Source organism: Vanessa atalanta, chromosome 1 (assembly GCF_905147765.1).
Source record: "Vanessa atalanta chromosome 1, ilVanAtal1.2, whole genome shotgun sequence".
NCBI lineage: Eukaryota > Metazoa > Arthropoda > Insecta > Lepidoptera > Nymphalidae > Vanessa > Vanessa atalanta.
This window is the reverse complement of record NC_061871.1, coordinates 5,675,387-6,252,102: the sequence shown is the minus strand read 5'-3', so window position 1 is coordinate 6,252,102 and position 576,716 is coordinate 5,675,387. Positions and strand designations below refer to the sequence as shown.

General features: G+C 31.4%; 26 protein-coding genes across 44 annotated transcripts; 13 read left to right on the top strand and 13 right to left on the bottom strand.

The window, feature by feature from the left end:
• Nucleotides 1–84,272: 84,272 nt before the first annotated feature.
• Nucleotides 84,273–86,214, bottom strand: LOC125066553 (succinate dehydrogenase [ubiquinone] cytochrome b small subunit, mitochondrial-like). The gene is made up of 4 exons (XM_047674677.1): nt 86,143–86,214; nt 85,338–85,462; nt 84,646–84,830; nt 84,273–84,488 (listed from the first exon to the last, which is right to left on the bottom strand). The coding sequence occupies exons 1-4, from the start codon at nt 86,171–86,173 to the stop codon at nt 84,278–84,280; spliced, it is 552 nt and encodes a 183-aa protein (XP_047530633.1). The 5' UTR covers nt 86,174–86,214; the 3' UTR covers nt 84,273–84,277.
• Nucleotides 86,215–93,444: 7,230 nt separating this feature from the next.
• LOC125065552 (NADH dehydrogenase [ubiquinone] iron-sulfur protein 3, mitochondrial-like) lies at nt 93,445–94,322 on the top strand. Its single transcript, XM_047673224.1, has one exon. The coding sequence runs from the start codon at nt 93,472–93,474 to the stop codon at nt 94,267–94,269; it is 798 nt and encodes a 265-aa protein (XP_047529180.1). The 5' UTR covers nt 93,445–93,471; the 3' UTR covers nt 94,270–94,322.
• A 44,426-nt stretch (nt 94,323–138,748) lies between these two features.
• On the bottom strand, nt 138,749–142,365 carry LOC125066258 (probable NADH dehydrogenase [ubiquinone] flavoprotein 2, mitochondrial). Its single transcript, XM_047674264.1, has 6 exons — nt 142,307–142,365; nt 141,864–141,989; nt 141,249–141,436; nt 140,350–140,557; nt 139,523–139,599; nt 138,749–138,866 (listed from the first exon to the last, which is right to left on the bottom strand). The coding sequence occupies exons 1-6, from the start codon at nt 142,343–142,345 to the stop codon at nt 138,761–138,763; spliced, it is 744 nt and encodes a 247-aa protein (XP_047530220.1). The 5' UTR covers nt 142,346–142,365; the 3' UTR covers nt 138,749–138,760.
• A 44,666-nt stretch (nt 142,366–187,031) lies between these two features.
• Nucleotides 187,032–225,930, top strand: LOC125065068. 2 transcript variants are annotated; one of them, XM_047672478.1, is made up of 6 exons: nt 187,032–187,257; nt 221,640–221,763; nt 221,870–223,481; nt 223,621–224,390; nt 225,054–225,180; nt 225,553–225,929. In XM_047672478.1, the coding sequence occupies exons 2-6, from the start codon at nt 221,676–221,678 to the stop codon at nt 225,599–225,601; spliced, it is 2,646 nt and encodes an 881-aa protein (XP_047528434.1). In that variant the 5' UTR covers nt 187,032–187,257; nt 221,640–221,675; the 3' UTR covers nt 225,602–225,929. The 2 variants fall into 2 exon arrangements, with proteins under 2 accessions (XP_047528434.1, XP_047528442.1); XM_047672486.1 differs by lacking the exon at nt 187,032–187,257 and adding an exon at nt 204,150–204,327 and having other exon boundaries at nt 225,553–225,930.
• A 77,015-nt stretch (nt 225,931–302,945) lies between these two features.
• On the top strand, nt 302,946–323,870 carry LOC125077022. Of its 3 annotated transcripts, none has more exons than XM_047688816.1 (6): nt 302,946–303,226; nt 314,111–314,158; nt 319,168–319,372; nt 319,508–322,369; nt 322,447–322,564; nt 322,862–323,870. In XM_047688816.1, exons 3-6 carry the CDS (start codon nt 319,213–319,215, stop codon nt 322,923–322,925), a joined length of 3,204 nt encoding a protein of 1,067 aa, XP_047544772.1. In that variant the 5' UTR covers nt 302,946–303,226; nt 314,111–314,158; nt 319,168–319,212; the 3' UTR covers nt 322,926–323,870. The 3 variants fall into 3 exon arrangements, with proteins under 3 accessions (XP_047544772.1, XP_047544763.1, XP_047544753.1); XM_047688807.1 differs by having other exon boundaries at nt 302,947–303,159; nt 314,111–314,165; XM_047688797.1 differs by having other exon boundaries at nt 302,947–303,226; nt 314,111–314,165.
• A 114-nt stretch (nt 323,871–323,984) lies between these two features.
• On the bottom strand, nt 323,985–360,382 carry LOC125070129 (dynein axonemal heavy chain 8). The gene is made up of 91 exons (XM_047679873.1): nt 359,971–360,382; nt 359,788–359,898; nt 359,589–359,700; nt 359,297–359,439; nt 358,934–359,135; nt 358,657–358,820; nt 358,192–358,368; nt 357,309–357,412; nt 357,006–357,225; nt 356,435–356,581; nt 356,048–356,187; nt 355,640–355,724; nt 355,154–355,299; nt 354,700–354,844; nt 354,529–354,627; nt 354,283–354,409; nt 353,716–353,818; nt 352,951–353,116; nt 352,631–352,766; nt 352,449–352,560; nt 352,204–352,268; nt 351,883–352,042; nt 351,088–351,220; nt 350,891–351,005; nt 350,560–350,702; nt 350,275–350,455; nt 349,996–350,203; nt 349,659–349,788; nt 348,878–349,041; nt 348,621–348,764; nt 348,417–348,527; nt 348,111–348,265; nt 347,950–348,035; nt 347,555–347,754; nt 347,257–347,428; nt 346,921–347,169; nt 346,706–346,840; nt 345,937–346,065; nt 345,659–345,864; nt 344,918–345,056; nt 344,370–344,580; nt 343,843–343,999; nt 343,574–343,767; nt 343,328–343,493; nt 343,118–343,219; nt 342,831–343,053; nt 342,627–342,756; nt 341,659–341,876; nt 341,325–341,461; nt 341,158–341,210; nt 340,777–340,984; nt 340,398–340,659; nt 339,907–340,029; nt 339,519–339,636; nt 339,221–339,316; nt 339,039–339,145; nt 338,797–338,960; nt 338,393–338,593; nt 338,109–338,249; nt 337,930–338,034; nt 337,629–337,813; nt 337,211–337,344; nt 337,000–337,131; nt 336,624–336,826; nt 336,426–336,540; nt 336,035–336,211; nt 335,660–335,827; nt 335,462–335,562; nt 335,171–335,369; nt 334,772–334,983; nt 334,552–334,690; nt 333,012–333,196; nt 332,800–332,926; nt 332,591–332,726; nt 332,023–332,240; nt 331,199–331,441; nt 330,793–330,928; nt 330,553–330,706; nt 330,125–330,244; nt 329,983–330,043; nt 329,720–329,899; nt 329,467–329,579; nt 328,163–328,248; nt 327,734–327,995; nt 327,209–327,448; nt 326,969–327,136; nt 326,745–326,886; nt 326,139–326,328; nt 325,534–325,655; nt 324,740–324,901; nt 323,985–324,173 (listed from the first exon to the last, which is right to left on the bottom strand). The coding sequence occupies exons 1-91, from the start codon at nt 360,301–360,303 to the stop codon at nt 324,048–324,050; spliced, it is 14,049 nt and encodes a 4,682-aa protein (XP_047535829.1). The 5' UTR covers nt 360,304–360,382; the 3' UTR covers nt 323,985–324,047.
• Nucleotides 360,383–360,802: 420 nt separating this feature from the next.
• LOC125067162 (DNA helicase MCM8-like) lies at nt 360,803–367,204 on the top strand. Its single transcript, XM_047675571.1, has 15 exons — nt 360,803–361,078; nt 361,147–361,379; nt 361,451–361,538; nt 361,870–362,001; nt 362,607–362,722; nt 362,844–362,948; nt 363,224–363,370; nt 363,620–363,839; nt 364,201–364,343; nt 364,536–364,675; nt 364,855–364,945; nt 365,021–365,157; nt 365,793–366,015; nt 366,430–366,591; nt 366,970–367,204. The coding sequence occupies exons 1-15, from the start codon at nt 360,862–360,864 to the stop codon at nt 367,162–367,164; spliced, it is 2,349 nt and encodes a 782-aa protein (XP_047531527.1). The 5' UTR covers nt 360,803–360,861; the 3' UTR covers nt 367,165–367,204.
• A 951-nt stretch (nt 367,205–368,155) lies between these two features.
• On the bottom strand, nt 368,156–370,578 carry LOC125067166 (protein-cysteine N-palmitoyltransferase Rasp). The gene is made up of 4 exons (XM_047675583.1): nt 370,339–370,578; nt 369,505–370,259; nt 369,033–369,250; nt 368,156–368,646 (listed from the first exon to the last, which is right to left on the bottom strand). Exons 1-4 carry the CDS (start codon nt 370,436–370,438, stop codon nt 368,172–368,174), a joined length of 1,548 nt encoding a protein of 515 aa, XP_047531539.1. The 5' UTR covers nt 370,439–370,578; the 3' UTR covers nt 368,156–368,171.
• A 1,317-nt stretch (nt 370,579–371,895) lies between these two features.
• On the top strand, nt 371,896–376,564 carry LOC125066628 (endoribonuclease CG2145-like). Its single transcript, XM_047674785.1, has 7 exons — nt 371,896–372,128; nt 373,713–374,619; nt 375,515–375,626; nt 375,726–375,810; nt 375,892–376,035; nt 376,111–376,199; nt 376,279–376,564. The coding sequence occupies exons 1-7, from the start codon at nt 372,077–372,079 to the stop codon at nt 376,510–376,512; spliced, it is 1,623 nt and encodes a 540-aa protein (XP_047530741.1). The 5' UTR covers nt 371,896–372,076; the 3' UTR covers nt 376,513–376,564.
• Nucleotides 376,565–378,873: 2,309 nt separating this feature from the next.
• On the top strand, nt 378,874–393,327 carry LOC125076994 (5'-nucleotidase domain-containing protein 3). Of its 2 annotated transcripts, none has more exons than XM_047688774.1 (9): nt 378,874–379,230; nt 379,321–379,478; nt 379,559–379,786; nt 381,261–381,395; nt 382,760–382,917; nt 384,043–384,229; nt 390,292–390,432; nt 390,663–390,814; nt 391,565–393,327. In XM_047688774.1, the coding sequence occupies exons 1-9, from the start codon at nt 379,074–379,076 to the stop codon at nt 391,767–391,769; spliced, it is 1,521 nt and encodes a 506-aa protein (XP_047544730.1). In that variant the 5' UTR covers nt 378,874–379,073; the 3' UTR covers nt 391,770–393,327. The 2 variants fall into 2 exon arrangements, with proteins under 2 accessions (XP_047544730.1, XP_047544722.1); XM_047688766.1 differs by having other exon boundaries at nt 378,875–379,230; nt 379,303–379,478.
• On the top strand, nt 385,322–386,261 carry LOC125077012. Its single transcript, XM_047688785.1, has one exon. It carries the CDS (start codon nt 385,402–385,404, stop codon nt 386,140–386,142), a length of 741 nt encoding a protein of 246 aa, XP_047544741.1. The 5' UTR covers nt 385,322–385,401; the 3' UTR covers nt 386,143–386,261.
• Nucleotides 393,328–394,243: 916 nt separating the features above from the next.
• On the bottom strand, nt 394,244–397,909 carry LOC125066317 (endoribonuclease CG2145-like). The gene is made up of 6 exons (XM_047674362.1): nt 397,462–397,909; nt 396,378–396,489; nt 395,817–395,901; nt 395,294–395,446; nt 395,007–395,095; nt 394,244–394,906 (listed from the first exon to the last, which is right to left on the bottom strand). Exons 1-6 carry the CDS (start codon nt 397,833–397,835, stop codon nt 394,670–394,672), a joined length of 1,050 nt encoding a protein of 349 aa, XP_047530318.1. The 5' UTR covers nt 397,836–397,909; the 3' UTR covers nt 394,244–394,669.
• A 2,830-nt stretch (nt 397,910–400,739) lies between these two features.
• Nucleotides 400,740–401,925, top strand: LOC125064864 (alpha carbonic anhydrase 8-like). Its single transcript, XM_047672158.1, has 2 exons — nt 400,740–400,920; nt 401,487–401,925. Exons 1-2 carry the CDS (start codon nt 400,872–400,874, stop codon nt 401,882–401,884), a joined length of 447 nt encoding a protein of 148 aa, XP_047528114.1. The 5' UTR covers nt 400,740–400,871; the 3' UTR covers nt 401,885–401,925.
• Nucleotides 401,926–412,701: 10,776 nt separating this feature from the next.
• LOC125067253 (cuticlin-4) lies at nt 412,702–438,051 on the top strand. Of its 3 annotated transcripts, XM_047675747.1 has the most exons (4): nt 412,702–412,874; nt 420,650–420,695; nt 429,162–429,234; nt 436,039–438,051. In XM_047675747.1, the coding sequence occupies exons 3-4, from the start codon at nt 429,187–429,189 to the stop codon at nt 437,734–437,736; spliced, it is 1,746 nt and encodes a 581-aa protein (XP_047531703.1). In that variant the 5' UTR covers nt 412,702–412,874; nt 420,650–420,695; nt 429,162–429,186; the 3' UTR covers nt 437,737–438,051. The 3 variants fall into 3 exon arrangements, with proteins under 3 accessions (XP_047531703.1, XP_047531711.1, XP_047531694.1); XM_047675755.1 differs by lacking the exons at nt 412,702–412,874; nt 420,650–420,695 and adding an exon at nt 429,036–429,053; XM_047675738.1 differs by lacking the exons at nt 412,702–412,874; nt 420,650–420,695 and having other exon boundaries at nt 429,062–429,234.
• A 229-nt stretch (nt 438,052–438,280) lies between these two features.
• LOC125065470 lies at nt 438,281–445,151 on the bottom strand. 3 transcript variants are annotated; one of them, XM_047673085.1, is made up of 7 exons: nt 445,037–445,151; nt 442,806–443,010; nt 440,525–440,665; nt 439,773–439,901; nt 439,463–439,642; nt 439,133–439,345; nt 438,281–438,544 (listed from the first exon to the last, which is right to left on the bottom strand). In XM_047673085.1, the coding sequence occupies exons 2-7, from the start codon at nt 442,839–442,841 to the stop codon at nt 438,383–438,385; spliced, it is 861 nt and encodes a 286-aa protein (XP_047529041.1). In that variant the 5' UTR covers nt 442,842–443,010; nt 445,037–445,151; the 3' UTR covers nt 438,281–438,382. The 3 variants fall into 3 exon arrangements, with proteins under 3 accessions (XP_047529041.1, XP_047529022.1, XP_047529032.1); XM_047673066.1 differs by lacking the exons at nt 442,806–443,010; nt 445,037–445,151 and adding an exon at nt 440,797–441,003; XM_047673076.1 differs by lacking the exons at nt 438,281–438,544; nt 442,806–443,010; nt 445,037–445,151 and adding exons at nt 438,749–438,892; nt 440,797–441,003.
• A 3,313-nt stretch (nt 445,152–448,464) lies between these two features.
• LOC125065249 (E3 ubiquitin-protein ligase MSL2) lies at nt 448,465–450,798 on the bottom strand. 2 transcript variants are annotated; one of them, XM_047672771.1, is made up of 5 exons: nt 450,154–450,798; nt 449,978–450,063; nt 449,691–449,900; nt 449,249–449,423; nt 448,465–448,951 (listed from the first exon to the last, which is right to left on the bottom strand). In XM_047672771.1, the coding sequence occupies exons 1-5, from the start codon at nt 450,704–450,706 to the stop codon at nt 448,746–448,748; spliced, it is 1,230 nt and encodes a 409-aa protein (XP_047528727.1). In that variant the 5' UTR covers nt 450,707–450,798; the 3' UTR covers nt 448,465–448,745. The 2 variants fall into 2 exon arrangements, with proteins under 2 accessions (XP_047528727.1, XP_047528718.1); XM_047672762.1 differs by having other exon boundaries at nt 449,978–450,798.
• A 2,789-nt stretch (nt 450,799–453,587) lies between these two features.
• LOC125065362 (leucine-rich repeat-containing G-protein coupled receptor 4) lies at nt 453,588–465,894 on the top strand. Its single transcript, XM_047672926.1, has 5 exons — nt 453,588–453,941; nt 460,780–460,963; nt 462,350–462,908; nt 463,149–463,228; nt 463,663–465,894. Exons 1-5 carry the CDS (start codon nt 453,934–453,936, stop codon nt 463,864–463,866), a joined length of 1,035 nt encoding a protein of 344 aa, XP_047528882.1. The 5' UTR covers nt 453,588–453,933; the 3' UTR covers nt 463,867–465,894.
• Nucleotides 465,895–466,695: 801 nt separating this feature from the next.
• Nucleotides 466,696–470,618, bottom strand: LOC125076828 (regulator of nonsense transcripts 3B). Its single transcript, XM_047688532.1, has 6 exons — nt 470,424–470,618; nt 470,123–470,336; nt 469,820–470,008; nt 469,175–469,323; nt 467,717–468,469; nt 466,696–467,122 (listed from the first exon to the last, which is right to left on the bottom strand). Exons 1-6 carry the CDS (start codon nt 470,529–470,531, stop codon nt 466,994–466,996), a joined length of 1,542 nt encoding a protein of 513 aa, XP_047544488.1. The 5' UTR covers nt 470,532–470,618; the 3' UTR covers nt 466,696–466,993.
• Nucleotides 470,619–470,957: 339 nt separating this feature from the next.
• On the top strand, nt 470,958–471,733 carry LOC125065168 (28S ribosomal protein S28, mitochondrial). Its single transcript, XM_047672649.1, has 2 exons — nt 470,958–471,309; nt 471,391–471,733. Exons 1-2 carry the CDS (start codon nt 471,076–471,078, stop codon nt 471,676–471,678), a joined length of 522 nt encoding a protein of 173 aa, XP_047528605.1. The 5' UTR covers nt 470,958–471,075; the 3' UTR covers nt 471,679–471,733.
• A 709-nt stretch (nt 471,734–472,442) lies between these two features.
• Nucleotides 472,443–487,551, bottom strand: LOC125065661 (glutaminase liver isoform, mitochondrial). Of its 3 annotated transcripts, XM_047673422.1 has the most exons (18): nt 487,308–487,551; nt 486,367–486,476; nt 485,377–485,467; nt 485,066–485,248; nt 484,056–484,465; nt 483,479–483,547; nt 482,883–483,051; nt 482,150–482,329; nt 481,406–481,527; nt 477,885–477,937; nt 477,456–477,488; nt 476,505–476,601; nt 476,066–476,426; nt 475,809–475,961; nt 475,062–475,342; nt 474,680–474,988; nt 474,436–474,590; nt 472,443–473,845 (listed from the first exon to the last, which is right to left on the bottom strand). In XM_047673422.1, the coding sequence occupies exons 1-18, from the start codon at nt 487,456–487,458 to the stop codon at nt 473,479–473,481; spliced, it is 3,294 nt and encodes a 1,097-aa protein (XP_047529378.1). In that variant the 5' UTR covers nt 487,459–487,551; the 3' UTR covers nt 472,443–473,478. The 3 variants fall into 3 exon arrangements, with proteins under 3 accessions (XP_047529378.1, XP_047529386.1, XP_047529394.1); XM_047673430.1 differs by lacking the exon at nt 477,456–477,488; XM_047673438.1 differs by lacking the exons at nt 485,377–485,467; nt 486,367–486,476; nt 487,308–487,551 and adding an exon at nt 485,513–485,665.
• Nucleotides 487,552–489,928: 2,377 nt separating this feature from the next.
• On the bottom strand, nt 489,929–495,960 carry LOC125077371 (cytochrome P450 4C1-like). Its single transcript, XM_047689300.1, has 8 exons — nt 495,937–495,960; nt 494,212–494,302; nt 493,499–493,684; nt 492,306–492,706; nt 492,168–492,236; nt 491,273–491,441; nt 490,538–490,711; nt 489,929–490,249 (listed from the first exon to the last, which is right to left on the bottom strand). Exons 1-8 carry the CDS (start codon nt 495,958–495,960, stop codon nt 490,086–490,088), a joined length of 1,278 nt encoding a protein of 425 aa, XP_047545256.1. The 3' UTR covers nt 489,929–490,085.
• Nucleotides 495,961–498,488: 2,528 nt separating this feature from the next.
• On the bottom strand, nt 498,489–508,798 carry LOC125067470 (cytochrome P450 4C1-like). The gene is made up of 9 exons (XM_047676119.1): nt 508,648–508,798; nt 507,548–507,657; nt 507,279–507,369; nt 506,467–506,652; nt 500,085–500,476; nt 499,784–499,852; nt 499,260–499,428; nt 498,762–498,935; nt 498,489–498,673 (listed from the first exon to the last, which is right to left on the bottom strand). Exons 1-9 carry the CDS (start codon nt 508,796–508,798, stop codon nt 498,516–498,518), a joined length of 1,500 nt encoding a protein of 499 aa, XP_047532075.1. The 3' UTR covers nt 498,489–498,515.
• A 3,958-nt stretch (nt 508,799–512,756) lies between these two features.
• Nucleotides 512,757–523,305, bottom strand: LOC125077361 (cytochrome P450 4C1-like). Its single transcript, XM_047689289.1, has 14 exons — nt 522,925–523,305; nt 522,482–522,550; nt 522,100–522,268; nt 521,694–521,867; nt 521,326–521,478; nt 519,346–519,555; nt 518,219–518,328; nt 517,252–517,342; nt 516,661–516,846; nt 515,975–516,369; nt 515,438–515,506; nt 514,563–514,731; nt 513,140–513,313; nt 512,757–512,996 (listed from the first exon to the last, which is right to left on the bottom strand). The coding sequence occupies exons 1-14, from the start codon at nt 523,303–523,305 to the stop codon at nt 512,839–512,841; spliced, it is 2,508 nt and encodes an 835-aa protein (XP_047545245.1). The 3' UTR covers nt 512,757–512,838.
• Nucleotides 523,306–530,390: 7,085 nt separating this feature from the next.
• LOC125067424 (myrosinase 1-like) lies at nt 530,391–537,705 on the top strand. 3 transcript variants are annotated; one of them, XM_047676049.1, is made up of 11 exons: nt 530,391–530,524; nt 531,368–531,454; nt 533,088–533,179; nt 533,428–533,696; nt 534,445–534,849; nt 534,932–535,234; nt 535,314–535,448; nt 535,531–535,637; nt 536,346–536,481; nt 537,294–537,331; nt 537,592–537,705. In XM_047676049.1, the coding sequence occupies exons 2-10, from the start codon at nt 531,411–531,413 to the stop codon at nt 537,309–537,311; spliced, it is 1,509 nt and encodes a 502-aa protein (XP_047532005.1). In that variant the 5' UTR covers nt 530,391–530,524; nt 531,368–531,410; the 3' UTR covers nt 537,312–537,331; nt 537,592–537,705. The 3 variants fall into 3 exon arrangements, with proteins under 3 accessions (XP_047532005.1, XP_047531997.1, XP_047531988.1); XM_047676041.1 differs by lacking the exon at nt 537,592–537,705 and having other exon boundaries at nt 537,294–537,369; XM_047676032.1 differs by lacking the exons at nt 537,294–537,331; nt 537,592–537,705 and adding an exon at nt 536,951–537,121.
• A 444-nt stretch (nt 537,706–538,149) lies between these two features.
• Nucleotides 538,150–568,399, bottom strand: LOC125067442 (transcriptional coactivator yorkie). 6 transcript variants are annotated; one of them, XM_047676062.1, is made up of 6 exons: nt 567,794–568,399; nt 544,307–544,449; nt 541,658–541,801; nt 541,414–541,571; nt 540,748–541,053; nt 538,150–540,382 (listed from the first exon to the last, which is right to left on the bottom strand). In XM_047676062.1, the coding sequence occupies exons 1-6, from the start codon at nt 568,264–568,266 to the stop codon at nt 540,287–540,289; spliced, it is 1,320 nt and encodes a 439-aa protein (XP_047532018.1). In that variant the 5' UTR covers nt 568,267–568,399; the 3' UTR covers nt 538,150–540,286. The 6 variants fall into 6 exon arrangements, with proteins under 6 accessions (XP_047532018.1, XP_047532044.1, XP_047532027.1 ...); XM_047676088.1 differs by having other exon boundaries at nt 540,763–541,053; XM_047676071.1 differs by having other exon boundaries at nt 540,748–541,050.
• Nucleotides 568,400–571,517: 3,118 nt separating this feature from the next.
• LOC125064279 (zinc finger and SCAN domain-containing protein 2-like) lies at nt 571,518–575,338 on the top strand. Its single transcript, XM_047671242.1, has 5 exons — nt 571,518–572,096; nt 572,190–572,803; nt 573,007–573,205; nt 573,791–574,066; nt 574,429–575,338. The coding sequence occupies exons 1-5, from the start codon at nt 571,959–571,961 to the stop codon at nt 574,585–574,587; spliced, it is 1,386 nt and encodes a 461-aa protein (XP_047527198.1). The 5' UTR covers nt 571,518–571,958; the 3' UTR covers nt 574,588–575,338.
• Nucleotides 575,339–576,716: the final 1,378 nt, after the last annotated feature.

Sequence of the window (576,716 nt, the reverse complement as noted above, 5' to 3'; positions counted from 1 at the left end):
CTAAGCCGCGCAAATAAATGTTCTGCATAAATTAACGTAAAAGTAATATTTTAGAACGCCTATAATTAAAATAGTATCCTGTATGCATTTCATGGGTAAACATTATAGCAATAAAGTTTATATTGTTTTGAATTTAGTAATATTATCATCTAATGTTTATACAATAATCTCTCATAATACATATATTCTTATAAATATTTTAGAGTATCGTAATATCTATATATCTACATCTCTGAAATTTATTACGGAATAGAAAGTTATTACGGAAACCTATAACTACGTATATTTGAGCCAACTAACTACACATTGTTAGCCCTAGGGATTATTCAGAAATATTTCGTTCACCTAACTTTAGTGCGGCTCAAATTACTAAATACAATATAGTCGCTATTCTATCTTCAAGTATAAAGTTTCCAATATAGCTGACATATTGACATATCGAATTGATATATAATGTTGAAGATAGAATCTGAAAATACTTTGATAAACTAAAAATATATTTTAACCTAAATAAATCTATTATTTAGGTTAAAATATATATCGAATTGCAAGTGATAAAAATAACTGTTTGAGTAAAAATCGATACCAATAACAACAAATTAATTTACAGACGAAAACCTACAGAACAAGATTCTAACAATATTTATGATCTTGTATCTCGAAACAGAAGAGTACAGTTATTTCATTCTGACAAATTTGCCATGGAGGTATAAATATATTACTTGGTAAATGGTAATATATTTACTATTTTCATTTCAAATGTGCTAGTATTGTTGTGTTCAAAGGGTACTCACCCTTTGAACACACACAAGGGATTTCACATCTTAGTTGCCGAGGTGAATTTGTTTGGTAATTACGATCCCTATGTTAGTCCACTATTGAAATAAAATAATAAAATTTAGCGTTGCTTGTACGAATTTGATTCTGTGATCTTCGGAAATGATCCAGTGTCCTATTCCCTGGATCACCTCGACTCTAAAACTTTCTATTAAATTAGCCTCGAACCTCTTTGACGTCTAAGGTTTATTCAGTTGAAAAGCGGATAGCACCCTGACGAAGGAAAAGTAATGGTATTTGTCTGTTAGTGGTGATTAATGTTGACCGCCTCGCGGATTGTTCGAGCAAGATGAGTTCTGAAGTGCATCCAGTATCCGTGAAATTAACTTACGTCTTAGAACGTCTTTTAGTTTGCTTTATAGGAAGTTGTGTCTGTGCTGAATATATTTTGAAACAGGATGCAAGACTTACTTTATTAAACTGAAATATGGTTGTTATATCTACTAATAATAGATACATTTAACTTTACATATGTATATATTTTTAAATATATATGCTAAAGTCCGAAAGAACAAAATATGAGTGGGATATATTAAAAATAATTTAGTTTACGTTGATTGAGTTCTTAAATAAAAGTTTTTACTATTGCGAATTATCTATAACCGAAAAAAACAAGAGCACACGAATCATAGCGCTCATTGAATCGAAAAATAAATCAATTCTTCATACTTCCAAATTTAAAAGCCTTACAGTAGTCGTATATGATGTGTAACAGCAATTTATCATTATCATTTACATTCACTTAACTAATGGGTTTGTATCATCTGATGGCCAAATCTAGCATCGAGAGCGCTCATTGGTCAAATCAAATAGCATACATTTCAGAAAAACAAAATAGCTCTATGCCTTATATTATGTCTATAGTAGATATCATATCTGTTTTATATCGAATATCAAGATATATAATGCGTATAGATTTACAAAACAGGTCTTTTTATTAATTATAATTACACGACACTCGAGTAAGATATCAATTCGCAATTTCTACAACGACTGAAACCAATTTATATATATATAAAAAAAAATATTGACCCTTTTAATGATTATTTTTCTAAGTTTTCAGGTTTCACACTTGACTGACGGGGACGGACTTGCAGAGATTATTAGAGTATTGTGATGTCTTATTACGTTTCTATTAAATTAAATAAATTTATGTAAAGTATAAAATTGATCTTCTTTAAATTAAACACGGTATGCAAACTAGCTCGATTCCGCGAAATAACAAGAGTAATAAAAATAGTTAGCGAAGTGAGGCGAAAATAATTTTTCGATCGTAAAGGACTCTCTCATGCTTCACATCATGACTCGTGCAAAAGTTCTTTGTTCCCCAAATGTTTGTGGAACTATCTATTTAATTATTTGATTGACCTTATCTAGCATCGAAGTATAAGACTTATATATAACATAATCTTATTGCTGGATGTACAAAAAATACATAACAATAATTAAAATACAATATTTGTGGAATAGTAGATTATCCATGTTTAATTTTCTGTATGTCTTGATATATTTATAGTTGGTAGTTTGGTGGCCCACGGGACGTCTAACCACTAATGGATGGGCAGTATGCATCATGACGCTACGTCAATAACGGCTTTTAGTAGGGCCTTTGTTGAAGTAGGCCAATTACTATTGGTGATAGCTATTACAATTTCAATGCTGCAATGGCCTTTGTGAACGTTTATAATACGTCTTTTTGAATTTTAATATTTTACTTTAAATTTAAATACATATTTATGTAATTTTTGATATTTATTGTGTATGATCTTTTTTTCGTAATCGAGTGCACTAGTATTTGCACATAATATGCTCCTTTAATTAAAGGTAAATTGTCATATATCCCCTATCGCTTATCAGAGGAAAAATATAGAACAAGGAATTCTAAAATTTTATTTTATTCCAAGGTCTGTTCCAAGTTCTACAAATAATTTAGAAGAGCGCAACAAATAAAGACAAACTCTGCTGATATTAAAGCGTCGTACAAATGTTTATTTGCAATACATAAACATTATCGGAGAACACGTGGCAGAAGTACCGTAAATGCACTTGAAATTCAGTTTTGGAGCCATCGTAATTGAATTTCAAATATTAGAAGTGAGTGGAGCCCCGTTAATGGGAGACATCGATAAACTGCCTTTTATCGACTGAATAAACTGTTTTTAAGCTCCTTTGTTTATCAAAAGAGTGGGATAAGGGATTACACCAATAAAATGTCTGTATGTGTTTGATACTGGACCGTGCTGGATTCTCTAGCTAAAGCTAATTAAGGGAGGGGATATAATTTAAATACAGAAAACGATAGCGGATACAATAATAAGGGCGTTTGTACTTGTAATGTAATAAACAATTGCTGTTATTGTTATGAAATAGTTATAAGTGAGAAAATAAAATAATAATGGGTGAATAATATAAAAATTTAGCAATACAGTTTAACAGGGCATGGCAGGTAGGGCTTCGTGTTCCGATTTGAAGGGCGATTGAGCCAGTACAGAGAATATCTACAGGGACAAGGAACTTAACATCTTAGTTTCCAAAGTTTTTGGTGCATTGGTGATGTAAGGAATAAAGGTTAATATTTCTGAAATATAAAGATATATAACATAAAGATATCGTCATATCTAAAAATATATATAAAAGTAATATTTCATATAGATAAGTCACATAAAAAAATATAAAATGTTAATTAGAACAAAACGCACGCTCCATCTGGTATTTTTAATCTGTGTCAAAAAAAACATCGAGGAGAATACAAATGTTCCCAAAGTCATTCCGTAAGGAAAATATAATGTGTATATATATGAGAAATTTCTAAGATAATTTCTAATTAATGATTAATTTTCTGAATTGGAATACAAAACATTAAGTTTGATTGAATCGTTGCATGCCCTGAAGTATTAAATACTTGACTGTTGCCGTGGCTAGGTGTCATAAGTCTGACACAATTTTCCCAGTTAATGACTTGTGAAAACCGCAGACGGCTTGGAAAGCGGTATAAGTAGATTTATTTGTTATTCAAGTAATAATTAATTTTTGGTTCAAATATATATTTACATTAATTCAATTTTGGTGTTATATTAATGAGGGATTATGATTCAACGGTATACTGAGGAAGATTTCTGATATTTCAGAATTAATTTTTCAATTGAATTCGGCCTATTTAAAGACAATATAAAAGAAAATCCTGTAAATTTTGATTGTGATAAAATATAAGCACTACAATTCACTTTACTTTACAAAGCATTTCAAATTTCAAATACTATAACATAACTTAAACAATAAACGCACGGACAATACGTTTGTTAAAGCGATTACTATATTAATAGTCTTGAATAGATTTTTTTTTAAATGTTATACGTGGCAAACGTGCAGGAGGCTTATCTGATGCAAAGTGACTACCATGGACATCTACAACACCGGGGGGGCTTGCAGGTGCGTTGCCGGCCATTCTTGGTAAATAAGATTTATATTGGACTTTTTTTAAATTATTAAATAGCAATAATAAGTAAATACTAAAAGCTGAATATGTTAAATGAAATGTTTGTCTCGGGCATTAATACATTTTCGAATTAAAATGTATATAAAAATAATTGTAATTGCTTCCCATCATGTACGAAGCAATTAAAATGATTGTAAACTACTTAAATATCGAACATTTATTTACTTAATAGTTATGTAATAAGATAACTGGTATCTCAATTGAAGATATATTTAACACTAGCGCAAACCGCGACTTCGTGCGCGTTTGAATTTAACAAAATAAGTTATTGTTGTAGCCTAAGTTACTCCTTATTACATCAGCTATCAGTGAAAGTTCCATCAAAATCGGTCCAGCCGTTCCAAAGATTAGCTGGACCAAACAGACAAACAGACAACAAAAATAAAAAAAAAAACATTTTATAACCGTGTATATATACAAATGGATTTAGTAAAAAGCGGTTATTTTAATATTACAAACAGAAGTCTCAGGTTTAATAATCATTCCAGCTAACGTTACTTGGAACTATAACAGATACAAAAAGAAAAACAACTTGTATGTTTTATTTGTATGACCATTATAATGCAGGCAACAATTACTTTATTAAATAATTGAGTACATAAGCAATAAGGAAAATAATTATAATATTAATAAAAAAAAATTCTCCCCTAGTATTTAAGATTACGTTTACGTTTTATATAAGAACTGTACTGATGTGTCATGTACTAGTACTTAGAGATAATATTACAAGATATCTGAAAAGACGCATGAAAATAATGCTTTATTTACTATATATAAAATAACTGACATAACTTTGTATGTCAAATGTGTGTGTGTTCAAATGGAAAAGAGTTACTACTGAGTTTCTTACCAGTTTTTCTCGGTAGAATCTATAGTCTGAATGGGTGGTAGCTTTAGGTTTAATATGGTTCTGGAAAATAACGATTCGAAAGAGATGTGGGTCGTGCAGTAAGCTGTACTTCTAGATTGTTAAATTGTGTTAATTTGTTAATGTCACAATATATCTATTATGTCATTTAAATATGTATATTTAGTAATATATATACATTACATATACATTTATATTTTTTGATATTATTAGGGTTTTAGGGGCAAAGAAACAAAACCCATACTGGATCCTCTTGTAGCCTTATGTTCATATATTACAGCCTGTTTTTTCTGAATTTCAGGACAAAAGTTAAATTAAGATTCTTATAAAGAATTCGTTGACACAAGTGTATTGCGTGAATTAATTAATTCTATGTTTCAATGTTTTATTGTGGCGCAAATTTGATTTTTATTCCTATTTTCGATCATGGCATAATTATATAATATTATGAAATCGCATTGTTTGACTCTTGACTTGCACTTGACTCGCACCCGTACAGTTTTTTTTTTTTATGTAAATGTGTGCAACTATTTTACAGTAAAACATTATAAGTATATACAACTCGCAAACATTCAGATTAAACAACAACATCAAAATACACAACAGTACAAAACATTCAAGCAATGTTTCAGTGAAACAGTAAATATCGCTTTTCGGTTGAATAATTACGACAATATTTAACTATTTCACAATCTAACCAAATGTTTAGATTTACAGACGAAAATAAAGTACGACGATATATTTTAAACGAAATTCGTAAAATGTAATATTGTTACATCATTGTGCAAAGTATCCAAACGTTTTCTGAATTTAATAATGTTTCTATTATGTTATCACGAGCTTTTGGTCGTGCTACTCGCTGAGATAAAAGGCATTGGAAGTTTGTTACTTTTGTCGAAATCGCTTCCATTAGAGTTCTCATAAAATCGTAAGGAAATTTCATCACCGAGATGTAAAACATTCTCGTTGTTAAAGTTGTTTTTTTTATAAAGAATTATAGCAATAAGGAATTTCTAATACTCCTATTTACCCCTCCATTTAAATTTAAACCGTCACGGTCAGGATCGATCCTGCTACATCACTAGGTGGCCCTTAAATCATTGCACTATTGTAGCTTTTTTGTTATTGAATTTTATAATGTTATACTGGAGTTTTAAAAACATAATTACCTTCATACATTTAGTTCACGAGATGGCTACAAAAATAAAAAATAGGTGCAGTGAAATTTTGTATATAAAAACTTTCTTTACTAGCTGACAGGCACATAGCGATGCAGCCAGAAGTCGCTCCTGGGGAAAGAAGCGTGGCCGGTCAGACACGTTCAGTTTTAATCAAAATAAAAAAACGTTTTGTTTTGAAATTTTGTGCAGTTTTAATTTTGAATTGTAGGAATTATAAGGAATTCTAGAAAAATTATTGCTTAAGGTGTGCTCGGGGAATAAACGCTGCTAAAATCGATAGTAGCAAGAAAATTCAACGTAGTTCAAATTTTTATAAATAGAATGTAGTTTTAGTTTTTAGTTTTATTTAATTGTCAATGCAAATTGGGGATTTATGAGGATTGTTCTAAGTGAGTAGGTATATGTGTCAGTCAGAGTGATACTAAAAAGGATGACATTCTTTAATCATTTTGACTTGACATCAGAAGTTAATGTTGAATGTAAATTTAAAACTGAATACTAAAATTAAATCGAAAAAGGTGTTATTGTTATTTATTCCGATAACTTTTATATAGCTGTTGTTTATACTATCCTAGCCTTCTACCCCGGTAGACGTTGACCTATCAAGTTTCATGGCGACCCCAGACAGACTCGAACATAGAGGCTTGAGTACAAGTTTATACCTTATACACTGGCCGTGCTAATATTTCCCGGGAACATGAGTTTGCGTATTAACCGCTAAAAAGTCTTCATTTATCGTATCTCCATTATGATGTTGATATGTTGAGCATTCATTCAGTTCCACGGTCAATCGGTAGGTAACGAAAAAGATAATTACAAAAAATTAAAACCGCCTTAATTGTGATTGATGTGATGTGATGATTACTATGTAACCAATGGGCCACCAATTTTTGGTTGATGTTTCTTAAGTAACACTGTCTCACTCACCCTTCGAACCATAATACGACAATACTAAATGTAACTGTGCAAAGCAAACATTTATGTATTTTTTTAAATATAATATAGCCGGAATTATAACTTCACATATATATCTATTTTTCGACTTCTAGTAAGCAAAACTTTTTATAAGTTTTGGCATTTTCTAACTTTAGAAAGTATTAGTAAATGTAATTTAAAATATGCAATTTTATTAAAATTAAATATTTACGTGTTCCATTCATAGTCCGTCTACGCTTATCTCAGAGCGAATTGAGATACAGCTATGTACTTAGCTTCTAAGCTAAATAATATTATTATTGCTATAAAGTATGTTTAACGTACGTTATCGCTTTTATTAGATCGATGTTATCCATACTTCCATACTTCCATACTAATATTATAAATGCGAAAGTAACTCTGTCTGTCTAGATTTCACGCTAAAACTACTGGACTGATTAAAATGAAATTTGATACACAAATAGTCTAGAGCCTGAGAAAGGACAAGGCTACTTTTTATTAAGTGAGTATTTAAGTATTTTTTGATATTCTACCACTAAAGGGGTGAAATAAGGGTTGAAAAATTTTTTTGGAAGTCGTCCTTTTTATGTTAAAAACATGAAACTTTATTTTTGTGACATTGATTAAAAATGAGTTAAGCGTCACTGATTAATAGTATTTAAGCGTTTTTTGATATTCTACCTCTGAAGGGGTGAAATAAGGAATGAAAGTTTTTATTGAAGTAGGTACGTAATTTTTTAATATAAAAACAACTTTTTTTTGGATACAGATATTTTACGCCTAAGGGGAGAAATAGGGGTTGACATTTCGTATACAGGTTAGTCTGGAAGTCCGTCATTTTTAAAGTTAGAAGCATGAAATTTTATTTTTGGGCTACAGATTAAAAATGAATTGATACGTATTTATTAATTAAATTTCATGCTTTTAACTTGAAAAATGACGGACTTCCAGATTATCCTATATACGAAATGTCTACATTATTTCTCTTCTTAAGCGTAAAATATCCAAAAACGCTTAAATACGAATCAACTCATTTTTAATCAGTAGCCCAAAATTAAAATTTCATGCTTGTAACTTCAAAATGACGGATTTCCGGACTAACCTGTATACGAAATGTCAACCCCTACCTTTTCGCTTTAGGCGTAAAATATCAAGAAACGCTTTAATACGTATCAACTTAATTTTAATCAGTAGCCCAAAAATAAAGTTTCCTGCTTCTAACTACAAAAATGACGGTCTTTCAGACTATCCTATACACGAAATGTCACTCCTATTTCCTTCCTTAGGCGTAAATTATCCAGAATCGTTTAAATAGGTATCAACTCACTTTTAATCGGTATCCCAAAAATAAAATTTCTAGCTTCTAACTATAAAATGACGGACTTCCATACTAACCTGTATACGGGATGTTAACCCAATTTCCCTCCTTAGGCGTAAAATATCCAGAAATGTTATATACGTATCAACTCGTTTTTAATCGGTAGCCCAAAAGAAAAATTTCATGCTTCTAACTTTAAAAATGGTGGACATCCAGACTATCCTGTATACGAAATGTCTACCAAATTATTCTCCTTAGGCGTAAAATATCCAAAAACGCTTAAATGCGAATCAACTCATTTTTAATCGGTAGCCCTAAAATAAAATTTCATACTTCTAACTTCAAAAATGACGGACTTCCAGACTATCCTGTATACGAAATGTCTACCCAATTATTCTCCTTAGGCGTAAAATATCCAAAAGTGCTTAAATTCGTATCAACTCATTTTTGATCGGTAGCCCAAAATCAAAGTTTAGCGTTTTGAACTTTAAAATGACCCTTTATACTATATTTTAAAATTATTTCACCCCCTTAGCGGTAGAATATGCAGAAACACATAAATAAGTATCTACTCCTTTTTAATCAGTATCCCAAAAATAAAGTTTCGTGTTTTTAACTTAAAAAAAGACTCCCATAAAAACTTTCAACCCTTTTTTCACCCCATTTGTGGTAGATTATCTAGAAACGCTTAAATACGGGTCTACTCATATTTTATCAGTATCCCAAAAATAATGTTCATGTTTCTATCTTCAAAAATGACGGACTTTTATACAAACATTCAACCCTTATTTCACCCTCATAGGGATAGAATATGGAGAAACACTTAAATAAGTATCTACTCCTTTTAATCAGTATCCCAAAAATAAAGTTTCATGTTTCTAACTTAAAAAATAACGGACTTCATTACAAACGTTCAACCCCTATTTTACCCCTTTAGGGGTAGAATTTCCAAAATTCGCTCCTTAGTGGATGTCATAATATGTTAGTTAATAAGCGAACATATAAGTTTTGTGCTTCTAGTTCTAAAAATAACAATACTTTCAACAACTTACAACCTTTCATCCCCCTTTTCAACCCTTTACAGCCCTTTTTTTCCAAATAAAAAGTAACCTATGTCCTTTCTCAGGCTCTAGACTATTTGTGTACCAAATTTCATTAAAATCGGTCCAGTAGTTTTGGCGTGAAAGCCAGACAGACAGACAGAGTTACTTTCGCATTTATAATATTAATATGGATATGGATTCTACGCGAGCAAAGCTGCAGGTAACAGCTAGTATATGTATATTTTCTCGAAAACACATATTATAAAAATAAAATAATGATATAAATTTTTTTGCTTAGTATTTGTATACATGTATGTATGTTCTGTATTGGTACATAAGCCATAGCTGAAGATGAAGGCACTCAGAAGATCGATACTTAATTATCTAGACGATAATTGTATTTCGTATAAGGTATATTCCCTGGACATTGATCCCAAATCTTACTTGCCTTTGTTTAGGAAGAAATCTGAGATATATCTTTGATTCATCTCGATATGATTCGTGTTTTTTCTTCCCTTTCAGGGAAATATCAATGGCTAACTTACTTGACTTATAAAAATAGTAAGGGGGCTAATATGTAATATATAGGAAAACATAATTTTGAGTAATCTTATGCATTGTTTAAAGATGCTACTGCGTCCAATGGTATTGGTTTCAATTGCAACAAACATTTACAGGAATAAAAAATGAGCCAATAAAATTTTACTCTTATTATTATAACTTATTTATAAAACAGGCATATTATACTCAATACACAATTATATTGATGACGAAAAAGCGTGGATTTCGTTTTGTTGATTCCCAGGTAGAATATATGTATTTATAAATTAAATTATACTCTATAATTAAAACGGCGGAAAAGAGTAATTATCGAGTTTCTTGCTGGTTCTTCTCTGTAGAATCTACTTTTCGAACTGCTAGTAGCTTCTCATTTATTTCATTACATTACGATTAAAAAGTGCTCTTATTTGATTACTGGAAAAAATAATATTTTTGATTTTGAACAAAGATATCGGTAAGAATATTTTATTATACTTAGCTTAATGGGCTGAAAATCCTTCGCCTAAATGATTTAAATTCCTAGGTGAAAGTTATCGATACAAACATTCTGAAACTAATATTACATCGTAACATGGAAGTGTCAGATGAAGAGAGAACTTTATTAACCATATATATGAATGAGTAATCTGGAAATAAATCAATCAAAATTAATCAATCAAAAGGCTAGTGGCCCAAGATATGAAATGAAAAATGAAAATATTTGAATATTAAAAAGACAGAACAAAAGCTTAGCACAGTGGTTCTAGATTTGTGTTTATGCAGAGGGTACGCTTCACTTATTTTCTCGGCGACAAAATGCACTCACATTTAGTCTCGCGTGCATTCAACTTGCCATTCCGATGTTGTATTATTGATCATAACATCTTTCGTCGCGACGTGCACGTTTCAAAGTTTTCAAACACATATTTCATCAAAATATTACATTTCGGATTTTTATACCTAATACGGAGAAAGGAAAAAAATATTAATATATGTATAACAGTTGTCGCCCGCGACTTCAGTCGTGTTTTAAGTGTTGGTTCAGGTGTTAGGTATAAGAAGGTAGTCTGTTGTTCCTTCGGTTTCAAGCTTGCTTGTTTGCCAATTTCATCAAATTCGTTTCAGTGATTTGGCTGTGAAAGCGTAACAAATGGACACTTACTTTTGCATTTATAATATTATTCAAGCTTAATTCTTCTTCTTCTTCTTCGTGTGATTCATTACTGAAGGTCGTGCTTGTCCTGAAATGCTTTCACCGATGTATCGACTAGCTTCCACCACACCACTCTGTCCTCGGTTAGTCTCAGGGCAGTCGGAATATTGAGCCCCGTTATATTTTGAAACTGGCGGACCAGCGGATAGGCCGCGTGATCTTTTGTCTTCGATTTTCCCTACTACAACCAGCTTATCCGGACTGTCTGGTTGCATCCGGGCAATATAACCAAAATATCTCAGAACTCGTTGGTAGCATATTATAGTGGATAGTCTTGTAGTAATCTTCAGTTGGTCGAGAATAGACTTAATGGTTCTTTTAGCTGTCAAGCAAGCAAAGTTAAACAATATTTGCTTATTTATAAAATATATTCGTTAAAAATTACTTTAGACTTCTGAAGTCGTGTGCTTTATTTATTTCGATTTTAAGTATCAATGCCTATCTATTACGACAAAAAAAAGATAAAGGTATATTCTACAAGATAATTTATCAAGTAAATAAATAAAAAATTTATTGTATTATAAATTAGCAAAGACACAATAGTTTTATAAATCCAAAACTCGAAGCAATTGCTTAGTTAATAATGTTAATTGTATTCATTATGTGGTCTTATTCGAATTAGTTGGTACTGATTTACAACGAAACGTTACGCGTGATCGATCGTATGATCACCCGCTTTAAGGTTAGCCAATAGTGTTTAAACAAGATTAGCCAGACTTTAGACACTTTTAAAAATAAAAACATAAATTTTAATAGCTGAACGCGGCTTTACCTGCGCGACATTTATAAAACTTTATTAATAGCATTCAAACAATCACCCCCAATTTTAACCCATCAGGGGGTAAATTCAAAAACATGTCTATGTCCTATCACAGAATTGTCCTATCAGAGAATGTTTCTAATTGGTAACTATTTATATATTAGCTTTTTAAAAACATGTCTGTTAGATTACAAGATTATGATCATTTCTGGAAAACGGAATACAAGCTTAAGAGTTACTTATTTATGTTAGGATGTTACTTTAAGAGCAATAACATTTTATCCTATCAGGGCTTCTATGGCGGCCTTAAAAATAATTCAATCAAGTAAAATACTAATAAAAGAAGCCTGATTATATATATATAACATTTAAATTATACAATGTTATATTGGGTTAGTAACGGTCTGGTGTTACATTGTACACTTTTTTACAGCAGGATCCATGAAAACGTTCAAAAATATTCAGTCGTAAAATTTAAAAGAATCGTTAAATGTCGTGTTTCTGTGTTAAGGAATATTACAAAATTAATGATTTTTTAGTTGATTGCACATCTTGGTAATGAGATGATTGCCTCGAGATTGTTTCAAATAACAAAAATATAACGACAAATGACGAAAGTATTGTATAAACACAAATATATAATTATAATTAACAAATATATAATTGTAAAATGTTGTATAAAAAATCCCGTTGAGTTCCTTTTGCCAGTTCTTCTCAGATCCGAGTTGGTTATTTCCGAACCGGTGGTAGATTTTTGACTATCAATAAGTCAGTGTAATGTTTCTATCTATACTGATGTTATAAATGTGAAAGCAACTCTCTCTGTTACCACTTCACGCTTATACCGCTGAAACGATTTGGGGGAGATTTTTATTTAACCCTCGAGGGGGTACAATTTGTAGGGACGACACACACAAACGTGTCTTATAGGTAAACTTTAATCAATTACGCGCGGGTAAAGCCGCAGGTTCAGCTAGTATTGAATAAATATTTATGACTATATTTTACTATAACTTTGAATTTTGTTACAAATTACCAAATATACCATTATTTTTCTTTAAATAATCCTATCAGCATTGAATAAAATTGAATTTCATTATATAAACAAAATTTCTAGATAGCGAATTTATTTCATTGTTTAAACATACTTAAGATGTACATATAATCATAAAATTAATTCTATATATTCAAAGTCATGTATTAGTGTTAATTGTTCTATATCGTGAAAGTAAAATGAATCACAGAGCAATCTCACAGTACTAGTAAATTCATGTTTTAATCGAAATATATTTTAACTGCGTTATATGAAACGATTTATATCAAGTATGTTAATGAATACATTAAACCATTTACACTTTAATTGATTGCAACATTGCATTTGATATATGTTTATATTGTGTACGATCAACATTAAAACGCGAATCTGCTATTCTGTTCTCGGGCAATGTTTAAAATAAAACCAAATGATAAAGTGCCGAGCGACGGAGCGCAAAGCGATGAAGCGACGCGCGCTGTACTGCTCAGATCCACAATGGCTCATTCTGCTCCCCTAATGCTGCAATTAGAACAAGAAGTACTAATGAAAGGATTTGTCTCCGTTAATGAACGCAACAGCTAATTGTTTTAGTATTTTCTTTGATATCGTTTTTTTTTTTAACTTATATATCATTTACTACTTCGTTAATTAATTTACTTACTTACGATTTGAGTAACTTTGGAAGCAAGATAAGACTTGTTTCTTCTCGTTTTGATCAAGAGACTAATCCGACGTTGTGAAAATCCATTATCTTTAAAAGCCAGTAGGAATAATTTCTTTGTTCTAAAATAATTAAATTTTGCAAACAAATAATTAAAATATTTCATTTAAATTTCTCTAATAAAATAACAAGTATCACGATGAAACTATCGAACTACATTATCATATCAGAGCAATCTAAAGCTAAATCAGTGTTCAGTGGAATCTACTCATCCCATTAGAGTATTAAAGGCGCAAAATTGTGCAACGCTGCTCCCGTGTCATGATTACCTCTGTTTCCGAACTGAACGTAATCAAGGATCGCGGCTAACTGCCAGTTTAGTATACAAGCTCTACAATGGTCTTTGATTGCTGAATTTTGACTCTCGTTGATGAGTTTTATGTGAGGGTTTTATGTGATGAAATATTTTGTAAATATATAAATGTTCAATTTTAATAAAACAAATTAATTGGAAGTACACGTTGGACACGGAAGAAGGGTTCCGTTGTAAGTAAATTTACAGTACTCAGTATTTTTTTTAACTTTTTATGTGAATGGTTATTATCGATGCATATAAACGAGAAGACTTTCTTTGCAATGCCTAACTGAAACAAACTACACCTACATACATAAAACTTGTACCAAAAATACAGAAAATTTAGGAGAATATTCTAGTATACTATATTGTTATATTTATCTCTTACATACGATTGCCCTGCAGACTATTTACGTGACAAGCGCGAATTTCACATTATTTAGATTCCTGTATACAAAATACTATTATGTAATTTTGTAAACGTTATGAATAAAAAATAAAGTTCTGAGTGACAACGACACAGAGGAAAAGTAAAAATACGGCCAAAACTGTATCGCGAATTTTCAAAACTCCCGGAAAACTTTCCAGGTAAAACTACCAATTGTTTGAACTCGAACGATGATGAAATAATGATGTATTAACTTAACTAATTATACAAATATTTATATAATAAAAATTCATATAAATTTACTATACTTGGTGGTAGGGCTTTGTGTATTAGTATTGTTGCGTTCCAGTTTGAAGACTGAGTAAGTCAATGTAACTACAGGCACAAGATACGTCATAGTTCCCAAGTAAAATTTTATCAAAATGATTATTCACACATTTATGTATGAATGTAGATTAATTATAAATGTATTTTTTTCCGCTTAAGCCGTCACGATTTTCATACTGAACATCTCATTAGTTGTTTTTACTTTAAACTTTGAATTCACATTTTAAAAAATAACGAAATAATAAAGTTTCTAAAAGTTGATATTAGTTTAATTTCATAAATTTCAAAAAGTATTTGCCAACAAGTTAGTTTATTAATTATTGTGGAAATATTTCTCCCAAAAATAACACTTGTGTGTAACGTATGTTGTTGTTCTTTTATTAAAATAATGAAATAGTTACAAATTAAACAGAGAAGCTCTTTTGCGGAGTAGTGGGCATTAGAAAGCAGATCACGTGCTGACCCGATCTAATTTAACGTCCCCAAAAAGTCTTCCTTGAATTTCAACTATCGAAACTAGTTTGTATGAGATAATAATTTGTAGCAGCTGCGTAGCTTGCGTTAACTTGGCTGCATTTTTCATATCTAAATTATAAACTGCCTGTCATCTCTCCTCCTGAAGGAAAGGTACGCGATTTATTCCACCGCACTGCGCCAATGCGGATTGGTGGACATTTGTCGCCGATTTTCTTCAGACTCATGTTTATTTCCTTACGATGTCTTCTTTCTCCGTAAAGCACAATTAATATTAAACTTAAATCAAGCAAATTGTTACTTTATAATAAAGTATTAAAATTATTAGTGTTTAAGCCTGCAATTTTCAGTTACAATTTCTAATCGATTAAATTTTTTAGCCATTTTTTGGTAGTGAAAATCGGCCGAGGTCTCTTACTACTGGCGGTTTTTACGCTCGGTGCTGGTAGCAGATGATCTCTTTCTGCGAAAGTTTCATGTCAAACTCGTAAGAGCGATTATATAATTAAATATACTATATATATAATAATTGATAATGACATATATTTAGTAGCTGTCTAGTTATTAATACCTTCGTAATGTCCTACTGTTATGCAAAGGCCTCCTCAGATATTAACGAGAAGGTTTGGCTTATTCCACCACGCCGCTCCGCTGCGGTTAGTGAATATACATGTGGCAGAAATTCACCCGACATAATACGGGTAATATGAGAAAATCGTACGATGTTTGACGTGCAAACTCAGTCGCGCTTGCCGGATTTAACCTGCGTTATAAGGTTAATATGCGCTTGTTTCGATTCATAGAGTTTTAGGCCATCTCGGCTGTTATAGGACGAATGATAAAACAAAATATTCAAATACAATAGCCAATATGCTAACAATGAATGTATTTCTGCTTAGTACGTATCCAACACAAATTGGAATCCAAGTATAACATATAGGCGTTTATTAATTGGAGATGTTCGATGACTTTTACTTGTTATTTATTGCTATGTCTGGATGCGACTTTGTCACCGGGATGTTTTTTTTGTCAGTCTTATCGTTGACAAAAAATATTTCTCTAAAATTGCCTTGTTAGGTATACTAAGCCTGCGAGAGTTTTGATTCGGTGTTTATTTTGGTTTTGTTAGAATTTACTATAACATTGGTTTCTAGTTCGATATTCACAATTAGCAAATTGATTTATTATTTTTATTTGTAGACTAGCGATCCGGCCCTGCCAAACTTTTGTGTAGTTTTTTTTTTGTTTTCGGGCGTTGATATATATTTGGTTCACAGTCCTTATTGCCGTGTGAACTGGTAATTCTAATATTTGTATATATTAAAATAAATCCCTAAATTCCAATTTCCCTTGGTCACGTCATAACTGAGAATGACTTTAACGATATCATTCACTTTTTTTTTTAATTTGCAATACTTCTTAGAGTAATGAAAAAAAAAAATAGAAAAATACTGTACTCCTAATTTTCTGATAATTTGAATTACTGATAGTTTAAGATTTTATATTTAAGATTGCGCTTGTAAATTCAGATGTATCCCGTACTCAGGCGAAGGTACCATCTGTGACTAACGGCCTTTATGTTTTCACCATATTTAAAATATTCTTGTATTCTCATTTATCTTTCAAAATATGTTTTTGTTTACAAAATTGTTCAAAATAAATTTTAATTATGCGAGTTGTATTATTTGAAAATTTAAATAGTTGTCGAACAAACTAACAAGGTCGTCTAGACCTTTATACAATATGCTATTTAAGTAAAATGATAACTAAAAGCAATTTCAATTATGAAAAGATTTATTTAAGAGTTGAAAACACAATGAAATGTTACAGTAGTTTTGAATGCAGTAGATTTAAGCTTCTAAAATAATAAATGAACGAAAAGGTTAAAGATAATTTAAATTAGAGTCGGTCTTATCTTTCTCCGTGGCGAATATCTCCTTTGATACTCGTGGGGTCTTATTCTGAATAAATTTAAATATAGTTTATACATAAAAGCTATCAACTAAATGAAATAGAGAAAGATTTCATTACGTTAGCGTTCCCATACTCTTGAAAAAATACACTCAGCTCATTTCAATAGAATAGTTTGATATTAGCAAATTAGTTAGATTTAAACGTAAGATTGGAACCTTTGGAAAAAATCTGTTTGATTTATGGTATTGATAGTATTTATGTAGTGTCTTTTAGATGGTATGGTCGTATTCCTTGGTATTATTCTACCACTACACACTAATGAGTGAGTTGTTATTTTGATAAGAAAAAAAAAATGTGTATGACCTTATGGGCTATGACTGGCAGCGCATCATTCTTTAAAAAAAGTTAAAGTTGCTTTAAGCTGTCACACACGCTGTGTTATTTTTATACCACAGTTTGGATATATTTTAATAAATGACTTAAAACTTCAGATACGATGTAAATTATGTTTCACTTGATAACTTTTAAATTAATTCACCAAAATGTTTAATTAAACATAACAAGTAAACATTTTCTTAGTCTGACAAATATTTAGAATTTAAATTAAGCAATCGCAGACAGTAATTCAATTTGCTCTACAAATATACGCCATTACGGCATGCGTCTCCTATAGGTGTAATGGTTTGTTTATTTGAAGCAGGAGATGGAGTTTATCTCAATCTTTCGATAATAGAATGTTCTCGAAGTCGTCGGTATGTTTTGTTCTTTTATTGTACATGCAGTTCAATGTCCAGTCAATGATTAACTTTTGAATACTACTATATTATTATAAACGTGGAAAAAAAAAACCACGGCAATTTCTTAAAAATAATTAAATATTTAAAGATTTTATGTTTAAATAACGTTTCTCATTAGAAACAACAATTCCCTATCGGTGGTATATTTATATTTAAGAGAGAAATTAAAAAGAACTTACAAATACTAACTCGTATAAAGTATATTTCTATTTTCATAGCAGACGCAAGCGTTTAAGAAAACGAGTATAAGTATTTAAAAAACACGCCAGAGTAATTCGTTAAATGTTATAAACATTTAAATTATACCCTCAAATGTAACAGGATTTAGATCCGTATTTTCCGGTTCTTAATAAAAGTGTAACAAAATCGTTACGCTAAGAGTTTAGACGGGTAGATTAATAGACAGAGAACCCTAGATTTGTAACAATTTATTGAATTACTTGAATTATAATATACGTTTTTAAATAATTAGTCAATACTAATATGTTATATCTATGGCTTTACACAGGAATATAAATCAATCTACTTCACAAACTCGTAATTAATATTAAGTATTATTAAAAAAATTGTTATGTCTAACTGGAATCAGGTGACATCAGTACGAGCTTGAGTGAATAAGGGTTGACAGAGATCAGTAGATTGGTATTCGGGATGCAGACTGAAGATTGATTCCGATTTTTTGAAAATGCTATGAATGCTCCAAATCATTTAAGGAATTACTAATATTCCTATTAAGCCCTTCTTTTAAGCTTATCACTGTTAGGAATCTCCATGGTCCAGACGGACCTTAAACCATTTCTTTATGGATGCTTGAATACATATACATATTATTATATAAGAGCCGAGATGGCCCAGTGGTTAGAACGCGTGCATCTTAACCGATGATTTCGGGTTCAAACTCCGGCAGGCACCACTGAATTTTCATGTGCTTAATTTGAGTTTATAATTCATCTCGTGCTCGGCGGTGAAGGTAAATATCGTGAGGAAACCTGCATGTGTCTAATTTCAACGAAATTTTGCCACATGTGTATTCCACCAACCCGCATTGGAGCAGCGTGGTGGAATATGCTCCAAAACCTTCTCCTCAAAGGGAGTGAAGGCCTTTAGCTCAGCAGTGGGAAATTTACAGGCTACTAATGCTAAAATGCTAATATATATTGATTGACGTTTTGGATTGCAGACTTAATATCGTAGGTACCAATATATATCCCATTTAACTGGGAAAACGTAACAGGAAGATCGCTGGTGTCAGGTAGCCTTTTGTATTCAATGTTAATATGTTAAGAGTTAGCAAATAAGCACACTCACTTTCATGTAGGATTGTCATTTACAATATCAAGTCTTTTATATAGTAAGGATATTCTTTTATACCACTGGTCTTGGTTTCATAATATTGATGATCATTAATTTTAACGACAAAATAAACATATTTTTTTATGACATGCGATCGTATATGAATCTTATTGACAAATGTTCCCTTTAATGGTAAGGTAAATTTTAATCATTCCATTCATCTTCGATGCGCCACCAATATTGAGAACTAAGTTATCACGTCCCGTGTACCTGTAGTTGCACCGTCTCAATCAACCTTCACACCGGACCACAAGCATACAAAGACATGCTGCTTGGCGACAGAATGTATGACGAGGGCGTATGACCTACCCTTCAACCAAGTAAATGACTTTGATTATTTTAACATATACTACAAGATACGTTCATTTCAACGTAACGTGAATATTCCTACATTGTCAACGATTATTTCAGATGCTGGGAGAATCATCTCTAACATAACCTAAAGTGATATAGATTATATTACCCTAATGCTTGTGTGTGTTTGAGTACATTATCTACATACTCGTACATTGTGTACATTCGACATGTCAATGCTCCATTGTGCAATCTAACCTACTCATACGGTCAGTATCAAAGCGTACGCATAATTGTACGCTACACAATCGGGCCCCTGTCAATGATTACCTGGTACGGTGTAATCAAGGATCGAAACTAAACATCGGTTGATGAATACAACGGACAATGTGTTGTTTGATTGAACTGAACATGCAGCGAAATACGAGAATAAAGAGAACGGCTATGAAAGAAAATATTATTGTTTCGAAAAATAAATGGATTTTCAGACAAGAATTATTTCGTATTGTTGTCTAAGTTTTGATTGTTAACGCTCACATCGAAAAAATGCTTTTAAATAATAAAAACGCATGTAGTTTTTTTACGATAAAGATACACATATTCTTCAGATCATACAAAAAAACTACGATATCAATCAAATTAATATAAAACCTTCACAATTATTATGATAGTATTAAGTTTCATTACATAGTTTATACATTTTTTTTTAATAGTATTAATTTCAGCATTACTATTTTTTAAACGTAATCGGGTAAACCATTTTCAAAGTGCTAACTGAGCGAATCCTGACACGATTACACAAGAGTATTTAAAATTTATCATAAAATGTATGTAAATGTGCCGCAAAAGTCACAGTAGTTCTATATATATTTATAAACATAACAGAATAACTGTAGTTTCATTTATTTGATATAGTAGTTTTAGTAGATTTTACTTGGTTGTAGTACTTTGTGTAAGCCCGTCTTGGTAGTACCACCCGCTCTTCAGATATTCCATCACAAAACAGAAGTACTCAGAATTGTTGTATTCCGTGGGTGAGCCAATGTAACTACAGGTACAAGGGACATAACATCATAGTTCCCAAAGTTGGTAGCGTATAATTGGCTAAGGAATAAAAAATGTAAAATAATGGGGCGTTAAAATGGTATTCCTCTGTACTGATTGTATAGTAAAATTTGTTCAGGTATTAGCTAGAATTAAATAATATAGATGATAAAATGAAAATTAAGCATATTATGCTCTTGTGAGTAATTTTAACAGATGGCATATTGTGCATGGTTTGACATTTGAAAATTGAAAAAAATTGAGTCAATAATGGTAATTATTTTTCATAACAATTTAATTCCTTTCGGCTTTACAATGAATTAGTGTCATTGGTGCAATGCAACATAATTAAGAAGACTCTGTGAAATAGCATCGAAAGCAAGGAATTCTATCTACAGAATGGAATACCATTTGCATTTAGTAGGATTTTATTATTCCAATGCAGATCTTTAATACTAATGTAACATTACTAGCAAGCCTTTTCAAGACATCAATTTAAACTTATACTTCAAAGTGGAAAGGTTTTAGTATTAAATCCAATTACAAGTAGTTCCTCGTTTTACGCGGAAAGTGTTAATCCAACAAAGTTTATTGGTTGCGAAGAGATCTAATTTGTTCTTTTGTGACAATGACTGAGAGCTGTGGCTTTGCAGCAAACCCCTGTTTTAAATGTATTACAATTTCTTTATGTTTTCTTGAATGTGGACTGTATTGACAAAAACGTATATAGAATTATATTATCGGGCGCAACAGTATGTCTTATCAAAACAGCGATCTCTATATTAATTTTTATTTTTAATTTAAAAATAATCTTTGAACAAAATATAGTACTTGGCGGATTATTGCCTGAAGGAATTCTCTAAATTTATATAAAAATAAAATTGGTCTAAGTGTGACTCTATCCCCGCTGTTAAATTCTCAATTACGACCTTTACAGATAACATTATTTAACTAGTTTAATAATTTAATTTAAAATTTATTTATATCTTAAGAACTTTTAAATTGAATTTCGTGAAAGCTAAATAAAGAACAATTACAAATGCCACAAAATTTTATTTTACATTATAATATTTTATTATACATTAATCCAAATATTTTTTTGAGTAATTTTAATTTTGTGCAATTTAATTATTGCTGAGTATAAATGTTGTAGCTTATGTATTATGGGAAGGCTTTTATAAACGCGTCTTTTTTCTTCAAAATAAAACACTATCCAATAAAAAAGGTATAATTGATAAAATATTAAATGTATGAAATTGGTGCACTATCGGAGTTAGTGCTTAACAGCAGATACGATCATTAATTTTTTCAATGGCTAAAAACGAAGTGGAATCTATTCATTTGGTATTATTTCACAACTATGTTATACTTTAGAATACATAGAGAGATTACAGCTAGGTATAAAGCTGTATGAATGTGTAGTACGAATAAAACTGGAAAATATATTTTTAACTATAAGAGGCTACAGTATCGAAAGAGATAACATTTTTTTTCTCTTTTTGTTACACTGAACCTACTACACGGCTGGTTTATATTTATATTGATTTTGGACATTATGATGTAGTAAAATAAAGGAAATTTTTATTTCACACGTACGAAGTCGGGATGGGTAGCTAAAGTTTTTTTTTTTATGTCATTGGTTGGCGGACGAGCATATGGTCCACCTGATGGTAAGTACTCACCACCGACAAAGGTGCTGTAAGTAATATTAACCATTCCTTACATCACCAATGCGTTACCAACCTTGGAAAATAAGATGTTATGTCCCTTGTGCCTGTGATTACACTGACTCACTCACCCTTCAAACCGGAACACAACAATACAGAGTACTGTTATTTGGCGGTAGAATATCTGATGAGTGGGTGGTACCTACACAGACGGGCTTCCACTAAGCCCTACCACCAAGTAATGTATTGAGTAGTTATAGATAGTTTTGTCTAATATCGCTATCGTAGGATTTCATAGGTTGTCACTTAAATTACCTGTAAGCCTGGGTAATATAATGGCAGTATTGGCACATGAGACATAAAATAAGTCCCAGGTGTAGTTAATGGTTTATATCCAGTAAATGTAATAAAATATTCGTGTTGTTTACACTCACTTTTTATCGTTTATTTTGTAATTGATTAATCGGCGGCCGAGTTAACGTAGTCAATTGGTTTTAATATTAATTTATATACTTTGGATAATATTTTTTATAGTAGATTATAAAAAGGTGTTCATACAAGAATAATATTTGTAAAGATTTTATTTTTTTTTCCATTCTCGTCCTTAAATCGAAAAATAAATATTTGATAAGTTCAAAGAAAAATATTTATCTTATTTATTATATGAAACCATTCATTATTAACAAAAATATGTAAAATTTATTCGGAAAATAGGAAAAATGAGACTCAGGAAGGCACCTTGTCATTGTTACAGTAAAAAACAAAATTGTCTATGCTTATTACTAGCATAATCGTCGGCCGATAATAAATCACTAGTCGACGTAGGCCTCTCCTAAGTTCCCTAAGCACCACCGCTTCGGGGCACCACCTTCAGAATCCAGACGAGACCTGATTCCTTCTTCAGATCGTATCTTTATAGGTATATAATTTTATGAATTCATAATTAGCATAAAGTTGTATTTATGCTAAAGCAGTGCTGCATAAAATTTGACAGATTTTTGAAGCTGCTTGATTCAAACCATCTTTGGGAGAGCTTCAAGTTTTATTTTTTTTACACCTTACGGGTATTTACGGCTAACGTTTTAGGTTGTTTCTAGCGACTATGACGGGACCATACAACTAAATTTATTCAATCTTATATTATATTATAATATTGAAAAAAAAAATAAGAAAGTTATATATGAGATTTAATAAAATAAAATAAAATAATATAATAAAACTTAGTACAGCCGAGAGAAAATATAATTAATTATATTCTAAAATTGATCTCGAAGGAATAATGTTATTTCATTTATTTAACCCTTATTGTTTCTAATTTAGTTTGCATATTTATCTAATAAAACAATTAACTGTTTCTGTTTATGTATTGTAATATAAATACAACGAAAACCCTGTTTAAAATTCTAGCTGGATACTGTTTTTGATATTCGTAAATCAGCATCTACGTCTCTGCAGTGGAATTTTGAATTAAATATTTACCAGTAGAATCGCTCATTGGTTGAAATTCGGCCACCATTCATTATTTACATAATACAATAAAAAACACGATTCTCAAAATGGAGATTGATTTTGAACCATTATATACCGTGTGTTATCATTGGCAGTATTCACGTAAACTATAAAAGTTTGTATGTGTGTACTAAATGCATAATAATGTGTATTTTTTTTAATAATGTATTAGTATTCTATTGTCTATTATATTTGGTCATTAGCTTTCTGTAGAAGGAGCAACATATAAACTTTGTTTGAGTTTAATTTCATAATCCACTATCCGCATAGATTTTGTAAAGACGGGTACAAAGTTCTTGCTTAGCAACATATAGATGTAATTATTCGCATATGATAAAGAGTTATTTTTTGTAGATGTTAATCCGATTGATATGTAACTTTAATGGAAAATTATGATTAGATTCTGAATATTCTACAAATTCTGTTTTTAAATAGTTTTTTTTTTTACCTTTAATCGCAACATTTTCGTGATGGATTGTAGAAAATATTCCGTACAACTTTTACAGAAAACTCTTTATCGAGTTGTAGACAAATTAACGATTTTTATTTGAAAAAAGTCCGTTTACTATAGAATTTTACTATCAGTTTTGAACCTTTGCAATATTTATTTTTGATGAAAAGGGAAAAACATAAAAAACACTGTCTCTAAATAAATCGAAACCAATATTCTTAGTTTGTTATAATAAATTTTGCGAAGCTTTATTAGTCTTTCAGTATCAAAATTAATGTTTACCTCTCAAGTCCTTTGTGTATTTAAATCTTACAAAATATACCTACTGAAAACTTTTGTCTTAACAATTCAGTGTGCACTTTTATTCCGTCTAAATCTACTAATAATACTTAGAACTAAACTTCAACATCATATATATTACAAAATCATAGGCTGCAAAATGCTTAGATTTAAATCCGAGCCCGCATCTAACTGACGTCCTCTTTTGATGTAGAGAGAATAAGGAGGCGAAGTAGTTTGCAAAGTAAATAGAAAAGCAAATAGCTGTATGGAACAGTGGACATCCCAAACTGGGACGTGTTCCAGCTATTTCATTCAAAGTTTTCGGCGTCTTTAAAAAACTAGGGTAATTAAAATTTTACTATTATTATTAACAACAGTAACAGCCTGTAAAATTTCCATTGCTGGGCTCAGGCCTCCACTCCCCTTGAGTCTCCTCAAGATTTGGAGCATATTCTACCACGCTGCTCCAATGCGGGTTGGTGAATTCACACGTGTCACAATTTCGTTGAAAATTGAGACACATGCAGGTTTCCTCGATGTTTTAGAAGAATTATAAACACATAATAAGCACATAAAAATTCAGTGGTGCTTTCCTGGGTTTGAACCCGTAATCATCGGTTAACATGCACACGATCTAATCCATCTCGGCTCTTAATATTAAAATTGTGATAAATATCATAGAACAATTCTAATTTTCGCCAAAATACCTAGTTGCTCGTGTATATACAATAACTCCATTAATGTTTAGTGCGCGTTTAAATAGGCCCCAAGCTCCCAACAAGCCCGTTAGTCTTGACCGCAATAACGGTGGCATTGTATTTATTGTGTACAGTAGATACACAACAAATACAATGAACACTCGACGTGGCTGGACCTGATGGTCATCTTTGAAGTAAAATCAGACTCTAGTACTAACTGGTACACTTGGCAGTCAGGAGTCCAAGACAGGAGACACATACGATATTCCTAGTCTAGCCATCTGAACATATTAAATAAATCGTGTTCAAGTGTATATACAAACATTAATCAAAGATAGATAAATAGATACAGAAACAAAAGTTTTCTGTGATTTCTGAAGAACGCATCTGCCAAGGTGATGAAGAATGATTACAAAAAGAAAAAAATTGTTATGAGTTTTGTAATGACATGTGCTTACGTTGAAAATAGTCATAGTGGTAGAAATTTTCTCCGATAGAAGCTATTTTCGGATTTATTGTTATACGAAATTATATTTAACGAATGATGGATCGCTATATTATTAACTTTTTCAATTTAATATTTTGGGGAAAAAATATGTTTGAAATTCTGCCACATGTGTGTCCACCAACCCGCATTGGAGCAGCGTGGTGGAATATGCTCCAAAAATCTACTCTTCAAAGGGGGAGGAGGCCTAAGCCCATCAGTGGGAAATTTAAAGGCTTTTACTTTGGATAAATAAATCAGTTTAGAATAGTTTATTTCACAATAGTAGAAATAGTTAATTAAACTTATCGTATCTTTCTTCAAAGTCGATGAAGAATTTCTAGATTTATATTCCTACCGTAATAATACAATCAATCATTTTAAGATAATTTATTAAAAAAGTAATACTTATTACGTATTAAATATTTGTTCAATTGTAATTGTTAAATATTTTTTTTTTTAACAAATAACAATCGATTACAAACTAGCTCTTCAAATTTAAATGGTTTCCAATGAAAATACACCTTTTAAAAAAATCTGAATCAGTTCAAAAATTAAGTATACTACTTGTATAATACACTTAAAAAATAAAAATCAAGCCGAATTGATAACCTGCTTCAATTTCTGGTTAACTGTTGGTATAATAATAGATATTTATTTATTAACGAACAGTATATATACGTTTCTCTCTTATAAATATGACTTAATAAAGTCTTCATTATAATTGAGCAGATTGTAAAGGAGAATGTTCTGATCGTCTCCTAAACAGGTCACGAGCAATATCGATCTAATTTGGCGTTCACAAAAAGCCCTACTAGAATTTCAATGACGATTTTATTTGTATTAGGGACTAAATAATAGTATGGATGTTTCTTATAAAGAATAATTTTCTTATAAATTTATGATTTACCAAATAACCTGATTTATGATTTCGATCATGAATAAGTGATATTAAATATTTATAAGTATATTAAAATGCAATCTCAGTATAGCTATTCTGTAAGAAAAAAATCGATATTGACTTTAATGAATATATGTATATACATGTAGGAACCACCCAATGATCACCAGTTAAACCGCAATACTGAGTGTTCGGCAGTGGTGAACTATTTGTTAGTCTGTCCATATATTCCATATAAAAATGTAGTCCTAGAAAATGTGTATCCACCGTTTGTCTGTTAGTTCTTACGGAAAAATACAGCTGTAACCGTAAGCTAAATTAACGTACACGTTGTGTATATTCGGATAATAAGGGTTTTTTAAATACAACTTATTGGTTCTATGGTTACAGACATTAAAGTAATAATACCCAAAACCTGAATTATAGTGTATGTGAAAAAGTTGAATGACCTCAAATAACAGACGACATACTTGTAACGGTTTTGTTAAGAATATATTTTTGAATTTATAAAGCAACCACTAAATATACAAGAATCAAAGTTTATAAGATCTAAAAGAATCCTAGCAAAGTTAAACCAATTTATGGTCTGCTGTTTACAATAAGGATGTCGTAACTATATAACGAACCCGTCTTTTCAAACTTCTGCTTTCTCTATGCTGTCTATTCACTTTTCCTTAATATGGGATCTCTAATTAACAACAAAGTTCAATGTTGACGTGTCAAAATTAAAGAGCATTGTTTTCTAGTTCAACTGTACGTGTTACTTTATTTTAAAATGGAACAATGTTTTGTTAATGTTAAATTAGTCAAATTAAAACACGCGCATATATTTCCCTTTAGTTGTGAATATTTATAGAAATTTTTTAAAATATGTTGTGTGATTGAATTCTGACGAAATTCAGGTGAAAGTATTTTTTTAAAAGTGATATTTAATTCCTTTATATAAAAGGTAATTCATTGTCTAACTGATAAACGAGTCCGGACAAAGATTTTGTTTTGCAATGTGGAGATGCATTAAGAAATGTTTTTGAAAAAAATTATTGTTAAATAAACATTTATTTAAATCGACCCATTCAAAAGTATTGTGGTAAAATCACTTAACACAGTTCGCTTCTTTTTCTGTTGTAAGCAAATATCCTCTTATTTTTAAGCTAGACAAAGAGAGAAGACATAAAATGAGAAGAAAATACCTTATAATATTTTTTGAGATGTTTGACAAAATACACGAGGAAAAAAGGGTCAACGTTGTATTAGGAATGGGTTTGACCGGTGAAAAACGGGAAAATTGCTTTTTGCTGAAATTAATCACTAGTAACAAAATCTATCACACATCACATTGGATATACCGGAAGAAATAGGATTAGATTATTTATGAAGTAAGTTTTAATTTTATGAAATTATGTGTTAAATTATATTCATCTTTAAAACAGTTCTTTTGTAGTTAAGTTTAAGTTCCAACTAGATTATTTCATCACCTCACGTATTGCACACTACTGATAGAAGATACACATTTAAAGTTCAACGATTTCATTGTTAACGAAGTCCGTTTCGCTTTTGCGACATCTATATTTAAAAGCAAAGCTGAAATTCGAATTTCGAATTGACAATATAACGATTTTGATTGATGACAGTTACTAGATATAATATTTCATTGCGCAAATAGGAAAGAGTTATTTACTGTTAAAAGGTGGTAATTGGCGAGACCTAATGAGTTTAACTAGTACAGTACAATTTATTTTCTATTTGTTCGTAAAGGGCAACATTATGAGGAAACCTGTGTACGTCGGAAGTTGGCTGAACATACAAAACCCACGAGCTGTTGCATGCATCCCCCTTGTGCATCATGCATGCATGTGGGACAAGCATGGAAAATAAAACTTCAACTTTAGAGTAGACGAATGAACTAAATATTATTTTAAAATCTTTATGAAATAACACACTTTAATTATTTACTGTATATCTTGGTAGATATTATACCGTCTGTCGTACGTCCAACGTACTCACAAATATCGCAATAGCGAAGCCATACTCGTACGGAGCGTAACATTTTTCATGAACGAGAAGGTATCAATGAGTTATTCGGGGCACATAGAACGCGAGCGATATCCGACGCCTTAGTGCATACGAGATGTGTGCAAATTGATCGAATACGAATACCCTTTGAAAACCTTCTTGGATAGCTTATTCGTACAGTAGAAACTAGATGTAACGTATCAGCGACGTTCCTTTACTAGTAAGAACGAAGGAAGCATGTTAATATTTCATGATATAGGATATAAAGTCGAAATATCTATTCCATTCATGTAGAATCTTAATGTCAACGCAATAATCGAGTTTATTTATTTAGTATTAAAGAACTATTATTACGCGAATTGTATATATACGTGCCCTTCTTTAGTTCTTCCTATATTTTGAATTTATCATTATCAAAGTAACTCTTTTTGGTATGGATACAATGGACATAACATCTTGGCTTCCAATGTTGGTGGCGAAATGGTGATGTAAGGAATGGTTGATATTTTTTACACAACAAGTGTCTATGAACAATGGTGACCATAAGGTGACTCATTTATACGCCCGCGTACCTGTATTATATTTAAAAATTTAAACTAGGTTGGCGGCATTATTTTATATGAAATATGCAGGTTATTGAATGATGATTTCTTTCACTGCCGCTAAAAGTAGAAAATACATGTCAAGACTTAAACTTGCAATTTACTCAAGTATTTTACCCGCTGATCTTTTTACCTAGAATCGTTTATAAGTATTTATAATATTTACTATAAAAAAACTGACAGTCTATTTACATAAAAGATGATACGATGAATTTCACAAAATAATGTCTTCGGAATCATTTATACGAATTATATGATTTATATAGAAAATTATCCGCGAACCCTCCAGGTATTCACGAAGGAACGTAATAGGAATATTGGCACACGAGGCATAAAATAAGACTCAGGTGTAGTTGATAGCTTTTATCCGCCAAAACTGATAAAATACGCTCCTCGCCCCGACCCTCATATTATGTTTAGTTTATCTTCTAGATTATAGAAATTGATAAAACTTGTGATTTTGTAACCTAAATATATTATGTGCAAATGTCCTTACTGAGAATAGCCTACATCTCTCTCCTCTTGAGAAGATGATTACAAGTTAATTCCACGACGCTACTCCAATTGAACCTCTCCGTCAGAATTTCATGTGACTTATGCAGTTTCTACACAATATATTTTTTCACCGCTAAACAGATAATGAATTGTTATTACCATTGCTTGCACCCGTAAGTGATTAGAACATCATTAATATGTTCTAAATACGAGTTAACATTACTATTAATAACATGTTTAAATTTATATTTGAAAAATAATAAAGAGCAGATTTTGTAGTTATTTTTAAAACCACTTAACATAATTGGGTACAAAACAGCAAAAATTTTATTACATTTATAACATACAATTGATAACATTACACATTAAAATTGTATGAAAGGATAACCTAGAAAACTAATTATAACGTATGATTGTGATTAATAATTATCAGCGATACACACGATGTCTCAATTAAATATTAATAAAACAAATTAAAAAGGGATTTAATTAAAAATATAATTATGCACTTCATTAATTAACTGTGGCTTTGTGCGGGCACAATGATTATCTACTTAATTTTATTTAATTGTAATCAAGCATGTACATATAAATAATATATCCCTACAAAATGATAATCTGCCTTTACCAATGCTAAAATAAAATTGTTCGTTTGTTCTTCTATGTTTGTCTGGTTGACGCTATTTTTATGTAAAGATAGTTTATGAGCCAGAAAGCGACAAAGTTCTACTTACTTACTTACTTCGAATATCAGTAGTATATCAGTTATAAGTCGCGGATAAGAAATAAGTGTCTCTATAATTGAACGACTTAGGAGCATAAAAAAACTAAGTATTTATTCTTTGAGTTTACGAAAAGTATTTGTGTGTAATTCAATATAAAAGGCGTTCCATTTAATACATTGGCGAAAATACGTCGGACGGAAAACGCTGATACAGTACGTCGTGTTACATTCCGCGTGGTCGAACTATTCGTACTCCCTTCAATAATGATTAGAGTTGTAACATTACAGGTGTATGTATTAGAGTATTCGTCTTGACAAATTTATTGTTGTAACGCTCGTTACTATTTATACACTATACGCATAAATTTCTATCATTCGTTAACATTTGAAATAGAATTTCGAGTTTATAAAAAGAGGACGAATACATTTAAACTTATTAATAAATTATAAATTAAATTACTATAATTTACAAACGCACTTATAAAATTTTATTTTATTTTAGTACAGGGCAACCTAGTTTGGGTCTGTCTCCCAAACACAATTGTATTTATTATTAAGACTTTTAAACTGTAATGTCTGTGGGAGGGAATAAAATTATTATTATTATTGAATAATACTCGACGCAGAATTTTATATATATATATATATATATATATATATAGAGACGTTAATAAATCCGAAGTTGTTGAAATATATAATAATAATATTACAATCCCACTTACAGGCAACTATATTAACTATTATAATTTATAACAACATTTAAAAACTTACAAAATTACTAGTATAAAATTAACGCGTGTAATTAATTACACACCTCAATCCTCTTTGGTTTTCAAATTACAACTAATAAAGTCCATATATTACGTATATTTGTATTTATTTAAAAAAAAAAGAAGGTATAGTAACAGCCTGCAAATGTTATTTTATGGCATCGTTAGGCGAACGGACAAATGACATCTGATGTAAGTGGTCACCACTGTCCATAGAAATTGGCCATTTCTTTCATAATTAATGCGTCAACCTCGACAATGTTATGTCTGTTATTACACTGAGTCACTTACCCTAAGCCTCAGCGGTAGAATATACGATGATAGGGTTGTACCCACCTAGACGTCCTTGCGCAAAGTTACCCAGTAAATCTTATTTATTTAGAGAAACAATTTGATTTACTAAAATAAATAAATTGCATTGATAGTAATAATATCGCTGCCGATAGTCGGTGCGCTTTCATTATTAAGGTACGTGATCCGAATCGCAACATCGATACGGAACTGTGGAGCAATGATTTTGATTTAGACCTCAGGAAACCTTACAAATACACAGTTCATTTGAGACAATTTTTAACTTCCTATTAATTTGCTTTTTCGTGGAATTCGAAAAAAGAATACTTGTTTTTTTTTTTTTTTTAACAGAATATATATCTTTGAACTTCTTTGTCTTTTATTGTTGTACTGGTTTCTCGTACCTGAAATTATTTAGTTCATGCCGACAGAATAAAAATCTAAATATTATTTATTCAATTGGGCTCAAAAATGCATTAGTATTGAACAAAGGTAAAGCTATTATCTGAAATCTACTGGCTTTGTTTCAACTACAGATATACATTTTTAAAACCGTATTATACAATAGTGAGCATCGATTTTACCACACCGCTGCTTATCCAATGAGATTGTATCTTACGGGACTCATTTTACCTTAGGTATAAAGTTTTTAATATTGTTAGAGTATAACAGCCGTAGTTCTGCATCTAATACTCTAAATTACAAAATGAATAATATTACACGTTTATTTTTAGATAAACTGCGATAAAAATTTTGATCATTCTAAATATATGGAATTAATTTTACCCATTTTTTAAACACTTCTTCTTGATACGTATGTATATATGCTTAGGTTTATTTACAAAAACACATATAATTTTTTTATTATTTATATACGTATTAATATTGTCAGACTTTTGTTGCCATTCGAAGAAAACGTGCACCAACATATTCCAACTATCTTTTCAAAAAACACATTCCCATTTCAAAACTATAAATACATATATATACTTATATGTATTTATATCTCTATAAGCTGCTCAAAATCTACATAAAAAAACGTTATAGCAAAGAGTATGTACGTTCCTTTTTGTACAGTATATAAAAAATAGTAGTAATATTAAAGTATATAAAAAGGTACGTACTGTAAATTACGTCAGATTTGAAATGGGTTTCAGCATAACTGTATTTAATTTGCTTAATTTAGCTGAATTTGTGTTTAAAAACCATCTCGCGCTCGGCGGTAAAGGAAAACTTATACAAAAAATACGCAAACATGTATTTGTTTAATGATTTTTTTTCAGACGTGTATCCACCAAACCGCTTTGAAACAACGTGTTAGAATAAGCTTGAAGTCTTCTCCTCAAGAGGAAAGGTTTGCGAAAGTCTTGCGAATTTTTTTATTCAAAATGTAAAATCCCCAAAGGAAAGTCTTTCTTAATTAATCACCCACCTAGACTGGTTTCAACTGACAAGCTTGCTTAAAAAATGTTTACCTAAACAAGTACATTAGAAGCTTAAAATACTGTGATGTTTACAATATAATTATAACTTAAAAGCTTGTGTAGAAATATTGAAGCATGAAACTCAATTTCATTTTAAGACACACACTTAAAATTCTATTACTCAAGGGCAAAGAAATGCCTCCTTTACGTTTTAGCCTCCTTAAAGGGGTTTTTGATCCACCGCCGGGAATGAAGACTGCATGTATTTCCGCACACACTAGAGTACCGTATATCTTTGTCATTAAGCTAGCTTCCGTCGAGAGTATCCTGTATTGACCGGAGTCGGTCAGGAGGACGTTAATAATATAAATGCCATAGTGTGCTGATGGGTTTACACTTATTTAATGCAGCAACGAATTAACATGGTTCCTATATACAAACGCTTGTATTAGGTATTTGTATGGGGTATAAAGAACATTTTATTTTCAAAATAAGAAAAAATACCTATAGTAAAGAGTTTGTGGTCTTTGCTATACGTACCTATGAATATATATATATATATACATAGACATACACATCAATACTGTTATAAATTATTATTATTTATCCAGTGTCAATGCACCGTCAACCATAATGGCTAATAGCTGCAGTGTAATAACTGAATTATTATTATTTTTTTAATATCCGTATATAGGTTTTGTTTTGTTTTGTTTTGTTATCATTAAGAAAATAAATGTTTGAAACACGAATAGTCATTATATAATACATGTTATGACTTTTCGATAATGATTAGGGACTTTGTGGTTAAATTTCGACCTCTGATATAATGTAGCAGGAATTTCAGAATAATATTTCTTTATTATGTATTGACTTATAGAAAATAATAAAATAAAACGTGTGAACTCAACTCACTATTCCTATTTTTTTTTTGGTGTTCATCAAAGTGTATTTAATAAAGCGATGTCTCAATTAAAATTCTTCATCCGTAAACATTTCGTGCGTTCCAAGTTTCAGAATAGAGTTATACGAGAAATAAACTCCAGTATTTCGAAATTAGACTCTGATGACTTCGGATTAATTATACGTTGTTGTATCTTTTGTATATTTTTAATATCTGGTTTTCATTGACATGATAATCCAGTGGTTCAAAAGTCATCGTGAGACAACTTGAATTTAGTCGATTTATCATATAATGAAGATGATGATCTCTAGAATTAATCATTTAGTGCTCCAGACTATCTCCTCAAGAGGAAAGCAGACAAGAGAGAGCTAAGGAAAATAAACACACGATAAATTAATACATTTTTAACCTGTATAAAAAATGGTTTGATTTGGTATAAATTGAAATGAGTAAATAAAGTGTCATTTGAGTTAATATTTATGAAATACAACAAAAGGCCTTGGAAATCTGCGGTATCTCGTATGTGTAACAAAACTATTAGACAAACGCAGGGTGTTATTGACATCTGGTTTGGTGTAGTTCAAATGGTTGCGTGAGTTGAATTTCGATGACAAGATTAAACGTAATACCTCCGACCGAAGTTTGGGAGACCCTTGGCGCTACTCACTTTAACGAGCTTGGAAAAATACCTTGTTTTAATAATTTTATTGTGAAATAATGTTAAGCTATTACGTATACAATAAAATTCTGTAAAGAATGTTTTACGTCTTAGAATTTACTATTGACACATTCCGTGAATATTTACGCACTAACAGACTGACTTATTTACTGATTTGATTGCGGCATATCGCATAGCGAAAGAGTATTTGATGTTTTGCAAATATTGTGTTTATTGACGGCTTTATCCTATATATACATAAATTTAACCTGCCAATGTATCAAATATGAAATGCTATATATTTCTGTTGATGTTCAACATCTTATTTAACCCGGCGAGTGGACGGAAACAAGTATTTGCTATATAATGTTATTTGGCATATTTGTGCAAATGCAGCAAATATATACTTAATAAATAAAATCAAATGACTGACTGGCGTATACTTAAATCCTTTTCAAACAGGATATATCAAAATCTCCTTAGGGAGATGAATGGGGGAAGAAAGTTTGTAGAAAAATTTATCATTTCTCATATTACAAATATGGAAATGGGTATTTAGGCTTACGATAATGTGTTTAGGATATATGTTAAAGATTTATTTGATAATTTATAACTCGAGGGCATGAGATTTAGGATGAAAGTTTGTATGGAAGTTCGTCATTTTTTAAAGTTAGAAATATGTAAATTGGTATTTCTTTTATATGTATATTTCTGCGTCTGTTTATAAGTGGAAGACCAATTTTATAGTGTTATCCGATATCCTATCTAGGGTATAATGCTAGTAACCAAATTAACGCCTTACAGATTTCCGTTTTCGAATAACTAAAGCAAATTGCATCATTTATATGTCATTAACACATTATTTATACTCGTAGTAACTATATTTGTATTAATTCGAAATAATATAAATTATTCTAACTTACAGTACATTGATTTTTCAAACGTTCTTTTCCCAATCCCAAGCCACCCTCGCTGAGTCTAGCTGGCATAATTTTTAGATATAGAATAACTCAACAATTGTAACTAAATTTAGAAATTGTTAAAATTATTTAACATCTTTAATTGTAATAACAATATGTGTAACCCACCAAAATATATTTTGTTACTTGCAATTATATATTATATAATAAAAACTTCTTTCTTCTTCTATCTCCTATTTTTATATAACAATGTAACAATAAATGGTTATCAACAACACCATCTCAACTTTACAATGATAACAGTCGTATATTTTTAACCTCCGTGGTCGAGCAGTGTGTACATCGGTTTTCATTGGTACACCACTCCGAGGTCCCGGGTTCGATTTCCGGCCGAGTCGATGCAGAAAAAGTTCATTAGTTTTCTATGTTGTCTTGGGTCTGGGTGTATGTGGTACCGTCGTTACTTCTGATTTTCCATAACACAAATGTGATCAGAGTAATGTATATGATGTTGTCCAGTATACACTATACACTAATATTCAGGACTGTAGGAAGACTGTAGACTGAATAAAGTATAATATACAGCAGATACATAATATAACATAATTAATATAAATACCATGCTGGACCTAAAGGACTTAAATTAAAAAATAAAATTTATTGGGTGGCTTTTTTAGACCAATATTCGTGAACAGAAACTGTTGATAGAAATATAATTTAAAAATCAAAATATACTTAATTCAAGTAGGCCTTTACAAGCACTTGATAGATAGTTGTATAAAATTATCAATATAATTAATTATTGTGACTTAATATTATTAAAATTATATTATTTTTCAGTATAGTATTTATTTAAGATAAAAAGTTTTTAATAACATAATTAAAAAACGTAATATGACAACTTTGACACTTAATTTTTGTATAAATACCCCTTGTAAGTATTTTACCGGCCTCTTTTGGTGGCGATCTGAAGTGTCAACATCTACGAGATACGTAATGTATTTTTATTTTTGCTAGTGTTAGTAAATTATTATTTTAAAATATTTGTGTATAAAAATGATACTAATATTTCCCTATAGTTGTTATTGCTTGTTAAATTATGGATGAATATATGAATTGTGTCTTTTGCAATTATCAATATACAAAGTTAGTATAATTGTATTTAACTAACATGATTGTATTTTTGGACATTGAAAAAGAGTAACTACTGAGTTTCTTGCCGGTTCTTCTCGGTAGAATCTACATTCCGAACCGGTGGTAGTTTTACTTTAAAATAGTTGGTTAAATGACGATAAAAGCCTACTTGAATAAATATATTTTAATTAAGGTAATTGTTTGGTTTTATTGTAATTATTAATTATAAATTGAATAAAAAAATCTAACACACTCTTGAATCGTCATTGAACAAACTATATTAAGTAAAAGTACCATCGGCTCGGAAAGTAGATTCTACCGAGAAGAACCGGCAAGAAACTCAGTAGTTACTCTTTTGCAACATCTAGAAATACAGTCATGTTAGTTAAATACAATTATATATGTATGTAATATATCCTGCTTGAAAGCCAACAAGAATTAGCTCCAAGCTTTTTTATCATCTATATAATCTTGTATCGAATAATACACCTTCTTTACCAATTTATTTTTAACAAATGATTTGAATTTATGAAACGGCAAAGTTAAAAATATCTGCGGAATTTTATTATTTATTCGTGAAGCATAAATACATACTTATATATAACGGGCTGCAATTATGTCAACGGAAGATGGTAGGATTAGAAGTTTTCCTGAAAAATGTTAGGCAATTCTCGATAAATTACGAAAGTAAAGTAATTCGTAAATAAAAGTCCTTAGATTGAGATGAAGAACTCAGGTGCAGTGGGCATCCGAGCTTAGTACTAAGAATAAGAGTTGTTAATTATGTATGCGAGTATTCTGTCGCCAAATGGCGAATGGGTATCGGTGACCAACAGGTGCCTCATTTGCTAGTTTACCTACCTATTTAAAAAATATAAACGCTTCGTGTAAACCATTTGAATCTAATAACTGTGCCGTTTGTCTAGTGGCCAGTATGTAGATGATTATAAGATCATGGTCGAGGAAAGTTAAAAAGTTTTTTAAAAGGGAAGACATTTTGAGCAACAGTCTGGACTTGGAAAGTTATCAGTCTGACACTACAGTGCCGTCAAAACACGTTAAGAGCACGGTTTTGCTTGCTCACAGATTTTTGTATTATAAAATTTCCTGCCTAGCTTATTACTATAGACATCAATGACCGATCGATATGAAGTATTACATTTTCTTATTGATTGCCAAAATTCTACCCATGGTTCGCAAAGAAATACCTTAGACCCGAGGAAAAACGGCGAAAGATTCAACAGGATTTTCTTATTGACGGAAAAATATTTTTAAAATATGTATATAATATCAAGCGATCTGCTAGCTGGCTAGCGATCATTACATTCCCAATCTATCTATAAAGAAGTTAATCCTAATAAATTATAGTAAAAATAAAACTTAAAAATATAATATAAATTAGTAAATTAGAAGTAATTACATGTGTCTGTGCTACGCTTGAAGATTAATTACCGGATCTTATTTGTGACGACTCTTTATTGCACTGAGACTAAGAAGCTGTTCTCTCTCTTAATTAAAGCAATGGTTTCACGATGCTCTCAACGTTTACCATTAATTACTAATATCGATAAAATAAGGTCAATTAAATTTATACCTTTTGATCTTTAATCTCAGACTATTATTTGCGAATTTCTCTTATATAGTAATACGTATAATGATGGAAACACAACGTAAATTTTTACTTATATCAATATCATTATAAATTATTATATAACATTTTAAGTTTTAATATATCGATGCTGTATTGTACTAACATATAATTATATGTATATGATAATGTAATTTTAAGATACATATTTTTTTAACAATTAAGTATCATCAGTATTCTCTATCCAACTAATGAATAAGAAAATTTGAGTCATCAGAACCGCAAAAGCTTATGTAAGATTATGTTGAGAAAAAATGACAAGAAATTCAGTGGTTACTTTATTTGTCAAACAGAATAAATACATTTAATAAATTTGACCTAAACGAAAATCTACGAATATGAATTCCACGTTCTACTATCTAGTACATATATTTCGTGATGTGCAAAAACAGTGTATTTTTTAATTCAACGTTTTTGATAGTCATTGCGCAGGTATTATACGTATGTTGCACTATTAATGGCATAGGGGGATTGTTAAAAGCGATATTTTCTCATCGTGATGTATGGGGATCTTTCCCGCGTCGTAATGAGAAATTCCGCTGTCACCGCTTTTTGTATCACAGGCGGGGAACGTTTTTGAATACAATTTGTGATGACATGCCTTGACGAGAGCCGTAATTATGAATTAATTTTTAACCGTACGGAATAACTTTTATAGGTCCGAGTATTTGGGACGTGTAATATGATGATAAAGCAAATACTTCGTCGGAAGATTTATCTTAGTATTATGTTTTGTATTTTCAATATAATTCATATAAATAATGTATTACATATACAACATAAATACAACATGACTTAATAATCTTTGGTATTTTAATCTCTAGAGATATAATCTCTGTAGGTATTTTATGAATAATTCAACGTCACAAGTTGTATTTTATTGAACTCATATTGTGATCCGTTTACCCGTATCGATATAATTATATTATGTATTAAATATTTGTTGTATATTGTTACATTAAAAAAATATTCATATAATTTTATTTTTTTATTAATTACGTAAAACAATGCAAATATTACAATTCATTCGAATCCGTGCCGTTAACCCATTTCCTACTTCCCATATATTTTTGTTGCCAAGTCAACATTTCGTATTGGCATTTTCTTACAATTTAAATCTTAAAATAAATTACATTCATCATTTTTAGTTATAGTTATACTCAACAACTGTAACTAAATTCAGAAATTGTAAAACTAATTTAAGATTTGCATTTGTATTAACAATCTGTAAAACCCAATATATTTGTAACTTGCAATGAAAAGTTATATAAACAAATCTGCTTTCTCCTTCTATCTCCAGTTTTTTATACAACAATGTAACAAAAAATGGTTATCAACAACACCATCTCAACTTTACAATGATAACAGTATATTTTTAAATTACCAGGACTATAGGCAGACTATTAGAATTAAATGAAAAAGATAAAAAAAAAATTCATAATTAAAATAGAATTAAAAGGTCATTTAAATAAAAACCTTTTTCTTACCCAACAAAATTCACTATCTGATCTATTCACCCGTACAACTCACAACCTTTTATTTAAATATCGCGTAATTAATAATTTTAATTATCAATATAAAACCGTTAAACCTTAAATCAGTCAGTTATATAAAATAAATTTGCCATTATGACCTATCCTATTTTTTTTATAACTGTTACTAACATTTATCTATAAAATATATTATAAGATTTAGAAATGTTCAATATTATAAAAATTTATAGGTAATAGTTTTCGTTTCATTCGCTTTGAAAACGCCAGGATCGTAAATTTTCTTTCCGACTGCGTTAACATAATGAGATATATCCCAGTAATCTACAATATATTATAAATACAGTATATGTGTATCCTAACATTATAAACTAAGTAAATAAAATATGAAACTCTCGGAGTAGTAGTGCAAAAAGCTTCATTAAAAGTATAACACTTCGCTTTATTGCGTCAACTGGTGACAGGAAGGCTGGTTACTTTTTGGCCCAGAGGATCGGAATTGAGATTCAACAGGGAAATGCTGCTAGTATTCTTGCCACCAATACAAGCAGTCGATATTTATACAGTAACTATTTTTAATTTACATTCGTATGTATTTAAGGACTTAATGTTAATAATTATTATGTAAATAAATGTATATTTGTAATAACATAGAAGATCTAAATTAATCTGTTTAGTAGTGTCTGTGGATAACCGGGAAAAAATAAATAATTATACAAAACTGTCTTTATAGAAAATACTACAACGATAGGCAAATTTAAAAAAAATAAACGATAACTTGCAATACTTTATGAAAATAATTTTGTGATTCACGATATCGAGACGAAGAAAGAAACACATTTTTTTTTTTATTTAATTGACAACGTTTAAATTTTTTCACCTTACGATAAGTGGTCGTTCGAGTTTCTGAACAATTCTTTTTACTTGAAACTATATTACAAGCCATCGGTAATTTTAAATTTAATTTGATCTTAAAACATTAAGAAAATTATTTTTTACATATATTATATATATACATATATCAAATATATATATGTCAATTTCATTTTTACAACTTACAAAGTTGTCTCAATGGCTTAGTAATGACACTAATTAATAATAATACGAAAACTATATGGAAATTGAACTATAATTATAAATTACCTTGCTCTATTCAATTATGTAAAGTACATTTTAAACTTCAAAGTAGTTTTTCCACATATAAAAATTCTTTTCTTATTCTTAAGTTAGTCTCCTCAGTGTGTATTGCGTTTCTAAAGTAACTTCGCTACAAAGGACTCGATTCTATGCGAGGCGATAAAATTTCCATGATTATGTTAAAAGGATGTATTTCTTTGTATGGAGTATATTTCGTGTAAGCCTTTTCTAGGTGGTATCGAAGTATGTTAGAGAAATAAATCTGTCATTTTGTATAGACAAAGTGTTTTCAATGTAGAAAATTCCGTAATGAAATATTGTTTTTTTGTTATTTCGCAACTGTTTACTGATAAATATTTGTTGTTTAAATATTTGATAAGCAAGGCGATTGTAGTTAGGGTTTAAATTAATTTGAGTTTAAAATTTTAAACTGTGTGGTATGGCTGTCGTGAGAGCCGACTCAGGGAAGTTTTGTTAAGCACATCCATCAATCAAGCGCGTTAGCGCCTCAGCCACCCACATGGTGGCTAGAACTAACCCACCAGTCCAAACAAATGGAATAGGGGGAAACAATGATGTATACGTACTCGTAAATTTGTTCTAGCCTAATTATATAAAGAACATGGTTAAGTCTGAATTAAGTGCTAAGCAGAAGTTATATTCATTAATAAATCTTAGATATAAAGAAAGGCCATATGACAAAGTTTTCCTATTTTTTCATTGCACAACATTGCAGACCAGCCAACGACGGAGGAGATGTTATAAGTGCACAAACACAGATGCACTCTTTATTCTCCTACTCTCATAAGACGATGAGTCAGCAAATTCGATACAACCGGTTTTAGTGCTTTCCGAGGCATAGGAGTGTACATATCCTCAACTTCCAGACACTGGCCGGTTGCTGAGAATTTTTCGACTTTTCGACGAACAACTTTTTATGGGCCCGAAATGGGCTTGAACCCAAGACCTAGGGATTTGTGATCTTATATCTAGTTACTAGACCAACGGGGCAGTAAACTTTAAGTAATCATAAAGCAAATTATATGGAAAAATAATTGTTAATGAAATGAAATCTCTCTTAGTTCAATTCATTTTAATATTACCTTCCGATTATTTTAGACTTTATAAATAAAAACCTAAATAAAACGATATCTCTAAATATTAAAACAGAGATAAGTTTTAACTAAAGTGAACCATTATGAAGGATCAATCTAACTCGTAAATTTTGAGCCCTAAATCTGAAGAGTTTAATGTAGTGAAACTAATTCGTAGGTACACTGAATACCAGATTTATCTTCACGTTTTCTCTATGCTTGCGCATTGAAAAATGAACTTTTATGACTGGTATAAATCTTTTTAATCCTCGCGATTCTGTAGCTGTTAACGTAATTTTAGGTTTCACTGTACTCGGCGAGACCTAGTTTCAGTAATATTCGCTTTAAAAATATTTTATCTTAAATAAAAAGGTCTAATATGCAAACACGTAACAATGAGTAGAAGTTTTTAAAACCACACACAGGGCTTAAAACTTTTATTGAATACTAAACGAAATTTTCACTGTGGTGCACATTTAATATTCCTCTTAAACAGTTTGAACAGCGTGCAGAATTAAGTCATTTCGTAACCATTCAAAGTTGTAGGCATTTTATAACTTAAATATATTCGATTAAATTATCAGCGAGTTTTATTTTTAAGCATTTCGAAAAGGCTATTACGAAAAAAAGAACCTTGTTCGAGCTCAAATGTAGATGAGATAAAATGATAGCCAACCTCTGGCATTTTTTACCATCGAACTTTTAGATCCAGCCATTTTTCAAGCCTTTGTGAAATTCACGTTGAAATTTTTTGACGATTCCATCTGTGATAAAAGTTTTAATGTTCATACTAAATAAGTTTTTTATAGAAACTATATTTTTCCAAGCGACGTTTTATTAAATTTTTAAAACAATTTTAAAATCTGCGGTTTATTCGATAAAAACTCAGTAAATACATTCCAAATATCATACAATGCAATAACATAAACTATATTCGGAAAATACATATTGTAATACTAAAAGTTGTCCCAAACTAACGGATGTGCGGGCATGTGTCAAATTAATAAAATTTCAACATGTTTGAATATTTAAAATGTAGCATTTCATTGTTTTGAATTTTGCGAAAGTTTATTTTTATTCGAAACTAAAATGATATTAATATACTGGGAACTTTTTAATAGAATCTAGTTATATTATAGTGTGTGTAGAATACAAATCTAAATTTTGTAGTTCCATGGTTCAGGCTTAGATTATTTATTTCGAAGCGAGACTTCTTTAGATGACAGTAAAACTTCAGCTACAGCAATTTTAGGGTACTATATTTTTTTTTTATAAATATACTATCTATGTTAAAAAATAAAACCGCAACCAGGTTTCTAGCTTGTATGTAATAAGGTTCACGCATTTTTATTCACTAAATAAATTATTTTTGTGCATGCACTTATTTTTGTACGCGAGTATTGCATCTGTGTTAGTACGTGTACTGTTAATTAAAATAATATTATCTTGCATTAAATTTACATTACGAATTATAATTAATGTTTTAATAAATATAAAACAAATATCTTTGTTCTTTTTATTATAGTAAAGGAATTGATGTAATGCTGAATACAAAAAAAAAGCATCGTTTCCCTTGAATCTCTTTCTTTCTTTACTCTCTAAATCATACAATACAAAGTATTAGAAATAAATATAATTCGAGCTAATAATATACTAAAATAATATTAATATAAATGCTTTAATTAACTAGTTAGGTATATATATAAAACGCTTATTTTCTCTTGCTATTCCTTGCCACTATTTATGTTCACGATTCCATGTACAGCATGCAAATCATTAAGTTTTTGTAATATAACCGTTCGCGTTATTTAAATACTTAAAATCGTGATACTGAAAAAAAGAAAGAAAAGTTAGAAGATTTCATATTATTTTCGTAAAGCTCTGATTTCTACTTACAATAAACGACAAAGAGCGCGTTTATACATTTCTTTTCCAAGCGCAAAGGTACGAGAATTACCTCTCTTTGTAATGCTAATTTTAAAACCAAGGAATTCATTTTTTATTCATAAGTTTTTCTGCTCCAAAGCCTGCAGTCGGAGCATCCAACTCGTTTGTGATGAGTTTGAAGTTAAGGTTTTTTGTGTTAAGCATTATTCATATAAAAAGTTATGTAGATGACTTGCTCCAAAATGTTTTGATATTTATAGAATGCTGGAAGAATATTTATCTTGTTTTCAAAATAAGTATTTGAAGTAACAGCTCTGATATGATCGTATTATTATATTACACTTAGAGAGCAGAGGCGAAATGCTTTTTGTTTCACATTGTATTTAAAAAATAAAATAAAGGTAGACATTAATTTTTATTTATTATAGGTAGACGGACTGATTACTAAAAGATCTAACGGTAAGAGGTCATATTCCTAAGATTGTCAATCTGTTTCTAAACTTGTGAAATAAAATGATATACAATTGTAACTTGTGCCTAAAAATATACTAAAACAATCACCGTTCAAACTCGAATACGACATTACTATGTAATTCTGATTAGCGGTAGAATAAGTAATGCGTATATTTTGGAGTATCAAGATGTGCTTGCCTATTGGCTTTTTTTTATCTGGCTGGAAAAACACATTACGCTTTTCCCCCACATGAAGTTTATGTGAGACTCACTGGTTCACTCACGCTTGTCAGATTAAGTAAGAAATAAATAAATAATTAGACGTTACAAATAAGGCTTACACTATGTATTGTATGTTTTAATCAATTCTGTAATAATAATATTTTAATTTAAGTTATTTTTGAATTGTATTGATAACATTGATATTAAATAACAGGGTACTTTGACTTTTCTGTTCAATATTGTGAGTCACGTGATTCGTAGTGAGGCTTATATAAGTGATGGAAGCTCGGTACAGAACAGTTGGGACTACGACTTTTTACTATTCCCTTTGATCCTGGACCAGCAAGGTGCTAATATTTAAGGTACGAGATAATTTTGTGATATAGTCTAATAGTTATTGCTTGTTAAATTATTGATGAATATATGAAGTGTCTTTTTGCAATTATCACTATACAAAGTTAGTATTATATATACAAAGTTAGTATGATTGTATTTAACTAACATGATTGTATTTTTGGATATTGAAAAAGAGTAACTACTGAGTTTCTTGCCGGTTCTTCTCGGTAGAATCTACATTCCGAATCGGTGGTAGCTTTACTTTAAATAGTTTGTTATATGACGATTCAAAAGTGCTTGTAAAAGCCTACTTGAATAAAGTATATGTTGATTAAGGGTTTTATTGTAATTAATAATTGATAAAAAAATCTAACACGCTCAGGAGGCCCTCGTACACTTGCATGTCACGGATTGCTTTACCGCGCTAACGTAACAAATGGCGAGCCCAGTAATATACTTGTGTAATGATGTTAAATATCGGTTTATTAAACTAAATCAAGTAACCGAAACGTCGTATATAATATGAGATGAATATAAATTATAAATCGTTTTATTACTAGCGACTATAATAAATATAATCAGACTTTAATAAGAACATTTTCTGAATGAGTTCTTTCACTAAGTACAACACAACATTATTAGAATGAGAGAAGTATCAAATAATATAAGAAAAATAACAAAGCACTGAAAATTAATAGCTTGTCACACGTTCAGTACAATATTTCCCTTAATATATTACATGTTTTCACTCGCAGCTATGCTCGCGTTTTAGGCTTGGTTGGCAGGCATACAACTAAAAGTAAGGAGTCTCCTTCCAAGTTCTAACTCGCTCTATACCAAATTTCATCAAATTCGGTTCATTGACTGGCTGAGAAAGATCAACAGACAGACAGATGGAGTTATGTACATTTATATTCAAAATAGATTATATTATAAATAGTCATTTTCATATACAAATATATCGTTTTTGAAAATTGATATTTTTTTTATAGCACATACCTATATTTATTCATTTAGATTAGCAAAGAATGCCTCTTGAATATTATATCGGTATATATCTACGTAAATGTACAATATTATGACGATGTTCTCTAATTAAGTCGAAACTAATTTGTTGATACCGTAATTGCGTAAAAAAAGAAATTTATGGGTTTAGTTTACTCAAAAAGAGTCAATATTCGATACTTTTTCCTCTGAGTGGTACACTTTTACATTTTCTCATTGAATTTCTCATTGACGATTCAACCCTTGCGCGGTCGAACAAACTGGATTAGCCGGGACATGTTCCCTCGCTAGGGAAATAAATTGTTTTATTCTGTTGCGTTTCATTCGCAATAACAGGCCACAATGAAAAGTAATAACACACGCGAGATTGAACCATAGAAAAAATCATCACATGACAATAAATATAAATAATATCGGATGAAAATGACGCATCAGAGACAAAAGGTTGTTGGTTGTTTGTTGTTTTTATACGATAACAATTTACCAACAGCTGCTGTGTTTCATCAACGACGTTTGTTTATAATATTGAGCATTCGAATTTCTATTTTTTTATATCTAACCATTTCGGAATCCTTATAGATTCGTCATGCCTGCCTGTCTGTCTGTCCGTATGTCAAAGCCACTTTTTTCCGAAACTATAAGAACTATTCTGTTAAAAGTTGGTAAGTACGAGTAGATGTATTCTATGAACCGCATTAAGATTTTCACACAAAAATAGAAAAAAAAACAATAAATTTGTCTGGGTTCCCCATACGTAGAACTGAAACTCAAATTTTTTTTTTTCATCGAACCCGTACATTTGGGTGATCTATGGATAGGTCTTCAAAAATGTTTTTTTTTATGCACATTTGTATTATCTTTTTTTATTTATGTATATTTCACAGATTCAATGATACACAGAACACAAAGGTATCACTGAAAAAAGAATAATGAACGTTAATTGTTTACAACATATAAATTTAGCGTGAATCGAGAACAAATCGCGAACAAAGGTTTTAATAGGTAACAAAAAGCCGACTATGGAATACAATACTTCGAGGAATTATAACAAAAGTTTTTACCTTTTAAAGAACACTTTATATAATATGATTTATGCTATTTATCGTTATTATTACACTATAATTACGTAATATATTCTAATTAATCTAATTGTCTAGCTCAAATTCATATGTTATACGTATATCAAATGTTAAGTGTTACTATTTCTGCCATGTGTGGGTTGTTGTGTGATATTATATTACAGTCTTTAAAATTTATAAATGAATGGGCTATTACGTATTGGACAAGCAACCTAACACAAATAAATTTTCAAATCCGACTAGTGGATTTGAAAATTTATTTATAAAAATGAATTACTATATATTGTATGTGATTTTCTTTATAAAAATGAATTACTATATATTGTATGTGATTTTCTTTATAAAAATGAATTACTATATATTGTATGTGATTTTCTTTATAAAAATGAATTACTATATATTTCTCCTCTTTCTTTCGAAAGATTTCATGAGTTGTTTTGTGTATGTCCGCGAAGATTCTTTATAAATAAATGTTTTATCCTATCATAGACCCCGTTTATTCTACCCGTGTGAAGTCGCTACGAGTAGTACTTAGTTTTTTTATTAATTTTACCAACTGTACTAATGTGCCTCATATCTTTGTATATTAAATTCGATTCAATTCTCAGTGTGCTTCTAGTCGTATCAACCAGACACAGGTTATATATTTTAAACATGTAGTACCTATTTATAATTTAAAAAATCTAAATATTCGCTTAAGTTAGTTTCATAATTTCGCCGGATGTAAAATTTAATTAAAATCTTCCATGGACCATGGGACTTTAACTTGCAATTTTCGATAAATCTCTCATTGTATTTCGTCGGGACTATGGAAATCCATTCAAACTTTTTCATGTCGTTAGTCAGGCGTACAAAATATATTTCGCTTTCAAACAATATCGTTATTCAGACTATATTCTGGTATCAAAAGGCGACTTTTGATGATACCATGATATTGAAATATTGTATATGTATTATGTTATCTAACAAATATATTCTTATTAGTAAAGTTATTTATATATTACATACTTACTTTATACTCTTCAAAGTCACGAGTGAAATATTTCTGAATTTAATAATATAAATATATTATATTAAGCCCTTCGAATTTAACTAAACTGTTTTATGTACTTTTTATTGTGATGGGTGCATATTTTGTTAAGGGATAGAAAATCCTTTTTGAACTAAATTGCTTGATCGGATTGGATGGCTGTGTGGAATTGTCTTCACTCGATTGTCATTTGTTTTAAGTAAGCATCCCGAGCGAACCTTATTTGCATCAGAAATATCTAACAATTCACTACCTGATATACGCCCTACTGTATTTGCACAATAGAAAAAAGTTCTTAATTAAATCTTATCTCCTTACCATAATGCATTTATGTATCTTTTAAGACCACTTCAATTTTTTACTTCAATGCATTCGGTTTCATAAGAAACCAAGCCTATTCTACGCATTGCTAATCTATCTTAATATATACTTAGAGTATTTTCCTTTTTCCTTATGTAATACAGCCTGAAATATTACCGAAATTGTACAGATCCGTATTATTCAGTTACAAAGATATTTTTATACATGGACTTGGTTGGCATGGTAACGTATTTCGGTTTGAAGGGTGAGTGAGCCAGTGTAACTACAGCTACGAGGGTCATAACAATTTAGTTTCCAAGGTTGGTGAATGATAAATATTTCTTACGAGACTACTTTCCATAAGGTGACCCAATTGCTCATCCACTAACCAACATTATATAAATTTTAAATCTAACACTGATTGATTGAATACACGTTTTAATACCTTGTATTCAATCAAATAAAAGTATTTTTTATTATGTTATGCGGAGGAATAAGGGCCATGTTGTGAGAAAGGTTTTGGGAATGGATGTGGATGGATATAGAAGTAGGGGACGACCAAGGAAACGATGGATGGATTATGTGAAAGACGATATGATTAGAAAGAATGTTACTTGTGAGATAACGTCCGACAGAGAAGTTTGGAAGAAGACGACATGCTGCGCTGACCCGAAGTAAAATTTGGATAAGGCCAAGAGGATGAATATGCTTATCATGATGTTTCATGTATAAATATTTATACACATTCTGTAAATGTCACGTATTAGAGAAAAGACACGTAGGAAATTATGATTTTTACTGTCTTTAAATAAAAGCTATGAGTACAAATAAAGCAATACTAGAATTGTACTCGGATGATGACATTGAATTGTGATGATATCGTCCAGACCGACTTCGAGCACGGCGATCATACCAAGGCCAAGTAAATGTGTGCGGAAACACAGGTGCACTTTAAATTCTAACCTAACCTAACCCTCATAATCCGATGGGGCGGATATGTATCATGATGTCGGACATGACCGGAAAGAAATCAGGCGCACGTGATTTCCGAGGCACGCAAGTACGCACTTCCAGACTCCGGGCTGTTACTGAGAATTTTTCGATAGAAAAACTCAATAACTTTTTATTAACCTCGGGATCTGCGGCATTATACCTAGCCACTAGACCAACGAGGCAGCCAGAATTGTATATCAGTCATAATCCTCACTTCTGGTTAGTTCTACTTTAAAAATTATTATTATGATGCAGCCACACGTTGCTTGTTATTTTAATAATATGTAAACCATAATATGTTTATTATTACATTTGATAATAATAATTGAATACAAGAATATCTGGTAAAAGCTTTAAAGTATACCAATTAATTTTGAACGTCACTATGCGTAATACTTATAATAGCCAATTAAATGATCGCGCTAATTACGTCGGTTTATAGTGATATATGACAGCTCTTAGTAAGCCCAATTAATCCAATTGTTTGATAGTTTAATGAATTTACTTAATCCAATATTAGCACCATTATACTATAAGTAGAAATAAAAAACTTTGATGCCGGATCTCAGGAACTTCTATTCATGTCAAGACTTTGTTGTTTAACGTATACTTTTAATTTTATTTAAATAGCCAAGCTAATTTAGCCAATTATAAAGGTTTTATTAATTTTATTTTTAGCAGGATATTCTGCCTCCTTCCCTAGGCAGTGGCATTATAAGAATTATAAGTTATATCTATTGCAAATGCACTACCTATATGACACTTGTTAAGATATATTTTTACGTTTACAAACCAGAACTCTGTAAATAATATACTGGAATATGCGAATTTCAAATTTTTACTTTTTTTTTTGTAAAAAAAAAAATTAATGAAAAATTCGGTTGAATCAATTTTTATTCATACATAATACTCCAAGTCATTATATTACATTATAATATATAAACAACACGTGACTCGTTTTAAAATATAAAACTAAAGTTTTGATAAAATTTATACATTAAAAATACAATTGTATTTAGCTTTACTTACAGAGAATTTTATAAAAGAAAATGGATTTTATAACAATCCTACTGGACTCTAAGATAAACCGATACTAGAGACGGGGCGGACGTGGCCTGAATGTAAAATACATCACTATCGCATTACGAATATATTTCGCTTGAACCGAGTTTTATGTAAATACAATAAAACATAACATTTGGGAAATTTTATTGATATGACAAAATTATATACGTCAAAAAGTGTAATTGAAGTTGCTATACAATTTGTCTGGGTACAATTTGTAAGACTCGATTAAAATGTAATGCGATAAGAATTATATTTATCTATATATAATAGACGAGTGTATGTCACAGTCACTTTGTATGTTAATATTATTTTAATGTGATAACTTCTTATATAACCGCTTCGTTACGTAACGCGTTACGGTACCAATCTGTCTGGCTTCCCTTTCTCTTACACTAACGGTAGCGGTAGGCAGGCTCCTCCTCTCTCACTCAAACCCTCATCGCTAGCCGTATTTCGGACAGACGTTTTTTTTAAGATCACTTCTGTCGGGCGTACCAAGAAGCACACGTTTTTGTTGCTTTTATTTGTATCGAGAAGGCACAGATTATTTCGCCAATGCGACGCGCGATGGAGAAGACATGATGGAGATTGTTTGGTATGGTCAAGATTGCAGGCTCAATTTAATTTGGAAGTCATAATAGTAGAAGATTGTTTGTAAACCCATAACCTAAAACAACACAATAAAATTAATCATTATGATATTATATTTTTTAATCTGGAACATGAACATTGACAGATTATTGTCATGGCGGGAAAAATTCGTGTATATATTTCTCATTGCGCCACGAGTAAAACATTATTTATAATAATTATAAAATTGTATAAGAAAACCTAAAAAACATCGCATTATTTCTGAGTTAAGAACAAGTTATTTTAAAATATGTATAAATGTAGAGTTTGTTTATTCCACGATAAATTTTAAATGTTTTTTGCCTGCATATGTCCATAAATATAGTATTTCCGTAGACGTAGATGCTTGTGTAATCGAATCTATTTTTTTAAATAAATCAGATTTTAACTTGAAAATTCCTATTTCAATTATGACTTTTTATTCATCGCTTGACATTTCTAGTGTTTATGGTATAACGATCAAGCGTTACTTTATTTGAGTGATATTATAAATTTCAAAGGTTTTCTCATTTTGATATATTTATTTCAATTTTTATGAGTGACTCAGTTATATTCTAGCTAAGTTTTATATTAAATTAAATATTTAATTAATAAGATGATTATAACAAAATTGTATCACAGAGAATGCCCAATTAGAAAGAAAATCAAACTGTGGAATAAAAATACGTTTTTCAACAGACGTAATTATTTTATAAAATTATGTTAAGATAATGCTATGAGCCAGCGTCAAGTTATAGTACTGTTAGGAAATAGATTACTTACAAGTAGTGCGAGGGCATTTTCCAAAGACAATCATACCGATTTTTTTGTTTTGTTTAATTTAAATTATTAATTTAATATTTTTATGTTGGTATACTTAACTGAGTATCTAGCCGGTTCTTCTTAGTTGAATATTCATTCAAAATCCTAGTGATTTACTTTTTTAATCTTATAATATTACGATTTTAATTATAATATTTTTGATTTAATTTTGTAAGCGCTTTCTTGCAGTCATAATTTTGTAAATTTATTTAAAGCGAAGTTAGCATTAATCGGTTTTCAATGTATCTTGAAGAACCACGAAACAATTTTTGCTGTATATTTTAAGGTAATTTCATTTAAAATGGTTTCCGTTTTAGTAATTATATCTGCGATACGTACAGACGTTATTTATTAAAGTTAAATTTGTTTGGCGCCCATCCAATGTAGATAATGAAAATTATACAATAGTACTGTATAATATAGTGTTTTATATGTTATTATTAATTACATTAATTGGTGAAAAAATTAACAATGATCCGTTGAAATTACTCAAAAATCGTTTTTAAACGGGAAATCAAGTTAAATATTTATCATGTTTGATTCTATTTTTAATAAAACTTATCTTTAAATATATCAACATAAATATATTTCTACCTAAGTAAATAACATAGAAAAAAATGTCAACACTGTTTTATAAAAAAAAACCTTGGTTACAAAAATATATATATTCACAATATTATCGTCAAACGTCATGAAAAAGTCGAAAGCGTAGCTTTTTATTAGCACACAAAGTCAACATTACGTGAACGAATAAAAATACTTGAGAAACGACAAAAAAACGCTTCGCACGAGAAACATTAAACCCAGCGAGTTTTATTGCCAAAACAAATAACCATCTCAATTACACATTTCAAACAAAGAACCGGTAAACTCGACTGAGTTTTTAATAAAACGGCAGAGCCCGCGGTGTCAGATATGAATGCTGTTATTATGCATGCTCCTAGGCCACGCCATGCACGGCAGCTACGATGGCACAAATATACTGCGGCTATAAAGTATAATGCGCCCAGTTTAAGGGGTAGAAAACCCATTCACCTTCTCTAGTGGCTTTGTGCCTCCAGACTAGCGGGTTAAGCACTCCCTCGTCCCGAAACAATGACGGTTTTTTTAAAGCCTTTTAGTCTACATGCAATTCGAAAATAAAATGGATTGAATAAAGATTCCATCGGTTTGTATCGAGACAGTATAAGACAAAGGTTTCTTTTAAACGGAAATCTCTCGACGGCGTCGTGCTGACTAGACAACTTTTAGGTTAATTAAAACCTTGTTGGTATTTTCTGATTTAAACGGTGACTAAAAATGCATTGATTAATTATTGAAAATTATATAGTAATAAAGATTTTTTATTTTGTTGTTTGTTCAAAAAATAAATTAATGAAATAAAGTTTATAAATATATTTCGAATATTTAGATTTTTATCTTTTTTACAGTTTTAAGTTATGTAAAGTTATGTAAAACTTATGTAAAGTTTAATACCAGATAATAATATGACAGTGTACCACTATTTATGAATTTAAAAAACTTTAGATGTCACTGTATATTTAGATGTAGATATATACATAGGTAATTTATATAAATTCGTAATTAACTTAGCGAAACAAAACAATATGAAAATGTTATTATTAATAGCTTACCTACATGAAAAATAGTAAGGATTAAGAAGTCTATCGAGATTAAATAAATAATTAAATAAAAAAAAGTTTCTTTATTCTTCTAAAATATTTACTTTATTATAAACTAGTTAAATATAAATAATAACAAAACCCACGTCCACTCCTATCACTGACTAATTAAAAAAAATACTCGTTGAAAATGTATTCCAGTGTAAGTAACGGAAGCAAATTTTAAACAAGTTTTAGAGAAAGTGTACAGTAGAATTCAGCTACAATGTGTACAACATAAAACTTTATAACGCGAACTTCTGCTCCACTTTCCTATTAGAACGAGGTAAAATGTTGCAGTTGCGGTCACATCGCTAACCCCAGACTAATCCAATATCGAGGCCAGGGAACCATACAAATTTATTAGTCATCCTTTTTTCACTAGACCTGCCTAATATTTTTATTTTTAACCGAATAAAAATAAAATAAGCTTTGAATTTAGCTGAATATGTACTATTTTTTATATTTAATCTCTCCCGTAAAATTTTTTGAATAAAAATAAGTTGATTTTTGATTGTATAAAATATAACAATTGTTGTCTTCGTCATAATAATTTTTATAAATAATTCGATAATGTTGTTTAATTGTACTGAAAACAATTTATGCTATTTAAAATCAGACAAACATTTATAATGGTATGTAAACACAATTATCATAGTTACAGTTATAATTCAACATCGTTGTATTTCAATTGACTCTTGATTGAAACAATAATACCGTTTAAATAATAGTATAATCAAAAAATTAAGTCATTGTTCATTCATAAGCATAATTATATTATTTCAAATTATTTTGAATAAGAATGAAAATGAAAACATTTTCACTTTCATTTTAGAATTCGATTTTGTCCTAAATTGATAAAAATATTTTTTAAGGTAGGGTATAAGGGTTTTTAGATGTGAGTTTAGTTCTTATACAGTAGTTACCTTTTTCTATTTACAGCTTTTTTTTTAAAGCTGACATTAATTAAATATGAAAGCATCAAAGTTGAAGTTGGTGTTAGTAACAAAGAATAGAGGCGCCCACCCATTTCGAAGATTAGCCATCTGAACGAGTGTGCAAACCCAGATACACTCTATATACTAACTCTCGTATTCCGATAGGACAGGAATGTAAAAAACGAATAAATCAAGACAGGTCAACGCCTAACCAATGGCTCAAACACTACCGAGTCCAAAGCTTTGATTTGCTTCTTACCCGCCGCTGGTTTCGAACTCGGTACATTGAGACCTTCAACTTTATAAGCTAGCTACTGAACCTACACGGCAATTAACGAAGAAAGTGGTTTTATCCTATTAAGCTGTATTCTTTTTAAAGTTTTACCTGTTAATAAAACAGCAAATCCAAATCATGTAACGTTGAATGTTGTTTAATTGACTTTAATGGTTCAGTATCCAAAAGGTGAAACCCTATTATATGCTGTCTTCTGTAAGAACGCACATCATAACCCTCTTGTAAAATGTTGTAACCGACTATCTATGATATGCTATTTTGATACGTACCTCCATAATTTATTGATATAATTAATAGTCAATTTAGCATGATCATAATGTACCTTGTTATTAACGTTAGGCGATATATCATAAACATTACGTTTCCTAATGTATAAATAAAGTCATCATACAGCTGTGATTGTGACCGTGCGCCGCAGCCGTGCGACTGCGTCAAGTACCCTCAATATGAATTTGTGCAATAAATGTTCTAAAAATATTACAAAAAGAAGTCCTGGATTAGAATGTAGTAAATGTGAGAAAGTGGTTCATAGCAATACTTCATGCTCAGGTCTTACCAACAAACAAATTGCTGCACTACGTGCTGCTGAAAATTTGGACTGGACATGCCAAGAATGTCATAACTCTTCCTTTAGGCGTAGCTCCTTTTTCATACCGGAGGAGAACGAAGACGAAGAAACGTCTCAAGATTCAGCGGAAGTTTCCAAGAACGTCAAACAACTTTTGAAAGAAATGACAAAGGAAATGGAAAAAGCTATACAACGGGAGATGAAGGATTTTATGAAATCATTACAATATCAGAGCGATAAAATGGATGAAATAATGGAAAATATTGAGTTTTGTAAGCAATCTATTCAAGAATTAAAAAGAAAAAATACAGAATTAATGAATAAAAATTCTAATTTAGAAACTAGAATGAACGCTTTAGAGCAACGTCAACATGAAATAGAACAACAGAAATTAAATAATCAGCTAGAAGTTTTTAATATTCCGACCTCTGATGACAAAGAAATTAAGATTATAGCCGATAACATTGCAAAAAAATTACATATGCCATACGAAGATATTGTTAGTGTACAGGCAAATAGCTCAACGCGAAAAGAGAACACCGGAACAATTCAAATAAAAATGAAAAATACTGAAACCGTTCATAAATGGTTGTCTGTATCTAAATCTACGAAAATTTTAGTTAAAGATATAATAGTCAACGAAAGTGAAAAATCATGTAATAAAACTGTGTTCTTGAAAGAATCTCTTACGCCTTACAATAAAAAATTGCTATGGAATGCAAAACAGAAATTAAAAGACGTCTACAAGTTTATATGGTGTAAAAGAGGAATAATTCGTGTACGAAAAAACAGCGACTCCGAGCAAATCATACTGAGGTCACTAGAAGATATCAATAAGCTTATATAAGTAGATTAGTCATTTCTTTGGTTATTCATCATTCTATATTTGTATTAGTTTTGTTAAATTGTGCCTAAATGGATGAAATCAACGAGGAGGTAACTGAAATTTATAATTGTTCAAATTTGTATGATTTTATAAAGAATATACCTAATAATAATACTATAACCTTGTCTTGTGTTCATGTAAATATAAGGTCCATGATTAAAAATTTCTCAGCCTTAGAACAAAGCATTAATATGTGTAATAAAGTTCTGGATATCATAGTTGTAACTGAAGCTAACATCACTGACTCAATAAGTAATATGTATAATTTGGAAGGGTATGAAATGCACACAGCGTTGCGTAAAGCGAGAAAAGGCGGTGGAATTATTATCTATATAAATAAAAAAATTAAGACTACTATTATTAAATCACAAACAAATAACTTTGAATGTATTCTAGCTTAAATTAAAACACCAAACAATTGTACTACAACACTGTGTGCAATCTATCGTCCACCTAACTACAACAAACACTCATTTCTAAAAGAACTTGAACAACTCCTGAAAAGTTTCCATTGTAAAAACGATTCGCTCATAATAGGTGATGTAAATATAGATTTAAAATCAGATAATCCTGTAAAACATAACTATATAAATATGATGTCTAGCCTAGGTCTAGTGTGCGGGATCTCAGATTACACACGAGTTGAATTATGTAATAATAAAATTTGTAAATCATGTATTGACCACATATTTATCAAATCCCGTTCACTAGATCTATACACAGCAGCGCTCGACACTGTACTAGCGGACCATCGAATGATTGCATTGGCCTGCGTTGGCTCAACGCCTATACAGGGATGATCGAATAAAATACAAAATATTAATTAATAATAACCGTCTAAACAATTTTTTCAACGATATTAACTGGACGTCTGTGGAATCTTTGAAATGTCCTTTAGAAATATATGAATTAATTAAAAATAAATTTAATAATTGTTATAACGAATCAAAAGTAAAAATCAAAATCAAAAATAATCCTAGGCGTATAAATAATAATTGGATAAATGAAAGTATAATTAAGGCATGTAAATTCAGAGATAACCTATTCAAAAAATGGAAAAAGGATGTTCACAATATGATACTAAAACTTCAATATAATAAAGCAAGAAATTATGCAAATAAAAAAATTAATTACTTTAAAAATAAATACTATAAAAAAGAAATACATAAACATAGAAAAGATTATAGACAATTGTGGCAGTTATTAAATTCACTAACAGGTAGAATAATATTACAATCTTTTAACAAAAAATCAACTTCAATTCAAGATATAACTAATCAATTCGCAAAATCTTTTGATAACGGCGTAAAAAATATAATTCCTTCGTGCAAGATTCCTCTACTAAACATAAATAATTATAAAAAATCAGTAAATGTCACGTGTAGATTTGTTAAAGCTAACGAATATGAAGTCTCAAAAATCATAAAATCACTTAACATCAATAAAACGGCCGGAATAGATAATATTAGAGCAGTTGATATCAAAAAACTATATGAAACATTTACTTCTATTCTTGTAAAGTTTATTAATAATAGTGTCATATCAGGACTTTATCCTAAAGATCTAAAATCTGGCATTGTAAGACCTATATTCAAACGAGGAGATGGTAATAAATTTGAAAATTATAGACCAATAACTATTCTCCCTATAATCGATAAAATTATGGAAAAGTTCATTAGCCAACAAATATACACATTTTATAAAGAAAATAATATATTATATAATAATCAATTCGGTTTTCAGCTCAAGAAAAGTACCACACAACTACTATCAATGTTTACAAATTCCGTTAATAAACATTTAAATAATAAAAAACACGTTTTGGTAGTTTTTGTTGACTATACGAAAGCTTTTGATACATTGCGACATAATACACTACTTGAGAAATTGGAAGACAACGGTATTAGAGGTCCACTGTTAAACTGGTGGCGTAATTATCTAACTGACAGAACGTACCGAGTTAAAATTTCTGACACTATTAGTGACGAGATACAAGTGACAGAAGGAACAGCGCAGGGTTCAGTATTAGGTCCCCTTCACTATATAACTTATGTTAACGACCTCGGAAATGTCATCAGGCAATGCGAAATGTACCAATTCGCTGATGATACATGTCTCTTGTCAGCTCATCGCGATATAAAAGAAGCAACGAAACAAATACAACACGATTTTAATCAATTGGCGAAATGGTCTCATGACGTTGGTCTTGTAATCAATCAAGAAAAAACAAAAGCAATGTACATAAGTTCAAGTCACAACAGACACACTGGAAATATAAAAATTATTGCTCATAGTCATCAATGCTTTCACAAACCATACGTTGATTCATGCAACTGTTCTTGCATTGACACAGTTATAAGTCAACGCTATCTTGGAGTAATCATTGATAGTAATTTAAATTGGAAGGATCATATCAATAGTATATGCGACAAATTAAGAACCTTATTAGCTAAATTAACAATAATTAAAACTAAAATTCCCTTTTCAATTTTATTAATGCTATACAAATCTCTTGGTGAATCAATAATATCATACGGACTAAGTAGCTATGGCCTAACCTTTAAAACAAATATCGAACGTATTTACAACCTTCAACTAAGACTATTAAAAACTATTGTACCCAAAAAAATTAAAAACCAATTTCGAAACGACCCTGGCCAGTTATTTAATTTTTGCAAAGTAATGCCAATATCTACTAAAATTAAATATACAATATTATCAGAACAATACTTAAATTCAAAATTACAAATAAAAAAATGTCATAATAAATTTACTAGAAACATTATAAATCAAACATTGGAGATCCCTAGATATTCAAATTTTTACGGTAAACGAGTTCTGGAATATATTGTTCCTACCTTATTAAACAATTTACCTGGAAATATTAAACAAAAAATAAATCATAAAAATTATAAAACTGTACTTAAAAAATACTTTCTAGATCAACCTGTATAGGAGAGCAAAACAGAGTCAAACTTGTTTTTATATAAAAATAAAATCAATTTACCCACATATTTATAATAAGTATATTTTATTATTCGTAGTACAAATCTTCTTTGTGCAAAAAAAAAAAAAATATAACAGCTGTATTGTGTGTGTTTTGTCTTTTGTAAACTTTTATTATTATTATTACTAACTACTGTTTAAGAATCGTCAGAGCACAGTAAAACCGACTGTGGTTTATGCTGCACTGATTATATGAAATATTTGTTATTTTTTTCTTAGTAAATAAATAAATAAAAAAAAAAAATAAAAAAAAAAAAATGGGTAGGCTAACAAACAAAGTCATCTGATAAATTAGAAATGCTGACAAAATGGAAATTTAACCATTCAGTGTTCATCGCTGCCCATAAGCTCCGTAAGGAATACGGCCATACTTTCACCAACCCTTGGAATCATAATGGTACAGCGCATGTAACTGTAATTACACTGGGTCACCCACCCTTCAAACTGGAACTATAAATCATTTTCTTTTTTGCAGCAGAATGAGTTATGCCACCAACATCAGGCGCTGAAATGGAATAGTTGATAAGTTAATGAAAAAAATGGAAGAAAAACTGATTCACTTCGAGATAATAACTTTTTTCAAAAAAAAATTAATTGAATGATTACATATTCATACTTTAGTAATACGTAAGTATTCGGTGTTTTTTTAAAAAAATATTACGTATACTGTTACTAAAAATCAAATAATACGTAGTATAATTATCCGTGATTTTCGTGTATCTTATCTAATGTTATTTTAATGTGCCTGCATGTGTTTATTCCACAATACTTACTCATGACAATACTAACTAATACTATTTGGTGGTAGGCCTTAGTGCTGTTTGGGTAGATACCACCCCCTCACTAGATATTCGTCCGACAGGCAGCAATGCTTTGCATTTTTGTGTTTCGGTTTCAAGAGTTAGTGAGCCAGTGTTACTACAGACACAACGGATATAGCATCTTAGTTCCCAAGGTTGGTGGTGGATGGGCGATGTAAGGAATGTTTCTTAGAGCGCCAATGTCTATGGTCGGTGGTAACCACTTAACATCAAGTAACCCATTTGCCCGTCCACTACCTCTATCATATAAAAATAATACATTTTCACGATCAAGACATATTAAAATGGGCTCCAGTAAGCAATATTTAAGTAAATAAAATAAAATAAAATATGAAAAACAAAGAGGTACTACATACCAAAATTATGATAATTCAAACAGCTTCGATCTAATTTTCCTAATTTTCCGCATTGTTTACGTGAACACATTTAGTGCGGTAAATATGTCAAGAATTCCCTCTAAGTAATCGGAATGATGGAGACGAAATACCAACCCTTATTACTCTTAAGCTGAAACGTATTTGACGCGCGTCTTGCATAATCGAAACAAGTGTAGAGCAAATTTTAACAGAAACATCACCCCAAAATAATATTAGAAGGATTAAAATTATCGGAATATACTCTTACTAAAATATATTATTCTCTTTTTACTATTAAATATGGATAAGCCTTATGAGCGCTGCTCAATTAATTAAGACGGTGCCATTTCACGAAAATAAGAACAAATTATTAGTATTCCATTTATATTCCTTTTATTGATTTCTTTTCTTCTTCTTTCCTTTTATTTTCTATGTCAATTTAATTCGAATCCTTTCATAATATACCGAATTAACGCCCATTTAACTTCCTACTTTTTAAGTCGGCGAATATCGAAGAGTTTTAGTAAAAAATATTTTCGTACTATTTTCGCCGTTCTTAATTAATTCTTATTCTTAGCCAATAATTGTAGCTTTAGTATAAAAATATGCTTATTTTGAGGATATGCTAACATTAAAAATAATTCTATTTTTGATATAGGTTAGAACACATATATGTGATTTAATATAATTATATTTATTAAACTTTTAGTACATCGGTAAGTTTATGTCATAGGCATACTGACCTGTTTTAGTGCTTAGATAAATAATATGTGTTTATATTGCGCTTTTAAAAACTTTATCATATTCTAAATTTTTTATCTCTGCCAGTGAGTTATCCACCAACTAACCAACTGCCGTGTATCCAATAATCCCTACTGGAGCAGTGTGTCGGAGTGAGTTCCAAATATCCTCAAAAGAGAGAAGTCTACAGCAGTAGAACATTAACTTTACTTTACTTTTAGTGAGTTCTCGAACCTTCTAATAGAACTTCATGTCTATTACACAATTTGAAATATAAATTGATTATGATTACTTAGAATATTTATTATTATGCTTTTAAATAAATAACACTCAATATAAATATAAACAGTCAGTATAAAACCCTCTCGGACGAAAAACTACATGGCTGACATTTTATTGGCAAAGTTATAAATTATTTACAGGGCTTAGTACGCATCTGGACGTATGACGAGCTGTAGAATAAGATTCTTATTCATATTCAATATCGTATATATTTTAAAGTGAGACTTATTTGGATGCGATTTCTTGTGTAATGGTTGTGTGCAAATTATTCTGCTAAACATAACTTTAAGTTCCTCACGTGACTGCTGTTGTTAGTTGCACGTGCTTTAATATTTCTATTTGTTTTTACGGGTTACGATGAAATTGCGCTCACATATGTTCATAATATGTCGCAAAAACTTTTTTATTTCTCATAACAACTTTTTAATTTTTTTTTTATTTTATATTTAATACATTCATAATATGATTGTGATTGTTGAAGAACAGCCACTGTCTAGTAAGTATCTTGGAGGTTGTTTTCGATATAATTTGCATTTTTAAAATGATCTTTGAATAATTCGATTGAATTTAAATTTTCATTCAAAGATGTGTCATAAAAATTACATAACATAATTATCATCAGACTGTAACGGCGCCGCGATTAGGCAAACTTCACTGTCATACGGTAACATAAGCGAAATGAAATTATTAATTCCGTTTGCGAAGGAGATAATTTTGCGAAATGGTCGCGTTGTTTGACTTTAATTAATTCGAAGCTTGTCAACGGCGAATGTAATTCCGAGTATATGTCTGTTTGAGGCGTGTTGCGCATTACCGTAATCGTAAGCGTTTATTTAGCATAGATAATTATTAACATTATGTAGCTTTTAAAGAATAATGTAGGTTTTAATTTGACTTTAAAACTTTCCAATGTATCATTAATGTTTGTTGTTTAGAAATAAACTCTGCGTGGTATAAAATAAAGTCATTTCCCGCAATTTGTATCCCGCCATCTTTTTCTCTTTTCGTTAACTACGCAACGGATTTTATTCAGATAACATTATGAAAGATTTATATATAAATATATATAAATCCAAAAAAACTATATTTTTTATATATATATTTTCTTCAATATAAAATTTGTAAGTAATACTTATAGCACTCAAAATTAATCTCTAAAATTATGCATAATAAAAATAGTTATAACTCTATTGCTTCATTGGGTTTATAAGAAATGACGCTGTGTATATTATATGTATATATACTTTTTAATTCTACTTTATAAATATACTGATGTTTAATTCAAATATATTACGATAAACCAATTAAAAGAACAGCCATCCATTTATCAGTAGTAGGGTTGAAAGTGAGTAAAAGCGTATAAATTTCCAAACTATCATTTATACATGGTTGAACATCAACAAAAGGCAGTAAAAATCTACACTCAGCTTGCATCATGAGCCGGGAAGAATGCTTGACTTTTTGAATGTAGGGAGCAGTGAAACAGTGACATCTTTCCCGCTAGTACTCTTCAGTATAGAGACGACTCATAGTCATTTGAAACAAAAGGTGAAATTGCCCCAGGAACGAGTTTCCAGGTTGTTTCGCGAGCGTTGACCGCCTTTGACGCCTCTGCGGTTGTGACATATCTACGCCACGACTCTATCCCCTTTTTTTCCTTATTTGAAGTGTTTTGCCTTTATTATATCAGGCGAAATGAGCTTTTTTACAGCATGTGTAGGGAGCGACGTATGAACATATTTTATATTTTTATTTATGAAGATTAATATAAGTATTCTTTGTATAATATTTATGACTACGTTAAATTAACTATTAATTAACCAGACTAGACTAAGATTATCAAAATATCTATTTTATACAGTTGTAGATATAATTTAATACTGTTTTTTTTACCAAATTTCAGTTATGGTAATTTATCATTTTGAGATTATTAAGAGTCCAAATTTTATAAAATGTATGTATTTTTTTATAGTCCAATTAAATTATGAAAACATAAAAGAACGCGGATGTCTATATGTGTTTTTATGTTCGTATATGTTTAAACTGAAGTATTTTATCCGAATTGCATCTAACGTCGTATAGTAATAATTATGTTAACTCCGGAAATTTTCAAGGCAAAAAAGCAATAACGTTTCATCTTCAGCTTCATCGCTACCATAATTTATGTTAGGAATTCTATAGTAATCGAAAGTTTTAATTTTTAATATAATTTAAAAAATGCTGATGTGAGCCGAGATGGCCCAGACATTATAACAAGAGCATTTTAAACGATGATTGCTGGTTCAAACCAAGACGACCACCATTGAGTTTTCATGTGCTTAATTTGTGTATATAATTAACCAACGAGAAGCGTGGTAGAATAAACTCCAAAAGGAGACGAGATCCTCGCCCAACAGTGGGACATATATAGGTTACTTGTTTAAAGAATGCAAAGTAAATAAATATTATATACAGATTCGAACAATACCGATTTTATAAAAAAAATATTACATTAAGTCTTTTAATACATATTATGTTCCATTCTATATACAACTTTAACATGTTTTTTTTTATCGATGGTACTCAAATTAAACTAAAATGACGTAACTTTAGTCGAAAACCTGTACATTCGTGTTGTATGTAATATTTTTTTAACAAAAAACCCATGTCCTGGTGACGCAACGCGTGAGTTTTTCTAAATGAAATAAAATAATCCAATGTCCATTTTCATTTGATAAGCCACGTGAACAACGAAAATTGATTGACGCGTGAATTTAAAAAAAAAACCTACTAAGTCTAACTATGATAATTTTAGTATTAATAAATAATTTAACGATTAATAAATTTGAAAAACGTTTCCGCCTGTAAAGGTTTCAATGCTCCTTACGTCACAAGATAGTGTTGTAAGAAGTATAGAAACAATTGTAAAGGAATTTCATCTTTTTTTTTTTTTTTTAATAATAATAATTTTTATTTTGAAAAATTTAAGCATTACAGTAATTACACCAAGTCGCTTATATCTACACTAATTACTTAACAATTTTTTATTTTTTTTTTAAAAGTATTCATACTAATTTGACTAAAACATATTAAAATTTAGTAAAAATAAAAATAAAATTTATAAAAAAAAAAAAAAGTAAACAAAAATAAGCTTAAATCTATTTAGGAACTACAAAACATCTTTAAAATAGTGCACATGTGTAAGCCCCTCTATGTAGGTACCACCCACTCGTCAGATATTCTACCACCAAACAGCAGTACTCAGTATTCATGTGTTCTGGCGTGAAGGGTGAGTGAGCTATTGTATAGCTACACAAGGTGCATATTATCTTAGTTCCCAAGGTTGGTGGCGCATTACCGATGTAAGAAATGGTTAATATTTCTTATAGAGGCATTGTCTATGGGCGGTAGTGACATTTGCTCGTCCGCTTATCTTAATAATAAAAAATAACACATGCGTGTTTCTTCAGAATGTTTTCCTTCATAGCCGAGCATGAGCTAAATTATAAATTAAACCTTTCATAGCTTTATGGTGATTGGGTATGAATTCGAAATCGTATGTTAACATTTACTTCTTCTAACAATTAGACCAACTCGACTCGTAGCTCGAGATTAAAATCTGTTTAAACCTTATCACAGTAAAATGGTAAATACCGTTAGATTATAATCTATCTACAATAAATACAAAAAAATGTATACAATTTCGATAGTGTATGGTTTATAAGCTTTCGGTAAAGCTAGGGTTTTTATAATTTAACTGTTAATCTCTTCAGTAGATTATAATCTAGCAAAACAGAACACTGTAAATTTTATTTAAGCAGTATGTTACGACTCACAATCTTTCGACAGTTACCCATCTCAGGAGATAGAATGTACTCTACATTCTATCGGTATTTATAATTTCTCGATGATAGAAACATATATAAAAACATTAAACAACATTATTAGGCTATTTTTGTAACCAATATTTAAAATCAATATTATATTTTAGTCACAAAATAAATCATGCGTAGTAAATTAGTAGAAAACTATGGAAATACTTAACGAATAATTGTCTAAAGACTTTCGACCTAACAAGAACATTCGAGTCTCAATTTGGAGCTGGCATTAATCAGTATGTCAATGAAAATATATCAATCTCGTTTAAGTTGTGAGGCGCAAATTCTTAGCCAAGTTCGAGTGACAAATAGTCGAGACTGTTACATTCCGCTTAAGCCGGTGCGACTGCAGTAACATTCATTACTGTTCGACACGCCACGTCCTCATTTAAACAAACGTTAAATCAAATAACTCTTCTAAATTCATTAGGGAAATCTCGTCGCAAATTATGAACTATCATCAGTGACTACCTAATTTTATTGGATATGGCAATCGTGTGTACACATATATTATTTACTTGATTGCTAGATTGTTACTCTCGTGGCTAACTTTTGTATGTAATGTTGTTGAATACGTTTTAAAAACTCAGGCCACGTTAATATAAAAATGGTTTTCTGTCAAGCAATCTCTGTAGCAACTCGGCGGTGGATCGCAAGATCAAATCCGGGTGTTAACATGTTTCAACTTTATGTGCTTATGTATAATTTAAAAAAAAAAACAGTTTGTATGTGATTGATGAAACAATCGGATATAATTCGCCCACCTATCCCCATTAATGCAGCGTGGTGGTACACTTGAAATTATCCATTCACTCATTACTCTCCTAAAGAAAATAGTAGCCGACGCTCAGTATAAAGCAATTCTCGGCTGTTTTACTATTTTTTAAATAAAAAAGCCATTCATAATAATTTTAATATTACTTGTAGGATTGATAAACGTAAAATTCAACTGCACTATCACAGCTTAAAGCAAATAAAACTAAAGTACATTTTCAAATCAACGGTAGAATAGGTCGATCAGTTACGACTACACTTATCCACGACTAACGAGTCGAAGCGTCGCTAACTTAATCAAACATTTATTTGGCTTTAATTGAATTATTCTCTAGACGTCTATTGCAAATGAATCATATTAAATCGTTCATTAATTAGGTAAACGCTCACTTGTTAATCGAGCATAGCGGTTTTTATTGAAATTGATATTTGTAATTAAGGGAGCGGGAATTTTATGCTTACCAGTAGATTAACTCGTGAGTAGACACTCGTGAGCATCCGGTAATCTTGAGCTAATCCTTACCATAATTAAATCTATCTTGAAACTACAAGATTAAATATAGTTACATAAAATTAAAATATTTTTTGATTACAATTATGTTTGATTAGTTCAGGTTTTTGACTTATGCTCGGACCGATATTGTGGCGGCCTGTTATATAGACTTAAACACTTCGATATCAATAGAAGATCAGATTTTAAACTCGCAGTTGCAAAACTGTATGAGAAACATTGGCGCCGGTGGTAGGGCTTTGCGCAAAGCCCTACCACCAAATAAAACCGTTAGTTCTTTTGGGATCCACGATTTCTTCTTCATATAATATGGCCAGTGAGTCACTGGGCCATAGCATTAGCATTAGCAGCCCGTAAATGTCCCACTGCTGGGATAAAGGCCTCCTCTCCCTTTGAGGAGAAGGTTTGGAGCATATTCCACCACGCTGCTCCAATGCGGGTTGGCGGAATACACATGTGGCAGAATTTCGTTGAAATTAGACACATGCAGGTTTCCTCACGATGTTTTCCTTCACCGCCGAGCACGAGATGAGTTATCATCATGTCATAATGGCCCTAAATGTCTTTCATCCTTAGTAGTAAATGTAAAATAATTCCCAATGAACTCTAACAGTAATTTTGAGAGTGTATTTTTACAAAACGTAAAAGCATCATAAAACCAACATAGTGAAAGCTGTGTTTGCTTTACGACATTTTTATGCCAATTGCATTTTCATAAGCATACTCCGATCTTCTATAAATATTTACCTTATACGAAATAAAAACTACATTTTTTATATTTGTAAGTACTAGCGTAGAGCCATGAGTACCAATTCCCAACGACTCTCTAGCGTGGCTCGCTAACTAGTTTTTAGTATTATTGAAACATAATGTATAATTTGATAGGCGAGGGAGATAGCCCAGTAGTTGGCACGCGTGCATCTTAACCGATGATTGTAGATTCAAAGCCAGACAAGCACCACTGAACTTTTATTTGCTTAATTTATTATTTATCGGCGGTGAAGGAAAACATCGTGAGGAAACCTGCATGTGTCTAATTTCAACGAAATTCTGCCACACGTGTCCACCAACCCGCATTGGAGCAGCGTGGTGGAATATGCTCCAAGCCTTTTCCTCAAAGGGAGTCAGAAATTTACAGGCTGTTAATGTTATTAAATGTTGTATAATTTGTCGTAGCTCTCTTAACCTACACGTACATTCACACGTACACTCACACATAAATAATGGAAAGAATCACTTACAACCAATGTTTGTGTTGATTTTTTTTGCATTTGTTTTGTTTCAAACATTTTCACTGAAGATGTTTGGCGCTGCTAGCTTGAATACAGAGTTTTAGTTAAGCTATAGATATTTCATTCGCTTAATGTCTTTATTGTTTTTCGCTTTTAATTATTTTGTAAACTAGTAAAAAAATTTTCGACATTAAATTTTATGTAATGACTATTTATATTAAATAATCGTTATATCATATATTCACGTTTCCTTAGAAAACTTTGAACATATACTAAAATACAAGTTGACTGCTGCACATCTCAGCAGTTCGTGATAAAATGAGAGGAGTTTTAAAGAGTTAGAGGAAATAAGTAAGCGTTTTCTTTGGGCGTAATGTAAATAAATCAGTTACTCTGTGGTCGAAGGATGAAATTCCAGCACCAATAAGGCGTGTGAGTCCGCCTAATCGAGTAAATATTTCCAAGTCAGTGATCTGAATGCGTCGTCAGGCCAGGTAGGATCCTCGTTATTGTATATAGTTTGCTTATTATATAAGCTACGACAGCCTCTTTGGTCTAGGCTAGGTTATGAGGTGGTAGACTCGATTGTCTCAAGTTGCAATCCCAGCAAAAGCTAAAAAAGTTATAGGGTTTCATTTCGGGATTTTCTTAGTAATTGCCTGGATTGTGGAAGATGACATTCACTATCCAGTGCCTCGAAGAGAACGTAAAATAGTTGATCCAGCGCCTAAACTCTATTTAATAGTGTCTAATTTGTCGTCCCAATGGAATACTTAATGCATTTGTGCACTACAATATATCATGCGCAAATAGCTAGTTTCAATTGAGAATTACTGGCTAGGCCGACTTTAGGAGGACATCATATAAGCTAAATTATATTTGAACTTGAAATTATAATTGAACTTAATAAGTATTGAGCAGATGCTTCGTTTGTAATTTGTGTGTTCTGCGCTTATTTAAATGTCTGGAGATATCTTTCGAAGTATCAAAATGTTGGGCGTGTACCACCTTCGTCTTCATCTACACTTTCCATCAGGTGAGATGGAAGACAAACGTGTATTCCATTACAACGATAAAAAAAACAAAAACCACAATTACTGTTTACAGAGAACGCTTCTAATTATAATATAATTTATTTGATAAGCTAGTGATCTATGTTAAAACCCTAATAAAGTCTCAATGACTCAATAAGGAAACATCTTTGTCTTTAATTAAATATCCAATAAATGATGAGTGTTTTATATCTTAAGACGATTATCAAAATCTGAATCAAAGTTCAATATATGGTTTATGAGTCGACAGCGAACAAATAAACAGACGCACAAAAAAACCTTCGTCTTATACTGTACTATTTAAAGAGGCGACATTAATAAAATAAGCTTAAAACATCAAATAGATTTTCAGATTAAATCGTTTGTACAGGCGAATGGAAGAGATCAGTATTTTATTTTACTCTACAAATAAACACAAACTCTCAGTATTGTTGTTGGACAAAAAGGTGGACTCTGTTTACATTATGATGGGAATTTTGATTTTAATTTCATTGAACAAAGTGTAGATGAAAATAAAAGTAATCTAAAAAAGGTATTCACGGATAAATTCAGTTACTTACCATAAAGTTGCTCTTATGGAATTCCATTTGCACTAAGCCAAGTTACGTTCTTAATATATTTGGAATAATTAAAAAGATACGCTTCTCTTACCGTATGAAAGAAATGAGAGTGTTGTATGTTGTGGTTAGAAATATCTATAAAGTCATCCCCAAGGCCGCCTGCTTCGCTTACTTCAGAGTATTTTATTAAAAAGTATCAAGGTTTCAACGCCTGACATTAGTTTCTTTACTAAAAGCAATATTTTTCAATTTAAGTGACAAAGTGCACTTACAACGGCTTGTTGGATACTAAAACTTTGCCATTTGATCGGCGTCTCCTGCAACAAAAGTCTATAATAGTTTTTTTTATACCAATGTCGTTGAGAATTTTGTTTTTGTTGTAATATCAAAAAGTATTCCTCTCTGCGTTTTATGTTTATAAATTACATAAACATTTTTTTGCACTGCAAGATCTTTATTTAAAATAATGACAGAAAAATACACATTGCTTTAAAATATTCTCGTTAGTATTTTCCTGCTTACTATGTATATATGAGCCGAGATGGCCCAGTAGATAGAACACGTGCATCTTAACCGATGATTTCGGGTTCAAACCCAGACAGGCACCACAGAATTTTCACGTGCTTAATTAGTGTTTATAATTCATCTCGTGCTCGGCGGTGAAGGAAAACATCGTGAGGAAACCTGCATGTGTCTAATTTCAACAAAATTCTGCCACATGTGTATTCCACCAACCCGCATTGGAGCAGCGTGGTGGAATATGCTCCAAGCCTTCTCCTGAAAAGGAGAGGAGGCCTTAGCCCAGCAGTGGGAAATTTACAGGCTGCTAATGTAAAATGTAAATGTACTATGTATATCTTAACTTAATATCAATGACTTACTAACTAAATGTAGTATATTTTTTATCCTGATAATTATTTAAACTTATTTCTCTGGATAATATGTATTATGAGACATTTTTGAATGATCAGAATACAGAAAATAAATAAAAAACCGTGCATAAACGTATGTATCTTCATACTTCCAAACAAACAAAACTGCATCATGTGTATATATATATTTAGAACATTATATCAAAGTAATTAATTCGTTAGTTAAGGCATAGAATATATTTATTTCAACACATATTAAAAACATAAAAATTTAATCAAATAACTTTGCAAATAAAATTTATATGCACATTTTAAATTTGAACACCGAAACAAATGCAGCAGATAAAGTCTATACTTTTCGAGTCGCGAAAACCGATAGGAGTCCCAACGCACGTTGAGCCGAGCGGAATCCGTGCCATATTTCATCCCCTACGTTATGCGCTCTGTGAAAGAAAATACATTTTTCACTCTCTTTAGAGCTATCGCAGTATATTCCTTTTATTTGTTTCGCTCGGAGTATCCGATAGTTTTTGCACAGCTTCGTTTAAAATATGAATCGTCATTTTAATTTTTATACGTATCAATATTCGTCTGTTCCTTTACGTTCCTTTTTTAAATTATCCTACTCATTCTCTGTATCTGAGTCTAATGAAAATATATTAAATAAATAATGTAGCAGTAATTCCATTGCTATGTAATATGATTATTGTTAAGGTGACGTATGTGTATGTATTGTCGGCTATAGAATTTATCACATCATAAAGGGTACTAGCATTAGGGTATTCATGAAATGGTGTTGTTTTATTTAATATTACATTGTACATCGTCTACACTGTGATATATTGATGCAAAAAATGATTAGAAATCATTTTTCGTTACAGATAAATACTTCACGATATAACAAGTATAGACTTGTATCAGTGTAGGTGTTATAAAATTGTTACAAAATTAATTCAATTTAAAAAAAAAAAAAGTAGTATTTCGCCTTGTTGTGTGGTAAATGGTTACCACCGCCCATCGATATTAAGCTCTGTTAGAAATATTGACCATTCATTACGTCATCAATGCGTCACCAACCTTCGGAGCATGTTATGTTCCTTGTGCCTGTAGTTACACTGGCTCACTTACCTTTCAAACCGGAACACAACAATCCTAATTATTGTTGCTTGACGGTAGAATATATGAGTGGTGGGTACCACAAACCCCAACTACGAAGTAAAATAATAATAATACCTACCTATTATGCTATCTGCACAATTCTTCACATAATTATAAGATTCACGATTCACAGGTAGACAGTGGTTAACCTACCACTGCTAAAACGTAATCTCCATTGATGTCTGACCAACGGTGTATTATGGGATTTGGCTGATCTTTTTTTCGTATTCATTAGTACTTATAACCTAAATAGTGTTAGTATATTTATTTAGAGCTTCCAGTAAAATACTTTTTCCTAAACATGGTCTGCGGTGACATCCTACCAGGATTGATATTGTCTTGGAGGAAATATATGGTTTCTAAGATATCACGCTGAGATTTTGTTATTTGGTTTCTATTTTATTGTATTATCTCTGTAATCTCTGATATATCTTTATAGACGTACACGTCGTTTTTAATTTAAATTAAATTATATTGAAGACACTTTGAGGCACTTGAAATTTAAGAATATGTGCCAACTGTTTGTCGAGAGCAATTAACTTTGAACAATTATTATTATTATCGTATAAAGGTTAGTGTACGAAATTAAGTTTACGTGGTAGATAATAAATAATTGTAATTATATGTTTCCTTATATTTTAAATACGCCATCATAAGATATCAATTATTATCGCTATCGTTTTTTTTTAATTAGATTATTTTTAATTATAAATTAAAATTTTGTACTAAAAATCAATAATTATTTACAATTAAACATATGTAGATGAAACTTAATTGTATAGTATTTTTTTTTGTTTTAATTTAATTCGAGATAATTGAATTTAAATTGTGTTTTAGTAAGTAAATAAGGGTAAGTACTAAGTTTCTTGCTAGTTTTTCTTAATAGTATCTAACATCTCCCCCGCTCGAGCCGTTAGCGAGTATATACCGTAGCCGTCGGTCGTTTACCTCACGTCGATAGTATCCACAGAAGTTAATTTACACATGGTTTGTATTTAATATAAGATTTAAAAGATAATTGTGTTACTTGAGGAATAGTGTTATGTTATGTTCTCTTTAGTTAATAAAGACCAAAGCGCTATAACACAGTGAATTTGCTTAGATATTTAGTGTATATTTTTAATTTTTCTCTAAATGTATATACATAACTAATAGTCCTGTATTGTTCTGAATATTGACCTCACATACAGAATATCTATAAGTTTGGAACGTCAGCCTCCGTTTTACAATGCAAGTTTCATTTCGTTTGTGTCGTGAGTCCAGCACAGATCTATTGAATGTACGTGAAAGAAGACTTCTGACTCAATGGCCCGGTCTCTCGACGTTTCGACGAACAATTCCCGAAATACAGTTCTTATGTGTATTGTTATAGAACGAAATAAATAAAATACATTGAAAATAGTTTGGACTATACTATAAAATTTGAGTTTGACTTTCTATTTATTTTCCTTGGTTAATAAAACTCTCATTATATGAAACTTTGGCTGAGATTCATCTATTAGGAAATATTATATATTTAATTCGAATCAAAAATGTGTTTATTTTTACAAGCTTCTATTTAGTAACAGGGTCTTCTATGTTTTCGAACAATTATCCTACAATTATTTTTGAAAATTTTGGGAAAACATCAGCGAATAAATTGTTTTCTCCTCTTATCATTATTATTTTTATTGATAGCACTAAAACTTGTCTAATTAAAAACGATGTTAAACAACCAAACAAAAACAAACATTTTGAAAACAGAGGAACACAAAGGTACTAAACTGTTTTACCATTACCTGCATATATATAGTATTTAATACTGCAAATTTAAGCTACTTTCATTCAACCATTTTTATGCACCAATCCTGCACTAAGTACTAACTTGTAAATAATGAATATAGTAATTTGTTTAAAATTTTAATTTAACCTCATTTTAATTTTTTTTTTTTTTTATTAAGTAGTGATAATCATTATATACGGTATGAATTTCGAAAGGAAATATATTATTTCAATAAACAAATCAAAAACTAAATCTACTCATAGCGTGTTATTTGAGCAAACTCATTTCTACGAAGCCTTTGATGAATTGTCTTAATTTGTAAGCTAATTTGGTATTGTATCTTAAGTTGAAATTTATACACGATTAGCTTTGTTAACGTTAGAAACGTACGTATTATATTAAGCAATTTAGAAACTCACCTAGATGTGTATAATATATTCCTAATAATAAGATTCACTTGCGTCCTACACGAAAAATCCTCCAGAATTCACAGCCAGCGAATATTTTATTTCATTATACTATCTCATAGTAGTGTGAAATTCCATTATGCGCTTAGAGCGAGATCTTGTAAAATTCCTTTTATACATGACTTGGACCAACAAAAGGTTGTTGAAACTGCACTCTTGCATCATGAACTATGGAGCATGTTTGACTTTTCAAGTGTGGAGAGAGGAGAGAAGGAGTGATAATTATTTACTACGTGGCACACTTGAATGACAAATATGGCAGTCATATGAAACAAAGAATGAAATAGCCGGAGTAGCGTACTTGTACGGCCGTTGACCGCGACTCGTAATTCTGCTGTTATTTGACACAGTACCAAAGAATTGTGTCCCATTTTCGAGCCATTACATTGAACTTTTGAATGAAAGGATGAACATATATAAAATTCGAAACAATTTAATTTACGCTGCGAGAATTCACTGTTCAAACATAAAGAAAATACGTTGAGGCAACAAAGATATATACTCTTTCATAAAAATATTGTATTAAAATATAATTATTATACATTCGATTATCAAACAATACTTTCACACATATGTGCATACATAAGTATATATATAAAACATTAGTATTATTATTCGCTTAGAACATTACATCAAAAATTAAAACAATATAACCAAAAGCCCATGGACAGAATTCTGTTACTAGTAAAGGACATGTTCTAATCTAGTAAATATTTCCAACTCAACGGCTCGAGTAAGTCGATAGACCAGCTACGAGGTCTGTAGCTCTCCGTAGCGTGCTCTGTAGGCGTCGCAATTGACTGGCTTAAATAAACATTTGTGTAGCTCTCTAGATCAACGTTTGATGCAACTCCTGAAACACTATCTCTGTACTGAAAAATATTGAAATTGAATATTTGATTTGTGAAATATGTTTCACCACTAGCCTGTAACTTTCATTTCGATTTAGGAAACAGTTATTTATGTATGTAAAAAAAAAATATTATTCGTAAATAACGTTATAAAATCCTTTGATTTTTTTTATATTCGATAAGGACTTTATTATTAATTACGAGATTAATTTTAAAGCAAAATATTATTAATATGTGTAATATAACCTTTTTCCATTACGCATGTATAGTAAATGGGATGAACTTTGATCAATTTGACGTCAGTACGATACACGATCTTAGTTAATCTGCTATTAGATACGAGTTTATCGCGCAAAATATTCAAGTAATCGCAATTTCCGTCCGGAAAAATACGAAATTGACGTTTCATCATACGTTTTGCATTTTCTACGAACCACTTTTTGCATATCCTTTAGCAGTTTAAATTCCTATGACGTCACGATAGTGTGATGCTTATGGAAACCATTATTTAGGGAGTCTATGTAAGAAACCCTAATCTTATATAGATTCGGAAAAAAAAACAGAAATTAATTTATAAATACACACGTCCTGGCTTAGCCCAACTAGGATACGGATCTACATACATACATTTTAATTTTTGAAGTGCAAACATTTTTTTTTTATTGATAACATATTTTTTTAGACTAGGGTACTTTACTTGGCTGCCTGAAAACCATAAAAACCACCAACATCAAAAACCAAAACCACCAAAGTTTCATCACAATCGGATTAATGGTTTAGGAATGCATAGACTAATATGACATTCCGAATTCTAGTAAACTTATAAAAACTCTTTCGAATCGTCAGTTACAGTATTGAATTAACAAAGAAATATTTATTTTTATATATTAAGACCAATAATTTCATTTATGAAGTAGTGGTAAATTCATTTATTTAATTTTTATTATGCACGGTGATAAAGATAATAGCATGAAAAAATATACGGAACGGAATTCTGTCACTTATTATTGGTGTATCAACCAATCCATACTAAAGTAATTAGGAATAAACTCAAAGCATTTTCTTGAAAAAGAGAGATTTACCAAACATCACATGACCATACTTTTAAATCAGTAAATTTTTTAAAGTAAACAGTTACTTAATTGATGTTTGTAAAATTACTAAATCAATTTACTCGTTAATAAAAAAAAAACTACAATTAGATTTCAATTGTGTTTTTATTAAATATGTCTTACACAGGCCGGTTTTAACATTCCATTACTTTTAAAATAAGTCTTGACAGTACAGTCGATAGTAGTACAGTTCATTCAGGACACTAATGTAAATTTGATGGATCGTAATTATTTATTACCATCATTAATTTGTCAAAGTCTATGAGATAAATCATGATTTTAGATAACGTCGGTAAATTAATCGTCTAATGGTAATACGTAGCAGCTGAAATTTTCATTATTATTAAATCATCGAATCGTTAATTTACAAAAATCTATTTACGCCCTCATTATTATTACAAGAAAGATTTTAATTAAATTAAAACATGAAACGTGTGATATTAACCAGTAATTGTCCTTAATTGTTCAACCGCCGGGTATAAATATACTGGCAAAAAGGTATCATAGATTTGTTCACTTGAAAGCTTCAAAATAACGGTTAGGAATGCTTGTGTATAGATAAATACATTCCACAACATTACGGCTTTCTCATGGATTTATAACATAACAATCCTTTACTTGGTGGCAGGGCTTTGTGCAAGCCCGTCTGGGTAGGTACCACCCCCTCATCAGATATTCTACCGCCAAACAGCAGTGCTCAATATTGTTGTGTTCCGGTTTGAAGGGTGAGTGAGCCAGTATAAGTACAGGCACAAGGGACGTAACATCTTAGTTCCCCAGGTTGGTGGCGCATTGGTGATGTAAGGAATGGTTAATATTTCTTACAACGCCATTGTTTATATACGGTGGTGACCACTAACCATCAGGTGGCCCATTTGCTCGTCCGCCTACGGATATCATAAAGAAACAATACTACATATTGATCACGAAAAGAATTAAAAAACATACATATGTCTTTGGTTCGAACCCGTTTACTTTCTTCTATATCTTCTTATCACCCTCCTTGTCACCCTTTCTTTGTACTAGGACTTCTTGACTTAGATGATATAAGTGCAAATACTATTTTTAGTCTCTTTGTAAGACAAGATTAAGGGGTTAAGTACCTTGTTGCGGTCTAGGCAAGGTACTAGCTTACTTCTTCTTACGTCCGAAAGAGACAATGGACTATATAAAGTTTACTCATATGATATCAGTTCTGTCTGTTCGTTCTTTATTAAATATTGCTTAATAATATTGTAAGCTTAAAAACATTTTTCACATTTCTGTATTTATCGTTTTATGTAATATAAAGTATGTATATTTATTTATCTGAAACGTTAGTACTTTTACAGTTAAATGGCATGAAAATGTAGTTACCACTACTAGCTACGCCATCCGGATTTGTCCGAGAAGAATAAGAGTATATACGTATAGTATATTAAGAATAGACATACGATAATAATTCTTGTTTTAATTGAGCTGCACACTTGGGGCGTATAAAAAAATAAATAAATATTGGACAACATCACATACATTACTCTGATCACAATGTAAGTAGCTAAAGCACTTGTGTTATGGAAAATCAGAAGTAACGACGGTACCACATACCCAGACTCAAGACAACATAGTAAACTAATAAACTTTTTCTACATCGACTCGGCCGGGAATCGAACCCGAGACCTCGGAGTGGCGTACCCATGAAAACCGGTGTACACACTACTCGACCACGGAGGTCGTCGTATACAGAACAAGTCACCAAAGTTTCACTATGGGATAATTCGTTTAGATTTAAAGGTATATTCACAAGTATACACCACGCTTCTCCAACACTGGTATACGTAGCAGATTCTCATCTTTCTTCATTCACTTTTCTTCACCTTCGAACACGAGATGAATTAATTATAAACATACTATACTGCACTAAACTAAGAAACATCGGTTAAAACACATTTTCTAACACTAGGCTATCATGCCTCTCATAATAAGCTTAGAAGCGACTACGTAGAAGCATTGCCCGCGGACCCCAATAAAAATATATATATAATATTTGTGTGTATCCCGCATGACGCGGATTACGTACAGCAAATATATTTGTGTGTTTATAAGAATGTCACTTTGAACGGGTCGATTGGATGAAATTGAGGATTGGAAAGATACATTTCAAAGCTAAACAACATTTTAATACATAGGCATATGCAAATACGGAAACCCTTTTTGGTAACTAGTAGAGGTGCCTCACCGACTAGTTTGTTTTTATTTGAAATAACCGTGTTCCGCTACTCTTTACTATATATTTATAGGTATGGGTAAAGCTTATGAGATAATCTGTCTGTTTGACTCGTTTACTCCATGTCGTTACCTACTTAGTTTTTTTAATGGTACAATATTTCAATAACCTATTCGAACTTTGGTGAGCGGTCCGTGAAGGTCACATTTTATCTCAATTTCCAATCGTATAGAATATTTTTTTTTTTTAATATATTGAAAGAAATATAATCTGCTTTAAATAAAACGAACCAACAAATAGGTTACTTAACATGATTTCAGAGCCTTCAATCCAATTCCTTTAATTTCAATTTTAGATCTGTGACACGGACCATTAGTTTCAGTTCTAAAATACATTTACTCGTATAAATTAGAGTTTGAAAAAAAAGCTTGCTTGAGTTCAGCAAGGAGATCGTGTCATACGATCCTATGTTTCACTCGTAACATTTTATAACCAACATTTAAATAACTTAAAATATTTCCAAAAAAAAAATCAACGACTAAATTTTTGTTCTTCAAATTGATTTGGGACCTTATCGAAAGTAAATACCCTGAATTTTCCAATTCGCTTGTATATTCGGTTTTATTAATAACGGGGATCTGAGGTAAAAAACAAAAAAAAAATCTGCCAAATTCCCGAAAACCTTTGAAGGAACCAAATTAAAAAACGATGTTATTTGAAGTTGCTTAAAAACGGGTACAACATTAGTATTGACCCACCAAAGTCAATGCGAATGCGAACCAGATATATTAGAAGAACTATATTAGGTACCTACACTTAATAAACAATATTTAAACATAGTCACCAACTGGCATTAGAGCAGCGTGGTGGAATTTTTACTAAACTTATCCTCAAAAAGGATTTAGACCAACAGTAAGACACCTACAGGCTCTTACTTAACTTTGTTTTGTACACATGACTTTGTTTAATTGAAGTATCATAGTAAAGGCGTTGGGAAGTTAATTACATACATGCATTAACAGCCTGTAAATTTCCCACTGCTGGGCTAAGGCCTCCTCTCCCTTTGAGGAGAAGGTTTGGAGCACCACACTGCTCCAATAAGGGTTGGTGGAACACACATGTAGCAGAATTTCGTTTCAGAAAATAGACACATGCGTGTCTTTGCGAAACACTTTTTTCTTTTCTCATTTCCTTCACCGCTGAGCACGAGATGAATTATAAACACTATTTAAGCACATGAAAATTCATTGGTGCTTGCCTGGGTTGGAACCCGAAATCATTGGTTAAGTTGAAGTTCAAACCAGTGGGCCACCTCGGAGGTCAATAAGTGTTTTTAATCGATTTGACCGTCGCGTAATATTATCGCTGATAGTTGTGAATATAGCATACATTGACATTTATCAGCGATTATATTACAAGGTACAAAATGTAATCATTGATTTCGTTCGTAAAGGAGACAATTTTGCGGAATGGTCGCGTTGTTTGACTTTAATTAATTCGGGGCTTGTCAACGGTGAATGTAATTTCTGAAACGCGTCTGCCTGAAGCATGTTTCTCGTTACCGTAATCGTGTGTCGTTCATTTAGTGTTGATGACATTTTGCGGTTTCAGCCCACATGTATATGTGATCAGTCATCAAGATGGTATTAATTATTATTTGGCGTACACATAGTTTCCTAAATTATGAATTGCTTGTTTAACAAACTTATACATAAATTATATCAGTATTATAAATTAAGATATCCAAAATATTTCTTAAAGTTATTTTCGTAAAATAAATTAAGTAGGTACTCTTAATATTGAATTCATTTACGATAATAAAGTCATCCTAACCTACTTGGGTTATAGGAAAATAGTTTAGTGTACAAGTATGTTCGCAAACACAGATGCACTCTGTATTCCTTCACTCGTATAATCCGATGTAGCGCACCAATACGCCACGACGGGAAAGGTCTGACCCGGAATTTAAACCCAGGATCTCGAAATCTGCGGTTTTATTAACTAGACACCAGATCGACAAGGCAGGCGATATAACTAAAACAGCTAGTTAATATGGTTCTATTTTAGTTTACAGACGTTGTCACTCAATAAAAAAGCCGCAATGAACTTGGTTTCGTTGATTCGATTAAAATTTACTTCGTATCTTTAACGAAGTTGAAAAAATGAACTAGAACGTATATTAAATGAAACGTATTGAATTTGAGAAATCGTAAAACAACACCGTGTTCCTAACATGTATCCGAGAAACAGATCACAATGCAGCTACACGTCCATTTTATTGATTTTTTCGTTGTCATTTTACATTCTCATCGAAAACAAAAACGCATCAATCATACACGTTCTCGTTAGCGCATGCGTAAAGACTTTTATAAATAACAGTATTCTTCCATTCGACTTGATCAACAAAACTCTTTATTTTTTTGTTTGTACGTATTTGCAATTTATAAATGATTTTCAATTTTGTTGTTAATTGACTCAAATCGCCTCGCTTGAATCCGCTGTACTTGAAAGTATTTTATTAATACAATTTTTCATCTTGTTGTATGTGCTATGAAATACTTTTATTTTTTTGTATAACGTGAATTGTAAATGTAAAATGTAAAGTCAGGTCGCCCAGACCTAATTTTAAGTGGTCACCACCACCCATACACGCCATAGACAATGGCGCTGTAAGAAATATTAATAATTAATTACATCACCAATGCGCCACCAAGCTTGGGAGCTATCCCTTGTGCCTGTAGTTACACTGACTCACTCACTCTTCAAGATGGAACACATCAATACTAAGTATGGCCGTTTGGGGGCAGGATGCCTGTACGGTGGGTGGTACCAGACGGACGTGCACAAAGCCCTACCACCAAGTAGCTCTCATTTAACTGGCCATGTGCCCAAGGGGATATCATATAAATATCAGATATATACAGCACTCACCCAATTATTTTAAGTATTAGAGAAACCTCCGTTGCCTATAGTGTAATTTCCATCGAAACAACTGTTTTTTGCTCGTAAAAAAATGGCTAAAGACCGATTTCCATAATTCAAACTTTGAAAAATGACGGATTTCTGTATAAACTTTCATCCTAAATTTCACCCTCTTTGCTGATGAATTTTTAAAATAAACTTTGACATCTGTCAACAACTCATTAACGTAATACTAAATACCAATTTTCATATTTCTAACATCGAAAATAAGCCCCTTTAGGAATGAATTTTGGAAATTTTTTTCTTAATCCTCACGTACGTTTCATAAGCAATTCTTTTGTAAAACTTCACCCCGTTACACCCACAGGTATGGTGTGGGGTTAGTTTGAGTCGCGAGAAAGGTCATAGGCTACTTTTTAATTCACCCCTCGGGGGGGGTGAAATGAGAGGTGAAGGTTTGCGTGCTATAAAGTTTTATAAGTTTCGCGCGCGTAAAGCCGTAGATTCAGCTAGTTCTGAAATATAAGATCAAAAATATTTGTTTTTTTTTTATGGTTTTTTATTATACTCTAAATAAGAGCTATATTGGGATACTCATATATGTATATAGGTAATAAGAGGATAATCTATTTTACTAAAATGTCTATGGAGAGTTCATTTACATTTGTACCGACTGTGTTCCAAAAGTTTCTTAGCGAATATTCTAAGTTACTGCCTATCTTGAAGGCTGCTTGCTGAGTAATGTATGCAATTAGGATACGTAAAATTTACCTCCGTGCGTTCCATGCTATTTTATATACAATAAAGATTTCAAATATATCTGTGAATATTCACTTTAGATATATAGTTTATTTTGAAAAAATTGAAAACATTTTATGAAACATATTTTTTGATGCTGAAAAACTGTATTCGTGTTTTTTTTTTTTTTTTGTACTTTTCATAAAGGCTTTGAAATTTTAATAGAGCTGGCAAGTCATACTAATATTAGGGTTAGTTTTGTTCGTTTGTTTGTTTGCTCTGGCTTCAAGCCAAATCTACATAGATTGGTAACGAAATTTCACATTAGGATAAGATCACTAGGGCGTAACTTTATATGAGACACACTCTTAACTGTGCGATTTTTAAATTTTTCTTTGAAGATTAGTCGTAGAAAACGATGTACATATTGTATACATTGCTTGTATTACAAACTTGTATATAATGCTTGAATTGCTTACTTAGTGGTAGAGCTTTGTGTAAGCCCGTCTGGGTAGGTACCAACCACTCATCAGATATTCTACCGCCAATGAGTTGTGCTTAGTGTTCTTACGTTGCGGTTTGAAGTTTGAGTGAGGTTTAGTACAACTACGGGCACAGTAACATCTTAGTTGGTTGGTGGCGCATTGGCATTTTTGGCATTGGCATGTAAGGAATGATTAATATTTCTAACACCGCCACTGTCTATGAGTGGTGGTGACCACTTACTATCAGGTGGCCCATGAGCCTGTCCACCTACCTATATCATAAAAAAGAAAGATTAAATGACTGTTGCAGAAAAATAGGTTTTATTAAAAAAATAAAGTTGGAAGTGTTCAGCTCGATATATATCTGTAATACTCTCTATATTACTATTTCTTGGTACACCTGCAAATACCCAAAACATTTACTGACTATTTGCAATAACGATCGCCAATAAATACAAAATACCCATCGATTATATAACATTTTTTTGATAACATATAATTGTTTTGCGAGTACTATAACATAGCTCATATTGTACAAACTTCAAACGACCTCGGCTGGTCGTTTCCATAGAAGAATCAGGTGACTTATGTATTTTTTAGAAAATGTTTAAGTTATATTGACGTCAACAAAAAGGTCTGAAGTGACCCAGCATTAAAGTCAGCTTATGACAGAGCGTGATAGATTGCCAACGGCCTGCGGCGCTCGCTTATTTTTTATTAAATGCCAGGCATCCGGCTTCAATTGTGGTAACACATTTTCATACAATATTTTCCGCTTAATGTTTATTTTAACAGCCCTAGGGACGAGATACTATACAAAAGCAGACTAATATCTCGTAACCATGGATAGTATCATTGTCTTCGAGGCGTTACTCAAAAAGCAATAAAAAACCCTCGAAGTCATGTGCGAGTAAGAATTTAAAAACTCGTTAGTCCTAACTCAAATACGATTATTTGCTAATGGTATAAAAATCCTTTAAATATTGGAACCAAAATCGAAAATGAAGGGACCTGTCATCAAAAATAGGATTGATTATTGAAATTTCAAGACGAATTTAATAATTACAATGATTATTTTCATTACGATATTATTCATCCGTTTCGACGATGTAGTCAAGTTGAAACTTTCTGTAATGTATACCAGTAATAAATTGACTCTGGTCGTAGTTTCTCTTAAGCAAAGTAGCCGACTTAAATCAACATTTGTAAATATCTCTCAGTACTTAATGTAACTTAAGTTAAATTAATTCCCTCATCCTCTCTGTACTAGTCATTTGTACTATTATTTAGAATTTCTTACTGTAAGGTAAATAATATATAGGTACGTCATACGAACATATTTTTATGATAATAATGTTGTTGTGATAAAAAAAAAAATTACTTATTAATATTTTGTGTTGCATGTTTTAGTTGAACATTTTCTGGTTCTGTATTAAACAATTCAAATCCTCTTTAGAATGCCTTTTCACTTTTAGATCAAATCGTATAAATTGCTCGCGTAAATTCGTTTCATAAAAAATATAAAACATAATTGGGGACGAACAAAAAACCAATTTATAGATTTCTGTGACACGAATTCATTTTCTTTTAAATTTCCGTTTCGCTCCTGACGATATTGGAGTTATATTTTTTCAATTCATTTCGAATTATTAAAATTTCCGCACACAGTGAACGTTAACCGTTCGCGATAAACTTTTTTGATATTACTCAGCACCCGGTGCACGTAAATCTGCCCTTACAGTGGTCTCGGTAACTTTTTCAATTTAACAGGTAAGGATAAATCGTTCATTCTTTTTATTTGAACATAGAACTGATATAAACTCTCTCGAAGTTTAGGCGAAGCGGTCTATTGTTTGTTCGTATTAACTTTGAAAATCTTTTGCTACGGAAGGTACGGCACGAAGATATATGAATTGCTCCCTTAGTGGCTTATGACACCTCTAAAACTTCGATGGATACTTGAAATTAGATACATTAATCATTTCAGATTTATTATCCCTTACGAGTTTACCTACTTGTGCTAAATAAATTCTTCGTTTCCATATAAATTTCACGCTCCGATACTTTCTGAAAAGTTACTTCGAACGATGTTACGTTTGCTTATAAATAATCGACTATTAATAATAAACGTTTTACTGACTTCAATAAAATAAACAATAAATTATTTGTTAAACAAAAACATATCAATTTAACATAAATAAAAACTTCTATACAAATTAATCTTGGTTTTATCTAACGACGCTTGAACGAGTCTTTCGGCTTTCTCATATTTCTCCAAATCCTCCAAAACGCTCTGCATAAGCCGATATCATTAAAAATGAGATAAAAAAGACCTCCTAACATTAACACTGTCATCGCATATACGAATCCGATAGCAATTTTCGGGATTAAGGGTCCAAATAACAGGACCCGTACATATTCCACCATAACTGCTTCCATCCCCCTGCAATAGGCATAAAACTGCGTAAAAATATATGAAAGAAACACAAATTGTCTCAACAAAAGTAAGTACAACAAAAATAGTAAAATTAATAATTATTACTCAAAGTTAGCTCTATTCTATGTAAACTTTTTAAATATTTATGAATATATATTATTACCAAAAAGTATGGGCCGTTATAAGAATAGCTAGTAGTGAGTCAAAGAGTCTATTCGGAATTAGCAGTCCGAATGGTATTAGCGCGACTAATATAGCTGATGTTCCCTTCTCTATGACCCAAAGCCGGGCATGATCGTGAGGCTTTTCTTCCTGAAGTTTCATCTTAGTTGTATTGAACGATCGAATCTAAAAATATATTAGTTTTGTAATAATTTAATTCATACAAATACATTCTACGACATTTGATTAGTTTGAGAATGGATAAAAGAAAACACATTGATTTTTTCCTTATTTACTGTCACAAATAAATAATTGAAGAAAAAAATTAATTAGTAAACAATAAAATGACAATTTAGAATACTTTCATAGTAATTTTATGGAGTACATAATTATTTTTTAAGTCGTAAGATGCTTTATTTGCTAGTCAATCGACCTCTCTCGGCCTCGATCGTCTAGTTCGATATTCTTGTTTAGGTTAATCCATCATATTTTTTGAACGACATGATAGGTATCGATTGAATACAACAAATTGGCATAGCCAAATATCTATGCCCGATCCAGGTGTAGAAGTGCTTTACGAAACCGCAGAATATTGTTATCGCATACCATACATTTACACCATAAATTCACGTGAAACAGTCCATAGTTAAACAGTACGTACAATACCTACATATAAATGAAAATAATACTCACAGAATTTGAAGATAACAACGTTGACGGAGTAGTTGCATTTTTAATGACTGGAATACAAGAAAAGAAACCAGTTCTCTTCGGTCCTAATCCTATTATTTGCTTTCGTATAACTGCACTTAACAATGCTGCAAAGATTTGTTAAGCTAAAAGGTATGTAAGAATTTAGGAGCTCAAGTTAATAATAATATAACATAACTTTATGAAAAGCGCTTCGAGTGGGCGTTGTTGATCTTAATACCTACGCCATATAATCGTAAAACAGTGTACATAATGTTTGCTCGTAAACTTTAAAAGCGTCACTTCTAAATAATAAATTATTCATTCTATTTGTATGACTTGAAAACATTAATTGTAGGTATATGGCAAAGCTGTTATCATTTTACTTATTTTTATAAAATACTTTAAAATGTCATTGTATATTATGTATAATTTTATTGAGATTTAGGTACTACTAGTATGATACTAACAAAACTAAAATTTGGTACTAAATTTAATTCTTTTTTGTTGCATCTATTTGCTGTGTTAAGAAAACTCTGTGATGCAGAAAACACTGAGGTCAAAATTGGTAAAGTCCGCAACAATTTAAGGCATAGTGAAAATAGACAAGATTCCAGAACCAACCTAGGTCGCATTGTGGGGACCGTAGCGACCTAATTAATTGCAAGTCTTAGTGAGGTCAGTCACATTTCTTGTGAAACAGAGGCCAACCGTGAACCGACGGACCTCAGAAACCACTATATATTTCTCAGAAGATTTGTTAAATATAATTTTCTATAAAGAGGAGCATAAAGAACAAAAATATTACCAGATCTCTTTACGCACGTCGAAAAAAGCATGATGATATTTTAAAATGCAACGTTGATACTGTTTCGTTGAACACGAGCTTATTCCGTCCTGTCAAAAATGTCAGGATTAAAAAAGTAACTGACGATGTCGAAGGTTTAATATTAATATCTTTTAAAAAATATTAATGCTTATTCTACTTTTAACACATTTCATTATAATATTCGACTGAGAGCAATTTCTTTTAATGTATTGACTTACAATACAGCAATATTTCATTTTATGTCAAATATCATATGTCGTTTAACGAAATGAGAGTGTCTAGTGAGTACTATTCAAGAGTTCGAATCCCGGTCAAATACCACTGAGTATTTATATGCTTAAATTTATCTCACGCTCGTCAGTAAAAGAAAACATCGTGCACGTGTAAGATGATACTCTTCTTTATATCCAGCAACCGACGGCATATACGTGTGGGTCTCGCCCGACAGAAGTAATAACTTAAACTATCCGAAATATGGGTAGCGCTGTGGGTTATAGTGAGAAAGGAGGAGCCTGCCTACTTGCCACCATATGGACGCCAGACGGACTGGCGCCGTAACGCGTTACGTAACGGAGTGGTTTACCCTTTTATTATCTTGATACATTGTTCAAGTTTGTAAATATTGCTTATCGTATGCAATACTAATACTATATCTGTTTTGTTCCTTCGGGTCGTAGCAAGAAGTTATGTGGAATATACCCTGTTCAACCAGTTATTAAGGTAATGGATTGAAATTATGGGTTTGGTACAACGAAGATTGAACAAACAAATAAATATATCTAGGCATTATTACGATAAACATGTATTTAAGTAGAATACGTTTACTTAATTATTAACAAAAGTTATAATAACATATTTAATTTTTACACATTATACTTCAAGGTTTATCAAAGGAACTTTTATTTGAGATAATGATAAAATATATGCATTCAATAAATCAAAAAGTACAGCTCTATAAAGTAACCATACACCAGAATGATGAATAATGAATGTTGAAAAATAAAAAGAGACGATAAAGTTTCAAGAAAGTTCCTTCAGGTAAATACTAATTTTATTTTTGATTTATTATTATTCTTACGTCCTACGACGCGGACCTTTCATCAGATGACAAGTCTTCAGCGAAATTTATTAAAATCTACAACACAGGGATTCGGTACCACAAACAAGATTTCAACATTTTATTTATACATTTCAAAACTATAACGATGTGTATAGATTATATATATAGTATAGTATATTAATGTATATACTCAAATATAATACACACACTGTTTACAAATCGCCAATAAATAAGACAATCTTTATTAAACACGCAATATTAAATATCACATTTCCGCAATCGCTAGTTCCATCTGTCAGAAAGTGAATAACTCTTCGAAACGTAGCAGACGTTTAAAAAGGTTAAATCATGTATCTAACTCAAATGACATCTTTCAAATCAGTATGGCACCTCTTACTAGTTAGTTCAAGCTATCTAGCTGTAAAATATTTGCAAAGCTTCACACAATACAGATGTATCAGTTGCAAGCTTACGTAGAAAATGGATAAAAAATATGATGTGTGCCTACTTTCTGTAAGGAAATTATTGATCCATATAACTCTATATTTTATTATGATTACGTGTTCAACGTCTATGTAGGCTTATTGCTTATGATGGCCCGCACGATGTATTCCAAAATCTCGCTAAGCCGCTGTAGCGCTCGCTACGTATCTTGAGCACGCGTTACGCATTCTAAGCGTACGTTAGTCCGCTTTACACAATACTAGACATACCGTGGCCTTTGATGGACAGTGTTGCGGTGAAATCCTTTGAACTTCGAATATCCGATAACATCATACATAAAATTGCGTTACTCTTGCTTTATGAATGGGAAAATTTGATTTTATTCAAACTGTATTGCAACAAATTATTGTCAACTCAACGATTGGTAAAATAAAAATTTAACATTTAAATAATATGGTGATAATGAAGACAATGAATACAAAGTCCAAATAATGTTGAATTTAATCTTTCATGCAAACAATAAAATTCTATAAGTGTCTTATTTTTTTAGTATAAATAGGTAGGCAGACTGACAAATGAACCATCCGTTAGTAAGTTCGTACCACCGCCCATAGACATTCGGGCTGTAAGAATTATTAACCATCTATAACATAGTCAATGCTCAACCGACCTTGGGAACTAAGATGTTATATACCGAGTCTCCGTAGTTATTCGCCCACTCACCTTTCAAATTGAAAAACAACAACACTTCGTTGGTACGCGGTAAAATTTGTGATGTGTTATCAGCGTTTCAGGAGTTGGTCGTCAGGCGTTAAACATAAAAAGTAGCCTATAAGGGAGGATCCCTTGGAGTTCAGACCTCATACCAAATTTCATCAAAGGCGATATAGCGGTTTAACCGTGAAAGAGCAACAGTTCGATGGGAAGAATTACTTTCGAAATTATAATATTTGTATAGATTCCTTATAATTGATTGAAAATGAGTCTTTATGTAAACGTCTCCGCGTGAGTCATAACAACTTGACAGTTGACATTTATTGTTATAAGCTTAACGTCTGCAATACTATTTACGTCAGTTTGAAATATTCGTTGCCTCCTTATATATCGTTAAAACTGCAATCGAATTCGCCTTTGGAACAATATATGCAAATTGTGCTATTTTTTAAATCTTTGAGATTAATGTAACAAAGGAGGTATATGTTTGCTTTTAACTCCTGCGAAATGTCTCCGGTCGTTGCTATTACGACCTCATATATTATATAATACACTTTGAAGAAGTGATGAAATTCTTTGATGGGCTACACATTTGACCGGTACCCACGAGAGACACTGGATTTTATGTGGTTTTTGTTATAGATATACTTAACTAAAGTAACTAGATTAAAATCTTACGATTAAATACATTTAAATAATAACGTCACATCGATGTATGTATGTATGTAGTTTTAATCATCATAGTTTTGTAAATATTAAAAATATGATGATATATAAATAAACCAATGTAGAAATCTCGGTATTGTCACGAAAAAAAAAAGGATTTTTTGAGTCATATCACTTTGAGAATTGACTATGGTCAATTTTCACATTTTGTAATTCTGTTGGTGAACTGCCAAAGGTGAACCCGATAGTGAGTGAGTATTATTATTTTCTTTCGAGTAATTTTAAATATCACTAGTTACATCATTATTTAAAATGGAAATAAAATTATTATAATTTTATGTAATCGTTAAGTTTTGTGTTAAGCTTAAAAACTTGTGAGTGAGTGTTCAAAGTTAACCTTAAAAAGTAAAGTATTTATACAAAAACTGCACAAGCAGAGTTAAACTTGAGGCGACAGGACCACCGATATCCATAAGGAGAGGCGTAAGGCAAGGCGACCCACTATCTCCGAGAATTTTTATAGCAGTACTGGAGAGCGTCTTCAGAAAACTGAATTGGGAAAGAACAGGGCTGAACATTAACGGTAAATACATCAGCCATCTAAGATTTGCCGACGAAATTATTCTACTATCCGAAAGCGCTAAAGAAATGCAATCAATGATACACTCACTAAAAACTATGAGCTACGAAGTGGATTTGAAAATTAATTTGAATAAAACAAAAATTATGTCCAACAGTACAAAGCACCCCATATATCTCGATCAAAAACCATTGGATTACGTAGATAGTTATATATACCTAGTCAAACAAATTTCCTTTGGAAAACAAAACAATGAATTAGAAGAACGACGAATTTCAGGAGCGTGGAAAAAGTTCTGGAGTCTAAGAGAAATACTGAAGGGAACCATGCCTATGAATTGACATAAAATAAAACATTGCAAGTGTGAGAAAAATACAAAATTCCACACAATATCATACGGGAAAAGACGCTGGGCGCTGGGCAGGCCATGTAGCAAGTATGAGCGATGACCGTTGGACTTCTAGACTGACCTAGAAGTGACTGACTGGAAGACCAATAACTCGTTGGGATAACGATATAATAAAAATAGCTGGTAAAAACTGAAAGATATTGCCAAAGATCGAGAAAAATGGAAAAGTCTGGAGGAGGCCTTCACCCTCACATAAGAGGGGTTCTTGCATGTCTGCATGATAAATAATTGGAACATTTTATCTTATATTTTTAAATTTTAAATTTTATATAACTAGATACTATATAACTAGATTATTAATGCACATTATTATCTAATATTATAATTCCAATGTAAATCATAATTAACTGTAATTTATGCGAGAAATAAAAAAAAAATATTTTATTTAAGAGTAGTTTAAGAGTAGTTTAGTGTAAGAGATAGAGGGGGTAAGAGATAACAAGAAATCTCACCTTTAATGCGCAAATTGTTGAATAGTTTCTCCTCTAATAATGAATTATTATTGTGTATCTTAATAGTTAAGCATTTGTGTTTGACTTGTAGCCAAGCGATATAATCGTATACGAAGCAGTCCAAAACACCGACTGTATCTATAATTTGCATGTATGACTGTATGTAACTTTTATAATATATGGCCCAGGTGCAATAATGTAACAACAAATGCAATTTAAGTTAAATATAATACAATAGTCTAAAGTGTTAAGACTTTTAATAGATAATTTTAAAGTATTCAAAAATAAATTGTACGTAATAAAATATAAATTTCGTGTACGTATACGTCTGATTAGATTATGAGGGTGAGCAATATGACCAATCATTCATCTCATATTTTACGGTAAGGAGTAATGCTTAGTTGTATAATCTTTCGGTTTGTAGGGTCAGTAAATCAATGTAATACAAGTGAAATGACATTTAAGTTCCCAAGGTGCGCATTTGATCTATAAGGGATGGTCAATATTTCTTACAGCTAATGTATGTAGACGTGACCGCTTATCATCACGTGGCTCATTTAATCCGCCTACCGTTTTTAAATTTAAACCCCTTGTGCCTTATAATATGCCCTGCGCAGTTGCCTCTCCTTTGAGAATAGCCGCTCTGGTCCCAAACGGTCAGGAGGACATCTTAATCATATTACCACGCAAACCTTAGTTCCATGGACAAAGATTTAAATTTAGAATACATTCAATTTATATTTCCTCGTAATTACAATGGAATCGTTTTCTTTTCTTCAAAATGACTTAATCACATAATATATTCAAAGGAAATGTCTTACTCGTTAAGTTTACAAAAGCAAATCATTCTAGGAGCCATTTTCCAGTGAGAGGACTTCTATTGAACGTTGACAATGCTGTCTGTCGGTGGACGGAAGCCTATTGTTATACTCGGAAGCTATTATTGACATTATTTAAACTCCTATTGAAACTTTTAAATAAAAAACCTTTTATAAATGTTTTCACTTGAAAATCGATAAGTTATATGTCAACGGCAGGCCACTGTTCCGTGGGTGAGGTATATCTAAAATAGTGATAGAGTAAAATTTACACTTTAGGAAATTGCGGTTAAATAAAAAAATATATTTATTCATGAAAGTTTTATCTGCACCACCAGCGCCTCTACTCTGTGGAACTCTGTGTGGCTTCCGCTGGCGATTTATCCGAACCGATACGATTTGGGAACCTTCGAGGAAAGAGCCTACACATTTGTTAAAGGCCATGAGCAGTAGTAGTCATCCTTAGCCTTTCCATCAGGTGAGCGTCCTGCACATCTGTCACCTTAACTACAAAAAAATCAAAGAAACGATTCATTTTTGAGTGTTAAAGGTTCAGTTCACTAAACAATACGGAATTAATGAACATGAGTTATCTATATTAATAATTTTAGTGACTTACTAAAAAAGATACTACATTGATATACTCAAAATTTATAACAGAAAATGCATAACGTTTCGAAGAAAGTTTTAGTATATAATACAATGCAGAGAACGGTTTTGCTTGTATACTAATTAGATGAGAATACCTTTTTTAATACCTAACTGTGAAATCTACTAATGCATTGTCTATGAAACTTATACGAGTAGATGCAACGCGTTCTACGGTTTTAGTAAATAATATTATCAAATTAGTTTGCTTCGCAGTTTTACTCGCTTTATGTTATGTTATGTTACACATTTTATTATATTAATTAGTCTTGACATAAATTGCAAAAACATAATTCTGTAAAAAATAATTATTTAACTGTTATTTTTTAGCATATTCAAAGGATCATCATAGCCGTTTTATGAAAGCGTCATATCAATTAATTTCAGGATTATAGTAGCGATTTTATTTTATTTTGGTCATTATTTATAGCGTTCGCATTGCGTCAAATTGAAATCAATTTCGCAATCAATATGCACTACTGAATCCTGACGTGTTGTCGCGCTGATAAAGCACACGGGCGCTTTAACTGTTCTGAGTTTCATAAAATCGCCATACCTATTCGTTGCAGGATTAAAGTACCAATTTTCTTGGTCATTATTTATTGCGCTGCGTCAAAGCCAACGGTCAATTTCGCAATCAAGGGGCGTTACACAGAGTCGTGTTCGGGCTATCGTGGCGTGGCGCTGATGGAGCGTTCTGACGATGGCCCTGTCGGCTCAACCATTGTTTACCTGTCAACAAATTCAGCTCTAGAACCGAAACGCTGCTTTGCTAAAAGTATTCTTCACATGTATGTTAGTAAGGATTACTGTTACGTTTTGTACGAAAACGTTTGTGAATAATTTATTAAAAATAGTATCACTTTTATTGTTAACATATTACTGATATCAAAGCAAATATTTTACAATTTACTTTCATACAAAAATTAACAAATTTATTGAAAGCTTTAGCGAGGAATTTTGTCATGTAATACGCGGGTAGCTGTAAACGCCGAAATTAAATTCTTGTGTGGCTTATAAAAAAGTAAACCTTTGGCATGCTTTGTTCAAAATATAACAGATAATCGATATGTGAAGAATTACTTGATATTGAAAATATGACTTTAGCGCGTAAGCCTCGGTCACATTTTTTCGCTTGGTCTCCCACAAAATATTTTTAATCATCTGTATTTGATTTTTATTATTGTAAATATAAAATTATCAGCGTTGATAGTACATAAATTGATTACTATGCAAATAATTGCCAAACACTCTAGGGCTTCTGGCAGATATCTGTTCTAAGAAGAAGTAATCATATGGAACATTTTATCTCATTTACTCTCAAAAATATAATATCGTATTAAAATGAAATGAAAAAGTTTATAGATTTTTTTTTAAATATTTTCTACTTTTTAAATTCCAAGGAGTTTTTATATTTCAATCATTGATTGACGTAACAAATGATTAGAACGCACGAACGAATAATAAAAAGACGCGACATTACAATGCGACAAGGACAGTACGGAATTTAAAACAAAATGTATACCGCATTATCAAAGTCGTTAAGAACATTCATGATCACTTCAAAGCGATATTTTCGTACACATAACAGCTTACGTAACGAAGAAGATACCGTGAAAATTGACGAGAAAGATAACCCCTTTCGTCTTAAGCCTGTCGAATATGAAAGCCATACCTTACGGAGACATGACAATTTAAAGCGGCAACGACTTTACGAATTCGGGTTATATGTCGCAGCATGCATGCCGAAATATGTACAAAAGATCCAAATGCAGCACACTGACGAGCTCGAAATTTTGATTGCCCCTGAAGGCTTTCATCCCGTTCTGACATTCATGGCTTATCACCAACATGCCTGCTTTAATCAATGCTCTTTGGCGACTGCGGTCGATGTGCCGTGCAGAGAATACAGATTCGAAGTTGTGTATAATCTCCTCAGCTTACGATACGGTGAACGAGTGAGAGTTAAAACTTATACGGACGAACTAACGCCTCTCCATTCGGCTGTCAGTTTATGGGGTAACTGCAATTGGCTAGAAAGAGAAATATATGATATGTTTGGAATTGTTTTCACAAATCATCCGGATCTGAGACGAATCTTAACTGACTACGGTTTTCAAGGACACCCGCTCAGAAAGGATTTTCCCCTAACAGGTTACATTGAAGTTAGATACGATGATGAATTAAAAAAGATAGTATACGAACCGGTAGAATTTGCTCAGGAGATGCGTAGCTATCAACTGGATTCACCTTGGAATCACTTGCGGAATTTTCATGAAGGAGTCAATTGCCCTGAGTCAGAAAAGAAGACGTAAAAGACCTGTCAATGAAAAAAATTGAGTAATTTTTCAATTAAATTTAAATATTGTTTTTTAATATTTATTATAATGTACAGTTATCATGAAATAAACCATTTAAAGCAACATATTCAGTATATGATTGATAAAAAAAAACAATGGATTGTCTACAATATATAGGTATATTCTATACATATTTATTAAAGTATTTTCTATGCTATAAACGAAATATTTGTTTTTACCCATTCAGTTTGATAATCTTCCAGTTAGTCATCGCGAGAAAACCCGCATGTGTCGTATTAAATGCTGCTATTTATATCCCACAGTGAAGCAAGAAAGAGGTGCGTTGTTTTTAAAAGTAGAGGTAACCGAACGCTTCATAATATTCTCTAAATTTTGGTATGTATGTTTTCGTACATTTCTTGAAAATTGCATGTAAACTTTTATTTTTTAAATGTACGCAAACTTTATTGTTACAATCGTTTCTATATCAGACACGGAATGATTTCTATTAATGTTTAAAATATTCTTGAATTTAGAGTGTGCAGATTCTATAAGCCGAATGTATTTATAACTATTTGCGGTCGAACATACAAAGGACTCGTTACGCAGTGCGGTAAATTATGCAAATACTAAATGGGTATATATTGATCATAGAAAACAATAAGTGGATATATCACAATGAATTAATATTATTCTCCCTGTAATACATACTACATATATAGGTACATTAACATTAAACAGCCTGTAAATTTCCCACTGTCTGAGGCCTCGTCTCCCTTTAAGGAGAAGGTTTAGAGTATATTCCACTACAGTGCTCCAATGTGGATACAAATGTGGCAGAATTTAGACACATGCAGGCTTCCTCGCGATATTTTTCTTCACCGCTGAGCACGAGTTGAATTATAAACACAAATTAAGCACATGTAAATTCAGTGATGCTTGCCTGGATTTGAACCCGCAATCATCGGTTAAGATGCACGCGTTCTAACCACTTGGCCATCATGGTTCTCACTATCTAGGTAAAACGCTTATTTAGAGCATATTTTATCATATAGTGTTAAATCAAAGGTAGAATTAAAAATAAATATTTTATACATCGATAACTATTTTTATTTCAAATCTTATAACGCAGACCATCAATTTTATTTCAGAGCTGTTTTTATTACTTTTTTTAATGTCTTCAAGTAATGTTTGTATAAAGGTAAAATATGACGTAATCTATTAAGGGTTATACATATTTTTATTATTAATCTAAAAAGTTGTAACAAACAGTCGTATTTTAATATTTTTTAGTGCTGTATATAGTCTGGTTATTAAGAAAGCGTAATAAAGTACGCTATATGAAAATAAATGTATTTTTAAATGAAGTGTGGCTAATGGTGAACTAAATTAATTCTTCAAACAAAAACTCTTAGGAATATTTATTTACGATGGGGTCACAGTATATTTACGTATATCCATACCAAACACCATATACTGCTGCCATTATAAAAAAAGCATTGATTAATAATTTTTTTTTTTTTTGTATTACAATATATTTTGATGTCATTATTATCTGCAAGTAACCAAAACTCAAACGAACATTATTTTTATTTCTGTCTTTAGATGGTATTCCTCAAATAAGCGTTATATTAAAAATGTAAATAATTAGAATATTTCAGATTTTATTTAGTTTATATTTTATTAAAATAAATATGGTAACTACTTAAACGCCATTATTTTATACAAAAACATTTATTAAATAGGACATAAATTGTAATACCGACGAACTACCTTCAGTTATTTTTCAGAATTCCTGTGGGATAAAAGAAAAACCGTTGCTTTGCTTCCGTTGAATTGTTAGGTATGGGTTTCTGTTTTTCACATATACAAATTTGACACGTTTAAGCCTCTGCGCAGTTACACAAAGCATGTCAAATGGTAAAATGTTACATGCGTTACGTGAACCGCGTTTCTTATCATATAACTAACGAAATCACTTAAGTCGACGGTCATGTAACATACTACATAATATAATATTATTTTTCTAAATTCAAATTGTTTTTTTTTATTTACGTTAACACTATTATCTAATGAAGAATAGGAAATAGTTCGAATTTTTAAATTACCTTCGTTTGGATATATTTCTCTATATTTAACTTGACCCATTAAACATTTTTATAGCATATATAAAAAAAAAAACATTGATATATAAGGGTATTACTCAATACGAGATTTTATTAAAGATAAAAAAGCGTGGACTTAGTATTTATTGACTTCTAGACAGGATATATAAAAAAAATAATTGTTTTTTACTGACATACACTGTAATTAAGATGGCGGAAAGACTAACTACTGAGTTTCTTGCCAATTCTTCTCGGTAGATTCTACTTTGACGATTCAAAATTGCTTTTATGAGCCTACTTGAATAAATAATATATTGATTTTGATTTTCTACATAATATACTTTTTAATATTATACATTATATAATTAAAATGAAGTCTAAAGTATCGTGACCGCATCCACACAAACTTACCTTTAATTGCATTTTAAAAATAGAAATGCTTTTAGAAAACTGAAATATATTGACAGAAATTCTTGAGGTTTTATATAAGCTTCTTAAGGAAATCGATACACGATTGAAGAAACTTGTACGACTTATAAAAATTATCTAATTTTCAGTCCTTGACCAATTTAAAACTCATTTTCTTAATGCTTTAGATTTTTAATTAAAAAAGAAACATCTTGCTTAATATATATTAAACCAGGTGTTTTTGAATCAGTTTTACTTCCTTACTAAAATCACACACAAAACAAAACTAAAAACTTATAATATGAACTCAAATAAGCTATTCCAGAGTCAATGTCAGTCAATTGGTCGCGACGCCTTGTCAACGACGGACCTCGCCTTAAGCCAAACAGTGTTTTTTTTTGTTTAAAAGAACTAAGCTTTGGATATTATTCAGATTGGAAATTAATATTGTATAAATATATATAGCCCTTATTGAGATTGGTAATAGACAATATAACATCACGATATGACCCGAGGGTGTGAAGCAGCAACGTGACTTTTTTCTTAATATCTCTTACCCATTATCAATGTACCCATACAAATTGTACGTCATTGAGCTAGAGACTATCTTATAAGGCTGCAAAGGTTCAAATTCCGAGTTGTACTGGTAAAAGGGCGGTTTACCTGTTACGAAATTCTTAGAAGCAGATAATAGTTGAATGAATGAATGATGGCAATGTTTACAGTACTCTTCGGTTGGGGTCTGTTTGACACGTTATCAGATTATAACAATGAGAAAAGTGAATATAGAAGTAAATGAAGAATGCAAGAGAGTTGACTAAGCTCCGTTAAGAATGGTCAGAATCTATCATGAGAACTCCATCACAACTAGCTCGTAAAGCGTTTGGTACAAGTGTCGCCTTTTTGAATTGAATACTTTGATGTGAGGTTTTTTTTATTTCAGCATCATAATCGAAATTTCATATTTTTCATATTTCATAAGAATGCAATTAGAAAAATTGTGTCACCCCTTTTGTGTCATATGTGTATATATGTACATATATTCCCTACTAGGTTCGTTCAAGTTATCGTTGCATCCAGTATATATGCGACGTCAAGTAAGAAAGTGCTTATGTCTACAATAGCACCACTATATTCACACTCTCGATAAAAAGTAAAAAGTGAACACGTCGGAATTAACACATGCATAGGTTTGTATAACGTGACTGATCTTTGTGTGTGTAAGTGACTTAGAATTACCTACACCATTCAATAACTAGAGATTTTTAATTGCCGTGACAAGAAACAAAACACAACACAATTTAATAATTAAGTTTTTTTATTATGGAGTAGCTTGTAGAAAATACTAATAATACAAGGGCCAGTAAAGCCAACTCATTTTAGAACACTGTATCCCTGAATCCGGTAATGTTTGTATCCATGTATACAAGATAATACAATATACAAACAATTATAGATATATTATACAATTCGCATTAAATTATACAATCTGGCTAACCTGGCTTTAAACCAATAAAAGTACATATATATTGAAAAGGCGGGTTGAGGTAAGTCCTATCAGCAAGGGGAAGTTAGTAGTGATTCTATACCTAGTACTATGTATTCTGTGCTGCACATGACATTATATAGCGTTATATTTTGAGCACTTTACGGTTGTCATAGTACCAGTGGCTAGTCTCCGTACTTAAATACTATACGCTCGTAATGCTGGTAATTTAATACGTAATATCTTGTCGTCCAGCTGCTAACTCTACAAATGTAGGTAAAGATCTATTCACTCGTCAAGCCTCGCCCCTCCATGCTTTAAATGATCGGCCTATATTAGTATGATAGATTCGTGCTTACAATATATCTTAGTGTGCTTGAATCGACTAAGAGAAAAAACAAGCAAACAATAAAAAAATAAATTATATTTGTTAAGTTTGCTTTATTGTAAACTAGCTGAAACTGCAAAACCTGAAAAACACAAATTGCCAAACTCATTTTTCTCCTTTGTTATGTTGTTTTGTAAAATTCGTTCCTAGCGGATATCTATATCCTATAAGGAACCCACCTGCCAAGTTTGAACCAGTGAGTGTTATTTCGCTTTTATATTAATTAATATATTAATTAATTTAACGTGGAGGGGGCTTTAGTGAAAGACCTATACTGCTAACTCAACAGACAATAGGATGTTACGGTAATTAAAAAAAAAAACTTATATGACTACTTTGTATAACTCAATTTGTCGTCAACAATGAGGTCCACATTTTTGTTTTGTAACAGATATTTCCGTAAACCGTTACGTAACGCGTTACGGCGCCAGTCTGTCTGGTTTCCCTTCTCTCACGCATACGGCAGCGGTAGGCAGGCTCCTCCTCTCTCACTCTAACCCACAGCACTAGCGGAGCGTATTTCGGACAGACGTTATTTTTTAAGTTATCATTCATTTTTTAAGTTAACATTCAATCGGAGATGGAGACGCACACGTATTCTTTTTAATATATAAAATATATTGTTCATAATGTGGATATTCTTATCGATAGAGCGAAAAAGTAGCTTAAATTTTTTTAGTAAAAACATTTCAGTCTTTTCTTTCTTAGTCGAACATTAACAAAATAACTATCAAAAAGACTCTTTGATTACATAAAAGTGAGGCCTCTTCTACACTATAATTTTGTGCTAAGCATACAATGCACTGCGATCTTTCAACTCAAAGTAAATATACAAACGAATAATTTAATGTAGATGCCCATTACCTGTTCTCGAGTATTTCTATCGTATTAAATATTTTTACCTCAAGTAACATAAATACGAACTCGCGTCATTCCTCTTTGTCGCTCAGTAAATAGCTCAAGGGAATGTTACAAATCTCAGAAAGTCACAAAGACCTTTTTGTCTATGTGCTTCAGTAGATTTTGCTGAGATAAATATTTTCTAATTTTACTGACGTCCCAATCTTCTTAACATCTTTACGTCTGGCATTTATATAATATAATATTAACTAACTAATAAACGTATATGATTATTAGGTATTTATAGCTGTGTTTTTGAATGTGCTTATCTCAAAACCTACTTATGATTTAAAAATGTTTTTGCTTCTGATAGCTAAAACATTTATGTTATTGAAAATCAGAAGTAACGATGGTACCACATACATCCAGACCCAAAACATAGAAAACTAATGAACTATTCTATATCGACTCGGCCGGGAATCGAACCCGGGACCTCGGAGTGTCGTACCCAAGAAAACCGGTGTACGCACTACTCGTCCACGGAGGTCGTCAAAATAACACCATAGTTTGATATACAGGGGCTATCTGATATAAAACGGGTAAAACCGCGCGCCAGTGATAGTACTAGTATAGTCACTTTTGATAACATTTTAAATGTATGATTTGTAACTAATTTCGATAGAATTCAGGATTATTTAATTGTCTAGAATAGCTGTTAGTATTTTTAATATTGTTTTTCTTTTAATTTTACGCACATATTTACGAAATCTCAAAAACATAAGACAGTTAAGTTCATAAATGTTTCACTCGTAGAAAGAAGTTCGGATCTCAGTTCATCATATCATAAAAGCGTGTTGGTGTGTTTTCACACACCAACACGCTTTAATATTTTCATATATCAGAAATTCTTTCAATACATAGAAGTTTTTCATTTTAATCTACCATTTTTATTAAATGCTCATTCCTTTTATTCCAATTTGATAACAATTTTTTTTTAAATTGCTGTAATAGTTCCTTACAAGTTATATATTTAATAAAATTAGAGTAGGTTTTATTAAAAAGTCCTTCGAAAATGTGTCTCTTTAGCTGACTGCGAAATATGCTTATCTATGATATTCAACACTAGCTTTAAAGGTAAAAGCTATTACGAAGCCCGTATGCCACATAATAAACGAGATAAAGCGATTTTGCGAGAACACAATTGGTGACTTTTCCAGAAAAAACAAAACGCTAACGTTTTGTGAGATAAAAGTGATGATGGAAACATTAGGGATTACATTGATACGTTGATTAAATTCTCCTATTGGTTCTATTTTTTCTAAATGGTTTTTCTCTAATAGTCATATCAAGACTTATTTTAGAAATTTTAAACTAATGTTATGATTGGATTTCTTCAGAGTTTGAATCGGCCTTTTATGAATGTGTGTGTGATATCAGTGTAGGTGTGCATTTTCGTATTATTTTCTTTCAACTAACATTTTGTGTAATGTATACCAGAAATTAAGAGACAAAACCAATGCTTTAATACACGTCTTGCATACCTTTTTAGATGATCGTAACTATAAAATAAGACTATCTGTACTAATATTATAAATTCGAAAGGAACTCAGACTGTTATTCTTCACGCTTAAACCATTGAAACGATTTTTTTTTTTATATTTAATGACTTAGGGTATTTTTTAGTTCACTCCTCGAGGGGGTCAAATTGTGTGGTAAATCTGATTTATAGGTAAAGTTTTATACATTTCGTGTACGTAAAAAACCAGGTTCAGCTAGTGTATATACACATACATTAAGAGCCTGTAAATTTCCCATTGCTGGGCTAGGGCCTCCTCTCCCTTTGAGAAGGTTTGGGGCATATTCCTCCACGCTGCTCGAATGCGGGTTGGTGGATACACATGTGGCAGACTTTCGTTGAAATTAGACACATGCAGGTTTCTTCACGATGTTTTCTTTCACCGCCGAGTACGAGATGAATTAAGAAACACAAATTAAGCATATGAATATTCAGTGGTGCTTGCCTGGGTTTGAACCCGCAATCATCGGTTAAGGTGCACGCGTTCTAATCACTGGCTCATCTCGGCTCTTATATAATATATAATTGAAGTAAATTGTAATTGTAACTCATAGTTCAGCATTTGAAAAATATATACGTATTTTTGGTTACTAATAATACTTAAATGCATATTGGTAACATTTGTATCAGCAATCGTTTTGCACTTGAAATGAATTACTTACTTATTTATACCATAAGAGCCTTTAACGACAATTTTAGTATCAAATCCATCATATTTTACAACACTTTCGTAATTGGGTACGGAGCCTTTGAAATACGCAAACAAACATTGTTATCTGTTGATGCCGAACTATGAATTTATTAGGCACTATTTACATTTACTCTCTGCGTTGTCAGTCGTATGTAAGCCATTATTGTGTAATCAAGGTAATCAAATCACGTTATTGTTGGCTCCCAGTCAATCGTGAGCAAACACATTGAGTAACATTGTTCATATCGTTGTAAGAGTTCAGACCGGCATGTATAATGATGTCAGTTTAAATTTTGGACAAACAACGGGGTAACAAGACGCAGCTGCACGAGTTGAACTAATTTCATCCAGACATGACAAGGGTATTAGTCGGGTCGAGACCCTTTTTATAACTAAAGTTACTGATAGTCCTTAAACGATGTAAATATATCAAGCAAGGAATCCGTTTACTTTTAAATAGCTTGTACATTTTTTAATATTAGTTTTTAAAGTGAACTTACATGGTCCAGTGGCAAGTAGAATTAAATCGTCAAATGCTTAAAACGTGTTCTTAAATCATCTCGTGCTCGTGAAACATTGTAAGATAAATAATTTGTCGGATGAAATAATACACATGTGTATCCAAAGAACCGCATTGGGGTAGTATGGTGGAATATTCTTCAATTTCTCCAAATTGGATGAGCCTTTTACCCAGCAGTAAATTTTGATATAAATAAGTGGCTGAACTTAGGTTCACCACAAATTATTCTTGTAAAAAAGGAAGTATTATTTTGATTAAACGGTTATTTAAATACGTGTCAACTCTCTGTCGTATTAGCTTAGTGCTAATATACTATTCTAATGAAACAGCAAAGAAATGTAGTCATTTGTCTTTTGAATAAAGCTTTGTAACTTTTCCTGAGTGAACATCTAGCATTCGAGTACCGGTGAGATTTAAGAACGTCGCATAACTGAGATAGCCTTGGAGAAGAGTATTTTCTAGAAGTGGCATTAATATCCTAGTGGTGCTTTACAATTGATCCATTGTAATTTTTTGTTGTATTGTGAATATTAAGTCATCGTATGTTTTTCGTTTCGTCTTTTGTTTTGTAATTTTATACGTTATCCCTACTGTCATAGAATCTATTATAGCATACAATTAAATAAGTCTAGTGTGATTTTGTAATAATATTTTCTGCGCCTTAGTTTTGGAGGTGGTTGAAAGGCAGTGAGTGTAGTGTGAAATTTCCTTCAAGTTTAATCTTTGGCAAAATTTTATACATACAACCGTTCTTGAGATAAAGTAAATTATAAAAAAAATAATATTATAATTGTTTATAATTTTATAATTTCTAAATATTTAAGTATATGCAATTTTTTATTAATATTATAAACGTGAAATCAATTCTATTTTATAGGTTTTGTTAAAAAATATTGGCAAGCCTGGACACCAAGGTCGTCCTTTTCTTAATTTAATGTTCTAGGGCACAATTTGCGCCCCGGCACATTGGGTATGTAGGCTACTGAAAAAGATCCTTATCGAAGGTAAATAACATTGACTACACTGTATGAGATTTTACAGTTTCTAACGGCACAAGCTTTGGGCACGATTAGTAGATACTTATGTTATTATGTAAGATCACCGAAAGTCATAATGACCTAAGTATATTTTTTAATAAAATTTATAGCCGGGTCATCCTTTAGGCCACCTTATAGTAAGTGGACACTACCGTCCAATATTAGTCTTTAGCGCCATTTATTGAACCTATTTATTATATCCAGTCTTCAGGTTCATTTACAGATACTATTTTTAAATTTTATTTAACATTAAAACATTCCTTATAAATTATTTCCAATTCAAGTGATTTTAAAAAGATACAATTTTTAAATCTCAAACGTCATATTATACTTCGTGGAAAAGATATTACCATTTAAATTTATTCTAAACATCAAACGATATATGTGTGTGTGCTAAGTACGATTTAGAGCTTTTATTATTTTAGGTTTCAGAGTTAATTCTTCCACTAATTGTATATTTATTTATTGCAATAAAAACAAGGCAAAAATAAATTGAAATAAATATGTATAAAGTATTAAAATAGGAAAACTGCTTAGTTTCTCTTGAAGATTCAGTTCGCTTTTACTTTCACTTTCATAATAATACGTCCATTATCTAATGCACAGAGAAAATATATATTAAATGAATACTATCAGATGTCTATAATATAAGAAATTATCAGTATAAATGTCATTTCTAGAAAAGTCTTTGCTGTTAGGACGAAACAGTGGATCGCGTAAAGCTGGTGAATTACAGACATTTCTTTGTAGGACGCCCTTCGTTTGCAGTAATTGCTTATAACTCAGTGTGTGTAAGAATATTTAATTCAGCGCATAGATCGTCCCGTGCGACTGAATAATATACTACGGAATGAAGTTGTGATAATCGTAATGAAATTTCTGTGTTTGAGGAAGTTAATACCAACTTTACTACGAGACAGAATTGTTCATATTTTAATTTTATCTTTTGCTGAGATTTACTAGAGAATTTCTTTGACTAAGTAATATGAGAATTCTTGAGGATTACCTTAAAAGAATATTGAAGGATTTCGCAAATACATGTTTGTAAAGTAGGTTTATACTCGTGACAAATACGCGTTGTCCTCATAAAAAATTCACCCTTGTAGCCGGCGTGGGGAGATCCCAGTGAATTATAACATCAGAAAGCGGCAACTTTTTGTGCTGAGATTAACTGCGTATTACAAGCCTAAAGTATGCCAATGAGGGGTGTTTCCTAAACTTCTTAATTAGTTACGAAAGGTTTTTCTTACGAACGCCTTTTAGGCAGACGAAGAATTCGTACTTAAAATGAACGCTGCTGAGAATGTCCGATTAGTTATATCTTCTTATAACCCTGTAAAATATTTCCATACTCATTCTTGTTAGAATATTTAACAACTTTCATTAATTATTTTTAATAAGTAAAAATGTTTTGTAATGTTTTAAAGGATCGCTTCTTCAACTTCGCTTTGAGTAGATGCCGAGTCGAATAAATATTAACTATGCTTTTTAAAGGAAGGTTTAAACAAAGGAATGTTTTCAATGCAATAAGTGTTCTGAAGACCATTTAAAATATGTAGCCTTGTTATTATAATGGTTCTTCAACTTTGAGTGTATATATTATTTCCGCTGTAAGAACTTTATACTACTTTAGTATAAGAAACCTTTGTTAAAATGTAATGATGTCATTTTGATTGAATTTCGGCGGCGAATCTCAAAGAAAAACAGAACAACAAGTCTGTTTAATCTATAAAGTGAAAATGACAATCTTTTATTGTCCCACTGGTGGGCTATGGCCTCCTCCCTTTTTTAAAAAGGATTGAAGCTTATATCCAGTATTTGTATCGCGTAAATCATAACCAGAAATTGCGAGTTTAAATCCCGGCAAGTACCGCTAAGTTTTCATGAGCTTAATTGGTGTGAATAAATCATTTGGTACTATGCGGTGAAGGAAAAGATCGTGTTGAAACCAACATGAGTCGGTTGAAATTCTGTCGCATGTGTACCCACCAACCCAGACTGGAGCATAATTTTAAAATAAATTTCATACTTTCTCCTCAAAATCTTTAATATATTTTTATTTATCTATTTCTTCTTTACATTATATATGTTTTATTTTAAATATTATTTAAAATAAAATAAACTTTAATAGTACATGACTTGAAATATAGATAATTTGTAATTAAGAGATAGGCTACTTTTTACATACAGAAACAAGCTAACAACTAACAATACACAATATAATGTAACGTAAGTGCGATACAAACACACTCAAACCGAAAATTCAAATCATATTCTAATTGATACCATAAAATTTCACGAATGTACAATTCCAGAAATTGCAATCAAAGATCGTTAGAGCGGTTAAACAAGGCTTTAACTCGTATTACCAGTATCAAACGCTTTTCGCCTTTACGGCAACAGAGATAATACCGACCGAAATGGTTCATCAGTATTCAGCGGCGAAGCAATTGAAACTGCGGTAGTGCTCGGTCCTCCCACTCAATTTTCCTTGTTCCGACGGCTCGAGTTATTTGCATCACAAAAACACAATGTCGAGGGAACGCGAGACCATTAATCACGCGTAGCGAACTTCAGCGCAGTCGTGAATAGCGTCAGCCACACGCGAATGATTCAGACGTTTTACTATTCTGATCGAAGGCAGTCAGACGCGTTGCGTGACGTGTATCGCTGTCCCAAACGCTGCATTGGAACCTTTACAGCGGATATACACTACATATTATCATGAGATCTCAACGAAAGCCAAAATCTCAACGAAATCTACATACTTAAATTTGATTCCCAATCAATTGTTCTCTTTTACAAAATTGCCTTTAAATATAAGCTAAATTCATTTTGCATCAAAATTTTGCAAAGTGCATTCAGTACATTTTAAAAACTTAAAAATGTATGATACGCTACAAGAAAAATCGTAACAAAGAACAGATACAAATATGACGTCTATTACTCGACTGCATATAGTCAGTTAATCTTTTGTGAAGTAATGTATAAGGTCTTACAACAGTATGTCAAAAAATATTGAAACTACCTTAATTTAAGAAATAAATTTATGAAAATGTACTCGTTTGAGTGCTACAGGATGTATGATTAGTGACTTTATGAATGACAGCACATGGATAATGATATGAAAAGATCCACTCCAGTTTATTTCATATATTAAAAATTTGTACAGGATCATGTACTTTCGGGTTCATCTCACTCGATAACTATATAACCTTCTTCTATTGAATTAATTCTAATTTCAAATACAATTCGGATATATATTTCGAATTTTAAATACAAAACATCTTAATATTTTGCATTCTTAAAAATATTTATTGTTTTTTTTTTTAAACTCTTCCTCAATTTTGTTTATCTTATTACACACACACACACACAGCCATACTTCAATCATATATTTATCATTCGGAATGTATAATATGAGAATTATATTATTGAATAAATAATTCCAATAATGTTTTATCCAGCGCTGATACAATAGCTTATGTCAGTCAATAACATTCCTCTAATAAATAAAAATAAAACAGTATTTAATTTAAAACAAAATAATTTAAATTAAATATTTAACAGAGAGCACGCTAGATTGTATCGCGTAGTGCAAAAAATGTACCGTTTCAAATTGTCTGTGCCTATACTTTAGAAGTTTTTTAAGTGCCGGAACAAGCCGCCGTTTTAATTGCGCCAACCGGAAAGGGGAGAGATGAATGGAAGGAAACAGCCTTGCCAACCGCCCTACATTATTAAAACTTGCCTCTTACTGGAGCACCGCCTCGTACTCTCAACTCTGCAAGCATAATGAATTGCAATATCATCTCGAACAGACTTCAAATAACTTTACTTACAAAAATTTATCAACGAAAAAGTATAAACCGTTAATACAGTAACAAAATTAATCTTCAACGGTTATACATTGTTTCGTGTTAAAGCAACAATAGAAACTAAACGAATTAAGAGTAACTAAGTTAAAGCGTATAAAATAATGACCTTCTTGTGATGAGAAGCGAGTTAGTACTTTAACGCACGAGATTGTTTATAAAGGTGTGAAATGGATGAGCATCCCCGTCTCACCGTGACCGCCTTATTACATTATATGAGCACCTTAACAAAGCCTCTTTCGTGCCTTATCTGTGGCACCGCAAGAACCTCATAAGCTCAGTTTGTTACCTCAAAACATATTGTAACACATTATGCGGCAAAGCGACGGCAACCTGCCGCCCTCATCCCCACGTAATAAGAATAGGTTGTCTTATGAATATTATGCTCCTTGATATTGTAAGATTACATTTTTTTTGCATTCTGATAATTTAATAAACATTGTATCAAATATAATCCAACAAAATTTAAAGATACGCCTACATATAAGCTGTTCGCTACTAATTTGCACATTTATCAACTCCGTGTGGGTGTGTTTTCAATAAGTCTGAGTATCTCTGCAACTATTTATGCTTAGAAGATAACAATTTCTTACATTTACCGAATCTTTTTATATTACTACAAGTATTTAAAAGGGGATATTTACCTTGTTTTTTATTTATATTTGGTGGAGCTCGATATTTCGACATTATCTACGAATATCTTGTTCACGAGAACATGTTATATTATAAACATGTTAATTTAAAATCTTTTTATATTGATATGAAATATATTTACAATAATCTTTATTTCACTTAAACAGAATTTTATTTATACAAAAAACGTGACAGTTACCGGCAAATAAAAATAATCATATCATAGGAAATAATCAATAAGAAAATCATTAAATGGGTAGGTATTAAATGATAATGTCCTTCTAGCTGAATATCCATTGATAAGGACTAGCCAAGTATAAGGGTACTTTTTAGTGCACGAGTGCACATCCAGATATAAAGATGGTCACATGACTGACAGTTTCCCATGCTTCCAATCTACGGGAGAACCAGCCAATTTTTCATCCAAAGGCTCTTTTCGACCCGAAGAGTGATTTGAACTCAGACGGAGTTTAAGATTTATAGCCGCCAAGCCAACATAGAGCTTGACGGAAGAATACGCTACACTACACATTGCCATATAGTGTGATTTATTAAACTCTACATTATGTGGCGTCCAATCTGAATGTAGACTTGCCACTTACGCAGAGAATATTATAAGACAGAATTGTGCGCACACCACAGGTGCACTCCCGTTTTTTCACTCTCATAATTCGATGGTATAACAAATTTTACACGACCGGAAAGAGTTCAGGCGAAAGTTGTGCGCGCTTTTCAGGAAGAGCTTGGTGGACGTATCCTATAAATTTAAACGACTTAAACATTGTTTAATATTATTCGTTGAGAAAATCTGCTATTTACCATATAATTGTTAAAAGTATAAACACAACGTTCAGCAACGTAATCGGAATATTAATATTATTTAAATCTTTACAATAATGGAAATTCTTAATAACCTCATCTACTTGTTATTAATACCATACCGTAAACGTATTCGTAAAGCTCATATTATAGGCGTGTCAATCTAAGATACCTACATCAACATACCTCTCCATAATCCTTATTTTATCAATGAAGATGTGACGCAGCGATGAATATTATATATTGAGTTTAAAAAGAAAATGCAATGAGAAGATTTCCTTAACCTACAATTATTATTATTATATTTTATACTATAGGGTATTGGACGCAAAAATGTATAGATATTGACCACCGACCTTAGAAGCTAAGATGCCTTGTGTCTGTAGTTTTTTTTATGATACAACATTTACTGCCTTACGTTTGTTGTATTTCGGAAGATTATCTCCCCACATTCAAATAAACAAATTTTATCTCTTTATATAAGTATAGATTAAATCTGATGAGATAATCAAAAGATGGTCAACGGGTTTTAATTATTAGAGTACATTCCTTTTATATCTTTTATCAGGGCCAAATTTAGGTAGGGTAACCAGGGCAACTGGCTTGAGGCCTCCATAAAAGAGGGGCCGACACAATAGAGATTCCAACGCGTTAACAAACTGGAATACCAATTTTAATGTAATATATGTTTAGGTATAATATTAGTAATTACTGTTTTAAAAATTGCAGATACAAAGAGTAAATATTAATGACAAATCTTACTGAAAGAAATAAAATTGTTCAAATTGTTTTCTCACTCCTCCTCCCAGGGAATCCACTCCTTTAGCTTTAAAGCCTCCAACCTTTGAAGACGGTCCTGCCGTTTCATGAGAACTTCTAAAACTTACGACTTTAATTGAGTCACTCCACTTACAGTTTTACGTATGATATATGTATATTTATTTAAAAAAGATAATTAATATAAGAAAACATGGTAGAGATGAGCAAAGGGAATGACCAGAATTTTACCTTTGTATTTATTTATTGTTATCAGGTACCTATGCAATTTTTTAAACATAAGTCTAAAATTGTAGTTGTAACAGTGCAAAAAAAATAATACTGAATTATTGCTATTTGTATTCTTGGACAAAATACAATATAACAATATACGATACATATTTTAATTTAATATGCATACATTTATATTTTCATATTCTTTGAAATAATCTATTAAGCAGACTACAGTATTGTTTAATTACCCCAACTTGTATTGTATGCATAATCGCTTCGCTGCTAAATCACGATACGACTCGTGAAAGCTTACGCTCTTCTGTCGTTAAGGTTTTATTTAATGAGGTTAACTACTGCATAACAATATAATGACATTTATCGTTTATTCAATATTTCCACGTGTAAAATATTTATTTTTATAACCATGAATATGTTATTTTAATTAATATTTAAAATATTACTGTCGTTATCGTTCGTGTGAGTCAATTCTTGCAAGGCGTCCTCTTAAAATCAGCGATGGAACTCGAGAGCCCGTTATGTCAGCTTTTAGGTTTCCAACATAAGCCGAGTGGCTATCCTGTTTGTGACGTCACACTTCTGTGCAAATAAAATGTAACTTTGTTATTTTATATATAAGTTACCCTCGTTTATTTTCAGTATCCAAATGAAAGTGTTCTTTTCTGTACTATAAATTTTACATCAGACGTAGTGAAGCTGAATCACGCTATCAATATTTTTTGTAATAATTGCTATATATATAATGATACAGTTGAAAATGATACAGTTATTAAGTAGAGTAATATAATTTCTAATTGAAATCATGAAGCAAACATAGACAGTGATTATTATAAAGTATTTTGATGTGCAAAAGGATTACAAATATTTCAGGTCCTCTAATAATAAACCTTTGTTGTTTTAATACAAAGCAAACTAATTTGGCTTTAAAGTCACTGTACATAATCTCGGGTTACACCGAAACGGTCCAAATCCGTAAGGGCGTGGAATAATCGTCCACCGAGACGTCAATCACACGGTGGACGAAAACCGGGATAAAGTCTGAAGGGTTAGATTATAAGGGTTGATTCTCTGGGTAGAGGAATATTAATATTCAGGACCGTGGATGATGGACCTAATTTACTTTCATATACTTTCAATTGTACATTTATTTCAGAATAATGTTAAACGATGTTCGTATGGAGGGCTTTAATTAATTCGTGTACCAAATGAATATTAAAAGCGTCTAATATGTGTTGACGTTTTTATTGTTTTTGTATTTATGGAGCGCAGTGTGCACGCGATATTTCAACTTGCTGGATATTTGAAATATTGTACCTACTTTTCATTGTTTAATTTGTAAAATGTTTCAATCGAATTAATAAGGGGTATTTAATTGCTATTGTTTTCGAATTGGAAAATTCTATACAATTTTGAAATGGTTTTTGAATAATTCACACAACGTATATTATATTTATGTCATAGTGAAATAACGATATAGCTAAAGGACATTAAGAAGAAATGTAGATTAAGCTGAATCTACTAATTTTAGTGTAAATATTTTTTGTGAAATGACTAAAAATAGTTATTATATATTTTTTAATTTCCTTGTATATATTTAACACTGCCTAATAAAAAAAATAAAGCTCATGTCAAAGATACATTGACAAATAATATTATTCAATACAAGATTATATTAAAAATAAATCTTAGTATTTGTTGATTTCTGATTTCAGGATATATATAAACGCACTTTTCTGACATACTGTAATGAAAATAGTGAAAAAGAGTAACTACTGAGTTTCTTGATGGTTCTTCTCGGAAGAAGATTCTTTCCGAAGAGGTGAAAGCTTTACATTGAATTCCACACACACACATAATATAACATGACAATTAAAAATTGTGCCTACTTATATAAATAATATTTTGATTTAGATATTTAAATTAAATAATAATTATTAAAATATTTATTATTAATTTTCAGTTTACAACAATTTAAATTAAACACTATAAAAACTGACACAACTTTATGTTGAAATACCAAATCCTTTTATTTTATTCTGACCGATTCGATATTTGAATTAAACTCAAAAACAATTAGTATTATAATTATAAACACCAATAAAACAGCAACCGAATATAATTATCACAACTCAAGTGGATCTGGTAAACTAATTTTGTAATAACGAAATACACTACAGGTTGAAATAAACGCCGCATCGCAAGGGGAGCCAATTAACGTGGAAAGCATACTAGATTATGCGTGTTATCTAGAACATTTTGTGTTTTTAAAACTAAAAACAGTTAATAAATGTCATATGCGAAAAGTTTATATTTACTAATTAACTATGTACAAAATTTTGAACAAAGCCTTCGGGCTAACCTGCCTCATCACGTATGCTACCGCCAAACAGAATAAGAATAAGAATATTTGAATCGTCGTGTTCCAGTATGAAGGGGTAGTGAGCCAATGTAGCTACAGATACAAGGGATGGTGGCTTTAGTGATTTTTATTTAAGAAATTGTTATTGTATTCTATGGTCGGCGATGACCTTTTAACATCAAGTGGCCAATTTGTGGACTATATCTGCGTTTGTTTAAAAAACATGTAAATTTTTGGAAGAGCAATAAATAAGCGCAAATAGTTATGAAGAATACGAGTACATAGTACGCAGTTTTTATAGTTGGTAAGCCTATATAAGGTTGGTGTTACGTTGCTTTATTTCGTGACGATGGTGGAATTTTTCATTGGGTAACCAAATAACATTTTTGGTCTGGACCGGGGGCTCGTACTCAGAACATATCCGCTTGTTCTATAAGCTACCAACTAGATTAACGAGATTGCATGATTATTTATACAAAACTATATCACAGTGATATTATAGAGGTGCTTTTATACAAATTACATTTTAGACACTAAATATGTATTAAAATTTAACATTTGTTTGTGTTTATTATTAGGTCAAGTAGGTTTTAGTTACTAAACACAATTTAGAAAATCTTTTAAAAATATATATATATATATTTTTCGAACTATATATATATATATATATATATATATATATATATATATAGTTCGAAAATTAATTTACAGAACCAATCAAACATATGCAACGAATATATAAATATTGATATGTTCCCACAACAAAGGTATAAAAATATAAATCGTACATATTTTCAAATAGCACTAGAAATAAATTGAATTATTTGGGCCTACAGTCGTTAATTTAAGATATGAATTGCAAATCGAGCAAAAGATTTTATTTACATAAAATATTCAGCTGAATTTTCCCTAACGAACCGTTTGCTTTTTCTTATAACTTGCATTCTAAAATAAATATCTTAAAAGCAAAACAAAGCATTTTACCGACTGAATGTGTTTAAGGACTCTACGGAGTTCGTTCAAATGATAAATATCAATCTATAGTAAAAAATAAGAGGACGTTTTCCTTAAAAGCTTACTAGACGACATACATAAATCTTATACCAGAAGATACTGCATATAGACGGTAGAAGTCTTTGTTTTATACAATACAATTACATAGTATAAAACAAAGACTTCTACCGTCTATATGCTTAGATCTATTTAACTACGCAACATATTTCAATGTGTTTTTCATCAATAAACGGACTAATTCAATAGGAAGGTTTATATATACAAGTATAATATAATATAAAGAGAAAAGCAAATAATATCATCTTTCCAAGGCGGAAAAAAAAGAATTCTAATTTTAATGTTTGTTATTCAATCTAATAATTGTATATATACTATTGTATGCGTGTGAATCCGGGATGGGTAACTTGTTATATAAGTAACTGTTATAAAAGTTTCTGACGTAAGAATCATGTGTTTAATGATCTTGTGTTTTATAAAATTGCAATGTGAAAATTTGAATAGAGACTAACTTTATGTAATTACAGACACGGGGCATTCAGATCTCAAGGCTAGCAGCGTATTTTATTTCGCTAGTGATAAAGATATAGAAACTTGAGTGTTCCTGCCGTTTCAACGCCTCGAGCGGACTCTGAGGGGCGCGTTTTCGTTCAGACGGTAGACACAAATTCTACTGATAAACTCTGCCAAAATGTCCAAAGAGGGAAGCGCGCTAGAATCGCTGCAGTCTGGTATGACATCACGTGATATCCCCGCAACAAGCAAGCCACTAGGCCGACGAGACTGTCATGATGATTTATTCAAAGCGAAACCACTGTATAATAGATATTATTTTATATAAATTACCGTTAAGCACAAAAAATATATATTTAAAGGTGATATTTACCATTTGTTTCCCATTACAATACGCGTCTGCCATTCTGTTATGAATTTTTAAATTAAGCGTTGAAGATCTGTTTTAAACTGTAATAACAGCGTTATAATTTAAATTATTAAATTTCGCAAAGCTGGATGGATCGTATTTAAATAATGAATTACGTATTTATAACGACTATAACGCTTAAAGAATAAATTAATGTATATTATTATTAAAACTTAAGACTTAAAATATATCGAATATATATCGGATTTTCGTCTCACCGGACTATAAGAATGAAATAGAGAGTGAGTTCGTAAATGTCTGTTGAGAATATCTGTCGTGGCTAAATCCGTCAGGCGGATTATCTATCTATAAATAGTATAAAACAAAGTGACTTTTCCTTTTCTGTCTATATCTTCACTTTCTTCTTCTAAGCCATTCAACGAATCTTGACACGGTATCCACTAATAGAAAGAACGATATAGGAGTAAGGTTTGTATATGTTATTAGTACAAGATGGATCAACTATAACGTGTATTATATAAAAAGCTGCACTTCCATGTCAGACGTTGGCTAAACTTTAGGAGATATATCATACCAATTGTACTAGAAAATTGCATGACGTGTTCATCTTATAACTTTTTTATCTTTTACTAGTAAAAAAATAGAAATCGATTTTTCTTTTATTCATTATTAATCCTTGTTCAGAATAAAATGTTAAATATCTGTATGTCCGTAGTATGTACATAAGATTTAAAGTGTCTTTTACCCTAAATTTCGAGTAGTACTTCAAAAGATATTATCATTTCCAAACGATGTGCAATGATCAACAACGGCAACATCACATCTGTGTTGATATTAATAAAAATTATATTCCATTCCTGGGCGTCTCTTCTTGAAGAGAAGATTATACCTTATTCCACGAAGTGCTTATATGTAGTGGATACAATTGTAGCTGAATTTCTTCAGTCAAAAGTAAGTGTCCTAATATCTCACAATGCCACTTTACTACCGAGCATGAGATGAAATATACACAGATATTACGGACATGAAAATTCTGCGGTTTGTGCCCGAATTTGAACCCACAATCTTTAGGTGAGATCTACTATCCAGCTCACATCAACGTACTCATTTATTGATTAAACTTTACCCATTATATTCTTATAGTCTTAGATAGTATTTAATTTTGGAACATTTGTCATATCTAAATCGGACTACAATACGACTATGTTATAGAACACGATAGAGTCGACTTCACTTTAGTTAACAATCAACTATGCCATACATGGTGCAAAAGACAATTCAGAATATATAACCGAGTCTGGAGATAAGACAGAACGTTCAGTTAAAGACAAAGGAATACGACACAAAGCTATTCTGACCGAGTCGAATCTCTTGAGGGTTGCGGTTTGCATTGCAATACTGTGTTTATGTTGACTCGCCTGTTGCTGGAAGCGGGCAGTGAATGTCTAATCGGAGTCCTATATCTGACCATTTTAAACGAAACGAACACTTTTGTATTTGTTTCGACGCTTACTTTGTATCCAAAGAAGTAAACTTTCATAATACCTTATCTTTTCTCATATGTATTAAATCTTTAACAAATTATCTGTCTCCGGAGCATTTTTTTTTTGTACTAACATAACTAAGTCAGGAATTTAAGGGACTTTATGATATCCGACAAAGTCCCAGTATATATCTATCTATGTAGTATCTATATTACAATTTGAATTTCTCTGCGCCTGCCTGTAAATATGTAAGCGGTAATCTCGGGAACTATTATTGCGAAGTCGACTGATATTCTAGCATAATTTAAACAATATCATTTAAAAAATGCCACATGTGTATTCCACCAACCCGCATTGAAGCAGCGTGGTGGAATATACTCCAAACCTTCTCCTCAAGGAAGCGGAGGCCTTTAGCTCAGTGGGAAATATACAGGCTGCTAATGCATTTAAAAAAAAAATAGACGCATATCTATTTTAAACGCAAGATTAAATAAGTACTGCATTAATGATTAAAATTAAAACTCGTTACTAATGTCATAAAAAAAATATTTTTAAAGAGTACTGGCTTGATTAATACTTTAAGTTTAAGTGCTGTTGGTCCTGATAAAAACGTGTTATCTTTTTAGTGTTTATTTCTCTTTTAGTCTATCAATTTGGGGATATCGACAACTGAGCAAGCTTTCTTTCCATGTTATCTATAAAGCTTTACTATTTCACGGCATTTTTCCTCTTGGAAAAATCCAGTTCTTTGATCTGTATACCTCTAAGAGATTTTACTCTACTTAGAGTGACATACACTTGCTCAGATGCGAAATACGGGACAAAATAGATCACTACGTGATCCATTGGGCAACCTTCCACTGACAATGCTCAATTGCTTAAGTTCTGGATGTTACGTAATAATTATAAGATCAGTCAATGGTTGAGATTTACCAAGTCTTTTTTATGCCATTTTTTCAATAAAGTGTGAAATGAATAAAATGCAGATAATTTAAATATATATATTAAGTTAAAAATCGATGGATTCACTAGTAGACATTCCAGGGTTCCGTCAACCAGCTTCCAATTATATTATCAGATCAGCTCTGACGTACCATATATTTGAATTCTCATCCTCGTGTGAGTCTCAATGAGTGTTCAAATTTTGTCCGATGCTTTGAAATAGCTGAAAAACACGAAAAATCCGTTACAAACATATGTAGATGGATACAGACAAAGTTAATAAAATCGTGTTAAAATAGGTCCTAATTACTAAAACCACTTCATTTCATAGATCATATAACACATCAGACTCATTGCACGCCTGCATTATATGTAATTTAATGTATGTATTACTGCACGGAGTATATTTAACAAAAACATAAATGGGATTTCACCAACCTACTTATTTACTTACGCTTCGAATTCGAGTATTCCATAAATGCGAGCCATTTTAAATTTTTTTCATTTCATTTTTCATCGCATTACAGACGCCGCCTCATATTGTTTTATTACAACTTTTCGGTATGTAGATTTTTTACATACCGCTGTTTTGTTTCGTTTATGAATTCGTAAAGCGAAAACGCGCACGTTTTAAATGTAAGAAGTTATTACTCGTGAAATTCTATGCATCCGTGACTTTTTTGCATTTTTTTTTTTTTACTTTTGCGATGTGATGATATTGTATTCTCCCGCTGTGGTTGCGGGAGATTGTTTTACATTACGATGTCTACATGATTTTTTTCTTTACTTTAAAGCTGAAATATAATTATGTTTTATAGCCATTATATGTTCATAATGTTGAATATGATATAAAGCTATCACGTAATCTACACTAATATTATAAAGAGGAAAACTTTGTTTGTTTGTTTGTTTGGTTGTAATGAATAGGCTCCAAAACTACTGGACCGATTTTAAAAATTCTTTCACCATTCGAAAGCTAAATTAATCCCGCATAACATAGGCTAAATTTTATTTTGAAAAAAAAATAGGCTTCCGTAAGATATTTTGGGTTTTTCGGACAAAAAAGGAAAAAAACTACCAGAAAAGTTGATTTTTTTGCGTATGATGCCTAAACTATAAAAGATAGAACTATAAAATGTTCTAATTAAGTGTAGATCTCATTAATATCTACAAAAAAGTTTTATTTAAAAAAATTGATTTTTTTTTGGGCTACATTAAAACGCGTTTTATTTTACTCATGCTACTAATCCTTATCAAAATAAATTATTTCATCACTAAGAAAAGTTTATGCAGATAATATTTGGTCTTTGAATGATTAAAATTGGACGTTTGGTTTTTAAGTTATGGCGAAATTAAAATATTATTCTGCTGCACGTCCGTCCGTTGAAAAAGAATACGTGGTTGACAGCTGTCACCGAACCCATGCTAGCTGAAAAAGAGTATAGTAACTATAACATCCACATGCTCGATTGCCCTGTTGTGTTTAAGAGGCACTCCAAACGCCTAGAACGGCCACTCCGGTCCTCAGAGGGCATAATGGCCTCCGACCCTAAGAACCTCATCAGATTCGTGGCTGATGTTGGTCTGGCTGAGGTGTTGTGATCACGAATTTGAGGTTTATCACAATAGATCCAAGCGCCGGTTGCAGTAATTCTTCAATTGTGACCGTGCCTCAGCAGTAGGGATATTAGAAGACTGATTATGAACCGTTATCTACGCGGGCAAAGCCGCGGGCGACCGCTAGTACATAATATACATAGTAACGCATCATCAAATCAACATCAATGCCCTTAAAATTATGAATTTTGCTGTTTCATAGATTCAAGTCAATTGTAAAATATACATTGGTAAAGAAGGCATATTATTCGATATTATATTGATGATAAAAAAGCGTGGAGTTAACGCTTGTTGACTTCCAGGAGACATAACATACATATATAAATTGTATTTAACTAACATGACTGTATTTTTAGATGTTGAAAAAGAGTAACTACTGAGTTTCTTGTCGGTTCTTCTCGGCAGAATCTCCTTTCCGAGCCGATGGTACTTTTACTTATTATAGTTTGTTCAATGACGATTCAAAAGTGCTTGTATAAGCCTACTCGAATAAATTATATTTTGATTCAAATCAATCCTAGTTGGCTTGATTGAATAAGACCTATTAATTTACGTAACGCTCTTATAATAAAGCTGAAATTAAAATTACCTTTTCACATATGAACTTTTACAGTACTTTAGTCACGAGTTTATATTTCAAAAGGCCCTTAATTTTGCACAAAATTTATATTTGACAACTGAACATCCTCACAGGAAATTAAATAGGAACAATTCCCATTACAAAATCTAATCAATCACCGAATCGCACAAAGTTCTATTTTCGCACACTCGCTGTATATTTAGGTAAAATAATAGACTTTGTTTGATTAACGTTCAAACCTACTCGTGTTGATATTACTATTAAACCTTTAAAATATATGGTAATAGTTACGTGTCTTATTAGTTAACAATATTTTTTTGTAAGCGATTTAAATTTATTTTCAATGCGAGATAGGCATGCGAGATATCTAATGCAAATCACTTTCTAGAAATTTCCATACAATCTTTCTACGTAGAATATCTTAAATTTGCACTTGCAGCTTAAAAACCAACACGAACATTTTCATAATTTTTGTTTTATTTGTATCCTAGAAAAGTAGTTTGTTTTCCAGTAGGTATATTTGTATAGGCTGCCAAAATTGCATGGAAGTCTTTTGTATCATCTTTTACTTTCTCGTACTATAGTCAGTTCCTGACTAATTAGTGGTCTGCAATATAGTGTATTATTGCTTAAAAACATTCTGTATTATATTCTGCTACATTCTTGATATGATTTCCATTGGACAGATAGAATTATATCCGGGATTGATAAAGTCACAGGGGAATGACGCCCATCTAAGCCCAATGTCGTTTTTCTGATAGTGCGAAAGTCAATGCTTGAGAATAATGGACCTTCATATAAAGATAATAGAAAAATCATCGCATTCGGACATCTGGTTACTGAGTTATGTAAATATATCGTACCGTCCGAAAAAGGATCCTCAAGATCGACGCGAGTATGAGAGTTTGTATGCGAGATTTATTTTTCTATTTTAGAAAGAATCGACATTACACAATCGACTTTAAAAATACAATAAATTAAAATAACAATGCATTTATTAAAAAAAACGATAAGAAATAAGAATAAAAAATGGGTTTGATTGAATAAGTATATACTTATGTATGTGTGTGTTAATAGACACGAACATGCGTGTGTGCTAGTAATTAAGTGTGTTATACTAATTCGTTAATGACTTCCTTCAGCTTTATGCTTTGTATTGAAACTTCGTCATATTCATTTAGAAGGCGGGTAATTTATATGTATGTATATTGGTAGGTAATTTAATTTATACTGGAACTAATAAAAGTCTGAGAACTGCCTTCTGCAAGTCCAAAATTTATTTAATAATCAGAATTACTACTACACTCAATCATTTATGATTAAATAGATATTGTGCATGATATAATACATAAGCGGTATATCTCATTTTTTTTTTTTAATATAAGGATAGAAACCGTGACTAAGGCTTTAAAAGTCAGAATTAGGCCGATAAGTTTCTTGTTATAATACAAAATACGAATACCATATTTCTTTTAATTTTTAAACTTTCGAACTTAGTTTGTTATGTTGTCTGGTAATAAAATTGCTAATTTTTATTGAGTATGCATGAAATGTATTAATTATATTCACAACAGGAAGTCTTGGAATTTGATCCATGAGTATCTTTCATCAGTCTATCCACTGAACCATAAGTTCTAAGAATCATTAAAATTTATAGGTAAAACAGAACTGTGTATTTAATTTAAAGGGTTTTAAATGAAATACACAATTTTGTTAACAAAACGTTTTATTTTTTTCTCATCACGAAATAGTCTGAAGCGAACAAAGAAACAGCGCTGTGGTACTCAGGCCGGCCACAAATACCGTATTTTCTTTGGTTTACGTAACAATTAGCAAAAAGGAAAAAGTAAAAGGTGCTCTAATACCCCTTAATGACCGGCGCGCGGAACCAAAATTAGCCTTAAGTACGTCTTCCTTCCTACTCAGTTTTCTTTATTTTTGTTACTATTTACGTAGACCACATTTTCCAATCAATTGGAAGAAAGCAAACCAACAAATGAGCCATCTAAAAGCAAGTTACTGCGGCCCATTAAAAATGTAAATAAAATATTAATAACAATAAATTCAATACACGATTTAATAGAAAATACCAAAAAAAAAATGCATAGATCTAGAGCGATCAGCATTACGCCTTCAAATAAAAACAATACACAAAATATACATAATAATAAATCGTAAATTATGTACATAACCTACCTCTTTTTCGTATTTGAGAATGAGTTTGTATTGTTCTTTGTAGCTGGTATTGTAGTCTTTCTAAATAAATTTTAAAAAATGTGTCGTTTATGTTTGTATTTACTTGTATTGAATTTAATTTAAAGTTATGCTAGTATCATATAAGGGAACGTTATTGACAACGCGCATTATTTGTTTTGTGTATTTGAAATTTGTCCTAAAGTGGATGTTACATTGTTACCTAAAATATATAAATACATAACGTATATATAAATTGGTATTAACAATTGCCGAATCGTGAACTTAATAAATAAAAAAGACGTACAAATTAACTGACGCACTATTTATTAATATTTAAATTCCACATCTGATTTTTAACCCCTTATAGATCAGAGGTCGTTGTGTAGATATCATAACAAGATTTAATATGATAATTAAAAAAAATCTGGATTACCAATTAAGTAATTAAGTCATATATTAGACTCATTTATTTAAAAACGACTATAAACCTAATTAGAGGCAAATATTGACGATTATTATATTATTTCTAAACGAATTGTCAAGGCTTTTAAATATTGCTATCTCTTTCCTACGTGAAGTTGAAAGGGTTTTTATTTTACTCCTAATAATATATTCATTATACGGTAGTTTACTTTAGAGATTGCGTACAACAGAATCAGTTCAAATATGTTCTAGCTTGTAAAATGACTGAAGAAATAACATTTCATATTTATACAGGTTATATTATTTTAATTTCATAGTAATATAAGAATCTTGATGTGGTTTCACTAACATAGAATAGTTCTAACTCTCACCTTATGTTAAGGGTATTTATTGAAGCGTCTGATCCACCCGTATGGTGGTAACTAATTCACCACTAAAAGCAAACAAAATGAATTTTGGTATCAGGTAAACAAATAAAGCCATAATGTTTGCCTAATATTTACGTTACATATTGCAATAACCCCAATAAATTTAATTATGACGTCTTCTTGTCCGATTTCGACCGTGACTGCGGTCTCAAGAAGACTCGGAAGACTGATCAACTACACAGCACTAATGGTGCATTAGAGTATGCTCATGTACATTGTACAAGGATTCTCTTTTTTTTCCTTATATCATAATTCGATTTATTGTCTAATCAGAGTTCAGGCGTACACCCTTACGTGCTCTCTGAGACAAGAGCACTTCCCTGTTTTAGATGTATAATCACGTAAACAATACTAACTGTAATTGCGATGTTTTCGATAGTAAAATCAATTACTTTTTTCGATCATACTCGGGACTAGAACCCAGGATCTATGATCTTATATTCTAATCACTTGACTATTAAATTATGATAAAATATAAAATGTCTACCACTACAAAATATTCAATTAAAATTTTAAAGTTTTCAAATTACATCATAGAATTAAAACAATTATCATTTACATATTGAGTACTGATTACGAAATTTAAAACAATAGGGATCACTGTTATATATCATGGGGTTAAGTATACATGTCTTGCAGCATTAACCTTAATAGTAATTAGGTTTCGTAATAAGTAATTTGGTAAATTCTCCTCGCCGGAGCCTCAGCGATGGTATAATTAGATACGTCGTTAATTAGACGGTAGACTACAAGAGCACTTGGGCTTTCGTTTACTTTAGTATAAGCGCCTTTCTAGCTCTATTTAGAGAGAAATATTAATATACATTTATTTGCTATTTACTTATTAATTAAAAATATATACATTTTCATTAGTAAATTGGTATGATTAATCTGATCAATTTGTTTTAAAGTAGTAAAACATTAGGAAATTATAATGATTTTTTGGTTATTTCTGTAAGTAAAATATTTTAAATATATTGTTGATGAAAATATGCTGTTTCATTTAATGTTTCAAAGCAACTATGGAATGATTTAAACATGTAGTGCAGAATGAAATTATTCACAATATGAACGCTTTTAATTATAACCATTCGCAAACAGTCATTCTCTGTCATTCATTGTTCTTATATAAAATAACTAACGTATAATTTCTAACAAGCAACGTTGAATATAAAGCATAATGTGAATAAAAACTGCGTATTGTGGCCTCTATTACGGCGAGGAAGAAAAATTGCTGATATAATTTTCCGCGAACACATGGCGTCCTGAGAGCATAGGGGAGAAAGCTATTTTGTTAATGGAGCACAATGGAAAAGAAAACTCAATCAAGCGCACGAGTCGCCGTGATTTCTGCGCCTAACTACGAGAGATATGTCGTGGGCAGGGTTGCCAGATCCGAAATTCGGATGGACAGTTTCATTTTACGATTACGCGCATCGATGAACCACCGAAACGTATGAAAAAACGATGCTAAACTATTTAATCATTAAAAAAAATATGGTTTTATTTATTTTTAATTTATACTTAACTTTTTTATCGTATCTTGTTTGCTTTAGTTGTTTTTTTTGTCCTAATATTTTACTGTAAATATTGGACTGACAACCCTTATCGTGGGCCCGAAGGTCGTCATTAGCAGAGAAACGCCGCATTGCCCACACAACCGAAATTCTTCTAAATAACCTTTACGTAACTTTTCATATGTAAGCCTAATTTAGCGTACCACATTAGTTAACCCGCGTTTTTGTGATAAATATTTGTGTAGCTCATTGAGCGATCGCCTTTTATGAATGATCGAACAGAAACGTTCTGTCTATAGTTGGTTTTTTGTGGAATTGGCTTCAAGAAAATAAGTAATCAACTAACCTCCTTATCTTTCGTTTTATGGTTCAACAACCTTTAAACTACTTTATTCTCTCGTCTAGATATAGACGATAGATAATCAAAGTTTTTGTTTTATTTTCTGGAATGAATGGGAATTTGATTAAATCTAAAGTTTATCATTTATGGAGTGCGCGAAGGTTTCGTTTATAATTCTCTCGTTACGAACGTAGTTAATGTATACACGTCTTCACATTTATAGATCTGTTATCTGGAAGGTTGTCAGGCTCGTCACGTATGCGCGCGTGCTCAGATGAATTGAACGGCTGCTACGACTCATGACACAGGCGCAAATTAAAAATTAATTAAAAATATACGCTATACTCTTAACGACACGCACTAATTACTGCAGTATCGGAATTCCCGAGATCGCATAAAAGAGATTTTTTTATTATGTTTTATTTTATGATTTATAAGTGCCCCAGTAAGTACGATGATCTATACTTGTATTATTACCTATTTTAATGACTTCTCATCAAATATTATTGTTAATTATAATATGGGCTCACTGTAGAATTTTAAATAACTTGATTTGAATCAAGGTGCATGATATCCTCGTTGGTCTATTTGAAAATATAAAAAACTCGACTTTCAAGTTGTTACGAAACTCGTAATCCCAAAAACGTCTGTTCCTAATTTCTTTCCCGATTTTAAAAGAGCCATCATTCATTTACGACGACATTTAGAACAAGAAAATTTCGGGCTTCGACACGAAGTTTTGGCAATTTCCGTAGTCGGTGACGCTTTTTTTGTGACCCATACTTTGTCGTTAATCTTGGTAACAAAAAGTCTTTGCTCGCCGACTCGTTACAGTAACACTGTAAGACGACAGATTTAAATGGCTCGCCCAAATTGGCCCTAAATGAAATATTAAAGTGATTATTAGGGTTAAAATTATACCACGAAAATTTATTACAGAATTGTACGAAGGTGATTTTTTTTTAGGAAAATGCAGTGATAGAACAAATAGAATGATTCCCATTTCCAACGTGTAACAGCTAAACTAGAAAATCATACAAACACGCGCTTTTGTAAACAAACGCGGCGCTCGAAAGCGGAGTAGATAAAAGAGTTATTATATAAATACTCTAAAAGATAAAAATAAAAAAATAAAAACATTTAGTGACTACTGGGAAGCTGACGGACTGCAGCGTAGCCTTAATTTTTACCCTTTTTAAATGCTTTTTGTCGAATGCCAGTATTTTATATTTTTATCATTGTTCTTTCTACTAATTTGAATATAATTGTAACTTTTATATTTATATTCGCATTTAGTTAAAGCTTATCAATTAATAATATTGTAGAAAACAATTATTCCTTTGTAAACTTAATTTGAAAAAAGAATGAAGGGGTTATTCACAATGGAAAAAAGTTCGAGAACTTGTCGTATTACACAATGAGGTCTCTCCCATAAGGACGATATTGTTTTGATCAAAATATGTTTTTCATTTATTTTCGGTATACGTTCAATATTCCAAAATAAGACCTCATTGAATACAATATTACGGTTGCAAGGGGACGTTCGTTCAGTTCCAACACTTGAGGTTAAATTTCACCTAAATATGTCTAAATGCGGACACATTTTCGACATTCTCTAGAACACTCTACATTGTAATATTTATCATTGCTTTTTCTCGCTGAATACTTTAGTGAGATTAATATTATGTTTAATTTTTCTTTAATATTAAAAGAACTTTCATATCACTTTTAAATTAGTAAACGTTATATAATTAAAAAAAAGAGCCGAGATGGCCCAGTGGTTAGAACGTGTGCATCTTAGAACCACTTCGCATTAGAGCAGCGTGGTGGAATATGCTCCTAACCTTCTCCGCAAAGGGAGAGGAGGCCTTAGCCCAGCAGTAGGAAATTTACAGGCTGCTTATGTAAAAAAAATATAATTAATATATTAAAAATGCATACACACTTACATCGGCCTCAGGGTTTCTGCGTTAGATTGTTAATGATACATGCTTGTTTTATATGTAAAAATAGGTCATAATCATAGGAGTCTCCTTAAACAAATATTAGAACAATATGCTATACTGCTTGAAGTTTTAATCTATCGTAATTACTAAGTTACTCAAATGTATGTATGCTTAAATTGAACTTTGCAGAATACATACATAAATTTGTATGCTTTGAACATTTTTTTCTATCTATACTAATATTATAAATCTTAAAGTAACTCTATCTATAGGTTGCACTTACACGGCCAAAATTCTGAACTGAATTTGATGAAAATTCGTATGAAGCAAACTTGAACTCCAAGGAAGGATACAGATTTTTTTATTTCTATTATCTGACGACCAATCATTTAAATGCAAACTAACTAGATGACAGCCAGTTCTATATAAAAAAAACTAGCAAATAATTGAAAAGAAAATCGGTTAACAAAGAGAGAAAAAAAATGCACTGAACTCTTGAAGAATGAAGGTAGTCGGTTAAACATTCCAGCTGCATGACAAACATTTAAATATAAACAATGAACTTAATTAAATATAAAACCATTTGCAAAATGAAAATCAATCAGGTAAGTGAATATAACCGTAGCACCGCACCAAACACGTCTACGCCATAGTCGATGAATTTTTTATTTCTCCCATCACTATTTAATGCGGTAATCGCGTATAAATTTTTAAGTAGACACATTTAACGGCAAAAACGCTGGTTTCTAACGCAAACTGCTATAAGCCCCATATAGGAAATTGCTAATATATTACTGAAAATTTTTATGTTTCCTCGCTTTTTATAGACTCATATATCGGGTCTTATTCCACACTGAAACCATTTTTACTGCCTCCGCGATCATAAGTAGGTGTTTTATAGTGTTTCGGTCTGAAATTATATTATGATTATGAAATTTCGTTTAAATATTTTAAGGAATTATTTTAAAAAAATATCTCTATAATAATTTTTTTCTTGAATTATATATTGATAGTACATGGTTAATAATATTAAAGACTAATTACGAGTTTTATGTTTTTTAATTATTTTATTTTATTAACACAAATGTGCTCGACATTAAAATATCAAAATTGTTTAGCAATTACTTCGACTTTACATTATTCATGCCATTTTATTAATTAAGAAGCGGATCTAAGTATTAAAACCAAACGAAATTTTGATAAAGCAGAAATCTAAAATATCTTAAGCGACAAACTAACAATATGCATCCAGTGAAAAATAGTAACTCAGTACTACTATAAAATAAAGGCGATTATTTAAAATCAAATTCTCTCAAATTATTTACAAGAAGCGTCATTTATATGGGCAGTTCGGCTCCCCTCATTGAAGCGAGTCCTCGTAAAGTTTCACGGCACGCCGCCTCCGGCCATCACGCAGAGCGCTCCGCATCACAAACCATTTCGCACGATCAATCTCTGAGCTGGGGCGTCTTCAGCCTATATCACTTTAGGAAATTGACTGAAATCCCGCTTTGTGCGGAAATTGACACGAATATTTAGATTATTTTATAAATAGATCGTCGTATCAGTATCCAAATCAGAAAATCATATATAAAGTATTATAGTAAAAGTGTAGTGTTTACGTAAAGAGTTCATCAGTCGAGATGGACCAGTATTTATAATATGTGAATCTTTACCGAAGATTGCGGGAGAAACCCAAGGAATTCCTCGGAATTCGTGTTTATGATTATCATGTTATGGATGAAAAATCGTAAGGAGTCTTTATAGCGTATTGGATAAAGATCTGCCACGTGTTTATCTACCAATCTGCATTGGAGCAGCGTGGAAGATAAACTCTAAACTTTGTCCTAACTAACTTTGTAACAGTGCCCAACAGTGGGACATTTAAAACCCGAAACTTTATTTAATGTTTATATTTTAATTGTATTAAAACTATTATTTATTATATCATGACTTATTCTCGTGAAACTCAATGTATTGTGTTCAATATTAGTAAAAATATAATAAAAAGATCTAGTTGAACATTAATAAACAAATTTTGATGCATCAGAACAAATAAATGTAGAATAAAATTCTATGGTAAAATAGCTTCCTGATACGCTCCCAACTGAGAAATAAAATATTCAGGTCCTTTGTGCCTATATTTATACCGGATAACTAAAACCTCAAACCAGAACACATCAACACATTTTATTTGGCATATTACATAGTTCAAATAGAAGCATTAAAAATATTATAAGATAATATTTATTTACACTACCAAAGAGACATTGGTGAGGTGGGTATTTACAATAAGGGTTTTTTTTCGCTAAAATAAAAATCAGAAATGACACTGAATAACCCAAACCACTAAGGAACATATATATTCTACAAATACACATTTTAATTGAATTTATATTTAAACGATAATGTAAACTTGACCGCACATTGGCGAAATAATCTGTACTTGTTTGGCACAACTCAAAGCACGAATTGAATTCAATAAGATTTATTTTAATGACTATTTTTATATTGAACATCAACAAAAACATTCAATTTCAACCATTTTCACTATCGTACAGCTCAATCTTGGATGTTTTTATTTAATTTGCAAGGTTTACTCAGGCACAAGAGAGTCGAAGTTGCGAATCTTGATTGATAGCTCGTACGGAGACCCATCAGTTTCCCAAAAGCCGAATTTGCACTTAAATGGACACAAGTAAGATTATTCGAACCCTCTTTTTACATAAATCAATAAAATACTTAACATAAACAGTTTTATACAAAGAACGTACGATGTATAAGAATATTATATAAAATACAAAATAAAAACATTTAACTAATGATTGCACATTTTATCAAACAAATCCTTGAATTTTTTATAAATATTAATTAGCATTAGCATTAGCAGCCCGTAAATGTTCCACGGCTGGGATAAAAGCCTCCTCTCCCTTTGAGGAGAAGGTTTGAGCATATTCCACCACGCTGCTCCAATGCGGGTTGGCGGAATACACATGTGGCAGAATTTCGTTGAAATTAGACACATGCAGGTTTCCTCACGATGTTTTCCTTCACCGCCGAGCATGAGATGAATTATAAACACAAATTAAGCACATGAAATTTCAGTGGTGCCTGCCTGGGTTTGAACCCGAAATCATCGGTTAAGATGCACGCGTTCTAGCCACTGGGCCATCTCGGCTCATAAAAATAAATATTAATTATTATTTATCATTACACAACTAAGCTCGCCAGTAAGGACGTCTTAAATAGACAAAAGATAGAGTAGAATAGAAATAGAATAGAATTTAAATAAGCCAGGGTGGTACCACCCACTAATATACTAATAACATATTAGTTTCGAAGATTGGTGGCGCATTGATGTTAAGAGTCATCATTATCATTATCATGACCAACCTGTGTTATTCCACTGCTGGACGTAGGCTTCCCCAAAGTTGTTGTTAAGAGTAGGTAATGATAAATAGTTCTTACAATACCGAAACCTATGTAGTGATCACTTTGCACAGAATTAACGTCAGAGAATTCGTTTCTTTTTAACAACTGTGGATATCTTATTGAGGGAAAAATATTGTATGTAGGTACGAATATATTAAATAATGACTGGAAGAATTTATTTCTTTGAAAAAATCATGAGTAGAGATACTATTCCGTTAGTAAGACAAAATCTAAAAGATTATTTTAAAAAAAAAATCGAATTGAAAAGTTTAATTGGTCTATTAGTATATATGTATATACTATATATTAAATTTATATTTACATTACATTTTCGGGGTACAGTTACCTAATATATTATTAACCCGAGTTACGAATTTACGGCAAAAAAAAAAGAATTTATGTTTTGTTTGCGAATATATAAAAAACAATAATGATACAATAAAAATCGTCCCTTTTGTGATAATAATATCGCTTACTTTATGAACTGGAGAGACGGAAAGTGAAATACATCCACAATCCGAGTTGTCTCGAAATAAATCTTTGAGGCACAGTACTTGAGCCAATGGTGCTTGCTTCACGTATAATATGATAATTGGCGCAAAACATGGATATATATGTGTATTGTATTCCTATACAGGCTTTGACGCCTGATATTAATCAGAAAATAGTTCAGATAATACGATCACACATATACACGCTATTTTTGCGTTATTAAGTATGTGCAAATAAACACGTACATGCTTAAACTTAAATATTCAAATATATTCGCTCTTTTTAAAATGGGTAAAACATTTTTAGGTTACATACAAATGCAGTGTTCAAACAAATTTATTTATTTATTTATTTATGCATTAAATTTACGCTTTAACGATTTAGATGAAATTTAGTATGAATATAGTTTGAGTCCCGGAAAAACAAAAACTTCATTGAATTAACCCTTCGAGGGGAGTAAAATGGATGGTGACGGTTCGTGTGTTAATAGCAAGGCTTTATAAATTTCGCAATTCTATAAAAGCAATTTTCAAATATCAGTATTAAATACCATGTATAGCTAATCCCTTTGTTTAAGCAATTACTTGAAGTAACAGGTATACAACATATTTTTCCGAAGTAGAACCACGTACATTCATTTATCACGTCACTTGAAATCGTGAGTGCGCGCACTGGGGAGAATCAGTTCTGCATCAGATGGTTCTAAGAATGAGCAAGCGCTTTCCATCCTGGAAACCTATTCGAAAAGTAATTATTTTTAAACGATTTTTTTTTTATTCAAAATGTTACCAAATGTCCCGACCGAGAGCCATTTGAGAACTTTGCCCAGAATATTTGTAACGCCGTTTCATGAAATCCTTTGGGTATTGTATAAAATTAATATAGTAATGGTAAATCATTCATCCGCCTAGTAGAAATGTATTTATTACTATTAAAATTTTCTGCAAGAGAGCATGTACTGGCTAACGGGTTCTTTTCGCTCGCATGTACATCTGAACCAGTGGCAATTTAAAATAAATAAATAAATATTGTGGAACATCACATACATTACTCTGATCCCAATGTAAGTAGCTAAAGCACTTGTGTAATGGAAAACCAGAAGTAACGACGGTACCACAAACATCCAGACCCAAGACAATATAGAAAACTAATGAACTTTTTCTACATCTATATAATAATATATAATAATAATATATACGTACTAAAACCTTCTACGAAACTCGTTGCATCTTCTGGTATATGTTTTATGTAAAAAAAAAAATTAGTTAGGTAATTTAAAAAAAAAAATCTGCTCTTTTATAGAGATAGAGACATAATACTACACACACTATAATACACTATAATATAGTCGGGCTTTCTACATGTCAACTAGAATCTTAATAAGACGCTTCTAGGCTTATACGACAATTGTATGAGGATATCATCACTTATTCTACCGCCAAGCAAAACTTAGTAATGTTATCTTGTAAATAGCCATGTACAAGGGACATAACGCCTTTTAGAAATAATGATAATAAAATAAGAATTACGAGAAAATGGTGATTATAAAAAACCTCTGAAAATGGTTTGATGATATTTCCGAATACACACAACATATGTAACTGTTTGAACAGTACAAATTTAAACGTATGCCAACAAGAACAAATACAGGTAACGATGTAAACAAAATTTTAAACGGGACAATGTGTACAGAACTAGCACGGCCGCATGTCGAGCGCACTTGTTCGCGTAAAATATAGCTGGGCCCGACGCGCCGAACTTGCTGTTTTTTGTTTTTAAGATTAACGATGAACAGCCTTCGCAAAAGGAGGTAATGAAATGCCTATCGCTTAAGCAATTCTTTTGATAAATCTTACTTATACGACACAAAGTTCTTAATATATATCGAGACACATTTTTGAAACGAATATTGACGAAACAGAATATATTTTTACTTAAATTTCCGGCGACTTATACCTGTCGTATCTGCAAACATTTCAATATCGAGTACATAAAATAAAACTGAGATAAGAATCTAGACAACTGTGGCCAAATTATGATTTTCTTATCGAAGATTGAAAATGTTGAATTTCAATTTTCGAATGTGGTATACGAAGTCATGTGCAATTGCTAACAAATGCCGAACATGACGTCAAATATTTTGAGACCTTCATTGAAAGTTTGTTATCTATGGAATTCACTTATTTATTTATTCTTTGGCATGGAAGGCATTTTGAAAATTCAATATAAATCTTTGATTTGCTATTTTTATCTCTTATTGTGATGAATTCGACTATGCACACTTTTTTTAATAAAAATAAATTTTTGTATGATCCTTTTCATACAATAAAGGGAGAATAACACGAAAAATATATATAAAGTCGATTGTTATAATCCTATTATCTATAGAACGTTAAATAAAATTGAAAAACAAATTTCCGCAATATTTAATCAATGACAAACGTAACATGAGGTTTCTCATAAAACAACCCTCAAACTTGGAACGACTTTCCTTTTTATGAGAGGTTAAAACTTTTGTATACGTCATTTGATCGATTTCAAAGATCAAATAACCGACCAGATATTGTAAGTGATCCAGACGAAAAAGATTTATTTCTAAGAGCTATCTAAATAAAAAAAGATCTCCCCCAGACCCGTTCGAGTAGATTTGATGGTACTTAAAATACATTTGCGGTTATTTTTAATACTTTCCTATTTTATAACATTACTATTTATAGACATATTATTATGATTAAAGTGATAATGATTACGTTGTTTGTTAGTATAGCAATACATTTGTTATAAATTCTTCATAAATGAGTAGGTATATTATGTTATTTTATTTTATATCCTTTTATTTTTTTTCATGCAGTGGAAACCTTCAGAAAGGTACCTGGAGGGGAAACCGGGGTATGAGGGATTCTTACCCACTAAAACCACTACGATGACAGTCCACGGCACGGATCGGAGAGGCTTCGAGATCGTGTCAATATTACGCATCCGCAGCCCCTTCCGTACAGTGGCCTGGCCGTCTGAACTAGGAAACGTAAGGCCCCCACCCCACGCGTCCACAGCCACTTGGTCATCCGATCTTTTAGGCCCCGGACTTCGGGGCTGACAACGCCTTCATCGTCTCCGCCGAGCAGGATCGGTCCTTTCCCGTTCCTGTTCTGCTGTCTTCTTCTGGACCACGTTGGTCTCGCAGAAGAATACTACGGCCCTCCACTCCAATTCCCTGTGGAGCATCGTCGATACGATTGCTCACAGAGAGAAGTCTCATTCAACCTTGCGGACCAGGATCTGCCTCTGCGCGTTCCCGAGACCAATAGTCGTACACGCTCTTTGACTCGGCAGCACATCATGACAGCAATACATCTACCTAGGACTGGTCCACGAATTCCAGGTCTCTCAGTGATCAATTAATCGCGCGATACTTGGGTTTTTTCTGGCAGATACAATCCGCAATCAAGGAAATTCGAAAAGTCACCGACATCACGCCTAGGACGTCCTGTGGCGACTGAGGTGGGTCGACGATTTAAAGAAGCTGGCAGCTACGGAATGGATGCGAGCTACCCAAGATCTTTGCATGCGAGCCTTTCGCGTAGCAGAGGACATCAATATGTCCATAATATTATTAATATATTAATATTATAAAATTTGTGTTTTGCTTCATATTCATCTCAACTCGCAGCTTCCTAAAGTAATAAAAGCGTAACCATGACGTCCGGAGCGCCATTAACCATTGCATTATCACGTCTCCCTCAAATATTCGCTTATTATTTGATATCACAACGCTTACCTACAAAATTTTATGTCAAATACTTTACATTTTGATACTTCTCGTAGCCTTATATAATACAAGCGACCTGCTGCTGCTTCGCTCATGTACAATTGAAAAAAGAAATCATATTGCCCACCTTTGTAGCCAACGGCCTTCTGGTACCACCCATACAAGGGAAATTACATCTTGTTCTTAAGTTTAGAAATAGTTCATAAATATTGTTTACAGCGCCAATATTTTTGGGGGTTGGTGACCACTTACCGTCAGCTACCCCATTTTTGCCATTCCAAATAATACCAGGCTGAGTGGTTATCCTTTCAGTGTCATTTATTGAGTTTTTCTATATTTACGGCATATCATTTATTTTATTTTTAAAATTTACGTAACATAAAAACATAATTTTAATACTCTAAATAAATAAATTATTTCTCTTTTTCATTCTAAACACCAATGTCAGTCTTGATACTAAAGCCTATCCTAATAATTACTCTTATCAGAGCTCTATATCGATGGGATGTGGAAGTACTTCATGAATGCGGAAAAACAAATCTCTTTATTAGTACAATTTATTCTGAAATATGGGCCACTAGTACAAAAGCCGAGATTGTCCTGGGATATAAAACATTGATCCTAACTGAAGAAGGCGAGTTTAAGTCCAGGCAAGAGCCGTATTCAAGTGCTTAATTTATGTTTATAAATATAACTTACCTCGTGGTCAGGAGCGAAGAAAATCTTCACGAGGACATTTAGACAATTAAATTAAATTCTACTATACGTACATCTCAGCTTATAAAACAAAAGCCGCATGGAGCGCGCAGAGCATTACAATAAAGAAACAAAGAGAAATACAAAGTCAAGAGTAAATGCAAATTTCCGGCAGTGCAAAACGGCGGGTCTTCCTTTTAATACGTCAAAAGTGCTGTCACTTTGATTGTGAATTATTGACGTTTTATAGTCCAGTATATACAAAAAAAAAATTACAGAGAGATACAAATGCACCGAGAAGGCTGATTTTTTTATATGTTGATAGGAGGTTTGCGTTCGATATCTCAATAAACACCAACGGTAGGTTCAAAATATATAGTATCTAAATTGTAGAGTCAATGAAGCAACAAGAAAGGGTCTTATTTTTTTTTTTATTGCATCGGTTGGCGGACGAGCGTATGGGCCACCTGATGGTATGTGGTCACCACTGCCAAAGACAAAGGCGCTGTAAGAAATATTAAACATTCCTTACATCACCTATGCGCCACCAACCTTGAGAACTAAGATGTTATGTCCCTTGTGCCTGTGATTACACTAGCTCACTCACCTTTCTAACCGGAACACAACAATACAGTGTACTGTTATTTGGCGTTAGAATATCTACACATAACTCTCGTATCACGACGCACAGCTGATTATCACAAAAAAAACTAAATTAAAACACCTTTTTCACGATGGCGGCGAATGCACATAGGAAATCAAGGTCGACAATATCAAGGTAAGAATTTCTAAGCCCTCCCAACAGTATATCAAAAAATCAGTCTTCTCGGTTCATTTGCATTTCCAAATGATTATTACGACCGGAATATTAACAATTTTTTTTACAATATACTTAATAGTCAATAGTGCGTCAATAACCATTGTTAACGTGTTACGTAAAAAGTCGCCAGTTCGATCCTTACCTCTTGAGCTATTTGTAATCCACACTCCAAGCACAAGCATAGGATTATTAGTTATTTTTTTTTAAATGATAACTAAATATACACTACCGGGAATTTATAATCGCTTTTGTAGCATCAATATAATATCCCGCGCGCTCTTACCTTTTAATTCATAATCTGAAATGTACATCAACAAACATCAAAGTCAAAGCATCAAACGAACGTTAACTGTCTCTGTAACAAGGCAGAACGACTATTCTAGTAATACTTAATCTTACCACAAATCCCAAGAGGGAATATGTGTTGGAAAATAGGCCTCACAAATATATTTTAAATACCTAAGTCATAATACAAACAGCCTACGCCGTCGTTTATATTTGATGTCTCGACTGAAATAACAATTTATTAGATTATCCTTCGGCAACACGTTCTATGAAACTTGTTTCTATAAAATTAATAAAATTAATAAAATTAATCTTTAACAATAAACTATCGATTAGAGTACTGTTCTCATTTAGTCTTCAAAGAGAACATCAAAAACAATACAAACTTTTATTTAACTAAACATTTTGACAGCATATATTCCTATTGTCCTGTGTTTTAACGAGAAGCCATTTAGTGCCGCTGTTTCGGCTGTAATGTGGCAGATACTATCGACGTGACACAATATATTAGTGGTTTAAAACCATTAAAGCAATCTCCAATAGATATAAAGCCAATTACACACATTTTAGTCTCACAACATTTTAGTTTAATTGCAAAATAATGAATGCTCTATTAGAAAGTTTCATTAAAATAAATAATTTTATTACAAATTCCAGAAAAAATATAAAATCTTTAATAGTTTAAAAAAATTTAAGACATTAATTCTAAGTCTGATTGTGATAAAGCATTTGATCCAACATTGGCATACTATTATTAATGTAATTTCAATTCTTTGGCTCTTGTCCCGGCCGCATGGTTTCCAAACAGATTAATGTGCAATTTCAGCCACTCGAAATATTAAAAAGAATTCTTGGTAATAAGTTCATATATCAACATCGCCTAGATCGTGCATCTAACCTCTACCGTGTAAAACATACCCAAAGAGTTCTGTAGACGCCGACTCATAAATGAGATAAAAACGAACGTTTTTATTGTTATATTTTACATTTCTAGTTTTTTATTTGCCATAAAATAGTTATTGTTATTTACTACACATAACAGCGAATGTTAATAGTTTATAACCATCATTTCAAATACAGCTTTTATTATAATGTACATTTTATTCCAATCATAAAAACTGTAACTGTAACTAATGAATACACTATTAGTAATATCGCGTTGCGCACATAAAATGAGGATTTTAACCAATGACATATTTAAACGATATAATATACGTATACAAATATTATGCAAGAGCGATCTACCCGCACGTTCTATAATTATACAAACTACCACGACGACTCAGCGCCTGTCAGTCTTCGAAAGTGCCCCAACCGACTCCGATCTCACCGTTAATAAAAGCTATATCTACAATGAAAAATATAATCATAGTACCATACAACCATCCATTCTGAAACTAAAACAATCATAGCGAAAAAGTTTATTAAAGTATAATTTTTCGCGTGAATCGAAATAACTAACAAACAAAATTTACGTCTTCATAGTATTTGTGTCATATTTAAAATTCAACATTATTATCTACCTAGCGATACATGAGAACTCCCTCTCTAGGTGAGCATACAGCTATTGTAAAGGTAAGGGCTGGTTGAAATGTGTCAATTAATGTCTTACTATGAAATACTTTTGGTAAGCTTTTGACTGCGGAACTGTGACATTTACTGCATTATTTATTGATAATTTAATCTTTAATTATCGATATATTTATCATTGCTTTATTTAGTTTATTGAAATTAGTCCAAAGACTGTGCATAAAATAAAATAATTATTATTTAACACAGGCATTTTAGTCCTAGTATTATAACGAACTTTAAATATTCATCAAACAAATATTGAGCACAGAGGAATCTTTTAGTCATAGTCCAAAAATAATGTCTGTCAAATAAAGTTGATATATTACATTTTAATATATAACAATTGAAAGACAGAAAAATGTAATAGTAGGAAAAATTCCGTATAGCGTTATGATATAATCTCGCAACGTAGAACCTTGCTGACATACAAATCGGTCTCATGGGTAAAAGAGACGACAGCCCTCTGAAATTATGTGCCTGGGACGATTGTTGAAAAACAATTTATCTATCAGCGATGACGAGTACCTCGTCTCGATGGAATTTCGTTTTTATCATATTGTATTGAGTTCGAAAATATTTCGATTACTTTAGTATTTTCAATTCATCAGTTTTATTGAAACCGCTTTATAAAACAAACGAAATAAGATTATGTAATAACAATTCGGTTATTTGATTTTATATGTATATGTTAATAAAATGTAAGCGTCAATGGCGCAATGGTTAACGGCACGCCTAGCGATATAAAAAGTTACAGGGTCGAACCTGACCCCTTGGCGTCCACACTCCTAGCACAATTGATAAACATAAAAAGAGGGAAAATCGGAGTATTAGTAATTGCTTATTAATTTGGGGCATTGCTATTATTATTTAAAAAATAAATAAATAGGTGGACTGGTTGATAAGCCACCTGATGATAAGTGGTCCGTGGACAAAAACGCCGAATACATTTATGCTGTATGAAATGTTACCCACAGACCACACCTACTTTGGGTAGAAGTACTCTGTGGTTTTAATGAAACTTGGTCAATTCACCTTCAAATCGGAATACAGTTCGGAAGTAGTCCTGTTAAGCGGTAGAATAAGTGATGAGTGGGTGGTACCCTATGCAAAGTGATAAGCCAGATGGACTTGTGCAAAGCTTTACCACTACCACTTGCTGATGCCTACATAGCTCCACGATCATAAATGAGCAACATATAGTAGTTTTAGTTAAAATAATAATAACAGTATCTAAAATGATTATTTTTTAACATAAACCCTCTTAGGATTACTTAATATTCACGTGCATTGCTCGTTACTTCGCAAATATTCTAGAGAGAATTCTGGGTAAAATTCTAAGCAAAATATCTTATATACCTAACTATTATATGGAGACCTGCCTTTACTGACAAAATCCCAGAGCGCCGGTCTCTAGAATGTTGTTATTATCAAAATACTAGCACTCAACAAACACTCATTGTTCTATGTACCGGATAGTTTTACCTGTAATTAAAGTTTGCGGGTAAGATAATATCGGTTGTGATTGCCGGGAACTACTTAATTACGGAACGGGATGTTCCCGGGGGAAGCTATCGGAGACCTCGACTTGAGAGTGGCTCCAAAGATTTACCGCTCTTGACCCCACTTGATCTAAGTCTCCAATCCTATACTTATATTGTGTACACAAATCCTAATCAATTGCTATTACAAACTTAATGTATATTCCCTGTGTTACAGGGATTGAGATTGATGAGATTTTGGTTCAATTTCGTTACTTGAGTTTTCCAAAAATGACTTTCGATGTCAACGTCGTATCAATTAAATACATTCATTGTTGACAATGTACGCTTTGTTTTGAGAATTTAATATTTAATCATCATTGCAAACACCTTGCGTTTCTCTTTTTTTAATTATTGCAGAATGATTTACAGCAAAAAAATTAAACCTTAAAACATTTTCTTTGCGTAATCATTCGTTTATATTAAGGAATTCAAATCACGTGGTATTCTAATTAGTAAAATTTAAAACGTCTGTAAAGGAAATTAATTTCAAGGGAAACTCTGGAAATGTTTATCTTAAATTTATGTTTATATTAAATATAAATTTGTTACATCAGAAAAGTGAAAATATTCGAACTATAATTAATGACTGATTTATAATCGAACAGGATGATCTTAGGTTTGAGGTAGATTGTGATTCCTATGTATGAAAAAAGTGTCGTTTTGATTGCGAGTGGTAGAAAATGAGGTTTACACTTGTCTTATGAAATTTAGTGACCTTCGATAAAGTTAAAAACAATCAAAAGTATAAATTAAAATTATACATTTTTTTTTCGCTTGATGCACAGGATCAAACTGGACTGAATAACGATGGTTGTAAACCAAACCCCGGCGGTGGTGGTTCTTCTATTAGGGTTGTCTTGCCAGTTATTGGTTCCGAAGCGAATCTATCCGATCTATTACAATATATCATAAAAAATATTATATAGTAAAAGAAAAATAGCACTTTGATGTCAAATACATGTTGATATTAGCAGATGGTCGTGGTTACAAATCCGAACAAGACTATATAATACTACTTTTACTTTATAAAGCTTTTAAATTAACCACGAAAAAAACTTCATTTGTTAATTTATTTATAAAGTATTTATCTTACGCTCGGTATCGACGAAAGAGAAAAAGCTTTAAGCAAACTACACTAAATGCAGTGTTGTAAAATCATGCTGGAATTAACTCCGAATACTTTAACGGACAAGAAGTCTTAAAGTGCTTACAATGATAACTATAAGAATGATGACAAAATTCCACTTTATAAAAGTGAAATAAGTATCAATGCTCTCAGTTTAAATTAAAAAGGTACTTTTCTTGGTTTTAGTATTACGTTGCAAATTAAAGCAATTTCCGTAACAATTCAAAACTATAGAACCTCTTTAAAACCTTTTCCTGCAACAACTTAAAATTCAAATAATATTTTGGATACACTACACATTTCAAAAACAGAAAAGTTTCTAAATGCGAACAAAGGCATGACTGTCAAATTTATTGAAAAAAAAAGGCATATTATTATTGCTTCTACTGTATAATTTCTTATTAGTATATTTATGAAACTTACTGAGGGCCCCACGGTGGAATTCTTCCACATCTCAACGTTTGTATAATATTATGTACATCGCATTCATTGACGTCCTCCTGTAAGAGTAAACATCTTAAATAAACAATGAATTTTCTCTAACACATATTATACAAAGGCGAGTATACCATCTCATCTAATTATACGTTCGGAAATGGAAATCCTCGCTAATTCATTGGATAACCATAGAGATTATACGGCTTGATTTTGGATACATGTACGATCGTATGAGCCTATTCATGTCCTAAATTTAATCAGACGTTCTAGTATAATCAATTTCGTCCGAATATCATATTACGACCTTTTCATGAATTAACAATATGCTTATAAGTACAAAATATTCATTCCAAATTCAAATTTCATTGGTATTGGAATATAAACGCACATTATAAATGAGTATTTTTGCATAGTGTCTAGTATCTAATCATAGTTTTATTGTATGGATTATCAAAATTTATTTATGAAACTAAATGCTAGACTATAAAAAACTCATGAAACAAAATGCGGTGTTTCTCATGAAATAAATAGACAGAGACAAAGAAATTTACTTGGTGATAGGGCTTTGTACAAGTCCATCTAGCTAGTTACCACCGCTTCATCAAATATTCTACCACAGAACAGCAACACTTGATACTGTTGTGTTCCGATTAAAGCAGTACAGGCACATGGGACATAACATCTTAGTTTCGAAGGTTGACGAAACATTGGTTATGTAAGTGATAGATAATATTTCTTGCAGTTTCAAAATCTATGCGTGGTGGTAACTCCAACCAATTAAAAAAAAACCATTTCTTAATTAAAATACTCACGTAATAATCGTCGTCCACTACTATAACTGGGGCATTAACACAGGCTCCCTGACACTGCACAATATCGACGCCAAACATACCGTCCGCAGACACTCCGCCAGTACAGCAGAGTGTTGTCTCCTCTACCACCTGAAGAATAGTGTCGGCACCTCGAAGCATACATGGTGTTGTGACGCAAACTTTAACATTATACTTTCCCCTGTATCGTCTGTAAAATATGATATTATTCTAATCTTTAATAATAATTTGCAATATTATATAAATAAATCCTAGTTCAACTTTAAAACCAAATTAAAATTCGTTTTATAATACTTAAGTGTTTCTATTTGTCTGACATTTAAAGGCTACACTATTAAAAAATACAATTTGAAAATTGTTTTACCCGCAATTTACACAGTATAAGTGTTTTAACTATTTGTTTGAAATATTATCTCAATATACTATAAATATACTCTAATAATATTGTATTTATAGTAATTTCAAATAGACGCTATGTTATTTCTGAATAATGTACAGACAGACACTGAATTGATAAACCCTTAATAGAAAAACATTGTTGTTATCTCTGCAAAAATTTTTGGCTTATTACAATTTTTTTATATATATATAAATACTAGATAACGCCCGAAATGCGTTGCAGTGTTTTTTACTCAAATACGATACAACTTGCGCCAAAATATTCTCCGTGCTCAAAGGTACACTAATCGTCATGGCGATGGTTTGAAAAGTATAGAAGTTGGTGTCCGCTAGCGCCATCTAGGGACGAGTTGCAACTGGAGGTATAAAAAAACTTCTGCAAGAAAAATACAGGTATTCCATCCTTAATGATCATCGGAACAAAGTCGTATATTAATCCGAAATATACATATATACATGAATTTATATTGACATATACATACCTCTTAATCATTGAATAGAATGTAGCCCATTCGTAAACTCTCATCCTGGGTATACTGAGTACTTCAGCCACTTTGTGCATAGCAGATATTGGGACCCAACCTATCTGCCTTTGTACAATGTCCATAGCGGCGCTTATTGCAGATCGTTGAAATCCCTCAGGATAATTCTGAATGATAGCTGACAGTCTCTAAAACGCAACAAACCCTATTGTTCGTGTACTGTAAATGGTCGTTCTGTTTTATGCGTAATGACGTATATCATACGGTTCAAAATGCATTGACACTATGTGAACTATATTAGAACTCAGTAAAGGATCCAAATTTCCCACTGCAGACCAAAAGACTTGTCTTTTTTTCAAGAGATTATGAGCTTATTCGCTCACAGAATTGTATCCGATATGCGCAGGTTTCCTCAAGATATTTTCCTTTACCATGGAGCAAGAGATGAATTATTAAGATGATAATTTGTATTTATTTATAATGAATTATACATTTAAAGCTACCACTGATTCAAATTAAACGTTAACTTTATCATAATGAGAAAAACACAGACTACAAAGTGTGTTCTAACCAAACAACTTTCATAAATTATCTTAAATACTACGAATCGCATACCTTTAAATTCGCTTCGGAGAATTCAAAAGGTGTGTTGGCATTATTATCTTTAGTGTCTCGATGAACATTTAACTCTTCACTAAAAAAATATTTGGACGTTGAAATATTTCTGAATAATTTATGAATCTGAAAAATAGAACGAATCAATTCGACGTCAAATTAAAACACAATATTGATTTGTGTATAACCTATTCTTAATGAAAATAGGTACTTAAACTAACAAATGGGCAACCTCGCGATAAATGGTTACCACAGCCTACATGCATTGAACCGAGATATTGTGGACCTTGTATGTACCTGTATTACTCAGTTACCCGTTAAACCGGAATACAAAAATAGCAAGTATTACTGTTTATTGGTGGAATATGTGAGTGCAGATGGGGTTGCAACAAGTGCTGATGATGTATAATATATTACTAATTATAGCAATCGTTTTAGTTCACCTTGACTTTGATCAAGAGGCTGGGCAGAATCATTTGCATAATTAAAAAATAATACCGCATGAAACAGCAAAGAAAGACAATATGCTTTTTTATTAATTGTCAACTTGACAACACAAAAGTTGTTATTTCAATAGAAACTGATTTCACTTCGAAGTTTTTAATACAATTGAAAAAATCATATTCATAAATTTAATACTATAACAGTGTTTTTTTTTTTATTAAGATATTCATGCAACACTATGTATATATGTGGTAATTATTTAATTTATGTTTAACCCCCGATGCACAAAAGATTTAACTTAACGAATGTATCTGTGGCATTATAACTCTTGAATGGGTGAACTGATTTTGATTTACCTAATTATTTTTTTTCGTGAAAGGTGACTTGACGCCCTGTCTGCACAACTAAAAGGCATTAAACTAAGAATTGAATTGAAGGTATCTTGATCGCGAGTGTACGTAATTATCATCAAAGAGAATCTATTCAGCGGTTCGAAAATATTTAGGTATTTTCTAGTTCTTGAAATGATATGAACATTAGTACCAATCTCTAAAACCGAGGTCCTCTTATTCCACGGTTCACGTTGGTGCCTTATAGGGTTAAAATCGCTGTCGAAGATGGAGCTTTGGGCAGCGTTTAGTCCAACTTGCCCCTAAGCTCATCATCGCCCCTATATCCTAGAGCCTCCACCCAGACACTCATGGCAATGAAAGTGATACGCGTATTACGTAATGTACCTTGGCAATAATTCTTGTGGGTGACCCACAACCCAACCCATACTCAACCATCATACCCGAGTTGGAAGTTGGCTCACCAACTTACTGCAGATTGATCTCACTGGAATTATCCCAATGGATAGATTATTGATATATACCTATACTTAATACAGTTTTATCAAAGTATTAATAGTATTTAAATTTGTAATTTAAGTTTCATATTATTTGCTTGAACAATTCTTGCAACTATTTTTTAAATATTAGGTATATTGTATACTGGCTATACAATATACACGCTCCGATATATATATATATATATATATATATATATCGGAGCGTGGTTACTTTAGTTGTTGATTTGGATAATGAATGAATCGAGTAGTTGGCAATAATGTTTGATGGCTGATTTACTTATAAGAGCGGGTCACCCCGAATGGAGCTGTAAGTGTCATGGCAACGCGAGTCGTTATGTTTTGACAAGCGATTCGAATGCGGTGGTTGCTTGCAAACCCATTTGCTCTTAATCGAGATGAATTATTGTAATCCTTTGATATTATTGTGGTGTACGATTATTGAATCAATTAATACAGTGATTAGACGATATTAAATACGTTTTATTTTGTGAATATCTCCATCGCACGCCCACATAGTCTTACAAATGTCGGATCAATCCCCGAACCCAACTGTTCGGCATCCTGCTTCTCCGACTTATATATATATATATATATATATATATATATATATATTTTATTTTTGTAACATGTTCTTAAAATAAACCTGTTATGACTTAAGCGACCCCTACGGTACGACACCGATACTATACCATAAACCTTAATGCAAGTGTCGACAACAATTGTACAAAGAATTACTAAGATTTTTATATACAATTTAAAAATATTAGAAGTAGCAGAGTTTGTTTGTTTGAAAATAATGAAATATTTACCAGTTGTATTTGATAAAAATCTTCTTTGTTAGACAGTGTATTTCTCGCGAAAATTAAAAACTAAACGTCTCTTACATGATATGTAAGACGAGAGAGAAGAGGGAATCTTCGTCTTATAATTATGTTTGTTACCCTTTCACCTCAAAACTACTCAACTGTAACCGTTAAATTTTACAAACACTTTGTCACCGAAAACAACATAGAGTACCTAGCGCCTGCCAAAACCTCATTCGTGGGCGACACCGCGGACGGAAATAGTTTGTATATACAAGTACAGTAAGTATTGTTTAATAATGACCTTAATAGCGGAACTGTGCACATTTTTAGGAATAATTTTCATCAACGAAACAAGTGCAAGTTGCAAGGCTAAGGTTATCTAAGTGAAATCTTTGCATCTGTTGTTAATTACCAATTTATTACTCGTCTAAGAAGTCACGGAAAGTCGCTAGTTTCCAGTAGTTCAACAAAACTCGGTCAGCAGTTAACTTTTGCTTCGTATAATCTTAATCCCTTTGGTGCGGGCGTGCGCAATGATCTTTGCATTGCTAATACAACTTCTTATATAAAGGAGAGAAATGAAAGTAAAAACATTTCTTTAAAGATTATAAATTCAATCTTTAAAATAAATTGGTAAAACGTCCTTTTATTTATTTATTTAATAAAAGGGAACTCCATTAGATGCACGCATAAAAATATCTAGTAGCTAATACTTGAAAGAACAATATGCACGAGAATAGTTTACATTTTTACAAACATTACTTAAAAATAATTAATTAATAATATTTTAAATACTTTACATGCTCTCGCATAATTATTATATATATATTTTTTTACACGTACTATGAGCCGAGATGGCCCAGTGGTTAGAACGCGTGCATCTTAACCGATGATTTCGGGTTCAAACCCAGGCAGGCACCACTGAAATTTCATGTGCTTAATTTGTGTTTATAATTCATCTCGTGCTCGGCGGTGAAGGAAAACATCGTGAGGAAACCTGCATGTGTCTAATTTCAACGAAATTCTGCCACATGTGTATTCCGCTAACCCGCATTGGAGCAGCGTGGTGAAATATGCTCCAAACCTTCTCCTCAAAGGAAGAGGAGGCCTCTATCCCAGCAGTGGGACATTTACGGGCTGCTAATGTAATGTACACGTTCTCTTTATATGATCAAATGCAATGAAATATAAATATTAAGTTCTGAAAACTTCATGTAACTAAGCAGAATATATTATATAATTCTAACGCTATTCCCTAACTTACACACTGATAACATTAAAACACTTCTCAACTTTTGAAATTTAGCTTATAAATATATTTATATATATATTTTAATACACTTTGCCAGAACATCATCATATTAAACTTGTTGAATGCAGAAAACAATAACGGAGTGTACGATCCTCTTTATGTGGCAAGTTGCCGACGATGTTAGTCGTTACTGAAGCAGTCGATATTCAAGAATATTGGAAAAAGATGGTAAAAGATGGCACTTCGGTGGATCAAGTAGCAGGCACTAATATTCGCTGGATGCAATATCTGCGCTCATTCCCATAAAACTGCTCCAGGCGGACGTCTTAGGGACGTTATTGACCTTATAGAATTTCGCCGAGGAGGTAGATATCGGGTAATTTCAACGTCGTAAATGATGTTTATCATTTCAACCCGCTGACCTATGAACACTTAATAAGCGATATTTCCTTTATCCATTTTCATTTGTGAACGTCAAATGGTAAGTCAAAAATGTTGTGTTACAATTTTTAGCCGAGGGGATATAAGATCCGTCTTAAAATTTTATCGCGTAATCAACAGGTAACTAGGAAAACTTTACAAATCGCAAAAGTATCCTCCGAAACAGTCTATTGTTTTCGTTGTTTTACGAAACGATTAAGAAATGAAGGGCGGAAAAAAGTAGAAAAATATTATCTTCCTTTTAATAAAAAAAAAGGAAACATTTAAATGGGGAATTTAAAACTCTTAACGACCCATGTTAATTTTACAAAAAGAAACATTTTCACCATTTTCATCAGCAAGTAAAATATGCTTTACGATTTGAAATACAATCTGAATTTAAAATGAAAACCACAATTTAAAAGGATCCGATGTTAAAAATACGCTGTAGCTATTGCAAGAAAAAAAACTTTAACATTTTAACAGTGCACTCCGTCTGCCTCTTTTAAAGCTAAAACTTTTCCATTTTAACTTGGAAACAAGTCTCGCAGTTCTATTTACACAGATAGTGAATTTGTTAATTTATATTAACAAACATTGCTTTACTCGTCACGTAAGTTCCGAAGACGGAAGAAAAATGTTCATTAATTCCATTTCTATGTGAAATCTTACATTATTAAAAAATAAAACACTCGCTTGACTTCAAAAGTAATTAAGTAAAGTATTCTAAGAAACCTTTCCAAAGGATAACCTTTAGTTTGTCCGTTCAATCAGTAGAAATTACAGAATATGCTTTACGATCGACGGATCTTTAGATTGATTTTATTATAAAAAAATATATTTTTATAATACTGACGCGATCTATTTTTTTTAAATAACTTTGGAATATGTTCTAATTTTAAATTAATTATGTATGTTATGTTATTTATTTCTTTTAAATTAACGGCAATATATATACATATACAAATATATATACGAGTAGGTCACCGGTTTTCTTATAGAAATATGAAGATTTCATAACAGGATACGAATAAAAATAGTACTTATGATATGTCAAAAATTATGCCATACGAGATTAACGAGCTCGTTAAAAGGTTTTAGGGGAGACGCTTTTGTATCTTACCCAGACCCTTGTCACGAGTAAACGTGTTATGAAGCAATTAACTCACATTTTCATAAACGAAATTCTTTTTCCGTTACCATTATTTTCGTTAAGGTAAGTGGTCTGAGAAATAACACAAAGTTCAGCTTTCGGGTGTTTGCGTCCATGAAATTGTATTTCTCGAATGTAATCTACGTTTATTCAAATAATTCTAGCATAAAAAATTTATTCAGCCTCATCAAATGTTTCGAATTTCATTAATTATAAAAGTTTTACCAAAAATAAAGAAATTTAATTATGAAATACGATATAACCTGTTTTATAAACAAAATAGTTATTCTGATCTTGAAAATGAACACAATGTAAAATAAGAGTAATTATAAAATTAACGAAAATATTATAAAGGCAAACGAGACAAAAGAAAGACGTAACGTGTAATCTTAGACAGGGTTTAGAATTTCAACAAAAACCTTAGGTATAAAATTAGCCATTTGAAAATAAGCTTATCTTAGACCCTTATAATCCCCACTCTAACTTTGATCCTCCCGAAATGAAGGAGACCTACGGAGATTGACATTTGTAGCGTTATCTTGCTCCGCAGACGTTTCGAAACCGCTGAATATGATTTTCGCTTGTAATTTGAAACACACGCAGGGAGTTTACCAATGATTACTCTGTAAAACTAGATAAAGAAGTCCTGTTTTAAGCACTCATAGGAAGCTTGATTAAAACAAATAATAAATATTTACTGGTATATTATTGTTATCATCGATTTAGTATTATATACGAACACGCCTCAAGCATAATAAGCGTCGTTTACCTCCATTAGTGGTTTTCTATTACTTATAATTTACATCTAACTATAATCAACGTAAAATAGATACAACTAAACAAGAATGATCAAGTTCGTAACGGATAAATATATCAAGAACATATGCAAACAAATTTCATGACAAAATCTTATTTTTTTCAAATTTAATTGATACAAAACTTTATATTGCCCAGTTGAATAACAAACAAATCATCTTAATCTGTTCACAGTCGGCGAAGCTATCGCGGAACAAAGGCCACACAAAAGAGGCCGAAATGATAAACAACCTCTTTTTGAAGTTGGCTAAAAAACAATTAACTTGTTAATTCTATATTATAAGTCAGTGTTAATAGTCAGTAATGGCTATTTATTCATTAGAAATTATATAAAAATGTCATCGTTCCGTTCGCAGTCATAAAAAGTAGTACTGGAAATCGTTTGGGCGGCGTGAAATAACCTTAATCCAAAAGCCAGACTTGCCTTTAAAGGGTTTTTTCTTTCCATATTTAAAGAAATAATATTTATATTATGGATTTCCTAGGAGCTTTAAGACTGCAGCGTTCTCATCCATGGTTCAAAACCCCGTTTAAGCAATAAAACATGAGTTACTCTATTAAAAAAAGAACTCGAAATTTAAAACTTTACAGTTGATGCTCCTATGCCTCGAAAAGCACGTGAAGATGGTCTTGCGCTTGAACTCTACCACGTGTCGAGCGCCGTAATGTCTACTGCATAGTTCGCTGCCCTGCTTTGAAAATGGCTGCCGAGATTAAAAAGTGCTTAGTGAATTAGTTTTAGTATTTAGTCAAAATATTATAAACTTATATGATGGCCTGAGCCTTAGGCAAGCACCGCCGATATCCATGTGCTTAATTTGTATTGTCATCGTGCTTAACAATGCTTAATAATCGTAAGGACCAACCAAACCGCATTGGAGCAGCGTGTTAGAGAAATCTCGATCTTCTCCTGAACTTTATTCGTCAATAAGCCGAAATGACCCAGTGGTTAGAATACGTAAATCTTAGGTGAAGATTGCACGTTCAAACTAGGAAAAGCTTAACTAAATTATTATGTGATTTTTTGATTTATGTAATTTACGTTTATAATTCATCTCCTACTCGTCGTTGCGGGAAAACATAATGATGAAACTTGTGCCGGGTGAAAATTTATCACATGTGTATCTACCTATTGGAACAGAATGGTGGAAAAGACTCCGAGCCTACTCGTCAAAAAAGTAAGCGTTAGTCCAGAAGGAACATTTATAGGCTCTTTTCAACATTTTTGAAATAAACACAAAAAATATACTCTTTTCATATCAGATTGATATGTCAACAAAACAATAAAGATTTACTTACGGTTAAGGTTTTTAATCTTTCTCCGTAATAATTTTATGAAGGATTACATTTCGGGTTTACGGAATATCAGGAGCAGACCCTTGTTCAAACTTACTAATATAATATTGAATTTAATATCTATATTGTGCGGGTTTGATTCTAAAAGGTAAGCATTAATCCGTCTTGTTTGCTTTGACCCTAACTAAAGAGACAGTATCCCTTGTGGCGGTGACATCGTCTATGCTCAAAGGAGCTTAGGCGAAATCTAGTGAGGCCTTAAATATGATCGTTGCCTTATTCTGGAAGCTAGAGGTTTCACCGTTCGTAATCTGATTATACGCTTCTTGTTAAAACTATAATTTATTATACTATTGTCAGGTACTAAAGAGTCGTTTCGAGACTAAGTGTTGAATGTTCATTTAATTTATATTATTATTAGAAGAAACTAATTATCATGCGCTTGGGATCTTTTACTTTTATACACCTCTTGGATAAAAATGAGCAAGATGTTTGTTTCTACAACATTTTCTCGTCTAAGCTTAGTTTCGTTAACAATTTGCTAATATGCAAAATACCACGCAACATTAATCGTACCAGTATAAAATATATCAAGAAAAGTAAAAGTTTTTAGTAATAAGTAAAAATAATAAATCCAGATACTCTTTATACAACTAGGTTCTATTTCATAAACAGTTTTGAATCGTCATGTTTCAGGATTAAATTTAATGTAAACCGACCAATATCGGCGGCTCTTCTCAATAGATAATAAAGAGAATAATTGATTCTCTATGCACGCGATAGATGTGTGCTATGTACACATAAGTGCATCCAAATCGAAGTGAAAACCCAATATTAGGTTATTACCTAATTTGGTTTGGTTTAACCAACATTGGCTTGATCTGATGTAATGACATAGCCTAGACAATTTTGTTTATCCTTTTTTATTTTTCTCGCTACATAGCCGTCTTCGATCCTGAGAGGGGGCGAGCTGGTGTCAATATCGCATTATAAAACGCACCTATAGCTATAGCCCCTCCCATGCTATGCTCCGTTCGTGGCTCGGCAGAGCTCTCCTCTTACTGATACCGTCTTGCTCCATGTACGACACATAACTGTCACGGAAATTGCCACCATGCTGACGATTACTTGCAAGTAGGAGGACATACCTACAATGATGTAGAAGCGCCCCTTTATTAGCATCCCAGGGTAAGGTATTGAATACGTTGACAACGAAGAGACTTATCGCTAACGCCAGACTACTGCAAACACCGGAAACAATGTATTGAAGTTTACTCAATTAAGTTTGAAATTGTGTGTAACAAACAAACAATAATAAATGCAATATAACAAAGATATGCATTAAGCCCCCCGCCCCACCTTTCCTCATGAATAGAAAAACGTCAACTAGAAGATTTAGACGATTATCTTAATTGTAATAATACAAAAACATAATTTTCCATCCATTGCAATTTTCTATTGAAATCTAACCATAACATGAAATACTTTTAACGGTATTCTAAAACTAGTATAAATAAAAATATAGCATTTCCGGAGCTGGAAATAAATAAAATCTTTTAGTTTTCCGCGTTACAAGTCCATAATATTTCGCGTATACAGATCCCATAATGGCGAAAGTCGCTTAGCGTTTCAACATCGCTGCATCGGCGACACTCCATTAACCGACGCATTATCTCGCAGTGTTGCGAACACTCATTTTAAAATATCTATAGTCCCTAAAGCTGAGTCACCAAGAAAAGAAAATTGCCAACTATTGTGCGGCAGGTTTGTGATAAAAGTTTTTATAATTAACTTCAAGTAAATATTATAATTATTGTTAACAAATAACGAGGAACGTGTTCAGGTTTGAAACCCTCAGGCGGTAAATATATCAACGGGATACGAGTGTTTCTGTGTTATTTCCAACCTTACCTAATAATAAATTTAAATCATATGTATGTATCGTATTTAAGGCATATTACTCAATACAAGATAGTATATAAATAAACGTGGAGCATTACTTTATTTCGATAATACTTCGAAGAGCCTACTTGAGTAAAGTATTTTTATTTTTTAATTTTTTTCTCAGCATACACGTGCGTGATAAAATATAGAAACAAAAATTGTAAAGAAACGAATATTTCAATTCAATTTGGCCTTACTAAACCAGCACTAAAATAACTGTTAAAATATATTTAATATAAACTGCAAACTGAATCATGTGAATCTAATTTCGTTACCATTCAATGCTCAATAAGAAGATATAAAGAAATGTTTCTTCGATATCCTCTCGAATCGAGCGTTCGGTCTTTTGAAAGTTACAAATACTCAAAAGATGCTCGCAACTCTCAACTTTCTTCCAGTCAACTATCCATGAAATGAAATCCTACGTAATTGGTTTCCTAGAATGGAGATCTTAATTATTTTATAAGTAAAAAAACTTTTTTATTTTTTTAATAAGTACACCTTCATTCCTTAGTCAAATTACGAACTAATTAACCAAGGTAAGTTTCCTCATCGAGGCCTTCATTATAAATTAAGAACAACTCGTTTATCTTAAACGAGATTGGGTTACCAGGGTTCAGCGTTTCTCTTTAGCCAAAATTGTTTTGAAGTTTACAAAGTTTAAATTTGTATTTTAGAAATTTAACCAAATTAAATATTCATCATAATAAGAAGTAAAAAAATATAATTGCTCTCATAATAAATCATCGTAAAAATTAAATATAAATAAATAATTAACAAATTCGCATAGATATATTTTAATCTTGCATGTTAATTTTTATAAACGACATAAAATCCAAAGTCGTTTTAACGACTACCTCGACCATAATAGGTGTCTTAAAATTGTGAGCATAAATTTTGAAAGTTTCCCAATTTGAGTTTAACTAAGTAACAACTTAAGATTTTGTTCAAGGTATCTGAAAACTTGTGGGTCGTCAGTCCATTTAGAATATATCTTAAAATTGCATACAAAAGCTTTTATCGATAATAGAAAGCTGACTTATTTTTTATACACTAAAGTTTAGCTCATCCTATACTTCTAGAATTCTATTCTAAAACTGTACTTCTAATTAACAAGGATAAACTTATAATATAATTCAAAAAAATGCGCAATGATTAGAACGCGTGCCTCATAACCAACGGTTGCGGGTTCAACCCCAGACACCACAGAATTATCATATGCTTAATTTGTATTTGTAATTCATCTCGTGCTCAGCGGTGAAGGAAAACATCCCGAGGAAACCTGCATGTATCTTATTTCAAAAAATCCTGCCACATGTGTATTCAACCTTAATAAGCTACCAAGCCAAACCTTTGCCTGACAAGGAAAAGAAGGCCTCAGCCCAGCAATGGGACCTTGCGAAACATGATAATCACGCGTGTCACTCAAATAGTGTAAATTAAAAAATGAAAAATTAAGGTGAAAGTTCGATGCCAGCAAAAATTGCGGCCCTTTTAGAAATTTGGACGCTCTTTTCTTGAATGTTTCCCAAGTCGTATCGGTTCGGAAAAACTGCCGGCGAAAGCTGGTTCCACAGAGTGGTTGTGCGAGGCAAAAACCGCCTTAGAAATCGCGCTGTTGAATTATCGGACATCTATGTACTTAAACTTATATACTTAAACTACTTATATAAATTATATTCCAATAAAAACCTTCTCCGAAATATAAGTAATAGAAGTTTTATGTATGTTTTATATTTTAGTAGTTTTTCCAATTAGATTTTATCAAATAATTATAAATTATTGATGATGATGATGATGACTTTAAATATATAACAAAGAATGAAAAGTGTGTTGTGAGTGTAATACGAAATGGATGATAGAGAATATAAAATTGTGTTTATCAATAGATCGACTTATGTAACAATGCTAAGTTTAATTAACTTTAATACTTATAGTCATACAAGTAAAATTCAAAACCATATTAATACATATTTCTTTTATGAAGCCGGAGAGTTAGTATGTTGAAAGCGATTAACACAGACACTGTCAGTTCGATTTGAATTTAATTTTGTTATAAATAGTACTTATAGGAATACTCAAGATGTTCTATAAGCTATTTTGAACCGTATTTTTTTAGTATTAAGCTGAAAATCGTTTGTGACGTATTTTCCACTGATAATAACTGATAACACTGATAAGAAATTCTGTAGATGATCTTTTTCAAACAAAAAAATTTAACTGTTCTGTATGGAATTCAACGAATACTAACAACACACTTTTTCTCATTGTGACGAGATTATTATTATGGAATACTCCTTATTTGTTAATAATTCGTTAAACATACTTAGCCAACTAAAAGTATCAGTTAGTTGTTTAACATTTTTACTGTGTATGCTACGGATTCTTCCGAGTAGAGACGATAACGATTTCGCTGAAGTTTAAAGTTCAAAATAGTTCCTAAATATACTGTATTATAATTAACATTGCTATCTGCCTCGATTTCGGCCACACACCTAGCATCCCCTACATGCAACTGAATATCATTTTATTGTCTCCGTTGGTTGTTCTGTTCTGTGACGGCTTAAAACACCAAACATAAGGGAAGTCATACCGTTACAATTTATGCACCCCACTGACATAACTGTACGACATGGGCAACGGTGTTTTGGCTCTTAACTACTATTTTCTTATCAAGGTAAATAAAATCGTTCAACGATGTAATTGAAGTAACATAAAGGATTATATAACATGTCATATTTATAAGAAAAAGTTAAAAAGATAAAAAAACAAAAGAAGTACAACATCCGGAATTATTAATTAATTAATTTCTCAATTATTAAAAACAAGAATAGGGGGTAATTTGTTATTCGTATTAATTGAATGCAAACATTATGAATAAAATTTCAATATCAAAATATTTCCAAATGAATAAACAGTAAAATTATACGAGCAATGAAGTTATTTGGCATATTTTATAAATAAGATTTTGCGCATTGTAAACAAAATCATATTACAAAATATTATAATCCTTTAATTGGATAATTAATTAAGTAAATGCTAGTAATTAAATAACTTAAGCCAATATAGAGGTGTTCCAGAAATCAACGTCAATGAGCGATAGGCCAATTGATGGAGGTATCAGTAAATTAAGAAAAAAAATATTCATCAATAATTTATAAAAATTTGCCTCTTTAAAAAGAAATCAAGAAATTGACATCCTGTGAGAGTCCTTCAAGCTTTGTGACCACGAATATTGACCATTTTTTGATATTTTTTTTTTGTGTAACGGTCTCTGAATATCCGTTTTATAAATTGTATTCTAAAATCGATACAAAAATGCCTCAGTTTTAGAAAAAAAATCATTTTATTGCGCAACCATTACGCAAAAAAGATTACATCATCCAACTTTATGTGACTGACTTGTAAAAAAAATGTACTAAGCTCTTTTGACATTTAGTCTGGATTCTAAAATGGTCCAACACTCAGTATTACACCTAACATTAGGCATAAAAAAATGTAAACTAATTGAAGGTTAATTATTTTTATCGCTTAAATTGCTATGGACCGCGTTTGAGTACGAATGATATAATATAGTGACACTATAGTATACACGTGCCATGTGTGAGCGTGACAGACAGTGACAATAGACTTAGAAGACTATTAATTAAATAAGGACAAAAAAAAGAATAAGGTTGAAATAATTCAGTTATTGGAATCAAAGTTTAATCATTCATAACAAATGTTCAAATTATTTGCCTTCAGCCGCAATGCAAGCCCTACATCTTCTTAAAAAAGAGCGGTTAACAAGCGTATCTATTTGAGTTGATCTCTTCAACAGCTTCCGCAATTATTTCTCGTAATTCGTTTAAATTTTTAAGTGGTTTAAAATATACTTGTTCTTTTAACGTTCCCCAGTAAAAGAAGTCGACTGGATTTAAGTCCGGTGAACGGGCTGGCCACGAAATTGGCCAGACGGTACTATCCATCTACCCCGGTATTCTACATCGACAAATACTCTGACTGAGTGAGTATAATGTGCTGGGCAGTCGTCTTGTTGAAACCAAATGCTTCTGTAAATGACAAGTGTCACAAGATTTCAATTTCTCGATTTTTTATAAAAAACCAATATATTTTTAAATTATTTATAATTTTTTTTTTTCTTATTTTTCTGATAACCCCCATCAATTGGCCTATCACCCATTGCCGGCTTGACTTTGATATCTGGGACATGCTTTATCGTCAAATACAGGTATATGACAATAAAGCATATAAATTATTTAATGATTTTCTTCCAAGTCATTAAAAAATCTATAACCTTTTTTTAAAAAATAAAAAGTTAGTACAAAGAATTTTAAAGGAAATTCGAGTTGATCTTATTTTGGCAATTATATTTTATTAGAAAAGTTTTTCAGTAATTTTCTACGCTTTTATTGCTGTGAGCATATTTTTTGTTGAAAAGAAAAAGTATGCTGTAAACGAAATTCTTTGTTCTAATTATTAAATAATTAAAATGTATACAATATACTTTTATCTTTCTCTAACGGTATATATTTTATTAATAAGTTGAATTGCTTTTATTTATATTAAGGTTATACCAAAAATATATAATACTGCACCTTTAAGTCTTATATAAAAACATGATTTTGTTAACATTATAAGCACGCTTTATTTAAACTATTTTATGGTCATACAATTATTAATTTGTCATTTAGCGTAACGGCGCATATTTGAGACTGATATTTTTATTACTATAGACAAAACATATAGTCTTTTAGTTCATCGAAGCTAGCAAAGTCATATAATATGAATAAATATAATAAATAATTCAATATATTAATACAAACCTTCAAAATAAACGTTCTGCATATGGTTTTTTTTCTTCTGCTTAAAACTGTGTATTAAGTTAAGTTTAAGAAGAATCATTAAATTTATTTTATTTTGTTTTGTCAGTTCATCAAATACATACTCGTTTAAGTTCTTGCACGTTTAAACCCAAGGTACAATTACCTTGGGTTTAAACCAAACAAGATGAGTAGTTGATATTGTATTTTTTCTTTATTATATTTAATTAATTATGAAATACATTAAATGAAACTCATTTTTATTTATTGGAACGTTATAAGCAAATGTAGGTTAGTGGTCATTTTCACCCCTACTTTTTTTTAATCTCACTGGAAAATGGCATTTACAGGTTTCTTCTACAAGAAGTGGGGCCTATGTGAGACTTACATATAATTGTGCCCGTGTACCTTCTAAATAAATAGCGGTAGCCACTCCGTCTCTTCGGAGATCACTAGCGCATGCTTCCGTGATACCCCGAACTCACATCACCCCCAGAAATGGGTTATGTACAACTGTGAGAAATACAAAACATGATATCTAAAATTTTCGAATCCTCTGTGATAATAATTACACTGGCTCACTCACCACACAACCCTGAATCTAAGTAGTAAAATTTTAAATTACCGATTTGAAACACACAACCTTAAATTCTTCTCCGAAGAGGGTTAAGTTTGTATGGTAGTCGGGCAGGGATTAAAGTTTGGAAATTCACCATTGTAACATCGTTTTTGAAAATTCATCAAGGGTTAAACTGGGGACGGAAGTCGGTGCTCTAGTTCGCCATTTTTTATGTTCAAAAAAGGATAATCGGTATTTGGGTTTCTGCTTATAAATAAAACACAGTTGTACAGCGTTTTGGAAAAATATTTACCAAAACTCGAAAAAAAATGGGGATGAAAGTCTATGCGGAAATTCTTCATTTTTAATATTATGACTATGAAAATTGGCATTTAGGATTTCGTTTACGAAAAATAGTGAAAGCGAGTGAGTGACAGCATTTATTCATGGAAATTATAGGCAACGCATGTTGCCAAAAAGCTTGGTGGGCTCCTATATAATGTTTCCGATGGGATATCCGATCAGGGCTTGAACAATAAAATATGGAAAGGTAATATTTGGCAGTATAATATTACATTATATACTTATAAGGAACAGTCCTCCTCGACTGTCTCCAAGATCGGATTAAAAAGCTTGACGGCGGTGGGGGAGCGATCAATCTTAATTTATGGAATTTATAATTTTTGTTTTTAAATGCATATCTTCCCAACCTCAGTACGGTTGCTGTTTAAATTTTATACCATCAAATATTCAGGCGACGCTGTCTAGCTTTTAGAGAAAGGCATAAGATTATGTCAAATTCATGAACTTCGAAGAAACATGCTTAGATGAATGTCAAAGAGATAGTAGATGTCTTCACAAGAACCTTACCTTCAAAGCCTTTAATATCTTTAGGGATAATAATATTTTAGAAATCTCCTGTTTAAATTTACGCGATGAAAGTCAAGTAGTTGGTGAAAAAAATCTGATACAAGTTTTGATTTATTCAAAATTTAATTCGGTCACGTCTTATGAGATTGCGAACTCTGTATTGTGAACTTTTTTACTATTTATTACGTTACTTTTTGTTACTTTTTCACAATCACATATTGCCTTTAGTAATATGATCGCAGTTTGCAATATTTTACTTTTTGGGTAAATAAAGTTACATCTCCTTCATGGCAATATATATACTTTTAATAATTAAAAACATATAACAAAAGAATTCATTTTCAGTTCCAAAAATGTGGTAATATATTCAATATTTCGGAAGCTACGCTCTAAGCATAATTGCCTATATTATAAAAAAAAAAACTCTTGCTGTATAAACAATCCGTATTATAATAGCATTATAATATTTCAAGGAAAAGCATAATTGGTAGATAATTGAAAGCTACTTTGGTTTGACGTCCAAAATTCCACAATTCATTCCTTATTATAGGAGATATTATATTAACGGATAACCTCGATTTATAAATGTATTTTCCAAGAATTAACTCAATTCTTGTCGTCGTGAAACGTCGTGGAACAATTTATACAACATTGATTTTTTATTTCAATTATAGTAATCTATATTTTTCCTATTTAAAATCTGGTACGAAATATGATATATTTCGTATCGGTTACCTGATGGTGAGTCACCATCGCCTATAGACGATGCCATTGAATAAATAATAAATCCCTTCTTACGTCGTCAAAGCACCGCCAACCTTGTGAACCATGGTTTCAAGCTCAATCACTCTTCCAAATAATGCTTGGTCTAAATCCACTAGAACGCAAACATCATCATCGTCCTGCCCTTGTCCCAATTTTACTTGAGGTCGGCGCAGCTTGTTCTGGACGTCATCTCACAAGTAACATTGTTTCTAACCATATCGTCTTTCAAACAATACATCCATTAATTATAAATCAGATTCGTAGTTTCTGAGTAAAGCCAGCGAAAATATACACTTCGAAATTGATGATTTAACTGAATGTGTCCACGTTATGTACATGTCACACTTTTTCCGAAAAACGTAGGCATATTTTAATGGCGCAATCAACTCAATCGATCAAACATTAAAATTTTGCAAAGTACATTCTAAGCGTTGCGGTAAATTACCACGCTGACTGATAATCCATTCTATTTCAAATTAAATTCAGATACAAAATTAAAGATAATACTATGTCCATAACAATAACAAGAAAAGTAATGCGGACTAAACAATACCAAGGAATTTACTTAATTAGAAAAGGCTTTCCGACTCAATAATTAGGTCGCACAAATGAGAAAAATATATTTTAAACACACAGCAACGTTAACTGGAATTTTCTGCAACAAAATGTTTTTATATTAGATTTTATAAACAGACTTTATCTTTTCCAAAGATAATTTTGTTGGGCTTTTAAAATGGGTATTTACTAGGAACAACGGCGCTTACGATACCCCTGAGATTGCAACGAGATAAAACTGCTTTCAGCGATATCTCTCACGTACATTGAGACTAAAATAAAACAATAATGGTGTTTATGTGTGAAAATAATTACGTAATAAAGAAAAAATGGGTTCACGTGAAATTAAACGCTATCGATATACAATTAAAGCTTATAATTAGACGGCTTTAATTCATATCCAAGTAATAACTTCCATATGACGGCAACCCAATAAATTATAGTACCTACCTCTTATAAATAACTTGTATCAAATGTGTATTAATATTTCCTTCCATTGATATCCATCATATCGATATTAAAACAGTTACAAAATAGACCAAAATATTTTGCAAACATCAATGAATCTCCAAGTTTTTGATGATCGAGCAAAGAAACCATCGTATGATAAATAGTGAGCATCTCATATATATATATATACTTATGACTACGTAACTGACTAAACTTAACTATCAAGCTACTTCAATACAAAGTATACCACTGTCAAGACAGAAAAAAAGTTGATTGAGGAACGTTCCATCTTTTTGCAAAGTTTTTTCGTTACACCTATTTCAGAGTCTTATTTAATATGTTTTTTCTGGACCATTTTATTAATTTTATTTATTTATTATTTTCATAAAATTTTACGAACACAATGTTCGCCGCAAAACCGTTAGGAACGGGTTTATATTAAACGTTTAGTGATTTAGATCACCGAAGCATTCTAAAACAACATGTTCTGGTTAGTAGATGTGCTCGAGTATAGGTTTATCCTGTCTAAGTTCGTTTAGATTACTCCGAGCGGAAAATTGTGTGTATTATAAATGGTTAAGTATTTGATACGCGGAAGAAAATATAATTGTCAGCAACGCAGTAATTTTTATTTAAATAATAATAATATTATGTCCTTATATTTTGGCAAATTTGGAAAAAACTTGTTTAACGAAATATTTATAACACAAGAATTAATTTTGAAGTGAAATTACTTTGGTCACGATGTAAATTAAACTTAAAGGTTGTTTTTTCCTTAAATAACTTCCGCTTTAGATGCGAGATTATTTTACATCGGTTATGTAGACTAAATCAACAACTGTATAAAAAATCTAACCTTTATTGAATCAATTATTGTTGCTTCAATCAGATTATGTATCTGCTCAAGTTGTTCACAATTATATGTAAATCCAAACCCTCTTTATTCAAGTAGGCTCATAAAAGCACTTTTGAATCGTCATGTTATATTATTATATTAAATATTAAATACTGATTCGGAATTTAGATTCCACCGAATATAACCGCCAAGAAACTCTATAATTCAAATCACTTTCGATTTAACATTTCGCCACCTAAAATCGATTCGTACCGTTAATACAGCAATTATCGTCCATGCCTATAAATTCAAATGTATTTGATTTTTTTTCATTTTTTTTCTTTCTTATTTTGATTAAATTGTTTTTACAAACTTTGATTTTATCATTTCATCGTCGTAAACAGTATAATTTCATTTTTCCATTTTGTCGTAAACATTATTATTTAAGATACAATTTTAATTTGTCTGCTTAAAAGACAAAAAGCTGCTATCAATTATTTTTATTGAGCTCTAAGATGCTGTTACTTATAGATACTTTTATATTTTTGAACACAGTGGTATTATGTGCTCGTTTTATGTCACTGTATCCAGTTCTGCAAAAGAATATAAAAATATTTTATGATTTCTTTTTCCGCTAAAAGATCACTGGTACGATTTGAGACATAAGATTGCCTCAATCGTAAACTTCAATAATTTCACAATATGTTAAATCCCTTACTTGTAAACAGCGCCTACTAAACGACAGAGAAAACAGTACAAGGAAAATCCGCTATTAATTTGACACAAAAAATGAAAAATGACCAAACAAGATTTTAATTAAAGATCTTAGATAAAAGCTCCTGACAACAGGCTCCACTATTATTACAGTAAACGTCACATTTCCGCGACATTCATTGGCCAGCGTGCCAGTAACGTAAGAGCTCATAAAAAGGATCAGAGCTAGCTTTGCGGGCTCGTGGGGCAAATGAAATATTTTCTTTACGCTCGTTTGCAGTACGAAATTTCTCCGCGGGGTTATGAAAAAGTACGCACGAAGGGCTCCTCCGAGGTGCTTATTTGAAACTATCCCTTTACGTTTTAAGATTCAGAACATTACGCCGAATGTGAAATGGCAATGTAGCACTTTGTATGGGCCGTTTTGTATTTCTTTGGTGAATATTTTACTCCCAAGTAGGAAGCTCAACGTCGGATTTGCATGCTTGTTCGTATGAACACAGCTACAAATAATTTCAATATACAACTATTAAATTATAGACATATACTACATATAATATATAATATAAAAAACAAAATATACTTTATTTAAGTAGGTTACAAGCACTTTTCATTATTACTTGTCATTTAATAAACTAGTTAGCAATCACCGGTTCGGAATGGAGATTCTACCTAGAAGAACCGGCAAGAAATTCAGTAGTTACTTTTTTTCAACATCTGAAAATACAGTCATGTTACACACTCCATCGTCACCCATTGTACCTTTTTATGGTTTAGCTTCAATATTCAATTAATACAATTAAAACAATAAATAGTCATAATTATATAAATAATACATTCGTAATAGTAAAAGAACGTCATTATTTTTATACTCTTTGTAAAATCCCAATAATTGTTTCCTAAGACAAATTATTATTAATATCAATAATGTATTATTGACTTCCTATCCGGAAGATTGTGTCTATCGAGGACAAATAATATTATACGTCACACTCTGATATTGCTCCCCATTATTATTTCACACGTTGGTCGTTTGTTGGTCCAGTAGTTGACTTATAGACCCGCAGGCCCGATATCATAAGTTTAATTCTCGTTTCTATAATTTTCTAAGCTTTTGTTGTTTTCTATTAATTATCTCATTCTTATCAATCTTAGATGTTTACAATTTTATGACTTGTATGGCACGTAAAACCATTGATCCTGACTATATGTTCTTTGTATCAAATATTATGGTTCGGCAGTGACAAAGAGTTTTTCGTGCTTAATCGGCTATTTGACTGGTTTTTAAAACACATTTTATATTATTTAGTAGAGGTTAAGGAACCCAGTAAAAGTTGTTTTTCTTTTTAATTCTAGTACATATTTGCTGAAAAATATCAAAATAAAAATTCCATAATTTAAATAACGCGCGAAAACGCTACTTTGACAATTTCGTTAATATATACTGGTTCCAATAATTGACACTTTATTTTTCGCATTGTCAAAAAGTCTATTCAACAATGTATATTTTTATTTTTTAAAAGAATAAATTCCATAATCTGTTCTTTAAAAATAGATTAATTAAATACGTTTAACAATCGACGATTTATATAATGTAATAAGTATATTTATGTCAATACTGTCACCCTTAAGCCTGACAAAGCAGATTACTCGTCATTACGGGTCTGATCAGAAACGTCCTAGGGACAGATGGTAACCATTAAAACTAGCGAAAAAAACAATTTTATAATAAATAATTTAATTCGAAACTAATAAATAAATATTGGACAACATCACATACATTACTCTGATCCCAATTTAAGTAGCTAAAGCACTTGTGTTATGGAAAATCAGACGTAACGACGGTACCACAAACACCCAGACCAAAGACAACATAGAAAACTAATTAACTTTTTCTACATCGACTCGGCCGGGAATCGAGCCCTTGGAGTGGCGTACCCATGAAAACCGATGTACACAATACTCGACCACGGAGGTCGTCAATTGAAAAATCAATGTTATTAGAATATTAAAGATTCACCCAACGAGAATCAGTTCATTGGTTCAAAACCAAAGCAAATAGAGTATATCTTTGTTTAATGCAACATAACAATAATGGATCATAACAACGACTTTTCATTACAGCTGTATAATAGTTTACAAGGACAAGTTTGAAATAATATAATTTTATATTACATCCTAACTATCCCAACTAATGTTATAAAAGCGATATCGAATCTGTTTATATGTTTGTTTGTTATGATTTCATGTCTTAACAACTCAACCGATCATCATTATTTGAGTATACATCAGGGGTACAGAAAATGATATACCATAACTACGTCTTGCATACAAACGTGGCCGAAACCGAGGAGGGAAACTGGTATTTCATATTCCTGTAATTATTAATATTGATGACGGTTTTCAGAATCGAAATGAACCCTCTACAAAATACAAATGTGTGAATTGTATTATATTCTTTATTGCACTAAAATATGTTACAATGATGGTACAGTAATATATGTATGACAGGGTGATGTAGCGGGCAAAATAGTGCAGACTGTAGTATAGAAAATATGAAAATATAAATACTTACATAAATAAAAATAAAATACATAAACATACATAAAAATACAATACACAAAATACATATACTACGTATATTATTTATATATACTATATAAATACATATACATACATATTTACAAATCGATGTTAATTTAGTATGCAAAATAAAACAGAAAAGACATTGGGAGAAGTAAGGTTAAGGTGAAGGGTTAGCTTGTGAGAGAAAATTATAGATAGTTAGATAGTAGTTATATAGAGATCTACTGATTTTCACGTACTTAAAATGCATTTATAATTTCAGCCTCGTTCTTGGTGGTCTAAGAAAATATTCTTTAGAGATATACACATAACTGATGAAATATCTGTCACACTTATACAAACTTCAAACACCTTCTCTCCTAGCAAGTGAGGTAGCCGGTGCATTAACATTATAACATACTCAGACTAACATTTTTATAAATGTTTAACTCTTCTTAAAATAATTTTACCTTATTTAATTTTAAAGTAAAATTTTAAAACATTTTAATCTTGATACGGTCGCATATAAGCCGCGTTCCTCTATGTTAATAAATTTTAAAGCGATTTATGTTGATTACATTTAGGTAAGTTCTCTTAAAACATGAAATTTCTACACGGAAAATCCATAGTGATACAGCTAGCATTTAACAGTACATCACTGTGTATCACTTAAGCGTGCTATAAAAATACATATATCCAATATACGCGGCACGTAATTTTTAATACATATTTATACTACCGTTCCAATATTTCCACAAGCGGCTTCAGCTGGCGGCACACGCAGATTTTAAATTGGATTTCAGATATCGCTTAAAGATATATTTGTTGTATAAAATAAATCATTTTGTTGCACAGGAGATTGATTTTTTTAATATTTTATGTCGTTATTAGTACTCGTTATGAATACGAACGCGTTGACAGTTTAATAAAATTTAATATATAAGTCGCTTGCCTGTGTCGAGGGTTTAGATACGGGCTCAAAATAAATCTATACAGTACTATATACCAATGTCTAATACGAACAAAACTTGGTGCCAAGTTCGTTTTCAGAACATCACGTTCGTGTATTCCTTAAATCAGTTCACTTTTACTTTTTTGGCTTAGTTTGCTAATCTGCGTAATACTCTAGCTTTTTTTTTCTCGTTGGAATAACGCTCTTTCGCATTTTCTCCACATGAAGTGGAGGGGTTTGTGGGACTTGCAGGTGCCTAGAATGCCTGGTGCGCTTAAGCACTCTGGAATATCAAAAAAAAAAACGGTACCCACTCCGTCTCTTAGAGGGCATCATGGGATCCTTTGCTCATGCTACCCTAATGCCCCTGCGGTTGGCTCACATTTGCTTTCCAAGCTGGAGGGTTTCCCGGGATACAGAGAAGCCCCCTAATTTCAGCGAATACTCAGAAAATAATATTGCAGTACTCCGCTTAAAATAAAATAAAAACCGGAATATCTCATATTACAGGTGTTCTAACTTATGTAACGAAGGTAGACCTTATTCAGACAATATTTTAAGTATCTATATCTACATATACAGTCTTTGCCATTTATCTAATTTCAAAAAGAAGGACGTTCGTCACGAGATGTTTGTCTATGATCCGATTTCTTTTTTTTTTACTATTGAATTGGACTTGCGTAGTATTAATATACTACATTGCGTGTGATGCCATTCAAATTCGAAGATAAAAACACCATCCAACTGGAGGACGCGTCACTTGCCAAAGCAAATCTATAAACATATACAAAATTACTTTTAAATTGACTGTTTGTAATTGAAACTTTCTGTACTGCAAGTATTTAAATAAATACAGTTTTATATTTTCCAGTTCCTTACTTTTCAATAAAAATTTTATTTCTTAGATTTTGCTTAAATCTATACCGAATCTTTAAGTAGATGTTATATAGATTCTAACGTCTCGTTGGTTTAGTATCTTAGAAGGCTGCATATCCTTGGTTCTGAGTTCTGATCCCGCGCTTGTAATATAAAACATTAGGTCTTTCTATCGGTAAATTCTCAGTAGCACCCGAGCACCCGTCTTTCGCCTTTTGCTCCGAGAGTTTATAAACTCTAAGCATGAGAAGATAGAGAGTAAGCCTGCACACACACACACACGTCTTGTTATACTTAATATTTCCTATACACTTAGCTATTTATTGAAAAAACACTCCATATAACATTGATATTATTATGTATACTAATTTTAAATGCAAAAGCAACTCTGTCTGCTGCGCTTTCACAACCGAATTTGATAAAATTGAATACGAAGCAAGCTTAAACCCTAAGAAAGGACATAGGCTACATTTTTATACCTAAAATTTACGAACGACCTAACACATTCGAAAAGCCGATGGCAAAAAGTGGTATTTTATATTTGTAAAAGGTAAATTTCAGTACAGTAACCGTTACACGAATCGGTATTTAAATAAATAAAAATATATGTGATCCATTCGCTTTTGACGTTGAATACTTTTGTATGTTAATTAAGTCATCGATAATGGTGGCAGCTGTTGAGTCACACCTTTGTTTGTATTGGAGGTCACTGTGACATACCATACCATACCATTAGAAACTAATATTGTTATTAATTTAAACAGTCAAGTTTTATTTTGTTGTTTTATAATTTTTTGTTTTAGAATCCATGAAATATTAATATTATTGCTGTACACTGCCGGCCAAAAGTTTAAGACTACACTTAAACAGCATTAATTATCTTTCAATTGTAATAAAATCCCATAAGATAAATAAAAGAAACGTAAACGTAATCCATGCTGTAATTTTATCTTTGTTCAATATTATTGAAGAGTTCATATGGTTTTTTTTTATGAAATAGGTACTTGGAAGAGCAAATGGGCCACCCGATGGTAAGTGGTCACTACTGCCCATAAACGATAGCGGTGCAAGAAATATTAACAAGTTCTTACATCGACAATGCGCCACCAACCTTGGAAGCTGTTATGTACGCTCTTGGCCACTCATCCTTCAAACCGGAGCACAACTATACGAAGTATTGTAGTATATATGATGAATGGGTGGTACCCCAGACGGGCTGTACTAAACCCTACCACCGATAAAATGACTATATATAATAAATTAATTTTAATATATCTGTTAATGAATCTTTCCTTGAAATTATCAATAAATATTACAGTCGTAAAATTTGTAATATATATATTGTTGACATGTTATATCATTTAGAATATATAGTAATGTAAAAACATATTAAAGATCTCTGTTAAATAAATACGATGAACAGTAGGTACGTACTTATTTGAATATAATCCCGATAAATACTAATTAATTATGAACCGAGATGGCACAGTGGTTAGAACGCGTGCATCTTAACCGATGATTTCGGGTCATTTTAATAACTAAATAATAATTGAAATGAAGACAACAAAGATAAAATACTGTACTAAGGAATATAAAAGCAAATTAGAAAATTTAAAAAAGAAAAACAAAACTTAAATAGAGATCGAACAATGAGATCTTTGTTTAACATAATTAGTTTTATTATTATGATAGATGTCAATATCGCCGTTAGATGACAAGTCATTAAACGAATTCATGCGTCTTTTAAGAGGTGCATATTAACCTACATTTATTTGATGTTGGAGTGCAAAAGGATTTTTGAATTGGACGTCTAGGAATAGTACGAGGAACTGATAAGTTGATATGCAGATACATTGGCTAACTCACCCTTTCAATTAAAACACAATAATACTAATTAGGAGCCGAGGTGGCATAATGGTTAGAACGCATGCATCATAACCAATGATGCGGGTTCAAGCCCAGGCAAGCACCACTGATTTTTTATGTGCTTAATTCGTGTTTATAAATCATCTCGTGCTCGGCGGTGAAACCTGCATGTGTCTAATTTCAACGAAATTCTGCCATATGTGTATTCCACCAAGCCGCATTGGAGCAGCGTGGTGGAATATGCTCCAATCCTTCTTCTCAAAGGGAGAGGAGGCCTTAGCCCAGCAGTGGGAAATTTACAGGCTGTTAATGTAATGTATGTAAAAAATACTAATTATTGCTACTTGACCATAGAATATGTGATGATGATGATAATCTTTAAGAACTCGAAACGTCAAATAATATAATCATTAGAATTATAATAACACAAAATAAATATAAAATAAGCCTTTGTAGAACTGTCAACATAATAAGCGTCTACTCAATTCTTATTTCCGCTACAAAAAAACGTTATCTGTATTCTAGAAACATCGCGCCTTATCCAGATGAGGTAAAGAGTATTACACGGATGAGATAAAGGAGAACACTCTGTAAATGGAAATGGAACGGGTCAGTAAGCCCGTGATTTTTTTTCGCATTTCATGACGTGATAAATGGGCAAAGCGCAGAGTCGAGCGCCTAGACTCAATCGGAAGCATTGCCAATGACGCGAGAAATTGCTCTTATTTTTCTCATCTTAAAAAAAATGTTACTCCGTGTACTTCTATTACTTACAAATTGTTTTACAAAATAATGTTCGTAGATCTTGATATTCAATAGTATGATAATTGTAAATAGTATGATAATTATTTTATAATGTTTATAAAAAAAGCGCATAAAGTAAGCGCCTTTTTGTTATTAAAAACACATTAATGTAAATACTTTTTAGTATTTCACGCCACCTATTGATTTCAGTATAAACTACAACGTTGAGTCACCCAACAATCTTTAAATGGTGCTACTTATTATCGCTAGATGTCACTACATATGAATATGCTTTCGTGAACAATTGTTTGTATTTACTAGATGGCGCCACTGAATAAATTTAAAAAATCCTGACTAATTAATATGATATTTTAATGAATTACTAAATAAATAATTATAATATTTTGAGCTTACGAAATAAAATTGAATTTACATTTATAATAATGACAAATATAATAACAGTAACGTACCTGCATATATATTTCTTTTTATTATGCGGTTAGCGAAAACATTTATTCAGATTGAAATTATATAGTGAACGAGAACCATTAACTTTTATTAGTTACATTCAAGAAAAATGCTGGTGTCGGTAACTACGGAAAAAAGTAAATTGCTTTTTTCTATTAGCAATAGGTATAATGGAACTAGCGACCCGCAGATCGTGTATTGTCAGAAGTTGATTAATATTTCTGATTGACTTATCCCAGATACAATTAGGATCTTTTCATTTAAAATTCGAACGCGGTTTTTTATTATGTTTTTTGTTATTCGATTAAAAATGGTTCAGTGATCAGTGATCTGGAAATATAAAGTATAAAACGTTACTTTTGATAGTTATTTTTAGGAGTCAGTTGAAAGTGAACTTGCTACGAACATCGATAATTCATATAATTACAGAGTAGAATTATAATCTTCTCGGAATTTTTTTAAGTAGTTTATTATTTAAAATAATGTAATTATCACGTCTTAAAATAAATGTAAAGCATTCACAATCGTAACTTTTTTATCATCGTAATATTCATTTATATTTTTTTATAGAATAGAATATTTGGTACTTAAGCATTATAAGCCCATCCCTGAAAAAAAAAACGGCGAGTACGCAAATATAGGTCAGGTTAGCAAAGGTTTTATTTATTTATTTAGTTTGTTTAGAAAAAAAAACCTAACCTAACCTAGAATAGAATATTAGGTACTTAGGTATTATAACGCCACCGCAGAAAAAATAAGAGAATGTGCCATTATCGGCTGGATTGGGTAATTTTTTTTTTATAAATTAAAAAAAGAAATAAAACCTTTGCTAACCTTACCTACATATATTTGCGCACTCTCAGATATTTTTATTAACATTTGATTGATGTAGAAATAATTCAGTAACGAATTAATTACAAAATAAAGTATTAAATGCAGCAACGCGGACGCAGGTGTATCTTAAAAACGTCTAAACTCAATAGAAACAAAGGAAGCTGGCTGACGGGAATTCTCGCTGCTTGATACCCGGTATGTGGTTTTTATATTGAAGAGAATACCAACTGTCGAATATCATCTTTTTCTTAAACTATATTATATTGTACGTATATATCGCTAGAGACACTAAGCCGTATATTAAATTGAGCTAGATTTTTGTTCTTATAATATTTAAAAATAAATGCAATTAAACGACGTCATTATTTATGAATTTGTAACAAATATAACAATTTGTAAATAAATTGGTATGTAGCTTAAACTACGTAGTTGTAATTGTTCGATCGTTACCGCTCTCGTTTGTGTATCGGCTGCGTCGCATTATTTTGGAATATAATTTTATGCGGGTACTTTTAAAATGTTAACGTCACAAGTAACTCACTATCAGTATCAAGAATCATGAATACCTTTTAAAAAAACTTCAGAAACTATGAGGGTTACTGAATTATAAGGGTTCCTTGTTAGAGTAGGTACGGAGTCGATTATAATATATAAGAAAAACTGTCTATCCGTCCATGTGTTACTACAACATTCCCTGATACTTACGTATTATTACTATATTATGTCACTGTATTGTGAACTGTCGGAAAATTGGGAACCGTAACATAATACTTAAAATTTCTTCTTCTTCTTATTTACAATTTCTCACTCTTTCTTCTTCTAACTTCAAACGCATTTCAAATTATAAAAACTCTAACCTAGCCTTACCGAAATATCATAAACTATCGAAATTTTTGGAGCAATATTTCGGCAGTTTACAGTCGCGAGATTGATTACAATCTAACGGTATTTACAATTATGTGGTGATATATGTATGTATTAGTTTCGTAGCTTTATTCAAGACACAAAAAATCTTCAACTCATTTATTAATATAAATGTAATTTACATCGACCATCACACGAGATTGTCCATTGACCAAACCCGTATAAGAATCACTGAGTGTTGTGTCTCGTGCTCGGCGGTGAAGGAAACCATTGTGAGGAAACCTGCATGAGCATGTGCCAGATAATATCAGTTCTGAACCACAAATTCAAGAGGATATGAAGCCTAATCCAAACAGTTAATTATTAATAATAATAAATTTTAAAGATTAGGTATTTGAAAAACCATAATAGTAAATGAGAGATTCTTCTAATGGATACTATTCTTAATGATATCTAGTTAACTTATCTTTTGAATTTAACCAACTAATAACTATTAACTTTTTACATAATATTAACTAATTAAAACATTAGAGCACTTAGTAAAGAAACTAATCAGGTCCTCCATAATTGATGCGCAATATTCATAACATAAATAACTAAAGTTTTCATCGATAAAGATCACAGCGACTTTTCTCTAAGCGCAAGAAGTTTTCTGTTACATAAATAGTATACCTTCTATACTATACAACATAAATATAATATTGTTGTATACAAATATGTTCCCAAACACAGGTGTACAGTAGTACAGTCTTTATTCTCTCATTCGAATAACCAGGTGGTGGCAATCCAACCAAAGAAAGATCAGATACACGGCTTACAGCTTTGAAATGTATAAGCGTCATATATAAGTAGAGCTGGACTAATAAATAATTTCTTACCTAAAATAACAATATTTTTTATAGTCTGACTTGCGATTTAAGCCCAGACACCTGAATAGCCCAATATAGGTATATACCTTAGTGGGCAATTCATATATTCATAGTAATAATTAAAAGAAAATTAACCATGAAACAGTTGTACTTGACCCGAATGAGAATCAAACACCATACCGAGAGTGCTTTGAATAATGTTTTTAAGTTATCCGTTTAGGCAGTTAAACAACCTTGTCGAATTCAAAGATACAAAAAAGTAATCGACTTTAATTCGATTGAGAACGGTTCGTTTCGTGTCTGCGGTACATTTCGAGCTAAATTGTTTGCCTTGCCGACGTCTTTGGCCTTGGTGAACAGATCGAAACGTCGACTGATTATTTTTGTCACTGTTAACTTTATTTCTGATAATATTCCTTTTTTACAAATTCGTAAATAAATAGCCTGGTTGTCTTTGGTTATGAACGTAGAATTTTGGCTTATTAATAATACAATCGGGACACTATAACCAAGGTATAATGCCAATTTTCTCTCGTATATATTACTCCTTTTGAGACTACTCCTTTTTTAGGGTTCCATAGGCAAAAGGCAAAAAACGGAACCCTTATACATACGTCATATCTATCTATCTGTCCGTCCGTATGTCACAGCCTCTATTTATCTATTATCTATAAGATAGGTCTTCTAAAATGATATTGAGGTTTCTAATATCATTTGTTTCTAATTTAATGTCCTAAACTGAATAGTTTTTGCGAGAGACACTTCCAAAGTGGTAAACTGTGTGCGGGGGCACACAGTTTACCCCCCCTGTAATTCTAAAATAAGACAATGATAATAGATTTTCTTTTAATACGTCGTAAATCGTAAACCGCAATTTGCCCTCATTCAATCGACTCAAATATATATAAAAAAATCATAAACATAGACCTTGTTACCCTTCCCCTTCATGGGCGAGTCCGACTCGCACTTGGCCGCTTTTATTAAAGAGATTTCGACTACAGATCGTAGACTACAATTATATTGTTCCATAAATAAAGTAGCTCTATGTTTTTTGTGTAAGATAATGGATATTTATATTTGGTCATATGCATGCTTTGTAATCAAACACTGGGACGGCATATTATCGAATTTCTTTTTCACTTGTATCGATAACGACTAGTGTTGTTACGCATACGCCCAATAAATTTTAATGCAGACAGTTCTGTTAGTTCAGCTGTAGACATTGAATTACTTTAATATATTTATTACAACTATTATTATTATAAATTTGTAAGATAAGTTATCTTACTTAAAATTTTAGGTTCCATTGAATTTTATAACCAAACTAAGTATTTTTTGTCTGATTTTGACCGAAATAATCTATCTCCGTTTAAAGCGAATAAGGCAAAGAGATAGCTAGCAATCTGATACAGCCCTTAACCGCAGCGACACGTGTCAAACATAACCTAAATATTCATACAGCATCGTCTTTCTCTACTATGGCGGACTATCCACTAAACATATAGCGCTAGGCGATAGAATTATATGCAATGCCACGTTCACCCGTTGTTGACCTTTTATGCTTAACACAGCTGACTCGGGATTTACTTGAGCTTCCCTTTTAAAACTATGATAAACAATTTTACCCTTAAAGATATTACATATCAATTAGTCATACAATAAGATTTAATAAGCTATACTAATGGTTTTGTTTAAACGCGCTTATCTCTGGATCGAACATTCCGATGTGATTTTTGTGTTAGGTTAGGTTATTATTGAGAAATAGTAGACTTATTTAAAGCCTCGCTAAAAGTAGTGTCGAAAAGTGTTATTCATAATAGTTCGATAACACTATACCGTTCAATAACTCTTCGATACGTCTTTGATTTATACAAGCCAATAAGCCTTACTATAAACCTTAGATCAAAATATAATAACTGCGAAAATGTTTAACGCGAACAAACCCGCGCCTTAATAGTTGTAACAGTAGTATTTAAATGTTGTATGACGATAAATTGTTTCAAAGATTTTAAAACTGTCTGTTTTAAAATGTTTCCAACAATTTGTCTAATGAATAACACTAAAGTTAAATCAATTGATATATTTGTAAGAAAACTAATCTTTTCTTATTATAATCATGTTTTGTAAAATGAAACACAATAAAAATAGTGTACCTACATCATTTGTTTCATTCATATTTTACTGCGCGACTTTACGCTATTTATTCGATAGTGAGTGCACCTAAAGAGGACCGGATGGAGTCACGTCCTCATTAACCAGCGTGTCAGGTTCCAAGTTGAACTCTGCCTAGCTAAATCCTTGGTATCGATAACTTTTAAGTGCTTAGAGAGAGAAAGTTTATAATTGATAGCGATCCTTGTTTATTTTAGACTCATTTGATTTGTTACATCAATTAATCTGTCAAGATTATTTTAATGAAGCTATTTACATCACTAGTTAACCAACAGTAATAGTAAGGCTATTCTGTAACAAGAAACTCGAATCTCACCGCAGACCACGATTGTGTAATGTCAGAATGTGATGTACGACAATGACCATAATATTTTAAAATTAATAGGATACTCGTATCAAAATGGCGTATCATTGTAAGTCGGATGTCAATATTTTTCGTGTGAGATACGAAGTGATTTCTTGATGTATAGCATCGTATCGCTGAGAAGTGCGGTTCTTGCACAAATATTAGAATGAGTTGTGTTAATATTATCGTGTAAAATCTTATTTACTCAATTTTTTCGTTACATTGACACTGTAAAACGGATATTTTTTTTTGCTTGATTTATTTTGGTCAATGATAAATTATAATGTTATATAATTATTAACCTTAATTTAACAAGCTCCTTAACGGAAACGTCAAATGTTAGGTAGATTAAATATTTAAAAAAAGTTAAAAAGCAAAGGATACGACATATAAATGTTAATTTATAATTATCTTAACATATTCGCAGAAGTACGTATATATTATTGTTAATTTCTACATAGTATAAAACAAAATCACTTCTAACCGTATGTATGCTTAGATCTCCTAACGACGCAACGGTTTTAAATGGGTTTTTATTAATAAACATAGCGATTCAAGAGAAAGGTTTAATATAAATAATACATAAATATTATAGTAAAGAAATAACGAGAATTTCAACTTAAAAATGTTATATAGACCGTTATTTAAACTAACAACAATCTTAAATAAAAATGCATTATATTTTGATAAATTAAATAAATTGTTTTTAAATGCTGTAATTTTTCTGTAAATACGGACATTTAGGTTACAGGGCAAGCTCTTTGATATGTCATTCTTATGTATTCTGTGTTTATTTGTAAGTAGGTAACAGACGAACAGAGTTACTTAGCTACTTTTTAGTTATATATTAGTTTTATATAAGATTATTAACTTTAAGACGGGTAACAAATTATTATATCATTTTTAATTAAATCCAGTGGAAGACGAGTCAGGGATAGTCAGAATAAGAGATACTTGTGTAGGTAAATATTAAAAAAAAAAAAACGGCATGAAAATATTAAATAATTAAAAATTCTCGCTAATCTGTTTCGTAACATGCTCGCGAAATTGTATCTAGAATATTAATTAATTATGAATTTCCTGGCAATGTTAAACCTGATCTGCAGAAGCCGCTAAGGTGGGGTTGGTCGATATCCAGCTGACGCATGTATAACATTTCCTGCATAAAATGTATCTACATTTTCGCCCGTGTCGTGTCGTTTAGGAAGTAATATTTCGGCCTTGCCCAACTTTCAACCATACATTATACGTGGTTTCTATTTTATCTAATACTTACGTAAATTTATCTAACAATAAAATCTTATATTTTAGTACATATCTATAGTAATAAATACGTCGTAAATAATCCGAAATAGATGTATCTAAGCTTTGTATACTGTATTAGGGTTTTAACCGTTTGGATAGAATTGTACCTGTCGCGATCACGACCTTACCCGAAATAAAAAAATCAACCCGTGTCAATTTATAATTGTACACTTTCTGCGATAACGTATCCGTAACCGTAGAACACTATTAAAGCTACACTGAATATATATTAGGATTTATTTATTTAGCTATGAGACTTTTATATGCTGTTAATGTTCTTTGTAAACAGTAAAATATTTAATAACAAAATATTGCCTCGGATAGCTTCAATGGGACTAGCTTTACATCTGCGGGTCTTTAAAATAAATAGGGGCGTTTTATCAATTTATGTATCTACCCTTATAGAATACATGTTCAGAAATGACTTACTATCACAAAGATTGCAAAAAAAAACTTTCCTAAATCCTAAGAATCAATGAGATGTTTTATTTGTTAAACCTAACTGAAAAAACTACTAAGTCAATATAGATAAAACTTATACCAGAAGCAGCGGTCTGGTTCGGAGAAGCTTTCATTATTCTTATATAAAAAATTGCACTTCGCAGTTTCACCCTCTAGAATTAATAATATATCTATATATCTGAATTAATAATATATCTTAAAAAAATGTTACACTTTACATCTGTAAAGCTGCTGGGCTAATGCCTCCTCTCCCTTTAAGGGGAAGGTTAGTAGCAAATTCCACCACGCTGCTCCAATGCCGGTTGGTGTCCAATCTAATCTTAGCTTCGTCTAAATAATACTCATGATATATTTTACTTATATTGTCTGTTTTACATTCTTATTTCGTTTATCTCTGTAATCAATTGGCCTTGATATGAGGCACGTATGAGGTTCATAGTATTGTGTTCTTTATGTAAAGATTTTCCATAATTCGTTTACCTATATAATATATAATAACGGTATAAAACATCATTTGGATTACGTGACGCAACCAACGATCCGAGTAATAGCGTATAAAGCAGCAACGTAACTTACAATTTATATTAAGACAAATATTCCGCCGAAATCTTATTACTCGAGCTATCAAGATAAACGTAAGAAGATATCGCCTCTTATATTATCTGATGACCTACCTAAATTGACTGGTTAATATTTCACGGTTTTAATATTGGCGATACGCCTTAAAAAATTATACGTTGTTATGTTACGAATAAATTATTACAATTTGTGTGATTTTTTTTTTACTATTAAACTAAGATTTGTTCTTGTGTAAAATACAAATATTACTAAAGATATTTGATATTAATATTATTTAAATATATACATTTGTAAATAACAAAGATAATGCGTAGTTGAAGGCATTAGACTTCGCGGTCGGAGGCAGACATCTCATACATATAGTCATAGATGGACTGATCATATTAGGTCTGCGGACTATTACATAAGTGTAGATGACAATTAATAGGGAAGGAAGGCGTAACGTCCTGAAGAGAGTAACATCAGCCACTTCATGACGACCACGACCGATGTGCCACGAACCTATCGACCAAGAAGAGAAAATAATAAAAAGTAGGGAAAAAATACTAAACGATTAAAGCAACGATTTAATTCAAGCAATTAACAAGTAAGAGATTAAATATTGAATAATTTAACATTATTATTCAAAATTAATCTTTACCCAAGGGTAGGTGCCGAAATGGCCCAGTGGTGAGAACCCGTACATCTTAACCAATGACTGCGGGCTCAAACCGAGGCAAGCACCACTGAATTTTCATGCTTAATTTGTGTTTATAATTCATCTGGTGCTCGGAGGTGAAGGAAAATATCGTGAGGAAACCAGCATATGTCTAATTTCAGCGGATCAGTGTGGTAGAATATGCTCCTAACCTTCTCCTCAAAGGGAGCGGAGGTCTTAGCCCAGAATCTTAGGTCAAGGAACAGGGAAATTTACAGGCTGTTACTATACAGTGGTAGGTAAAAGCCCGTTTGAGCCTGGCGCTACACACTCAATTTTATTCTACCACCTAAAAGTGATGTTTTGACTGACGCTACAAGAGTGATTGGACCCACAATTAGGGGCCCAATATTACAGATATATTCCTATAATAACATATAAGAAATGCAAATTATTCGAGTGAAATCACTAATTTTATCGCCCAATTTATTCAATATGAATAAAAATACGTCTAGTACATTCAGTACGCCCCGGTATTAAAGTGATCCTTTTGAACGCGTTGAAGGAATGAGTTTCTAGTATGGCTCAGTCCTGAAGCCATAGCGAGAAGGTGCTTGAACCCCTGTATTGACTCAAGTGCGAGGTTTCTGTCTGCTACTTGTTTGAGACGGCTATAAGCCTTTGATGTTGACGAGGCCCTCGCATTGACATAGCTGCTGTGTCCCATGCTCCGATTCGATGAAAAAAGGTCTTATTTAAATGATTTGTATTATGAATATTCATATTTTTATTGAACTAAAAATATTTATTTAAAATATAAAACACGTGTCTTTAAAGAATGATTACTAAATAATGATGTACATAGAATTATACAAGCATAATATAAAATAATTAATTCCGAAAAGTTCCCTCAATTTTTATAAGCTAGTCAATTTCTAAGATCTATAAGTTTTCCTAGTAAAACTTTTCTGTGGTATTTTCTTTAATATGATTTATGAAGGAGCTATGAAAACTTTATTCGCATATTTTTAGGTAAGGATAAAACGTTTTGTTTGTTTCCGGTAAAAATTAAATAAATAAAAAAAATTCTCAATCTAAATAATTCTTATACAAATAAGTGTTTCAAGTCCTATACATAATACTGTAAACTATTATAACACACTATACTGTAAATTATTATTCATCAACTATTTAATTCTTATATGTACGCGACTTAAGTAATTACAAAAAAAAATTAAATACACATCAGAAACATTTTGTTTCCAAGAATAATTTAGATTTTTATTTTTTACACAAAAAAAAAAATATTTTTGTTTCTTTATTAATAAATTTATGGCAACGGATGAAACCGTTATGAAAACTTTTTAATTTAATAAATATATACATATACATACATTTATATAAACATTTGCGGATCTAAAAACTTTTTAGAAAACACAGTAAAAAAAATTAAACAATAAAAAAAATATTAAAATTCCGTACGTTTCTCCTTAACATATAAGTGATATTAATTCAATTAAAAACACTAACATAATCACACATCATTACGTCATCGAAAATCGGAACAAAACTTACTCAATCGACGAAGATAAAAAATCGATTCTTTGCGATCTTTACGAATCGATGCGAATAAATCAATTGCTAACAGAACCGATCTAAATAAACGAAAGATTAAATTAGACCACTTATGTAATAGCTTCGGTCAATAACATCCTTAAGAGCACGTTTTGGTTACATAATAGCTACTACTAGCGATACATCACTTTCTCTTCATAGATATTGCTTAGATTTTATTTGGGTTGGCGTTCAAATCACGTTGTGTTGTTTATGTATTCTCGTAGTAGACGTCTTAACAAATGTCTAGCCTATAAAGGTTACTCATAAATAAACAATTTCTCAACGCCGATGATGTCTACGATATATGTAACTGTTGCTGACACTCAACAGGCAAACTGTTTGATACCCTCATTGAAACTGCCAATACAGTATACGCGTTATGTAAAATATTGTTCACATATATCAAACATTAGTTTATTTTGTTTAGAAATATAATTAATAATTACTTACAAAATATATGGTCCATATTAATTGGAACATCCTATTTTGTAATAATATACCTTTTTAATTTAAATTTTGATTTTAAGCTTTGAGATTATTTGTGTTTAGTAGTAAGTTATCTATGTGTTTGATCAGCTTCAGAGGACTGAGGGAAAAAGACGGCACTACGTCACCTTCATCATCGCCATATGCAACCAGTGGGACTTTACTCGATACCACTAGTTTATAGTGCTAGTCTAGGTAGTCGGTACTTAATAAGACTCCACATAGCCTAACTTTGTAAAAAAGTGTTAGATGAAATTCTGCTACGTGCATATCTACAAACCTACACTGGAACAGCTTAAGGTTCTATTCCCAGCAATGGAATATTTACACGCTTTGAACAAAATATTATAAGGCAAAAATAAATTTATTTACATATATACTTTATTGTACAGATCTGTTCTTTACATTATATCAGAGTAACGTCTAAAATATGTTTGTAATAAATTACAGTATCAACACCAAACGAATGCCAAAATTACCTTATTTAGTTTAAGTTATAATTAAATATGATTGTATATTTGAACTGCACTAGTTCTCCAAGGGCGTCAAGTGGGATCATAGTGTGGGTAGACTAATACCCAGTACAATTCAGATTTTAGGAAATCAAGCGATGAAATTTTTTATGGTATATTTATAACTTAGTTTTTATATGGGGATCTCTTCATAGTCGCTTCCCGCCATCTATAAGATTAGATCTTTTAAGCTACGCAATGTATTTTAATGCGGTTTTTACCAATAAACAACGGACAAGGAAAACATAATTCAAGAGGAATGTATTGTAAATGCATTTCATAGTAGATAGAGGTCAAGAATTCTAGCAGGAAAATACAACAATTTTTCTTTACACGTTTATTCTTCTATCTATCTAACCCTTACTGTAGGTACACATGTGAACCCGCGACGGAGAGCTAGTATTATCTAGGTATTCCGTGTAAATACAGGTTTGATTAATCGGTCAAATATACTACCTGAATAAGGCATATCCTGAATAGGCCCGAATTAGCCATATACATTTAAAACTACTTTTGGTCCTGGGTCTACATAGGCCTTACAAGTATTCCTAATTACTTTCCTTTGGTTTTAAGTTTATCAGACAAACAATAAAGCATAATTAGTTCATTAGCGTCGGAACAAATTATTAAAATTTTCGTACCGAGAGATATCTGCCTAGTAACTACTCAAACGGAGAATGGCCTTGAGACTGCCTTTAAAACCACATAGCCTAATATAATCCTGTTTCTAAATAAGAAATTACTTACCTAAATACCGCTACCCATAACACGTTGGTAATATGTTGCGAATGCACATGGTCATTATTAAAGAAATTAACAATATTCAAATTTCAATAACCACTTAGATTAATAAATAAAATAACTATACAATTAATGTAGTTATTATTTTTGCGTACAAAGTGCATTCATTAAATAAACCAGATCAGTGCAACGAAAATTGAATATAATAAAAGTTATATTTTAGGCCAATGTCGAGTTGTATTTAAGCAACGCGCTATGCATATGATTGATACCTAAAGACGGTCGTTCATATTTTGTAAGCATTGCAAAACAACACCTACGTATCTATGGCTAGAATTACTATTTTATGTTACATGATGTCATTTTGGTTTGAGCTACTAAGTACTTATAACTGTTTTAATTGCACTTAGCTTCATTCAGGGTCAATTAAAGATAATATTAAAATCAAAATGTATTTGTTATATAAAGCTCATTTTTCAATGATTCATTTTAAAAGTTAATTCGTTATCGAATGTGAGTTTAGTGATATATTGCGACAAAACCGCAGGATTTTTTTTTATTGTCTAAAAATATTAAATAGTTGTATATTTATGTGAAGAAAAAAAACTTTCCAGGAAAGATTTGTTATTGTTTTTTTTTTTTCATTTTATTCAATTAATTAAAATAACCATTAATTCAAAGTTAACGAGAATATAATAATTGAATTTCAATTTCAGAAAAATATTTTTATTGAGTTATTTTGGTAGTTTTCACATTTCTGAAACCGGCAATAGATTTTTGATATTTGACTGCAATAAAGTGCACATTTTTTTAATGGATTCCTAGATGGACCGAGTCGATAAAACACTTAACCAGAACTTAATCTCCGCTTAAGATGCGACAAACGTTTAAATTTTTTCTTAAAAAAAATTTTTTTGTTGTTTTTTTCATTACTTATTACCATACTTGTGATTTAATTTGTTTTTATAATTGATCTTGTACTCTGAAAAAAATATTGGGTAGAAATTCGCATTTATCAGTTTAAATTATGTTAGTGCTAAAATTCAGGTACAATCCGCAGTAGAACAGTGTGGTATAAAATCTAATAGAAGTTTTGGAAATAATAAGCGAGGCTACTAAAGCATTCGATTATTTACCTAGAGACTATATACCTACCGCTAATTTATTACATGAAACTGTTTTATTAAGAAATACATTTACTTATTAACTGACATAAGTGATATACAATGATTTTTATAAACATTTTTACAAACCAAATTTCTTGTCTAAGCTGTTAACCGTTGAGGAGACCCTTCGCTTGAATCCTGAAGATTCATGTCATCAATCATGAATTTAAACAATATGTAAATTTTCAATTCCACTCCTTTCGACAGCTCGCAAGATTTGATTTAAACAAACCAACAAACAGTGCAAGTTAATTATGAGATATTATTTACTTGGTGGTAGGGCTTTGTGCAAGCCCATCTGGGTAGGTACCACCCACTCATCAGATATTCTACTGCCAAATAACAGTACACTGTATTGTTGTGTTCCGGTTAAAAGGGTGAGTGAGCCAGTGTAATCACAGGCACAAGGGACATAACATCTTAGTTCCCAAGGTTGGTGGCGCATAGGTGATGTAAGGAATGGTTAATATTTCTTACAGCGCCTTTGTCTATGGGCGGTGGTGACCACTTACCATCAGGTGGCCCATAAAAAAATAAGCATGCAATAAGTGCCCATACCGATCCTTCCGTGGAGGATTAAATCTTTAATCGATTCTACATTAAAGTATCACAGAACATTTTACAGCTAAATTTAATAGTTATGTTAAAGAAATAAACAAATAACGCATATTATACAGGATTGTATAAATGAAAGATGAGCTCGGTATATTATATTCGTTGAAGATCATACCGGATACATAAGTATTAATTCATGTAAATAGATTTGATTGAAAAACAGTACTGAGTTTTTTGCCAAGTATCTCGGTAGAACACTCTGAACTCGTGGTAGCTTGATATTAAAACTTTGTAAAATGGCGATTCATCGGTGCTTGTAAAAGCCTACATAAATAAAGTATATTTTGATTTTTTGAAAAGAGGCTTAATTAAAAAAAACGGTAGTTGGGCTATCAAATGGGCCACCTAATGGTGTATGGTCATCAATTTTGCAAACTCAGTTGTTATGTGCCTTGTGTCTAAATACAATGCTCACTCGCCCATCAAACCGGAACAGAACTACATATTGCTGTTCGGCGATGGAATATTTGATGAGCGAGTGATATCTACCCAAACGGGCTTATGACTCTTCGTCGAACATTTTACCATTTAATACCTTATTCGTTTTACTAGTTAGATGTAGATGCATTTGTATATTCAACTTTACACCTCGATAACAATAAATAATAAATAATGACTACAAGACACTATGTCGATGACAAATCATAATCAATGTCAATACTATCTATAAATAATTATTCTAGACGACTCGCTCGTAACATCCGTCTTTTTATACATCTATTCTTTGCAAGTTATATTAGCCTTTTGTCCTCTATGATAAGGAAAAGTTACCAGATATTATTGTCTATAGTGTATTTACTATACACTATAGACAATAATAATAACCTCATTTGATTTTATTAAATAAGAATTTTATTATTATTAAAAAATTTAAGAATGTAACAGCAAAAGCCAAACAAAGAGTACAAATACGATTGATATAAAAATATTATTTTAATATAAGATATTGCTTCGGAATATATGTATATGATTTTTTATGTTATTAGGGACCACGCGCAAATGGGCCACGGTCAGCTCAACACATAATGCCTGGTGTCACTCGTTTGAGAAGTGTAAGCAAATTCGTTACAATCGTAATACGCACCAATTACCTTGTACCTATAATTACAGTGTATATTTTGTCAAACCTGTATAAGTATAACTTTTTTATTTATTATTATCCATCATACAAAACCTACTTTAAAAAGTAAACTAATCATCTCTTTGTAACATCAAAGCACTTGACTAATAAAATATTTGTTTCACCCTTGCTAGAAACATGTCAAACTGAACAAGATCTGGGTATATACGTATATGTGCTAAAACTTTAATGAGATCGTGTCCCATCTTTCTATTGATTCAACTCTTACCGTGTAATTCAATTAGGATTAGTGATCATTTATGAACTACACCCTTTCAATTTTAATCTATCCTTTGAATGTTTTCACATGAAGTAATACTTAAAAGTGTTACTAGAAGATAATAGAAAACGGCATGTTGGTTCCAATACTGCATATTAAAATTTGATTGGTTTAGATTTATGCAGCCTACTGAATTGGTACCACCCACCCAATGTCTAGTCATTCTGCCGCAAAGAACACTATGTATTCTTGTGGCCCGGTTTGAATGGCGAGTGAACCAGTGCAAGTATAGACGATCCCATGTTAAGCGATGAATTGAAGTGTAAGAAGTGGCTTATAATTCTTACAATACCAGAGTCTATGGTCGAAGATGAACACTAACAATTTATGGGAGTATTTGCTAATTTAGCTACTGAAAAAAAATAATTAAAAGAATTACTCTACCGAAAACACGAACAATGTACAGATAGCGAAATGTATATCAATGTGTGTCAAATTAGAACAATACATTTGTTTCAGTTCTCAAACTATTGGTCAATGAACAAAATGTTTTACGAAATAAGTGTTTCTGTTATTAAAAGTTTTATGAACTTGACATCAAAATTCACAATAGCAAGCCGCTTGAAAAAGTGTACCAATTTTTAGTTGAATTTTGAAGCACAGTGTTTAAGACAGGACATAGACATTGTCCTTTAGAAATTTGTAAGAATGTGTAAGTTTATCACTTAAGCTCCGATTCTGGAGCTGAACGCACATTGCTCATAAATCGCTGACTTATTTTTTTTTTTACTTTCTCTAGAAGGCAGGCGGTAAAATTGGCCTTTTATCACGATTCCATACTCTCAAATAGACCGTTGGTATATAGCCAATATAGAATAAAATTTCTGATGAAGAAATGATAGCCATATATTGCACATAGACAAAATCAAAAATTTTTACTCGCTACTGTAATTAAGTAAAATTCTCATTAAATGTAATTATCATATGACATTTTTTAAATCGATTGATAACTCGATACAAGTCTCGAATTCAGCTTAATTATCCCAATGGCTGCACCCAAGTGTCTTATTAATTTGGTTGTACTATTAATTATCTCGAGAAAAATATAATGTGCACCGTATTGTAAAGTGCTACGTATCAGTTTTGTATGCATTTTTCTAAACATACGATAAGTTTTGAATTATACTTGATATGATTAGTGATTAGAAAGTTCAAATGGAATTATTACCATTATAGTCGTCATTTAATTTGATAAAGATTAATACTTCATTATAAAAAGATCCAATAGATAAAGTTACACTCTGTCCACAAAAGTGGTGATATATTTTATGTCTTTGCCAAAGATATATATGCCTAAAACATGACGACAATTATATATTTGATTATCTGTTTTATAAAATATACAACAATACAGAAGATAGGTTTAAACTAAACGTATATTTTTCTTGCTCCTACCAATAATTAAAGGAGCGTGGTTTTGTCTTCATTTGTTGTAATGACTGGAATCGGTCATCGCTAGAATATGTGTAATTTGGTGTAATCGCCAAGAAATAGGCTGTTACCAATTGAAAAAAAAATCATCTCAATTGTGCACTGTTTAGAAAATGATCGTGGTTGCGAGTTAAATTATTTGGTACTTGAATGGCACCGCCTCCCATTTGAATTGCGATAATACTTCATGATAGGCGGATACTTGCATTGCGGGAGCATTCCGACCTTGTTATTTTCGTCGCTGTTTTGATTGTGTCTATCCATCGGGTAAACGCTCTTTAGGTCTTTTCCTTCTTAAATAGCCCATTATATAGTATGCATTTTTTTTAATAAAAACTCGATCCCCTGATTTCTTGAGATGTGGCTGGAGAAATTTGGTATTCCTAATTGAATAATCGGTAAGTAAAGTATTTCTTTAATCTACAGTTATTTTCTTTCAATATGTTGTTATTGTAAATCAAAATATATAAATAAGTAAATAAAATATGGTTTATTGTTACGAATGATAAAAATAAAATAATAAAATAACGATTTAAAAATAGAAAGAATATGCACGACTCATTCATTTTATCACTATATTGCAAATGGGCTATCCAGTTTCCTCGGCATGTTCCATTAAAGGTTTTCTTTTCAACGCTTTCTGAACAATATCTAACAAATGACCAAGACCTAAATCATATTTAATTACAAAGACACGTACACTCTGATACAAATTATTCCCTAATGGTTTTAGATATTATTTATTAATAGACAAACTATAGAGTGCAATTCAAGCAAAGCACTCAAAGCACAAACATTTCATAATCTCAATGTTCAAATTATAATTATAAAAATAAAATAATAATAAATACTATTTTGAATGAAATATTTGTCTCATTATTAACTGATAAAAATGTCATTAATTTAGTATAGTTTAAATAAACACAAAATTATTGAAACGCCAAGAGTTAATGTTTCCTGTATTTATCATAACAGCAAACAACCGTACGTCATACATGAAATGAAATGAAATGATAGGCGATAAAATGAACATATTTTTAATATTGTATTGTGACCTACATCCACAACCCAAATTAGACTTGACCCGATTCAGCGGTAATACAGGTTTGATAGCGCAGAGATAACAGTTCGATAAGAACAGTTCCAAAAACATTATTTATAGGTTTAACATTGTACACTGAGTTTCTTGCCGGTTCTTCTCGATAGAATCTACATTGTCAACCGATGGTACAGTAACAGCCTGTAAATTTTCCACTGCTGGGTTAAGGCCTCCACTCCCTTGGAGGAGAGGTTTTGGAGCTTATTCCACCACGCTGTTCCAATGCGGGTTGGTTACACATGTGGCATAATTTCGTTGAAATTAGACACGTGCTAGTTTTCTCAGGATGTTTTCCATTCAGTGGTACTTGCATGGTTTGAGCCCGCAATCATCGGTTAAGATGCACGCGGGCTAACCACTGGGCCACCTCGGCTGAGCAAACCGGTGGTAGCTACTTTTAATACAATTCTGTATAATGTCAACTTAAAGGTCCTTGTAATAGAATAAAAAGTGAATACTTGAATGAAGTATATTTGTTTTGATATCATAAATGATACGAGCTAACTTTTGTCGATACCAATTTCATCAACAAAGTACATCACTAAATTTAAACATGACAACTATTCTAAAACTACTTAGATCAAATGAGGTTTCTTAAATAGGTTTTAAGAAGTATAATATGATTTTACCTTAAACTATTTACTTTAAAATAGTTTCAACATGATCACTCAAAAATGGCCTCATGACCAATTTAAGACTTTGGTAAAGCCAAAGATATTTAACATATGTGCACGTATTTGACTCATTATCATAACTATAAGTTTTGGATATTCTCCATTTATGTCATATGTATATATGTATAATACTAGTTGTCGACTGCGACTTGCGCGTGTTTGACAGATTTGATCAATCAAGTGTGCTTGTGATTTGGTCGTAAAAGCGTAAGACAGACAGAATTACTTTCGCATTGTTATTATTATATTATATAATATAAATATTACAAGCTGATGCAAACGAAACTGCAAGATCATTTGTAAGAACAAAATCTATTTAAAGATTAATTATCATTGAAATATTTAGGATAAATAATCAGATGACGGAAACCATCTGACGGGTATTTGAAATTCTTGTACATTTCGCTTTAATCCGGCTCAGCAAATTACACTGATTATCTTCCTTTTCTGATATTATATTTAATGATCCTTATAGTCAAGCTAAACGAACTTAATTAACAGGGTAAACGTGCAAAGTTCGATTCTATAATAACCCAAAGGAAGTACGGTCAACACGGTCAAATATTTTCTTTTTTTTAGTATAATTTTATCAAACATTTTTTCATTGTAAGAGCATTAAATTATTTATCTAGTACGTTATATTTTCACAGTGTCTTTGTCCATACGTAGTCGGACAAAGTTAAGTCACAAATAAAATAGAGAATAAAAACTTTTTGCTCTCTGTGACATTGATGGATGCATTTATTGTCTGTCGCACATGGGTAGTGACATCACAACAAAGGTTTTGCGTATACTCTTTACGTGCAACGTGCACATGTGCGGCATCCGGCGCAAGCAAAGCTTTACCACCACACGCTATGCTTTTAAATAGCACTTCTGTCATTTTGTACTTTTATTGCATAAATTTATTACGAACATTGATGTTATTATAATTGAATGATTATCATTAAAATTATCGTTAATGATTCTATAATTAGTTTTCTCTAACAATATATTTTTTAAATCTTTTTGGTGTTTTATGATTCGTAGTTCGCTATGCAGTATTTTTCTTTCATATTTTTTTTTGTATACAGTGTTAAATATTATGATTAAGTTACAAAAACGTTCAACTTAAATTTGACAGTTGTGGCAGTTGGACAGTTAACAAAAAAAAAACAGTTAATTAGATATGCAACCGAATAAACAGATGGAACGATTAAACAATCGGTAGGGGGCGTGCAGGGTGTGCGGCTAAAAAGTTGCTAAGTTCGCCACCCTATCGAGCTTAGTTAGGGCTTCGTAATGCAAACACGAGCAATGGCGTCGCACGAACACCGAAAGAGCCAGTCGGAAACGAACGAGCGATCCGCGCTTACGTTTCATTCACGCCGCTAAGTTTATTCTCTTCGTCGTACATTGTGACAGTAAGTGGAGTGAACCTTGTGAATATAACACGATATACGAACAATTGTAAAAGATATATATTATAAAAGTGTTGTTTATACATAACTATACAAAAGGAGCTTGAATTTGTTTTCGGCGGCCCCGTTTATTTGCCGGTGCACTAATTGCTGTTTGCGGAGGTAACCAAAGTTATTTTAGTTCGAATTTTATTTACTCACAAAATCGAGCGCTTTACAATATTAACAGTTTTGTATTCTATTTTAAATCCTTATATGTATAGCTATTACATACTATTTTGGAATATAATTTTTATTTTATGTATGTTGTTTATTAAGTTACAATGTTAATATGGTTCGTTATGGGAACCGAAGTCCATCAGTTATAAATATCAATAAAATGTTATTTCTGTTCAACACGCAATAAAAAGGAAGCGTCTCGTATTATCCCTATAGAGCGGCCTCATCCGCCGTTCAAACCAGTTTTCGTTCATATGATAGTTTGTTATTATTTTTTGCCGACCAGGCCCTACGGATACCAATCCCATTAAAAAACTAACTATTACTAGTAACCCTTGCAGTCGATTGTTGATGCGATGAGAATTTATAAAGGATGTATAAATTGATAATAAGTACAATACAATAGACAATAAAAATAACTCGAGAATTCCATTGAATACCCGCAAACTGTGTATTGTAACTTGTTAAAAAGATCCGCAATGTTACCCCCTATTGTTTGCTTAAAGTGCGGTACGCTATCCTGAATAATATCAGCGCTTTCGGCGACCTATAAAAAGTTTTAAAGCGATCATAAAACTGGGTTCGCGCTGTAGCTGCGCTTTAAGTGTCGAAAATTCGAAACACCATCATCATATCGACGTAACAAGTGGGGCGAGAAGGTACACCCTACACGCTTCAATTGTTGCATAACGGCTAACGATTTGTTCAAAGTTCTGTACCTACAAATATAATTTTTGACGTAATGATAATTAATTGTATTCATTATAATTTTTCTAGTTTATAGCTATGAAATGATATTACGAAAACATTATGTTCGGTCTTGGTTCGATCGTTTACGTAACTACTTTTTATATTTATGCAAATATTTTTAAGGAATGTCGTACAATATTGATTCGAAACGATGTCTACGCTTTCGCTTCGAAAACTGCGATACACATTAGTTACAATAATTCACTGACTGACTGAAAGTAACAGCCTGGAAATGTCCCATTGATTGACTAATTCCGCCATATCGCTCGTATGCAGATTGATGGAGACATGTACGAGCCCCCGAGTAAGGGATGATTCGAAAAACAAGTTAAGCAAGTTAAAATTCAGTGGAGTTTGAACCTAGACTCTTCGGTTAAAATTCAGTAGTCCCGCCTTTTTTAATATACAATAGAATTGGTTTCAAATAGAATAAAGGGTTTATTTATTTGAATAAAATCTACACTGAATTTTTATCGACTCATAAGTCATAAATCTATATATAAATAAATACCACTCATTGATTAATCACAATATCTCAGAAACTATATCACCTAAACTAGGGGGGTTAGAAGTTTGTGTTTAATAAATTTTGCGCGGGTAAAGCCGCAGTATCAGCTAGTATTATTAGTACCTCTTTTAATAAATAGAGTTTCAGCATTCGAAATAATGGGAAACATTACATTATTTTTTTGTTAATAGTCGTATATGGATAGGTATCGTTGAATGATGGCCTAATGAGCCACCTGATGGCTGATTATTGCCAATCCGACGACATTAGCATTACTTAAATTTCCAATAAGCGCCTAATATGGAGCTTAAGCCCTTTTGCCCGTGTATTAAAAAACTATTCGAGTTTGAGTTTCAATACATTTTATGTATGGCTTATCATTCTTAGAGCATAATACATCACCACGTCGGTAAGTTAGCTTAAAAGGCTGCAGATCCTGGGTTAGACTGATTGGATCAATTCATTTTTTGATTAAAAAAAAATGTCTGTACATAGTGGTGCACTTAAAGGACTTAAAGGCATTATTTCTGAAATTGATCTCCTTCCAATCATGTCGTTTCTATCGTCTCGTTGGATTATGAGAGAGAGGGAATTTAGTACTAGTGTTACGCACACACTTGTGACCTATAATATATCCTGAGCAATTATATAGTCCTCCTCGAGAAGTCGCCGAAATCCGTCATTACATAATTATATTTCCTATTAACTTCACAAAAAACATCATAATACTACTTATTTCTTTCAAATAGCTCTATATACATATATATAGATCTCGTTCCCAGGGATTTATCAACAAATTAAAACATGGAGGAACCCGATTTAGTCCCCATGGATAGCTTGAATTAATTACCCGAGCCGGGACTATCAACTCGAATCAATTAAAATTCTGACTTCACTCCGGCGATCGGTTCGATTCAAGATAAGAAATCGGACATCGACATCAAATAATTTTACATTTTGACATCGAAGGAAAGACTTTCATATCATTTTTGTTATCGCTAACTAAATTTGCTTCAAAACTGTCTCAATAACTCAAATTAATATGAATACTCTATAGGTGCTAAGATATATTAGTCGTATATTTATTTTCGCTATTTGCCTTATTCCGTATTCGCTATTTGGATGAATAGGGTACAAATTATTATTACTTTTTAAAATATCTATTTAAAGAAAAAAAATTGATAAATTATTACTTGAAACTTCAAGCGACAACAAACATTTTTAATTCTCATAAAAAAGTCTACTACGTACTAAAAATAGCCTCTCAATGTAAACACAAATTTAAGGAAAAAAGTCTAATACATAATTTCAAATTACTACAAACTACAAACACTAAATACTTGATAAGTTTAAAATTTCGGCTACAAACGAGACCGAACATAAACAAGTATTCGGCCAAACACAGTTCATAGCATATCTACAAATGACTACCGGAATTATAAATCAAAACTATCTAGTGTAAACAAAACGCTATCTAAAGTATTGACGATATATACTAGTGATATGTTATTCGAAGGCTATTTACGGCAAAGGAAATAATAAATATAACAAATTACGTCGCGACAGGAACGCAAGAGAAAGCCTTGATAACGCAGGGTAATGTCCTTTATGAGAGTGTACCTACAGCCTGCTTAGATGGCGTTTACTGGTACTTGATAACAAACGAACAGTTTGGCGTTTACTTACCAGATATGAACCAATTTAATTTATAGCATTATTCAAATTTTATTACTGATATTTATATATATAAAATATGTCCTGGCTAATGAGTGGCAAACAGATTACGGATTAGGACCTTGGCATCTAAGATGTTATGTCCCCTGTGCCTATAGTTAAACTGGATCACTCACTCTTTAACCTGGAACACGGCACAACAATTCTAAGTGTTGCTGTTTGGCGGTACGATGTGTGAGGTGTGGTGATTGCACAAAGCCCTACCACCAAGTAATAAATAACAGGTACTACATTTAGTCCAGTCATATATTATAAATCGCTAATTAAACTTTAGTAGAATTTTATGGAACGTTCAATAACAGTTAATTTTAATATTAGATAATTCTAATAATAATAAAGCATTGAATAACGTAATAAAATAAAACTAAAGTAATAAATTCTCTATCGTTTAGAGAAACATAATTTGTAATGGAATTAAAACTTAACGATAAATCTATTTTTACGGCTATAACTACGAATAATTATTACCTAAAATAAATAAATAGTATTTTTAATTCACTTGGTTTTTCATATCGCCTGTCTAATGAGATATTCAACTGCCAAAAATCAGTACTAAGTATTGTTCCGGTTGGAAGAGCGAGTGAGCCATTCATTGTAACTACAGGCGCAAGGGTCATAACATCTTAGTTCCCTAGGCTGGTGGCGCAATGGTGACATAAGGAATATTTCATATAGCGCCAAATTGTACGACCTCCTACCATCTGGTTGCCCATTTGCCTGTTCGCCTACCAATTACATTATTTTTTTATACATATTCATATTTACAACATGTACTTAACATTATAAATGCGACATTAATTCTGTATTTTTTATCATTTATCTGTTACGCTTTCACGGCTAAACCCGATTGACGCTGAATCGATTTTGAAATTTGAACGGCAAGGACGGATATAAGCTACTTTTTCATTTTTTAATGGAGTAATATTGAGTATAAAGGGTTGAAGATTCTGGAAGTTTTTCATGACAAACGGTCGAAAACGTGGGCTCAGCTTGTTAAATTATAATCTTGTTAAATAGTTAATGTCAATAATAAGAAATGGCAACATTATAGATTAGAATAACAACTTAATTTTTATATTTTATATAAATTATCATTATTAAATAAAAGTAGTATGTTCGTTTATTTAATATATGTAGGTAGGTAGGTACGATGATGATATAAAAAACAATTTTTATCATTATTTTTACGCTAACTACATAAATTTTGATATTTTAACGACGTTATTATGAATACAAATACTATCAAAATAAAGTAATAACTTTATAGCCTGGACAGAAAATTATAAATTAAAATTATTCCCCCTATTTGAGAAACAGACATAAAAGCGACGCCACACATTCTGTAAAGTATAAGGAAGATCAACATAGCCACATTGTACTACATACGAGTTGTAGGATACTCCAGGGTACTCTCGAATAGCGAATGATTGTGTAACAATAAACAGTATAGCTATTCTGTAATAAGGAACTCGAATCTCATCGCAGAAAACGTTTTTCAACAATTGTCAACATTTCATGAGTGAGATACCAAGTGAAGTTTTACAGAATCGCACTGCAGGGCCCCAATTCTACTATAAAATTGTCAATTTATAGCAATCGAATCGAAACGTAATCATTGCCGTTTAGCCGTGTACCTATTCTACAAATGAAATCATTGGATTGAAATATAATTGGGATCGTATCCTAACCGATATATATTGAGTTGGCTCTCAGTTACAATTAAGCTGAGGTTAATTTTTGAGAGGAATAGACAAAGTTGGATCGGAATAGAATCGGAAGTTATAAATTAGTAGGATCGACCCCCTGACTACAGTATTTACTTACCTACCACAGGGTAGTACACTCAAAATCTCAATAAGTTTCAAAGGGTTTGTGCTACAGAGTAGATATAGTGCTCGCAAATGTCTGCGAAGACTTGGGCATATTATTTGATGTTACATGTATTTTAAAAGTAAGCAGATTTATGTCAAAGTCAACGAAACCGTTCAAATGTGTAACATCTGTCTAAAAATTTCGTATCAGAACACGCGTGCATATAATTGGAATGAGACAGCAAATATACTCAGCGAATTTTGCTTATTATGACCGTTTACACGCTACGCTTCAATTTTGCTTTGTTTTCATTTCAGCCTTCTCTCTAAAACATCAGCAAAATTCAAATGGCCGTAGCACAAAATGAGGAGATACTATCAAATGTCTACTAATTAACGAAAATATTTTAAACATTGTTTTGTTTAGTTTTACGCTTTAATGATATTGGACGGACGTATTTTGTCTTTAAATTCGGTTCTAATTAAATTGTCTAACGATCGGTACAATTTTAGACGATTTGAACATTCATTTTAATGCCTCAGATGTGGTTCAGGTACATATTATACTAGTGGGTCTCTAGTATAATATGCCCCGGCTGCGTTCGAATTAAATATATTAATAAAAAAATATATAAATATAATTTATTATATGTTATAGCACTCAGGAATAATGTGGCTTTCTACCAGTTTCTTTTTAGGATGGTCGTTAGTTCCCGAGATTATTATTTAGATTATTATTATTAATGAGATGCAAATTTCATATCTTTATAATATTAGTATGGGAGTATGTCTCGTAATACATGTTTCCCCCTCCAATTAACTTGTCAAACTAGATTAATTGTTTAGTAAAATCGTCCCCAGACTATTATGTGTCTAGTCTATATAACGCTTGTAGGCGACAACATCCCTTTGGAGTGGAGACATTCGAGTTCATGTCCCGTCTGGTCGCCATTTAACTATCATATTTGACATACTGCTTTATCCTTCTTTTTCTTTCAGTAAATATACTTTTTTTTTAATAATTTAATATGCCTTTTATGAATATCATAATTGACATTTACTTTCTACTAGGTCTGACCTTAATAGAAGTTGCTACGTTAGAGAGTAATCATATTTAATTAATAACATAATTGTATTTGCTAATAAAATAAACAAATTGTTTAGTAATGCTCAAAGCAAAGGCACATTCAATGAACAAACTTAACTTAACTAAGTTATTTATTAAAATAGTAAATATCGAGTTCAAGTAAATTGCACGCAAAATGCAACTTTACACTAATAAAATTTGTTCAATTAGCTTACATAAAACAAAGCAAGTTTCTACAGTCTGGGGGGGTAGAAGTTATAAATAATGTGCTAATTTAACGGCGCAGGCGCAAGCGTGGGAGTGCTGACTACCGGCCGCATTGAAAACCGTTGTTTCGGTAACAAAAGCGATGAAAATAGTTAATGCTCACCTCATCTACAAATAAATGCAATGTTTTTAAAACAATATCTCAGACAATAACTTTGCTGCCAGTGTCAACATTATTCTTAATTAACAGAAAAAAAAGACTTATAAGCAAAGTAGACATCACAAAGCAACATCGTGAACACGAACAAGAAAACAGTCTTAAATCACAATTATATCAACGACAAAATTATATTGCATAACATTTTTTTACTATGACTGATATTTATAATTAGTGTAACATGCATTTAATTTTAATTGAGTTAAAAAAAATATATTTTTGTACAGAAATTATATTAGAGTATAACTTAGTAATTACTATACAAATGGATTCAGAAATCACGTCATACAAATCTTAACCAAATGGTTTGTTGAAACAACTTTTAAGAACGCCCGACAAATACTGCATTGCTCATTTGCCTACGTTGCCTTAACTGTTAGGCACAAAATAAAAAAATGCGTTATTGACTGAAAAAACTACTGCGTGTATTAATCCATTTGAAATAATCCACTACATTGTAACAGTGAACTATATTAGACCAAATTACATTATAATGATCTTGAGTAAGTTAGTCCCTAATTATCTTACGCCTATTAACGTGTCCTCGATGGTATTAACGTCCTTAATAACTAATCGTTGATGGTGGTCTCGATCCATCAGCTTTAAAGATTGCATGAATAAAAAAAAACGTTTAACAAAAAGCAAACTAATTGTTACGTAATAGAGTAGATTTCACATTATCGTTACTCTGAAGAGCGTCTGAAGGAGCAGTGAACTTTGCCGACTGTCGAGGTTTCCTTCCCCACACCTGAGGTTCACTCACACAGCTATTAGTTCCGAACGTTTATAGCTTCAAGATAGAAATCACGCGCTCATGACATGTATTATTCTTAACATAACACTTAAGACATTTAAAAACTGGGCTAAAAGATGGGAACTTTTTAATTGTTATTTGTTACATTGATGATGCTATTATTCAAAATTCAAATGACGCAATCACGACATTTCCAGGAAGGTGAAATAATAGACGTGTTCACTGTTTTTTATAGTAAGAACTTTAGGTATATGCGAACTCCATACAAACGTATGAACTTTTGACGACAAGATTGTACCTATAGTTTCTAAGAAAAATGTTCCATTGCACGTACTAAAAAAAGGAGAGACAGTGAATAATTTAGAAAACTGGTTTTTTAAACTGTGTTTCGAAAACTTCCACAATCTTTATATTTATTAACATGTTATTTTATTTGAATTTTAATATAATTGAATTTAAGATAAATAAGAAAAACAACACCAATTAAAGTCTTGCCTTTGTAAAATTTTCTACATTACGTGATTATTCTTTAAGAACGAAATTCGAAACTCAAAGAATACAAACAAGCTAATTTTATAGTTAGTACAATTATAAGTTTTTGTTTGTGAATTTAAAATAAAGTCCAAGTTAATGGTCCATTGATGAGCAAAGGCTTCTCATTCAGCAGAAGAGATAAAGGCTATTTTCCCAAACTGTTCTTAGACTCTATCGGTGATTCGGGTGACCTTACTATGTTATTCACCGTTGAATAAGGGATAAATTAAAAGCAAAAATTAAGTAAATGAAAACGTAACTCTTCAAATCATCTTGGATTGCTATCTTTTGCCTATTATAAAACTCAGTAATGTTTGCTCGGATTTTGATACTTCCTACATCAAATTATAGGTTACAATACACTGGAAATGTCATCTTTTTTAAATCGGCTATTTGTTTAAGCCAATAACACAATTATAGAGGAATGTTACTAATTCACAGGTACCGTCTAATTCTATCACTTCCTTGTTACATATTTGATATTTTTAATATCTGTCATTAACTTTGAATTACTGACATTTCTGTGAGAGTTATAAACGTAAGTTAAAACTACGATTACATTCGCTGGAATAATCTAGAAATGATCTTCTACGAATATAAGTTTTATGAATCATTTTATTACACCGTGGGATCGTTTCATCCTTTTATTCTTTACGCTTCAAAAAGCGCTTAAAACATCAAGCTGAATTAAATTTTAACCTATGTTTAGCAAGTCATCTAAGTAATAAAGTATAAGATCACGCTATAATCGCTTTACGATGAGAATATTACTTAGAAACATTAATACCTCGACGTTAAATTTGTCTACTTTGTGATAATTGTATATCCAAAGATTACGTGGTATGACTTTGACGGCGAATATTATGGTATATTATTATTGTTTAATTCAAATGCGAGTTGGCCCAGTTAGACTATTAGACGTGAATCTTACCCGATGGATACACTGGGTTCAATTCCTAACACCATTGAATTTTCACATTTAATTTCTGTTTTTTATACATTTCATGCTGATGAAAGAAAAATGACTGAAAACTGTGTCAGATGACAATTTTTGTCATGTATATCCACCTATCCTCAGAGTGGTGGAATAAACTTGAAACTTTTGTCATGAAGTGGACTCCTTCTTAGCCGATCTGTGAGGATATTTATAATCTTGACTTTTACTTGTCTTGTATTTTATTAATTTGTCATTTTAACTTCACGCACAAAGTCCGACATGTTGGAGGGGCCGGCAAATATAGCAATTTCGTCATATTCAAGATGAATCATCCTTATGCTATAAGTACTATCCTCAGTCAACCCCTTATTTATTTAGTTGGTATAAATATATAGGATCCGTACACTAAGAAAGATTCAAACATTTCAACTAAAATAACGCTTGCCTGCGATTGGGCGTTAAAGCGATTCGTAACGAACCTATAGGTCATATTTGTGCGGTCAAGCAACTGCAAAGTCACTTTCTTATACCATATCGCTTGGCTAGGCAGGTATAACCGTAGCATTACAGATGTTTCCGCGTCGCGGTCGCTTTCGCTTCGCTTGATCGCACAAGTGTGATTGATCCTTAATTAAAAATGAGTTCCACTATTTTTAAACTATGAAAATTAAATTGTTGTTGATATTAAAAACAACGATAGTAACGGGATTTAATTGTTTTCTATAGTAATGTTTCGTATAAATAAAATACTTGGATTGAGTTAAAGATTTCTTTATAAAAATACCTAAGAATTATTAAAATTAAGGCCTTAATTAACTATATACAAATAACAATTTAAAAATAGTTACTGTATAAATCGTGACCGCGTGGATTGGTGGCAAGAATGCTAGCAGCATTTCCCCGTTTATCGCAAATCATCGGATTGACCCAACCCTCGCGTCACCACTGGGGGCAATATGTAACTGTAATTATAAATAATATAATAGTAATATCATTGTAACCAAGTAATACAAATTAAGTAGATTAATTATATGTTGTAGTTATGTTCTATCGTAATGGTAATCTCATTCGGAACAATAACGTATGCCGTAGAATAGAACTTTGTAATTTTCTCTGGGAACGAAAATGGTAAAGTTAACACTGATGATGTAATTTGTTACCACTACCTTCTTAAAAACGAAAGCCAAATAATGTCGAGAACTTGTTTTTTTTATTATATAACAAAATTTCCATATACATGGATGGATTATTATAAAAAAAATATGTAAATAAATACAACGAAACAATTTAAATGATGTCATATTTATTGTATTTATATGTCATTTGCTGTAAGATTATATAATCGTTGTTTAATAAAAAAAATACATGTAATTTAGACGAATAGTTGGCTAGTGTTACTCTGCTAAGACTGTTAAGAGCAAGCAGGGCGCTCTGGGACGCGGGCATACATTTAAGCTTCGCTACTAACTTATTTGCATACCTAAGCCTGTGTTCTACTGTTTTTATTAGTTTAACAGTAACACTAAACCAGTTACTTCAACAAATAAACCGTTTCATATGGGTATATTTAAGTTCTAAAACAAAACTACTATGTATGTAAGTAAGTTTAATAGATTATATGTATAAAAGGTCTATGTAACTGACTATTTGTACCGAGCTTAAACTTTAGTACATAGGGGCTAAAATTTCAAGGTCGTTTCATTGTAAATAGCGCAGACACACTAAACGTTTTGGCCAAATTAAGTTTTTATTGAGACGAAGCACGATATGTTCTTTAACTTCATTCAAACCGATCGACACATTGAAACTATTTTTCTATTTAGTATTCGAAGATATTTTTTATTATCATTAACTCTTTTGAGATTAGACAGATATGTCTTTCTTTCTCATTTGAAAAATAAGAAGCAATATTAAAAATTTACTTGGTGGCAGGGCTTTGTGCAAGCCAGTCTGGGTAGGTACCACTCACTCATCAGATATTTTACCGTCTAAAAGCAATTTAGTATTGCTGTGTTCCGGTTTGAAAGGTGAGGCAGCCAGTGTACTACTACTACTACTACAGTGTACTACAAGGTGCACTTACCATCAGTAAGCCTACCGCCTGCCAATTACGTAAAAAAATAAAAAGGCGTAATAGGACTAAAGCAGTTTAAGTACATAAAAAATAATCTTGTCCACTGTAAAGCTAAGTATATCTCTTGACATCAGGCTTTTGAAAATAAATAGCTGTCATTAGAGGCGGTACACCATGGAGTTGTGTTGAAGACCAACTCGCAACCCCTGAAGGGCGCTCTGCGGCACTGAGACTCTTGTAAAGGGATTTTCACACTAATTACTACTTTTATGCGGGCATAGTAGTGTAATATATATGCTTTCTGACTGACAAATGATATACGTGACAAACTTTTTTTTATGGTTTATTGTATTTACGAGTTTTTTGTTACCTAATGTAATGTTACATTTACTTATGAATTTATTTATACAATTTTTAAAATGGATGTCCTGTTTTATGACAATTTATTTTTGTCTGGAGAAACTCCTCTATGCGTTTCCCCTATTTGATATGGGGGTTGTGGAGCTCGCCGGCGCGGAAGGCACCAGAATACCCACTAAAAAACCAACGGTACCCACTCCGTCTTTTCGGGGGAGCCTGTTTTATAACATAACCGAATTCTATGTGATATTTTATTAACCGCAGACATTTTAACTTTATTGATTAACAAATATTTTCGCATTTCGATCATTGATACGATAATTAAGTTAAATAATTAAAATAATGCTAAACACTAAATATATTACTAATTCAATTTACTATCAATGTCATTACAAAGTTTATTCCTTTATTTAATTACTTTATTATAAAAGTATATTTAGAGAATTGTGATCGTTATTTCAAAACTGGACTCAGATGAAGTCATAAAAGTGACAATCATTAAAATTTAACGAACGTTAGATCGTGACGTTAAACTTGACATAAATATGTCTCATTGAATTACGAATCAAATAAATCGGTGTCAATAATGTAATAAAGAACTGTGTCAACATCCGCAGCGATTTGTAGACAGACGCCTACCGCGATACCACGTAACAATAAGCATTCCTCTTCCAAATTTGAAATGATTGTAATTGTACAACGATGTGTTCTGACTCGACGTTCGACACTATTAAGTTGGTACATAACCTTGAGGGGTCAAGAAACTCGGACCTATTCGTCACTGCAGCGGTTTCCTCACGATCATCTGTTACAAGATCTCTTACCATAAAACTAAATTTATTACTTATATGGTAATGCTAGTTTTGTGACTTCTGACTCTTACTGCATACAAACCAATTATAATATTCCCTAATATTGTTATAATTAAAATTATCCTTTATTAATATGCTTCAATTTAGTAATAAAGTATTTTTGATTTGATTCTCTTAAATTTGATATCAATTGAATGCTATTGTAATAGATGTGTACAAAAATGACGTTTAAAAACAAAGCGTATTTTGACTACACGCCGTATTGTACCTACGATAATTAGTGATGTAATGATTTCATCAATAATTTTAATAATCACTAGTGCTATTAGTATCACTGGTGATAAGTTCATCTAGATACTCGATCATAAATTTAGAAATGAAACGGTTGACCGTTGAAAAGAAAAATATTTATCAATTGAGGTCTTCATTAAGAGCTTTTGGAAGACACGCGGCGACAGCGCTAAGAGCGTTTCTTGCTGTTGATGAGATGTGTCTATTTTCAGATATTTTAGACGTTTAATAACTCAAGTTGAAACGAGGAACAGGTGTCAAAACATGACGGTCCAAATACAGCTCAATTCTTTGAAACGCTTTTGAATAAGATTGTGTTGGCACATCGGGATGGACTGAAGTCTTGAAAATGTATATTATCTATTTCAAAAATTTCATTAACTTGTCAAACGTCACTTAAATGCAATCATATAATTTTTTATACAACTCCATTACCGTTCCTTTGAACTTTATTATTTCATAAATTGATTAGATTCTAAAAAAAAAAAAAAATATTTTTAAACAATTATATCACTTTAAATTACTATATATATTTTATGTTATTAGACTGGTCAAATCTAGCTGCAATCATTGATTATAAAATCAAAAGATTTTATAAAAAATTCTTAGAAAACCTTATACTATTTAATAAATCCAATTAAACTTGCGCAAATATTACTTTAGAAAAATCACAAGTTTTGAAGTCAAAGATGTTTTCAAAGAATATTCGTGTAATTACAGAATATCATTAGTATCAGTTAATACTGATCCTGTTTCATCTTTAGCTTTAGTCCATTAGATTCTCCGCAAATCTTTCTTGCTAAGACCTAGACTAATTTAATATGAATAGATGAATCATACAAGATCTCTTAAACATACAAACATACATGTGACATTTACAATATATATTATATATATACATATATAACGACATATTATTAGTGTAAGTAAACTTACGAGGCTTTCCCTTTTACGTAATCAGCTTGGTTTTATATTACACGTGCGTCTAAACGTGCAAATTCTTGTTAGTGCGTTACTACTTAGCAAACGTTTAACTAATTGAGCAGGAAAACTTATACCTTTATAGTTGAAGGCTTTTAACTTCGTTAGCAGAATAACAGTAGCATTTGTACGACTAGGTAAAATGGACTTAACCCATAAAGGCTTAAAGAAATGTTACAATGTCTTGTATTTTCGTTTAATTTAATGGCCTATTCAATAGTTACTCAGTATCATGTAAATGAACTAGTAGTAGATAAATAGGTAACGTTATTTCTCAAAGCTTAGCCAATAAATATATATAATCTCATACCTATGGCTTTTGATTGGTGGGAAAGAGTAACTAAATTAGGAGTTTCCTTCCGATCGGTAGAATCTATATTCCTAACTGGTGGTTATTTTAAGTTTAATCTTATATCTGTAAAATTTTATTTTAAAAATATTTTAATAAAGGTATATTTGGTTTAACATTTGAATATTAACGGCATGTAGAAATCAATTTCTTTTATTAACTAAAAAGACAGCACTTTGATATAAGTACAAAGTTAATTTAATAGTTTGCTTAAGAAATTAAGTCACAATGAGTAAAGATGTTTGTATTGTATGTGACCATAATAATTTTAGTACGAGGAATTTATTAATGGAAATCACAGATTTTTCTATCTGTATGAACATTTCTAACATGGATTTTTGGTTAGAAAAATCTGCTATAGTTTCACAACTTTCGATTGGAAATCACGCAGACTGACAATTTTCTCTCTACCCGCGTTACCATAATGAGCTGTATCTCAAAGACTATGGCACTAATAAACCTATAGATAACTTATTTCAGACCTAAAACTAAAAAGTATCGTTATATTAAACTTCGATGTCAATCGTGTTAGTAGTTTTTGTTGTATGTTTTGAGTCGTCATTTTACAAAGAACCAGAAAGAAACTCAGTAGTTACTCTTTTTCAATCGAAATCTATTTACATGTATTAATCATATACAATTATATTTAAAAAAATATTTAGAAATATATATTATTAACTATAGTTGATGACATTTTAGGGCCTCTTGACTTCAAGGAACGAGGGTCAAATTCGCTTAGGTTTGTAAATTGACCGGAATTCCGAAAATAGATTGCATTAACAAAACCTGAGGTATCTCTTAAATTAATCTGAATTTACGTTGTAACACTTTTTCCATTATATGTAATAGTAAATATTTATTTATTTAAATTTTGACTTTTCAAATAATTTAATAGAAAAAACGTGAGATATCGTGTTTATACAGTAAATAGTCAAGTCTTGTGCGTCTTTTGTATATATATCTGGCTTTTATATTTCCATCAACTTCCATTGTTTATCTACGACAAAACAACTTAGGAAACGAAGTCCTTCGTTATGAAAGGGAAGAAAATGAAAGCTTATTTCTCTTTGGAATTAAATGTACAGTAAGCGAACACCTATACTTGCGTAATTATATTTGTGAGTCAAGAAAATAGGTTCTATTAGTACATTTCTTAATTACTACTTGGTTGGTATCCTAGTACCCACTAATACATATTAAGTTACGATTAAAAAAAAAAGAAATCACCATATGAAAGACGCTTGCGCATCGTGATGGGAAAAATACCAAAAGGCTTAATATTACAACCTACTTTCGGTGACGTAAGACAAAAGACTATAAACTCTTTAAAACTTGACCTCGGTGTCGCATGTGCTGAAGAGTCAGGTACGTTTCAAGTTACACTGGTGGTGTCAACGCTTCTTCATAGACTTCGTGGTTCCAAAACTCATTAAATAAACAGTGTCGTGTAAAATGAATGGTGTCAGTCAGGAAAATAAGTCACATTTTTTGCTAAAATTTATTGCTACATTTCAGCTTTAATAATAAACTATACAAGTATTTCTTTTAAAATTTATGAAGATAATTATTATTCAGATTGAACATGAAAATAAAAGCGAAAAAGAATAATATTTTTTATAGTTTTGGCCACATCTGCTGTTCTCAAGAGAAACTAACCAAACTGCGATAGCTTTTTTGGTATGACAAATTCGTCACTACAGCGTAGTAGTGCAGCGTAAGAGTGTAAACATTAATTACTTCCTTACACCGGACAGCCACTGAGATTTTCTTAAAATAAAGCCTACAAATTTTTAATTTGTCAGAACCCTATAGTATATTTTTTAATTGAAATAAAATATAATGATAACATTTACAAAGGATTATGGAAACAAGCGAATCTATTAATTGCACAAAAGAAACGAAAACAGTTCCCGAACGGAAGAATAAACACTGTGTTATAGGTAATCGGATTCCTAGCCATTCCCCCGCCATGCCCGGAAGTGACCCAGCTTAATCAACGAGCAAACTCAATGAACCTTTATTTTTGCCTCCATTCGCTCCATATTTCCTCTCTGGAAATGAACACGATGTACCTGGAAAAAGAACGTGTACGATTAAGTTAAAAATACTTTATTTAAACAGCTTTAAACCTTCATAAATTACACTTCTAAATTTAAAATTTAAAATAACGGATTTTCATTTAAATCATTTGAATAAAGAATACTTTTGAAATTGTACATACAATTTGTATTCCTTATCTAATAAAACCTTGTTTGAAAACAATTAACAAGTTAGCATCGCTAAATAAAACAAGATACTGCTATGTTAAATCTTGACCAGTTTCTTAGAACGTACAAATGATTAAGAAAAACAATTGGGGAGTTGTGTTAGCAATTTGCGCTGCTAACTTGATATGTTTATTTGTCTGCCGAACCTTCTTTTCTCACGTATTGGTCACGTATTCCACACGTCAGATTTATATAATAAAAAGTTAGTCATTTGCATTTCGACGTAATTGTACATTTTAATTTTTTTTAATCATTTGCCCAATGACAAAAAATTATATTGATCTACTTGAAACTTAAGCAGCTACAAAAATAAAACAAACTTGAGATTTTTATAGATGATTTTTTTATTAATGAAAATAGATTATAAATACTAAATACATCACTCAATAAATACTACAAAATTAAACATTATCCAACACCAATCTGTGGTTAATAAATGCGAGTTTATCTCAACTTACGCATACTCTCGTAGAATGTTCGAGATGAATTATTTAAGTATGATGAATTATTTTTAGAATTAGCAGCCCGTAAATGTCCCACTGCTGGGATAAAGGCCTCCTCTCCCTTTGAGGAGAAGGTTTGGAGCATATTCCACCACGCTGCTCCAATGCGGGTTGGCGGAATACACATGTGGCAGAATTTCGTTGAAATTAGACACATGCAGGTTTCCTCACGATGTTTTCCTTCACCGCCGAGCACGAGATGAATTATAAACACAAATTAAGCACATGAAAATTCAGTGGTGCCTGCCTGGGTTTGAACCCGAAATCATCGGTTAAGATGCACGCGTTCTAACCACTGGGCCATCTCGGCTTAATCTCGGCATAAGTATGATGGGAAGATATAAATTTAAAAGCAATTTCAAAAATATTTCCCATAATTTACACGGGATATAACCACAGGGATATACACGCTTCGACAATTTCACCTGGGTATTATAATCTCATTTTTGAATCGAATTTGTTTACGTGCGAGAAATCCCGCTTGACTTTACCTTACAAGTTAAGTTTCTTGAGCGTTGTCAATTGCAATGATTATATCCATAGCGGCGGAGATGAGCAAATGTATAGTTGTAAGTCAAGGCGAGAAGGAAATGAATGAAAAAGTTATCGATACTTGTATCAGAAAAGCGTCTCACGTGCAGGGCATACGATGCCGTATTACTTCAGTCGAGTTCGGCGTTCCTGTCGAGTGAACGCGGTTACATTTCTGAGTGTTATATTTATACAAATAATTCTGATCTGATTAGTGATTATATTTCGATTATAAATAAACGGTACATAGTGTGTGGGTTACTTCAATAGAATCAATTTTCGGAGCAACGCTTAGGAACAACAAAGGTTTGTTTTTTATTGTTTAAATATTTGTGTTAAATGATTATTATATTAATAAAGATGACTGAATTATTTTAATATTAAGTAAAAATAAAAAAAAAAACTTAGGTAGAGCCACTAAAATGTTTTTTTTTTTAATGTATATAGTTATAATCAGATATATTTTATTGATTCGTTTTTTTATTGAGTTATGATATAAATATTTTTTCGTCCGAGAAGTCTCAAATTAGAATACGAAACAATGAAGGCTGCGACACATCTATACATACCGACGTATGATTCATCGAAAATTAAAATAATAATCATAAATAAACAATGCGGTTGTCGGTTCTAATGTGCACTGCATTTTTGTTATAATTACATATATTTTAAATTTAGAACTACGATAATTTTAACGGTATAACATTTGTTAAATTCTTGATCCAAAGTCTTGTCAAGTTATTTGAATTTTTATTTCAAAAATATATTTAAAAATTCCTATGACTAAATTCCAACGCTTATCATTTTTTATCTATGGATACAATGATATTGATATGTATTCCGTCTGTTTCATTTAAATAGATTTCTTTTTTATTTCTGTTTTAACATCAACAAGATCTAAATAGATCTTGTTGATGTTAACAGTTAACATTTTTCTACATGCTTTTCATGCATGCTTTTCCCTTTTGTTAAAAATCATTAATATTCGACCTGAATAACTTTTCAATGCATAGACAGACATTGCCTTTCAAATACACGAGAGCTTAAATATTCAGTAAAACTTCAATTTTTAGCACCATTCGGCTTTAGGTTTATTAGTAAGATCTAATTTATACCGTCATTAATTTTTCATCAAAGCACTGAGCTCAGTTAATTAAAGTTTTATAAGAAGATAAAATATATACTTCGTTGGTACTATAATGTATTAAAATCGCTAATAAAACTGGCCTTGCAGGATCACATACACGACATATTCTTAACGTCTTGTACATATTCATCATTAGCTCAAACTTGTTATGATAAATAAAAAAAAATATTTCAATATTCAAAACCATAGAGATTTATGTTCAGTGTGGAATTTTATTAAACAATCAATTCTGTGTATAAATTTGTTTCTGTATACAAAACTGGTTTTGTCAAACATCTGGTTTTCAAATTAGACATTAATCCAAAAATGAGTTCAGTTTTGCGAAATACAATAAATATTTATAAAGACAATGGATTATTATTACGAAACGTACAAACAATTACGGATACGATACAGGTATGTGTTTTGTATAGTTTATAAATAAATATCTTCAATACGAATACCACAATCAGATTTCTAAGAAAAAAATATATATTTACCTGCAATGAGTAAAATTATTGCGTAATAAATGCCATCTAAACAAAAAAAAAATTGACTTGCCAATACAATTCGACGTGAGTATTTTTTCATAACTACCTACCTACCGTTGATAAAATACGTTTAATATTCAAAAACAATGTGAATATACCTCACACGAAAATCTATTATATATTTAATTCTGAGGTACGACTTCATAAAGAGTTTTATCAGTACAAATAAACCATGTACTTTAAGTAGACGTCCTTGCAAGGCGATCCACAACTGAATTTTCATATTCCAATAAACCCACGACTCGGACTCACGTAAGACCCACATCATATTTCACCGTGAGATAGGTACGTATTATATTGTCATTAATATAATCCGACAGTTAAAGTACGACTAAGCCATTACTTTCACTGAGCACACATCACGACTAGTGTTACAGGAACACAATCCGTATCGTATCTAATCGGAATCGTTATGATCGTGCGGTTCTATAAAACCAACTTATTAGATAATTGTAATCTTGATATAATCATCATGTCTACAGATAATTTTATCTTTACTTTCAAATGTTTACGTTTATAAATGTAGGAAGAATGACTACTTTATTGTATGTGGTCTCGAACTCCTGATAGAATAGGCTCTGTTAAGAAATATCAACCATCGCTTCCATGTGCCAGCAACCTTGGGAAGATGTTATTCTCTTGCGCCTGTAGTTACCTTGCATCACTCACCCCTTGATAGGGGAACACAATAGTACTGAACATTGCTGATTGGTGAAAAATATATGATGGGTGGGTGGTATCTACACAGACGAGCTTACACAAAGTCCTACCACAAAGTAAATTTAAACTTAAGTTATTTGTGTCATCGCTTAGGAAAGCTATTCCAAGTCGCGGTTAGTAACTAGTATAAAGTTTGACTTCAATTTTATTTAGAAATATTTAATTATAATTTCTTGAATAATGATAAAAAAATAATGTAAAAATTATAATAAATTTTGTGTTTATTAATTTTAATGTTGTTTTTAGTAATGATGATACTGTGTATTTTCCAAGAAATAAAAGGTGAATAAATTTAAAAATGTCTATTTGATCTTTTTATGTTTTTGTGAGGAATTCTCATGAATTTTTTTGCTGTTAAATATATTATGAGCTATGTTGTTGATGTTTATTTTCTATAGCCGTGTGCCCAGGTGTGCGGTCAGGTGTCGAAATGTTTGCTTTGAAACTAGTTACAAGGCCCAAGAATGTAATATCACTGGTTTTCAATTAATTAAATGGATATGACATTCGCTTACTATTTGAACGACTATAATTAACGACGAGGTATTCGATACTTGTTTTTTTTTCAACCAATTCTATTTTTGAAATTTCGTATTATAATAAAGTCTGACCGAAACAGAAAAGGTTATGATAAATAGGTTTTATATTTTTTTATTGAAAACAATTGCTTAATATTATTTTCAGTTTTTAATTTCCAGCCGTCTAACTTTCCCTAAACACGTTTTGGCTTTGAAATTCATGATATTTTTAGGAGCGTTCGTTGTTTATAAATAGTATTTTGCTAATGTAACCGTTTAAATTTATTAAAATAATTATCTCATAATACTTTTTTAAATAATTAGATGCCAAGCAAACCAAACAAAAAATGAAAAAAAAAACACGGAGTTTTATATAAGCGTCTTTAATAGAAAAATTACTTTTTCATAGGCATCAAAAATATTACTCACATGGTTTTCTTGTATCTGTTATAATAATTTAAGAACGATGAAATCATTAATAAATTAATCTTTATAAAAAAAATATGCAACGTCCAATTGCCTGTATCCGTTTTTAAACAATTTTTAAATAATTTTAGTACACGTATGAAGCAAATCGGATTAGTGTTGGAGAGACCAATATTGATATGATTAAAAATTTTAAAGTTTACAATTCATTTTACTACAATTATCTCTATAATTCTGATATCATAAATATACTCAAAGTGTCTGTTTTTCTAACAAGAAAAATCCTATATTTCAAGGTGGCAACCCTACGTAAGTCTGATGTAAATTCTAATTTAACAGACGTTACAAGTTTTGACACTTGAATAGATAAGCTTAACAAATCAAAAACATTCTCGCTAACAAAATCTCTACTCAATGTTTAATGTTAAACATTCATAAATCATTTTTTTTTTTTCATAAAAAATCTCATGTTATCACAAATATAAAGTATTGAGTTACAAAAAAGAACGCAATTTCAAGCATTATTATTACTTAGTGCTCCGATAGCTTAAACTTACGTTCTAGTTATTTCCTGGTGCTCACCTAATAGTGAGCAAGCTATTGTACCATTTAGAACGACGTTACCTACCGTGCCGGTGGGAAGATAGAGATCACTGAACTTTGCCGATGCCCATTCATTTCACATTATTTCCGACTCGCTGATACGGGATTAGCGGCTATCAGCTGTGTTTCATTGAGTCCCAACTAAACTAACATTTCATTATTTTCAAAAGAGAATTTATTGCAATGAGTATTGACGTTATGTAATTTATTGAAAGCCATAATACCGCTATAAGTATTTCATATTTATGTAATTGTTTTTTTTTTTTGTGATTGTTCTACGCGTTTTTAAGTAATAAACGTCTAAGCAGTTACTTTGACCTTTTGTAAAGTAGTTATCTTAGTAAAACAGAGTATTCCATATTACGTTACAAATTACTCGTAACTTTGTATATTGTTGTAAATATATTGTATCCTTTATGTTTTAAATGTCCATATTTACGGTTGTGGTTTACAATCTTGTAAGACAAAGCGCCTTGTGAATATTTCATGATTTAGTCGCCTTTGACAATTTCACTGGAACTCAAAAGTTATTTACTAAACAAAAACGTTGCGAAACAATGAATATTCATTACTACATGTCATTTAACCTGAAATGACAGTCGGTTACAAGCACTACTAACGCGTAAACACTTTAAAAAAATTACAATGAATAACGATCAATTTTGAAAGTCAAGATGAGCCTGGGGTTAGAAAAATAATAATTAGTAGACTTAACGAAAATTTCATCGTTTTTAAGAAAAAATGTATAAAAACTCAACTAACTATTTTTTTCTTAAAAGAGTTCTATTAATTTTAAGGTTTCAGTATTATTTAAAAGAAAAAAACGTATATACGTTTAAAAGAAAAACAACATCATCCACGGTGTGATCTCGACCAAGTGCAATCTTGGCATATATTTTGCTATACCGTACTGGGAAATAATTTTTACCGTATTTTATGGATACTTTTTATATTTCCTCCTTAAAGTTTTATAGTATTCAAAGATACAACATTGACGTCATCGTAAACGAAATTCATTTGGCGACTTAACTACCTAAAATGTTATTACGTGTTAAAGGTAAAATTTTACATAAAATCATTTTAATGTTTATTACCCGTGTGTTTTTATTAAGGTTATTTATTAATCGATCGTAACATTGTATCTTTAATAATAACACTTAAAATCATATCTACTCTCACTGTTATAAAGACTAATATTTTAGGATGTTAAATTGTTACTATCCGAACTTGAACTTTGATGAACTTTGCAGTAATTTGATCCATTTTTCATTTATTATACGTTTGTCCTGACTGGTTATCAACGCACTGCCAACTTTACGGAAACTTAGAACAAGGGTTTATTTTATAATAGAAACCACTAATAGAGGTTTTTAGGAAACAAAAACTTTACGAGCCCCCCTAAAGCGCCCAACGCTTTGTGATGGATAACTTTGTATAAACATTCTTACGAAGTCGGAACGGGTAGCAAGCTCTTTTGTATTATGAAACATAACAAAACTACCAAATAAGTAACTGTACCATTTATCATATTAAATATTGCTATCAGTATTATAATATACTTAGTCAAAATTCCCAAAAACATCACCCAAAAACAATAAGAAATAATTCGTAAAGTATTTTATGCAATAAACCTTATTGAAATCCAGTTGGAATTCCTTTAAGTCTCAAAGAAAATACTGGCTCGTTTTATTAACCGTCAGCTTGCAATTCATTGAATCTAAGGCATTATGTGAGCCCGACACTCAATAGAACTGCTCCCGCTTTGAGTCGAAGGTAAGAAAAAGGCACAGTTCTACCGCGTGAAAGCCTAACCCGATTCAGTAATAAAGACAGCAACCGCATTGGCGAATAATACAGAACTTCAATCTGCCTATTGAAAAGTACACCCCTTTGTTCCCTTTGATTTATATTTAATCGCTGTACGATTTCATTCATCTGCTATTTGTAATTCATTGCTTAAAAATAACTGCAAATATATTTAAAGTGACTGAATGGCATGCAATGTACAGCCTAAACGGGTTGGTCTAACAAATAAACGAATCTAATTAGGGATGAAAGTATGTAAGGATTTTTTTTTAAGTTTGGAACATATATTTTAGTTTAGGCTTATATTTAAAAGAGTTTCAGTAATCTTCGATAGAATATCTCATCGAGTACACGGCTAGCTTATAACATGTTTTTTAACTGAAGCAATTTTTAATGGCAATATTTTTACTGGCCACACGCGTCGGGGTAAAGAGTTTTTTTTGGTTGATTATCAAAAAATGTATACGATGGTGTGTAATTTTTTAAAGATGTAATCGGACTGGATGAATTATTAACTATTGCAAACTCAAAAGTTGCTAACTGTTTCGGTAGAAACGTATCACAATATACATAATCACTGATTGCTGATCATGCATGCAGATCGAATTACAAAAGTGACAAAGTAAACACTATAAATAACAACTAGCATGCATTATCGTTACGTCATAGTCACATGACTTGCTTTTTCATGCATATCCATCATATTTTCTTATTAACATAATTATATGGAGATGTAATACGTAACGCTTTTTAATCTGGATGGGCCAGAGTTTATGCCAAGGAATGTGCCAAAATATTAAAAAAAAATTTCGTCATTTCTAAACAAAATTGGATAAAGTTTGGAAATAAATGGAAAAAAATCACGTCATCGCCTTTACAAATGTAGCTTATAATAAAACTTAACCTAGAGGATTTGCACAATGTCTACTCTCTTTTCCGAAGCAAAGTATTGCTCTAACCAATATTTATTATTTATCCAATATTACTATTTCGTAAATGTTATATTTTTATTTTGTTCCGTTTAATATCCAATATCGAAAGTGTAAGCATAATATATTACCGGGTATTTGATAAATAAATTGACACGAAGCCTGGATTCGATGAGTCATCGCTAATCTCAGCCATCCTCGATGCTAACGTCACGCCAGCTGACCTCTGCACGGTCACGATTTAACTAACTCGTTATATTGTAATGGCACCGAACACTAAAAGAATTTCATTTCAATTTTTCTTTTTGCTCAACGAAATTCTTATGAAAAGGTGACACGGATTGAAAGGTGATACCCAAATTTTTAGTCTTACATCATTTGTTTTACCGTGTGGTATTAAACGCATATACCATGAAACTGCAATATATAACATCGCTGTGTTCTGAGGAATTACAGACAGAAGTTACATTGTCAATATGAGAGATAGTAAATATTTCTATTACCAGTAGTGACCGTTGACCATCAGATATTATGCCATTATACCTAATTAAAAAATTAATTATTATTTAATAGAAGTCTGATGTAAAATAAAACATATAACCAAAGAATCAGTTCTTATTTATACTAAAAGATAAATGATACCGGACATTGGTTAGTAATGCTGCGGTTGATCACCGCACTATAGATCTTAGGAATTCAACCCACGTTGATCGTACAGTGTTGCCATACAACTCAATAGCTTTAAGGCTAAAAGACTGTAACGGATTAACCGACCTAAATACATGTCTTGAACTATTCAGAATTTACATAAAAATGTTTATGTGAAAGTGTGAATTATTCTTATTTAATAGATAACAATCAAAACTAAAACATTAAAAACATAAGTTATTTGTAAGAACTTAATAATGATTATCTCAACTCTCAGATAACACGAACCCATTTAAATAACATGAATTCTAAGAAATTGTTTGTGAATTACCCGATTTAAAAAGTTTAGTATTGCAAATGGTATTACAACAGTCTTATCACAAGAAGCAAATAAAATAGTGACCGCAATAGCTTTATTTGCATTATAGAATTTAGTTATTGAATTATTAATAATAGATATCGAAAACGATAGTGGTCGATAATTTTTATCGAGTAATTTAATAGCTCTATTATTAATTCGTTCACCTTTCATAGACACAGTCTCAATTTTATTTAACTTTGAACTTTGATATGACATACCTCCTATTATATTTAGACGTGACGTGATTTGACTCCGGTCACCGCCGAAGGCCTATTTTTACAACATTATATAATAAATTGGCTTCCCTTGTTTAAGGGGAAGCCAACACACTGTTTTGTCTAGGAATGACTTAATTTTTAACGTATTACGTAACCTAAATCTTATAGTATTTTATAATATTGTATAATTTAAGCCCACCTTTTTTTTCTGATGTATTTTTTATACGTTGTATTTTCATTAGTAACAGCAGAGCCGTATTTAGAGGAGACACCCGGGGCTTTGGGGCCTATACATGAGAAGGGCCTGGAGTTAACAAATGTCTGCATATAGTCAAATTATAACACTAATTATTATTTTAAAAGTTAACGACACAAAAATCATAGCTTACTGATTAAAATTAAAATATTCAAATTAATTCATAATATAATTACTAGGGTATTCACGTTTCTGTTGATCTTTAAATTAGATCATCCATCATGCTTATTATAGTTTTATAAAATAAAATCTACGATCGTCCGTCCTCGAAAAATCGAATAAGGCACTTTTTTGATTTGTCAAATAGCTACAAACAAGTTATATCATAAATATATTTCCTAGCTTGCTGTAACGTTAACAAATACCGCGGATAAAGCTATATACGGTTATGCGTCTCTGTTCAAACATCCGTATTTTTTACACGTTTGTATTCGAAATCGTACCTCATCGCGACGTAAATACTGATCACGTGCATACGTGATCTATACCGTACAAGGCAGTTTCTCTTCCCTTTCTTGTTAAGAATGAAAATAAATAATATATTAATATTCCGAAGAAACATGAACTGTGTTTAAATCAATGTGTGAACTTTTTCTTTAATGAGAAAGTGATAGCTATATTATAGGTGTATACATAATATTCAAAATTTTACACAATTTTTTTTTTTATTAAGTTTCGACTTAGCATGTGATTTATATGATAGATGTTATTTTAATTAAAGTATTACCTTTTTATAATCGTTAATTAGTTTGTCTTAAGGAAGAATAATAGTAAAAAACCGTGTAAAAACGCAATTAGCCTAAACCCGAAAATAAACCATATAATAAAAACCTACAAGTAACGTCAACTTAATGATTTTAATGAATCATATAATTGGAAAAAAGAGTCTACTCGTTTTTTCTCATTGACAACTAAAGTAACTAAAAAACCAAAAGTACTTATTCCAAACTAAATAATACTTTCAGCTCTGCCTTTTTAAATCCGTCGTTTGGACGAAAGAAACAAAACGACACATACATACAAAGGTCAAACGTATAAATTTTTACCGTCCTCAGGGATATCCTTTATTTTCCGAGTAAAACGGAACCTTACATAATCAAGGAAAATCTACAGCTAACATTAAAACTCAGACATATAAAACTTGCACTGACCAAAATATATTTAAATATGAGCGTCATTTCACTGATCCCTTATAAACATATTATCATTATTCTAATTTATATACTATCTACATATATATAATGGTTCTTTTTGTTTGTCAATCAAACGAACACGTTCGTACATCTTTATTAATTATGTTAATCTTTTCATATTATATTTTCAATGCACAGCGAACCGGGCGGTAACAGCTAGTATATTTATATGAGGAAAATTAAGTCCTTATTGCACACAAGGTAAAACCATAAGTGTCTTATTGCTTTACGAAAACTCGTTGTAAAATACACGATATTTTTTATCACATGAATAAATCATTTTACTTAAAATTATCAAACTCAATTTACCATACATTTTTAATTAATGATTTCGAAATAACAAGTGCTTTGCCAATTAATAATTTCGCATACAAATTAACTATGGATGATAAAATACGGAGTGTTCCTTAGTAAATATACACAGGACATAAACTCGCGAACACAGCCATTAAAGTTTCCATGAGGGAGAAAAGTTAATCACGATTTATGATTGAAATATATCATCTCGTTGTATGCTAATAAATTCGCAATAAATATGAGAACATAACTTGTGTTAAACACAGACAATTGGCTTGTGAAAGTAACAAACATTTACTCATATTAAGCTCGATATACATTTTGAGCCGCGATAGCACAGTTGTTAGAATACGTAGATCTTAAGTTCTTATACAGAAATCGCGGGTTCAAATTCGAGCTTTTCAATTCTTGATGGTATAGAATTCTTGAGAAAACCTGCAAGTGCTGGATGAACATGTTTGAAACGTGTACTTCTACCAAACGGCGGTTACTTACCTTCCTTCTTTATGAAGACGAAACGACATCAAAACGGCCATTTCTCACCATTCGTACTTTCTTTTTACTTTGTACACTAAAAGTTTTATTTATTGCTACAATTACCGTTGTTAATAGTTCCTTTTACTTAACGGATGTTTATTTGCTTCTTTAACGTCACTTAAACTCAGCTTACGAGCTGACAAGTGATTAAACTTCAACATAGCGTTTATTTTTGTCGTATTACTATGTGATAAATATCGTTCTGATTAATGCAGACATACTCTTTGTATAACACACACATACACATGGATAGTACACGAATATAAAAATACGTAGGATATAAGATACTACATCTATAAATTTATGTTAAGGAAAAGCTAAACAAAATTTCCATATTCAGTGTCCGTATTGCTCAGCGTTTTTGAAATAGCAAACTGTATGTGGACTCAGCCTTATGTCCTGGAATAAAGCCAAACGAAGGATACAAATGCAAATACTATCCGCTTCGAGCAAAAATTAAGCGATGATTAATGACATACGATAGGAGCTGTATTCTTGTGAATTACCATTTTATTTACAACCAAAGTACCCTTAGTTCGTTGAAGCATATATGTTGATTCTATATTATATTTAACTTTACAATAAAGAGCTGAGATATACATATATTGTATTTGGGTAACAGGGGATCGGGGTATTTCCAAATCGTTAAATCTATTTTAGATCATTAAAACAGTCTCCGACGCCATCTTGGTATCGCATTACTCGATAACAGAAACTGATATAGAGTTGAAATAATCACGTTGGTACTTTAAATATGACTTTTGTTACTTAATTTATAAAACAATAATTTATAGCCCATCTTAAATCGAATTATCTTCTTATTTCAAAAATCCTTGATAGGTTTACTTGGTGGTAGGGCTTTGTGCAACCTCGTTTGGTTAGATACCAAATATTCCATCGCCAAACAACAATGATTAGTGTAACCGTTGGTGACCACTCTCAATCAAGGTAATCTAGATTATAAATCTAAAGTCTAAATGTATTCTAACCTTTTTTTTATAAATAAACATTGGACAACATCACATACATTACTCTGATCCCAATGTAAGTAGCTAAAGCACTTGTGTTATGGAAAATCAGAAGTAACGACGGTACCACAAACACCGAGACCCAAGACAACATAGAAAACTAATAATCTTCCCGGGAATCGAACCCGGGACCTCGGTGTGGCGTACCCCTGAAAACCGGTGTACACACTACTCGACTAAGGAGGTGGTCAAACTATATACTCGGCTGTCTATCATTTTATCACTTTTTTTTAGTATTTATTGCAAAAGGAGAGAAATTGAACTAACTTCATTCGAAAGTGACAAATAAGCGTCTTAAAAAGTATATACGATACTTAAGCTAATACTATTATCGTTGAACGTGCGCGAAATTAAATCGGTTTTAAATTACGTTCATAATAATTGTATATATACTACTTACGCTTACATTTTACTTTTCCGTCAAATCCAAATTTAAAGTACAAGAGGAAAAATAATAAATCATTTTAGACGTCTATAGTCAATTCATTCATCTAATGAGCTGAATTGAATGACGATATATTTTAAAGCAAATACGTGCAGTTCGTGTAATGCGTTAACCGTTAAGATGTAATTCGAAAAATAGTTCACGTTGACAGCTTTTCAAATTAACCCGTCATAGAAACTGTTCTACCAATTTAACGGAAATCCATTAAATTGAATCATATATTACACAAATTCTAATTTATATTATAATAACCCAGCGTGGTGGAATATGCTCCAAACCTTCTCCTCAAAGTGAGAGGAGGTCTTTAGCCCAGCAGTGGGAAATTTACAGGCTGTTAATGTAATGTAATGTTAAATAATCTCCCCCTAACAGCATTTATAAGCACACTCGCTATCGTATAGAGCATTTCGATCGATTTGATTTCGATTTGTGATTAGTCATTTAAAAGATCAACCGTGAGTAATGAATGTGTCATATACGATAGTATTTCGTAACTCCATTACAGTTACTCCAGTTCGTAGTACAGATGTTTATAAATTATTTTGTTGATATACGAATCATAATTAATCCATTTACGACCGCCAACGTAGATGTTGCCCACTCGTTTTTATTGTGACAGTCATTACTTCGTAAATTTTATGAAATAACAAGAAAATTAAATATGCCTTCAAACATTAAACGGTTAATGACCGCTGTGTATGTATAATTAGTATTTATTTTTTAATTTTTCGCATAATTATCGTCTTTATGACTCACACTTAGGTAAAAAATTAAACTTACATATATTTAATAAGAAACACTCTCTGATATAAATCAATATAAATTTATATTATAGCTATATCCGATACGTATTGTGCTAATATATTTTCCGTGCTCAAATGCCATAGCGATCAATTGAACGGTATATTTTATTCTAATTGATAGTAAATGGTAACCATTACACATAGACATTGGGTCTGTAAGAAATATTTACCGGGAAATAAGATGATATATCTGTTGCGCTTGTAATAACACTGGCTCACTCACCTTCCAAGCCGTGACACAACCACACTAAATATTGCTCGGAAGCGGTAGAATATGTGTTGAGTGGCTAGTAAGTCCTTCTACCTAAGTCATTTCACAAAGTAAAGTAGTTATTTATTTAATTTACGAGTCTCCAACAAAAGATACACACTAAATACATATTCTTAAAATTAAACAATATAAGGGTTACAAGTTGTGTGCTCCTTCAATTATAGGAGACCACAACATGCAGTAAAACAACAACAACAATTAAAATAAAAAGTGAAAAAATTATACATAGTAGCAAAAATCAGATACAAATTAGTAACTGCAAATTAAGAATAATCTTATTAATTAAACATTTTTTGTTTTAGGTTAAGTACTTACAAAAATGTATATGATAAAATATTCTAGTTCTTGATAATATAAAAAAAAACACATACATATTTCCAAGATGTGACGTCAGACAGTGTCAAAATCTATTAATTTAAATTATACAAAGATCAATTTTATATAACGATTTATCTCAATATACATATTATATACATGAATATTATATAACGATTATTTATGATTACCTAACGATAATATTATAACTTGTACGCGACGTGATTATTAGATTAATTCAGATGATTTAAACATAATTATGTACATTAAATTATACGCTAAAATATGCAAATGACAAAATCATGTTATAGGTATATAATGTTTGCGAATGAGAACCACGATTTCCGCATCAAAGAATGTTGGTTAAACGCCAATTTTTTTAGATATACGGTGATCGTATAACTATTTTCAATGCCGAAATTATTATTATATTTAACACACTCGCTTATATTTATCTTTAGAAATGAATATTAATACACGATACATATCTTAATCAATGGTGTCGCAAGTATCAATACTGTATTATCTCGTGTGTAAAATATTTGCCCACGCACTATCTTGTATAGCTAAGCTCACTCAAAGGTTCTTATCATCTCCGGTTGCAGTTGATAATGGCTTTTGTGATGCGAGCATTGTGTGTTAGTATTACTTGTGGTGCTTTAACGATTATACAAAATGCTTATACAATCTATAGACCATATCTTTGTTTGTTGGTGTTGGCTATGATTATGAATCGTATTAGAGCTTGATTTTTTCGAAAAATTAATGTTCACTGCTAAATAAGTTTGAGGAAGTTAAGCTGAAATGTCAAAATGGATGCTCACGTGACAATCTCCAAAACATACAGTTCTCACAATGTTAATTACAAACAAACTCAATGGTACTTGCCTGCGTTCGAACCCGCAATTTCCAATTCAGATTCATGTATTCTGACCACTGAACCGTCCCACGGTTCAGTGGTCGGAATACGCTCACTCCAAATGCTTAATTATATTAAAATCTAAATAACCTAGTTAAAGTACTTTTTTTTTAAATATCGATTGTCTAATTCGTTTTTTTCCTAATGTCATTTCGCTAATCACAAAAAAAATTGAATTATACAAGGACATATAATGCTATTTTAATACAGACAACTAGTACTAATTTTATTGTTAGTAGAGATTACGCCACCTGTCACAAAGACGTAGTACTATGAGCGATGATTCATAATGCACTAACAGACACGGAAGCGAACTTCTTCCGCGGTCCTTAATGTCCGTCCATGAGTTGAAAGTCACTATGAGTATTCAACATGAATTCCCTTCTAGACATTTCGTTACATAAAACGCGTAATTAAAATACTAAATACTTATTTCCTTGTCTCTTAAAGGCAATGAGATAAATTCTCTGTTCGATCATAAATGAAGACTGATGCTCTATACGTCACATTATGTATTGATAAATAAAAATATCAATAGCATCGTTGGCGATAAAATTCTTTATATTATGGAATGCACATTATTTATATACGTATCGTATGTATTATATTAGTTACGTGTAAAGTCTTCGCACGGCTAAAACTAAGTTTTTTAGACAAAGTAATATTGTAAATTTTTTTGTCAAACTGTGAGTGCCGTTTGTATTAAAATGATTGAGATATTTAATTTAATAACGATTTAAATGCAGATTTTTGAGTATCACGATAGAACAAATATTTACCTACCTCTTATTTCAGTATAATTTTGCAAATCAACCTTCAGCCTGAGATATTCAAAATGACGTTAAATAAATGAACAACAATTAAAAAATAATTCAACCATTCATAAAATGTATTAATAGTTTTATTCTGGCATTTTATTGTATGCGAATAGTTTTATTTCTATCGATTCAACGCCATCTAGTGATAAGTTCTGACAACACGATTATAAAATGTTTTCCAAAAAATATATATATTAGTTTCAATCATCAAAGTATCAAATAAATATACTAACATATATTACTATACATTACATACACACACTTTTAATACAACTAAAAATAAGCAACCGAATGTATTTTTGTTGCGCAAATGAATTGGAAGTATTCACGTGATTTATTTCTTTTGCTTCCTAACTCGTATGGCCGGAATTTACACGGAAAATACGCAAGGACATCATTACCTGCATACTGAATGTCATTAATGAGAGTGTTTACGCTGTACTGGGTGTCCCTTAGCTTGTCTCTTCAAACGTACTCGCCTTTCAAGTTTCTTTGAAATAAAACGGATGTGGTAATATGTGCTAGTTCTTGACTCGCGCTATTTGAAACTTAGGTATTACATTTATTCAATTTTGAAGCTTAATACTCTTGTCTGACTTACGCGTGTTTTAATATTTACTTCCGTATTGTACATCTAAACATAAGCTATAGGATATCTTGCTTTATATTTCCTAGTTTAAAGAAAAGTAATTCTGTAATAATATTTGGAAGGTACTGTGAATAAAGGGCAAAGATACATTATTTGAGCATAAAAAGATATAAAAGTATCAAATGAACGTAGAAAATATTTTCGTATATCATATTATTGTTTATTAGGAAATCTAAAAGCTACAATTGCACGGCTGTCGATACACATGACATTCGATAACCCGGTCTCGATCCTAACGATGTGGTTGCATATACGTTTGTGCAAGATGCATAAATTATCACATATGATGCTGAGGAGCGACTCATTTCATGGGATCAAAGGTCGACGAACTCTTGGCGCCAATTTGATTTACTCTGTTTTATGTAATCGATTATTATCATTGACTGCATAGTTTTCTTAATTTAATTATATTATTATTTTCGATATCTACTATACGTGTGTGAGTACAATATAAGTAAAAATCAATAATTTATTAATTATTGATAAATTGATTGATTAAAGTATGTGCAATGTAAAAAAACTAAATTAAATTATATTATAAAGACATGATATAAAAATTATAATATAAACGCGACGTTCAAAAGATTGTCCTTGTAGGCTCGTACCAGGACGCTGGCAGTATTATCTCTCTGAATCCCAAGACTTAAAACAATTCGAATTATATTTATTAACAATTCTCGTATATATTTAATAATTTACTAGTAGACTCGACCACGTGGCTGCGGCTACATTATACGTTGAATTATAATATACGATACTGTATAGTTGTATAGCCAAAAACCTCTGAAACATGTAGGTTAAAATACTCAGCGGTATTTGCGTGATGCATGTCGAAAAACAACAATCTTTTAATACATATCGATATGGATATCAATGCAGACATTGTGGCATTCCATTTATGTGCAAAAAAAAAGAAATTGTCCATTACCTTCCAAATAAACGAAACCGTCTCATTAAAATATCCGTTAGAACGTTTTTATGATTATTTTTAAATATTACAACACTCGCCTTTGCAGTAGGAATTCCACTTGTATACGATTGGTTTATTTAGATGTTCTCTTTATATATGATAAGAAATATCGTTATCGAAATATCGATTGCTTTGCATATTTGTCACGAGCAAGGCTAAGAATCGTTACGTGATTGAGTGTACAATACTTACGACAATGGAAAGTTGTCTCGTATCTTAATTAATTACGATGATGATCAGAATTTAAAATTATTTATAAATAAACTTGTATTCGATCGATTGTATCGACCTATTTTACGATACAGTTTTTTTTTAAATTACAATTTGGCAATGCCCTAAACTGTATTAAGCCGATATTAACGAGGATATGTGTTAAAAAGTTTTTATTATTATTAAATAATATACAGTTTTTTTTTTTATAATTTAATAATACAGTCAAAGTTTTTTTCTTAATCTTATTATATAGTATAGATTTCGGTTTTGCTTACTTGGTAAAATTTCGGAAGTTCAAATACGAAAAAATAAATCTAAACGCTCATCCATAATAATAAGCATATTATTAAATATTAATTTATTAAAAATGTTAGGTAATAACATCAGTCAGCTATGTTTTAGATATGCAAAAATCATACACCTAAAATATTTCCGTTTCATACTTCTCCGTACAGAAAAAAAATCGAATACATAATAACTCATTAATATACAATATTATTCACTAATAACTTGTTATGTAACAAAAAATATCCAGGATAATAGAACGAATATATATTTAATTTAATTTTAATACAACGATCAACACAAGATCGCATTAACGTCTTACGACACTATGTCTCTAATTGCAACTAGATAAACTGGTTGTAAGATTTCTTAATTTTTTCCACATAGACCGACTCTATAAGACTACAGGTGACTCTGGCGCTCAAGTTATATTTCTAGTAATTACATCGCTCAGTACCTCGTTAAAGGAGACGAACGACATTTCATTACTCTTGTTGATAGTTAACGAACTTACTGAGACTGCGAAGTGTCACTGAAGTGTCAACATCATATTAATTAAATATGCTGTTTGTCGCCTACATAGCTATAATCAATGACAAGCTTAGTTTCATTTATTATATGCTCGAAAACTTTTTGTATTTGACGTTATTGATCGTCAATTGCGGTTTTGTGTAATGGATTTTATAAAAATTATGTGTATTATTTTGTTTCAGTGACAACATGTCGAAGATGGTTTAAGTCGATTAGAGATGCGGTGGTTCAGGAAAGGTGAGCCGCCGCGGCTGCTTGCTGTCTCGCCGGAGGCTGAATCTAGATCTACGCGAAGATCGAGAATAGGTAAACGTCATAATAGTCATTATCAATCAAACATAAATAATGTCTCTACTGAATAATTTTCAATAATTTACATGATTACTCAATAAAAACATTAATTTTATTTCAGATATGTCTCCAGTGCGTTATCCCAATAGAAAAAGTAGCAGTAGTTCCGTGGAAACAAACTTCTACAATTTAAGTGACCAAATAATAATCGTTGAAAAATCTCCCCATCCATGTCATCGAAGTTGTGAAACGCCGGTAACTCGTAGAATATCATTGCAAAATGGACCCACTTCACCGCAAGAAAGTTGCAATACTAGTCGCAAAAACCGCGGGGGCTCTTTAGAGAAAGAGTACGTGGTGTATAGAGAAAAACGAAATCCGTTACTCGATAAAGTTAAAAATACAAAACTATCGTGCTTCAAGTCTAACGCCCCGATGCGACACGGAGACGACGCTGCTTCGACGTCAGGAAGTGATTGCAGTGGATTTGGACACGTTGAAGAAATAACAAATTGCCGTTACGCAGAAAATTACCCCGAACACACAGAATTTGAAAATCATAATCCGTGGGTCAAAATGCCGAATTATGATGACGATGTTTTCTTCGCGAAAAGCCCAGTAGAATGTAGTTGGCGAGAAGGCAAATCATTTACGAACAGAGGTGCTAGGTGTTACAGTTCAGGATCAGAATGTGATAGATATCACGTCATACCAAAAGCAGGTACAAAATTATCAAAATCGAGCGATCAAATATTTAACGACGACTATGAAGAATACAATAAACCAATTACCTTAAGTTCCCACAATAAGACTGATAAACTTCAACATAAGGACGAGAAAGATACAATTGGGCCTAGTTCTTGTCTTTCAGCTAAACTACGTGCTATGTCGGATAGATATCTGAAATCTTCAACAAATAAATTTTTTTCGAAGTTATATAAACAAGCCGGCGATGACGATCATACTACACATGGTGAAAATGATACTGTAGTTAAGTCAACGAGTGCAATAAGTAAAAGTAGAAAGAAAAGGGGTGGCGTACGCGCAAAACTGCGCAGTTTCTCTTATGGAGCCTTGCCTGGACTTGATGAATTCCAAAAGGGACAAAACTCTGTATTTCATGACGATGTTTATCAGGTTTCCTGTGATGATGAAAACGTTTTAATACAAGACTGTGAAGACGCAGATTCGGGTATTCTAGTCAATGAATCAGCAGCATCATCAATATTTGATAGTGACAGAATATCTTCTCGCTGTGACAGTTCTGCGTCCCATTCAGTACCACAAGCATCTTGTCACAACAGAAGTGTTTCTGGGGATCAAACTTATACAAAGGCACGTGTTTCTAGCAGAAGAAGTAGAGAAAAAGAGAACCCTAAGCCTAGGTTACGTCAAAATCAAAGAGCTCTGTCCTTAGATCGAAAGGAAATACTTCGTCGAATGCCTAAAAATCCCGATCATGCCGAACCCCAATTTTTACAGTTAACTGAAAAACAGAAGATGCGACAAAGAGATGCTAGTCATGGAGACTGTGGGATACCTCCTATACCTCCGTGTCGCAAACCTGCTAAAAATAGTTCTAATAAAGTACAATCAGAATTTAAAGTTGTCAGAATTATGAGAAAAAATCCTTGTGACGAGCTAGGTATATTTATCGCTAAAACAAAGCTTGTAGATGAAGGCCATGTTGGATATTTAGTTGCACACGTGGTACCTGGTGGATTAGCTGATAGGTAAGTAAAATGTGTTACTCGATCGTTTGATCGTTTTTAATCCGTCTACAAAATATAATTTGATTGAATAATTTTGACTATTTGATATTACAAAAAATCACTCGCTTTCAATCGTAATAAATGTTTTTAATTGTTGCAGGGAAGGAACATTACGTATCGGAGATGAACTTCTTAACGTAAACGGTCGAAGACTTCGTGATCTGACGATGTCTGAAGCTAAGGAAGCATTACGATCTGGATCTGCCGAAATCGACATTGTAATTTGTAGGCAACGTGAAAAAATTACACTTGAAACAAGACAAAGAGAACACTCGCAGAAGAACGTCGTGTTAATGCGAGAAAGTTCCGTAGATTATGAAAATGCAATAATATTAGGTAAAGAGAAACGTAACGATAAGTATGACATCAGGATAGACCCACGTCACACCCAGGACGAATCCTCGTGTAATCGCGCATCGTTATCAGCGACGGACGAAGCGGATGGTCCTGCGGATACGCATTCTCGCTTCCTGAAAGGTCAGAACGCGAGCTATAGCAGTATGAACAACAAGTTATTGCGTCGGCAGGTCGTGAGTTACGGTGGTGCAAATAAAGACGGACTAACGCTCAGTTGTACAGGCGATATTGTTGACGTTGATGTACCGGACGGTGTTGAACGGACTACGGAAAAAAATGATGGTGAAAGTGATATTCAGACTCAAAATACCAATAATTTTTGCACACTTCCCCGAAGGCCGCGTGCACCAACACATACGTATCACACCATTACTTTTGAAAAAGGACATGGTAAGAAACCACTCGGTTTCACAATAGTAGGAGGAAGTGACTCCCCTCGAGGCCCCTTGGGAATCTTCATAAAAAGCATCCTTCCCCAAGGTCAAGCGATCGACGATGGCAGACTCAAAGCGGGTAAGTTGCAAAACATTTATTTATTGAGTACATTTAAATATGATGTTTGCTTAACACTCCTAAGAGCATGTAATTTATTATATAAATAAATTATTTTGACTGAACAAAGTATGTTATAATGTCAAACTGAGGTGCATAGGTACCTACTTTTGAATCGCACTTTGTTATCAAAATCGTTATACACTGTTACAATAGACTATGTGTTCTATTTTGATTACGATTCACATTAGTGATAAAAACGTACTTTGTAACGAATTTTAGTATTTGATATTTTTTATAGAACAAAAATGAAATAAATGAATTTACTCAACGCAACTTGATGCTTACCATCTGATTACACTGATTGGTTGGTTGTATGACTTTGCGCAACCGCATTTGTGTATCAAACAACAACAATGTTATGTTCCTGTGTAAGAGAGTGAATGAGCCAATGTGCCACTACGCACAAGAGGCATAACACCTTAACTTCCAAGGTTGGTTGCATATCGGTGATATAGGGAATATTTTATAAGTGAATATTGCTTACAACGCCTATGGGTGCAGGTGACCACTTACCATAACAGTAGTGATATATAAAATAGATTAATTACATTTACTTGAGTAAATATATTTTGCAAAAGTGTTAACTTCGCACTGACCCTTTGAAATTATTTTCATTTTCAGGTGATGAGGTCTTAGCAGTCAACGGACAAGCATGTCATGAGTTAGCTCACGTGGAAGCACTTGCTCTATTCAAAGCTGTGCGAACAGGATCCATAGAGCTGAGAGTATGTCGCAGAGTAAAGAGCCAGTACGTACTTAAATTGTTTAAAGATATATATGTATGGAAGAAATACCTAAGTAAAAGAAAGGCAATCATTTCGATATTTAAAAACTTTTTAAAAATATAAAAAGAATATTTGTGTTTGTTTTTTTGTTTACGTATAATTATACACTGTATCTGAACGTTTAACGTCATTCTATAATCATATGTCATGACACCATTTTACAATTATTGATATAAATTATACAGCCGATAATGTCAAAACAAAAGAAAATAATTGGAGTAAATAAGACAATTGTTTTGCTTTAACGATATAAAATATACTCAAAGCAATTAAGTTGAACAATTAATGATTATTATAATTATGTTTTAAATAAATTCTTCTGTTTGTGTTTTCAGGTCTACCAAAGCAAAATCCTGCACAGATCTGCTCAATGACGACGATTGAAGCTAATTTCAAAAACAGTTAATGGTAACGCGAATAAGCCTGTTATATGTATTTGATTAATACTTACATAGCAAATAGTATTCTAAATTAAATTTTTGACATACATTTTTGACAAGCATTATTTGAACCACCATTTTGAAAGAATTATAAATCTATTATGCTTATTAGGATAAGTAGATTGTATTTTCACCAGTATCAAAATGAGTGTGTAAAATTTCAATTTAATCTGTTCGGTGTAAATGATTTAAAATTTAGTCAAAAGATTTGACTCTCGTTTAAAAATATCAAGTCGAATAAAGGCTTTTAAAAAAATATTTATGTTTTGAAATTAAATCAAATGTTGCAAAATTATTATGTAGTTACATGCAAATTATATATAGCTATTATGTAAACATTTGATAAATAGATTTAGAAAAAATGTATCAATTGTGCCATTTATAATATTATAAAGCACACTCTCAACAAACAATTATTTATATTTTAATATCCTATATTATCAAAATTGTACGTCATTGTCTGTACCTGATTTTTTTTTTAATAAAGCAGCTCAATCATCGTGCACATTGTAATTAAAGTTAATCCCAAAGATAAACTTAGGTAACTATCGTTTAACCTTTTATATTTAAAGAAAATATCGATGTGTAAAACTCGATATTTTCTCTAAATAATAATATATTTAAATGCACTTAGTTACTCATAATTTTAGGGCTTCTTAAGACTGTGCTGTTTAATTATTTACAATGCAAATTGTATATTTAATAATAATGTTATACTTACCAATATTAAGATGAAGTAGCAACAACATTTAACATTGATTATAAAGATTAAAAAAAAAATTGTAAACAACTTTTTGTTGCTGAAGAGTTGTTTAAATCATTTTTGTTAAACTTCATAAAGATTATATAGAAGTTAAAATTTAAAAAAAAAATGTAGAAGGTAGACGGTGTCCATTAGAATATATTGTTAATGTTTTGTAATTAGATTACAATATAGTGAAAAAAAAATGCAATAAGATATTTAACACTTTATTAGAACAAATAATTACATGTAATGAAATGTGTGTAGTGTCATTATGATCTGACTACCTACTGTGATAGTTTGTGTCGGTTTGAATACAATATAATAAAGAGTACTGCGTTATGTCAACCAAATATGTACTTACAGAGCAAAAATGGCGAATGTCTGAAAGAGAACAAAATTAAAAGTTTATATAGGATTATGAATTCTTAATTTGATAAAATTCATTATAAATTTGTACAAATTTAATTTAAATAAACATAATTTTATATTTATTAAAGTAATTCGGAATATGGTTTCTAATATGAAATTAAATACATAATAACTTTTATGCCTATTTATGATTATTTAAAACAAAAAAATAACTTCATACGATTCTGTAATTGTCTCATTTTTTTCTGTATTTGAAATGTATGCTCATTTATTTTAAAATACCATATTTAAAATCTGATTCAAAATGACTATCTGCATGATAATATCCAATATTATTTAATAGAGATTCGATAATGAATATGCTTAAGCTTATTAGAAACTGTTATAAGTAGAATAAAATTCTTGGAAGCTTATTTTATTGTACATATCATTTATTTTACTGTAATTATGAAAATAAAATTGTTTAAAAATGTCCTTGAAATAACGTGTTGTTTTTATTTAGTAATTTGTTATAATATTACAACAACAATTTAATAACAAATAATAGTCTTTCTATAACTTTTCTTCTAAAAAAAATCCCCTTATTTTTTTTATATGAAATATTGTGTACTAGCTTATCCTTGCAGTTTTACCCGCACGAAAGTTATAAAACTTCACCCATACTACCAACCATCACCCCCGTGTTCCGCGTCGATGGCCTAGAGGGGTGAATAAACGATTTTATTTTTCCCTTATTTTATTTGTATAAAATATTGTGTATTACACATAAAAGGCATTTAAAAAGCGTGAGCTACATATACGCATCATAATCTGCAATTCCATCTATGTTGTCGACGTTTTGCAACCCACAAAAGAGGGATATTTAAGGCATATTCCTTTTAATGTAACCACTCTCTTGAACCAGATATTACCGGCGGTTTTCCCAAATCGATATGACTAGGGTAACTTAAAGAACAAAGATTTTTCATTCTTATAAGGACGGAAAAGAACCAAGCTCTTTCTATCAGATGAGTTTTTTGCCATTTGTATACAAATTAAAGCATCATTCTTATAATATTTTAAAACAAATTAAAAAAAAAATGTGTCTGATATATGTATACCTGCGATCTATATTGATATTCAATGACCTGCCTGTCATTTTCCGATGAAAGCAGTTCATTGTACAAGAATACAAATTACAGAAGAACGCCGATTATTCGAATTAATGGGACCGGTGTCAATTCGGATAGTCGGACATGGATATAAAGAAAAACGAACGAAAACTCTAATACATAGAATAAACTTTATTAAGTTTAACAAAACAGCTCCACAATAACCCTTACTGGAACATTTTGATAGGAGTAAATTGCAACCCCATCAGGCCTTAACAAAAATACAAAGTATAAAATTAACAAAAATTACTTGGTTTTAATTTTTCATATTACGCTTGGGACCAATTCGGATTGTGTTCCATTGCATTATTTATTTCTAAAAACTATCTATTATTTTTTATGTTGAGCAGAGACATCAAGTTTTGCCGAGCTGTACTGAAAGATGTCGTACAAATTGAACTAGTAAGACAAATGCTTAATAGATGGCGTTAACACAACGGAATTATGACTTAATGTATTATATGACGTTATCAATAGATAGCAGCACTGATTTAAAAAAATGTCGCAATAACAATTTAATATCCTCTTTCTAAAAAAATAGTGTTTTTATAAATTATACCGAATACATTTCCAGGATTTAATTAATTATTAATCAAAACTACCGAAAGTAATTAATTTAATTAAGTTTCTAAACAGTTATATAAAAATAGGAAGCAACCTATTAATAAGTGGTTCAATGTAATATACATAACAACATATTATAAGCTATGTTTTATTGTAATTATCTAAAAACAAACATAAAAAATCTTTATGTAACAGAAATGTAATAGTTTAAAAACAATCACGCGATATTCCCAACACTAGGACAGTAGGTACGTAGAACATATAGGCAATCTGCAATTCCAACCCGGTTTTATTGTTATCTAGGTGATCCTTTTTTTAATCGTTGGTAAAACGCGTTACGCGTTTCCCCCGCTTGAAGTGGCTGGCCATGTGGTACTCTCCAGTGCCTGGGAAGTACCAGTACCCTCGTTAAAACCAGTGTACCCTCCACCCCTTCGGCGGGCGTCATGTGATCACTTTCGCAAGCTAACATGACTCTTCTCTAGGTGATCCTGATCAGCATATTAATTTTTTTTTAAATATTATTTTGACTACGGCTAATAATACGTGTCCAATTTGCAAGTTTATCAGACGTCTTGAAGGTGGTAAAAAATCACGTTAAAAGATTCCGTTATAGATAGTCCACTCCAGCCACAAGATTACAAATATCAAATAAACATTTGACACCAAATTAACGTGATATTGGTAGGAGCTTAAATTAAATCTATGACATTCATTATGGATGTAATTGCTGATGTCGACAATGCTATTATCGGAACTTTGAATGTAAAATCTAAAGTGGATTAGTAGTTAAGAGGAAAAATGTTGTATTATATACAAATATATTAATCAAGATTTATTTATAGTGGACAATGTAGCTGAGCTCTTTAATCTAAGATATGTTTATCTTTATTCCTTTTTGGATTGGAATTGATTCTATAACCAAAAAAAAGTATCTATATACATTTATTTTAATGTAATAGGTAGGCGGTCGGGCAAATGGGCCATCATGGATGGTAACCACCACCAATAATCCTTACATCACACCAATGCGCCACCAACCTTGAGAGCTGAGATGTTATATCCCTTGTGCCTATAATTACACTGGCCTACTCACCCTTCAAACCGGAACACAACAATACTAAGTAACGCTGTTTAGCGGTAGAATATCTGATAAATGGTTGGTACCTACACAGATCAATACCATCAAGTAAATACATACACGTCAAGTTAAAAAAAGTTTGTTAAAAATAACTTTTTGAATCATTAGTTATCATTACAAGAAGTAATAAAAAAATGGATGGGCAGGCGAATATAGCGGCTACATGATGCTTACGTTAGTAATCTGTGTCAATAGAAAATTAAGACCATTCCTTACAAAGCTGCCAACTACGGTATCCAAGTTTTTATATTCCTTGGAAGTCAGTACTCTTCAATTTTTTCCTAAATTAGAATGCATTGCTGTTTGTCGGTATACCATACGTATACAGTATAAGCCATGTTTAAATTGATCTTTGAAATGAGTAATCGCTTTAATTTAAGTCCCCTGTTTGCTAGTCAATAAAATAGTCCTATTATTATAAGTAGTGTTATGAATTTTGAATAAATAATTCGCAGTGTATAACTTCCTTTTTTATTATCTTAATTATAGTAACAAGTTCAATTATTGAGAATCTAAACATTGTGTCGTACCTACTTCACTTTCGTGTTTAGTTACAAGATATATTATATATATTTGTCTAAGAATAAAAATATTACTTAAGTCTTAATTATTTTAATCGGACACTGAAGGACACAAAACACTTGCTTTTTTTTTAAATACATACAGCAGTACAGTTATACTGTTTTGGATCGAGAACGCTATTCCAATTTATGTGCTCAAGTTTTATCTGTATTCAAAATCAAAGTCATGGTCAAAAATCTTTTTTCAGTATAGAAGTGATTACACTTGCTTATTGATAGTCAAAAATCTACCACCGGTTCGGAAATTAACACCTCGGACCTGAGAAGAAACGGCGAAAGAAACTCAGCGTATATATATATATTTTTTAATTTAATTTTCACAAATATGGTAATATAGTACTTGAACTATATTTATATATTTTCACAAATATATAAATATAGTTCAAGTACAATTTTGTATCAATATCCAGGGCTGTCAGAAGAGCCAACTAATTTTATACCGCTGGCATACTGAAATTATACAGAATCAAATTTTATTATACTAACTAACAAAACAAATCCGCAGCCATTAATTTATCGATGATCATTGTTTTTTAGTTTTCCACTGTGGTCTAGGAACTTAAGTAAATATTGTTATTGTTATAATTCTCTTAAAGTTTTTATTTGAGTATATTTTTGTGTCTTATTATCCAATAATTGATGCAAACTGAATACATAAGATGACTAAATTATGTATTTATTGTATCCAGTCATACGAGCTCGCAGCCCTGTTCATATCGCTAATCTTTGGTTTATCTTGATCGCGTCATAGTTGAATAAGATTCTTTTCGATTCTATCTACGGTGTGAAACTTTCACTGTTATCTAAAATAAATACTTCTAGGAAAAACTAGTATCACGCGATATAGATGACGCAGGGGATAATTATTATCATACATTTTTAAAACAATGACGATTTAAAAAAATTTAATTAAAAATATTTCTAAAAAATGATTGTTTTATTTTAAATATCTGCTATGGTAAATATAAAATATGAATTCGAGTAATGTAAATGAAAATAGAAATGCATTCTCATCTTATATTCAACTTCGTTGACATCAATAGCGTTTTATGAATTTTAACGCTATAATTTCAACATAACACTGATGTTTAATTATCACAAATATTAAAATATTCAGCCTAAAAATACGACGATTTAAAAAAGGTAAATTGGCATCTGCCCAACAGATGTGAATCATGGAAATTAAAGTTTAAATTGAAATAAATATAATTATGTTACTAATATTACATATGTATATAGAGACGCTGTAGACAGTATACTTGTCATGTCTGAGACGGCATATGAAACCGTCATGCCTTTTACGATCACGCCAAACAAGACGCGAGTCGGTTTTATCCCTAAATCGCTCCAATAGATGCTTCACATCAAAATCCAAATCCATAAATCCTTTTCCCGAGACTTTTCATAAACTCTTACTCAAACTTGAGATTGTATTATCAACGTGATTACTGATAACAAGTGTTGCAACACAATTTTTAAGTCGTGTGTAAACATTTTTTAACTTGCACTGCTTTTACAGCATCACTGTCAGAAAAGTTATCTCTTATTACTAACAATCTCTCGAGTCGCAACGTTCTCTTATCAATGACATAATAAGACCGGGAGGCAGCTTTGGAAAATATAAAATCATTTGATGTCGCTTTATTATTATTTAAAATAATTCCTCTTGTATAATAAATCGATGATATTTAAAATCAACAAATTGATCACATTCAGTCTTAGTATGAATAAGATATTATGAATTATGAATTAACGAAAGGCTTGAATTCATTCATTCATTAGTTTTCGGCGCTTGGATATAATGTGTACTTTCGACGTCGATCAGAAACTTTACTATAATATAAATCTAAAGCGAAACTAATGCTTCGTTAAAATATCGGATATATTAATCAACAATAAAAATTTAATGCTTTAAATTCACCGATAATCACCTTTACCTCCTGGACTACATATAAAGCTGTTTACACTTTTTGTTTACCTGATAGTTTCGTGAGTGTCATTGACTATCACGCTTGTACTTTTTTGACTACGTACATGACGGAGCATTATCGTGTATTTTATAGCATCCATCGTTCTCATCATGCTCTATGAATGCTTATATATTCGCTAGGTATTACGTGCAATATCTTTTCGTACTTCTCGAACGAAAAAGAAATTGCGTGTAATCGTAGTTCTTAATGAGGTCTACCTAGACATGTCTTAAAAATGATTGAATGAACATTAAAACGTATCTTATTACGTATTCCTTCATTAAATTATTTTTTTTTTATGGACGCAATTATATTGGTCAATTTTATTGATTGTTATGAATTTTAAATTTGTTTTTTTTTTTATCATTGTCTTGAAACAATTGATTAATGGCTATCTAATGAAAATGTGTATAAATAAAAAAATAAAAGAATTTCTAACTTATATATATTTATTCGTCTTTTTGTTTTAATCATCACATTTTCCAAAGTATTATCTACACTGTTTCAGGATAATAAGATTTTAGCGTAACCCTTTCATAACGTTATTACATAATAACAAGGAAATGCTTTTACAGGGCTCTAAGATAGGCTGGTCCCTAGAATGTATTGTCGTCTAGAGGATTGTAATATCCGAAGGATATTTAATATTTACCCCTCTCTAAAGGAAGTCGGGTCTTTATTAAGGAGACAGTATGTTCAATTATTGCTTTCATTTATATTCATCGATATTGTTTTACTAAAGTAAATGAATTAAAACGAATATATTTTAACGTTATTTTGGAAGTTCGACTAACGACAGTTAACCAAACACAGTTTGTATCGTTGCGATTAAGAGTGTAGTGTGATTACAGGTACGCTGATTCCTTCCTTCCTGGTCTTCCTGTGGTTGGTCTATGTGTGGTGATGACCATTTATCCTCATGTGGTCGTTTGCATAAGGGCCTAACTATATAATCGGCAATCGGAATACATTTTCCGATATTTAGACAATTAAAAAAAACCATTAACAATTTTACGTTAGTATTCTATGCGTTCAGTTCACGCATCGTTCATCCGATTCATTTGAAACTTTGAACAGTTGTTTTTGGCGTTGCGTGACGATTTCTGTCATAATATCGTCCGTACAATACGTGGCACGCGAGCCGTATTGAACATTTATTTACAAAAAAAATAAAGCACCGACGCAACACATGCGAGACATTAGCCAGTGTAATATAATATTTCAGTAGTCAACGTTAAGAAAGATTCCATCTTTACAAGCAATATCCTATGGTCATTTCTGACTTTCATCCGCCAATGAGTTTTATGTTTCCTTTCATTAACTTCCTTTATTATTATACTCATAGTTTATGCGAGGCATACAATTTACTAAAACAATAAAATGCAAGCTATATATATAAATTAATTTAAATTTCTTAGTCATTGCAATAATACGTAAAAATAAAGAAAGTCTTTTAGTAAATGGAATTATAAATTTACTTCTTACTTTATTAAATATACTTTATTCAATAATGCGATTAATTAAATACGTTTTACATGAAAACAAACATGTTTTTAAAAATCACAAAACTAACCTAACCTTCTGATGTTATAAATGTGAAAATTTTATCCAGTTATAGAACAATAAAGATTAAAAAAAGTCAATAGTATTAATTTCGAAAAAAAAAACACCAGTAGAAATATTGCTGTAGAGTTAGATTACACTCAATTTGAAATATGACAATTACATACATTTATCTAGATCTAGATATATTACGACACGATATAAACGTAGCATAAAAAAAAACAATCTTAAATTTGGCGAATGTATTTGGTTGTAAGACATTTTAAGATAAGAATTTAATAAAGATTTATATTTTGAAGACGCACTTAATTCGGATGTGATCGATTTACTAATTTCGCCAATGCTACATCTAAATTTTGTCGTATTATAAGTAATTCTAAAATTGAGATTCAATGTAAATAAAAGAGGCAGATATTACAGCAAAAACACAAATCAATACAAAATAAAACTTCAAAGGCAACGACACCACAATCTTCGAACCTGTGAAAATCGTCACGATTTGAGAAAAAACAAAAAAAAAAACAAATTAATAGTGTTAAATTTTCAATACATTTTAGAATGTGATTAAATGCGAATAAATATTTTATACAATTACTTAGTTCTAAAACATGGTTATAAATGGTATCGAGCTAATAGCAAATGACGCGTAACAAAACAATAATGGCGATTCCTGCGTGCCTTCAGGATATCAATCAAGGGACGCCTTCCACTTTGAATATTCACACGTAATCGATGCTATTATTAGAGCGTTAAACATTATTCCTTATTTATGTATAATCTTTTTATTTTTATACAGATTTATGACTTGCACATCTTACATTCAGCCAATGTAACGTTAAATTATAAACATAATGTTATGTAAATAACGTTATCAAATAATAGGTTGTTCGGGAAGTAATTTTCCAACTTTTACACTTGAGTCGGATAATCATTTAATATTTTAATAGTTGACATAGCAAAGGGCCGAGATGACCCAGTGGTAAGAACGCGTGCATCTTAACCGATGATTACGGTTTCAAACCCAGGCAAGGCACCACTGAATTTGCATGTGCTTATTTTGTGTTTATAATTCATCTCGTGCTCGGCGGTGAAGGAAAACATCGTGAGGAAATCAGCATGTGTCTAATTTTAATGAAAATCTACCACATGTGTATCCACCAAACCGCATTGGAGCAGCGTAGTGGAATATGCTCTAAACTTTCTCCTCAAAGGGAGAGGAGGCCTTAGCCCACCAGTGGGATATGAAAGGCTGTTATTGTGATATGTTGTATAGCAAGGGTAACTGGTGGAAATGTTGATTGATTCAATGCAATAAGTTTTGGATGCTACCCTTATAAGTAACTATTTTAAAGATAAATAATAATTTCAAGCTAGAAAAAGGAACTGATGTGTAAGGAGAAAATGTATTGAAAGAATGTCAGATTGGTATGCAAGATTTTTGCATTGCCATTTAATTGTTGAAGACGCACCATGTTCTGAAAAACCGTTTAAAACTGACAAAGACACAATAAGGTGATTAATTACTAAGGCAAATAACAAGTCGTGATATAGCTGAGATATTAAAATTAACGAATTCGATCTTAAAAGAATAAAAATCATAAGAACCAGCAGTTTGAAATAAACAGCAAGAAGAAGGATGATTCCAACATGGTCACTGCCTCAAATATGGCAAAAAGTGTTGAATCAGAAAGGACAACATAAAATTCAATCTCTCAGACTCTCGCAACATATACCCAATAACCAAACGGAATAAAAAAATATATATAATTTAATTACAATCACTTTTGAATCCCCTATAATAGCCTCCCGGCCGCCGTTTCAAGGAGGCGCCAAATTCATATATTTGAAGAAAAAAATGTAAAGTCACAACCGGTTCGTAGATTCTACACAGTATAGATTTGTAGAGCGGAGATTAGATAGTAAATAATAAATTCTATAGAATCGAATTCCTTGTTCCAAGAAGGATTTATTAACTTTGTATTTATTATAACTGAATTAAATTAGTAATGATTTTATGAACCGTTACGTTGTAAATACCATAGACAATGGTAAATTTCATAGATGATCGATATACTTACCTAATCCCGGTTGAACATAATTACATTTTAAATTTTTTAGTTATTTCAATGATGTAATATGAACGACTCTGAAAATATTGTCAACACAAAATTATATTCTTAAAGGAAGTACTCTTCCGCAACACAAATTGGTTTCAAACAATAGGCGCTTATGGGAACCTATTCTCAAAACCATTTTCAATTGACGCACACAATGTGTACGTATAAAATAAAAAACAATTTTATGGTGATGTTGTGATAATCACGACATTCGTGATGTCGCAATTAAAATGAACTCGACGGTTAAGTTAGAATCCTATTAAAATAATGATGTTTTACAACAGTCGAACAGTTTGTCATCGATATAACGTAGTGAAATTATCCAGCCCCCGATTGAGGTGACATACCGGTGTATAGCCCCCCGGCCGCCGTTTCAATAGGCGCCAAATTCATATATTTGAAGAAAAAAATTAATTTACAAAGCGCCACGTTTTTATACTGATAATTCGTTTTGATTTGAAACGCACCCCAATTGTCATCAGATCAAGTCCGGGTCTGAAATTAACACGTGTTATATTTAACATAAATTAAATATTTACAAGGTATACATATTTCAACTATTTATTTTATACATTAACATTCATAAAAAATATACAAAATAAATACATATAACATTAAGTCAGTCATATATCTATATTAATAATATCGTGCAGGTCTACGATAGACTCGAAACCTATCCACAATTATAAATCGTTAAATAATAATGATGTTTTAGTTGCTAACACATGTCCCCAAAATTGGTGCACACTAGATATTTCGATATTAAATCCAAGAAATTCAATGATCTGACAGTTCAACGGGTGGCCATGTTTGACGTTTACGGGTGCGTTCAGAAAGCTGTGTAAGGAATCATTATTGTTAGTTTTCACTTGTTACCATACTATAGATGTTTGATATTCACAAAGTTTTTTTTTTATGAAAACTAATGATAAACCGTATTTGCTTAGTCTTATTTATTTCCCCCGAGCGAAGCCGGGTTTTCATCTAGTACAATGGTGTAATTTTCTAATTTTATTTTACTCGGCAAAGTCTCCTATTATTTTTTTAAAAATGCATTCTACTTTGAACCCTTATAATAAAAATATAATGGAGGAGGATTATAAATTTTCTTTAAGATGATAAACAAAAGAATCCGCTTCTCATCATTAGCCAATAATTTGAAGTTATCATGTGATAATACTCTCACTTTACGGCTAAATAAAACATTATATGGATTTTGATAATACCACCAAATTGCGAGTGTTATTCGTTTCTTAGTGAATTGAGAATATTACATTATATTTAGTTTTACCTCAACATTTTTATACGTTAATATAATGTATGAAATAACGTATGTCTTAAAAATCGGTCCCTTCGTCAGCGCGAAAGTGACAACAAAGGGACGAGCTATCCTCGACGTTCCGCACAATGATATCTGGGTCGACTGGTGGTTCACCGGTAATGGACCGAGAGACTTAGCTTTACCTGAAAGCATCATTCTATAATATATAATAGCTTTTGAGAGCGCAACGCTTAATGTCTTTTGTTAAAATACATTACATTTAAAGTCATACGTGTTTTGAGTAATTCTAACATTTGACTACAAAAAGGTAAAGCGGTTTTACTTGAATAATTATAACATTACAATTGTTCTGAGGCAAAAAGTTATTTCTACCTGAGACTGGCGGATAACTTTTATGTAATATTAGCGTTTTTTTTAAATATCAACTAAGGTTAAAATTTTGTAATATTCTGGCTTCTAAAAACATTTGGTGGCAGGGCTTTGTGCAAGTCCGTCTGAGATACCATCTACTTATCAGATATTCTACCGGCAAATAGCAATACCATCGTTAGTATTGTTGTGATCCGGTTTTAAGGGTGAGTGAGCTAGTATAATTACAGGCACAAGGGACATTTTAATTCCAAGGTTGTTGGCGCATTGGTTATGTAATCAATGGTAAATATTTCTTACAGCGCCAATGTCTTTGGGCAGGGGTGACCACTTACCATCAGCTGGCCCATTTGCCAGTCCGACTACTACTACTACTACAAGTTTATTTATATTATTATATTATGTTTGGCTAGATACGAAAGGTCTTGTAGTCTAGGACGCGGTGTGATATATAATATAATTCTACTGTTTTAAACGGATTCCATCTTGAACTTTAAGAAAAGCTAATATCTCGGTTATATCGTGTACGACTAACAGTCCTGGATTAATATATATTTATTTATAATCAATACAATTCCTTTAACTACCTAGATCCAATTTAAGTTACGTAAAGTCTGATAACAGTTTCGTCGACATTCAAAACGCAATGATTTTACAAATCCATAATGAATATCAACCAATGATATCGCGTCAATTCGATGTCAAATATTGCTTAATTGGCTTTTGTGATTGGAATAGAAAATATTATGTATCTACCAATCCGCATAATGGTTCCTTTATTTGGTTTTTCTTCGACTTTACTAGGTTTCAATGTCAATATCGCGATTATAATACTTCCGCTTGCAAAACAATTTAACAACTTTCGAATACAAGATATGAAATGTAATTCCAACAATGCAACACTGAATCAAACGATCTCAACGCATTACCCTGGTTTGATTTATTCAAATAGTAATATTGTATATCCATTCGCTTTACTAAGAACCCTGCTTAGTCGATATTCGAATGATATTTTTGCGACACTAATGCCTCTGATATCAGAGGAAGTCGTCAGCAACGGAAATTGTCATGCATTAAGAGAGACATTAACCGTTAATATAAAAGGGACGTCGCCCCCCCTGTAACAGTTATGACGTTTACGCAATGCGGTTTTAGAATTACATCTTAAATCTTATAACGCGTCGGCTTTACTTTTTGGCTTAAATTACAACATACATATTCGTAATAATCCGATACCAATAACTAATTTAATTTTGTTTTATTTAAAATAAGGGCATGGCATGGCATGGCAAAATAGTACGGAAAGGTAGTAATTACAAATAAATAGTGGTATAATTATAATTATCTGCTATAAAGTCTGGTATATCCGTCTAGGTAGCAACAACCAAGTTACCGTTTAGTCTATAGAATAAAACAATGATTATTAATATTGTATACCGTTTGTCTTTGTATGAGGTTTGTACTTTATTCTGGGAGTAGAAGAATTACAAGAGGACCCTGTGGTTGATATGTAGCATGTTATATCTGTGACGACTATTTAATAGCATGTGAACCCTGATCACTTACCATTGACTGACCATTGCCATGACTGTGCGTGTTAGCTGCGCTAAAAAGGCACTTGTTCTTAATCGACATCCAAGGTTCGAAAACAGGGTGTGACTACTTTGTTGGTGTTTTCCGTCGAGACATTTTCTATACCAGCCAGGTGTTAAAAGTTGATAGAGTTACACTTTCGTGCCTTAGAAAGCACGTAAATACGTAGTCCTACGCCTAATCTCACAGACCGTGTCAGATTACTGTCTCTTCAACTAGGGAATTGAAATAGAGAGTAAACATGTGTTTGTACACGCACACTCACACACACGGACACACACATGCACTGATAAAATAGTGCTAATAGCTATTGAGAGCACCCATGGTCGAAATAAAGATGGTAAAAAAATATATCTATTTAAAATAAATTTAACATTTATAATATATAATTATTACCTACCATTTTTTTGTTCTTGTATGTAAGTATCGATTTTTTAATGAATTTAGACATTGGACACGTGTTATAAAAAAAATTGAATTTTGGAGAGAAGTTTAAGTACAAAAAATATATAACTAATCACATCAACCCAAACGTCCTTGAAACTAAAGTATCGAAATATTTCTGCGGTCAAGATGACTTTTAGTTTTTTTATCTGTATTACGACTTACGCCATTAACAAACACCAAAATAACTTACATAAAAACTTGGAAACTGAGCTAACAATTGAACATTATATACAAACTGTTAATTGGTACCTAAATCTCTGTTTTTATAGAATCATAATATTCTTGATAAAGTTTTAAAATTTTGGGTGCATATTTGATTAAATATAAAATTTAATTTATAAGGGATATAATTCCAAAACAAAACACAAATTGCATTGCGTAAAATTAGCATTTTACAATGTACCGAAAATAAACCAATATTACTAAAACTACATATTTTCTTATATATGATAATGAGTTGTGTTTTATATAATATGTATATACTACAGAATAAATAGTACTATGTCGTAATGATAATCATACGATAAAAAGTTCAGTGCAAATGTTTTTTTTTTTTCTACAAAAATAAGGCAAAGAAATACGAATTGATATTGCAAATAGTATTGATTTCGCATTGACCCACACATGGATAGGAAAGCAGTTGCAAGATATTTTGTTCTTTATTTTGTAGACAATAAGACTCAATTTTTAAAAAATAACTTTGAACTAAGATTGATCTCCGATATTTAGACTCGACTCTAATTAAGAAGCAAATGTTTCGCATTAAGTAGATTAATTGAATGTGATTAGTGTTAGCGTCAGTTTATAATAAAATAAATACTCAATTTTAGAATTCAAATTAAGTATAATAAATTCGATTAGCAATAACTTTTTTTACACTTATGTATTGGTTTCGTAACATTTAGTTAGTGATGTGACGTGATAGTGCTTTGCGCAGGCCAATCTGGATCGAAAAAAATCAGTAATTCTACAATCGAACAGGAATCTTTTATATTGTTACGTTTCGGTTTGAATAGTCAGTGAACCAGTGTAAAATTACAGACATAATGTACTTAACGGGACGGTTTATTAATTTATTAAATATTTATTTTCTAGTGTCTATGATTTTACTATAAACGTAAAAACAAAACAGCTGTTTGTTGTACAAATGCTCCACTTTCTGAATCGAAGTTGTAGTATCAGTATATAAATCGACGTATAATTACTCAACTGTGCATTCCAAAATAACAGAGCATGTCGTCTGGTGTCATCACTGAGGTTACTCATTTACACATATGCTTCACTGCGTCGACGCATTGAACGCATAACCAGACACCAATAACGAATAAATGTTATATATGTATGTACGTTATAGTTAAACTATTTGACCGCAGTTTTAATGTAACATACTTATAAGACCGCAGAACCTATGATTCTTAGAAGAAATCCCAGGTTGGGCTAATAAAAACTCGTTGGATTGTTCTGTCAAAAAATTCTCAGTATCAACCCAGACTACGAAGTGTGTATACATCAATGCTTAGGAAACAGGCGCTTACATTGTAAACACTTATTTTCAATTACATTAGTTCAGCCAGAACTAATGTAATTGAAAATAATGTACTACAGTATTGTACACCTTAAAAAGGTCTACAAAGAAGTCTATGATGGTATATGCCTATTTCTTAGGTATAACCCACAATAACCATTTTTTATCCTTTACTTTTACGAGAAATAATGGCTTATTTACGAAGTGATTTTAAGCAAAAAAGCCTTAATCCTTCCCCAATGAAGTACCTAAATACTTTACAGCATGTAATTTAAATGGACATTTTCGAAAATATTACGGTAAGTATTGTCTAATGACAAAAAAGCTGTAAACATTGTATTATAAAGACATTTTGTAGTATATTTTGTATCAGCATTGCACCCGTGCGAAGCCGGGGCGGGTCGCTAGTATTTAATAAAAAAAAGAAAATTTAAATATCAAATTCTATATCACTTATATATCATATTTTTTTTAAATCCAAAAATACTAGAATTTAACTTAGAAGTATTATTAGTGTCATATTACTATAATAAAATATATCCACGCATATGACGTGTATTACCTTTTATAATGATCAATTAAGTCAATCATGACATATAACCTTCGTAAAACATATACAGAACTATATTTTTTCAAAATCAATAAAAGCCGTCGTTGATAAATATTACTGAGCATATATTAAAATATTAATCACCAAGACATTTATGACTATTGTTAAATATGTCAATATTAATAAGGTCGCATTAATCAAACTTTGAGGTCGTAAAATAAATATTGTCTTCAAATACATTAATGGTTCTCTGTATTATGGTACTCTGTGTAACGGTGCTGCAATTAAATATACCTTTTGTTTGGTGATGGTTCATGAAACATATGAAACATAATTTTAGTTTCGGAACAAAAATCACTTATCTTTTATAGCTATTACTGGAAATATGCAATATTGCCTGCGTATGCTGAATGTTCTATGCAATGGCTTCCGCCAACTGACGAAATCAAATAATAGGTACGAGCCTTTTAGGGCCGTATATTACAATGGCTTTTATACTTTACACAATAAGTGCTATTTTCGATCGTATTTTTTCATATTGTGAACGGTGTACTGGAATGCAGACATCGATATGACTTGTGTGTTCTGTAGTGTACCCGCTGTCGTAATATTTAATGAAAGCGTTGATATGTAGACTATGGATCTTATTTTTATATACGATTGTTTCATCAGCTTTCATTTCATACATAACGACAAAAGTATCCTAACTTAATTACGAAATATTCGACTTTTAAACAGATTAAAAATACGTATTATTTTTTTTTTAATTGAATCCACAATAAGAATTAAATTAGATGTCAATCATAAAACGCATGTTCATAATATAAAACCTCCTTTTAATTATTTGAATATAGAATGCTAAAAAAAATCAATTATAAGCTATAAGTTAGTGTCGAAGTATAACCCATTATCCTTAACTGTTTTGCATAATTAGAATATAATCGCGTAACCGTAACTTTCGATGGAGTATGGAAATTATTAAATTAGTTTTATGCTTCAATATTTTCTCTTATCGCTTATAATAAACGACTTCTGAGCTCCACTCAGCTACTGCTTGGATTGTCCGGTATCGATAAACATAATAATTCAATTAAATACGTTTAAATTTTGCTTATTAAATCATTCGTGTGCAGTTTTAATACTTTTATTATTCTTATGACGCCCACTTGAGTACTGTTTGTTGTTTTAAATATATTTGTAGTAATTACAGACGGCGAGAATTATAGCATAACATACATTTATAATGACAACTATTACTTTAGTAAGATTTCGTAATATTTGTAATTCATAAAACAAATTTTCAAAATCATCAGCAATATGTTCAAAAGTAACGCGATAAATACTGAGCGGGTCTGGGAAACTGGGCGTTTAAGAGAATTAAAAAAAAAATAGGAATTTCGAAACCTATGACAGGTTTTATTTTCATTTCATTGTAAACTGCAAGTTACGCATCTACATTTGGCGCCAAAACGATAAACAGCCGACTTTCCGCTATTGAACCGGCCAGTAGCTTCTTTTACTCCCCAAAATTATTTTTTTGTTAAATCGTAACAATTTAGTAAATTGCAATCAAAAATCCTCTTTAATTTTCTGCACATCTACGGCTTTAGCCCTTCAAAATGAGGCCATAACCGAATTTTTATATGCCGCTGTCATCCCATAATCACTTGGACAAAAATTAGCTTACGCTATTAATATAAAAGATTCATGCCATGATTTGCTTATAAATACCGATAATATTAACGACCTTCAAGTTAATCTAAATAGAAAGCTTAAATGTAAAGTTATCTAGGCAATGTGTGGAACACGATACGATAAGAGTATACAATTTGATAAATACACAAATAAACGATGCCCTTTAGACAAAACATCGGCACACCTCGCCAATATTCCGCCGTGGTTATCTGGTTACAGAATCAAATACTTACAACGTTCAAGGCGAACGGTCACGAATGGAAATTCAAAGCCATATAATTTAAAGAGGTTCGTTTTCACTACTGCCGGATGTACCCTATCGCTGAAGTTAAAATGTCATGACTGTACACAAGTTCTATTGCGCTGTGCAGATAAATAATAAATTGTCGCCGATTTTACAATAAAGTACGAATCGAATGTCCATAACGCCAGTACGCATTACAAAATGAATATATTGTTAAATTCATTTAATAACATTGATATTTTTTTGTACTTAGAACGTAAAAGATTATTTTATTAAATTTAATTTCGAATTGTTTATCAAAATTTAAGATTCTTATCACGGATTATGATTTGATAAGGGTAAAGGTATTCGTACTCTTTTGGTCTGACTTTTTTTGTAGGGTTTTTTGGGAACGTTTAAAGTATATTTTGAATGAATTTTTATTATACTTTACAGTAATGTTTAAGTAAGAAATCACTTCATGGTTTCTTTTGGTGATAGGCTTTGTGTAAACCCATCAGAATAGGTACCATCTAACGAACTCATCATATACCACTAAACATCGATATTGTTGTGTCTCAATTTGAATTATGAGTGAGTTAGTGTAACTATAGGCACAAGGGACATAAGATCTTAAGTTCCAAAGGCTTGTGGCGCATTTCTGATGTAAGGAAAAGTTATAATTTCTTTCGGTTACAACCTATATAGGTGGTGGTTATCATAATAGAAAGCGGCCAATTTTATATTAAAAAAATCGCGTAAATTTTGAAAATCGGCTAGTGATATACTATTTAGACGCGAGCACTCAACATTGACATGAACTTTTCTATTATATTACGATGTGGTTCTCCAGTGAGCTTAGAGTTTGTTCTTAAAGAATATTTATACCGAATCAAAAAGCCTCGCTTCTGTAACTTGTTCAACAAACAAGCGATTTTTTTTTAAAAATATTTTTCATATTCCTAAATTTGTTTACTATATCAATCAAATACTATTTAATGTTTGTGAATACTCATTACATCCTTATTAAACGATTTCAATAGAATATATAGCTATTCATCAAATAATACGTTAATACAGATGTGATGCAACAAGGGACTGCATTAACTTCGTCGGTGAATGCACGTTTAAGGCAGCAGTTTGCTGGATAACCATTACCTCTCACTGGCTAAATGTCATCCAGGCCTAACCAAACTAAACTGGGCGTGGCAAAAGTATCATGCCATCAGGCTAAAGGTTTGCATACCAAGATTAATAACAGCTTGATTGTCAGGTAAACAATTATTTTCATAAACGTATCACGGTATTTGTTGAATTCCGTGGTATTTTAAAATTATATTCTGTTATAATTATAATATTTCGCGCACATAAGAACAATCGTAAACATTTTCATATTCAATTATTAGGAAAAATACATTTGAGAAAATCATTTTCACTTTCTTAAAAAAAACCTTATTTAATTAAAGAATATCGTGAAGTCGAGTATGCTTCGAATGAACATCTGTTTTTATCGAACACAAGTTCATAAGACGTTTTAACGTGTTTTTGCCAGTTCTCGGTATAAAATACATCCCAAGGTGGCGCTCGCTAAATGATCCGAATCAGGTGTATAACGAAATAGTTGCAAAATTGTTTGTTCATCGAAGTCAAGTCAAATCGAGTAAAAATTTATAATTAGCCGCATTAAAAAAGAGGTTATATATTCGTATGTTCTTTTTTTTTAATTTGTAGTGGTTTACTACGATAACAGTCATCTGATTAATCATCCTTGGGATTGCCTTAAGATTTCCAAATCAATGTGAAATCATTGAGGTGTATCACCGATTCCATTTCCTTGCATTGTTAATTGTGTCCACAAATCAAGGATTTTATAGATTGTGTAAATTATATTTTATGTAAAAACCCATTACTGATTTTAGGCATCAAAACAGAGCAGTGCATTTAATATTTATTTCAGACCAATAACTGATGTTCAAAATATGATTAATCTTTAGTTAAAACAATATTTCCTATATTTTAAAACATAATAAGTGTTAGTAAAAAAATATGTATGATCGGTTTTTAGCTTACAGTTAAAACATTTATCGATTTAAAGTCGGACGATAAATACATAACGTATTAAGGTACTTAAAAGCCTGACGATTATCTTCATTTTATATTCTCAACATGTTTTATTTTTATGAAAATAAAATGTCACAGGTTAAACTTTACAAGGCCCAAATAATTTGAACTCCATTTAAAAAAAAAAACAATAAAATTTTTATTAGTTCTATATTTAAATTATTCTTTAATGACTTTTTGAAGTACATCACGACTTTTAACTTCAAGTACACAACGCATCACTTACTTTAGCTATCCCTTTTAGTTTACACTTGTACTGCTGTAATTGTGTTGTAAGTTGTAACACAAATGGCGCGATGTGGGGCAGAGGGAACGCAACATGAGTTTTTAAACATGATGGCCGCCGTTGATACCAAAAACAGATGTTTTATTTTTGTGTGTCCCTATCCTATTTGTGTTTTACGATCAAAACCGTTCGCAGGAAGATATAATTAATGAAATAACATTAACAGGTCGTTTGTAATACACGCGCTTAACGGAAATTCGGTTTCGAATAATATTATTATTTGTTTACGTATTGAATAATATTTAGATCAATGTTTATTTTATATAAGATTGATAAAAATAGTACAGTAAACGAAAGTTGCGCAGTTGTTATACAAGTTCGACGTGAGTTTCCGTCAGGTCAATGAATAGTCTTATTATTACCAAATGTATCAAATACATCAAGAGTAATTAATATTTATATATAATATAGTCATGAAAAAAACCTAGAATGTTTTAAATAGATTCGAAAATTGTTTAATTAAGTCATGCTAAGAAAATTAATCTGCTCGTATTTCGACGAGTTACCATTACGGATGGAGTCGTTTGTAATCGATCTTTGTATAATCCTGTTCTCCGTCAAAGTTTAATTAAAGTAAAGCGATTGAAATATTCCTTAGACATACTCAGTACTTACTCAGATATATACCTACTTAATACACTTCTATAAGTGCGATATACAACGTGAGACAATTTTCGTAAACTTACAACTACTAATGTTTGGTACTAATGTTGGCTTCTTATCTGTACTAACTTTATAAATGCGAAAGTAACTAAGCTTGAACTTCAAGAAAAAATATAGGCTACTTTTTACACAGCTGACGAGCAAACTCTAAAATGCGAGCGAAGCCGAGGGCGTCAACTAGTTTTAAATAAACAAATTAAAAAAAAAATTGAATAATAACAAACTTAAGCTGTTTTTAGCTTTAAATTCGGCTGGTAATCAGTTTAAAAAAAAAAGAAATGTAGAAATTGATAATGATAATTTTACTTTGACCCATTAACTCGATCTAAAATAATTTAGTATTTCTTATAAAACAAGAGCACCGTAACTAAAAAATTTCGAAATGTAAAAAAATGTGCATTTTAAATAAATAAGTAAATTATTTAGTAGTACGGGAATTTCGGAACTTTAATGTTTACTACCAAAAAAACAACTAAGTATTAAATAAGAAAAATATATAACAGTAAACATTTAGTTAAATGAGTCTAAACAACAGACGTGTATAAATGGACTTAAAATTTTTAGAATTATCAATTGATTTAAGACTATTCGAATGAAATTATGACCACGGCAGACTGCCTGTTATCCCGTAGATATATCTGACATAAATTTTGAAGTCCGAGTCGTGTGTACCGGAATTAGGTTCATGGTTACGCAAATAACTCAAACCGAACAATATCAAAATTTGTGGAGGCTGCGTCTTTGGCATACGAATTTATCGTTGTCCTCGTAAGTTGCAGTAAGTTATAATATATTACTATGGGTGAATAATTTCTAACAACAAACATAAATTGTCTGAGTGAGAAACCAACTCGCATGGAGGAAATTATACTGCACAAGGCAGGTGTAAGCGAAGCCTTCTGAGTTAATTTCAAATGTTATGAGACGTTGTTTACGACAGACGCTCTATTAATTTCAATTACTGAAGCAAGCTCATTAATAATATGCATAATTTATCTAGTCCTTTTATTAATATTAATTTTTTGATTTTTCATTTTATATTATACGTTACGATCTGTTACGGGTTCGTTATATTATTATTGTTAATTAATTGCGTATAATAAACATATATTAATTTATATAATTGAATGGTTGCAGTAATATTTCATAACTATCCTAATTACTAACATACGTTTGCGTCTTTGTGGAACCGTGAAAATATCTAACGATCAATACGCTGAGCTGATTTAATTTCTTCTTTTTTATCTTCCGAATATTCGAAAACCATTATAAGTAATAAGCAGCAAGACTATTTTTTAATGCCTCTCTCTCGCTTATTCTATTTTAATAAATAATTAATTATAGCAAAAAAACGAAGTTATAAATGCCTAAAACAAATCTGATTGCTAAAATACTTATAATGTAAGAAAATGAAATAGTAATTTTCGTTATTTTTACTAATTTAATATTATTTTATTTATTTATACCTTATACTTATAGCTAGCATCAGAATACCACCCAGGTTTGTAATAATTGCTAACATAGAGTTAAATCAAGGTCTACAGAACATTAATGCCAGCTAAACATGTATATAAACGTTCTTAAAAAGTATGATTTTAGTTTCTTCTTAGTGTTACGAGGAGTAATATGGTCCAACATATATCGAGTGTGTTTAAGCGCGACCTTCTAAGCTTATGACTTTTAAATAATTGGAACTTGAATTACGTTTTCTTGAAAAAACTCGTACATATTGCCAATAAATACACATAATATTCTTACAGTAAACGCAAAGTGCGGTCACAGAAAATAGGTCTTAATTGGATCGAGCTTTGTTGGGACTTTAACGGCCTATAATTCAATGAAACGTTTAAATACTTGTAACTTATCCAAGTAACCAATTCATAAATTATATAGTACTATATTATGATCCCGAGAAATTTATATTTTTGCATTTTTTATAAAACTTGAGGAAACTTATAACACTCAAAATGTATCATGGTAGAAATACACACTCAAAATTTTATCAAAATTACGTCCATAAGTAATATTACCGAGTATAAATTATTCAGCTAATAACAATTTCGTACAACAATATATAATATTTCTGAAGCTATATTATTTTTATCTCGTTTACCTTTAATCATTCCGTCTCCTCGTTGAATTTCAAAACACGTCCGTCTCGGCGATAGGATAAAATGCAAAGAACAAGTGTAAGCAAGCGCCGAATGCAAATGTCTTCCACCGCTGCTCACTTTGATAACGTTATGTACTCGTAGATTGATATTTTTATAACCAGACCTGCCAATGAGTCGCTCCGAGTAATACGCCATAACCAGAACATAACCAGAGCTGTTTCAATCCAAAGCTATTTGCGTTTATTGTTTATATATTCAAATATAAAGATATATTCCATTAAATAATTAAAATTAAAAACATAATATTCTTTATTTAAGTACTCATTTCTAATTAAATTTAAATGTTGTTATTACGTATTACGCATTAAATCGAAAGCTACCACCGCCGGTTCGAAATATACATAGATCGGACGAGAATAAGACCCAAGGAATTCAGTAATTACTCTTTTCGTATGATACTTTTACGAATAAAATATTTATAAGAGAATATAAGTCATTAAAATAAATTTTACCGAAGGTTAACTGGCTTTGATTGAGCATTCCGGTGTCAATGTTTGATTTATAAACTAGAAATAATATGTTATTGTGTTATTATAATTTAGATGTTACTTGATTAATCTTTTTTTTTTCAATAAACAATTGTATGTTTTTTTTATATCATTGGTTGGCGGACAAGCACCTGATGGTAAGTGGTCACCACCGCCCATAGACAAAGGCGCTGTGAGAAATATTAACCATTCCTTACATCACCTATGCGCCACCAACCTTGGGTACTAAGATGTTATGTTCCTTGTGCCTGTGATTACACTGGCTCACTTACCCTTCTTACCGGAATACAACAGTACAGAGTGATGTTATTTGGCGGTTGAATATGTGGTAAGTGGGTGGTGAAAGCCCTATTTTTATATTACAGAAATACGATACCATTTATAGTTCTGGTGCAAGATTAATTTTGAATTAAACATTGGTAACAAGTTGCTATTTCGTAAGGACTTAAAGCGATACAAACACTTTATATAAACGAGTTGAAACATGGCTGTAAAAAATGTGGTCCAGACGTCATTTACTTCTTTGGAAGTACAATTGCATATTTGGAATATAACCACTACTATATGTAACGACTAGTTCACAACTATTCCTTCGCTACAGAAATAATTGAAATATAAAAAAAAAAATGTTCAATTGTTTTTATCGCATTAGCTATTTTGTATTTATATGGTTTGAAAATGTGACGTAAATAACTCTCCATTATGTCCTTAAGGCTAAAAGCCTTTATATTGTATAGTGGTATGTGGGTTCATATGCATATTACTCACACATCCATGAAGATTAGTAAGCTTTGTTCTGTATTTCAACTATTTTATTGTTATGTATTGTACCTAATAATATTAATATTGATCTTTCTTTTTGGGAAAACATTTCTTAATTTGAATAAAATTATTTTCGATACATTACATATCTAAAGGATGTCTTCAATGTATATCACTTAAGGCAAAAAAGAAAAAAAAAATTTAAGTTCCTTATTGAACTTTTTTTTTATATTAAAAAGCTATTGTGCCAGATCTAGATATTAAATGGGTCGAATTTCATGCAAAGAATAAGTCATATTTTCGATCGCAAATGATACCGCTACTATCAATAGAGAGGATTCTGTCGACACTAGTCGGTTTTAATAAATGTTCTTAATTGCCATTAAATAATTTTCCCACTTTTTTCCAATGTCCCGTTACCGTATGACCTGAAAACCCCTTCAACATAGTGGATAGTAAAGTAGCTTAATTGGCGCTATCCAGTTAAAATAGCAAGCCGTTTTTCACTGACAATATTAAATTGATGTTTAAATCTTGAAATTGTACGAATAATTGGGTGTTTTTTAATGGAATCTGAGTCAGTTCTGACCTACATGGGAATGTTTCCTAGATCGTGAAATGCCACTAGACCACAGCCTCTAATAGCACTTGTTTATAATACCGCAACGATTTTACTTTTTAATTATATACTACGATTTCATTTCAGAAACACAGATATTTATGTATCGAGAAACGGCCTAAATGGAATTATAAAACGAAAATGTTCTTATTTTAAATCGTGTATTAAAACATGGCTCAGTAGCTAGAACTCGTGGGGCTTAATCGAAGATTGCGGGTTGAAATCGGGGAAAGCACCAATGAGGTTTGAGGTGCTCAATTCGTGTTTAGGTATATTTCATTCCGCCGAGCATGCAGTAAAGGAAGCCTCATGCAGTACGTGCTGGTTGAAATTCTATCACCTTCGTATCTACCTACCCGCTCTTAACCAGCGTGGTGAACTAAGATCCTATCCTTCCCATAAAGATGAAACGGCACTAACCTAACAGTGTTATAACAGATCACTGGCTATTAAATTGCATTTTACGTAAATGTATTAATTTTCATAATAACTAAAAGTGTTTAATTTTAATTTATGTGTTATAATTAATATAACAACTCAACAATACGTTTATTGTACAGGCTATTAAAGTTATGGAGTAAAAATAAAAAAAATCGAAATCAATTGCAACAATTTAAAAATGCTGTTAAACATTATTAGCTAAACAAAAATTTAGACAACTCAAATTAATTTCCTTGTATTGTAACATTTAATTATCTTCAAATATTTATTAGTGTATAAGTATAAGTGTGCAAATATTTGTATGTAAGTTATGGCTGCACCGCATACTCAGATGTTTTAAAAAATCCAAGATTGAGTTGTCTGAAAGAGATGGCTAATTAGCCTTAAGTCCGTTGTACAACACATAAAATATTTGTTTATATTTTTAATATCATTTAATTTTTTCTTTTGTGTTTAGTCTAAGATTTCTGTATTGTATGTATGTAGTGTACAATAAAGTACATTAACATAAAACTAGAAAGAAAACAATTATTGTCAATAAAAACGTATTTTTTTTTCAATATCGAAGTAAACGAAATTCAAGTATGTACCTAATGCAACTACTTAAGCTATTTGTACTAAATATCAAAGGGCAACGTAACGTAGGGAAAATTACGAAAATATTAATTTAAAATTCAAATAAGACCTCCCGTTGCTTCGAACCGTGAATGCAAATTTGTAAACTTTTAACCCTTCCGAGAAATTTATGTATTGAACAAGTTAAGCATACGAGTATTGTAATAACAAGTGTCTGTTGTGTTTTGTTTATGTGTGTGTCTGAATAACTAGTGGTTGTTTAACTTCGAGTATCACCAAAGTGCGTTACGTTAATCAACGTAAAGATCTTTGCGTTTAAATAAATAGGTAGACGGGTGACATCAATTTAAACTAGATAAAAATACTTAGAGTATAATAAAGACTAATATAAACGATAAATAGAATTTCTCGTACATATTACTCCGACAATTTATTACTTTTAACCTACAGACCAGTCAATATCGAATGTGAAATAAGGAATTGTATATTGGATGTTTACAGACCAAGTTTTCGCGTTTACCTCAATGGGCATTCAAATATACACGAAAACAAATATTCAAAATATTTGATTAGACTGAAAAAGTAATAGACTATAATACTCTATAAACTATTAGACTAAATCTTTGTGACTAAGTATTTATGTTTTTAAATAAAATTTACATATATAGGTAAAATGGAGAGGCGTATTGATAAGTATGTAAAAGTTACTGAGATTTGTAAGTGCTACTATTTATTACAGTAGTAAGGTATTTGATAGGCGGATAGAAAATTACGCAAAGAAAAAAAAAAACAATAAACCTGCACAAAGGTGTGGAGGTGTAAAGTCTGTATGAAATCGTTTGAAAAAAAAAAAAGATAAATTAATTATAGTAAAAAATCATAAGTGATCTAATAAGGGTAAAAATAATAATATAGTTCATCACTTAAAAGTAAGTGTCAAGTGACAAGGTGTTCCTCTCTCGCATGCTTAGAATAGCGGCACGGATGATGAACTCGCGCGCGATTTGCATTCGCGTCTATTTCAGTATCGTCAGATGCGTGCAGTTACCGCAGTGTTTATAGAATCTACGTCACACTTGACTAAGGAAACATCGAGGCGCAATTTGACTAACTTTAGTATAGATCAGCATTTCTGCTCTGTTCTTACAGATCTCTTTTCGTATCACACGCAAGATATTTTGTAAGCCGACTGACGCTGATATGCTACTTTGTGTCGTTTCATTTAAATTTTATTATTATTATTATTATTATCTCAAAAAACAAATGAATTTACAAAAACGAAACGTAATATCAGCTACACTTTAAAAAAATATAACGTTTTTTTTATATTAAATAAGGCAATTAGTGAATTGTTCATTGCTCAATATGGAGTGACTTAATGAGGTCACTAAAGTATTCAATATCATTGCATAGTATAAAACAAAGTCGCTTACCGCTGTCTGTCTGTCCCTGTGTATGTATATATCTTTAAAATTAACCTAACCTAACCTACATAACGGATTTTGATGCGGTTTTTTTCGCGGTGATTCAAGGGGAACGTTTATATGTATAATACTTGCACAATATAGTAGGGAAACACTGATAATTTTAGAGGTTTCTAATGTGATATCGTAAAAAAACACATTTTTAGCGCTTACATTGCAAACGCTTGCTGAACCCTACAAGATAGATCAAAATAACGTACATCGTAAAAACGTCTTCAAACCGCTATGGTATATGTCTATTTCTTAGGGATAACCCACAATAACCATTTTTTATACTTTACCTTTTACGAAAAACATTGCTTATTTTCGAAGCGATTTTAAGCAATACAGCATTAATTCTTGTCCAATTAAGTATACTCTATTTCCACCATAACAGGAAAAAAGCCAAATAAACAACATTTGACAGCCAATTGACGCAATATCATTGGTGGAGAGCTTGATTAATCTATGATATTCACTATGGATTTGCGAAAAATGGCGTTTTGAACGTCGAATAAACTTTTATCGGGATTTTGGAAGTAAAATTTAGGAGAAAATAAGTAGTTAAGTGAAATAGTATTGTATTATAAATAAAAAAATATTACAAGTGCCCAATATCTCCGTGTTATTTGCAATGTGTGTTTGTTTATCTTTTTTCCTACTACCATTAGAATAGGCTATATACCATAAATATATTGTACATTTAATATAGAACAATATGGCCCTTTACAGCATATAATTAAATGAATATTTTCGAAGATATTTTTACTAAAAGAAGAAAGCTAGTATTATTACAGATTAAAAACGCAGAGACATAGTGGTTTGGATTGTCTAATGACAAAAAGCTATGAACTTTGTATATAATTACATTCTGTAGTATATTTAGTATCAGTATTGCACCCGTGCGAAGCTGGGCCGGGTCGCTAGTCGTATAACCGTAAAAACGTATAGTTATTTACAATATGAAAAAAAAAAAAAAAAATTTACGACTTGCGTCATATGGCCATTTCATTCTTTTAATTAAATAAAATCATTATTTTCACAACTTATTTTTGAATACGTTATATTTATGTCACTTATATGTTATGGGTCTGCCTCGTGATCTATTGGATGAGGCCAAAAGTTTCTGGGTTTGAACTCTGACCAAAAATCGCTACTGTTCTTCTCCAGATTTACGAAGTTATCAATCCTAAATTCTGGTGCCTGGTACGGACAGCACGTAAGTTATTTTGCCCTGCATCTTATCCCTCGGACATAATAATAATAATCTTTAAATAAGTAAGTAATAAATAAGCAAGAGGTCCAAACAGTGTACCATTTCACTTCTCCACACACACTTGTTAGTTGCACACACTGTTATTCCCAACGTAGGTGGAATTAGTTATCGATAATCAACATTAATTAAACTGTAATAATATACCGTGGGGAAATTAGTTATAACGTAAAGGAAATATTAAAACATTCTTAGATTCTTATGATAATACAAACGCAAAAATCATTAGCAACATCCACTTATTTAAACATCCTATTAAACAAGAGAAAACACTGCTTCGACACGATTATAATAAAAGCTACACAATATAATCCTAACTAAATTAATATCACATAAAATTGAAACCAGTCGATAATGCTGCGTTCCGACTTTATGTATCCGCTACCGACGTTATTATTGACTTAGTAAAGAACACTGACAACAGAAATAAAATTTGAATTGATCGGTATCATACGTTAAACCAACATTAGACACCTGAGATATTCCTTTTTCAAAATATTTATTATAATCATGTTTTTGTGATATAGGTAGGCAGACTATCAAATGAGCCACCTAATGGTAAGTAGTCGCCCATAGACATTGGCGCCTTAGAATATATTAACCATTCCTTACATCGCCAATGCGCCACCAACTTTTGGATCTTAGACGTAAAATCCCTTGTGCCTGTTTTTACGCAACATTCGAACTGGAACACGACAATACCAAGTCTTGCTGACGGTACAATATCTGATGAGTGGTACCTACACAAACGGGTTACCAGCTACCACCAAGACAATTAAAAACACTTTTATTATAGCTTTGATATTCTTAAGAGCTATTTTATTTGACAGTGCTAAAAGTTGTATTAATTTAATTGCATTATCCAACATTAACTGAAATATTATAAATACAATTAAAAGGTCATTTAATATTATATTTAATATTAAATTTTAATAACATAAATGTAGGCGGCTTAAAACAAAAGACGTTCGCTTCAGCTGTAATACACTTAAAAAAAAAAAAAATTGACACCTATCCAAATCTTATATTGTATTACAGTAATTTAATTTATTTATAGTTGTTCACGTTTTAAACGTCAAACACACCGTACAAATTATCCACAAAAAGTTACCAGCACATATATCTTCATTAAAAAAATGATAAATACACGCAGAGGTACGTGTCACATATGCATACTTATATCATATATACGTTAACATACGTGATAGTGTGACAACTAATATGGGGCTCTAGTTAATCAGATTAATATTAACAAGAACCAGTCGAACAAGTCGAGCAGTGTGGTTGTTTCGTGAGAGGTGTAATTACATCCGCCACCAAACAAATAAATAAACTTCGCCACCCGATGACAGCCTCCTGGCATGCAGCCTGTTGGAAATTATAGAAAACATCGCATATGCAAGCCCGATATGCATATCTATTAGTAAAAAGGATGCAGTCGAATCAATGATTGTAGAAACTACGATAATCTTAATACATGCGGTAAATTGAATATATAATTTATTTAAAACGAAACGCAACTTATTCCTTATCAGTATTTTTGCTACATAAATTATAGGACATTGAATTAATATATTACATAAAATGTTTTGAAATAAATTGTATTAATATAATACTGTTGATTCATAGATCACACAATCCAATGTAACATCTCCAAAATTTATCTAAGATATTATTTCGTCCCCGACATTAATTCGTTGATGTGGGCGAGTGTGCGATGAATCAGAACAGCTGAGTCTCGTCTGACATTTGCGTGAGAGTGATATTATAATCAATACGTACTGACAACCGTTTAATATCCTACATTTAGCATTTAACAACTGCGGTCGTGCTGTAGTATTTAAAGTCAATCTGTAATACAACTCGCATTAAAGTAATACATACTTTCGAACAAACTACGACAGTCGAGACCAGATAGTTTCCATACCATGTGACAAATATATAATTACGTAAAGTACTATTACGTTATTTCAGTATGAACTTTTTTATTTTTAATAATATAGTTTGAGTTTTTAGTATTAAAAATAGATAATCCAGTAATATAAAACAAGAGTGAAAATTATACAAATATTTATTGTATGTATTTTATTGGTTTTTAATTTCTTTTTTAATAGTATGGGAGAGGAGAGTGTACGTATACGTCCTAGGGCTCAAAACAGTGTAAAAAAAGGTTTTACTATTTAATTCTCAATCTAATTAAAAACAGACATACTAAAACATGTATCTACAAGCATTGTCTACAACTAAAAAGGTTATTTATTCAAAAGCTTACAATAGGTACCGACAGCGGCGGCGGCGCGAGCGACGACTCCACCAGACCAACGTCGCGACGCGTCGGGACGGGTCGATACCGCCCGCAGTCTGCTCCACAGATACGAACCGCCGATTTATTGAGAGGACAGCCCTTGAATGTTAAGAGCGAGGGAAAATTATAATTTTGGTTGAACGCAACATTTCGTGCAAGTTTTGGTTTTTTTTTTTCATTGTATACTATTTAAATTTCGAATTACATTGTCAATAAAAGAATAAAAGTTGCTCATTTCTTTAATAAGAGCCAGATATTGGCTGTGTGAGTCTCATGAATGTCTGGGACAAAATGTCAAGGGAGCGAACTCATGCGTACTCAGAGAAAGTCTGTTGTATTGGATAATAAAACATTTCGCGTGGTTTGTCGTCCAAGCGATGGGGTGACGATTCGCTAAGTAGTTATTATATAATCGAGTATATGAAATCATATAATATTGAAAGAAAGATGGGTGAAGAAATTATCGCCTTCGGTTAAACCTTTAAGAAGTAGATACGTAAAAGAAACGGCCCGTAAATAACCCACAGCAGGACAAGAAACAACTTTTCTTTTAACAATATTTGGAGTTTATTCCACTTTACTCGAATGCGTAAACACGTGGCAAAATTTCATTCAACACATTTAGTTTTGTGGATGTTTTCTTTCACTGCCGTGAACGAATTTTATAAACACAAATAACATACCTTACATGATAACTCATCGGTGCTTGACCAGGTTTAAACCCACTATTATAATATGCAAAAAATCATTGTTTTCTATTCACCTTCCTGCGTAAACCTTTATTTTTTTCCAAAATGTAGTCCTTCAGGGAATATGTGGTCAAGTCAGCTGGACTAGGTATTAAATATCGAAGTTTTTTGATATCGCGGTCGGATATAACAAATGGATATGGTTTCCTACTTCCAAAAAACCGTTGTATATTCGAGATGTTTCTAGACAAAGTATAATTAGGAAAATATAAGGAATGTCTATTAAAACTGAGATAAGGGAGCGCCATAAATGTAGGATCAGGTGATCTCGGAAGCCGGTCATTGATCTTTATTTGTTTGCCCCCAGAGGTCCTAACTGCCGGCAGCGAGGAGGAAAGACTCATATATACTCGCTTTATCTCCCTCAAGACATGTGAGTGTCCCAATAACTGTTTACACATTGAAACGAAGGACCGCCTATATCTTACTTATACACCATTATATATTAATTATATACCTACTTATAACTTTTACGTTTAAACTCGCTATTGCCCGCGGCTTTGCTCGCGTAGAATATGAATATATTTACAAATTAACTTAAGATATTACGTTAAATAAAATAATAAGTATAAGTAAATAAATAAAATATAAGTTTTATACTTTTAGATTTAAAAATAACAATACTTTCATACACCCTTTCATCCCACTTTTCAAGCCTTTACAACCCTTTTTTTTTCAATTTAAAAGTAGCTTATGTCCTTTCGCAGGCTTTAGACTATTTATGTACCAAATTTCATTTAAATCGGTCCAGTAGTTTTGGCGTGAAAGCGAGACAGACAGACAGAGTTACTTTCGCAATTATGATATTAATATATATAAATAAATAAATAGTATATAGTATGGATAATACAAATAATTATTTCAATTATTTTTCTTTGTCTTTTTTATAGTATATAAAAGTATATTACAGATTATATTATTGCAATACTAATGAATAAAACAGTCGTGAATTCCACGAACGATGTTTACGCGAACGCTTATGTTAAAAGTCGATATTTCAACATTTATTTACATACATATACAATAGTGATCTGTATCTTCTTACGTAGAAAATTTATTGTAATTTACTGTGGAACCCTAAATATAATAAAACAGCAAAGGAACAAAGGAAGGAACAAAAACGTGATTTCCGCTGCGACATGTGCGATGCGAGCTTTAGCACAAAATCAATCGGAAGTCTCCCGCGAAGGCTTCGCATCTGAGCAATCATTGCGTATTCGACGCGCATTCCTAACAGGTACCATATAAATTTGAAACTAATTATGAATTTGTATTCTAATGATAACTTACATTCAAGCAAAACGAGTACTGCAAACTAAAGTCAAACTCGGTTTCGGTCTTCAGAACTAAAAGCGTGAAGGTCGTCGTTACGATGCTGATATCTAAGAATTTTTATTGTGGGGATGCCATTAGGACAAAATTTAAAATATTAGTAATTCACCGCTAGCTGAATTTGCTAGTATTATTTATATATGTATATTACACATATCGAAATCGTAGCTAAATACTATTTATAAGCATTGGTTAATTGTTTAGTTTCCAGTATTATATAGTCACAGGAAGGAAGTTACTGAATGTATAAAAAAAATGTCTGCGCAAGTATTACGTGGAAACCATTGCATGGTTTTAATAAAATTCCACGATCTGAGAGACATTCCTAGAAAATAAAAATAAATACAGGAGAGTCTAATGACTGTAATACATGGACGTCATATACAGTCATTGTTATTAAATTATATACATAAATATACATATACATAAAAACAGGTTTGTACAACCATTAGCGTAACTGAAGCGAGTAAAGTACTTTATTTTTTGACTTGCATAATTATAATTAAAAACAAAATTTATACTTTCAAGACTTAGACTGTAAAACCACGCTGTGTATAGAAAAATAATTAATTATTCAATTAAAAAAGGAACAAAAAATATAAATTAATTTTAAGAATTCAAATGAAAAGAAACATTTCATCATCAAACAAGCATTATATATTATTAATTTACAGTGATTATTAAAAACGTATAATCGTTTTTGTTTATTTATTTATTCGTAGTTTTACTTCTATTTTGCTTACTTTAGTGTACCTTTTGAGACCGACGGACGTATAATGTCATAGCATTAAGCCCACCTCTTGTAAATTAAGGAATTATATTACAGTTAGCCTTTCTTAGTATTATTGAACTATTAAATTAGTTTATTTGTTGTTAGTATTAAGACACGTAGCGTTATATTTACGTTTCTGATATTGTTTTGAAAATGTCGCGGTAGCCTTTACATACGCCAGTACTTCATTTAAGTTTTATTACTTTCCAATATTAGCCGCGATGACCCAGATGGTTAATACGCGTGCTTTTAACCGATGATTGCCGGTTCAAAGCCAATTAAGCACCTTGATTTTTATGTGTTTAATTAGAGTTTATAATTCATCTCACGCTTGATGTGTCTTATTTCAATGAAATTCCGCCACATGTGTATCCACCAATTCATATTGGCACCGCGTGGTGGAGTAAACACCAAAACTTCTCCTCAAAGGCTAAGCCTAGGAATGAGAAATTTACAGGCTGTTACCGTACTTTTAGATTTCAATATTACGTTTTTGTATATGTTTTGCGGTTGTTCTAAGTTAATAATAATAATGAATTATCTAAATTATAACATATTATTTAAATATTTCTCTTAAACACTCAACTAATGATACGTCTTTAGGTTCGTTTTGTATCTGTAGCGTACGAAGTGTCTCGAAAGTGAAACCCGCGGCATATGTAAATCTAAAATTAAACGGCTAATATTATCTTTAACTAAAGAGATACATTAAATAGTAATAAAAGTAAGTGGAAAAAGTTTTTAAAAATATATACACTTAACTAAATAGTATTCATTTATTATTTTTATGTTGTTGTTGAGTTTATATATATTTGATATATTTTAACAACTAAATTCTGGTTTTCAATACTATTTGCTTCATCCTTTCAAATATCAAAATAAATAAGGTAAAATAATAAATCTTTGTAATTGATAAATTAATATGTCTCTGAGTAATATTCTAAATCTATACTATTGTATACAACTAAAGAGTTTGTATGAGCTTATTATCTATGTAAGTCTTTAAAAAAAATGTTTTCTATGGCGCATTTATTGAGAAAGGTATCTAGATTATAAAGACTCGATTCATATCCGGGCTAGCACCGCGGAATTTTCATGAGGTTAATTTATATTCATAATTCATATTGTACTCGGTGGTTAAAGAAAACATCGTGAGGAAACCAACAAATCGGATGAAATTCTGTCACACGTATAATCTATTCCTTCCACTAGATTAGCTCCTAGTATATTCCTCAAAATCAAAAAGGCCTAAGCCCAGCTATGGGACATTTACAAATTAGTAGCAGCGTGATTTTTTATTAGACTTTTAAATATCACGCTACGAACTCACAAGGGCGCAGCCGTAACGTTTAACGCGAATGAAACCACGAGGTGCCGCTAGTAAATTAAAACTACTTGCGAATAACCGCATCTAGCGAGTTATATTAACCCATATATAGTTTAAAGAAATAGAAAGTGTTAATAAAAATACAGTCTCTATTAAACTCTCAATCAGTCGATGCTTTGTGAGCCTTAATAGAATGAATATATATAGAAACTAATAACTCACTTTTCAAGATGTTTATTTATTTATGATGTTTAAAAATTATCCTCATTATCATTACGTCGATCTCAAAGGAACACGGATTATTGAAATTAAATAGTCCATACGTTTTAGATCCGACTGTTTTAGCTGAGACTAAAATAGATTGTCTGACTTCGAAAGGAAGAAATGGACTGCATCAGATAATTATTTATCATGTCCTGCTTATCTCTCGACGCATCTAGTATATTCATAGCTCCTCGTTTTTGAGACGAAAATATGCACGACTATTTTTAGGTGTATTTAAAGTAAAAGTGATGGAATAAAATGTAATAAATGGGCTGTAAATTATCGGAAACCTGCTTATATTGCAATTTTACAATATCATTAAAATTATAACCCAAAATTGAAAATATGCAATTTTTAATTTGAATTAAAACCAATAAATATTTGATTAATATAAGTTTATATTACTCTTAATAAGCGAAGATTTGTAGTCTTAGTATGTATTTTACCTAAGTATCCAATTTATAAATCCACTTCTTCGGTTAATTCCACCCACTGAGTTCTTGTGTCCAGATGTTACGGGACGCAAGATTAAAGACGCCATGTTAAAAAAAAATACTCATTTATCTCAAGTTAATATTTGGCTATTGCTGTGAGCATTTCGAAATATCGGTAAAAAATATCATATGGCTATAGTTTTAAAGCTAAAACTTAAAGATAACGAAAGGAAAAAATATGTTTTGTCATAAAAATAAAAAAACCTAAATTATTTATTCGCACTTTACATAATTATTAAATATTTAGTTTAATGCCTATGAAACGATTTACCTACAAGTGCAGGTGACATTAACAGGTAAAATACGGCAAACATAAAAAATAAAAAAATAGCGGCATAACGGAATCAATTTCGGCGACATCATAGTACAATATTTAATATATTTGTTGTATGTTCGTATGAAAAACTAAAGTAGATTAGTTAACTTTTAGTACATTTAAATTTGTAATTATCTCAAAATATACGCTGTAAAAGCGAATAATATGATTCGTGACAAACACACGATATATTCCGAATATTATACAGCTTACTTTTTTTATCCGATTGGTAGGCGGACCGGCAAATGGGCCACCTGATGTTAAGTGGTCACCACCGCCCATTGATTTTGGCGCTGCCAGAAATATCAACCATCTCTTACTTCGCCATGCGCCACCATCCTTGGAAACTATGTCCCATGTGCCTGTAATTACACTGAGTCACTCGATTTTCAAACCGGAACACAACAATACTTAGTATTACTGCTTGGCGGCAGAATATCTGATGAGTGGGTAGTACCTGCCCAGATGGACTATTATGGATGGAATATTGAAGACAAAATATGTAATAGCTATATTTTTAGATTAAAATAACATACATTATACACAAATTAATATTTACACATAAAAATTAACAACAAAACTCCTACAAGACGTGAATGTTTACCGAAATAATATTATCGAACGCGCAAACAGCAGAAGTTACAAAATTAATCCCGGAGAGACCTCGCAGCAAAATTTAAATCAAATATTGAATCATTTGAAGCTTTAAAACGAAGAGAAATTGCGAAATAACAAGTCGTCGTAATCTGTCGGATGAGCGTTCCTACGCACGTTCGTATCCTGTTGACTCATAACTATAATATCGTTAAGGGAATACAAGTGGTTTATTAACTTAAATCCTATATTAACACAATTTAACCATCCTACACTTAAACTGGAGCACGAAGATGATTGTCGTATAATTAAGGCTGTTATGTTTATTTTACTAACAAACTTTATGTACCTTATTATTTATATATTGTTATTGTTAAAATCTTCAAAGTATATTGTTGGTATATTGTAAATAATATTAGAGTTATGCGACGGCTAATATTATGACTTATAACTTAATCTTATGCTCTTTAAAATGCTACCTAAATTATTAAAGTGAAATAAAAGTGTTGAAATTGCTGCATAAAAATTATAAAACAATTTTTTTCATAACCTTTAGTAGTAGCTTGTGAAATACTCTCTTATTAAAATATTCAACTAGAGATGTCCTCATTGATATATTTTGGGTACAGCGATCAATTAAAGACATCAACAACCATTTACGCAGGAGATATTATTTTTCACAAGTATGTGCACAAACACAGCCGCACCGTATATTTACCAATACAACCGAAAAGGAAGAACGAACTGCTTTGAGTGCTTGCTGAAGCTCGAGAAGCAAGCTGAAATAAAGAAGATTGTTTTCTCTTTAAAATTAGATTTAACATTTAACAGATTTTGCAACGAGATCAACTAACTATATGTTTAAAATTCATTGACCCATACACTCCTTTTACCTTGAAGATGTAAAATCAGAATAATCATTTTTACCGTGGCTTTGAGGCTTAAAGTCAGCTATTAACTGTTGATTATGCACTGTACTATCTAATTATTATAACAAACGATCCGGTACATAATACTTTCGGTGAATAAATTGCAATTTAAAAACTCTGGTTATGATACTGTACAACGAAATTTCTAATTAAATTAAAATTAATCTTCTATTTAAATTATCTTTCTTAAATAGGAACTATAACAAAAACATTTTTGGTTTTATATTATATATGTGTGTCTTTGACTCTTCAATCTAAATAAAAGATAAATTATAAGGCAGCATATTCCAAGGTTTTCGTTACGATTTTGTTAAGAAATTAATCTTATGTGTATCAAATTAGAATTTTTGCTACATTCGCCCTTCAAAAAACCTATCAAGCCGTTAGTCCTCCGACTTATCGCACTCTAGTCGTGTAACTAAGCCATCACATAGTATTATGAGAGTGAGGGTATAGAAAAAGAGCTCAGTATTACGTCCTACCCTAGTCCGTAAGATTATGCCCTCATTTTTCTTAATAACTTGAAACCAAGCAAAAGAAAGCGCTGAATACCTGCCGGTTGATAATTATGATAAGCCTCCGAGTGATTGTTCCAATTTAATTTCAAATTAAAATGGACAGATAGGTATGTAAAAATTGCTATTCTGTTGTATAGAAAACATTCCTGGAACCTTTCGAGCCCAACCGGCGGTTGCCAGTATTGAATACCAAGTATGTAACGTAGTTCATCCTTCCGTCACATTATAACCGCACTAGCGAATGAAACATTACAAAAAAAGAGCATAAAATAATCTGACAACGTGATAAGTGTACATAAATACGTTGAATCAATTAAATAAAAGTGATGTTATATTAATCCATCGTAAGATTAACTATGTTCTAAAAATGCTTCCTTTAGAAGCGAATTGTAAGAAATATGCCAAAACGTATGAACGACATAATCACAATCATTTTATGGCCTATTTTTTTTCGTCTACATTACACAACGAAAATTTGCAATACAGATTTGATTCGAAGATTTCGAACTTGCATTATGACGATCTAGACACGCGGTAGCGTGTCAGCCAAGTTCTAGTAACAGAACTGGCGAGCAGCACCGTGTGTAATATTACACGAACCATTTGGAGCCACTTTTGACCTCCTCATAACTCAAAAACTATTTGACATAAATGTGTCAAATTTGGCTCATATATTGAGACTCGCGAGATACATATGTGTTCCAAATTTCATAAACGCATCTCAAAAGGTTATTTAGATATTAACGTCTAAAAATCGTCATTTTTATCACTGACTGACCTATAGATCAAAACTATAACCTACTTCCAGGTGACCTAGAAAGTTGAAATTTGGCATGCAGGTAGATAATTAGGCCAATATAAAGAGAAAAATCTGAAACTGGTAATTTTTTATCATTTTATTATAATTTTTCATTTTATTGGGTCTATAGGAACACTTATATACTTATTAGTTCCTGTGATAACTGTAATAAAAAAATTATGTAAGAACCAGCAATCAAAACTTATGACAGCCGGTCTTCGTGTGGATTTTAAGGTCTTCACGTGAATATATAACAAGTTGAATACCACCCTTAAGTTTTTTAAATCCAAATATTTCCATTTTATTACTTATTAGTATAGCCGACTTTGGTATTTATTACGTTATTAACTAGCATTTAGCGCACATTAATGGTGCAAAATCATTATACTTAAAAAAATAATAATAATAGGCATTTCGGTAAACGGCGCGCGACGCGACGCCGGAGCAGCGGGATAGGAGCGTTGCGATTAAACCTTAACGCGGATGTGTCTGAGCGAGTGGCAACCGCGCTCATAAGAATTATTTCAATGCCTTCCGATAGAAGCTGCATTGATGAAGATGAAGTCTATTCGACTGCATATTTTTTGTTTGAGTATACTAGTATACAACAATAAAATAGGTTTCGTGATTTTCTGTAGTAGAGTATGTATATCGTAACAGGAATGATTTAAGTTTGTACTCTAGCGCTACAAACGGGGATCCTTATTGCTTGGAAGAACAGTATCGAGCAAGCATGCTGATGTCAGCAAAGGACTGGTGAATGGGTCCAATGGAAAAATAGAGAAAGTACATTGGGGACGTCGACAACAGCAATAGCGCACGTAAAATAACAATTCAATTTAAACATAATTTAATTTGCGAACTAGAAGTCAAAACCAAGTTACAGATATTAAGTAATGTACATATATGTTCAAAGGAAACAATTCTCTATTTGCTTAGCATATTCTACTACTATACACAAATCACAAGGCCTTCACCTTGACGGTGCTCTTTTCGACATAGGCTCCTCTATATTAAGTAAAGAGCAGGCTTACTTTGGCCTCTCTAGAGTTAAAAACTTAGATGGAGCACCTCTTATCAATTTAGGTCCAAGTCAAATCAAGACACAAGAGAGCTCTATTGTAGAGTACAACCGTTTGCGCACGTTATACCACTCCTACTTGGGCAAATTAAGTATAAACAGAAAACGCGTAAAAAAAATCCGGACACTGAATGGGCAATTCACTCGAATATTTCAGAGGTACCTACAAGAAAAATAAGAAGGTATGAAAAAAAAGACAATTATACCCCGTAAACATAAGAAAATAGAATAGTTTAACAAAAACCATTTGGTATTAATTTTGTTATTAATAAGTACCTACTAATAATTTATATACAAAAAGTAGTGATATCCCATCAAAAACATAAATGTAAAAATGAGAGCCAAGTTAAATATTATGATATATACCTTGGTTGTTGTCTTCAACGACAAAAGAAGTGAGATCTAAATTTGTGCCAAGTTAAATAGCCCTTTCTGAAATTTATTTATAACTACATAAAATATCATTTCTTCTTATAACTTGGGGTAATATATTGTTGCCTAAGGTCTGATTTGGCTAGTTCTCATATACGAATTATATTATAGCCTTCGTAAGTTCTAAGCCTGTTACAAAGAAATAAACACAAATTAAGCACGCAAATATTCAATGGTACTTGTCTGGATATGAACTCGCAATATCTGGTTAAGATTCATGTTTTCTAGTGACTGGACCATCGCAGCTCTTAATGTACGTTAATACTAACTAAGCAATACTGAGCTGTCCTCCATTCTTCTTAGATGTTCTGAGTTATAATTTTGTTATTATAAACACAAACTACAATTTGTGTTTATAAACATATAAGAACTAGCCAAGTCAGACCTTAGGCAACAATATATTACCCCAAGTTATAAGAAGAAATGATATTTTATGTAGTTATAAATAAATTTCAGAAAGGGCTATTTAACTTGGCACAAATTTAGATCTCACTTCTTTTGTCGTTGAAGACAACAACCAAGGTATATATCATAATATTTAACTTGGCTCTCATTTTTACATTTATGTTTTTGATGGGATACGATTTACCTCATAGTAACACAAGTCATATATTTCACGAAAATATTTATATTACAAGCTGTGAGTATAACTTAGTTCATCTGGTTCAGTACGTCACCATCTTAGCTATATTAAGGACGGTCGTAAAAATACAATGGTATTTATCTAAAAATACAATAACATTTTCCAAGTAAGTTTACTCAACGTATTTACTATCTTTACTCAAACAAACGCTGTATGGGACTGTTTACAAAATATATCAATATTGTAAGAGGAATGAGTGCAGGTAACATTTGGCCCTGTAGGTCAAATAAAAACGGTACTTTTCTTTAAACAATTGCATAAACATTGGACGGTACAAAGAACAGGCTGCATATAGGAAAAGGTATAAAAACTTCTTGAGCGTTCAATCTAAATGTTGTTTAAAAATACTTAAATTACAGTTCGAGTTATATTATTAAAATCATCAGAAGTTAAGTACAAGTAGTGAATTAATGAAAAGACAGTGACGTAATACATCTTTAGTCCGTACAGACATACCCCTGTCCCATTTTTTTTTATTATTTATATTAAATGAGATTGAGATAATTTGTAAATATATGAAACAGACACTAAACACTTTAGAATTGTACGCGTTGAGAACCGACTCTGTGATACGCTATTTTGATTCCAAGTAATGGAAAAAAAATATTGGAGTCAGTATCGCGTATACTTTCTAACATTTCATAATCGAGTTCTTAGTCGAGTTTCGAACTCACAGTGTCCAATAAATACCGTTACATTAGACGAATCACTATGCGTGGTACTTTTTTTCTTTTTTCCGTGGCACTTCGGATTTTCCTTGTTCTTAGGAGCCGAACACCTCAGAACACGTATGCGTTTTAATAACGCAGTCACGCAGTTATATCTTCACGGTTTCGTTTTACAATGTTGTTCACACACTGTTTAAATTAAGCGTGCGCTAAGCATGGACATGTATAAGTAATTAGTACACGAATAAGCTCATTTACTATAAAGGAGAGTTATTGTCTATATTTAGTGTCCCGTAGTGAAAAGTAGGGTCCTCGTAATTTCATATTGCGATAAGTTTTTATTTTTACTATAAATCAAATAAAATGTACTCTTATTAATTTTTAATTTAGATGAAAATTCGAGTTAAAACCATTAAAAAAATGATTGGTTCTAAAGAATCTTAGAAACTTATAGAATCAATAACGCCTTCTAATTGTTTTAATGTAGCAAAGCCACCATAGTTATCACCCTATATTCTCGATATTGGAAATAAAACGTAAGGAAAATAATTAACTCTCAAAACAAATTATCTAAATTAACTGGATTTAATCCCTTATGACTAAATGTGATCTTTTTATTCGAACGTCGTGCGATAATTTTAGTTACTTAAAATAACACTCGATTACTTACTGTTTCATAACGTCATAACATATTGTAATTCCAATAACACGAAATAGTTATAAGAAACGAGTAACCAATCCCGGCTTCGCATGTGACGAATTTTAGGGGTCTACATAAAACCTTTACATCATAATATACATATTATAATAGGCATTTCTTTTTTCTGACCATTTCAACAATCAAAATCATATTTCGACCAATTAACACAAACCTAACCTAACCTAAACCTTCCAATCCGTTTATTAGTGTAAGCTATATAAAAAATCGTTTCGTAGTTCTCAAAGAAAAATATTCTTGATTAGATTTCTTGTTTTTAAAAAAAAGGCCTGGGACTAAATGCTCGTAATTTTATGTAAGGCTAATATTTGTCACCAACAACGGGGATGCCATTGTACATAGAGAGAAGTCGTAATAAAAAATAAAAATTTAAATAGATTACGAAATTTTCAACATTTCGTCCTCTAATTGTAATCCCCTATATTGAAGAGCGACTTTAATACCGGACAAACGTCACAGTGTTTTTAAGTTCTTAATTTGTCTTTGTATTTTCCTGCTTGACGGGAACAGAGCCACCCCAACCTTAAAGGGAGCGATAATCGCAGGATAATCTCAAAACCATAATTTGTCCAGCATTGAAATATTATCAGTCTGCTACTAGTGAGTATATTCTCATCACATTTCCGATCTTAATTAGAGCGCAATCAATTACTTAGTACAGACTCGACTGTAACTGGTGTACAGTTTAAAAGGGTTTAATTATCAGTTTTAATGTCAAGGCCTTCAGTTAAACCGTTCAAACGCCGTGACCTTCTTTATAAGCGCGGATACAGTTACGTAACTTCTATTAATTAATTTATGATTTTAATAATCGACCATGTTATTAAACTTAAATAAGAAGTCATTTTATTTGTTTGCATGATGTTCTAAGTTTATAAACTTATGTACTTGTTTGTATTAAGGGGTGTAATGAAATGAAATATTGTACACATATCGTACACATATTAATGAATGAAATGGTTGTTGCTGAAAGAACTACTATATGAATACATAAAACCTATAGATTACTTATGCGGCACGTTTCGGAAATGTTTCTAGTTATAGTATATTATAATAAAAATAGGCTGCGCTACGCAATTTTGCCCGCTTTAAATTTTGACGTGAAAATCCTTAATGTCATGATTTTTTTTTGTAATATAAAACAAATTAGAATATTTTGTTTTGTTATAATATATAATTGCTTATAATATTTTGTAATGGTAATTCGCTTATTTTTTTTTTAAATTGTATGTTCATAGACGTTTATCAGTTTCTTTGCCTGTATCTATATCTACATCTATCTACATATATCTTAAGCTACATGCTTGTTTTTTTGTTTAAAATTTTCGCCAAATTGAAAACTTGTTTTGAAAACACACTGCAATTTATCGAAAGCATAACGCAGAATATAAAATTAACATGAGGAAAACAAAATCTCTCGAACTTTGGAAAAGTTATAAGAAATTTCTAACAAAATCAACCGTTCCCTCTGGCCTATTTTCGAGAAAGTTCCCTTTTTGGGACGCCCGCTCAATAGAATAAACGACGCTCGTGAAATTTATGTAACGTTACTGCCAAAATTTTCTCTTCGTATATTTTTTTGGCACCATTTTCGTTCAGCATGGTAGTTGCTTTACGCTTTACTGTCTTCGCTTCGAAATACAATCCTGTTACATATTCGTTTCTGTTTGTATCTTTATTAAGTGCTACATGATAATTAACCATACAAAAGACTTTTTGCTTTCTGTTGTCTGACCTTTATTTATCTAAAAGAGACATGTTTTAAACTGGAATTCTCATTAAATAAAAAGAAAAATAATACAGTCTGCACAGATGGATATCTCTCTCGGATTACTTATCTTTAAAGAATGCTTTTTTTTCTATTTCTAAATTAACTTTATGAATAGTTTTAATTATTCTTGTAAAGTAAAAAACTTAAAGTAACTTCATGTTAATATCCCACAGTTGGGCTAATGCCCCTTCTATTTTTCAACAGATTTAGCAGATAACTGCATCAAGCACGAGATTAATTATAAACAAGAATTAAGCAAAAGACAATTCAGAACTTTTCTTGCCGAATTTGAACCCACAATATACTATTATTCGCATATTCGAACCACTGCGCTATCTCGACTCTATATAATTTTAATTATATTATTTTATTCAAAAGTTGATTGTTCCTAGCACTCCATCTCTCGTTACGACGCGTTTTACTCGTTTCAAAACGATGTTCATGTGATGTAATTAGAGAACACCTTTTTCAAATACAGCCGTGTCTTCTTATTATGCTCCATCATCGCTTTATCAATATTAGCAGTTGATGTCGCAGTAACTGTTGTTCAAACAACCGTCCCAGCCTAATTTATATACGTACACGTGGAATCTGTTGTGAAATGTACGCGTACATCGCTAAAGATATTTAACATTATAGCGGGACATACTCGTAAATATGTTTGAAATTATAACGTATCTTTAATTTGTTAAGCAATTATTCTATGTAAATTGGAGTTTGTATTGCGTACTATATACGAATCAATAGGTTAATTTTCACAAACACTGTGTTAATGACACGAAAGTGTAATATTTACGAATCGATTAAGTAATGTTATATTTGTCTAAAATATTTTAATACAAAAACACATAACTGTTTTGTACAAACGAGTCGAGTAAACTCAAATATGTCTATACAAATACGTATCGATTACCACCATTATCTTGGTTAAGCATACAAGGAATCGGTTATCGGAACAGAGAAGTAACTTAAAACGGTCCAAACCAGTGCACTCTAATCTTATGCGCTGATAAAGGCACGACCGACATCTGGCGTCGCTTCATCCCAAGTGTCGTAACGACGCGACGGTTAAAAAATATAATATCGATAGAAATGTTAAACATAAAATATATTTCATTTCGTTATATAAGAATTGATTTTGAAAATACCGAATAAATCCCGAATAGTTTTAAGTGTCATATAATCGATTATATTATTGATTTTTTAATTTCTATTTTCTTACAAACATAATATCTACTTACATATAATTATAACGATTCTCGACAACTAAAAAAACCAAATACTTATGCAGTGAGAATTATTTGATAAATAACGATACGATACGAAACAGAAAACACAGAATGAATCGATGAATGCTTTACATGCAGTTGCTGAAAGCATAATCGTAATCTGAGCCCCAATGCTTCTGATTAGTGCAAATGAGTGAGCGCCTCATTCACCTCGCAACGTTTGCGCCGAGTGTGGTCTACGCACTGTTGCCAACAAATAAGGAGAAACTAATTTCAGAATAACCTACTACACTAATTTATTCGATTATAAGCACCGCATTAAAGGCAGCCGGTGAATAATCGTAACCTGAGCCACGCTGTCTTCGTGTTGTGCAAATGAGTGAACGCCTTGTAACCTTACATCGTCAGCTCCAATTACTTATACGATTTTCAAGTGAATTAGGCCGAACTACTCATTCTCTTGCTCTAAGTCTTGGTTTATTTGTCATTCAATATATTCTGTTCTTCCTTTACGTGTAACGGTATTTACTTATTTGTATGATTTCTGTTCTACTCTGACTACAACTTTGTTTGTGTGTACATTTTTGAGTTTATATTTAATTATTTTCATTTGAACGTTTCGCTATACAATCTCATTTTTCCTTATAAATTTAATCAATGCTTAACTGTCTCCTTTCAAAATACACACTTTTTTTTTTTTAAATGTTCGACCAACTTATAGTAAGTGATCACCACCATTGATTTTTAAGAAATATTAATCAGTCCTCATATCGCGAATATGTTATGTCTCATGTGGCTGAGTTAGACTGACTCATTCATCCTTCAACCCGGAAAACAACAACACTGAACTATTTGTTGTGAATTTGGACATTACATATATTATTTGATTAAATAATTAATCAACAGATAATATTTAATTAGATTTGTCTTGTTGTAACGCATGCATAGTCTGTGATACAGAACCATATCACAGACGCAAACATTTATAAATAAATCATGTAATTCAATCATGTACGTAGCAATTGAACGGAATCGTAAAAATAAAAATTTAATTAAAAATAAAAAGTAAAGGCGATAGTCCGATAGTCGATGTAGAAAGAAATAAATTTAAATAATAATAATAAGAAAGCGATACATTTTTCACTCTCACAGAACAACGTTTAGTAATTATCTCTAATTATAAGAAATCTGCACAATCCATAATGCGTACTAAAACGTCGCAATCTTAAAAAACCGTAGTAAAATTATTATCATTGAATCCTACCAAATTGTGTTCTTCCTGTATATTGCATTCAAAAGTTTATTGCCCTTAAAAATTAACAGTTAGAAATTCTTAAACCAATATACCAAAAATGTTCAGTTCTTATTGAGAACAGATTTGTGCAAACTTAGAAAACGCACGTTTGTTGTTAAAATGTAAATGCTTATTATTTCATGACTCATTTACCACTCAAGCTCCTAATGAAACACATTCCTACCATCCGTCATATTATATAAACATATCTCAGTTTTTTAGATTAAAAAAATCCCCCACGTTCTAGCACGTGTTAAAAAATTAATGTTATCTTAAAAAATATGTTTACATTAAACGGTTCCGAAATTAAAGGTCAATGACACCGTATGCAGTATTAGTCGGTACTATAGCAGGTCGTAACAAGCGACTTAATACCGTCTCTTATCAAGAACTTATCAAAAAGCAAGCACTCGGATGGAGCGAACACTTTCTAGTTGGCTGTTTCATAAAAGTAATTACCAGTGTATTTTCTGTAGCACAATGACACGGGCCGATGTAACAGGACTATGAGATTATTAGCGCAGATGACTTGACGTTCTATGGTTACCATCGCTATGCACAGAATATTAATCCGATCGCTTGAAAAAACGTTCCAAACCTCTCTTAACAAAGTGCGTTTCATTGTAACACCTGACTTATTATTATTTTTTTAATCATTACCAGTCTTAATACTCCTTTGCCAGCTTAACAAAATATAAAAATAATTGAGTTTAGCATTATAAATTATATCGAACCACATCTGGTTCAGGCGCAGTGAATAGAACATATGATTTCAGATTCAAATTCGGGCCAGACCAACTAGTATTAACAAGTTTATTGACTTCCTTAATTTGTGTTTATAATTCTACCAGGTTAACGTGTATCGAAGAGCAGATTTGTAGCTTAGGGGAATAAACAGCGAATTTTCTCGAAAACAAAACGAACGAAAAGCTTTAACGAAAATTACACGGATGAGTAAGTAACTTGCCTCAAAAGACTTTATGTAAATGCTAATATAAACAGAAATATTCTTCGTTAATAATGAGCTCGGTAATGAGTCTTCATTTAAAGCGCGCTGGAGTCGATTTGTTCCAGGTAAGGAACAAAAGATCTCGCCACGCTCCTGTTAATTCCTCAACACTTTCCCACTCCATCAATGTTAAAAAGGAAGTCACGAATCGAGGTCGTTGTTCCTTGTAAAAAAGACGATAATATTGTAAACAATGTACATTAATCTCAAGTCGGTTATTATATATTTATACATTACCTGATCTACCCGTACCTCGCACGGGTAGAATGTCTACATATTTATATTTATTAAGGTTCATATTAAAAGGCGAAAAATCTCTTTTAGGGCTATAAACTTTCTTAGTACGCTCGCAAAACAAACTAGATTTCTCTAGTTGTTTTGTTTCATCACAATTAGATTAGTGATCTGAGAGGGTCCAGTGGTTAGAATGCGTGCATCATATCCGACGATTAGCCAGGCAGGCACCACTGAAATTTCATGTGCTTAATTTATGTCGTACACGGCGGTGAAGAAAAAACATCGTGAGGAAACCTGCATGTGTCTAATTTCAATGAAATTCTGCCACATGTGTATCCACCAACCCGCATTGGAGCAGCGTGGTGGAATATGCTCCAAACTTTCTCCTCAAAGAGAGAGAGGGCCGTCCCATCCAGTGGAAAATTTACAGGCTGTTACTGTTAAGATCTCCTGCAATTTTAATACACACGATTATACTAATATCGAACAAAACATTTTTCATTATAAAGATACAGGACACATCATAAATTATATAAATAAGTAATAATGTTTATTAAAGAATGAAACGTGCAGTCACAACATGCTAAAATATAATTAATCACGAAAAGAGACTTCGTTTACCTTCAGAACGAATCAATTAAGTGCGGATATCAACAATCTACATACTCGCACGTGCGATTTCTACTACCTGCGATCACTAAACAGATCTCCTGTAAAAGTATTTTATACATTAAATTAATCGTTATAAATAAACGAGTCATTTATTTATTTATTAAAACGGTAACACCATCAAATCATCACTAAGCATTTAAAATAAACAAATGACAAGGGACTTTTAAAGTGACGTCTTTAAAGGACTTATAAATGAACTATATATTCAAATTGTATTTGGTGTTAAGACAATTTGCAAGCCCATAACAACAGATATGATAAGTATTTTTGTATTCTGGTTTGAAGACTGAGGGATCCAGTGCAACTACATACACACGTAACATTTTAGTTGATTGATTCCTGACATGACAATTATTTAGCGGTGATGACCACATACCATCAGATGACACGTTTACCAGCCTACTTACCTATTTTAAATAACATAACATGTAACAATGAATACAATTATACATATAAGCGTAGACATTAAGTAATCATATTTTACTAAAAAAACAAGTCGCCTTAGGTACGGAGGCACTTTTAAATATTACTGTTACAGTTTTGAATGACAACCTAACACCGGTTCAAAATGTCAATTTTACCGAGAAGAACCAGTGAGTACTTTTTTTATGAAGGCGGACAAGCACCTGATGGTAAGTGGTCACCGCCGTTCATAGACAATGATGCTGTAAGAAATATTAACCATTCCTTACATTGCCAATGCGCCACCAACCTTGGAAACTAAGATATGTGTCTCGTGCCTGTAGTCACACTGGCTCACTCATCCTTCAAACCAGAACACTGTTTGACGTTAGAATATCTGATGAGTGAATGGTACCCATACCCGCTTGCACAAGTACTGGAACTTAGGAACGCTTTTCCAACCAATTTAAGTATGTGTCCTATTGAGCAATAAATCTTATTAATCTATGAATGTATTTTTGGCATAATATCATGCATATTTATTTTTTACCAAGCAAAGTTTACCCTATTAAAGTGTTGCTACAAGTGGTGTCCCGCGGTTTTGGTTATAGGTGCCTGTTTATAACAGCATGCAATATAAGTTAACGTTTATGACTACCATTTCGATCGTTCTGATTGAAGCATGAAATTATATAACCTATAAACTGACTATTTAATACTGAAATCATTATTAAAATCTGACTGATAATGTCTGGAACATATATATATCTAACTAGATTCTGCCCGCGGGTTCGCCCACGTGTAGGGTTGTTTGTGTAACGTAGGTACTTCTATATTTCCTTCCCTGACAACGTGTGCACAAAATTTTATGAATATATGTTGAATAATTACGACATAAAAGGATAACAAACAAACAAATAAATTCGCTTTCGAATTTATAATATTCATTAGTATTCCCATTTATACATTCATATTCGATACACTGATTCGACAATTAAATAATCAGAAAAATCAATAGGAAAATTATATGATGAAAATAGAAAATAGAAAAACAGTTTTATTTTTTTATTTTATTCAAAACACCGTGTTCAATTCAATAGTGCCTTAGATTTTATATTCAATTTTATATGTATTTATTTATTAATTTTATTTATTTATTTATTTATTAACACCAACAAGACATACATTAATAAAAGCGAAAAATACATTATTGAACAAGTAATCTTAAAATCAATATGTTGTCTTAATTATAGGTGTTACACACATTACAAAGAAAAAATAGACACGTAATATGCAGATAAAATTACATTTTAAAAAGGAAAATTATAAAAAGAAAATACTAATAATCATCAACATAAACATTAAAATAAAAAATAGTGTATTGTTAAAAATTAAATTAAATTTAAAATATTAAAGAATTTGTCATCTAAGTAAATAAAAAAAAAAATTTGATGACAAATTATTCAACAAATTCAATATTAATTTATAATACAGCTTATAGAGTTCTAAAGTAACACGGATGGACACTAGTCTATAAAACTAAATAGCACCAATAAAAACATCGTTTCGAGACGCAATTAATATTTTATGTGCATTTAAAGGTTCTATACAAACACATTGTATTAGTGATGTATGAAACACTTTTTCTTCGTTTTGAGTATCAATGATAGAAAAAAGAAGAATCAGGTAACAGCAAAAAGTATCTATCTATCTAAGGATATCATAAACCTGCTTTCAGGGAATTTCATCAATTAAGAAATAACATGTTATTTTTAAATGTGGAATAATTTAATAATTAATAGAGTAAATTTTCAAGTTTGTTCATTATAAAATAACTCCCTTTCTATATAGTTGATGTCATTTCTGTTATTTAATCTGTTTGAAGGGAAAACAATCGAATTAATATTCATAAGTCTCGTTTACAATATACAGCTAGAGCTCAGCAGGATATCTCAATTTGTGTATAATCATCTATTATTAAAGGATATTGAATTGTATATCTAATTTAATTCACTTATAATAATTATTCATAACTACTCAAAAGTATGATTTTATTTGTGACGAAATAATTTCAAATATAGAATACTATATTTTTTAAAAATATGAGTCGGAAAGGTATTGTCAACTCATTGCCAATTTTTGTCAACCATTTATTTTTTTCGTTCGTTGTGTCTGTAATTAAGTTTCAACAGTTTTTATACCAATAATATTATGATTCATTGCGGTTTGGCAATAGAATAACTATTTAAATGGTTATACTTACACTGACGAATCGGTAGAAAACTGCCAACTGTTTTGTTTTTAATCTGTAATGGCGGAAATTGTTGGTTTTTTTTAAGAATTTCTTTTTATTACTTAACTTCGATATTTCATAATTGGAAAGTAAATATTCAGTGTTTGATACAACACGGCGATAGTGTATAAAAAGAAAGATAAACTTTATTTCATTTACGATCTCCGTTTATAGCTTAGGATAGCTTTTTTACATTTTAAACGTGTATAAATAAAAACTGACAGTTACAACAATGTATTATTGTAGGCGGCGTAAGTGGTCATGTCCTTCGGAAATCATTTTAAGTCTTTGTTTTTGTATATCAAATGCTAAAGCGAGAATTATTTTAATAAAAACAAATAAATTATGTACGTTTAAATTGTCAAAGTATTACAAACATAAACGAACAATATAGTTAATGACGTATAATAAATGTTTACTGCAATAATAATTTCGCTTTCGATGTAAATCTCCAAGCAAAAGTAACTTTCACTTTTCACTTTTTTGTTATCTGCACGATTGCAAAATAGAATAAGGCATCAATCAATATTATACGCTGTCATCATTCTTAAAAAAGTAACAAATTTTGTTAAAAAAATTAACTTTTGTGACAATCACGAATTAATGAAACAAGACAATATTTTTTTCTTAATTATCTGTGGAAATTTCGTTTTTGTACAATTCGTATACATATTTTGAGTTCTGAGTAAAAAAAAGATCGTATTCCATTATACTCGACTTCCAGTTTTTAACGTAAAAGCCTAGCCATTATCATAAAATGTTTAACTGCAAAAAACTCGCTACTTGAATAAACCGCAACAAAAGACATTACCAGTAGAATAAATTACATAGAAATAACTGTTTAAGAATCATCAATGTTTTTAAGTGAGGTTACTATCCTGTCTTAGGACTATACGACAACTTAGGAGCTCCTGCCGGCTTTAAACCTGTACCCATTAGCGAGTGCCTAGCCGCAAAAACAACAGGGAACGAATCGGGAATGCGTCCCGGATCAGGTCCAGGGATCAGTGTTGCCACAATCATGTCACACAGCTGTTCGAGAGATAAACTTAAACAGATATGGCTGTGTATAATGTAACATTAAATAATATTGAATTAACAATTGTATTTTTATATAACTATGCAACAGATAAAATAAGTTTTGCTAACCCTAATTATGCATCTTATAATAAATCTTAGGTAAACATAATTAGACTTTGCGCCATTTAATCACATCTAAAATACTTTTTAATTGAATCCACTGAAATGTTCTTAATGTTCTCTTGTTGTAAGAGATTAAGAATTATCTAAAACAGAGGAGAGAATAGTTCAATAGAAAATTAATTATTAATATTTTTTTAGGCTTATTTTAACAATCAAATTATTCGATCTTCTATTATTATATCAAATTATTTCTTTATGTGAATAAATAAACTCACATTTGTGTAACAAATTATATTTTTACTTTTACATAAAATGTGTTTGTTATTTGATATTCATATTATTCGAATTGATATAATAATTACTTAATAAACTATCTGTTCGCGATATTCAGCTAAAATATACACGCATCGCGTTACGACATTTGCCGTATATCAAATGTCTGGTGGGAAATGTTACTTTACACTGGTATCACTGATAGCGATTTTATTAGACAGCGAAACAGCACACGTATCAGCAAGGACCTCATTTACGATGAATAGCTATCCGATCATGAAGAAGCCGGTTCTTTGGTTTAATTACACTCTGATGGAACTAACACATTGTTTTAGCTTTATAAGTACACACAATTTTACGGTAATCTTAAGTATTTAGCCATTAAAGGCGCTTGTTACTTATAAAAACGACTTAGGTTTTACAAATAACATTGCTTTGTTGTTGCTGCATTCTGAATTAAATCTATCTATCTTTTAACCATTTGATTTTTACCCGTATCTATACACATAAACGATGAGAGATTCTAAATAGTATAATATACAGGAAACTTATAACATGATATGCAGCACGTTTCGGAGAAGGTTTAGTATAATACATTACTATACAAGTATCTGCTCTCCGCAGTTTATCCAGCTTTTAATTGAAGCTATTGACGTGACAAACGTGAATTTCATGTCCTTGCCAAATATATTTCATGTGCACTTTTTATAAATATAAGCGATAAAATGCATTTCATACCAACGTACACATTATTTCATTTATCATTTATTATACGTATCAATATTTCATTATATAAAAATATTTGTAGCGGCGGGTTTGGAGTAGGAGATTTTTACCATTTCAAGGACTACTTAGCATATTATTAGTAAATTAGTACGAGGAGCGACATGCTAAGGTATATTATAAAAAAATATAGGTAGGTGTTATTGTTCCAAAATGTCTGCAAAGTAATAAAACTACTACTCACACTCCAGGGTGGCTGGAAGAGATCTCTCATAGAGATAAGCTTTTCTATGTATCACTTTCTTTCTTTGTTATTCTTTTTTTCTGTGTTACTTGGTTTTAGTACATCAATAAAGAAAGAAATAAATAAATAAATAAAAGCACTCGAAACTTATAAAATGTATACAATATCCAATTCGATAAGATAGTGAATGAGGACTTCTCAAATGATCAGGTTATTCATGCTCCCACAAATAAATATACCTATATCCTATTGCAATCGAAAAATAGTTACGTCTAAACAAACCTTCTTCTAGTATAATATATATTTTCGTATAATACAACACTATTCCATTCAACGACTTACATCCACTTTAATTTTACTTCCAAAGTTCCAAAAACTACTTCGTCAATATTCAAAACACCATTTTTTCGAAAACCCATAATGAGAATCATAGATTTTTCAATTCAATGTCAAATGTTGGCTCTTGTGGTTGAAATTGACTATGCGTTGCTATGTAAAGAAAAATATATAATATGTTTAAGTATAATAGAGTATAATTCCAATGACCACTATCGTAAACACTTGAAGGAATAGATTAATAAACTTTAGCATGATATGACACAAATTTAATCCTAGAATTAACGGTACGATGAGCTGTCGTGTCTTTAATAATAATAAAAATGTAAAATTTATCGAAAATTGACGTAAACGTAAACCAATAATGGTCGAATACATTTTGTCCCAATCGTTGTCTCTATGACAAGTATGTAAGATATTTACCTCGATACCTATACTTAATTTTATGACTAGTTACTTTAATTCCATACTTGTAAACTTCAAGTGTCAAATAATATGACTTTTATTTTATAGAGGATCGTTATTTTAATCCTATTTACGCAAAAACTACTAGTCGATTATTACTAAAAACTATAATCCGATTGATATAAGTCTTTCGCATTATGAAAGCTTGTTGTACGAAGATATTATTGAGTTTATGGAAAGGTATACTTAGTGTACATTGTACATTTATTTTATAACGGCTAGTTCGTAAGGAGAAAATGGTATTAGTTCATATGCTATGTAAGTTTAATAATAATTATTAACACTAGATTCAGTGAGTATGGGAATACATATTCATATAGGGAAATTTGTCACAATATCTAAATTCCATAATTAGATTTATATTTTTTTTTTTAAAAAGTAGGTAAATATTTTTTTTTATTTTAATTGTCATTTAGTTTTGTTAATAATTCTTATGTTGTTTTTTTATGATATAGGTAGCAAATAGACTACCTGAGGTGGCACTATCGGCCGTATACAATGGCGCTGAGATAAAAATTAACCATTCATTACATCGCCAATGCGACACCAACCTTTCTAACTAAGATGTTATGTCCCTTGTGCCTGTAGTTACACTGGCTAACTCACTCTTCAAACGGGACCATAACAGCACTGAGTAATCATGTACCTAAAATGTATTTAAAGTTTGAATAAATTTTATATGGATATCTATTAAAGTATTACGGCGGTCCTTCACCGGAAACATTCGCTTGTATTATAACAGTGCCGATTGTAGCATTATGTAAGTGTGTAAGAAGAACTGCATTACAATGTTCAATCTGTAATGATACGATTTATAACATAGAAGCAGTACTGTAACGTAATGATCAAAATGAAATAATAGATTTTACTATACACGTTCAGCGCGGAAAGTAAAGGGCGGCCCTTATACAATATCATAATAAACATATTATGTCATCTAGTATTAGAATCATCACGTGATCAACAATTGACGTATTGTATTGTATAATTTAGACAAAAGCAAAGTGCTAAATTGCTTTGACAATTGTCGAATGCTCCATTGTCCTCCTCCCCAGATCGGGTAGTGCGTAATTTGTTTGTATTAGATCGTTTATTAAAGCACTACCTACATAAAAAAGTTTATTTCGTCATCAGTGTTTATCATTTTTACAAATTCAAATCGTGTGGTATTCGCTCCAGTGACACGCAATCCATGATAACTGATTGCATACAATACTGTTATTACGAGGAAAATTCGTGATTTTTAACAATACGAAAATCGTGAAACGTGGATATAACAGTGTTCACATTTGGGTCGATTATCGTAATGAATCACTTTCGCACAGCGTATGCTTTCGTTGAAAAATTTCTGGATAAATCTCATACACTAAATTAATTTATTATTTTGGCCGATTTGGAAAGAATTACACACACTGAACTATATAAGTATATAACATTTGATTTTAATGAATAAAGAGTTTTTTAAGGTTTATTAATAAATACATTTATGCGTCACGTTTGAATGATATCTAAAATATTTTTATCGCGTAGGTGCTTACCATGTTTCACAGGGGACATTATTTCCATCATTTTATAATCACATTCGCGGTTTTGTGGTCATATAACGTCCGCTGATTATTATTTTTTATTAATTAGAACTGCGAACTAAAACTTTTTAATAATAAAAAAGTATGTTGAGGATCGATTGCATTTTAAGTTGAATTATTGAATCGTTTTATTTTTATTTATTTATTTCGCAAAACTGAATATACACAGGTGTATCATACATACATGAACACGATATACAACAAATAATTAATCGTATCCTACTAGATGTAAACATAGCATGCAAAAATTTAAAGTTACCTTAACTCATTAGCTCGTAACAATTTATTTTAAATACATTTAAATAAAATTAGTTACATTAAAATCAATCTGGAGATATTAATATATAAACAAAATGTCGAAAACGGTTATTTAAAAAAAAAACAAACAAGTGTATTTAATAAACAGTTCGGTCTAAAATGCTATCAAAGCAATTAACAGAGATTATTTAAACACCATACACTCAAGATCAATTGGAAATTCTAGATTCCCATACATCGTGAGATCGTTCAAAATCCAAGTGAATGACCAATTACGACTGATTGCGGATGTGCCCGTCGGTCCTAGTCGAAAAGTAATCTTAAACCGCCATTACCTGCGTCTCACAGTTGCATCATCAGTACCGACGTAATTCACATAATAAACGCAATCTGTTGGCGACCATCTCTGACGACGATTTTAAAGATTTATTTTGTCACTGTTTATTATGAGTTCCATTATTAATCTAACCGATACTCATCTCTCTCCTAATGTTAAGTTGAACACAGAAACGAATCATGAAATAATCTTTTTGATTTATAAGTTGAATTTTTATAAAAAAAAATATATTTTTTAAAATATTTTTCTTTATGGAAAAGCATATCATCAGACATATATTATTTTTTGTTTATCTCCGCATTAGACTACTCTAAGGAGTTAGCTCAAAACATTCCTCTCAAAAAGTTAGAGGAGGATTTTGTCCAGATATACAATTAACAATAAAACTTTGTTGGTATTTTACACGTAGGAACTATTAAGTCACGTCGTCGGAAATAAATGACGATTTCGAGGTATAAATTTGAGTCTAAGTCTAGACGCACTTAAAACTCAGTATATATATATATATATATATATATACTGAACTTTAATATAAATATGTATTGAGTTTTAAGTGCGAGAAATCACAGTTACTCTAGCAACTTTTGTTGACAACGTAAGAAATAGAACCAATGTGTATATACCTCTCTCTTGATAAACAGCGCCTGCTCATAATTCCTGGTACCCACTAGCAATAAGAAACTTTAGCCGTATAAGAGCACGTATACACGTTGCGAGTTTTATCACGCAAAAACTTGAACCTTCATAGATCCACGCAAGGCATTCGTAAAGAAATTGTTGAATAATACTCATTCTTAGCCGTGCTATGTATTAATGCATTAGTGCACGTAAACGCACACTTAAAACTATACGCCTAAATATGCAGTAAAAAAATATCGCCAGTGTAGTAAAACTATTGTATTAAATAAAAAAAAAAACTCTTAAACATAAAATCTAAACGACCTGTCCTTAAGCACGTTGGATCATTTAATACTTAACGAATATTTATATCGAACTAGTGTCAAAATAACTCGAGATTGGAACCTGTTTTCTGGCGTATATGCAATGACAAATTAACATCACAATTTATTTAGCACCTGTGGAGTAATTAAGCGTTAAAGATATATGTATGTTTATGGACGAATAAACTGGAATGGTTCTCTTTATGTACGTTAGATAAATATTCGTATAATTGGAATGACCTTATAAATGATTATCTTGATACATTATTACATAATGATTATCTCCTAGGTCTAGTGGATGACTTATAAGGTCTTAGATCCCGAGGTTTTGGATTCAAATACGGAGCCGTGCCATGAAAAAGTTACTAAGCTTTGCTGTCTAGAAATTCTCAATGTCACTCGTTCTGAGATAACAAACAGATAGACAGAGTCACTGTAGTATCTACATAAAAAAAAGAATTCATTGAATAATAGTAGCGCTCCTAAATCATATTCTTTGATGACATTGTGCTTCAATAATACAAATAATATCTTTTGAAGTCGATAATCAATATTGTTTCCTATTTATGTTCAGAGACTTCAAACACAAATAACACGATATTATACAGATCTATTGACGTCAATACTATAACATAAAAAATATTGAAATATATTTATATTCGTAAAAACAAACGTCACATATTTAAATGAGAAACTACTGTCATACTACTAATATAAAAAGAAGTTATTTTAGTTTGTTTTCCTTCAAAATCAAAAACTATAGAAAGAGTCGCCATATAATTTTCACATTATAGTTATAATTGCTTCCTTTTTTGAAATTGGTATAACAGAATGTTGTCGAAATAACAAATAGCAGTCAAAAGCGTTTTCCAAGCGAACACTAAAAAAACAAACTTACAATTTTTCGTCTTCAAAATGCCTTTAGAAAAATTCACAATTACTAATAGAAGCACGGGCGATTTTTATGTTTAAAAATGTAGAAAAATAATTTTTACTTGCTTTGTAGAGGCAAATAGCAAATAAAAATTATTTTTCCTACATCATACTATCATTACACGATAATTGTAGAAACGCATGAGATATGTAGAGTATGTGCTCAGATGTTCACTGGATCTTTTATTATTTAAATTTGAAACACCTTGTCATATATAATATATACAACGATCGTAATTTTTGGGTGAACGTTAAACGTAAGTTTTATATCACTCGTTGAACTAATAATATCACTTTATACAGAATTATAAACCTATGTATCTTCATTACAAAAATAAAATTTGTCATAAGCAGTATGTACTCAAAATAACCTTACAGTTACATTGACGGAACATTTATCTAATAATTTTCGCACGACATATGCCCTGACATAAGGATTATACCCGGCTTATCGGAATTCTACTATCTTACATTACCTATATCTAACTACCCAAACTTGCGCAGTCCACTGCTGGTCATAGACCTCAAAGTGAGCCAAAGTTAACGCTTCAAGTTGTCGGTTCATCTGGTTAAAATTTCTCTGATGTTGCCGATCCTTTATTCAAGGACTTCTAACTGCCGTTTCATTCTGATAATTTCTAAGTCAATAATTCTTTTCTCGTCTCTCTTCCAGCAGATTCTTCTACCTCTCCTATCTCTGTTTCTTTCCTTCTTTGTTCTACCTTAAAATTGCTTAGAATAGATCGCTGTTTCAGATCGCCACCTCTTGATTGTGACTTATTATGTGTTTATTGGTATACAATAAAGAGTATTTTGATTTGTTTTGATTCTCTGAAACGATCTTGCTGACATATTGATTTTTAATACATATAATGGACATAAAAACGAATTGCTTATTACAATATAATAAGCGTCCCGTTGATTGCGAGCTTTCTCCCGTAACCAAGGTTGCCTCTCCTGTTTACCGCACTAATAAAGTTTACCGCACATCCCACGTCCTTTGTTGTTTGGGTTCCTATCGAACATCTTTTAATGTTTCCGAATTGTAAAACTACCAAACAATAGTTACCTCTTTAAAATATTCTTATAAATATTAATTATCGTTTTCCGGTTTCTGTAGTTCTCGAACAATTATATATTAATGATTGTCTGTCTGCCCACATCGTGTCCTTTTAAGAGATAATGTTTAATCCTATTATAATTAAAAAAAAATCACATGTCGAATTTTTGTAATTTAATTAAATATAAGAACAAAAGTTGCACAACCATAAGAAGTTGATTTGTTACTTGTTGTCTAAAATTTGTGTTTTACTCGGAGACTTGCCGTAACAATTATAATTATGTGTTGTTTTAAGTGAATCATGGGCCCTTAAGAGTTTAAGCCGCTATGATACAGTGCGGTCGCCCTGCACTAACGACCTCGAAGGACGTGTAGTGTACGTTGTGGCGCGGTTGCGTATATCCGCATACCGTTTGACCGACCGCGCGGTTAATTATTGATTAGAACACGTACCAGTTTAAATGGAATTATTTACATTTAATAACTCTTGCTAACATCGCCTGCATAATGAAAATACGAATGCATTGCCATATCGAGTACATTCGGATGTTTTGTTAAGTCTCATAATCCGGATAACTCTGGACTCATTTCGCTCTAAAATTTCGAAAACAAAACTTATGAAATAATGTACATTCATACCAGTAGTAAATACACATTTACGGTAGGTCCGGTATAATGAATGGGGGCAATTTCGGACTTTTCAAAGTGGCAACATTTAGATGTGCCATATTAAAAAGTTACAACGATTAACTTAATTTCAACCATTACACGAATTAGTGATTTATTTAATAATGCATTATTATAACTGACAAAAATAATAACTTATTTTATGTCATTACTTTATTTATTAAGCTATAACGTTATTTTTCATTAAAAGCATCATTTAATAATGATATTATATTTATGTTTAAATTATTCTACTTAATATTGTAGATATAACACAACAAGGTTGCCAAATAGCGTTCAGTGACCTGTTCAGGAAACTATAGCATTCCACAGCCCACTCGGCCGATGAGCGATAGACCGAGGGCTTCTAAATAAATAATACGGCCCACTGCCTTTAGATAATCAACTATCTTCCATCAAAATAACCACTGACAAGATTTTAAGCGATATGAAGAGGAAATTAAATAAACGGTACACGAGGCACATTCAGCTGCAGCAAAATGAATATAAAAAAATAAATACTTCATAATTTTTCGTAGTTCTGTGCGAGAGTACTTAGCCATCTGCGGAAAAATTTATTGCGTACCGCAAAGCAGCACTCTGCGGAAGATCATCATTAAAAACCACAAGTTATGTGATTTTCTAAAGAATTCCACTGCAAATGAGAAGTCACTCAAACCACATTTGCGTACACATTAACTGCGCTATTTCTAATTACCGCTTAGCTCTATTAATTTGAAATCATACACCAACCGACAATTACATTACTGCAAACAATTCTAAACAATTACATAATAAATATTTAATACCTTTTCAATCATAACTTAGCTATTTCTTATAGAACTATTTATTTACAAAGGCGCGCCCCTCCACATTACTTATTATCGACGTGCATTAGTGTGAGTGAGTAATGATCTTGCTTACCAGATGTATTAGTGTGCGTGAGACAATTAATAGTAAAGACAGCAAAGAAAATACATTTTAGATTACATTTGTTTACTTTATTTTATTAAAAAATAATTATTTTACGTGGAGGGGCGCGCCTTTGTTAGTGAATATATCTATATATCTATATAAGTTATGTGTTGAATATAATACATACGATGGGAGGGAATTTTATAACCATTGTTATAGCACGAGGGTTGAATACATAACAGTAAACTCTTTCAAAATAACATTTCTTTACGTAGAAGTGGCCTATTCACATTGACAGATATTTTTTTATATTTTTTTCTGAAACGTTTTTCATTTACGTTTTGTAGCCTTTTTAATTTCACGTTCTTAATTTTCACTGAATTATTCCAGAATCAGTTAAGCGTAACAAAATCTTAGCCATGAATGGGGAAGAGACAAAAAAAATAATTTAATATCAATATTATTATTTGTATCATTATGTATAAAAATATATAATTATACAAATCATCATGAAACTTTTTTACCATTAAAAGTTTGATGATGATTTTTCTGATATTAATAAAAAAATACCCAAATTTTTTCGATTATATAGCCGAACTGAAAATCGTTAGCCAAATCTCTTTTCTAACGCATTTCATATACTAAGTCTTCATATTAAACATTTGTAGAAAAGTGTTTTTAAAATCTATAAAGCAAAATCCTATATCTCTTATTGATTGAATAAAACATAGAACTCACTTTTAAGTATTAAAAAATACACATCGACTTGACTCGTCTATGACTAGTAAAAATAGAATTCATCATTTTTCCTAAATATAAACATTAATCATATTCAAACGAATTGTTAATTTGGATGTATGCCATAGAATTCCCATTTTTCCAATTTCGTATATGCTCCATATGGCATACTCCGAATGGAATACTATTGGTATTATCTACGATCAAATGGGATTGGAATACGTGTATCCACATAAATAACGTCGCATATGAGCGACTTACGCACAAAAACATAACCATTGGATATCTCGTAATCGTTGCGAGATACACAATTTTTCCCAATATTTTGGCATACGTGGCAAACATGCTCAGGAACCTGAATTATAAAGCTGCAATCAAATAACTCCATTTGAATTACGAGATTTATACAATCCCATTACCATGTCTACCGAACTATGTCTTTTTTTAATTATCTTTTTCTAAATATTAGAGCCGAGACGGTATTTTAGAATCTTCAAGGATATCCACGGATTCCACCCGTTGCAAGGCTTTGCTAGGTAATTAAGCAGGTGTAATTACAGGCAATATCTTACATAACCGTTGAAGTTTCCGTGGTGTGCAGTACATTAAAAATGTAAGAAATGAATATTTCTTACAGTCCCAGTATCTAAGGCCACAAGTGACCAATTATAACAAATTGGCAGTATTTGCTGGTCTACAAAAGTAACAGCCTGTAAATTTTCCGCTGCTGGGTAAGGCCTCCTCTCCCTTTGAGGAGACGGTTAGGAGCTTATTCTACCACGCTGCTTCAATGCGGGATACACATGCAGGTGTCCTCACGATATTTTCCTTCACCGTCGATCACGAGATTAATAATAAACACAAACTAAGCACATAAAAATACAGTGGTGCTTACCTGGGTTTGAACCCGTAATCATCGGTTAAGATGCTCGCGTTCTAACAAATGGGCCATCTCGGCTCTTTTCTGATCTGCCTTTCAAATATCTATAAATGTATAAAAAAATATTATATTCATTTAAAGTTCGAATAAAAACTATCAAAACTAGTGTTCATGGTTACAATGGACGAGCGTATCGTTTCCATTTGAACAGTTAAAGATGCACAGGACACTATTGGCTAGCGAACACAATGGATACAGAGCTTAGTTTTGCTTTTTAACTTATTATATGATATTTCTATTATATTTCATTATACTCATCAGATATTCTACCGTCAAACAACAGTACTCAGTATTGTTGTGTTCCGGTTAGAAGGGTGAGTGAGCCAGTGTAACTACAGGCACAAGGGACGTAACATTTTATTTCCCAAGGTTGGTGACGCATTAGTGATGTAAGGAATGGTTAATATTTCTTACAATGCCATTGTGTATGGGTGGAAGTCACCACTCACCATCAGGTGGCCCATTTGCTCGTCCGCCTACCGATATCATAAAAAAAACTTGATGAAGCAATCATAGAACAGTACATCATACAACCAGTATTTGGTTATCGAAGGTTATGAACAGGGTCATACTCATCCTATATTAAATCTCCCACATAAGCTGTCATTTATCTAAAACTTTTAAGGCCACTACAAAGAAACACGAGCCTCAACGTCAAACCATTCCTCTCGAAAGTGTAAGCTTCATAATATACACATATTTAAGGTCTAATTCTTATTTTTATAATTTAAGATTTATATACATATTTATGTATATAATATCTTACCCAAAAATTCATCATAAGTAAGCTACAATATGCTTTATTTTTATCTGTTTGGTTATTCATCATTGTCATATTTAGAAACCGCCTTTTTTAAGTTATTTGACTTTTTCCGTTTATCATAGAATATATAAAAAAAATGAACTGTTCTGAAAACTATTAAAACAGAACTATGACAAAAACATCAGATTTGAAGATAGCTTTAACCTCCAATACACAAAAAGTTATTACATAATTAGTGATCCAACAGTTCTATTCACAAATGTTCCCGGCACTGAGCTAGCTTGTGAATTTTGCTTGATTTGTAACAAGAGCAAAAGCAAAGTGTGTTGCGTGCGCGTGCGCACAAAGATGCTCGTCCGCCAATCATTCCGTTAATTGGAGAGAATCATCGCTGTAGAAAGTCCAAGCGGAGCGCGAGGGCGCTAACAGTTCAGTGTCAACGAGTGCAACAAACTATGTGGAACATGGTTGTAAAAAAATCTTACGAATTCTGTACCAAAAATTTCTTTGTTGTTTTTGCACAAGTAAATCCTAAAGTTGAAATCTGTTTATAATATTCCATCCACGCAATATTCAGATGCTATGAGCCGACGCCAAGGAAACATACAAGGAGAGGAACATAATTCATAATCATAATACTTAATATTAAAAAGAGGTATGATTTGTTTGTTTGTTTTTTACGATTTCACGTTAAAACATCTCAGTTCATAATTTCATCTATGTTAATTACTTATTTATTTAGATACATATCGTATCTAAAAATGTCAACGTTGTAGCATATCAATTTGACGATTTAGGTACTTTTCAAATGGTTTCTGTGTTACTCAGATACTCAAAAACTCTGTACATTATATTTGTGGTCTCCGAAATGTCTATAAAATAGTCAACAATACCATATTATATCTATATTTTATAAACATTCATTACATTGACAAATTATTTCTTACCCCTTATAAATACCATATTAAATTTAACCATTTTTGTACATCATTAACGCCTTGCAATTGAAACTGTTAGCTCTATAAATATTACGAGATATTTAACGCGCGAAAAAATACGTCCTATTAAGATGCATAATTATCACAGTATGGTCGAATACATCGAAAGGCGAATCTTCATATCTCATTGGTTAAAATAGAACACAAGATCAGTGGAACAACCAATTAGATATTGATCCGCTCAAAATTATTAGATCACAGTCACAATTCGCAATTTAAATTTATAGATAAAGTATAGCCAGCCATCACACGTCGACAAGATGTCCGCCAGAGCTAAATGTAAAATAAGATTACGAATTACATAATTAGGAAGTTATTAATTTCTCTTCCTTAATCGTGATTCCATTTACAATTACTTCTGCCATTAGAATCACTTCTGTCACTGAGATGTTTTTGTATATAATAATCATTTACATCGTTAACATCTTGGCGATTGTACTGCAGCACCCGTAAGTGACCCGCTGCTCGGCTTCAACACAAATTTTAATATTTATTTGATCGTCTACTACGCAAATACTAGGGAAAATTATTTACTTAAATTAGAAAGGAAAGTTTTCGTGTGTCAGCTCACGTTGCTGAAGATTACGACAGGTCATGAACCAAGCCGTATCTCTATAACGCCTATCATAAGAACAATTGAGTTTGCGATGAAATACCTCTAAAGATGACCTACAGATACAAATGCAAATGTTTCTTAGCGATGTCGGTACTGCAACCATATGAATAGGTATTATAATGGCTACATTGCAAGCACACCTGTTTAACATGGAGATCTGATTATGGTTTAGTATCGATGTATGCTAATCATAACACGTTGCGTCATAGAATCTATTCATTATCGTGAAAGGCGCGTGGTGGCTTTACATCGCAATCGTATGAGGTCGTTGAGTCAGTGGCCCTTCCTGCGCGCACGCATACCATTTTGGGAAGCGTTACGTGAGCGACAGGACGCGAGCAGCAATTCAATGTCACCTGTCTTGTTTGTGACGGCGGCGTTAGGCGGAATGATTGTTTGCTATTATAGCTTTCAAAACTTGTTAACGACGAACAAGGAGAACTATTTATGGTATAAAATATTAAACGATATAATACTTATATATATATAAATACCACCTGGTACCGTTAACATTCGGTGAACGTTTTCTTAACTAAAATAGTAGAGCAACAACATTACATAACAATGGGTTAACGTGATACATTTTGATTATCAAATTTCTATGAATGAAGAACGTAAAAAACATACTCCAAAGTTTAAATCAACATGATCGTCCTTCAGGGTAGAAAAATGGACCGTACTGCTAATAATAAAGCGGTTAGATTGTTAAAAGGTAGTTAAACATATTACGTGGATTTTAAGATTTTAAAAGCAATATTGAAGCTGAAAATGCCACCAACGAGATAATATTGGAGAAAGTCGCCGTACGAATAAACTATAAAATTATTTAAACGATGTTATTATGTACATATAAAAGTCATAAATCTAGATTAAATTGAATAAATTCGAATGGCCCTTGTAAAATTTTCGTTGTCTTAAAAAAAAACTCCTTAACAGATGTTAAGGAGCGGCCAACCCTCTAGTCTTTGTAAGTAATCGTCTCTGCAGAGAGATTGCTTTGCGGAATTAGGCATATTGTGCTTGTTATAGAACTGGTTCGTTCAACCTTATCGCAGGTTTACTACAAAACAAAGCAACAATGTATAATAGTTGATTATAAGGTTGTAAATATCTAGTGAGTTAATAATACCGTATGAATTATTTTTTGCTATAACTCGTTTTTTTTTTTAGTAATATTTTTTTCTGAAACCATTTCAATAATTGTCGACGAAAGTATGTATATGAATATTATAGAATTTTATGAAAACTTAATCTGATTTTAGTTGTATTTTTGCGAACCGGATGAAACTAGTTTGAATTTAATATTAATATTTATACCGTAGTCGTGATATTCGATATTATGTACACAATATAAACACATGTTCATTATACAATAAAATTGAAATAAGAATTTATTATTAATATAAAAAAAAACATTTTCATTTTGAAAGATGGTACCACTAACTCGTAAGATACTCCGCCTAACCACAGTACTTAGTATTGTTGTGTTTCGGTTTGAAAGATGGGACATAACATCCTAGTCCCGAAAGTTGGTAACACGTTGGCAATACCCATTCCCGGGTTATATTTTAGTAATAAATAGTGTCTGTGTGATAATATTATGAGTTGATAAGGACTCCCCTTCAGGTGGTACATTTGCACGTCCTATCTATGTAATAAAAAAATAGAATTATTTTAATTTTTAGAATACGTTATTATATTTATAAACCAGGGTTTAGGATAATGATTGAGCGTGTAACCTTCCCTAACTAATATCTCCTTAAAGTTCACGTGTATATTACAACAAAAATTTCATATACGAGCGAGAAAAGTCACCACCATTAGCTAGCGTTACTTGAAACGTAAATTGTACCGAATCGACTACATTTATAATGTTTCACACTGAGATCCTTGACTTATCAATAAATAAATAAATATTATTATGAAAGTAACAAGCTCGGTGTTTCCATTGGTTCGACCTACTAAACTATATCTCTGATCTTATCTGCGATTTCATTTTGTTATTCATTTTAGTTATAAAATAAATTCGCCTACAGATACATTCTCCTTTTATTCCGTCACAATTTTATTTATTGGCTTACATAAAAATAAATTCATTCATAATAAGTATTAAGAAATTAAAATTTGTTTATGGAAAGAATCCTTTGTTTGTGTGTTTGTACAGATAAACTTTTCTACCGGTATTGACAAACCTTGGTATTTTCTATAAAAACGGTAGGCGGATGGACAAGCGAGCCACCATTATGGTAAAGGGTCACCAGCAATTATTTCTTATATCGCCAATGCGATGGTTCACTGGCTCATTTGCCTTTTGAACTGGACCACAACAATATTAAATATTGCTGTTTGGCGGTAGAATAATCGTAGGTTGGGTAGCGGCCCAGACGGGCTTTATGCCGGCTTGAACTTTAGGGAGGTATCATAATAGTGAAGAGAGTTATTACTGGAGTCACTTGTTATTACTATAAAGTATTGTAAGTATCTCACATACTTAGTTAAAAGAAACACAAATGCATATTTAACCGTCAATATGAGATAAAATCAAAACAAAAACCACGCGAACAAAGTCCCGGACAAAAGCTAGTATAAAAATAATGATTACGCTATAGTACGTTGACATATATTAATATGCTTAGTATAGTATAGTATTGTTTATCGAAAACAATAAACATATTTATTTGTAAACATGAATGAAAGGTTACGTAATCAAACATTGTATTGATTCGTTTAAGATTACTATATGTACAGCACTAAAGATATACAAATGTATGATACAGTACATCAGTCATCGTGAAAATTAGAGTTTGGGCTTAGGTATGGCTTTATGTAACCTACATACCGCTCACCAGACATTCTGACAGTTCTATGTTTATGATTAGGGTGGTAACATTTACCATCATTATGACGTCTACTTTAATAAATAAACTTAGTGTATACTTGTAGATGTATTTCTTATTGAAATTAAAATAGCATATCTGCGATTAATTCATTAATCGCCCACTTAACTCCTACGTTTTGAACTTTAAAATTAATAAATTACAACGCCATCGGTATTATTTATTATTTTCATTCGCTAAGTGACTTCGTACGTTTAAGACTATTTCATAGATTATTATGAATTGCAACAGATATACTTAAAATATTTTAAACACATGTTTCTTTCCCCTTATTAAATTGGTCGACATTATAATCAATAATATCAACATTTTCCTAAATATCTCTCATGTTTTTTTAAGATAAGCTTAGTTTACTAAAAGGAAGAGTCTGTACTAAATTCTTCTTTTTATTTTCATTCTAGAATGATCTTCTATTTTTTTTTATTTTTGATGATATTTCAAGCTAACGCTATTCCTGTTTAGTTATAATGATAACTTGTGTTCAAAAATAGAACATACAGGATTTTTCTTAAAAAAAAAAAAAAATATAACAAGGTTTGATGCCAGACTCGATGAGTTTTGTATCACATTACAATAGCGATGGACGAGATACCGTCGACTACAGCCTCGCAGTCAATAAGACTGACATGGTCTTTATTATGAGGCTAGTACAAAATGGAAATGACTCAAACGACGTCCCATTATATTCACTTTTCGATTTGTCAAAGTCAGACACCATCGCCATCTTTGTCAACTCAATACATAATAAAATGTAAAAATTAAAATACGGACTCTGTGTACTTTACTGCATTTCGATCTTGTCTGATGCATTTGATAAACTTTATTTAACATTTATAAATTCCAGTCATGAATACTTTTCTCTCTTATGACAAGACAAAAACAATTTTTGTTCGCTGATAATACATTGGACGCAATTAAATATTCTTAGTTATTTAAAAATGCAGTCTCGTCGTATTAGGCTCGATAGGTCTGAGGCAAGCGATATATGTTATAATAAATTCATAACAAGCATATCTGGTTTAATATTTACATCACTCAAATTTTTGTTATTTTGTAATTGTGTTTATTTTTAGTTCGTTTATATCTTGAGGTTGCAAAAGAAAATTCTAAATACTTAAGCCGAGATGTTGATTCCGTTACCGCTTAATAAGGGACGTGAAGTTTTTTTTTATAAATCCTTCTATAACTTCAGACAGGTGTCTAGGTCCAATAATTTCTGAGGATATAGAGTGACATTTTTCAGCCGGTTAATTGTGGAGACGAGCGTTCCCGCATGTAAACTCTAGTTTTTTGACGGACGAGTACAGGAATCCTGCTGACATTCGCACACCTGTCTCAGCCACATACCACTCACAAAATAATTGTATTTGTTTCTTGCATTCCCCTGCCCTCCTCCGTATTCGTTCTCACGGTGAGTACATGTGAAGTACATACATAATAAGATCTCCACTTTTTATAGACTTGGTCACAGTATTTCACCACCACTCATAATGATTATACAAATACTATGTCTATATTGAAATAACAGCATTTCTTATGATGTATTGAACTTTCTTATGAATTTCTTTAAATAATTTGTTTAGTTATATATCGCAATGACATATTTGAGATGTTTTTTTTGTAAGTTAACTAATAATTCTAAAATTAGATTGTAAAAATTGCGTACATTAGAGTGTGCATCTGTGCCTATTAATCTGACTCTAAAGTCGTATTGAAAATGCGCGTGGACTTTACAAAACGATGCATGCAACACATTAAGGTCGATTCATACTTACCAACACGTACCGTGCCAGATACTGTGTAGATTCAATTTTTATTTGAGACAATGTTTGACCAATTTACCCGTCTTTTAATTCTGGCATCATAAGCCATACAAAAATACTAAAAATTATAAAAACTTCATATATTAAACGTGTACTAAATCTTTATTTGGCAATTATTTGTGCGACTCGAACACTGGACACGATGGGTGTGATTCGACCTTTATCCGCTACATTCGCCTTGTTTTCATTATCTCACTAAGTCATCTGACGTTTGATTCTACGTTTGTTTACGCGCCTTGCGTGCTAATAATATTACAAAGTCATTAAGACATAATTCGTTATGTTAGCAAATTATATCTAAGTGGAAATCTTATGCAGCGTAACTCAATAGGTTTTATAATCACACTTACGCAAGTAAATAATAAAAAAAAGTTGTGTTAAAATTATTATATTTAAAAGATCCATCTTTACGTAAGAACGTCGGAGTGCAGAACAGAAGCACATGGAGCTTTCTTTTTGTTTCATTTCCTATAAATTTACGTAATAAATTGTCACCCTAGTAAGTTAACCAGTTATTGAAACTTATTCTATAATATAATCTAAGCCGCTGTATGCTACAACTTTACAAATGATTTATAGTAACTAATGACCTTAGTGTTGAGGTTTATGGTAAACATTGAATTACTAAACGAATAACAAAACTAATATAATCACAATAAAATATTTATGTATAGAATAATCATTATTTATAATTTGATGATGGTGGAGGAAGGAAAACATCAACAAGGTAACGTGTGGATACCAACGCGGATTGGAGAAATGTTAGGGCAAAAGTTTATCCATAAAGGAGTGGCATTTTCCCATCAGTTTAATAACTGTCACATAAAATAATCGATTTATATTTCTAGACGAACTAAAATAGATTATCTGTTTACTGAAAAGATTCCTTATCATGTGAATCAAATATTTATCAGTCTATAAATTAAGTCAATCGCTGCAACACATTTCTTACTCATCCTGTTTATGAATTGATTAATCAACCTGAGATCTTAGTCTTAACGTTGATAATAATGATTTATTCCGTGATACCGTACTAATTATATTTATTTATTTAAAAACTTTATTGACCAACAACAAAAGTTGGAACAAAAGGCGGACTTAATGCCTGAAGGCATTCTCTACCAGTCAACCTTTAGGCCAAACAGAAAGTCATGAAGGCGGTAACAATAAATTTTACAATAAATACTATAATAATAATAATAATAATGAAACAGAAACATAGATAAAATATTATATATATGCATGAGAATACACATTTATAATTAACAGAGACATAATAGAAATTTTAAAAACAGAGCGTAGTGAGAGAAAGAAGGAGAAACTTAAGAGAGGTTTTTAATAAGATGATCCTGTAAACGACGCTTGAACAATGCCTTAGTAGAAGCCTTTCTAATTTCTACCGGAAGTTTATTCCATAATCTGACAGCTTGGACAGAGAAAGCGCTAGTTAGGAAACCAGAGAAGTGACTGGGAAAAGAGAGAAGGAGAGAATCAATAGAGCGTAGCTGTCGATCGTGATTGTCAGAAAGAAATTTGAATTTATCCTTTAAGTAATCAGGGGAAAGCGGGTCAAAAAGAATAGAAAAAAGAGAACACAGTAGCCGTAAATCTCTGCGTTGGCGGATAGGGAGCCATTTGAGTTCGGCTCGACAGTGGGAAATGTGGTCGAATTTTCGAAGGCAGAAGATGAAACGCAGGGAATTATTTATGAGGCGATCGAGTTTGTTTAAAAAAAATTCATTGAGATCGACATAACACACATCAGCGTAATCGATGATCGGATATATAAGGGCTTGCACTAGCAAAACTTTGGTTTTAATAGGGAGAAAATTTCTTAATCTATTGAGACACCTTAAGGTGGCGGTAACCGAGCGACTAACTTCATTAATATGCACCTTCCAGCTCAAAGTTGAATCAATGTGCAGTCCGAGATCTTTAACATTTTGAGAGTAAGGTATGATATTGTTATTAAACACGATATTTGGCAAAGAAGAAATATCGCACTTGGAAATGATACGCGAACTACCAACAATGATCGCCTGACACTTAGCTGGATTTACCATGATACCATATTTATTAGACCAGTTATATATGTAAGTAAGGTTTTGATTAATTAATTATACTTGCTGTCGGTCCGGTTTCGTAATATTGGTGGCTCATTTGAGCTTGTAAACTGCTCTACTTAAACCTATGAACACAATACACTATATTTAAGCCTTAATAGGTAAACGGTACAGAGGCCGTCTGACGATGAAAATGTCAGAGATTCGATTCAGCTCATAAGTTTTATGAATTAAAAAAAAAACATCATAAAATAATTATTTTCCAAATTTTTTTATGTATCGGTTCATGACATATTTTTAAACGAGGAATATTCGAGATGTTCCTATTATCTGTAATCTGCTGCGGCTATCCTGTAAATAAAAACTTGTAACCGCAGAACACGATGAGATAAGTCAGAAAATGATATGCGACTTTGTCTATAATTGTTTTAATATTTAAAGTGTAAAATGTTAAGTTAATACTATAGCTGGCGATGTGACTGACGTAAATAACAAATTAAGTTATTTTTTTAAGTTAATTAATAAAATAATATCTGTAATATATATACAATTATATAATTATTACAATTATTAAATATTATAATAATAATTCTGAGGCCTTTTGATACTCATAAACTTAAAGGTGTTTTGGTTGCCGTGGTTAAGAAAATACAACTCTTATTTAACAAGCAAATTAATTACATACAAAAATGAATCCTTACTAATATTATAAAGGTAAAAGTTTAGTTTGTATATATAGATGTTTGTTACATTTACACGCAAAAAAAACTGAATAGATTTATATCAGAATAACAGCTTATACATCAGAATAACACATAGGCAATAATTTATAAAAATAATGTTTGAATAATACCGAAAACTAGTATTTAATAATATTATTCACTAAAATATCCTAAGCTATAAAGCGAACTATGGCGCAACGTCTTGAATTTCTGCTTTACGCCGATAATAGTTCTGTTTTAATAACAATTCTTACAATGTAAAGTTAAATCGGATCGAAAATTGGGGCTAGTTTGTTTGTATAAATACGTATTAACTAGCTTATTGGGACGATGTAGCAACCTGCGCCTGGTACTGCCAACAGAACTATAATAACACCAAACAAACCTACGATACAGCTCGCTACTTTCAATGTATACACGGAGGGATATCTTTAAGCTGTACTTAGGTCAATAATATTTATATTGAACAAAAAAATAAAACAACCGCTTTTAACGTTACGTTAACGTCCACTTACATCATAGCTCGATATTATAGTCTACAAATTTCTCAATAAATGGGCTATCAAACGCTAATATTATTGTTTCGAATCGACCTGAAAGATCCCGTGTTTGGGGCGTAATAACAACCAGACTCAAGTAGAATAATTCATTATTCAATTATAATTAATTAACAATACTCTTTATGTTTGGGCCGAAGCATGACATAGGCTATTTATCCCCAACAATTGTTAAGGAATCCAAGCTGCATAGAAGTATTGCGTATTCAGTGAATTATACAATACGTTGCAGTATTTATTTGTTTTTATTGAATTAGTTTATTATTATTATTATCATAAATTTCGTTTATAGCCGATATGTGATGAAATACGTCGATGGTATAATTTTCTTATTTGGTGTATTTACGTACTATACGTCTTATAAGAAAATAGTAAAGAAACTTGCACGTGACGAAAGATACTGTGCCACATGTGTATCCAGTATCCACCACTGGAACAGTTTGGTTTGGAAGTAGTATAGTAGCTCGATATTTTGTTCAAAAAAGGTAAGATGTTTTTTCTCGACACGTATTTACTTATAAATCATTAATAATTTTTTATGAATTTGAAAAATCGGCTTCTGTATCCCACAATCAGATTAAAACGATCATGACGTAGGAAACCTTTCGTATTTTCAAGTATTATTACCATATACGCCGACATACCGGAGCAAGGTTAATTCGCTGTTGCACACTGGTAAACGTACATGTTTATAATGTAATTATTTGAATTTAATAAAAAAAAAAACTGCAAATTTTACAACTTTTAATTTTCATCTTAAGATTTTTTTTGTCATTTTTTCAAACTGTATAGCGTGACGGTTTTGCAGTTTCATTTGGTGCATGAAATTTCTTAAACAACTTGTAACATATCTATCCTTAAGTAAATAGCTACTAGTTACGAAAACTATTAATAAAATTTGTTAAATTAATAAATATGTGAATAAGTAATAAGAATCAACCGCAATTATACAGACACATATATAAAATGTATGTTACAATACAAAGAACACGTGTCGATTAGAATAATATGCATTTAATTGCTGCTCCAGTGGAATGGTTAATACCACGTCAATCCATTACTGTCTTATGTGACAGTTCATTTTAACTTAATTAAAACAAAGAAAAACAAATATATAAAATTAAAAAAATACTAAAATAAACGTATATAAGATATTTTATTTCAAATCAAATATGAAATGGAATGAAGCTGGTACCGCACTTTACAAACATCATAAATATTAAAGCGATAGTCTAGAGGGTTTTATGGCTACTTAAACTGGCTATATATTTATTTATATATCTCATTAACTAATATGTCATTATATATAAATAAAGTTTGCCATCATGGTTAGTATTTAGTTACTGCTATGCTCGTTAAAGAGAAGTTCGTAAAGTTAATAATTAAAACATTTCATCAATAAACGGGCTGATCAAATTATTTAAATTGGATTAGTAGTTCGCGTAATAAAAGCGTTCGTATAAACTACAGCTAGCCTTTACATATTACATTTAATTTTTTTACATTTCATACACTTGAAAAGTAATCTCACATAGTACATACATACCAAAGTACAACTTCTTAATTAAATACAAGAACAGTTTGCCAGATAAGTTATAATTTATGGTTATCTTTTCATCGCTAAGAGTCGCAGCGTGATGTTATATAGGCTATAGCTATAACGTTCCTCGACAGACGGGCTATCAAAAGCAAACAATAATAATTCTTCAAATCTGATTACAAGTTCCTGAGATTAGCACGTTCATCAAAACTCTTCAGTTAAAATATAAATAAAGATATAGAGCATATGTGTAATTTGTTCTCGTTTTCAAAACAATAATTATAATTAGTGTAATATTTTAAAATAATTAAACAATTGTATTCACATTTCTCTCAGTGTGATAGTCCCTTCTAATCGTAAATCAAGATGTTACAAAACTTATAATTATGCTAAATAGCCACTTTTGTAATATAAAAACTCTTTGTACATTGTCCTAGTTTTCTTGAATAATAATAAATTGTAAAGATATAATTTTAAATATTGTTTCGTTGCTATTAACGCAGCGATTTAAGTGATCCAATTTGTCCAAACACCGCCAAACGAACAGTATGCATAGTACAATCATTTTGTGTTTAAGTAAATCTTTCGCAGCACTAACTCTATTTACAGCGAAAACTATTTCTTTTTAAATGTATTATAGTTTTTTATTCATTTCAAATAATATATGTCGAATATCTTCAGTAGTAATAGAATAATTATTTGTTCTGTTACTAGATATTATGTCTAGTTTGAAATTAAATAAAATCGAATCGCAAAAAAAGGTCATCCAACCTTCAAACAACTAAAGGCTGAATTTTTTTTCATATTTAACTCAAATTGCATAGCGACCTTTACAAGACCACTTGAAAATCAGACGGGCTTAGCAAGCTTAATGTGGCCCACATATGAGAATCACCACTTCGTAATGGATGCTTTGATGATGATTCACAATAATTATTATCTAGGAAATGTTTTTAATTACGGTGAATAGTCCTTAATGGATCAGAATTTCACATAACTAGTGCTTGTATATTTCACTAAACAAGAAAAATGTTCATAAAAAAAAACAATATTATTCTCATTTTCGATTAAATCGAGAATAATATAAAAATATATATGAATATGTCTTAGTATAGTATAAATTAGATTTCTTTATAGACTAAAAATTTAACATCGTTAGATTCATACATGAACAGTACAATTAGTATCGAGGACAAACCAAATATAATAATAAAATAAAATATTCTTTATTATTATTGTATAATATAATTATATTAGTGTTATATAAATAAAGAAAAATCTTTATTTCGCATGTAATAAGACTCAAAAATTATAATTGTAATAATATAATTATAAATCCAAATATTTAAAAGTAGTTTAGATTTATTTTAAATTCCGAATTCTAATTGTTAATTATATTTGATTTATAAGTGTCGTTGTGTAGTGCCAGATGAACGTAATGTCATAGAGATTGGTGGGATCCCAAATATTACAAATCTTCATCGCTTCAAATATTTTAAACAAAACTAAAATCTTGTTGAATGATTTCAAACTTTTACTTTTATATGTGGTTAAATAGAGTTAATGACAATACTCTATTAAAATAGTTGTAACGCTCGAAAGAAAATGTTCCACTTATATTAATGTAGATAGTAGGTTACAAAGAGTCATTAAATCTATTCACGGGTATTAGACTTTAATTTGCCGATTTTGTGCAGCACTTTTACGCTTTCTAGGGATTTCGATAATTAGTTATATATTTTAGGACAACTCTGATATAATAGTAGAGTCACATTTATAAAGTCAATACTACAATTTTCAAGTCAAAACCAAGATACGTTTGTTACAAGTAGGCATCTAAAGTTCACCTATTAATAACCCTGTATTAAAATATCTGTCTTCAATACCACATGAGTGCAGTGATTCGTGGCTCACAGTATCTAAATTAAGCCAGCGAGCCGGTGGAAAGGGAATGAATGGATGCACTTGTCGTATGCGGCTTCGCTTATCACCAATGTAGTATAACGTCGGTGCATAGTCGCGGTGTAATACCGTAGCCAAAATTTGTAACATAATTCCTACGCTGCAGCATATTTATACAGCTACCGTGTTTACATGAGAAGGTAGCACAGCGCCATCGCGTCGCTTGTTGGTGTCGAGGCGAGCGATGGTCGAGTCCGTCTGTCCGTCAGTCGCGCCGCGCGCACCGAGGTCTCCGCTCCTCTCTCGCCGAGCGCCATCCTTCGCGTCCGCAACCGCCCTTATCAAAACATTCCCGCATTGGGATCGATCTGCACGTCTCTACGCTATCCGTGATAACGCGTACGACCCCCAGATGACGTTGCGGCTCCAGTGCCCCGTTCAAACAGTGTTGTGACTTATGCCTTGTGATTATCAGTTATCGGATTATTGTTTACGATTTATGTTTTGATTCATCGTATTACAAGAACAGCAGTGAGTACAATTCATGAAATATATTCGTAATTATAAATATATTCAAATAATCTACGTCTTTTAATAAAATAAAATAAAAACTACGCTGTAATTTTAAAATATATTAGTGTTTTAAAATTAGAAATAACATTATATTATTGTTGGTTTTCATTAATTTAATTACATTATATGTAATCAAATACTAATTCTAGTTAAAATATTGTGTATTATTTGTTTTAGTAATAAAAAAAATATTATAATCCCTTCTTTATTAGTAAATGTTAATTTCATTATTCTGTAAAATGTGGTATTGCCGCCTTTATATCTTCTGATTAGCAATATATTAATTTGTATCGATTTTCATAATTGAAAATTTTTACTTTTATATAAATTAAAAATAACAAATACTCACTTGATAAAAAATAACGTGTTTGTAAATGTGTTTACAAGTAAATAACAAAACCAATCAAGTGTTGCTGTGATAATTTCTTACTCTGACCATGAAACTTGAATTTCCGTGTTAAGATAAAGGTTACATATTCGTTTCTGTTAATGAAAATCATTAAAATTTATACCAATTTTATTAAATATTAAATAGGAAAGTATGACGGCTGTTACTTAACCAAATACAAATACAATTTAGTATGGATATCAATTTAGTCGTAGAATAAAACATAGAATATTGTTTTTTTTTTTTAATGATAAATGTAAAATACACATTATTAAAAAATATATATAACTAGGCAAAAATGAGGTAAAATATAATTACAATGTTTTTGAAAACGAAAAGTAGATTGAAGAAATATTTTTAGTTCCATGTCTAGTCGAGACAAAAGACATATCCGCTGGAAGCAGCCAGAGGATCAAAAAAACGCGTGTATTTTTACACACAAACGCAAACGTTAAAAGAGTTACCGAAAAGGAAAGCAGATGTAGATGAAACAAGCTGATTTCAGTCAACGCTATTTGCTTTGTTTACTCGTTTTAGTGCTAAAACAGGAATAGAACCAATGACTTCCAGCATGGAGTATAAGATAATTAAGAAACCCTCCTTAAACGGAAAGGAAATGAATTAATTTAACATGGTTTATATTAATAATGATAATGATGTAAAATCTAGGTGAATAAGTTATTTGGATTTGATTTTGCGTATTCTTATGTCTTCAAATATTTTAAAAGGACCTTCTTATTAAAGATCTCTCCCGAAGGCGCGCTCCTACACGTTAAATTATCGACGTTCAGTTGTGTTGGTGAATGCTTACAATATACATATCTATGTGTGTGTGACGATTAAAATAAGTGTAAAGCTAGCAAAAAAATACAAATTAAATTATATGATTGCCTTTGGTTTCAAGTTTTATGTGTAGTTTAACGTGATGTGAATAGAACTTTACCAATTACAATCATTTAGTCATTAAAGTTTTATAAGCAAATAAATATTGCAAGCAAATAGTACTATTTAAAGTAATTGTAGTGAACAGTTTTGTGTTCAATTGAATTGTGGATCAGTATCATTATATTTCGCACTCAAGATATGACACCCATTAAACTTCACAATCGTCGTCCTTTGAAACTATTGAATTCAATCGTCTTCGTGATAAATTGTTTTGTCAAAATTAATAATTTCCAAAATAAAGCTATAAACACTAACGATTTCACCATTCAATTTTGCTTTGGTGTCAATATAAAATCCTTGTCTTCTTCCGTATATCAAATCGACGGTGACAGTGAGAGAAAAATGAATGTTTAACTAAAAACCCGCTAAATAATTAATGTTTATAATTAAACTATGAAATATCTAAATAAGACTAATTATATGATAAGAACATTATGAAATTACTAAAATTAATCTTTGATTTAATTATAAATATAAACATATAAAATAATATTTATCGTCAGGAGTACCACGTGATAACACCTTTATCGAAGTACTCCTAACGACTTCGCCTATACTTTATAATAAACTACTACGGCCGTGATTATCCTACCGAGAGTCTCAAGTTTCTGAACACGACGGGGTTTTTATATAAAGTCAACTAAGTACGGAAGCCTAATGATATGAAATAATGATAAACCTTGTGATTACTGAGGTCCCGTTATATGACTACTTGATGTTACAATAAATAAGCTTAAATCATTTATTATTCCAGATAGTTCTTAAGAACTCAATGAAGTGTTTGACGTTTTTGTTTCGATACAAAACAATTGAAAATCGAAATTAAAATGTCTAAGAATCGCTCGTTGTAACTATAAACGCATGAGTTATAATTGACAAAAAGTATTCTCTACGCAAATTGGAGCACATTAAGATGTGCCCGCGATAGCCAGCACTGCGCGGACGCATATGCGACCTGGATGCCACCCGACCATTGCACGAAATAATCCGGTCACTACATCAACGCGGCTGTTATTAAGCATAGCCGGCCAACACTCTTGGTAGTTAATTTCATTACTCATTCAGATATTAAATATTTATGAATATCTTAGACAGCATAGCTATTTAATAATTAAATGTTTTGATAATGTAGATAGCTATACATATCTCCTACCGTGTTCATTTGGAAGCGTACGTGCCTAAAATAATTTGCATTTAAAAACGTACGACGTAAATTAATTACTTATATCTTTGATTTGTATTTCTTTTTAATTTTAATTATGAAAATATTAATATGAACAAACGTATATATGCTTTTATGAAAATAATGTTCCCCTGACCGAATTTCGGTCAAGAGAACATAATATAGAGATTAGCCAATTAGTTAACTGGTAACACAGTTGATATTGTTGTGAAGAAGCACAGGCTCACACACAAGTGCGCTCTCTATTCCCTGAGAGAGAGGACGAACAGCTGTACTTGCTTCCCAAACCACATTGACAGAAAAACCTAAAAAAAATTCACTTCGATTAAGGGAAATGTCTAAACTTCAAACCGAACCTAGGACCACGAGATTTGCCGTTTAAACTAGTAAGATTAGACCACATGATATAGTTACAACTGTCCATAGAATTTAATCCGATAAAAACAAAAATGCTACAGTAAAAGTAAAGAAATTTTCGACGTTCACATATTAATGCGTAATATATTTACAATATATAAAAATATTCGTATAGAACTTCCAATTTTCTCGTATTTTGTGTACATAAGAAGTTTGTTATTTAAAATATCTATGAAATTCTTATTTATAACCTCCTTGCATGTTTTATCTGATGTATAATGATTATGTATTCAAATACATAATATACGTAGATTCTCAACTTCTGGAATATGAAAATGATATAGGAATTTCGATCAAGCCACGTTGGATTTAATAGATAAAAAGGATGGTAGATGATGGTACCAATACTATAACCAAATGGTTAAAAAAGCTTTCCCCAAATACATATAGATTATCGATTTCTTATTTTTTAGACTTACAATATAACCCTAAATATGAAAGGTCAGCTACCTCTCCTCTCAACCCTTTTATGTACGGCGCTAAATAACTTCATAGTCAAAACTTTCATCGTATGTACTCGGTTTCCAACTCATTCAATACGTTTTTACGTGATTTATGCAAACGCAGACAGCTTTCTTTTTATTTTTTCTTTGAGTGGAAATAATATCAACGACACGGCACGTCCCGTTCAGTTGTTATTGTAATTTTATACAAGTACTTTTCGGCTGCTGAAAATGCTACTAAATCTTTGGTATCTTTGATATTCCTCGCATATAAAAGATACAAGACGTATACGTCTTATATACGTACTATAACATCAAAACACAAACTATTCCGGTATATTACTCAGTGTTAATGTAAATTATTACATTACATTAACAGCCTGTAAATTTCCTACTGCTGGGCTAAGGCCTCCTCTCCCTTTGAGGAGAAGGTTTGAAGCATATTCCACCACGCTGCTCCAATGCGGGTTGGTGGAATACACATGTGGCAGAATTTCGTCGAAATTAGACACATGCAGGTTTCCTCAGGATGTTTTCCATCACCGCAGAGCACGAGATGAATTATAAACATAAATTAAGCACATGAAAATTCAGTGGTGCCTTCCTGGGTTTGAACCCGAAATCATCGGTTAAGATGCACGAGTTCTAACCACTGGGCCATCTCGGCTGATATAAATGTAAATAACGTTTTTTAATAATAAAACAATAATGATTAAATTTTCTTTATCGTCCAGTAGATTGGTCGGGAAAAAGCCAGAGTTCGATATAAGCATCATAGAACTTAGTACTTATAATATAAACTAGATAAGGCGAGTATAGATATCTTACAAATAGATATTAAGTGGGTTTATCTCTTTATTCATTCCCATAACTAGGATAGTTGGGGTTTACATACATTGTTGCGTATAATAACTTATTATTTATTCAGTGTTACTTATTCTGGAATTGTTGCACATCTCTTAAGTTTAACTTTATGTATGAGAATGATCTCAAGCTACGAATAGCTAAACGTGGTAACCGGAATATTTTAAACTTTAAACAACTTATTTATCCTTGCATGTATTTGAATAAACGATGTTTATATGATATGTGCAATGTATTTATTTTATTCCTACTTAATTGCACGTCCTAAGGATGATTTTTTAGAGAAAAAATTTAACCATCTCAGCTGTAATAATAGCAACTTACTCGGTGGTAGAGCTTTGCGCAAGCCTTTCAGAGTAGGTACCATCCACTCATCAATTATTCTGTTCGCCGAACAGCAATACAGTGTTTCGGTTTGAAGCGCCAATGAGCCAGCTTAACTACAGACACAAGGAACATAAGAACTTAGCTCCCAAGGTTGGTGGCGTATTGGCGATGTAAATAATGAATAATATCTCTTGCAGCGCCAATGGCCCCATTTGCCCGTCCACCAACATTACTTAATAAAAAAACATGTAGAATTAAAATTATTACCAAGTGTTACTTTGTAAAAGTCGTAAGTAACATGCAGGTTGACATAAGTTTCTTTTGCAATTACAAATTGTATGAGTTAGCACCCTATTTACATCTTACAAGAAGAATATTATCACTTAACATTTTTACTTTAACATTGTAGGGGGCGGCTATATATTATCATATTTATTTCCAACGCAATATCAATTAGCAGTTAATACTTATCCAATTCAGTATTTATAATACGATAAATTTACATTAAAAGTATATAAATTCCCATTTATTCTGCGGTCTTGAAATCGTTTAATTACTTTGCATAATGAGGCTGTGGACGAGATGTATGAACATCTCAAATAATGTTTTCAAAAAGAAACGGACTGGTCCCGTGTAACTCCGGAAGCGAACAGGTTCCACAGACTTGAAACACATGAGAATTAATTGAAGTTTCAATTTTAATAATGAAATATGATCGATAACTTTAATCGATATTTGACAGTCGACCGCGAATTTTTAATTTTTCGTTTCTATTACGTATGTATAACATAGCTTTCACTACTAGTACTAGTTGTAACTATACCATCACGCAACTTTTAGGTAACAGTTGAGTCGATAATCTCTCGCCTCATTACGCTACAGGTTCATTTAAATAAACCGATCAACACTTCTTACTGAATAAATAAAACTATGACATAAAATATTTTATTAATTATTATTTATTTCGCAATTATTAATTTTAAATTATCAGACATAAAAATATATATATATTGAATGTGTGGATCTCAAATAATATTATAATTTACGATTTTAATTATGAAATTGGTCTGCCTCTAAATTAAATTTTACCATTTGCAAATAACTAATTCAACCAATATTACTACTATTATTATTTATATTTTCAATATTGTTTGCAATAAAGATATTTATATAAATCAAATCTGACCAAAAATATACTCTATTCGAAGCTCTCGAAGTACTATTTAAATCGTTATTTTAGAAATATAAAAACTACCAAGAGAAAGAAACAAGATCAAATTACAAATAAACTCAGTATGATATAAATCGCATATTAATGGTTTAATTAAAATCATAATACAAAGAAAGTATTTCTTAATAACATATTCACTTCAAACATTTGCCATAAAAACAAAAAGCACAAAAGTGAAAACGTGTCTATAATTAATAAGTAATTAAGAAGGGTTTTAAATATTTTAAAAACTCAATTCATTTCGTGACCATGAAGCGTAACGAACGGCTTATGATAATTGCCATAATCGCTGGATTCTTCTCCTCACATGTGAAACTAATCACCGACGCGAGTTCCGGATGAGTATAACATCTCGTGATCTGATCTACTAGCATTGTAAAAGTAAATTGCATTTCGTTCGCTGTCACTATCTGATCAATAAGCGCTACGAAATTATAAGGCCTATTTAATGTTATAAAAGTATATATGTATATTAACACAAGTTCCACTCGCGTACATTCGTTATTTTACGCAGGGATGCTTAATAGTTACTGAAAGATCTCAAAAATTCGCTAAATATAACAAAATATAGTGCTGCTTTTGCCAGCTCACGTAATATATAATCTAAAGTCTGTCTACGTAAAAATCTTAAAACGACAAAATATCAATTAGATGCCTAGGTGGTATGTCCGGTAATTATCTATCTATATTCCAATTTTCATTCAAATCCGTCTAGCCGTTTTTGCGTAATTGAATAACAAAAATTTAAACATACAATCTTAGGCTTCGATGATAACAAAATTTCTAGTTTGAATGTTTATTATTGATACAGTAAATAAAAAAAAATCAGTTTAACCGGATTAGGTAAAAGTATGTTTTTGTGGCAGGAAATATTCAGAGATATCACTAACGACGCTCGTATTGGCTTTATTACTAGTAATTAAAGTTCGAGCTGGATGCATTTGATTTACTTCCTCAGCATTGAACGAAGTCACTTAGCTTTGATATTGGGTTTAAAAATATCAAATCAACTCGGAGGTACAATGACCTATGTTTAAAGATCCTCAGTTTCAAAGCCGGTACATTAGTGCCATTCCAAAAATAATAAACACTTTTGTTTGCGTTTATAAATGAAATTTCTTTGTTCGCTCCTCAAAAGATGCTATTGTAGAGAATGCTTTTATTGAGACATTTTTTTTAGTAGATCGTAAAAGGCTTATCTATGAGTAGGTGGAAGCACTCGTGAAGGGCATTTCTTGTCAATGGCAGTGTCCGCCTACGATGCGCGTGCGCCGGCCGCCCGCCCACGCTCTTATAAATTGTTCGCTTAACAGTACCTACGACAAATTGCCTGTGTAATAACTATGATAGCCCTTTTATTATAATAAGACTGCTTTCTTCTTGCAATGGAGATAACACCGCGTGAGTGTTTGCATCACTTGTCTATATATAAGTTACTTACTTATTTTAGTATTTGAAATCATCATATGCCGGATGAAAGAAGTTTGCCACACTTTTATCTACCAAAGCATTGAAACAGTGTAGCGGAATTAGCACCAAACCTGTCCATCAACCTGCCCTGCTTACTTGGTGGTAGGGCTTTGTGCAAGCCCGTCTGGGTAGGTACCACCCACTCATCAGATATTCTACCGCCAAACAGCAGTACTTAGTATGGTTGTGTTCCGGTTTGAAGGGTGAGTGAGCCAGTGTAAGTACAGGCACAAGGGACGTATAATCATGGTTCCCAAGGTTGGTGGGCGGTGGTGACCACTTACCATCAGGTGGCCCACTTGCTCGTCCGCATACCGATATTAAAAAAAAAAAACAAGAACAGAGGACCTTGGTCAGCACTGACATTTACTGGCTGTAGATTTTAGTGTTTGTATTATCAAATACTATAATTTAAGACTTTAACGCACCTGCAATTAAAATAACAAAAAAATAAAATTTTATATAGGCATTTATTCGACTATAACAATCACACACATATATAAATCATAGTTCAACCACACACTGTGCACATTTGGCTATACGAGGATATATATATTTTAACTATAAGTATGGAATACACGCGACGTCTTAAAGAAACTTCTGCTATTTTGTCGCGTTTAAAAACTGCAATTAAGCATAATTGCGAAGATGATTACGTGTACTTGTGTAACTATTTCGTATTGAAACGTATTGTGACGGCGGCAATTTCGGAACTAGCATGTTCATTGGCTACAGGCTAGCTGTACATGCCGACGTCTCCGGGAACTTGTTAAGGTAAAATAATGTTCTTGTTTAAAGTTAATAACGTTTTCCGATGTTTGAGTTAATCGAGAGCCTTTGCGTGTTGTCCGTAGTAGGTTGTCTTAACAATCGGCCATTACAAATTTTGACGACTAGAATGTAGTCCCTGGAGCAGAATTATATTTAGTTGGTTTCCTTGAACACACTGAGGTATATTATTTTCTTTGATTAAATTGCTATTTCATATTAAATCTTAAAGTATGTTTGTTTGTTACGATTTCACGTCTTAACTACACAACTAAACATCATGAACTTTTGGATACACGTTGTCAAGGAATGCAGAATAGGATATAGGATACCTACGCTCCTCCACCATTCTTAATCAGCCTGATAATTTTCCACTGCTGGGCTAAGGGCTCCTCTCCCTTTAAGGAGAAGGTATGGAGCTTATTCCACGATGCTGCCCTAAATCAGGTTGGTGGAATACACATGTGGCAGAATTTCGTCGAAATTAGACACATGCAAGTTTCCTCACGATGTTTTCCTTCACCGCCGAGCACGAGATAAATTATAAAAAATGTAAATGTAAAATTCAGTAGTGCTTGCCTGGGTTTGAGCCCGAAATCATCGGTTAAGATGCACGCGTTCTAACCACTGGGCCATCTCGGCTCCACCATTGATTTTTATTTAAATGTAAGGACAGGTAGTCAAAATAATTTTAAAATCGGTTATCATTAAAACGAATAAAAAAAAGTAAGTATAAAAACCCACCGAAATAACAAGTTTCAAATATAAATACGAGAAAAAAATACCTCCGAATAAAATTTTACATGTTTTATTGAAAAGGAAAAAAAAAAGTATAAGGTCACTTGATAGTAGTTTTTTGCCCCGACAAGACAAGAAATATTTTCCCTTTATAGACTGAGTGTTCGAAGAAGATAACTAATTAAATTAATCCCGTATAATTTGCAACGCATTCTCACTCAAAGGCCGTCTGAGACATTTTTCTTTTAAGTAAATGTGCCAGGATAATAAGAGTTCATATTTAGCGTGCCTGTCATACTCAAGCGAGCAATCTTGCGCGAGATCACTTGATACTGTCGCCCTAATGTTTATTCTCCAGAAAATTTATCTTGTCGCTCTGAAAATAATACAGAAATAAAATAAGGCCTCAACACCCATTTGATCAAATGACAAAGTACGTTTTCAAATGTTTGACAATAAAGAGAGACGTTAATAAATAGAACATTTAAGTGTTAGATTAATTGCAAAAAAACACAAGTGAAGTTCTAATGACGTCATTGAACTTGATGCTTCAAAAATATCTAAAGAATGTTAAGCATTGTTCGGATGGTCAACAATATAATTAATTTATTTAAACTGCAAAATAGATATATTGCAATTTCTTGTTTGAATAAGTATTTGGTACCTTCCCAGAATAACCTGTACAATATTACTAACTCAGGTTCGTTACATTAACTGATGTGTGGGTGGTTTTGGCATTTTGAACTGTAAAAGATACAAAGTATAGAAGAAAGTTAAGAAGAATCATTCAGAAATTATAGACATCTCTGCCAGTTTAAACATATAATCTGTTTTTAATATTGAAAGTTTCTAAATTCTCGTCTTCGATTAAATTTTTAATGAAATAATATGATGTCTTCCTGAACGATTTGGTCCTCGGTAGCCAAACTCATAGAAATTACACTGTCAAGAGTTATTAAGTACAATACAAAAGTGTGAGCACAAACAAACACAGGTGTTCTGTTTATGCCTAGTGTCCCTCACAGGTCAGGTGTAAAATCACTTATTTCTAGGCATTACTTACTTCTCGACGCATATCAATGAGTATAAACATTGGGAACTTTCTAGCTTCGGGCTGCTACGGATAATTTGTAGACTGAAAAATCTAATAAACAGGAATCTGAACCAATACCTCGATATCTACAAAACCAGTCCAACACGGGAATGGATTGCAATATTCGCCATTTCTAGTACATTGCTCTAATTTGGTCTTTTGATCCCTATATATACAAGTCGTTTTTCTCGCCCAATTTAGATAAACACGTTTGTAATTTGAGGTTGAGTCTGAATTAAAAAAATTAAGAAACTTCTTTCAAAGATCTAGTAAAAAATTTTTATTTAAAAATTGCGAGTAAAAGCTGTTCTGTCCTCACTATCGCGTTTTAAAAATTATATAAAAAGATTTTAATGGAGTTTTTATGCCTAAGATTTTTTTGTAAATATTTCATTTCTTATAAGTATATTAACTAATGTAAAATACAACATTTTAATGAAATTTCTATTTTTTTACTATAATAGAAGAGACCAATATTTTTTATTATAATATCCAAGGACCGGAACAAGTATTGCAACGTAATGAACAAAAGTATTTAACAACGTTCGTTCGTTAAGCATTGCAATATTTTAATATGAATAACCACGTAATTACTCTTGTTGCCTGTCATGCTTAGCAAGTAGGTTCCCGAACTTCGTTGGTTGCCATTAGAAACGTCTTTGCCACCGCCCTATTGTCCCGAGTCGATGGCGATAAATTCTCTACGTGAAGGAATTTTTATACATCCGATTTCTTCACGCTAACAGAATTACAATTGTTTAAATGATTACATGGATTAATAAAATATTTATAAGTCGACATATTTAATTTATTAATTAAGATAGATGGTTTAATTAATGCGTATTCAACAAAGTACTATATATTGAATGAAAATTATCGTTCAGCTCAAAGTATCACTATATTCATTAACATAGAGCAACTAATTTGATAAATAAACAGTACGTCATTGAAATAAGTTTTTGTTTCATTTTTCAGTCAAGCGTCGCCTGCGCACGCCGTCCGTCTGCTCCATGAGCATTCCTGGTATGAGGTGAGTCATGCTACTATATTTATAAACTATGCACTCTCTATGTTTACACCATACTAAGATTTATCGTTCAATAAGTTTAAGCGAAAAAGTAATACGCTATATTAGAAAAGTCAAGGAACTGTTTATTAGGAAAATAAAATAACAAAAAATATATCGTAACACTTATCTTCAAGCCTTTAATTTTATTTGGAAAAAAAAATATGCTGATTAGGTACGTATAAAAACTTTGTAAGTAATCCGAGTGTTGTATACATATTAGCCCAGTTGTGCGTGAGCTAACTATTAGCAAAGAATCTCCGAGCCTATGTGTTGTTTGTGCGGCGCGCACCTGCCTCGCAACTCGATGTCAATGCCCGTCAAACGCGGCACTAACTACTTATACATCGCCACTCACATATAACAAACAAAAGCTGTGTGTGCAAACACTACCTAATTGCATAACACATCCCTACCTATTTGCACATATGTACATATTCCCAGTTATGATTTTTTAACTAAATTAAGAAAGTAGAATTTATATTATCATTATAATGAGAGGTTAACATTTTTCTTTTTTCGTTTATGTCTTGTAAAACATAAAATGTCACGCTTATCGTGTCTGTCGTCTAAAGCGGGCGAAACTTCGAAGCGTAGCTATTTATTGATATATATTTTTTGGTATAAGTTTTTTGTATATTGGTTAAGTACCTAGTTTATTTAGATAGTCAATAAAAAAAAACTCCTCATTTAATATTATTGATAGATTAAATGAATAATTTTATTCAACCATATTGTACAATGGCTTCTAAGAAAAAAATCAATTGATTGTAGAACAATGATCGATACTAGCTTAGTAGAAGATACATACATTTTGTAATTATAACTTTTAACGACACTATATCCTAATTTGTAACTAAATGCTTTGTATCCAAACGACTAATTTAAGCCTTTATTTTTCAACTTAGCGTACTTTAAAGTTTTTCACACGTGATACAAGACGAGGTTTCCGGTAGTGCGACATTTATTCCGCTATAAATTCTAGTAGCGAAAAACAAAGTAGGTGCCCATTGCCTACTTAGATGTTCTTAATACTCGTTGCGTTGGCGCCATTAAGAAGAACGTAATTACTGAGCACGTAAACAAATCGACTCTAGGAATGATGGCGTGCACGGTATTTCCATTCGCACAAAGGAATCTTAAGTGTACAGTAATCTAGGAATCTTAAGCCGGTAGGATTCGTTGGGTCCGTCAGATGTGCGTGTTGCGCGAATGCCTCGAATTATGCAATTACCAGGGAACGGACAGTCGTCGTTGACGCATTCAGAATTTAGTTCAGTAATGTAAACTCTGTATTCATTTGTTTTAGCCGTTGTTATAGTAATTTTGCATATTCAATAATCTGTAATAAATGCGTGATTATACAATTACTAACAAACCCCAACAGACGAGTTTTTGCCTGTTAAATAATTAAAGTTTAATATTAAAATTTTAAATATATTTTTAGTCATATTTTATTAATTTGTGAACTAACCGTAATATATAAACATAAGCACGTCACGAAAGAACGTTATTGATATTTCTAACGTCAACAATTTTTCATAGAAAGCATTATTATATCTCTCACCGTTGAGGCAACGTTCATAAAGAACGCATTCGCTCGACCGTTTATTCGTGTATTCGTCGACATAAGTTACAAAATTGGCCTCCGCGGAAAACCCTTGAATTTAAACGAGTTAACGTATATCTATACAGAAAGTTCATTCTAAAAATTGGTGAAAGAATCTTTGAAATCGGATGAGCAGCTCTGGAGATTAAACCCAGAGTAACAACGGACGCGTCTGACGTCGTCTTACGTCTTTACAATATATCTGTGAATCTGATCTTTGAATTGTTTTCAACGGAAATAATGATGTGCGAAGCGTCTAAGTTTTTCACATCTGCTCTAGGCAATGTAGTAAATAATAAATTATCTATCACTTCAGTGATTCTACCGGCAACGTTTCGCTTGATAATTAGAAATAACATTTTCCAATTAAGAACAATTAATAGCTCGGCTGCGAACCAATTAATTTTTCTTAAATAAAAGTAATATAAGCGTATATTATAATGCGTGTTATTTATAATAAATAATGATGGAAATGACGGATTTATGTCTACTGTGTTGCAATTTTTATATTCGTAAAATGTTGTTGCATTTGTCCAGCGAAAGGAAAGAGGTTATCGATTTGTTTTTTTGGCGTTACGCAATAAATACGTTCGCTGATTAAAAACTGACTTTTTTTATTGACGAGTCTCATTTGAAATTGGTTGGAAATACCAAATTGTGTTAAACATTTTTGTCTTATTTAAAACGTGGTCTTACAAATCTAGTTATATATAATATACAAACTTTAACATGCCAAGACTTTAAACCATCTTACAAATGGCTAAATGTACATTTCAGTATAAAATAAAATTAAGATTTTTTTTCCTTAAACTAAACGTTTGTAATATTAACATACAAAATTATAATTATAAAAAAATTCGGTCGTATTTAAAACAAGGATAATCAAACTCCGAAATGGATATCTAAAATAAAATTATAACTTTTTATATCTATAATATCTTCTGATACGAATAATGCAGATAATTCGAAATAGCTTATACACTAAATATAACAAGTATTATACTTCCTTATACATCGAGTTTAAAATATAATAACGTAATCGATTATAATAATAAGGTTGGATAATTAATAATACTGGCGCTTGGAAGCCGCACGGATTTCCGGCCAACCTGTCTAACCACTATACATACCCACGGTGATTCACACAACTATAAAGAATAACTCCAAATGTATATTTACAACGTAACTACGAGTATCTCTTACTATTTAATTACAGCAGTTACGCGTGTCCGTCAAACAGAAGGACTTAATGATAGATTCAAATGAGTCGTATCTACGATGTTACCGTTGTTTGTCCTCTAGCCGACAGCTCGTACTATTAAATACTGGCTGCTGTTTGTATCGACGCAGTTCACCTCGTATCACTATAAATATTCTTGAGAGTATTAAACATTACATAATTCTATTTGATACTTCATAGTGGATTTTTTTAAGAAATAGTTAATTGAATTTTTTTTTGTGAATCGTCAGACGATATTGGTTGTATGATAAAAAAGTATTTATTAGCAAGGTAGAACGCATTTACGTTTTGAATGAATTGTGGCTAGCTTTACATCCCGAATTCCTTTCTGAGCTTTAAACTCCTAAATAAAGGACGTGAAAGTTTTTGAGATTTTCTATAAAGTGATTCTTTGGAATTCTAATAAAGGTTTCTTACTACGATGAGGTCTGAACAGCGAAATAAAAGGTTGTTTTTTAATTCTCAGGAATAGCCAGTAATTGACAATATTTACACTCCGATACCTCGAATTGATAATAAAAGAAGTTTTTAGGCTTGTGCCTGAACTCTTTTTCTCATTCCATCGAATTATGAGAGAATAGGCCAACGTTATCAAATTTAAATAACGATACCTACTCTATTTATAAGGAAACGTTTACTTGGTAGTAGGTCTTTGTGTAAGCCCGGCAGGTAACATCATGTATTCTACCGCCAAACAGCAATACTTAGTATTACTTATTTACTTTTATTTTCCGATTTGGAACTTGAGTAAGCCAGTATAACTACAGGCACAAAGGACGTAACATCTTAGTTCCTAAGATTGGTGGCGCATTTGCTATACATATAAGCCTTTGTCTTTTTGTTTATACCACTTACCATCCGGTGGCCCATATACACGCCTGCATAATAAGTAAATATTTATAATCAAATACAATTAAAGATATATACAGACACAAGAAATCAGTATTTTTTTTAGGAGGATCTGATAAAAACCACCGTAAATAATCATATTATCTATGTTTAATGTGTAACAGTGATCAGACGGTGAGACGAATTCAGATTCCAGAATAACTATAAAATTTTATAAGAGATACACGTTTAAAGATAATTTGATAATTTAATGCGTTTAATATTTGCGAATATTGTTAGTTTTTCTTTGTTTGTGTGAGAACTACATTTAGAAGTTAAATTTTCAAGGTTATATTTACAAACCCATTTAAGAAGAACAAAAAAGTTGAGAATTGTCTACAAACAATGCTTTAATTTAATAATAAAATAGATGTATTTTCATGCTGTTAGTATTTTTAATTAATACGCTTTTAAACAAATCCACAGAAGGACAAATAAAAATATCAAACGATTTCTTTCAAGTTTTCTGTACAATATTTATTATGCTTATATACTTTTATCGGGACTTCATTAATCATTATAAAAAATAAGTTCTTCAAAACCAAAAAGATTTCTAAGTGCTACTATGTACGGAATATTTTCGCTGCAGGAAAAAAAAGTCATCATCAAGTAATCAATCAAGCATCTAGTTAAATTCTGTAGTATGAATGAATATGTATACACAAATATACAAACATCGCTGTGTTATCATACGTAGGGACCTCATTGTGCGATGATATTCGTATAAGAAACACAATATTTGCATATGAAAACATCGCGTGTAAACAATAAACACGAATATACTGAACTGCTTTCTGCGTGTTTATCATTGCATAATTTATTGAATCCAATCAGTATTACGCAAGTTACAAAATACTACAATTCATAAATAACGATATAATCGGTTGATGTAATTATACATAATGCAATTTTGAGAATATTTAAAATAATGAATGATATGAAGCAAACTATTTAATCGCGGGTCTACTCGTAACAAATTACTTGGAATATTTTGATCAAAACCGTTAAAATAGTGTTTGGCTACGAAATCCCAATATTATATTATAATGATACTGTTTAATACATTCTGTACAGCTATAACATATTGTATTAAAAGATCTATACTTATCAAAACCCTTAAATAAGGATAGCTATAGTCTACGTTGGTACTTTATAATTTGATTGTGTTTAAATAGGTTATATAAATCGAGTAAATAAGTGAACCCCAAACATGATTTGCCTGTTCACAGATTAAAGTGTGTAGTGCACGCGCGATGGATGCGTGATCGGTCATCATGCGCCTCTTCCGCGGGCCGAAGCGCAGGGAAGTGACCGGGCCGCAGGCCGCGACGTCTCCGCGCGGAGACCTCGCCGCGCACACCCCGCACAACTACACGCTCGTCACCGCACTCCCCGCAATGGTCATGGAGGACGATGTCAATGATATGAAGAAAGGTAGACCTTTAAAAATATGATGTATATTATCTAATCTCATAAATACAACAACAAGACAAGTTACAAGTAAAAAATCGTAAAGTTTAATTACCAAATTCAGCCGTATGATTTTCTTATAAAGCCTTTATCTTTCAGTTTTTACAACATGGGGTCGACGAATGGGAAAAAAGCTCGACATGTTAAAAAAAGCTGATATAAAAGAACCTTCTGAGGAACTAGAAAAAAATGGAAACGTAAACGATGATAATTCCGTGATAAGTACAGGGCAGTATAAAAAAAAAGGAAATTGGAAAATGGGCAGAAGTAGCTCGGACTCTGCATCTTTAAAAAAAGACAATGATACCGACTCTATAAGGAGTGGCTCAAGGGATAGATCACCTAGTCCTTTTAAGTCTTTTTTTCATAGAATGGGTTCAACTGGAATGTTAAACAGTTCCAAAACGCAATCTTTAAATACACCTAAATCTTCCGATAGTTATTCCCTAACAAATGGTCCTTCGTTGTATCGCAGTTGTTCTACATCACATTTATCGACATATGTTAAAGCTGACGATCCTTCTGATGATATAGATCTTCAAAATACAAATCCTGATAAAACATCTCCTTCTAAACAAAAACATAACCTACCCGAGGATAATTTAGTAGGTTCATCGGCTAAGGCCATTAGTTGTGATAATATTCCTAATAAACTAGATGGAAGCCAAAATACAGGTTCGTGTAAAAAACCCAATTTCCCATACGCGTTTTTACGATCTAAACTATCAGTTTTACCTGAAGAAAATAGTATGGCTTCACAACATAGATCTGTATCAGTCAGACAGAGCTTTTCAGAAAGGATTGATCGCAAATCGCCTAAATTTCGAAGAGAAAGAATATATTTGCCAAATTCTAGATCAGAAGAACGATACCAAAGCAGTGATAATATATCCGTCCACGAAGAAAGCTTACTTATGAATACAGGACTTAGAAGCAATTGCGAATTTGCTAGAAGTTCGATGAGAAGCATCCATGACACGGATATAAACTCATATCAAGTACGGCGCATCGAAGATATTACTCGACGGTCATCTATGATATCTCAAAAGGGGCCTTTTGATTATGATCCCATGTTAATGCCGAGAAATAGAAATAGTTTGCCGGTATATGACTATAATACAACATTAGGATCTTCACAGGATATGAAACCAGACCTTGCATCTTCAACTCAAAGTATACACCAAGAAGTGCTTCAAACTCACCGTCTCAGCAACTATGTTAGCTCAAATGAATCAGGATACGACAGCGATGGAAGACCGACAGATGAGCACATAAATCATTCTCCTCCGGGCTACTCATCTAATATGAAAACCTCATCTAATATTGTAAATGGAGAATTAAATCACAGTACGTTTTCACGACAGTTGAGTTTAAATCATAAGATAAACATGAATAGAGCGCAAATTCCAACAAGAAGAAGTTCTACTCCATGCGCACTGTTTCCTATTGAGAAAAACATATCATATGAAAATGAAAATACAAATAAATATAAAAACAACGACTCAAATCATCACATTATGGTTGATTATAATGATGCTAAACCACCGCCCCTACCAAAGAAAACCATCAATAAAAAGATACCTTACATTTACAAAACAATCACTTTAGACGAACGAGTGCAAACTAGAAAAATTAAATTATTGCAGTCACAATTGGTATCTATCGATCATTCTTCAACGCCGAATCTTAGCGAAAGTTTATTAAATATGTCTGAAGACCTAATTGATGCACAACAAATACATGAAACGGATATTCTAGGTCGAGGTCCTTGTACTAAGAGATTCAGAAAAATAAGACTATTGAAATCTAGGCTCGATGAAAGCTTGGGAGTTTATTTAGCACAGCATAGAGTAGATTTCGATAGTGGTGGATCAAATTATGAGATTCGATATATTGTGGTAAAACTGGATTTTGACGGTATAGCTCACAGGGATGGAAGACTTCGAATAGGTGACGAAATAGTTAACGTAAACGGCAAAGTATTGCGGGGGCTCTCTTCTTTACGAGATGTACAGCACATAGTGAATTCTTGTTCTACTGAAGCATCGATTGAAGATGGCGCGCTATTTCAGAGGTATCAAGTTGACCTTGTAATGGCTCACGATGAAATTTCTCCAATTACATTAAGTCGAATTATAAACAATCAAACTTCTGAACAAACTTCAATGCATTCTATGTCTAGCGTTCCACCGGATATTATATCGCAAACGGTACATAAACCAACTTCGTCTAGCCAAATTGTAATAGAAACACATTTTCCAACCGAAGATCATTACGCACAAAGTGCAAATTGTTCCAATGATTACTCTAACGAAAAGTCAGAGTCAAATCAAAAATGTGAAGTTGGAGTGCAAGTAAACAATAGTCTATTGTTATCAAATCAAAAAAGTGACGACGAAAAATTATTAGAGCGGAACTGTTATACGCAATCTCATCCGTCTCTACAAAATATCACAAATATAGAAATTTCAATGAGATCGTCTCCAACTCCAAGACACTCTAATAGTAATAACTATAGACCAATATCACTTCACAGTTCACGACCCCAACCATTACTTGGTTTACCGACGTGTAACGATAATGCAACGAATGAAATTAAAGAAAATTCTTCGCATTATATTAAAAATGCACAGAGGTTATACCAAAACCGGTCTTTTGAGAGCATACCGGAGCAAATAAGAAGTAACAGCCGTAGTAGATTCTTCAACAGAGTCGGTTCGCAAAGATGTTCACCTAACTATAGCTCACATGTATCCCGCCATCAAGAATACGCCAGACAGGAAAACATGCATTCTTCTTATAATACATTGCATATAGCTGAATTTTGGAAAGGAGCCGGTCAGAAGAGTCTCGGGTTTAGTATTGTCGGTGGAACTGATTCTCCAAAAGGGCAAATGGGAATATTTGTTAAGACAGTTTTTCCAAACGGTCAAGCATCAGATAAGGGAACTATCTATGAAGGTATATTCATTTATAAAAGCGATAATTTATCATGTTTATTAGTTGCAAAATTAAAACATTTGCGTTACAATTTATAGGTGACGAGATCTTGTCTGTGAACAACGTTCCAACGCGTGGACTCAGCCACGCTGGTGCAATTTCGTTGTTTAAGCAAGTAAAAGAAGGAAAAATAGAATTGACGCTTTCAAGAAGAAGGTAACTAATTAATTTCATATCTCCTTTAAGTTTTCTTATAATATCTCGACATATTATAAGCCAGAATTACTTTCCGCCGTCTGTAAAATTTGACCTTTTAAGCTACACATCAAATTTTATCAATAAACAGAGTGATTCAAGAGGAAGGACTTTAACTTTTTTAACCGAAATAAATCAAAAATTTTCTTGTTATGTTTATTTTTCAATCTAAAAGTTGCATATAAACCCTTATTGTACTCGTGTGAAGTCGGAACGAGTAGCTAGTATAATATAAATAAGGTTTGTTTTTTGTTTCAGAGCTCCTAGGTCAAGATCTGTTGAACCTCTTGGTAATTTTCGCAGTGACGGCAAAAGAGATTAATGCTAGATGAGCCAAAAGCCCCAAAGACGAACGTGTTTCATTGAGTGCAATAAAATTTAATATTTTACTTTATTATTAGGCCAAAGGCGAACAACACTTATATTACTATTTACTCGTAAGCTACTTCTTAGTTATATAAGAGTACGTGGTACTATACTATGCTATAGTATATGAGATCACGTGGTCGTCGCCACCGAGGTTCTCATTTGTGTTGATAACTAAAGTGATTAAAAATAATTTACAGATTTTAATTGTCAGCTTTATTAAAATATAATGTATATAACACGCAATTTTATATTCCTACTGTCTTAAATAATAATATATGTGTCGATATTTAATGTTAAATGTTGATAGGTATTTATAATGTGAATATCATAAGACTGTATGCAATTTATACAGTTCTAAACTTATATGTTAAGTATATAATATTATAATATCCCGTTAGGAATGCTAGATCTCGTTACTTGCTATAAATTGTACGTATTTCATTAGGTGCTAAATAATAGCGTACACCTTAACTTATATCTCGAATATGATAATAGAAAACTTTAAACTTAACAATTATAGACTGATATTACAATTTTCTATAACATTTATTTGTACCTATATTCACAACCAAAGCTTAGTAATTATGTGGATATTATTTAAATAATTTTAAACACTTTATTGCTGTGCAACAAGCCGCTGGTAAAAACTATCGGCGAATCTGCTCCGTCCATTGAAATTGAAATTGAAGAGAATCGACTACAGTTTTATTCATTTAAAAATTGGCAACACAAACGGCGTAGGAGACAACGCGACATTTAAAACGATACAAGTGAACCGATACCATCCAAAACGAACGAAATTAAACGTTAAGGTACTTCAAACAACAGTATTGTTAAAATATTAGTTTTATATTTTGTAAATAATTTATTAAGATACCTCCCAATGCTTCCACGTCTTTAGTTGAAAATAAAACATTTATGAATATGAATTGTCTTTTATTGTATTAATTAAATATTCTAAATGTAAAAATAAAAAATATAACAAAATATAATAAGCGCTAAGGACATGATGAAGATATATAGAGCACAGCTGTAATTGTTTTCAATATAATTTTTGTCATATCTTCCAACAAATCTACTTAATATCACACAGAATAGCAACACCACGAAGAATCCAGTGATCGGGGTTCTTGACAGTACACAGCCATAAAGGAGTGATGAAAGTAAGGTCGGTACGACGCGGTTTTTTATAAACTGGACACTGAAAGGTGAAAATGCATTAAATACAATACACACACTACACACTACAAATACTCTTTATTGTACACCACATTATAAAAAAAATAATTATAAATAATACTAGAAGTACAAAGGTAGTTTTTTATCGCGACAATATCTCTTTCATTTCCATATACTCTACATATATTATATACATTAATAATCATACGCAAAAATGATTAAGATATTTATCTACATATATACCAAAAGAATACTTATAATATATTCAGCGTCAAGATAAGTGTTTAGATGCCATTTGAAACATATGTGGGACTTAGAAAGTCATTGATTAAAAGAGGAAGAGAGTTCCAGAGTTGAACAGCTTTAACAGAAAAGTATTTCGAGTAGAAGAGAGTGTTTGTAGAAAAAGTATAAGCGGGAGTTTTAAGAGTGATATTTCTATGTAAACGAACAAATTTAGTATCATGGGAGATATTTTCTTAGTCAAGATACCGCCGGCAAATGTGTTAAACAACCAATAGATAACAACACACTAGCAACTATTAACTACTGGTACATAATATTTTACAATTCGAATAATTCAAATACCTGATATAGCTTAGGGTCTTTGGGAGCGGTGGAGTTGATTGCGTAAATGTGCACGACAGGTAAAGCCGTGTACAGGACCTTTAGCGTAGATTCAATCAACCGCTGGTTGCGCCGATCCCAGCCCGCGCCGTCCAAAAACAAACCGTGCACAAACACACCTTCCTGAACAATTAAACAAAGGCTTTGTGCAAGTCCGTCTGGGTAGGTACCACCCACTCATCAGATATTCTACCGCCAAACAGCAATACTCAGAATAGCTGAGTTCCGGTTTGAAGGGTGAGTGAGTCAGTGTAACTACAGGCACAAGGGACTTAACATCTTAGTTCCCACTTACCATCAAGTCGCCCATTTGCTCGTCCGCCTACCGATATTATAAGAAAAAAAAATACGCTTAAAACGTAACTAAGTATTTTTCTTATGAAGGCAAGCAAACCACTGCATGATGGAATGGAATGATGTTTTCGCTACAACTATAGAACCCGATAATTTCTTAGCATGTGTATAACTTTTGACACCATTAGAACATCGTCAACCAAATGTTATATCCCTGACTGTAATTACAGTAACCCTCCACCCGAATCATAACATTGCGAATATCGATGCGAAGTATTGCTCTTCGGCAGTAAATCAACTGGGAACTGAGATTTATGTAGACACTTAGATGAGATTGCATAAAGGCCTACAACTGGTAAGTAATTTATCTTGAAACGCTCACTGCAAATTTATTATTAAAATTGACTATCAAGAAAATTTAATTAAATAAAAGTCAGTAAATATTTAGTAAGGCTATTCACCGCAGGTGGAGCCTTTACTTCATCATAGATCGCTTTAGTGACGTCGTTGTGTAGAGCCACCATATCCAACGCCCAACCTTTGTGAGCTCTGGTCACTTCTTGTCGCATGGCCGTTAAAAACCCTGTTTATAATTTTTTATTAAAAAAATATATTTTTTTTACATTAGCAGCCTGTAAATTTCCCACTGCTGAGCTAAGGCCTCTTATCCCTTTGAGGAAAAGGATTGGAGCATATTCCACCAAGCTGCTCCAATGCGGGGTGGAAAACAAATGTGGCAGAATTTCATTGAAATTAGACACATGCAGATTTCCTCACGATGTTTTCCTTCACCGCCGAGCACGAGACGAATTATAAACACAAATGAAGCACATGAAAATTCAGTGGTGCTTGCCTGGGTTTGAACCCGGTTTAGACGCACGCGTTCTAACCACTAGGCCATCTCGACTCAATATACATATACTTACTGTAAAAGTAATAAATTATTATATATAATTTATGACAGTAAAAACAAACCCCAACATAATTTATGACTTTGATAATGATTTACTTTTTTAATGTTATTTTAAAATAAGAACATTAAAAATAGTGGTTTTTCGATTCATACCTTGTGGATTAAAAAATCCAGTCATCCAAAATGAGAACGGTCTGGCCTGGAAGCACCAGGTCGAGAACTGAATGTTCCGCTCCAGAAATTCCGTGAACCAAAAACCGAGCGTGGACGACGACCATGAACCTTTCTGCCAGATGTTAGGCACTTTCGCATCGTATATATTATCCAGTGAATCTCGTAATGCCTTAAATTTGCATTTTAATTGATGACTCAAAGAAATAATGTATAGTCGAAAATAACGAAAAAAATATTTTACAATAACGAATAAATTGGTCCATTTACATTACAATGAAATAATTATTTCTTTTTTTATAATTATATAATCTAAAAAATATATTTATAGCATGACCAATATTTGTTATTATTATGTCAATAGATTTTAGATGAATAATATGTTTTTTATTTTTCTTAAGAATACTCTATGTGTGAGACATTTAGTATAAAAATAATACTGAAAAAAAAATTTTTGGAGTGTTCTCAATTAAGTTCATATAATAGATATTACCCTATTCCCTCTAATTATCGAATCTACTACTTTCGCATCTCTAGCCGGCCCGAATAGCGTAAATTCTAGTTTAGTTAGTGATACAGTATAATTACCTCATTCATAATAATAGTTCCGTCAATAGCGAGCAATAAATCTTTTAGCGTTGTTCTGACTAAAGATATAACTTTCTGCATTCTATCAATTTCCTGTCGCAAAAATATAACCATCGAATTCAGTATTCCATAATACCTTAGCCTAGAATGAAGAATAATTATTTATGATATTGAAGAATAATATTAAATACATTTAATTAAATAACTAAGATAAGATAATTTACCTTTCCTTAACCTCATGAGGATCAAAGTTAGGGGGAACTTTTTCCAGCATTTCCTTACTTTGCCTGTAAACTGACGCTTCACGGGTTTCCCCGCCACCCGAACTCGACTCTTTCGGTTGAATCGAAAGTATTGTATCCAAGAGCTCTTGTGTTAAATTTCTTTGATAACTGAATTTAAAACGTGATAAATATTTAGTATTTAATTAATGGTTTAAATGTAGCTATTTATTTCAATCTTACGTAATATCAGCATTTGTATGTAATCCATAAGCTTGAGGTGGATCAACCGTTTTCATTTTCTCAATCTCTTCTAAATATTCGGGAATATTCCTGAACTTCATGATGCCATAATTCTTGTAAAATTGGAAGTCCTCGGAGAATAATTGTTCAGTTAACCAAACTTTGCAAAATGTGCCCAGTAGACGATTGTCATAATCATCAGTCACTCGACCACCGTATTGTACGGCCGAAACCATGTATCTATAATAGAATCCATTATAATTATTTTTAAGTCTATTCTACAAGGAATGCATTGTCGTTAACAGTAATTTAAACCAGCCAGATATGCATGTATTCAAAATAAGTAATACTTAAGGGACCGTAGACATTCATTTATACTTATCATATTTATTAGCGCAAAATATATATTATGTAATAAGAAAGTTTATCAATAGGTGAAGAATAAGACGTTGACAAAACAACTTAGACCGCAATATATTTATTAATATATTATTGAATCCTAGAAAAAATAAACATTACACCAACCGCACTGTGGTCCAACTAACGGACTGTCCAGGCTCCAAAACGTCCAAATGATTCTGAACAAACATACACGACGCCAACCAATCCGCCGAATTAAACTCATACGGGATATTCCAACCCAATGGACCAAACTTCCGTCTTTCTTGGACGACAGTGTGTAGGAAAGAAATCGTATATATAAGAGGCAGGTAGAACGGACTGTCGCTATAGTCTAGAAAATCTTGACTCATAGAATCATACGTCCTCATTAAACCTGCTTTTATACCTAAAAAATAAAAATATACCAATTTATTTCCTTTCAAAGAAAATGTTCTCTTTTTTTGATACTTCAACAAGTATTCACTATTATCAATATTCATACTGTAAAAACAACATCTTTATTTTTTTGATTTACTCATAACATTAAAATACAATTAAAAATCAATAATGTACCCGATGGGGGTTCACAGGTATATTTGATAGACATTTGGAGAAGAGTTATAGGAAACTTATCGTGAACTTCAGTTGTAATCCAGAGCCTAGAACATAAAATTTATATTAAATTTAGAACAATTTTACTAATTTAATACTTTTATAAATTTTCTGCAAAACCCAAAAGAATTATTTACTAAAAGATAACCAATCATGCAACATCAGACAGAAAGACTATCCCAACTACCTCACTAATAGTAACCATTCCTATGAAAATCAGATATATTGCTGGATAAGATTAATGATGATGAGATGAGGTGATTAAACGTTTTACTTTTACAACTACCAATTAATTATATTCTTTGCGACCAAGAAGTTTTCTTAGATTATTTTGTCTATGAAAACTTTTTGGTTTTATTATATATTATGATTATATAAATGCAAATAACCGGTAATGAAAAACAAAGAATCTCAGTTAGAGTAAACGTATATTAGGAGATTGTAGCATGTCACAATTAAATTTAATACTTGATTTAATTCTTGAATTGAACATGCAAGCTTAATAGATTGCGAATATAACTATAATTATAACCTCTCCTATATAATACAATTTGGGTATGATGAAAAATAAGAAGGATAAGAATATTCAGAAGTACAATAATAATATAAATATTTTAATTTTTCAATATTTTTTTAATTCTTTTGTCAATGTTTATTCTGGTGATTGAAAAATTTACCCTCAATTGAACAAAACTTGGAGAAACTTTTTACTTCTCTGTTTTATGTGCTTTGCAAAAATTTCAAGGAACACAACATCTCAGTTCCCAAGATTGGTGGCACATGAATTATGTTAAATATGGTTAAAATTTCATACGGCACCAATATCTATGGATAGACATCTATCATGACCACTTGTCATCAAGTGGCACATTTGCCTACAATTACTTTAAAAATGTTTAAAAACGAAAATTCCTACTTATAAATTAGGTTGCGGCGGTGGCCCAATATTGCGCATGCATTATCATTACATAGTATAAAACAAAGTCTTATGATAGAAATGTATGCTTAGATCTTTAAAATTACACAACGGATTTTGATGCAGTTTTTTTAATAGATAGCTTGATTCAAGAGGAAGGTTTATGTGTATAATACGTGGACAATATAATAGAGAAACACTGATAATTTTAGAGGTTTCTAAAGTGATGTCATAAATAAACACATTTCGCGGTTGCATTGCAAACACTGGCTGAACGCTGAACGAAATAGATCAAAATAATGTAAATAATAATGCCATAATACACAAGTATCGGAAAATATTTGTATACCTAAATGTTTCATGAACTTTCTCTGGTTCCTTCTCCAACTCTGCGAATTGTTCCATAATTTCTATCATATATTCTAAACCAAGATGACAGTTCTGAAGCAACACCCACAATCCCTACAATGAAAATAAACGATAATCCATTTTATTAAAAGACCGAAGTCATTAGACTAAATCAACTAAAGAACTTGCAATATGTCAATGAACGGACAATTACTAATAAATTTATGACTATATGTATTATAAAATTACAGTACCTCTTTCAGAGCTCTATCAATAAGTTTTCTTGCGTGGACCTCTTGACCTTGTCCCATAGATATAGAGGAACACAAACACTCAAGTCGTTTCGCAGTTTGCTCAATAGATGGTGTTGGATCGGATCCCATGGCGAGGAACCCGATAAGTGGGACCAGTGGTCGTGATTCCATGACCATTTGCTGTATTTATATGTATATATTATATGTATAACAAACGGATATATAGCAATTAAGCAACGAGAAAAAAATAAATTAGAATTTACCTCATAATTAACAATAACTGCTTCAGAAAACTTCGCCCCCATTGAATTTATCACATATTTCCTGGAAATTATTAAATTAACTTACAAAATATTTCATATCTCGAACTGAAATGGGAACGAAAAATGGATGAAGCTGTCTTACAGACTCTGCGCCAATGCTCGATCAGGACACCACGACCGCACAACTAAAAGTTTTCTGAAAACATCTAGACTGTTGTATCCATCTGGTAAAGGTTCATCTTCGGGAGCTTCTTTGTCAAACCTTTACAAATATAAAAATTCAATTAAATGTTAAAGTTACGGTCAACATAATAATGCTAAAGCTCTAAATCGTGAAACGAAAAAGCATTTTATTAAAAACGAAAATTTTTGTACGAAATAGATCGTTTCAAAACAGAGCGAACTAAATAGATGAAGCAATTTCAGCACACGATAAACTCATGAGCCTAAACTTTAATTTAACACATTACCACGACTAATGAGCCATTATTTTAAAAGGACCTTTTAAATTATTTCAACCATCTACGTAGTCGGTTTTCTATAGCAATGTTTTTATTTCAACAAACTTACCAGTTCTTCCAACCCTTTTCGTTATTTGTGACTTGGTCGAGTATATTTGTAAATTGTCTTAAGCCGGAAAGTTGTACCAAATTAAGCCAAGACATATCAGTTACCCATTTGAATGGTTTGGGAGGACAAGCATTTAAATCTAACGCAGCACCTCCTGCATATACATTCATATATAATATTACTTTAAGTTATATTTTATCAAACGTACAAATGCTTGCACTAAAATAAACTTATACGCGCCTTTTATAAATGTTTGAAATTCATCATAAGATACGTATTCTCTTTGAATGTCGATCTTTAATGTTAGTAGTAGAGTAAATAGGTACTTGTGCTTTTCATAGAAACCTCGACTTATGTACTTCCACACGTCGTATGTCTGAGCGGAAAAAAATACCAGTTTTAATTACTAATAAATTATATACAACACGAAAAAAGATACATACATATTTTTTCTCACACAAAATTACTTAATCAGTCAACAAACACGAATATTGTTATTAAAAGTTTGTACATAAGGATATATGATTTATACTTTATGTACCGAAACCTTCCCATCAATATATAAGTTATACTATGGAAAAATTATGGTTTTGTATCTTTAATGGAGTGGGACGTAAAGTTCGTGAAAATAAAAAAGTCAACGTACCAAATACTCAATGATGAACGCAATCCTTTTAAATGTAATAGGACTCTGTGGCGACCGTTCCATGGAAATATCGAATCTTTCTAAGAATTGCGCCAAAGAGGTCTGGTACATGTTGCACACGAGCGACATGTTGCAAATCAAGAAATATAAGACCGAACCGCGAGTGGCCACCGGGCGAAACTCTTCACGTGCAATGTTAATTTTCTGTTCGGTTTCTTTGGCACCATCTAGCTTCTCTCTGACCTAACATGAAATTTTATTTGATTTACATATTGATAGACGATATATTATATTATAATATTTAGCTAAAATGATAATTTTCAATAGTCATGGAGCTAAATATCTGAATTGATGGACATTTTACAATGTTGTCTAATATTAGGCAATTATATTACAATTACCAATGCTTGTTGAATTTCTATTAACACTGATAAAGATTATTTTTGCATATCTATATTATAAAAAACATTTTTCATTACAAGAAGGATTATTTATTACAAAAAGCATAGTCCGTTTGTTGGTATCCATATACCATCTATATTTTCGCAATGATTCATATCCACTGGAATATTCGGCATGTCTTGGATTGCTACTTTTGCAATTAATAAGTAATTCACGAGCGTTTACACAGTATTACATATTATAATTCAAAATTATGATTGGATCTATTTATGTTTCAGTGAATTCTACGCGTTTTGTGTAGTCAACTACACAAATTTACTTTTTTCCAAGCATTAAGCGGAGGTAGTTTTACTCAAAAATACTAAATTTCTTCATAAAAAGTTTCTTATAATATAGCCAGTCATAAATCTACAAAGCCATACCTCTGTCGCAGTAGCCTTAGTAATATTCAGAACTTGAATAAGTGACACATCTTCTACAAGAGAGCCTTGTATTGTAGTCAGTTTGTGCAACAGATTTTCTTCTAGTTCCTGCATTTTACGACGATTGGCTGTTACGTCCATTATCAACTGAGTTCGTTCCGCTTCCATCTCCGCTTTCTCCGTCAAGATGACACGACCTAATAGCTGATCTTCGAGACCTAAACAAGAAAATATTTTATAATATGCGTGGTCTAAGCTGATTGGGTTGAAGTTAGTTACAAATGGCATAAACAGTTTTTAATTTTAGAAGCCGAGATGTCCCCTTGGTTAGAACGCATACATTTTAACCGATGATTTCGGGTTCAAACCCAGGCAGGCACCACTGAAATTTCATGTGCTAATAAAAAAAGGAAAAGTTTTTAATGTCAGGACCGTAGTTCATCAGTGACTTAAACAAAAACCTAAACTAAAACTATCAGTAATTAAGAATAGATGTTATTACACATCTACTCGTATATCATTGATTGATCAAAACGAAAGGCTTCAAATAATCTATTGAATATTGTACCTTGCATAGTGACCGTAAAGTCAATTATAGAAGTTCTAGCAGATATTTCCGGCGTGTAGGCAGGGTTGGGGAGCTTCGTCGTTATATAGATTTTGTGACCCGCAGTCACATCTATTTCTTTATCCCCTAATTTTACCTACCAACACAATTAAATATAGTTTAAGCACTATAAATACTGAAATAGCTTAAAAAAATTAAGATGTTCTTACTTTATACGAAGAACCGATTTTGATGTAATTCTTTTCCAAAATATTATCTAAAGCTGGATCGAGTTCCTCGGCTACGTCTTCAATCAACATTGGTCTACCAAGAGATACACAATCTTCTACATGGTTTCTGAAAGTTCAATATACTTTATCAGTTCAAGAAAATTACCTTTTCAGATTTAAATACTTTAATTTAATATTTCCAAGATACTCACCTAAAATATTTATGGTTGAGAGTAGTAACGATAAGATCGTTAAATTTCTCCATATTCTTTATCCAATTCTTCCCTTGAGTCTGAGGGTCAATTAGCAACGGGAAACGAGACGCTTTAGTTACAATAATTCCATTTTGTACCGACAACTCATCAGTTGGTAACCCGCATAAGTTCCAATCACCAACCTGATTGAAATTACTTTATTAACTTTTCTCCTATTTAATCTACAGATTTACAATAACATCTGTATAATTTTTATCTTAAACTAATTTATGATTCATGAATTACTAAATACTAAAAAGCTCAGTTATAATTTTTTTCTCTATTTGTATAACCTGTTTTTTCTTTTTAAAATAGAAGTAAAAACACATATTGAAAATAAAAAAATTAAAACATGCAATTTCATTAAAGTACTTTTTCTCAATGTAAAAAAATTGCCCATATGTTGTATTTGGGGGACCGGCGTCAAGTCCGCTAGAAAACTCTAAAAAATCACTGAGATTTATTTATCTAACCACTGTACTCCATCCCACCATTTATTTTACTTTTGACGTAAGGACGTCTATGAAATTCCAAAATTAATGACTCATCATGACATGATTCCTCAAAATAGATCTTCACTCACGATGGCGCGCCCCTCTACGTTAAATTAACATCGACTAGTTAGTATCGCTGGTGCTTACAAGGTGATGTATGTATTTCAAGTAGCGTGTCAAACGCCAATGTCAATGCTAATCAAGTCAAAACTAGAGCTCAGATTAGCTGAATAGTAATGACAGATATAAAAAATCAAGTATTCTATTTTTTCGCTTTTCTTTTCACCCGTGTCATCGAGACTAAGCAAAATCATGCTTCACATTTGTTTTTTTTTACTATTTTATAAAACTAAACAAATATAAATATAATAACTGCCGTACCCCTGCACGAAATTATTATTTGGAACACTTTCTGAAAGCACCCGTAAAAGAATTTCATTTATTTAAATATATATAGCGGATATATGTTATCGACTAAAAAATCATATTTTTTTAACGACCTTTAATCGGGTCTATTATTATATGAAGACGAAAAACACTGTCAAAACTATCAACTGCTATTATTTTAAAGGACTGACATTTTTTCTTAGGCCACTGCTATATTCTAGGTTCTCGGAGGTCTCTTAGATTATTTTCACCAATGTTCGAGCACTGATACCTAATTCTATGCAACATAGTTTTTAACTTGCGTCACTACTGTAAGATGTACAACATTATGATTTTCCCTTTGCAAAATCATTACGAAACCGCAAGACATACTTTCTTCACTGCCCTGTTGCATTTCACAAGTATGAAGATTATTGGGAAGATCAATAAACCTTCATTTTATATTAAATCGGCTAATATAAAAAATTGAATTAATAACGCATTGGGACAGCACTAATTGATTAAAACTCGAGATGTCAAAAGTAAATAATGGATTGGAGGAGCAGGCGTAGTCTTTTCGCTAATGAAATCATGTATAACGGCAAACAAAAAAATTGAAGTTTGTTTTATTATCTTACCGTAGCAGCATCCGTTAATTGATCAGTGATGCTTAAATTTATAGAAACAGGTATTTTTCTTCGCAATAGCTCGTGCAGCCAATTCTGAATTAACAGTATTCTGAACTCTTGATTAAATGGTCCCGTGTAGGATAAAAATCTGAAATAAATTCAATTGTACAATCCAAGCATAAACTTTTTATTACTTATATTAAATGATGAAGGAGTATATGGAACATACCCAGTGAGGAGCAGTATATCACCAACAAGTCGCTCTATCTCAGATTTGAAGAGAGCTGATTGCTCCGTCCAGCGAACTCGTTCACCGCTCAGACCGTTAATGAGCGCAGTGGCCGCGTCCATCTTCTGTTGGCATTTTGCCGCGTCGTCTAACACCGCCTGCTTCAACGACATCGCCTCTTCAAACTGACGCTGGACTTCACCAAGTTCTCGCTATAATGAGAGATGACGTGAGATTTACTTAAGAATATACGGTTAAAACTTAATAAAAAATATATTTAATCAACTAGCTAGATATTATTCAATTTACGTTTTGGATCAGTATTTAGTACAGCACCATGATCTAGAAAGAATGGGCGCGAAACAAATGCAAAAAAATATCTTTAATCTGATATCTAACCTCTTTTGCCTGTAATAATGCTTCAGCCGATTCGAGTTCCCTCTTAGCAGCTTGATATTTGCCCTGCATCACAGCTAGATTAGCTTTCAATGGTAATACATCCTTGTTCACTGCGTAAAATTGGGCCATCGCAATAGTCCATGAAATCAAACCAGCGACATTACCGCAAGCAATCTTAGCTGCCTCGAATGTATATTGACTGAAAAATATTATCTAATTCATTAAAACCCTTTCTTGATTTAGGATTATTTATTAAAACAATTCTTTGTTTAAATTAAATTAAATTCATACCTGAAACTAAAATAAGGCTGCAATAAATCCACCATTTCGGCATTAATTTCATCCTTAGGATAAAACTTTAAATTGTTCAAAAATCTTGCATCCGCCATGACCTACACAATTGGTTAATTAATCAATTAGCTCCTATTTTTTTTATTTAAAGGCGTACTTCATATTGTGAAACAATGTTTTTATAGCTTGACAGCTTACTTTCAGTGACTCGGCCCAAGATGCAGTCAGGAACTGTTTTTCTGGATCAGGTCTAATTGGATCAATACGTTTTCTAAATAGCAGTATTACGGCGTCCATGATCAGCGTAATAAGATACGGTGGCTTGCCCAATTTTCGTACGGTTGCTATATCTGCTGCGTTTATAGTCTAAAATGTGAGAAAATAGACATTAATACAACTGGGTACATAAAAAAATTGTCTAGATATCTGTAAGCTTATGAGTTGTAATTTGACTTACCCTTTAACTTAATTTTACATTTACCATACAAAAAAAAACTATGATAATATTTTTGACCTTATATTAATTATAATAGTTTAAATTTAATAGTCTAATATGGTGTAAATAAAGAGTACCTGTAATGCTGCTTCGGCAGCGTCCAAAGCTGGTTTAGCAGCAGCAAGTTTTTCTTCAGCAACGGCAGTCTCAGCGGCAATCACACTCACAAGTTTCACGGCACGGTCTTTAACAGCCAAAACCTCTGCCTTAACTACTTCAGCTGCAGCTGCCGATTCTGCTACTGCAGCCAAAACCTAGTCAAATATTCATTAAGTTAAATTCAAAACTATCGTCTATGATCCCAATACAATACGACCGAAAAATAGTTTAATTTTTCAATTAATTTATAAACTCATATTCTGATGTGCTATTAGTTACTGGTTATTACCCTAAAAATAATTAATGGAGATATTGAAACAGCAGCATGTAATGAGATAAATTCAAGAGTTGTAATAAACAATATTTTACCTCTTCTGCTTTAGCTGTTGCTTCCTTTATTTCCAATTCTTTTACCTCAAGCTCTTTTTTAAGTACATCGACACTTGCCGCAGCTTCTACCAGTTTGTCTAATCCCGTTGTCATTCTATTAAATTACAGTATAATAATTAATTTGACCTATTTTTAATTGGAAAGATATTTTAAGTTTATAGAGATCAAATAACAAACCTCCTTGCCAGTTCAGCTATTTGCATGTGCTTCTCCTTATATAACACCTTATACCCTTCGAGAAAAGATAGATAGGATTTGGGGGTAACATGAGTTTGTCGCCTAAACCTTTCATAGTACATCGAGCATGTATCAGCCACGTTATCTTGCACCATGCCCATTATCTCTATCAGCTGTTGTTTTGTTTCATTTGAGCATACCACCTTGAATACAAAGACAGATTTTATAAAACAAGGCTTCATTCTTACGCGATACAAATTTATCAACAAAATATAATCTTTATAATGTCATTATTTATGGACGGCAGAACCCTAAAGTCTGTAATATAATAGCAATAATCGCTAAGTTCATTTAAAATATTAAAAAAATCACTGACATTAAAATCCCACAGGAAATGGTGAGCGACTTCAATTAATGCCTCTCTTGGCCATTTCTGAAACCAATCCATCGTTGATCCCGAAATGAGCCCAGGGAATTTCATAGCCCTGCTTCGGAATTTTTCGCCGACCTTTATAAAATAAATTTATTGTTTATCAGTTGCTATGGTACAGTAATACTCAGAAAACAGTTCAAAAACTTTATATAACCGGCGAGAAACACAAGACAACATGAAGATTTGCCCTCGACCGCATTATAAAGTATTCATACAATACATCCGGTACTGGTATTCTCTTTGGAGCGTATTTCTTCATGATTGGCGTCAACTCGTTAAGTATCTCATCTATAAATAGCACATAATTATGAATTTTCTAAAAATGAACAATTTGTATTTTTTCTAAGTTTATTGCAAACTATTAATAATAATTATGTGAATAAAAATGATTAGATATATCACCATAATAATACATTATGTACAACATACATATAAGATGTTTTCTTTCAGATCTTTTTTTTCTAAACACGGAACTATAGTATTTTAATATATGTATATGTACAAACTTATGATAAAAAGAGAAAGCTTTAAACCGAGATGATTTAATTATCAATATCAGTCAATATTCATACCCATTTCATCCTTAGGGAAAAGGTTAGCAATTTCACCCGAACTCAGGATATTGTTCAAAAATTCGAGAAATTGTTCATCTTTAATATCGTTGTCCGTAAATATGAACGAGACACCTTGTCCCTGGAGCCCGGCCATCCGGTACAAAATTTTTATATCGTCCATGAAATTGTTGACATTGTATGCTCTTGATTAGAAACAATAAAATATAGTTACTACAGGCATATTTCGTATGACTTAAAACGAAATTAAGATAACAAATTATTTGAGAAGTATTGAAAAGCATAATATAATGCAGAATACCTTGTTAATGTTATTTGATAAAATGAAAAGTTGGCAATAAATGTAGCCAACTTTGTTAAACTTTGTTTACCAGAACCGCCAACTCCAACGAGTAAGGCGTTTCCACTGAAATAAAAAGAAAATCAGGTAAAGCTATAAAAAAATATATATATGTGATTATAAAAGTAAAGTATAAGTACCGTGCTGTATTGATAATTCTCGATATGATAAACAGGTGGACCATCGCATCAAGGAAGAAAACCAAATCTAAATGAGCTCCTCTGATTGCGTCATTGAACTGTTCTTGGAATTGACCTAGTTTCATTAAAACGAAATCCCACCTATTTTGTAAAAAAATAAGCTTACTTATTTTCTGTTCATTTGTGTCACATTAAATCAACAATAACAGCAAATATATTCCGAATTATTCGTGTGACCAAATTAATATTTATTTTTATTTGTAATATATTCATAGTAAACTAACGAAGGAAGTTCTTCATATATTTTAGGAGCGTCAGTACTAAAATCTTCTTCTTCATCCCCAGTTGGATCGACTGGTTCACGTAAGAAATTAACGAAGTACGTCTCTTCTTCAGGGAACTCGCTGACCAAATCCGGCAATTCTTGGGTGGCAGTCTTCCAAAAATTGGCAACAAACCAATCTTTGTCATCAAATGTCGTAAATCTATTTTCCATTGGACAAGCAATTTTTATAATTATAATTGGTATCTGATTTTACATTATAGATATATAAAAGTAAAAAAGGAATAAATACAAACATCCCAAACAGAGTATCTAAGTTTTCTTACGATTAGTATATTTTTCTTAATAATAATAGTAAAAGATTACATCTTCACACATTAAAATTATATTTCAATAAAATATTACCTGTCTGATATTACTCTTAAGCATTCGTGAAACCATAATTTTAGGCCAGTTTTGATAGATTGCAACTCATCTCGCTTAATAGTGAGTATACCTTCCCAAATTCTGGACAGATCCCGGAGATTGAACACATAGTGAAACTTCGCTGGCGTTGGTAACATTTTTACCTACAACGATAGAACCGTACATGCGTTACTATTATAAGAATATATTTTCATCACTTTACTTCACCGTATTTTACTTACCTTTGTCTGTTGCCACATTACACGAGTAACAGGTACTAATCTCGGCATAAAATCTACAATCTTCTTATCAAATCGCGTCTTGCAAAAGTAACCAGCACTTATAGTTTCTGTTAAAAATTACACATTAAATTAAAAGAGAATTATTTATTCATGAAAGAACTGTTTAGACGATAAGCACTCACCAAAGATTTTATCCATGGAAACATTACTTGGGAGTGTGCAGTTAAATATATTAAACTGGCGTTTTAATCGAGGAGGGATATCATTTCGTCCACCCCCTGTAACAAAGTTAAATTTGATTCAGACTTGAATATTCAAGCTCAACCTACTTTTAAAAGGACTATAAAGAAGGATTGGTAAATAAAAGGCATAAATAGAAAGAACTTGTACTTAATATAATTTTATTAGTTCCTTGGATTATTTACTGATCAGAATTATATAATACTGAAGGCACCTCTGTAAATTTAAATTTCGACTCACCAGGATGAATCATTGCCCCAAACATTTGTATATCCGCAATTATTATAAATTCTCCGGGTTTATCCAGTGAGTAGAAACCTCCACATTCCATCATTTGACGCACTATTTCGTTTGTTACCTATAATATATTCATTTTTTTTAACGAAATATCAATTCGAAATACTAATCAATATCTTCATTCCCAAATGCTTTTATTAAAGCTGATTAAGAGACAAAAGTAAAGTAACAATAAAATCCCTAACTACTTTTTATTTATCGCATGCTTTGAAAATATAAACATATATTTTGGACAACAAAACTACGGCTAACTCGTGATAAAAAATAAATCATTTAAAAAGGGAATATTAATAAATAATTAAAATTATCTTAATAATATATATATTAGTACCTGGTCACCCCATTCGTTGACGACAGGCATATTAATATCGTCTACAAAAACTGTCATCGATCTTCCACCAGGTGGACCATAAGTCATGCCTACTCTTTTTTCAACATAGGACTCTATAATTCTCTAGTTAACATAAATAAATAATTAACCATCCGAAACACAAAAGAAGAGAATATGCTAGTGAGGACATTAGAATACTCTCGACATCTGGATACCAGAAACACAAACAACTTGTACAATTTAAGTATATAGAAATAATTGGAACAAGCTGGGATTGATGGTTAGGCGATTCGAATAAACACCAACAACAAGATCCAGCATTTAAATTACAACACTCAAAACATAAAATAACGGAACAAAATAATTGGTTCAAAATTCGGAAAATTCACTCAAACGTTATATATTTTATAAAATACTGAATCTGTTGCTCCTGACGCTTAAAAATTAATATTATTACATTTTCACGACTAAGCAAAAATACTTGAATTTACCTGAAACATATTTGGAGTGGTGGCTGATGAGAAATTTATCATCTTAAATAATTTAACTTCATTATCATACTTAGCCATGTAACTCTTGAGCATTACAGTTTTGGCAGTTCCTTGTTCACCAATCAATAAAACTGCCTTATTTTGTTTAGCAATTGTATCGATTAAGAATGATATACAAACATTATCAACGTTAGGCACTAGAATAGAAGCATACTCTGGTACGCTGTCTGACGGATAAATAAAATCTTCAACGCTTTCAGACCTAAAATATTTTTTTATTTGTATGTCTTAAACAAATTACTAGCTTATACTGTTTTTATTTATACTTACGTTTATTTGTTAAATTTTAATTATGCATTGTTATTATGGGATAACTCACCAGTGTTGCCAGACGCCGACCTCATTGACCATATACTCGAATGGCATGACCCATTCTTTAGAACGTGCTCCGGGCCAATCCATACGAACTGGTAGTTTCGTCATAAATTCCGCCATACGATAGCGAGCATCCAGCTCTAGAACTGTTCCCAGGGACCACATCATCGCGAATACAAACAATCGTTCTAAATGTCGGTCCGTATGCAGTTCTAGTATAAAAAACATCTTATGGAATTAAATATATCTTAAAATTAATTATTAATATTTATTATCCAACAAAAGAAACCAAGAAAAGACTAGAAAAGAAAGAGAAACTAGAAAAAAAAGACTAAAAGAAAAGATTTGAGCAAAAGTAAAACATTTAAATCATATAATGACTTACTGCCGCCAGGAATTTCAATTTGCAATAAGCCCATTAGGACGTCAATGCATTGTCTGAAAAGTAAATCAGCTATACTACTAATGTATTAAATATTTTGTCACAAGTCCATACGGACAGGGAAAATTAAAATATAACACAAGAGATGTGTCAAGTAGAACTATGCATACCTGATGTAAATAGCTTCTAGTAGCTTCATTTTAGCCGGCAGTTTTTGTTGTACGAAGGAGTGAACGTCATCGTATACCTTATTAAAAGCGACTCTAAAACAATCGGCCTCTTTTTGTGGTCTAGTTTTTAGCCACCCCTGAGAAATAAACATTTTCGACTGGTGATCCAACTCATTATTTATTTTATAGAATTTATATTTTGATCACTAATATTGAAAAATCAGAAAAGTTTTTTACTGCCCAATTTTAATCAACCAAAATATCTCTACACATTAGAATCTTGACTTAACATTCCTTCAACTATATCTACACTCTCAGTAGTAGCTTCACTCACTTCCAAGATTGGTTGCCACTTAAGCACAGAAGAGGATAAGAAAACCATGCCCATACGACTGACGGTAGCAGGCGAAGCGTTGTCCACATTGTCCGGCTCAAATACCAGCTTACTATTCTGTGCCATTGAAATACGATCACCATTTGCCAGTGTCAAGGTCTTATTATCATCTAACACTGAATTTAAATTTTCAATCCATACTGCATCGACTGGGCCATCTGTTGAATTAGTTGCTTTTTTTAATTACACACAGGAAAATTTGTATTTCGAAATGTCTTATCATTTTAAATTTTCTATTAATTTGTAAAATTTTCCGAATATATCCGAAAAAAAAAAAACACTTTAAATACAGTATTCTATACTATATATATATATATATATATATATATATATATATATATATATATATATATATATATATATATATATATATATATATATATATATATATATATATATATATATATATATACTATTTGTTGTTGATTTGTCTATGTTATTTTTAAATAGCTTCCTCCTTACTGATTTTTACATCTGCAGTTTATAAGTACAAATTTGTCATTTTCGTAATTTTTAAAAAATTCGAATTGTATGATGTAGTCAAATGTGCTGTTAAATAAAAAACATGGCGGGCAATTTTAATTATGTTTTATTTCACTAAAAACAACATTTGTTAACAAATTTCTGCTACGATGGTGGACTTTAACGGACTGTCAACCTAAAAGGGCCACGCATAAGACTAAAGGATATATGTGATTTGCAAGTCACAGTACAGATCTCGTTACATCACCAACATATTTTAACTTGAGGTTTCTACTGAAGATTATTCAACAGAAAAACTCTTACTTTTTACCAGCCCTAACTTGAGTATTGCACTCCACGCAAGTTTCTTGATCTAAGATTTCATAAATCAATTTCACTAATAAAAAAAATATTTTAAAAACTTTATACAAAACATATTATCTTACCTAAAACGATCCAAGTTGTGTCTGATTTCTTAACTTTCAATGCTCTCCGCCACAATGTAGAAAATATACCATCAGTCCAATCATTAGTCGCTACATCTAACCGACCGAACATTTGTGGAGCTGTAATGGCCTAAAAAAAGAAAAGCGTATTTAAGCTTATTACATAAAAATGGAATCTAAAGGAAAATAGTTTGAACAACTAACTTTAGGGTTCATTCTCATTTCTTTATGAGGTCTTCCAACTTCTGTCAAAGCAGACATCAATGTATGAATACATGTAGTCTTCCCGGATCCAGTTGGACCCATCGTCATAAGTCCGTGTCGTACTAGCGACGTTTCATACAATTGAATAATCTTTAAGTTCCATTCCGGATGATTTACTAGGCCGGTTCGATCAGCGACCACGCCAATAGCACGTTGCATCTCCCTAAAAACTTACTATTTTTGAATAGTTCTTTATTTAAGACCATTTTTACTATACATAAACTTACTTATGTGACGTTTGACTTAGCTTAATTCCGGGGAACAAATCTTCAATTAGGGATACGAATAAGGGTTCGTCTTCGTCCACAAGTTTTGATACATTCATTTCTCTATAAATATATTGTATTATAAATAATAAACAAAATAAGTTTTATTTTAATTTTAAATAATAAAATAAGATCATTTATATTTTATAAAGAACTAATAGTGTTAATTACTTCAACACTCTCATCATTATGTTTTCTTCCGTACTGTCTGGATTTGCCCGTTTCTGCGAGCCCATGGTCCTCAAAACGGACAAAATATTACGAAGTCCAAAATCGTAATGTACTTGTTTTGATAACTGTTCTTCGCAGAGTTTATACAGTGTAAAAAACTTACGAGCTGTAAGTAAAGTGCAAACGTTATAGAGACTATATATATATATACAAATTTAACTAAATTATTTGCCATATATTAGTTACCCAATAAAATATTATCCTTAAAACCGCAACTGGCCAATTTCACCCTGATAATAATCTGCCTATCTGGTACCATCATGGCCACGGATCGAAATTGAATCTTCAAATTTTCTGGTAATTCCTGTCGACCAGCATAACCGGGATTCATTGTGATAATGAAGGCAAACTCTGGATTTAAGCTCACCGTATCGCCATCGCTGAATAGAAAATAATGTACAGAATAAATATATTACAAAACAACGAGATATTTAATATAATTCATATAGCTATACCTGAAAATAAAGAAATCTTTCTTTTGCCTTCGTGCTGTGAGGCAAATATAAATCTGCTGTGCTGCTACAGACAACACAGGTAATTCAATTCGGTTAAACTCATCGAAACATCCCCATGTACCAGATTGCGCTAGGCCTTTGTAGATGCGGCCCAATCCTGTAACAAAAGTTTGATATGACATTATTACCAAGACTGATATTATTACATCTTATAAAAACACTAAGGCCTCAAAGAGGTATCTTATAAATAAAAAGACTTAGGGCGATCTCATATTTTACTACATGTTTGTTGATTCATAATCTTGTTTCACCATCAAGTATGATTTGGATCAAATACAAATACTAAGTTGCTTTCCTAAAAATCCTAGCGATTTTTATCCGTTACTTCGTTTCAGATACTTATTGTAACAAAAACACTCAAGATAAATTTAATCATTGAATAAACACATTTTTGATTGGTTAAAAAAAAAACAAGATTTAATAATGTTTGTTTTTATTATAAACTAAGCAAATTATGCGCGACCTACCTCTAAAGTCCATCTGATCGGAGCAGTTAAATACTATGACTAATTTCCCTAATGTTCTCGCCATGTCCTTGGTTGTCTCAGTCTTGCCGGTACCAGCTGGTCCAGCGGGGGCTCCCCCCATACTCATACCTATCGCTTGGGATAATGTGATATAGCAACGATCCGTCAATGGGGTGATTACTAAACGTTCCGTTATACCCAAGTACTCGTTCTGTTAGTATACAGAAAATAAAGTTATTCGCTTGATCAATGCAGCTTATGTATAGAAATAAATTTTAGAGAATGATCATTAAAAGTAAGAACAGGTGGTAAGTAATTTATAAAAAAGTTTAGCTACCATACTTTTGTCAGTTTTATGGATTTTTATATAAATTTATACAACTGCCAACCACTGTACAAAATATTACCTAAGCCGTATAAACACATATAATCATTACGTATGAGCTACAATCAACAGTTAAAGTAAAAGTAAAGTATAGTACTTAAATTAGTTAGTTAAAGTAAAGTATATTGCCTACGTAAATATTTAACTATACACCAAATAGTACCTGGTAAACAAAATCTACGTCGGTAATAGATACAATACAATCATCCGTGTCTTCAAAATAATAGAAGCGAGCTTGCTTCTGCCATTCGAAATCTGTTGGAGTTTTTATTCTCATCCTCACTAGGTCGTCGAAGATATCTCTAAAATAATCGATGAAAAAATAGCAAGTCAGTTTGAATTTGTTCATTCCATATTGATATCAGTTTCAGCTAATCATTAACAACCTGTAAATTTCCCACTGCTGGGCTAAGGCCATAAGGGAGAGGCCCTTTGAGGGGAAGGTTTGGAGCATATTCCACCACGCTGATCCAATGCGGAATACACATGTGGCAGAATTTTGTTGAAATTAGACACATGCAGGTTTCCTCACGATGTTTTCCTTCACCGCCGAGCAGATGAATTATAAACACAAATTAAGCACATGAAAATTTAGTGATGCTTGCATGGGTTTGAACTCGAAATCATCGTTAATTTCAGTTAATTGTTCCTGAGATATATAAGAAACATGCAAAAAAAAGTCTGGTAAACATTTTATATTTGTGTGATTTTGTATCAAAAATAAACTAAATACTTAAAATATTAAATCTATTATAAAATATTTTCTACATATTCCGATACTCATTTCCATGAGTGAGTATGATTTATCTGGCATAATAAGCTAATCAATATTAAAATTATCCCACTGAGATCACAATTTAGCCAGAAGGGCATTATTGTAAAATATATATTTTTTTTACTTCACCTCTGATGCACGTGAATCGTAATCATAGTTTCTACTCTGGTTCGATCAAGAGGCACCAAATCTTTCACTGTTTGATCGATTAACCCATTCAACAAATCCAAATTCTTTTGGTTTGTAAGTCTCATTATAAATCGATCCACTCTCGCTTTCTTCAAGGCGTATTCTGCATCACTCGTCCACAGTATTTGCATTCCTAACAGACTTGCCTTAAACGACCATTAAAAAGTAATTATTCAGCACATCAAATGTAGCGTTCAAAGGCACAAACGAAAGCAAACCTGTCCGGGGAAGTTCCAAAATCCAACTAAAAATTCAAAATCTGGATCTCCCGCCATCGTCTGAGCAATACTAGCGATAATATTTCTGACAGTATCTTTCATTGTGTCCAGTAAAGTGTTCAGCCATATCTATAAATATTTTTAAAGTTCATTTGTAAGACGATAAAAATATACGGTGCAGCAGTATTGATTCGTCAGTTTTTTTTTTTTTTTTTATTAAATGCCAGCAGTTATAATGATGGTGTAGTTTCTCGTAATAGTGTTCTATATTCGTCATTGTGGATCGAAATTCACATTAATATGTCAATCTTAACTGTCTATACATATATTAATAAAGCTTTAACGGTATGTACATGAATACATAATTAGTAAGATTAATCGTGGCGGATATTATAATCGATAGAAGGAGTGTATACAATAATATTTGTCTGTCTGTACGCATTATATGCGTACAGTGATATAGTCAGATCATATAGAAAATACTTAAAACTTTTTAAACTATAATGTTTTATGATTTATTTGTAATCAACAACGATACAGAAATTAAATGGACAGTTTTGATGTATTACGACGTATAAACCTATTGGAGATAAATAAATTTGGTAGTTTTTAAGTGAATAATATATATATACTACGCAAATTATTCTGGTATGACCTTTTTCTTTGAACAAATCAAGAAAATGTGTTTGTTTAAACTCAATACTATAATGATGATGCATGATGTAACCTTTAGATTTTGACAATATATAAATAAAATTTTTGAACACACCTCAACTCCTCCAACGCAAGTAACGGGGCGATCCAAAGGAATACATTCTCCATTATCAGAGTTCATATTTATAATACGATCTTTGTCATCAAAGTCAACTGTGTACATAGCATCGAAAATACTTGGTAAATGTGGCTGGAAAATTATTAAACCATTAGAAAAATATTTTTGGAGAAAGCCGTTCAGCAAACATCATCATAAGTCCCTAAACGCACCTGGATGGAATGGGGATTGGATGCTTGTCCAAGAATTTCTAGAAGCACCGGATCCGAGACGAAGAAAAATCTCGGAAAGATGAGCCGTTTTGTCTCCAAATACCCAGTGAGTGATTTTTGACAAGCTTCCAGCTGCTCTATTAGATGAGGCAGTAGTTGTTTCAGAGTATCATCGGACACGCACGTTTCCACACAATTTACAATATCGCGTGCGCGATACATGATCTTTACGTATGTTTTATCTATTGTCTAATAAAGAAAAATTAATATAATAGAAAGTATTACAATTATAATCAAACAAAATAAAGCACCGGAATCTTAACTGTACTATCTTACCCCAAATCGCTTTGCTTCAGCGGGTAATTGTTTAGCAATATCTCCGCCTACGAACACGGCTTCCAAATACATCCACAAATTCTGCACTTGAAGCCATTTCTCCAAAATGTCTGTGGTGCCAACTAATTTATTTATCCATAGCAATATATCTCTCTTGAAAGGAGCATTGTACCTTGAAAATGGAAAAACTATGAGTAATTCTAATTTTATGTTAACACCTTAAGAATATATAATATATATATATTAGAAAAAAAAAACATTTAGTTTCTCCGTCAATATTCGTAAAAAATACAGTCACCTATTTGACGCTAATGAATTCAAAATCATCAACGAATCTTCCAGCATTGTTATAATGTCTAACGTCTCTTGAGGTTTAATTAGCAGTTCTCCGCGATTTTTAAACGGAGCAAATGTAAGGTCTACAACTGCCCAATCTGCTATAATTTGTTTCAATTTTGCTTCTATGTCTTTTTCTTTTACTGCACTGATGCAGATATCCTATAAACGTGAAAGTTGTAATTTTAAGCTTTTGAGAATCATTCTGTATGATTTTCATTTAATATATGACCTAAAATATTTGAATTAAAGAACGAAAATTGAATCCAGATATGTCTATGTTAGAATCTCGGTTTATGGGTATAATATTAATTTCGATCACTAAGCTAGAAGTGTAAAAAAGTATTTTAAAATTACTTCAACGTCTTCTTTGTTCTTTAGTAAAGGAGCTTCCATGACATTAGCTAGAGTAAATGTTTCAGATTCCACATCCAGGACGCAGTCTGAAAAAGTGGTTGAAATTGTATTGAGTGATTTCTTTCTCGAAAAATAATACATAAAACAACATTTTTACAAACTCATTAATTTCTCTAATCTCTTCCAATGTCGATCCTTCATGGATTTATCCGCCATCAATTCCAACAAAGGACAAGTTTGGTTAAAGTCGTCGATTTTATTTTTCAAATCTATAAACGCCGGCCAGTCTTTCATTCCTCGTGGCAACTTGCGACATCTAAATATTAAGTTTTTAATTAAAAAGTTTAACTTTTTAACGATTGCTAAAAACTCTACTTTATTTTGTTAACAATAACGTCAGAGTTTATATGCTTTTACTTTATAGAGCATTTTTTTATGAAATAAACTCTTGCTTAGTCTTGTCTTACCTCAGATCGAATTCTGCTAATTGCGCTACTATTTGTTCGATATCAATGGCCACCCATGGAGTTTCGAAGTAACCGTCAATAGAGTTCATTACGGCCAAATAAAGACTATATCTGTAACAATATATATTGCATATTATAATAAAGACGTTATATACCTATATTATAAATTTATTAATTGAACAGCATCAAAATAAAATTACGAACAGTTTGCTGAGTAAATTAAATTCCTTCTTCTTCTGATGAAGTATGGGATAATCTTTAACTTCCATACCGAATAACTTTTCACCGTTGGAATACATTTCGAATCGACGCCACAACTCATCAAATCTTGATTGGAACATAATAACTCTGAAATTTAAGAATTATTAATACCCATTCTAACTGATTATTACGTTGAAATAATAAAACAAGTGAGATAGGTAGATCATATTTATATGTGATTAAGCTGTACAAAAATGTACCTATCACTGGCCTCTCGCGCCGTAAGTCCAGGCGTCATCGGTCCAAACGCATCGTAATCAGCATCGAATTTGAGCACATCATTATTAAAAGCTGAAACACCATCAGTCAGTTCCTTTTGAAGAGGTCCTTGCATATCAACTATCCTTTGTTGGACTTGTGCAGCCTGTATAATTATACATTATATGACCGTCATATTATTTTAACGGACTACGATGTACCTTATCTAAGTAATTAATGTATATAGAATAGTGCTAATTATAGTCTAGAGAAGACTCGTTTGTAACGGACTCATACGGTAATGGAATAAATAAAATAAAAATAGCCCGAATATAGCAATCATTTGTTATACATATTACTAAAAAACTTGTCATTAAAAGTATAAATGCCAAATTAAAACACCTTAAACCTAAGGCGTGAATTTTAATATTTTACAAGTTAAGTTTAGTTATCGTTCTTTAACTGTCTTTAACAAGTAACCCTACTTGGAAGACTGTAATGCTATTTATTTATATTTATGTGTTTGTAAAATATGAAACAGTATATATGACTACTAAGTACTGTCCCACATTATACAAACCCATTCATTTAAAGAATAATTTAATCTCCTGACTAATTTTGTAAGTCTGAAAAAAAATTGTTTGTTTTTTATACTTTCACATAAAAAATACTCAAACAATCATTATTAAATTTGCCTAAAAGTTGTACATGTACAGAGAATGACATTCGTCTACCTAGAACATAATATCCACACACGCGAATAAGTTTCGGGTGAAAACTCACCGTTGTTAACATGTTTTGGAAGGCATATCGCAATCCATATACCATGTCAGCGTCTTCTTTCGGTATATCGACATTGAATTGACTAAAAGTTCCGTAACTCTCTTCGATTAAATCTAATTCCACGTCCATTCTGAAATTCATTGCCACAATACCAAGTGTGTCAAATTGACAGTTTGATATTTATCAATAGCTTATGACGAATGATTTTATTTGAATATTCATATCACAACAACATAACTATTCAATGATAAAACTCATATAGCTGAAAGCTAAATACTTCTAGACTAGGTACTTATAACAAAATAAGCAATTAAAATATACAATTTATAAAATCTACCCAATAAATTCCTCGCGAATCATTTCCAAGCACAGCATTGCTACTCTGACATCGTCCAAGTCTTTAATCTTTTTGCTCATGGTCTTCATGCGGTCTTTTATAAATTGCATCAATTTAAGCACCCTCTCTTTATAAGCGTGACTCAGTAATTTACCCAGGATTCTTTTCCATTCCACGGACTCAATATGTAAGGCCAATTTAATTTTATCTAAAAGAAAATTCAATATCAAATTTCGGCTACTGCTTTCAAAAGATATTTTGTTATTAAATTTACGGTACCCATGTCTATCTGTATAGATCCTATAATATGCCTTTCAGGTAAATTTAGAACTTCCTCTGTTTGGTTTTCGTATTTCTTGAACATATCTCGTATAATGACATTCAAAGGATTGGTATCGACAAAATCTTGAACTTTTTGCACCCTGTTTTCATCCCATAAGTGAGAAAATCTAGTGTATCCCTAAAATAAAAAGTTAAATTAAATAGAATAACAATACCAAAAAACCTTTTTTAGATAAATATGTATATTTTATTAATTATACATAAGACAATAATGGTACATACTGTTAACAATTTCTCAATATCTGGCTTAAACATGTACATCATTCCCTGTAACGCCATGACCGCCCTAACAATATCCTTGTGTTCTGAGACCATTCGAAAGTAATTTCTAATTCCGATTATATTTGAACCAGACCTGGAGCCAACTAAAAACATGTCATAATATACCATGTCATACAATTTTTTTTTCAACCATGTAAAAGTGAACAAACATCATTTTGCGTATGATAAAACGATATCATATCATAAAGATATTTAAAATATAACAATGACCAATTAACACAACAGAATATTATTAAAGAATAACAGAGAAAACATCCGTTAGTCTTACCACTAACGCTTCTCGTAGCCGTAAGGGAATTTGCATTCATCCTCTCCTTCTTAATTTGATCTTGCTGACCCCACATAAACACGCTACGATGTATGTCCATTATACAATTTAACACAACCTAAATGATGCAAAGAAATATATTACACATAATATGATCTATATACTTAATCTCTATACTAGAGTACCTCATGTTAGAATACCTGTGAGAAAGCAGACTGGATTTCTTCTAAGGACGGCTTAATCAATATTTTTGGAATTTCCAAAAACATCATCGTCAACATGAGTGGATTCAATTTCTTTTGCTCTTCGGGATCAGTAGTCATTGTTAGAAAACTGTTATTTAAAAAAAATAGGAATTTAACCGACTGTAACACAAATGCAATAACTGATTTAAAAAAAAAAAAACATTTAGTTTGGGAGTGTTTTATTTCTAAGGAGACTTCCATTAGTCCTTAGTTTATGAGAAAAATATGTTTGTTTTTATATTAGGAGTTTGTACGCCCATCTAAGCGCGCTACTTAATCGAGACCGCAGATTTATTGAACAGAAACATTGTTTTATCACACGTAGCGGTAATTTTTTCTTTTTAGTTACATGGGACTATTTTCCTAGTATTATTACATCTCAAAATATAATTCTATGCGTTTAAATTATCTTAACATCGGGAAAATATATCAAGTAATAAGAACAATATTACGTACCATACAAAATGTTCATTTACCAAATACAAAAACTCAAAATACGAAATGGAAACAAAATATATATGAAGCATACATAAAAAAAAACAGAAGATATTGAAAGTTATGTTGACTTTATGATTTATAATTCACAAATATCTGTTAACAAAAAGCTATAGAGCCCCCTCCCCGAGACATTTTAAGGTACTCAATTATGTAATTTTAGTTTAATCTAAATTTATCCTAGTTTCTGTGGATATGTTAACAAAGACAGACAGAAACTGGATGTATCAAGTTATTCACAATGTTATCAATTACCTGGACACTGATGCTCTTTTCCTCAATAAATCTAAGCTCTGTCTTGTACATTTTATCAGAGATTCTAAACACTTCGTAGCGAAATATGCAAACAGTTCGTTACACTCGTTAATCGCAGGTGTAGTATCAAATCGATCCGGATTCTCAATTTCCATGAAAGCTACGTAGAGAATGTAAATTTAAAATAACGAATCCAATTATAATTATTGTAAATAATTGATCTATTTTTCTATTAAACTAAAATGAGCTAGAACTTGTGTGTAAAATGTGTCTCGTGTGTTTAATATAAATAGTAAGCGATGATTAGCAAAAAAATAATACCAGCATCTTCAGGAAACACTCTTGTGGCTGAAGTGACTTGCTTTAAAGCTTTATCTATATCCAACCTAAAATACACAGATAATAAAAATTCGTATTCTATTAACATTAAATCCAAGCAATAAAAAGATTTTTATTGTTTTGGACGTTTCAGAAAAAACGCTTTCGCTTTTATCTTATACATTTTATATATATATACATCGACCAATAACATTTTATGTTCGAGGGAACAAACAGTAAGTACTCACCAATTATCTTTCAGATCACGAATCTGCTGAGAAGGAACACTGTTCAAAAATTTATTTATAAGTTCTATTACAGCGATTTCAGCATTCCAAGACTTTTGCTGCAAATCCAGTGCTGCAAAAATTCGTACATTTACGTAGTGAAGTACTTTATAAAAGTCAATTGAAATTAGTATTTAACGTACCTATTTCATCTCGCCTTATGAGATTATCTTCATAAAATGCGTTCGGATCAACAGCTTTATTCGGAAGATACACTAATAAAGTTTTTGTTATCGATTGCAATATAGCATCGATACGAGCTTCTTTGATGTCCACTACCTAATAAAAGTTAATAAAGGCGACATTTATTTTTCATCGCTGTACTGGTACAAATGTTCGTATAGCTAATCATCAACAATTCAAGTAACGTAAGTAAATTTGTGGATACCATAAAAGAATTATTTCAATTTTAACCAAAATAAACTATTTAATCAAAAAATATGTGACTTCATAATAAATATACCTCTTTAACAAAAAGATCCACTTCATCTAATACGCGTTCAATATTTTCACAATATGAAACGATTTCTAAGGATGTCCAAGTTATGATGGACAAGCCTGGTTGAAACGCACTATCCATCTTGATCAATTGGGCACGTAATAAAGGAAGATAAAGTTTCGGCATACTTCTGCAATTGTTCGTTTTACAAAGTTATGTTTTAGCAAAAAAAATATTCCTACGCTTAATATATATTAGGTATTTTTACAACCGCTTTAAAAATTCAGTAAGCTCCTCTAGTAGCTGTACTTCTAGCTGTCAACAACAGCGTAACATGGAAAAAGATCCCAAGGTCTAAGTTCATTTGCCTCAAAACTTTTCACAATTAGTTTTTAAGAACAATAAAAAAATAGTCAGGTGCGTTTAAAGTAAAAGGTGCCTTAATCATTGTATGACTTCGTATATAAATTAAATGTAAAGTTATTGTGAGTTACAGCTATTTTTATTTAAAATCATATTATTCAAAAATTCTACCTGTATATTCTTGTTTGGAATATAATAACTTAATGGAATTATTTTTTTGTTTGTGTGCAGAATCACCACTAGATTGGCATTTCGTTTGCACATATTATACCAGGTATATTTAAACTAAGATTATATCGTAGACGATAGTCGCACATTTCAAACCATGTATGTGAATTAGAATTGAAATTTAAAGATTATAAGCCATTCCTGATATTACCAGTTTTGAAAACCTTGTGATTAAAGATTTTATTATAAATAATTAACCTTCTAATCTGATCATTACGATCCACCAAATATTTAATCCGTTCATAGTCTGCAAATATCTTCTCTTTACAGAAAGCAACAATTTGAGCTGTGTCGGGAACACCTTAAAATTTCTTAATAGTTTAAAGTAAAGTCACTGGCCAAAAAAATGACAAATTAATCCAGATTATCAAGCATTAAATGTAAAAGAGAGTTAAGTAGCTACTGTTAGGCTAAGGTATTATTATTATTTTTGAAGTGAAGGACTTACTTCACCTCGCTGCTTCAAGGACGGTTGGTGTGACGTGCTTGAATACATATGTGTAAGATTTTCATCCGACATATGGTAGGTTTCCTCACTATACTTTCCTTTACCGCCAAGTACGAGATTAATTATAAACACAAATCAAACACATGAAGATTCAGTGTTTCTTACCTGGATTCGAACGACCAATAATTGGGATATCGGCTTTTATTTGTCTGACATGAAATTAATTCTATTTCTCATACATAAAAAATGGACTAATTTATATAAAAATGAGATTACACATATATAGTATATTGTGCTACGCTACAACAGACACTTACTCAGCCCCAACTGCCACATGTACTCGACTTCTCGAATGCACTCCGGTATGTAAATATTAAAATTTACAATATACCTATTGGTCACTGGATGGCGAATCAGCAGAGGCAATACCAGACCTAATCTCACCTATATAAAAACACAATTACATTCCTAAAATTGTCTTCACCCAATTATTGATAACAATTGATTAAGACTTTACTGACAAACTTTCAAAAAAATCCAAGAAGTGATCAAACAATCCTTACCTGTCCTACATTTTCTGTCCATGCATAATGATATATATACTCGAATTCCGTGAAAACAATGCACATAACATTAAACAGTTTTATGCACCTCTGCGTGTTCTAAATAAAAAAAAGACAATATTATTATATCCAAAACTCAATCACACGACAATTTTAAATCTCTGATGTTACCATGTGCGTGATAACTTCGTGATGTTTCATGAACTCTTTCATTGGATATTTAATATTTTTATCATAAAATCTTATCCACATCACTCTACCGGAAACTGGAGGCATATTTCTTGGTAGGTCAGGATTTTCTCGTTCTTCATTGTATCTATAAAATTATTTAAGGAAATAATCAATTACCTCATATTTAGTATATTTATTTGTGTGTTGTATGGAAGAAATAGATGTGAACGATCAGATGACGAATATTGAAATAAGCAAATAAGAGAATGGAAGGAAAAGCTACTGTATTATGCTGTGCCAACCCCAAATAATTAAAGACAAGAGCAGGAAAAAGAAGATCAATTTGCCAGGGGGTAAAAGTTGTTGTTAAAAAAATCATAAAAAATTTGGTCGTAAAATCGAAGTATGATTAAAATTGTCCACATTTTACTAAAGTTATTTTGTAACGTCCTACCTGTCACGAATAGACTCGATCTCAGCAGTATACTTGCTTATCAGATCATAGTATTGATCCTCTAAATACAAACAGTCAAGCTTAAGCTTTTTGAATCTTTCAAGCAAGTGTAAGGCGATCTCTGTTGTGGGACACTTGTTCACACTCTACAACGCAGAAGCATTAAGTAGTACAAATAAATATTATTAAATATATATAATAGATATTAATGATGAAATAAATTCTCATTTTTTTAAAGGAAACTGTAGCCATGCGACTTGAATGGCTTTCATCCCTTTAATTGTTTCGTTAGAAGTTAGCATTTGGAAGTCTTCTCATTATATATTAGAGTAAAGATTTATCCATTGTCCTTTATTTTTATTTTATATCTAATCCAATTGTTTACTTAATTACCATTTAGGATAGTTTAAGGTTTAAGTTTGAGGACCTTTTAAAACTGGATAAAAAATCACTGTTACAAAATGTTAATCAACAGAAACTAGTTACCGTTATCATAAAATTCTCTAATAGTAGTTCCTGTGTCGCAATGTTGTCTTTGTACACTTTATAATCTTTGTCGAAATCAGGTCGCCTTAAAAAAATATAAAATCAGATGCTGAACACAGATATATATTTTCGTTGGTGATAAGGTACCCGTAGCGGCATAACACGGATACAGTAAGAGTCAAAAATATTACTTTTATATTGAAGAACAAACATTAAAAAATAAATATTTTGTGTTTATACGTCTAGGAAAGTCGAAACTCCGACTTTTTTCTGCTATAATTACCTACACACATAAAACATTCTCTTGAATCAACAATCTCTGTTTATTGTTAAAAAAACCACATTAAACTCTATTGCATAGCTTAAAAGATCTAAGCGTTGTTTTATACTATGTAGAGATGTAACTACCTGTGGTCTAGAGCATCGTAGGTTTTCGATGAAATAGTTTTGAAGAGTTTGTTAAAATTTACCGCAAACTCCTCTATGCCTTCTAGAGTTGTCTTGTTAAGAACATAATAGGTTATATACGTTTGAAATAGGTCTACAATCTGAAAAAAAGAACAATCATTTTTAAACTATAAAGGAATATCATTAGAATATGTTTAATATATTTTTTTAAAAACAGAAGATAAATAAAATCATTGTCGTTTTTGTCGAAACTAAAAATTTTGTAACTGATTATTATTGTAAACCATCAATTAAAACCAAAGAACTTTTGTTTGTCTTTATAATTTATTTTTATTTTTCATATTTTCAAATAACTAACTACGTTTCAATAGCAACTTGAACCTCTACCTTCAATAATCTTTTCCGAAACGTTTCAAACTTTCCGAAAATGTACATTTCAGAACAATCAAACGGCCGTTCATCGGCCGCCTCCATCATCTCTAATTGAGTTTCATTGTAACATTCCCGATAAAAGCTGTACAGGTCCAAACATAACTGAAAGCATGAACAAAAGGACTTTTAACGTTTATTACTCAACTAACTATAATTCATTCTATGTTGGTCTTGTTTACTCGGAAAAATGAAATCATAATTTTATCAGATTATACGTTGAAACTCGCCAAAAATTGGAAGGAATCGAATACAGGATTTATATTTTAATCAACCAAAATGGAATAGAATATTACTTCATTTATACCGTCATAATACCTACAGGGAAGGGTAGAATAGAAAAATAAATGTAAACAATAGTAAACGTTATAATTTCTTAAATTCATTGCCTTACATACATATATTACTTAAATATGTCACTTAGCAGATTTTAAGTTAACTAAACTTACATTGTAATGTAACTTACATAATAAGACAAAAAATAAAAAAAATAGGTTTATCGTTAAAAACACAAAAGAATAACGAATACCTTGGCCTTTTTAATAAATCTGAGTTTGTCCTGATTCCAAATTGTCTTTCTGTCGCCGTTAGTTAAGTAATCCATGCACATGTTTAGAATCTGATTTGTGACCTTTACGAGCAGAGTGGATATCTGCTTGGTGGTATTGTAATATCTAGACGTTGCGTATACCATTCGAACCGTGTACAAAAGTCCGGGAATAAATTGTTGCATTGTAAGTGGATCGCACCTTTAACGGGATTAAATAGACGTTCCGTATTAATATGCACGTAATACGTGACTCCGATGTAAAATCAAAAATCAAAAATCTACCTGTAAAGAGGTTCGCAATACTTTTCTAAGGCATATAGATATTTAACATTATCAAACGCTTCGTTATAATAGTCTGTTACTTGATTGTCGATGAGCCTCCATTTCTGAAAAAAACACATTTTACGAAAATATGTAAAAACCAATATATCTAATATTAGTTCATAAAAAATCAACGTAATAATTAATTTTAAATAAATTATACGAGACGTAGATACTGAATAATTAACAAATGACGCAAAAAAAATCTAGAACAAAACATCATTCAACTAACTTATCAATTAAGATAATCACGCTATAACTTAGGTATTTTTCTATAATCTATATATTTACATATATCATGATTACTTCCATTATATATTCAATCTAATTTTCTTATTTCAGTCACATAAATCTTCAAATTCTCCTAAAACTTTTACTTTATCAGAACTAAACCAGTTAAATGATGGTGATTAAAATTAACATAGCTAGTGATAGCTTGGGACATTGATAGTCTATATAAATATAATAAAGCATAATATGGAATCAACAAGAAATATAAATCTTACACGAATGGAGTTACAGGAAACAGTAAAAGGAAGTCATGAATATTAGTATTATTTAATAAAAAAAAAAAAACAATTTATTTTTTTCCAATTTAATCTTTCATGTTGCTCGTAATACCAATTCCAAAAACTTTATGATTGTCATAAATAATCTTATATAAAAGTTATAAAACGATTTCAATATTACAACTACACAGTTTTAACTTAAAAGAATACAGATTTTTTTGCTGCAAAAGGAGTGCAGCTCGATCTCGAAAGACCGAAAACAAGCATTAGTTGCATGTTAACTTTGAATATGTTGAACTATAAAGCTTGTTAGTTTTACCAAACTATAAAATTACCTTAATGAGCTTAGACTTTGCTCGGATCAACGTATGTATATACATCTGACAGGGATCGCATTTAATGTGTTCTATGATCGAAGTAAAGGAAGTTAGTTGTCGGCGCCAATGATCTAGCTCAGCTAATGGTCCAATATTCGAAGGCTCTCGGCGTAGTTGCTGACTCTGCACCAGCACCTAAATATTTGAACTTATATAATATAAAACTATTAAATACCATAAGGTAAAAAAAATCTTCCCTGTGATAAAACAATATGAACAATTAAAAAAAAAAATATTGGTTTGGGAGCTATTGGTTGGTTGGCTGGTTGGTGATCTTTTCGGTATGATTTATTATTCCTTTATATAAATAGCATATTAAATATAGCGGCAGGTGCAAGGCTTAAGTACATTTTTAAACAAACACACCCTGAACAATTAAGTAGTAAAAAATCTCGAACCCCTATTCAATACATCACAGCATACCATCATTATCTGTTTGACCCACTGTTTCACGAAAGAACAGATCTCTTCCAGCACGTGCGTTTTTGTAACAGCTAATTTCATTTTTTCTTGATCAGCCAATTCTTCCTCGTATAATGTTAAATTTATTTTAAACTTCGTACAACAATCCAAATCAATTTTCGTTTCTGGTAAATTAAAAATAATAGATAAATCTTATATCACTACAAAATAAATTCCATACGTAAATATTTGAACGTTTTAAAATATTAGCGATACCATTCAAGTTTTGCTAACTTACTTGCTAAATAATCAATAAACAACATTATCTTGGAGATGTAAGTTTTTATTTTTTCTTCACTTTTAGGGTTAGGTGGGTTTAAATCTCCCCAAGCCTGGCAAGCTTGTAAAGCTGGTACGTAGACACGTTGCATAGTTTTAAATATACCAGATACGACGTTTTCAGTTTCTTGATTCATATCAAATATCACCAGAAAAAAATCCTACAAAAATATAATCACAAAAATCGAAATACTTACGATACAATAAATATTACAATATTTATTAATTTAATTTGTAAATATTTTTTACACTGTAAATATAAATAGATAAGTTTTATTTTCTTTTATTTAAGGTCTGTAAATTGTAAGTAAAATTTACTTACGTCCGCCACTGTTTTCATGTCAACAGCTTTATTTTTAATTCTGTACATTGCTACACACATCCCTTCCGTTCCTATTTTAGCTGTGTCCGAAATATATGTTCTTTCCATTTTTCCTTTTTGATTAGGAACATACCTGCCAGATTCTTTAAATAAAAGTAATTATATAAAACGTGGCTTTATAATTTTAACCATAGGTAATTTGGTACTTCTTATTTTTGGTAAAATACTCATGTAACGCAACTTATACAACGTATAAATAGCTTTTGATTTGATTATATCGATATATGCTTACCCATTTTCAAAGGTGGTAAAAAAGCATCACATAGAACGAAACAGCTCCTACCGCCTTCCACTAAAGCACTGTCTAAAATATCGATATGAATGTCTGCATCAAATACACCATCCTGGAAAAGTATTTCGAATTTTGTTACAATATCATTAAAAAAACGACTAGAAGTAAGAAAACAAAGTTAGTATAGAATATTTATTACCAATATATATTCAACGGGTTTATTTAACAACGCAGCTGCACTCTCCAATAAGAATCTACTCTGCGACTTTAATCCTCCTACTCTATTATTTCGAGCTTCTTTCGCTTTAGCCTAAAATATTATTTATGTAATAACTATGATAATTAAATAAAACTCATTCAGTTAATTGACAACTTTATTTACTTGTTTGTCCTTGTAAGACTCGTGAGCTAAATTCAAAGTACTCATTGAAACTTTACTTTTCTTCTGAATGTCTTTCAGTCTTGAAGAAACGTCGAGAATAGCATCTAATGCAGTCCTATCTATATCAACAATCTGGGTGGATGTTCCAGGTGTTGCTGGATACATAGACTGTTTTCTCGACATTCTCCTTGCAACGTCATCTATTTTTGAAGCAGCATGCTCTACATCTTCCGCATGTCCCTGAACAGGAGCCGTTGCCGCATCTGGGGCAGATTCAGACGTTAAGCCTTCAGGTGGGGCTTCTGGCGGATTCTCCTCAGCTTCATTAGACATTTTTTTAATATTATTATGATAAAATATTAAATTACTTCAATTATTTTATATTTATAAATGATCACTAAAAGACGTTCTGATTTTTTTGATAACTTTATTGTCAGTTTCTTTCCTTCTTATAATTCCAAATTTAAAAAACATGATGGTTCGACTATTGAAGTAAAATGCGTATATAAAAAAAAATGAAACTATATTTTTAGTACCTTGCAAAATGTATAAAAATCAATTAATGCATTGTGTATGCACAGTACTCATAAATGAAATTAATAAACATAAATAAGATAAAATATTTCTCATTGCCACTGTGGGTACTAAATTACAAAGGGGATCTTCGAAAAACAAAAGCAACAGACTTCTCCATTTAGGGATTTATACTTTTTTATAATAATTGGTCAATATTTTTGTGCTTTATTTGTGTAAGAAATATTCCTAAACGATATCACTATCCATCGATAAGCAACGAGAAATGTCAAATTGATACGCGGGCAAAACTGTCAAATTGAAATATATAAACAAGTTTCTCTTATTTCTTTTGAAAAATTTGAAGGACTACATAAAATGCGTCGCAATTGGAGGGGTCGTTATAAAAATAATTGGACTCGAAATAATAGGACAAATAATACTTCTGATAACCGAAGCCTTAACAATTCAACATCATCGACTTTATTAACATCAAGTACATCCAGGTCTTCAAGAGCTCCAGCAAATCAATTACCGATTGTAATACCCATATACTCAGATAAAAATGCTTGGAAACTATATTTTCCATCTCAAGGTGAAGTGGTGTTTATAATATTATAGATCATAAAATATGTTGTATTTAAAAAAATGATATTTTTTCAGAGCAATCTTCGAATCAGGAAATAGCTAAAAATATTGAAAGCTTTCATGCATACATAGAAAAAAATAGAAGTTTATTTGATTTAGAAAAAATTGATCAGACACGCAGTGTGTCTTTGGATGTTCAAAGCTTAACAAATGACATGGATTTTAAAAATTCTTGGTCTTCTTTTCAAAATGATTTATTTGAAGACCCAGAAACAACTCTAAGGATTTTGGAATATAGTTTACATGAGGTTATTTATTTTCTATCACTCTTGTTATTTCTTTAATTAAATATAATCATTATAATTCATTGTATTTGCAGACACTCAAATGTGAATCTCGCATAAGGGTTAGAATATTAAACTATGAACCCATTATTCCAATTGCATATTTAAAAGTTAATTATTTTGGTATGTATATTATACTTGAAATATGTTTAGTAAAAGTGACAAAAAACCCATAAATATTCTACTACTGATAAAAGGTGTCCTCATATCTTAAAGAGAAGGAAGACAGGAGGAAGAGGAGAATCGTATGAATTTAATCAGATTTGATTGTTTACCCTTGATGTTTGATAAAATATAAATAGACATGAAGTACATAAAAATCAACATAATTATACTTGCCTAGACCCCCTCATTGGCTAAGTCCCATATGTTCTATAAAGGCCACCTGAACACACATATAAAATATATTTAGCTTTATATTAAGTTTATTTATCACTGCATGTCTAACTTTTAGGTAAACTAGTAACTATAAAAGGCACTGTTATAAGGGTAGGCAGTGTTGGTCTTATATGCACTTCGATGGCTTTCGAATGTTCTAGTTGTCATGGTGCACAAGCTGTGATGCAACCTCAAGGTGTATTTACAGGTTCGTCAATTATTATATCAGTTCTGAAAAAAGGCAGTTCACTATAAGATCTATTGTTTTTGCTTTAGTAATGTGCACTGAATCGAAAATAGTGTTATCTGGTAGAGTAAACTTTTTATGGTGATAAATGTGAGAATTTACAATATCTTTTGAATAAATTGGTTCAGAAGGAACGAGTTTACAATTTTTCTTTAAAAAAAAAACAATTATAAAGTATGATAATTGAGTTGCTTTAATGTGTTGATTTCAATTAATAGCTAAACGTTTTGCTTATAAATCATCTTGCAATATTTTTCCATCAAGTAAACCTAACAACTGAGGCTACATATATTATAATACTTATTAATTACTTTCTTAGTAGTTTTCTCCATTATAGTTATAAAACTCTCTGATTACCTATCGGTGAATCTCACCCTAGGTTAAAGGTATATATTTTTCTACGTTGTTTTTTCTGATTTGCTTGTCATTGATGTACATATTGGTGACCCTTAACATATTAAAATAATGTGTATGTTTAATATGTATATTGTATCGGTAAGTGTGATATATATAAATATAATGTACATAGTACATAGATAATGTTATTTTTTCGTTTGCTTTTACAGCTCCAAATTTCTGTCAAAGTTGCCAAAGTGGACATAAATTTGAGCCATTGCAATCTTCTCCATTCACAAATACCACTGACTGGCAAATAGCTAAAATACAAGAGATACAATCACAGGTACTAAAATTTATACTTATATGTATGGGTACTAAAGACTATTTTAAAATTTTATTGAACAGTTGAGAAACCTTCATTACATAAGTGGATTTTTATACTAATTATCCTTTTATAATTTCAGAGCTTGTCAGGAACCATACCTCGTACCGTAGAAATAGAACTTCAAGGAGATTTGGTTGGTAATGCTTGTCCTGGGGATGTCCTCTGTGTTACTGGTATAGTACAGGTACAGTTTTAATATAGTATATAGCATAAAGTTTTATTCTATACAAGACTTACTATTATTAGATATTTCTGCTCAGGAATTCAGTTCCAATCGAGTTAATATTTTTTAGATAAATCTGAAAAAAGTTCCTCTACATAATGTAAAGTAATAAAGTTTTTTTTTTTATATTTAATAATAAAAACATGAATATATGACATAGTATCCAAATTTATATTGAAAAGAGTGCCTTAAAAGAAAAATTATAAAATTTTAAATATCTCATAACGTTGTGTTAGGTTCGTGGCGAAAGCAAAGGCGGCGAAGACGGCCGAAGAGCTGCTAGACTACTACAATTATACGTAGAGGCGGTTTCGATACATAGTCAGAGAAACCTAAGTAATCCAACATTATCTTTTACTTTAAAAGATTATTATGCAATTCAGGTATACTCAATTTTGTTTTGTATGTTTAAATTTCATTATAAAATTAAAAAACTCTCAAAAGCTCTATAGAGAACAGTACTTAACGTTTTATTACAGGTATTTCTTTTAAATTATTATTAACTAAGTAATGAATATATAGTAAATTAGTCATTTTTTGAGCACATTTTGAGCATCAAAATCAATAATGATCATTGTTTCATTAATGTATAAAATTTATTGATAGTAACAATCCTCTTTTTTTATATATAGGAAATTCATGCTTCGGACTATGTATTTAGACTTTTAGTTCATTCCCTATGCCCTACAATATTCGGCCAAGAGGCCGTTAAAGCTGGTCTTATATTAGGCCTTTTCGGCGGAACAGAATTTGAGAATGGCACGAGGTCAAATCCTCACGTTTTAATTGTCGGAGATCCTGGACTAGGAAAGTCACAGTTATTGCAAGCTGCTGCGCACGCTGCTCCTAGAGGTACAAAACAGTTTCATAGTAAATCAAACAATTTTAGTCTATTATTTTAGCTTTTTAGTATAAACGTAATTTTTTTGATTATGTGATCTGGTTGAGCCAAATTCGAATGTGCAAATTATGATTCAATAAATTATGTATATTTTTTATCCTCCCGGAAAATATAACTAATTACAAAACGTATTATTGAGACATTTATGTTAATATACTAAAAAAATAAAAATGCAGTTTTTAAATATCTGTGGCCTCTTGAATAAAAAAAGATCATTTTATAGTTCAAATTACTTTCTTTATGAAAATCTGTTGATTATTAAATTTTCAATTCCGAACAATCTAAAAAACATATTCACAAGTTTGACGTTAGGCGTCTACGTGTGTGGGGCATCCGCTTCAGCCGGAGGTCTAACGGTAGCTTTGGGCCGAGAACCCGGCGGCGACTTCGCTCTCGAAGCCGGTGCTCTGGTACTAGCCGATAAAGGTGTCTGCTGCGTTGACGAACTGGATAAGGTGAGTAATTCATTTCAACATAATATACTCCTTCCCTCGCCCATTTCATGCCATCTAGACCAATGTCCCCGTGTACCCAACAATAAATGCCATAGAGTACTGTTAGGGCGAAATGGAAAATATCCCCTTTTTTTTTATTATTCTTCCCACTCCTCTGGGAGGAATCCCCGTGAGACGCGTGCGTGTGTGCAGATGTGCGCGCACCACAGCAGCCTGCTGGAGGCCATGGAGCAGCGGCGCGTGAGCGTGGCCAAGGGCGGCGTGGTGTGCAGCCTGGCCGCGCGCGCCACCGTGCTGGCCGCCGCCAACCCGCGCGCCGGCTCCTACTGCAGGTACCCGCCATGCACACCGGACCGATTCTGGGCTGCCCGGGATCTTTACAAAAAGCCTTGACTATTGTGATTTTAGTGAAAATGATAAGAAATTAATTCATTTAAAATTAGAAATTATACTTTTCGTTTCGTACAAAGGCAACTTATACTTGCATGATTTTTTTTTATTATTATTCCAGATCAAAAACAGTCGCTGAGAACTTAAAACTTAACTCAGCCCTATTGTCGAGATTTGATCTAGTTTTCATATTACTGGATCAACCGGATGAGGTACATAAATTACTGGTACAAATAAAATAATATTAACATACATATTTCTAATAATACAATAAATGTATATTTTAGAAAATCGACGCAATGTTATCAGAACATGTATTGGCCCTCCATTCAGGCGCAAAAAAAAAGAAAATGGCAGACGCTGAAACAAGTAAATTTAATTTAAGTATAGATTCCAGCCAAAGTGACGGAGAAGTTTCTCTAAGGTATTTATTTATAAGGTTATTTTTTTGAGATCAATACAGATTAAATACTTGTTCACTGCAAAAAAAATACATTTATAAAAAATTAATATAGATATATATATCGCTATATTATTATATTATGACATATCATTGGTCGAGAGCTTGATTAATATATGATTTTCACTATGGGCTTGCGAAAAAATAGCGTTTTAAACGTCGAAGAAACTGTTACCGGAATTTTGAAAGTACAATTAAATTAGAAATAAGTGGTTCACTACAGTAGTGTTGTATTATAAATAAAGATATATATTAATCATAAACTCTTAGTAGAGCACAATATAGCTGAGTTGTGAGTTGATAGCAAATTGCATGAAATACTTAAGTCTATGGTTTATTTATCTTTTTTCCTACTTCCATTGGAATAGTCTATTTTTATAGAAATACAATGTTGCCACTTTTAAAACAAATTTTTTAAATAGGAAAATATGATTTTTATAGCATATATACAATTTGTATTCATGATTTTAGAGATGCAAAGAGTGCACGAGAATAGCCACCGTTAATAAATCTTATTCTTATTGGCATTGATTAATGTGAATAATATGACTCGTACTTTAACCAATAATATTATAAAACCAATTATTGTCATTTCACAGTAAAAAATTACGCCTCAAACCTGGCGAAGTAATTGACACTTTACCATTAGTTTTACTCCGAAAATATATTGCATACGCAAGAAGATACGTTCATCCTAAACTGAGTACGGAGGCCGCAAATGTTCTTCAAGATTTCTATTTAGAACTCCGCAACAAACATCAAAATAATGACGGTGCACCCATAACGACCCGACAACTTGAAGCTTGTATAAGACTCACGCAGGTAAGATACAATAGATGTATTAACATTTGATATACGATATTAGGTTCTCATTATTATTTTACAGTATGTAAACGATTAAAATTCGATATAAAAAAAATACTATTTAGTAATGTACTTACTTCGTAGCATAAGTTACGAAGTAAAGCATTACTTAATACAGTCGGTCCTTAAATAACACGCTGCTAGGCCTGCTCTTCTGTTAACAAAAGATTTGGAGCTTACATGGAAGTTTAGCAGTGATACACATGTGACATGAATACATGTAATGTATGCTTCCTCTCGATGTTTCTGAAGCACGAGTAGAAATATAACCAAGGTATCTAACACATACAAAGTAAACTCAGCATGTTTAGCATGTTTGGTTCATTTTGGCACTTAAAATGTTAATGTAGACTATCAATAATTGTCTTACAGGCCAGAGCAAGAGTGGACTTACGAGAGGAAGCAACCGTTCAGGATGCTAATGACGTAATTAGTTTAGTAAAACACAGCTTGATGGACACATTTAGTGATGAATTTGGTAATATAGAACTATCACGCTCAATCAATGGAAGTGGAGTTAGTTCTCGAAATAAGGTATTTCTAATAAATTGGAATATATTCTACTAAATTATTAAACAATCAAATCAATATGAATATTTCAGTAAGCATAATATTATACTAATCGTTCGAGAATATAATTATTTTACAATACATACTGAATTGTATTTTTAAAATTTACTGTAAATATTTTACGTAGAACTGATAAATGAAGTAATAGCACTTTTGACGTAACAACAAAAAGAAGCGTCGTTTCGTACTGCCGGGAATTTGTATTCGCATTTGTTGTAACACAATATTATTCTACGCGCTCTATTGTTTTATAATCTAAGATTTATAAAAACAAATAACATTTAACATAAACATCACGCAAGTCATATTATATGTGAAATAATATTTTGTCGTCTTTTTCAGGTTAAAAGATTTTTAGATGTGTTAAGACGTAGATCACACCAATTAAGTAAGGATGTATTCAGTAGGCAGGAGTTGATACAAATTCATAAATCAGCTGCTATTGCTGGTGACGCAAATGATCTGATTGAAGCAATGCACATACATTCCTACCTACTCCTAAAAGGATCCAATACATATCAATTAGTTGCCATTTGAAATAATTATTTTTAGTTAAAAAATATATTATTTTCGTAATCTCAAACTTTGATTTTTATAATATTGGTGACTAAAAGCTATTTTATTACATTGACACAATGTGTCACAATCGTTTTTATCTTTTCTGTTTGTCAATTGTTTCTGATAGTTCCATAATTTACGTCCGGTGTCTAAAATGACCCAAACAACTATATTTGACCAATCTTAATTTTGCCAGTATCAAGTAAAATATTTAAAAAAAAAAATCATGCCTAATCAATTGTTCTTATACTTTAACTCGAACACGCATTTTCAACAGCTCCATTTCATTTCATCCATTATGGCTCGCTCTATTTCTGATGCGGGTATATCCTTTATTGAGCACATTTATGATGCGTGGAAGAGGTCACAAAATACTATTGGAGTTTTTTGTCACTTATCAAAAGCTTTCGATTGTGTTAGCCTATTAGGCATGATATTCTTCTAGACTAACTTAAATATTATGGAATCAAAGACCCTGCATTATAATTTATTTCTTCCTTCCTTAATTAAAGAGTTTTGAATGGTTAATAAATCTGATAATTGGCATAATATTACTCACAATAAGAAAGGATGAGAAGTAAATAAAATCTTATCAGCCAGAAAATAAAATCATACCAGAAACAATATTTTGTATGGTGATTGAAATATTTACACAATTTTTTTATTATCATGTTTGTGAGTAAAATCACTATGTAGTTTGCATGTATATTATAATTAAAGAAACCAAGCAAAAACAAACATTTATTATGACTAATGTATTAACAATCAATGTTGAAATGAAATTGGTAATGCTTGTATGATAATTGATTGGTCATATCCTTCATATACCAGCAAAAAACACTAAGACATAAATAGAGATTCCATAAGATAATAGAATAAATCGTTATTATTAATAAAATGGCTGAAATAGACCACAAATTAATGTAAATAAAAAGGAACTTTGCAGTATTTTGTCTACAAAAGAAAGACATAAATAAAAAAGGCCTTTATTTGATTTTTCCACAACTGCCTCTAGATTGAACATCTTCCAGTGCCATAGATACATGACAACAACAATATAAAGATAAAATTAATATAAAAGAATTTAATAACGACGGTCGAGAAAAACATTCAAAAAATAAATTACCAACTTCACTTCCAGCGAATAAATAAAAATTTGAAATTGCAGAAAGCGCTAGTAACGGTGAACATAAAAAGGCAATAAAACGTACCTCCATTGCTCTTGTTTTTAAAATATTTACTCTAAATTTTTCATAAAGATAATGTTTTGAAATAACTTGACCTATATATTCTAATGTGACTCCTGAATAATTTAATACCGACCAAATAAGTATGTGCCACACAGTTCCATGCCATACAAAAATAAATAGAAATGTAGCAAGTGATGCTATCAGCTTATAAATGATCTTTGGTAAACCATTGAATTTACATAACATCCCATAACCAGGCTTATATATGTATCTGTAAAAGAAAGATACAATAATTTGATATTATTTTGTCTCAAAATAAATCTTAAACAGTTCACATATAGTTATATCTAAAAGAAATCTTAAAAATTAGTCATTAATTCAATATTAAATGATCTATACTAATATTATAAATGCGAAAGTAAGTGATTGTCTGTATGTCTGTAACTCTTTCGTGACCAAACCCTTGAACCAAATTGGAGGAAATTTGGTATGAAGCAAGCTGCATCTCCAAGGGAGGACAATTTTATGCCTAGCACTTGGACAACTAATCCTAAAATGGAATAGAAGCCACAAGCATCAACTTGTCTTCCTTCAATTTAAATACACAAATCAAAATATATACAAAAAATAATACTCACTAGCTGAACAAGTACTTACTTTACTAAGAATCTGTAGAGACCTACATCAAAATGTCTCCACATTTGAGAATAAACATGAATTCTGGCAATGCATCTAGGTGTTGGTGGTGGCTCCATATTATCAAGTCTAGAAAATGCTGCTGTACTGCCATATGATATTACATATTTCATGTGGAACTCCAAACCCATCCAGAGTCCACCACCGCAGAGAGCAATTGTTGGTAGCTTTCTTATCAACTGAAAAAAAAATATATTTTATGGATGGAGGAATAAAAAACACACTTATTTATTGTACTGTTCATGAGATCAAACAGTTAAAGGTCTTATGTGAGCCAAAGTAACTTATCAGTTAAGCAACTCATTAAAAACACAAGAAGCGTCTTTTACTTCATTCAATGCTAATAATTACGGGCAAAAGTTGCAATCAGATGTATATAAGTTAGCCTTATACTACGAATAAAAAACAAGTTTATTAAATACATATGACTGACCTGCATATTATTTTGCATCGCAAAGAAATATATATAATGAAATGTTAAATCCAAAATAAATGTGTAAAACTGTAAAATTGTTATATCAATTGCAAATCTCTTCAGTCTTGTTTTTAATTTTTCTCTTTTGTTTATAAAACTTTTTTCAAATTCTTCATATAGAATTATTGGACCCATGTACAGCAGAGGTAAGTACAATATATAACTAAACATATTTACTGCATCACTCAAAGTCAATACTGTTGTGGTTTTATCTTCAACAAAATCTAAAGAATAACTTATACAACGAAGTTCGATCCATGCCACGCTAAATAAAATGAGATATACCTCTTCATCTTCCATATCTTCATAGTCCAAAAAATTCCAAAAATAATATTTATATTTTAAGGAGTTGTAGCTTAATAGTAAAAATATACTTGTAATCCAAATACTCAATTTTCTTCCTCCACAGATCAATATCATAGCATATATAAAAGGTTGAGCAAAAATGATTACTAATTGTCTAAATCCCATGTAAATTGTGATGAAAAGTACACTAGATAATATATACCAATATTTCAAAATACAACTACAAGCTTCACGTATTAATTCAGAAATTACAAATTGGAATATCAAGTAATGCCAGGAGGTGTGAAGAAAGTATTTCCAACTGCTCCATTCAATATCGGAGCCATCTTTAAGCCTTGATAGGGTACTCCAGCCTGGTTGTAAATCACTTAAATTAAGTAATAATTCTGTATCTTTTTCTAAAATATCTAAGAAAAAAAAAGGAAAAATTACATTTATAGAAGATATTAACAGTTTATATTAAGTACAGATATACTTTAATGGTACCTCTTTGAACTTCTATTAATTTATATAAAGAGTATAAATTCGCAAAAATCCATGAACAAAAATAAACGTATAATTCTGTAGATGGAAGGGTATATTTCATCTTGAGTGTAATGCTGTATTTTTTTTTATCATTTCCATTTCCCAAAACCTAGATGTAAATATTATTTCAACTGTATGTACTTTTTTTTTTTAATTTTGCCGGCTTTCTGTTACAAAATTTGATTTCGATGTGGGAAGATTAATTTGGAGTGACAACTGACATTTACAACCTAATCTACTATTAATGTTAGTGATGAGGAAAGATCATTTCGTAAGTTATTGTTTTTATCTTTTTATTATTATTTGTATGATTTATAAATAATTATGTAATATTATAATGATGGATCCATAGAAATTAGTCTCACTTTATTTCTACTGTTTTAATTAATAAAAAAAGGACCGTTTCAGTACACGTCCCTTTTTTAACTGCTTGAGTGAGTATTTAGAGAGTAGGTTTAATTCTTTGGTGTAATTTAAAATAGCTTTTAATTGCATGCAAATAATCAATTACATAAAATATATATTTAATATATAAATTAAATTTCTTCTATTTCACCACTACTCATACTCACAAATTGACACATTTACAATTATTTGTAATAAAATGTTCTATTTTAGCTATAAAAAAGATAAGGTTGTTTATTTCGAGCAACTTGTCACTTAATTGGTTTGGCAACTATTCAAAATCAATGCATTGAAAAAATATATAAATATATACTAATTATTACAAGGAATTAATTTTAATTAATTTACACTTAAATATTGAAAGGAGGAAATCTCGATTTTTAATCGATATTCATCTAAAATCTTCTGTATCTGTATAAGACAACAGCAACAAATAATACAGATTAGCTTAGCCTTTATATTTGCTAAAACTCTCCTTTGTTCCTAAATTTTACTGCGCATGCTGTAACCGGAACAAATGCTGATTTTCATTCCGGCAAACTTAAATTATGTTTTTTATGATATAACTGAATAAATAATATCCATAAACCTATTTATTATTATACTAGTATAATTATATTTATTATTACGGTAATATTAAAAATTACAATAATATGTACAAAATATTCTTACATTTATCACATACAATGCACCATGAACACCACATATAATACATAATACATCTAAAGGTGCGCTATGTCGTGATTGTAATTTGCAATTTTGTATGCCCAAGACGTAAGGTCATTGTAAAAAAAAAAATTTAAGTGACAGGTAAATGGGGCATCCCTAGCATATTTCAATTGGACAATAGATTATTACTTATTGTAAAGTTTTAAATTTTATAGATTAAACTAATATTTTGATACTACCGAAATATTACCAAAACTTAGTATTTTTACAACTATATTTTACCGCAAACTAAAAAATTATAAGCTTCATAGATACGCCTCAAATTTCAAATGAAACGTTTTATAATTTTATAGTCATTTGTGGGGAGTGATCTTATTCTTATAAACTGACAGCTCCGCTTACGCTGCGAGAAACGAAGTGATGTAAGACATTGAAGTTAAATCACAAGTCACAAAAAATCCCAATTAAGATTAACATTTGCCATTTAACAGTTACATCTGTTCTCTCTATGTAAACAAACTGCGTCTGCACTCTGATACGATAATATATGCAAAGATTAAATTTAACGAAAACAAATAAATTCTCAATGTATTAATTGTGCTTTTTTGAAAAATAAAACATCGAAATGATTCGAGTTATTTATATTGCCTTTGTGTTTACTTTTCATATGAAAACATGTAAGTATTTTTGTATTTAAAATAATAATTTATCAGTTCGTAAGATTAGAAATGTTAAAAAGTCAAGGATGTTATACTTAAGTATTAATGCAAAATATGTTTTGTCTAATTAAATTGTGAACAAGTTAGATTCCTAAACGTTGAATATTCATACTGTAATAATAATAAATAAATTCCATTATTTGTACAACTGTCGTACCACATTCTAAAATATGATATTTATTAACGAAGAAAGCTAGTTTAGAAAGTTCATTTACGTATATTACGTACATAACTGTTTAAAGTAGTATTAAGTTGTTGAAAATCTTATTTAAAACCTAACAGGATAGTCAATTGATGTCAAGGTCTATTTTAATGATTTTACTTATTCAAATAATATAAAGTCAAATCTTAATTGATTGATGAAATTATTCAAATCATTGTATTTTGTTCGTTTCTTTAGAAAATCTAATATATTGTGTTCACGTACGTCATCGTTTCTTAATTTAGAGATCATGACAATCAGGATCGTCATTAGTAATAGGGTCTTTATCATTCCCCATACCAAAATTTATTAATATTACGAAGATATAATTTAGTTCTTTGTTTTTTATTTCGGTTGTTATTTTATAACAATATTCCAATAAACTATTTTATATTTTATTACTTCCGATAATTATTTCGCCGATGTCTAAAACGATGTCCAAAGCTTTGATGAATTCATAATGAAATACCATAGATTATTTAAGATCTCGGCCAATAATATGTGGTCAAATCAATATCAAAGTTATTCCTGTCGTTGGAATAGACTTTAGTAAGTTAATATGTTGCATATTTTTGTGATGTATTTTACTACATATTTGGAGAGGAAAGTGTTGGTTAAGGCCTTTTTTAACGAACGATGCCAAAACATATACTCATACTATAACTAAACTTTGTCATGTAAACAGAAATTACAACGTATCTGTTATATAGTTTGCAAATTCAAATCGATGTAAATGATTTGCAAAGTTTGTAATAATATATCTGTTATAAACTTTGCAAATCATTTACAACGATATCAATTTATGACATAACAAGACCTTAATTTGAATATACGCGTATAAATATATGCGTGGTAGGTTGTACCATTCATTATCAGAGTACGAGCGAATAGATCGGCAAAAGTTTAATCAAATCTTTTGCGATTAAGAATGCCTAATGCACAAAAAAAATAGCTAAATTTATTTACGTTGGCTATAACGAATAGAACATTTTTTTCGTTTTCGCTTAAAGGGTCGCGGCACCGAAGGTTTCAAGAAATGCCTATATAATCAATTTACTGCAAGAATTCTTTAAATAAATTATTTGCATAATTTACACTATTAATACAGACCACAAGAAGATTGTTGTTTGCAAACTAATTTTATCTAATCAAACAACAATGAGAGTATGTATCGTACAAATCACGTAGAGTCGAATTAGTCTCTGTTATTGGTTTCTTGAAGTTGGCCAATAATTTACTCTTTTAAAAGAATTTTACCATTATTTTATCCTTATAAAACTAGATTAGTATTGTTATTTGTTAATAAATATTACAAAAATATTGTTATTTTCTATTTTCAGGCGTAAGTAGAGACCATCGGTATAATCCAAGCAATGACTTTTTACTCCACGAAGCTGGTTCTATCCCATCGAATGACAAAAATAGTTACGATTTGAATTTTCCAAGCTTATCACCGTCAAAACCTAGTCAAACCACTCTGACCTCAAATATTAACAATCCTCCTGCTACAAAACCGCAATCATCTGGAAAACGTGACTATGTTGCACCCCAACGTCCATCCACTATTTCAACATCAACCTCTAAACCTGCGACAAATTCGTTTACAAACTCTGGATCTTCTTCACACACTCCTAAAAGAGATTATGTTGCTGAATTCCCTACCTTAAAGCCTGTCGGAACCACATCAAAACATTCAGTTACGACTCCTCTTCCTTCTACTCCACCCAAAAGAGATTATGTAGCGCCAAATCTACCATCATCTAATAACAAAAACATTCATCCAACGACAGGAAAAGTAAAAGATCTTGTCAACTTTTACGATAATAAGTCTCCGAGTGGTCCATCACAAAAGCCAAGCTACAGTTCGATTTTAAATGGACCTGGGAACCAATCACCAACACTGTCTACAGCTTACACTCCAAAACCAATGACTTTTAGTTCAGTTGTATCAGGCTCAAATAAACCCACTCCCACAAATAAAGTTACGACACCCGCCACCGCTGCTGGTAGACCTAGTGTTGCAAATAACAATGTACCTACAAAACGACCGGGAAGCACTGTTTTACCTAGTTCCATAACTAGTAATCAAGGCCAAGGCACAAATTCAGGTAATCCAAGTGATGTGGAATTACAAACTATAAGTGAAGAATTGCTTCGAAAAGACATAAATAATGCAGCTAAATATGTAACGATTAATTATCAAGAAAAAACAACATCGTATGCAAAGGATGATAAGGCTCCTCTACCGTAAGTAATTAATATTGAAGAAGAATTACTACTTATTACTTTTATTCCTAAATTAAAATATAATATGATTTTACAAGAGAACCCCTTTTTATATAAGATTTTAAATTAACATGGTTATTTTTATTACTAACAGTATTTAAAACGGGATATTTACCATGTTTTTTATTTTTATTTGTTGGAGCTCGATATTTCGACATTATCTACGAATGTCTCGTGAACAAGACATTCGTAGATAATGTCGAAATGTCTTGTTCACGAGACATTCGTAGATATTTCGACATTATCTACGAATGTCTTGTTCACGAGACATTCGTAGATAATGTCGAAATATCGAGCTCCAACAAATAAAAATAAAAAACATGGTAAATATCCCGTTTTAAATACTGTTAGAACCCCTTTTTTATTTATTTAGGTATAATATAAGCAAATGAGTCATCTGTTGGTAAGTAGTTTCGCCCGCCGACTCGGTCGGTCCCCGCCTATTGACGTTGGATCTGTAACAAATATTGAGTATTATATATTCAGTGTAAGGTTGTTATGTCCCAATGTACCTGTAATTTAACTGACTCATTCACCCTCTAACCCTCAAAAAAGTACTAAGTTGTGCTGTTTAGCATTAGACTAAGTGATGAGTGGGTGTTACCTACCCAGATAGACTTGTACTAATCCCAACAAATGAGGAGAATATCGTTGATTATATATTTATTAATAATAGACATTTTAAATTTTTAAAATAATTGTCGGTACGGTCTTTATCTGTAATCTTATAATACAACAATGAAATTAAACAATGCGATTACGCGTCGTCATAAGCGTAAATCCACAAACTTCAGATACCAATCAGCCCTGGAAAAATAGCGTTAATCAATCACGTTAACTTTATCTTTGTTTGCAGATTACTCACTATTGCACCCGAGGTATGGAATATTACGACAATTCAAAAATTCATACCTCTATTAGATAACTATGAAAGAGATACTTTAGTCAACGAATATGTGACGTCACAGGTATGCCAAAATTTAGCGACTGAAACATTTTATGAAAAATGCGTATTATATATTATGTCCTTGCCTATTGAGTCATAATATGAATTGTTCGATTTGCAGGAAAGAAATGAAGAGAACGCATTCATGGACGCAATTATGGCTACAAGTGTATTTCGTCATTTACTGAATTTCCTAAAAGATAAAGGTGATATATCGATCTTTTACTGCAAAAAATGAAAGTCTTTTCTTCTCTACTATGATGATTATTGTAACATTTTTATTTCAGGATATGTCACCCCGGATCCCAAACAACAAAGAGATTTTATAAAACAAATGTGGTTCGGATTATATTCTAGGGGTAAAGGAAAAATAAGCAGTTCAGGCTTCGAGCATGTATTTGTGTCTGAGCTTAAAAACAATGAAGTTTCAGGTAATTTACTTACTTATTATTACTATGATTTATTATTAAGTAATAAATATTAAAAGATGCCTGTATTCATTATAGGGTTGCACAATTGGATATATTTTTCAAAAGAAGAATTAGCGAACCGAATCAATTATTTCGGATACTTGAAATATGTAGAACTTAATGGCGTAAGTTATTTTAATTACTATATATTTTAATATAAAATCTGGTACAAGGTGTGCATATTAAATGGGATTCCTTTTTCAGAAAGGTGTTGTTCTCAAAATGCATTTCAACCAGCAAGGTGTCGACAAACCAGTAGATTCTTTGTTCATAGGTACATCGCCTGAATTAGAAATGGCACTTTATACCTTATGTTATGTTACGCGTTCTGATAAAGACTGTAAGCTAAAACTTGGAACAAAAGATGTTGAAATGGTTACACATAACTTTAGATACCGCAGCAAAAACTACATCGGCAGTGCATATCCACAGATATGATATCGAGATTTATAAAATATGATAATATAATCAATATAAGTAAATAATACTATTTTGTCTATTAAATTTTTATAACATTATTATTAAAACGTTTTTTATTTAGCACACTAACGACAGACTTTAGACTAACGACACGAAATAAATCCTCTTAATTGGTCAGGTGCTATAAAATACATAGATAATATATACCTGCAGGTCGCTTAACCATCGATATATGGTAACCATAATACGGCGTTATATATTAAGCGTAGCTTCCGTTTTATCTCTTATTTTTCGCATCGATGTTACATAATGTAACATCAGTAAATATATCCTAAAAATAAACAGAATACGACAGGAGGACATCAATATTGCATAATTTAATAGGGTATTGTCGGTAGTGAGAAATAAATTATGAAATTAGATAAAAAATAAAATATATGTAGAAATATACTTTAATATTAACACAATAAACATAGTAGAATACCCTGTTGCATTCGTTGAGTTTTTTAAAATTTCATTTTATAACGGCTTTCATTATCAGTCGTAGATGTCTGACAGACACATTAATTCCAAATTCTTTGTTTGATTTCTTCTAGTTCAAAAACTATCTTACTTTTATTATCAAATAAAGAAGTACCTAACCTTTTAAGTAAAATAGATATATTATACAATAAATGCATATAAATGAATTATAATAAATATTATCTTTAGGTTAATCGGACAACTTACTTAAGTCGCATCTAGCAAAGAGTACAAGAGCGTTTGAAAGCTATAATAATAATAAGAAGCCGTCAATCGGGATGAGAAATAACAACTTTTCACGAAACCTCATAGCCCTTCGTGAATGCTCGTGTAACCGATGTTACTTATTGATTATGACATTGTCTTGTCTCTTATAAAAGAGAGTGCATAGTAGTAATCCTACTTCCTACAAATATTATAAACGTTGTGTGTATGGATCTGGCTGATTTCTCTGAGGTATGGATGGATGTTTGTTACTCTTTCACGAAAAAATTACTGAACGGATTTGGATAAAATTTTGCACACAGATAGAAGATGTACTGGAATAACATATTGGACACTTCTTATCCCAGGAAAACATAAAATCTTTCGGAAAGGCAGGTGAAACGGAAGGCCGGAAGTAGTAATTAAAATAGTAAAAATAAATAGTAATTAAGGTAAAATTTATTCAATTAAACAAATCTTATTTATTTTAATAAAAACAAGTATATCCGCCATTCGTATCAATCACAGCTTGTTGTCGCTGTCGCCAAGGCTGCCGCATTGATCCAACAAGGCGAGAGCATATTATGTCGGTTCCTCTGAAGCCCTCCCAAACACTTCGGTAATGTTCTACGACAGTTGCTTTGTTTCTATCGTTATTATTTATCCACCGCTGCAACATCAAACCTCATAGATTTTATATCCACCGCTTTTGCAGGCCAAGGAATCATCATCACTTCCCGGTGCCGATGAAACTACTCATCACATGTCACGTCCTTACATTAACCGTCACTCAAAATAACGGCCGAATTACAAGCGTTTTTATTTTATTCAAGATATTGCAAGAAAATATATGACACTGACAGAATTTGACAATTCAGTAGAAGATATCATATCTAATTTAAATCTTGTAATGACAAATAAGACCATTAAAAAGGTTTCATGTTGATATGATACTAGACGTAGTCCAAAGATGTTACACTATTTTAAGCCAAGTTATCATACTATGTTAGTTTAATTTTATAATATGCAGTTGTCTGTTAAGTGCTTTAATTTCAAAAGGTACTAAGAGTTTACGACTTGATAAAGGAATGAATTTGAAAACTGACGAAGGTTTTTTTTACTCTACAGATATTTTGATATCGATATGTTTACGTTTTGTTAGCTATTGCTATTAATTTTTAATCATGAAAACTGGATACAAATTCCTAAGTAGTAACATGTTTTTAAAGTGACCTACAATGACTTTATACGCAAGGATTAAAACTTTTGACTTTGAAAATTAAATTTCTTTTATTCAAGTTTCATAAAAACAAAATTAGGTTTGAGTAATTTAATAAAAAAAACACTAATTGTAGATAATATATATTAATTATAATAATAATGTAATTTGCAATTCTAGGTTCAAGCTTATATAAATTAGAAGCGAAGAAACTTAGAAAGTGTTTTTAATTATTATTAAATTAGCCATTACTACTAGTGACTAAAGTCAGAGTTCAGACTGGCTAGTTGCTTATATCTTCTTAGTTTGCCTACTACAGTTTATAGTTTTTGTATTTTGCCGATAATTTCAAGCGGAGACCAAAACAGAATATCGATTACCAACTCGTATTTACCCGTGTTAATGTCATTGTCAAAACAGAACGTCATTTCTAACGCCCAGTAACTTAAAATTGTGCTGTGTAAATGCACGTGTAAAATAGGAATGATTTTTATAGAAAATCTACGAATTATGCAATGTTAACTGCTAGTTTTATTTCAGTTATAATGTTGTGTTAATAAAATGGTGTATTTTTTAGAGTTATTTTAGCTCCACGTAGTTATTTATAATAGAAATTATTTAAAATTTTACCAAAATGAGTATGTGCAATACCTTGCTTAGCAGGATTTTAAAATTGAATCGTAGTTTCTCACATAAAAATGTTAAGAATACATCTCTAATACAAACGAGTAATTTTTCCACTCGTGAGCTTTTAAAAGAAGCTTATTGTCGCACAAAACTAAAATGTAGATGTAAGTATAACTATCGAAAATTCGTAGTTATTGATGTTAAATAAAAAAATATACATCTTTCTATGGTTTTAGCTAAAAAATTACCTCAAGATGTAAATCCTCGAGGAGTATTTGCCTGTAATGAGTTGGACCTTTCGGAAGTTAAAGTGTATGGATTTGATTATGATTACACTTTAGCACATTATAAGCCGTCTTTGGAACATCTACTGTATAATCTCGGAAGAGATATGCTTTTAGATAAATATAAGGTAAGTGTTAAAAAAAAAAAATCACTTTTTTTAAATACCTTTCTGTAAATAGTATTTTTTACATTTATAAATTTTTCCAGTATCCTTCAGAAATTTCAAAATTGGAATACAAACCCGATTTTGCAGTTAGAGGACTACATTATGATATAGAGAAAGGTCTATTGTTAAAATTGGATTCATTTCTTCAAATTCAATTTGGTGCTGTATACAGAGGTCTAACTCCTGTAGCACCAGAGGAAGTTCTTAAAATATACAGAAATAGAATAATACCAATAGCATATGTCGAGGGTGATACAAGAGTTCACAAAGTAAGTTAATAAATTGCTTATAATAAAAACAAAATATGTTATGGATATACACAATCTATAAAAAGTATATGTATGTAGAACATACTTTACAGCTTGCCTTGTCCATTTCTTCTTTTTTTTTACAATCAATAGACACTCACTGTTAGAAATATTAATTATTTATTATATCACCTTTATGGGAACTAAAAAGTTACTTCCTTGTGCCTGTAATTACACAGGCTCGTTCACTTTTCAAAGCAGAACATAACAATACTAAGCAATGGTGTTGTCTAGCGGTAGTACAAGTGATGAGTTGGTGGTACCTACACAAATGGCTAGACAGATTCCTACCGCTATGTGTATTTATTTTTCCGCCAACCCGCATTGGAGCAGCGTGGTGGAATATGCTCCAAACCTTCTCCTCAAAGGGAGAGGAGGCCTTTATCCCAGCAGTGGGACTTTTACGGGCTGCTAAAAAAAAAATTGATATGTGTATTTAATAATCAACACATTTTGACAAAAGCCCTGCACCAATTTTTTTTTTTAAAAAAAGCTAAAATCATCCTTGTTATTGAAAATAATATAGCTTAAGTGTAATTCCAATTATCTTTTAGTGATGTACAATAAACATATCATAACTATTGCCTTTGAATTATTTATACAGTTTTGTTAGAAGAAATAAAATGTCATATTAAAATACAGAATTTTATATTTTATTTTGCATGTGTGCATATATTAAAACAAATTAAACCTATACATAATAAATTACCATATTAACGTTCTGTATATATAGTAAATAAAATAACTGAGGCACTTGTAAGCAATCATTCATTTGTATGTTCCCCTTGCAATTGTCATTTAGTTCCTACAAGGTTGTGTGCTAGCTAGCTACGTTAGCAAATAATGCACAACACATGACAATTTATTGATGTATAATACAAACAATCCTCATGTATTACAGTAGATAAATATATAATCATGTAACTGGTGCATGTGTGTATTGAGAATTAATTTAAAAAAAAATGGTCATTAAGGATATGAATATTTGCATGTATTTTTTTTTTATATTTAGTCTATTTGATTTTTTTTAATCAATAGGAATTTATCTTAGTTTTACATGTATAAATTGTGCACATAAGAAAACAGTTTTTAAAGATATAGTTATTTATTCATAAATGTTTTTGTTAACTAATGATTGAACTTGCTTATCTAAAATATAATTAGTCAAGTAACCAATGGAAGTCGTATAAATATTACCAAGGTGATGATTTAAGACATATCTATCACCTTTTTATGCCCTTTTTTGCAATATTAAATATGATTGGTGATATTTGGTGCTTTATAAAGCCATAGTAAAAAATAAATTTATAATGAAGATTATCACTTTTTTAAATACTATTTATCTGAATAATTCTTTCATTAACATTAGTTTATTTTATATTATTTTATATAAATATTTCTGTAAATAAATGAATGTTATAATCTTCTCTTTCAGGCAAACAGATCGAAGATGGTACACTTGGCGGATTTGTTTTCAGTGCCAGAGATGGGCCTAATGTGCAATGTTGCGGAATATTTTATAAGAAATCAAATAGATTATCATCCAGAAATATTGTTCTTGGATGTAAAGGTGAATAAAATGTACTTTTATAAAATAAATTTAAATTTTTATGATAATAATAATTTTGGTAATGTTGATGGCATGAAAATTTGCACTATAGATTTTAAATTAGAATTTTAGAATATTTATTTTGCCATTTAGTCAATATAGGAAAAATATCGCTCAGCTATATTACAGATTCTGTCATACATAATTTTGCTACTTTTGGTCGTAGAGTGATGGTACATAGCATATAAGGCTATATGCTTGGATAAATCTAACACTGAATTTTTCAAATCAGACAAGTAGTTCCCTTGATTAGTGCGTTCAACCAAACAAACAAATTCTTCAGTTTAATAATATTAGCATAGACAAGGTACCACATATACATATTATAGTAAGTTAAGACAGACCAGCGGTTAGATATGTGATCCTTAGTTGTAATATTTTGGAATCATTTTGATAAACTAAATAATTTATTTTTTTAAACGTAACAAAAGAAAAATCTTTTGGATAAGATACGGCCACTTGATAGTATGTTGTTATATTTGTTCGCAGACATTGACACTGTAAGAAACTATTTTACGCCGTCAAATTGCCTTGCCTTTATTCTGTCGCCGACCAACAGTACAATGCTTAAAATAACTAATGAGTGGGTAGTACCTTCACAAACGACTTTGTACACAGATTTACCACCAACAAATTTATAATTATAATACATTCCAAAGTCATACATTTTTAGGGCTCCGTACCCAAAAGATAAATCGGGACTCAGACTGTTACTAAGACTTTGCTGTCCGTCCGTCTGTATCTCATGAACCGTGATAGTTAGACAGTCGAAATTTTCAATGATTATGACGTATTTCTGTTGCCGTTATATCAGCAAATACTTAAACACAGAATAAAATAACTATTAAAAAGGGTTCTCCCATACAACAAACGTGATTTTTTTGGCGTTTTTTATACACAATGGTTAGGAATCCTTCGTGCGTGAGATTGACTTGCAATTGGCTGTTGTTTTTGTTAATTATTATGTACATTTATATTATTTTTTTGCCAAACTTTATATTTTACTCCACTCGTGGTGGAAATACGTATGTTTTATAAACAGTATGTATGTTATGTATAAACTGTTAGGGATATGCAGTCAATAAAAGTAGTAATTATCTATGGAATCATTTTAGTGTCTTACTTTTGATTACAAAGATAGATACACTATGCCCGAAGGCTATGCATCCTTAGAATTATTAATATGTATGAATTATTAGTAAGTGTTCAATTAAATCGACATGTTTTTATTTCTAGGCATAAAAATTAAAATATTTTGTAATCATGGAAAAACGATTGTTTTAATGACAATTCATTTGTTCGTTTAATGTTTAATTTGTTCACAGAATTCAGTTCAGAGTTGCCATCCCATAATGCATAAGATTGTCGCTAAGAATGTGGAGGAATATATAAGACCCAATTCTGATTTGAGGAAGTACTTCCAGTTGCTGCAGGAATGTGATAAAAAGTTGTTTTTAGTCACAAACAGCCCGTATCATTTTGTGTGAGTAAACTTATTTGATATATTTTTTTATTAATATAACTAAATTTACATACATGGATAATTATAAAATTACGTAATAAAAGTTAAAAAATAATATATAGATAGATATACCATATCATTGATAGTAGCAATAATTCAAGTGTGTTTAGTCTTTTTTTTAAATATTACATAATTACGTCACACTCATCACATAATTATAATTTTATTGTTCCGCTTAAATTATGAATGAAAGAATACCGATATACAGTTACGTAAATAATATAATTTAAAATATTTTTTTTCTCAAATATTGAATTTTTAATAAATATACAAGTACATGACTTAAGGACAGTATTTAATTTAGATATTTCTTTAAATAGTTTTTATGTGTTTAAATTTAGTCCCAAAACGCTATGTCACGTGTTAATGACGTGAAGAAAAATGCTACGCAAATAAAAAGTTGTCTTCCTTTGTTTTCAACACTTAATAGAAGTTCAAATCTTAATAAATAAATATATAATTGAAGTTTTTCTCTTTCTTATCGATCGTTGTCTGTATGGATGGCTCTTTGGTATTGACGATTAATACTATCACCGAATCGAAATTTTAATTCGAAATCGAATCGAATTGGAAAAATTCGAATGAAATTGTCTAGCCTTGAGAAAAACCCCGCTAAAAAACACAACGAGCATAGTTTTTACCTAATTGATGATAATTTCAGTATTCAGCGTTTGACATAGAAGACGAATATTATATAATTATACGCATTATTTCTATTTTTAAAATAAGTATATATATCTATTCTTATATAATACGTTTACATCATTATGCAATGTCAGATCAAAAATAATTTTGCATATAAAAAAAAATGTGTACATATTATGGATAATGGATGTACCATTACTACGTATGTAATACGAAGATATCTAAATGGTATATTATTAAACATCATTATTCCTCAAGTAGCTACAGCCAGTGTTTGGTTTATATATTGATATGTATTACCCTTATTATATGAACCCTTTACCTTATGTAATTATTTATTTATTCCGCTTATTGCAATTTGTTTTTTATAATATAATTATTAATTATATAATTCAATTTTTAGTTGTATACAACTCAATCCGATCTTATTTGTGTCAACAGTAATGCAGGCATGGAAATGCTAGTGGGTTCAGACTGGCGGGAGTTCTTCGATGTGGTAATAGTGAACGCCAACAAACCGAAGTTCTTCACGGAGGTCTCACGGCCCATACGAGTATTCGATAAAAATGCCAACACGCATATATGGGAGAAAGTGACATCCTTAGAAAAGGGCATCATTTATTACGAGGTAATTTTTGGTACTGCTTTGGATTTGGAATATAAATTATGAATTCACTAAATTTAAAAGCCTCAGTGGTTAGAACGTGGCCATCTTAACCGGTGTCTGCAGGTTCAAACCTAACTTATTACCACAATTTGTATTTATAATTCATCTCGTGCTCGGCGGTAAAGAAAACATCGTAAGGAAACCGGCATGTATCTAGTTTCAATGAAATTCTGCCACATGTGTATCCACCAACCAGCATTGCAGCAGTGTGGTGAATAAGCTCCATAGTTCTACTTCTTGATGTGAGAATGAATGTATGAATGAGATATATTTACTAAATACTATATATATATAGCGAAGGGAACGTGGGAGAATGTGGGCGATCTTCGTCCATCGTATATTTTTCGGAAACGCGGCGAAATCGGACGTAGGTGGGCTATACGTGTCCTAAAATGACCAACCCTTGGCAACCGGCAGCTGTCAACAACCCCCAGTGCTGCCCACCATTGTATCCGAATACGCCCAAATCGATTAGGATTTGACGTTCCGCTTTCCAATCTCCGACGTATATATAACATTGAAGTATATTATATATATTTACTATATAATATATTTCAATGATTATTAATTATTTGGGTATCAAACGAACCAGGGCCCTTCAAGCCCTATCAGCACCGAGGCGGGGCTGTAGGATGTCGTACGAGCGCCGCACATAACTAACGAAAATGGACGAGGCAACGTGATCGATAAAATAGTCCTTACTTAATAGGAAGCTATTGATTATGGAATCCTTATGTAGCTTTGACCTTCGAGAAGGCGGCACAGCTTTGCTCACCACGGACTCCGAATTATTCCGGTTTCGACGACGATGAGGATGAAGTGTGGCGTTTAACGCAATGAAATTTGTTATATATCACTTATTCTTCCAACTTAGGCAGAGGTATATGGCTTGTAATGGCGCATCCATTTGGTTTAACACTCAGTTTTATATATAATCGGCACATATTGAGCATTCTGCGGGTAGGAGTCAAACAAGTTGCAACGTTTTTAGTGTACTCTTGAATTTTATTTAATTAAAATACATTATATATAATATATGTATGTCTAAATAACATTACCTACCAGCTTACAATCTCCTTTAGAATAAAACAATAAAATAATAAGTGAAATAACAATTAATCACTGCTAAAACCATGGAGTCAATCAAAGATTCATTGTCTGCCATGTCTGAACTATTTAATACAAAAATGAGTGAATTTCAACATGAGTTACAAAAGACATCTTCGTCAGTTGCTACACACACACCATCACTTTCAACAGAGTTCACGCAGTTTAGAAGCTTCATTATAACTGCTCTCAGCACTCTTCAGCGTCAGGTAGAATTTCTTGGTAGGGAGTTGGACCGCCAGGAAATGCAAAGTAGGCGCAAAATACTACTTCTTCATGGAGTCCCAGAAGAAAAAGCTGAGAACACCAGTGCTCGTGTGACTAGTCTCGTTGCAGACCATTTGGACTTGACAAACTTCTCTAGCTCCAGCATAAAAACTTCCTATCGGCTTGGTAAGTCTACAGCCAACCGGAACAGGCCAATTGTAGTTAAGTTCTGTGATGTTAGCGTGCGGGATAAGGTGTGGTTTGCCAAGTCAAAATTTAAAGGCACTGGCATAACCCAATCGGAGTTCCTCACGAAGACACGGCACGATGTGTTCCTCTTAGCACGGCAGCGTTTCGGCATTGGGAAGTGTTGGACCAGGGATGGACGGATATTCTTCGTAGCCCCAGATGGATCGCGTCACCAAGTTGAATCACACGCTGAACTCGAAGCTGTATCTTCTTCACTTTTAAAATCTCCAGAAGTAAAGGGCTCAAACGTGTCGAAGAATCCAGACAGCAAAGTTACAGTTTCTCGACCGAAACGAATTATTAAAAAGTAGTGATTATCATTTCTCGGTTTTACATAATATCTGCTTACTGCAACAATTGGTTTGTTTACTTTAATTTACCTTCCTAATCACTTACTTACTTTTATGATTCAAGTAGTTATAACTTTATAAGTGAGTGTAGTTTAAAATTTGTTATTATTTGTCAGATATCTAATACAGATTGTGATGACAATTTCTATTAATGACAGCTGTCACGATCTGGACTCTAGTGTTTTGCCTATTTTAATTACGTATACATTTGTTTCATTATTTTTAATTTAATTTTTTTTTTTATTTGTTTTTTTTTCTGTAATACATAAATCTACTTTTATTATTTTTCAGATAATGTAATTTTTGAAATAATGTCTGTTTTGATAATATTTGTGTGTTTCAGTTTTGTAACTGGAACACCATTTCCATCGTGAAATTAATTTTGTTACTTTTCACTATTAGTTTGTTTTGTGACTTATTCTTTTGATCGTTTTTTATGTTAATTTTATTATGCTATTATTATATATATATATATTTTTTTTTGTGATTACCTTAGTACTTTAATGTAAACACATGGTTTCCTTTTTTTTATTTTTTTGTTGGTAGTAAGCAGATTATGTATATAATTATTATTTAAAGTTACTAGTTTTTAGTTTTATTAGTTATTAGTTTTATTAAATTCATAATCTCTCAACAGCTGGCGGGTAAGATGGAACTATTATATATTTGATATTAGTACATTTATATATTGTTTTTATTAAATATATTTATATACTTATTTTATTTTAATTCACTATATTCTTATTTATTTATTATTATTATTTAATATATATGTATAATGATTGATAATAGCCATGTTCAAGACGACAATGATATTTATCTTTCTCTCTCTTCTGATTCAGCCAGTAGCGACGACAGCTTTCAAAGTGTTCCTTCTCTCAATGAATCTCTATTAACTCTTTTTACTGACGTAACTAAAAACTTTAACATTGTTCATATTAACGCTCAGAGTATTCCTGCTCACTATCCTGACCTTCTCACATCGTTTGATAACAAAAATCTCCATGCTATTCTTGTTTCTGAATCATGGCTTAAGCCATGTTTGTCTTCCGAGTCATATTCTTTACCGGGTTTTCATTTAATTCGAAATGACCGTGTCAATAGAACCGGTGGAGGTGTTGCCATGTATCTGCGATCCTACATTCCTTTTAAAATTATCAGCATGTCAGTACCTCAGACTGGTCCTTCCGCGGAACATCTTTTTATTGAATTAACTTTTTCCCATTGTAAACTTCTACTGTGTGTTTTTTATAATCCTTGCCTATCAATTGACTACTTTCCCTTACTAGAATACCTTCTCGAAAAATTTTCTCCTCAATATAACCACACTATATTGATGGGTGACTTTAATACTTGTCTCATCAAGAATGATTATAGATCCTTCAGACTCAACTCCTTAATATCTGCATCTAACTTACACATTCTTCCTCTCTCTGCAACACACTTCTTTCCGAATTCCAATCCTTCACTTCTCGACTTAATTATCGTGTCTTCCACTGACCATGTTGAGAAACATGGTCAGTGCAATGCTACAGCATTCTCTTATCATGATTTACTTTACCTATCCTATAAAGTTAAACCACCTAAAGCTAAGTCAAGAATACTTCTGCTACGTAACTTTGGTGGTGTGGATATCAGTCGCCTGCATAAAGATGCATCTAAAATCGACTGGTCAGTAGTGCTGGATGCGGATACAGTTGATGAACGGGTTGCAATTTTTAATTCCTTATTAACACAATTATTTGACATTCATGCTCCCATTCGTCCTGTACGCTTAAAACATCGGCCTGCTCCCTGGCTTACCGATGAAATCAAAAAACTTCAACATCGTAAGAACGTAGCCAAAGCAAAATATAAGTTGAACCCTACTGATAAAAATCGCGAGAAATATAGAAATATTCGGAATCGCTGCAACATGCAATGTAGAGATCAACAACGACGCCATATTCATCGGTCTTTAACCGACAATGATCCTTCTAAAGTGTGGAAATTTCTTGAAACACTTGGAATTGGGAAAGCACGTCGAGAACTAAATTTAAATAATCTGGATATAAATCACCTTAACCAGCATTTCTCGTCTTCGGATACCATAGATGGTACGACAAAAACAAACACTATTAGAAATATTTCAGCGTCTTCTACTCCCAATATTCCTTCTTTCTCTTTTAGTCAGTTTACTGTATGTGATGTTAAGAAGAACATTCTAGACATCAACTCTGATGCCGTGGGTTCAGATTGCATTAGCCGTAAAATGATTATTCCCATTATTGACCTTGTAGCTCCTATCATTACATCTATCTACAACTTGTCGATAGAATCCTGTACATTTCCTACGATCTGGAAAGATGCTCAAATAATCCCTGTACCGAAAAAGTCCAATTCGAATAGTTACTCCGAATTCCGTCCAATATCGATTCTTCCTTTCTTATCAAAAGTATTTGAGCGTCTTATATATCAACAAATGACTCCCTTTCTATCCAAAAATAACCTTATGAATCCTTTCCAATCCGGTTTTCGCTGTGGTCATAGTACGGCTACTGCCCTCGTTCAAATAACGGACGACATCAGACTTGGTATGGACAACCAACTGATTACAGTGTTAGCACTGCTGGATTTCAGTAATGCATTTAACACTGTCGATTTTGACATTTTACTAGCTATACTACGTTCTCTTAACATATCTCCTAAGGTGACTGACTGGTTTCAGTGTTACTTGCGAGGGCGTCGGCAGCGCGTATACACTAATGGTCGTAACTCAGACTGGTGTATGCTAAGCGCTGGCGTCCCGCAAGGTGGCGTGTTGTCTCCTTTATTATTTTCTATATTCATTACCTCTATCACTAATCACATTTCTTCTCTCTACCACTTGTACGCAGATGATCTCCAAATATATTCACAGACTCAATTTAGCGGGCTCTCGGACACCATTGATTTAATAAATAAAGATTTGATGCACATAAGTCAATGGAGTAAATCCTATGGTCTGAGAGTTAATCCCACAAAAACAAAGGTGATTATCATTGGTAGCCCGAGACTTATTTCACGGATTGACTGGAAACAATTACCACCTGTCCTTTTTGATGGCGTCTGCATACCAATCTGTGAAACAGTAAAAAATCTAGGTGTTATCTTTGATAGGCACCTTTCGTGGGCACCTCAAATAAATGAGGTTAGTAAAAAAATATTCTCTTCCATTGGCTCACTGAGAAGATTGAAAAACTTTTTACCCATTATAACTAAAGTTACGCTAGCACAATCTCTCCTTCTACCTATTCTTGACTATGCTGACACTTGTTATACTAACTTAAGTGAGGAGCAATTAAATAAACTTGAGCGATTACAAAACCTATGTATACGGTTCATATTTGGTTTACGCAAATATGATCATGTTTCCGAATTTCGCCAAAAACTCAAGTGGCTCCCTATTCGCCTTCGCAGGAATACTCACATTTTATCTCTTCTCTATTCTATTCTTTTTAATCCAGCGACACCCTTCTATCTTAAAGAGCGTTTCACTCTCCTCAGGGAGACTCATAAGCGCGCTCTTCGCTCGAATGAAAATTTAATTCTCTCCATTCCTTCCCACTCTTCTTCTTATTATTCTAAGTCTTTCACTGTTGAAGCTTCTCGAATTTGGAACTCACTACCCTTAGCTATTAGACGCGCACAGTCGTTAGCCGTTTTTAAAAGAATGGTTAAGGACTTTTACTTGTTGCATTAAGCAGTCGTTTTGTCGTTGATAATTTTTTGTTCTGTTATATCTCCTTTTTTTTTATATATATATATTTTATGTATTTATTTATGTAAATATTTATTATAGTATATATTTATATTATATGTATTTATTGTTATCTGTGTATTGTGTAATTTTATATTATGTAAGTATTATATTATGACTTAAATTACTGTACCCTTCCCATATATGTAAATATTATGATCCTCTGCCCAAAGGTTGCCTGGAAGAGATCGCTGCTGAGCGATAAGGCCGCCTGTTGCACCTCATGCAACTTTGTGTAGCAATAATGTAATTTTTAGTTTTAAGTTTGGGTGCAATAAAGGATAAATAAATAAATAAATAAGATGGTATAATATTACGAATATTTCCCACAGGGTACGGTGAAGCAGTTGCAGGACCTGACCGGTTGGAGCGGACACCAGGTTCTGTACTTCGGCGACCATCCCTATAGCGACCTCGCAGACGTGACGCTGGAGCACGGCTGGCGGACCGGGGCCATCATCAACGAGCTGACGGTCAGTCTAAGTCTCGTCAAGGTCTTATACGTATTTTATTGCCAATTAAAGTTACTCATATTTCATAATCATATATTAAATTTTTAATTTATACAAGGTTAAAGACAGATAAAAAATTTGAGTTAATGTAACATTAATTTTATGTGAAATTAATTTAAATAAAATATATACATAAGATTTCTAAATATGTCTAGCAGTCCATAAATATAATTTGGTTGTTTTTCTTTCAGCATGAGATTAATACTCTGAACACTCAGACGTTTAAAGAGAACGCTAACTGGCTTCAAATGCTAACACAGCTTATTGAAGACCACCAGGACTACAAGGAACCAGAGGCTTTAGCGGTGATTGGTGAATGGATGGCAGAACGGGACTACTTGCGGTATGTTAATAATTTAATCTTTTCCAACATATTGAGAAAAAAAAAACAAAGTACGAAATAAGCATATTTTTATCTCATATTTATGAGATAAATTATCATTAATCATATACCACCAATTAAGGGACGGAATTCCGCATAACATCCCTAGAGCTTCCACAAGAAAGAGCCCGCCACAAAAGAAATTTCTAAAACTAAACACTTTCCAATACCAATGATTTAAATGTGTTTATTTAAGGTAATATATATGTATCTTGCTAGTAGCACTTTGTGCTCTACCATCTGGGTAGGTTCCAACCACTCATCATGTATTCTACCGCTACCTAGTATTGTTGTGTTCTGGTGTAAAGGATGAGATAGCCAGTAACTACAGGCACAAGGGACGTAACATTTTAGTTCCCATGGTTGTTAGCGCATTGGTGACGTAAGGAATGGTTAATTTTTTTTACAACGCCATTGTCTATGGGCAGTGGTGACCACTTAACATCAGGTGGCCCATTTGCACGTCCGCCTACCGATATCATAAAAAAACAAAAAACAATCATACTACATTTTTTTTAATATTTGATACAATCACTATAATTCGGTGTACGTTTATTTCGTACGTTTGTAAAATTGTATTAATCGCCTACGGATACATTTCCTTCATTAAACAATGATGTCCAATCCAAGTAGTAAGTTCTTGAAAAATAGCGGTGAAATAATGTCAGGAGAATTGACACAGGTTTTGTATTTATGTGTTTTTTTTTTCAGAAATTCAACAAAGTCAGTTTTTAACCCTCAGTTTGGTAGCGTCTTCCGGACATATCACAATCCAACATATTTCTCAAGACGATTGTTCAGATTTGCCGATATTTACACATCCAATATAAGGAACTTATTAAACTATTCATTAACTCACACCTTCTATCCTAGACGAGGTGTGATGCCGCACGAGTATGGATCTTATTTCGTATAGAATAAGTAAAATATTACTATTATGAAATGTTCAATGTTAGAGTCGATAATGCCTCAATTTTTAAAAAGTATATCTTTGGATGATTTTATTTTATATTTTTTAAGAGAATTTTATTATATTCAATTAATTTCATTCAACATATTAGAAGTAATTTGTTATTGAACTTTTCATACATTAAAGTTAAGCAAAGTTTTTATAATTAAAATTACAACAAACATTTCATTCATACTTTACAATATTATTGTTTTGAATAGAAAACGAAATATCAAAATTCATTAGGGACTTGAATGAATAATCTTTACATATGAAATGTTTTCAAAAGTCAATTAAATATGTCTAGTGTATTGAAATGAAAACATCGAATATCAGATCGAATTAAAAATAAGAGATGTTCAAATTCTATATTATTGTTATGCAGACTCTACACTCGCGCCCAAGTAGCGTTGCTCTTTAAATCTGCGTGTGAAACAATACAAACATGTTTACGAAAGCATTAATTATCTCAAAATGAATGTGTTTACAAAAACTAGAAAGGGATTGGAGAACGCTAAAGAACTTACTAATACTCATGCTCACTTCCTGTCGATAATAAACACATATATATAAATAAATATATATATATCTTCAGTATCTTACGCAAATCTCAACTTAACTCTTCTTATTGGAAGAAATTTATAATAATTAAAACAAATAATTCATACTCAAGCCGGAAATTGAAATATTTTTAACCGACTGCAGCTCAAATAAGGATGATAATCCATCATGTTTAGTACCAAGACATGATATGTTAGATAAGATACGTTTGTAGAAAGAGTCAAAGTATTAACGTCACCATTGTGACGTCACTAGAAATGTAATTTTGAGGTAAAATATTAAATAATAGTAATATTTTAGAGTCTGTTATAGCCATATTGTTTATCCCTCTTTTTTATAATCGGATTTATATTTATCATGTTAACTTGTTAATTATATTTACATAGTGAATTTATCTTTGTAGTTAAATATTTATTAGTAAATAAGGTCAACTGTTTCTTCGATATCATATGCTATTGTAAGTAATAACAGTTCTAAGATTCCTCGAGGTATTCATCTTTTATAGAGTCTAGTCAACTGTATTTATTACCCACAGATTTATTCTTGAAGATTTTTTTCTATACATTTAGAATCTAATATTGAATGAACTTTTTGATATTTTGTTAGTTTATTCTATTTACGCATAATGTTACAACATTTTAAGAATAGTATTTGTATAGTAAGATGTTTCTATTGTATAAGGCATTTAATGTAGATAAGTGTTTTTTTAGAGTTAAGTAAGTCATTTTATTCTTGCCGCTGCAAAAACGCTAGTGTTTTTATTAAAAAAATAATTTACATATATTTTTTAGATTCAAATACAATCTGTTTTTATAATAAATCGTGTGTTCAATTTACATTATACTTAACAGAAATTGAGTGTAAGACGTCTCGTAAAAGTATTTTAATATGCTGTCAAGTACTATGTATTACGATTACTAATATTGTACCAAAATTGCTTGACAATAAATAATTTCAAGTTCAACCATATGTACTTTTATTTCATCGATAAGGCTGTTAAGCCTAGCATTGTTTATGGTATTACAGTACAGTACTTCAATTTTATTAATTGCTGGTTCGAAGTTTGTACTCAATGCACAAACTTTTGCTTTCCAAAATTCAGTTTGTTCTTTGTTGTCAAATTTAAAATAGTAGTAATTGGACATGCAAACTAAATTTGTCCGAAAATCTACAACAGCGCGATTTTTAAGACATTTTCTGCCTCACACAACCACTCTGTGGAACCAGCTTTCGCCGGCGGTTTTTCCGAACCGATACGACTCGGGAACCTGCAAGAAAAGAGCGTACTCATTCCTTAAAGGCCCGCAATGCACCTGCAAGCCTCCCGGTGTTGCAGATGTCCATGGGCGGTGGTAATCACTTTCCATCAGGTGAGCCTCCTACTCGTTTGCCCCCAATAAAATAAAATAAAAAAGAAACCCTTACTTTTTCAAATATTAAATTTATTTCAATAATAATTTTCGTTTGCAGTGTGTCGCCTCAATTCTATACATATAAAGGATAAAAATCACTGTTAGCTACGGTTTTGATTCGACCAATATCTTCTTATATGTGAACGATATCAAAACAAACAATATAAATTATAGTAATTTTATTGTTCTATTGATGTTATGTGATTAAAAATACAGTTTAAACGTGTTTTATACAGTAATAATATTAGTGCATGAAAATGTTTATCTTATGTAATTCAATTTAGTTATACATTATCTTTAACATATTTCAAAGAACAATGGTCTCGAATTAGAATTGGTTCTCAGCAAAAATATTTAATGGGGAAAACATTTTTTATTATTCAATAGGCATATATTGTAACGCAATTTGAACTGCTGCATTTGTGTTATTTGAACTTAGTAGATTTGGGTTGACTGAATAAGCACAAATTTATACATTGATATTTTATTGGACTTTTTTATAATAGTTTTTCGCTAATAAGCTGAATAATCTTTTGATCTTGAAGTTCTCATTTCTTCCGTATCACGAACGAGTGACCTTATTCAAGGAAATATTATAAATTCCATTGGTCTTCTACCTTTAAAATATTATTTTTCATTTGGTTGGTGCCGAGGTACGTATTTAATTAATGATCTAAGAAATTTAAATAAAAAAAATCTCACATACGTATTATAAAATATGCTTACTCTCCTTCATCAGAATATAATTTAGATTAAATATTATTTATTCTTCTAAAAGAATAATAAATAAAAAATAACAATACAAATTTGTACTAAAAATCATGGTGAACTTGTTAAAAAATAATATTTAGTGATCTTCATATTTTATTACATATTAATAGTTATTTTACAAAATTAAAAGCTTGGGTAAGCTGTGTCAATCAGGAGAACGTTCTCAGATTTCAGCGTCTTAGTTTGTATGGTGAAGGGGACATTGTTATAACGTAACTTGCAAGGGCGGTCAGGCCGCGCCATGAAGCAAAGCGTATACAGAGCAGTTTCCAGCTCAGGAGAAGTGCCTACGAACATGGTGATCTCAGGTGCGTCTTTGGTTTCACTCAGAATAGAATGCTGTTTAAGGATCAACCCTTTCTGTAACAGAAATATAAGTTGTTTTATGTAGATACAGGATTTTTAGTAAGATTTGGTGCATGATTGTGTTTTAGAGAACGTGCAATAAAGATTAACTTACCCCAGAAAGGTCAAGTTTATCGATGTAACCCATGTAGTTAGCTTTGCGGTCCATTTCGCGTTTAGCGAAGAACAGCCAACTATGTAGTCCTTTAAAAGATAATTAACAATTATTTTATAGCTGAAATAATTCAATTCATAAAAGTGAAAACTGAAGTAGATAAATCATATTTTGACATAATACCTTTGTAGTTACTTATCGAATAAATACCTACAAGCCTTTTAATATTATACCCTTAAAATCCATTTAAATGTAGGATTAACTATTACGTATCCATAAATCTGTACCTAATACATCATTAGATTTAAGTTCAGCCATGAAAATGTTTTCGAAAGCGCAGCTGCATTTGCACAGGCCAGTCCAGTGGCGTGCGTATTTGGTGAACCAGATCTTCTTTAATAAATCCACTTGCTCTTTGTACTCGTTCATTTGAGTCAGACCTTAAATCGTGTAAAAAATCTATATTAGGGTATGATATAATGAAACTGGTGCAACTTTAAATATAAGTTAATTTAAAAAATAGGAACTTTTATATAAATTATTGATAACTTTCTTATTTTTTAAACGTTACTTTCTAACTGTAAATAAAAAAAATATTAATAGCATTACCGAGATAATTTTAGATAAAAAAATCAAAAGGTAAATATATAGTTTCGATTTTCCGATTAAAAATGGAATAACAATCAAATCTGGCCAATGGAAATCTTTGAAACAAAGTACTTAAACGTTATTATAAGAAGTCATTATTGCTTGAACATGACTGATTGCATTAGTTGATTTGATTTAATCATAATAATAGTCATCACTCACCTTTGCTGGCGAGGAATGTCATTAGACTTCTCATCGGACCAGTGGCCAGAATTGTGTTAATGTATGTCACCTGTTCTGTTTCTTCCTGTAATAATAACATTAGGTAGGTACATAGAATGTTTTCTTTTTGAAAGGTTAATTCGTAGTATATCAATCGCCAATGGGATAAGCATATTATGAGTTTCGTACTTCAATTAATCGGTGACGTATTCCGATGTACGTAGTAAGTTTTTTAATTAAAATACAATTACAATTGTGTGTCACGTACGGTAGTATGTGTGTCTTAGAAAAATTATGACTAATATATGTAAACGTACGTGATACCTACAATAAAATTAAAATATTTAAAAATATTAATTAATTTAGATATATTTTGGTCATTATTCGACAAAGGTAAACAAATTTTCCATTGCATATATTTTTGATTTGTTTTTGTCCTAATTTATTTATGACATATATATTGTGTTTTTTTTTTCTTTAAATTGAGGATTCATCCCCATTAATCATTGGAGTAAAGCTGCGTAAAAGCAGAGAGCTCTTCATCAATATGACTGTACTTACATTAGGTGTTACGAACTCAGGTCTGATCACGTTTTTGTGATAATTGTCGAAGAGAGCAGTAAATGGTCGAATTGTCGGTCCATTCCATACATTCTCAGGAACCGACAATAAGCTGGAAACAAAAGATTCGGTTGTTATTTATTTAAAATTAGGCTAAATAGTAACAATAATTGGACTCGTGCATGATATGTTTATCTCAGCTAACCTCTTGTGACCTCTTGAGATCAAAAGTATTATTTACTAAGAATCAGTCATTAAACTAAATATTATTTAGAGTTTAATTTAATAAATAAGAATGAAACTTTGTAGGTATAATTTTGGAGTTACTATAGCTCAATGGTGTTTGACGGTGTGAAAGTCAAGGGTTCGTCTTAATCTTGACCCCTTGGGCTATTGAAATACCAGTACTAATAGGAAGTACAGGTTTTACTGGTTTTAATCGAGTGTTTGTTTTATATTTAAATAAAGTCTATTTTAGTTTTGATTTTTTAATAAATTTCACGCCAAACATTGTAGTGTAATTCAAATGTATGAACTATTACAAGTTCTTATTATTAAGATCTATTAACTTATTATCAAGATCATATTTATTGACTACTATAAATTGAATTGAATATAAATTAAAAAATATTTTAATTTATTATATTGTATTCTTTATGTTGAGAAATGATAATGATTATTAATCTGTGGCTAATTCGTTCCTTACCGAGTCGTCTAGGTAAAACCAACATTCCGAACCGGTGGTGGCGTCACCACAAAATGATATGACATACCGTTTATACTATTACGGGATAATTATCTTCTTATTATTAAAAAATATACTTCCAACTACATTCAAGGTAATAATGAAGTCTTATTACCTACTGGTAGTTGAGGGTAAAATCAAAACAATTGAGTCTTATTCTCAAAATTAATAGAAAAGGCTAATATAAAGATTAAAAAAAGGTTTAACATATGATGCAAATGATCATTTGTATTAAAAATGAAGTCTGCCGGTACGAGATTTAAAGGAACAATGAACATTATGTGATTGCCGCTATTTATAAAGACTTGATTATGCTATTTACATATTAATAGTGCTTACTTCGATTGCGCTTCGTCGTTCTTGGACATGGGACTGGTTTTGCCTTGCAAATTGACCTGAATGTAGTTGAACGCGTTGTTAACATCCGCGTTGAACATTTCTTCGCTGATACGGAGCAGGTCATCGTCAGTCGTCGAGTCTTGTACTTGACGCAACATGTCCTCATAACTCTTCTTATGAGCATAGTCAACGACTCCTCCGACAACGGTTCCGATTTGTTGCAATGTATTCGTTGCGGTGTTTCCCTGCTGACCGGTTACCGAGTTGCTGATCAAATTCGGCAGTATGCTGTTGAATATCTGACCGGCCGCTGATGCTAAATCATCAGCGCGGCAAACCGCTACACAAAGAAGGAGAGTCAGTGTCAGTTTCATCCTGGACAAATGTAACGTTTGGAGTAGTAGCGCGATCACGGCGCACTAGTGATCTCTGAGGCCAAACCGAGTAAGCGATACAACACGACCTTTGGGTGACGTCATCCTACATATACGATATACGGTATGTTATTGAGATTCAAACTGCGGATTTCCAGTTTTAAAAGCGGTGACTGTCCTGAATGCGTGATGCAAAATGCTACCTTTCTGGTACGATAAACAAATTTGACCTCCATATTTAATTTGGTGGTAGTCTAGCGTACGATATCAAATATCACGTGAGTTAGTCGTATTGAATTTCTGCGCGTAGGTTCTTATTCAGATCAGGAAACTAATAATGTACCATCTCTAGTTGCAAACTGAGCTAATTTACGTAAACATAAAAAGATACACCGAATATGTATGTACAATTTTTACTGGTTTATTTTGTTTTTAAGGATCATTGAATCTTGATGAAGCAGTCATAATATTAATAATTAGTAAATGTTTGTGCCGGCTACCCTACCATTCGCTTCGTTTCATTAGATATAGGCAGAGAACAGTACTTTAAAGATATATTCGGGTTTTGGTAGGAATGTGACGGTTTTCGAATCGCGTCGTAGTTATTCACGTAAGATCTAAAACAATAATTAGGCATTTTTATATTGTCATTGTGCTTTTTTTATAGTTCGATTGTTTTTAAGTGATGTGTATCAAAGTGGCACAATTTTCAAAAATATTATTTTCCGACTCAAAATAGAATAAACAGTGAAAATTAAAATAAAATAAACGCCTCGTTTCATAATGACATAAATCAAAAACAAAAATATATATTAATCAAATAGCCTTTCACAAAACTATGAAATCATCTTTTCACACATTAAAAAAGAAATAATATACAAATGTGTAATAATACCACCAGTTTGGAAAATAGATTCCTGTGAGAAGAACCGGCAAGGAACTCAGTGGTTACTCTTTTTCATCGTCTTAAACGAGTAAATTCATACATTCTGCTTGTTCAAATTTTACCAATACTAAAGCTAATATAATAATATAACTTAGTTGTTAATATATTTTTATAACATGAGCTAAAATATACTAATAAATAAGCAGATTACAAAATCATTAATTACTAGCTCTCAGATTACAGGTGATGATTTCAATGTTGAGTCGTTTCTACATAATGTGATAATAAAGTTTATTGTATACTGTTGTGCGCTTCAAAATCTGACTATAGAATTCTAAAAGAAAGTCGGAGAAGAATTAATAACATGTTCAGCAAACGGTTGCAAGCGAGTGCACATGTGAAATGCAACTGTTGCGTGCCCCGCAGATGCGTTGCGGGAAAATCGTATTTTACTTTATGTATTATGCATCACCCGAGCATCTTGATGTCCGAGAACAGTTACCGTTCCGTATGTGTTAATATTGATAATAGGTATATTCAAAACTTTATTTGGAATAAAAATTAACATGTTTTATATACGTCAATACTTTTGTATACATTTTTTTATATTTATTCATATAAGTATGTCGAAGTACTCCTGACCGATTTTGGACACGGCGCGGCGTGGCGGCCATTAAAAGCGAGACTCAATGCGCACAAAAAAATATAGTGCACTAATATGTGCGCAAACTCAAGTACTCTCTATTCCCTCTAATAGTCCGATGGGAAGGCAATCATATGATAGGAAGGCGCTGGACCAACTGCTTTCCAACTCTAACCAGTAACCACACCACCAAATTTTATTGATTCAACTCTTGAGTTGATGATCAGATGGAAATTATTTGAACCCAGCAGCTATAATATATAATGTCATTAGTACATAACTAATAAAAAGTAGTATTTACTATTTGTAAATGAATAGATTGAAACAAAAAATATATAATTAAGCCTAAGTAACTAAACAAAGTCACGAACGCAGATCTGTAGAGTTTTACCTTTGGAAAGAGTTCAAGCGCAGGACCTTTGTACGTGCTTACCGAACGGTACAGAAGTGTACACGCTGCCTGGCCAATACCTTACATTGGGTGTAACTAAGATGCTATATTCAGGCACAGGAGACATAATATCTTAACTCTGCTCACTCACTTTTCAAGCCAGAATACAATAATATTGGAGGTATCTGATGAGTGGGTGGTAGTCCAGACAGGTAGGCACATAGCCCTACGACTTTGTAAAAACCAAACAGCTATTAAACAAATAAAGTAGCTCAAATGAAGCATTATTAGTTGTGGTTCTCATTATTATGGTTACTCGTATATGCGACGACATACATGCGTTTAATTCTCAGCCACCACACGTGCTATTTATATCCCCACTTGTAGCATCATAGAAACTTCCGATTTTAAAGCGTAGTCATGTCAAGGTGCGAATGAGATCATTGTTATCCGGAATACACATTAACACATACAATACATACTCTCAAAGCATTTTAATATGAAATATATAACGACACGATTTTTTAATAATAAATTTATAATACTCGTTACTAGTATGATTAAAACTTGACCATTAGTCTTGTTTCGGTATAACCTCATCCATTATTTTGAGTCTTGAACTGTATCTAGAATTGAATAATTACAGAATATTTTGTCTTCTACTTTCGAATGTTAAATTCCTATTGCCAGAAAGAGAGAAATCGATGGAAATCATTTTTTACAAATTATATATATATATATGTATATATATATATATGTGTGTGTATATTTTGTAGCTTTTTGTGTTATTTTATGACATTTACGGTGTATTTTAACGTAAAGAAATATTTTTAACATAACTACATAGAACTGATTATGGGAAACGCAAAAATGTTCAAATCTCATTCAAATTAAAACATTTTATATTCAACCTCTATAGTGTATATCAAGAAACATGCTATCGTGAGGTCACGTTAGCAAAGGTCAATGAAAAGGCAACAGGCAATTCAGCTTGAACAGTGTTTCGAGAACGCTAAGTCGACATCTACAAATATTCACTGCCACGACGAAAATAATCCTCCGTTTTGTATCATTTAGCTTTTCTGGTTACTGTGAAGTGTTTCAAAGTGCTTAAACATGAGGATCTACGCATTCGTTTTGTTATTTTGCTTGTATTCAGTCGAATGTAAGTTATATTTATTTATTTCCTTTGCTTACTAAAGTTTAAATTAATATTATTAATACATATGAATATTTTGATGTAATGTTTTTATATCAGTAAAACAAACCAATAAATAATTTTTAAATCACTCATAATATGATGTAAAAGATAAATATTTTAATTTTTTTTCGATCTACAACTTCAACAAAAATGCTAGAAGATATGTTCGTAAAGGACACGTACAGCAACTGGTTTCTTTGGGCGTTTAATACATATACATATTTCCAACTATTATACTGACAAATGAGTGGAGTCGAGAGTGTGAATTTTTGAGAGACTTTTTCCAAATTAAAACAAAATAATTATACACTAAAAACTTTTTATTGTTTCGCTATTTTTGCTATTCCTAAAAAACGCGCCTTGTTACACCCTTTGTAATCCAGAGTGTAGATACTCTTTTTATTATAATGACATTATGCAATGTACATATATAATATACAGATTTGAATCTTTTGCAATAAATTGCTGAATTATTTTTCATAAAAATATATTTCATAACAACAATTAAACTTAAGTTTGATTCTTTACAGGTCGCAAAGCTATTGTGCCGATAAACAAAAATGCTAATATTGATTTTATTAACATGGAGGCAGGAGGAGTGAGACCTCCAAATAATATTCGTCCAGGTACGGCACAGGCTCCGACTCAAGCACCGGTTCCAACGACAGCTAAGCCAGCCACACCAACACCAGCTCCTCAACCTAAGAATCCTCCACCTACAGTGGCTCCTGTTGCTCCTGCTAAGCCAGTACCAACTCAAGCTCCTACTCTAATAACTCCAAAACCCGTTAATCCTACCCCTGCCGCTAAACCTATCACCACCCCTGGTCCTGGAAGTGTTAAGCAACTAATTACATTTTATGACAGTCAAGGAAAGGCTAGCCCAATTCGCCCTTACTCGTATAGCCAGGCTGTTAAACAGGGCTAAATAAATTAATAAAATATATAATAAATATTTTGTCACTTTTATTTGTAGTTTTATTGAATCGACTGCTTCAGTGCGTTAGTAATAAAGCATATGCGTTGTTACGGCTTGTCTCTTAGGAGTCAACGACCGCTATATCAGCCGGATACATCTCGTGACAGAAAAGGCACATTAAGGCGTAAACAATTGCCGCAAAGCCTACTATTGTAACAGAGAAAGTGACGACGAACAGAGCATGGGGTGCGACTGTAAACTAATTTATTGACAGTAATATAAGGATATACCTATTATTGTAAAACGATATAAAATTGCGTAAACCAGTGAAAGGCAAATATTACGTTTGGAAAATATAACTTTCGAAATTCCACATAGATTTATTCAGTCTAATTTTCGTATGAAAGTGAAATTCAGTGTTAAATTATTAGCCCGTGTTAGTCTGACTCGCGGATAACGTATCATTCTACGCTATAAATTACAACAAAATTTACAAATGATAATTTCCTAAATTATTATATTATTATAATATATTCATGATACTTTAACTGCATCTTGCGGGACCAAATTTTCTATCGATCTGCTATATTTATAGCAAGATTCAGATAAGCCTTTTTATAAATACGATCATATATTTTTTTATAATAAGTATTAAAAAACAGATAATTACATCATAATTTAATTTTACATGTTTACTTATTACTCTTAACAATTATTCCCATGTTTTAAGAGATTAGCATTCAAATAAACAATAGATAAGGATGAGATATTTCTATTGAAATGGTACTTCAATCTTAATGAATATAATAAGCCTACAAATTAATAATTTTATGCTTTAGATTAATTTTTAAACACCTAAAATTTTTATGTGACCTAAAAGTCGAATGGATTTTGTTTTTGCTGTACAAAATGTTTTTGCAACGTTTCAACAGATTAAAAACTGCTATTATTATTGGTACGTCATCCTTGTACAACCTTGACAACTGGTATCCGGGTAAAAGAGGGCGGATGGCATGCCTAGTTAAGTAAAATGTGCTACTTTCACTCTCCGCTCTGAGTCACAGCTGTTGCGTCGTCAGGACCTTCTACGTTCTCAATCCACAACATTAGTATTATGCAACACGTCCGCATTCAAAATGAAATAATAACAATGATTCATTACAATGATTGTCTGTTTATAAATTATAATGAAAATTATTGATCCGTAAAGTATTCTACGTGATGTATTGTATTGTTTTTGTTTTGTATTTTCTTATTGAAAGCAGATACCGATTAAACAGACAAGCAAATTATCAATCAAATAAAAAAGCAAACTATCCGATGTTAAGTGGTTATCTTGGCTCATAGCCCATATTGTTGTACTTATAAACCAATTGGTTTATAGTCCGAATGGTCGAGTTTACTCCAAGTAACAAGATAAGGGATTAAAATAACAAGAGCAAGGAATGTAGAATATATTGGTCTCCGCGAAATTGATTAAAACAGAGTTCATTATGCACTACCTATTATTTTCTTGGTCTCCGGAAGGAAAATTTACTATATCTAATTTACTATGTTAGAATAAGTACAACGTTACATTTAGTATACATGTGACATATATAATAATCATTTGCAAAATAGTCAAAAGTAAAAAAATCTGTAGAGATGGATTAAAAAAACAACAGCTTGCACACTAATGCACCCCCAATACCAGAGCCTAAGTTAGGTATTAGTTACCTTTTGTTATTGAAGCTGAAAAAGAAGAAAAAGTTGAAGCGTTAAACACTAGATATCCTTATTAATGACTCTTCTTTAAAGGTGACTGTGAACTTGATTTGACATGATATTAAGGTTAATGACTTTCTATTTCATTTTTAAACATGTAATACTACTGGTACCTTCAGGGCCGGAAGCCGGAAGGCATTTAGATTGTTAGATTCATCAACTCTTCTTTTCACAGGCATTTATGTAACATTTATATTAAACTATTCTTAATATTTCTTGTTTTTTTTAGTTATTTAATATTTGTATGAAATAGTTATCGTCGAGATTTCGATTTGTTTGCTCCACGAATGTTTTCGAATATCATTCACGACAACAACTCACGAGTCTCAAATCCACATCAAAATAAATAGTGACAATTTTAATTATGGATATAAAAAACCAAAAGCTTAGAATATTATCGTTGAAGCCGTATTCGCAATTTGAGGTCCTTGCATTTCTTATTTTTTCCCTCATAATCCAGTGATCACGACCAGAGAGAGATCGCGTAGGATGGTGTTTTACGTGTGTGTCATATTGCAAAACTCTCTTGGCAGAGTATAGTTATCAAACAAAGTATTTATACTCTTTAAACATATTTAAATCATAAAAGCATCCGGCATAGAACCTACTTATAGCGTACATAATGTCAATGTATAGTTTTTTCATAAATAATAAAGTGATCAGTGTTGGATAAAAGCCCCGGTGCGGGGATCATCGGGAAAAATCCAAAAATTTATATACGTATGTGGATTAAAATTATTTCAGCCCTTAATTGGGTAATATGTTATAAAAGTTGATTCTTAATGTTTTGCTTCTGGGGCAAATTGCACCAAGCCTCCTTATCATACCGTAACTACGAAACTGGAGATGCCATAAATATATAATTGTTATGCTTGTTTACTAATTGTCCATATTCCTAACAAACAAAAGAACTTCAGGTATTTGATTTGCGAATCTTCGTCAATCCAACAAGACAGCTAAGAAGCTAAAGATAGAGGTTCGACTAATTAATATCAGACAAACAACGCCGTGGGAAAAAAATAGCTTATCGCGAAACAATAGACGTTCTGCCTTCCAACTAATCTGCACACAATAACAAGATATCGTTTTGTGACTACATTCATTTTTCACTTCACTTCACTTGGCGAAAGTGGTTTTACATTTTGTAGTCATGTGAAAATTTATTTTAAAATCTTGGCAAACGGCCACAATATTTAAATGTGCATTAAAAACTTTGAATGTTTTATTAAAAAGAAAATTAACATTTTCAATGGTATTAGTAACAGGTTCTTTTGTATTTATTTAACATTAATATAAATTTATATTTAATGGCGTCTAGTTTAGTGTGAGTAGAATGATTTATCTTTAAACGCAATATATGTATCATAATCACAAGAAGTTTTTAGTTACATGTTATGTTACGATGTTTTAAAAGTTTCCGCTTTGAAGACTCAAATAAGAATGAAACTATGAAGCAGTATGAAATATTTAAATAAAATTAGAAATTCGAAATTCAAATTAAACGTTATTCATAAAACTAAGAATTTGTTGAGTTTACTTCACATCCGTTTAGAATTGTTACTTTCCTAATATCTCTACGGGCTTATTATAAAATATTTTAGATCCGTCCTCATTCCACTGCATGCGCGTCACTGCGGCTATTAACTACATTGAATAACCGACGCCTGTTTCATTTTAATGGTTCCTTTACGTATGAGACTTACACAATACATAATTTCGGACCATGGGTCAATGGCATGCTATTACGCCAGCCACGTACGTAGGGCGTAATATTTTCAATTTTTATTTAGACTGATTGTTTAATTGTATTCAATATTTTCATATCAATTTAAGATAGATTTTTAATTATGTAATTATAAAAAAATATTATAATCTAAAAAATATTAAAAAATATATATTTTTTATATTTCATTAATTTTCTGTCAATCCTTAGACTACAAGTACCTGTGTTTAGACACTCAAAGCACTTTTGTACAAACTCCTAACACATAAAATTTTCGAGTGTCATAATAGATTATCAAAAGTAGCGCTTCCTTAAAATGTTATTCTTCGTATTGTTTTCTTCTATTAACATACAATTGTGTGCTAATACTTAACCATAAGCTTCTTATTCATATTGTCACTATACTACAAGTTGAGTTTGGTGAGTAACTTAACCCAATTTCATTGTGACATACAATTGTTATGCAAAGCGGATCTGAAGAACTGCGGTGCTCGTTGCGTTGCGATACAATAAGTTAAAATATTTAGTTTTTGTGTGTTACTTTTGAAAGGTATTTGTTCAATTGCTTCGAAAGTATTTTGTAGGTATCTGAGTTTAAATGAAACTATGTTGAATAAAGTTTCAAACTCTCCTATTATATAAAGCTAAAGAGTGTATTTGGTTATTTGTTTGAATGCTAATTTCAAGACCTGTCCCACCTATAAAAAACTATTTGTGATAGTTACCAGACGATAGTGACTAGACGCTATTACTAAGATGTATATGCCAAACTATATTCAAATGTATAAAAATATTATCATAAGCATTTCATTAATAATTTCTTGTCTGCAACTATTTTCACATAGATGTTATTTTTTAAATAATGTAGTTTAACCGGCTACCTTGACTAGACTTTGTTCTGGGATTACCCGGTTTTTAAGATACCATATCATTACATAGTATAAAACAAAGTCGCTTGCCGCTGTTTGCCCCTGTATATGCTTAGATCTTTAAAATTAAACAACGGATTTTGATGCGGTTATTTTAATAAATAGATTGATTCAAGACGTGTGTTTATATGTATAATACACGCACAATATAGTAGAAAAACACTGACAATTTTAAAGATTTCTAAAGTGATGTCGTAAATAAACATTTCTTTTGCGCTTACGTACATTTCAAACGCTGGCTGAACCAGATCAAAAGATCTGTCATGCCAGCATTTGATCTTAATGTTCTACAGAATAGTACACCATTAAACGTTTTTCAAAAAAGTCCGCGATGTTATATGTCTATTTCTTAGGGATAACGCACAACAATCATTTTTTATCCTTTACTTTTTACGAGAAATAATGGCTTATTTTCCAAGCGATTTTAAGCTATACAGCATTAATCCTTATAGAATTAAGTACCTTAAATACATTGTGCATTTCATATAGATCAATATGGCCCTTTACAATATGTAATTTAAATAAATATCTTCAAAGATATTACAGATTTAAAACACAGGGACATTGTCGGCGGTTTGTATTGTCTAATGACTTAAAAACTGAACGTTGTAAGAACGTGTAGTATCAGCAGAAGAAAGCTAGTATTAATACAGATTAAAAACGCAGAGACATAGTGGTTTGGATTGTCTAATGACAAAAAGCTATAAACTTTGTATATAATTACATTCTGTAGTATATTTAGTATCAGTATTGCACCCGTGCGAAGCCGGGGCGGGTCTCTAGTTAATAGTATTTTAAAAAATAGGTATTTTATTATTAATCTTTTTGTAGCATATACATTATATAGTCTAAGAAATTCACGACACTATAATAGTGTTTGAAACTTGTTTAACTGTTATTGAAAGTTAACAAGAACTAATTTTTTCTTTATTGCGCTTTTCTATTTACTAAATATTTGGATCTTAACTATTGAGCTAGAGCATTAAAAAAAAGCGGGTAGAATAATAATTAATAAAATACAATAAATTATTTTTCTTAAACAGGACTCTGTTCTTTACTTTTAATAAATATACTCGTAACTAGTTATTAAGAATCGACGTATTTAACTTATTTTCAAATAGAACTAAGTTTAAAATATAATGCAAACTTCAGTTATGGCACATTATCTTAAATACCTAGTAATATGCGCGGTAGATATTATAGAGCATAAGTTTGTGCGCCAACACACGTGTACTCTATTACTGCAATTATATGACAGAGAGGCGCTGGACCAACTGCTTTCCAACTCGAACAAAAATTGGTGATGACTTTTAATATATCAAGTCGAGTGAGACCACTTATTCCCTCACTCTAATAATCCCTTGGTACGGCAATCATAAGATAGGAGAGACGTCAGGCGCTAGACCAACTGCTTTCCAACTAACCACACCACCAATTTAATTGGACCAAATCGTAAGACCACTATTTAAACCCAGTACCTCGAGCTCTGCAGGTATGATATTATATTTCATTAGTGTTTCACTGCTAGAATAATTATTAGTTACTATTAAGTAAATCATCTAATAAAAACAAAAAAATATATTAAAAAATTAGAAATTAAATTAAACAAAATCACGAACACAAATCTATAGAGTTTTATAATTAAAAATAATAAAAAGCAAGGAGGCTCTACATCATCATCTACTAAAAAAATACATATATGTATGTATGAGTCTAGGTTGATACTTATATATGAATATGTCTCGCATATATTATACTTTAGATTGTTTGTATTTATAAGTCTAATAGTCGTTCAAAATTACAATTTCGCCTTTGATTTCACTTTTACTGCCACGGATTGTGGTGCTTGTACTAAATTATAACTTGTGGTTGGACAAGTTTTCGTATTAGCTAAAGGGCAAGTATTAAATTAAACGTAACAGTGAAAACGCAATTTATAATGAACGTAAAATAACAGTGAATAAAAGTTAAAAATAAAATAATTTTTAAGTTTTATCAAGTGCTAGTGTTTATTATTGAAAATAATTTACTTATAATTGAGAAGTTCACCTATACCTAATTTAATTTAATTTAAATCCTTCTAGACGTTTGGGCGTTATGATGTTAGAAAATTTTGAAACTGTACGTTTAATGTTCGTATAATATATTTATATATCGAATTTAATTATGTAATACCTTATTATGTAATTATATTATATTTCGAAAATGTTAACCGATTTTATTACTAAAATATTAAAATTAAATTAAATTTAAAAATATTTAGTAATAAAAATAAGTAATGGATTTCGAGTATCAACAATGGACCAACCAATTCTACAAGAATTTACCTACGTTTACTTATTTCTAATTTAACCGATTACTCCTATTTTAATTTGCATATTAAGAAAGAAAATTACAAAAGAAAAATTATAATAATTTGAATTTCTACGCGCCAACACACATGCTCTCGTAATCGCCCGCTGCGCCCGCACAGAAATATGAAATTTACGGAAAGAGTGAAATCGAATAAATTGCCCATTGTAAGGTGCACGAATTTGGCAAGCATTACTTTCTGTTTTAATCTCGACATGCGCAGTGGCAGCATGATACGAGATTACGCCGCTGCGCCCGCGCCGTCGCTGTGATTAGTGACGGTGTTGCTTTTACATTTCTCTTTATAGACATATGTAACTGTTAGATATGTTCGATGACTATGGAATTTCTCAATTAAAACGAAATTGTAACTTCATTTGAATATATTAAACAGCGCCTTTGTCTCATCAACTTCACTCGCGTTGAAATCTTTATAAGGCGGCGTTGATTCGTTAAAAATTTAATGATATCGTACATAATATATAACATTCACTAAACATAAGAAATTAAGTCTACGAAATATATATTTTAAAATTCCAGGTAAAAATATATTTTTTTCAAAGTTTAAGAATATATCTTTTCAAACAGCAGATTAGTTAATTGGTTATATATAAAGAGTATATAAATATATATGAATATATAAAAATGTCTATAAAAGTGCTTAATGATATTTCGCGTCATGCAATGAATAGCTTTACAATATTATAAGACTAACCAAGCTATCGGAAGAACTTTCAGGACTGTCCAGAACTGTATCTCGATATTAAATATCCAGGCAACATTATTATCATCGGATATCTGTAGCAAAGTGGATTTAAAATGATTACGTAACATTAAAGTTTCAAATCATACGTTAGCTGCCGATATTATGATTTAATCCATGGTGACTTTCTAGTTTTAATTCAGTCGGTTTAGACTCACTTACCACTTACTTCAAATATTTTCACAATAATTTGCTTTCAATTCGCATTAAAAATCAAGATGTTATTTGATACAAGTGTATTAGTTACTTTTACGCCTCAAGCTCAATGTGACTAAGTGAATCATAAAACGGGCTTATATTATCTAGATGCTAGACTAAAAAAGTAAAAATTCGAGTACGATATATGTATACTCGATAAAACGAATACATTTATAAAAGTAGCCTCTCTGTTGTAGGTGTAGGTGATGACTTGGTGGTACCAAGTACTATATGTATTTAGGTCTAGTTATTTTTAGTTATATTGGAATTTAATATACATCTGGTATGCTAAGTTTTAACTAATTTCACGTTAATATTAGACCAACATTGGGCCATATCATATCATTATATGATATGATATGGCCCATGTTACTCATGCTCGGCGGAGAAGAAAAATATCGTGAGGAAACCTGCATGTGTGTAATTTCAACGAAATTCCGATGGAATATGCTCCAAACCCTTTTCCTCAAAGGGAGAGGAGGCCTTAGCCCAGCAGAGTGAAATTTACAGGCTGCTAATGTTAATGTTATGTTATTGGTCATTTAGGACCTGACCTTATGTTAATACAATTGACATTGATTGGTAAACGCGGCAACCGATGAGTTTCTGCCCGGGTAGAGGGAAAAGGTCCGAGTCCCGTACCTGGACTGGATTAATCCAGCCAGGAGGAACATGACAGCTGTTACTTATGTCAGGTATTGAAAAATTTAGAATGAATAGCATTTGTAAAGACCTAATTATAAAGAAACATAAGAAATTTAAATATAGTTTTGTTGCACTATTGATTTGAAACGAAACGAAACGAAAAAAAACATTTGTTCAATATGACACTATAAACTAAAGTAGCATACAGATGAGTTTAAAATGCATAAATAAAAAATAAAAAAAATCATTCGACGATAAGATCCTCAAAGACAGAATGGTGTGAAATTTTAACCATTTTGTACTCATTTGTACCCATTTTATTGCAAAACCTAATCGTAAATTAAAAGTACCAAGTAATCAAATTTTTTTACCTGATCATAGTTTCACAAATTCTTATATAGAACCTGATGAGATTTTTGGTGATAAATGAGTACTATATAATGAGCCAGTTTGGGTTATACCCTTTATCAGATATACGCTAAACAGCAATGTTTAGTCTTATTGTATTCTGGTTTGAAGGGTGAGGCTGTGTAATAGGCACATGGAACCTATTGGACTATTACCTCAGCTCCCAAGATTGTTGGCGTATTGGTAGGGAGTGGTTTATATTTTTTACAGCGACAATGTCTATGTGTGGTGGTTATATAGTGTTATGGTGAAATAGTTTTTTCTAAAAGGTATTGAATTTGACATCTCTTTTAATTTTCTCTGGGGACCGGTTCCCGCGATTTATCCCAGTAGGGTATTCTACTATGTTTGAAAAAGTACTTCAAAATAAAAAGCCACAAAAATTATATTTTGGTAAAATAAACACGTTTTCTTGTAATAAAATAAAATAAAATTTTAAACCTTATTTGTTCCCGCAAAAACGCTGTCAGTCATTTTGGCGACGTCACATTGATAAAAACAACAGTCGATATGTACGACTGGCACTCATTCAACGTTAACAGCTATAAATATTTGGTATTTTTGAGAAAATAATGAATTACATTCGTTATCGTTGATATGTATTCTACAAATACTAGCATTAAAACTTCAGAAAAGTTGCTTATCAAATTCCCAGATGATATTGAAATTACAGTTTTTGCCTATTTGACGCCATACCTTGGCGGCTCGTGTTTTAGGTCATGTGATATACAGACTAAAAATAATGAATTTTAATTTTAATATAATAAAATAATAATGCGCTTTTATGACTGCAAATCAAAATATTTAAGTATATTTCTACATATATCTTAACTTTAATCAAATTTCATAATTTAGTTTTCACTAATGAAAACACCTACACTATAACACTATTATATCCGGATTGCATAAAAAACAGGGAAAAAATATTCAGGAAAAAAACGTTGTGTTTCAAAACTCACATCAATATTAATATTTTAAAACCTGTTGATGATTTTTGTCGATTTTATTTAACATATTTAATACAGTATGTAACTTTATTTATAATAAAACTCAGGGAAAAATTATACGTACCTAAAATACAACCAATAAAAAACTATTTATTTATTTTTCGTGTTGTATTTTGTTTATCTTTATTTTAATAATACAAATTCGCAATACTTAAGATTTGAGAACCATCTAACAAATGTAATAAATGACTATTTAAAATAATTCGTTATTTTAATGTGCTCTCATTTTTAAATGCAATTTATGTTAGTAAAAAATTCAATTGTACCTAGTCCTAATTGGCAAATGTAATCAATACATGTGTATTGTAAAATAATGTTTTAGTTAGTAATGTTAAGAAAATAACTCATATTTTAGTTTTAGAGTTGTGATTGTTGATCGTTCCGTAGGTTTTTCTATTGACTAACTTGTTGCCTAACCGATTTCAATGTATAATGTGCTGTAGTCCGTATTATAAATGATTCACAATAACTATTTGCTTATATAAAATGTACCCATTTGCTATTAATTTACGTATTTTTGTAACTAAATAATCCTTTTAGTACTAGATTTAATAAAAATATTTGACCTAAAACATTTGTTATCTATTTATAAATTCTCGTCCAAATCCGTATTCGTAAAACGGTTTTATTCGACTCCGAAATGTCAGCCAGTTTATTGATAAATTGGGTCTATATAAATAAACTATAAATATATATAGCTTGAGGTGAATACACAAGCAGTAAATTCTATTTTGTATTTAAAAATATAAATTAATTTCCTTTAAAAATAATGCAAAATATTAAGAAAGAGTTGAAAGAAGTGGTAGTGATTGAGTCTGAGTTCCGCTGAGTCAAATGAAAACACAAAGTTACGAAACTTCATTCATGCCTACACGAGCTCGATCATCAATGACGTCAATGCTTGTCACAATTTCAAAATCCAAATCCGAGCCAAAATCACTCGATCCGGGATAGAGGCCTTGTGAAAACCTAGCAGGTGTGGACGCAACTTTCTCGTGTATAAAACGCGGCGGGCGCCGGCGGCCGCGACCAGTCCCCCGACACCACTACACCCGCGCTCGCGCATCCGCGAAAACGAAAGTGACTGATACCTGTACCCTTCAGACTGTGATACTGTGATTGTGTGACTCGAACAGTGATCGGTAGCTCGCTGTGTTATCCTGAAACTGTTTCTTCCGACTCTTACCGCATTGAAAGCTCACCTGAAAAGGTACGGATTTGGATTTGTGTTTAGATGAAAATTGTGATCGATAAGTGCATGTGTTAATGCAGCGTCACTTTAGTAAGGATTTATGTAAAGGATTCGTGGTATCCAGAATAACCGTTTCACAAAACTTTTAAATATAAATTAATGGATGGATACTAAAGGCACAATATAATTTATAAACTCCAGGACTAATATTGATACTAAGGATACGAAACATTTCCATAACGTAAATAAATAAAATCTTAGATATCGGTCGATTGTATAACATACTTAATACTACATCGTTTTTATAAAGAATAATCAATTCATTATATCAGTCATATTTTGATAATAATCAGCTTTAGAAAGTTGCGTAATTTTACTTTCACTTACTACAAAAATTATCTTTAAGTTATTTGCTCCGTTGGAAAAACATATTTGCATGGGTTTTAACGATTTTTACTGACAAATGCCGGCTGTTATTTATTTGAATTATTGAAAAATAGCATTTATGCGTATGTAATAAGAGCTAAGCAATAATTGCGAGCAGATCCTCTAGAAGCGATATGTGGAAGCCCGGTGTGGAAAGTAGGTCAAACGTCACACAGCTCGCATTTTATAGGTATACTGCGGGGTTTCTCGTTTACTTTAATAATATGTGAAATTACCACGAGTGAGCACTACAATTGATTGAGAAAGCAAGATAAAAAGACCCAGTACCTACACATGTACAGATTAAGTTTTCATTCATAATATATTCATTGATGATGTTCTCTGGGTTTGATTTAGTTCTTTGCTAACGAAGAAATATTGTTTCGTAATTATACAATCCGTAAATTACGTACTGCATTACTAATATTCTAAAGTTTTCTACATCCTTAAGGTTCGTCTCCGTTGAAATACCAAATTTTGCGATTGTAAACTGTATTTAATTATTTTAAAAGAAGAACACCTTCAAGTAAAACATTTTCATCACCAAAGTAAAAAGAGTGTCTCTTAATATTTATTTTAAACGGATGTCACACCATGTTACAAAAGTGGTCTGGATTACGAAACTCCTTGCAGTAGGGAATCCCATTCTATTGTTTAGATAAACTCATATTTCGTAACTTCTCGTATGTTCCGGTGGTTGGCATCTCAAAGAATCATTATTATTGTTGAGAAATAATTTGATGTTATATTTTGAAATTTTTACAAATGACAAATCATTAAGATTTTATGAATCGGAGTTGCGATTAAGAACGGGAATGCTACTTTATGCTAGCATTCTTCAGGCGCACATTATTTGAACGTAACAAAAACTATTATGTTCAACATAACATAACATAAACATAAGCAGCTCGTAAATGTCCCACTGCTGGGATAAAGGCCTCCTCTCCCTTTGAGGAGAAGGTTTGGAGCATATTCCACCACGCTGCTCCAATGCGGGTTGGCGGAATACACATGTGGCTGAATTTCGTTGAAATTAGACACATGCAGGTTTCCTCACGATGTTTTCCTTCACCGCCGAGCACGAGATGAATTATAAACACAAATTAAGCACATGAAATTTCAGTGGTGCCTGCCTGGGTTTGAACCCGAAATCATCGGTTAAGATGCACGCGTTCTAACCACTGGGCCATCTCGGCTCATTAGTTATGTTCAATAGTTACATTTTATAACATTTCAATTATCATACATATATTGTAATTTAAAATAAAAAAGCGTTTTCCACCTTTGTTATAAATGTTGTAACCAAGACAACAAATAATAAAAAAAAAACATATTATTTTAATTTAATATTCTTATATTAAATACCTATATGAATGGTCACTTTCTCTCTTACTTTATAGATTTCATATTTGCGAGATAAATTCTTGAATACAACGGAAATGTCACGGTGAAAGCGTTAATGAGTATGTTCAGTTTTAATTTCCGTAAGACGACTTACTTGCTTAAAAGTTGCACCGAAAATTAGATGCGATGTACATCATTATAGTTAAAATATGTAATTATAACAGAGCCGTGCTATCAAAATGAATATGTTAAGGACTTTATGTATGGCTAGTAACAATTTGTTCTAGACATAAAGTCGTAGTATGAATAAAATAAAAAATAAAGCTACAGTTGTACGAGTATTTCTCGATTTCGATTAACGGTATTTTTTTTAATAAATATATCGGTTAATTTTTAACTTTTAAATTTTAAAGTAACAAACTTTAAAATTTGTGAAACACATTTGTTTTGACTATTTATATATCTTAGTTTGTACTACCATCATTTCAAATTAATTATATATTTCGTATTTATGAAGAGAAGGAACAATATCTTAGAAGTATCAGGTAGGTCAATAATAATTCACACTTTTGTATATAACATTTATGTGGATCGTAATTTTACTATTCGTACGGTAGAGGTAGAGACGTAGCGCTGAATAGTTTTAGACCATTGTGCATACAGCTATTTAATTTTATCGGTTTATTGTATAACTTCTTAAATACATTGTTATATTGTGTATTACATGTGTGTTAGAATTTAGACAGATCTTCACTTAGGAATTCAACGTAGTGTGCGTTTATGTATGTAAGTAGGTGTGTTCATAGCTGTTTCGTTCTTTTGTCTACAATGTATTGTGTTTTATGATGATAAATTATGTTGAATTACTACGGGCATAGGTAACAGAATTGCAGTCGTGGCAATGAGCTCCAATCCTTCTTATTAGGAAAAACGCCCTTACAGTAGGACATCGACAAAATGTAGTTCAATTACAGCGTAAAAATCATCTGGATAAGTTTTTATTGAATTCAAGTCTGTAAATTTTCTAATATTATTTTCATAAAAAAAGCACCATCAATTGATTTAAATAAATTTGAATATTGTTTAAAGTTTTTGAATTACGAAATGCACCTAGACGAATATTTGTTGACGAATATTATTTATTTGTAAAATACTTTGGAATAAATAATTACAAATATTTTGGAAGTAGTTTGAAAAGTTTCGTGGCATGTGGTCGGAGCGGGCGCTCAGCGCGTCAGTGGAAAGCGAGTCAGTGTGTCAGACCAGCTTTGCCACTCCTAGTGCCATCTTTACACCTGATTCGTTCAACTAATACACGTGTTATATTACAATTAATATTCTCTTATTGTACGCGGTTTACAATACGTGCTTAAATTTTATGAAATAGAACAATTATTAAGTATTTTTAAATTCTATTTGGTAACAGTACTGTAATAATTTATCTTTTTTTAAGTTCTATTTTTATATACGCGATATTATAATTGGGATGAAAAAAGGAACAGCTATAGATATATTTAATTTGATTAATCAGACAATTAAATCAAAATGAATATAATTCGATTACACAAATACGACCGACTGATATTATATTTCATAACACATATTTGCTATGAATATGGGAGTATAGTATTTTTATTTTTTTATATCGTTTTAAAAGCGTTAGTTTGTACTCAACTTAGGCGGTCCGTGTCTAAACGACTAACGACAACTAGTAAAGAAATTCAATGTGATTGCACTCTTTCGTAAACTTTTCTGCTAAGATTTAAATGCATTGGCTAAAAAAATATACATAAGGATATATTATAATATGTAATATGTATTTCTAATCATATTGATATTGGAAGCGTAGGAAGGACCGAGGAATATTTTATCAATCAAAAATTATTGTTGTTACCGTTTTATGAAGTATAGTATCGTCTTTGAATCAAGTATAGACTTCATAATGTGCCCCGTTTTTATTGCAATCCATTTCGATCGTATTGAAAGTTGACCATTTCTCATTTCAAGATATCATAACATGTAGACAATCGTCGATCAAAGTAATTGTCTAAACTCGAAAGAATAAACTTATCTTAATTGCATCTTCATAGATCAGTTCGGTCGCCTATCAAAGTGATCTTATGGAAAAACTTTAATTGTTCTGCGTCAAGTGCGATCTCATCAGCGCGCGGGAGCAACTCGGCATTGTTATAAGGCATAGTTTAGAAGTAGAACTCCTTTCTTTTGCTTGGGAAATGAGCCACAGCCTGTAATTAATAAATGAACGTGACCGACAATGTACATGCTTTGATGTACGTATGTTTTGTTGTAATTATTCATACTTCAGACATTTTCTTAATTTCAATCATTTCTAACGTAAATATATACGAAAACAGATTTTGATTAGGATGTTACACGAATTGAAACCTCTGAAGAAATTTATAAATAGATTTGGAAACTTTGTATTGCCAATTCAACATTCGTTTGCCCTTCTCCTATTAATCTAGCAAAAAAGGATTACAAACACATTAAGAATAACGGTTTTGTTTTCGCCGTATTTAATGAATGTTAGAAAGTGCTTCCACAAATTAAATTTTCGCCACCAAAGAACGTAATATGCTAATCGGTTTTAGGTGAAGTGAACCCCTATAAATACCAGCAGTAACGAAATATAGAGCCCGTATATGGCAGCAATCACGCCAGATACTCGGCGCGGGAATATTTAACTGATTTCACTTCGGTCTCTAACTAGAGGAACAGAATTATACCTTTCATATTAAGTGTTGCCATAACATAATTACTAAAAAGCCCACTCATGTAAACGCATTTACTATAATATATATCATTAAAGTAAGTGGGTACGAATTTTTGTTGGAAAATATCAAACAGATAAAAATTATCATCATGAGATTATCATTTATTTTTTATTGAAAAATATAAATATAACTGAGAATGAAATCATTCATCTTATAAAGATCGATATAAACGGTAATTAGAGTGTTAGTTTTTTGGATAGTACCTATAAAGTAAAATAATATGCAATCTGTAGTGCGATTCTGTAAGAAATCACTTCGTATCTCACTCGTGAAATTTTGAAAAGTGACATACAGTGATACGCCATTTTGATACGTGTATCCTATAAATATTATAATTATTACAATGTCACATATCATCTTCTGCCATGTCAAGTCTAATGTTTTGTTACAGAATAGCATAACTGGCGTTTAAAATTATAAAATATGAATAAAAAAGTTTCCATATTACATAACGAGCCACCAAAGAGATGCTAATGTAAAATAAAGAGAAACTAACTGCTATTAATTATTCTCACTGTGAGTATGTATTATATATTTTTTGAGTTCTGAAGATTAATAAAAGAAACATAAGGAGAAAGTGAGCTGGCTCATTTTGCTCTAATTATGACGGATGTTTGTCTTTAAGAATATTTTTATAACTATAAAATATTAAGTATAAGAAAGTGTTTGTGCTATAATTTCTACGCTTTTTATACGATCACCGAATTAATGCGTTTGGTATACGAATTACGATAAACGCATTTAATAAAGTACAGTAAGAATTTACCTGTCATCATTCTTAAATATAATATTTATTAATGTATATTAAATAAAAATTTACATTTAAATATTACGATAACATTAAATCAACAATCCTGTTAACAGTGATGGATTTATAGAAACTTCAATTCAAATAGACCAATCAACACGCGATCGAGACGTTAGTTTATAGGAGATCGATCGTTTGCAATACATTAAATATGCAGAGAAGACAATTACCGTTTAATAAATTCAATGATACTTTCATTTTCCCCTGAATATAAGTTAAAAACATAACCTTTAAAACTTAAATTGAAATATTCACCAAAAATAAATTTTCACCCCCAACTCTATAGTACGATTAACATACATTTTCGCATAATATAGTATATTCTAAATATACTATATTTTATTATCATTTATAATACATATACGTCATGTTGGCTTTAACAGAATTAATAAATAAACAAAATCTCCTTACAATAATTAATTTTATACTTTAACTGCATACATTAGGGTACAGTTACGGCCGAAATTAATAAACAATCTAATCTGAAATCAAGACGAAAGATAAATCTATATATCTTATTACTGATGTACAGTAACGATTCGTTAAATAAATAAACTTTTTATAATTACAAATGTGCGAACAATTGATTTATAATTAAAATTATATAAATTTATAATTTAAATGTTTAATAGTTACGACTCAAAATGCATACATACATAACTGGTTAGGTTAGATGAAGGCAGACCTCGGCGAAGGGCTGTCTTGACTGATCTAGTGCATTATTTATTATGGCAGCGATTTCTCGCGACTTGTTTAAGATTTCACCACTTTCATCTCGTAGACATTCGCACTAGTAAATTTCATCTATTCTATAAACTGTATCTTTTTCTAACAAGTTATTCATACTTTGAGTATGAATTTATGTATGTTGTCTCACATTATATGTATGTTGTCTCTCGCAGTTTCGCCCGTGGTTTCGGTCTTGCTCGTCAGATTTTAGGTAAACAAAGTAGCCCGTTTTTATTCTTAGGGTTAAAGTCAAAGCTTTATACCAAACTTCATATCAAAATCGGTTTGACCGTGAAAAAGCAACAGACAGACAGAGTTATTTTCGAATTTATAATATTAGTCTAGATAAAAACAACTTAAATAAATATTTTGAGACATTGTTGCGTATAAATAGTGTATGTTTTTATTATATATTTATATATTAATGTATGCTTTATGCTAACGAGTAATACACGTAGTTAAGCATTAAAGCACATGCATAAATACTTTGCTAAAGCTTTCTTATTTATGGTTTTATTATTCATAAAAAACATTAATATTATATACCTACCATTTTTTTCAATATACAAATGAATATACACATTTAAATATTTTAATATATAAGTATTTGTATAAAAATATATGACATAAATTTATAGTACTTATATTTTAGTTTGGTATTGATTTTCTTTAAATTTTTAATCGAGTAGATAGTAGTAACAGTGTCTAAATAATCTACTCCTTACGAATTCCGGAAAAGGCTCGAAGCTTAGTTCACTACGAGTCCAGTGCGAGATGGCGGGTACATTAGCGATTCAAGTTAATAAATAAAGTTAAACATGAATGAAACATACACATACATGTCCAGATTTCAACCAGCATTAGTATAACATTATTTATTACTTACAGTTACACATCAGACGTAGAATTAATATTTGCGAGTATCGTAAAAAAAAATTAACATATTAGTTTTAGTATTATATAATCCGTTTAAAAGATAATAGAATTAACTAGGCTGCATTATCCTATGTTAAATACACCATTGTTACTTCTGACAATACTCGGTATCAACGTTTTCACTTTCATTTCCGTAAACGAGGTAATACGGGAAGCCTGGTTATCGCGAAAATAATTCATTGTGCTGTTTTCATGCTGACAGCCCAAGGACGGTTTCTACGTGCTTGACATAACAACTGATAAACTATAACACATTGTTCAATATTTTAAAACGAATAATCTTTTTTTTTTTTTTATTTCTACTAATCTGTCAGGCTGTGACGCTCCGTGATAGTGATCGAGACTATTAATCTTAGATTTTTATGTAGTTATTTAATAATATATGCATATAATAAAAAGTAGTAATGTTTTGTAATAAAAAAACAATTTATGATGTAATACTTTGTATTTGTTTTTATAACTATGAGACACATTATACTCAATGGTTTTTAATCTTTAGAAAGTTATGTTATATACACAGTTAAAAGAATGCTTTTAGAAAATATGTGAGTTATTTTATTTATAAAAATACATAAACATTAGATTTATTGTTTAAGAATATATTTATTATGAGAATTATTATTGGAACTATATTTTTGATCCGAGTTGTAAAAACTTTATTCAAATATACATATAATTAAAGTAATTTTTCACTATAATACCTAAAATTTGTTTATCTTTCTCTGGCTTAATAATTTCTTTTTAAATTGTTTCAGGTTTTCTCAACTATTTGGAGACTTTATGCCACCGATAAATACTTTTGTAAGTATAACTTCCCAGATTTAAACATTATCGGTTAACTTTCGATCGACTTAATAAACATATTGAATTGAATTACACAACGGTCGTTAAGACGCGGAAACAGCTGCTATATTTCATGTGCGGCAGATCATTTCTTTGCCAAATATTCGACTTTCTCCGCTTGTAATTACTTAAGTGAGACCGTGGCTGTTACGCAACGCGTCTGTAAGCCCGTAATGTAAGCTCGATGCGTGCGAGTGAAAGTGCTCGCTGAAGGATCATGCTTGTAATGCGACCAGTTCTGATTCTATTGTTGTATTTACAAAATGCTTATATAACAAAATGTATTCGATATTTTTGTTATTATATTTTTTTATTGTAATAAGGAATGGTATTAACATTTCTTTAATTCACGTCACATTGTACGGCTGATTAGAAAAGAGGTTTTATATATTTAAATGACAACAAAAAGAAAACATAGAAAGAAAGCATTTGATTATATTTACAGTAAAATATGTAAAATTTAAAATCAATCTAAATTATTAAATATTATTTAAAACGTTAGGTCGTTTGTTCAAGAATGAATCTTTTGTAGAAATCTCAAATATATATTAGTGACTAATATACATATATAATGACGTATAATTAAAAATAACGTTGGAGACATTACCACATCATAAAACTTTTAAATAATACAAACGTCGGGTGAAAGTTTAGTCTATTATGAATGATTGTAACAAAAAGCGACGCGATGAAGTCATCGTCCTTAAATTGGTATCCGCCTTGGGATTTCGACACAATCGGTCGGAGGGCTTCAAGCGCATCAATTATCTCACGGTATTGCGCAACCTCGGACATCGCCCTCGTCCTTGAAGTATAAATCAACTTTCTCTTCCGAGGCGGACGCATTTACCCCGTCAGTCGTCAGTCATCCTACCGTAACATTTCATAAATATTCTTTTCGTTGGACAGTACACTAAATATATGGACCAAATTGAGGCTACAAAGGATTTTAAAACTTTTTGTTGGAGCGCATGCGCAATAAACGTTAGCAACGAATAACATCCATCACTTGACAACGATAAGAAAGAAAATTTGCATGTCAATAATGTGTCATTCTTTTTTTTCTTCAATATTAAAATGTATTATTAAAATGTATTCCATCAATTGCATTATTTCAATCTAATCACGCTAATTTTCCACACACTTCTTGCGATGTGTTTTTACGCATAATACGTTCTTTTGGTAGTCATTATAAACTAGCTTCGATTATAATGATTACTAATTGCGGTCGAGATTGTCGATGACTACTACAGGTGCTGTAAGTATATGACTGCCATCACGTCGATTTGCTGGAATCTGTTAGAAGAATTCCTTTGCCTGTCACCGAAACTAATAATTAAATATTTATGAAATTTAAACGGGACCATTTCAGAATAAATCTCTTTCGAATGAAAACATAATCTTGCAAATCCGTTTGATTGATGACGGAATTATGTCATACATAAAAAATATATCAACATCTAAATTGAGAAGCTCCGGCTTTTTTAAAGTTTAACAAATATTTATCTCTCTAGTCAATCTGAAAAATAATGGCACTGTAGATTTTTTGAAAATCTCTTTTCTTAGGTCAGATACTGAAGGCTGGACGTGTTTTCTAAAGATAGCATCGATCGATATCTAATGCAGTTGTTATACGATGCCGGGAGTCGGATGTCGCGAAATTGCGCGGTGCAGTGATGTAGCGAGTTTTCTCCGCTCGTAAGTTCCGGCTGGGCGAGAATGGAAATATTGGGAGGAGAGAATCTAGAACCGGGCCGTGTCTAACACATTTCTAATTCTCGCTAAATCATTTCGCCAATAATTTTACTTTACATTCTATTTCCCTTTCTTAGTATCGCTAATACTACCTAATTACTATTTACGAACATAGTGCTAAATTGTCTATCATTACGTAAACACATTATTATGGTATACCTGATTAGGATTATAAATATCAAACCATTCAAGCACGTGTTTGAATTTCAAAACATTATGTTATTAATTTTTAGTGTACTTAGTTCAGAATGTGCATTTTTTAAAAATAAAATAAACTATTGGATACATACTCGTATCATGTCTAATAGACAAGTTATGTAAATTTCACGGGGAAACCGGGGCAATTTCCTTGAGGTACGGAAGCGGGTCTTTAGGCTTAGCACAGTTTTGACATTGGAAAGCGCTACCTATTAATTGACAGTACACTTTATTTGCAAACTTCACTTGCTACCCCAGTTAGATATTTTAAAGCCCGAGCTTCAGAGTAAATCAGTTGGAACAGGTTGTAGCAATTTCTGCAGTTGAGGAATGCAACTACAGAGGCGACAGAATTAATTATGTACACCTAAGTAGAAATAAAAAGTTTTATAAAAATATTTCCATGTTTTTATTTATAAAAGTTTTAAATTCAAAAATCACTTCACTAAATAATTAATAGAAATTCAGATCAAGTACCCAAAGATGGCTAAAATAAAATCTTACCCGAACAAGTAACAGTTCTTAACGTAGAACTCGATTGTAAATTTTCAGGTGGTATATGTAATATTATCTGCAATAATTATGGCATTTGAAGTATACACACATTGAAATGTCGTATCACTTATAAAATTTTTATTTAAGCGATTTTTTTATTCCGCCAATCTTTTATCACTAATATCGATACGTTTGTCATTTCTATGCAATTTTCTCGTCAATCCATACCTAACTTGTCTACGCCTGCTACTGAAACATTGGTAAATTTTCTGATTGGAGCAACTAAGTTCATGAACTTATGTTATAACAATTCAAAAAACAGTTGTCATTCGTTCTAGTTTTCCGTTCTGTTAGATAATCTATTTAGTCTTCTTCCTACGAAGTTAAGGATTGACTCTTATTTAAACATTCACGTATTTTTTTTTATATAATACATTTTATAATAATAAAATGTCAGTTGAGGAATACCTTATTTCCTTCGTATTTGTTACGGGCGGTTAATTAATCAATTTATTTTTCAAAGGTATATTAAAACTTAATAGCTAACTCTACATTAACGGAATATTAACTGATAAAATAAAAACTTTATTATGGTACTAATTTATGGTTCAGTATGGGATCTCTCTCACGTCTGGGACTTTTCTTTACCTTAAGGTTGCCTGGAGGAGATCGCTGTTATAACGTTAAGACCGCCTCTTGACCATATTTGTTGAATTTAATTTATATATATGTTGATTGGTTTAAGTTTGTTTGTATTTTTTTTTAATAGAAAAACGCTAAACAACATCAATGATTAAAGATAAGATAACATGAAATAAACAAATTATAACTAAATACATAACACAGAGCTATAAAATTTAAATTAATTTTAAAACTAAGACATTTGGTCTAAACATTATCGAACAGAAAGAAACAGCATCGAACTAATTTTAAATGAAAATTTAGTACTTTGTAATTTCTTGCTTTCTCAGAGGACAGCATTATTTGCATAACACATTATACATTAGTAAGGATACCATATGAATTAATATGTGTATTGTATGTTAATTCGTAGTTTTATTAAATAATAATAAACGTGCTCTTAGTTACTAATCATTTTATTACGTAATAATAGATAGATTGTTTAATAGAATTGATTGCGTAGGCGTAGTACTCAAAACGAGCTCGCAGATTCAGCGTTGTCATACTAACGAAAGTTACCGGACTTTGCGTTCTTCTAATGCCAAGTGCGGCGAAGAAAGCGAGCTGCAAGGCTGCTGTAGAGGTACCTCTCAAATATACTGTCATCTCGCTCAGTCATGTATGGTGTTTGCTTGTAAGAGCAAGACTACGTGTGCTTAAAAGAGAAAGTGGGCCACCTTACGTTTCTCAGTGCCATTAACATGGGCATTGAACGTAAACAGCGACGGTTACTAACTCCAGTCTTGATTGCGATTTATATTCAACTTTGTTTCTTATAATTTAAGATTCATTTTATATAATTGTATAAAAATAATATCATAGTTTCAAAGTTAGGTAGTTCTTCATTGATACAAAGATGCAAAATTCGGAGAGCAACGAACTGTGGCTAGCGGAGAAAGTGTTGCGTGGCGTAACCTTGAGCCTACAGCGTGGGTCTTAGTCTCGTCACCGAATCATATAATAGATGTCAATACGGATTGTTAACGTCTACAGGTGTAGCACATAATTAAACAAGTTTTGCGATTCACATCAAAGCTCATTTTAAGCAACTGTTAAATCAGGTACCGAAGTCCAAACAAGTTCGTAATAAGACAATAATTTTACACAGTTTATACTTATATGCAAACATGTTGGAATACAAATCTCATTTCAATTATAATTTTATTAATTGTTGCACTTTAAACATTACTTAAAAGCGCATTGCTTATTACAATCATAAATTTTATTGCAAACATAATTTATTAGATATTAACATTATTACTAAGCAATATTTTATACTTTATAATATTTTGGTCATAATATATATAAGGATTTTTGGTTTCAAAAATAAGTTATTGTCCAAAAATAGTTATAATAACTTTAGACATATTCTAGGTAGTTAAACGACAAATATTTAAGGTATGGGAACTTATATCATTGAAAATTGTTAACAATGATAAACTGATGCGTTCGATGATGGATGAAAATTATTAAATAATGAAACACTGCACAATAATAGTGACGTGAAGGTTGTTTTTCTTCAGAAATGAAAGCTGGTAAAACAAATTCAATGCCTTCATATCTTTGTCTCAGAATAATTCAATTCTCGTTTAATAGTGGAACGTTAAATTATTCTATTCTTGTAACGCTTCAATAGAGTTCGATTATTTTTCTTTTTTCATCGGAGATCGACGACAAATTCTAGAGAAATCTCATATCGTGTGTTGTTAACATAGAATGTAAAGAGTACGTATTGATTTTTGCTCTAAATTATATTTTAGATAATGTTTCAAACAACACGAATAATCTTTTTACATGAGCTACAAAAGATTATGTTTATGGAGATGACGAATGCTTAAAACTATTTAAGCCTTACCCAGATTCTGTAAGAATGTTTTGTAGTCGCACTTTCTACGGACTTAAAAGTATATCTTAAGAATAATTTAGAGGAAAAGTCATCCGATAATTAAGTGAAACTTTGTGCTTGTAACGAACCAATTAAATTCTTAGCACTTGGGTACACGTCGCTTATCAGAGCCGAAAGTGACTTGGTTATGATCAGCGTAGCAATTAGACAAAATAACACACATATTACTCACTGAATTTCATTTTTATTTTGAGAAGGTTACGAATTTCTGTAATGTATAATCTTAAAAAAGTTTGTAATGATATCACGTATTCAACACTTTCTTGATTTACTCGTAATTTTAGAATCATAAATATTTAAAACAAATATGTTTCGTTCATTGAGAATAAATATTAAATTTTACTTTTAAATGAAACGAAATAAGTTATGCATGGTATTCTTCTTTGTAACATATTCAAACAAATGTATCAATCAATTTGAATATTATAACTTAAACTAAAAACAATATTTAGATATGTATTTATAATATTTCATCACTTATTTTTGGAGTCGTTATCGTAATTAATTTTATTGTTTGAATTTTAGTGCAACATTTGGGCAAGTTAATCGCACTGCTCAAGTGATAAATACCGAAGTTTTTTAGGATTTTTCACTTGTCTAAAATTATATTTTTTTTTATTAAAATTAATTCACAATCCTTCAAGATATCGTATAAAATATAACAAATCCTCAAAATACCCACTATTATTTCAATCTTTTTCCAATAATAAGAGTCCTCGAGATGAATAAAGAAAATAAATATCAAAATTATCAATCATCAATGACTTTAAAAAGAACCAGATTTTTGTGGTAACGTGTTTTCAATACGTCAAAATAATTTACTATAAAGAATAAATTATTATTTTTATAGCGAAACAACTACGACACGTCAAACATAAAAATAACATTTATAAATTTATATGGGAGATGTAGTTTCTAAGCGTTGTCTACACTGAACTGCTGAGTTTATACAGAGAAATCGAAAGTATTGACCAAAGACGATACGACTCATGTTGCTTTCTTTAAACCATCTTATATGAAAATTTTGCCTGGATGATTATTTATGGTCATTAATTTTATCATAATTTCTACCGGATACAAAGTATCGAAAACAAAATACTTTATTTTATTATTATATGATATTAATCATCATTTTGTAATATTTATACTGTAACTATTACCTAACGTGTGTGACGCTCCTTTTAATGTATAATTTTATAACTAGTGAAAGTAAACGTCTTTACGTTCTAATTTTGATTGATGACTTTTGTTAATTATAAATCATTTTATTGTTTTACATGGTTCATTATTGTTAACTTTGTAAAATAAAAGCCATAAAGACGGTGGCTCTACTTAAATATTGTGATAATATTTGTGCCAAATAATTAATATGTATGTTGCTTTAACGAAACAATATGATAATCAATATTAAACATATACTAGTTTACATGTCGCCTGAGGCGTTCTCTACAATGGTTCAATTAGAAAATGCTTTGCTCGAAACGTTAGTAGTTTAAATCGAATATAATAGATCTCATACGAATATGTCAGGACATAAAAGATTGATTTGAGGAAAGTTTTTAAATATGAACCAATAAAAAGGTTGAACCGTGTTTATAAATAATAAATAATATTTTAGTTACATTGCGTTAAATATAACGTACATTTCTGATTGATAGTTTTATTAAAGATTATTCTAAATGAATATTTTCACTAAGCTTTTAATATTCGTAGTCCTTCTCATATTAAAATTATAATAAAAAAAGCGTCAAAAATGAAACTTGGGTTTTAACTTGATTTTCAGTCATATTACAACAATGCTTAAATACATATAATATTTTAATAAAAAAAGTATAATAAATAAAAAAATCAAAATATTTTAATTCATTTAAAAACCACATTTAAATATATTGTATTTTGTAACAGCATTATGTACTGAGATACATAAAGTAACACGCACAATAACTTACATTGCACGCAAATGGAGGTTTCTACTTAGATTTCTTAGTAATCGTATTTTATTTAATGTTCTTATTAAAACAAAAGATCATCTAAGCTTTAATTTAGTAAATGCAGAGGATATCAATATATCGCTGATAATCAGTTATTTATACATTGATAAATCGATTTTAATTGTGATATATAAATAAATGAAATGAATTATAAAAATAAATGTAATTATTTAACCAAAAGAACGAAAGGGTTTATTAACTAAGAGCCGATCACTCTATTTATGGTCACCGTTCGATTTTGATCAACCAAGCGTCGCCCTATTTAAACATTGTTCTTGTTTTCTGCTTAATTGAACTCAGCACCTGCCGAGCCGCCTATTACTATAATATCTTTTATAGATTATATGAAAATAGAAAATGCCCGAGGGTCTACTTTCTTGCCAACGTATAGCCTAGTTTCGGTCGGATTGATCGGCAACATAAAAAAATAATTGCTTTGTCTTCGAAACACGAAAATATTAGCGTGCATTAGATTACGAGGAAAAATATCTATGTTAGATTTAAACATTATTCTAAGAATATGAATATATGAAACATAATGATAGATTGACAACTCAACATGAATATAGTAAATAATAATAGACGCTATCATTATTTTTTTCTTATTTACGTATTATTGAAAATAATCATAACTATTTAATATAGAAATGTAAAACGAATCGATAAAACAAATAACGTTAATCATCTGGAACTAGTAAGTCTCGACTAATAGTATCAGATATAACTTTCTAAGCAGCAATGGCTTGTAAGAGGAAAAAATTATAAATCTGATCGAAACCGTAGACGCCGCATGCCGCGTAACACGTGCGCTACGAGCCGCCGCGCCGGATAAGTGGACTGTCACTATCGTGAATATATCAAAATTTATATCGAAAGCTTGGAGAAACTATCATGAAATCCTTTAATAAAATAGCTGTATATTTTTTATTAAAATGACGATTTTTCTAACACGTGTGCAGCCAAAACTTAACGTAGTTATTTAAGTTAAATTTTTAAAATTACAAAAATAATTGAATATTATAGAATTATTCATAAGTTACTTTACTCGCATAAAATATTTAGTTATTGAGATATTTATAAAAGGCGACCTTGCTACTAGTAAGGTGAAGGCCACGCGCGGTTTCCGCTCGTCTCAACGGGAGCGCATCAGTGAAAGATGTAAGTCGGTGCAGTTCCGGCGCTGCACGATGCACTCGGTCATTAGGTCAGCCCCACGCGCGTCTAGGAGGGGACTGAGAGGGGCTCGCGAGTCACTGCGTCCGCACAAGCCAGTCTCCGCCACCATGCACGGTGCGTTTGCGTTTCAACCGAAGCGCCACTAGCGCACGCGCCCGCGCATTGCGAAGCGCCGCGTGCGCCGTTTCTTGTGCCCATCTCAATGTGTTGCGTTCATTGCAGGCCGCTGATTGACTGGACTGTGACTATGAAGAGGATCAGGTTACTGCTGGTCTTCACGACGCTCCTTTTACAGGTGAGTTGTATATTATTTATTTTTAAATTTAAACTTAAATTCATGCCTTAAATAAAGCGATCATAACGCAGAGATAAACAAAATTATAATATACATATATTATATTTTAATTAATTATAAATCAAATATTTACTATGATAATAGTTTCAAAATATTAGAACGGTACCGTTAAATCGATATTAATTGTAAAAGTTAACTGGCTTTCTACTATATGTGCTTCGTCATTGATTCGCTCACTGAACAATATACCATTAGATTTCACCGCAATAACTACAATGATTTTTATATCAATGTATCCACTATCCACGCGTCATGTGAGCTCATTACAAAAGTAAGAAAATCGATCTCGCGTTGAAGCGGAGAACTGCCTATAACACTTTAAAACATTAGAACTGTATATTGAAAGTACCATTTAATATGGGAGTTTGGCTTAACTCGAAATCGAAACCTCTATATCGGCCAAATATGTGAGAGAAATTCACGAAATCGGAATTTAAAATTGAAGTAAATCGCTTATTTTTTATGAGATTCAGCTGTATTTTCTAAATTTCATTCATACCTATTTATTTATATCGATATAATTTATTACTTAGTATATATACTGCAAGTAACTTTAAAATATATGTATTAAATATTACATAAAATTTATTTTTATTAATTTTTATTAGTCGATATCATATTTATTTTATTGTAATAATTAATCATTAACGATTAAGTCATTTATATATATGAACAAGTGTATCTACTTCCACATTATTCAGCTTATCCGCTCGCGTTCCTGGCAAGTAGGCTAATGATTCCGTTAGCACATCTACAAAACAGTGAACCATTGGAAATTAACTGCATATGATACTCATACATCTCAATTGCGATAATACGTAAGAAATAACGATATTGAAACGAGTCGATAGTGCTTTCACGTAAACGTTTTAAATGTAAATTTTATATTATACAGTACATCATAATTTTTTTAATAATGTCTACCGCAGTTAATAAATTGCGTAATCATTTACGCGATGTTTAAAAATATTACGAGTGTCACGTAGAGTCAATGAACGCTACAATACCTTCAGAGTTGGCACTTTCACTACGGATAAAATTTGTAGCTACAATGATGCAAGATTCGTGCTGGCAATTTCCTTTTGAACCGTGATCTTTATTCAGTAATAATCGAGTTGAATAATCGTTATTGGTGACTGGAAAACATCGAATTTTTGGTTAAAAATATTTGTTGGAAAAGGTAATAAGTACTTTGAATTGTCGTATCAATTGTGATCCTAATATGGCTATAGTAGCATGTCAAAATTACAAGTACAATAACAAGTAACTAATCTAATAAGGTTTCACGAACAAGAAAGTAACATTAATTGTTAACTTTAAGATAAACAGACCAATACAAACAAATGAACGAGAGGCTAATGTTAATTTAACGTAAGAGGGCGTAAAATTTAATTGCTTACATTAGAAACTTCTGAGTAGGTACGTTTTCACTAAGCAGATGTTTTTATGCATTGTATTGTTTAAGAGTAGACATTTCAGCACTTCGCTCCAGGCAGCGATTTGTCGAAGACAATGAATTGTGGATCACTTTCGTTTACTATAATTACACATAACAATACAAAACTTAACGTTAAGTTAAATTTAACAACGTTAAGTTTTCTAATATCTTCAACATATAATTAAAAATCGTTATTAACATAAATATATTTATGATTTCCTATTGTTTTGCTAATTTTGACTTCGATATATATTTTTATTCACTTAGTCCTCAGATACTTTACCGCCAAACAGAAATACTTAGTGTTGTTGTGTTTTAATTTGAACGGTAAATGAACCAGAAGATTACAGGCTCAGGGGACATAACGTCTTAACTTCAAATGTTGGTAGCGCATTGATATAAGGAATGGTTAATATTTGATTAAAGCGCCAATGACTATGGATGGTGACCACTGACGATCCCGCGGTCCACGCTGGCCCACTTGCAAGTCCGCCAGCATATATTAAAAAAAGCTACCTCAATATTTTTAATGTAATTTCTATTTTCGGCCACACAAATTGAAAATTTAATGGAAAAAAGGAAAATGAATCTGAAAATGACGTTTCAAGGGAAAGTATTCACGCATACCTATTAGCGGTTGTCCGCAAAGTTCAAGGTCAATTTCGATGGTTAAATGAAGTGAAATTTTACTAGAGATAAATATTGTAGTAAAAGATGAGTTCATTTTGTTTGTACTTTTTGATTAACGCCAATAAAATACAACCATTCTTCAAAGTGAACATACTAATAGGTTTACTACTAATATTTTAGTACTAAACCATAGAGAATATAATAAAATAATATGTTTTTTTTTATTTGACAGTTATTTATGTTATCTTCGCTTACCCGGAAGTCGGAACTAAGACTTACTTTATAGAAATATACTGTAGTTTTAGTGGTTTTATTTGGAGCTAGAATGAGATGAGATCTTAGGTCGATGAATTCATAAATAACATTAATAAAAAAGCTGTAAATTTAATTTACCAATTACTATCGACCTATGTAAATCAGACGAGTTGATTTTGTATAATTGTTGTTTAAACGCGTTCAAAAGACGCTTAAATAATTTAAGATGTCGTTACTATTTTGCTTGTAAATTAGCAATTATACTGGTCATTTAAAACATAACAATTAAAAGCATTTATGTTGGGCAATACAATAACTACCAGCTAACTATGATCGAAATGAACCTGAGATATATCCGTATGTAATTTCAGAGGGTAGTTATTTAGTATACTAGGTATATTGTTACTATACAATTTAATTTTTTAAGTACGATCATTTTATAGAAAAGCCAAAAGACCTGTGTGCGTAAACGCCAGTCTTAGTTTCCTCAGCTCTTTCATTCACATTTTCCATTCGCTTACTCTCTTACACTGATGATAATCATTCAATGGGACAGACATCCGACATAAACGATAGCTTTCCGACGCACGGGAGTGTAAACAACTTCCGAATTGCTGCAATTAAGAATTTCTCCACATAAAAACTTAATAACTCGAATAAAAGTAATAAAAAATCGATTTTTAAATATTGAAGTAGAAAAATAGTATCGCTTCCTTCGTTTTGTAGACTAGACAGTTAGAATAGCGGTCCTTAATCTCGTAAGTTGTGGGTCATACTTAGTTTTGATTATAAACATACCGTAATTCGTCAATGTTTTCGTTTCTCACTTCGTATTCTTATTTATACATATTTATCTTATTCAATCGAATTCGATAAGAATTAATCGGTAAAAATAATTGCTTGGCATGGTTCGTTACAAGTCTAGGTCGAAATAATTTCTAGGTATATTTTATGAAATACTTCTCCGTTGCGCGTTATTTCACCTTATTTCCTGCAAACTAGTTTGTTCTTACAAGTTACATGTACTTTTGATACGTAGCATTTAATTTTATATGTGAATAGATCATTTTTATTAGTTAATAGTGTTAAAAATGTATTATTTAGTAGGAAAATTTTGTCAATGTAAATTTAAAGATAAACCTTATTAGGATTCACAAACAATGTGTGTAAACGAAAACAAAATCCGGTCGCAACAACTTTCATCTCCGGTGTACTAAATTTTATCGGAATGTCTCTTTCAATCTTGTGAACGACCTTTACCTATTAAACATTACCTTACTATTTTTATTAATGCGAAAGTTTGTATGTTTGTATGTGACGTGAAACTATGTTTCATAAAAGTTGGGATAGAAGTCGTGTTTTTTAGAATAGGGCGTTGTGTGCTATTTCTTAATTATACATTAAAAAACCACAACAAGACTTTAAACTGAGCGAAGTGATTAGTTAAAAGTTAGATTCTATATATAAATATATATATATATATATATATATATATATATATATATATATATATATACACACAACTTAACCTTTGGTTTTCTCTTAACCTTTCACATAAAATATATAAAATTACACTCAAAATAAATCCAAAAAATGCCTCACAAATGCCAAAAAAATCTAAAAAAAGGGAGAGTCAACGTTGGAGTGGGATTATTATATATTTTTAACTTTACAATAATATGAATTAATTTATCACTTTATTTTAAAAACATAATTTATACAGAAAAAAAAAACGTACTGTTTCGTTACCACTTTAAAAAGTATTGTAAATGAGCCATTCAAGAGGATCATGTTCGGTGGAAACGGATGTGGAAGAAAGACGGATGCTTTCACCTGCGCGAGCGCACTTACTCATGACGCTTAAGTACGTTTTGAGCATTTAATTTGTGATAAGCTAGACATCGTAACAATACGTCATTCAGACTGAATATGTATCAAGATGTATTTAAAAAGTATACAAATATCTATTAATTCATTACGTTGACAGTATTTTTAGTTCTATTACAGCTAGGTTGGTACAAATGCTATCACGATTTGTATGTATTTCAATAGGTTCTTTTTAGCTTTTTAATGTAATAAATGTCTAAGCATAAGTCTTTCACTAGACTCTACTCTTTTTTCAAAACTTCACACTACACACTTAAATCCTTTCGAAATAAATTAATATAACTAAGTGAAAATTGTTTTACATCCATCATCACGTATACGTACACGTCGCGTAAGGGGAATCTTTTATTGACGAATCTGGACCTTTTTGTCTCGGCTATACTTTATTATATGTAGGTAAATTAGCATTGACCGATATAACATATTCAAATTGTAGATAATAAAATATAATTACTAACTTGTCATGGTTGTAAAACACTTATAAGTAAATAGTAAGTATAATAGAATAGATCGTACGTGTTTCAATAGAATCACGTAGTAAAATGAATAGTCATAGTTTCTGCTGTGATAGACAGTTACTCGCAATTTGTACGTACGCTCTACTATTTGAAATGTTGAAATACTGATAGCATAATGTTGTTAAACATAAAAATAAAAATACCTAACCAGAATCGACAACAATATTTAAACTTTTGTAAACATAATTTATCGCATTTATTGTTAAGGCGGTTATAACTGTTAGCGTAGGGGCTCTTGCTTTTCTTCACTTACATTTAAATAATATTATTAATTTATTATCTTTAATAACACAAATGCAACGGTTTTTTTTAAATATAGTTAGACGAAAAGACTAATAGACGACCTGATGATAATTGATAACCATTGCACATATACATTAGCGCTCTAAGATATATTAAACACTCCTTCTATGACAAAGCGCCTTCTTGGGAGCTAATACATTATGTCCCTTGTGCCTGCAGTAACACTGGCTCAAAACTGGCTTAAAATCAGAACACAATAGTACTAAGTATTGCTGTTTGGCTGTAGAATATCTAATTAGTGGTATATATCCAGACATTCTTATTTTATACTAGCTGTGCCCGCAACTTCGTGCGCGTTTGAATTTAATAAAAAAGCGTGACTATTTTTATTTTACATATCATTCTAAAATAAAAGTAGTAGCCTAAGTTACTCCTTATTACATCAGCTATCTACCAGTGGAAGTCCCGTCAAAATCGGTTCAGCCGTTCCAGAGATTAACCACAACAAACAGACAGACAGACAGACAAAAATTGTAAAAAATGTTATTAAGGTATATGGACCGTGTATACATATGCATTTGGTAAAACGCGGTTATTTTAATATTACAAATAGACAATCCAATGTTATTATATGTATAGATTCATACCTAGGCACTCCTTTTTGTATTTGAATTCAGTATTTACATGTATTGACAATAACGATATTTAAGAGATGACATGCTTATCGACAGTAATATGATCTATAGCACAGTCTCGTTAAACACGCAGGCATCACGCACGCCTCACGATTATATGCTTTCACACTTTTTTTAAAATATATTCGCAATGCAAGTTTGTATCTCTATTTTAAAATATTCTACTTTCAACTTTCGATATTACAATAACTGATCTCACAATAAAACTATGCCCTTATTTGCGGATAGCTAAAGAAAGCTATATTTTTTTAAACTTGCGCATGTTTGCGCAGGTCCGGTGCTTTCTTCGACGATCTCGAGCACTAGGTAATTTCTAACCGGTTTAGAAAATACGACAGCAATAGCACGGCCCGGGGCTTGTCTAAGTCATATTTATATTTGAAACTTTAAAAATATTTTTATAGTAATTGGAACACCTGTCATAAGAAATTAACATTTCGAAACAACAAGTCAGTTGCAAATAAAAATTACGACCTTTGAGTTTAATTTTTATTATGCATACGATTTTTTTGAATTTCCTCTATCTATCAAAATAAAATCTATCTATATCTATCGTAATAAATTAAACTTAAATAACTATAGATTTAACGATGCCTTATATTCGGATTAGTTAATTACGTTGATTTGATCTCTGGAACTTAGATAATAGGTTATAAAACCAAGTTAAAGCTTATACATATATAGAAAGTCGTTGGAACTCATCTCAGCGGTGTGATTGCGCTGATTAATATTATAATTGATCTCGCCAGCTATCCATCAGTGTAGAAAGTCGGAAAGAATGAGCAATCGCGAGATGCCGGGCAAGTCGCACGCGCGTGCCGCCAACTAGAGTGCGACGCGCCCGTGCTGTTGGAATGTTCTATACTCAACGATGCATTCATTATGAACGTTAAATCGCTTACTGTTAAAACACATAAAGAAACCATATTCCTGTTTTGTCAATATTATATAGCACTAAATTATAATATAAAATTATTGCTGTTGTTAGGGATTAAATTACGATTATTAAGTGTTTTTAATTATTAATGTAGTTAGCCCTATTTGTTACAATATTTGACCACGCTTTTTTTCATTTCAGGATGCAATATGCGAACCACCCGTGGACTCAGCTTCGCTCCCCTTAGAACATCGAGGCGGAGCATATGGTCCACCACTTCCTGCAGCACACACAGATGACCCATGGCCACTCGCAACGCCAGACAGTCCGAAAATAAAGCATCTACAAGTACAGTGTGAAAAAACTCACATGAGAGTAAACATCGAATTCGATCGACCGTTTTACGGCATGATATTCTCAAAGGGGTTCTATAGTGATCCTCACTGTATGCATCTCAAACCCGGCACGGGACATTTAAGCGCAACCTTCGAAATATTCCTTAATAGTTGCGGTATGTCAAGTTCTGCCAACCATAACGTGGCAGCTTACGGAAGTCCTACTCCAAGTGGATCGTATGTCGAAAACACAATCATAGTTCAGTATGATCCTTATGTTCAAGAAGTATGGGATCAGGCACGAAAATTAAGATGTACTTGGTACGATTTTTATGAAAAAGCAGTCACCTTCAGACCGTTCCAAGTTGATATGTTACACGCTGTTACAGCTAACTTTCTCGGCGACAACTTGCAATGCTGGATGCAAATTCAAGTAGGTAAAGGACCTTGGGCTTCGGAAGTATCGGGTATAGTGAAAATTGGACAAACCATGACTATGGTTCTTGCCATTAAGGACGATGAAAATAAATTTGATATGCTCGTGAGAAACTGTGTAGCACATGATGGCAAGCGAGCACCTATTCAACTGGTTGATCAATATGGATGTGTTGTGAGGCCTAAGATCATGAGCAAGTTCCAAAAAATTAAAAACTTTGGCCAATCAGCCTCAGTTGTATCATTTGCCTATTTCCAAGCATTTAAGTTCCCTGATTCAATGAATGTTCACTTCCAATGTGTAATTCAAGTGTGTCGATACAACTGCCCTGAGCCTAAGTGTGGAGGATTAGGTGCTGATTATGGTGTCCCGTTACTGGGTGGTAATGCTTTGACAGCAGGAGAATATGGATTACCGAATGCAGCTCACGGCGAATATGGACCGCCTCCACCTGCACCGCACTCCGAATATGGAGTACCACCCGCATTCCCAGACCCACGGCATCCTGCTGACGTTTCCGGCGCATATTCCGAAAAACGGGATGATGCAGTACCACCCCCTCAAGCTCAAGTTTCATCAACACCTAATGCACCTAGCCCATCATCGCCCTCACCTAATCGTGAAGATGACGATGTTAACTTACCACCACCCCCACCACCGGGCCGACGCGGAGTTTACAACACAGTGAAGAGGAAAGACGAAGGTCACGGAAATCTTGCAACACTGGGCGGACGTCCACGATCAGTAGAAGACTTGCCAGATAGCTTACTTGGAATTAGAAGGAAGCGTGAAACATCAACACGAATTTACAAGCGCGATGCTCAAGAGATGACTGATGTCAATACGAGCCGAACGATTCAAGTAGTAGCTCCTGGAGATGTGAACTTTGCTTTAAATAATGCCGCAGCCAATGAGACTGTTGTGATCCAGTCTCCAGCAACAGATCCAGAAACGATATGCATGTCCGTACCATCGTTCGTAGCTGGTCTCGTTATGTTATTATTAGTGCTGGTGGTAGCATCTTTGGTAGCCGCTTTTCTTTTCGTGCGCGTTCGTGCGCTCGATAGGAAGGGCGCACATGGCACCGCCGCATACTTCGAGACTGATTATGTGAAGCATACGAACTAACGACGATAGAAGGCGTGAATGTGATGCGTGGACATTCCATAAACTCTTCTCGGATCCAAAGAGCGTGCGTGCATCGGCCCCGGCCGGACGGCGGCCAGCTGTCACGGTTGCGATCGAAGCTCGGTGACATGTGACTTATTTATTTAGTAATTTAAAACGTGTGATGTATATGTTCGACTGCTTTTTGTAAATTATTTTATTCGTGTGAAAACACTATCTGTACTGCCCTTATATAGTCGATATGTCTGTTGTAATTTTGTAAAGAGTCGTAAGATAAGAGATAGACGTAAGTTGTATACCAATAAAATGTCGTGTGCGAGTGATGATATTATTTTCTTCGTAATATTTAAGAACCTGGTACATTAAATTGATTTTTTTTAGCAGACTCAAAAATGTAAATTAATTTATACACACTATACACATTTAATTACTTTTTAAATATTAGTCAAATTAAAAAAATTTAATAAAAGTTCTAAAACAAAAAAAATATATTTAATAACAAACTTTTAATATAACCTACATTGAAAATAAATTCATGGTTAGAGATTATTTGTCATTTATCTATTTATGTATATGAACTATGACAAACACACAGATATTTGCACCAATATAAATTATTATATTTATCAGTAAGTCTTTCAAGACATTATTTCCACGGGGGTATTCTTTGCTGCTTGCGAATTTTCTTGCGGCGATTTTCAGACGGCGAAAATAAATTCATGACAGAAGGCTTTTCTTGTCTTCTTGGACTTGTATACAATACCTTGAGTATTTTATCATGCCTTTCAGCTATTATGTCAATAAGATCCTAAACAAAAGCACACACATGTAATTTCACTAGTTGGAAGTACAAAACTACATTAATTTTAAAAACTTTATTTTAAAATAAAATTAATTATCATTACAATTCCGTTGAAACAAGTTGTGATCTATTTTTAAATATATGTATGTAAAATTTACGATGAACGAAAGAAAAACGCTTTAAGGGCCCTCTGGTGTAATAGAAATATTTTCATTTTGGTGTCAACTTGGGGAAGATGTTTGAACAAGTATTTTATTACAACTTTCGCTGAATCCAAACACGTAAGACATTTGTAAAATATTTTCCTAGAGATCCTCGAAGGATACATATATGACGGTGTAATGCTGTCATATCCTGTTGTTATGACAAACATGAGATATTAAATAATCGTTAGCATATACAACTAAACTCTGTTTATTTATTGTTGGTTTGAGGCGAGGGATTGTGTAAAGCTCTAAATTAAACTTAATCATTTCAATGAAAAAAAATATTCGTTACAATTCAATGAACTCTGAAATATTTACCTAAAAACCTATTATTATAAAATGAAAATTTTAAACATATATATATTTATAGTAAGCAAATTATACTCACATCTTTAAACAAAGGGCCTTCATTGACATGTTTATTATTTGGAATTAAAAAAGTCGTATTTGAAGGACATCGCGTAGTCTTCAAAGACGTAGGGTTTTTTGTTGTTTCTTTATAGTTACTTGTATATTTCAAAGGCACATCAGTTTGCGTTGACGCATCCATGGTTGGAATCTTCTTTGGTTTCTGATAAATATTTGATTGCAAAAACTGCTTCTAAAGTGTAGAATATTGATAATTTGATTAAGGTAACACTTCTATTTAACAAATTATAATTAAAACATTAATATTAAACTTGCTGCATTTCTCACTTTCAAAATATTATATACTAACATTCTTCGAATGTATAGGTATTTTTATCACAGGTTCTATAGTAGGGCAAGTTGCTTCTGTACATTGTTGCCAGGTACGGCAGAGGCGTGGTATGAGTGGTCTAGGTTGTGTTTGCACTTGGCACTTTCGCCGTTTGCGCGGTTTTCGTACTGTCTCTTTTTCCCAGTTATATCCTTGAATCTATAACATAATGTATTAGATCATGCTGAACACTAGAGAATTGAAATATTGTATAATTATAAATACATAAATACAGACATTTAAACTTAAAGTTTATAAATGTAAGATAATGGAGCCTTTTGACAATTACCGGTAGTGATTGGTTCTCTGTAAGCACAACAGGGAGCGGTTGCATTGGACGCTTGGGATACGGCACTTTCGATGCTGTTAGCCGCATTGAAGAGGAGTCTACATAACTTGCATTCCGTCGCCGATGATGCTAACGATGGCAAAAAATATTATGAAATTTCCTTTATTTAAAATAGTAGTAAAAGATATGTTTTGCCTCCAATTGTATACGTTTTCAAACGAATTGTTTAAACGTTCTACGATTAAACAATTCGTTTGAAAATCTTCGATTTTAGAAATAAAATATACATATACAGTTGCAGTTTACGTTTGCCGCCTCGGGCACACAAGAAATCCACCTCCTAAATTTAAGAAAAAAGATGCTTTGTATATAGTTAAGAGTAGGTAGATAACTACTTATATGTTTTCGAGCATTCGTTTGCTGTTGATTAAGTAGGTTATTAGTTACTATAAAAAGCCAAATCAAAAAGTAACGACAAATGGGTAATGATAATAAAAAATACCAAGACTGCTGGCCCTACAAAACCAGCTAGGCAAATATGCCACTGCATGGACATCTAATAAGCAGAATCTTACAAGCACTTTCGAAACAACATTTTGCAAGTTTAATTATTAAATGTACGAAAGTGCTGTAACGTGTGGAATGTGCAAAGTTTAGTTATATTTTGAGTTATCAACATTGAGTATTATTTAGTATTAAATTTAAGAATTCTATAAGTTATGTTTAATGTAGGAGCTAAATGAGGCTCGTACATTAAATCTACCTGGATCGGTGTGAGTGCAATCTGGTGAAGCAGATGAACGTTTTAGATCTCCTCCGCCGACATCGCCGTGCACCTTGATGTTGTTACGCACCAAGTACGGTTTTATCTCTTCAAACCATACGTCACACAACTAAAGAAATTGTTATTTTTATAAATCATAAAGAAACATATGAAATAAAGGGTACGTTAGAGTGTTAAATTGTCAGAAGCTGGACTTTAATTTTTAATAGCAACTGTTATTTCTGAAATTATAATATTTACCCCAACTAAAGCATTTTCCAAATCGTAACGTAGACTTTTGGGTAAATTGTTTTTGCATTTTTGATTTGAAGATTTCTTTTTTGTGGCCACATCTCCTGATGCTTTATTAGAATTTACAGTTTGGCGTGTATTTGCATCATTTTTTAGAACGGTCTGCCGTACCTCTGACATTGAGCTGTATTAATATAATTTATATAATATCAATTATTGACTATAATCCAAAAATAATTTCTTTCGACTTTTGTACAATCATAAAAATCATTAAATGTCAACACAAAATGTACCTATGTTTTTAAGCTTCAACCTAAAACGTAATAAATAAATTTCGTTCATTACAAACTCCTTGCTTCATAACAAAGCGTTATATTACAATTAATTCCATTTTGTAAAGAGTGTTTCTTTAATTCGATTATTATGTTACTTGGCAAAGGAACTGGTGAGCATACATTTCATATGATATGCTCAAAAAGCAGAAATAAATAATTGTGATAAAATCATAAGACATTGGGGACCGTGTCTACCATCATGGTAGCGCTATTGATAGCGCTTTGAAATTGTGAAAGTATATATACTATATTATTTGCTATATATGTTTGCAAACATATCCAAGACTTTTGTGATTATCTATTATTTAAGTTTTCAATATGAGAAAACTAATTCTATGAACTCCAGAAAGTACTGAATTTTCGATAATTAATATTGTGAAAGACCAAAGAAAAATATTCTACAAATATATTGCTTCTGTATTGTCAATTTGCGGCGCTTCGTGGCTCTTTTAGTTTGATAAAAGGCGTGTTTATTTTCCTGCCTAGTTTTGTTTGATTATTAAAGAATAGGTAAAACTATTAAATATTCAATTAAAGTTAACAAGTTCTACTGAAATAAAATCTTGTTTTATTAAGAGAGAAACCTTTTGCTTCAAAACTAACCTTTCCTGCATTTTTATCTTATTTCAAAAACGCATAAGAAAATCGTTAGATTTCACATTTAGTTAAATTAAGTTTTACTAAATTAAGAAAGTAACGACGACGGTTTCACTCCCCGCTCTTTAAGTGACCTTTCATTTAGCTTCACTCTAACGAAATTTAGACAGTAGCGTTTAGGCCTCATTGTTTGTAATTGTTTTTAATACTTAGCTAACTTAGCATAGACATAACATTCAAGTGCATGTATTTGCAAAGAGATCTCTCGTGATGTCTTCAAATTATCAACAAATAAGATAGGCTATATAGACGACTGATGAATGAAGATGATTTTGATTTAATCGTATTAAAAGACACGAAGAAAGTACTGGATATAAAATATAAAATACTTACCACTAACAAAAAAAAATACACATAAAATTTAAATAAATGTGTTAAATCAGAATATACAAGAAACGTTGTAGATGTAGACTTGAAACTGAAAAATTACTGAGATTAGTTTTACAGAAGATGATAAAAATGCTGTTACAGAGGTTAAGCTGTATTCGATTCTACGGTATAGGTTGTTTTCAATTGATTGCAAGTTGTTTAAGGTGCTTGAGGCGTATAACGATATTGACGGAGCTGGGGTTAAGGTCTGAATATGCCGCGCTGGTTTATTTGTGAAGTTGTGGATGAATTAGATGTTTGTAATGAGTATTGAGACATTGAGATGACTAGTACTTACAAATATAAAGCTTCTGCGAGATTTAAATTTAGAACAGAATATCTCCAGTAAATGTATGGATTTTTAAAATTGTATTTTGAAAATTATTTGTCATCTTTCTTTCAAAATATAATATTGTATATATTCGAATGTATTGCAACGATACTGTAAGTATTTCTAATAATCGAGCACTATCAATATGAGTGAACTTTCTAACTATTCTAGTCGATTATTATGCAAAACGATTCCATCAATGCCGAAATGATCGATAGCATGGATTTAATTATTATCATAGCTGTGTTAATGAAGTGGATGACGCTACATATGTCAAATCAGAATTAAAATAAAAAAGAATTGTGAGTTAAAGCGCCAATACTTACATAGTAAATGGCGTCTGATATTATAACCCTCTTCATTAACTTTGAAGCTTAGAAATTATTCCCTAACAACCAAATACAAGTAATATAGAAAAAACATATTAGAAGAAGCAAATTTTGCTTTTCAAGCACGGATGATACTTATAATTTGACTTCATGGGATATCCGACGATAGATTTTGTGTTTCATCTTCATCTGATAGAGTATTCTGTAATAGGAAAAATTACATACTATTTTAGATTCTAGATTTAGATTATTTAAAAGCTAATCATCTAATTTTAGCCTATTGGGCGTGTAAATTGTATTCACTTTTATTACTTGGTAATTATATCTTCGTTTACCTTTTACTGCAATGACTGTAACGTTTGTGTTGGCAGCATATGTACAAGGCGTAGACTGAAAAGCAGCCTAGCTGAGACTACGACCTTTTCACCAAATCATCAAATATCATATTGTTAACTTTTTTTTTTATGGTTTTGTACCTTAATTTTGTCTTTGTTTCTTCTTGGTGAATAAAGTTACTTATTATTATTATTAATTGAAAGAAGTTGAAACTTAAATATTGATGAACAGTGTCGGCAAGTCGAAGTCACGGAGTGGATCTATGAATTCAATTAGGTATAAGTAGGATATTTCAATGTTTTCGTATTTATTGTAAATGCTACAACTAAACTTTACGTAGACAAACTCATATTTGTTTATATCATATAAGAACAAATGAAAAGCTGTATCACCGCTTTATTACTTCTCCAAAGAAATAATTATTTTATGAAAACAATATTTGTCGGTTTTCCATTTTTGTCCAGAATTACATTGATAAATACAAATATCGTCAGTTCGACAAACTCGTAGATAAAAATTTGTGCTACTATTATAACAAACCTTACACATGAAAAAATAATATTTAATTCGTCCCTTTAGAACGAAACGAGTATTTGAGGTATACTATAAGAATCTTAGCCAAACGCTTCAGGGTCTTTCAAATTTCCCATAAATTAACATTGAGTGGCAATTTTTGTACTCTATTGTTCCAGCGTGTCTGGCTTTGCATTATTATTTAGGAAAAAAGGCGTTAACATATAAGCACGTTCTACTACAGGATCAATCTATCTAAAACAGCAATGTTCTTCATCAAGGATAATGGCATCTAACCAATGATGATTTGGCTTAATTACAATATACAATAAGGAATGATCGGAGTGAAACTGGAAATGAGTCTATTTGGATGAAAGGGTGACAATCGTTGTCTAGACTTAATGGATAAGATAAACGAATAACATCTAGTTTCTGACTTCGCAAATAATTGCAAACAGACTTGCAAAAGAATAACTACTGAGTTTCTTGCCGGTTCTTCTCAGTAGAATCAACTTTCCGAACCAGTGGTAGTTTTACATTTTATTCAACACTAACATGGTGATACAAAAGTGCTTTTATGACCTCATTTGAATAAAGAATATTTTAATTTTAATAGTTTGAATAATGGTGCTCAACAAGTGTATAATTTATTAAAATTCATAGAAGGTAAGAGATGAAAATAACCATACTATGTACTCGTAAGTTGTCATTAAATTTTGACAACATTTTTAAAATTCTTTCACATGCTTTGTTACTGCTATTCCATATCAAATTAATGGTAGTTACAAATAACATATGAACTATCCTTGATTAATACATTTTTTTTTAATGCAAAAATTTTGACCTTTTTCCAGACTATATATTTTTAATCAAATAATTTGAGTGATCGGCTTTGCGTCCCGATAATGTAATGAAATATAAACATTCGCCGTCCGATCTGTTTCCCCAAACATGCAAGTACTTTTTACCACACGGATTGCGTATTTTTTTACGCGTAAGTAGGATCTAAATGGTGGATAGTTTAATTTCTAAAACACCCAGTTCGAGCTGTTAAGTATGAAAAGCCATTTAATATAAAATAAAATTAATAATTTATTTAATATAAGGATCAAAACGTTGTGATAAGTGAATTAAGTAAGTCGTTACTATTTTTTCAATGTTTTTAACATAGATGTGTTAACTGTTTGTTATCTATAATTTATAAAGAACATGGCTGTCGCTGTCCTTTGTTCTAGACCAAGACCGACTATTTCTTTTCGGCTATACGAAATATTACAAAAATTCTGCAGCATAATAACATACTATACAAAATAATTTGAAAGATCCATATCATTTGGAATGATAGTTTCTGCGTAAATAAAATCAATCAAACACCTTACCTCGTTAGAACATTAGAATGATATTCTGGTTTTATTGCGACCTTACTTTAGGGACTGGTGAAGCTCTGGGATAAGTAGGTAAGTAGAGCAAAATAATGAAAAAATTATGATTACGAATACAAAATATGAAAATGACAGTTCGGATTGTATACACGATAATTTAAAAAGGAAGGTAGGGAAGTGCTTGTCCTAACCTACCTACTTCTATCTAAAATATTTATTAAAGTACATACCTACCTGGTAGGTACTTTAATAAATAGATTATGAGGTAGTTAAAAACGAATGAAAACTTATTTTATAATTCAGTAAACAATCATTTGTCTATCATAACCATAATTAGAAAAAAAATGAATTCATCAAGTTGGATAAGTGTTTTATATGGAAGTACTTCAATATTGTGGGGAATCGCCGCGAAAATCGTTAAGTTGACAGACATCATAGCTATTAACAAACAAAACGATACGATAAACGAAATTCTATTTTACGGATCAGAAAATGAAGAACAAAACAAAAAAGTGGGTTTAAATAATCTTTTCTGCATTTATTATATAATCATACATGCGAGCAAAACTGTCGACGTCTGTGTGCCCACATTGAGAAGCGAGACCATTTCGAAATGTCTTCTTAACGTACATCAGAAAAATCACACTAAAGTAAGAATCATTGTCCATAACAGTAACGATTTAAAAAGTTTGCAATCATTCCGCGATTGTGGCATAGAGGTCAAAATTATAAACTCGGAAGTTAAAATGGAACACGAATTCTTATTAATCGATGCGAATTGCAACGATGCTCTGGCAATCGTCGGGTCCTTGGATTACGAAGTAAATAGAGTAAATTGCAGCCGGGATAATACACTTCTCACCTCGGAAGATGCTCTCGTATCTGTTCTTAAGCGAGAATTCAATAGAATTTGGAATTGTAACGACAATGTTAAGAATGTTAGCAGTCAGGAGAACAAGATTAAATCTATTTAAAATAATTACTTAAACCGACGTCGACCGTCTTTAAAAGCAATTTTTTATACTTTGATCAAAATGTATTTTAATTAAACATAACTGAATATTATAGAAATAAAAGTTCTGATTAACAAAAATAATTTGTTTTTATTTCATTCACAAAGTAAGATAATAATGGCATTAATGATTATTAATAACATAAATACTTTTTACAATTAAATGTATGTTTATTATCTTATACAATTTCATTTGTACTTGAGTGCTTTGTATATGCCAAAATAAATTATTAATAATTAAAAACGCCAAAATTATTTAAATTAATTACGGTGATAATGATATCACAGATTCACTTATAGTTGACACTCGCACATAATAATACTAAATATTATATGTGTCCGTCGAGTCCCATACACTTACAGCTAGCAGTAATTGTTTTTAATATTTTTTATTTATTGGCATTAAAATGTACATTTTCACTTAACCTATTTTATTTTAATGTAGTTGTGAGGTTATATATTTTTTTTTTCTAATACATAAAAACAACGCTATGAATAATTATATATCGTCTTTGGCCGAGCTTACTTTGATATTTCTCATCATTAAAACTGAATGCATTATAGTAATTAAAAGATTCAAATGAGAAATTAATAACATATTATTTAAAACAAGTCACATTTAGAAATTAATTAATTAAAATTTGAGAAAAACATGATTCAGTTTTTTTTTTAATTCTCTAATTACTAGGCACGGTGCGTAAAATTTTAAAGCAAATTAAAAATTGAACAAGCTATTGACATTGCAATACATTGTACGAGTCTGGTATTTACATAAGTACTCAGCCATGCAACCAACGCATTTACTAAATTTTCTTCTGCCCAGTTTTAATTTGCCTGTTTATATAACCATTATCATAAAAATAATTATAATTAGCAATTTTAAACAGTGAAGGGAACATTCAAGTATTATGTCCGGAGACGTACCTTTTTTTTGCTGAATAAATGGGCGGGAGGAAGGATTTGAATAAATCTTACATATAAAAATAAATAAAAAATATTTAAAAATAATACTTATTAGGCAGTAAAATTAATTCCTTATTCAATTGCTTATTAGAAATGAATGAGTGTTCTTAAAAAATTTTGACATAAATAAATTCTCAAGTCTTATATTTCTTTTAGTTTTCTCTTTCTTTATTTTATTTTAAGTCTAAAACTTAGTGTAAAATTCCTTAGGTCATACTTGATCGTCCCCTAATCACGAGAATTGATAGTATCAATAAAATCACATGAATAAAATGAAAATGACTCATTAAAAAGATATTGTAACATATATAAACATAATTTTGTACAAATTATATTGAATATTTATAGTATAACAAGCTATGGGATTATTTATTGAGTTAGAAATTATAGTCTGGTTACATTACATGTAAAAAAAAATACATTTTAAAATAAGCCAAAGCCCAGTAAAAAAAATACTCATTGCACATAAATACATTAAAATAGAAAACAATAAATATTATCAAACCTAATTATATATTTTTAACAGACCTATTTTAAGAAGAAACTTTAAAATTATATTCTAAAACGTATATACATTTTTATGTAAACTTCTTTTAAAATAGGTAAGGATTGATTACCCTTAATATTTCGTTTCTTAACTATTGTAGGGAGACTGAGTCGCTTCGACGACATATACTGTATCATTATTATTTACAAGTAATATACAATTCATATTCATTGAAAATTTACTTAACGCACATTTACAAATTAAATCTATTTAAGTGCAGGAGTTTTGAGCTTAAGTATGACTTTTTATTACCATATTTCAAACATTACTATAAAAGACAATATTTTATCATCTCACAATTGACATAAGACAAAATAAATTTCATTGCCGAGACAAAATAGAAAGTAACAACAAATCAAATATGTTAAAATGCATTTTTATGGACGTTGCATTTACTCTTACAACTCATTGTAAAATATTTTATCTATACTAAGTATTACTTATTTATTTTGAAAAGACCAATTTTAGCGCTCAAAATAGGAGCAATTTGAACAATATATTTTGTAAATATTGTTTTAACTTTTGTATGAATTTTAAACCATGGCAAATTAAGTTTTTTGATAATCAAGGTAGTTTTAACACCAAAGAGAAATATTAAGAAAATTGGAACTTTGTAAAGTTTTAAATACAATGAATGAAACAAAACAAGTTTTGTACAAATTCAATTGAATACAATAGAAATAGAACAAATTGTCATTCAACAATGACTGTAGAATAGCAACACATTCCATAAAAAAAAAATATTTTATTTTAATTTTTTTTTTAGCTAATTATTGCAATAGACTTAAATTCAAATTTAGAATAAGTTAAAACCTTATGTGAGATTCTCACATAGTTGGTCAATCTTTTAAAGTCCAACTTTAAAATATTTGACATTTTATTTTATAAATTTTATCTGTGCAATTAAATCGAGAAAATTTATAACAATACATTAATTATAGTGATATTTCAATTCCAAACTTTTTGTATACAATCCTAGACCAAAAGCCTCTCTACACACTTTTAACTTAAGTGAAATGTTTCAATTTAAATTTTTGACATATTTATATTAAAACACACTCATATTCACAATAGTTCCATTCTGGTGACTAGTAAATTTGACAATCTTCTGTGGAATACCTTCCAAAAGTTTTTGTGCACCAAGGAATAAAATAGTTCTAGTCACCAGCGAGAGACAGCTGTTGTCATATATCGACTTCTATATCACTATTTACATCATGTGTTCCCGTTGATTGTGGAGATCCTGCATCGAAATCATGATCTCTTGGAGAGCATTGGGTATAATCATGAGGAGAGCTCATGTCGTCATCAGGTGACCCAGGCAACTCTTCATCCATCATTATTGTAGCTGGCAATGAAGGCGATACTTCTTGTAACTGACTGGTGTATACTGAAAAATTATATTGTCCATTTACATTACAAACTATACAAATAAATATATAAATACATATGACACAAATTACCTTAAAATAATGTTTGTAATAATTTAAGTATCTTTTTGTCTATGGTTGCTAAAACAATAAAATTTAAAGGAGGACCCTTCTAAGCAATGTACATAATGGTAAATAAATTATTGAAAAATATATACATATAATCTCAGATAAATAATAACCAGAAATATTAAAATTTTATGTTTTATTTGTTAAATAATCAGCTACAAAAATGATTTATAATGAAATATTTTTACCTTTAATGTCAGAAGATTTTAGTTCGGTGGTAAAAGTTAAAGATTCTTCCATGGCTTCCATTGTGAGTGTGTCTGTGTCCAGGCTGTCTATTGAGCCTGAACAGGAAGGTGAACTGTCTGGGTTGGTGTTTAGAGTTAGTTGTACTGTATCTAGTTGAGGTATATGAGGTCTGACCTAGAAAGTAAAATCAATTTGATTAGCATGTATCGCATATAGCATGTTCTTTTAAGTTGAAGGCAGTTGATAATAAATGGGAAACAAACATAATTAATAAGATTATGAACATAGGTACAAAAAAATGTAACATATTGAAAAACATTCAAACTATATAACTATATAGATAGTTGAGTTAAAATAAACATGCATATTATTAAATTTTGAGGTCGCAGATTGATTACAAAAAATATATTATTTGCAATTGAAATGGTCAGATTATAATACCTTCATTCCATCAGGTCTGTGAGGATTCCTACATCCTTTGCACTTGCATTCAGTACACGGTTTACTTTCTACATAACATGGACATCTTTGACCACAACATGTTAGCTTCCCTGGTGTAGCGGTTGCATTGCCACATCTACAGCCTTTTCTCTTACTGCTAGATGAGCTTCTTGTTCTATTCGATGGCTTTTTAAAACCAAGCTGATTTGACTGTAATGTATAAATAAAATAAATTATCATTATGATAAAGTAAATTTAAATATTATTAATTAAATTAACCAACTCACTTTGCTTTCTTTGGGACTGGTTTCAGATGGTGTTGAGTCCGTTTCATCAATTGCTTTCCTTTTGATTGTGATTTTATTTCCCGAACCTGCATACATAACAGAGTAAAGTGGGGACCCATTTGAAATAGCTCTAGAATTTGGAGAATCTTTATTAGATGATCTTGAATCAGAATTACTTGATGTTGATGCTGCTTGAGTTTGTGTAGAGGCTGAGTTAGTATAAACACAGGGCAATATACTATAGGCAGATTTCGAAAGGCCCGCCGTACTTTTGTAGTCGTCGTTAAACCCCGCTCCTTCTTGTATTAAATCTATTAAGCCCGAACTCGCGACTGTGCCACCATTAACTCCCGCCGCTATCTCATCTTCTTCCAATAAAGTTTTGTACGTTTCTGTGCCCATAAAATATTCACAAAGCTTTTTGTAACATTGCAGAAGTATACGTAACTGTAAGTTTTCGGTATAGTTATCATAATCTTTACACCAACTGCACGAAGGTTTTAACTTTTTTCTCCCGCCTTTACAATTTTTACAGACGTGATGTTGGCAGCCGGAACTCGTAGGAGTATAAGGTTCTTTTAATAAATTTCCACACACAGTACACGATAGCGATTGTCGTAAATAAGGAACCAAACGAAACAAGTCTGTCCACGAACTTTTATCTGCTGCATCAGCAAGAATTATCAAACGACAAGTTGAAACATACAAACTAGTAGCGTTCATCTTCATTTGAAAAACTTTTTTATAAACATTAATGTTTTAACTTAATTGTTTACACCAAAATATTATTAATACACAGGCAAAAAGCCGCAAACGCTTAGACAAAAGTCAAAACTGTCATGTGTCACTTTTGTTGTGTCAAGTTTGTTGTCTTTGTGACAACAAAGTTTTAATGAAATAATTATTCTATAAAAAGACAATAATAATCGATGATGATTTATTGTCATTATTTTATTATTATTTATTGTTATTAAAATAAAAAAATAAAAAAACAAAATGTAAACGTAGTATTTTTTATTAAAAATATTTTTAAATCCTTTCGTTATAAATCTGCAAACCTAATTTTTGTATTTTAATTGTCATCGAATAATACATTATTTCAATTTAAGTATATTGTTTTTAAAACGCAATAATACTACACCTTGAATAACTTACAACCCGTAATGTATAGCCTATTCTAATGGATGTAAGAAAAAATATAAACAAACCTTAGATTTACATATTTTACGCAATTTGCTAATAACTCAGCTATATTGTGCACTACTAAGAGTTTATGGTTAATATATCTATATCTATTTGTTGTATTATTTATAATACAACACTATTACACTTCAAAACGCATTTTTTTCGCAAATCCATAGTGAATATCATAGATTGTTTTTTTTCCTGTTATGATTGGAAATTGGAATAAAGTATTCATAATAATATAATTAGCAGTTAGCGGCAATTATCCGCCGTAAATTTATAATTTTTGTAAATGAGATTTAAGCCAATAACACCCTCTTTTTATTTGTAGTTTTTTATAGCTATGATTAGTTTTAAAACATTTGTAACTTACTTATTTCACAACGATCGTCACTATAGTATTTAATTTTTGATTCCAATATTTGTTTTTTACAGCTACATTATGCATGATAATTAATATTACATGATGTAGTCTCAATTTTTTGCATAGTCCTCTCATCTCTTGACATATGTCAAAAGATGTAGTCGTCTTTCGCGGGAAGAAAATGTAGTAAGTCAAAAATTCAAAATCTTTTTATCAAAATAAATATTATAAATATAAAAGGATTTACAAAAAATCTCTCACTTCAGCACTAGATAATATTATGTATTGTGTGATTCATTCGTTTTTGAGTATGATTTGAGTATAAATAAATTAAAATGAAATTTAGAGGTCGTAACCATGTCATTACTTGATAATTTTACCATCGAGGAGATTTAATTATTTTATGTTTTCGAACATACTCTAACTTGACTGTAAGGCTTCGTGCAATACTTACTAGTCTTGTGTTCCAGCTTGGAGTGTGGGTGAGTTAGTGTAACTAGAGATACAAGGAGCATAACAGCTTGTTCTCAGGATTTTTTTGTAAATAAATTTTCAGTAGCTGCCTAGATTCTAAAAGTAGGAAGTGTGTACAGAAACCCCCTCTAAGGAAGTCTGAACGTCGGAAAATCGGTCGGAATTATATATATCATCAGTTAATATATCCTACAGCCCCCATGTCTTTAGGAGATAGGTGACCACCAGGCCTCTCAACATAAAATATACAAACATAACAGAAAAAGGTTTTCACTTAAACATGACACATGGAATAGGAAGCGATAAAAGAAAGTTATAGCCTTTGATGAGGCAAGATTGACATTACATTCTCTTGTTGGACGTCAGCATGTAATGACGCAAAAATAAAAAGATTTGGTTATCTTCAAAAAGGTAGACTAGATGATCGAAGAACATTTAAAAGAACAATTAAAACTTCTCATGTTTTTTGCTAGAATAAGATAGTCTGGTTATTAAAAAAATACTACATTTCGAATATCGCGATGTTTGAACTATTGTAATGAATAATGTGAAATATTTATGGTATTTTTGGAATAGGCAAATTAGGTTGCTATTAAAACAATTCAGGCGGTTTATAATAATGATTTGTCTAACGTTTGAAGACAATTCAACCTTCAACCATTGTATCGTATATACTATATGAATTGAAAAAGTAGACACCAACAGCAGGACTAGTTCGCAAGTTCCTGGTAGCTTATTTTGCTTTGGAGTGAGTAAGGCTCGTTATAATCTTAAAGGATAATGTCCTGGAAAGAGTTTCTAAATTTTGTGTAACAGACGGGACCTTGGGTGGGAATCGTAGATCCAGCACGTCGAGCAAAACTTGAGTGGATGTGAGTGTGGAAGATCAACATTTTTGTACCTTGGGAAGTACCTATATCCATGTCTAACAGACAACTGCGATAACTACATCATAAAAAATAGCGAAATTGTGAAATAAATATTGAAAATCTGTGTAAATGCGTTCTTATTGCAGCCAGCAGAGATTTTTTAAACAAAAAACATTGTTTTGATTGTTTTTACCCCGTAGTCCCTTTTATAGGACTTTAACGATAAAGTCCCATAAAAGTATTCAACTGGATTCACTGATATAACTTCGGCTTATGATACAATTTCTTCATTGTCAAATGGAAAAAACATCTTAAGTTCATGTTTTCAAGCATGGCAAAAGGAATTTCATACTAATACGAAATTAAATTCGTTATCCAATTCATTAAAAATATCATCATCTCCTTTTTCATAAATAAATGTGTAAGTAGGTATACAAACCTAACAAGATAATTAGTCTAAATACTATTGGTATTCATTCAAAACTTACTGAATAATTTTTCGAAAGTATGTAGTTTATAGGTATAACAAATATTAAGTAATTAAAAAAGAAGCCTAATTAACTAATAAGATTTTAAATGCAAAATACGATATTCAATTATTATAGTTAATTAATGTTCCAAACAAAGGCAGTCATTTACTTATCGTGAATACACTTCAAGAATAAATATAATCATTTAACCAATCGGAGCATTTTGATAGGAGCTCGTCAATTACACTAGATATTCGGCAGCGGCGATTGTTCGCGTATCCATTGTCTCAAGCTAACTCGAGTAGATATTGGGCTATAGAAGGACAAACGCTGATAAAAGATTACCGCGACAGTATCATTTGATCCTCCGAGGGAAAAACATCTCCATGAATAAGGAGTGCAGTCATTGCGCAGGAGTGGAATAATTGAATCAATTCAACGAACGCCTTCCGTTGCTGATTGCAGCGTTGGGAAGTGTATGTGATAAATCAGTGGTTACGAGAGTGTTTGAAAGAGTCTTAACCGTAAATGTTGGTGCTGTTGACTTCAGAGTTCGATATTCGATGAAATTGGATTAAGAGTGATCATATCAAAATGTTCAGGTACTTCAGTTTATGACAAATTAAATATTATATTCATATATCACATACATACATTATTTAAACATCTATCATTTGATGGACTGTGAACCCACACAGGGGGGGCTGCAAAGCTTGAGATTAGCATGTTTCAGTTATAGTTTTTTTTATTCTTGCGGAATTCTAACAAGAACACATCAGCATAAAGATAATTGTAGGGATTTTCTGTGACTGTCTCTTGCTCAGCTCCGAATTGTGTATATGAAAATAATATCGAAATGTCGTCATCACCTTTGACTTAAAAAAAAAAATTGATTTGATGGGACGGAATTGCAGGGTACGATTTTCTATCACCAACCAAAATATGTGTCTTATCAAATAGTGCATAATTCAACTAAAACAATATATTATAGCTATATCTCTAATTGTCAATCGTTAAATTGAATCATCAATATTCACATTAATTTCAGTGATGAGGTACGTTTATTAAGTCACGTTTAAATAAAACGAGTGATTTGTAAATTTTAACTAAGGAAATTAATTGGTTAGCTAGAAAAGAAACTTCACTAATTCGTTTAAAATCATTATTATAATAGAATACCGAATTTGACTAGAGAACATTTTGTAAATATTGTTAATTATTTTAGGACTGTATTTAAAAATAGTCAGTCTCTCTGACGAGGCAATTTTCACAGACCTGGAACAAGTGCAACTATAGAGCTCCTGACATTTAAAATGAATCAAACACGGACAATCTCTAGTAGTACAAGAGACAAAATTATACGCACTGCTTTAAAGATTAGTCATTTTATCAAACCAATTTTTTTCATAGAAAACTAATATGAATCAACGTTATCTTTGTTTTGACTGATAAAATTCAATTCTTTCAGTAGGCAAATCGAGTAATTTGGAACGTCAAAGATTGCTTATATTTTGTTAATTGAAACAATGTTTAGTTTTTATTTATGCAGGTGATTTAATTGGGCGGTCGAACCAATTCCGTATCAACAAAGAAATGCAAAAAATAGTCAAAAATGTCTCGACACCAATTTTGATAATACCTATTAGTGCGTCATTATTTGATAATTCTTAACCGGAAATTTATTCTCATGAATTTGAAAACAAAAGTCATCTCTTTATTTTTTACTCTCGCTATAGGCTTCTATAGCTTTTCATAATGGACTTGAAACTATAATAAAATAAAAAATAAAATGATTAAACTTTAGATTTTACTCAGTATGTTCAAACGCGATTTGATAAAACAAACACCTAAATAAAATCACATTCTCTCATTGTTTTATAAATATTGTCTTAGATTAATTGACTTTATCACAAGTCATTAACGAGGGTGGATATAGGGTTGATTGGTAAACACAAATTGTACGCAGTATACATATTAATTAATTATAATGCCTATAGTAATAAATAAACACAAAACATTTATGAACAAGTTTAAAGATATTTCTTATACATATTTAGGTAAGTAATAATAATAACTTAAAAAGACAACCATATACTAAGATTTCTAGAAGACGTCAAGTCTTCTATCTGTATGTCGTAACGTCTCCATTTTTTTATATAATTAAAAAAAAAATTATTGCCAATACAATTTTGGTTACAATTTGTAATACGAGTAGGTATAGGTACCTACTATAGATAATAATCAGATCGATGATATACTAAGACTATCTACATATAAATACACTACACAGTATCTACTGAGATATATATCTATTTTTCTTTCGATTAACATTGTCAGGGGCGTGGACACATCATAAAGATCAATCAGACAATTGGGGCCGCCACGCACGATGCGCAGGAGTGTCCCACACAATAAGTATACAGCTTCCGTTCAATAGCCCCGTGGAATCAAACTATTCCAGAAGTATTTTTCGTTAAAAATACCTTTGTCTACTTTTTGAATTATTTTACTGGACATTGAAAATACGGTATATTTAAAGCGTTGACTCCATCGTAAGGAGTTACTTATTGCGAGTACATTTCTGCGAAGCGACGGTTAATAGGGGCCAAGGAGTCCAAGTCAACAATAATTAAAGAAATTGGTTTGACCTCTACCAATTAAGAAGGAACCCCTATACGAAACAACTTCGCAACACACTAAGCCGACTTGTAATTCTTAAGACTTTTTTATTCGCCAGAATTCAATGTTTTCGTGGTTTTTAGGTCACTCATATATTTAGGTTATTGATAGATCTTTCAAATAAGCCAGTTTTCAAGATATACAGAAAACATAATGACGCCTATATTATGTAGATCTGATAAAAGTCGATAAATTATTACATACGCAATAACGATAACATTTACATAGTAACAAAAGTCATCGTCCAATGTTTCGGAGTCTAAAGTGATATATTTGTTTAGTTTTTCATAAAACAAGTAATTTAAAGAAAATGTTTTCTTAACCTTGGAACATTTATCGTAAAACGCGCAAATAGTGATAGGCTGATGGAGTAGGTATCTCTATCGACGTTATTTAGGGCATGGTCAATTACTGAAAATATTATGAAATGAATGCACTTTATCATCTTGATGGTTTTCTTCGTAAAAAAAAAGAAATTATTCTTTTTCGTATATTATTGTATTAAACTTGGTTAAATTAAAATGTGACATTAATTTATCAGATTTCTTTCTGTTACTATAGGTAGGAAGAAACTGACGTTCGGCCATCTTTAAATAGCTTATGTATAAAAAATTCTTTGTAGAACCAGACCATATAGTTTATATATATATATATATATATATATATATATATATATTTGTAAATAATATCAAACCCCCAAGTATCTATTACTTATTATAGTAAATATTATAATTATTATTTATACTTTAAACATCGTTTCGTAGTCATTTAACCAATTACAGATACAAATAAATTACCTAATCATGAATCTTTTTAAAGATTAAAACAAACCCATATCTATGTGAATCATACAATAAACATTTTTAAAATAATTACAAAACACGCTACGTTTTTCCGTATGGCGTATAATACCTACTGACAGAAAAATAAAAATATCGATCGAATTATTTTAGTAATTATAAAAAGAACAGTGGATGTATGCATCTAAAATTGTTTCAAAGAATTATCCAAGAAAAATGTCGAAATTAGTTAAAAAATTAGGTAATTTTTCACCACGCGTGATATTTTATACATTAATAAATATTTTATTTTATAAAGGTTAACGTACAATCAAATATTTTTCCCGAAAGAAAATGGAGGTTATAAAATATTTCATACTTAGTCAACGTATAAAAGGCGGGAAGATGGCCGTTCCATTGTCGCATCACGAGGATGACTCTCATTATGTACCGCGAGTTGTTATTGCATTACTTTAGACTGGCTAATTTGCTATTAATTTAACTTCAATTATTTTCATTATATGTACCGACATTAGGAGTAACTACTGAGTAACTAAGTTGTTTTACATTGTCACCACATGACTAGGAAAATTATAGGTGCGGTGTATGCGCACCGTAAATACCATATGTTTTCAGGAAATGTTTTTAAACGTGTCCGTCATACGTTTATCTAAATATATATATATAGTGGTTTAAATTATAGTTTCTCTATTCTAAGATATAATTGACATCGTCATTGTTTAATTTATTATTGTAACGTGGAAAATATCAGTTCTATTTGACATTAATTAAAAAAGTAATAATTTAATGTTGGAAATGAATAAATGTTAAAATGTTTAAATATTTAATGTTTTAAATGAAATCAATGAATGTTTGACTGCTAGAATATGTAATTCATTGTGAAGATTACGGGTTAACTCACGCCTGAGATGCCATGTGATTTAGTTTTCAATAAATTTGTAATGTGGTCGACAGAGTAGTAAAACGTGTATGTGTACACCTACCAGTACTGTGGCAACGTTTTGAAATTTTCTCCAAACCTACTCAACAAGAGCCACACCATACTACCAAACTCAATCAAAATAAAGAAAAAGATGCACTAAAGGTACAGACCACACGGCTTTGGAGATGTGTTTTTTCAAAGTAAAAAAACCTTGTCTTCAAGAGACTAGGAAGCCTTTATCAAGCAATGGGTCATTCAAGTACTGGTCGCATCAGCCTTTAGTCAGATTTTTCGTTATATGGACATAACAAAAATATTTCCTTGGTCTTCTCATGGTAACTTACTTTGAACAAAAATAAGTTGATAATTTACTTCAATTTTGTGACAGGATCTTAATTACATGTTTGAACTGCTTTTTATCTATGTAGGCAGTGCAAATAACTGATGCGCTAATGTGATCCGACTTGATGTAGGCACATCTGTGATAGCCTATTTAAAAATGGTATTAATATTTTATCTTTGCAATAGATTCAACGAATTTTCCTAAATTTATGTACTAAAATTGTAGTTGGTATCAGTAATTTGAACAAGGCCGGACCGTAAGTTTAGGGGGCTCTGGGCTGACACTACTTAGGGGTCCACCTAAGACATATCTGAACGTAGACTTGAATTAAATTAATTGAATGGGTATGATTAATTGCAGGACTCGCAGGACTGCGAACCATACGATCTGTTTAATTTAATAAAATTATAAATTCGTCTATTTTTGATTTTGAAGGGCTGAAGCCCAAAAAGCCATATGGTAAATCCGGCCCTGAATTTGAGTCAACTTATAAGAATACTCAATTTACAGCTGCCTGATTACATTCAACCAACAATGAGATTGACACGAAAGTCTCATAAAATTATGGTAGTGACTACATTTAATAGCTGTACTGTTCAGTTTATGTCAACAAAATTGAACTACAATGTAAAACTGTAAACGAAATAGAGAACGAAACAGAAAGTAATTTTGTTGTTTATAATATTGTAATAGATCAGTTTTCAGGTTACCGGTCGGTCTACAGAGGAAAAATCTTTAGAGATTACTCAATAGAGTGAACGGAATTGAGAGAGCATGCATTTGCAACATGCACTCTTCATTTTGATAGCACCACAATTTAGCATGAACAAATATATTTCGGGACCAACGGCATTTCGAAGCACGAAAGTGTAACACTGCCGGATTGGTTGTTTAAGTCGCATCGATATTCTGGGCTTCTGAGTTTTTGAATGTGAACGTGCTAAATTACAAGTCATCAGTCTTAATATTGACAAAATATAACCGAGTTCTTTGCTGGAATTCGAAATACGGTCATATTCTCTAACTTATGCAATGTAAAAACAACTAGAGCAGGCGATAGCGATAGATCACGCGTCAATTTTATCATAGACACGCATTGTAAACATTGTACGTACTTAATGATACGCTTATATATACCCAGAAAATATCTTTTTGAGTTTCGGAACATAATTTTTAGTAGGTAAAGTAAGTTATTGTAATCCAATTCGTTCGTGAGATACCTTATTTTGGTTGAACGTTGTTTAACAACAAAAATATTAAATCTATTTGAATGGTAGAGTAACGTTCATGTTATATATAAACTAGTTAAACATACTGTAAAAGAGTTTCATTTGTGGAAATGAAAAATTTCCTCAAGAGAGACAAATTATTAATTCTCCAAGACAAACAGTCATCTCGTTATATAATTAACTTCTTTTGAAATTCTTCCTTATCGATTGGAATAACGGTACAAAGGTTGAGGCACGATAACCTTAAGAGAAAATAAATAATCTTCTGAAGGATTCTCTTTGATAACATTAAATTAATAGACTTATATGCAATAAGATAAAGTACTGTGAAGATGTGCATGAGTAAACAACCTAATGTGTGGTATCCGCTTACAAATATATGTTTCAATTTTATTAATTTAGGTATAGATATGTCAAGTATCATTATGAAGAACTATCCTAGTATAATATATATTTTCACATTATTTATTAATAGTTACTTAATTCACAGTTTGGGAAAAATTTAGAAAATAATTATGGGATGCAGAGCCTTTTCTACATAGATGTGAAACTTTAAGCACGTTACTGGAAATGCCCCGATTTAAATCCTTCAAATTCACACTTTTTACGTATTGAAATACTTGTTGCCTTCCAGGCAGGATATATTGTATACATGTATAATTGTATTTAACTAACATAACTTTGTATTTAAAAGTTGAAAAAGAGTAACTACTGAGTTTCTTGCCGGTTCTTCTCGGTGTAATCTACATTCCGAGCCGGTGGTAGCTTCACTTAATATAGATTGTGAAATGACGATTCAAAAATATAACTTTGATTTTATAGTTTGACTATTCTCGTAGTTATATAATCGTGATTATTTCAAAAAACGCTATGGATTTATTCTCCTATTGTATCTACATTATTGTAAGTTAAAAGTGCTGGTTATACCGCTATATGATTCCCTAATGTTACATAATGATAGGGATTAAAGTTCATATCGATTGGGTCTAGTCAATTAACGTTCACGTCGCATCGATTAGAGTCACAGTACTTAAAAAAAATATGCTGCTCATTTCTTCCACCGATGAGGTTATTTACAGAGTCGTTCTGAAATTGTACAATTTGATATCCAAAGCTCTAACTTTTGTGTTTGTATAGGCGAAAGTAGATGCGGAAGTCTTCTGGGTCAGTAATGATTATTATGACGAAAAATAAAAATATTTCCGTATATCAACTATACTAACTATACCTGCAGGCTTACCCGCACGAATTTAGTAAGTCTTCAAGCAAGCACACAAACCGTCACCACTCATTTTACCCCCTCGAGAGTTGAAATAAAAAAAAAAGTGGCCAATGTCCTTCCTTGGCATCAGACAATCTCCATAACAAATTTCAAGAGATAACGGACAGTTGCTTTTGTAATATTGGTATAGATTTATAAAGATTACATTGTAAATTTCATTTCAATCGCTGTTATGTCTGTTTCAGATATTGCTGTTGCTTCTTTCTTCTGCTGGTGGTTAAAACTTGTTACACTAAAGAGATGACGGATATTGAAGCGTTGCAATCGCTGCCAACGCGATGTACCTACGAATACGCATACGATATGTATGGGGCGCACTGCGCTGGATTGCGACTTACCAAAATACCGAGTCTTAAAGGAGGAATAGAGGTTTGTTTAATTATATAACATAAATGCCAATTTTTAACAAATTTACTATCAAATGTGAAGCAATCACATGTATTTACAGCTTACAGTGATTAAGTTTACCTTAACTTGTATTAGCCTGACTAACTTGTAACCTTACTTTATACTTGTATGAGCTAATACGATGTATCATCCTTTAAACCAGAACAAAATAATATATCTACATTGGCAGTTTTGACGACAAAATTGAATACCAAGGCAAATCAATTATCACTAAAAGGAGTCAAATATACTTTTCTTTATTTTTGGTTTCGTGTAAAATAGTATTAATACTAATTCACCAACGTAATTGTACTATCGTCCGCGGCTTCACTTGTATTTTAGGGTTGGTCGTCAGGTATAAGGCATAATAAGTCTATGTCCTTCTTTGGAGTTCAAGCTTGCTTCATACCAAATTACATCAAATTCGGTTAAGAGGTTTGGCCGTGAAAGAGCAACAGACGAACAGTCATACAGAGTTACTTTCGCATTTATAATTTTAGTATAGATTATTCTAAGTGTTACGAAAACTGCAGATTCTAAAGATTTATTTATAAATGTATCAAAGTATTACAGTGTTAGCTTTTAAATGATTTTACATAATCTATGTAAGAATAACAAAGGTAAAAATCGCTAGCAAACCTAATAAATATATGAATAAATAAGTAATAGTATTATCTCTAATAATGCTCTCTGAGTGTTTACGTACGTAGCAAAAGTATTTTAACGTTATTTGCAATTAGCATTGTTCATTATTTACTCAATAATATCACCTATCACATACTTGTGTATTATCTAGATGATATAAATATATATATAAACAAAAGTCAGTATACCTAATCTAGAAATAATTATCTTATCCGTGTTTTTATCTAACACAAAAGTTTAATTGGCTGTTACGTTCTCATCATTTTAAAAAGTATAAATGTTGACAAATTTTATTTTTCGGAATATGTCTTTTTTATTTTATTTTTATTAATTATATGACCTATTTTCATTTTTTTCGAATTTATATGGAAAATTTCATTTACGCTTTTTACTATACACAACTTATAACGGTAAATGTATATATACTATATGACAGATTTAGAAAAAGTAAAATATGTTCCTTTCCCACAAAACACCCACTGAGAGAGGATTTTGTTAAATGTAGTTTTAGAGACACATGTAAAGTAGTAAGTTAAGAAGTATGGCAGTTGTTATTTTATAATTTTATCTCAAGAATAAATAAATTATTAACATTTAAAAATACATCTCTGAAATCACAAATGTATGTAATGTTCATTCATAATATAAAATAGCATAAATTTGCAATTTTAGAATTTTAATCTTTTAATTATGTCTTGGTACAGTTTCTCTTTTTTGTTACAGATTCTCGACTTCAGCGATAACAAATTGCAAGAAATTCATGCAGACACGCTATCGTACTATACAAGTATCAAATACCTGTATCTGTCCGAAAATCAAATCTATTCAATCGACAAGGACGCATTTTCGTATTTGACATATCTACAGACCCTCGACCTCTCGAAAAATGTCATATTCCAACTTCCAGAAACTATATTTCAATTGCCATCATTACGAAAGCTATATTTAAATGGCAATCCATTATTACACTTAAGCTTAAGTAGTATGGAGATAAGCAAACCTATAAGGGCTCCCTTAGATCTTTTGGACTTATCTGATTGTAAGATCAAAGAGTTGCCGGACTTGGGCATACTTCCACAAATGATATTTTATAACATTTCCCACAATCCATTGACATCCTTAGATGCACAATCTTTTAGTGGGATGTGCAAACTTTCGAAAGTAGATTTAACGGAGTCTATCGACAACATCAAACTTTGTGATATGAAATTAAGTGTCATGTGGTTCCAAGAAAAAGGAATATATTTTCAATTGGGTGATTACACGAAACTTAATTCTAGAGGTAAGATTCACAATATATCATATTAGCCTAGTTTATGAGTGGGTAAAAAATATAAGTAATGGATATGTGACTAATAATAAACGAGTATCCCAGTTAACTTATTCTGCAGAAAGATTTAAACCCAAGCACAACATAAAATGTAAAATAATTCAATCTCGCAACTCGTTTTGACATCTCATGTAAAACCAAATTAATATATTATTTTGACTTTCAAACATCATTTTAAAATTTCTCTTACAGAATACGAGAATTGTCCTAGAATAGATATACCACAAAATCTCAATGCCACTTTCAACCAATGCCGAATGGAATATACTGAGGTAAGTAAACAGTATATTTTAGGACGTAAGAAAAATTTGTCGTAATTTTGTATTGATTCAAAATGATAAAAATTAAATGAAGCGGTGGCTTCAAAGAGTCCCAAAAAGTCAATTTTGTGGAACGGTGACTTGAGTGAATGACGAAAAATTAACATCTTTACAATCGATTCAAATTTACATTCGACACGAACTGTTATAACATTCCCTTGCACCCTATAATGCTTATAAACTATATAACCTATGCTATATAACCAGTAGTTAGTCAGTCCTATTCCAACTTCCATATCCGACGGTTGTCTTAAGAAAATCTATCTAATTCTTTTTTTTAAAAAGTCTCAACCCCTAAACCCTATAACAGAACGCTATTTTTTCACTAGTTACTGTATACATCTTCCCTTGGCTTCTGTTATTTTACATATTTTTTTTATTTTCAGATACAAAGTGTAAAAACGTCTCGTCGCACTTGGATGACTATCGGTGGCGGTCTCGCTGGGTTTCTAGTCGGTTTCGTCTTATTGTTATACATTATGCACCGACATAACGTAGCGCAGACGAAGAGAACTACCAAGGAGGTCAAGAAGGTTCCACCAAGTAACGACAAAAACGCAACTGCTATACTCCTTAATGACGTATCTTAGGCTTCCGGTGTTTTAGTTAACATTTTTGTTTGCAATGGGAATGCAAATTATTGGGATTGACTAAGTCTAAAAATAGGGACCGTAGATCTCAGGCATATGTTATGCTACATTTATCATTTAGCCGAAGCCAAAGAAAAGTCTTGGTAAAAAAGGTACATCTTTGGAAGATAGATTTTAGGAATAAGCTTTTTTTTACAATGTATAGATTTACTTTATGCGCTTTGTTATTAATATGAATCGCGATGTTTAGTAACCACCGCTTAGTAATATAACTAAATAGATTTCATTTACATATAAGTTACAATAAATTTACTGTAAGGCCGAATAGGCCAGGCAACATAGACTACCAGGCTAATTATTTCTCAGAGTTAAAAAAAAATCTAATCTTAAAGAGCGGAAAGAAGATTTGGGTGCCAATTTTCTGCTTCTACTGTATGATTGATATCTCAAAAATCTCTAAAATGCTTCATTATTTATATTTTTTCTAATTACGACTAAAATACACATTTCTATATTTTTTTTATAAAAGAATGGATAATTGCAATATAAATTCTTTATCCACAGAAACTACGAAAATCCTTGATAGTTCCGTACTAACTAAAATTACCTTTGGTGGGAAAATTATTCCACTACGTTTCGAATCACAACATATAACAGCACTAAACTTGAGAGGGTATAAGTAGAAACGCTTTGCTTAAATTAATCACAATTAGGCCGCTTGGTTGTTGGCTTCTTTGGATTGGGATGAAAAGTTTTACTTAATAATAAGTTTATGAGCCTTCGGCTTTGAAAATATTGTTGTTAGTTATTGATGACACTACGATATGAATAAATATTTTACAAGGCAGTAAATTCTATAAGCCTTTTTATTTTATGCAATAAATCTTACGTTTCAACGCAGAATTTCATGTATCTAAGTACTTTAATTTGTACGAGTATTTTTTTATATATGCATGGTTCAAACACTGTAAAAAAATCGAAGATTTACGAGGTTTTTGAGATATCTATTTTATAGGATTGCCACAATTATTGCAAATTTTAAGTTACATGCAAATGAAGAGTTAAAATCGTTTTCACGTTTCCGAGAACAAATCGCCTTAAACGTTAAAACCCATGTTTTAGCTGGACTATATAATGCAAATTAATAATAAATTGACATATTTTATAATTATTTCAGGTAACTGTCCTTTTACATAGAGTTAAATTTAGAACAAGTAGTATGCATGAATTTGTTTTTTATCAACTAATCCAATAATAAGACCTACGTAATACTAAACGTATGTATAGTGGGTACCTATGGTGTTGATCACATACTTTAAAATTACTCTTACAGTGATTCTATGGTTACACATTCGTACATAACATAATATTAGAATACGATAGGAGGCTTCGAAAGGCTGATTAGATTTACTATTTTTTAAAGAAATAAAAATCATTAAATTACTGTGCAACTATTTTATAAAATATGTATTGATTTGGTTATGAATGTTTACAATACTTTTAATGTCTACTTTTTGTATTAGGATTCCTTCCTATATACAAACACGTAGTTTAAATTACTATTACAAAAAAAATGTATTTATAGTGTAGCTTATATTCTTAAAGAATATATAAAAATAATTCTATATTTATATGGTTGCAAAATATTAAATGCAAATGTTTTCCTTTAAATGTAGCCTAAAGAGATTTAAGCGAAACGTTTGATAGAGTATCAGTGTATTTATAACGATATTGCCAAAGATAATGAATGATGTTAATAAGGCTAAATACGCACTGTATGATTTTTAGTCTTAACGTCGCGTATGCGGAATTGGAATGGATATCGTTATTATATTTAAGTTGAAATAAACTTTGCACAGTATTGTGGAAAGGTTTATTTCAACGTCGTTTTAATGGTGGTAATTGTATTGTGAGTTTTTAGTTTAAGTGATTATTTTTACGTTTATAATTAAAAATATATTTTTATATAAAATATAAGAACATGAATTTAAACTATCTAATGCACTGTGATATAAAAATATTAACAGATTAAATCTTTGAAATATTACCAAACAATGTTTTATTTAATAAAATGTTTTTATATAAAGGTTCATCGTTTTACGTTTAGGCTAAGGTGTCATACGTAAAACTTGAAAACGCTCTTTTCACGCATCGAAATAACGCTCCGCTTTTTTTCCGTGTAAGTGAACAAGACTGGAACAGAATGAAAGTATAGAAACGATATATATAGAAGTTTTTACAGATATTTGTAAAAACTTCGTAATAATTATTGTTACAATTAACTTTAGGTTATATCACCTAAAGCTAGCTTTGTAAAGTACAACCTTGTACCTTGAAAACTATTAATAAATAAATATAATTAAATTAAAAAATAAATATTTTAAATAAGGCTTAGAAATTCCTTGTAAATAACTTTTTACATTTAGTTTACGTAACCAATTATTTTTTTAATGAATTAAGTCTGACAAACCGAATAATTTTAATTAAATACTTAAATTCACATGAATTTTTTATGCAGACTGTTCATAAACTTTTTTTTCGACCATCAAGGATTACCTTTATAGTCAAAAAAAGTCATCATTTTGCAATAATGTGAGAGTGAGATGGAACGCACTTTTGTTATTAGATTTAAAGTATGCATTGGCACGTGTTATACGCGTTATACGCGATTTGATGATATTTATAGTTATCATTATAAGATAATAAAAATATCTACATCTCCGTCTAAGATAAGCTTGTCTATGCAATCTTTTGAGATCTGTAATACCAATAAGCTATAATCACGTAGGTACTCACATACCGCGCTTTTAAATAAATAAAAAACAGACACCCGTTTAAAACGAATTATATTTAATTGAAATTAAAAACAAAAACAGAACTTAATGGTCACAAGCTAAAACTATAGAACATTGAATGCTTTTACACTGATTTTTAAAAAGAATAAAAAAACCTTGGGAGGCAATTATTTTGCGCGTAAATAATTAAAACGACAGGTTTGAGTAAACACACGTTCCCTCAGTTGGCACGTTCACGTGTCCCCCTTCTACTGTCTGCAAGGACGTTTAATGCCAGCTTTAGGGTAATTCCGTTGATTGTTGTCCGAATACTGGGAGTCATGATAGTTATCTCAAGTATCTTTCTTTTCGCTGTCGTTTACAGATTTTCCAATGGGCGGTTGCGTGTCCTTCTCCTTTGCCAGACGTTGCTTGCTAAATTTACCCATACCTGGTTGATAAATAACGAGGCTTGGACGATCCTGTAAATAATTTTAATTCAAATAAATTAAAATAATACCGAGGAACTACAGTACTTAGCTACTATTAAGATCTATATTTGTGGCTTATGTGGTGATGTGGGATACTTAGTAAAAAAATTTACAAAGCACACAAAGATAAAACATAGTTCAGATATTTACAGCTGAATATACTGATATATGAGAAAAGAAAATATATATAAACAATTAAAAATGTTTTTATAATTATTTATATATATTAGTAATAAAAGAAAAGCTCCTTCACGAGACACCCTTTAATGACCAATTAAAAATATATTGTTTTAACTAACTCACATATATATAATTAAGTATCTGTGTATGTGTATGTGTACCTTGTTTTTCTAATAATTTATTTTTCTTATGCACACCAATAAACACTTTACATAAGGTTGACTGATAGAGAAATTTTATGATGTGTAATAAAGTATTCAATAAATAAACAAACATTATCAATATTATAGCCAAAAAAATTCTCTATTTAAATTTTGATTCTCACTTCCAGCATGAATGAACATTGGTAAATATAATATAAATAATTTCTTTAATAATAATAGTAACAAGCATTTTAATAATAACCTTATTTCTTATTCTTCTTTCTGAACGGCGTTCTGAGCTCTCATTCTTATCTTTCTCTTCGGAGCCTTCTCTGTCACTAGATTTACTCCTGTCATCTAAGGATTTCTGCCTTTTCAATGTTGTTTCTTCTTTAAACGTTATATCACCAGAGTCCATACTATTTCTTCTCATTTTCGTGAACTCGATTGAATCATGCTTAGCATTTGATTTAAATTTATTTTGAAATGAATCCTTGATTTTGGCATCTTCATCCATTTTAACTTTACGATCCATATCTTCTATCAATTTGGTCAAATCTTCAGTCTTCACTTGAGGTAATTGAGTAAAAGGTTTAATATCGTCATGGTTTAACGATTTCGATTTACCTTCGGCAGACATAATTTTACTAATTACAGATTGCTTGTCTGACTTGCCTTGTTCGGCTTGTTTCAACCTTTCTTTCCTAGTGTCACTGTACTTTTTACTTTTCTGTTCTCTTGGAGATTCTTTAAATTTATCACGTCTATCTTTTTTAAGTAATTTATCAGCTTCTTCTAACTGATCATCTTCTTTAATCAGACTGTCTTTCTTCTCTCCATCTACTTTTTTCTTTTTCTCTATAAGGCTAATACCAATTTTCCTTTGATCTTTATATGACTTAGATTCAAAAACAGTCCCATCTTTATCATTTACTTTGGTCTCATCATCTCTTAAATCATTGTCTCCTTCTCTGGACTTAATTTTCTTAACATCATTTTCTGTGCCATCTTCTTCCTGTAATATATAAAATATTTCTAGATTATAAACATCACCATCTATAAACATTTACTAATAATTGTTAAGTACATATACTTATAAATAATATTCAATATGTAGAATCCCTGCTGAATAGCCTAATTTTCCTAATAGTTACATTTATACAAGTCTAAAAGTTTGAACTACGTAGTAAATAGTACAAGTAACTACTTAAAATATGCTATATTAAACCTTTAAGAGTGTATCACCAATATTCAGTGTAGTTTCTTCAATATACTTTTTGTTGCATTCATTACTAGTTGTTAATGTGAATGTATTATGAGTTTTAACTGTTAATGCAGGATAGCAACTGTCCCAATCAGAATCTGTACTTGTTATTTCATCCGAACCAATTGCTTTTATATCGGTGTAAGTAACAGAACTTGCTTTACTTTTATGATAAATTCTTTGCTCGCCGTACCAAAGATTTTGTCTACTATGTTTGTAATTGCAATCATCACAGTTATCATCTTCTGACAAGTCACAGGGTCTCTGTATTTTATTTAGATTAATTATGATTTAAGTAGCATACTGTACATATTATATGTATGTAAATAGAGTCCAAACATATTAAATGTTTATTAAATTAAATTCTATGATTTAAATCACCTAATCATTTTCTTTTAATTTCTTTATTGAGTGATTAAAATTTAGTCAGAAGAAATTTAAATAATATCAATATACCTTAATGGGAAGATCTTTAGTTTTCCTTTCAATTCTCATTTTCCTTTTGTCGTTTTCCCTTCTCCGACGTTCATCTCTCCCTCTTTTGTCTAGCTTCCGAGCAGCAAGATATTCAAGTAGAGGTGTTGACTGCACTTTTTTATCAGTGTCTAACAAATAAAAAAATAAAAATAATATTTTTAAGTTAATCATTTAAATTGATTCCAATTCATTTTATATCATATACAAACATTGCTATGCTATGGTATGCAAACATGTATGTGTTTTAGGCAAATAGCATATTTCTATAAATATGTTACAATATTATATCATAATTTATTTAAGATTTTGTGAAAGTTTCACCGCATACTCATTTCTAAATCGACTATCATTGCTTAATAATTGTATTTCAGCATAATATGTGTGTAATTTTATAAAAAAAAAAATATATAAACAAAATTACTATTTACAAAATGTTTATAGACAATAGGAATTATTTTACTCTCAACCTTCTTCAATGGGATGATTTATTTATAGGCCGGGCCTATAGGCATTAGAGTTGTAAAAATGTGATTGCTTACATTTAAGCAAAATATTCATATACATGAGAGAATGTATATGTGTATTATAAATTAATATGATTTTTTTTATGTGTTCATAACTTACTATCATTTACAGGATACGAGTACTCAAGTTTTGGCTGGTTCTCGGTTTCTTGATCTTTATCTAGATTCTCTAAAAATTCCTGATAAATTGGATCACTTTCTATTGTACCACATTTAGGGTCTTTTTTTTTCTTTTTCTTAGGTATTCTTTGAAAGGGTGCATATTCAACAATTCCCACATATTCAACACCTGTAATTACATTTTAAATCTGTATCATTTACTCACTCTTCACTCTTTCTAATTAGAAAGTTTTTAAGGTCAATAATGTTGAATTTCCTTACACTAAAGAAAAAATAATATTACCTCTCTCATCTAGAAATACATAACCGTCAAATTTATCCCTGAATAGATAAATATCATCAATGTTGACGAAATTTATGTAGGCTCTTGAATACACATTATTTCCAAGAGACGGGTCAGGTTTTGCAAAATAAAAGTGATCATGTTCTGGTATCGGCGATACTTGTTCTAAAAATGCTTCCTCGGTCATCGTAGGTGGTAAACGGCGAAGTATTATCTAAAATTAAAAAGAAAAAATAATCACAAATACATTGACGTATGTTCATACAAAAATAACGCAATGTTATGAGCATAATGTCATTACTTTTGTCAGTGGCCGATGGGGTTTGGCTTTTTTGTCCTTGTTTTTGCTAACAAAAGTTTTACTGCCTGAATCGGACTGAGAATCTTTAACATCTTGATCTTCAGTCATTGTCCTGCCTTTTGTTTAAGTAGTTCAATTGTTCAACATTATCAAAAATCTTGGTACACCTGTGACGTTTTTGGTGCGTGTTGATAATTTGACACATTGATAGCTGACATTGACAACAGATTTAACAGACTGCTACTTAAAATAAAGTTATCAATTATTTTGTAGTTTCCGTCTTATTGATAATATTAGGCTAAATAATATTTGAAGTCAATAATTAACGAACTAAGTAAACTAAGGCGCAAAAGCATTGTGTTATTTTATTATTATTTTCAAAATTATCAACGCATAATACATTTCATGAATACTATTAACCAAAGGGTATACAATCACTATAAGTATCAATTATAAAGAAGTATATCGGATTTTATGCAAAACACTCCTTTTTTTGCTTTTTACCTAGCAATTGGCAGTCTTCGATTTTAACTTCAGAAAAAACGTCATTTTGACAATTGTGATTTAAGGTTATAAATATAATATTTAATTTAAATATCTAACAAGTTTAAATTAAGAAGATTTTTAAAATTCTGTTAATTAACCAGTAATTATGTTCAGCAGTGTATCAATGTGTAAAACCTTAAAATCTTGTAATGTTTTGTTCTATAAGCGAAATTTCAGTATCTCCACTAAATTGTTAAACACAGATTCTTCTGATGCCTCAATCACATCAGAGAAAAGAGGCTTCGCTAAATCTTTTGAAAAACAATCACAATTACTTCAAGAAGATAGTGTTCCAAAACATACCTTCGCCTCATTACTTCGAAATTCTAAATTAATTGATGTAAGCAATAAATAATAATAAATTAATGTATGAGATTCTTTCGTATGTTTTATATAACTTAAATTATACTTTTTTTTTTAGCTTGGAGATCCGAAAGATAAAATTGTAATTGGAAAAATATTTCATGTTGTTGAAGATGATTTGTACATTGACTTTGGTTGGAAATTTCATTGCGTTTGCACAAGACCCACAAACAGAAAAGATGACTATGTTAGAGGAGCAAGAGTAAGAATACAAATAAAAGATCTTGAGCTATCATCAAGATTTCTTGGTTCTAACACTGATCTCACTCTCTTGGAGGCTGATTGCAAATTATTAGGCATAATATCCTCACCCATTAGACCAACGACAAGTGAAAAAAGTAGTTGAGTCTCTCTGAGTATGTGTTTGTAAATAGTCAATAAAATAAAAATATGTAGTTTTCTTTCTGTTATGTTATTTACTAATAATTTTTTTTGGCAAATTTAACATTAATGTAAATGTCAAATTCGCCAAAAAAAACATATTTTAAGATTCCCTGTCCAAAAAGCTAATACACAGTTAAGCAATAAATATTAATCATGTCTTACACAGGACATGGATATGCAATATGCGTATATATTTTCTTAATTCCTTTAAAATTAATAAAAATAGGCTCTCATTAAATAATCTCTTCTATTTAATACATAAAACCAAAAAATATATTTGAATTAAGTTTTCAACAAATTGCCTTAGACAATAAATTTTATGATTTCCATAATTATAGCTATTACTTGTACTTATCACTGATTGAATTCACAGATTTTTTACAATTTGCCTTTAAAAAAAAACAGTGTTTTTGTCATATTTTAGAAACTTTTAATAATATCAAAATAAGTTTGTGAAAGTTACCAACTTTATAATAATTTATTGACCAATGATATAAAATGATCATATAAGAGAAAATGATAAAAAACATCTTTATGTGAAACAAGTACTATATACATTCTAGCTATTGTCAGACTAGAGAACTGTATTCTATAGTTACTTATTTTATTATAATAATTATTTTAATTCAAGTTCTATTCATTAGTTCTCAAGAAAAAGACGCCTTTGTCAAGCTGGTGTTTTTGCACGACAGGTATATAGTAGACAAAGTAATAAAACACAATATATAATTTTAACAATTTAATTGACATACATAAATACAGACAAAAATACTTCATTAATCTACCACACAACTTCAATATTTATTGTCACATCGAGATAGAATAGCTGTATAAAGCAGCATTTTCTTTTGTCTAGCAGTAAATGTTAACAAGCGTAAATTCTTTTTAAATTACATTTATAATTTGATTTATTGTTCGTCGTATTATTATTATGTGAAAAACATTTCATATTAAGCAATATTAAGGAATATTATGTATGAATATGGAATGTAAAAAGATTAACAGTTTTCTGGTTTTAAAATGAGTAACTATTTTAAAGTTTTCTTCAATTATTCATGAAAACATTTCAATTCAAGTAGTCTTGCTAAGATACGACGACTTCAGACGTTATCATCAAGTGTGTAATTAAAAGATTATAATTGTGCCTTGTACCTAATTGAATACGAAAATTATGCTTGTTCTATAATATAAAATAAAGTAAGTAATACATTTTATAATATACATTACTTTATTTGAAAAAAAATGTAAATTATAAGCAAGCTTAGTTTAATGCGACTTAAAAATATCACAGCCTCTATAATTTCAAACAATTCTTTTTAAAAAAAAAATCCATAAGTAACTTATTGTTTCGAAAATCATGAGATTCATTTGAATGTTCATAGATAACATTTAATGAGGAAAAAAAATGTTTTTATATGTTTCTCCGCGATCTAATTTTTAATTAAATCGTTAAGAATTTTAATCAATGAGATAATTTATATTAGTTTTGATATCGACAGCAGAACATTTACTATAGTTTTATATATTTTAAAACATCTACAGTAATTATAAAATAAATTTTATGTAAACACCTTGAAAACCACTATAAACAAGCCCTATTGAACGTCACGACACAAATGCACGATCTGGCTTGTGACGCTGTATTACGTCTTGTTTGGTTTTCTTTTATAAATAAACTTGCTAATGTTCATGATACATAAGTACCTACTGATAATATTTGAAGTTTCAACACACCTACCTAATAAATAATAAATTCAAATATTTACAGTACTTTGTCACCGTTCCTAGATACTATTTCTTGTATGCTTGGGTCTTTTACAGCATCATCTGCATCTGGTTTTACTTCTGGCTTCAGTATCTGATCCACCGTATCGGGCTTTTGTTCAAGTGGCTTGTTTTCTGGGTGAGAGTGTTCCCACTCCTTTAAATACTGGACCACAGCGGAATGATTGAAAGTCTCAGCTTCGTTGAGGGGACGACTTCCCCAGCGATCTTGTGGATCGTGTGGTACACCGCATTGCGCAAGTAAAAAGTCCACACAAGATAGATGTCCTTCCGCTGCAGCAAGATGTAAAGCTGTACGACCGTCGTAATCTGATAGAGTCATGTCCATACCTGATAGATGATGTCTGAAAATATGAAATCATTTATTTGATATAATCAATTATTTGTTACAACAGTCTTATCAATCTACTAAAATTTGCAACAAAAAAAATATAATATAATAAAGCAATAAATCAATTAAGCTTTTAATCAAATCAAACGCAACTGCAAAATAAATCAATCATTATTATTATAATTCAGCAATTGTGTGAATGTGTAACGGCAAGTATGACACGAAATGTATGTGATTGCGTCACAACTTTTAGTAATGAGTCTAGCTGACTTTTTCAAGAGTAAGTATCAAGTAAATGAAAATGAACAACGGCTCCTATTTTTTGAGCTCGTAAATTAACAATATGTGTTATTAATTTATTTAGCAGCGGTTTTACTTGATTATTATTATTTATTCTGTCGATGGAGGTTTTTCCTTTGTTTCTTGTTGAGATTCCTCAGCAGAATCCGAAGTACTGTAGTGCCGAATAAAATACACAAATTAACTTTTATTTTTGTTTTTCGAATTCGTGTAAGTATTGTTATATATCTTGTTATTTTTTCACAAGAGAAAAGCATTGCATAGTATTATTTATTTTGTATGTATTATTTATCATAAAATTACCTGCGGAGGGCACTTAAATCTCCACTTGCTGACGAAAATAAAAGATTAACAATACTGAGACCGGTGGATTCAAATTTGTAACGGCGGGGATCCTTCTTATGGCTTGCATAACGAATATTGTCATATTTATGGAAATTAAATCGCTCGATCATCTCCTGAAAAATAAATTAATAAAAGATAAAGTTAGTATATTCGTATTATATACGGCAAAATGTAAAAACATTAAAAAGTTTAATACACGTACGTCACAGAATTGTAGACCTCTGCAACTGTTTCCTAGCGGATCCAAAGGTGGAGACCACGTGCAAATGCCCATAACATTTGGGACCACAATAAGCATAGCTCCTGATACTCCAGATTTTGCTGGTAGTCCTACTTTAAACGCAAATTGACCAGAATAGTCATACATTCCACAACTATGCATCAGAGATAAAACGTTGCGCACGGAATCTGGACGAAGTACCTTTTCATCAGTTATTGGACATATACCCCCGTTTGCTAAAGTAGCAGCCATAATTGATACTATATCACAACTCGCCTCCATAGAACAGCACTGAAAAATATGTTTTATATATTAAAAATAATAAGATATATATTGTATAAAATAATTTTAAAAATAATTGTACCTGAAAGTAAAAGTCCATACATTCTCGTAGGTTAGTTTTCTCCGGATAGCATTTATGTTCACGCATGTAAAATCCCAGTGCATAATTCCTGTCCGCAGCTTCGCGTTCAGATAAAAATACCGCATTGTTGAAACCCAAGGCCTCATTACCGGCGAGGCGACTGAAGAATGACATAACATAATCGAACTTTTCAGCTAATGTCATTTCTGGTTTATCCAAAGTCTTCAGTAATGAGCAAACTAAGATCGCACCAGCGTTTATCATAGGGTTGTGAGGTTTCACTGTAAAATAAATTAGATATAACATAACTATAATCTTCAATTGTTGTATCTCGTATTTATGGACTCGTAACTAAGGAATCGTTTGCAGAAACAATAAGATACTGTTATTCTTGGAGATAAACTAACACATGAAGATATAAATAAACTTCGGAGTCTCATCTTGTGGTTTGGATGACTTTTGAGGCACTTACTATTTCAAATCTTGGTTAAGTTTGAATTAATCATCTTTAAGGTAAATTATGAAATCAAAATTAATTTTTATATCTCATAAAAAGCCTCTAAAGCCATTTTTTTGCTGAAATTCACTATACTCATGTATCAGACAAACATTCGTAAATATTGTTTACTGCAATACGTCAGTAATCTATTTTTAAATCTAAATACAACAACATATCGAATATACAAAGTACCTATACAACGTGTAAAGTATTTTAATCTTGAAATCGACATATACAATGATACCTACTGTTGTAATCTAAGACGAGTTCGTTGAAGTTACGTCCACTAGGCTCTGTGCCAACGTACTTATGCACTACATCAGGGCCTAGGGTCTCGAGTGCCATCGCATAAGTCAATGGCTTGCTACAGGATTGAAGAGTGAATGGAACATTCACGTCACCTATTAAACAATTTTTTAATAAATAAAATGTTAACAAATGATAAAAATACTTGATTATAAATATTAGTACGAAAATAAGTTCTAATTCTATAATAAAGACTTACCAATAGAAAAGCGTTGACCGTCGATAGTACAAACACTAACAGCCCAATTTTCTGAACTTGCTCTAGCCAGCTGTGGAATATAGCTGGCGACTTTACCGTCCGTATTGCTTTTGGCCGACCAATACATTTCTTCGATGTCTTTAATAAAGTCTTGAAAGTCCGGAATTACAAATTGACTACGAAATGCTCTGGTAATCAATACGATGTTAGGTGAAATTACTTCTTTAAACGATTTTCTATCGAGTTTTAGTGTTTCTGGTGATCCACCTTCGAAGTTTGACTCTTTATGTACTTTGTACAAATTATGCATTACTTCTTTGACTCTTGGATCATTTTTTCTTATGCCGGTTGTTCTCAATGCCTAAAATATGAAAATTAATTATTTATGATTTTGGCTTATAGTGTAAAAACAAAAGGCATTGAATTTCCTTATACGTACGGCTAAAAATTTTCCCACGGGAAGTAAGCCTGTGTCTTCGTTTTTGAACATATCAAAGAGGACGTCATCCGCATTTTTGTGTGATCCTTCTCGTACTCTGAATAATAAAAAATATGATAAATTCCCTATTAAAATAGGTACGTTAGGCACGAAATTAGCATATCATGCAGTCACACTAAAAAAACTAAACATTCAGGCAGCTACCATCTAACCGATAAAAAGAGTTTGATTGATTAGTCACATAAACTACGTACATATTTACTGCTCGAGATAGTGTTAAGTGATTCAATCGTCACAATCTATAAATATATTTGGTCAGGAGACTGAAGCGTCATACGGGTGTGTCTGCGACGTAGAGATATGTCACGGAAATAAGTCAACAATCACATGACGTGGAGGGTGTTTGGATAGCGACCAAGGTGGAAAAAAAATCAAGCATAATTACTGTAAAACTAGGTTATAACCACGTAATGACCTTTTGTATCATTCAACAGTTTTGTTTTCTATTAATATTTCAGTATTTGCATAATTTTTTATGTATGTGCAAATATATAGGTATAATTTGTTTTTTGTTCAGTCACTACGGTGTTAGCTATAAATTGTAATATTTGAAAGAAATAAGCTTTATCAGCCACTTCGCTATTAATCAAAAAAAAATTATTAGATATACAAGCTTACAAGCGAAAAAACTTAAAGTTGTAAAACATTTAATCCATAAAATAATAATTTTGATTGATTGCATGATCGATTGTAATATACGGGATAACATAAAACCAAAATATTCAAAAATTACTTTTGCATGTCTGTGCAGTAGTATTTTAAGTTCAGTAGCTAGATACTACAGTTACTAATCCTTAAAAATCCTTAAGTTAGCTATTGACTATTATCTAGGTTTTAATTTTAAAACGCTAAATTAATAGCATGCAGTAGCCCGTGCTTGGAGGTACTCACGCTGGATCTAAGTTGTGCACGAATGAGTAGTTTCTGCACCATGAAACGGGAACACAATAATATTCTGTTAGAAACGAATGCTAACTAATCCATGATAAAGGACAATTCCATTAATTTCCTTATATACAGGGCAATCTCTTTTGCCTCTATTTTTTTTTTATTTACTATTATTTTTATTCTTTATGTAGTGCATTTGAAATGTCAGGGGTGAATTGAACAAGGTCTCGACGCACGGTGTCTGCGATAAAATTGTTACGTCCGGAGTCCCGACATTAATATGGATCAATAGGAGTCGATGTGTGTCATTAAAAACAATTTATTTTTAATAGAACACTTCTCAAGTTACTCCACAAAGTGCCTTAACGAACTGTCGTGTTAGAAAATCTAGAAATACATCTTGATTTATACATAATATAGACATTTTCTTACCTCATATCAATTGACTGAGCGGCGTAGAAACTCGGTGCTGAATTGCGCCATTTCTATAAAATAAAATAAAATTTAATATACATTTTAAGATTACTTACAATTGATATGTTATTTTTTTTATTTCCACCGATACAAGTTTGTTAGTCGATCGTCATAGTCACATATACCCCCATCTTTTGATCCAACAAATGAAAGCATAATATAAGGGACACTCACAGGTCTTTCTATAACATATACGGGCCTCACTTGACTGTAATTTCGATTGCAGATGCATGCTTTTGGATGCTCGTAAAGGGGTCGGCTGATGGCAGCAAGCCTACGAAGTTGACGGCTATTCATAACGGCGGACGACGGGCTAAAATGAACGGACGAGTTCTCGGTTTACAGCCCACCTTCAACGCGCATGCGCCAACTATCGCTCCGGCCCCTCGAGTGGCGTACATTTATCTAACTAACTTTATTTACCTCGTCTGTGACGTGAATTTACGTATAATGCAAACATTGGTGAAAATATTTAATTTTATGATTATGTTGGTATAATCCTGCAAGATACAAATATCTCTCACTTTGCATATCTGCAATTTCGATTTTGTCTCGAATATAAAATCACGAAGGATACGGATCCATAATTTTGTAAATAAAATGAAGGAAATATTATAATGTGAATTATTTAGTTCTCAGTATCCATTTGATTTATCTTTAATTCCAAGTGCGGAATAGATAATATTATATGTATGATTGTGTGTGTAAAAATCCGTGCATTTTTTTTATACATAAAGTGTGTACCTACAAAATAAAGTAGCTATTTATATTTGGAATTTTAAAAATAATAACGAATACCACTTAGATTGTTTATATTCTTACATTTTATGATAAGGAGCAAAAAAACAAGCAATTCTTAGCACATTTGTCTATTGTCATTCACACCAAAAATATCTGCCTCAGTTCTGGGTATGTTTTATTTTTTTTTTATATATATATAAGGCTGTAGGGGTTGTACAGTTAAACTCAATAACCTTTGGGACAACCAATCTTTGAATTTAATTTTTACTTTAGATACCAATTCTGTAAGCTTCATAATTTCACGATATGATTAAGAAACCATTATACACACATACCGATATGGCAGACTGGATGACATATTATAAAGGCATAAGGTATAACCCAAGTTTAAGACAATATATGAAATTGTGTTATTGGTATTTTAAACATGCTAAATTATGATAACAAAAAAATGGAGTTTGATGTAAAGTAAATATAATTTTTATATGTACCTACACAATCAATCGTGTCTATATTGTTGGCCAATGAGAGGTTCCTTCATCTGAAGTATCTGGGTGCAGAATCAGGTTATCATATAAATCCACAATTATCAGAACTGAACATACAATTTCAACACCGTAATATAAGAGCGAGCGGTTCCAATTCAGGTTGCAAGCTTAATTAAATTTGACTTAAAGTAGCCAACAAACAAACATTGCAAGTTGAAAATTAGTTTTTATATTATACTATTAAAATTAGGGCCTTGAAATTAGGTGAGTAGGATCGTTTTATTGAGTAGACAGCCATTAAGGAAGGAATTTTGGAAATTTTACCCCTAAGGTGATGAAATAGGAGTTGAACGCTTGTATGAAAGTCCTTCCGTCCGTCCGTTTTTAAGTTAGGGAGACGAAATTTTTAAGTTTTACAAATGTGGTATACAAAGAGGTCTTAAAGTAACGAAATATTTTAAATTAGTCTGTTAAATTATTTATAATAAATTTACACGGGAGCAAAGCCGCGGGGAACAGCTAGTCTATTATAAAAATCTCAATTCTTAATATAGTTTTTTCACAGACTGGCTCTTTTGTTCAGTGTTATTGGAAATATTTCACTCAAAAGTTACGATAGTTTTAATAAATGATCGCAGGCTAATGTCTTAGTTTACATGTAAGTATGAATATAAATGTAACTGTATCAATAGATTTCTTTATATTTTACGACAGCAGTTGACCTTGCAATTTAATTATCTGAAGATAAGTGGACCTCAGTCAACCTACACCCTCGGACTTACATTGCAAGAAGCCATGTACAAGCTACTTGTTACACAGTCATTGCGCCCCAACCTTAGGAATGTTGGGGTGCCTTGTGCTTCATTAATACTTAAACCCAGAACACACCAATACAGACTTAGGTCACAAAATATAAATGAAATTTTTCGTCTGGCCCTGCCGAATTAACTACACATTTTACTAAACTACATATTCATCCAGAACCCATCTCCACTTAGTATAATTTTTATTTTTCACACGTCCTTAGTATAAATTTTTTGATCGCATACATAACACTGATCAGTGTTATTTATTCGACAAAATAACATTAATAAAGAGACTGGCACAAATTTGCAAGTATTTGTTTTGTATATTTTTAAACCAAGATCGACCTGAGACAACAGTAGATGACCTATTTATCTAGATTCTTAAATATCTTGATGTTCCTGTTTATAAACTAGTATATGTAAACTTATAATACATAAATATATAACTGTTATTATGATAAAATTGGTGTTTTAACGAATACACTCCGCATTCGTTGATACAAGAACGTAATAATTAACAAAATCGTAAAAAAGACATACAATATCAATCACCAATAAATTTATTCATGGCAAAATTAAAATATTAATGACTATGTGAATACCACAACACAGTAGAAGTCAATATATTCATAAGCTTGAATTAAAATTTTACCAAACCAATGTCATCGCTTAACATTTAAAACAAGTATTTAATTGTTAACAAAACAGTAAAGAATATATTTAAAAAAAATTACAATTTACCTCGAATTCGTGACCGCTTTCCATTACAAAATCGTCAAAGCTGCACTTAGACAGAAAACGCATACGAATTACGTTAAAAACACGTGATCAATTTGAATATACAATGGGATAGCAAGGTGTGCGTTTCAGATGCCGTCTTCACTCACACTGTATTGAACCATTATTTTCAGCATGTCGCTTATAAATACTACTTCAAGGAGTGCCAAGAACTGCGACGGGAATTAACTTATATTTAGATTGTATATGATTGTGACCATTCACTTCGGAATAATTTAGCTATTATGTTTTTAGGACATCGATTGATGCTTTTAGGATCACATTTTACGTCACAGTTTTACTAAATACAATAAAAAAGTGAAAAAAAATGCCGTGGCGGATGTACATATATTCCAAGGCATATCATTAGGCATATATTTTTTCGGCCTCTACCTCTACAATTGTCAGTGCCTAGTTTTTGTTATGCAGCAGTTTAATTGAAATTGCACAAATGGTACATATTATATGTACCTATAATACAATGAAAGGAATTGAAGAATAATCATAAGAACAGCCTTCTACAGAACTATACTATACTACTATTAAAAAGAAAATATTGTTCCCTAATTTCCACTAGTAAGATGTTGTCCACAATTACCATGAACGTCATCATAAATTAAAATTACACAGAACTTCGTTTTATAAATTTCATATGAATGGGCCGTACACTTCTTAGTACTAAATCAGCAGCGAAGCGAAGATCAGTTGGCTTCGTGACCGGGATAAGCTTGAAATTTCTCAATATAGCAGAAATCCCCGACTTCAATTCCATCATAGCGAATTTTTGACCTAAAAATACGCACAAAACAATTTGGTTCACGAATTAATTGATAGTAAGTTTTATATACTATTTGATTTAAATCCTCATATTATGGAAGACTTTCTGTTTCCGGCAAAGTAGAACAGACATACAGACAGACAATTACTCCCATCCCAACTACTGGATGTTCTAAGAGGTGCCTAAGAGAATTATTCAAAAATATCAAAGCACATCATTCTATATCATCAGCACTTCAGGGCAGCACATCAGGGCCCAGCAAAGGAATAAACTCTTGCAGTGGTTTTTAAAACATAGAGATCTAAGCATAACAACACAACAATATAAAGTTCCTACTATTTGTCGGTTGAATATCTGATGAAAGGTACCAAGCCATTCTGGGCTTTGTGCAGCTTGCACAAAGCCCTACAACCAATTAAAAGTCACTTATATTACCTCCGATATATTGATTTTGTTTCATCTGTTTTAATTGAGCAAACGTAACATTTATAATATTCTGAATTTCTACAGTTATAACAATGCGATTCCTCTATTTCTGTCATCAGGAATTTAATGTCCAAAAAAAGCGGTCAAATCCTTTCGTACCTATACAACGTTTATTATTATCGGGTAAGTTTTATATTATGTACATACCAATACAATTTCTCGGTCCTGCGCTGAATGGTAAATAGGCGTAATTATGTCGTCCTACACTGTTTTCAGGGAGAAATCGATCTGGGTCAAACTTAAGAGCGTTCTTGAACAAATGCTCGTGACGATGTAAATGGTAAATATGTATGTGACAATATGTACCGGCTGGTATTTTGTAGCCACCTTTAAAAAAAAAGAAGCAATTTCATCAGGTATGCTATTTTTGACTAATTTATAATAACGGTGAAGACTTCTTTTCAATTTCTATAGCTAATGAAAAGTAACAGCCGTATATTTCTAAATGCTTGGCTTATTTCTCCTCAAGGAGGCTTAAGGCGAGAGTTGTTTGAGGGTTATTCCAAAACACTGCTACAATGTGGGTCGGTGGATACATATGTGACAGAATTTCATTATAATATGCATATTTTTACACAATATTTTCCTCACAAGTCTTCGAGTTAATTAAAAAACTTGGGAATATTTGTTTTCTTTTTAACTAAGAAAAAAACATAATATGATAGTCACTCTCACCTACGGTAAAAAATCTAGGGATAAGATGTCAACAAATAGAACAAGATCGAAACCAAAAATGGTCTAGAAAACATTATATATCTATTTTTTTAGTACATTATAAATTCATCAGTAAAATTAATAATGTACTTTAGATTTTATTACTATTTTATAGCTATTCATAAATAAAATCTGTCATATAAAAATAATGACATTAATTACTTACTTAAGACAGTGTCTACGTTTACTTTCCGACTTATAAAGGGTACAGGGGGGTAAAGTCGTAAAGACTCTTTAATACAACAGTCTAGATATCGCATCTTATTCAGATCTTCGATGGTGGCTGAGCGCTTATCATCTCCAAATATGCCATTCAGTTCCTCTACAATTTTGTCCTGCACGGTAAATTAAAAGTAAATAAGAAGCTGATAATGCTACTGCAGCTGGACAAAACAACAGTTTTCTAATTAATTCTCGATGTGCCTCTGCTTCATGATAAATAGAGATCCTCTTGATATTTGCCCTTTACCGGCGAGCACGATATGACGTTAAAAAGACCAATGAAACACATTCTTGTCATCGATGTTAGGATGTACCTGTTCTGTCCACTGTCAACTCGATAAATAATAGTACTAATTAACTTGTATTTGTGAATTTATGAAAAAACTAATGAATAAGTAAATTAAAGTAAAAAATATATAAATACTTTTTCGTAGAGTATCGATAAGACAAAAGCTTACGACAGTGTGACTATTTTATATGTTATGTATACTTATTACGATAGGGTAGCGTGTATATGATATCATGATAATTTATATCAACCTGAGCTTCTTGTTCGTTCGCTAACATCATCAAACAATAAATTAGTCCAGTCGCTGTTGTATCGTATCCCTGAAACAATATTTACTAAATAATATAACAACTATAATAGTCACCCGTACGAGATATTAGGGAGCATAAGGAAATGTACTCTCATTCTTATCCGGTGGGTCGGCAATCCAGTAAAGGGATGATGGAGATGACCCTTTATGTGCTTTTTGGGGCACGGGAATGCAAAACACTGACGTCTTCTTAATTCTGAGCTGCTATTACGAATTTTTAGATGGATAAAACTCAACAAGTTTTTGTTGGCTTGGGATTTGAACACATAATCTCGGTTATGCAGTCTTTAAGCTGTTACTATAATCATAATAACATTCATTGAAATCTGTTTGTGTTTTTCCTGTTCCGCCTCAAGTGAAATTCATAACAACATTACAGACTAATTCCAGATATGTTACTTTACTTAAGTTATTATATAGAAATTGCATATATAAAATATAAAAACAAGTGTTGTCATAAAACACCTATCCTATGCAAACACTGACATTTTATACAATAGTATAATAAGACGCCTTGCCTCGAACATGAACGTATCGACTTCTTCTTGAATACCGGCATCATCAATTAACCCGTCTTTTTCGGCCGAAATCAACAGATCTAACATGGCGTTTCTTTCTTTTTTTTTATTACTGGACAGGTAATCATTCTTCTCCCTTGTTTCATCTAATTTGCTGTTATTTTCTATCATTGAGGGCATTACAATTGTTTTCCTTCGCTCCTTTATAACATTTTCAGTAAAATTTCGAATAACTTCCAGATATTTGAGTTGTTTTTTCCCAACTGAAGTTTTATTAAAAACGAAATCTAGATGCAATAATAAATTGGAAAATCTTTGTACGATCGTGTTAGTTACTTCATATATTGCTTCTTTATATAATTTTCCTGCACCAGCTGACTCCTCCCTCAATTGTGTACCCATGGCACTTTCTGTGAATGTGATATTTCATTTATTCACACAGAAAATAACTTGTAGTAATATAAAATATTATAAAAAAACTGACTTTAAAAGTTTGTACGACAGGACTTATTTTGAATTTAAAATATTGGAATATTTATTAGGACAATATCCAATTATTTTTATCTAGGTATTTACAATTAAATATTTAATCAGTTATTTTTGACATCAGTGCAAGCAAGGTAAGGCAAATAAATCTATTAATATAAAATGAATAAATCACGAGATAAATATGAATAAGACACGTTTTGTTTTCCTTGCCTTGACTAATCAGTTGACATTCAGCGAAGATATGGAAAAATAGACATAAATACAAAAATGGAACCGATTTGATATCTATCTTCTTCTTATAGTAATTTGGGTTTCTGAATTATTTGAAATAATATGTAGAGAGGTAAATCCTGGTCCACGAAATCGGACGAGCCCTTTCGAACAATCCTGGCAGCGATGCTCAGCAGGGAGATTGTCATGGCCCAACAGGAGACGTCGGAGCGTAAACGAGAAATTAAAAAAAAAGAGATTTGTAGTCTTTCTGTTAGCTTCTGACTTCTATTTTAATTCAAATAACTTACCGCATATTGTGTTAAGAGTATATTCAGATGTAATAGGTATTATATCAATAATTTCTCCATTCGTTTTATCTAGAGCCTTGATCAAACGCTGACTATTGTCTTCTAATACAGGATAATATTTTTGCAAAACATTAAAATGAAAAGCTGATGTTAATATCTTTCTTCGATTTTGCCACTTGGAACCTAAAATAAGATTAAAAAAAAAGTGTCAAGAAATATATATATATATATATATATTATTTTCTTTCGATGCAGTGTAACAGACGTTTAACATTCATTTTTCTTTTTTTTTAAAAGTAACTATACCTTACCATTACTCAACAGAAGCCCTTCTTTAAGCCACGGTTTCAAGAATGTATATATAAAACTTTTCTCATGATATTTCATGCTTGAAAGTATTATCTGTAACATTTTAATTTAATTTGATAAACATACTTTTCTACTTACATTTCAGGTATAACAAGGGACGGGATAAACATTCAGCCAAGCTTCCTTGACCGTTAGGTATTAGGTTTGAAAAACCCTGTGTTCTTTCAAATTCAAATTTCATCAAATTTAGTTCAGTGGTTTGGCCGTAAAAAAGTAACAGGAAAACAGGCAAAGTAACTTTGCCTGTTTTTTTCAACTTTATAGAAGACACAATATACATATATAATTGTATTTAACTAACACGACTGTATTTTTAGATGTTGAAAAAGAGTAACTACTGAGTTTTTTGCCGGTTCTTCTCGGTTGAATCTACATTGTGAACCTGTGGTAGCTTTAATTTAAATGGTTTCTTAAATAAAATTAAATTTCGACTTATCGAATCGTCAAAAAGACGATTCGATAAGTCGAAATCGGTCCAGACATTTACGAGACGAGTTACGCGAAAACTTTTAAATTCACGATGGTTGCAACATTGTATGAAAAGTAAGACTTAATAATTATTTTATATAAATGTTACGATATCATAAAAGAGCAATTAATAGTACCTTATTATATAATATAAACTTATCCTCAACAGTTTTACTATATTTTAAATGGATTTTAATATTAAATTTATTGACTTTAATACGCATTTGCCATATATTTAAGCTGTTAGAGCTTAAGGCTAAATTTATTTCTTATCTATTATTTATATATAATATATGCCTTTTTGCATAATATTGTAACTATTAGATATGACAATCTTATGCGAATTTAGCAAAAATGAATTTATCATATAAATGATTTGGCAAACAGCAAAGTGGTTACATTTTAGTTAAAAAAGTACTTCTGCTTTTATAACACCAGGCCACAGAATTATTATCGAAATTCACCTCGATATCATCCGGGTTATATATACACACAGCTCCATGAAAATATGCGTAGAACCTAAATATGCCTTTATATAAAGATACCCATCGATATGATAAGCTAAACAGTTCCTCTGAAATAAAAAAAATTATAATTAAAATGTAGGTTATCTACTCATCGAGCAAATTATAGTATCGCTAGTCAAATTATATGTTGTTTTCATCATACATTTATATGATCAATCATAATTTTATTTATAACTTATATATACAGGGTTATTGGTAATTCGACGTATTCCCGTTAGGAGGAGATAGGGGTGATTATTTGCGATAATTTTAACCCCCATATGCATGGTGCAAAAGTGAACCATTTTTGGGTTATCACGTTTTTTACGTCACATGAAATCCCTAGTTTACGCCGTCTCGCCTGCATCGTCCGCGGAAGACCCCAAAATAAGAATAAAAAAAGCGCATCAAATATGATGCGGAATAATTTGACTAATTCGGTAGTTGAGTTCTAAATTTGTATTTTAGTTTTATTTGCATTTGGTATTGTTTTTAATTAATTTTGTGTGAATTTTAAAGAGCGAACTTTAGTCAGAATTCGTTCATGTTCGAAAACGAATTTCCACCAACAATTACCCCTATCCCCTCCTAACGGGAATACGTCGAATTTCCAAGAACCCTGTATATATAGATATCTATACAAATTAGTTCAGTATCTTTTTCCATTGTTTTTCAACCGATATTCTACGATTGATGTTATCAATATATATTAATAGAAATAATAATACACAAAAATATTTTAAACATTGAAAACAATGTATTTTTTCCTGAAACTTTGAATAAATATCATTTGCGAACACTTTTATTGTAGAAATCTATGTTGATTTGTCTATATTTATTTACATTTAATTATAATAATAAGTCTTGTGCCGTAAATAACTGAGATATATTAACTTTACCTGGTGTCAGTAGAATGTCGAGTGAATTTCCAAAAAAAAATTTAATCGGAGGACCGGGAACAATAAGTAATGATTTCGCAAAATTATTGTGATAGAATAAAAAATGAAGTGAGCACAACATCAAAATAATGACTAAGATTATTGTTAACATTTTGATTACAATCAAAACACATAAAATACATAAATATTATATGTACACTATTTGAATAATATTAATATTCGTTATTAATATGTCTGGTCAATGTGCAATACAGATAAAGACTGTCTTATCAAAAAACTATGATCAGTATATGTACGTACAACATAAGTAGGTATATATGTATATGTACTTAAAACCGGACATTATTATTTTAATAGTATCTGAATATACTTTGTATATTACCTATTAGTTAGACAAAGTATCAGAACCCTATTAAAATAATGTTTGATTTTTAATAAAGTGCCAATGATAGTACAGGGTGCGCCATAAATTTTTGCACATTTGAAACATGAGTAGCAATAAAAGTACACATGTTATTCTGTTGAGGATTTATTTAACGTAATAAACATTTATTGAAATTTAATTTTTAAAAATTATATCGTCGATATGTGCTCCGTCTCCTCTTTGGCACTCCTGCAATCGAGTATGTAAATTTTGGAAAACTCGCTGACACATGCTGCGAGGCATCGCGGCTATCTCCTCGTGTATTTTACTTTTAACGATCATATCCATATCCATAACCAACGACCATATCCCAAATATGGTCCTTGGTTTATTAAAGTACATTCCACTCTTTAGATATCCCCACAAGAAAAAATCGCAAGGTGTGAGGTCCGGGCTTCTTAGAGGCCATGGGTTATCACCTCTACGAGACATCAATTTGTCAGGAAACATTTCTTTGACCACCGGTAAACTCACATTTGAGGTATGGCATGTCGCTCTATCTTGTTGCATCCAAGTCCTGCTGTTGTATCCGTCAAATTCATGTAATTGTGGTGCCAAAAAGACTCGAAACATCTTCACGTATACGCACTGAGTTTAAAGTTACGTTATTTCCTTGATTATCTTTAAAGAATTATGGACCAATTATGCCTTTTGCTGATATGGCAGCCTAAAATGTCGTTTTAGGTGAATGAAGAGCCTGGTGTTTAAGATGAGGGTTTCCCGTGCTCCAATATTGACAATTCTGTTTATTTACGTGACCATTGATGTGAAAATGGGCCTCGTCCGTAAACAATACATTTTCAAGGCTAGAGAATCGCTCAAGTATAGTGTCAGCCAATAATTAACGTTGAATGTAATCTTTTGGCTTCATCTCCTGTACAATTTGAAGCTTATATGGGTGTAGTTTAAGGTCCAAATGCAAAATTCGCCGCAGACTAGTTCTTGGTATTGTCAGAGCGACCGCTTTCGCGTAGATGTATCTGGATCGTTCCTTATAGAAATTTCAACCTCTTCACTTCTTCCTAAACGTGGCCGCCCAGTTTGATATTCATTGTTGATCCCGTTTGCTCGAACTTCTTGACCCAAGCTTTAATTAAATGAACACTTGGACACTCACTTATCCGTACTCAATCCTAAAGAGGCGTCGTAGAGTAACGTAGGAATCGTTGTTTTTGTAAAATTGTTTTACGCAAAAAGCACTCTGTTCTCCCGTGAAGCGCTCCATCGTGAGTAAAATTTCATTAAGTGACGCACAATTTACCGCCACCCGCCGTCCGTAACTGTCATTTTTTTTTTAGGAAATCAAGTGTTGCTATTTACAAAAATTTTTGGCCCACAATATATATATTTTTTTAAATATTTGTTGGTTCGGTCTGCTTTATGTGACAATCATTTTTAAGACCACATTTTTAGTATGTCTATTATTGTGAATATTATGTTGTGGATTTAAGCTTTATCATTATATTGAAGCAACAAAATCCCTTGCAAAATCCAGTTTTGCAGGTAGTGTGTGTAGTAATCAACAATTTTTAATACGAAAAATTTTTACTTTTGACGTATTAATAAAAAAAAACACATCGTTTTGCATTTTATAAAATAATATATACATAAAAAAAATATATAAGACATATTTTATTTCATAGCATTTTTTATTTTTTATTTCAAAACAGTTTTTATCTTAATAAACCTAAAATAAATACTTTAGTATTTCTCCATGATTGAACATTATATAAGAAGAAACATTAGCATTAGCAGCCCGTAAATGTCCCACTGCTGGGATAAAGGCCTCCTCTCCCTTTGAGGGAAAGGTTTGGAGCATATTCCACCACGCTGCTCCAATGCGGGTTGGCGGAATACACATGTGGCAGAATTTCGTTGAAATTAGACACATGCAGGTTTCCTCACGATGTTTTCCTTCACCGCCGAGCACGAGATGAATTATAAACACAAATTAAGCACATGAAAATTCAGTGGTGCCTGCCTGGGTTTGAACCCGAAATCATCGGTTAAGATGCACGCGTTCTAACCACTGGGCCATCTCGGCTCGAGAAGAAGAAGAAGAATAATAACTAATACTCCACGGTAAACCGTTCAACTTTAATAATAACATTTAATCAATACTGAAAAAATCGATCGTGGTAATTTTTTTCAAACAAAGACTAAATTATAAGTATTTGCTGACTGCAAGAATTTTTTGTATACGAGGCCATTTAATGAAAACAGCCTCTCACTATCAACGATGCTGCAAGATGTTGAAAGGTACATTCTGGAAAATTTTAACAACTGTATAATATATTCAATGGGTTTTCAATTCAGAACTAGTGGTGGTGTACACTGGAATATATTTCTTATTATTAGACAGTTCTTTTTTCGAATTTAACGTATATTGGTTCCGTTGACCGCAATATCATATCCATGTAGATGACGATATCGTCCGGCTTAGTGACGGGTAAAAGTCGGTATTCTCGGAGAACAGCTAAGATGGCCATCTTCATTTCTAGCATCGCGAATTTCTGACCTGAAATCAGTGATATATTTGAGTTCGGTGTGGAGCACGTGAATAAAAAAGAAAAATTATATATTACTTTATATTTTGTTTAATTTAGAAGTTAGAAGACTAAAAGGCGATTGGTCAACAACACCCAAAACGCATAGAAATTGTAAGAAATATCAGCCATTATTTTAATGTTATATCACATATACTATTAATTATACTGGTTGAGTTACCATTGACGCACAAATATTTAATCAATATAAACTAATGATTAAGAAACCAATAATTAGTAGCGTAAATAAATATTATAACCTATACAGTTCCTTGGTCCAGCACTAAAAGGAATATACGAAAACGGATGCCAAGTTGGCGGCTTTAGAAATCGTTCTGGTCGAAATTCCAAAGGCTCTTCGTATTGATCGCTTCGTCTATGCAATTCGTAGATTACAATAACATAATTTGTTCCCGGAGGACACTTATACTTTGCTGAAATCAAAATATTTGTTATAAATTTAATAGTCCTTACGGATCATGCTTCAGCATGTCCATAGTTTATTAACTACTTGTCTTAGTGTCAAACGGATATACACATAAAAAGAAAGATTATATATGATATTTTTTTGTAAATATCCTAAATATTTAAAATTCTCGACTCTATTCTACTATAATGTGAATTTGTTATACATATAAACCTTCCTCATGAATCAAAACAACAAGAGACAAACAAAAGTTGCCTCAACGTCACGGTGAGCGCGATTGCTGGCAGACTATAGAAACGTGCCAATTGAACGGTAAAGCTCCCCAAATACCGGCGCTACATTAACATAAGTAATTACATATATTAAGTTCCTTTAATTTTTTTTTTCATTCTTATGAGTAACAAGCACACGGAAGCTTCGTATGTGATTATTCAATAAAAAAACATCAATTTAAATATATATATATATATATATATATGTATATATATATATATATATATCTATATAACACATAGATACCAAGGAAACCATATATATATATATGGTTTAAATTAAATAATTTACTTACTAAATTGCACCGGTTGGTCACTTTGCCTACTTATAAAGTGAACAGGAGGATACAACCTTAAGGTTTCTTTTATACACGCCTCTAAGTATTTCATCTGTGATAAGTCGTTCATGGTAGGCTTACTGTCCGGTGAATTTAATATCTGAGCACTCTCTTCCAAAATTGTATCCTGTTTAAGAAAAACAATTAATTATTACTTATTTAAAATACATATTATATTTTTTTTTAAAGTTACATGACCCGCTTCGCTAAACTTATATACTGTATATATAGTATATAAATGAGAAAATGTCAAATTAATCAAAATTTAGAAACGTTTGAGTAATTAAAAAAATGCAGTACATCGGAAGAAAAATCTATATAGTGGTTTTATAACTAAATTTTTTTTTTCTATGAAATAAAATCAAATTAGAATAATATATGAATAGTTTGGAATGTATATTAATTAGAATCAATTACCCGTTTAATGCATATTTATTCCACAAGGAGGTTTTATTTTTTATGGAAAAATGGGTTTCGTTCGTTTTTTACTCACATAAATAAAGTGATTGTAAATGGTCACTTAAGTGGTGTTAATGCCTAATTTAAGTAGATTATTAAGTTGAAAAGTGAATCATATAACATTTTAAAATGTATATGATTAGAGTATGCCTTTGAAGACATAATACCGAGTGCGTCATAACAAAACCCATATAACCATCATTTAAAATATATATTAATATAAATATGACTATATAATAAATGAGCGCATCATATATCAATCTTTAAAAAAATGTTTATCCTTTATCGTTAAGATTTTACAATATACGCTAAACGAAACTAACATTAAACATTGTCGATAATTTTAATTATAAATTAAAAATATTTTGCTTAATATTGAGGTTTTTTAATTTACCTGGGCTTCTTTGTGGTTAGCTAAAAGCATAAACGCGTACTGAAGAGCGGTTGCCGTGGTGTCATATCCCTAGACCAAAGTATAAATATTAGGACTTAAAAACATAGCTGTACAAATTAAAAAAAAAGAAATCCTTACAGCAAACATAAAAGTATCAACTTCTTCATGTATTCCTTCCCTGTCGATTTTACCTTCTTTTTCAGATTCTAATAATAAGTCCAACATCGCCAGTCTTTTCTTTTTAGTTCCGATTGTATCATCGACACTATTACAATCATCATTTACTTTATCTGTACATATTTTTCTATCATCACTACTCTCTATTCTTTTAGCAATTACTTTGTTTCGAAACGAACTTAAAAGATCCAGTAGATATATTTGGTCGCGTCCAACGGGAGAAATGCTGAATATCTTATTTGGATAAAGCCAAATTTTTTGGATTCTATAAAATAAATATGAACCCAATTTGTGTACAGCACTTTTATATGTTTTCGAGAAATTAGACGCTTCTTTATCTAAGGATATACCCATTGCTGTTTCTGAAATAATTTGAAATTACTTAACAACTTTTTACATAACTTTAAGACTCTTACTACTCATGATATCGTTTAACGCTAAGGTTTTGTAATGGTGAGTGAGCTAGTGCTATTACAGGAAGAACTTAGATTATATATCCTTGATTAACATTAAACTTTTTTTATTTAAATTATAATAATAACAATAAAGAGAAGCCATACTACACGCCATACTACACTATTTGTAATAGAATAATTTTCAAGAAACGACATTCAAGAATGGGTTTTATTTAAAAGCAACATTAATAATTTCACACATTTGTACAAAACCACTTATACTTCGACTATTACTATTTTATATTAAAAATGTATTTTGTACATATAAAAATATATTTTATTATATATATTGAACTAATAAATGGAAGTGAAATTGAAATTGACTCGGAAACGTGTAAACGAAATGACGTTAAGGTTATTTCGTATAATGTGACTGGACATTGTACAACGTTATATAATTTAATAGTTTGTATATCCATGCATATGTTTGTATATCCACTGATGGGTCAAAGGGTTCCTTTATAAGAAGGTTTGGACCTAACTTCATACACACAGCTCCAATGCTTATACGTGACAGAATTTCAGCAGGTTGCAGGGTTACTCACAAGAATTTGGATTTACACGTGCCATTTACACCGCCGAGCATGAGATGAATTATAAACACAATTTAAGTACAAAATAATTCAGAAGTGCTTACCAGAATTGAACACGGAATTACTGGTTAAGATAATAATGTATAGAATAATTTGAGGCACTTACCACAAACAGAATTCAATGAGAGGTCAGTTACATAAGGTTGAAGATCAGTTTTTATTTTATTCACTTCAAATTTAAGCTTCTTTACTAGATCATTACTTTTCTCCCATAACACAGAATTGAATTCATTTAGGATGTTGAAATGAAAAGCGGGTGTGAGGATTTTTCTTCGTTGATGCCATTTTTCGCCTGAAATCGTTGTATTCTATTAATTTCGATCGGGTAATTAATTTTTTTTTTTTTGGACTTAGGAACATGCATTCACACGAAGAGAGAGTAACAATAAAGTCTGTTATAAAATTGTCCCATAGTTGGGCTAAGGCCTCCTATACTTAGAGGAGAAGGGTTGAAATTATTCCCACGCTCTGCTCCAGTGCCACGTTAGAGCAGAGTACTCATGAGAGAGTTTTTCAACCCACAGAGAGCAGATTTTCTCACAAAAAAATTTTTGGTTATAGAGAATGAGATTGTCAACAAAAGTTGATAAGTTTATACACTTGATAATTCTGTGGTGTTTGCAGGGATTGAAACCCGCGACCTTCGATTAAGATTTATGTATTCTCAGTAATGTACCAATTCGGCTTATACACTTTTACTTACTGTTAATTACTGTTACTGTTACAGGTAAAGTACTAGATTCTTTTGTTCTCTTATGAAACAACTTTTTGTGACAGCCAGATAAGCTCAAGATATTTTTATAAATGCAACATGCTTACCATTACTAAGAATCAATCCTTCATTTAGCCAGGGTTTCATAAATTCGTAAATGTATCCTTTGGTATTAAATTTTGTGCTACTTATAAGAATCTAGATGAAAGTAAAAATTAAAATGATCATTCGGTTTTTGTCTAAATATTAAGTATTTTATTCTATATATACTATCATACTATATTACTAACATAAAATTATAAATGCGAAAGCTACTCTGTCTGTCTGTCTGTCTCGCTTTCACGTCAAAACTACTGGACCGATTTAAATGAAATTTGGTACACAATAGTCTAGAGCCTGAGACTGGACATAGGCTATTTTTTATTTGAAAAAAAGCTTTTTTAGAACTAGAAGCATAAAACTTATATTTTAGGCTGTACACTTATAAACTAACATATCATGACACCCACTAAGGAACAAATTTTGGAAATTTTACCCCTAAAGGGGTGAAATAGGGGTTGAACGTTTGTATGGAAGTCCGTAATTTTTTAAGTAACAAACATGAAACTTTTTTTTTGGGATACTGATTAAAAAGGAGCAGATACTTATTTAAGCGTTTCTTGATATTATGATATACATTTTTGAAGTTAGAAGCAAAATTTCGAATTTAGAAATTTTATTTTTGAGCCACCGATTAAATATTAGTTGATTCGCATTTTTAGATATTTTACACCTAAGGAGAGAAGTTGGGTAGACATTTCGTATAAAGGATAGTCTGGAAGTCCGTCATTTTTTAAATTAGATGCATGAAATTTTATTTTTGTGACACTGATTAAAAATTTGTAGATATGTATTTAAGCTTTTCTTGATATTTTAGGCCTAAGGGGAAAATAGGTGTTGACATTTGAAGTTAGAAGATAAATGAGTTGATTCGCATTTAAGCGTTTCTGGATATTCTACCCTAAGGGCTGAAATATACACCAATGTGGTATACAAAGATTTGGTATAGAAAGAGAAACATATTCATATTTTACGCGAGCAAGGCTGCGGGTAACAGCTAGTACCTATATTGTTTAAACCGTACCGTGAAGCTTATTACAGGTACATATGTGGTTTCCTCACAATGATTTTCTTCACCGCCTGCGACGAGATTAATTATAAGATCAAGCAAATTTATAATGCTGTCAATTATATATACTTACATTATATTTAAAAATTTAACTTAAAAGAAATATAGCAAATCTATAAAAATATAGCGGGAGTGTTTTGGGGGAAAAAAGATATATCTATGATAATGAACTTAATTTTTTTTTGTTGTTTACGAAATTAATGAAACAGTTCAAGTATTACAAACTAGTTTGGCCGTCGTGTTACGCATAAAAATAGCTTTATACCAAATATTGGTTCAGTGGTTTGGCTGTAAATGAGCAACTGACAGACATATAGACGGAGTTATTTTCGCATTTATAACATTACTAGCAGAAAATGCGGCTTTACCCGCGTGATTTTTATAAAGCAAACTTTCAAACCCCGTTTTACCCCCTTAGGGGCTGAGTTTCGCCTGCCAAATTTCAAGTTTGTAGGTGTTATAGTTGCTGACATTTCGTGATTAATCAGTGAGTGGTATTTCGCTTATATATACATTCATATATAGAGGATTAATAATTGATTTGAAGACCAAAAATACATATAAAAGTGGCTACAGCTAGCAACAGTAATTCATCTTAGAACGCCTAAAGCGATACGCGAGCAACATTTTTTTTTTCGTCTTTATTGTAATAAAAATATCTTACCTCAACGTCTTCTGGATTAAACATAACAACAATTCTATATAGTCCAAATTTGATTTTGTAAAAACCTTTAAATTTTTCATTTAAACTTCTCAAATATTCGATGATATCAACTAAAATAAGTAAGAGATTAAATTATGCTTGAAAAAGATAAGGTCAAATATATCCTAAGAATAGAAGATAAAAAGGTTACAAACCTTACTAATATTATTTATATGTTTAGAATAATGTTTTGTGTTGTTCCATAATAACGTTATCATAAAAAATATAATTACTAAAATTTAATTTTAAAAAAACCATCCATATAATCAGTTTGTATTTTTAGATAAATTTACGTAAAATATCGGCCTGTGTGTTATTTATGTAAAAAATTCACCGAGTATCTACAGTTTTATCCTCACGTAAGCAATTTAAGGCCTTATTGCTTTTGAACCTTCATGTATGGAAATGGAACTGACACTATTAAAATATAAAATAAAATAATGACGTTTTAAATAATTACACGGTCACACGATTTCAAGGTAAACACTTCGTCCAACTAAAATTATAATTTTTATAAATCGTCTAAAAGTTTTTACTTATGTTATGCTTATGAATAATATACTTTTTGGCCACTCTTCCTCAAAAAAAAATCTCTATATAACAATTTTTATTTATACACACACTTCATTTTCATGAAATTGAATACTTAAAATGTAAGACTACAGTACAAAGTTAAATGTTAAATATAATGATTAATTTATAACCAAACCTGAATTCGCTAAGAAATCCAAAGCATTTTCAAACAAAAATATTCCTTTTGGACCAGGTATCTTATCGAATTCTTCATCCTTAGTCATTCGATCGAGAAGTAAATAACCCAACAATACCATTGATATCAATATAAGTACGTAAAACATCTTATTTTATGCAATTTTAACACTATTTTAATATTAAATGTATGATACAAAAGCACACCTATCTTACGAGACAACCCAAATTTAAATAAAAACTTGCTTCAAATCTGGTGTCGTGACTCGAAACCTTTGCCCGATTTTATCTTTAGTTTTTGTATAAATGACATAATAACTTCCAAAAGGTCTTTATATTATCTCAGTAATAAATAATGCACTATAAAATAAAACCAATGATACATTTGTTTTATTATAATAATATCAAAATATACTATATTTTATTTTCAAAAGCGTATCGTAAATCTGGGCAATTTTTAATTTGTCTATAATAATTGTTCTAAGAAATTCACATGGCAAAAAAAATAAAAATATAGATATCCAATTAAAATATGTGTATTATAAAATCAACTCTCGTATCTTGTATATCAACGCTACAAACTCAAAAGTCCAGAAACCTGGAATTTAGGACGTGTTTATTTTGTAACGTAAATATCCACAAAAACCTTTCTTGGCGGTCTGGGTGGGTATCACTCATCATATATTCTACCGCTAAGCAGCAATAGTTAGTATTGTAATATTCCGGTTTGAAAGGTCAGCCAGAACTACAGACACAAGGGACATATTATCTTAGTTCCCAAGGTCGATGGCCCATTTAATTGACTGACTACCTAGGCTACAAAAAAAATAGAAATTTCAACTTTAATGAGATTAAATGGGAAAAGGGTAATATAAAAGAGTTTTACAATGGTATCGATCTTATAGAAAAAAATTCATCTATATCCTAGGATATTTAACTACACCTTTTGTAATTATAGTATATAGGGCCAAATATTGCTGCTAAATTTTAAACCAGTTTTGCCTAACTAATAAGCCGAACTATAATTTGGACACACCGATAATGGCTGCCAAATAAAAACTTGTTTTTAATTAATAAGGGCATTAAACAAAGTTACTCATATTATTATATATGTAATACCATACGTACAAAGCGACGAGTCTCAACAAGCCTAACAAGTTTAACAGGCCTTTCCGTAAGTCTGAGAGGCCTGTTAAAAATCGAAATCTATCCACAAAATATAATTATTTCAAATTATATATTTTTGCTTTTGTTACAAAATACTATGTAGGTAGTTGTAACGCCTTAAAAATAGTTTCGATAATTTAATAATTGATTTTCAGGCCATCAAGTATGCGTCAGTACAGGAGTAAATAAACAAAAATATACTGGACAAAAAAAGGCATTTTTTTAACATAATAACACATTTTAACAAACACTTTTAATAACACTTTTTTATATAATACGAGAAAATTTCTTTAAGTGGTACAACTATGTGATTTTTAATTAAAGTTTTTTTTGCATATTTAATAAATATGTAAACGTAGATGTGTTAGAGAAATTAGATTCTCTCCGAATAAAATAACACTAGGTATATCTTCTCTATATTAGTTTCGATATTGTTTTCTTCAGGCCTAGTAATGATAAAATGTTTGTCCTCTGAAATCCGATGGAGGTTCTGAACACGGATCAGAAAGGCCACGCCATCGTCTACACATATACATCCTATCAGCCCACAGAGATCATAAAGCCTAATTTAAAGTTTTACAATATTGTTGCAGCGATGTTAGAGAATTATAATAGTAGAATGTAATAAAAAGATTAAACACATTAGAAAATATAATTTAATCATATTAGCGTTTTTCAAATTTAACGTAAATGGGATCCATTGGTCTTAAGATGATATCGGCAATAAAGACAAGGTCCTCCGGCTTAGTAACTGGTAACAAACGGTATTTTTGAAGAACCGCAGATATTGCCAACTTCATTTCCATCATTGCAAACTTTTGACCTGTCAAGTAAGAAATAATTTTGTAACCGGATGAAGGAACGTTAAGTTTTGTTTTATTTTATTTATTTTAATCCATGTCATGTTTTACCTATACAGTTCCGGGGTCCTGCGCTGAAAGGTATGTAAGCGAATGGATGCCAAGTGGGTTCCTTCTGAAACCTTTCCGGTCGGAACTTGAGAGGTTCGACAAACTGATCACTACGCCGATGCAAGTCGAAGATTCGAATTGGGCAGTCTGATCCAGGTGGGACTTCGTAATTTTCTAAAAAAATAAGTCATATATTTTTGTGGCCTATTTCGGCTACAATGGCCATTCTAATACATGGCATACCTTTGCATGGCATGTAACTGTCATGGCCGCGTAAAATGATGTAGAAAACCCTACTATTAAGATACATTGACATTGAATTACAATTCAATTCTTTAAACAAAAACAAATCATGCTTCATGTCACCAGTGGCGTCAATATGACGAGATTTGTTACTTATTTAGAAATAGATATGAATATTAATATCTTAAGTTAATAAAGTTGACTGCAATAATGTTATTGTTATTGATTCTGAGCACTTGTTATACTTATACTTACTCAATTTTAATTCATGTTTGCAATATCGGATAATAAAAAACACCGAAGGGTAGAGCCTTAACGTTTCTTTGATGCAACATTCTAAATACTTCATATCTGCTAAGTCAGACATCGTAGGCTTCCGATCAGATGTGCCGAAGATTTGTCGGCACTCCTCGAGAATCTTATCCTGAAATGTTTTGATCCACCGTGTGATTTTATAATTAAGTTAATCAGCAAAAAATTTAGGTAAAACATATCGCTTATATTTGGATAATTTTTTACGAACGTTAATTATAAATCAATTTATTACCTCGAAATACAATTTATATAATATTCTTAATAAAAAACATCTACGTATTAAATTTTAAAACAGTGAATATGGATCCATATTTATTGTTATTTTGATAAATTCAAGCAGTTGGTTCAATTATCATGACAAATATTAATAAAAGGTCTCTAGAAGAAATATGAAAATGGCTTAAAAATATGTACATATTGTTAAAGATATTATATGCAAATTATAAAATTAAACATATTTGTACCTGAACCTCTGGATGATTCGCAATTAGCATAAACGCGTACTGAAGTGCAGCTGCGGTTGTATCGTGTCCCTAAGTAAAATAAAAAATAAGAACCTAATTATATTTATAGTGTAATTTCAAATTACGTTCATAGTTAACTTTATGACAACAGTTGACCGTCTTTATTTTTATAAGTATAAGATGATCTTAATTACTTCCTAAATTAACAGCAAACTCTTCCAATATATTGAAATGTGTACAAGTCAGTTCAAATATTAAATTATAGATCAAATAATTTGTATAAAAAAAATCATAAACGAACCTCGAACATAAACGTGTCGACTTCCTCGTTAATTCCTTGGATATCTATCTCTCCTTTCTCCTCTGTTTCTAGTAATAAATCCAGCATCGCTAATCTTTTCTTTTCACCTATGCTGACATCATCTTCCTTTTCGTTCATCACCTCTGTATACAAGTTCTTGTAAGTTCCATCTTCCCGCCTTTGTTTGATGACATGATCACGAAAAGAGCCAACAACATTCAACAGTTTTTTCTGATGTCGTCCAACAGAACTTAAGTTAAACAGTGCGAAAGGATAAAGCCAAAATCGTTCACCCCTATAAAATATGTATTTTCCGAGTATATGTATTGCATCTTTATAAATTTTTCCAATGTCCTTCGAATTCTCGTCTAAAGCTGTACCCATTGCTGTTTCTGAAAATAATAGGTACTAATATTGATTCTCACAATCATCATTCGAGTAATTTATTTTGGAAATAAGTACATAGTTTTTTTAACGTTCTTAATAATTCCATTTTTCTGGATTTTTTCCTTATGTCTTAAGTAAATTATCAATACTATAATTAGGTGTTTCATAGAAAATAGAAAGTCACTTTTTCATTAGTTGTAGACATTAAAAATGTAACTGCACAAATAACACCCACGTAAAAGGGGTAAAACACTAATAGCAGTTCCCAGTTGATTCGCTATTCTGATTGGCTGGGCAAAAAAGAAGCATTTCCTATTAATCTTTAGCAGATCATGACGAATTAAATTAATTATTAAAGGATCCTTCAAAAAAAATTCATACATCAGTAATAGGAAACGTGTAGAAGCGTAAATAAAATAAAAAACATATAAATATTTGTTTTCATATACAAGGTATAATATCCGGATCTTTTTTTTAAATATAATAATATTTAAAAAAAAGATCCGGATTACGAATATAAGGTCTAGCTAATCTAAGACAAAAAACGAGTGATATAATAATATTAGATACATAATTACATATAATTAAACCTCGAACCAGATTTAGTGTAATTTTGGAAAATAAAAGAAAGAAAGTGCTCCAATTTTTTTTCTATCGTTCTACCAGTAGTATGTAGTATCTTAAGTAAAATTAAGGAGACGCATGGCTTTGGACCATCTTGATCTCATTGCTTCATATTTAAGTCAAAGAGTCCAGCAAGTATTCATTAATGGCATAAAGACTTCTGGATCTACGTTAAAAATGGGTGTTTTACAAGGATCAATTTAGGGTCCCTTTCTATTTCTAGTATATATAAATGATCTTCCTTTCTATGTTAAAGATATTTGTGATAGTGTTGTTTGCTGATGATACTTCATTGATTTTAAGGTAGACAGGAAAAAACTGACTATGACGATGTGAACGGTGCATTATCACATATACACGATTGGTTAACAGTAAATAATTTAGTTTTGAATACTCAAAAAACAAAATACGTAGTTTTTACCCTATCCAATGTTAGAAAGCAAAATTATAATATATCTTTAAATGGTGGCCGTCTTGATGTAGCCGATACTAAGGTTTATTTTGGGAATAGCATTGGATTCCAAACTTCAGTGGTCCTCATTTATCGTCCCTGACAGGAAGACTTAGCTCCGCAGCATACGCAGTTAGAAAAGTTAGACAACTAACTGATATTGATACCGCTCGTCTAGTATATTTTAGTTATTTTCACAGTATTATGTCATATGGCATATTACTTTGGGGTAATGCTGCAGATATTGAATGTTTTTATTTTACAAAAGAGAGCAATCCGATCTATTTATAATCTTGGAGCTAGAGACTCTCTTCGGAATGTTTTTAACAAAGTAGGAATACTCACTGTTGCGTCACAATATATTTACAACAATATTATGTATATCCACAGTAGCATTGATTACTTTGATAAAATCAGTGATAATCATTATATGTGCACAAGAAGTCTATTAATGGATCTTATGACAAATATTTTTACTAGAAAAATGGTAAAAATTAAATTAGGTATATCTCTTATTTGACGACCTCCGTGGTCGAGTAGTGTGTACACCGGTTTTCATGGGTACGCCACTCCGAGGTCCCGGGTTCGATTCCCGGCCGAGTCGATGTAGAAAAAGTTAATTAGTTTTCTATGTTGTCTTGGGTCTGGGTGTTTGTGGTACCGTCGTTACTTCTGATTCCCATAACACAAGTGCTTTAGCTACTTACATTGGGATCAGAGTAATGTATGTGATGTTGTCCAATATTTATTTAATATTTATTTAAGAACTCAATTGTAATCTGCTTACCTCTGTGGGATATCCATGACTCTAATACGTTTATTAGTTGAGTAGTAGAGTTCCAAGAGATGCATTAGATGATTTGTAAGTATCAAAACACATATAAAGTTGATAAAGTTACTGTTTCTTCCGAATTCGAATGTTCGAATTGATCGAATAATTTTTAATATATTCTTCTGAAGTTCTTAACACGTAGGTACTCAATAAACAATACAACATCACTTTATAGCAGACTAAATATTCGGAAACACACCAACTAAATCGAATGAAAACGTTAAAATGTTAGTAATTCAACAATAAAATATTTTTTATATTATATATTTGCTTAAGGGGTGAGTAAAACTCAATCAACTTATTTAATAAACAATGGCATTGGCCGATTTGACGGATAGCGTGTTGTTATTGAGTAGAGGTTGCCATACTTAATCTTTAATTAAAACTTATCTCGGAATTCAAATCAATTAAACCAATCAATTATGCTAGCTTTAAGCAAACTTCGAGTCAACATATTTTCTTTCGTTTTTTCTATAATATATAATTATAACATATTTTACGACGAGTTTACATGTTACAATTTGTATTGTTGTGAACATTACATTGATTATGATGTCTGTCAAATTTGGAACTAATTGCGACACTTGATGTAACTTATTGTAATTGTTCCGGACATTCTTTTAATCAATATTAAGATTATTTTTATCTTACACATAAAGTCGTGATGAAAAATAAATAAAATCACTATGGTATTATTTTTATTTCGAGCAAAACCAATACCAAGAATGAGCATTCTGCTTTGCTGTTGAAAAACTTCGTCCATGGAGCAGTAGTGCAAAAACTGTCATTAAAAGTATATCACCTCTTTTTGCTCAGATGATCAGAATTGCAACTCAACGGGCCACAGGGAAATGCTGCTAGCATTCTTGCCACCATTCCACGCGGTCGAGATTTATATAATAACTATTTTTAATTCTTATTTGTATATAGTTAAGGCCTCAATGCTAGTAATATTAATAATGTAAATAAATAATTTATTTAATATCAATTCATAAAAGTATATATAGACAGATATACACCGACGGACTCATAAACTGCAACCAAGTATTTAAACTTTTTATGCAAATTTAAATTAAAACCTATACTTTGATTCGTTATATCAGTGTAGCATATTATATATAGTAAACATACCCTAAGTGTATCTTTGTATACTATAAAGGACCATTAATTTTATTGAACAAAAACGATAAATGAAACAAAAATTGGTTTTGGTCGGTTTTTACAATAAAAAACATAGTTGAAGCCCAGGTTTTTTCTTTTTCTTTTAATAAGGTGTATTGCCTTCACTAATCGGTTCCCCATAGATCTGATGAGGATTATAAAACGCTCTTGCAGAATATTGTTTTACTCTTATAGCTATTCTTAGTACTGCCTCCTTCGTGGACACAGGATTTCTTGCATATACAGCTTTTTTAAAGTGTCTCAAGCCTGCTCAATGGAATTAAGATCCGGGCTACCATGCTGGCCAATTCATTTTACGTATCCCAACTACGTACGTGTCGAACTAGTTCAGCGGCGTGGGGTCGGGCATTATCTTACCGTAAAATTTTCGCCTGTTAATCCCGTGTAAGGTACCACGTGAGCTTCTGAAACTTCTGTTGTGTAGCATTGTCTCGTCAAACCACCTGTTCTACCGTTTTGACGAACCATGTTATAGTAATGCCACCACACACAATATACGAACCGCCTCCAAAAGGACAGACTCCTCAATGCAACTTTGAGCATATCTCTCCCCACGTCGACGATAGACTCTTCTGCGACTGTCTGAACAATTTGAACATGTCTAACACTCATCGGTGAGCAATATGGAGGCTCAATGCTCTTCAGTTCAATTAAGATGTTCACGCATAAATTTTAAACGAGAGTCTGTGAGCTGCACATATTTTAGAACTCATGTTTATGCACTTCATTCTGCTCTGTTTTGATGTTTACTGATGTATGAAAATGATTTCGTAGAGAATTTGAAACAATAAATTGGTCGTCACGGCGGTTGATTGCTTCAGTTCTGCCGTTACAGGGTCTTCTTTTATAAGAACCTGTATCTACAAAACTTTGGTATACTCTAGAAACCGTAGGCTGGCTTAGATTTTAATTTATATAAAGTGTTCGTTGATCCAAGCCTTCCCGCACCAATGTCACAATTTGACCGGCTTGTTCGGACGAAGTCTCCATACGTTATGGTTACGAAACTTTTGTTGAGCTTAAAAGACTAATAATTAATACTATTTGTAAAAATAATTGCAAATGAAAAATAAAACCAACAGAATTAACTTCAAACTCACACGAATTCGAGACTAGGTATAAATTTTATTTTCCCGGTTATAATTTTAACTATTAAGGGAAGTACGGACAAAATGACATGTATGGACAAAATGACATGTATGGACAAAATGACATAGTCACCTTATTTAGAAATTGGCGGGTTTTAGTTTCATCTCCGCTACTGTATCACGTGACGGCAGTCGTATTTAAAATCCTGTTAGATTTTGAGCGCCATTGTTAAAGTCTCGTCGCAGTAATCAGTGCAAATGTGTTTCGCGCCTTTAAAAGTTTATTTTTCAGATGGTTTTTTCCTATTTTCTGTTAAGGTTTATGGTCGTTATTTGTAATTATTTATATTAAATTCAATGAACTATGCCAGTACTCCATCATTTCGATTAACTTTATTGCAATCATTAGTTGTTTGATGAAAGTATGGTAATTTATTCGTTTTCATTTACATTTGGACAAAATGACATACATATAAAATAGACAAAATTACATACCATGTCTTGGAGCCAAGAATACATAAGTATGGCTATTGAAGCATGGAAGCAGAAAAAAATGGGATGGGAATTGGTCGCAAAAATATTTGGTGTTCCTCATGTGACGCTTAGAAGACATGCACTCAATATAAACAAATACTTGAATTCTAGCTCTAAAGGATTAGGACGATTCAAGAAAACATTTTTATTCTGAAATTGAGCAGGAGTAAGTAGAACACATAAAGTATTTAGAAACACGACTTTTTGGTTTGACGCGTACATCAATCCAAGAGCTTGCCTATGAACTAGCCGAAAAAAATGCTTTCGATCACCCTTTCAACAAGAAACGTGCTGGACAAGAATGGCTTGAAGGCTTTCAGAGAAGAAATAGAAAGTTGGTCACGATGTATTTCTTGTTTCCTTTGGGCTCATGCGTAATGTGCTGATGTTCCAACAATTAATTTGTGAACTATGTTCTTAAAAAATAGTATGTCATTTTGTCCGTACTATATGGAAAACATGGTTTTTGGGATTAGTTAAATTTTTTCTTAATATATATTTTATTATAGTTCCTACTTAATTAAAAGACTGTGTTACTGATAGTCAATAAACCTAAGACGAATAAAAACGATTGAGACAGATTATAATACCATTAAATAAATAAATATGATTAAAAAACAAAAACCCTGTCATTTTGTCCGTACTTCCCCTACTGCAGATCTATTTTAAAATTTTGTTTTTTATTTAAATATTTAAGAGACATCCTCAACATTTTCTTTTAGTTTAATCTAATAAAATTGCATACTTAATTAAAATATTATTTCGAAAGTAATCCTGACCTTTAATGTAGTTTATGAGTCAGTCAGTCTAATTCCGGTTACAGCATAGCTACTGTTGCTATCAAATATTTTTTGCGGATTGATAAATGATGCAATCGATATTTATCGCAAACTGCAAAAGTCCATAATACTGATTTATATTTTTTTAATTAGATTTGGTTTGGTTTGATATCAATCCGATTAATTGCACCACAGATTGCTTACCACGTGTAGAATTTAATGAAACAGTATACGAGTATCTCCGTTTCCAACTTGTATGTAATTTTAATTAATTCCATTAATTCCAATTATCTATTCGTTGACGTTTTTAATTTGATAAGAAACGGATTTTTACAATATTTATAGCTATCAGTATTGTTATAATTTTTTTTACATCATACATGTATGTAACCATTTATTGGTTGATATCTATCTGTACGGAAGTTTAAGGTGGCTTTCTGAAAAATCCATTCCGAACTATTTATTCTGAATGACTTACTAATTAGATACATATATAGTTACTTACCACATATCGAATTTAGTGTCATGCCAGCTATGAGAGGGTAAATTTCCGTACCCGACTTGTCTGTTTCTGATCGAAGACTTTCCACCAATTTCTCGCTGTTCTCCACCAATATGCCGCTGAAGTTTCGGAGTATGTTAAAGTGAAATGCTGGAGTCAGGATTTTCCTCCGTTGATGCCACTTCGCTCCTAATTCAGTTGAATTAAGTTATTATATTTAGTAATTGTTGAAAAATGCAACATTTAAAGTGCTTACAAGTCCGATCGAAATTGACATTTCAATTGAAATAATATAAATTGTTACATGTCTTAGTTGTAATTAACAAATTAAATACGTAAATAATTTTTTTTTTTTTTTTACAATAACCGCTGATAAAATAATGAGAAAAATGTGAAAAACCGATACTTTTGACTTCTGATCTTGAATATTTTTTTATTAATCATCGGCATGGTGGTGATTTTTTTATTTGTGGTAGTGTAACCTAAGACATGTACCAATTATGAACTATTCGAATTTCGATTTATGCTAAGCTCATCAATATATTTTTTTCTATTTTTTACTTTGTCGAGCGAGATACGAAACTAATTATTACAGAATAGCACTAATAAATATAAAACAAACAGAAAAACCTTTGTATGTATACTAGTAAAATTTCTAATAACAAAAACGGTTTCATATATTTTCAAGGGGCACAAATAATATTCTTAAATAAAAAAGTAAATATTTTTTTTTATAAAATCAATAAAATATTTCAATGTAATTATTGTTACATTTTAAGTTAGTACGTAATTTTAAATAGATATGAATATGTTACCGTTACTAACAAGGAGGCCGTCGTTTAACCACGGTCGAAGAAAGTAGTACAGAAATCCTTTGTCATTGTATTTTGTATTCGTTAATACTGTCTGTTAAATAAATAAATAAACATTAGAATAATTTACCTCTTTAATTTCTTGGATACAGAAACACAAAATTTAGAATACGCCACCTGAACTAGAAAAACATAATGAACGCATATTTTTTTGGAAAATCATAAAACACAATTATTTAAATACTTTTATTTATTAATTAGAATACACTTACTTCTACGTCCTCTGGATTGTGTATCATTACAATCTTTTTATTAAATATTTTTAATTTGAAGACATCCTTATATTTATTTCCTAAATAGCAAAAATATGCAAACAATTGAGCTGAAAAATAATTGTAAAATTCGTTTATTTTATTCTGTACTTGAAAATTAACGAAATGTTTGAAATGTGAATTAGTGTAAAACAAATTTAATTGTATTGTAAAAATACATTTTATAAAGTAATCTACTCGACATTCATGAAACTCCTATTATAAAAACTTATGCTTGTACTCTGTGTGTACCTAATAGTTACTAAGTATACATTATATATTGTTACAAAGGTAACTAATTTGTAAATATATTGGTAAATAAACATGTACGAGCCATTATCTCATGTTTTTGTTTATTTAGTGTAACATAATTCAAATTATGTACAAACTATTATCTCACGTACAAAAACTCACTGCTGGCTGACATGCCTTAACATATGGCTTTTATGAGATAACTAATTTATAAGAAGTTGATTAAAATTTATCTGCGTAACAAAGTCTTATTCAATGTGTCTCCGTTTCAGAAATTAACAACAAAATAAGATATCTATTGAAATGTCAAAGTAAGACATTGTCGAGAAAATCTTCGAAGGAAAGCTCAAGGCCATCTGAGTAAGTACCACCCATTCGCTGTATATTCTACCGTCAAGGGACATAACATCTTAGTTCCCAAGGGTGTTGGTGCAATGGAGATGAAAGGGATGCTAATATTTCTAATAATGTCGATGTCTATGGTCGGTGGTGACCACTTACAATTAGGTGGCCAACTTGACAGTCTGCTCACATTATACATTAAAAATTATGTACCTACACTAAATAATAATATTATATTCTCATTATTGAAATCACAAAATATGATATTATAATAATAACCATATTATTATATTATCATAATTTGCAAAAATAAGTATTTTGAATTATAACTTTGTCTGTAAATCGATGCATAACAATGATCGATAGAGTAAATGAATTATATTCATGAAAAATATCAGTTGCGATTAGATTAAACAATAGAATTTAAAAAATAATGAATAAATAAATCATTAAATCCAATATCTTACCAGATTCCATGAGAAAATCTAGGCCATTTTCAATGAGGAATATCCCTTTAGGTCCTGGGATCTTGTCAAATTTTTCATCTTTAAACAAATAGTTTATATAATGATAAAGTATTAAGATTAACACTACCGTTAATAAAAGAGTCCAAATCATTTTTCAATTTAATCGTAACAAGTCACAATATATATTTTATGACAATATTAGAATCGTTACATAAATAGAGACGACTGGTCCCTCTGTGCACTGACGAAAATATACAACACATCGTTGATATCTTCTAATGATAGTACTATGCTTAACACAATTATTAATAATATCACATATTATCTGTATATCAGTTAATTCTGATTATTATTAAACAAGTCGCTTCGATCTACATTCAGTATTAGCGGTATAGCCTCTTTATGTTTAGAAAGGACTATAATACAGTATCATAAATGTGAAATGAGAGCCAAGGTTTATATTATGATATAGGCCTTGGTTGTTGACTTCAACGACAAAAGAAGTGAGATCTAAATAGGTGCCAAGTTTAGTCCTGAAATTTATTTATAACTACATAAATTATCGTTTCTGTTTATAACTTAGGGGAAAATATTGTAGCCTAAGGTCTAACCTGATTACCTATCTGCATGCCAAATTTGAACTTTCTAGGTCACATGGAACTGGGTTAGAGTTTGATCTATAGGTCAGTCAGTGATAAAAATGACGATTTTTGGACGTTAATATCTAAATAACCGTTTGAGATGTGTTAATGAAATTTGAAGCACATATTTATCTCGCGTCTCATTATATGAGACAAATTTGATATATTTATGTGAAATAGTTTTTAAGTTATGAGGGGATCAAAAGTGGCTCCAAATGATTCGTGTAATATTACACACGGTGCTGCTCGCCAGTTCTTTTCCTTGAACTTGGCTTGACACGCTACCGCGTGTCTAGATTACAACTGTTTAAATTAATTTTAATGAATTCTAGACGTGGACCAGTAGTTTTAATAAGATATTAAATTTGAATTTATAATTATAAAAAAAGATTAGGCGCTTATGGTAAATACATACACATATCAAAATATGCTTAAATATATTGCCAGCCTCGATATAGATTTTATTATAATTATATTTAACGTTTGCTTAAATGTATTCATTATTAAAAAAAAAATGGAATTATCTTTTTAAAATTAATTATTAAGTAATTACATAAAGCTAAGATTGTTATGCTGCTTGGTAAATAATGTATACGTTTGAAAAATAATTGATATAAATTACAGATAAGATACACCAACAGCATGGATATATACTTGGTGGTAAAGCTTTATGCAAGCCCGTCTGTGTAAATACCACCCACACATAAGATATCCTACCGCGAAATAGCAGTACTCAGTTTTGGTGTGTTGCGATTGGAAGGGTGAGTGTATCAGTGTTATAGGTACAAGTCACATAACATCTTAATTCCCAAGGAATGATTAATATTTCTTACAGCGCCTTTGTCTATGGGCATTCGTAACCACTTACCATTAGGTGATCCATTTGCCTATCCACCTACCTACATCATATAAAAATGCCTATGGGAGTAATACACATGATAAATTAGAAAAAAAAGTATTCAGATATCTTTTTTAGAACGTGTATGAATAAATTTGGTCCGGCCAATTTGTTCAACTTAAAACTTATTGCGTATCTCACAATGAAAATATCAATTTCCGACTTACGGTGATACGTTAATTTTATCCGCGCATCCTTTATATTGTATTATAATTATAATAATCGATATAGCATATCACTCACAGACATCAGACATTACACGATTCTTACATAAAAGCTTATTTATTAAATTTAGTAAAGCAACAGATGAAATTCTAAACAACGTTTCATGAACTTGTGTCTATGAAAAAAATTACCACAAATAAATTATCATAGTATTTATTTCAAGATAATTATATTCATCATATCATCATATGTTAATAATACTGTTGTATTCAAATAGCAATGACAAACACGTAATTAAAATTCAAAAAAATGTAAAATTTTTATTATATTATATTATTTATACGTTTAAAATATTACCTGAGGAAACATGTGATCTACGATGTTTTAGGTGTGATCGGAATAAGTGAACTTCAGTTAAAGGTATAGGGGGAGGTGTGATGATACATGTCAAAAATGTTTAGCAAGCCGAATATAGGAATTAATTTGTTGGAGAGAAAAATGTTTGAAAGGAAAAAATTGTTTGAATATCAGCGAGTTTTCGCTAATACTCAGTGTCACGCAATTCACTTACGTGTAACATACATACCGGGTGACTCCCTGCATTCTCATCGTCTCTCACTGGCTCTAGATTCATTATCTAATGTTATACGATCCCACCCTAATGATTATGTTTTTTTTTTGAGGAATTTCAATACTCCCAATCTCGAATGGACACGGCAAGGAGCCGTGTGCTCAAAAAAGTGTACAGCACGAAACCAAGCTGCTATAAATCATTTTATTAACGCTATTAAATATCTCGGACTTAGGCAAGTCAATGAGCATTGAACCAATAAAATATTAGACCTTATTACTACTAACCATACTTCACCAAAAGTGTCGGTTTCGTGTGATCCTTTACTAATCGAAGATAAGTATCATCCAGAGCTACAAATAGATTGTTCTGAAATATTAAAATCGCAACATCGCCCTTTAAAAAATATAAAATACAAATTTCATAAAGCGGATTATATTAAAATTAGGGAATAATTGGAATGCGCTGTCTAGTGTTAATTGGAATGCATTGTTTATTGATAAGTCGTGTAAGTAGTCGTAAGTCACTTAATAGTTTTAATGAATTACTCTAAGAAATAAGGAAGGCATTAAAAATCACCTAAGCTTCATCACGAATAATAACATATTTTATCCAAATGTAAAAAATCAAAGTCCTTATCCAAGTTCCTTTTTTATTTTGGTAATCAAATTTACAATGGCGAAAAAACAATATTTTATGATTTAGACTACGACAACCCACTACACGAATAACTAATCCGTCTACAGTATCCAATTTATCAATTCTCCTTAGTGATATTTACAATTATAGGGACCAGGGGCTCAAGCTGAAGTGGTCTTCACTGATTTGGAAAAAGCCTTCGACCGTGTAAGCCAGGTCCTTTTACAGAAATTACACGGCTTAGGAATTCGTGGTGATCTCTTTCGTTGGCTGAAATCTTATATTATATATATAAGTCCCTCGCATTAATTCCCTTAACTTTATTAACTTCTTTTATACCAGATGATTATATAGAATGCAATTAGGAAAAAAATCCATCATATCGAGATTATCATCACCTTCATTAATCAAGTAAAATATGTAGACATATGTATGTCACGATAGCACGATCAGTTCAATCGGAATATAAAGAATTTGATTTATGCTCATTTCTAATTTCATGGTATATTTTATCGGTTTTATTAATTGTTATTATGAATAATAAAAAAATGTATTATAATTCTCATCTCTAATAAAATAAAATTATATTCTGTTGTTTTCCTGAAATAAGCAAACAAATGTATGTTTAATAAGATATGAAGCCGCGTAAATAACAAAAATACTTATGTTTAGTTGGATTGACAGTAAAGGAGTAATATATATAAAGTTTTAAATTTGTATTGAAATAAAACTAGTTTTTAACGGATTTAATCGCGTATATTAATTATTTTAACATCCCGACGTTTCGAGCACTTTGCAGTGTCACTTTGCAGTCTGCCCGTGTCCACGAACACTAAATCCGTTAAAAACTAGTTTTATTTCAATGTGTAATAATCGCGAAAATCTAAGACAACATTATTTAAATTTGTATTTAGTATTTTCCTAAATTTATTATAATTATAATCTGAGATCTAACGTCAATTAAACTTTTAATCTTGAGACTTGACATTGTTAGTTAATACTGGATTTTTTCGCTAAATTTATTTTAGAAGTATATCTCACGGATACTGTTGTTTTTATTTATTATTATTTATTATAGTGTCTAGCATTCAAATTATCTCCAAAATATATTAACGTCTAGAACAAAAATAAAACTCATAAAAGTATTATCAAGCTGTTTATTAAACATTATAATAAGATTTTTCAGCACTATTATTATATATCTGATATTTCTTCAGCGATAACATTTTTATTTTATTTCACTTATAAAATAAAAAAATAAAAATACAACATTCGTTTCAGCGATTTTCAAACTTGACGTAAATGGGTTCCTTTGGTCGTAATATGATATCAGCGATAAAGTCGATGTCTTCCGGCTTAGTAACTGGTAACAACCGGTATTGTTGAAGAACCGCAGATATCGCCAACTTCATTTCCATCATAGCAAATTTTTGACCTATCACGTAAAAAATAATTATTTATTAATTTTACACCTCTTATATCTTAGAAGATTTCATTGATTTTAATCTTTGGTATTACATACAAGTAAACGCAACGCGGACACCATATAATAGTATTTAATGTCAAGTTTTAAATAACCTATGCAGTTCCGGGGTCCTGCGCTGAAAGGTATGTAAGCGAATGGGTGCCAAGTGGGTTCCTCCTGAAACCTTTCCGGTCGAAACTTGAGAGGTTCGACGAACTGATCACTACGCCGATGCAAGTCGTAGATTAGAATTGAGCAGTCTGATCCAGCTGGGCACTCGTAATTTGCTTAACAAAAAAAGAATAACATATAAAATAAATGATATTTTTTTCAATATATGCCTATATCTAATAATAAGGGATAAATACGGGAGACATCTGGGTGAAATATTTATGATTAGTCAAACCTATCCCCATAATCTCCTTCCTCAGCACAGATAACCAAGTTCCATCAAGTTAAATCAAACCAAATTCCTTTATTCAGGATAGAAGCATTACACTTACTTGTTGATTGTCAAATTAAATACTTCCAACGGTTCGGAAAAGAAAATACCGTGACCTGAGAAGAACCGGCGAACGTTTGTCAATTTGTGATTTTTTACAAATATTCAATATATTATAAAGCTCGTACATTCGTTGCCTACTTTTATGAATCCCAATAGTCGCCCAATTATTGAATTTTAAAAAGTTTTGTATATCAACTATTTTAGAAGTAAATATGGCATTGATCTTGTTTCGAATTAATTTAAATATATACAAAACATGTATATTCTCATTAAAAGACAGGTGTGGAAGAGTAGCCATAATATTGCTTCTAAACGTCTCGGTTAAACGAACAAACATTATCTTTTCAGAATAGGGTATTCTAATGAGTTTGAAAAAGTACTTCAAAATGTTGAATTTCCTAATAAAAAGCCACAAAAAATATACTTCGGCAAAACAAACACGTTAAATTAAATTAAATTTTAAACCTTTTTTATAACCGCGAAATTGCTGTCAGTAATTTTGGCGACGTCACACTGATAAAAACAACAATCTGGCACTCATTCAACGTTAATAGCTATAAATATTTGGTGTTTTTTGGGATAATAATGAATTACAATCACTATCGTTGGAGTGTAATGTGCAAATACTAGCATTAAAACTCCAGAAAAGCTGTTTATTAAAGTCTGGCACTTTCACATTGAAATGACAGTTTTTGCCTATCTGACGCCACACCATGCCGGCTCACTCGTCACGTGATATACAGACTAAAACTTACGACTTTTAATTTAAATATAATAAATTAATAATGCGATTATATGACTCAAAATCAAAATATTTAAGTATAGTTCTACATTTATTTTAATTTTTATCAAATTTCATAACTTATTTTTCAATACCAAAAAAATCCTATTGCTTATTTTTAGCGTAATAGTTAAATAATGCTAGTTCTCCACAGTGGTCTGAACTTCATTTATTAATAATAACTTTATTTTGTAAAATCAAAGTTGCAAATACGTCGCCTATACAAGTAGCGATACAGATCAATACTTACTCAATTTGATTTCTTGTTTGCAAAATCTTGAAATAAAATAAACCGAGGGGTAGAGTCTTAATGTTTCCTTGATGCAACATTCTAAATATTTCATATCTGCTAAGTCAGACATCGTAGGCTTCCGATCAGATGTGCCGAAGATTTGTCGGCACTCCTCGAAAATTTTATCCTAAACAAATAAACATTACACTTATTACGAAATACTTATATATAATAATTATTATATAATGTATTTGGTCAGTGGCAAAACTATATAAGTATCGCTTTTCGTACGCTGCTCCATAACTCGCTATAATGTTCTGCTTCAGCTTATCAACTTTTAACTGTTCAACCGAATACTATATATCCACGGGTATGACAACGTGTATCGTACCTTACTACTTTATAAGATAGATAGATACTTTAAAAGGTAGAGAGTAAACCAATATAAGGAGTAGTCGTGTCTTTTCTGGACATACATTCAAGTATGTATATAATTAATAGACATTTAATAACAATTAAAAAATATACGACTGATTGAATTAAAGCCGCGTTCGCGGATCCAGCAGAAACACTTTAGGCGCCAGTTACGGATGTGTAAAGATAGTAAAATATATAGATAGTATATTATAATAATGAAATAATATTCACTAATTATATTTAATTTTTACTTTATTTTCATTAGGACAACATACAGTAGATACATTATCACATCCAAAATAAAAAATTACATTTCAAAATTTTCAAGGCAAAAGTTCTACTACTTACAGGTAGTCTCGCCATGCATTATCATATTACCCACATTAATATTAAGACTGAATTAAATTTTTATTTGCTATTATACTTTCCTAATCCTGACATTGAAAGTATATACATTTGAACGAAAAATGTCATACCTGAACGTCTGGGTGATTCGCTATCAGCATAAACGCATATTGGATTGCAGTCGCGGTTGTATCGTGCCCCTAAAACAGAACAACAAGACTATTTGAGATAAATTGCATTTTAAAGTCGGTATCTGTGTAGAAGCGGATAATAGTTACAATTTAAATATTTAGATTTGAAGGCCAAGACGATAATATAAGCAGTCGCCGGTTTTTCTCAGGTCAGGGTATTTCCTTTTCCGAATCGGTGGTGGTAGTGTTTAATTTGACTATCAATAAGTAAGCGTAATGCTTCTATGTTGAATAAAGTATATGTAAAACCACCACTCTTGTCCACCTCAATTCTGTAAAGTTTCAATCATCCAAACCGTAAAGCTGTTTGTTGAGACCGTGATGGTGTGTTTTATTACATTAAGATGCTATGATTTTTTTACTTATTATCTTCAGCGAACTATTTAAATATATTTTATTGCATTAGTTTATAAACAAATACCTCTTTTACATTATAACATCAGAATTGAAAGTTCATAAATTATTACCAATTATTACCTCGAACATGAACGTGTCGACTTCCTCGTTAATTCCCTCGATATCTATCTCTCCTTTCACCTCTGTTTCTAGTAACAGATCTAACATGGCCAATCGTTTCTTTTGACCTATTAAGTCATTTTCACTCTCGTTCATAACGTCTGTATACAAATTCTTGTAAGTCCCATTTTGTCGCCTTTTTTTAATAACATGGTCACGAAAAGAACTAATCTCGTTCAATAATTTCTTCTGACTTCTCCCAACGGCGCTTAAGTTAAACAATGTCATTGGATGTAGCCAAAACCGTTGACCTCTATGAAGTATATACGTTCCCAGTGTATGTATTGCATCTTTATATTTTGTTCCGAAATCTTTATATTTTTTCTCCTTATCCAAAGATGTACCCATTGCTGTTTCTATAAATAATTATTGCGTAAAATTTATACATATAAACATATATAATTCCACTTTTTGTAATTCCATAAAGTCCAATAATGTGTTCGTTGCTGTTTAATTTGATTTAATTTGATAAGAAACGGATTGTTACAATATTAATAGCTATCAGTATTTTTACATTTTTTTATACATCATACATGTATATGTAAACAATTATTGATGGACATCTATACGGACGTTTAAAGTGCTTTTCTGAAAAACATTATATATTTTGAATGAGTTACTATTTAGATACACATATAGTTACTCACCACATATCGAATTTAATGTCATGCCAGCTATGAGAGGGTAAATGTCCGTTCCCGTCTTGTCTGTTTCTGACCGAAGATCTTCCACAAACCTCTCGCTGTTCTCCACCAATATGGTGCTGAAGTGTCGGAGAATGTTAAAGTGAAATGCTGGAGTCAGAATTTTCCGCCGTTGATGCCACTTCGCTCCTAGTTAATCGTAAATTAAGTTCATAAACATTGTAGTATAATATGATTTATATCTAATAAATAAATTAAATACATAAATATTGGACAAGATCACATACATTACTCTGATTCCAATGTAAGTAGCACTTGTGTTATGGAAATCAGAAGTAACGACGGTACCAAAAACACTCAAACCCAAGACAATATAGAAAACTAATGAAGTTTTTCTACATCGACTCGGCCGGAAATCGGACCTCGGAGTGGCGTACCCATGAAAACCGGTGTACACACTACTCGACCACGGAGATCGTCAAGATAATAAGACTGGGTGTTCCAAGAAAATAAATTTTAGCTTACTTGAATAAAATATAATTTGATCTTTTAAGTTAGTGATTTCGAATTATGTAATATATGTGAAAACATTACCGTCACTAATGAGCAGCCCATCTTTTAACCACGGTCGAAGAAAGTAGTAAATAAATCCTTTATCATTGTCTTTTGTATTCGTCAGTATAGTCTGCAAAAAAAATATCAGATTATTATCATTTTCTGTAAAACAAAGGATGTGCATCACATTGATGTAAGTACTAGAAATAATGATGCTGTCTGGCAACAAAAGTGCTGCCACCGTGCACCTCATAGCCCAGGGTCGAAGGGGAGTAAACCCCCGGGTGCTACGATGATGGTCAAGTCATCGGCATGGTGAATCAGAATGTCTTTTAAAAGTATTTTTGGCGGAAGAGGAGTTCGCCAGAACACTACTTGCTCCCAGCCTCTTCTTGCTCTGTATGTGATAGTTACTATGTGCGTGCATCTTGCAAGACGGGGCTGCTGACACAGAATATAAAGTCAATCTAAATAATAGAAAGATACACAAAAATGAAGATTTGCTAGTCTAAAGAAACAAAGATATCTTACTTGATTGATGTTAATAATAATGGTATAAATATAATAGTAACGGCCTGTAAATTTTCCACTGCTATGCTAAGGCCTCCTCTCCCTTTGGTTAGGTTAGGTTAGGAGCATATTCCACCACGCTGCGTCAATGCGGGTTGGTGGATTCACATGCGGCAGAATTTCGTTGAAATTAGACACATGCAGGCTTCCTCATGATGTTTTCCTTCCCCGCCGAACTCGAGATGAATTATAAACACAAATTAGGCACATGAAAATTCAGTGTCGCTTAATACACATGATACACAATCATCGATTAAGATGTACGCGCTCTAACCACTGTGCCATCTCGGCTCACTGGGCCATCGCAGATTATAATAAACAAGAGTAATTTTAAAGTATCCTTATTGTCTCATAAATGTAAAACACAAAATCACAAGTAGCTGAGAGATACTGAGCGTGATTACATATTACATATATTTTTTACATTTTCACGTACCTCGATGTCCTCTGGGTTGTATATAAGGACAAACTTTACATTAAATATTTTAAATTTGCAGATATCCTTATATTTGCTGGTTAAATTGCGAAAATATGCGAAAAATTGAGCTGCAAGAAATGTTATATTTTTATTTGAACCGTGACACATATGACCTGTGTGCGAGGTTGATTAAAACATGATCCTGTGAGCCAATTCGACTAACTTGTAACGGTAAATGGGAATCATACGTTCCCGATCCAATTTGTATGACTCTTCAGTTTAATATCAGCTTAATTGTAACTGAGGACAAATTCTACTAATTTATATCGGTTACGATACGATACTTGGTGGTAGATAGTAGGTAACACCCACTCATCATATATTCGACCACCAAGCAACATTTCTTAGTATTGTTGTGTTCCGGTTTGAAGGGTGAGCCAGTGTAACTACAGGCACAAGGGAGATAACATCTTAGCTCCCAAGGTTGTGGGCGCATCGATAATTTATTTATTGAAGAAGTTAAACCATTAACTTAACACTAAGCAATTAAAATTACCAGCTGATATGAGTAACGTTCAAAGTGATGATGTATGGTTAATATTTCTTACAGCACTAATGTCTATTGGCAGTGGTGGCCACTTATCATCAGGTGTCCCATTTGCCCGTTCGACAATAAATAACCATAAAAAAAATTATATGCCGCGCCAACTTTGACCAACCGCGACTGTATCGTTGCAATTAATCCAAAGATTCGGAGAGTACAGTTGATCGCATTTATCATAATGTATACAAATTGCTTTAACTTATCTATTTTATGAGATAATTAATTATTAAAAGCAAATTAACACTACCGACGTACTGAGTGTCATTCATTATAAATGTTTCAGAAACTAAAAACAAAATAATTACTATAATTTTCAATTAAAGCATTATGTGTAAAAAAACATTGTATTAACTATCATCAAAATAATAAAAGATAAATAATAAAATATGTTTGCACTTGAAGATAAAAAAAAAACTATAATTATATTAATTATAAGCATAATATTTACATAGATTTAAAAGATAACACAAAATAGGTACAACACCTATCCGACTTTTTGGTATTTAAATAAATAAATAAATCTTTACGTCTACAAGTTTACCAGACTCCATAAGACATTCGTATCCATTTCCGATAAGAAATTGCCCTTTAGGTCCTGGGATCTTATCAAATTTTTCATCTTTTAACAAATATTCGATATAATAGCATAACATTAACAATAACACTACCAAAAACGATAAAGTCCAAAACATTTTATATTTTAGTTGAACTAGCCACAATATTAATATCTCAATATTAAATTCGTTGTATTAACACGACTTGTCTCTATGTAAGCTGACTAACAATGATGAACGAAAATAAACGTTGAACATTTAATATATTTGAATGTAATTGAAGTAGGTAACTACTTATCATAACAAAATTATTTATAACATTGACCTCCTGTCCGATATAAGATCATGGCGGCTGTTCTAAAGAGATATTTGATAACTTTTAGTGCACAAGTACTTCAGAGGAATAACCTCTTAAAATTACAAAACCATTTTGCAATCTATAATTATTGATTATTTTTTTGTATTAAAGCACGAAGCATGTAATAAGGCTTAAGATAGATAGATAGATAACTATATCTAGGTAACTAAGTAACTATCTGTAATATGTATTTGGATGATTTGGGCGGACAACGATCCTTTGCCATCGTAATTTTTTACAGCCAGTATTTTATTTTTCAAAGAGATGTATGTACGTTATTACTTTTTTTTTTTAATTTAATTCACTGTACACTTTTCTATTAACTTTATTGGTTTGCTACAGGCACAGTCTATATGACTGAAATATGAACCAGGATTTAATCTTTTTGGATTCTAGGTTAAGATAACGATTTTAGTATAAAAATTATTATATATTACGAAAGCCTAAGAAACGTTCAGTATATAATAAAGCAGTGAGAAGGAATTATCTGTAACGAACGTCATAAATTAAACGATAAATTGAACGATATATATTTAAGTGCTCAAGTACTTTGCTAGTGTATATACACCGTTTGTGCACTAATAGAGCGACATAGTCGCTTTAGCGACAAAGCTCTTAAAATAAAGGAAAAAAAAATATATAAAAAAAAGTACTTTGCTACGAGTCGCTCACTCAATTCACTGTTCACAACACAGTAGTAGTTGTGGTCAATTATAATTTAGTCGTTTTTTTCATCATCCTCATCATCCTCCTGCCCTTATCCCAAGTTTACTAGGGGTCGGCGCAGCATGTCTTCTTCTTCCATACTTCTCTGTCGGACGTCATCTCACAAGTAACATTCTTTCTAACCATATCGTCTTTCACTTAATCCATCCATCGTTACTTTGGTCGTCCCCTACCTCTATATCCATCCACATCATGGTCGTCATTACTCCGCATAACATGCCAATACCGTGACAGCCGGTTTCCAGATAGCTTCTCGGTTACCGGTGCCACTTTCAAACTTCCTCTTATGTACTCATTCCTTATTCTATCCGTTGGCGTAACACTACACATTCCTCTCAGCATTCTCACCTCCGCCACATGCAATTGTCCCTCAGTCGTCTCTTTTGTAGCCCAACCCTCTAATCCATATAGAACAGCAGGTCTGACTATGGTCTAATAGATCTTCCCCTTAAGTTTAAGGGGAATACGGGGTCACAAATTGTTCCCGTAACGTTCGATCTATTTCGCCATCGCCTTAAATGAGTGAACCGAGATACCGGAAGTCGGAACAGACTGGAAGGGCCATGCCATCAATTTGTACATGTGGCTGTACAAATAATTAAAAGTCTTAGTATTTGTTTTAAGATATTCTATTTCAATTTCGATATCATTACCTTAGATTTAGTACACACAACCCACTCTAATTTTTAACCTTTGGATTACGAGATAACCTACCGAATCAAAGATTGTTAGGACAAAAATCGCTGTTTGGTGACAATAAGGCCGCGCACTGTATATCATATTTTTTTGTCATAACATCTAACACCATTATAATACGGTAATCCCATTAAAACTATACAAAATAAGAAAACATGCTAGATATTATTATTTTATAATTATCAGCGTTTTTCAAATTTGACGCAAATGGGATCCTTTGGTCGTAATATGATATCAGCGATAAAGTCGATGTCTTCCGGCTTAGTAACTGGTAACAACCGGTATTGTTGAAGAACCGCAGATATCGCCAACTTAATTTCCATCATAGCAAACTTTTGACCTGTCCCGAAAAAAGTACATCAAGTAATAAATTATATTGAAAAGCAACAAGGCAATCAAAATGATGCTTTATTTCATAATAGCAATGATATTATACGTGTAAAAAAGTTAATAAATTACTTCAACGAATATCATATCTTGCTTAAGTGCTATAGTCCTTCATTTATTTTAATGATTGACTAGGGACATTTAGATTAAGTAATAAATTTTACTTGCCTATGCAGTTCCGGGGTCCTGCGCTGAATGGTATGTAAGCGAATGGGTGCCAAGTGGGTTCCTCTTGAAACCTTTCCGGTCGAAACTTGAGAGGTTCGACGAACTGGTCACTACGCCGATGCAACTCGAAAACAAAAATAGCAAAGTCTGTTCCAACAGGACACACGTAGTTTTCTAAAAATTATAATACAGCAGTATTTAATATTTGTTTTATATACATTTAATGCAGTCGATTATTAATCTATTTTGATATTGGATTTGTGTGTGTTCGAATAATTATAACGCCTAACCAAATGGAATGTTGATTTTGTCTTACACATGGTCTTTATCTGATTTCTGACGGTACCGATATCGTAGTAACTAATGATATTCTTATAAACAAAAAATTAGGTGTTACTATAATTACTCAGTTTTAAATCTTCTTTGCAATATCTCATAAAGAAAAACACAGGCGGGTAGAGCCTTAACGTTTCTTTGATGCAACATTCTAAATACTTCATATCTGCTAAGTCAGACATCGTAGGCTTCCGATCAGATGTGCCGAAGATTTGACGGCACTCCTCGAGAATCTTATCCTGAAATATTTTATAATCTCAATTTTACTTAGAAAAATTGTATCAAAGATCTTAAGGTTTTAATAAGGAATAATTTATAATTATTTGTAACTTTCCACGATTTATTCTTCGATAATCTTTTAGATAGAATAAAATTAAGTTAATTTTTGATATCATCGAATAAGCGATTTTCCGATATTGTTATAAGTTTGGAAAAACATGTCATGTACGTACCTGTACCTCTGGATGGTTTGCCATCAACATAAAAGCGAATTGAAGAGCACATGCGCTTGTATCATGACCCTAAAAATGAAAATGTGTTTTTCCTTTGTGTTATAAGGCTATCAAAAACAAAACTATAATAAAATAGTAAAAGAAAACAGAATCCAAAGTGATTTTTACTTTAACTTTAAAACCTGTACTAATTGTTATAAAAGCAAAAGTAACTCTGTCTGTTGCGCTTTTACAGTCCAACCACTGAAACGAATTTAGTGAACAAGAAAGAACAAAGTTTTTTTTAATCTTAAACCCACGGCCTTAACACGCGGACGAAGCTGCAGGCGAAAACTAGTTAGTTATAAACTGTAAATAAATATTGACTCAATAAATATAGGTATACAAGTTAGTTAATAAATATTAGATGAATGAGAACAAAAAGGTATTAAATAAACACAAACCGCGAACATGAACGTGTCGACTTCCTCGTTAATTCCTTCTATATCTATCTCTCCTTTCTCCTCTATTTCTAGTAACAAATCTAACATGGCCAATCGTTTCTTTTGACCTGTTATGTCATTTTCTCTCTCGTTCATAACGTCTCTATGCAAATTCTTGTAAGTCCCATTTTGCCGCCTTTGTTTAATAACATGGTCACGAAAAGATCTAATCTCGTTCAATAATTTCTTCTGACTTCTCCCAACGGCGCTTAAGTTAAAAAATGGATTGGGGTGGAGCCAAAATCTTTGTGCTCTATAAAGTAGATATGTTCCCAGTGTATGTATTGCATCTTTATATTTTATCCCAATATCCTTTGTTTCCTTATCCAAAGATATACCCATGGCTGTTTCTAAAAAATATAAAATAAAAACTAATTATATTTATAAGAAAATATAAAGTCCTATTTAAAGTTATAAAAATGTCTTCCTAGCGTTTTTGCTTTATTATTTATGTAAAAACAATTCACCAAACATTTTATGTCCTTTGTAACCTTTTATACCAGGAAATTAACGAATTCACTTTCAAAACATATTTTTATGTCCAATGTCATATTATTTGTTCTGTAATTAATATAAATATAACGCAAGACTGTCTTTTTTTTTAATATAGTTTTGTTTTGAAAACACCGAGCACAAAAATAATAGTTGAGAAGATTTATGTTTTTATCCAGATAATGGTAAAAATAAAGCACTCTTCAATACACTCTACACTATAATTTCAAGTCTAGCAGTCTGTTACTTTTAAATACAAACATATTTGTATCGGGGTGAAAAATTATGGTATATGATAACGTCTTTTGGACCGAATTCGGACACATTGGAATTTCTCAAAACACATCTCCATCTTACTGCACGGGAAATACCATATTTATTTTAAAAAGTCAAAATGTTAGGTATATAGGCTTATTACGTATTCATCTGGATTCATTATTATTATGTTTTTCTTCTTTATTCTTTTTTATAACCGTGCCGTGTCGTAAATAAACTTTCTTTCTTTCATATATAAAGAGCAATGCGACAAGAGCGAAGAGATTTCAGACACAGGACTAATAAGCTCTGTACGCTTTCCGTGACATGACAACTGCGAGTTTTTACTGCTGAGAATTTCTGGTGAGAAATACCTAAATACCTAATCACTTATTATTGTCTCGACCTCAGATTCGAATCCTTCGACGAGTTAAGAGTATTTTGACCTTTGAAGCTAACCGTTAGAGTCTAAACTACATTATGCATTAGGTACATACTACATTATACTTATATTATGCTTTAAGGCCTAGACCTTAATGTAAACTTTAATGTATTTATATTTATTAGTAACTCACCACATATAGAATTTAATGCCATGCTAGTAATGAAAGGGTATATATCCGTCCCCGACTTGTCTGTTTCAGACCGAAGACTTTCCACCAACTTCTCGCTGTTCTCTACCAGTATAGTGCTGAAGTGCTGGAGTATGTTAAAATGAAATGCTGTTGTCAGGATTTTCCTACGCTGATGCCACTTAGCTCCTTGTTCATTGTAAAATAGAAAAAGTATACAGTTTTCCCAGATGTCTTTTACGTAATAAAGGTTACAAAGATAATCCTCTAGTATGATACATGATTAAAATATTACCTTCACTAAGAAACAGGCCATCTTTTAACCAGGGACGCAAGAAATACGGCAAATTACCTTTTTCATTATATTTCGTACTATTGAGTGCTATCTGAAAGAGGCAGTAAATATACATAAAAATGCCTAATTTAAGCTCACTTTCCAGTCTAAATCTATCTCTGTATGGATGTTCTAAGTAATAACTTTTACGTAATGTATGTGTGTGTAGTCATCATTACATTAAATAAATAAAAATGTAGTAAGATCTCTTTAATAATGTAAGTACTTACTTCAACATCCTCTGGGTTATACAAAATGACAATCTTCACATGAAATAGTTTTAATTTTAAGAGATCCTTGTATTTATTTGTCAACTCACGTATATAGGCGAACAGTGCAACTGCAAGATATATAAGTATTTTAAATTATGTAATAGGTCTATTAATGCTAAATTAAATAATATTAAATAAGCATTACATCTTACCAGATTCCATCAAGACATCGAAGCCATTATTAACAAGAAATATTCCTTTTGGTCCTGGGATTTTGTCAAAATTTTCGTCTTTATGCAAATAATTGATGTAACAACACAGTAGTAAAATTAAAACTACCAATAATAATAGAAGAGTCGAAAACATTTTCAATTTAAATTAAACTTTACACTGTATTTTTATTACAATAATAAGTGTTATATATTTGTAAACGACTGGCTCACCTCGTGCAGCGATCATTAATAAAATTTATAAAACTCAAAAGAGATATTAAGTGTTATATATTAGGTAAACTGCCTGTAATATGCTACAAATAATTTAACCTTTCTGCCTTTTTACTAAAGTCAAATAAAAAACTTAAATACAACATATAATTATTTCATACAATGCTCGTTCAAACTTCGTATCGCTAAAATAAGGATTATTGTCACCTTTTTTGTCCGCTCTGAAACTATAAATTGAATTAATATGAATTTTGCATATGAAACAAATGGTTCAACACATTGGTTGTACGAGGCACACAATTTCTTAATAATCGCACTGTTTTGGATTTTCTTGAAACTTGGAATTTTGATGCGATATCCGAAGGTGAAATTCAGCAGCCAGAAGCTAAACAATTCCTCTGAACACTTCCCGTGATAGATGCAATAGAAGATACGGAGTAATCCAACATCTCTACGTAAAGCCAAAGTTTCAAGCGGGATTACGGTCAAATGGAAGAAGCTGATACGCGGCCTAGAGGTAAGAGCGATCTTTTGAGCGATTGCCTTTTTTTATAAAATGGAATAAGCAACATTAAAATTAATATTAATAAAGTTGCTTATTCATTAGGTTAATTTTAATATTGCTTATGGCGCCAGCGCCATTCCTTGACAAAATGAGGTGTCGACGTAATGCTTTGCGACTCTTCTCCCCCCACCGTGAGCGTTGGTGGTGTCCGAGTATGGAGATTTTCAAAGAGCGCATGGGCACCCAACTGTCAGAGCATCGTGGTAACATGAACAAGTGACGTCCCTTGAAGAGACAAAGTGGTTACCACTGGTCTTTGAGGGGTATTCGAGTTCACACAGCACCGGCGAGTCTCACATAATTCCCCTAACTTAATTTGGGGGCAAGGCGTCTTTCCAGCGGAAAAAAGTACCAACGATAAGGTGTAATTATTTAATATTGTTTTCAAGTATTTCATACTAAATTGATATATGCTTATACATATTTCTAATGAAAAGCAACACAAACTAAAATAAAATTAAGTTAATAAAGTAAATTATTGTGTTATTTTTCTTTCATTCGATTAATTTTAAAACGAATCTATTATAGTATCAGGAATGCGAATAACAACGCATCATGGGGGTTCAATATATGAAGTAGATAAATACTTGATTGACGTGAAAATTTCCAAGATATGAATAACTCTTGAAATGGATTAGATAGTGTCGAAAAGATATACAAATAAATATTGCTAGCGACTCGCCCCGGATTCACGCAGGTGCAATGCTTATCAGCATAAATATACTACAGAAAGTCTTTATATACAACGTTCACAGCTTTTATCATTAGACAATACAAACCGCTATGTCCCTGAATTTTAAATCTGTAATATCTTCGAAAATATATATTTATAATACATGCTGTAAAGAGCCATATTGATCTATATTAAATGCACAGTGTATTTATATTGCTTATAATCGTTTCGTAAATAAGCCCCATTATTTCTCGTAAAAAGTACAGGATAAAAAATGGTTATTTTGGGTTATATTAAAAGAGAAACATATACTACCTTGAACTTTATCGTAGACATTTTTTAAGATGCATAAGATTGTAGTACATGATTTTGATCAATCGCAAAAAAATATGTTTATTTTCTACTTCACATTGAAAACCTCTAAAATTATCAGTGTTTTTCTATTTTATTATGCATATATTATACATTTTAAACTTTCTCTTGAAGCACTCAATCTATTTAAAAACCACATCAAAATCCGTTGCGCAGTTTCAAAGACCAAATGACACACAGAGACAGACAGACAGCGGGAAGCGACTTTGTTTTATACTATGTAATCATAATCATGTATAATTTCGTATCAGAAGCAAGTTTTCTTACTTCATGCTTAACCCATTTATAGTTTTTATAAAAGGTAGTCTTACCAGGTTCAGATATTCATAAATATTCTTTAAAAGTGCCAATGCCACTAATGTAGAAAACTACTATAGTAAACTAATATTATATTTTTTTTTTATAAAAACATTTTGTGCACGAAAAATATACTTTGGACTTAGGAATTTTAAAAAGCTAGGTTTTATTTGTTTAAATAATCATAGAATTTATTCTACGTTTTTTTTCTGAAAACTACGAAAACAATCAGATATCTAAAGTTTTGTGTTTTGTTTTGTTTTTGTGCAACGTAAACCTAAGAGTAGACCGTTTAATAAAGCGATGAAACATTAAATATCCTACTATTGAAAAATTAATTTTTGCCAACATATTTTGTACCATAGAAAGTGTTTATTAATCTTAATACTTAATACTGAACTAAGCGTTTTAAGTACTTACTGTAAAGTATACAAAATTGGTTCAAACCAAATCCGTATCAACAAAAAAAACCGTTGGTTTCATTATTGATAGTAGGATTTTAATATTAAAACATAGAATTATAGTGTTAGATATATAATATAAAAGACAAAGATAAATTCTGATCAAGTGGGTTTTTGAACTTGTATAAAAACTCCATTACGTACATTCTATATCTATGTGTATTCATTCCTTGTCTAATGTATTGAGGAGCTCTATTTACAAACTTTACCGCTCTATTAGTATAGAGAAATACTAAAAAAGGCTGACACGCCTTCTTGTTTAACTTATTTATGATAACTACATATTATACATCTCACTCGAGCAAAAAGGTTCCAATAACATTCGCAGATTAAATACCTAAATCCTGAATGCGATTATACTTATTTCTAAACAGTGTCATGTCATTTTGATGTAAATATAAGCAACTAAATTCATTAAAATGTAGATGATATAACAAGATATTTTTTATTGTTTACTAAATAAAACCAACAATGAATAACAATTATGAATAATATGAATATCAAAATTATCCAAATTACGTTAAATAGTTCAGTTTTATATGAAATCATCAATGAAACCATATCGCAGAACGAATAAAGTGTTTATGTTGCAAGTAAGCTTTCTTCGTTTTATTAAAAAATAGTATTTTAGACTAGAAATAATTAAAATATTGTACTAGTGTAATAATTTAATAATTACAGAAAATCACGTAAAATAAGTATAATTATTATTATTATATCAAGTAAAATAACACACAGCAATATTTAGTGGAAAGCGTAAGCAGTCTAACTACTGATACTAAAAATTACTAAATCCGATTATTTTACTTTATTCTATCTCTTTATGTCTGTTTACAAGAAGAACTTTTGAATTAATTATACTCCTATCTAATCAAAACCGGTAGCGACTCCTGATGAAAAATACATTTTTTTTTAAAGATCTTTCATCCTTTATCGTTTATTCTTTTTTTATATTATGACTTAAATCTTATATCTGATCTCCTGATGTGTATTTTCATTTTTTAGATCGATTGAATTTTCATTTATTTTTTAAATGTTTAGATAAGTACATTAGGTACAAAATACGGTATCGTTCTCAAAGTCATTAATACGTTGAATGAATATACGAGTACTTTAGCTGGAATTTTATACGTATTATGATCATATGAACTTTGAATTTTGATTGTATAATGCCATAATGTTTTGAAAAAATGATCAATCGCAATATCTTACGAGAGTATTAGTACAATCGAAAACGAGTATTATATACGTGTGTTATACGAAACTAGAACTTTGTTTAACAGCCAATAATATGTTTTCGAAATACTAGTAATATTCCATTAAAGTTTTGTTAAAAACATTTGTTTGAATTTATGCAAGCCTTTCTGATGTCAAACCGGTTGCATAAATCTTTCCTCCATCCACTTTCCTATGATAAATTGCTTCACTGTTCATATTATTTATCGTGCTACTATTAGTAAGTACTCCTTGGTATCGTAATGAAATTCAATGACATTCTAATGCTAATCATATTGTTAGGATGATGTCCTTCTGACCAATTTAGGCAGCTATTCACATATGATGTTGCCCGTCGTCTTAATATTATCCTTTATGTAATTTAACACGGTATGTTTTGATTCAAACATGCTTAAATCAATGTATAAACTAGATATATAATTATAGAGACATAGATCACAAATTACATAAAACGATGTATTTAAAAAAAAAAACAAATATTAATTAAATTAATATTAATTACTTTAACAGAATAATATTTATTATGATGACATAATAGCCCATGACATAGTAATTTTAAGCTGTGCTATACATACATTTTTAGAAATTAATAAGCTGACAAAGATAATAGGTAGAAATAATAATATTTTATCGATTAAAAAACAAAGAATCTTGAGTTGTAAGAAATCCTGTATATAAAGTGTTGCTACCTACTTTTATAAGACTATTACTAAAAAATAAATAAATTATAATATAATATATATAAGTCAATATTACAGCCTACAGGTACAAGAGACATAACATCTTAGGCCGTATGGTTTACACTTCTGTCTAATGTCAATGTGTATGGGTGATATCGATATCGTTTTTAAAAGTTAACAATTAATATTTAAAAAAAATAAGTAATAGTACACTTTTTTGACAGTTGCGTTCCGCCAGCGTTTTCGGAAGAGCTCGTTTACTTTTACTGGAATTCGCTAAGGACGTCCGCTCATTATGGCGCTACGGTGCACCATTTCCAACATTTTTAAAGCTAATTGGAACTCTGTTGCTCTCCCTTATAGCCATGCTACCTTTACTATATCCAATATTAATTTTAACGATCACATATTTCACATACGAAAGTCTCTTTTTAAGGTACATCTTCATCACGTAATTATTAATTTTAAGTTAGTTACTTATTTAGGATTTGATTACTGAATAAAATTTTGTATTCCTTATGATCCATAGCTCGTAATGATGTTTACAATAAGACCGAGGCTTGGTTGAGGTTAATTACTTTAAACACAATTTCATTTGAACTGTCACAATGCAGATATTGTCCAATATATACAGGTTTCCTCCATGTGTTATAGGTGCTTACATAATTGTGATCAGAGTTGAATAAAAAATATTATATTCTTCTATCCATTAGGCCTTAATCTTAACATAATTATTCAGTCTATTTTTTACTGTAGCTGGTGGCTAGACCAGCCCCAACTATTTCAGCCAAGAAACATATTTTGCCGCTCACTCTTACTGATATTGAAACGTTGTCATCCCGTTGACGTGTGGAAAGTTAGGGAAGTTCTAACTCGAGGGATACTTCTCATTCACTCCCTGGCAACTTCCGTGGACTATCTATGCGTGATGCAGGGACTCCTTGATGAGACTTAACGAATTAATTTATAGTGAGTATATCATTGGTTATTTAACACTAATTATTAATTGCATTTAAGCACGTATAACATAGTAACAGCCTGTAAATGTCCCACTGCTGGGCTAAGGCCTCCTCTCCTTTTTGAGCAGAAGGTTTGGAGCATATTCCATCACGCTGCTCCAATGCGGGTTGGTGGATAACATATTTTCTCTGAATTATATTTTTCTCCAGATTCAGAACTAATATCCTTTACTCACATACTGTTTTTCCTTATAAAATTATTATAGATTACATATTTAAAATAAATTAAATAAATAAAAAAAAATTGTATTCGTGTAAGCTTTTCTGAACATAATTATCTAATTAATCATCTCGACCACTAGAGACTCACGCCTTCCGCCATTTCAATATTCTAGTAAACATACTATGAACATTAATCAAATCTGATAAATTGCTCTTAATTTTTTCAGCATACACGTTTATTGTAATTTCTCCTGTCTGTTTGTTATTTGTATTTTTTTTTTATTTTGCTTCGTTGTTTTCCATTTTCTTAATGTAGTACTTTAAAAATTATAATTTAAAAACTCAAAAACATGTATAAGTTAGTTTCAATAATTATGTCATACGTTAATTATTTTTAATTTTTCCAATCTGTCCAAATATAAATATAAGCCCATATTTAATATATGATGTAATCATATGAGACGCCAAATAAAAATTATCTCATATAAATTCTTATGTAATAATGTAATAACTTTTGTTATTTTTTTTTCTCAAATTTTATCTTCTCAAGATAGTGACAACTGCGGGTACCACTTAAGATTACCGTTAACTGGAAGTAGGTATTGTTTAAAATAGAACTATACACCGGCAGGCCAACAGTAAGCCATAGTGAGTCGTCACCGCTACACGGCACAATGGCGGCCGCAATTATTATCGCCCTGTTAGCTATTACCCACTCGTAAGTACATTCTTGTTTACAATTAAAACGTAACACTTGATTGATTGTTATAAGTTAATTTTTCAAATATATATAGAGCGTTCAAATTGTAATATTTTGTAACACTTAGATACATATATTTTCTGTATATAAAAAACCTGTTTTGAATCAAACTAAAACCATTTTCGTAATACGACTTTGATAAACAAAACTAATTTGCAAAAGAGAAGCTCAAATACCAATATGGTATCGATTTTAACTCAAACTTAGTAAGATGGTCTCTGTGAGGACAATTATTTACATATATTATTCAAATTTATTCAAAATTTTTATAAGTCCATTATAATTTGCGACTGTGAATCGTTACAAAATTCTTACTTTTTATTAATACTATAATAGTTTGTAAAACATCCACCGTAAAGCAATAACAAAACGAACAAAACAAAACGTACGTGACAGTATAAAAAATAATATTTAATAGTGACTTATTTTTATTTACTAATTAAATATATCTGTACCTATAAACATATTGTAAGGAATACAAATATGCTACCTCATCAGGAAAATGTTATAAAATAACCGACGTCCAAAAGACGGTCTCTTTTAGACAGCCTTAAGATAGTAAAGGATTACATAAATAACGAAACATGAGATTTGAATATGTATGTATATATTCCATATGGTACATAAATATAGATTGAATACGTGTAGCGAAGGCCCTGTAATTGTATTATTAAATTAAGTATCATATTTATAAATAAGTATCATCTGTATATTTTAGATTATAATCTAAACTAAAATGCACCTAGAGCTTTTATAATACCGTAAACTTCGGATAAAAACTATATAATTAATTTCTAGGCGGGCAGCAGCGTATCAGATTAGTTACGTAGTAAATGTTCAATTTATTATTATTTTTATAAATTTAAAAAAAAAAAACAATATGACAAAACTTTCTCGCAAGTCGTATTTTTCGTTCTGAAATTAGTAGATACATTTGTAAATTTTTATCAAAGGTAATTCTTTTAATTAACTAAATATTTAAATTTTTACCGTATCATGAGTTATACAGCAGAATATTAACGACAAATATTCCAATGCCTATCCGTCATTAGCAAAATTTAAGCATCTTCATACGATTTAGAAGAAGAGTATCGTACAAGTATGCATCAGTCAACAACTTAAAGAGTTTTAAAAAATTGCAGATAAAATTAATGGGCATTGTGCTCTTATATTTCTAACGTTCAAGAAAATATAGATCAAAGCACAAAAAGGAATTATACGCTATACTATGGCGTAAATGCAGAAAAAACGGTTAATTTTTAGAGAACTTTTCAACGATAAACGATAATATAATACATGTACAAAAAGCAAGACGTACAAAAAGCAAGTCATTACGAAATGTCTAATTGTCATTTATGTAAAATAGTATTCGTTATCAAATGATTAGTAATATGTTCATAGAAATATTAATATTTATTAGATGAGTTGCTACTTCAATGTAACATACAAATTTCAGTAGATTAGTATTCAAGTAGATTAACCTAAATTTTCTGAAACTCTGACGAGAGTTATCATTGAAGCCAAATTATTTCATTTGACTTAGAAGAATGCTTCAAAAAGTAGAGGTGTTTACTATATTATATGTTATTAGGGGTATTGCACACTACACAAAATTTCCTGAAGGATTTACATTTGGCGTAGCAACAGCGTCCCATCAGATTGAGGGTGCATGGAATGTCAGTGGTAAGAACATTTTTGTGTTTTTATTCTGTAGTTTTATCAAACTATAAATGTATTTCGAAGCTATCGAATTTATGTCAATCAAACTTATCGTACAAATATCTAAACACCAAGGAAGTTTTATAATCCGTATTATCGAGACAAGACTATCTTAAGATTTATCTTACAGTAACAATATGGAAATATTATTTCTTAACATATTTAAAGCTGTTTTTAAACTTTTACGTTCTGACAGTTTATTTATTATTCAGGAAAGTCGGAAAATGTTTGGGATCGCTTGACACACTCGCGGCCCTGGATGATTGCCGATGGAACAAATGGTGACATTGCATGTGACTCTTACAACAAGTATCAAGAGGACGTAGACCATCTCGCCTACCTTGGCGTGGACTTTTACAGATTCTCTCTTTCCTGGTCAAGAATACTGCCTACTGGTCGTGTTGATCACGTTAATCCAGATGGAATCCGTTACTACAACGCACTCCTTGATGCTTTGGCAGAGAAAAATATTGAGCCACTGGTACGTGTGACACCTTAAATTGAATTAGCTCTAAACATAATTTAAACTGTACAGTAATCATAAATATAAATGATATTAAATGTACCTAAGTTACTAAGTCAGATCATAATATGACATTTCATTTCATAATGAGGTTTTTACCACTACTTACTTGATGGTATGTGCTTTACTCCCCATTGCACATAAACATAGGCTTTGTGAGAAAATTATCCATTTTATACATCAGCAAAGCGTCGTCAAGCATGCCAACTAGGATGTTATTTCACATATAGCCTGTAGCCAGGGCCGGATCTTCCATATGGCTTTTTGGGCTTCAGCCCAAGGACCCGTGGATTCAAGGGGCTAGGTCAAGTCCAAGTCAAAAATAGATGATAATACGAAATAATCCATAACTTTATTAAATTAAACAGATCGTATGGCTTGCAGCTCTGCGACTCCTGCAATTAATCAAATTCTTTCAATTAATTTAATTCAAGTCTACGTTCAGATATGTAAGCCCCAAAGTAGTATTAGCGCAGGGCCCCCTAAACTTACAGTCCGGCCTTGCCTGTAGCCCCCCAATGACCCTTTAAACCGAAACACGTCTACAAACAACAATGCATTGTGCTTTGCAGTTTGGCTGTAGAATAAACGGGAACTTGCACATCTTGTGTTGTATGTTAGTCATCAAAAAAGATAAAAAACAGCTGAACTAATGTTGTAAACTTTATTATGTTAAAAATTATTTATTTTATGTTTTTTAATACAGGTAACTTTATTCCACTGGGATTTGCCGCAATCACTTCAAGATCTAGGAGGATGGGCTAATCCTAAAATGATCGATTACTTCCGTGATTACGCCGACGTATGCTTCAGAGAGTTTGGTGATAGGATCAAATCCTGGATCACTATCAATGAGCCTTACGAAATTTGTGAAGATGCCTACGGAGATGACAAAAAAGCACCTGCTATTGACAGCCATGGTGTTGGAAACTATTTATGCAGTGATAATCTTCTCAAGGCTCACGCTGAGGTCTACCACTTGTATAATGATAGCTACAGGCCACAACAAAATGGAAGGATAATGATCTCAATCAACTCTATCTGGTACGAGCCAAGTGACCCAGAAGATGCAGAACAAGTTGCCCTGGCGGAAGTAGCAAACCAATTTAAGGTAATATTCTATTATATCAAAAAGTATTAACAAATAGGGATTAAAAATAATGTTATATTACATCATATTTGACTTTTTTTAGTTTGGATGGTTCGCGCATCCCATTTTTACCGAAGAAGGCGGTTATCCAGCGGTAATGGTTGAAAATGTGGCTCAGCAAAGTCAAGCTGAAGGTCTACCTAAGTCTCGTCTAGAACAATTCGATGACTATTGGATCGAAAGAATTAAAGGCACTTCTGATTTTCTTGGAATCAATCATTACACTACTCATTTGGTAACTGGACCAGGTGTAGACCCAATAGCAAAATCTCCTTCCTGGCTCAAGGACATCGGAGCGGTTACTACCATGAACGTCGGTGGTGATTCAGCTTCAGAATGGCTTAGAGTAAATATATGAACTAACTCATATTACGTAAGACACTTTAAATATATGTTTCATAATTCAATACATTGATCTGTTTTAGGTTGTTCCTACCGGATTTGCTAACTTACTGCGTTGGTGTAAGAGCTCTTACAACGATGCACCTATTTATATAACCGAAAACGGTTTTTCTGATCGTGGTGATTTAGATGACTACGGACGTATTCAGTATTTGAACGTAAGTTCAAGTGTCGATGGTAAAAATAAATTTTATGTCTCAAATGAGAAATCATTATACAATCACCTATATTATGTTTCAGGATTACCTTTCAGCACTTCTGCATGTAATTTACGAAGATGATGTCAAAGTTCTTGGTTATACTTTATGGACTCTTATGGATAATTTTGAATGGCGCGCTGGATTCTCGTGAGTATTTATCACTGACGGTCACGTGACAAAACTGGCCTTAATTTTGCTTGATTTGATACGACTGAGTTTATTATACTTTAGAACATTGCTAGGTTATCAACATTAATTTAAAACTTATAAGTATTGTAAATTTATATATGTGAACATTATGACACAAAAAGAGCAGCTTCAATTAGATATCATTAAGAAAGTATTTAATTTGAATAACTATGTTTTTCCTTCATTACTAATCTCGCATTCTATGATAAATAGGTAGCGTAATTCAGGGACAATAACACTTTTCCTTAAAAGCAAGGTGAAGTTTATTAAAATTTAATAAGAACATCAATTATAAAACTTTATCCAAGAAAAAAACAATCTTAATATTTTATATGTAATCTATATACTGATTATTACTACCAGTATAAACATTACTCTGACATATAATCAATGACGATGTGTTTTAGACGTAGACAATTTCAATACTTTTTACTAATACGTACGTAAAATTCGTAACAAATGTGTAACTTACATTTGTTAATAACTTCGTCGTGTGTATTCACGTTTAAATTTTGTTCCAGAAAAATAATTGTGCCTTTTATAAATGAATTATATATTATATATATAGTTGTACAAAAGATAAAAAAATAGATGCTGCAATTGAAAAAATAAGACATTGTCATCGATTAAGAAGACATCATAATTATAATATTATTACTCTTTTAGGGAACGTTTTGGTCTCTACTACGTGGACATAACTGACCCGGAACGACTAAGAACACCAAAACTATCCGCCGAGTACTACAAACAGCTTATTGCTACCCGTGAACTGCCAGAGGATGATCGCTTCAAAAATCCTGCTGTAAGTATATTCATAAAATAACTTAAATATGGATATTTAATTATATTTTGGAAGACCTGCCAGTGTAATGTAAATATAATATAAAAAATCGTAGGTATACTGTAGATAGTTCTAACAATTTCCTATCATATGACCATTTTAAATAATTAGCAATTAAAATACTATATATAATATTTAGATAGACGAAGAAGCATACTCAACCGTCTTAACTTATTTGTTTCAAGGTTATTTCCTTCTAATTATGACATTTTATGCTTACATATTTATAACTAGCCGGTGTTAAATAAAGTTTAAAACTTAAAAACAACAGGTAATGATGAACGGATTACAAAAAATAATAGCCTATAAAATATAATCTACGGACGATTCCTCGTCGATTGGTCATATTCTCATACCGATACGTTCAGTACTTTTAAAAAAAAAGTCATTATATACATATATCTATAGATTACTTTTTCTTAATCTCTAGACCGGACGGAGGTCGACAAAAAATGATCTTTATACGCCCCAAATACCGGTGGATTCAGATAATATAATTGAATGGCAGTCCTTTTTCAATTCCATCCACAAAGTTTTAATTTCCGTTACCAGACCACTCATAAAAGTTTTCCGAGCCGCAGGTTGAGTAAGGCTTGGTTCATCCAAAGATAACAGTAATCAGTTGTTTTCTTTTCACTGGTTTGGTATTGTGCACGAATATATATTCTAATAAATCAACACGATTGAAACCATCTATTCAATTTTAGTACACGTTTTCATTTTACTATCGCTAGCTTTCTTTGCATGATGGACATGGCTTTATTTTTCGACAGATGAGACGGCGCATCTAAAGCATGTTTGACAACCATCAGTAAGTGCTTAAGTTATAATAAACTATTATTATAATAATATGCGTATTTAATTTAACCCAAACGGTGACTGCACTAACCTTATTTATTGCATAAGTATTATATTTTGAAAAACTATTTAATTATATTTTAATATTGTACATAAATATTAGTTATATTAATACTTTGTAAATAGTCAAGTCATTACTGTTCCTTTCATACAGATGAACTTGCCCTCGCTAGTACCATATTTAACTTTTTAAAGGTTAATTTTTTTCTACAGCATATCGACAGATCAGAGCTTTAAGGAATACTGGATGTGATAAAAAACGATAATGGATATTAAAACAAATATTTATTTAGTTCATATAAGAATATCAAATTATTTACAATGAAATTATTGCAAATTAGTTATAATGATAATTATAATTTCATTGTTATAACATTGATACACATTTTATATATACACTACAGAGAAAACTTGCATGTGTCAGACTGAAAAGATATGTTTGTAAAATACTATAGGCTATACTTAAGAAATAAACCATATTATAGTTTACACTTAAAATATTGTTCAGAATATTATTCGGGTGTGAGTCCCAGAGACCTGTCCTACAGACGGCTAGCAAACATGGAATGTTTCTCATTATGTCATTGCAGCGAAAACATAGTACGTATTCGAGTTATTGCGATAAATCGACATTACGAAGAAATCATAGACGAAAATAGTTAAAACAATAAAATCATACTTTGGTATTAATTATAGTCAAGAAATGACGTTTAAAGCACTAAATAAACTTTCAATGAGCATAATCGAACTGATTTATAATTGATTAAGTCGATGTCAATCTTTGGTTGTCAAAGTTAGTTTTTTTTTTTTTTTTTAATAAATCGAAGCACTAAATTATATACAAATATGTCACACTTTATTCCTAAAAATGTTAGAGGTCGACCTATCGGCAGTAACCGAGTTCATCACAGTTAATTCCTACTATGTTTTCTCAGGTGTTTACATAATGTAGTGCATGTTTTGTTTATTACTTACAAATAAATACAAAATAGACGCAGCCACATTAAAAAAATATAAACGACGCTACAGTTCAATACAAATTAATATCTAAGGGTAAAAGGAAAAAGCAAATATTGAATAATGAACCGAACAATATGAAAAGCTTTGTTACTTAAAAAGTACAAGAATTAATACACGACAAATACAAAATAAAGTACCACGAATGATCAACAGAATACAAAATAATATGTATTATTAACCCAGCACCGTTACACCTAATTATAAAAGTTACACAGTTTCTATTTATTGCTATTTATATAGCTGAAAATTACAATAAATTCTTACAAGGATAAAGTACTTTTACTAATATGGCAAAGTTTTCAATGTAGTATTTTTAAATTTAATTTTAAGGCCTAATTTCAACATTATTTTCAAACAATCTAACTGAATTCGTACAAATTCTAAAGACTAGGTGGGCTAAAACGCAATTTTGAACAGATTATTACAATCATAAAAATATTGGAGGATAGAAAAAACCGCAGTTATTATAAATCGCATAGTTATTATACATTACAACGTGGAGTAGTTTTATACACTCTCAGTTCACAAATAAACGCGCAAAGCGTTTCTGAGTGGAGTAATCGCAGGCAGCAGGAAACATTGAACTCTTACACCCAACTCAAAAATGAACTAATACTCTCAGAAACATAACATCCAGTTTAGAACATAAAAGCACTCCGTTGCGGCAACTACATGAGTACTGTTTATTGTCTAATGGTTACTACCTAGCGGCACCCATACACACGCAAAAATACATCGAACATTTCGAACCAAACATAATGTATAATAAGTAAACTTAATAGTTGCCAAAATATCTAACTAGGTTGCGATAACCTATCACTATCCTAACATAATCTCGAAAAATACACAAGGACGGTGTAAGTAGACAAAACACATTACTACAAAAAGTACATAAGTAGTTTTATTTGTTTCCATATTAATACATATCTATTTCAATAGTCCATTCGTAAAAGTGTAGAAATATATCAACCTTAATTTAAACACAATAAATAAATTGTATAAAGGCACAATAAGGCACTGATAAGTCAAGATGTTATCACAATCTAAGTTACATCAATTAAATTATACAAATCGTCCTCTTCAAAAAAACATCATCGTTTAATTCATTGGAAGGTAGGATTTCCGATAGTCTAGATTTAAAGAGTATGGGAAACCTAGCATGCCCAGCTAACTTTATTGCAATTTTACTTCTTTCCTCTATAAAAGAAGGTTTGCAACGAGTGCATTTGCCCTTAGTCCGGTTACCCAGCGGTAGAACTTCCTATTTAATGACTAGCCAGTAATATAGTCATGGCTGTAGACTTTATATTGCTTATGGTTTCAGTTTCGATATTTAGTTTCAAATCGAAGTACTTTTATGAAGAAAAACAGTACGATATTGAGTGAGTGGACGTTTTGGTATATTGAATGCCCGCATATCATCAAAAATATGTAAGGTACACGAATATTTATATCTACTAATTGACAGGCGATACGCCGCGTTTATACAAGAAAAATAAGCCGTATAAACATTTTTAGAATACTTATCATGCAGAATTTTGCGTTCCTATCTCATTCAGATAAATGCCGAGACATGAAAACCAATTCTGAATAATAAGCGACCGTGGAAACCGTCGTCCGTACGAACGCCAGTCCGGCCATCGAGTCGCTCTCGGTGACTCGGGCAGATGTCGAACGTCAATTACAATTCACACAAACCACACAGGAATCACCCCAACCGTCCGATCATGTACACACGTTACGCTATTTACTGTCATTTGCTTAGTAAAATATACACCAATACCGTTCAGTCACCGACACTGCTGGGACTGGTCGATGGTATGATGCGGTAAGTACTCCATGTTCTGACGTAATACGTAATGCAAAGTTCGTGAGCACGTGGCGGCGTCTACAGCCAGGTCAGCACGTTCTCCGGCTTGCTGGGCGTCGAGTTTATCAGCGACTGAACGTCGTCCAGCAGGATGTCGTTTGTGAACTCTCCCAGCTGAAATTAATAATTATAAAATTAATTATTTCAAATAATTTAATACAATGTTATGAAAATAATAGAAGCCTATAGTTTCGTTGTTTCTCGATCGATTCCCACCCAGAAAATGAACAACGCTATCGATCAATTCAGTTTATTTAATAGACTCGAAACAATGACCGGATATACATTTGAATATATAATTAAATTTATTATGAAAAATGACTACTGTTAATTGACATATTTACGTTCGTTCATTGGATTATAGAAAAACTGAATTTTATTTGATTTACTGATAAAATGGTGCCATGGGATGTCGATCTCCATGGGAGTTACAAATTACGTTGCAACATAGGAAGGGCACACGAAAGAGTACTATTTACTTGTAATGAGGGTACCAAGTCGTCGGTGTCGCCGAGCGTGATGTCGGCCGTGTCGAGGTTCGCGCCGGCCTCGCTGGTACAATCCATGCGGTCGTCCATGCCGGCGAGGAAGTCCTCCGGCGTGTGAGGCATGGAGTATGACGACTGCGTCACCGCCATGCCGAGCCCGCTGTCCGCGGACTCCTGCCGCTGGTGGTCAGTCAAGCCCGAGAGGAAGGGGTCCAGAGGGAGGTCTGTGCTCGCCGTACCGGTACTGCTCGCCAGGGACGACACGATGGACGACGACTGCCGCGCCATTAATTCCTGCTGGAGAAATTATCATGCATTTCGAGTTCAGAAAAGTTCAATTTAGACATAGGTGTTATATTCTATGGTATCGTGTTTGTGCCCTATAGAACCGATTTCAAAATCGCCTAATTTCTCTATATACAACATTCATTATATATAAATAAAATACCTTATCTCAATTCTAACACATTTAGAAATGGTTATCAAAAAAGGTAAATTATATATAGGGTTTTTGAATACATTAAATCTGTTTTTATTTTTTTAGTTTAAGTGAAATGATGTATAGGTATAGATGTTTTATTTAAGACTGATCTTTCCAAAATTATTGAACCTTTTATTATATTGCAAGAAACGGGCAAGAACTATTAAGGTAATAACCTGGAGCCGTATCTCCTGCTGGCGTTGCTTGAGCCGTTCACGTTCGAGCTGTAGGGACTGCAGGCGTAACTTCTGTTGGCATGCTTGTATCGAAGCGTTGGCCCAACCGCCGCCTGCTGCACTCGCACCAGCCGCCGGCGTGCGCTGCAGGTGTTGCGCTGAAAATAAGAAAACATACCAATAATTATCTTGTTCACTAGCTCGTATCTAGATATATCCCTACCCTTATTTAACTTAGACTTACGTATTCGAGGATCAAACCAGGATGTCGTCCGGGCGGCATGGTTGATAAAGTAAATTTCCCCTTCTGGAGTCGTGGCCTGTTCCCAGCCGTCTGGCAATGGCCCGAGAGGATCTGTCGTCGTGTTAGTGCTTGTACTCTTCGCTGCTGAAATTAATTAGACGCGTTTGAGTTTTGCAATTAATTTAAATCGTAATTCTTATTGACAAACGGTATTTAATTCACTCAACAGCGACTAGTTGCAAGCTAGCGGGGAAATTTATTAACCGTGCGTTTATAATGAGTTAATATAGAGATTTTCAGCGACAGTAGACCATAATCCTCGTTGCGTGTTATTTCAGGACATAGAAATATAAAAAGAAATGACACAATAGAAACGTATTATTACGACTACACAAAACATTTCCTCGAAGACTTTTCAATGTACATTAAACAGGAATATTAGTTCGAATCGCAAACACTTTCGTTCTGACGTTCTTTACGAAGAATAAAATGAATCACCGCGTGCAACGGATGCAACGCCAACTCACCCTCGCACATTCACGATCATCTCGCGCTGAGAACGTATGCGACACGTAACAAATAAGCAGTCATTCATAAACAACAAGCATTATATAATTAAAATTAATATACAAGGTATATGATTTAAACTGTGATTACATGCCCTGATATTTATATTAAGAAGGCTATGTAATATAAAAATGCACCATTTATCTCATTTATTATCTCATAAGAGATATTATTGACAAATATAAATGAATGAATCAATAATATTTTTTTTATATTCGATAATGGTTTCTTAATTATATTAAGTGAATAAAATTTCGCATCATCGTTTTAATATATTTATGATTGAATATTACAGTAAAAATAACACGTAAATATTTTTAAGAACGTTTCGCCCGCATCACGTAATATAAATAGCCATATAATTAAAGATAATTTGCAGTAATAGTTACTTAACACTGCAATTTCTCCAGCATAGAGAAAAATGGAAGTGCAGTGTTAAATTAAACTTATATTTTCATAAGTCTCGAATGAATGTTTCTATTATTAAATTTATTAAATAACACATTAACAGTGAACAAATATCCACTGTTATATAATAAAGCTGAAATTGCAGTAAAGATAAAGTTTGAAAGACGACACGTTCAAAGAAAACATGCAGTACAAAATGCAATGTATCGTCATAAGAAAACTATTTCATATTTGAAAGGTAATATGTTATCGCGACATCAGATTATGAGGAGGAATGCGCTTATAAAAACATTATTCGTATGTCAGGTGATCTAAAGAATGGGATTGTTTGCGTATGTAATAAAATGTAGATAAGAGCATCTCAACTCAAACTCTGTAACTTCTCTATTTAGAGCTGTCTGCGGTGCACACTGTTTCAAAACGTGACTAGAGCACGTTCTGAGGTAAACTATCACAAGACAACGCATAAATAAATCTCTACACGTGACAGTATGGCGTCTTCGATTTGGCTAACTGTCCTTGTTTAGCGTCCGGAGGCGGTTTTGTTTTCAACACATTCAACGAAAGTTTCGAAAATTCACAGCAAGAAGACAGAACAATAACAATCGAATGTTTTCGTAATTAATAGTCTATAGAATTGAATTGTGAATATGAATTGTCTTCAATTTTATCTACTTTCAAGGTTACATCATCGTGATACCATAATGAGATATTTTCGAGTATTTTTTAATAGTATTGGATTCTCACTTCGCAGAGGCTTTCTCACTAAAAATAGATATGACTTGTTGCCAATACTACTACGAAAACAAACCTATTTTTCGTAATTAAATGAACATCAAATTTAAAAAAATCTCAGTAAATAGTTTAATGTATACCAGCTTAGAAGAAGTAGGTATAATACGATTTATAATACACTATAACATTCGATCAAATAAAAACACTTATGTTATTGTTTTTTATACCTAGAATCAAATGAAATGCGAAACAAGAATGAAAAATAGAACCATATAGACCATTTAAACGCGAACGTGTCGCAAGAGCGCTGAAAGCCACACGCTCGCGCTGGCGCCGCCAGGGCCGCTGCGCTGGCGCCGACACACCAATGTATTTTCCGAACACCTTTCAACGCTCGTCTCGCATCGACCGACGGAAACAACGCGTTAATTCCCGTCATAAAATCAGTTTTAGAATTCGGGTTATTTACTTGTTTTTATTTTAGTTCCATGATAATTTTAAACGTCTCTCCGAAGCCAATTAGATCACGTGAAAACGAAATCGAGTAATGCGTTTGCTTTAAACGTAATAACCACGCTATATACTTTTTGCGCTTATTTTGTTTGAAACGAAAATGAATGAGGTAATATTTCGCCGCACATTAACATCATTTATATATACTTGCATTTTACTAGATTATGTAAAAGTCACGACGCATTTTTTGTCACATGTAAATTTTTCCCGTCAGATATGTACCAGAAAACATAATAAAGTTGAGTTTCTTAAATCACATCAGTGTTAACGTAGTAATACTTGTAGGACTCCTTACACTTATAGTATAATATCTCCCGATGCAAAATAACGTCTGTAGAGTATTTAGTAAGCAATAATTGACATGCGAATTATTCGTTCGTTAGATATTTATTAATTAAAAAAAAAAAACAATCAAAATCAAGATACCTGGTGTCGCAGGTGGTATAGGCTGTGGGGCGGGTGTCTGTGTGAGTAACGCTTCAGCGCTCTGGTGCTGGACGCCCGCCGCCACCGTCTGTGCAGCCAGGGTCTTGCGAGGATCCTCCCATGTTGTTGTCTTCGTTATGTGACTGTAAACAAAGAATACATCATTTTTTACATTTATAAAACAATGTTATTCGTTTATTATTACGAGATATTACTGTTATATACAGCTTACTCTTGTTACTAGCTATTTTTTACTTTTATAATTATTCGTTACGTACAAGGAAGGCTCAGAGTTCACATCCTGGAAAGCACCGCCAATTTTTTCATAAGCTTAATGTGTTTATAAGTCATCTCGTGGTCGGTCATGGAGAAAAACATCGCGGGGAAACCTGTTAGTGTCGGATCATGTTCTGCCACATTATCCACCAATCAACGATCAAATACGATCTAAAAACCTTCTCCTTAAAGGGAGATTATTTGCCAAACAATAGGGCATTTACAGGCTGCTAGTATTACAGCCTTAATATATTGATACCCAAAAACCAGTTCTTATCATACTCTAGTTAGCCTCTCCAAATTTTAAGTTTAAGCAATGAATACATTGCGAAATAGTTATATGCTCCTTGAGGTGGCCACGATGACCAGGACCAATCACTGAACGGTATTCGAGGTAAGAAAGAGAATGTTATACACATATTAAGTAGTATTGTCGGTCATAAACCACAGTGCAATAATTAACTAAAATATATAAATAAATGCGTTCTATACTGATGCAAGAAAATAAGTGATTTTAAAGGACACTGTTGATTTGTCAATAGTATTTTTGATGAATTGAAATTACTATTTTTTCATTAGTAAAGTATTAGCATATTTGGTAATAATACTTTAAGACGTTTTCAAAAAAAGAATTCGCATAAAAATATATTTCTTATTATAATCGTAGCGAACACTTCAGTCATTAGCGTTAAGTCAGACTCGTAGACTATACATCATACACTATATTGACACAACAATAAACAAACCCACTTAACGAACAGCGAAAGTACAACATTGTTCTGCAAACGAACACTTAATACGGTAAACTAATAGCTAAACGACTTCATGTTAAACTGAATGGAGAGCCGATGAACTTTAACTAGAAAATTCGATACCTACCTATCATAATAAAAAATAAAATAATAATTTTAATTTAAGCAAATTAATCTGTACTTATATCAACAACAAAGACTCATCCAGATTTATATACATAACAATTGTATAGTTATGTAAATGAATATTTCGTTTTCAAAAAAGAAAGAAATCGAACCGTGAACGAAGATGTCAATTTTACTTAGTATCCATCGTCTTGATTCAGTTGAATTTATATTTATTTACTTTATAAGCAAAAAAATTTAAAAAATTTTAGCTTTCACCTATTAAGCAAGTTTTAATATATCCAGTTATCAATAATTCGAACATGTTGGACCACATTTCATTGAACGGAGATTAAATAAATTGAATTTCTTAAAATACTTTAATTACCAATTAAAAGGGTTGTATTGTAAAAATACCTTATAAAACGCCCTTGTAACTTGAAAGTACCAAGAGTTCATATAGAACGTGTATTCTTAATCATTATTATAGCAGAATTAAAAAAATAGCTTAAGAGTTAAACCATTCAACTTCCGCTAATATCAAAATGACACTGGAAGGTTAGTCCAGGGCTCCTCGAACTTTTAATGTAAGAGCCAAATGACTCCTTATTCATAGGTACTAGTAACTTATAATGCAAGTACACAACTGTTTTGAATAACATAAAGTTTCGCGTCCATTTTAAGCATCTCCTGCCATTTATCTGCTGATTTGGGTTCGCAGATCAGAATTGGCCCAGATGTCGTATTATGTAGACCCCCTAGGTTAAACAGTTATCGAAGAATATCATAAATAATATAAATTTAAATATAATTTTCATTTTCAAGTTTTATGTTTCACGTCTATTTTAACATAAATATAGATATGTATATCTATCACTTTTTATTTATGTATTATCAGTATTTGCATTATCAATAAAGATATGAATTCAGTGAAAAAAAATTGCTCTTCTCTATGAAAATATTAGCGTCAAATCAAACCATTACCTTAAAACTGAAGATGAGGTCTGCCCAGAAGTCAGACCATTAAGGACTATTTATAATTTTACATGAGATTTTAGAAGACATGAACCTTAACCGATAAACCTCAATATCGCTGAATTTTGATGTGGTTAATTTTATTATATTCTGTGCTTAACGGTTAAGGTAAAAATAATATGGTGCCTGCATGTGTCGAATGTAAATCTACCACATATGTATCTACCAACTTGCATTAGAGGAGCATGGTGAAATAAGCTCCAAACCTTTCAAAAAGAGAAGGTGCCTTAGCCTGGCATTTCTTCACCCATTTACAATCGTTACTGAACTCTTTCCCTGTATTAACTAGATCGGTTGACGCAATAAAACTTAATTGCACTAAAACTTACTTCTTAGAACATAGTTCGAAATTAAATTCACAATGAGTATAATCTACATTCCTAACCGGTGGTAACTTTACATTTATTTTAATCTGGATAATTGACTATTCTATAGAGCTTGTAAAAGCGTCGTTAAATAACATTTACTTTTATGATTACGATAATGAATCCTTCCGAATTCAGGGGAAGCATTTAACTGTCCAAGATTTCAGACATTTTTCAGGATTACCAACAAGATTGACTAGAATAATGAAAACGAAAATGTCTTTATATCCAAGAGATATAAAAAATATGTCGAAGCTAGAAAACAGTGCGGATCGTTTTCAGATCAAAATTCGCGAAGTGAATGAACCAGATTTCTTAAACGAACTTTTACTTTTGTGAACAAATATGTACAGTTGCTCATTAAAATATTGCAAGAGCCGGTCGGTCCTACGTACTACCGTAAGTTCGCCTCCGGGTGTTACACGCAAGCAATTTACAATTAAAAGGCCGTTGGTAACAGCCATCATGTGAGTCGAGTCTCCCTACTTAGCGGTCGATGTGACCAATTTGTAGGTAAACCGGACGCGGCGTGTGCGCAGTGCGACCTAGTGAATAAGCAGTCAGTCCGCCATGATGAATGGCTCTTTTACTTTCTTTCCACTAAATTTAGATAGTCGTCAGGCTACCCGCCGATCCCTTACCCTTATAGTATCATCTTATGAACACAGTACAATTTATTTTAATTAAAATATATACATTAATTATTTTAATGTTATACAAAAAAAAAAACATTTTAGAAAGTAAACTTGACTCACACGAATAATGCTATTCTATAAAATATAAAAGAATATTTAACTAAGATAACAAAATCCAAAAGTATAAAATTAACTATCACCTAGCATACTAAAGCACATTATAAGAGAAATGTCTGAGAGGAGAAATCATTTTTATTGAGATCTTAAGCAAAGAAATGTAAAGAAGGTTTATAACATAACGAAAACTAAAGATAAGGAAATTATTTAGCAATGGAAAGCGGACGAGGGCACGACCACGATGAATCGATTCGCTCGGGGCGTTAATGAACTTGGCCGCACTATCAGCTGTTGTCGATGTCGCGCTAACAAACTGTTCTTGCTATTGTAAATTGTGCACCTGCATCAGTATTTTTATCATTGTCTTCTGTACTTATCTCCACTATTAAATAAATATACAACCTCTTTACATTTTAGAAACTTACACCTGTGTAAGTGTTTGAGTTAAAAACATAGAATCGTACTTAATTCAAACTTTATAGTTATACACATATATTTACAACTCTGTCTCCGTACATTTACAATTCTTCTCGTAGAATAAGTAATTTATTAACATTTTGAATCACAGTTACTTCTGACATAAATAGATTAAAACCTCGAAAGTGATTTAATTAAGTCTTATTGCATAAAATACTTTCAAAACATACAATATTCTAACAGTTTATTAAAAATATATTTATTTTATTATTTTGTACAAGAATGGCTATTGCTATTCATCGAATGAATACGTGTTTAACATATTAAATAACAATTTTTTAAATTGGATTTCCATAATATAATCTATTTTAATATTCGTTTTAAATGTAAATTATATTGTAAACATGTTTTTTTTAAATACGTCTTCGATAAAGTTTTATATGTTTTTATTTAAATTATATTTTTATGAAATCATATTATACGCACACACGTTTGTATTCCAAGTAACGCAAAACACACTAACAAAAGAATAGTATGTATTTTGCATGTCATTGAGGCGAGAATAAATACTTTTCACGTGTATGTAGCATTTGCTTTAGTTTTAATGTGTAACACCTAAGTTGTTTGCCAATATCAAATCTTAGTAATTATAAAATACATAAAACGAATGTATACCTAAACCGATCCGCTATAGTGACGAACAACTAACTGTCATATTGCAAAAAAAAAATTAAAGGATACGTCATTTATTTACAGGACTAGATTTACTTCAGGCGACGTCATTTTGTCGATATCGCAGTTATTTTAATCAAGTAAGTACAAAACGTCTTACGGTAAAATAATAAAATACTAATCAACATAATTATATTTCAGTAATGTAATTAAATACGTGTACGTCGTAAATACGTGATGAAGACACGTGAAGCGAGAGTTGCGGTGTGCGGGGTGCGGGGCTCAAGGCGTGTGTAATTACAGCGCAGCCTGCTGCTACCGACGCGGCGCCCGCGCCGATACCCGTGTTGCATAACGTCAGCCACACTGTTATACAAGCCTTGCACCCGTCATGTTTGTACACAATCATGACAATCACAAAATACTCTGTACGTAACTTAAACCCTTCTCAGAAGATTCTATGCGTGGTTTATTATTTAGTGCCACGACAAAGTAAAAGAAGGTAGGTACTAATGAAATGTACTGATTGCAAATATACAAGTGACAAACAAAATATTTGATACAAAAAAGAAGTAAAAAAAAAAAACAAAATACAAAATTGTTTTCTTTTCGACAATACGAAGACCTGTACAATATATTTTTTAAAACGAAAACAAAAGACAAACAGTTAATATCAGGATATGGGTATTAAATGTAATAATGAGTAGCACATTTCCTTTATACTTAGATAGTCCACGTGATTAAAATATTAGCACACAAGAAGGCTTCGAGAACAGAGCTCATTATACAGCAAATGAATATGCATATCGCATGTCATACGCGTAGGGAAATTAGAATATAAATAGACGTCGTGAATAATCGCCAGGTGACAAGGAGTATTGAGAAACAAAATGTCTTTCTCTCGCGAAGGCCTTCCACTCTTACACAATTGCGTTAGCAGTTTCTCTATACTACTAGGCCTGTTTTCGAACAAAGAGCACCTTCAAAATCCTTCTTCGGAATTATATCTAAGCTTAAATATAAGGCTAAAATTGGCCCTATTTATTTATAATTAATTAAGAAATTATGATTAAAAAATATATTCTGTTTACGGAACAATTATCCATGTATGACATATGAAATTAATTCTGTATTTGTTTCATATTTGTTAATTCACACAACGTACCTAAAACGTTTATTATTTGAGAAAAACGCAACAATTATCGTTTTATTCCTTCTGGGTCGTTGCTCCATAAGTACTTTAATAAAACATGAATTATGAATTTGATAAAATTGACAAGGTGAATGGGGATTGAGAATATCGTATTAATACACTGCATGTATTCAGTAATATGTGAATGTATGTGCAAGCGTTCATTCAGCAGTCCAAATTCGATCATATAATTATATATTTGAGGAAAATATATTGGCACGATTCGAATATTACTATTTTCTCTCATATTCAAATGTTTTATTGATAATACTGATACCGATAGCTATCAAACAAAACCAGTTCAGTTCTCAGTTTGACAAACAGAGGAGAACTGAACTGTTTTGTCTTGGTCTATTTAAATATAGACTAGTTTTCGCTCAGGGCTTTGCTGGTGTTCTTGGGGTCGATCGTCAGGTATTCGGCATAAAAATTACGTCCTATGTCCTTCCTTGGAGTTCAAGCTTGCTTCATACCAAATTTCATTAAATTCGCTTAAATGTTTAAGTCGTGATAGAGCGACAGACATAGATACAGACAGAAATAGTTACTTTCGCATTTATCATATTAGTATAGACATTTTTACAAACATACGGTTCCCTAACCGTTTACATTTATTTATTAATATTAATTGACAATTACAAAACTATAAATAAGACTTTGAATAAATATTGTGCCATATTTAAATTATGTTTTTTTTAAATATATTTATGTACTTTTCCGATAAGTCCATGATAGTAAAACAATGTTTAATTAAAACAAATAAATAGTATCTGCACCTGACTTAAATGATCGCTCCTAAGATGGCGCTGAGTTGTGGCGGATGCACGTCACGTCGGACGCACATCCTCATTGGTCTTAAATATATTTTTTTCTCCCTTTTACACTAGACTTCCAATACCTATGCACAGCAAATAGCACAATGAACAGACCACCGCGTAACCTCGAAACAAAGCTTATTTATTTCTCGAGATTGATTACGTAACCGAATAAATTGTGCGGTTACAGCACATCAATTTAAACCCCGGAAAACAAAATAATCAGGACAAGCCTCTTAAGATCCCATAACAACTGTTATTTGACAGTGACAACACGCGCGCAATTTTATAGGATTAAATTGAGAAATCCAATATAAGAGAAGATAGCAAAGTTCGTGTAAAACTAACTACCTTGTCGTATTACTATGTAGTCACTTATTTCTTCCATTATAATAGCACACCACATCATTTATTTTTTAACAAAGTTATAATTAAGGTACACTTAATTCATTAAATTTGTATATGGTACTTAGTACTTAATTTCCAAAACTAATGAACTACAACGTGATATCGAATCAAATTAATATTTAAATATCATTTGAAGCTTCTTGTACATGGCTGAAAAAATATATTTATAAATATAGAATTAAATGTGATATTTTCAGTTTTAAAGTTACTTATGTCCCGTGCAGATCAAATAAGTTGATATGAACGATGATAGTACTTCGTAACAATCGGGTGGATAAATGAACCAATTCTGGCCGTGACTCATTCATTCACATGAATACGTTTTACTAACCAACAAAATTTATTTACGCTAACAGCATTGAAGATCATATCAGAGTGGTGATATTCCACTAAACAAAAGCTGATATTACAAGACCTATCAAATAATGTATGATTACTGTTCTGCTGGTCAAGGTAGCTAAATAAATGTCATTTTGTTTTAATTTGTTTTGTAAAATTTATATTACTTTTCTTAATTTTTAATCTATGTGATGCTTCCACGTCTTCTACGAGATGGATCGTAGGTTTTTCACCGAGAGCAACATGGCGGAGACGGCGTTCTAAATTTGAATCTCGGACGAGTCGGCGCTCGCGTACGTAAATAAACGCACACACAAGTAATCAGTAACACTATTCAAACGAGAGGAACGTGTAACACCATATAACACAAAATTCACTTAATTAATTTCAGTTAACAATGATCTGGATTATGTCATTTTAATTATACGTAATGTTAAAACGAGTATTTAGTTTAGGTTTTTTTTGTTATAACCAGATATATATTATTGTCGTCTTTGCTGAAAATTATACATATGTGTACCTACCCACACAAACAGAAGTGGACGAAAACGCCCGAATGACGCATCGACTTCCGGCCGATGATTTTATTACGGGATCTACTGTTCCAGCGAAACTGCAGATATTTAACGTAGTTTCATTAGAATAATTTTCATAAGTCCGGGATAATTTTAGTGTATTTATTGTAAGTTATGTAATTTACAATGTTAACGGTTAATTAACAAAACAAAATGTATTTTTAATAACATTAATGTATATATTTGAGACTTTTTTAAATACATATTATATTACAAATATTAAAAATGTTTTTGTAAATACAATTAATATTTATACTTTAAAGTGGCTCATTTACAAAATTTCTTTTCTTAAAATAATGTAATATAGCATCCACGAGCAAACAAAAGGTTACATCTACGAGCGAGTGGCGCCAGATCGCTCTTACTCGCGACAAAGGACCGATTGATTTATTTATATCTCTATATACTGCACTCTGTAGTATTAATACAACTGAGTTAATATATTTGTACGTACATTATACATTTTTTTAATTACTAACTTTTTACCAATGTATACCTGTAGGCTGTAGGTATTATTATATATGTAAGTTACTATTCCAAATAACGACCATATGTTTGTAGTGCAGATATAGGGAATAGTCTACTTATATATATATAAGTTTAATTATTAGTATTCGAACTATTTACGCATAATCAAAAATAGTTACAAATTCGTTTATATTGAGAGTTGGAAGGATTGGAGAAAATAACTGTTATGTATCGAAGATACTAAAGATCAGAACTTTCATTCTCATTGAAAACATTTGACAAGACAAATCTTTCGGAAAAAATCGGTTGTCTTTAATGGTTTTTTTTTTTTAACCCTAGAATGGAAAACTAGGTGATTTGTCTCGTGTTTTGATTATCGTTAAAAATTTAATATATAATAAGTAATTACATTAACAAAAAAAAACTATTTCAAACAATAGTCTATAAAAATTAGTTATAAATAAATTTCAAGCCAATAAAAAAATATCCCGTATTATTTTAATCCAATTATTTATGGTACTTTTTCTTTAAAAAAAAAATTAAATGGGACCAAGCTAGAATACTAGCGAAAAAATATATAAAGCAATTTTTCTCCTGTTTTTTTAAGTAGTTTAAAAATACATAAAAACTACACTTAAACTAAAAAATAATAATTTAAATCATGATGGAAAGAGGAAAGTATATAAATACATTACATCAAATTATTGTAGTAGTTTTTACCTATTCTAATAAATGAGGTATTTTTTGTAAAGCCTAACTGAAAAAAATATTCTTTTAACCAGACGTTTCGAAGGTTTTAATATATATTACTATTTTTTCAGAGCAGTTTCAAGTTTCCGCTTTAAGATCAATGACGTGACAAGCAGTAAGTGAATTTCAGGTATATTTCGTGTTGTATATATATATATTTTTTTGTTAATATTCCGCAATATTTGCGTAATTATGAATTATATAGATAACAGTTCAAAATGGAAGTAGACAGTGGTTCAAAACGTTTTCCATTTGGAAAAACTAAATCATAAAATATAATTTAATACTAAAAATTAAATAATTTCTGTTCAAAATGTAATGCTCCACGAAAGTTAATTTCCAATTGAAAAGTTCTTACCACTATAAGCGATAACGATACACATGTTTTTGTTATTGCACAATTTTTTAGGCATTGGCCCGTAACGATCCAAACAACAATGTAACCTCAAAATGACATATACAATACATATATATTAACTATGACTTAAACCAACACTTTAGGTACATGAATTAATCAGCAGATATGATAATCTGACAATTAAATTGCTTCGATAGAACCAGCTGTTATAAACATGTTCCATTCACCAGTAATGTTTTCTATATAAGCTTTGCAAAATAAAATATTATCTGTATCAATGTAAAATATTTTAATAATTTTGCAGCGTTCAATTTTGTGATAATTTTGTGTTATCCGCGTATATTTGAATGCAATGCCATGCCAACCAAGACGCAGGCAGTTGATAGTAATAAATATAAATGTCAATGTGTGTAGTAAAGTAACTAGTAGCGAGCGGCAGGCGGTAGGCAACGAATACAAGGCAGTGCGAGCAGGCGCGGACTAGTCGGCCTTGCGGCTAGGTGGTCCGCCGCTCGCTGCCAGAGGTTAACAACATGTTTCTCATCTGACTTTAGAAAGTAACCAGATAACACGCTCGTCTTATCTTAAAGAAATTACGCACTCTCTTGAGCTGAAGCAACTGATATCGACCCACAAAACAAAACGCGTTTAAAGTTGCAAACTATTCAAGTAATTTTCGGAATTGGCCATATACTGTGTATTGCGTGTATAGATTTGATACGAGAGCTGCGCATTTTGTGTTTATAGTAAATAGTTTGCTACTAAAGGGATCATATCAAGTAACACAATATAAGAAGTTTACGCTTCTAAACACATCGCTTGAGGCACGAGATTAAATCGAATGCTAAATATCAAAGGTATAGGTGGCGTGGGACAAGGATGACGGAGCGTCGTGACCTGCCTTTGTGTTCTCGAGCCGAGCAGACCCGGTAATATACAGCATCCGGGTTGACAGAACGTGTTATCTACAAAACTGCCAAACAATTTCCAAAACGAATATTGCGAATAAAATACTGTTTATAGACCGGTTTTAAGGTTATTTGGCTGCTACCGCTACTATTCACTTAACATTTTTCAATAATACTGATACGCTGATATCCATCAAATAAGTAAGCGTAAGCAAATATTTGTACTCTCGTTAAATAACGAATACCTGCCTCTCATTACTTCAGTATACATATAAGTATGAACAGAATTATTAATTTAATTTCAATTATTTTAAAATGGCACAATTTTTATCCATAATATAATTTAATGGCGAAATACATTACTCTATTGCTACATAAATGGCCCTTTCGGTAGGTACATTACAGTACATAGTACATTTGGGATGGCTAAATCAAAATCCAACTCCGGCAGGTGTTAGATCATTAGCCTAATTTTAACGTGCAAATTAGTATTGCTGTACTAGTACAGTAACGTTCGACCTCGAGGTCTGTTACTGTTTTATCCGAGAACATATTTCCGGAATATCGACACGGGTTGTGTTATTTCCGGAATGTTTAATCGTTCTTTTGTATGCATGAACATGTCATATACAAATAATCAGATACGAAATGATATATTATTTTACAAAAAGATTAAATCGGATGTCTAGAGCCTCGACAGAATCATCAGCGCCTGTAGGGCTTCATTATGTACATTTTAAATGATGTCTAAATATAGGAGACTATTATATTAAAAAGTTTCAAACGTTGTTTAAAACATAGGTCACATTTACAAATAGAAAGACATAGATTGACTTAAGGAAATGAATAATCACTTTTCTTGTAATATATATAAGGATAGCTATCGCTTGTAGAAATTGTAACGATATTGTGTAGCTATTAAGGTAGATTGAGTCACTGGGAATCATGTGGAGAGCTATGCCCTATAATTAGACGTTAATCAGAAAAAGGCAGAACACGGAGCATGTGTCCGGCGCCAACGGAAGCCGGTCTGGCACGAATAATTCATTGTGCATTACGCGCTACTCATTCATATGGCTTCCACTAGCCAGGTTGCGGATAGTGCGCCCATTCACAGTAAAGCAAACGCACAGGAAGTTCTAATGGTCGCGGCCACTTGTTGGGTACTACTGCACCGGATTCGCAACTTGTCAGGAACTAAACAGTTACGGCTCTGTGGATCATTGTTTTTTTTCATATTTTCAATATACACTATCGATGTCTCTACATTGCAGTTGATAGTTTAATTGAATATATAAGTAGGCAATTAAATATGTATCGATTTAATATTATAGCATGCGAAAGTTAGTTATTTAATAACAAACCTGGATGCAACAGGTTTAAGAGTAGAAAGACTAAGCACATTGCTTGTTGCACCGTCGAGGCTACTGTCCTGCTACGGCCGCGGACTTTGGACCCGACTGTTTATATGCATGTCTCGTTCCCTCTTGTGAGGTAACGCTTTGTCCCGCTCGCACCTTCTGCACCACCATCATTAACCTCACCGCTAGATTCGTTTCGATGTCTTTTTCTGTCTTTGATAACCTGTCTTGTACATTATTCGCAAAGAATTTAGTTGAGATAGTTTAGTGTTTTCATCTTTTATGCAGCGCTGTACGTGTTATGTAGACTATTGTTAAAAGTCACGATTAATATTTAAGAAATCAAACATATCAAAAGTTAAATCACCATTAAAATAAAACCAGATAGAGAATGGATACGCTATTGAAAAAAAAATATATTCGGGACGTATAGAACAAGTAAAACATTATTTTCCTGTTCACAAAGAGAAACAAAACACAGTTTCGCAAGGCACTGCAGCGGAGCATTTTCATCGGCTTGCATGACTGGTTTACCTTTATGCCTTTCTAAATAAGCTTAGTATTTTAGATAAACCTATCCGCTGCTATTGTAACTTTATCTTGGAGTAGCTATTAAAAAATAATAACCACACGGTGAATGTAAAAATCACAATTGCGAAAATGTGTAGGTGTAACCAATTTCGAATGCAAGATGTAAAATGTCGCTTGTAATAATTTAAATATCATTTGCGCCTTAGAGTAATAACACTTGCGCAAGATGCAATTGTTCAATATATCAAGGTCGGGTCAAGGCATGTTTTGACGTTCCTAACTCCAACTGACACAATATTTAGGACCCATACAACTACGCAACAAAAATTCACACAATCCATAGCATGAGAACAAAAATAAATTAAGGACTCTAAAATTGAGGCAAAATCAAAACTTACAAGCCTTTTGAGGTATTGCATATGTATTGTTAGAATACTGAAAAGTAAATTACTAATTTTTAAACCCACTTGAAAATTACTGTATTATAGTAATTTAATGTAATGTACGACATTAGCAAGTCCTAATTTTGAATATTCGCGACTTGTTTAGATTATATAGTTTCGTTTTTAGAATGATAGTTGCTTGTGTTTATGCACGAGTATTTATTTTGATTGAGTGTTTATCGTGAATACATTATATTCGTCTCCAATATTCAATTCAACCAAAATGCAATTGCATAAAATCGTACGAATGATTAAATTTACTTCAGTTGAATAGATTTATAATTGGAGTCTAATATTGAATCTTAACAAATATCAGACCCTAACGCAGACAAATCAGCTTTTTTTTATTGGTTTACAAAATATGTATACTAACAAAAGATTTTAAAGGTACATACATTAATATTTGATGTAGTAAACGAGTCCCTTCGAAAGCTATCGATAAACTATCGGAGATTACTGAATGATCACCGCTGGTTCTGAGAATGCGGCAAGACGCTCAAAAGGCGAGGCGGAGCCGAGAAAAAAAAATCAATCCCTTTGTTACTAACAACTCAGGTGTACCAAATAAAATAAAATAAGCTCAACACGAACTGACAGTGCACTAGCAGGGAGGCGCCGAACATAATTTATCGATATAAATAATGAGGTGTGGTATACTTTATCACACACACTGTTATATTATAACTTTATTGTTATTGTTTGTATGTTGTGATTTTAGTTCACTACTTCAAAATATTATGGCTAATAAATTCGTTTTACAATATACACAAATATGGGTCCGAGATATAGAAATATAGTTGGTTAAAACGGCAAGAAATCTTTATATAAAGTTGTAATTACTTGAAAATGACACAAGACATTATAGAAATAACTTTACGTTGTACTGTAATTATTATTTATCATCTTTTCATAGTCTAAAGGTAAGATGAATGATGTCGATAATCGATAGTTGTAGACGGAGCTAAGTTCGATCTTCGTACGGACATAAAGAGCGTCCTGATGGAGAGACGATTACCGGGAGGCGGGGTACGGGGCCGGGGACGCGGCAGCACTGGTGGGGTCGATTCCAAGAAAATGAATCGAGCCTCGGAGGCAAGTTGCGGCAACATCACAGAAGGCAATCTTGTTAACTCCGCCAGGAGGTGAAAAATGGACGCATGGCGAATGCATCTCGAATGTTATACCTTCTCAATTAAAATTTAGACACCGCCCTACTTGTTTCTCACCGATTGTAAATATGGTTGCACAATTTATTTTATTTACTACTACTTAATATAACGGGTTATAATTTTCAAATAACATTAACTAGATATCGTAAAATTGAATGTGATGTTGTCAAGCATGATCTGTGGCAACGCGTCGCGTCGGTGCGGCGGGTTCGCCATGCCGAAATAACCGCATGCGTAGTGTTCAATGGGCAAGGCGCAAGAGGCGCGGGGGCGGACGTCGCGGCGCTCGCGCCAAAATTAGACGTAAACAAGACGAGGAACGAGGTGCCGCTGTCGACGACCAACCGCTTTGCTCTACTCTATGACTTTCCTTTACACAATGACTGTTTTTTACTTCACCAAATCATATTAGTCAATTTGAATACATATTTCCATATAATGTTATTATTTTTTTTACTTTATTACAATTGAATTATTAACTTTTATTTCACCTTTATACAGCAGTATAAAGGTGAAATAAACTGCTAAATAAATTGATACGTATTATATAAATAAAATAAATCGTTCATACTTGGAATAGAAATAGACATCACAAAAATAATATCTAACATAGCACTACATATTTATTATGCTTTATACCTAATAAGTATATTAATAAACTTCTAAAATTAGGTCCAAGGGAGTCTTAGTAAATTCAGTATTTTAATTTACTTTTGTCAACTAACTTTGCTAATGAGTTGTACAGGTTGTACTGTTCTAGAATCAATTCAATCAATCAGTGTTCAAAGGAAGTCGCACGTACAATTTCAAAACAAATACATATTTCATATTACTTTACAATTACACGATTTTGTTGTATTTGTTATTTTTGCTTGCTGAGTGTCAATATAGTAATTTGTAACCTGAAAAAGTTATTTTTCACCAATAATTGACACGTTTTAAACTAATTACCAACCGTTCGTTAAGTTAGTGCTCATCTCTTTTTTATTGGTGACAAATGGGCCACCTGACAAGTGGTGGACAAGTGGTGTAAGTGGTCACCACCGCGCATAGACAAACGTAACAAAAGAACACAATAATACTAAATATTATGTTGGGCAGTAGCTTATATTGACATGAATATGTAACTGTAATAAAATAGGTATTCTTTTGACAATTACTGCCTAGCAGCAGAAATTTGTTGTTGTATCCAGGACTAAAAGATGCGAAACACATAACAGGCACACATACTCAGTTTCCGTGGTTTTCGAAGCATTGCTGTCTATGGTCTTTGATGACTATTTACAATCAGTTGGCCTATTTGCTAGTATACCTTAATATATACTTATAATGCTATTATTATGACTAATAATGAAATTTAAAAAAGTCATTTCTATATCATGAGTATATGAAAAACACATTAAATAGAAGCTTCAAGTCTATATCTTGCATAGGTAACCAAGTAACGCTATATTGCTAGATACATATTTATACATACAATATCAATTTGGCATGCATACATTTTGGTACCGGATGTCGTATGAACCAGCATATATATTGCGTGTTGCATGAAACCAAAATTCTGACAACGAATTATCGATCGATATTTAGATCGCGAAATTAAGGTCATTCACACAATAATCGTTGTTAAGAATTATATATACTATAGCGTGTCCGTATGATTGGAGCTGCTGGCTTAATTTTCCTCTCTGTCAGAGCATCAAGATTCAAGATGACAGCGTCATTTGATTTAACAATTATGCACCACTTGTGTGCACGCGTTTTTCCACTTCGCACGCAAGAAGCCTAACAATTACTTAAAATTAAACGAAAAGCGCACACATTATTACATACATTATTTGTTTTTTGACGCAAATTATTCATTTGTTATGTAAATGAAATGAATACTGTACACAATAGCTTAAATATTATTGTATATTTATCAATTTAAATTTTTTCCGTTTTGTCCACAATATTTGAGTACTTATTCTATTTGCATTTCATGAAATTTAAACTGAATATGATGGTCCATTTTGTGTCCCTTGTTTGTATGTAAACTATTCATATTTAATATACAATTAGTTATTACAGCCATTTATCATGAAATCGAAAAAAAAAAATTATGTCCCTGAAAATAGATCTCATTTATTTTTCTGTGTTGCCATTATAATAAAACCACTTGTGGAATCAGATTCCCGACAAACCGTTACCACGTCTTTTTGTGGTTCAGTATGAGTAATAGAAAGAGCTCTGTCTTCCGTTCTCAAACACTTATTATTTGAACTGAACAGCTTCGAGTGCCATTCAATAGCATTACAATTTCCTTTCCTGCACCGCAATAATACTTTGTGTCATAACCGATTGTTATTATAAAAATGTTAACGAAATATATTATTGTATGTATTTAAACATCCTTTTTTAAGATATAAGTAATTACAAATTATTGAAAAAAATAAAAATTCTTAAAACGATGCCAGTTCACGCAAACAAAGTCGCAAATAAAATCTACATAACATTTCTAGAAAGAACAATCATGTCTCCTTGTATAGAGTTACAGTTTATAATTTAGTAATGTTAAATGACATCATCATGAAGATGGTCTTCAAAGTTGAACACCAGTAGATGACGTTGGGCCTAAAGCGCCCGTCAATGTACACACTTGACCCCTTTTGATCTTACAATTAGGCATGGCGATACTCCCAGCATATCGAGATGTGGACTTGTGACTAAGCATTGATATTAAAGAATTTGCAATTATTATAGCGTGTCACTGTAGCAACAGCAGATTCACCTGTTACGAGATAGCTTATTATATTCGCTGTTGTGTTATGTTCAATTAGTGTTGTATTAAATCAATGTTTTATTAAAAAATGGCTAACTCACTTCAAATGAAGTGTTTAATTTACATAGTATTATTAATTAATGATAATTCAAAATAATTGTGGGAAACGCAAAAATGTTCGACTCGAACTGTCAAGGGTTTTACGGTTTCCTTTGTGAGGTATATAAACTGTAATGTAATAATTTCATAAAATTATTTACGTATATGTTTTCGGAATAAGTGGCCCTTGCATTTGGATATATTATATTTAATTAAATATAAAATATTGTATTAGCAATACGAGCGATATTAGCGATTACATCATTAATTTTACGTGTAAAATGTTTTAGTCACAATTCGTTTTAATATAATGCAAATTAAGTATTAAGATATTTTTTGACGCTGTCATGTATATGTAATAATTTAAAACCTATTCATTGTAGTCGAAATATATAAAAAAATACTTATAGAATTATATTTTATTATTTATAATTTTTTTTAAACTAAAAATATACATATATAAAACGCTTTTTTTATTTCACATTTTTATTGTTTCAAATAAATATTCTAAAATAATTATATTTTCATGTTTTTTAATGCTTGTTGAAGAACATGATTCAATGTTGTTTTAAGATTTACCATTCTATTCGATAACGTACTAAGAGTAATCAATCTGTCACGTTAATCCAAATTAAAAAATTAGAAAAACGCTCATGCACGGGTTTTCCTGACTGTTAGGTTCTTTCCGATGAATATTTACAGACTTAGTGTTTTTGTTTTGGTTTTCCTGTAGTTTGCGCTAATGAGTTCCTATATTATAAAAAAAAAATGCCTGATTTTTGTATAGTAGGTATTATTTGTCTGTTTGATACTTCACATATGTTTAAAAAATATGTTACTAATTTTGACCCCACAATAAAAATTGGGGCAGTAAGCTCTGAAACGTCACCAATATTCAACTTTTTACCATCGATTAGAATAGGCTGTGGTCTGTGATAGAAAGTCATAAGGATCCTATAAAATATTCATTTATCGTCGTATAGTAAAAATAATGTAAAATATATATATATAAATAGAATATAACTTTTACATTTATATGTTATATTACGGCTTTGTAAACTGTCTTTTTTTTATGGTATAGGTTGGCGGACGAGCATAAGGGCCACCTGATTCTAAGTGGTCACCGTCGCCCATAGACAATAGCATTGTAAGAAATATTTACTATTCTTTACATCGCCAATGCGCCACCAACGTTTGAAACTAATATGTTATGTCCTTTGTGCACTGGCTCACTCACCCTTCAAACCGGAATACAACAGTATTCAGTACTGTTGTTGGGCAGTAGAAAATCTGATGAGTGGGTGGTGGTACCTACCCAGGCGGGCTTGCACAAAGCATACCACCACGAAAAAGTATATTACATACACTACGATAAAAACAATCATTAAAGCAGTAAATAAACTAAATTCGATAATTTTCGTATTCACACTTTATCCATGTTATCCACTTCCATGACTCAGCGCCCAATTTGTCTAATATTATAAATTTCATAACCTCTTGTAAACAATAATTAGTTTTAAAACAAATCGATATTATTTACAATTTCTGCGTATTCATATAATATAGATTCATATTTATTATGTTATTAGTATCAATGATACTATGCTTTACATAGAAATATACATTCAACCGGTGTGGTCTCTGAATACATCGTCTCACGATTATCGTTTGTAAGGACTCGGTTGATCGCATGTTTTATTGGAATACATTAATACCGATGACACAAGACGATGAAAAACATCTGTGTCCACAAAACTAAATGTGGTATGTAGGTATGTAATGTGGTAACAGACCAAAGAACCTCTATTCTTGAAGCGGCGGCTTATGGAATCTGAATTCGGCAGTAAAAGAAAAGAGTATTCATCCTATTTTAAATTTATTTTTTATACTACTGCTTCACATGACACATATACATATGACAATACTACGTAAGATGAAATACGGTTTAATTTTTTATTAACAAAGAAAAGTAAACGGGGGTTTTTAGTGTGTTTGTAGCTTAATTCAAATTTGTCAGCCATGATTAGTCTTACGAATCAAAATGAAAATTGATAATTATTGGCTGAGGTACCTACATAAATAATAAGAAATGTTTTAAACTTATTAAAAATCTGTAAATATCGATTTAAACAAGATTTATTAAGTTTTTCTTAACTGTTTCTTAATTTTTTACATTTATAAAATTCAAATCATATTTGTATCGTAGATAAAAGCATTTTTTTTTTACAATTTTCGTACAGAATAATCTATGTTCATGTTCCTGGTACTTAATAGTTTCTGATTAATTCCGATAAAGACGATGTCTAGAGCCAACATCCAGTAATCAGAGCGTGGAAACTGAGTACCATGTTTTTGCTACCAATTCTGCAAATAATAATGAGTTCTCTGCCATTGACAGAAGAACGAAATTAGCTTTGTATTTAAAGAAAATACGTCTTAATGCTACCGTACACGCAAAAGGATGCTCAGAGATTAAAAAATAATAACAAAATTGCATTTGTTGACATATGTAGACCGACATATAAACAAATGTATCTATACTTATTTTTATTAAACATAATTTTATATCAATTAACGGTAAGAAAAAAACATATTTCCATGTAAATATATAAAAAATTGTGTTGTCGAGATTACTAATAGTACGAAGACATAAGACATGGAAAGATAAGATTAAGTAAAAAGCTTGATAATGTAATTATCACCGACGTTTTGTTTTCGAAGAAGTCTAATTGAATGAAAAGACTTATCGTTTCTTATTGATAATATAGTTTCATTGTCAATAACTAAAGATTACGCCCTATTTTAAGTTCCACGTTAGATTATAACAAATTTATTTACATCGTTTTTTAAACGTGATACGATGTTTACCTAGTTATACTTTCTTTTTATTGTATATCCTTGTTATTTATGTTTAATTATATATTATAAATACTACAAAGACGCAGGAAATTTCCTCTTATTGACTGGGGATTTACAAAAAATGAATGCGTCAGTAGCTACTTACTTATGCCAGTTATTTAGTGATCGCCTTTAAGCAATATTTAACCAACGTGTTTTATAGCTAAATACAACGACAAGCTATTTGAATTTAAGACTTAGTTTATTCTGTAACTTTAAAATCTTATTGTCGACAGAGTTCCGTTAGCTACCTGTCGCGTCCAACGCTAAAGCGGGCGAGTTTCTGAGAAGGCGATAGTGTGCTGTATTTCAAACGTTATCGCTTTGAATACACTACGATAAGTTCACTTGCTGTGCATGTGACTACTTCACTGTTCTTCTGAGAAATAGTCGTGAAGTTAAAGCTAATTAGTTACCTCTTTACAATTAGCTAATACCGTCTGCGTCACAAAACCTTAAATTTCAGAAATAGGTTAATTACGTCGGATAATAAATGGTTTAGTGTTAGAACCTAGTAAAATTTAAATATAGAAAATATATCTTAATTTTACCGAAGCTTTAAACCCCTTTGATATCATTTAATTATTATTTTTATTTATGCTTTTGGTGACACTATTTTTGCTTTTAAAATGTTGCTTACTTAGAATAGAGTTGAATGAACTCAGATATGGTTTTTCGAAATAACTTTACCTTTGTATTCAGAAGCAGAGGTTTCTCTGATTAACGATTCAAGGGACGACACTTTAAAAGGAAATATTGTTGGACGTCAAATAACATTGGTTATTTTATGAACAAATTTAACGATATGTATGGTGTTTAAAATAATAATATTTCCACAACAAATATGTATTATGATTAGTAGTATTAAATATCGAAAAATATTAAAATAATATTTAAAAAGTACGTGAAAAAAAATCTATTTTAGATAATACTTTGTTGTTCTTGTGTATTTTACAGGATTGAATTGTTATAAATATTCAAAAGAAGCGCAGGTCAAGAGTCATCAGTAACGGTGAGGTGTTACTCGAAAGCTACCGGCCTGATAGCGCCGCGTTGGGCGTCCGCCAAGGCAATTTGCATCGCTACCCATTTCGGAACATCGCCAAGTCTAGCCGAACAAAACCACAGAGAATTACCCTCCATTCCAATAATAATTAAAGCAAACATTTCACATGCGAGACACACGCTGGCCGTTATGGAGCTTATAAAACATCGGCCCAACTTGCAATTAAGAAACGATGTGCACGTCTATTTGCTGACACGGAAGAGATGCACCACTTGCAATGGTCCATCTCGCTGTGCTTCGTGCGGGCGACGTGATCGTCGTGAGCAGAGCCAAGCTGCTATGTAAAATTATGCCATATATTATTAAAATTAATATTTATTAATATTGCAAGCGTCTAAAAAACAGTTACAAAATACCTAATTATATAATATAATTTTATAACAATTTGTATTTTTGCATTAAAAGCTTTGATATCAGAAATGCGCCCAACTTGATTCATTAAACGAGTCATTTTAAACACGAATGGATAATAATTTTCAATATTTAATATTTCAACGACTGTTTAAAATTATAGTTAATTTTATTCGATTGTTTTTCATATAACACGTTATGTCGGTTGAGTTTATTTACGAGGTGGCAAAAGCTTTGATGTAGCATTGGCTGCTGTCCACCAACGAGACGAACGGCATGGCATCGACGGCCGACGTGAAACTACCTCTGATACCAAACAAACGAGATTATTATAGGCCTACAAACATACTGCTTATTATGTCACAATAGATTTACAGACATAATTGAGATGATTTACATCTAAGTACTAAATTAACATTTAGCAAATTCAAAACGGTTGACAAATACATTATAACCCAAACTTATGACTTGTTTATGAAATAAAATAGAAAAATTAAATAAATATCATATATTTTCAAACATCTGCATGATACTGTTCTATATATAGTGGCCTAAATATATAGTAGGATAAAAGTTCTTATGATATAAACATACGTTTAATGTAGATACTTAAACTGCAGAAGCAGAGAATACCGCCCACGTTACACGATATTATCCTAGACTACGTAAGTGAGACGTAACCTAATAATGGCAATGGCGCCAGCCTTACGGCCATTACAGATTATGGTTATAATTATTTAAAGTAACCCCGGTAATGTACGACTATGTAATGTTAGCGAAATTTTCAAGTGAAAGGATTATTTAATTACGTTTGACTATATATTTTTTTTATTACATGGTTTGAATGTTGTCTTAGTCCTCTTGTATTCTGATCTTATAACTAGTTATATAACAAATAAAGAATAATTGGGGAGGAAAAAAGAAAGGTTATTTTAAAAAATTGCATAATTAGGTATACTCATTTGTCCCGTTTTCTTCATGATTCATTTTTGTTTAGTTTATCTTTTATCACTAAGTACTCTTTGACGTTAGATATACGTTAACGATAAGATAGGATGACGACAATGTGTTTTAAGATAGAGAATATGACAATTATTAAGTTTATATTTGACAGATACAAAAATATCGGCCTTGCCCGGGGCCTCTTAATTATTATGAATTTATCACATTTATTCTAATAAAGTGGCAATGACGTCATTTAAAAGGTTGATAATCCATATTATTATAATTAATATGTAACAATGAAATGAGTAAAAAAAATATTATTATCAAGTTTTATTTTTTAACCAAAATATGTGCCATTTACATATAATGACGTAAATTATGGCTAGTAATATGTCTGTCGTTGCTTTACTTTAATAAAAAACAAAGGTATATTGCAATACAATTGATGTAAATACGCAATATTTAAATATTACTGATATAATCTTTTCATGTGTAAAAAATAATTTAACTTCCAGTAAAGGTAGTAAAGTTCGTGTTACTCAAAGGGGAAATTTAAAAATTAATATTTTTAATTATTTAATTTGTTTCCTGTTGTAACGTGTCAATATAGTGCTCTATCAATTATATATATAATAAGCATTAAAAAGACGAACTTGGCGTCTAATGGATAGCGTTGAAGGCTTACTTCTTCTCAGATGTCTGAGAAGTTAAATAAAATAACGGGTTCTTGTCATGAGATATTCTCATGATTAGTTTACGTAGACCTAAAATATATTGTTTACGATGTTGCATACAATTTTTCTTTTACAAATTTTAGAACGCAGACACTAAATATAACACTTACTATATTACATTAGTTTATTGAAGTAATATAGAGAAAATCACCTAGTGTACGTATTTCATCAAATACACCTAAGTATATAAATCGTTAAATCCAGTGGTACAGGATAAATCGGTTTGCCTCAGGAAACCCTAGTAGTGCTTGCCCTAAGTGGATGTTGTATTGTGTGGAATTAGTATAATATACATTATTATAAATATAATTAATATACAATTGAAATATAATTAGATTTAACTTATTAGTTAACAGTCACGAGAACAATCATAATGTTAATCTATTAAATTAACAGGACAATAAGTATTAATGGACTACTGAAGTTAACACATCAAAAATGACTTCAATTTCAAAATAATTTAGGAAATACAATTTCCTTTCAATCGAAAGTGATATCTAAACAACATTTGAAAAAATCTAAGTCAAACAGTACACGCATAAACGTACACACTACACAAGTCATACTAGATTTCATATTATAATACTCTAGTTAATCAGATTTATTCGGGAAATACTGAAAGTATTTTCGAAATTGCACAATTATGTGTAGACAAAGGCGACTATAACATTAACAACATTACGTATTATGCATAATTATACCTTCGGCGACGGTAAACATTGGTTTATATAAAAATACCTGGATCTCATTGTAATAGTATATAATAATGCTATATAGGCCATTATGGATCTTGAGTTATATGAATTCGTATTAATTAGTTAATTATTGTCACCTGTTTAACTATTACCTAAAATTTGAGCCACATTGCAGCTGCTATGCGATTATATTCCTTAACTAGGACGTTATGATAAAAATAACAAAATGATTTTAAAACAAACTTACTTGAGATAGTATATCTGTCCTTCTGGAGTGCGGGCTTGTTCCCAACCAGCAGGTAATGGACCCAGATCATCTGGGATATGTGTTCCGACATCATAAGACCTTTGCTTAGCATGTTGGTGTGGTAGTGGTGGTTGTTGATTTTGTTGTCCTGCTGCGTACGTCTGTTGCAAGCTTGCTGGTGAAGAATGTGCTCGAGAGTGAGAAACAGGAGCAGCACCAGTAGCAGACGACGATCCAAATGCCGAATCAGCCGAGTTTTCTCGTGAGTGAGACACAGATGGCGACTTGGAACCGGTCGACGGCGGGTTAAAGAACGACTTTGGAAGCTGTCGCATACGCAGAGGCACCTGTAGCGGTCGTTTAGAATCGGGTTTGAGCACTGTATCGAATAATGACTGCAAGACCGAATCAGAATCCTGGTCTACGCGGAGGACCAGGTTCGATTTCTGTTCACCGTCCGAGTTGAGAGCCATGTTTGTGTCGGAACGAATAAATCTCGAAACCGACCTGGCCCACCGCTATGACACAACACTAGCACGCGACGGGTTGGCGCGACGCCACCCGACGTATTCGTAGTATAGCGCTCGTTGCGCGACTGACGCAGACGCATGCCCCGCCCGCACCGCCCGGCTCCCTGCCTGCCCACGCGCACCCGCGCAACACCCGCTACACCCGCGCAGACCGGTCTTCGAGAACGATGCCCCTCAACCCGCTTAGCTCACCTACCTCACCTACCTATCCTTCACTTGCATTTACACCGTCACTAAAGCTCAATAAAAAAATCAACTTGTTGAAAGTTTTGTAATTACTTTCATACACCTGTAAGTACTTACTTACCTGTATAGTTTTAAGATCGATTTAAGTAGATGCCTCGACAATTTATCATTTACTATTAAGAAAAAAAGTAATTAATGTATAATCTTTAAAATATTTTCGAATATTTTCTTACTGAAGGATAATAATTGCACTAGAAACATTTACTTTACATAGACATAATATTCGGTACGTAATACTTAGACATTTTATATACCTACATATCATATTTTATCTATAGCTAAGAACTATTATATTCGTACTAAAAATATACATTTTTACATTATTATTTGAAAAGAAAATATGAAATAGGTAAGCTTTATTTATAAATGTAACTAATTAGTTTATGTATTATTGGTTATTTACGCATCCCGGCTTCAGGGCAATCTAGCATTATTTTGTAATACACACATCACACCTAGACTTACAGATAATCTGCAGTTTCTACTGAAAAGATTTAAAGAATAAATATAATAATTAAATTTAAACTTGAATTTTGTGTAAAAATTTTAGATAAGTTTGACATAATGTTATAAGTTTCATTGTTACATTGTCCTAGTAATTTTGATTTGCATTTAATATGGCTATAGTTTGTTTTTTCTGCTATCTATTTCATAATTATTTAAAAAGCCTTAGATATTATGCCTGTTATTTATTGTGCCTGGAAACATATGGATTATCAGGTAACGAATATAATCGGAAATAAAAATCCACAGTGTCACCCTTCGTTCGCGCTCGCTTAGCCACAGCGACAGTTTAGCTACAGTTAACTTACCACTGGTGCTGTGGTGAATTTAATGGTATGTGGTCTTAGCGAACACCACTTGTCAATAAAGGGAGAAATACAATTGAAGTTTGGCAATTTTGCATATATAGTACAAAATGAAGGTGTTGTATTTTATATGCAAAGCATAATGGCTTATACCAATGCCATTATGCTTTGGTATAAGTAGCACAGACGACGACGTCTCATAGTCATATTTTGGAACCGCTCTTTCTATTATATTCTATCCTCAATAACTAGAACTTAAAAAAATAAAACACTAGGACCTCCTCTGCAGTTTCTCACCAGTACCCCCACCATCAGTATCACAGTCACCGGCACCGCCGTATGGGCACTTACCTCTGGATACCTAATGTTCTCGGCATCTTTACCAATGAAAATCGGGTTTAGATATTATATTACATTTGCTTGTACTTGCTCTGGTTTATTCACATTTCAACCAATCCACATTTCTTCCTTATTCACCAAAAAAAGAAAGAAAATAAATAAATATGCTACAAGTAGAGCAAATATGTATATTTTAGTAGATATTCATTCCTGGATACATCAAACTCGACGATTAACGTCGACGTCTCCTGAATCGCTAACTTTTCAATTTCGTATGATTTTGTGATTTGCTACCACGAACTCCCAATATTATTGTCTAGCAAAATATGTGTAATATTTGGGCTTGTAATTATTCATATACTATACTCTATTCCAACCATAACAGGAAAAAAGATAAGACCAAATAAACAACATTTGACAGCAAATCAGCAAATCGCATGAAATACGCGAATCTAAAGTTTGTTTATCTTTTTTCCTACTTCCATTGGAATAGGCTATAGTTTAAATCATTCATATGTAAACCCGAATTATAGGTACGTATCTTAAAGGTAAAGATTTTCAATTTTAGATGGAGTCGGAGATTCAAAATAAATTATGCATAGATAAACAAATTAATAGAACCATGATAACCATTTATTTTGTTATGGGTTTATGGTAAATTGTTATAGATAAGTACATGTCAATTTTTGAGTTTTTAAATTCAATGGTATAGTCAAAATAAAATTAAGATAATATTCCAGTTCATTCTAAGTTTTTTGTATCACTGGCAACTGATTTTATCGTGTTTAAGCTAGCATGAATGGTTCATTATTACAACATAAATTGATCTGTTTCGGTGTATCAAACATTTTGAACATGGTAATGTGGCAACACTAAATATATATCAAATTGACGGTCACCTCGTGATATTATTTTAAGTAATAAGATATAAAAAAATAATATTTGTATATAATAAATATCGAGTTTAACTATCTGAAACTGGAAGATGATTCATTTATAAAGTCCACAAAAATGAACATGTTATGTATATTAGTAATGAAACGTCAGTACTTTAAAGATATATTATTTAGACATAAGTTTCCGATAAATATATTTGAATGATTATAAAATACCATCAAAATTCAACAATTTACTTTAGCGACTGTTTAATTATATTTAAAAATTCAATACCAACCTTGATTTTTCGTTGCCGCTGATTTAATTTCCTAGCGGCAAGTCAATGGTCAACAGTCAGTCAGTCAAGGCAAGTATGACATAAAATAAATTTACCCACAATCATTATTGTTTTGCTCATATTTCTTACAACTTATTATATATTCTTACTTTGTTCATACTTCTTTATATTTTGTTACTTAGCGTTCAAATAATTTATCCTTTAAATAGAAAAATTGAAGTATTGAGCTATAAATAATAATTAATGGACATAATCTAATAAATTTTGCTTAAAATATAAAAAATATATAAACAAATTTATTCGTAGACCCCAACAGAGGAAAATAATTTAGAAATATTAATCTATATTTACAGATAAATTACAGCTTTATTGTGATGGTATAAGTATGGAAAAAATTATCCTTATCCAAATAAGCTAGATTTTTAGATAAACTACTTCTATTTTCAGACCTAACCCATAAGTACTTTGATTTACTCTGTGATCAATGGTCACAGTTATACCGTTTGGGGTTAGAATAGCGCCTTGCGATTTGGTTTTATACTCGGGCATCTGTATTGTTATACTCTATGGACTCAGACCTTCTGTCATAAAGTCATTCATAATAAATTAAAATTTTAAACAGACTGTATCACAGATAAGACACATTTTTCAATTAGTATATTTATTTAAATTAAATCTTTTTTGAACGTTGACTATAATTTTAACAATGATTGTTTCTTAAACGTGTTTGGTTTTTAAAACATTTGTTTCAAATTTCAATACATCTTATCACTTACGACCTAAGCACCAAGTTAACAAAAATTGCTATACATTTGGACTAGTGAGTTGTTTGAGTTTGCGCATTGGAGCAATATTAGAGCGTATCTCTGAATATCAATAACAATGAAGTATACAGAGCTCAACATCGCTATTTTAAAACGCGCATGCGTTATAAATGTATGGAATAAGGAAGCTAAAAAATCATTACTAACATCCCAAGTTACTGGATGCCGAAGTAGCATTGTGGATACACTTCCAAAACATTATCGTCAAACAAAATTAAAGAAGTATGTTAATATTATTTGAATATGGCCGAATCATTAGAAACTTTTGAAAGGTGTTGTCGTCTTTGTGCAGAAGAGCAAGAAGTAACAATAATGATATTTAGTAAAGAAGCTGAAGCCATGCTTCTTCAAAATAAGCTGAATAAATATCTTTTGATTGAGGTAAATATAACTTTCTTGATTGTTCTCACTGTAAATTTGTTATCTTATATTATTTAAAATATTAATATTATTTCACATTTTTGTAATTTAAAGGTTGAAGAAGATGATAAGCTACCAAAAAACATTTGTGTCAAATGTTGTTCAAAGTTACAAACTGTATGTGACTTTATTGATACTGCACGAAAAGCACAGGATGTTTTACAAAATCAAAGTATGATTTTGGAACAAACTGAGGAAATCACTAAAACTATAAAGGCAAACAATGTTGAACCAGATTATGGAGATGACATAAAATATACAGCTATGGAAGTAAACGTTGATCCTATGATGGTATTACAAAACTCGGAAGATTCAATATTACCTGATAATGAAGAAAATTCTGAATCAATTGAACAAGATGTAACATATTTACATGGTGTAGATGGTGAAGATGTTACTATAAAGCTGATCAAGAAGGGAGATAAGACCTGTGACCCAAATGATGACAAAAAGGATACCACGAAACCTTTTCAATGTATTACTTGCAACCGAGGGTTTTTTACCGAGTTAGCTTTGAAAAATCATTCATGGACCCACTTTAATGAGGACAGAGCTACTAAACCTTATAAATGTAGTTCTTGTAGAGAACAATTTGATTATAAAAGTGAATTATTGATACATCTAAAACTACATAGAACCTCAGGCATGTGCTTAATATGTGGAAGAATGTAAGTTTTTGGTATTTATTGTTTTTTAGAATATAAATTAAATTGACAACTGTTTGTGCATCTTACTTATTAGAATTCTAAATATTCTATATATTTAATATAATAATGTATTAACATGTAATATACTTTTAAACTAGAGACGATAATATGTAAAATGTATTAAGTGAATTATTTAACACTAATTGGATACACTCTTATTGTAGATTCAGGACTGATAAAAATTTAGCTGCCCACATGGCAGCTCATTCATCATCCACTAGTAAATCATATGTTTGCAAAGTATGTGGCCGTTCATACAATACAAGTAGTAATTTGAAAACTCACAGTGTAACTCACAGCACTGAAAGACCATACAAATGTCACTATTGCAAGAAAAGTTTTAAACGAAATCAAGATTTAAAGGTATTTATAAATTCTCATTTAATTTGAATTTTACTAAGATATTAGAATTCAATGTAATTAACTAATTGTAATATATTCAAAGCGTTTAAAAATATATATTGTAAATTCAGTTTAAAACTAAAAGTATTATTATTGACAAGGCCTTATTTTTAGAAATTTTTTGGTCGCCCAACTAGAATGAGATAAACGGATCAACACTTACTCATTCGGAGGGCTGTAGTTATTAAATAGATGAGAAAAAATATGTACATGTTTAAAATTATAATTATCATTTTGGTTACAAGGGATGACCTTATCAAACATATAAAACTTATTGGATTACTTATGATATTCTAATTAAAAAAAAAAAAACTTTCATGAGTAAAAATGTACACGTTGTGATTTAGATTTTATAAAAATTATATATTTCTTATCTGTATTTATTTTGTCCTATTATCATTTTCATTAATATTATTTGTAATTTGGGATGAACTGCTTCAGTTACAGTTGAACTAGGTTCTTTTTACATTTATAATCTAACTTATAGCATATAGTATTATTAAGTAATATTTATAGTTATTATAAGGATACATTTTAATTTTTCAGTTCCACATTAACCAACACACTGGGGCAAAACCATATAAATGTCCATTCTGTGAGAAAAGCTTTGCAAGTTCTGGTAATTGCTACTCACATAAAAGTAGGATGCATCCTGGTCGAAGAGTTGAAGTAAAGAAAAGGCGGGCTACAATTTCCCGTGAAAATCAGCCATTACAACCACGACCTATTGCTCCAAAGCCGACTCTTACAACAATAAAAGCCTCTTTTAAATATCAGTGCACATTATGTGATCATAGTTTTCATAAAAGAGATAATTATACAGTGAGTACTAATAATTATATTACATTTAAACCAATATTAGGGGTGAGAGTTCTGTAAATTGTCTTGTAGTCATACAGTCCACATTCCTAGTAAATATAACTACTACTAATACTTAATAGTAGGGATGTTATGGAGCTCAGTAACCGTAACCAAAACCGTTATAAAAAACAAACAACCAAATGAAACCATCCGAAAAAACTATTAGATAATCTGAAATAAATCCGTATCCATAACCAGATCCGAAATTACATATCCATAATATCCCTGCTGCAAAACTATATAATTTGATTTGAGGCTTTATATTCAAATTCAAAACTTACAGTTCTGATCATAATGATTAAAAGTATTTTATTTTTTTACAGTATCACATGTACCAGCACACAGGAGAAAAACCTTTTCAATGTTCATTCTGTAGTGAAAAATTTGTTACTAGAAAAGGCCTTTTGCTTCATCATGACAAATGTCATCCTGGAAAAGATCGTCCATTAGCATTATTATCAAGAAATGCTTTACTCAAATAAAATCATTTTACTAAAATATTTTATATCATGAATATGTGTCTTGATATCTAATTAGATTAAGCAATTTATATTGCCTTAGCTATAAGAATTAATCATATATTATATTTTATAAATAATAAAGAAGGGTTTGACTTAGATAAGATAATATCATTGGGAAAGATAGTCCATAATTGTTGTATGTACCAATATCTGTATCATTGAACCTATGCTTCATCTCTTCTCGTCTCTATGTTAACAACCTATGACAAAATAGGATTCCTTGTGTCACAAAAGAACTTGCATGATCAAGATAAACATTTATTACTAACATATACAGGTTTTTTTTTTTCAAAACAATACATATTTATAATCATATGCTATGGATAATAAAGCACAACAATTTCGTGAGTTAGATTATTTCGATGAAGCATTTACCATCTTATTAGCTTTTATTGTATCATTAAAAAGACAATACTTATATAAACAAATGTAGGCAGTAATTTTAGATCGGTTTATATAATACATCCCAAACACATATTTAGTTATTATCTACCCCCCTGATGATGGGGCCAACCGATCGATTTTTGTTTTTTAGTTGACACTAATCGAATTCACAAACTAGAACTGCATTTAATTAGTTAGTGGATGAATATATATTATATTTATTTAGTATTAGTAAAAAAATGGAGTGACTTACATTGGGAATTGATTTAAAATATACTTCATTATAGAATACAGTACAATACAGTTCATTTTCTTAATTTGATTGTAATGTGACAGTAAATATCAAAATATACGTTTTTTTAATTTGGGCTTTGTACAAACATATCTAAATTGTCTCAATAGTCTTAATCGTAATCTTTTTGGATTATAGAGTACAATAATAAAATATTATTTTACTAAATACACAAACAACTCCACACTTTTTTATCTTCTATATATCTTGTATCTTGTATTGAGTATATGACTTCTTGTTTTAAAAAGATTTAAATTTAGTAAACTTGAAAATGAAATTATGTTATTTAACATCTTAAGATGATACCAGTGTCAAATGAATATGTAATTTAAGATTGAATATAAAAATATACTTTCATTCTTATTTAATTAATCTACTCTACATATAAAATCAGACCCTCAGATAACATATGTCTTCCAGTTAACAATCACCTTTTAAAAGAAGGATTTTTGTTACGTTGGTAATAATGGAAATCATGAATATAATTACCTTGGGACTAAAGATCTTATTCTTGTTCTGATGTACATTAAAATTTTTTTTATGACTAATCTTATATCATTAGTTATAGTATCCCAATACTGGGTAGATTCATTTGCTTACCGATTTATATATTTTATGTAGGTACCTAACTAAATAAATATTTAAATTATCGATATATTTGTACTACGGTTAGAGATAGCAATTCCAACACTCAGTGAACTGCAGACTGTTCACCTGACTGTAGTGTGGCTTTGCCATTTATTTAATATGGAGCGGCGATAATTATTTGAAAATCTGAATCAAAGCATGAACCTGGACTTAAATAACAATTAAGTAGCCAAGTAAGTTAAACTACTTGTTGTTGTGAAGTGACCTACCTAATATCATAATACTACAATAGAAAAATATGAATTGATTGGCGACGCTATAGCTATTACCTATAATTTGTCAAATCTGTAGGAATGACATATTTTTATTTTGAAAGAAAATTATAAGTGCCACAAAATTCATGGCGCTTACAACGTTTTGGTGGTGAAAAAACTAAGTGATCTCGCACTATACGTTTAAGTAATTTGATTTGACAGCATAATAAAGTTGGTTTAAATTATCCAGTGCTTAAACAAATTGTTTACATGAACTTTCTTGTTTATCGAAGAATATATACATAATATCCAGAAGCTTTATAACTCTGTCCCCTTCTAAGGGAGAACTCCGGAGGCGTGGAGTAGGAGTGTGGTCGCCCTGTTCCTCAAAAAGGGAGACAAGACCCTGCTGAAGAACTATCGACCCATATCCCTAATGAGCCACGTCTATAAGGTGTTTTCAAGAGTGACCGCGAAGATTCGACGAATTCCAACCCCCGGAACAGGCCGGGTTTCGGAGCGGATACGGCACCATAGACCACATCCACACAGTGCGGCAGATAATACAGAAG

What these genes read in the sequence shown, in the direction of transcription:
- LOC125066553 (XM_047674677.1), bottom strand. Translation starts at nt 86,173, where the DNA reads ATGCTTTTTTCGACGTGCGTAAAGAGATCTG. An exon ending in GACGTGCGTAAAGAGATCTG is followed by an intron (nt 85,463 to 86,142) that starts GTAATATTTTTG and finishes AAATCTTTGCAG; the next exon opens with CATTGTTAAGTGCAGTTATA. An exon ending in ATAACGGCCCATACTTTTTG is followed by an intron (nt 84,489 to 84,645) that starts GTAATAATATAT and finishes TGCCTATTGCAG; the next exon opens with GGGGATGGAAGCAGTTATGG.
- LOC125065552 (XM_047673224.1), top strand. Translation starts at nt 93,472, where the DNA reads ATGTATACCGCATTATCAAAGTCGTTAAGAACATTCATGATCACTTCA.
- LOC125066258 (XM_047674264.1), bottom strand. Translation starts at nt 142,345, where the DNA reads ATGCAAATGATTCTGCCCAGCCTCTTGATCAAAGTCAAG. An exon ending in TTCTATTCAATGATTAAGAG is followed by an intron (nt 140,558 to 141,248) that starts GTATGTATATGT and finishes CATATTTTACAG; the next exon opens with ACGATACAGGGGAAAGTATA. An exon ending in ATTCCACCGTGGGGCCCTCA is followed by an intron (nt 138,867 to 139,522) that starts GTAAGTTTCATA and finishes ATATTGTAATAG; the next exon opens with ATCGGATAGATTCGCTTCGG.
- LOC125065068 (XM_047672486.1), top strand. Translation starts at nt 221,676, where the DNA reads ATGCGGTGGTTCAGGAAAGGTGAGCCGCCGCGGCTGCTTGCTGTCTCG. An exon ending in TACGCGAAGATCGAGAATAG is followed by an intron (nt 221,764 to 221,869) that starts GTAAACGTCATA and finishes ATTTTATTTCAG; the next exon opens with ATATGTCTCCAGTGCGTTAT. An exon ending in TGTCGCAGAGTAAAGAGCCA is followed by an intron (nt 225,181 to 225,552) that starts GTACGTACTTAA and finishes TTGTGTTTTCAG; the next exon opens with GTCTACCAAAGCAAAATCCT.
- LOC125077022 (XM_047688816.1), top strand. Translation starts at nt 319,213, where the DNA reads ATGCGCCTCTTCCGCGGGCCGAAGCGCAGGGAAGTGACCGGGCCGCAG. An exon ending in TGTCAATGATATGAAGAAAG is followed by an intron (nt 319,373 to 319,507) that starts GTAGACCTTTAA and finishes TTTATCTTTCAG; the next exon opens with TTTTTACAACATGGGGTCGA. An exon ending in TAAGGGAACTATCTATGAAG is followed by an intron (nt 322,370 to 322,446) that starts GTATATTCATTT and finishes TACAATTTATAG; the next exon opens with GTGACGAGATCTTGTCTGTG.
- LOC125070129 (XM_047679873.1), bottom strand. Translation starts at nt 360,303, where the DNA reads ATGTCTAATGAAGCTGAGGAGAATCCGCCAGAAGCCCCACCTGAAGGC. An exon ending in CCAATCCCCATTCCATCCAG is followed by an intron (nt 346,841 to 346,920) that starts GTGCGTTTAGGG and finishes ATAATTTTCCAG; the next exon opens with CCACATTTACCAAGTATTTT. An exon ending in TTTCCCTAAGGATGAAATGG is followed by an intron (nt 337,345 to 337,628) that starts GTATGAATATTG and finishes TGCTATTTATAG; the next exon opens with ATGAGATACTTAACGAGTTG.
- LOC125067162 (XM_047675571.1), top strand. Translation starts at nt 360,862, where the DNA reads ATGCGTCGCAATTGGAGGGGTCGTTATAAAAATAATTGGACTCGAAAT. An exon ending in ACCTCAAGGTGTATTTACAG is followed by an intron (nt 362,002 to 362,606) that starts GTTCGTCAATTA and finishes TTGCTTTTACAG; the next exon opens with CTCCAAATTTCTGTCAAAGT. An exon ending in AAGATTATTATGCAATTCAG is followed by an intron (nt 363,371 to 363,619) that starts GTATACTCAATT and finishes TTTTATATATAG; the next exon opens with GAAATTCATGCTTCGGACTA.
- LOC125067166 (XM_047675583.1), bottom strand. Translation starts at nt 370,438, where the DNA reads ATGAAATATACCCTTCCATCTACAGAATTATACGTTTATTTTTGTTCA. An exon ending in CGATGCAAAATAATATGCAG is followed by an intron (nt 369,251 to 369,504) that starts GTCAGTCATATG and finishes TTTTTTTTTCAG; the next exon opens with TTGATAAGAAAGCTACCAAC. An exon ending in CTCTACAGATTCTTAGTAAA is followed by an intron (nt 368,647 to 369,032) that starts GTAAGTACTTGT and finishes TTTCTTTTACAG; the next exon opens with ATACATATATAAGCCTGGTT.
- LOC125066628 (XM_047674785.1), top strand. Translation starts at nt 372,077, where the DNA reads ATGATTCGAGTTATTTATATTGCCTTTGTGTTTACTTTTCATATGAAA. An exon ending in GAATTTCCTAAAAGATAAAG is followed by an intron (nt 375,811 to 375,891) that starts GTGATATATCGA and finishes TTTTTATTTCAG; the next exon opens with GATATGTCACCCCGGATCCC. An exon ending in AATATGTAGAACTTAATGGC is followed by an intron (nt 376,200 to 376,278) that starts GTAAGTTATTTT and finishes TTCCTTTTTCAG; the next exon opens with AAAGGTGTTGTTCTCAAAAT.
- LOC125076994 (XM_047688766.1), top strand. Translation starts at nt 379,074, where the DNA reads ATGAGTATGTGCAATACCTTGCTTAGCAGGATTTTAAAATTGAATCGT. An exon ending in CACAAAACTAAAATGTAGAT is followed by an intron (nt 379,231 to 379,302) that starts GTAAGTATAACT and finishes CTATGGTTTTAG; the next exon opens with CTAAAAAATTACCTCAAGAT. An exon ending in GCAGAACGGGACTACTTGCG is followed by an intron (nt 390,815 to 391,564) that starts GTATGTTAATAA and finishes TTTTTTTTTCAG; the next exon opens with AAATTCAACAAAGTCAGTTT.
- LOC125077012 (XM_047688785.1), top strand. Translation starts at nt 385,402, where the DNA reads ATGGAGTCAATCAAAGATTCATTGTCTGCCATGTCTGAACTATTTAAT.
- LOC125066317 (XM_047674362.1), bottom strand. Translation starts at nt 397,835, where the DNA reads ATGAAACTGACACTGACTCTCCTTCTTTGTGTAGCGGTTTGCCGCGCT. An exon ending in CTGAGTTCGTAACACCTAAT is followed by an intron (nt 395,902 to 396,377) that starts GTAAGTACAGTC and finishes TTATTATTACAG; the next exon opens with GAAGAAACAGAACAGGTGAC. An exon ending in GACATTCCTCGCCAGCAAAG is followed by an intron (nt 395,447 to 395,816) that starts GTGAGTGATGAC and finishes ACACGATTTAAG; the next exon opens with GTCTGACTCAAATGAACGAG.
- LOC125064864 (XM_047672158.1), top strand. Translation starts at nt 400,872, where the DNA reads ATGAGGATCTACGCATTCGTTTTGTTATTTTGCTTGTATTCAGTCGAA. An exon ending in TTGCTTGTATTCAGTCGAAT is followed by an intron (nt 400,921 to 401,486) that starts GTAAGTTATATT and finishes GATTCTTTACAG; the next exon opens with GTCGCAAAGCTATTGTGCCG.
- LOC125067253 (XM_047675738.1), top strand. Translation starts at nt 429,142, where the DNA reads ATGTGTTGCGTTCATTGCAGGCCGCTGATTGACTGGACTGTGACTATG. An exon ending in TCACGACGCTCCTTTTACAG is followed by an intron (nt 429,235 to 436,038) that starts GTGAGTTGTATA and finishes TTTTCATTTCAG; the next exon opens with GATGCAATATGCGAACCACC.
- LOC125065470 (XM_047673066.1), bottom strand. Translation starts at nt 440,967, where the DNA reads ATGTCAGAGGTACGGCAGACCGTTCTAAAAAATGATGCAAATACACGC. An exon ending in TGGAAAATGCTTTAGTTGGG is followed by an intron (nt 440,666 to 440,796) that starts GTAAATATTATA and finishes CAATTTCTTTAG; the next exon opens with TTGTGTGACGTATGGTTTGA. An exon ending in AAGGCCCTTTGTTTAAAGAT is followed by an intron (nt 438,545 to 439,132) that starts GTGAGTATAATT and finishes GCTTTTGTTTAG; the next exon opens with GATCTTATTGACATAATAGC.
- LOC125065249 (XM_047672762.1), bottom strand. Translation starts at nt 450,706, where the DNA reads ATGAAGATGAACGCTACTAGTTTGTATGTTTCAACTTGTCGTTTGATA. An exon ending in CCAGTCCCAAAGAAAGCAAA is followed by an intron (nt 449,901 to 449,977) that starts GTGAGTTGGTTA and finishes TATACATTACAG; the next exon opens with TCAAATCAGCTTGGTTTTAA. An exon ending in ACAGACCTGATGGAATGAAG is followed by an intron (nt 449,424 to 449,690) that starts GTATTATAATCT and finishes TTTACTTTCTAG; the next exon opens with GTCAGACCTCATATACCTCA.
- LOC125065362 (XM_047672926.1), top strand. An exon ending in GTCTTAAAGGAGGAATAGAG is followed by an intron (nt 460,964 to 462,349) that starts GTTTGTTTAATT and finishes TTTTTGTTACAG; the next exon opens with ATTCTCGACTTCAGCGATAA. An exon ending in CACGAAACTTAATTCTAGAG is followed by an intron (nt 462,909 to 463,148) that starts GTAAGATTCACA and finishes TTTCTCTTACAG; the next exon opens with AATACGAGAATTGTCCTAGA.
- LOC125076828 (XM_047688532.1), bottom strand. Translation starts at nt 470,531, where the DNA reads ATGACTGAAGATCAAGATGTTAAAGATTCTCAGTCCGATTCAGGCAGT. An exon ending in TGTATTTCTAGATGAGAGAG is followed by an intron (nt 470,009 to 470,122) that starts GTAATATTATTT and finishes ATGTAATTACAG; the next exon opens with GTGTTGAATATGTGGGAATT. An exon ending in AAAGAAGAATAAGAAATAAG is followed by an intron (nt 467,123 to 467,716) that starts GTTATTATTAAA and finishes AATTATTTACAG; the next exon opens with GATCGTCCAAGCCTCGTTAT.
- LOC125065168 (XM_047672649.1), top strand. Translation starts at nt 471,076, where the DNA reads ATGTTCAGCAGTGTATCAATGTGTAAAACCTTAAAATCTTGTAATGTT. An exon ending in GAAATTCTAAATTAATTGAT is followed by an intron (nt 471,310 to 471,390) that starts GTAAGCAATAAA and finishes TTTTTTTTTTAG; the next exon opens with CTTGGAGATCCGAAAGATAA.
- LOC125065661 (XM_047673422.1), bottom strand. Translation starts at nt 487,458, where the DNA reads ATGTTAACAATAATCTTAGTCATTATTTTGATGTTGTGCTCACTTCAT. An exon ending in ATAACCCGGATGATATCGAG is followed by an intron (nt 485,468 to 486,366) that starts GTGAATTTCGAT and finishes AAAATGTTACAG; the next exon opens with ATAATACTTTCAAGCATGAA. An exon ending in GAGGTCTACAATTCTGTGAC is followed by an intron (nt 474,591 to 474,679) that starts GTACGTGTATTA and finishes TTTATTTTTCAG; the next exon opens with GAGATGATCGAGCGATTTAA.
- LOC125077371 (XM_047689300.1), bottom strand. Translation starts at nt 495,960, where the DNA reads ATGTTTAATCCAGAAGACGTTGAG. An exon ending in TTGATACTTTTATGTTTGCT is followed by an intron (nt 492,237 to 492,305) that starts GTAAGGATTTCT and finishes ACTTTGGTCTAG; the next exon opens with GGATATGACACCACGGCAAC. An exon ending in TGGACCAAGGAACTGTATAG is followed by an intron (nt 490,250 to 490,537) that starts GTTATAATATTT and finishes CACTGATTTCAG; the next exon opens with GTCAGAAATTCGCGATGCTA.
- LOC125067470 (XM_047676119.1), bottom strand. Translation starts at nt 508,798, where the DNA reads ATGATTTGGACTCTTTTATTAACGGTAGTGTTAATCTTAATACTTTAT. An exon ending in CGGCCTCCTTGTTAGTAACG is followed by an intron (nt 506,653 to 507,278) that starts GTAACATATTCA and finishes CAACTGAATTAG; the next exon opens with GAGCGAAGTGGCATCAACGG. An exon ending in AGGACCCCGGAACTGTATAG is followed by an intron (nt 498,674 to 498,761) that starts GTAAAACATGAC and finishes CTTACTTGACAG; the next exon opens with GTCAAAAGTTTGCAATGATG.
- LOC125077361 (XM_047689289.1), bottom strand. Translation starts at nt 523,305, where the DNA reads ATGGGTATATCTTTGGATAAGGAAACAAAGGATATTGGGATAAAATAT. An exon ending in TCGACACGTTCATGTTCGCG is followed by an intron (nt 522,551 to 522,924) that starts GTTTGTGTTTAT and finishes TTTCATTTTTAG; the next exon opens with GGTCATGATACAAGCGCATG. An exon ending in TGGGCTGCTCATTAGTGACG is followed by an intron (nt 516,847 to 517,251) that starts GTAATGTTTTCA and finishes ACGATTAACTAG; the next exon opens with GAGCGAAGTGGCATCAACGG.
- LOC125067424 (XM_047676032.1), top strand. Translation starts at nt 531,411, where the DNA reads ATGGCGGCCGCAATTATTATCGCCCTGTTAGCTATTACCCACTC. An exon ending in CTGTTAGCTATTACCCACTC is followed by an intron (nt 531,455 to 533,087) that starts GTAAGTACATTC and finishes ATATGTTATTAG; the next exon opens with GGGTATTGCACACTACACAA. An exon ending in GGGTGCATGGAATGTCAGTG is followed by an intron (nt 533,180 to 533,427) that starts GTAAGAACATTT and finishes TTTATTATTCAG; the next exon opens with GAAAGTCGGAAAATGTTTGG.
- LOC125067442 (XM_047676062.1), bottom strand. Translation starts at nt 568,266, where the DNA reads ATGGCTCTCAACTCGGACGGTGAACAGAAATCGAACCTGGTCCTCCGC. An exon ending in GGACAGATATACTATCTCAA is followed by an intron (nt 544,450 to 567,793) that starts GTAAGTTTGTTT and finishes CTTTGTTTACAG; the next exon opens with TCACATAACGAAGACAACAA. An exon ending in CTGGTTTGATCCTCGAATAC is followed by an intron (nt 541,572 to 541,657) that starts GTAAGTCTAAGT and finishes TCTTATTTTCAG; the next exon opens with CGCAACACCTGCAGCGCACG.
- LOC125064279 (XM_047671242.1), top strand. Translation starts at nt 571,959, where the DNA reads ATGGCCGAATCATTAGAAACTTTTGAAAGGTGTTGTCGTCTTTGTGCA. An exon ending in TGCTTAATATGTGGAAGAAT is followed by an intron (nt 572,804 to 573,006) that starts GTAAGTTTTTGG and finishes CTCTTATTGTAG; the next exon opens with ATTCAGGACTGATAAAAATT. An exon ending in AACGAAATCAAGATTTAAAG is followed by an intron (nt 573,206 to 573,790) that starts GTATTTATAAAT and finishes TTAATTTTTCAG; the next exon opens with TTCCACATTAACCAACACAC.